Source organism: Kogia breviceps, chromosome 16, assembly GCF_026419965.1.
Source record: "Kogia breviceps isolate mKogBre1 chromosome 16, mKogBre1 haplotype 1, whole genome shotgun sequence".
Taxonomy (NCBI): domain Eukaryota; kingdom Metazoa; phylum Chordata; class Mammalia; order Artiodactyla; family Physeteridae; genus Kogia; species Kogia breviceps.
This window is the reverse complement of record NC_081325.1, coordinates 49,962,852-50,417,215: the sequence shown is the minus strand read 5'-3', so window position 1 is coordinate 50,417,215 and position 454,364 is coordinate 49,962,852. Positions and strand designations below refer to the sequence as shown.

General features: G+C 39.3%; 3 protein-coding genes, 1 long non-coding RNA gene and 1 pseudogene across 18 annotated transcripts; 3 read left to right on the top strand and 2 right to left on the bottom strand.

The window, feature by feature from the left end:
* Nucleotides 1-20,930: 20,930 nt before the first annotated feature.
* On the bottom strand, nucleotides 20,931-64,338 carry UCHL3 (ubiquitin C-terminal hydrolase L3). Its single transcript, XM_059042056.2, has 8 exons — nucleotides 64,215-64,338; nucleotides 53,070-53,198; nucleotides 50,091-50,247; nucleotides 49,658-49,743; nucleotides 47,778-47,825; nucleotides 26,801-26,876; nucleotides 21,887-21,945; nucleotides 20,931-21,140 (listed from the first exon to the last, which is right to left on the bottom strand). Exons 1-8 carry the CDS (start codon nucleotides 64,254-64,256, stop codon nucleotides 21,057-21,059), a joined length of 681 nt encoding a protein of 226 aa, XP_058898039.1. The 5' UTR covers nucleotides 64,257-64,338; the 3' UTR covers nucleotides 20,931-21,056.
* A 6,995-nt stretch (nucleotides 64,339-71,333) lies between these two features.
* Nucleotides 71,334-91,565, top strand: COMMD6 (COMM domain containing 6). Of its 3 annotated transcripts, XR_010837224.1 has the most exons (5): nucleotides 71,334-71,442; nucleotides 71,530-71,751; nucleotides 82,817-82,969; nucleotides 85,531-85,829; nucleotides 90,938-91,565. XR_010837224.1 is itself a non-coding variant. In XM_059042060.2 (4 exons), exons 3-4 carry the CDS (start codon nucleotides 82,844-82,846, stop codon nucleotides 85,579-85,581), a joined length of 177 nt encoding a protein of 58 aa, XP_058898043.1. In that variant the 5' UTR covers nucleotides 71,334-71,442; nucleotides 71,530-71,751; nucleotides 82,817-82,843; the 3' UTR covers nucleotides 85,582-91,565. The 3 variants fall into 3 exon arrangements, 2 of the variants coding, with proteins under 2 accessions (XP_058898043.1, XP_058898044.1); XM_059042060.2 differs by having other exon boundaries at nucleotides 85,531-91,565; XM_059042061.2 differs by lacking the exons at nucleotides 71,334-71,442; nucleotides 71,530-71,751 and adding an exon at nucleotides 71,760-71,858 and having other exon boundaries at nucleotides 85,531-91,565.
* Nucleotides 85,740-333,525, top strand: TBC1D4 (TBC1 domain family member 4). Of its 13 annotated transcripts, none has more exons than XM_067016514.1 (24): nucleotides 85,740-85,829; nucleotides 93,349-93,479; nucleotides 96,247-96,396; nucleotides 100,847-100,905; nucleotides 176,385-176,426; nucleotides 259,197-259,784; nucleotides 261,490-261,579; nucleotides 262,083-262,187; nucleotides 270,197-270,329; nucleotides 275,161-275,252; nucleotides 275,535-275,645; nucleotides 280,755-280,874; nucleotides 286,787-286,861; nucleotides 288,185-288,411; nucleotides 290,186-290,350; nucleotides 303,721-303,881; nucleotides 306,379-306,588; nucleotides 309,763-309,921; nucleotides 313,433-313,591; nucleotides 316,183-316,427; nucleotides 322,512-322,671; nucleotides 325,266-325,435; nucleotides 329,065-329,241; nucleotides 331,163-333,525. In XM_067016514.1, the coding sequence occupies exons 5-24, from the start codon at nucleotides 176,415-176,417 to the stop codon at nucleotides 331,394-331,396; spliced, it is 3,393 nt and encodes a 1,130-aa protein (XP_066872615.1). In that variant the 5' UTR covers nucleotides 85,740-85,829; nucleotides 93,349-93,479; nucleotides 96,247-96,396; nucleotides 100,847-100,905; nucleotides 176,385-176,414; the 3' UTR covers nucleotides 331,397-333,525. The 13 variants fall into 13 exon arrangements, with proteins under 13 accessions (XP_066872615.1, XP_066872616.1, XP_066872620.1 ...); XM_067016517.1 differs by lacking the exons at nucleotides 85,740-85,829; nucleotides 176,385-176,426 and adding exons at nucleotides 91,002-91,087; nucleotides 240,913-241,206; XM_067016513.1 differs by lacking the exon at nucleotides 85,740-85,829 and adding an exon at nucleotides 91,002-91,087.
* Nucleotides 102,304-126,280, bottom strand: LOC136792793 (uncharacterized). The gene is made up of 3 exons (XR_010837226.1): nucleotides 125,829-126,280; nucleotides 106,697-107,018; nucleotides 102,304-103,687 (listed from the first exon to the last, which is right to left on the bottom strand). It is a non-coding gene; the product is annotated as an uncharacterized lncRNA (long non-coding RNA).
* On the top strand, nucleotides 122,899-123,384 carry LOC131743392 (MORF4 family-associated protein 1-like; annotated as a pseudogene).
* Nucleotides 333,526-454,364: the final 120,839 nt, after the last annotated feature.

Below are 454,364 nucleotides of genomic sequence, written 5' to 3'. Positions count from 1 at the left end.
TTGATGTTGTCACTGTTGGAAGAAGATAAAGATCGGTTCTTACTCCGGTAAAAGAAGCCCTTTTTTTTTTCCTGTTTTTTTTTTTTTTTTTTCCCTGGTTGATCCTCTTTATGATGCAAAACGATGTCAAAGAGCAGAGAGACTAGTATAATGGATAGCTAAAACCTAGTTTTGCCTTATTTACCTCATCACATTTTCTGCTGAAAATATACATATTTCCTACTTAAAGATAGATATTTAATCTCTAAGTATTATAATATACATCTGGTTCTTTAAAGAACGCTTTTCTACATAACCATATTACCATTTCACACCTAACTAAAGCTAACCTTAATTACTTAGTATTAATATATGCCCAGTCCAGATTCAAATTCCTCCAATGGATTCCAAAATGTCTTTTACAGCTGACTTAGACCGGAATTCAAACAATGACCACACATTTGCGTTCGGTTATCTCTTTTTTTTTTTTAGCCTAGAATAGCCTCCTCCTTCTCTCCCACTCTACCCCCTCCCCCTTTTGGGAATGACATTATCTTCTTAAAAAGAAACGAGGCGGACTTCTAGATTTGTCTTATGGCTTCTTTGTGGTCAACATATTTCTCTTCCCTCACTATTTCCTGTTACCTAGAAGTTAGATGTAAAGGCTGGATTAAACTCATTTACACTTCTGAGTAAAGATTTCACCAGCATCCTTCCCGATTGGGGTGACTTCTAGAGGAATTTGTTATGTTTATTCTCATCCAACCCTTTTTTCACTGGCATTGTCTGTAATCAGTGAGTCTGTTTAGAAGAGCTCACAGTTGTTCCTGCTAAAGTGGGAAATCGTTGACTGGATCATCTCTTTGCCTCCTGATGACACCACGATCAGGACAAACCCAAAATGAGGATGAAAGGATAAACGAAACTAGAAAGAAATTTCTTTCCGGCTATTTAAGACCTGTTCTATTAAATATTTAGTGAGCACATTATATGTGTAATGTGCTGGGTATCATAACTGTTACAAAAATTTAAAAATTTTAGACAGTGAATCCTATGGACTTGCAACCCAGTAGGAAGACAGACATTCTGCAAGCTTCGTGAGAGTTACTGTTACTACAGTTGTTTTATATATATATACTATACCATTTAAAGCTACTGCTGTGTCACTTGACTTACAGCTTTCTGGGCAGCAGCCCAGGATGGCAACAAGTGCACAGGCTTGGGAACCTGTATGACTAAGGTTACCAAGTTACCAAATTCAATGAGCTTCAATTTCCTCACCTGAAAAACGTGGCGATAATAACTACTTCAAAGGGTTCTTGTGAGAATTAAATATGATGGTGTAGGTAAAAGCCAAGGGCATTGCTTGGCATGGAGCAGGCACTTAGTAAATGATGGTTATTTCCCGTTCGTCTCTCTCTAACAGTAGTGTGTCAAATATGGATTTTTCCTAATAAGTGGGAATTTCATTTATTTGCTCAAATACTCACAGGGAAAGAGCTATAGGGTACTGCAAATTCTGTTTCAAGTCAGCTCAAGCACCAGCCATTTCTGTCTCTTTAGTGTTGCAGATCTGCAACTCACAAGTCCCAAATCCAGTTCTTTGTGTCTTACCATCAGTCATTAGAGTGTTTTATCCTTTTGGAAAGATTTATACAGCTCTGTAGAGGAAAGGTAACCTGCCTTAGGAGTTAAAAATGAAATTCACAAAAACAAAACATCACAAATATTATTTCTTTTCCAAAAGAATTTGAGGTGCCTTTCAACATTTAAAAACATAAAACAGTACAATTGTCATGTTCTTATATATTAGTGATGAACTGAACTGTTGGTAGGAGAAAGTGACCCATCTTTCTGGAAGGTAATTTGGCAATAAATATTAAATTTTTTTAAATGCTCACGTTCTACTGCAGCAATCCTACTTCTGCGAATTTATCCTAAGGATATGAGTGAAGATATATACACACAATGAGCAGCTGCAGTGGACAGGGAGATGCACTGGCCAAGCCTCCCTTTGCAAATCTACCTCGGCCACAGAGCGCAGCCTCACCTGAGGTCATGCCCCTGCCAGAGCAGCCCTTGTCCGGTGACTGAGTGACTTGAGGTTATAAAAGCCCAGTCATCTGCACCCAATTCAGGACAACTCTGATGGGCCCTTTCTGTAGATATGAGGTCTGTTGAAGCAGTCAGCCTCTGTCATCGTTCAACTTCTCCCTTGCCCATTGCTGTTCCTTCCCTCTTCACTTTCCTGGGGTCAATCCCTAATAAATATCTTACGTTTCAAGTGGCATTTCTGTCAGTTTCTGGAGGACTCAACCTGTGATGGCGTTACACATGATTTGCTAGAAATGAGAATCTCGAAGCAATCTAAACAATAGGGATGGTGGAGTAAATTATGGTTCTTCCATAGACTGAGATATTGTGCAGTCAATAAAAATGTAAAAGGATGTTCAATGACACAGAGAGATGTTTAAAAATATATTACGATGTGGGTTAAAAACCATCTATAAAGCACCCAAATTTGTGATTGCGTTTTTAAAAATTGGGTATAGTTGTTTTACAATGTTGTGTTACTTTCTACTGTACAGCAAAGTGAAGTAGAGTTCCCTGTGCTCTATAGCAGATTCTCATTAGTTATCTATTTTATATATATTTGTGTGTACATGTCAATCCCAATCTCCCAATTCATCCCACTGATTGTATTTTTAAAATGCATAATTTTCCACATAGAACAAATTGTAAAAAACTCCACTCCCTCCCCAAAAAAGGGAGTTCCCTGGTGGCCTAGTGGTTAGGATTGTGGGCTTTCACTGATGTGGCCGGGGTTCAGTCCCTGGTCAGGGAACTGAGATCCCGCAAGCCACGCAGCACAGCCAAAATGAAACAAAACAGAGCAAAACGAAACTCCATCCAAACTTTAACACTGGTTGAATGGACATTTCATACGTCTCTCTCTTCTACAATTTTTTGGTAAGAGACATGTATACTACTTTTATAAATGAAAACATTTGTATGACACAAAGATACGTCCAAAATTGACTCTATCTCATCCCACAAACTTCCCCTTGCCTTCCCTGACTTGTAAATGGTACCACACCTGAAATTTGGGGGTCATGCTGGACTTCCGCATCTCTTACCTCCATGTCCACCCCATCCCCAGTCCTGTCCTTTCTGTCTCCTCAATATCACTCCAACTGGCCCCTCTTACTCATCCTCATTTCCACTCTAGTTCAGGCCCTCATTAGCTCTCAGCCAGATTTCAGAAATTGTATGACCTTTCTTAAGATTAGATCTTAACATTCTACCCAATTAGCTTCTCCTTCAAGGACTCCCAGTTGCCAGCTTAAGGACCATCTGATCGTTGCCAGCACATTGACATCCTTCAGCACTTGCTGCTGCCCTCTTCTCTAACCATGTGTCTTGACCCATATTTTTCCCTTTGTGAGAAACGTGATTCTCACCCTTTCTTTGCCTAGCTTTCTCCTACGTATTCTTCCAGGCTCAGTTCAGGCCTCTTCCTTCTCAGAATCCTTCAAAATATCTTTGCAGATCATCCTGGGCTACATTAGGTACCCCTTCTTTTTTTAAAAAAAATATTTATTGGGCTTCCCTGGTGGCGCAGTGGTTGGGAGTCCGCCTGCCGATGCAGGGGACACAGGTTCGTGCCCCAGTCCGGGAAGATCCCACATGCTGCGGAGCAGCTGGGCCCGTGAGCCATGGCCGCTGGGCCTGCGCGTCCAGAGCCTGTGCTCCACAACGGGAGAGGCCACAGCAGTGAGAGGCCCGCGTACTGAAAAAAAAAAAATTTATTTATTGGCTGTGTTGAGTCTTCCTTGCTGTACGTGGGCTTTCCCTAGTTGCAGTGAGCAGGGGCTACTCTTCATTGCGGTGTGCGGGCTTCTCGTTGCAGTGGCTTCTCTTGTTGTGGAGCACAGGCTCTAGGCACGTGGGCTTCAGTGGTTGCGGCATGCGGGCTCAGTCGTTGTGGCTCGTAGGCTCTAGGGCACAGTCTCAGTAGTTGTGCCGCACAGGCTTAGTTGCTCCGCGGCATGTGGGATCTTCCCAGATCAGGGCTTAAACCCGTGTCTCCTGCATTGGCAGGCAGATTCTTAACCACTGCTCCACCAGGGAAGCCCAGGTACCTTTTCTTTATGTAATCATATCCCCTTCAATCACAAGGTATTATACTGTGTGTTTTCCTCATAGAGCAAGTTAGGAGTGCCTAACTCTGCCTGACACGTATCTGGTGTTCAACAATTGATTACTGACTGGTGTGCGTATGGGTATAAAATATATAACTCTTAATGCACAGAAGTAATAAAACATTAATAGGAGCAGAGTAGAAAATACCAATGATTACTGAAGCTAATATAAGAATTTCTTTACAGTAGGATTTCTCAACAGGTATACTACTGACAATCTGGGCTGGATAATTCTTTGTCATAAGGGACTGTCTTGTGCATTGTAGGATATTTAGCAGCATGCCTGGCCTCTACCCACTAGATGCTAGTAGCACCCTTGTAGCTGTGACAATCAGAAATGTCTCCAGGCATTGCCAAATATCTCCTGGGGGAGAAATCACCACCAGTTGAGAACCACTGCTCTGCAGGGAGAGGCTGACTTCACTGATTAGTGCTTTGGTTCAGTAGAGGTGCCCAGGTTTTTTTAAACAAGTGTGTTGGGTAGAGTAGAGAGGAGTTAGGTGAATTGGGGGAAAGGAGTTACTCTGTGTTATGAAAGAGGAAGGGGCAGGGAAGTACTGGGCTGGATGATGCCTGGGGCAAAGATTATAAGAATGAAGGGACTTTGTGGCTGGAAAGAATTGCAAGAAGAGACAGGTACAGTGGAAACACTTCTAATAAAATAACTGAGTTTTATACTCTGGTTGAATAGGGTTCATAAAAGTGTTAACCCTCATGGATTCAGATAGCCAACATCCGAATGGCCGGTATATTTCTCATGCTTATGAAACACATTTATTAACAGGAAGAATCACTCCTAGAAGGTAGATGGAAAAATATATTAAATATAATGACATTTTCTCTGTTTGCAGATGATAGGATCTTATATAGAGAAAATTCTAAAGAATCCACCAAAAAGCTTATAACTAATAAAAGAATTCAGTAAAGTTGTGGATACAAAATCAACATACAAAATTATTTGCATTTCTATACACTAACAAAAAACGACCTGAGAAAGAAAGAAAATAATTCTATTTTAAAACAATAAAATACTTAGAAATAGATTTAACCAAGGAGGTTAAAGATCTTTATACTGAAAATTAAGAGACTGATGAAAGAAATTAAAGAAGACACAAATACTAAATGAAAAGATACCCAGTGTTCACGGATTAGAAGAATTAATATTGTTAAAATGTTCACATTACCCAAAGTCATCTGTAGATTCAGTGCAATCCCTATTAAAATTCCAATGGCATTTTCCACAGCAATAGAAAAAATAATTGACAAATGTGTACAGAACCACAAAAGACCCTGCATAGTCAAAGCAATCTTGAGAAAGAAGAGCAAAACTGGAGGTATCACACTTTCTGATTTCAAATTTTATTACAAAGCTATAGTAATCTAAATAGTATGATACTAGCATGAATACAGACACATAGACCAATGAAAGAGAATCAAGAGCCCAGAAGTAAACTCACAAATATATAGTCAACTAATATTTGACATGGGAGCCAAGAATACATATTAGGCAAGTATAGTCTCTTCAATAAATGGTGTTGGGAAAACCAGATATTCACATGCTAAAGAATGAAATTGGACCCTTATTTTATACCATGAGCAGAAACTAACAGGAAGTAAATTAATTGTAATACCTGAAACCGTAAAACTCCTAGGAAAAAAATAGGGAGAGGGCTTCCCTGGTGGCGCAGTGGTTGAGAGTCTGCCTGCCGATGCACAGGACGCGGGTTCGTGCCCCAGTCTGGGAAGGTCCCACATGCCGCGGAGCAGCTGTGAGCCATGGCCACAAAAAAGGGGGAGAAAGCTGCATGACACTGGTCTTGACAATGATTTTTGGATGACACCAGAAGTACAGGCAACAAAAGCAAAAATAAGCCAGTGGGACTACATCAAACTAAAAAGCTTCTGCACAGTAAAGGAAACAATCAACAAAATGAAAAGGTAATCTAAAGAATATAGATGGAAAAAGTATTTGCAAACCATCTATTTGATAAGAGGTTAATATTTGAAATATATAAGGAATTCATACAACTCAACAGCACACACAAAAATCTGATTTAAAAAATAGACATTTTTCTAAAGAAGACATACAAATGGCCAACAGGCACATGAAAAGATGCTCAGCATCACTAATCATCAGGGAAATGCAGATCAAAACCACAATGAGATATCATGCTACACCTGTTAGAATGGCTATCATCAGACAAGAGATAAGTGTTAGCAAGAATGATGGGAAAAGGGAGCCCTGTGCACTGTTGGTGGGAATGTAAATTGATACAGCTAATACAGAAAATAGTATGGCGATTCCTCAAAAAATTAAAAATTGAACTATCATGTAATCCAGTCATTCCATTTCTGAATGTATATTTGAAGGAAATGAAGTCAGTATCTTGAAGAGGTATCTGCAGCCCCATATCCATTGCAGCAACATTCACAATAGCCAAGACGTGGAAATAACCAAAGTGTCCATCAATGGATAAATGGATAAAGAAAATATACAGATATATTATATATATATATATATATATATAATCTTAAAACACCAAACTCATAGAAATAGAGACTAGAATGGTGATTGCCAGAGGCAGGGACTGGTGAAAATGGAAAGATGGTCAAAGGATACAAACTTCCAGATTTAAGATGAATAAGTTCTGGGGATCTAATGTACAGCATGGTAACTATAGTTAACAATACTTTATTATATACTTGAAAGTTACCGAGAGTATAACTTAAGTGTTATAACCCCCAAAAAAGAAGAAATGGTAATTATGTAAGGTGATGGAAGTGTTCACTAACCTCATTGTGGTAATCGTTTCGCAATTACACGTGTATCAAATCATCATGTTGTACACTTTAAGCTTACACAATATTATATGTCAATATATGTTATATGTCTCAATAAAGCTGGAAAAAAATAAAAGTTCACGTAAACAGAAAAAAAAAAAAATATATATATATATAATGATAAAATTCTAATTATCCCATCTTTGCCCACAAAAATACATCCTTCAGTGTTGGTAATTAAAGGATTACGGATGTTGTCAGTACTTACATAATGATATTCAGAAAGGTAGGTTTAATCCTGCATTTGGAAATGGAAGCCAGGGAGAAAAATGTAGCCACAATGTTACAGACAATATTTAAGAAATAAAGGTAAGAGGGAGGAATGTAGATGTGCAGGAAGCATAAAGGGAAAATATTCTAGGTGAATCCTGTATTATATCACTCCCCCAAAAGGCAGAAAAATACTGAGGAAGTTTTCAGTACAGCCTTAATATAATGATAATGAGTGCTTTGCCCAGTGGATAAAGGCAGGGGTCCTAAACACATCTTCTGAATCTGCTAGAGGAGATGGGATAGTCTAGATAGAAGCCCTTGGTTCTTATTGACCTTCCCCCTGTGTGCACAGACAGCTCATTAAGAGACCAGTAGAGATGGAAACTTTCAAAACATGGGACCAACCCCCTAATTTGAAGAGTAGTTGGTTATTTTCTTCCTACTGTAAGGATCTTAAGGCTTTGGGGTTTTTTGTTTTGTTTCATTTTTTCAGCATGTACAAGAGTTTCCTATCGTTGAACTCAAATGATTTAACAGGGAATCTAAGACTTTGGTTTTTGTTGGGGTTTTTTTTGTTGTTAAGGTCCTGCATTCTAGCCAGATTTGCAAAACCACACTATAATTCTCTAAGTGATAGCAGTAAGATCAAAAGGACTTACCCTAAAATTATCTTTAAAATAAACTATTGGGGCTTCTGGGTAAGAAGAAAGAGAGAATGTCTGTTGACTAAACTTCTTTTCCTGCAACCTAGTGAAATGAGTAAAATGAACTCTGTATTTTCCCTAAAAGGATATATTTAGTAATGATAATCAAAGATAAGAATAGTCAAGCCCTGTTTTCTCTAAAACATTTTCTTTCTTGGTGTTTTTATGTTTTGGCACAGAAGTTCTACCTGACCTCTCATTAAGTTTACTTGAAAAGAGCAACAACATTACTGTCTGTTCAACTTGTTCTGCTAAAAAAAACAGGGAAAAAAAGTAAGCACAGCATTTACTGTGTTATTAACTTAGAATTGTAATAGCCATGTTTATTTCTATTTTGAAGTATAAAAGATTTCATTTTATTTTTGCAGAGAGGAAACAGCCATATATTATAAGAAACTTCTAAAAATTCAAACTACATTTTAAAAAATAACCCCTTCATTCTTCCTATTCTGTGAATAGTGGGTGGATATCGAAAAAATATTAACTTCAAAAAGGAAAGGTTCTCAAACTACAAAATGGACTGGCCTGGGGAAGAAGAGACCTAAGTTGTGCTCCTAGATTTAGCCCTAGTGGGCATCAATAGTGAGATCAAAGTGATCTCTAGCACATCTCATGCTCACCATCATGCAGAGTGAAGAGACCTTACAAAACAGCTATGAAATGAACCCCTTGGGATTTCCTTGGTGGTCCAGTGCATAAGACTCTGCGTTCCCAATGCAGGGTGCCCGGGTTCATTCCTGGTCGGGGAACTAGATCCTGCATGCATGCTGCAACTAAGAGTCCACATGCCACAACTAAGAAGTCCGCATGCTGCAATGAAGATCCTGAGTGCTGCAACTAAGACCCAGCACAGCCTAAATAAATAAATATTCTACCTTTAAAAATAAAAGAAAAAAGAAAGAACTGAAGCCTTTGTCTATTCTTCAGAGTTCCAGCACAGCCATGAAATAGTCTACACAGAGAAGAGTCAGGTGTTCCCTCAAGGGTTGGAAATAACCACAGAAGAGGCCAGCTTTGGTCCCACCTCCTTCAGAAGGTTCTTTATGAAACAAAGCAAAGGGATTTCCTTGAATGTATGGGTCAGTTTGTTTATTTATTTATTTATTTATTTATTTTAAACAACAACAATGTTTTTTAATTAATTATTTATTTCTGGCTGCATTGGGTCTTCATTGCTGCACGTGAGCTTTCTCTAGTTGCGGTGAGCGGGGGCCACTCTTCATTGCGGTGCGCGGGCTTCTCATTGTGGTGGCTTCTCTTGTTGTGGAGCACAGGCTGTAGGTACGTGGGCTTCAGTAGTTGTGGCACGTGGGCTCAGTAGTTGTGGCTCGTGGGCTCTAGAGCGCAGGCTCAGTAGTTGTGGCGCACAGACTTAGTTGCTCTGCGGCGGGTGGGATCTTCCCGGACTAGGGCTTGAACCCATGTCCCCTGCATTGGCAGGCGGATTCTTAACCACTGCACCACCAGGGAAGTTCCCCCTGTGTGCATTCTTGTGTCTAAGGATGTCTAATGAGTCCTAGAGAGAAACCAACTCCTGTAGGTAGTGAGTGGAATATTCTTAAAGTAGGATGGAAGTTGGCCCTGTGAAATATTTATGAAAGGTGTTTTCTCCAACAAACGAGTACAGGGTGGACTCTGATGTAGGGCAGAATGGCTAAGAAGCTGGATATACCTGCAAAAGGTTTAACTCTTTTGCCTTAGATTCGAGATACAGTTATATTCAAAGTATAGATTTAAGGTAGTGGTGGACATTGTTATATTCTAATTCTCTCCTGAAGTATGGAGACCTTTGGTACAGTTGGATACACAGCTTTATGTTAGTAGTGCTTTGAAGGGTACGGTAATGTCCTACATGAGGCAAAGTGCTACCTGGGAAAGATCAGTGTCTGTCATAGTTGAATGACTGAAACAGAAATTGACAATTCAGCAGAAGCATACAATTGAACCAGAGAAGGCTGGAGATACATATGCTCTTAAAAATCCTTGGAGATATTTGGAGAAGCTAGAATAGTCATTCAAGACATTCTATTTGAAAATGAAAGGAGATGTAACTCCAAAAGATTAAAGATTTAGGAATACCCAAGGGACACCTGGATATCATATGCATTTATGAACTGACTTTATTCTCCTAGTGGTGGAATAGGCCAGAAGAATGTTATTTACCCATCATTTCACTTTCTAAAATCTTATTAATAATTATACCATGGCCAAATTTTCAATAATTTTTATCTTCCTATAACATATTTAAAAATAAATCTAAATTAAGGGGCCTTGATGTATCTATTTCTGCTTTCAATTTCATCACTTTTTGCTTTTCATATTTTGAAGTCTATTTTTTGGTGCAAGCATTTAGGATTGCTATGTCTTCTGGATGGATAGACTTTTGTTTTTATGTAATGTTCCTCTCTGTTTCTGTTTTTTATGTTTTGTATTATCCTGGTGACTACTTTACTGTTAATAATAAAGCCACTCTTAACTTCCTTCTTAAAAAAAACAAAAAACAAACGTAAATTGATAAACTTCAATAGCCTAGGTTTTCAGCATTTTGAAAGAAAAATTTTACTTGACAACACCTACAATAAATTACCAACTTAATTATTCAAAAAATGCTTTGACTTTTCTGGTTCTGGCTTAGAAATTAGAGAAAATTTTTACCTTAATAGGAATAGTCCTTCCAGAATTTCTTTTAATCTCCAAATTTATATCTGCATAAAAATCCATGACTAGGAGAGCTAAACCATTAACATGGGGAAAAATGAAAATTAACTAATCAGTATATTTTTATTGAGCAACAACAAACATTTACTGAGTCTCCAAGGCACTATACTAACTAGCAGAGATACCAAGATACACAAGTGCTGGTCCCAGAAAAGTCAAACACAGATATATGTACCTGATAAAATACTAAGAATATTTTTACTTTCATTCAAATTTTAGAGACACTTAAAATTATTTTTGCTCTTTTAGTGGCTTGTAGAAATTTCATATCATTTGCAAAATAAGTGCAATGTAAAATTAACCTTTCATTTTAAGTTATATAACAAAAAATTTTTTACAGTAATATTTCATGCCAGAAAAATTCTTTGCCAAGGAAGTGCTTAGTTCTTTAAGCCATTATGGCCAAAGAAAAGTTTGTTCGATGTTAAATCAAAAGAGCAGGAGTTATTAATTTTCAGATCTTCTTTTAATTGGTATCCTGATATACTCAGCCAACGCAGTAAAGAAACTCTTCATGTGCATAACTAAATTTTTCAGAATCAGACATCAGTATCCTCCATGTTTATTGCCGTATCTGTTGAATAGATCTAATGTCAGGTTAGGATAGTTGTTGTAAATCAGCATGGCACCCACCATAAGCATCCATTTCTAGTCAGGTCCTTTTAAAGGGATCCCTGGGCTTAGAATTCTTAAAGCTCTTAAAAGCATGATTAGAATAGGAGCATGAATTATGAAGGTAGTAATTAACAATTACAAGACTTAGAAGAATGAGAAAAACTTTTCAAAGCAAAGTCCAGCAGGATCTTAATAACACTGGGCCTGCAAACCTAAACTACAACTGGCTTCAAGTAGCTTGGCTGACATTTCTGCATGCCCTCATCACCTTGTATGTGAAAGCACGCTACAAATTACAATATGCTTTATGCTATATTAATATCTCCCACAATCCGCACATATTCTACCAGTGCAAAAGATCAACAATGATTATAAAATAGATAAGAGCTAATTATTTGCAATACTGTGAATACTGGCAATAAAAGTTCAAGTAAAATGTGCCTGGGAATAGTCTGGAATATTGACTTAATTTTTATCTCAATTGCTGTATTTATTTCTTAACCTTCTACTGAGTTCCTCTCTGCCATCTGCATGTGTTTCCTGAAGAAAGCCAAATGAGGACATCCTGCCTTGCTGTTTTCAAAGCAACAATATAGAAGTAGTCAACGGACTATTACCTTCTGTGCTGCTGACTCCCTCCCTGAGATACAGCCAGCCCACACATACCCAGACACTAGGCAATGTTCAGTTGCCTCAAAATTCCCAGAGCTCAGATGTCTGTTCTTAGTATAGGAAGTCCAACTGTAAAAAGTAAAATATTGTATATCCTCATTTTCTTCATAGTAGATCTAACAAATTAAAATAGGTGTACGCCATAACCTTATATTGAATGTACCTGACCTTGTTTTGTTACTGTATTGAAATTTGTCAAAATTCAAATAGCTATAAATGAAGAATGAATAGTTATAATAACTTGAAATGTCAAGATAATTGCTCACGGTGATTTACATCCCATAAACATAGCTATAAAAAAGAAAAACAGCATTCTTGGCCCCCAAGAGTAAAAGATTCAGATAAAAACGTTTTCTAATGAGCAGTATGCTTGGATATAATAGTATTACAGGAAAGGCCAAAATTCCAATCATCCTTGCTAAAATTGCATGTCTGCTACCTTGAGCTATTTTGAGATTTTTTTTTTTAAGTTAAACCATGTCCGAATTATAGAAGAAATATGCACAGTTCTCTTGTGCATAGAAATGAAATGTGATCTGTTCATTCCACCTTCTTATTTAAATTATTTAAAAAATTAGATGAATCTGATGATTGATGAAACAAAGTTTGAAATTACATTAAATATAGCTTATTGCACTTGTGGAGTGATTGTGGTAATGATAGACACCACTTTTTGTGTGCTGGCTTTTATGTACTACGTCTGTAATTCTCACAAAAAAACCTGCATGTAAGTACTTTTACTTAAGGTGTTAACAGCCCAAAACCACTCACAGCCAGAGCCAAGAATCAAACCATGTCTAACACCAAAGTCTGAGCTCTGTTTATGAAGCAATGACATTTAGACAATTGTTAGTGATCCTAATAATGTCTCTTTTTTTAAATAGTAAAATCACTATATTTTGTCATAACCTCAGTATCATGCTATCATTCAAGCATTGTGTTAACACTGAAATTCTAAATTACTAGAAAGGGAATTTAGAAAGGGAAAGGGTATTAACTGGATATTAGAGAAAAAAATTCTCTCTTAAAAAAGTTCCATCAGCCAAGATCTCCCAATTCAATGGAAGAGGTATCTACTCCTCCTCCAAGGTTCACCTCTTCAGCTGGGTTCTAGAAGCTCCCTACTCAATAGTGAGGTCCTCAGACCAGCAGCCTGGGTGCTAGTTAGAAACAGTTTCAGAATCTGCATTTTAACTAGATCTAGGATCTCATATGCTCATTAAAGTATGAAATGCTTTGCTAGGTGATACATATCTTACCCATCCCCCCCTCCATAGGTCCCCCTGTCATCCCTTTTCTTTCCTGTGTCCTCAGTTTCTCTCTGCTGTTTTTGTTTTTGTTTCCTCACAAAGAAACACTCTTTTAAAAGACCTCTCTGATCCTGCTCTGAATCCAGTTATGACCTAATTTCTTTCCTGTTCTCAACCAAGTGGCTTGAAGGTGGTGTCTGTGCTCCCTGAATCCATATCTTCATCCTCTAGTCACATCTCAACCCACTGCAGTAGAGTTCAATCACCTACTGAATATCATCTGGGCCCTACTATATACCAAGCACTGTACCAGACTCTGAGGATAAAATGCTGTGCAAAAGACACTGACTTTGTCCTCCAATGACTGTCTTCAAATTGTTTTGACATACATCACCACCGACTCCCTAAATTGCCAACTTTAGCAAGCACTTTTCATTATCAGAAAGGAGACTCCAGCTGTCTTCAATAAGTCAGATATTAAAGAGATTTTGCATTTTGTTAAATGTGAAACAGTGCTACTCTTCTCACTAAATTTTAAGTTATTTTAGTTAAAATGTTATTTTTTAACTTGTAATGGGTTTATTTTTACTTTTAAATGAATTCATAAAGGGCTTCCCTGGTGGCGCAGTGGTAGAGAGTCTGCCTGCCGATGCAGCGGACACGGGTTCGTGCCCCGGTCCGGGAAGATCCCACATACCGCGGAGCGGCTGGGCCCATGAGCCACAGCGGCTGAGCCTGCGCGTCTGGAGCCTGTGCTCCGCAACAGGAGAGGCCACAACAGTGGGAGGACCACGTACTGGAAAAAAAAAAAAAAAAAGCTTAAAATTTGCATAAATTTTTAATATTTACAGATCAACAGATATAACCTATAAAGGTTCTCTGGGCTCAATAATTTTTTTTAGTAAATTTTTTTATTTTTTATTTTTGACTGTGTTGGGTCTTCGTTGCTGGGCGTGGGCTTTCTCTAGTTGCGGCGAGCGGGGGCTACTCTCCATTGCGGTGCACGGGCTTCTCATTGCGGTGGCTTCCCTTGTTGAGAGCACAGGCTCTAGGCACGCAGGCTTCAGTAGTTGTGGCACGTGGGCTCAGTAGTTGTGGCACGCGGGCTTAGTTGCTCCGTGGCATGTGGGATCTTCCCAGATCAGGGCTCGAACCCGTGTTCCCTGCATTGGCAGGCAGATTCTTAACCACTGTGCCACCAAGGAAGCCCTCCTCAATAATTTTCAAGAGTGTTAACGGGTTCCTGAGATGGAAAAGTTTGAGAATAACTGGATCCCATTTTAAAACAGGTTAATTGCTCAACAAATTCTTAATATCTACATAGCTATAAACTATAGAACTAATATTGGAGGGATATGAATAAATTGGCCTAAGCATTTTCTCTATGTTTTATTAATTTAGCTATAGAAGTCACTTTCTCTAGGCATTCCATGCACAGTAAGTAAACAGTAGACAGCTACTAGCCTTGGGAAATTAAGAGCCTCCACTGGAATACTTATAGCAAATGAGATACATGGGTTCTGAAAATGGAAAAAAGCATAGTAAAAACTAAAACGGTACGGTGAATAGTTCTCTTTAAGCATTCTTTCTGTGTTTATTTTGCCCACAAGTCATATTTTCTAAGGTTCTTAAATAAAATCAGTACTACTGTACTGTTATCTCAAATACTTCATATGTAGCTGATTATTAAGCCATACCAGAATACAGCTATGAGAGCAAATATTATCATATTAAAATGAAGAACTATTTAAGGCATGTGCATTTTATTTGTAAAAGAAATCAGTTCTTCATAAGAATGTTTCTTTTAAATTATACCCAGACCATGAAATATGTTTTGGTTTCAATGGTAAAAATATATATATAAACAGTGTAACATTCCCATTAACTGTATACTCTTATCAAATGCGTATACTTCTACCAGTTGTGGTGGGGGATGAGAGGAATGTCTGCCTTCAAATACTTAGTATTCAGGGCAGAATAAAGGAAAATAACTTTCTACTACTGAGCCCTAAGGAAAATTCAAAAGTCATTTTTTGTCATTCTTCAACCATAGGTAGTTAAACTCTCAGTAGGCAATGCAAAATAAACAATGTTTATGTTTTAGCATAATGTTATTAGCATAATTACTGTTATTTAAATACCAACTATGTTTACATGTTGATAAAGGGCAGAGTTTTAAATGAACTAAAATGTGTCACTCATATCATTTGGGATATATTCTTGACCATATGGATTTTTATTTTAATTCAATTTACACCCATATCTGTCTCATAGATTAGAACAGCTTTATTACATATTTCTATGCATTTTAAATTATTTTAAATAATTCATTTTGCAAAATAGCTTTTAGTATGGATTATGTACATTCAGTGCCTCTAAACCAGGGATTTCCAACCATCCTATCAATTAGACAAGAAATTAATGCTCATAATCTATATAGCCCTTGTTTTCTACATAGCCTCCCTTATAATATCTAGACTTGGACTATAGTAATGTCATACTGGGGACTCTCACCTGTCAGGTGGAAGCAACAGACAGGTTCAGAACCACTATCCTAAATGAAGAAATCAAGAGAAAGGTTTAAAATAACTTATAGAAAAGCAAAACAAGTAAGAATTTATGTGAAATTAAGGCATGGTGGACTGGTCTCATCTACTGACACCATTGGCACCAAGAAAAAAAAAAATGCCCTTAGGACACAGAATCTTCCAAATCACAATAGTTTATGCTTGTAAGCAGTCAAAATTTGAAATCAAAAGGAGCAAAGGCAGTGGAAACTTATTTTCTGCTATCTGAAAACTCAGTATATTCCACAGGTGGTTTTTGGTAGTAATTCTGTTGAGAGCACAAGGAACCTCATTTTAAGACCTTGCCAGAGAATTCTGTAAGGTTACAACATTATTAAACTTTATGTGTGTACAAACCCATCTAAATTATCTCTAAAAACCTTCACAATGATTAGACACTTTTCAAACTGGTTTTACTTTAACTTCAGTCAGGGATTTTAATAATATGCAGAGAATTCAGACCGAAGTTATTTTCCTATTCAAGGTATGAATGTGTATGTACATATATATACGTGCACATATATACATATGTGCATACATATATACTTATTAATTTCCAGATAATGTATATACACCTATATACATATATGTAAATTTTCCCTAAAAGAAAAATTACTATAAATAGACGTTTTTAAAAAGTAATGAAAATATGCTTCTTTGCAATTTTCTTATAAGCATCAATATAGGAATCTTAAGCCTATAGATGCTTCTTTTGAAAACTATAGTAGTAGTCAAACAGTAATGGCTAGGGGCTTCCCTGGTGGCACAATGGTGAAGGGGACGTGGGTTCAAGCCCCGGTCCGGGAAGATCCCACATGCTGCAGGGCAACTAAGCCTGTGCGCCAAAACTACTGAGCCTGCGTTCTAGAGCCTGTGAGCCACAACTACTGAGCCCATGTGCCACAACTACTGAGCCCGCATGCCTAGAGCCCATGCTCCACAACAAGAGAAGCCACCGCAATGAGAAGCCTGCGCACCACAATGAAGAGTAGCCCCCGCTCGCTACAACCAGAGAAAATCCCACACACAGCAACGAAGACCCAACGCAGCCAAAAATAAATAAAATAAAATAAATTTATTTTTTAAAAATTAATGGCTAAAAACCTCTTAAACTGTATTTTCATTAAATGAAATAAGCAGGTTTATGTTATACACAACCCAATTATAAAGCTTACCTAATAAATACTGTACACAAATCTAAGATGGAAATTAAATTTAAATCAGATCTTTGTTTAAATAATTTTTACAGAATTAAAGATCGTTTGCATTTAAGATATATTGAAGTTTGATTCACCATAAAATACAGATAACTTCTGTTTTAGTCACAAATGAACACAATATATTAGGGGTTAAATATTATAGAGTTTATAAATGCTCCTCTGTTTCAATAATTTAAAGCAAATCATTACACCTGGTGAAAGGTGATGTTTAGTCAGCTCTCAAAAGTCCACCAAGAAAAAATTTAAAGTTTTATTTTAGTCAGTCCCATTTCCCAGAAACGTATTATGGTCCTTAACAGCAAGATACAGAAATGACCCAGAACTTGACATACAAATGGCCAACAGGCACATGAAAAGATGCTCAACGTTGCCTATCATCAGGGAACTGCAAATCAAAACCACAATGAGATATCACCTCATGTCTCTTAGAATGGCTATCATCGAAAAGACCACAAATAGGGCTTCCCTGGTGGCGCAATGGTTGAGAGTCCGCCTGCTGATGCAGGGGACGCGGGTTCGTGCCCCAGTCCGGGAGGATCCCACGTGCCGTGGAGCGGCTGGGCCCGTGAGCCATGGCCGCTGAGCCTGCGCGTCCGGAGCCTGTGCTCCGCAACGGGAGAGGCCACAACAGTGAGAGGCCCGCGTACCGCAAAAAAAAAAAAAAAAAAAAAAAAAAAAGGGCCACAAATAATCAATGTTAGTGAGGATGTGGAGAAAAAGAAACCCTCATACGCTTGGTGGGAATGTAAATTGGTGCAGACACTGTGGAAAATAGTATGGAGGCTCCTCACAAAACTAAATATAGAACTGCCATATGATCCGGCAACTGCATTCCTGGGTGTAGTTTTCCTGAAGAAAACAAAGACACTAATTCAAAAGATAAAGGAACCCCAACGTTCATAGCAGCATTATTTACAATTGCCAAGATATGAAAGCAACCAAAGTGTATATCAAAAGATTAATGGATAAAGAAGATGTGGTATATATACAATGGAATATTACTCAGCCATAAAGAGTGACATTTTGCCATTTGCAACAACATGGATGGACCTAGAGGGAGTTATGCTTAGTGAAATGTCAGGCAGAGAAAAACAAATACTGTTCGTTATCACTTATATGCGTAATCTAAAAAAATAAAACAAAGGCATGAATATAACAAAACAGAAATAGACTCACAGATATACAGAACAAACTAGTGGTTAGCAGTGGGGAGTAGGGAGAAGGAAGGGAGGAAGGGCAAGATAGGGGTATGGGATTAAGAGATACAAACTACTATGTGTAAAATAAATAACCTATAAAGATATATTGTACAGCACATGAAATATGGCCAATATTTTATAATAATTTTAAATGGAGTAAAATCCATAACAATTTTGAATCACTATGTTGTACATCTAAAACTAATATTGTAAATCAAATATACCTCAATAAAAAATTTTTTTTTAGTTAGAATACTTTGAGAAACTATGTAAATTCTTGCTAACATGTCACTGATTAAGAATCTATTAAGAAATTATGGGACTTCCCTGGTGGCACAGTGGTTAAGAATCCGCCTGCCAATGGGTTCGAGCCCTGGTCTGGGAAGATCCCACATGCCGTGAAACAACTATGCCCGTGCACCACAACTACTGAAGCCCGCACGCCTAGAGCCCATGCTCCGCAACAAGAGAAGCCACCGCAATGAGAAGCCAATGCACCACAACAAAGAGTAGCCCCCGCTCGCCGCAACTAGAGAAAGCCCGTGCGCAGCAACAAAGACCCAATGCAGCCAAAAATAAATAAATAAATAAATAAATAAATAAATTTATTTTTAAAAAAAGAAAGAAATTATGTAGAAATCCAGCAAGGTAACAGGTAGAACACTGCTTAGGAATATTTAAAATATTTAAGATGATACACAAGATAAATTTGAGTACAAAATGCAATGTAACAAAAAACCCGAACGCTTTGTTGTTGTTATTGGCATGCCAAAGCATCATCTCTATATAGTATCCATTTACAGCATTGTTTCAGATTATTTCTTCATCCCTATTGCCAACACTTCATTCAGGCCCTCTTCAGATAGGTCCAAAGTGACCTCATTATAGTCTAATTTTCTAATCCAGTGCTTCCCAGACTTAATATGAGTCACTCAGGGATCTTGTTGAAAACACAGATTCTGATTCAGCAGGTAAAGGGCGGGGTCTGAAATTCTTCATTTCTAACAAGTTCCCCAAGTATACTGATGTAACCACACTTTGAATAACAAACAGCTAATTTATTCAACTTTTTAAAAAGGTGTACAATTTATTTAATGCATTTATATATCGCAAAATAATTACCATAGTGTTAATTAACACCTGCATCAAGTTACTTACCATTTCTTTTTTAAACTTAATTTTTAGTGCAGTATAGTTGGTTTACAACTATACACTTTACACTTTGCTGTACAGCAAAGTGAATCAGTTATACATAGACATATATCCACTTTTTTAGATTTTTTTTTTTTTGGTTGTGTCATGTGGCATGCAGGATCTCGGTTCCCTGACCAGGGATCGAACCCATGCCCCCTGTGTTGGGAGCACAGAGTCTTAACCACTGGGCCACCAAGGAAGTCCCTCTTTTTTAGATTCTTAAAATACCACTTATCTCATGTTGCAGCCTCAGGAATCCACCCTAACTCAGTGAATCATGTATAAAACATCTACATTCAATTCTATGGGTTCAGAACTTCATTCTGGACCAATCTGGTCTTTCTTCTGCTATACTCATTCCAACCCATCTCTGCTGTTTTTTTTAAATTGTTGTTTTGTTTTGTTTTGGGGGAGTAAAATGTATATACAGTGAAGTAAGATTTCAATGAGTTTTGCTAAATGTATACACCTGTGTAACCAATATTCTCCTAAAAAGATGAAGGACCATCACACCAACCCTGTGTTTTGACGTTAACTCTTCAAATACTCTTCCACCTTTCCACTGCCTTCCACCTTATCCTTTAAGACTTAACTGAAGCCCCTTCTTCTTCAAAACACACCCAAATTCACTCACATACCTCAATCTAAATTACTACAAATTTTAAGACCCTAGCCATCACTATCTGTCTCTTAACTAAAGCAGTGGGCTTCTCACGTCTCTCTACTCCTATTCTTATCCCCCTCCCCAATATATTATCCACAGAGTAGTCAGTGATATAAACTTATAAACCAAATCGGGTCACTCTCCTGCTTAAAACCCTCCAACGGCTTACCATCACACCTGCAATAAATCCAAATACCTTTTCCTGTATTCCTGTATCACTAAGCCCTCCTACTCTGACCTCATCTCTTGTTATCTTCCCATTATTTTCAATGCTCTGGTAATATGAACCTTTTTTTTCTGGTCCTACAACACAGCGAGACTTGCCTACTTTAGGGACTCTGCATTAATTATTCTGTTCTCCCCGCCACTCTCCCCTCTTCTCCCATTTCTGTGACTGGCTACTTTTTGCTATTCAGATCTCAACTTCAAAGTCACCTCTCACAGAAGCCTTCCCTAACCACAAAAATCTAAAGTATCTACTCAGTCACTCTCTAACACAAATCCGACTTTAATTTCTGCATAGCAGTCATTACTGGTATGTGTCTTATTAATGTGCTTATCATCTGTCTATTCTCACACGAACATAAGCTCTGTGACTAAGGAACTTGCCCACAGTGTTCACTGCTGTAACTCCAGTGCCTAGAACAGTGTCCAGCTCATTAAAAGTAGATGCTAACCAAATGTTTGCTAAATAAATATATGATATATGTTCATACTATGCAGATGGAAATTGTGCCTGTGTCCCAATACAGAATCTCCCATGAAATTCAAAAAGAGTAAGAAAGATACAGCTAGTCATCCAATAAGGTAAATCCTTCATAAGAAAGAAATGGAAGAACTGAAGCTTTAATTTGAGGCAAAAAATTATATAAGATACAGATTAAGCCAAAGCTTAGTTCACATAAAGTTTAATCAGTCAAGTTAATGAAAATATCAAAATTTTTGAGTTAGTGTATGGCAGAAGAAATTTAATTTTGCTGCAAATAATACAGTATTTGGTGTTTCCATTATGGACAAGCTAAGCTGCAGAAAGAGCAATGGCATTGAATCTCAGTTCATCAGGGTCACGTTCCATAAACTTCTTGCAAACTTCTATGGCATCCTACAGGGAAAAAAGATACATAATCTTGCAGTTTAAAAAGGTGTTTTACTTAAAACTGATAAATAAATGTTTCACATTTTCCTAATCCATACTAATTTTATACCACAGACTTCTTTTCTCAAATAAAAAATAACTTAAAGGACACTAGAAGAGTGAATCGCTGGTGGTTTAATTTGATTAGTATGAAAGTATAAGATCCGCTAAGTGTTCTTTCTTAAAATGCTTTTAAGAAACTTTTAACATGAAAATTACGTATTTTATTGATTCAAAGCCATAAAATTTGTTCGTAAATTTAAAAATCTCTAAGATCAAGATATAAATGATGGTATCTTGGATTTAATGAAATATGGGATATGATGTGCATCTCTTTCAATACTATTCTTGTCTTTTTCAAATTTGATACTTGTTCACACAAAGAGCTCTGCAAACCTCTTTATTTGCTGTAGATTTTTAACGCTAGTTCAAATTTTTCTTTTTGGGTTTTCTCAAGAGAGCCAGGACAAGGAGAAATACAGAAAAATGTTATCCCAGTTATCTTTTAATTTATTTATTTTTGCCATGCCACGTGGCATGCAGGATCTTAATTCCCTGACCAGGGATTGAACCTGTGCCCTCTTCAGTGGAAGTGTGGAGTCTTAATCACTGGACTGCCCAGGGAAGTCCTATACCAGTTATCTTTAGAGATGTTTTAAAGATAACAAGAACATTAATGACACTGAAGGTGGGCCAACAAGTTTTATTGTTACCTCTAATAAAGTTTCATCACTAGTTTCCCCATGGTTAATTGGAAATGGTTTCCGTCCATCTGTGGAAAATAGATGAACAGGTGAATGGTTAGTTGTTTGTATAGGATAATGTACTTTCTTTCTTTCTTTTTAATACTATAAACAATTAACAACATGTATTTCATGTACAAATTTTTCCAATTCACCCAGAAATATCCTTTATCCATGTTTTGTTTTATGTGGGATCTAATCAAGAATCACATATTCTATTTAGTTATCCCATCTCTTTAGTCCCCCTTAATTAAGAATGACAGGATAATGTACTTTCAACTGCCATTTTCCTCTTCCCACAGTGAGGCAAAAGTTAAAATAATATATCCTAAAGCAAACACTTTAAGTATGCTACCTACAAATATTTTTAACACTAATAGTTATTTAGAGCCTTGCTTCCATGTTTGAAAGCCTATATTATCTTCATAAACAGACGTTATTAGAAATATATACTATTGGCTTTAATTTCCTAAAAAGAATATGCAAAATTAATGTCAGCTTTTCAAAGGTTATGACCATCAGAAATATAAAAAATTTCTTTCTTCACTTTAAAGGCTTCTGATGAAGGCTCCTAAGTAAGACTGACATGTTTATACCAATGAAAGGAAGCCACTACAAGGTTTATATATTACTACTACTAATTGTGTACCAAGGTAGGAGTATAGAGCAACAATCTAAATAACCTAGGATTATTTTACTGACCACCAAAAGTAATCAGTATCACCTTGAATAAACTAGTACTTTTTCAATACTATGAAAAATGAAAAAGTCCAGAATTATATATACTCCTGCTAACCCAAAGTTAACTGATACTCTCTATACAAGCCTATAATTTCAGATGTTTTATAAGTGGCACATCAAGTTCAAGCCATAAAACACAATTCCCTCTATAATTTCATGGCTTCTAAACATAATAAAAAGTTTTGAATCAATATGTATACATAGTGATAGACCTGGACTAAAAGATACTACTTTTAAAGAAAATATGAGTGAAAATTAACCAAACCAGAAAGCAAAACAGGTCAATTATGAAATCTGGAGAAATAAAAAAGTTGAAAAGTACATTGACTATGGCTCATCTGAGAATAGTATTTCTGTAGTCATAAGAATATAAACAACTATAACAACACTGGAAGAACAGGAAAAAGTAAACCATGTATTTTGTGATTGGGAGGGAGAGGCAGGTAAAGAGGGTGACAAAGGAAAGCTAGATTATCTTCATTGTAGGAAGCCAAGGAATAACATTAGGTAACTTCCACCTCTAGCCAGAATGAAATAATGTACTGGACTAGGCCTTCCATTGGAAAGAACTAAAGACCTGGACAAAATATCTGAAACCACTGTTTTATAGACTAGGAAACAGGTAGCCCAAAACTGTTAGTAAGCCTAACAGTAATATCCACTATCTGCCAGTGCCAGAAAGGAAAACCCAAGCAGCCTACAGCAGCCTCAATTAGGAGACTGAGGGGAAAGAGAGCAGAGTTCAAGGAAGCTGAGGCAGTTGGAGTTTGCATAATACCACGAAGAAGGTAGCTACACACTTTGGCGAGCTGTTGCTCTTTGTCTGGGACCAGGCCAGGATCAGTGGGCCAGCTGGGGACGGAAGTAGTGTGTCTGGAAAAGAGCTTTGGGCTGGGGTGGTCAAGAGCTTGTTTATATACCAGGGGAATGCGTAAATCAGAAAAGAAATGAAGGATAATGAGAGCTAGATTTCCCATGTTTAGAAAAGGAAGTCACAAATATGGATAACACTAGAATAAACTGTATAATATTAGGTTAGAATTATAAATGTGGATGTAAACAAATGCTTTTTAATATATAGAGAAACAGATATAATTGTGTGTGCATGTAAATCCATATTCACATACATGTGTCTATGTATATAATACATACAAATATTTCCTAGCTCTGTCCTCTGAGAAAGCCTAGAAGTAATGACATCTTAATAGCAATGAACACACTTAGCACCCAGGTCTTGGTTCTAATCATCATTTTCCAATAAAAGGAACCAGGGGGCTCCTTGGAGAAGTGGCTGAACACAGGGCTGGGGCACGGAAAACAAAGGATGAACCAGGAAATGTTGTTCTACTAGAAAGTTAGAAAGTGCTCAAAAGAATGACAGGGACACATCAAAAGGACATATGCCAGGAACTACATGAAGCCCTAAGGACAAGAGGTGATAACAGAAAGATGAATAACTCAGTCCCTTTCATCAGCTAACCTTACAATTAGGTATAGAATGAATATATTAAAGACTACCACTACCCTTTGTTATACAATTGTCCTGTAGAAATTACCTTGCACCACGTCTATAATCATATAGCCTTGTTTTTTAAAATAAGGGTACTTAGAAATGACTTTTTTCTTCTTTTTTTTTTTTTTTGCGGTACGCGGGCCTCTCACTGTTGTGGCCTCTCCCGTTGCGGAGCACAGGCTCCAGACGCGCAGGCTCAGCGGCCATGGCTCACGGGCCCAGCCGCTCCGCGGCATGTGGGCTCTTCCCGGACCGGGGCACGAACCCGTGTCCCCTGCATCGGCAGGCGGACTCTCAACCACTGCGCCACCAGGGAAGCCAGAAATGACTTTTTTCTTAAAAACCATATGCTGTTCTCTTAACCACTGTTTTCTATGCACTAACTCAATACTCCTCTTGATCAACATTCCTTTTAAATTTATTAGGAATTTGCGTCAGGGTTACCACCAATTCCCCTTGCGATGAGTCAGCAACTGCCCATCTTCATTTGTCTTGGATTCATCCCTGTCCTCTATAACATCTCAACGATTCCAGCTATTCTTTAGAACTCTGAAATTCTTTAAACTCATTTAAAGATTGTAATCCTCAAAGGGCTCTAATTCTCTATCAGCAACATCAATCATTCTTCCTGCTAAAGAATACTTGAACCAAACAAGACCTCAGTAGTTCTGCCTTTCCTTTCTGATGTTCTTAGTTCAAACCAATTTTAAAATACTTTGGTGCTGATCTTGGCATGCTACAAAAAAGAACCATTCTGCACATGTAGCCTATCCCTGATACACGTCTTTCCTTCTACTGCCCCTTTAGTCTCTGAGCTCAGAAAGCTAGCTAATCAGTCAAACTGAGGTTTTTAGACAATGCATTCCTTCCCATGAGATGATCAGAGATTTTTTTCTTCTGAATACCTTTTAGATGTTATTGTTTGCTCTATTATGAAGTCTCCCATTCTGAAAGTCACCATTACTTTTACAGTCTCTGGTTACGGATCATATTTATCACTCCTCTGGCCTTTCCTAAAATCTACTTTCTTGAAGTCAACAGAATGTGTCTGGTAAGTCTCAGCACCCTCTTTACTTCCACTTCTACTAAGGTACTCTTTATTATTCAGAATTCAGAGCAGAAACTAGCTTCCAGCAATCAGACATTTGAAATCCCCAATCCCTATTACATTTTATCTTTATGTAGATTCTAGAGACTGAATTAGCAAAGCATATGTTCCAAATTGCTCTGCAGGTCTGTTATATACTCTGATGACAACTATTTCATTTTAGTTTGATTCCCACTCAAATCACTCTACTATTGGAGATGACCCAGAGGGATGTACATTCCTTTCCTTGTTCCATTTAATAGAGCCACTTCTTTTTAATGAAGTGTATGATTCTGTTGCCATATTCCAAATATAAAATCCATCTAAATTTTATGGACCACATTTACAGTCACAATCAGAGTCCTTTTGGAACTCTTCAGTCTTCAAGTAAGTTAAGGAAAATGAAAGCAAAAAGTTAATATTTACAGCAAATGAGAAGAGAACTGAAAATCATGGTATCTAGAAATTGAGAAGGATTTCACTTTTTTGTTTCTTTATTCGACTTTTTTTTTCTTTCTTTTTTTTTTTTTTTTTTTTGCGGTACGCAGGCCTCTCACTGTTGTGGCCTCTCCTGTTGCGGAGCACAGGCTCCAGACACACAGGCTCAGCAGCCATGGCTCACAGGCCCAGCCGCTCCATGGCATGTGGGATCTTCCCGGACCAGGGCATGAACCCGCATCCCCTGCATCGGCAGGCAGACTCTCAACCACTGTGCCAACAGGGAAGCCCTCGACCTTTTTTAATCAAAGAAGGTCTCAGAGAGAAAGACAAAAAGGACTCATAAGTACTATCTACCAATTTTGAAAGAATCATAAAAGTTTCTTCTGCCTGAATGAATCAATTTAAACTATCCTCGAGTTATTATCCTCTAAAATTATCCTCTAGTTATCCTTTAATTATCAATTAAAATATCCTCTCCTCCAAATGCAAACTAAAGTAGTCCACCTATAGTTAAACTTTTAAAAGGTAAGTGCAGGAATAGGCCAAAATACCAAGTAATTAATCATGGCTACTTTGACACATGCCTTAGGGAACTGTTGCCAGAAAACATAGACTCCTATAAAGTCTTTTTAAAAATCAGATGTGATACAAAGGGATAGTACAAAAGCCTGAAAACTAGTGATACTCAGTATTGAATACAAAAACTAGTCATTATGAATAATACACTATGTTTTAAAACTAGTTTCAGGATCAAGATGGTTAACCCAAGATGTTGATGATAACCGACTCAAAAATTTAGTAAAGACTGCTGAAGTGATTTACAGGAGTTTCCTAAATGATTTAGCAAAGCATTTTCCTGTGTTGCTAAAATGCAAAGGTGGTATGCAGGAATTCTTGAATTATAAGTTACTTGAACATCAAAAACATATTTATTTTTTCTAGTAAAAATTTTTAAATGGAAAACTTCCATTATGCCAACTCAATGTTATATGGTAATCAATTAATTTAGGTAAACACAATAAATATCAAGTCATGTTTATCATAAATACAGATTTCCCCATTTACTATTTCTTTCCCCAGGATAAATTAAAATAGTTCTTACCTAATTCATAGAGATGCCCATCTACATGAACTAATGCAATAAAATGAAGATCTACTTTTTCATCTATATTTGGTGCCTGGAATAGGAGGGGAAAATACATATTATATATATTAGTAGTCAAACAAGTCAATCAACTACATGTAAACACATACAAATAATATCAAATGACATTAAAAAACATTTATCCCATATAATTCAAGGCTTAATCTTTGATATAGTGGACAGAGTGAACATGCCTACATTTATAACAAATGTGCCTGCCCATCAACAAGGAAAACAATGACTCAAGGCACACCTTTCTTAATCTCAATGGATTTTAACCTAAAGTTTTGTTCACTCTGGAAGCCCAGCACCTAGCACAACACCTGGTAAATAGTCGATATACAGTGCATACTTGCTGAATGAAATGAATGCATTAACTAATTTGTCTAATTTCTGAACATTGAAATAATAAAGTTTTTAGAAGTTTATTAATAGCATAAACAGAGTTTAAAAAAACTTTGCAAGTTAAATTTTAGGACATCAAGAAAGTGAGTTCTTCCCTTAATAATGTAACCTTAATCTCATTTTTTGAAAAATGCAATATAGACTTAGAATAAAATAAGTATTTTTATTCATCCTAGATTCAAAAGGTTTAAAAACAAAGAGAAGGGGCTTCCCTGGTGGCGCAGTGGTTGAGAGTTCGCCTGCCGATGCAGGGGATGCGGGTTCATGCCCCGGTCCGGGAAGATCCCACATGCCGCAGAGCGGCTGGGCCCGTGAGCCATGGCCGCTGAGCCTGCGCGTCCGGAGCCTGTGCTCCACAACGGGAGAGGCCACAAGAGTAAGAGGCCCGCGTACCACCAAAAAAAAAAAAAAAAAAAAAAACCCAAAATGAAGAGAAGCAGGAAAATAGCCCAAAACATTAAAGGAGAAAAAGGGAATATGAACAAGTTAAAGTAAAATTTAACTTAGCCTACGATTTTTCTTGTTTTCTCAGTGAACTATTTGATATTAAAACTATACCTAGGTTTTTCTAGCTTGCCAAATTCAATTTGCATGAGCAACTTGTGCTACATTTCTTAGACATTCAAATAACTTATTCAAGTCAATACATGATAAACTAGTACTGTTTACAATATATAGTAACTATACAGATAACACTAATATGTGTTAGCTATATACCAAATCTAAATGGTTTGAAATGAAATACAATCACTGTTAAATGTAAGTACAAATTTTAGAGGCAAAAGTTTTAAAGAGGCATAATCAAGTTATATCTCATATTATTTAATATCCAGTAAGTAACACAACAGTATCAAGTCTAAAATTTCTATTTTTTCACCCTCAAGTAATTATATAATTTTAAGTTTTAAGTAATATGAAGTTTTCAGACGCAGAAATTGAAAGGAACAGAACAAACATTACTATCTTGGATTTACTGGATGCCTCGAAAGCATTACAGATAGTGACTCATCTAACCTCGTATTCTTCTTCAGAGATTATTGCCTTCAAATTACGAATGGCAACAATGCAACATAAATTGCTCTGGCAAACTAGCTCTTCCTAAATTGAATTTAGAACTAAAGAATTTCACAGTTGCTGGGAATCACAGTTACGTAGTTTTACTGTTGCTCCAATGCTAGGCTGCTCTCTGTTGTAGCCCCATCTTGTGGTATCCCCGCAAACAACAGGGAACTGCCACTAGGTTTTCAGGCAGTCCATTCCATTTTGACAGTTTTGTTAGAATTATCCCTCATACTGAGGCAAAAAATGTTTCCCAATATTTTCCATCATCTTAAAAAAGTCTAATCCCTCTTGAACATGATATTTCTTCAAACACTTAAAGACAGTGATAATGAGTTCCCTTATTTTACAGGTCAGAGAATCAAAGATTTTAGTGATCACTCAATCCAATACCTCCATTTCACCAATAACCAAAGAGAACCCAATTTTTCATGTTTAAATCTAGGCAATTCTACAAACTATAAATTCAATTCTATAACAAGAACACTACAAAAAATTCCTTATCCAACTAGGAAAGGGGCTTGATTTACTTATTTTAAGACACAATTCTCCAATAGAATATAGAGTATATTTAAAATCTTTTGAGCTATTATGTCTTTAAAATTATTACTTATTTTAACACCATCTCTTCTTAAGAATAATACCTCTAATAGCTTCTGCTTTTTACATTTTGTCAGTAAATACAACCGTGCTACAGATAAAAGTAATACAACCAGAACCAGAGACCTGAATATGTACCCAACCCCTGTGAGCATTGGGCTTCTTATCTGTCTTGAGGTTTAAACGAAATGCATGAAACTACTTTGTAAACTGTTAAGTGCCATACAAACATTATGTGTTATTACAATACTAAGACTACATTATTACAAATGTAAGAAGTCACTAAATCTAGTGACTCAAAATTGTGAGTCATTGTACCTTTTATCCAAAAGTGCATACTAAAAATACAAAACGCTAAAGAGGGCATGAAAAGCCTTCAAACTATTATAAAAGATAAATGCTCAAAATTTCTAAACCTTCCACAAGACCTCAGCACCTATTACAAGCCTTTTCCTTTGGTCAACTTCAATTAGTCAGAGTCTGAAATCTATAATTATCCAATTGCTTAAACATTATTCCACTGAAAACAAGAACAATACATAAAAAGCAAATTCCAGTAAGTCTTCTGTTTCAAAAAATGACCAATAACTAACAAAAGGCAAAAACCAGAAGCTACAGATTAGATGATTTTTACCTACATTTTCATATCTTATTTTTTACAAAGTTTCTAAATTTAGAACGTACTTCTTATTACCTTGTAGAATTAAAAAATGATGTGACAAATCAATTAGATAGAAATTAACTAAATGCTAAATAAAAATTTCAAATTATAAAAAATAGTTTAAATTTAATCTATAATTGTGGCGCTAAATATATACCAGGCACTGTTCTAAGTGCTTTATAAGAATTAACCAATTAATTGTCATATAAACCCTATGAGGTAGGTAATATAGTTGTACCCATTGTACTCTCAAGAAAATCGAGGCACAGAAGTGTTAAGTAACATGCTCTGGGTCACAAAGACTCTGGTTTCAAATCCAGGCAATGTCATTCTAGAATCCATGTTCTTAACCACTAGGCTATGAAAACACTTATGAAGCTATAAAGCAATGGAGTTAACATGGGGAAAAGATCAATATTACATAAAAACATAAAACTGAGAATGCCAATTTTTATGACATGTTCATTTATATTTAGAATATTTTTTAAGTACAAAGGAATTTATTCCTATTTGGAATCAACTGTGCCCAAGTCAGAATTTAGAAAATTAGGGTTTTACTCTGATCACCTAATTCACTTGTTATCTCCTACTGTGCCAGTGTATGTATGGCACAGTAGGGAAGCAATAAATATCAGATGGATAAATAAATATAACAAATGCATGTTGCGACCCACTGAGGATAATGAAATAGAGAGACACCAGTTTGGCGATACCAGTTTGTTGACGGAAGGCTATTTTGATGACCATACTGATATTTGATGGAAGCAGATGTTTAAGGAAAAGTGCCAAGACTCCACCTCATAGTTTGAGAATAGCTCTAGAAGAGTAAATAAGGGGAAGGAAAGAATGTCTGACAACAACTTTTAATTTTTTAAGTGTGAAAGTATGTGTAATCAGACTTCCTCTGGCTTCAAAAGTCACGATGATTTACTGAAGTATCAAGTTTCTTATAAATGTGTGGCATACACCAAATCTTTCAGATATACCATTTCTAGGTAGGTTCTGCCAAGCTATGGTCATTACCATTAATTTTCTAAAACATCAGAAAGACAAGAACTATAGTTGCCATCCTGCATCTTATTTCAATTATGAGAATTACTAGAATTCCACCATCAACCTCAACATATAAGGTAATTAGCACGATTACAAGAACAAATGTACTTTTTAACAGTTTGCTAATATTGTCAACTTAAGAAAGAGAAATTGTAAAATTTGTGGGAAGTCTATATCAATTCACAAGGAGAAAAATTGTCACCTCCTACTTGAGAAAAGATCTTTAGAAACTGAATAGGCAGGGAAGATTGGATCAAGATTAAACCAAGTACCTGAGCCACCTCAGGGAATAAAATAGCTTAGATGAAACACCCTACACCATGGAGGCTTAGATTAAGGATAGAGTAAGTAAAATAACCCCAAAGCGTGACAAGAGACTAAAGTCATGTTCAGAAACATGAAAAAAAAAATAAAGTAAGAGATGGCAAAGAACTCAGACGGTACACAGCATTTGTTGACCTGAGTCAACTAAATGAAACTGGAAAGATGAAGGGTAAGAGAATACATATTCACTTTAACAACTGACAAGAACTTAAACATTATCATGAATGTCGATCAGCACTCATCAAAAGGCAGAGACCTGTTGGCGTTATATGGAGTGGAAAGATGGATGTTCACCAAGGCACTGGTGGGAATCAAGCTGGACTGCAAAACATAGAGGTATGCTTGCAGTCTTACTGGGGGAGAAAAAGCTAATGGTTGATGAACCAAGAGAAAAGCGCTTTGAAGACTGAAGAAGTTTAAGGGAAAAAAATGGACTGCCCCTGTCACTGGAAGAAGAGATGGAAGATTGACTACACTTACAACAGAATGGAGACCCAAAGATGGTAGGCGTAAGAAGGGTCGCCAGCGACGAAGACGGAGAGATGGACTGGTAGCCTTTGCAGGGCCTACATGGTTACGTTTGACCCAGGGCAGGGATGCATGGTGACACCATGATGAGGCCTTCGCTCTGCAGTGGCTAGAATGAGGCTGTGATGAGGATGGCGAGGAGGACTACATAATTAAAAAAGAGAACATTTTACTGAGACCACGTTACTGGGAGATCAGATATTCTTAAAAGCACCGTATGGTCACACTTGGATTTATATGGTCTAGTATTTTTAATCAATCATAATTTAGAAAAGGATCGTAAATGAATATTAGTTAAAGGTATGTGAAGTGGAAATACATAACCAAAGTATCAGGTTATATTCCATAGCTTCTGTTAAGTGCACATCTAAACTATCCTCATTTGTATAGCGCAGACTCATGGAATTATTTAAAAGTCACTAAAGTGGAATTATTACATCAAACTGTTGAAAAAAAAAAGAACACACACACAAAACACGTAACACATACAAAACATACAAAGAATTATGTGTAAAAGAAAACTGTATGGTAAGAGGCACTGGTAAAAAGAATTCCTTAGCAGTAATAAACACTAAGGAAAAAAACAACTTCAAAATATAGAGGAGTTAAACAAATCCCTCAGAAGCTGATGCCATGCATAAACTATCCTCTTACTTAGGCTGAAAAGTTAAATGGAAACTATCATGGATTAGTAGCCATCTTTTAGTAAAAGAAAAAAACAGTTAAAATATGTATCACTTATTTTGTGCCAGGCATTCTTTTAAGCACTTTACATGTATTAATTCATTTAATCTCCCAGTAACCCATGAGATAGTTACTGTAATTATCTCCATTTTACAAATAAGAAATCAGAGCACAGAGAGGTTAAGTAACATAACCCAGGTCACACTGCCAGGAAGAGGCAGGGCTGGGATTCAAATACAGGAAATCTAGTTCTAGAATCCAATGATCTTAATAACTGTGGTGTACAGCCTAAGTGGCCAAGAAAAAGATTTTAATACTAATTTATTAGACCAGATTCCAATGAGCAGAGGAGTAGTCCTCTTAAAATTAGATTTTTGGGAGTCACCTTTTCAAACACTATTGTACCACAAAAGGTGAATCTGACCTAAGAGTTTTCCACAAAATGCACATGCTAATAATAACTAACTTATTAATGGTAATCCAAATGATAATTTTACAATTGTTGCCTCCAATAAATAACACCAGCACATGAAACTGAGTTTAAAGCAGTATGATAAAATTATAATCACTAACAACCATAGTGAGAAGTAAAAAAAAAAAAAATAGTGATATAAGGTCCTTGCTTAGTAATAATGGATTTCACTAACAATGACCTATTTTCTTTAAGAAAATAAAGGGGTTTTCCTTGAATGATTTCTAAGACTCTTTCAACCCTGAAAATCCTATGATCCTACTTAGTACTTCTGATCTATGTAAATAATACAATAACCTAAAATAAAGGGTTTTAAAAACATGTTTGTGAACAGTTTAGCTGCTCATAATAAGAATTGATCAATTAGAAATACATAAATGGGGCTTCCCTGGTGGCACAGTGGTTGAGAATCCGCCTGCCGATGCAGGGGACACGGGTTCGTGCCCTGGTCCGGGAAGATCCCACATGCCGCGGAGCAACTAAGCCTGTGAGCCATGGCCGCTAGGCCTGCGCGTCCGGAGCCTGTGTTCCGCAATGGGAGAGGCCACAACAGTGAGAGGCCCGCATACCGCAAAAAAAAAAAAAAAAAAAAAAAAAAAGAAATACATAAATGAATCCTATACTTTGCTCTATATGGGAACAAAAGTGTATATAATAAAGTATCTGCTCTCACATAGTCTAACAGATGTTTGTCATATTCAATCTGATTACATTTAAATAAGAGAAAGACAGAAGAGTGGGGAAGAGGAAAAGGAAAACGGATGGAGAAAGAAAACGGAGTAAAGGAAGAGAGGAAGAGATGACTAATGAGTAGTGGAGAAAACAAAAATTTTCTAAGAATCTAGAGAAGGAGAGATTACTAAACCAGAAGTAGAACTAAAGGCATACATTGAAAGAACATATAAGGTTTGGGCAGGCAAAATGGGAAAGGTATTCCTAGCAAAGAATTCAATGTGAGAAAAAAGACAAAAATAGGAATGAGGATGACATGTTCAGAGGACCAGACTAGCAGGTCTGGGATCTGACTTTACCCCTTCCATCTAAAAAGTTATCCTGTTACTTGTTCATAGGTGCTGGCAGAAGACATGAGACTCTCGTGTCAGAGACAAAGGACTTTACTCAGAGCACAGCAAGGAGCACGATCGTCACTCTGTTAGTGTCAGTTCACATGAGGGCAACACAGAGGGCCCAGACGGATGGCTGCACACACGATGGGCTGCATCATAGGAGAGGAACACTGAGCTTGGGGAAACTGATGTATTATAATAAGCAGTAAGCAACCCTGTCTTTGTTCTGGAGGCAGACATTACCTCATCCCTCACAGTGCTTACTGGGAGAAAAGTGATTTCTAACTTCAAGTATGATGGCTCTCTTCTTTTGCCATTTTTGAAGAATGTTTTTTAAAACTTAAAAAAAAATTTCAAGTTACAAAGAGTTACAAGAATAAAAATAGTACAGGAAACACCTAGATTTACCTATGACATTTTACCCTAATTTGCTTTATCATCTGTACGTACACTCTCTTGCTCTCTTCCTGTCTCTCTACATAGTTGTTGTTTTTTTCTTCCTGAACCATTTGAGGATAAGTTATATATATCACGGTCCTTTACCCCTAAATACTTCAGTATTTCTTAAGACTAAGAAAATTCTCTTGGACTTCCCTCGTGGCACAGTGGTTAAGAATCCATGTACCAGGGGCCTCCCTGGTGGCACAGTGGTTAAGAATCCGCCTGCCAATGCCGGGGACACGGGTTCAAGCCCTGGTCCGGGAAGATCCCACATGACACGGAGCAACTAAGCCTGTGAGCCACAACTACTGAAACCCGTGCACCTAGAGCCTGTGCTCTGCAACAAGAGAAGCCACTGCAGTAAGAAGCCTGTGCACTGCAAAGAAGAGTTGCCCCCGCTCACTGCAACTAGAGAAAGCCCGTGCAGAGCAACGAAGACCCAACACAGCCAAAATTAATTAATTAATTAAAAAAGAAAATTCTCTTTAAATTATCAGTTATCACCTTCATAATTTCATATAGATATGGGCTGTGTTAGGATGTTCGTAGGTTGGACGTCACGTTAGACTTCTGTCTAACCTTCCATCCATATTTTAATTTTGTCAGTTGATCCATTCATTTCCTTTGTAGCATATCCCCTCAGGATCTAATCTGGGAGCAGGTATTGAATTTTTTTGTCATGTCTCTTCAGTATCCTTTAACCTGGAGAATTTCCAACAGCCTTTGTCTTTTATGACATTAACACATAGTCCCCTTCCCCCATTTTTTAATATACAGTTTTTTTACATAAAAAATCACGCTCTCTGTGAATACAGCCATCTGTAATTCTTCCTTTCCAATCCATATGCCATTTGTTTCTTTTTCTCACCTTACTGCATTGGCTATAGGACCTCTAGAACAATGATGAATTTCCCTGATTTCCACTTTTAATTATTTCTTCCTTGTGTGTGCTGGGTTAATTTGCTCTTTTCCTTTTTTTTTTTGCTACCTTTAGGTAAAAACTTAGGTCACGGACTTGAAGCCTTTTTTCTTTTCTACTATAAGCATTTAATGTTACAGATTTTTCTCTAATCCCTGCTTTAGCTGCAACCTATAAATTTGGATATATTTAATAATTTTTCATTCAATTCAAAATGTTTTCCAGAAGACAAATTTATGGTTATGAAAGGGGGTTAGGGGAGGGATAAATTAGGAGTTCAGAACTGGCAGATACAAACTACTATATAAAAAATAGATAAAACACAACGTCCTACTGTATAGCACAGGGAACTATATTCAATATCCTGTAATAAACCACAATGGAAAAGAATATGAAAAAGAATATACATATATATGTATAACTGAATCACTCTGCTGTACACCAGAAACTAACACAGCATTGTAAATCAACTATACTTCAATTTAAAAAAATTTTTTAAATGTTTTCTCATGTTCTCTGTGACTTCCTCTTTGATCCAGAGAGCTATTTAGAAGTGTATTGTTTAATTTCTAAATATATGGGGATTTTCCAGATACTTTTTACTGTTACTAATTCCTAATTTAATTCCATTATGGTTAGAAAGTATTCTTTGTATAATTTAAATTTTTAAAAAATGTTTTAAGATTTATTTTCTGATCCATAATATGGTCTATCCATGAGCACTTAATCATTTTTTAGAACAATTTAAAAAACAAAATTTATTTTATATTTAGCTTCACTTGTTCCGTTTCCAGTGCTCACCAATTCTTTGTGTAGATTCAAGTTGTAGTGCAAGTAAGCTTGTAATGAATTCTCTCAGTTTTTGTTTGTCTAAAAGACTTTATTTCTCCTTTATTTTTGAAAAATATTTTTGTTCCATCAAATTCTTTCAGCATTTTAAAAACCTTTTTCTTCTTTTTTTAAAAAAAATATTTATTTACTTGGCTGCACCGGGTCTTAGTTGCGGCACATGGCATCTTTGTAGCAACGAAGGGATCCTGCGTGTGGGAGCTTCGTTGAGGCATGAGGGATTTTTAGTTGTGGCACACGGGATCCTTTAGTTGCAGCATGCAGGATCTTTAGTTGCAGCATGTGAGATCTAGTTCCCTGACCAAGGATCGAACCTGGGCCCCCTGCACTGGGAGCACGAGTCTTAACCACTGGACCATGAAGAGAGTCCCTCTCTTTTCCTTCTGATTCTACCTGCACATATTAGATCATGTGAAATTGACCCACAGCTCTTGGGTGATCTGGGGGGTTTGGTGAGTTTTTTTCCCATGATGTTTTATTTTTGTGATTCAGTTTGGGTAAATTTCTAGCAATTTATCTTCACGTTTTCTGATTCTTTCCTCAACATTTGCAAGTCTACTGGCAAATCCATTGAAGGCATTCTTCACCCCTGGTACTGTGTTTTTAATTACTAGATTTCCAATTGATTCTTTCTTAGAGCTTCCAACTCTCTGTTGATATTCCCCATCTGTTGGTATCTGTTGTCTACCTTTTCTACTTGAGCCTTTAACATATTAATCACAGTCATTTTAAGTTGCATCTGACAGTTCCAACACTTGGATCATGTCTGAGTTTGATTCTGTTGATTCCTTTGTCTTGTGACAGTGTGTTATTTTTCTTATTTTCTTCGTCTGATAATTTTTGTTTAAAAGGCATACATCCTGTGTAGGAGCAGAGAGACTGAGATAAATATATTTATGTCTGGGAATGGGCATGCCTCCTCTTCTGCTAGGGCTTTAGTGTGTGGAGTTGAGTCAATCTAGTTAGAAGTTGTGCTGTTTGGTTTTTGCTATGGTTATCCTCAGTAATCTACCAGCTTAAAATCTGCCTCGCATTACTGTGTGCTTAGGGTAGGAGCTGGGTTGCTGAATGCTTTCTTTTTCAAGGTTCTTGTTCCACTCATAGCTTTAGGATTTTTCTCAGAGTCTATGCCTCAGAGAAGGTCTCTCTTCATGCTCTTGGCCTACCCCACACATTTGACACTTGTTTGTTGGTGCTGGCTGGTCTAACGGTGGGAAGGTGAAGGCATTCTTTGTTGATATGATTCAGCCTCCATCATAAGTAGGTTGTTTGTACCTGGATATCAAGGACAAAGCTTTCCACAGGATCCTTCCCATCTCCATTGATTTCTCTCATAGGAGTTTCCTATACCTCCCCTGAAGGGGTAGTTTTGTCTGTTCTCTCCAGGGAGGGTTTTCTGTCTCAGCATTGTTAGGTTTTATTCCATAGGGGAGAAGAATCCAGGCCCTTCCCAAAGTAGAAGCTGCTTCCTTCCCCCAGGCCTGTGCCTTGGGCCTCTCTCTTGCCTTGTCCCTAGTTTAAGCTTATAGGCACCCAGTGAGGTCTGTGGAGAGTGGATGTGAGCTCCCCTTTGGCACTGCTTACAGGGATTTTATAGTATCATACCAGCCTATACTTGACCTTTAGAAATTTGTTAAAATTTTTAACGTTTTTTACAAAGAAAAAAATCATATTCTTCACGCTGCTTTCACTTTCCATATATTTTGGGCATCTATCCACCTCAATAAGTATATATCTACATTATTTTTCACGACAACATATATTCCTTAAATAGATGTACCATAAACATATTATGGCATCTTTAGTTTGTTTCTAGTTTTCTACATTTATAAACTATGCTGTAGTAAATACATTCACACAGGTATCTTCACATGTTCATCAGTCAACAATAATAATAGCTAGCATTGAGTGCTTACTATTACATAACAAATGTTCTAAACTGTGGATGCTATAGAGTCTCACAATGATCCTACTAAGGTAGGAATTATGATCATTTCTATTTAAAGATGAAGATACAATTTTTGCCCAAACATTATCAGATTATCTATGGGTAATTTTAGCACTCTTTTTGCTCATCATGTTTTCCATATATAAGAGGAAGGAATGAAAAAAAGAAAGGATATGTTCAAGAGCACACCCTCCTGAATGAGTTCCATACATCAAGGTTCATGTGTGTGTGCATGTGTTTCTATTTGGCAACTGTTCTACAATATCAAATACAGGACAGTACGTTACTACATTATGACTGTCTTACTTGTAACTACCTTGTAATGCTCTTAGAAAAACCTTTTATCCACTATCATATTGCTAGCATACTAAGTACTGTTTTCCATAAGTAAATAAATATGTTGAGTTGTTAAACATTAGAACCAGTAATTCTAAATTTTTACTCTAATCATATTTATTTCTACCTCCTAAAGCTAAAGGAACACAATATATACATTTTCCAACTGTACCATTTGTAAAGATAATTTAATTCATAATATAGACATAACTGTGTACATCACATATATTTTCAATTCCAATGAAAGATTATATGATAATTCAGGGAAGGACTTTTTTTTAATATCTTTATTGGAGTATAATTGCTTTACAATATTGTGTTAGTTTCAGGAAAAGACTTCCAAGTAATATTATTTTAAGAGATGAAAAGACTGATATGAAGAACACTATTATGGAATCTTAATATTCCTAGGCTTTCTCTTAGAATTACAAATATTAAAGACATCTTTACCAACTTTTACATTGTCATAATATTAGCTGCCAAAGTAACTAAGTTAGTTTTGCTTTCAAATATGAAAATTTAAACTGTGAGTAGAATCTTCAGAATAAATAGCCAATTTCCTTTCCACACTAACTGGAAAAGATCAAATATCTACAGCTTATTCTTGAGTCTTTCAGATTTTAATAAAGAGCTCACTATCTAGAGCATCTGAATAAAGAACTCACTTCCTCAGTTTTTCAGTTCTGGTAGAGGAATCCAAAGTTGTCAAAAATTATGTATTTCATTAGAATTATTAATGACATCAATGTCTGCCAGGACATTAACACTGAACCCGTGCCCCCTCTGCTTACTGTGTGGGTCTGCAAAGGTATAATATGACTTCACATACACCACTGCAATATAACCTATCTCTTCATTACAGTTTTGAAAAAAACAGAACAGGCTTTTCAGAAACCCTAGGAATTAAAAGATTTGCTCTTCAGAAAGTACTCTAAGGAGTTTAATAAATATTTTTTTGCATAACGGAATTAGGTATAGACATTCATTTTGAGATTTTTAAGTGTTCTGATTCTGACTTAAATTCTTTTGAGTTAAAAAAAAAAATACAGGGTGAGCTATTTGGACACAGCCCGTGAGCATCAGGACAGTGTTGGGGTCTTTTAGAGGCACAAAGACTTAGTTGACTTGCCCACAGTCATATAACTAGTGACTCTCAAAGCAGAGGCAGAACCCAGGACTCCTGGCTCCAATTTCAGTGTTTTCATCTCACACAAAGCAGCCCACCCATCAACTGTCAACTACCTAATTCATAGAGGCAAACCTATTACTATCTCTAGCTGTATTCCCAAAACAACCAACAGTTCAAATTTTTCTATCTTCAAAGTTATAACTAGTTCAGAAAGAAACCAAAATACCTGGGTCCTAAAAGGCCAGATCACTTTTCCTTCACAGTTAATGTGTATGTCACTTTGTATATGAAAAAAATGAGTCAACTACCCTTTAAACTGTTTAATAACCACAAAATTAGAAATGCCATGAAGGCTAAAAAAAAAAAAATTTCAAACCTTTACTAAAAAGGTGGAAAGAGTGTGTCGGTCTAAAAAGCCAAATTACTTTTCCTTCAGTTAATATACATTCTCTGGGTGTACAAAAAATAAAGAGATTACTCTTTAAAGTACTTAATAATAACCAAAGAATTAGAAATGTTGTAGAGGCTAAAAAGAAATGATACAGACCTTTTAACAGAGGGGGCAGAGGGTTAGACTAGTATTACTTCTTTTTTTTTTTTTTTTTTTTGCATTATGCAGGCCTCTCACTGTTGTGGCCTCTCCCGTTGTGGAGCACAGGCTCCACGGCATGTGGGATCTTCCCCGGTCGGGGGCACGAACCCGTGTCCCCTGCATCGGCAGGCAGGCCCTCAACCACTGCGCCACCAGGGAAGCCCTAGTATTACTTCTTTATTAAGAAATCAAGGGTTTGGTAGTTTACCCTAAGTGCTTAAATCTCAATTATTCTAAAATGTTAAAATAAAGCAAGTATATTTTGGCTTATACCCATAATGTTTTCCCATCTAAAAGGGCATCATGTTACTAAGAAAAATATCATTATAACCATGTAATTTCCTAAATATAAAGGGATCATTGGCTGGTAGGTACTTAAAATAATTACTGTTTTCCAAAATATAGATAACATAATTACCAAAAGACTGTGGTTGGTTTATGGGTAAGACTTTATGTTTAATATAAGGAAAAATCTACTATTGACTAAGAGCTTGTTTGTTTTAGCAATTTTTATTTATCTATACATTTTGTTGCCTTAAGAGCATGGACAGTACTTACTAGCTGTGGGACTTTGGACAAGTTAGTAACTTCTTTGTCTTCCAGTCTGTAAAATGGGATAACATCTATCTTAAGGAATTGAGAAGATTAGAGTAGGATACACACAGTGCTTAGTATAATGCCTACCACATAAGATGCGTTCAGTAAATGGTAACCATTATTATAATAAGATGACAGACATACTTTTAAAAGCAGTGAGAATTTAAGAAGATGAGAATACTTGGCCATTGATAAGCATGTCAATTTCCATTGCATTCACCCATAAATGACACTTAAGAATAATCAAGGGCTTCCCTGGTGGCGCAGTGGTTGAGAGTGCGCCTGCCGATGCAGGAGACACGGGTTCGTGCCCTGGTCCGGGAAGATCCCACATGCCGCGGAGCAACTAAGCCCGTGAGCCATGGCCGCTGGGCCTGCGCGTCCGGAGCCTGTGCTCCGCAACGGGAGAGGCCGCGACAGTGAGAGGCCCGCGTACCGCCAAAGAAATATATATATATATATATATAAATTAATTCCAAATGGACTCCTGTAGATTTGAATAAATTTCAGTATAATACATTGAATTACACTAAATTTGAGGTCCAAATTTAAAATAGGAAAGTAAAACCAGCTTCATGCAAAAGATGCAAACTTTCCTACAAAGTATCCATGTTCAGTTGACAAAGAAGTCAAAGTGAAACATGGGCTAGATATCGAAATACACAAAACACCACTATCTATTCCATGGAAAATGGCAAATTTCTTCATTTTGCTCACCTAATAAATCAAGATACCCACAGATTTCTAGATATTCTTTAAAGACTTTTTTCTCTTACTGGTTTAACAACTGTATTTTCTCACTTCCATTAACAATCCTCCAAAATCCCTATTAAGATAATGACCTATATCTCTATACTTTACATTAAACTCAAGCTTACCATTGTTAAGCTGGCCCAAAACTAAGCCCCAGAAATTCTTTATTTTATTTATTTTTTTACAATTTGAGAGTAGCTCCAATAAGATTCTCATTGACTACAAACGAAAAGAATCTTAAATCTTAATCCTTTGTTTTGGAAAGTTGTGGTTAAAACAAAACAAACAGAAAAATCCACCATTCTCAAATACCATTACAACCTCAACTCTATTTTTATTGCTGGAGACATTTTTAGATGAAGAATTACATCTAGTCAGGTCTGGAAGAGTAAACTGATGAGTTCAATATTAGAATTTACTTTAAAATAATAATAGTTATATATCTCCTTTTCCAAAACCCTGATATTGGAGAAAATAAGAACAAGAAGATGATGCAGAAAGAATAAAAAACAGACTATTTTGATTCATTTAGAACAAAATATTTGTTAACCTAAGAAAGGGAAAGAAGTGTAAACAGGACAGAGTAGTAACTACATTCTGACGCTTTCAACAACTAATTTAATCCATTTAACCATCATTCATTTTCAACTGATATTAGATAAAGAACTGATTACATGTGAGGAGACACAATATCACTGCTTGAAAACAAAGGATCAAACAAAGAACCATTTCAATAATATTTCCCCCACTATGACTAATCCTAATTTGTACTTCCTCCTTCAGGCTCAGCTCTCCCATTCAACTCCACACATATGCTTTAAACCAGCTTCTATTCAGGGAATGATATACAGAAAAAATGATAAAAACAGAAAGATAGAAAAAGGCAAAAGTGTAAGGAGTTAGGACAGAAGTTCCAGAGTATTTCTCAATTTTAAGAATGACATAAAATGAAGTTGCCCCAAAAGGATCTACCTTACATCTTGTTGGAATGGAATAGAGAAAATGGGATATGGAAAAAGAAAAGAAAGATCAGAAAGATGCAATTTCAGATTTCTTGACAAAACTGGACTATACAGTTAAAATGCATGGTACTTTGCATCCGAGTTTCATTTACTGTTCCCATCTGAGTCTCCCAAAACAATCGGGACCTTAAATTGTACATTCTATAAGAACTAAGTTTCTTCCTAATATCTTCCGTTTCTTTCAGAGTCAAGGAAAGAAGAAAATAAATCCCTAAAGAAGGAAAATAAGTGTGAGAGCATCTTAACTCCTTGTCATTCTAACATAATCAAAATAATGGAAAACTATACTTCAGAGTAAAATGAAGCCATGCAAACTATCCTTATACATCTAATAAAGAGAAAACGACACTATTTCCTCCCCCATCACTGACATTCTGCACTGATTGGGCCAAAAAAGCCAACTAGACATATACATATACATACACACACACAATTTATTTTTAATTGTGTATACATATACGTGAACACATACTTGAAATCAGAACTTACCCACTGCTTTCCCAATAGTCTAAAACACCTTCTCTTATAGGACAACACTAACCAAAGTAGATTACACATTTCACTTGTAAATTAATTACAGTTTAATTTCATGATTGAAATTCATTTCATAAACTTTTACAACAGATCTTTGAATGGTCTTAGCAATCAACCACATTATTTCCCTCTATCAAACAAGCCAAACTTTAAAAATAGAATTCAACACTGGCAACGGCTATTTTTGAAGCTGTCTCCACTGAAGTAAGAGATCCCCGAAGACACAAACTGCATCTTATTTATCTCTGTATATATAGTTCCTAGCACCATACCTGGCATAGTAGGTGTTCAAACAGATTACTAGGTTAATCAAATGAAAGACAGACAATAATTTCATATTATGTAACAAGAACTTGAAAAATGTTCATCCCTTCAACTCAAGGTAATTCTACCTATAGGAAATGATCTTAAAGAAAGAACCTAGAATGAATATATGAATAAACAAAGATATTCAATGAAGTTGTATGTTTAACTTGAAAAACTGGAAACAATCTAAATATCAAAAGTTAAGGTAACTGGAAAGTAAATTATGGTTCATTCACATGAGAGTACAGTGCCATAAGGAATTATTTATAAAGAGGTTTTGATGAAGAAAATACTCATGATAAAATATTAAGAAAAAAATCCCACAAAAATGTTTGATATTGACTGTTCTAAAATTAGCTAAAAAAAGATTTGAAGTTAAAAAAAAATACCATAAATACTAAAAGCATTTTTTGCTACATTTTCCATACCGGCATGTTTGTTTAATACCTACATAGAACAATTGTGTCAGTTTCTATTATTTTTCATTATTACTATAAATTTGTATGGAGGTTCCTGAGCAATATAATAAATTTATTCTTTTTGTAAAAAGTTAAATAAACAATAAATCATCAGGAGATCTCTACTCATATCTGGGCTGGCTCCTAAATTAATATGGGCAAATCACAAACTTTAGAAATGGCTTTTTAGATAAGTATTGATGAAGTAAAACTAGAGTCTGAAGGCAAATAAAATATTCTTTTGGATTTTTCTTTTCTTGCCTTTACATTTGACTTGCATACTGTTTCCATTATTGTATCACTGTATTTATTTGTTCACAATTAAAAAAAACTTTTAATTTCCTCATATCCCATTGTTCTTCTATCTTTCCAAACTTGAGTGAAACATGAAAACAGCAACTTTCAGTGTAGGTTAATGAAGCATAAGTGAGGTGGGGCTACTGTCCAAATTTCTGGATTAGCCAGAGTCGGCCAGACAATCATGGTGGGATTCAGAACATACAAGTAAACAACTACTCTATGGCCGCATTGACAGCCAATCTTCTAAAGAGGCTACTGTGTTTTGGTGGCTCATCTTACTGATTTCTCATTTAATCTACAAGTCTCTGCATGCAATAAGGCTCCTGCCTACTCCATTCCCATGAAAGCGTTCTGACAGAGAGTATCACTGATGTCAGTTGTTATTATACTGTTATTACTGGCTCCTCTTCTTCTACCCACTCCTTTAACACCTGTGTGCCCCAGGGATTCATTGTGGTTCACCACTATTCTCCCTCTGTAGAATTCTCAAGGTTCTAACTACTCTCCGACCAAATACAAAACTCCAGATATCTCCCTAGAGCTTTAGACTCCATATCCAACTTCTACACAGATGACCCATTACTCACCTTAAACTCAATATGCTGAACACTAAACATACCATCTTTGGTGGCTCCCCATTGTTTATAAAATTCAAGCCACCCCTTGATCTGGCTTCACCCTATTGCTTCAGCTCATCCTCTGCCATTCATATTCATTTTTCTGAAAGCCTGGTAAAACAAAATCACCACTTAGTATTTACTGAGGGCCCATTAAATACCAGGCACTATTTTAAGCACTTCATATGATTAACTCATTAATCTTCACAGCAATCCCATAAGGTAGATGCTATTCTTTTCATTTTATGCTAAGGAAAGTATCTTGCCTAAGCTACTAAATAGTAGAGTCAGTATACAAACCTACATCCTGTGCTCCTTACTTTTATACTATGCGCTTTTTCATAAATGCCTATATACTGTCTAATGCCAAGCACTGTCCTGGGGATTCAAGGTAAATATGACGAAAAGGACCCATGTCCTCATGGGACTCCTATTCTATGAAATAAATGGAATAAACAAACAAAAAAATATTGTAGATTAAAAAAATGCCAGGAAGAAAATAAAAAGGATTTTATGACAGAAAATTCACTGAGGTGGCCCTACTTAATGGTAATGAAAGAAAACCTCTCTGAAAAATGACTTCTAAGGTGAAACCTAAAGGATGAGAAGGTACCAACTACGTAAAGTGAAAGGGTGTACATGGATAAGAACTGGGCCCTTACAAAGCACAAAGATGGTACTATGGACTGAACGATGTTCTCCAAATATTCATATACCGAAGCCCTAATCCCCAATGTGACTGTGTTTGGAGACAGAGCTTTTAAGAAGTAATTAAGATTAAATGAGGTCATAAGGATGAGGCCCTAATCCAATAGGGCTGGTGTCCTTATAAGAAGAGGAAGAGACACTAGAGACTTCTCTCTCTCTGCAAGTGCACAAAGAAGAAAAGCCATGTGAGGACACAGTGAAAAGACACCCGTCTACAAGTCAGGAAGAGAGGCCTCACCAGAAACCAACCCTGATGGCACCCTGATATTGACTTCTAGCCTCCAGAACTGTGAGAAAATAAATTTCTATTGTTTAAGTCATCCAGTTTGTGGTATTTTGCTATGGCAGCAAAACCAAACAAATACAAATGGGAAAGACTGAGGTGCGTCGTAGGAACTGACAAAAAATAGTGTGCTGCAATACAGAGAGCAATGGAGATAATAATATGTCAAAGACTCTTAAGTTCACAGATGGTAGATGAACCAGAAATAAAGTGATCACAACACCTGTCCCTGGTGCAGGAGTTTTAAGGTGGTTGATACTCAATTTGGAAATGTATGGTGTGGGTTTTTGTTCTCTCAGTGACTGGGAGTCACTAACATACAGTGGCTAGAATATAATAATCTATATTCCACCCTGGAATGCACAAAACAGCCCACACAACAAAGAGCTGAACTCGTCCCAAAATGTTAATAGTGCTCTATTGAGGAACAGTGTCTAATAGTATGTTTGGTTTACTCAGGGGACTACAGAACACCAAGATTTAGCCTTTGTTGGTAGTTCTTACACCACTAAGGTTAGTTTTGAGCTAATTCTGGTGAATTAATAATTATGTGTCGTGCCTATGCACAAGGAATGGTGTTGGATACTCTGGGGCATACCCACAGGAATTGAACACCAATCCTAGGTCGAAGAGCCACAGTAAGGGAGATATGATACCACATTTCAGCAAATCTAAGGCACCAGTGGTTTTAAGATGCATCATTTTATGTACCACTAAAGAAGGTAATACCATCAAGTAAATTACAAAATCAACTGTAAGACACACCCTAATTTCAGAGCTGTTACAATGTTAAAAAATATATACATCTTAAATAAATGAAAAAGAATATGAAAACAAATAGCTAAAATGCAAATAGTAGGAATAATATAAAGTAAAAGAAGTCTACAAAGGGAAGGAGTTTAGGTCTAGAGAAAGAGATGTGAACATCATCTAAAAGGAGGTATTAAAAGCTGCAATTAGGATAAAGGCCAAAAAGGAGGCAAGAGGAGGTACCATAAAGACCATTTTTTTTTAAGTAAACAGGTATTAAAGCATTTAACTGCTTTACTACAATTAACGGTTTTCATATTTTACAATAATTTCATGCTGATCTTCACCATCACTGCTAATTTTAACACTACAAATATGTAAACAAAAAAAGCAAAGCATAGTGAAGATTAAGAACATGCTCAAGATCGTAAAAAGCAATACAAAAAACAAAGCATCCCATTCATTTCCAATATGGTGTTGAAACCACTTAGACATGCCACTTGTGTGTGTGTGCGTCTGTGTATGTAAACTTAGTCAAAAAGCAATGGTACACACATCTGAAAGCAGAACCTGAGAGCAACCAAGAAGGTATATGATACAATTAGAGGGAGAATTAATGTTTAAATTCCTAAGTGGTTTTATTATAAACATTCACAGTTACCAGTCAGAGCTATGAAAAACTGCAGTTATATCATAGTATCAAATTGTTTTCCCCTTAAAAAAATTTTTTTGAAGATAGTGGGAATATTTAAGTTCAATACTTTTAAATCAGTATTTTTTTCAAGTATTTTTAAAGCATAAAGGCAATGTCATCTTTGTACATGAAAAAGTATGATTCCAAGTCACGCATGGGATAAGAAAGAAGAAAATCTATAATTCTCTGGTATTAACACTTAAATGTGTTATAAATACACCAAACGATTTTAATTAAATTCTATTCATTTTGACTGAAATACCTTCTGACAAACTTCCCCCAGGAGTGGGAGGGTGAGGTTTTGAGGGAAGAAAAAGGAGAAATGGAAGGAGGGAATCCCTCATGAAAAAGAGAATGAAAAAAGAGACAAGAGAAGGAGAGGAGAGGTGACCTATCTGAAGAAGATGGTGAAGATCATCACATTGCCCCAGAACAGATTTCCTGAGTAAAGAGAATGTTACAGCTTTTTGCTAGAAGCTGAGCATGATAGAGGCTCTTGAAAACCATACTGGCTATCTACCTTTACTACAGGGCAGGTATTTTTCTCAAAACACTTGCAAGTCAAAGGAACCTGATGGGGAACACGCAGACCACCCGTTAGCCAAAGCAAACAGCACACAGTCTGCAATCTGTTTAAATGATTAGACAAACTGAGATGGCTGTTATCAAAGTGCATATTAACAGTTTGTCAAAACATGTTCTTGGGCTACTTTATGACTACTTTTACATAAGTAAATTCCCTCAAAGGAAAAACAGTCCCAATAATTTTCTAAAACTACATGTCATACAATAGAACTGTGGTTAAATTTACAAGTGGCAGGAAAAGTTTTGAAAAATGTGAAATACCTCAGTCTGACCTTCATGGGCACTGGTCTCATGAGTAACTCGAATGGCCTGTAATAAGAATATAAAGTATTAACAGGAAAAAATGACTATATCCAACTTTTAAAATGAAAACAAAAACGCTAAATTTTAACATCTAAAGCCTTGTTAAGAAACAAATTGGAGGAGATTTTTGGAACAGTTTAACACTAAATATTTAAGAAGGATTTCTGAGTAAGCAAATGAATTGCTGTGCTTTCCAACCCACAAATCTCTGAAACCTTAGGAAACTGAGTATCTGCTTATTTGTTATTGCCAGGAGTAAGTGGGAGTCATTTACCTTATTTAAATGCTGGAACTAACATTTAACACTTTATTCAACTGAGACTAGAATAAAGTAAGCATCTCACAGATAGAGACTGAAGAAGCTTAGCTCATCTGTTTCTCCAGGTTACATGCTATTCTGCAGCTCTGGCTGTATTTACGCTTAATCATGCAGCTTCAGTCAGCACTTTAGAAATGTGGAGCAAAAGGCATGCATTTATCAGAAGCTAGAAATTTTAGGTTCCTGAACTTAAAAAAAAAAATGCTCTTATAATACCCACTATTAACAAAGATGAAAAGAAACAGTCAAAGTAAATTACGGGTGAAAGTACCTTTATGAATGGCAATTTCGCAATAAGTATCAAAACTTTAAAAACATGCAAACTATTTGGTCCAGCGATTTCTCTTCTAGGAGTTTATATATTTACATATAACTGTACATAATTATATATAACTAGTGATATTTGCAAAGACTTAGCTACAATTATATACCTTGTAGTATTTTTTCAAATGGTGAAAAAAAGGGAAAAATATTAAATTTCTGACAATAATTTATTGGTTAAATAAAATACTACACTATGGAAAGCTAGGCAGCCATTAAATGATGATGTCAAATATATACTTAATGGTATGTAATGTTTGTGATAAGTTACGTGAAAAAAGCAAGTTATAAAACAATATTACAGTGTGATCAAATTCTTGTTTTAAAAAATTGCATATATAATTATATACTCTGTTAAAAATATAAATGGTGGCTACCTCTCATTGGTGGGATTACTGGTGACTTTTATGTTGTTCATTTCATTTTTATGTAAAATAAAGACGTTTTATGAGATCAGCCGGTTTTTTTAAAGGAAAAACAACTTAAAATCATCAAAGTGTATTAGAATGCTAAAACAACATAATCAAGTCAATGGATTTATTGGGCACAAACTCTGCCTAACACATTGTTCTAGCCAAATAATTTGTACACTATACTGTTTCTAATTTCAAAGAACTTACAATCTACTTAATAATGTCATTAAAAGGTAAAAAGCCTTCAAAAGAAAAATAGATTTCAAATAGAATAAAATGTAAATACCAATCTAAATTCTATGAAATGGTACAATCATTTAAAACGTCTTAGACTATGTGGCCTGTGTCCTCACACATGCAAAAATATTACACTGATAAAATAGCTAGAGAATATTCTAACATCTACCTTTAAACCTTTGTTTTTTCCATTGGTCTTCAGCCTTGTTCCAAATTCCCAGTGAAAGACACACAGGGTATTACCAAGTATATATTTATTATAGGGAGGGAATGGTAAGGAACAGTCATTCGTAAGATATTTTATAAACTGTTAAATCAAATTGCCTTTTTTCTATCATTCAGCTCTGGACGTAGAAAAGAAGTGGCAATTTATCAACATTTATGGATATTTCAGATAATGTTACAAAAGTACAAAGGGCCTGTTTTAATGGATACAACAAAAATCCATAATTGCATAATATACAGTTTCAAGACAAACCCCCCAAAAGAATCTACAATCCCAGAGAATTTTGCCCACACATGAGATCAAGACAGAAAAAGGTACCGACGTCATAGTTCTCCAGGTATCTGGCTCGTTCTTCAGGGCTCATTGATGCAGACTCCTCCAGGAATTTTTTCAAGGTTGATCCAGATTCTGAGAATATTAAAGATGAAAAAATTGAAAAGGCTTGCTATCTCAAAGAGACTGAGATATGAAAATACTAGAAGCATGCTAACTATTTCTCAAGTAAAACCTTTTCACTGTTAAGTTAGGAATTAAGAATATTGGGATAAATGATAGGGCTTAAGTTATTTGTTTGTTAAACCTGGGGAGGATTAATATTTCCCCTAATAGTATATACATTCCCATTATAAAAGAAAGAAGGGAGGAAAAGCTTTATTTGATACTTCGAAAGAAAGAACTAGAACACCACCTACTGCTCAATAAGTTAACTTATAACTTAAGGATGGGGAAGATAGCAGTAATGAAAAATTATTTACCAAAGTGCATCTTGTCTTTATTGTTGGCAATAGCATGGATTAGTCCAATTGTTCCACAGGCATTGCTGATGGTTTGCTTCATGAAATATACTGATGATGTAACATCTTGTCCCTGAGATTTTATTTTTTCCTCTTCTTCTGTTCTGAATATTTCATACTATCAAAAAAAAAAACAATAGTCTACATGTGAAAATAATACATTAAAAAGGACTTAAATGTAAATCTGGAAAAACTCTAAATATACATCAATGGGGATTTGGTTAACATGGCATATCTGAATGCAATACTATAAAACATTTTAAAAAGAATAAAATAGATTTACATATTCTGACCTAGAAATCTGTCCATGATTATAGAGTGGCTATAGGCCAGTGTATATTAATATGATTCTCATTTATGTTTTAAAAATATTTACTTTATATATGGATTGAAAAGTGTTAAAGGATATAGAAAAACTTAACACATAAGAGATGAGAGATCTGGGATAAGAGATTACTAGAGGATTTTTACTTTCTATTTTTCACATGTCTATACTGTTACATCATATTATATTAACAAAATTCCCACTATATTTATAAGCATATGATATTCATAACATTCACCATTATCTATAACAACTGACTGTAAAAACAATATGGTACAATAATGTCAAAAGTGTGGGCTCTACATCTGACTGCCTTAACCCACAACCTGGCTCTGCCATTATTAGCTGTGCAACTCCAACAAGTTACTTAATGTCTCTGTGCCCCATTTTTTGAATTGTAAAAAGTGTTAAAAATAATGAGATTAAAAAATGGGTGGGGAGAGAAATTAACACAACATTGTACATCAACTATACCTGAATAAAATAAATTTTTTAAAAAATGAGTGAGGATGGGGACTTCCCTGGTGGTCCAGTGGGTAAGATTTCGTGTTCCCAATGCAGGGGGCCCAGGTTTGATCCCTGGTCAGGGAACTAGATCCTGCATGCCACAACTAAGAGCCGATGCGGCCAAAATAAATAAATTATTTAATTAACTAAATTTTTTTTAAAAGTGAGGAGAAGGAAGAGAGTAGGAAGATGATTTTATTGTTTTGTTTATTGTTTTCCTATAGTTTTCAGATTCCAATAGAGTAGGTAGCCCTACTACAGGCCAAACCTGGCCCACTTCCTGGTTTCATAAGTAAAGTTTTATTTTTGTGTTGTCTATGGCTGTTTTCATACTAAAAGGCAAAGTTGAATAGTTATAATAGAGACTATCAGGCCTGCAAAGTTGAAAATATTTACTAGCTGACCCTTCACAGAAGAAGTCTGCTGACCCCTGCGATAAAAGAAACAAATGATGTCTATTTAAAACCCATAATTAAGGAACTGCTTTTAACAGCAAATGTACCTGTGCCTGAAAAAATAATTTTTATGAATGTGCTCCTAAATCAAATTTTTATTTTTTTAATTTTTTACTATTTTTAATTAAAGTATAGTTGATTTACAATGTTGTGTTAGTTTCTGCTGTACAGCAAAGTGAACCAGGTATACATATACATATATCCAAAATCAAATTTGTAAATATTTTCAGAATAAATTCTGAACCATTAATTCATTCATATAAGTTCAACTGATAAAAACTGAAAAGTTCAATATAGTAAGGTCTTGGGCTGAAATGTTTTGTACAGTCCTAGAGCTTAGTTTGTTATTGTTGTTGCTTAATATCAATGTTCCTTGGTGACAAAGCAAAAGAGTTTGAAGTTATGAAAAAGTTATCATAAAGTTATCAAAAAGTTTGATAACTTCTCAAGATTTAAGGTTTAGAAAAAAAATCCTAAAATGATTCAGAGCAAGTATAGGAAAAAGGAAAGTGACTATGTGTTTTCACTGTGGTCTGCCATAATTAAAGACAACAAAAATATCAGAGAGAAATAAATTAATAGCATAAAGCACATTTAAAACACTGTAACTGACTTTATTTAAAAGATAATGAGGTATCCATAACAATTCTTTTGCTATTAGTATGCTGAAGCCATTCACAACTACATAATCAGTTTCTAAATTAGAACTTAGAAGATTGAAACACTTTATATCTCCTAAACCATCCACTAGATATCCTTTGAGTGATTTTTATTATGTCACTTATGAGCTGAAATAGGGACTGACCAAACTGTAAAAGATATCCAAAAGTGGCAGATGCCACTATATTTTCTACTTATATAAGTAAGTATAAATACTAATTCCTCACATCTTCCCATTTACTTCATTTTTTACAATGCTGAGCTCATCCTATTATTTCTAAGTTTAAAAATAAAAATCAGAAAGATATAGACTCAAAACTGTTTTAAAATGGCTCCATAATACATATAACTATAAAATATCATTCTAGAAGGCCTGAAATATGGCGATTTGAATTTAGATACAGAGAGCTAAGAATAGCTATTTATAATCCCCAACATATCCTAAATCTGCCAATTAAATTGTATTTAAGCTTAACGATTCGCACCCAAATCAAGTTTACTCTGAAAATAATGTAACCCATGTCATTAGTTACATCTACCTCCTTAAAACAAAGATTTCTTTATGTATATATTGAAAACATTTACATATTTTATATATTAAAATTTTGAATATTCTTTATTCATATATTTTCTAAGACAGATTTAAGATTATCCTAGTACTTAACAATTCTGAAGTATACACATCAAATTGTGATTAAATGTCACATCAAAACAGTTGAGGCAAACTAACCATACTTTATATTAAAAAAAAAGAAAACTACCAGAGTTTAAAAGACTCAGGGCTTCTCTGTCAATCTACAAATCAAAATCTAAATACATCTCTTTAGTAAAACTAGATTTTTAGGATGCCCCCACTGTCTAGATTTCCTCATTTTATGCAAGAAGGGAGTCATCTGTTCTTAATTCATAGGTTTAATTCAACAGCATAAGTTTAATTCAGCATTGAAAGAGAACTCTGCATTTACTGGAAACTATATCTTACTTAGCAATTACCTTTTCTGTAATAGGGAAGAGAAGCAACACTGCACACACTGGTCTTGGTACCATGCTAAGGAGTTCAGGATCCATTCCATATACATCAACAAACTGCCAGTTAGGATGTAGACCTAATTGTTTGAGAAACTGGTAAAAAAGGGGAAATAAACCAGTTTAGTGTTAACAGGGAAATAATGTGTATGTACTGTATATCTGATACATAAAAGGGAATGGAAAGTACAAATATTACTGATGTTGTATGAAGTAAAGCAGGTTTTCCATGAATAAGGTAGGAAGAGATAGCAATTTATTTATATCAGTTAACAAACATTTAAAATTTACAACATATTAAGCAAAACTCCTTTTTTCAAAATCCATTACTTTGGGATTGAACATAATAAATCAGGACTTCACCGAACATATACAAGTGGCTTGGTTGATACCTTAAACTCATTCCCAACATTGGATTTTTAAGAAAATGCATCTAAGTTCTAGTACATAAAGAATTATTTTGGAAGTAAATCAGCATAGTTTATCCTAATTATCAAAAATGATGACTGACGTTTAAAGATAGACGACAGGTTGATATCACAAGTTTTATCAATGAGCAAAGAGTGTGTAAGGCCAAAAAAGTCCAAGCAACTTGTGTGAACATCAGGAAATGCTTGATATAAAAAGTAACCTGGGACTTCCCTGGTGGTCCAGAGGGTAAGACTCCGCACTCCCAATGCAGGGGCCTGGTTCAATCCCTGATCAGGGAACTAGATCCCGCAAGCATGCTGCAACTAAGAGTCCACATGCCGCAGCTAAGTCCAGGTGCAGCCAAGATAAATAAATAAATATATAATAAATAAATATTTTTTAAAAATAATTATATAAAAAATAAAGTAACCTGCTGGCTTCCTGACTTTCAGTACACAATGAAACCTACTCAGCTTCACTGTCTCTCCTACATCTAGCAAAAAAAAAACTAACAAAAGAGCAGTGGTTTTTTTCAAACTCAAGAATTCATAGGGAAATAAAATATCAGATCCTAATCTACTGCAGAGAGAAAAGGAAAAAAGAACATAATAATAAGAATGATGTCAATTTCACAATAAACTCAATAAATGCCTGTATTGAAGGAAATTGATGGTTTTAAAAAGTTCACCATCACAAAATAAATTTTACATGATAGAAATAAAGGAGCAGAGGAAACAAAAAACACACTAAAAATGCATCATTATACCTTACTTCGAGAATACATCCTAGTATCTACTGGTCTAACATTATCTGAGATTTAAAAGTAAAAAGGTGCCTTGGGTATTTCTCCCTGAAGAACAATCACACATACTTAGATCATCAAATGAGATCTTGCAAAACCAATGGAAGCCACGCCCTATTACATAAACAGTGTTATTCATCTCACAGTCAGGTTCTACAAGACAAGACCTTCCTGATTAAAGGACCACTCTCCACATCCCTCCAATTCTCTGCCTGTAGAAAAAACGCTACTTACTGACAGTATGGTTGGTCAAAAATAAGGTCTTAGATACATTTAATAAGAAATACTCTGAATTAAAAAACTTCTCTTGGCAGAATGTGTTCAACATCCACAGGTTCATCAAGTCACATGCTCTGCAACAGTCTGGGGCCACAGAAATCAATGGACTTCTCTAGTTAATACCTATTCTTCACCTGATTCCTATGAATGATTCCAGACTTTAATAAAGATCAATGAAGTATTCCAAACTACTTCCCTCTCCCTTCTCCACTTTCTCTGAAATTCTTAGTCTATGCCCTCCTCAATATTCAACTCTATCTAGAAACTAAAAAAGGACTAAAATTGACTGCAAAGCCAAAGGAAGGAACTGTGTCTTATTCACCTTTTTAAACCCACTGCCTAGCACTGTACTGGCCAAACCAGACACTCAAGTTCTATTTGCTGAACTTGCAAGAAATTTGTTCAATTTGTTAAAGATTGTATCTCTATCTTAATAGATAATCTAGCCATCTGTATGTCTACACATGTCTGTTAAGCTATGTTTATAATGAATATTTTATATATACTTTTTATTTGTGCCAAGTTAAAGAGGTAGGAAAGATACATTTGGCTTCTAATCTAAAACCAGGCATTTATCAGCTCCAAATACTCCAAATACCACCTGCACAGGACTGACACCTCTAAAAGGCATACTGTCAAGGAAAAGTATCATAAACTCTGATAAAAGAATTTAAATTTATTTGCTAATATTATGTACCCCCAATAGCCATACTGCTATAAAGTTATAAAACAAGAGGTACATGTAACAGAATAATTTTTACATCTGTGCTGCAAACTGAAAGTAACAGTTAAACATTTTAGTGAAAAAACAGTCTGGAGAAAATTGGCAAATTACCTTGAAGTTGCAAACTTGTTCCAAGTCAGCCAAAGCTAAAGAGTTTAAAAATTAGGGGCTTCCCTGGTGGCGCAGTGGTTGAGAGTCCGCCTGCCGATGCAGGGGACACGGGTTCGTGCCCCGGTCTGGGAGGATCCCACATGCCGCGGAGCGGCTGGGCCCGTGAGCCATGGCCGCTGAGCCTGCGCGACCCGAGCCTGTGCCCCGCAACGGGAGAGGCCACAACTGTGAGAGGCCCGCGTACCACAAAAAAAAAAAAAAAAAATTACCAAGCTCCAAAGGCAGCAGTTGTAGCGAGAGTGATTAGTATCAAACTGAGGACACATCAATGATTAAATAGAAGATTAAATTAAATATATAAAAATGATTAAAATTTAACTGGAATCATACTTTCCCTCAACTTTTTACTCATATAGCCTATCAAATAAGATTGATAAAAAGACGTTCAATTTAACTAATATCTATTAAGTACATGGATGCAACCTCTGACTCCAGATTGTTATGGGTCAGACTCACACAGGAAGTCATCATATGCATAGAAAGAATAAAAGAGGCTGTGCCTAGTAACTACCTCTGGGCTTCGGAGAAAAGGTGAGGAAGAAAGTCTCCAACTTTTACCTCTCACTTTTTTTTAAAATAACGAAGGTATCCTACTTTTATAATTAAAGGGAAAAAAAGAACCTACGTGAATTTGTGATGATCATAATCAAATAGAGAAAGATTAAAAAGAAATTCTCTAAAATATTAAATATTAATAGTAGTTAGCTTGGATGGTGTGGAACTCAACTTTTTATCTTCCAGTGTTTTTAAAAAGTGTTATTTTTACAATAGATGTAGTTTCAAAGATACAAATCTACAGAACTGATATGCATGTATTTTCTTTAAATTTACAAAACCGGGATAAAACATAATGCCAGTTTTAAAACTATTCCCCAAAAATCTCTCCAGATTACTCACAAAGTATTCTATATAGTACAGGCACTTGCAAAGCCATCTCTACACAATTAGAAGCATCCTGTTTGCATCAAATATAATAAAGGGATTTATAACTTTTAGTATCTGTCTTCAGGCTTTTGTAAACATTGGGTAATAAAATAACAAAAAATTCTGACTGACTAGCTCACTAAATTTTTATAATGCCACTAACATTTGGCCTATCAAGAGAAACAATTAGTAAGTTAGAATATGTGCCCAAAAAAGATCCTTGGTTAACTTATCCTTTTCATTCTATGGTCCAAAGAGAAAATTTCCACCAGATACAGAATATTTTAATTTATTTGTAAAAATTTAAAATAGTATCTTCTATCAGAAACTATGCTAGGAACTTTAATGCACTTCGCCTTTACTCCAAAGGAGGTTTTATTATTACATCCTTTCACCAATGAGAAAACGGAGCCTGGGAGGTTCTGTGACTTTTCAAGGTCATGCTGCCAGAACCCACATGCAAAGCTCTGGATGTTCTGGTGCTTATTTACTTGTCTTTCACTGCTTAAAGTATCTTTTTGTACTTTGTTCTCTAATTTTAGCCACAATGAACTCTTCAAGTTCTCAAAGGGTGGATAACCATCTCTTACCTTGCTTTTGCACACAAACTGGACTTCTCTCTATCTGAAAAACTGTTAGCCTCTCCCCCTCATTTTTAGTGAATTCCTCCTCATTCTTTAGGTGATAGTCAAATAACAAAAACTCTGATTACATAAATTTTAAAAAACAGGAAAATTAAATCTACCTTCCTTTCAAATTTGTTCTTAAGTCACTTGCTCCGCTCTTCAATGGCCAGCTCAGGACAGCAATAGATGCTGCCTTGTTACTAATTTACTAATGGTTTGGGTTATGACAGAAATTATACTTATCTAGTAATTGCTCGGTATCACTGCTAGTAAAAGTATACTAGTAGTAACTGCTAGATGCAGAACTAGGAAAATAACTAATAGTTAAATGAGAAAACAATGGTTTTTAAAGTCTGGAAACCAGCCAAATGAATTTCAATAGCTATTTAGTAAACAAACAAAAATGAAATTCCTTAAGTACAGAATGGTGAAATACTAAAAACATTTTATGTAGGGACCAAGAAAGAAAGGAGTTTACTTTACTGCAGGCTCAGTATGGACTACACAATTGTCAACGTAAGTGATGCAATGCTGATCTGCTTTAAAAGTTGTATTACTCAGGATAATTTAGTAACACACTATTTTAACACAGATTATTCAGAGTGGAATATGATATCAGTTCTGGCAGGCCTATTTTATGAAGGATGACAACAAACGGAATCAGACTCAAAGAAAGGTCACCAGGAATGATAAGGTTTTGGAAGACCTCACAGCTGGAGAATCTGGGCATGTTCGAAGGAAACTTAAATTAGTATAATCCGTTTCTCCCACTATTTCTAGTAATATCATGAAGAAGCAATTAGATTTACTCTGTATGGTTTCAATGGGAGGATGACAGACAACAGGAGGAAGTTACAGGAAAGCAGATTTTGTTTCAATATAAAGAAATATAATTCTTCTAATTATACATTATTTTCATGATAGTAAAAAACTAAATCACTTTATGAGATAGAATACTGCTCACTTAAATGTTCAAGCAAAAGATTCATGACCACATTAAAGATAATTTTAAGAAAGATTTTCTGGAGCATGAAAGGAGCTATATAAAATTTATTCATTCTTCCATTCAATAACTATTTGTTGAGAGCCCCCTATGGGCCAGGCACCATTCTTAGTACTTCAGACTTGTCCTTGTTCTCACAGAACTTACATTCTAGTGGTATGATACACGCAATAAACAAGATAATTTCACAAAGTGGTTAAGTATTATGAAAGAAAGAAAACAAGACATGATGTCAGTGTAGATTCAGGGCCGGTGGTGGGAAAAGGAAGGAACATTACCTGCATAATCAGGAAAGACTCATTGAGGAGAGGACTTTAAGTTAAGACACAAATGACAAGAACCAACCATGAAACAACCCAGATCAGAATGATTCAAGCACAGGATGAGCTAGTACAAAGACTGAAGCAGGAACAGGACTGAAAGACTGCAGCCCAGCAAAAGTGGGAGGCAGGTAGTACCTCCCCATCAGGCCATAGTAAGCAGCTTGAAGTGCATTCTAAGCACAAGCAATGGAAGGCTGTTTTGTGTTTTGAGTGTTTTAAGCAGGGAAACACAGACGTGATTTGCATTTTTATAAAATCTCCTTGGGTGTATACTGAGAATATATTTTAGGGAGGTAAAGGGAGAAGCAGAAAAACTAGTTAGGAAGCTTACTGCAGCTGTCCAAACAAAGGATGATCATAGCTTGGGACATGGTGGTAGAAATGAACAGAATGGGCCGATTTGGGATAGATTCTGAAAGAAGAGTCTACCACAGTTGCAAATCATTGGATCTGAGAGGTTAGGGAAAGAAAAATATTAAAAACAGCTAACTTCACAGAGTGCATGCTTTGTTCTATACATTGTTATACATAATTTACATGTAGCAATTTATTTAATCCTTACAACAATTTTACAGGATTAGGAGGGGTTATGAGAAACTAAGAAACTGAGGTACAAAGAGGCTAGGTAACTGCCTATGGTCTCAAAGCAGAGATTCGAACCCAAGAAATTAAATCAGTACAAGAATGGCCTCTCCAAACTAGCATAGTTGTGAAGAATTAATGACATTGACTTGGGCACTGTATAAATGGTGGTACCCTTAAAAGACTGGGGAAGTGGATTTGCAGGAGAAATGAGAGGATGTAAAGCCTGACTTCTTTTTCAGCCATGTTAAATTTGAGATATCTATAAGACATCCAAATGGAGATATATTGTAAAAGCGGTAGCTGAATATAGTAGTTTCCAATTCTGTAGAGAAGTAAGGACTTGGAGAAACATAGGATCAAACAGGTGAAAACTGACAGTACTAATGCTATACAACAGAAAATATAAAAAGATTAGCAGTGTATGGGCTTCCCTGGTGGCGCAGCGGTTGAGAGTCTGCCTGCCAGTGCAGGGAACACGGGTTCGTGCCCCGGTCCGGGAAGATCCCACATGCCGCGGAGCGGCTGGGCCCGTGAGCCATGGCCGCTGAGCCTGCGCGTCCGGAGCCTGTGCTCCGCAAGGGGGGAGGCCACAACACTGAGAGGTCCACGTACCGCAAAAAAAAAAAAAAAAAAAAAAAAAAAAAAGGATTAGGAGTGTAGGACAAAGTTCTGAGGAACTCCTTAGTAACTGGAAGGGAAATGATCCATAAAAGACAAATCTAAGAAGCAGTCCGAGAAATAGGAGGAAAACCAGAATTATCACAGCAGCCAAGAAAAGATAATGTTTCAAGAGGGATGGAGTGGTCTACTCTTCCAAATGTTGCTAAGAGATCAAGAAAATGGTGACAGAAAAGTGAACGCTGGATCTGGCAAAGTCGTAATTAGTAAACTTGAGAAAAGTAGTTACTGTGAAATGGTGAGGATAGAAGCAAACTAGATGGGAGTGAATACAGGAAAAAACGCTGATAAGAAAGTAGCAAGAGCGTCTATGGTCAATTCTTTGTGAAAATTTACAAAGAAGGGAAACAGAGGAGGTAGTAGAGGAGGGCAGGGTAACAAGGGTGTTTTTCCCAAGATGGGAAACACTAACTAACGAATGTTTGCATGTTCATGGCAATAATTTAGCAGATGACTGCTAAATCTTTTTCCAACACTAAGCAACTAAATACAATAATTATGTTAAAGTAAATTTCTTTTCCTTCAGCCAGAAAATATTTTGCCTATTCAATAAAATCCACAATTAGGAATATTTCTAGGGAATTTTCACATCAGAAATGGGTGGTTCTAAAACACAATATTTAAAATTATATAATGTGGCTGTACAATACTCAAATCACAAAACATAATCAAGATGAAAATCTAGTGTGGTCATAAAAAGAAATTCTATGATTGCCCACAACACAAAATGTTCTTTTTAAAAAAAGTTATAATTCCTGATGCTTAATTACCTGTAACTTTCCATCAGCTACAAGCTGCTATTACCCCCTTAAATGCATATGTAAATAAAGTGGAGCTTCAATTTTTAAAATAATTTTTTCTATCATTTAACTGATTTTATTCTAGGTAAGTCTCACCTATCACAAGACAAAATATCCTGAGAAGGCAATGACAGCATATGAACCAACAAAAGAAATCACTACTTACCACATCTACTGAGGCATATGGTTACTAGTTAACGTCTAACAGTTACTAACAATCTTCATATAGTAGACATGAGTTAATCATTCTTATACAAAATAGGCGTTGTGAGAGCATTAAACAGTGTTTGCTCATACTGAGTATAATGACACATGCAACCAAGAAATGCTAACAGAGTGAAATCACGATAAGTAAAAGGCCTATGATTCCATTCAATTGAGGAAAGAAGAAAAGGTGGGGATGGATATTGTTGGGATTAATCTGTGGCTTACTTTATAAATTTTCCAAATTCTGAGTGAGTTAATTAAATTTCCATTCATTTCCAATTCTCAGTTCTGTCACTAACATAAAGAGAATAAAGAAACAACTACAAAAATTTTGGTTAAAACTGATTGCTTCTTAGATACTTGTCCATTCTCCCACTAAATGTACATTACTTCTTTACAAAATAAATTTAAAGGGGTGGGATAGGGAGGGTGGGAGGGAGGGAGATGCAAGAGGGAAGAGATATGGGGATATATGTATATGTATAGCTGACTCATTTTGTTATAAAGCAGAAACTAACACACAAAAATTTTTTTTAATTAAAAAAAACAAATTTAAAACAAACTTAACCACACCAAAGCATGCCAGAAATAGTGTACAATCATATACTAATAATATCTTTTCTCTGTTTATGTCACCACAGAATGGCCTCCTGTCACCATCCAACCTAGTATGTTTTCCCTGATGGTCTTCATCACTGTACCATTAATTTTCTCCACCGCACTTATAATAATTGCAACTATTTGTTTGCTTACTTGTTTATTGTCTTCCCAGTGGACTGAAAAGCAGAAAACCATAAATGTTTTAATCACTAAATATAACCAGCTCCTGCTCAGATACCTGGTATTCCAAAAGGTGCCCCCCAAATATTATTTAATTGATGTGAATAAGTGAATGTGTTTTATAGGCTACCAAGATTACTTAGGAACAAAGGTCTCCAATTAGAACGTAGGTTTAGAATATAGGTTTCCAATTATATAAGCTTACATTTATTAAAAATAATAATGGTATCATCTAAAAACAATTGTATTTTTTAGTCTGTTGATACAGTTAATTACACTGATTGACTTTAGAATAGTGAACCAGGTTTGCAATAACAGAATAAATGGCTCCTCGTCAGGATACACTATCCTTTTTATATACTGCTGCATTCTATTTGCAAATATTTTGTAGAGGATTTTTACATCCATGTTCAAGAGGGAGAGTCTGCAGTTTTTCTTATCATGGCTTGTCTGGTAATGCCAGCCATAAAATGAGTTGAGAAGCGCCCCCCTCTTCTATGTTTATGTAGGATTAGTATTATTTCTTCCTTAAATGATCATTTCAAGAGATACAGGAAAGTCATTTACGAAAATTCAACAGTGATCCATGATAACAACTCTCAGCAAACTCGGAAAAGAAGGGAACTTCCTTAACCTGATAAAAAAGCATCTACCAAAACCCTACAACTAACATATCTAATGATGAAAAATCAAATGTTTTCCCTCTAAGTTCCAGAACAAGACAAAGATGTCCTCTCTCTCTCCATCCTACTCAATTTTGTATTAAAGGTCCTAACTAGTTCAACAAGAAAAATAAATAAAAGGCATACAGATTGAAAAGGGAAAAATAAAACAGTCTAACCACAGAGAATATGACTGTCTGTATAGAAAATCCCAAAGCATCTACAAAAAAAAGACACTAGAGTAAGTGAATTTAGCACAACAGCAGTACAAAGTTAACACGTAAAAATAAATTATACTTCTATACATAGCAATGGACAACTAGAAAATGAAATTTTAAAACACCATCATTTACAATAGCACCAAAAACCATTAAATACTTAGGTATAAAGAAACAAAAAAATGTGCAAGATCGACATGCTAAAACGACAGGCCACTGCTGAAAGAAATCAAAGACCCAGGTAAATGATGAGAGGTACCATCTTCATGGATTGCAAGACTCAATATTGTTACGATATTTTTCCCCAAAATATATCTATAGGCCTAGTCATCAAAATCATACCAAAATTTTTTGCGTAAGTTGACAAGCTGATTCTAAAATTTATATCGAAAGGCAAAGAAACTAAAATAGCCTAAACAATTTTGAAAAGGAATGAAGTTTGAGAATTCATACTATTTAATTTCAAGACCACAGTAATAAAACCACAGTAATCAAAACAAACACATAGATCAATAGAATAGAACAGAGTCCAGATATAGGTAAATTGATTTTTAACTGAAGTTATAAAAAAATCTGGAATTAGGTCTGAGAGAAATATGCCTCTTTCCTAGGGCACTAAATCAGAAGTTGTAAACACTGACTTCTTCAGAAGGAAAATTTTTTTCTTTACAAAGCCGTCAAAATGTTTTAGGCAAAAAATGAACAACAAATGTCAGAGGGTAAAACAAAAGAAAATTAATATTGATAGGAAATGCCACCTTAATAATAACATGAAAGATATATGCTGTGTTCCAAGCTTTGTTCATTACTAAATTACTAGATTACTAAAGAGACAAGAATTGAGGCAGTAATAATCATTTCAATAGCATGTAATATGAATAAAAAAATAGTTTGCTGACAACATTAAAATAAAGCACTTCTATCTGCTTTCTTTATATAAGGAATTTTCTACAAGCTTTCAAAACCGAAAACCAATGAAGTACAGGAGAATCATTATTCCTTAGTGATGAGAAGGAAGATTATTGGGGGGGGGGACGGGGGAGAAGAATGATAAACTAAGAGGGCAATAAAAAGTAAACTTGCTGTTGAGAATGAAAAACAGGAGAAGGCAAAATACACCTGAGCAAATAAAAAGTTTATACCTGGTAGCACTTATTGTCCTTTTGATCGAGTGGCTGCGAGATGTCCCCTCTTCCCCATCCCGAACCTCCAACACCCAAACGAACTTAAAGGGTTACTGTAGCTGGCAAAGGATGACGTGGGAATTGAGCTTTCCTATGGTATAAAAGCAACTAAATTCCATTTTTAAGAAACTGGAAGAGAAAGGGGGCGTGGCGGAGAAGAGAAGTGACTTGACCGGGCGAGAGAAGATGACTGGAAGATGATTTCATGGTGCAAGTGGCGGATGAGATTACAAGGACTGGGTGGGAGACTTTACAAAGCTTCGAGTCAGGTACTGCAGGCAAATTAGTCACCTAGAAGGTATAGGGGTGGGACAATAATGGATTCGGCACTAGCAGGAGGCAAAACGAAGAGAGAAGAGGAACAGAAATACAGGGTGAATGTCCCTCAAAACCTGACCCAAAAAACCCAGGAAACGCTGTTGACGGGGAATGGGACAAGACACAGCTGGGAGCATCTCCAGGACCCAGGTGCAAGGGAAGCGACCGCAAACAGAGCACGCCCGTCTGAAGCTGAACAAGAGGGAACCTCACGGAGTTAAATCCCAGACTCCTGGGGAGTGCAGGGGTGTAGGCGGCCAGAGTCCCAAGCGACAAGACACCTCACTCACCTGGTTGGTGACCTGAAAACGAAACAGAGAACACCATTTAGCGACAAACTGCCCGGGACTAGAGGCGGCAGCCCGCTGCCCTCCGCCCCTGCCCGCGGCCTCAGGCCAAGACCCGAGCCACGCTCACCTCAGGATTGGCCTCCAACGGCAGCCAGCGTTGACTCTCCATGGCCACTCCACCCGGCCCCTCTTCAGCTCTGACAGCCGCCGCAGCTTCCGCCCCCTTGCTCCTGACCTGGACCCGTCCAACCCTGCGCCCCGCGGGAGGGGTGCCGAGAGACGAAGAAAAGTCTAACAACATGCTAGCTCCTTTATCGCTCCCTACAGAACCACAAGTCAAGGTTCAAACTTTAAATTAAGATACAATCGGAAAGGAAAAGAATAGGAGCCAGCTTCCTATTGCAGAAGGGAAAAGAATCTCAGCTCTCTCCCCTCGCGCTTGGACTCTTCCGAGCCGACTGGACTGCTCCCGTGCCACGCATGCGCCAAGCTCGGGTCTGGAACCGCGTGTTCTCCGGCGCCCTCCCGTTCCTGTAGCGTCAGCCGGAGACGCTAGGGGGCGTGCCGCTGAGTCCTGTTCGTCGAGGGAGGGACCTGGGCGCTGCCAGTCAGGAGGCCCCGCACCCAGAGGACGCCAGTCGTGCTCAGAAGCTCCTTTGCCAGGGTACAGAAGTGATGTTGGCCTTGTCTGCTATTACAGAGTGGGGAACATTTCTATATACCTACACAGTTCCGTTTGAGAAAAAATGTCAAGTACCTATTATGAATCGGACGCTGTAACTAAGTGTTGGGTACACAAAGCTAAGCTTACAGTAGGATAGAAGCGGTGGACAAAAGAACGAAGAATCACAATGAAGTGTGATACATGTGTGATAGTGGTAGCATGAGGTTGGTGAAACGACACAAAAGGGCAGCTAACGGGGAGAGGGAGTGTCCAGGCTTCCTGGAGGAGTTGGACAGCTGGAGTGAGCCCTTAAAAAAGTCGATGGTAGCCAGTCAGAGAGGAGGGTGCTCGGAAGAAGGAAAAGTACCTGCAAGACTGAAGGGCAGTGGTTAGAGATAGTTTTGGAGAGATAGGCAGGGACTAACCGGTCAAGACATATGGGCTTCATCCTGAAAACAGCGGGGAACCGCTGAAGGATTTTAAGGAGGATTTTCATCTCTCTTTTCCATCAGGCTGTGAATTCCATAAGGCCTGCAGCAATGTCATTTTTGAATTCCTCACATCGTTTTCCCCAAAGGCTAACCCAGTGCCTGATTACATAGTAGATGCTCAATAAATATTTGAGGAGTGAATGGAATAATCAGATATGCATAAACCCCATTTTCAATAATGTGGAAAATTTGTCAGAGTGAAATGATGAGAGACTTAATTAAGGCAGTAGCGGTGACGGAGGAGCAGGAGGGGCAGGCATAGATTAAAGAGATACTGTTTGAAGGGGGTATCCCACTGCTGAGCCCGCACTGTCAACGATGACTCCAGAGATCTGACCTGGGGTAGAGTGCGTGTTACTGCTGCACCCAAGAGAGGGAATGCAGGGAGAGGAGCAGTTAGTGGGTGAGGAAAAGATAATTACACTGAGCTTGCCTTTCTTGGGGAACTTCCAACTCTCCCACTCATGTTCTTCTGGCCACTATTCAACTTCCAAGGAATTTCCAAGACTTCCCATTCTCCTTATCTATCTGAGAGATTGTTGCAATACCACCCAACTGTGAGGTGGTAAATCTGAAATGTCCAGCTCATCATGGGCAGCCATAGTTGCATAATCACTTCAGCTGCACAGCCAGGCTCTTAGTGGCATGCCAGGGGTTGTTTTTCAAATGACTTACTGTCAGGGGAATGGCTTTGGTCCAGAACCTTGAGGTCCTGCACTGTGACTCTGCTGTTAGGGCTTCCCTAGGACTCCACACAATGTGGACCTCTCTAGCACCATTGGATCTGCTGAGATATAGGGCCAAACAGAAGGCAGCTTGTATTCCAGCATGGTCTTGCTGCAGAGGACTCTCTTGCTCAGGGAGCTACTCAAGCTGGCAGCCATCCATATCACCCAATAAACGTGTTGCACCTGTATTCCCAAATGTGATGTACACTGCGTACAAAAGCCAGAAACCAAGTGCTCTGCCTTTTCCCTGTTAGGAGGAATTGCAGGGTACAATAGCTTATCCTTCACCTTAGAGAGGTTGTCCCATTATGGGCTAGACCTTTGGACCCATAAAAGCCTTATGAAGGACTTCCCTGGTGGTGCAGTGGTTAAGAATCTGCCTGCCAACGCAGGGGACACAGCTTCAATCCCTGGTCCGGGAAGATCCCACATGCTGCAGAGCAACTAAGCCCGTGAGCCACAACTACTGAGCCTGCACTCTAGAGCCCGTGTGCCACAACTACTGAAGCCCGTGCGCCTAGAGCCCATGCTCCGCAACAAGAGAAGCCACCACAATGAGAAGCCCACTCACCGCAACTAGAGGAAGCTCGCACACAGCAATGAAGACCCAATGCAGCCAAAATAAATAAATAAATAACTTAAAGAAAAAAAAACTTTATGAATGTAGTAGCCTCTGATGTTTGTAGGGTTTAACTCTCAGCCTCTGGCATGCATATATCCACCATGGTATTGAGTCCAGTACTTCTTAAACTTGAATGTACATACAAATACCTGGGGAATCTGAAATGCAGATTTTGATTCGATAAGTCTAAGATGGGGCCCAAGATTCTGCATTATTGGTCCCCATTTTTTTGTTTTGTTTTATTTTTTAATTGAAGTAGAGTTGATTTACAATGTTGTTTCTGGTGTGCAACAAAGTGATTCAGTTATACATATGTATAAGGACCCTATGTTTTAATTCTTCCTTTATCTATACCCTTTGCCATGTAACACTGAAGTTTTTTCCACTAGGGGCAAAGTGTGTCAATCCTCATCATTCATGGGTTCTGTGTTTTGAATTTATCTACTTGCTAACATTTATTTGTAACCCCCAAATCAGTACCCATGTCATTTCAAGGTCATTCAGACATGCTCAGAGTGGCAAAAAATTGAGTTCCTAGCTGAGGTCAAGCAAGTCTGTGCTCTGCCCTCTTGTTCGAGGTCTTGTATTGGAAATGTGTCCTTTTTGCAGTCTATTTAGTGCCACATTTTTTAGGCATTTTTGTGCTTTTTGTTGATGATTTCACTGTATAAAATGGCCCCAAGCATTGTGCTCGTGTGCTCTTTTGTGTTCCCACACACAGGAAGACTGTGATGTGTCTTATAGAGAAAATACATGTATTAGTTAAGTTCCTTCAGGCATGAGTTACAGTGCTGTTAGTCCTGGGATCAGTGTTAACGAATCAACAATATAGATTAAATGCGGGGACTTTCAACAAAAATACACATAAAACATGTGTTGATTTGTTGATTAAAATGTGACCAGAGGCTCACAGGAGCCTAACCTGTTTCCACTAAGAGCAATGGTTCAGTATTTACTATCTCAGCATTCGTAGTAGCTTTATAATGAGAATTAACTGTATATTTACCCACTCCTTGACATTGAGTTCAGCCATGTGATTTGTTTTGATCAATGAAATGGGGCAGAAATAATTGTATGCCAGTTCGAAATCCAGGCCTGAATAAGCTTCTGCTTGCTGTTTGTACTTGTGTCATCACCTGGAGAGGAATGAGCTTGGGCCAGCCTGCTGGTCCCAGGAAGAGGGTAAGGACACGTGGAGCATAGCAGAAACACCTCAGCTGAGCCCAGCCTCCGTTGGCCAACTCACTGCTAACCCCCAAGACATGTAAGCTAAATAAATGTTTGTTTGTAGTATGACATTGGGAATTTGTGGGGGGCAGGGCTTTTTTACACTGCAACACCTAATTGCTATACCTACCAAAAATTTTCATACTCACATTCAAAGGAGTAGTCAGATAATTGATACAGCTGCCCCAAATTCTAATGACCAAATAAAAACATGCAGTTGTAACTCCCAAAAATGTTATTTCCTACATGACTAAACTCATACAGTTTCATTTTTTTCAGCAACTGCTGCAAATTCAGCAGCTTCTATTCAAACACACTGGGAAGTTTTTGACAAACTGATGTTTGCTGTCTTAACGAAAGTATTTGAGACTCGAAAACTGCTCTCTCATTTTTATAAATTTCTTTCTTATATTCTGAGGGATCTGGCAATTTCTCCAACCTTGAACTGAAATAAGCAACACTTTTGTTTTATCTACTCAAGTCTATACACCTTTTTAGGAATTGTAATTTGGTTGATTTGTAAGAACACGTGGAATTTTGGTCGTTCCTCCAATAACCCATATTTGCCTTACTGATCTAAGTTTACAACCCAATGTTCTCTTTCCATGCCTGGTCCCATTCCTGATAACTTTTTTTATGCCAAATCACAGCATAATCTTTTTTATTTTTTAAGGAACATTTATTTATTTATCTATCTATCTATCTATTTATTTATTTATTTTCTTTGGCTGCGTTGGGTCTTCGTTGTTGTGTGCGGACTTTCTCTAGTTGCGGCAAGTGGAGGCTACTCTTCGTCGCGGTGCACAGGCTTCTCATTGCGGTGGCTTCTCTTGTTGCCGACAACGGGCTCTAGGCACTCAGGGTTCAGTAGTTGTGGCACGTGGGCTCAGCAGTTGTGGCTCGCGGGCTCTAGAGCGCAGGCTCAGTAGTTGTGGCACATGGGCTTATCTCCTCCTGGACAGCATAATCTTTTTAAAGACATTTCACATGGCATTTAAACATAGTATGTACACAACCAGCAATACCCGTGATTCAATAGAAGTGTTGAACAGCTGTAACCAAGTTCATGTACACACCTGCAAAAATAACTGAGTCACACCCGCTGCCCTACCCACCACTGTAAGGAACCATCTGATGCAATGTGCAGTATGACTTCTGAGGAGTCAAATGCAAAGAAATATGCATCTAACAATTGATGAAATTCGGTATTTGTACAACACCTGACTTAATCAAATAAGGTTGTCATTGCAGTCATAACCAGCTCAGGGAATCTTCTAGGATGAGGCCTCACCTGGCTTTCCTTAGGGGTATGGGGGTGGGGGTGTGGGGTGCAGGTCAATTTCAATACACACCTGTAACTCATTAATGGCACACCACCATGATTACTATGTCTTATATTACTTATCTTAATAGGTCTTAATAGGTCTTAATAGCTGTCTTCATGCTGTATCTGCCTTTAGCCTTTGTTGCATTGCCAAATAACCATCCTAAAACATAGCCTTTTTGCAATACTTAAGAACATAACGGGACTTCCCTGGTGGCGAAGTTGTTAAGAATCCGCCTGCCAATGCAGGGGACATGGGTTCGCTACCTGGTCGGGGAAGATCCCACATGCCTTGGAGTAACTAAGCCCACGAGCCACAACTACGGAAGCCCGCGAGCCCGCGCGCGGCAACAAAGACCCAACACAGCCAAAAATAAATAAATAAATATTTTAAAATTAACTTAAAAAAAAGGACACATCAAAACAACATAATTTGGTCTCATCTGTCCCAGTATGGGTGAAAAATTGTCTGCACTTGATCAGAAATCACGACTAACATAATATTGTTGTGTTTCTATAAGCCAGGCCCTTAATCTATTTAGGTCTCATTTTTAAAATGAGACTCTAAGTTTCTCTTAAGCCTAAGGTTAAAAAGTATGTCGTGCAGCTTTCAGGTGAATGTGGTACTCGGCCAGGTGAGCTGAAAGAATGTGGGACAGTGACAATATGGAACATATAAAACCTATCTAAATGCATTGCCATTCAGTTTCTGATAGTTTGTCTTACCTGCTTCGTTTTGTTTTAAATATGTAGGTCCGTCAAATTTGGCCCCACATCTAACAATCTGTGGTATGTACTTTGCTTTGAGCTCTAAAACCTCTATGATTCTAGCATCAGTGATCATGCTTATTCTCCGTTCTGCATCGTTGCTCAGGCTGCCCGTGGATTTCCACCACTATCCACTTCCCCCAACACCCCTGCAACACACACAAACACACACACAATCATCCATATTCTTCAGTAGCCTGGAGTATAAATAGAACATTCAATTAGCACCAGGCAGCTGGAAAAGGATTTCAGCAGGTACACTGGGAGCGCTAAACCCCTCTGGAGTTCTCTGAAATTAGATTGCAGACGGTAAATTAAAACCAGAGTTTGAAGTTTTATCTATTAGTTAGCTGATATTGCTGAACATTCCTGAATTTCCATTTTCTCAACTTTAAAATGGAGATAATTTGTGATCTAGATAACTTATAGGCTTCTTTTGAGGATTGACTATCATGACGATGATAATAGGAGCTGGTATTTATTGAGTACTCGCTATGTTCAGGAACTTTGCTATGTGCTTTACATATGGGATCTCATTGAACCTTTCATAAAGCCTTGTGAGACAAATATCTACAGCCTGAGTTTTACAGATTAGAAAGCCGATCTCCAGAAAGTCTACCTTTACTCAAGGCGTACAGCTGAGTGGTATAAGGTTTTAGATTCAGGCCTATGTGACTATAAAGCTCCCAGCACTTAGTGTTATCCTCCATGAAGGAAGGTAACAAAAAGCATGCCCACCCCACCTCCAGCTAGGCCAGTGAAATGAATCCGAGTGACAGAAGTTAATCATAAAACTAAAGGTCCGGGGCTTCCCTGGTGGCGCAGTGGTTGAGAGTCCGCCTGTCGATGCAGGGGACGCGGGTTCGTGCCCCGGTCTGGGAAGAGCCCACGTGACGTGGTGCGGCTGCGCCCGTGAGCTACGGCCGCTGAGCCTGCGCGTCCGGAGCCTGTGCTCCGCAACGGGAGAGGCCACAACAGTGGGAGGCCTACGTATCAAAAAGGAAAAAAAAAAAACCAAAGAAACCACTAAATGTCCCATTGGTATCTCTCTCGCAGGACAAAAATCTGTGGGGAAGGGAGAGCGGTTGTCCCGCAGCTTTCAAACTCGCTTACCATCAATTTCTAACAAGTTTGCGCAGCTACAAGTCTGCGCACGCTCAAAGGGCGCCGTCGGCTGCAAGCAGGAAGAGTCCACGTCCATGGCATAAGTAGGGGGCGACGGCATCCAAAAGATACTCTAGCCTTCCCTTCACAAGGTATCTGCCAGTTTTCGGACCTTTTCCCCTACAGTATATCCGTTGTTACTGATCGGCTCCATAAAAATGATGTCTAATTGAGATTAAGTATGAGGTATACAAAGATGTTTCTGCCCTCCTCCCCCCACGTCCGCTGCGTGCGACGGGCCGCGAGGGGCGGGAAGAGAAAGCGGAAGGGGTGGTGGCCCCGGGAGCTTCCACCTGAGTGGGTGGTGGGGTTCCGGGGCGCTGCTATGGAGGGGTGTAGCGAGCCACAGTTGGATGCTAAAGCCAAGGTAAGACGTAGCCTGGAAGGAGCCGGGACGGCGGGCTCCGGAGAAGAAAGATCGTTCCCTAAGTTGTGTTTTTTGCTTCCATTTCAGGTCACCAACCAGGTGAGTGAGTGGCCATCCCTCCGCGGCCTCCGCAGGCCTCGGCTGGACTAGTGGCGGGCGGCTGCACCTGGTCCTCCGCCCGCCTCTGGCAGCCGCGGGACGATGCCACCGTGAGCCTTCCTCAGCTCAACCCCAAACCAAGGCCCATGTCCGTGAGCCCGTGCCTTTCCTTCCGCCACCCTGCATTGCTTCTTCCGCTTGGCTTCTGAGGTAGTAGCCGCTGCCATTGTAATTTAATCTTCCCCACCCACTCCAGCCCGAAGAGTACAGACCGAATATTGTTCTTCCTTGATTAAGCGCCGTTGATTGGATACTAGGTACATAGTATTTGGGGATGTAATATATATAGAGAGGAAATTATCAAAATTTCCAAAGATAGCTGCGCAAACATTTTCTTAAGTCTTTAAAAAGCAGTTTGTGGAAAAGGGAGAGTTTACCTCTTTAACCTTTCAGTGTCTGTTTTTTTTATGCTTGGAATAAGAATTTGAGTTTTAAAGTATGTCTTAGGACTGTGTCTTTGTTCTGAGTGTTCCTGTCCTGTTTCAGCTAATAAACTGTTTTTAGGCAAATAGCTTATAACACTTCCCAGAAGAAGAGTACTAAAACTAGAGTATTTGAAATACAGGAGTTACCCAGGACCACAAAGTATAAGAAAGGGCTGAGATAAATAATGAAAACACAGGGGCTGAGAGATGTCCTTTGACTGCTCTCTGACATCTGTCTCCAGCTGATCTTTCTGTTGTTTTTGAGGATTCCTGGGAGATAGGGGGACACTCAGATAGCAGTCAACCCCCTATCTGTCTTTGCTCTGAGTTATTGCTCAATAACATTGATTCAATCTCTCAGAAATCATCTTTTCCATTTATTATACTTACATTAAGTCATATGTTTATTTGCGTAAGGTATCCTGAAACTGAATTATACTAGATTGTAGGGTTTTAAAAGTTGAACCTTTTGGGGGTGTGTGTAAGGGGAGGTGTGTTTAAAACAACACAAATTTATTCTTATAGTGCTGGAGATCCGAAGTCCAAAATTAGTCTTGTGGGACTAGAGCCAAGGTGCCAGCAGGGCTGTGTTCCTTCTGGAGGTTTTAAGGGAAGATCTGCTTCCTTGTCTGTTTCAGCTTCTAGAGGCTGCCTGTGTTTCTTAGTGATGGCATCTAGTTCCATCTTCAAAGCACGTCATTCCAGCCTCTGCTTCTGTTCTCACTTCTCTTTCTGCCAGCATTGTCATATTGCCTTCTCTGATTCTGACCCTCCTGCCGCCTTTTTTTTTTTTTTTTTTTAATTTATTTATTTATTTTTGGCTGTGTTGGGTCTTCGTTTCTGTGCGAGGGCTTTCTCCAGTTGCGGCGAGCGGGGGGCCACTCTTCATCGCGGTGCCCGGGCCTCTCACTGTCACGGCTTCTCCGTTTGTGGAGCACAGGCTCCAGACGCGCAGGCTCAGTAGTTGTGGCTCACGGGCTTAGTTGCTCCGCGGCATGTGGGATCTTCCCAGACCAGAGCTCGAACCTGTGTCAGGCAGATTCTTAACCACTGTGCCACCAGGGAAGCCCCTGCCACCTTCTTATAAAGCCCAACTGGATAATAGAGAAAAACCTCCCCACATCAAGATCCTTAATTTAGGCATATCTACAAGGTCTGTTTTGTCATTTTAAAATAACATATTCACTGGTTTCTGGGGATTGCAATGTGGACATCTTTGGGGACTGTTATTCAGCCTACTACATATCCCTTCCATGCAATCGTTCACATGTTATATGACTGTTTACATAGAAAAAGCCAAGATAATATACAAGTAGATTATTAGAAATAATATTAGAGTTCAGGTAGGTGATTCACTGTTTTTTCGTAGTTCAAACACAGAGAGTTGAAAAATATTTTTTTAAAGATGGCATTTACAACATTAGTAGACTGTGTAAAGTGCATTGCAGTAAATCTAATAAAAGATGTTTAAACTTTTATGAAGAAGATTATAAAGAGTGATTGACTTCCAGTTTCTGGTCCAGTGTGTAAGGAGTTTGGAAGTCATTTCTCTGCCTTAAAATAAGTGAAAAGCTGAATAGACTGAAAAATGAACCGTTCTTCTTGGATAAGTCAGAAAAGTGAGGTCACAGGGCAAACTCCTGTCTCCCAAATTGGAGAGACAGGTGAATACAGAGAAGCACAACTTAACCAGAACAGAAACCTCCGTGAAAACCAGTGCTAGGGCAGGAAAACCTAAACCATAATTGATGAATTACTGGAGGCTCAGCATGGACAAGTCTGAGTTAAAATCTCAGGCACCCACCTACACCCCAGTCATTAGGGGGACCTCACACTTTTGTGAGTTTTACCTCCAGGAACTCTTAAATTGAACCTTTTTATTCATAGTTCATGATGTGTTTTTTAAATATTATATTGCTAGACAAAATGATTATGTGTATTTAGCAGTCTTGTAGGGGGGAAAAGCCTTGACCTAGCAGTAAGTCATTTCTGTTTGTAGTATATGCTTTTTAAATGTACCAGATATAGCTGATTTTTAGGGCTAATACTAGTTTAAATTCCTTGAGCTGTAATACCTTCTCTCTTTAAATATTTCTCACCAATGTAAGAATCAGTGAGGTTAACTGGGACCACACCTCCCATGAGAGTGCAGACCCTGCATACAATCCATCAGAATACTGTTTCCTCTACCTTTAAAAATATTCTCTAAATTTACCTCCCCTTGCTGCCACCTGAGTCCCAAGCACCACCCTCTTGTGTAGATACTGTAATGGTCTCCCAATTGAGTCTTTTTGTTTTCCTTCTTAAACTTAATGCCCTGTTCATCCATCTGGAGGAGGCTTTTTTTTTTTTTTTTTTTTTTTTTGGTGGTACGCGGGCCTCTCACTGCTGTGGCCTCTCCCGTTGAGGAGCACAGGCTCCGGACGCGCAGGCTCAGTGGCCATGGCTCACGGGCTCAGCCGCTCTGCGGCATGTGGGATCTTCCCGGACCGGGGCACGAACCCGTGTCCCCAGCATTGGCAGAAGGATTCTCAACCACTGCGCCACCAGGGAAGCCCTGGAGGAGGCTTTTGTGGTCTAAGTTAGACCAGGTCTTTTCCCTGCCCGAAGCCATTTAAGAGAGCACTCTCTCACTAGAAAAATGTCTTAAATATTTTCCTTGACCTAAAGGCCCTTCAAAAAGTGATTCTTCGTCTCTTACCTCTCTTCCTAGTTCACGCCACTCCAGCCATGCGGGCCTCATTGTTGTTCCCTGCACAGGCCAGGCATGCTTCTCCCTCTGTCCCGAATGCTCGTCTCTCCAGTTATTCATGTGGCTTTTTCCTTCACTTTACTCAGTTGTCTTTCTATTCAGAAACCACCTCTTCACAGAGGTCTCCTCCAGGCTCCATCTAAATAGCCTTCCTGGTCACCCTGTCCCCTTACCTGCATTATAAAAAATTCTTTTTATAACACTTAGTACAACGACACTGTATATATATTTGCTTATTGTCTGTCTTCCCTGCTAGAATGTAAGTTCCTGAGGTCAGGAACCCTTTGTTTTATTTTTTGTAGTCCCAGTGTCTAGAACATAGTATTATTTCATAAATATTTAACTGTATATTGGGGAATAGAAACATAGTAACTTGCCCAAAGCCACATGGGTAGAAGGTAGCAGAGCTGAGATTCAAACTCAGGTCTGTCTAACTTCAGAGTCTGAACTTGTTAAATTTAACAAACCATCGTGCTACCTCGTCCAGCACCAGAAGGTCTAAGGTTATTCATTACTTCACATTCTGATGCTGATAATCACTGTTTTGAAGTAATTCACGGTTCTTTTTTATAGATGTCTAATTAGAACTCCTTATCATAGATGAATGATTGTTTCTATTGTTGCCACATTTTATTGTTTTCCTGCTTGCCAGTTTTATGGTATAAATCAACAGAAATAGGTATATTGACGCACAATATCTAGTGCCATTTTCCCTCTTCCGTATATGAGACAGTGACTTAAGTTTTTGTACAGTTGGTGTAATAGTTCATAAACGTATGGCTGTGTTTGTTCTTCTGTGTGTCCTGTTGGGTGCTACAAATCATGTAAGGATGTATGAACTCCCCTCAGGGAGTTTACAGTCTAGTAGATGGTGGGGGAGGGAGACACATCCACAGATGACTACTATTCAAGTCAGAATGTTCTAAGTGCTGGGGTGTAAGAAGTGACGTGACCATTCATGGAAAAGTTGAGTAAACCAGGAAAGACTTTACAGAGCAAGTAGAATTTGAGAGGAGTTTTGCATTGTATTATTATTTTTATTTTATTTTATTATTTTTTTTCTCGGTACGCGGGCCTCTCACTGTTGTGGCCTCTCCCGTTGCGGAGCACAGGCTCCGGACGCGCAGGCTCAGCGGCCATGGCTTACGGGCCCAGCCGCTCCGCGGCATGTGGGATCTTCCCGGACCGGGGCACGAACCCGTGTCCCCTGCATCGGCAGGCGGACTCTCAACCACTGCGTCACCAGGGAAGCCCGAGAATTCATTTTTGATAAATTGTATATCGTAGTTAGCTTATTAACAAAGCTATTTTCAGCTAGTTGTGTTTGCTCTGTTTTAGTTATCTGTCACCGCATAACAAACCACCCTAAACTTAGTGACTTAAAACAGTTGTTTAATTGTCTCTCATGAGTCTTTGGGTTAACTGGGTTTAGCTGGGTGGTGATTTCTGCTCCTCATCATGTCAGCTGGGGCTTCAGTCATCTAGGGTTGAAGAGAAGAGGGCTCACTCACATGTTAGTCATGACTTGGGCCGTGAGCTGAGCTAGAGCTGATCATTGGCGTGATTTGGTTCTCCTTCATGTGGGTGCTCACATCATGGTGGCTGGGTTTCAAGAAGGAGAGTCCCAAGAGCCAGCATTCCATGAAGAAGGAAGGACACACTTCCAGTTCTCCGAAGGCCTAGGCTCAAAGATTCCAGAACACCTCTTCTGCCATATTCTACTTGTCAAAACAATCACAGGGACAGCTCAGATTCGTGCAGAGAGAAAATAAGCTCCACTTCTTTTTAATTTTTATTTTATTTTATTTTATTTTATTTTGCGGTATGCGGGCCTCTCACTGTTGTGGCCTCTCCCGTTGCGGAGCACAGGCTCCGGACGCGCAGGCTCAGCAGCCATGGCTCACGGGCCCAGCCGCTCCGCGGCACGCAGGACCCCCCCCGGACCGGGGCACGAACCCGCGTCCCCTGCACCGGCAGGCGGGCCCCCAACCACTGCGCCACCAGGGAAGCCCCCAAGCTCCACTTCTTGATGTGAGGAGTGACGTGTACTTACAGAGCCGGGTGGAATTAATTGCTGGAGGCTATCTTTGGAGACCAGTTACCACATACCCCGGAACTTCTAAACTGTTCAACAGATACTTATTTGAATATTCACTTTCTATCAGATAATGTTCTAATAGATTCAGTAGTAACTAGATTCATAATGCCATTTCCTTGGGGACACAGGGGATGAATAAGTTAACATAATTTTAGAAACTGTTAAGTGCTATGAAGAAAATCAAAGCATGGATGTAGGTGCCATTAAGCAAGATGGGAAAGGCTAATGACTTAGCAAAAGTTGTCCACTTAGGCTAGAGCTAATATGAATTTTCAAGTAGAAGTTTGCTAATAACTCGTGCCATAATCAATATCTGCAGATAACTAAGTACAAAGCACAGAGTTTAGCATGGCACTGTCCAACAGAACTTTCTACGATGATGGAAATGTTCTCTGTTGGCACTATCCAGTATGGTAGTACTAGCCACACGTGGCTCTTGAGCACTTTGTACGTGGCTAGTCCAACTGAGGAACTGAATCTTTTATTCATTTTAAATTAATTTAAATAGTCACAGTTGGCTAGTGGCTACTGTATTGGACAGTTCAGGCCTAGCATTTAGAAGATGCTAAACACTCTTGCCCTGTCCCAGACCTGTCTACTTTCTTGACTTATTAGGACCTGGTTTAATTCTGAATGGTAGTCATGTTGAAGCTAGGTGTAATGAAAAAGGCATGGAATATGGAATCAGACAAATTTGGGTTTGAATACCAGCTCTATTAGTGTTGTATCCTTGGATGAGTTTAATTAGTCTTTTCCTCGTAGTACTTTGGGGGAGAGATTAATGTGTGCAGAATGCTTAACCTTCTTTCCATTTGAAAACTTTCATTTAAAAAAGGAGAGAACAGGGCTTCCCTGGTGGCACCGTGGTTGAGAGTCCGCCTGCCGATGCGGGGGACACCCGGTCCGGGAAGATCCCACATGCCGCGGAGCGGCTGGGCCCGTGAGCCATGGCCGCTGAGCCTGCACGTCCGGAGCCTGTGCTCCGCAACGGGAGAGGCCACAACAGTGATCACAGGCCTGCGTACCACACACACACACACACACACACACACACACACACACACACACACACACACAAAGAACATAAAAGTGTGTATTTTGTGACTCTAGCTATAAAAATTGCATACAAAGACTAGAAACAGGGACACAGGAATATGAACATAGTTTTTAAGATGATGGAGTTTTACACGATTAGTTTTAAAATTTTCTCCTATGTTATGTTTTGAAAAGTAGAAATTAAACTGAAATGTTCTTAAAAGTTTTTTTCTTTGTAGACAGTTTTTATAGTGATGTTTTTGTGTTACCAGTAACTTCAGCCACCATATCAACTATTTTTAGTGTGACAGACTACAGCTAATTTCTTTGTTTACCTCTTAATCTATATTTGCTTTCTGATTATTTTTCTTCTTTATATTCATTTTACTTCTGGTTATTCCTATATTTTTTTACTCCTAGCTTTTTTTCTCTGTACATTTTTCTTTTAAAACCATTTTCTTAATTCTACAAGAATTTTGAGGCTGTTACTTCATTCTTAATATTCTCCGTAGTGATGTTTGCCCTATTCTGATATTTTTGTTTTTTCTTTTTTTCTCCTCTGTAGTTAATTCCTATTTAAGGCTCAACCACACTTACTAGAAGGTTTGCTTTTATTGATAATTTGCATTTAAATGTTCAGTTCAGGATTTGGGAAGTTCTCATCCCATAAACCTAATCCTAGCTCTTGTACTCATGAACACCAACTAGGCACAGTAAATGGCAGCTCTCCCAATTTCCCCACCTGCCAGTTTCACCATTGTAATGGTCAGTGAATTCCAACATTGTGTTCCTTAATTGCTTTTCTGCTTGAAATATTTGGAATAATCCAGAGTTTTATTTCATACTTTTAGAATCAAATAAGCAATATTTTATCTCCCATTTTACTATGGACAGTAAAAATGGAACTTCTTGCATCAAGGAGTTGTATGGGCCAAATATGTTTAAAAAGTGTTGTTACTTTCTTGAATATCACCATTGAACTGATATAAAACTGTATCTCTAATCATGAAGTCCCATGAATTCTGTTCTTGAATTTTTATCCACTTATTGAACATTCCTATTTAGATGTTCCTTATCACTTTAAAAAAAATTTTATTGGAGTATAGTTGATGTACAATGTTGTGTTTCAGGTGTACAGCAAAGTGATTCAGTTATACATATACATATATTGATTCTTTTTTAGATTCTTTTCTCATATAGGTTAATTATCACTTCTTGATAATACTTTTGGGCTTAAAATATAAAAAGTCCTGATTCTTATATGATATACCAGTCATCTGGGCTCAAAATTTTATAGTTGTCTTTGATACCTCCCTTAACTGTAGATGATCATCAAGACCTAGTGATCCATTCTTTATAGGATCAACTTAATCCTACTTGTCACCACCTTAGTTCTGGCACCTAAAACCTCGTACCTGGATTATTGTATTCTGCAGCCATCAGATGAATATTTTTAAATCAATACTTTTCATACCATTCTCTGAACTCAGAAACTTTCAGTGGTTACTCATTGCCAACAGGAAAAGTTTAAAGGACTTATATGATAATGTTTTTCATAGTAAGGTAAAATAGAGTTGACCCGTGAACAGCGCAGGGATTAATCCATGTATGATTCATAGTCGGCCCTCCGTATCCTAGGTTCCTCTGCATACATGTGGATTCAACCAACTGCAGACCGTGTAGTACTATAGTATTTACTACTGAAAAGTATCTGTGCATAATTGGATCCCTGCAGTTCAAACCCACATCGTTTAAGGGTCAACTGTAAATGAGAGTATTCTGAAAACTTGTACAATTTGCAAAAAATTACTGGCCTCTTGATTCTTGATCTCTTGTCAGCCTTATTTTCCATACTTCCTTATAAGAGCCTTTCACTTTGAGACAATATGCTCTATCCCTCAGGCAGATATGAACTATTTTTATCTCTAGATGGTTCAGCTTAATATTTGTTAAGCACTTATTCTTTGCTAGGTGTGTATTTATGGAATATATAAATAAAACACATTTTTTCTTCGCAATTTCAGTTCTGTTATTCTTCAAAACTGAGCTCTGTCTCCTCTAAAGCTTTCCTTTGATCACCTAGCCTAAGTAAATTTTTCTTTTCAACCAGAAATGTGGAGCTCACTGACATATCCTCCCCTCCCCCTGCTATATGTGCAAGATAACATCTATACCAAAATGTGCATAACATTTGGACTGTTTCATGAATAATTTTACTTTTTCCAGTTTTATTGAGATATAATTGAAATACAGCTCTGCATAATGACTTGACATACATATACTGCAAAATGATTACCACAGTACATCTAGTTAACCTCCATCCCCTCAAATAGTTACCAAAAAAATGGGTAATTTAAAGGTGAACATCTGTGTCATTACAATCAGAACTCAAGAAATCGAACATTACCAGTACCCCAGAAGCCCACCACATGCCCCTTCCCAATCATATCTCTCCCACCCTCCTCCCTAGAGGTAATAATTATCCTTTTGTGATAGTCATATTCTTGCTTCTTTTTATAGTTTTGCTAACTGTGTATGCATCCCTAAACAGTATTATATTTCCTGATTCTCAAGTTTAAGTGCATGGAATCACATAACTTTTTGACTTGTTTCTTCAGGATTTTTGATGTTAAGTGTAGCTGAAGTTCATTCATTTTCATTGCTATACAGCATTTCATTTGTCCATTTTATTACTGATGAACATCTGGGTTGTTTATAGGTTAGGGCTATTTTGAATATAGCTGCTAGGAACATTCTCACATAAGCATCCTGTTTTTCTTTTTTTTAAAATTAATTTATTTATTTTTGGCAGCTTTGGGTGTTCATTGCTGCGTGCGGGCTTTCTTTAGTTGCGGCGAGCAGGGGCTACTCTTCATTGTGGTGGGCGGGCTTCTTCTTGTGGTGGCTTCTGATGTTGCGGAGCACAGGCTCTAGGCGCGCAGGCTTTAGTAGTTGTGGCAAATGGGCTCAGTAGTTGTGGTGCACAGGCTTAGTTGCTCCGCGGCATGTGGGATCTTCCCCGACCAAGGCTTGAACCTGTGTCTCCTGCATTGGCAGGTGGATTCTTTTTTTTTAACTTTTTAAAATAAATTTATTTATTTTTGACTGTGTTTGGTCTTCGTTGCTGCACATTGGCTTTCTCTAGTTGTGGCGAGCAGGGGCTACTCTTCATTGTGGTGCGCGGGCTTCTCAATGCAGTGGCTTCTTTTGTTGCAGGGCACGGGCTGTAGGTGCACGGGCTTCAGTAGCTGTGGCAGGCTCCAGAGCGCAGGCTCAGTAGTTATGGCGCGCAGACTTAGTTGCTACTGGCATGTGGGATCCTCCCGGACCAGGGCTCGAACCCCTGTCGCCTGTATTGGCAGGTAGATTCTTAGCTACTGTGCCACCAGGGAAGCCCCAAGCATACTGTTTTTTTGGTTATATCCCTAATAATTGAATCACCGGATCACTGGATATGCGTAACTGCAGTTTAAGTAAAGCCAATTTTCCGAAAGATTGGCCCAGTTTAGACTTCCATCAACAGCACTGTGATACATCCTTTCTTGCCAGTTTTAGAATCATCAGACTTAAAATTTTGCCATTTTGGTAGGTGTGTAGTGGTATCTCTTTGTGGTTTAAATTTGCATTTTCCTGTTTTCTTTCCATATGCTTATGAGCTGTTTGTAGTTCTTTTCTTATTAACCTACTATCTTTTCTCTATTTTTGTATGGGAAACTTTCATTTAAAAAGTACCTATACAATCTTTTCACTTATCAAAGATGTTAACCTTTTATCAGGACCAGCCTGGCCTTCATGCTGTAGCTGGTTCATCTAAAACCAGTCTGAAGACAGGAGGAAATTTTGGTCCTTAACACTAATCCAACCTTTTATAAAAAATTTTTTATTAATACGTAAAGCTATTTGCCTAGTAAGCATTCATTTGGTAGCAAAAGGTATCAGTCAATAGACAGGTATTTTTTGAGTGCCTGCTAGGTACTACATATCTTCCAAAGCTTTGGGAACAAGACACAAAATTCCTCCATTTATTGTCTTGTTTTAAACTCAGTATTAAGGGCTGCATTTATCCAGTCCTGTTTTATGCCATGGCAACATTGAACAATCATTGAAAAGAATTAACTAGAAGGTATTGAGGCAGCCAGTAGTCAATAAGCATGTAATCATTGGAGTTAAACAGACTTCGGTTTCAGTTATGAGTCCAGAAATGTGTGACCTTGTGCATATTATGTAAGCTCTCTGAAATTCAGTTTTGTCACCTGCAAAATGGACATAATAGCCTCTAATGTTCTGATAATTCAGTGAGGCCTTAAATACATGTAAACTGCATAGCACATCACGTGGCAGGTATCCATCATCAACAGTGATGAAATCTAAAACCACCTTCCCCAGTATTTATGCTAGTGTGAGGTTTCAGGCCAAGGACTGCGGTGAGGAAGGAAACTGGTATGGTTCCCATGTATGCCTCAATCAGATATGAAGATGGTATATAACTCCTCTTCCATTTTAGGACTTTTGGGTTGTGGAATGGGGAAAGGCATATGTGGAACAGGAAAATGAGATAAGAGACGGTCCAAAATGTTTGGAGTCCCCTTAAGTACAGGAGCAAAATGAAAAGAAAACCAGTACTACCACATCTACCTCCATAACACATCAGGTGGAGACTTGTTTTTGTTTTTTCCCTTTTGTAATTATGACAGTGTTGTTTTCCAACCCTGTTTATATCCCTTATTGCCTCTCTCTGTGTTCATTTGATTTTTATTTCCCCCTAGCAATATTAAAATGAAGGTATTTTCTTTTATTCTGACTGGCCTTGAAATTAAAACTTGAATATGAGAGCAGTAAAATTGAATAAATATCTGCATTCAGGGCAGTATTATAACTGGTGTATTATGTGCTGTTTCATTACAGCTCATAGATTTTCAGTGGAAGCTGGGTATGGCTGTGAGCTCAGACAGCTGCAGATCACTTAAGTATCCTTATGTTGCAGTGATGCTCAAAGTAGCAGATCATTCAGGCCAAGTAAAGAACAAGTCCTTCGAAATGACAATTCCACAGTTTCAGGTTTGTGATATACCTCGTTCAGTTTTCGCCATTGTTCTGTAATTGCTGCTTAAAAAGGTACATAAAATCTTTTTTAAGAGAAAATTTTAACTGTTTTTATTTGCAGTTGTTTTGATGTGCTTTACATATAAAAGATCTGGATTTGCTTTATTTGGGAATTTGATAAATTATTTTCAATATTTTCAATATAATATGCTGAATTTGTATACTGACACTCCATCACTTTCAAGGACTCATCTATGAGTGTGTTTAAGAAATATGCATCTTTTCTAGCAGGATATTTACTTTGCGTTTAACTGTTTTATTCTTCTTAGGCTTAATATTCAAGAGTGATTAAGCTAAATGAATCTTACCTTTGAACAGTATTGACCCTGAATTTTCTGACTAATAATGTTTACAAAATGTAGATCAGACCACTAGTACTTGATGGCTAATTTTATCTGCTAGGGATTAGAGTAACTCAATAGTTTATTTATAGAATCATGTTATATATATAATTATTATTATTTTTAGTATCCAATATTGTATATATTATTATTATACCTCTTTTCTGTAAGCAAGGAAGGAAGAAAGGGAGTGGATGAGAAATCATTTTCTTTTCAATGTACATACAGGGAAATGCTTTGTCTTTGGCTAGTTTAACTGGCCTTAGAGTTTTGTTTTTGTTTGTTTTGATCCCTTTGGTGAGTGAACAGATCTGAATTCTTTCTTATAGCATACTCTGTTACCATGAATTCCAATTTTTTTAGATTCCACATATAAGTGAGATCATGCAGTATTGTCTCTCTGTGTCTGGCTTATTTTACTCAGCATAATGTCCTCCAGGTTCACCCATGTTGTCAAAAATAGCAGGATTTCCTTCTTTTTCAAGGATGAATAGTATACTGTTGTGTATATATACACACCACATTTTCTTTATCCATTCACCTGTCAACAAATACTTGGGTTGTTTCCATACCTTGCTATTGTGAGTAATGCTACATTGAATGTGGGAGTGCAGATATCTTTTTGAGGTAGTGATTTTATTTCCTTTGGATATATATCCAGAAGTGAGATTTGTGGGTTATATTGTAGTTCTGTTTTACAAATTACATTTTAAAGATTTTCTCTCCTTTTGATTCCTTTTTTTAGAACAGCTGTGTCTGCTGTAGAACAAAAAAGGGTCACAGATTCATTATTTTTAATGCTAAATGGTGTCTTGGAAGCAAATTAGGTTGGTTGAAAGGAAATAAGTGTAGTGTATTGTGGTATGTGAGTGGCTTTCAACTGAATATAAAGACCAAATCTACTTCAAAAAGGAATATAGGTTTCAGTCCTTTTGTAATTCATAATACTGGTCTAATTCTTATTTTTCTTTGCCGCATTTGTGCTCCCTGATTCCACCTCTTAAAATTGTTTTCTCATAGTAAAAAGATCACAAATGGGGCAACTCTTTTAAAGGTAGTTTTTACGTGGCTTACAGCTAACCAGGCAAACAGAGCCTGTTAGTCACATTATAGGACTGAGCGCCAAAGAGCATTCTTAGAGCTTTTGACTTTTATCTTTCTAGTAGCTGAAATTACAATCATGAGTATATATTTTTTTAAGAAATGGTTACTTCCTCCTTCGTTCCATAATAAACTTACATATGAGTTAAAATACAGATACTCTTTTAAGTAGCAAAATAGAGAATTAAGTCCAAAGAAGAGGGAAAATACAAGGATGTAAATCATTAGAGTATATCAAATTTGCTTCCTACTTCTCCACAAGTAGAGGATAAGAAAGGAAAACAGAATCTGATCCCTTTTTTATCTGATGTTTTATCTGATGACTTCTACAGGAGAACTACCATACCAGCTTAGTTTTTTTTTGTTGTTGTTGTTTTTTTTTTTTGTTTGTTTTTTTTTTGCGGTATGCGGGCCTCTTACTGTTGTGGCCTCTCCCGTTGCGGAGCACAGGCTCCGGACGCACAGGCTCAGCGGCCATGGCTCACGGGCTTAGTTGCTCCGCGGCATGTGGGATCTTCCCGGACCAGGGCACGAACCCGTGTCTCCTGCATCGGCAGGCGGATTCTCAACCACTGCGCCACCAGGGAAGCCCACCAGCTTAGTTTTTAATTGAAAGAGAAATAAGCTTCTACCATGTAAGCTACTGTCAGTGTTGGGTCTCTTAGTATAACTGACAAGACAGCCCCTATCACCCTGAAATGCAGTCTTTCACTGAATTAAAAGTGGTTCAGAGCCTGGGAACCAATCTGTCATTTTTTTAAAGTCTTCATTGTCAAGGACAGTGCTGGGCATTTAATAAATCTTTCTGTTGTGATCTCAAAGAACTTTGTTGGATGCTTTTAAAAAGTTTATTTATGAGCTAATTATCCACCTCTACAGTAGTATTTTTGCTTGCACCAAATTACACCTGTTTATGTTTCTTGTAGTAACTTTCGAATAATAATAGTTGAGGAAGTAACATTAAAATGCAAACTTAATATGTTCTAGAGCCTCTCCTGGTCAGATATAATTAAAAGAACTACTTAAATAGCCTCTAAAAGCAAAATTAATATTGTTTTTCCCCTTTCTCTCCAGAATTTCTACAGACAGTTCAAGGAAATTGCTGCAATTATTGAAACTGTGTGAAAACTGATTACTTGCTTGATGAATTGCTACCATCATTCTAAAATCATGGACTTTACTTTCTGCAACAAAACTGCCTAAGGATCAAATGATATTTATTGAATGAAAATTACACTTTTGGTTTTCCATTTTTTTTAATAATAAAAAAGAAAATCAGACAAACAGGAATTACAAAGTGGTGATCGCTGCACACTTTGTGAATGTACTAAGAGCCACTGCATTGGAAACTTTAAAGGGTGAAGAACTCTGTGGTATGTGAATTATATCTTAATGAAAAATAAATCAGACAAACAGTTGAATGATATTAAAAGCAGCACAAGTTTATATATTAGATGAATAGTTTTAAAAATTACTGGTAATGTTATCCATTTTACAAACAAACTTCTTTTTTAGCATTCATTTTTTCATTGATGTAGAGTTGATTTACAATATTATATTAGTTTCAGATGTACAATATGGTAATTCAGACTTTTTAGAGATTATACTCCATTTATGGTTATTATAAAATATTGGCTATAGTCCTTGTGCTGTGCTGTACAATGTGTCCTTGTAGCTTATTTATTTATTTATTTATTTTTAAAAAATTATTTATTTTATTTTTGGCTGTGGTGGGTCTTCATTGCTGCATGCGGACTTTTCTCTAGTTGCGGCGAGCGGGGGCTCCTCTTCGTTGCGGTGCGTGGGCTTCTCGTTGCGGTGGCTTCTCTTGTTGCGGAGCCCAGGCTCTAGGCGCTCAGGCTTCAGTAGTTGTGGCACTCAGGCTCAGTAGTTGTGGCTCACGGGCTTAATTTCTCCACAGCCTGTGGGATCTTCTTGGACCAGGGCTCGAACCCATGTCCCCTTCATTGGCAGGTGGATTTTTAACCACCGTGCCACCAGGGAAGCCCCAACAGTCTTTATTTTAAAGTCTATTTTATCTGATATGAGTGTTGCTACTCCAGCTTTCTTTTGATTTCCATTTGCATGGAATGTCTTTTTCCATCCCTTCACTTTCAGTCTGTATGTGTTCCAAGGTCTGAAGTGGGTCTCTTGTAGACAGCATATATATGGGTCTTGTTTTTGTATCCATTCAGCCAGTCTGTGTCTTTTGGTTGGGGCATTTAATCCATTTACATTCAAGGTTATTATCGATATGTATGTTCCTATAATCATTTTCTTAATTGTTTTGGGTTTGTTTTTGTGGGTCCTTTTCTTTTCTTGCGTTTCCTGCCCGGAGAAGTTTCTTTACCATTTGTTGTAAAGCTGGCTTTGTAGTGCTGAATTCTCTTAGCTTTTGCTTGTCTGAAAAGCTTTTGACTTCTCCATCGAAACTGAATGAGATCCTTGCTGGGTAGAGTAATCTTGATTGTAGGTTTCTCTTTCATCACCTTAAGTATATCCTGCCACTCCCTTTTGGCCTGCAGAGTTTCTGCTGAAAAATCAGCTGATAACCTTATGGGGATTCCTTTGTATGTTATTTTTTGTTTTTCCCTTGCTGCTTTTACTATTTTTTTCTTTGAATTTAATTTTTGTTAGTTTGATTAATATGTGTCCTGGTGTGTTTTTCCTAGGGTTTATCCTGTATGGGACTGTCTTTTTCCTGGACTTGGGTGACTATTTCCTTTCCCATGTTAGGGAAGTTTTCGACTATAATCTCTTCAAATATTTTCTTAGACCCTTTCTTTTTCTCTTCTTCTTCTGGGACCCCTATAATTCGAATGTTGATGCGTTTAGTGTTGTCCCAGATGTCTCTGTGATTGTCTTCAGTTCTTTTCATTCTTTTTTCTTTATTCTGCTCCTTGGCAGTTACTTCCACCGTTTTGTCTTCCAGCTCACTTATTTGTTCTTCTGCCTCAGTTATTCTGTTATTGATTCCCCCTAGTGTATTTTTATTTAAGTTATTGTGCTGTTCATCTCTGTTTGTTTATTCTTTAGTTCTCCTAGATCTTTGTTAAACATTTCTTGTATGTTCTCAATCTGTGCCTCCATTCTATTTCCAAGATTCTGGACCATCTTTACTATCATTACTCTGAATTCTTTTTCAGGTAGGTTGCCTATTTCCTGTTCATTTATTTGGTCTTGTAGGTTTTTACCTTGCTTCTTCATCTGTGACATATTTTTTTTGCTGTCTCTTTTTTTTTTTTTTTTTTTAATGAGTGGGATTGTGAGGCTTCCAACACTGGAATTTTTAGGCTGTTGTGTAGAGCTGGGTCTTGGTGCTGAGATGAGGAACTCCGTGAGACCTCACTCCAATGAGTATTCCCTGGGGTCTTTCTCTGTTAGTCCAGTGGTTCAGACTTGGAGCTCCCACCGCAGGAGCTTTGGCCCAACCCGCTGGCTTGTGAACCAAGATCCCTCAATATGCGTGGGGTGGAAAAAAGAAAAAAAAAAAAAAGAACAGTAACAAAGTAAAAAATAAAATTAGATTGGGAAACTAACATATTTTTAGGAAGAATATAAAAATAAAAATATAGATGAATCAACAACTGGAAGGTACGTCAGTACCACAATAGTTAAAAAGAGGAGGAGGGAAAAGAAAAGAAAAAAGAAGTGAGGGGAGGCCTTGGCTGTGGAGGGTGGGGCCTAAGCAAGGATGAGTTTGGGGTGGTGGGTGGGGCCAGTGCTCACGACCCACGGAGGCTGGAAAAAGCCCTGGGGGCTATGGGGGTGGGGCTTAGGTTCAAGGAACAGAAGGGACCCAGGCGTGCCCCCCAGCCCTGGTCTCAGAGGGCAGGGGACCTCACCTGGGAGCCCAGCAGGCTTCCTGGGCTTGAGTAGGCAGGGCAAATGCCTTCCTCTCCTCTCCTGCTCCTCCAGCCTGCAAGGGCCCGTGCCGCCTGCCTCTCCTGATCTCCCCGGCCTCCCTTCTATGCCACCAGGACCAATTCGGTTGGGTGGGGGGAACTTGGAGGGCAGGGGACCAGCATGGGAGCTCAGCAGGCTCCCCTGGCCTGAGTGGGCAGGGCAATCAACCCCTCCACTCCTCTCTCGTTCCTCCTGGAGGGCCCCTCCTGCCTGCCTCTCCTGATCTCCCCAGCTTCAGGCGTGCCGATCCTGTCTGGCCCCCACTTCTCCTCCCCCCTCAGTCCCCTTCCATCCTACCAGTTCACTTTGGGGTTCCTCACGTCTTCTTGGGCATCAGAGTCTCCCACCAGCGGCCGGCAGGCACCCTAGTTGTGGGGAGACGCTAAGTCTTTGTCTTCCCACACAGCCATCTTGACTCCACCTCTCTAAACAAACTCTTACATAGAGTCCTTTATAGTCTTATATATAAAGTATATATGAATGACAAAAGTAGTACTTGATTAGGATAATGTTACTTTACAAATTCAATTTTATAAACATTCACTTATTATGAAAGCAATCAGAAGAGTGAGGCTGCTCCTTCTCCAAGATTTGGAATCAGGTTAGGATTGGTCATTGCTCCCTTATTTTAGCCAAGCATTCAGATGTTTCTGTTATTAATATTTATAGAAAGTTCAAATATGTGACAGACATAGAAAAATAAATTTTATTCAGTTTATGTACAACTGAGTTAACCTGGTAACACAAGTTATTGTGTTAGATGGTCTCTTGAATTTAGATTTATAAAACAGTTGTTAAAATATTTTATAAAACCATAGCAATCAACACTGTATGGCATTGCTATGAAAAATAAACAGATCACTGGAATAGACTAGGTGGCCTAGAAATAGATCAAGATATTTGGGACAAAGATGATATTTCAGTTGGGTGAGAAAACAGGATTAATTTAATAAATGATACTAGCAGTCTCAACACATGCAAAAATAAATTCCAGATGAATTAATGATTTGACTATAAAAGAAATTAGATGTTTTATAGAATATGTTAACTAAGGCTTGGGAAGCAGCAACACCACAGCTATAACATAAAACATATATTTGAAATAGAATTAAAAAATTATATGTGAGAAAAAATGGGTCATAAACAAAGATAAAAGACAAATGCTAGGTTGATGTATAAGTTGGTACTGAGACGTCTGGAAACAAATTGCTTTAAATATTTCAAGTAGGAAGAGATTTTATACAAGATATGAGATGTTCACTAAACTGTCAGAAAGACTGAGGGAACAAGTCAGGAGAGATCATTGCTGGCTTTTAGAAAATCTGGTAGTGCAGGAATTTCAGGGAAAAGCCCTTGCCAGTAATCTCTGCAGAATGCAGGATGTCACCTGGAAGCAACTATACAGGCCATCTCTGCCAAGGGTCAGCATGTTAGAATGAACGAAAAGTGCTTGCTTTCTTCGCCTTTTCTAGTCTCAGTGAGAGTGCCTCTCATTGGTGGAGGTTAAACCAGGACCCTGTTGACACAGGAATCGGGTCAGTGGGGTCTTTTAGTACCTTTGGAAGGGAGATTTAGAAAAGCAAGAAAGGTGCCAAGTATTCCTACTCTGATGACAGAAATAGGAATTATCATGGCCTTTTTTTGTGAAGTGATAGACATACACACTTTATATAGAATTTCACAGCACAGAAATTTCAGTCCAGAAATATATCCTTTGAGTAAAGCCACCAATACAGTAAGGCCCCTACATACGAACCTTCAAGTTGTGAACTTTCAAAGATGCGAACGTGCATTGCATGTCCAATCACGTAAGTTAGTTCACGTGTCTGGTGTACATTGTCACGTGCATACACCCTCTGCAAGTGGTGGTGCTTTTGTGTACTTTACAGTACTGTATAGAGTACAGTAGTACAGTATCTTTATTTCAAGCCCAGGATGTCCAGAAGCAAGAAGGTAGATAGAATTGAATCCATCACGGAACCAGAACCTGTGCCATCCACGTCAGGCGTGAGTGAAATTGCAGTTTGCCCTCCGTCTCCTACTGCTGACGATCCTTCAGCTCTACCATCTCCCACCTCCTCCCGCTCCTCCTCCCGTCGGTAACTCTTCTTGCCTGTTCCCTCGATGACAGCCCCTGTGTGCCAGCTGTTGTACTGTACTACTGTACTTTTTAAGGTACTGTACTGTAAGATTAAAAATGTTTTATTTTTTGTGTTTTTTATGTTATTTGTGTGAAAAGTATTATAAACCTATTACAGTACAGTACTATATAGCCAACTGTGTTAGTTGGGTACCTAGGCTAACTTTGTTGGACTTACAAACAAATTGGACTTAATGAACGCGCTCTTGGAACGGAACTCGTTCATATGTAGGGGACTTACTGTATATAAAAATATTTGCAAAATTGACTAAATGTTCATCCAGTTCCTGTTAGGGCACACAGGAAGACTGCATTTCCCAGCCTCCCTTGCAGTTAGGTTGGGACCTCATGATTGGGTTGTAGCCAGTGGAATCTGGGCAGAAGTGTCCTAACATACATCCAGTCTTTGTCATAAACCTTTCCTTCTCTTCCAAGCTCTCTCCCATGTTGACTGCTGGAAACGAAGAAATCTGAGATAGGGAAACCATAAGATGGAGCCCCTGAATCATGATTGGAGGCAAACTCATAGTAACAGCCTGACTTGCACCAGACAGGGATGTGAGCTAGAAACAAACTCTTGTTGTGGTAAGCTGGTGAGATTTTTTTTAGAGTGTTTGTTACAACAGCAAGTGAGCATAAACTTGAATAACACAAGATATTTGTATGAAGATTTTTATTGTAGCATTTCCCCAAGTGGTGAAAAGTAAAATAAAGGGAGCAGTGACTGTCAATAAAGAAATGGCTGGATAAATTCATCATATCTATGTTACAGCATATCGTATACCTGCCATTATCAATATGTATTAACAATACATCTGCTTTTATCAACACATATTGTTTCATAAAACTGTGTAAAATGCGCTCAATATATATTTGAATTCCTAATGGAAAATTAGGAAAATTGAGGAAAGATATTTACTGTGTTGTAAGCATTAATGGAGAGGGTATCTGGAGAGGGAGAGGAAGAGCAGTTAAAAAAAATTTTTTTAAATCCATAATGCATTATAAGAAAATATGTATGATTGTTTTTAAGAAGTACTTGATTAAAATGTTTGCTTTTTAATTACGCTTCTGAAAAGTTCTTATAGTTCTTTTTGTGGTACAATGTATTCTTATTTTAACAAATGGTATATAGTATGTCTCCAAATCAGGATAGACAAACCTGAAATACATCAAACGTAGGCCTTGCTGTGCTATAGAAATCATGACTGCAGCTGGGTCTGATATTTTGGCTGGTATCACTGCAAGAAACTTCATTTCTTCCACTTAGCTTTGTTTCCTCTTCTGAGCCTCCCTGTTGGGAATTTAAGTCCTCTTCACACCCTGTCAGCATTTCTGCAGCTCTCATGTGTGAATCCACTTTCTTTCTTGGTCCTCTGCTTGGTAGCATACTGTTGTGAGGAGCGTGGGTCCACTGCCTACTGCTGTCCACCCATGTACTCAGGTCCCACCAGCTTGAAAAGTTACCCGACTGGTCATTCATCTTTACCAGCTGCCCATAGACTACTTTATCACCCACCCTCTGCATAGTAGCACATTAAAGCTTTAGGATTAGGAGAAGGCAAAGTCCCCTTTCTATCCCTTTCTCTGTCCTTTGGGGTACCAACTTCATTGTATCCCCAGAAATCAAAGTAGAAACCTGCCCACCCAATCTGGGTCAAAACCGCACATTTGCCTTCCCAGACTGTGCTTATGGTCTTTCCATCTCCCACTCACCCCAGTTTAACACCCTCCATCTTCCTCCCCCTCCTGCTTTGCAGTGTTGCAAAGAGGCCCAAAGAAAGCCCTTGGCTCAAACACTGGGTGACGGATTTGATTAGAATAAATTTAAATTGCATGTTTAAATTTATCTTTTGAATTTGAAAGGCAAGTTTTTTTCATAATATAGTTTTACACTATTTTTACTGAAGATGTCTATTTTGCTTATTATGAGTTTAATGAGCTTCACCTGGCTGGCCTGGGCATTAACCACTGTTTGTAACAACATTTCTGTGGGAAAATGTGTTTCAAGTTTCAAACACTTGACTTAAATGTAAACTTTTGGAAAATACTTGATTCTCAAGTTGGAAAATGTATTAATGAGCATTTAGTTTCTAAAAAGAAATGGATTATCCCCAAGCTCATCAAGCAAAACCCAAATATTTTCAGATATTCTGCTACCAAGACTGGTTAACATACATATCAGATTTATGTGGAAAGAAGGCAAGATAATCACATTAAATTAAAGGCGTTGAAATTTCCATCATGTTGGTGCTTCGTTTGTAAAAGTACTTAAGCAGAATTATCTTTTCAAATAATTATTTACTTATTTATTATTTATTAATTTTTTTTTTGGCTGCATTGGGTCTTTGCTGCTGCGTGTGGGCGTTCTCTAGTTGTGGCGAGCGGGGGCTACTCTTCGTTGTGGTGCGTGGGCTTCTCATTGCGGTGACTTATCTTGTGGTGGAGCATGGGCTCTAGGCGTGCGGGCTTCAGTAGTTGTGGCACGCGGGCTCAGTAGTTGTGGCATGAGGGCTTAGCTGCTCCATGGCATGTGGGATCTTCCCGGACCAGGGATCGAACCCATGTCCCCTGCCTTGGCAGGCAGATTCTTAACCACTGCACCACCAGGGAAGTCCCTCAAATAATTTTAAAAAATTATTTTGTACTTTAGATTTTAAAAAATAAACTTTGTTTCTTTCAAGTTTTAGATTTATAGAAAAATTGCGAAGATAGTACAGAAAGTTCCCATATACCCCACACCATTTCCCCTATTAACATCTTATGGTACATTTGTTATAATTGATGAACCACTATTGATACATTAGGTTTCCTCAGTTTATACCTAATATATTTTTCTGTTCCAGGATCCCATCTAGGACATGATATTACATTTAGTCATCATGTCTCCTTAAGCTTCTCTTGTCTGCGACAGTTTCTCAGACTTTCCTTATTTTTGTTGACCTTGGCAGTTTTGAGGAGTACTCAAACTGGTCAGGTATGTTGTAGGATGGGCCTCGTTTGGGATCTGTCTGATGTTTTTCTGCAGTGGAGTTATGGGTGTCACAGATAGAAAGTGCATTTTCCTCACTTCATATCAAGGGTACATACTAGCAACATGATTTATGAGTGTTCATGTGGATGTTGATAACCTGGCTGAAGAAATGATCGTTTCTCCACGGTAAAGTTACTTGTCTACCTGCTTTTTTCCATACGTTACTCTTGGAAGGAAGTCACTATCTGCAGGCTATACTTAAGGAATGTGGAGTTATGTTCCCCTTCTTTTACGGTGAAATCTACATATTTTATTTGGAATTCTTCTGCGAGAGAGATTCGTCTCTTCTCTCCATTATTAATATACTCAGTCATTTATCTATAACAGTACAAACTCATGGATATTTTATACTTGCGGTTACAAGTGAATACATTTTTTCCTCAAGTCATTCCAACTTTGACTCTTGGGAGCCCTTTCATTTGGCTCCTGTGCCCCTTTGACACCCCCCTGCCAACTTAAAAAAAAACTTTTGAGCGCTACTTTCTGACACTTATCACTACGAGATGCTCCAGGCTCCCCTTGTGTATTTGAATCAGTCATTTCTCCCAAAGAACCCTCATTCTTTTTATTAGACAATGGTACTAGAAACCAAGGTCTGGGTGCTAGATAGGTTATGTATTGTAGATTTTGAGATCATTGAAACTTAGAAGTCTTTCATGATATTTGTACGTCAAATCATTATGCTGTACACTTAAACTTATATAGTACTGTATGTCAGTTATAGCTCAATAAAACAGGAAGAAAAAAACTTTAAAAATAAATAAAAAAAAACCCTTAGAAGTCTGCTGCACAACATGGTGACTATAGTTAACAATATACTATATATTTGAAGGTTGCTAAGAGAGTAGATCTTAAAAGTTGTCACCACAAGAAAAAAATGTAACTACGTGAGGTGATGGATGTTAACTTATTGTGCTAATCATTCCCCAATATATACATATATCAAATCATTATGTTGTGCACATTACATTAATACAATGTTATATACCAATTATATCTCAGTAAAACTGGGGGGAAATTTAGGAATCTGAAAGAAAGAGTTCTGCTGCTGAGATAGGTCAGACCACAAAGTCCAGCTCATGTTTTAGGATTGGTGAAAATGATGTCCTGAACTCAGCTAATGTTATTATCACTTCAGTTTACAATTTGAACCAGCTAACAAACAGGGCAAGATAATATATATGAGATCATGGATGCAAGAGAGTGCATGTGTCTTCCCGGTGAGATGGGCTAAATAAGATAGTTGGTATGGTGGCTAGAGAGGGCTCCAGTCATCAAGGGCTCCAGGCTCCTTCTGTGTAGTTGACCAGCCATTCTCAACACATGGCTTCCACCTTGTGAAAAACATGGCTGCTCCAGTTTCTATCATCATGCCTACATACCAGCCAGCAGAAGAGGGGGAGGGAGACGGAAGGGCATACTTCTCCATATAAACTCACGTCCTGAGTGTTACACACCTCATTCTACTCACATCCCATTGGAAGAACCTATTCATACAGCCACTTCTAACCGCCAAGGAGACTAGAAAATGTCTAGCGGGGTAGCTGTGTGCCCAGTTAAAAGTTCGATTGCTACGCTACAGGGAGAAAAGGGATTCTAAGGAAAACCAGCCATCACTGCTAGTCTTGCTCCTTGTCCACCAGCTACAGGCATCCTTCCTTCCACTTGCAGAACATGTTTATCCTTCCCAAGGGAAGACAATCCCAAAGTCCCACCGTTCTGCATCCAGCCACAAACAGAACCTCTCTTCCAAAGGGAAGTTCCCTCCGTCTCTGCACGTAAACCTAGCCTGAGCTGCTCTGTCTTGCAGAATTTTGCCAGCAGTGGCAAGAAGGAGCCAACGCATCAGTGTTCTGCCATTTTTTCTAGTTAGTTCCTCTAGTGCAGTGGTTCTTACCTGGGGGCAGTCTAGCTCCTATAAGGGACATGAGGGAATGTATGAGGAAGTTCTTGATTGTTATATTGCCTGGGGCTAGTATAGAAGATCATTGAATCATTTTCAGTTCATACTGCTGGCATTTTATGGGTGGGGAGCTGTCCATCCCACAATGCCTAGGGTATTCTTTTTTTTTTTTTTTTTTTTTTTTTTTGCGGTATGCGGGCCTCTCACTGCTGTGGCCTCTCCCATTGCGGAGCACAGGCTCCGGACGCGCAGGCCTAGTGGCCATGGCTCACGGGCTTAGTTGCTCCACGGCATGTGGGATCTTCCCGGACCAGGGCACGAACCCGTGTCTCCTGCATCGGCAGGCGGATTCTCAACCACTGCGCCACCAGGGAAGCCCCAAGCCTAGGGTGTTCTTGACCAGCAAAAAGTTATTCTACCCCAAATGCCAAGAGGACCTATGTTAAGAAACACTGCCTTACAGCTATAGGCTCTATAAGCACGTGGTCTGCACCTTAAGTATCATATGATGATAGTTTTATCAGATGTTTTGCCGTAGCATGAGTCACCACCGTTCCTGTCCACAGTATCCTCACCACCTGTTGCCTGACTGCCAGTGCCTCCTGTTACACGTATTATTCCATCCAGTAGCATCTCACTTTTAGGTACAAATTATGTATTAGGTTATCAGCTGCTGTGGTAGTAATCCCAAAATGACGATGGTTAAAATTAGACAAAATTATTTATCATGTCCGAGCTGTTTGTTCTGCTTGAAGACATCAAGGACCTACACTTCTGTCTTACAGCTCTACTGTTCTTACTGTACAGCTTCTTCAACGAGTCCAGGGTGGTTGTACCAACTCCTGGCTTCACACACGAATTCCACTAGAAGGGCTGCTTTAAGGGCACGATTCAGAAGTTGCCCTCATCTGTCAACAACCCATATGACTGGACAAGAGAACAGATAAATAAAGAGTGGTATGTTTTCACAATGGAATATTGTACTGAGAGAAAATTAATGAGCAAAAAGTATACAACATCATAAATTAATCTTAGTAACAGTACTGAATAGATGTATGTAAAAACATAAAGATAAATAAAGGGAATGAAAAGCAAAACCAAGGTGACTGGTTACCTCTAGGTTTCAAGACAGGGAGAAGTTAGAGGCAGGATAGAAGAGGAACCCACAATAGATGTAAATTACTGGTAATGTCCAATTATTCATGTTGGGAAATAAGTTCATGGTGTTTATTATATCATTAAATAAACACATAAAATACATTAAAATAAAAGAGAGCTAGGTTTAGACCAATGATGAAAGTGTGCCACAAGCCAAGAACTACAATTAAATGATTAATCCAGTATTTGTCTGTGCTTCTGAAGTAATAAACAAACAAACATGCAGTAAACCTATGATACATAGCATTTTGCTAGATGATGTAGTTGGGTCTACTAGTTCAACATCTCAAGAAATTCAGTCCATCCAGTGATCTTGCCTCAGGAGGAATGATTCATGCTGACCAAATTCAGTGAAGATGGGTATAGAACTCAAAATATTTATTTATTAATTTACACTGAAAATATAATGGCTAAGTAGTCTATAGTAGTTATATTGTTCATTCAACAAATATTTATTGAACATCTCTGAAGTGTCAGACACTTTGCTAATCACTTGGCATATAGTGGTGAACAGACAATTTTCACAGGGCTTATAATCTATTGGGGGAGTCAGATATTTAATATATTTAATAACTAAAAATAAAAATCAGCGTGTCAGCCTATTACACAATGTGGTAGAGTGGAGAATTTTTTATCCATTAAAAAATATATTTATTTATTTGGCTGTGCCAGGTGTTAGTTGTGGCACATGGGATCTTTAGTTGTGGCATGCAGACTCTTTAGTTGCAGCATGTGGGATCTAGTTCCCTGACCAGCGATTGAACCCGGGCCCCCTGCATTGGGAGTGCAGAGTCTTAGCCAGTGGACCACCAGGGAGGTCCCCCTATTATCCATTTTGAAGACTGAACAATTTGAGTTAGTTATGTGACCTTGGGCAGGAGGTCTTCATGCCTTCCTGGCAGGATTTCATCACTGCTGTGGACCAGTGTCTCCCATTCATCTCTTTCCAGTAAGTAAATAAATAAGTAAGTAAAGGAGATTGAATTCTTCCTTGTGTTCTCCTGTCTCTGCTCCACCCATGTGTGTTGGGTGTGTAGGGGGTGGGCAGATATGTTGACTTTTGGTTCCAACATGGACCTGTATTTGGATATGATCGAAACAACTGTGCATCAAGTGGAAATCCTGCGCTTTGATAAAGATTTTTGAAATTTGTCAGTTTTCTGTCTTATTTGTCCTTTTATGGGCAGTAAGTGGCAAAATTACTATTTTACAATTAAAATTGCTGGCTCTCTTAAAATTAGAGACTAACATAACATAATATTTGAAATGAAACAAAATACCACTTTTATTTGATAATATAAATTCTTTAAGAATCTCCCAAATATAAAAACATTGTTATGTATTACCTATCTCGTGGTCATTTTGGATGCAACAAACAAACTTTAGTAGTATTACAGTGCTTAAAATTATAGGTTGATTGATTGTTCAATATATACTGATTTAAAGTTTTACATTGAACTAAATAAGTAATGAAAAAGAAATGTTTTTAAAATCCTGAAGTGCTGGAGGTAGGTACTAAAAATTTTAAGACAGACTTTTTATTAACATTGAAATTTTCAACTGACTGCAGGTACTGTTTTCTTGTTCCAAATGAAACATTTAACAAATAAGTGATGTGAGCAGTTTTATACATTTCTATTAATTTATTCAAAGAGATAGCTGTACCCCCAAGTTCATCGCATAGTCTAAACATTACATGCTCAGAACAAATGTGTAGTGTTTTCTGTGTGGGGGAATAAAAGTTCCTGTGGATATTTGCAGGCCAGAGGGGCATCCCCAGGCAGAAGTGACCAGCTATTTCCTCAGCTGTAAAACAGGAATAACAACTCCTGGGGTTGCTGTGAAAACTGAACACCATATGTAAAACATACTGGACCCTGAAAACATATTAACACTCCTTGAGAAATGCAAATCAGAAGGGTGCTCAATGAACTTGAAGTCAGAGAAAAACAGAATTATAATGCGCCCACCTTCATGGATAAGGTGTATCTGTCCAGGAGGCCAAAGTACATCTGAGAGCCCGTCCATCTAGTGCTTAGTGATAAATTGACTAATTTTCATTTTCCAGCATTAACTGCTTGCCCTTTTTTCGCTCTTCTTTCTTTAGACATGTTACATATTCAGTCCTTTTATTCCTTCCTTTGTGGCTTACCCGAAAACTTTTGAAATGTCTGGCAATAATACCTGCAATAAGAGAGTTAGAAAAACACTGGGGAAGTTAGGACACATTAAAATAAGAGTAGGAAAATAGTATAGCCAAGTTCAGTGCAGAGAAACATACGCGTAGATTACTATCCTGTACAATGGTTTAGATTGGGTTGCAAATAACTATTAGTTTTCTAAAGTTAAGAAAACAAACCAGAAAAACAAACCCCAACCACTCATGAGAGGCATGGTAAGATAAAAGTAAAACATATAGTTCAAGATACACCTAATTTAGTTAAAAGATCTGAATTTTGTCTGTGGGTCCTGTGTTACACGGGGTACTCTACAATGGGTCAGATGTGATCTTGGGCAACATCATCACAGCAACTAGAAGAGAATTCCTTATTAACGGTCTGTAAGGTTGACTACACCATTTTAACCAAAATCAGAACAAGGTATAATTACAATCAGTTGTACAGATTTCTTGATTTACAATGCTTAGGAAATCCTTAAGTTTTCATTAGTAATGCATTTAGAAGCTATATCTTACGTTGAGGTACACATTATTAATCCTCAAATTGAGTGATTCTTTTAAAAGTAGATTAGGGGATTGCGTTGGGGGTACTCAAGACCACCCTCAGTTTTGGTAATTCATTAGGAGCCCTCACAGGACTCAGCATATAGTCATACTGATGGCTGTAGTTAATGACAGTGAAAGGATACAAAGTATAAGCAGCAAAGGGGAAAGGCACATGGGGCTAAATCTGTGGTAAACATGTGCACGCTTCCAAGATTCCTCTCCCAGGGGAGTCACGTAGGGTGTGCTTAATCTCTCACCCAAGAAGTTGCGACAAATTGTGTGAAATGTTGCCAGCCAAGAAAGCTCCTTAGAGACTCAATACCCAGATTTTTTTATTGGGAGCTTCTCACATAGGCACCCCTGCCTGTCATGTAGCCGAATTTCGGACTCCCAGAAGGAATGCAGAGGGTTCCATAACTACATTGTTTGTACAAACAATTTAGGCACAGTGAGCCACTCATATCAGTCAATGGTGGGAACACTCCTGGAATCCAAGTTCCCAGATGCCAACCAACGGCCAACCTTGTCAGCTGGCCTTTTTAAGTATAAGCAGTCAGGGGTGCTATGTTAACTCTTTTCTGCACAGGGATAATTAAGCACATCTAAAAAGTATAGAGGTAACTTGCTAAATAGCTTCTTATATATTGCCTAAAGAAGTAATCTACTTGCTTTTGTGCTAATTCATTAATATTAATATTCTCATGAAATGAATGATGCTAGTATAAATTTAGCCTATACATTCTACCATACTGCTGAAGAGTTTCAGAGTTTAAGTATTAAGGTTTTCAAATTTGAATAAGAAACTTACGTGCCCTCATTTAAATGGCATTTTACTATTTCACCTGTCATTCTCCAATGAGTGTGCGGATTTTACTACTCCTGTATTTGATAAGGGGATCTGCTAGCTATTGATTTAACCACCATTTCATAGCACACAGAAATACTGAATATTACAAATCGCATAACTTGATTAACTTGATCCTGATTTACGCTCTTTTGAATTCCAAGTACCATAGGAGAAAATAGCTATTAATCTTTGGCTGGTTACTATTTCAGCATATGAAGAACATCTGTTAAAGAAAAGCACTTACATATCTCATTGTGTTTCACACTTCTGTGCCAAGGTAAAGGGCAAAGGACTATTTAAGATGTGCTATTAAAGAACTGTTATTATCAAGAACATAACCACAGGGTGTAGGCAGATTTTAGATTCTAAGCCATGATGACTAAGCAACAGGTTGGAGGAATTCAGACAGATATTAACGTTCCGGCCCATAGGAGTTTCCAAATGAATGGCAGGGCAAATGGGAAACCCTAGAGAAGCAGACTGTTTACTGTCCCCTTCCAACATGTGCAAAACCCATCATGCTGTAGAAGCAGCAGCTTAGTTTGGGGGATGAGGAAAGACAGTATTTTTTATTTCTTGCTAAAAACACCACTCATAGTTGGGCGTGAAAAACCCCTTGCTTTCTAGTATAGACATCTAACCGTTCATCATTTATGTACTTGGTGTCTCCTCTGTAGCACATGTACCAAGCGCCAAGGATACTGAGGTGAATGAAATTGATCATGCCCTTGAGGAGGTAAGTTTTTTTGTGACAGTGGTTTTCAGTACTATAGGGTGACTACAAATCAGCTGAGGAGTTTGTTCCTACCCGTAAACATTTAGATATTGATCAGGGAGAGATTAGCTATTTATTAATAATTGTTGGAGTTGGGTGATGTGTATATTTGGGTTTGTTATACCATTGTCTTTTTTATTTGTGTGAAAATTTCCATATAACTTATTTTTTATATCCTGAGAATTTGCCATGTTTTATTAAAAAGTCAAAAGATATTAGTATCTTTAGTTTACAAATATATTTGTTCTTTCTCCGAGATGGGAGACCGAGATAAATCGTAGAGCAATTTTTTATCATACAGCTGGCCTCAATCATACATACTGCCATAATTAAAGTATACTTTGAGCCAGATAATGCGCTCTTTTTACTTTCATTTGTGATGCAGGAATTGGTAAGCAGTTTGTTCCATAATAGGCAGTAAAAGAAGCTTGTTTGACTCCAACAAATTTCTAAAAGTAGTTTTACACACAAATCATTAGGAAAAACTAAGTTGACTAAAACATTTAAAAAGAAATTGACAATAAGACTGAGGGATATGTAAGGTGAACAGAATAAGTAATCTAAACATTAAAACTCTCCCAAGTCATGGTGTACATCTGAAGATAGGAATTATACTCTAGTATATGTTAAACATGAATAAAGTTGTAAAATAATAAAATCAAGTGATCATCTTTTTAAAATACCTTATTATAAATTATGTGCTAGTTGTTAAAACTTCAAATAATAAAACTGAATATTGAATGAATGAATTGATGCATAAATAAATAAGTAGGTAGTTTTCTGTAGCCTCAGTTTAAAAGTCACATGTCTAATTGTTCATCAAAATGATCTTTTTGTTTCCACCAAGTTTTTCTTTTAATTTGAGAGTCTTTTTAAAAACCTGGAAGACCCCAAAATACTGCATGTACATTCTCCAGTGCCAGTAATTGGCTAGAGCTGAGTAGTAACTACCCCCTTTAAGATGGAGTTTGAATTCTTACATGCACCAGTACATGCCTGAGATTCTGTACATTTTGAATGTTCACAACAGTTTCTGTATGTTCCTTATACTTAAATGTCAGTTTGCATGGATATAAAACCCTTAGCTCACATTTTCTTGCCTTGAGTGTTTTGCGTATGTTACTCCATTGTCTTCAATCATAAAGGGTTGCTGTAAAAAGATCTGATGACAATTTGATATCACTTCCCTTATAAATGATTTGTGTTTTGGTCTAGATACAAAATGAATACTTAAAGTTTTTCTTTAAAATTCATTAGTTTTGCTAAAATAAGTCTTGGTGTTGGTCATTTTGGATTAGTTTTTCCAGGTACATAGTGTGCTTTTCAAGATGTATGTTCAAGTTTTTGTTTTTTGTTTTTTTACTTCAGGAAAATTTTGTTGGATTATAGGCTTTTAATATTTGTTCTGTTCCATTGATTTGGTTCTCTTCTTTGGGCACTTCTGGTATGCATCTGTAGGAACTTCTCTGACTGTTTTCCATACCTGTCACTTTCTCTCAAATCCTTTTCACCTCTTTCTTCATTTCTTTTTGAATTTTAACATTTTCTTCCTTTTAATCTTCTATTTCTGTCATTTGTTGTTTTCATTTGTTCTTGTGTTTCTTCTTATATATGCTTCCTTAAAAAGTTTTAAATTATTTCCTGAGTTCTCTCATTTTTTTTCCTCTATATAAACTTTTTGTATCACTAAATAAAGCACATTTATATATGAGAAAAACTCCTAAGCCCAAATGGTGAAGTACCCATTGCTGCAATGAATGCTTGCCATGGGCATGTTAACTCCAAAGAGCGGAGGCTTCAAGATACTTAAAACTCTCTAAACTAGAGAAAGAGCAGAAGACTGGCTGAAAGTCTTACAGCGATTGTCAGATCTCCTCTACGTCATGCTCAAAACCACTGAAGATGGTATAATAACTTCTAGAATTAGTGTCATGTTCCTGTTTGTTCAGGTGAGTTTTCTCCTGATCTTAATGATTAGAACAAAGGCAAGAGCTACAGAAGAGGCATTCCATTGATAAATATAGAACAATATCAGAACATCAAAGAGGAGGTAACATAGAAAATCTTGTTTTTTCAAATATCAGATGCTTTCATATTGCAGTCGTATAGCAGTGGAGTAAGCTCCACCTCTCAAAAGCTTAATTCAGGGCTTCCCTGGTAGCACAGTGGTTAAGAATCTGCCTGCCAGTGCAGGGGACACAGGTTCGAGCCCTGGTCCAGGAAGATCTCACATGCCACGGAGCAACTAGGCCCGTGCGTCACAACTAGTGAGCCTGTGAGCCACAACTGCTGAGCCCATGTGCTGCAACTACTGAAGCCCACGCACCTAGAGCAACAAGAGAAGCCACCACAATGCAAAGCCCGCCCACTGCAACGAAGAGTAGCCCCCACTCGCCACGACTAGAGAAAGCTCTCGTGCAGCAATGAAGACCCAACAGAGCCAAAAATAAATTATTAAAAAAAAAAAAAAAGGCTTAATCCAAAAACTTTCTGTTGGTATCAAACCAAACAAGGTTCACTGTACGTTGGCATCCTTCTTGAACTGTGAGATCCAGCTGGCTTTGTAGGGTGTTGGAAACCTTTATTTTGTGATCTCCATCACGGATTTCAAAATGGCCAGCTATTTACTCAGACAGGTAGGCCCCTTGATCAATTTAGACATCAGCATCATTTTCTGGTGGCAGTTTTATATACAAGGATTTCTTTTTGCACTTCGACCTCTACCAGCAGGGGGTCTCGATTCCTGTAAGGAAGAGTCGTTAGGGGCTATAGCAACAAGTACAAACCCTGGAGGACCAGGGTTTACAGCCTCCCTCGGTGCCTGGTTGTACTTCTACCACCTTGCTAAGTGTATTTTGCTTTACTTAGGTCTGTAATGTGGTCATTTCTCGGCTCAGAGGACTTTTGAACTTGCTTTGATTCGTCACAGTGGACATTTCCTTTTGCTACACAAACTGCATTTCTTTCTTTTCATAATTCTAACTTTCCGTCTTTGTTTGCACAAGATAAGTTTTCTCAACCTTTTACCTTTTCTTTGCTTTTGCCTCTGTCTCTTCTGCTTTCTCACTGGCTTTTGTTCAATGAAAGCTACCATGTGCTTTATCTGCTGTTGCATGTCAGCACTGCAGAGGCTCATGGCAAAGGCAGTGTTAGCCTAGAGTAAAATGGGCTCAAGTTGATGTGTTTGAAGGGCCAGATGAAAGAAATGGCAGAGAGAAACTCAGCAAAGATCTCAGCTTCCTTGCTTTATAACCCCAGATTCTGGTTTTGCTATTTTTGAGTTTCTCTAATGCTGATTTATGTTATTCTTTCATAGCTTCTATACTTTTCTTAATTTCTTTCAGCTTATTTTGAAATATTAGATTTTATAGTTTCACATTTGGTTGCCATGTCTTTTCGAAGTGTTTTTGTCATGGTTTGTGGGGATTTTATTCTGCCTCTTATTCTGCTTTTAATGATAATAATTTTGCATGGTACTTGGCCAAATTTTTTCTATTGCTTATTTTGAAAATAAGTTTCCCTTTACTTTTTATGAGAGAGGGGGGTCCAAAAAGATAGATTTTCTAGCTTCCCTGTTCCAGGACTTCTGCTGCTGCTGTTTTTGCAAAGTAACAAGAAAAAAAAAATAGCCTCTTTCAGAGATCTGCCTCTCACTGCCTTTTCTTTTCTTTTTTAAATAGGAAAGCAATGCATCACTCTTAACAAGGGAGAATTACTTTAAAACAGGGAGTATCATAATGGGTAGCTGAGAGAAGAGTGGAATTTTAATCAAGTGCACATATTGAGTTTAATGATCCAAAACAGATGAAAAATTCTCCTCTAGAGTTATAGCTATAACCATAAAAAATACTGCCTGGTCTAAATAACTTTTTTCACATACATTAGAGCAAAGTGATGAGAAAATTTAGTACCTATATAATCCAGAGATGGCCCCACTGCTTCTCAGAGTGCTTTTAATTTCTCAGCCATCATTTTTGCTTCTCTCCCCTTCTCCCTCCACATTTGCTGTAAATAAATTCCCTAGGCCACCTTTTTCAGTGTTTTCTCTTACATAATCTCAATACTAGATAATCAATTATTTGGCAAAGTTTTCTACGAAGCTACATATGTTATTCAAGAATTTGTGTTGCATCCTCTAAACTTTTGTTGAGAATTGACTGAAAATTCCCTAGAGTTTGTCTAGAATACTTTATATACACATCATTTATTGGTTAGGGAATGACTACAATAGACATATAGTTTATTCATTTTTGTCTTCAACTTTTGTGTTGAACAGAATATTGTACTATTTATCCTTATACAGATTTGGGAGTTCTTCTGACTGTTGTAACAAAACTGCCTATCTTATGACTATTTTCTCTTTGGGGGGGGGCGTGTTAGGCTTTCTGGGTTATAACCTAATAGAGTTTCCTTGTTGAGGCCATGGGCTAAGGTCATACTGAGGTAGATTGCAAGCAGGATCTCCTCTCAAAGGGAGAGGTCCTTTCCACCATCAGGTACTTGGGTGAGTGGAGGGAATGAAGCCCTTAGGACTTAAGCAGGCCAGAGCAGGGGCTTGAGGGCAAAGATGACTCAAGCTCTGTGTGAAGAGCCTGGATAGACAGTGAAGTAGGCTTAGCCCCCTTCTTAGACCTTACGCCCAGTTTGCTCCTTTGAAGGTTAGCGGGTGCCTTGGTGATAGGGTCAGTATCTGGCTAGGCAGGTCTCAGAATTGTAATGAGCTATGAAAAGTGTCCTCAAGTGGAACTGTGGAACATTCTCCTGGTTAGGAGGCAGAATTGTCCAAGGTCATGGACTCCCAGGGAGCTCTCTACCAAATCTGGTGGAACAATGCCAGGAAAACAAAGGAGAGAAAAAATATTGAAGACTGTGGCTAAGAGTTTCAAGTGAGGGAGGAACAGGGAAAGATGCCAGATGATGGTGAGTTCGCCTGATTCAGCCCTGAGGCCCTGTACAGGGAGTATATACACCGGGCAACCTCTTTCATGAGCCACCACGCATACTGCAGAGGCTGGCAGCTGCTTAGAGGAGCTTCTCTATGAAGCATCCTTTCAGAACACAAGAGACTATTCATAAACCTTTTTCATTCTTCTCAGTCCTTCCAATCTACCACTCCTCAGATTTTTATTTTATTTTTCTCAGATGATCTCATCTCCATTTCACAGAGAAAATAGAAATCATCTAATGGAACTTTCTCAAATTCTTGACACCACATCTACCAAATGAACTGCATCCACACTCATGTCCTCATTTTTTGCCTTCTTGATGGAAGAGGTATTGTGCCTCCTGTCTACAGACAATTTCTTCACTTGGTTTCTGGATTAAATACCTCATTTCTTATAAAGGAATTCAGTCATTTATTTGGCAAAGACTTACTGAGCATCTACTTTGTAACAGTTGCCATGTTCCATTTGTTGATTAACTGTTTTCTCTTTTGTAGATTTAGCTTCTCTCACTCCATTCATTTCTTCCCGATAGCATTTTACTGTGCTCAATACTCTCTACCAGTTAAAAACCAACTAAATGGAACCCAACTGAAAAACAGCCCCCCTGTCCCCCACTCCCTCCTTCAGCTACTAGTCATTATTCTTCTCTTTAGAGCCAAGCATCTCTAAAATGTTGCCTATATTTAGCATTTTAATGTCTGCATCTCTCATTCATTCTACTTCTGCTCTTACTAAAAGTATGTTCTCTGTGGTCACTAATAATGTGCATGTGGCTAAAAATGGAATGGAACCATTTCAGTCTTCACCTTATTTGATCTGTATGCAGCATGTAAAAATGTGGACCACTTCTTTTTTCACTGGGTTTCCATGACACCATATTCTTCCTATGTCTCTGGTTTATCCTTCTCAGTCTTTTTGCATGCTACATTTTGGTCTGCATTTCCCTTAAATGTTGATGTTCCTCCGGGTTTCCTAGGCATCTTTCCTTCTCATTGTCAGTGCTCTGTGGTTGATGTCATCAGCTCTTCAGACTGAAATTATCATCCATATCATGTAAGAAAAATGCTTTGACGTTGTGTTTAGACATGAAGTTGTTGGAATCAAAAAGATTATCTTGTTTAAATAGGTCTATAAGGAGAAAGCCAAAATAAATATGTTAATGAATCCTTATTAGCAATCTATTTCATGCTGATTGGGAACATACTACAGCATAGGTGTGTAGAGTCAATTCTTACAACAAACATTCTAACAGATACAGTTTCATGCAATGCTGATGTAATTCATAAATACATTATCATAACAAACATGAAAAACAAACTTTGTAGCATCTATTGTCTTGAGTTAATGTTACATTTTGAAGGAGATGATGATGACTATGACAATGATTATGATAATTCTTTTGTAATTACAAGTAGAATATCACAAAAAAGGTTATCTTTGTCCTTCTCAGCAAACTGTCCAGAGATTCATGTTTATGATACAGAAACTGCATATATAAATTCAACATGGCCTTCTCCCCACTGGCTAGTGCTATACATTCTTTTGCATTTTTGATACCTGAATTATAAATGTTATTAAATCTTCTCCTTTACCTAAAACCTGTGCTAGTTATTTTCCATTTGCTTGTCTGGATACACTCTGCCCCTCTCTCCCTTGCCTTATGCCTTGGAAAATTGTCCTCTGAGGACTATATCACTTGCGCCCCTTTGGCTTGTCCAGTGGCATATATACCAGCTGGAGATATAGCACAAGAGGAGAGCGAGGTCAGGGCATTTCTTCCCTGCCTGCTCCCTGCTCTATGCCATATCTCTGGCAGTAGCTGTGTTCCCCCCCAACTATGTGTTCTGCTGGGCAGTGCTTCCCTCTAGGTTCCATTAACGCTGTTTCTTGGGGACATCCCTGGTGGTCCAGTGGCTAAGACTCCATGATCCCAATGCAGGGGGCCCGGGTTCGATCCCTGGTCAGGGAACTAGATCCCACAGGTATGCCGCAACTCTCCACCACTAAAAATCCTGTGTGCCTCAACTAAGACCCGATGCAGGCAAAATAGGTAAATAAATAAATAATAAATATTTTAAAACAAAACAAAAAACACTGTTTCCTACTCTTGACTTTTTAGTCATAGGTGTAATAATGTTTCCCCACTGCTGCAAAGCTCTCAGTGCCTCCATATTCCCTGTCCTCCTCAGTTCTGCCCACTCCTTGTTACTCCTTTCATTAAAGTCTTATTTGAATCCATCTAGGGTGAATTTGTTTTCTTTCTGGGAACCTGACTTTTATGATAGTGTTGTAAAACTAGCCCAGTGCTCTGCATCCTCAAAAGCACTTGTGTCAACAATCTTCTGCTTCTGTTAAAGATTCTCATTGAATAACATTGTCACTTGGGGTCCCAAGATTTTGCTTATATTTCAACAAAAGCTGAAAGTTTGCATTTGTCATTTGGTATTTCATATGTGCTAATGACTCTCAAATTTATATCTCTAGCCCAGATCTGTCTCCTAAATTTTAATTAATTAATTAATATTTATTTATGTCTGTATTGGGTCTTCGTTGCTGTGCATGGGCTTTCTCTAGTTGTGGCGAGCAGGGTCTACTGTTTGTTGCAGTGCGTGGGCTTCTCATTGTGGTGGTTTCTCTTGTTGCAGAGCACCGGCCCTGGGTGCACGGGCTTCAGTAGTTGCCGCACATGGGCTCAGTAGTTGTGGTTCACAGGCTCTAGAGCACAGGCTCAGTAGTTGTGGCACACGGGCTTAGTTGCTCTGCAGCATGTGGGACCAGGGCTCAAATCCATGTCCCCTGCATTGGCAGGAGGATTCTTAACCACTGTGCCACCAGGGAAGTCCTGTCTCCTAAATTTTAGAACCACATGTTCAACTCCTCTGATTTCTCTGCTCTGATATACCACAGACACTTAAAATTCCAAATTTCCAATTCCAATTCATCTCCTTGTATGTCCTTTGAGCAACTTTCTTAGCCTGTTCCAGCCTGTATAAAGTTAGGAACCCAGAAACTTCTTTACAATTGAATAGTCACGGTCCCTATTAGTCCAAGCTGGCAGTACTTTTGCTAGTACAATTCCCTTAAGAACTTTGGGAGTCTTCTATATATCAGATGAAAGTTCACTCCATGCTCTAGAAGCCAAAGCCACACTTGTTTTCAAGACAGTCTTCTCTTTTTAGACTAATTTACTGCTACTTTCAGATCAAGCTTCTGTGGCCCTACATCTTTAAGCTTTTGAGAAGCCATTTTGTTCAGCCCAAGAAAGCACCAATTTAAATTCCTTAGAAGCCTTAGAAAAGTGTCTTCTGGCCATAGTTTTGATTTTATCCTTTATCTTTAGGCCATATCTTAATTTGAAAATCTTTTATTTGCTTGAGAAGCTGGAAATAAGAGTTTACATTCCAGACTGGCAAATTCTAGCCCCTCTATAATCTCTTTAAATTTGGCTTACATATTGGTCAGTTGTTTTCAGAGCCCATCTCTTTCTTGAAGCTCCTCATACTTCAGCTAGTATTAACACTCTCAATTTTCTTCCTAGAAATCTCTGCTCAAATCCAAAAGTCCATCAGGTTACCAGGTGGACTATCTTTCAAGTTACTGCAGGTGATACTTTTACCACTATATTATATGACATAGGTCACTATTTTTTAAGCTTCTGTAGCAGTTTCCTCATCTTTTTTCTAGTCTCCTGCAATCGTTTTCTTGCTATTTCTACTAAAGGTTTCCTTTTCATCTTCCACATGGTCTTGGAATCAATGTCACATATTTTAGAGTTTTGTTATGGCATGATCCCAATTCTGTATACTGCATAATATTATATTTGCTTTTCCCTTGCCTGCATTTCTTATGTGAGGGTGGCAAGTATGTTTCCAGTGCGTGGACCATAGTAGGTTTTCAATAAATATTACTTCATAAGTAAGTAAATTAGTTCTTAACTGTTAAAGACCCTTTAAAGGCATCATTGTAAAGTTTTATCAAATCTCAATTATCCTAGTAACTATTACTCTAGTTCAGCTATCTTCTCTAGTATAGTATCTGTTTGAGTACAGTCTGTACAAATATGAATAATAGCTCTTGTTTGAACCAAAATTCTTCCACCTACAAAGTGTGACCCTAAAAAAGATTCTTAATGTTTGTATGACTCAGTTTTATCATTTGTAAAATGAGGGAAATAGTGGTCCTTATCTCATACCATTTTTGTGAGGAACCTTGGTGCAGAGTGAATATTCAACAAATGGTGGCTATTATCATTATTTCATTTTTAGATCCATGCATAATAAACTTATAACAATGGTTGTTTCCAGAAAGAAAATGGGTATCTGGGGAAAGGAGTGGAAGGGAGACTTACATTTTGCTGTATTTACCTTTTTTTGTAACTTTCAAACTCTCTACCTCTACATATATTACCTGTTCAAAATAATTATTGGTTTGAAAAATATTATATGTATATTTGTTCACTTTAATCTCTATTATGTTAGTGGCTTAAATGTTGCATTTTAAAATCAGCAAGGAAAATGTGGAATAATTCGTCCATGACAGACTTAAAATAGATTTATTTTTAAGCTTCTTAGGGCCCATTACAAATAATAATTAAACAGGAAGCATTTTTACACGGGGACAGTTTTATTACAGCATCACTATTGCTTTCAGTTGCAAAGATTTTCATTAGGTTCAAGAGAAAATAGTCAATAATATCAGTTTAAATCCACATAATTCTGAAGAGTGGACATGTGAAATTCCACTTAGAGATAAAGGAGTGCATAGTGCAGGAAGTTTTTAATCTCTCCGTACTAATATCTTCATTGAAATATACAGTATTTCATAACTTGTGCTTGACTGCATATGCTTGGCTGATGTGGATCTGTCTGGCCTGAAATTGTGCATTAAATAAATGTTCATTTTAACCCTATTTGTTTTAATCCCTCAAATAGGTTTTATGACAACAGAGTTTTTCAGAGTTTTTCACTAGAAGCGCTTCTGAATTAGGCAGTAAGACAAAAAATGGGTATTGTAAAATTATGAAAAAAGAGAAAAGTTGCTTTCTCTGAAGAAATTTTTAACCACTGGAGAGATTGGTTCAAGATGGTGGAGTAGAGGACATGCACTCACTCCATCTTGCGAGAGCACCAGAATCACACCTAACTGCTGAACAATCAAGGACAGGAAGACACTGGAACTCACCCAAAAAGATACCCCACATCCAAAGACAAAGGAGAAGCCACAATGAGATGGTAGGAAGGTTGCAATCACAATAAAATCAAATCCCATAACTGCTGGGGGTGTGACTCACAAACTGGAGAACACTTATACCACAGAAGTCCACCCACTGGAATAAAGTTTCTGAGCCCCACGTCAGGCTTCCCAACCTGGGGTTCCAGCAACAGGAGGAGGAATTCTGAGAGAATCAGACTTTGAAGGCTAGTGGGATTTGATTGCAGCACTTCAACAGGACTGGGGGAAACAAAGACTCCACTCTTGGAGGGGACACACAAAGTAGTGCATGCATTGGGACCCAGGAGAGGAGCAGTGACCCCATAGGACACTGAACCAGACCTACCTGCTAGTATTGGAGGGTCTCCTGCGGTGGGGGGGAGGGTGGTGGTGGTGGCTGTGGCTCACCGTGAGGACAAGGACACTGGCAGCAGAAGTTCTGGGAAGTACTCCTTGGCATGAGCTCTCTCAGAGTCCACCATTAGCCCCACCAAAGAGCCCAGGTACGCTCCAGTGATGGGTCGCCTCAGGCCAAACAACCAACAGGAAGGGAACCCAGCCCCACCCATCAACAGAGAAGCAGATTAAAGTTTTACTGAGCTCTGCCCACCAGAGCAACAGCCAGCTCTACCCACCACCAGTCCCTCCCATCAGGAAACTTGCACAAGCCTTAGATAGCCTCATTCACCAGAGGGCAGATAGCAGAAGCAAGAAGAACTACAATCCTGCAGCCTGTGGAACAAAAACCACATTCACAGTAAGATAGACAAGATGCAAAGGCAGAGGGCTATGGACCAGATGAAGGAACAAGATAAAACACCAGAAAAACAAATACATGAAGTGGAGATAGGCAACCTTCCAGAAAAAGAATTCAGAATAATGATAGTGAAGATGATCGAGGACCTCAGAAAAAGAATGGTGACAAAGATTGAGAAGATGTAAGAAATGTTTAACAAAGACCTAGAAGAATTACAGAACAAACAAACAGAAGAACTAAAGAACAAACAAACAGAGATAAACAATGTAATAACCAAAATGAAAAATATACTAGAAGGAATTAATAGCAGAATAACTGAGGCAGAAGAAAGGATAAGTGACCTGGAACACAGAATGGTGGAATTCACTGCCGCAGAACAGAATAAAGAAAAAATAATGAAAAGAAATGAAGACAGCCTAAGAGACCTCTGGGACAACATTAAACGCAACACCATTCGCATTTTAGGGGTCCCAGAAGGAGAAGAGAGAGAGAAAGGACCCGAGAGAATATTTGAAGAGATTATAGTCAAAAACTTCCCTAACATGGGAAAGGAAATAGCCACCCAAGTCCAGGAAGTGCAGAGAGTCCCAGGCAGGATAAACCCAAGGAGAAACACACTGAGACACATAGTAATCAAATTGGCAAAAATTTAAGACAAAGAAAAAGTATTGAAAGCAGCAAGGGAAAAATGACAAATAACATACAAGGGAACTCCCATAAGGTTAACAGCTAATTTCTCAGCAGAAACTCTACAAGCCAGAAGGGAGTGGCATGATATATTTAAAAGTGATGAAAGGGAAGAACCTACAACCAAGATTACCCAGCAAGAATCTGATTCAGATTCGATGGAGAAATCAAAAGCTTTACAGACAAGCAAAAGCTAAGAGAATTCAGCACCACCAAACCAGCTCTACAACCAATGCTAAAGGAAATTCTCTAAGTTGGAAACACAAGAGAAGAAAAAGACCTACAAAAACAAAACCCAAACAATTAAGAAAATGGTCATAGGAATATACACATTGATAATTACCTTAAACATGAATGGATTAAATGCTCGAACTAAAAGACACAGGCTCGCTGAATGGATACAAAAACAAGACCATATATGTGCTGTCTACAAGAGACCTACTTCAGATGTAGGGACACATACAGACTGAAAATAAGGGGATGGAAAAAGATATTCCATGCAAATGGAAATCAAAGGAAAGCTGGAGTAGCAATACTCATATCAGATAAAATAGACTTTAAAATAAAGAATGTTACAAGAGCCAAGGAGGAACACTACTAATGATCAAGGGATCAATCCAAGAAGAAGATATAATAATTATAAATATATATGCATCCAACATAGGAGCACCTCAATACATAGGGCAACTGCTAACAGCTCTAAAAGAAGAAATCAACAGTAACACAATAATAGTGGGGGACTTTAACACCTCACTTACACCAATGGACAGATCATCCAAACAGAAAATTAATAAGGAAGCACAGGCTTTAAATGACACAACAGACCAGATAGATTTAATTGGTATTTATAGGATATTCCATCCAAAAACAGCAGATTACACTTTCTTCTCAAGTGCACACGGAACATTCTCCAGGATAGATCACATCTTGGGTCACAAATCAAGCCTCAGTAAATTTAAGAAAATGGAAATAATATCAAGCATCTTTTTCTGACCACAACGCTATGAGATTAGAAATGAATTACAGGTTAAAAAAATGTAAAAAACACAGGCACATGGAGACTAAACAATACGTTACTAAATAACCAAGAGATTACTGAAGAAATCAAAGAGGAAATCAAAAAAATACCTAGAGACAAATGACAATGAAAACATAACGATCTGAAACCTATGGGATGAAGCAAAAGCAGTCCTAAGAGGGAGGTTTACAGCAATACAAGCCTACTTCAAGAAAGAAGAAAAATCTCAAATAAACAATCCAAACTTACACCTAAAGGAACTAGAAAAAGAAGAACAAACAAAACCCAAAGTTAGTAGAAGGAAATAAATCATAAAGATCAGAGCAGAAATAAATGAAATAGAAACAAAGAAAACAATAGCAAAGATAAATAAAACTAAAAGCTGATTCTTTGAGAAGATAAACAAAATTGATAAACCATTAGCCAGACTCATCAAGAAAAAGAGGGAGAGGACTCAAATCAATAAAATTAGAAATCAAAAAGGAGAAGTTACCAGAGACACCACAGAAATACAAAGCATCCTAAGAGACTACTGCAAGCAACTCTATGCCAATAAAATGGACAACCTGGAAGAAATGGACAAATTCTTAGAAAGGTATAACCTTCCAAGACTGAACCAGGAAGAAACAGAAACTATGAACAGACCAATCCCAAGTAATGAAATGGAAACTGTGATTAATAATCTTTCAGCAAACAAAAGTCCAGGACCAGATGGGTTCACGGGTGAATTCTGTCAAACATTTAGAGAAGAGATAACAATCATCCTTCTCAAACTCTTCCAAAAAATTGCAGAGGAAGGAACACTCCCAAACTCATTCTATGAGGCCACCATCACCCTGATACCAAAACCAGACAAAGATACTACAAAAAAAAGAAAGTTACAGACCAATATCACTGATGAATATAGATGCAAAAATCCTCAACAAAATACTAGCAAACAGAATCCAACAACATATTAAAAGGATCATACGCCATGAACAAGTGGGATTTATCCCAAGGGTGCAATGATTCCTCAACATACGCAAATCAATCAATGTGATACACCATATTAACATATTGAAGAATAAGAACCATATGATCATCTCAATAGATGCAGAAAAAGCTTTTGACAAAATTCAACGCCTATTTATGATAAAAACTGTCCAGAAAGTGGGCATAGAGGGAACCTACCTCAACATAATAAAGGACATATAGGAGAAACCCACAGCAAACATCATTCTCAATGGTGAAAAATTGAAAGCATTTCCTCTAAGATCAGGAACAAGACAATGATATCCACTCTTATCACTATTGTTCAACATAGTTTTGGAAGTCCTAGCCATGGCAATCAGAGAAGAAAAAGAAATAAAAGGAATACAAATTGGAAAAGAAGAAGAAAAACTGTCAGTGTTTGCAGATGACATGATACTATACATAGAGAATCCTAAAGATGCTACCAGAAAACTACTAGAGCTAATCAATGAATTTGGTAAAGTTGCAGGATACAAAATTAATGCACAGAAATCTCTTGTATTCCTATACACTAATGATGAAAAATCTGAAAGGGAAATTAAGGAAACACTCCCATTTACCACTGCAGCAAAAAGAATAAAATACTTAGGAATAAACCTACCTAGGGAGACAAAAGACCTGTATGCAGAAAACTATAAGACACTGATGAAAGAAATTAAAGATGGGACAAACAGATGGAGAGATATACCATGTTCTTGGATTGGAAGAATCAATATTGTGAAAATGACTATACTACCCAAAGCAATCTACAGATTCAGTGCAATCCTTATCAAATTACCAATGGCATTTTTTACAGAACTAGAAGAAAAAATCTTAAAATTTGTATGTAGACATAAAAGACCCTGAATAGCCAAAGCAGTCTTGAGGGAAAAAAAAAAACCGAGCTGGAGAAATCAGCCTCCTGGACTTCATACTATACTACAAAGCTACAGTAATCAAGACAGTATGGTACTGGCACAAAAAAGGAAATATAGATCAGTGGAAAGGATAGAAAGCCCAGAGATAACCCACGCACCTATGGTCAACTAATCTATGACAAAGGAGGCAAGGATATATAATGGAGAAAAGATAGTCTCTTCAGGAAGTGGTGCTGGGAATACTGGATAGCTACATGTAAAAGAATAAAATTAGAACACTCCCTAACACCACACACAAAAATAAACTCAAAATGGATTCAAGACCTAAATGTAATAAGAGCAGACACTATAAAACACTTAGAGGAAAACATAGGAAGAACACTCTTTGACATAAATCACAGCAAGATCTTTTTTGATCCACCTCCTAGAGTAATGGAAATAAAAACAAAAAGAAACAAATGGGACCTAATGAAACTTAAAAGCTTTTGCACAGCAAAGGAAACTATAAACAAGACGAAAAGACAACCCTCAGAATGGGAGAAAATATTTGCAAATCAATCAATGGACAAAGGATTAATCTCCAAAATATATAAACAGCTCATGAAGCTCAATATTAAAAAAAAGACCAACCCAATCAAAAAATGGACAGATGACCGAAATAGAGAACTCTCCAAAGAAGATATACAGATGACCAAGAGGCACATGAAAAGCTGCTCAACATCACTAATCATTATAGAAATGCAAATCAAGACTACAATGAGGTATCACCTCATACCAGTTAGAATGGGAATCATCAGAAAATCTGCAAACAACAAATGCTGGAGAGGGTGTGGAGAGAAGGGAACCCTCTGGCACTGTTGGTAGGAATGTAAATTGATACAGCCACTGTGGAGAACATATGGAAGTTCCTTAAAAAACTAAAAATAGAATTACCATATGATCCAGCAATCCCACTACTAGGCATATACCCAGAGAAAACCATAATTCAAAAAGACACATGCACCCCAATGTTCATTGCAGCACTATTTACAATAGCCAGGTCATGGAAGCAACCTAAATGCCCACTGACAGAAGAATGGATAAAGAAGTTGTGGTACATATATACAATGGAATATTACTCAGCCATAAAAAGGAACGGAATTGGGTCATTTGTAGAGACATGGATGGACCTAGACACTGTCACACAGAGTGAAGTAAGAAAGAGAAAAACAAATTTTGTATATTATCTCATATATGTGGAATCTAGAAAAATGGTACAGATGAACCTGTTTGTAAAGCAGAAGTAGAGAGAGATGTAAAGAACAAATGTATGGACACCAAGGGGGGAAAGGGGTGGTTTGGAGGGGTAGGATGAATTGGGAGATTGGAATTGACATATATACACTAATAGGTGTAAAATAGTTAACTAATAAGAACCTACTGTATAAAAAGTAAAGTTAAAAAAAGATAATCTATGAAAAAAATAATTGATAAGCTGGCCATCATTCCAATTAAAAACTTCTGCTCTACAAAAGATAGTATCAAGAGGATTAGAAGACAAGCAAATGTTTTCTTCAAGGCTGTGAGAAAACAGTTGCCAAAGACACATCTGATAAAGTCTTGTTATGCAAAATATGCAACAGAACCTACTTTATAAAAACATAAATACAATAAAATTCAAATATTAAAAAAAAATTTTTAACCTCTGTAAGTAACTGATTCTGTTCTTTGGTATTCAACAGAGCTCTAAACATGTTCATTCACCAGAATTTTATTAGTCACCTTCTCTGTGCCAAGCACTGTGCATTTGATTAGGAATCAGTTGCTATGTATTGTGTTCATTTTCTACAACATTACTCTCATTACCTGCTTAGTTTATGCTTCAGTTTCCTAACTAAAGAATGTCACTTTTATAATTCTTAATTTATAATTCTGTGAAGAGTATTAAGAAGTAGCACCTATATTTGGGGTGTGGGCTGAAGGAGATCAATAATTACCTCAGTTTTTGTGAAGACACCTTAAACATTGTTAAAAGACAAGGTGTGGTTAATTTCTTTGACTATTCCATGAGTGTTTGAAAAAAAAAAATCTGTATTCTCTCTTTTTGTTATGTCCAAAAAAGATAATGAGAAACTAGAAGAAATACAGAAAATGTATGCTGAACAAAATGTTACTATTCCTAATATGGGGAGATTCTATAATTTGGCCCTAGTTTAAAAAATAGGCAAAAAAATATGATCACGAAATCCTTCAAAACAATATAGATAATCAATAGATATTAAAACATTCTTCCTTGCTATTCCTTTCTATTGTTTTCCCATTCTTTATCTTCCTGATTTCTAGACTTAACTTTATTCCTTCTTTCCTTATTATTTCCTTGGGTTTTTCCATGTCATTTTTTTCTCTTTTTAGTTAAATTCTTAGTTTGTTTTTATTCATTTTTTAAATTTTGATAAACATACTTTAATCAATACATTTATCTGTATTCCACAAGTTTTGACAGACAATTCCTTTTTAAACTTAACTCCATATCTTTAAACTTTTCTCATATAACTTTCTGTTTAACCAGGATTATTCAATACTCTGTTTCTTACTTTCCAGATATGTGGATTTTTAAACCTATGTTTTTTGATTCCTAGTTTACCTTGAATAATAATGAGAAAACATGTTGTATATGATAGCAATTCTTTGGAATTTATGGGTTTCCTGGGTGACACAGTGCATAGTCAATTTTAGCTTCTTCACAGGTGCTCTATAAAAATTTTGTATTCTCTATTCATTTATTCATTACATATATTTAAACTGTTAATTATGTTATCAAAAATAAATTTGATTACATTTAGTTTATTTAATCTTATAGTATATGAGGATGATTTGTTAAAGTCACAAACTATTTTTCCTGTCATTATTTTAGTTTCTGTTTTATGTATCTGAGAGCAATTTATTTAGTGTGCACGTGTTTAAAAATAAAATCATCTTCTTAGTACTTACGCTGGCAAATATTTCGTCATGACCCCCTTCATTAACTTTAAATTCTATTTAATCTAACATTGAAACCACGACCCTGATTTTCTTCTCATTCATGTATGCCTGATATATTTTCTGCTATTTATTTCCAATGTTTCTATATCCTTTCTTTTAAAAAATTTATTTTATTTTTGGCTGCATTGGGTCTTTGTTGCTGTGAGCGGGCTTCTCATTGAGGGCTTTTTCTAGTTGCGGCGAATGGTGACTACTGTTCATTGCAGTGCGTGGGCTTCTCATTGAGGTGTCTTTTTGTGGAGCATGGGCTCTAGGCACGTGGGTTCAATAGTTGTGGCTCATGGGCTGTACAGCGCAGGTTCAGTAGTTGTGGTGCATGGGCTTAGCTGTTTCGCAGCATGTGGGATCCTCCCAGACTGGGCTTGAACCTGTGTCCCCTACATTGGCAGGAGGATTCTTAACCACTGTGCCACCAGGGAAGCCCTGTCCTTTTGTTTTATAAGTGATTCTGTAAACAACACATTCCTGGATCTTTAAGTCTTTATCTTTTGGTCTGTTAGAGTAACTAACTTACATTTATTATAGTTACTATATGGAGTTACTGTAGCCATACTATTTTAAGTTTTCTAATTATCACACTTTAATTTTTTTTCCTTCCTTTTCTTTTTATTCCCTTTCCTTTCCTACTGGATAGATCAATATTGTACTAATTTGAAAATCATATATTTTATATCTAGTTTCCTAGTAGCTATGCTTTATTTATTTCCTCTCTCTTTGTCTCCATCTCCCAAATTTGGGAAACTTTTCTTTTTTTTTAGTATGAAGAGCAAGAGAAACTGACTTGAGAGCACACAGTATTCCAAATCTTCTGCCTTTGCAAGGTTCTTAGCTTTTGAAACCTGAAAGCTAAGAATGGACTCTTTTGTTAGCTGTGTTCTGCTGTGTTGTCATTTCCCTGGATCAGTGAAGATGCAATGCCCAGGCTGCCTGGGCTGGGGGAAGGTCACAGGGAACAAGGAACAATAAAGGGAAAACCCTGATAGTATCTCAAATTGTTATTCAGTCACAAACACTTGTGCTCTGTTTACTGTCTCCAGTCAGAACTCCGCCATGATTTTGAAGAGGCATTCTATTATTTTCTAGTATTTTATCATTAGCTAGTGGATATATTTAGTACATTTACATGAAATTATATAATTAAATCATTTGGTGTATCACCTCTGTGATAGTAAAATAACCTCTTAATCTTTAGTTTCTTAAATTCTCATTTGCCATTTATTCAATTCAATTCATTCATTCACTGAGTACTTATTAAGACCCCATTAAGGGTCACCTATTGTGTTTTCTGCTGGGGGAAAACAGAGCACAAAACAAATAATCCCTTCTCTCAAGATGCTCTCTTTGTGGTGGGGGACACAGACAAACCACCCAGTAATTATAAATGTAATGAGAGCTATAACAGTGAAATGTATTTTAAAAAAGAACCAAGAAGAGAGGGCCACTAACACTGACTGGGGAAGTAAGAAACAACTTCACAGATGACATGATTCTTGACTTGGGTCTTGAACAATAGAGAAATGTTTCCATAGTGAAAGATGGGGGAAATTCAAGTTGTGGGCATTCGGAAGCAAGAGCAATCGGGGAGAGGAAGAAGCTTAGGAAGCCCCATGAAGACCTGAGCATGTAATGCATCTGGGAATTGAAAGGTTGTCTGGGTGAGGGAGTGGGGGAGTGAAGAGCAGCAAATATAAGACTAGAAAGATTCATGCTTTGAGCTTTAGGAAATGTATCTTAATTTAAAGATTTTTAAGCGGGAAGAAAAGTAGATATTGGGGGAGGGTACAGAATGGAAGAGAGAGATAGAAAGAGAAAAAAAGAGAACATTTGTGCTTGGAAGCAAGGAGACAAGCTAAGAGATTGAGATGAATCTTTCCAGTCTTATACACTAGCTCAGGCCCTTATACTTCTCATGCAGTATATAGTTTTTAAACTAGGATTTGACTGAATGTTACAACTTCTAATTAATGCTAACAGCATTATAATATTGGGATATTAGAGGAGCACTTTTTAAATAAATGTAAGTGTTTACTTTGGGATATCATAGTGGTCATAGACAAGACTATTCAGGAGATATTTCTTGCAGATTGTTAGAAATGCTTTTCATGAGCATATTCTTTGGCCCTTTTTTGGGCAACAATGGGGTTGAGAGTGGAAGGGTTGGGGGTCAGAGGATGATTTATTGCCTCACCATTTAGTAAACATCATAGACCTGCATATTCAGTGTAATAGCTGCCAAACATTTAAAATTGTATCATCCTTTTGTCTTTTTCTAAATTCAAGTAATCAAACTATAATTGAACACTTTTTTATGTGCATGCAATTCTCTAAGCTTCTGCAGGTGATACAATGATGATAAGAAACTAATAGCTTACCATATAGTTCATTCATGCAATAAGTCAAATGTCTAAATGATAATAAAGCAAGTTATATAAGATACAATATATACTATAGTATAATAACCTTATTGGACAGGATAGGATAGATTTACAACAAGGTAGCAGACAACTCCACAATCCCAGTGGCTTAACAAAGCAAAAAGTTTATTTCCCACAACAAGAAGTGTGCTGTGTGCCTGGGGGGTTCTCCAGGACAGCTGTCCTCTAGGAGCTGGCTCAGCATTCTGGACTGCTTCGATCATGAGGAACCTCCATATTGATGTTTCCATAATGACCACTGAAGGGGAAGCATGGGGATGTACAGCACGAGAGGGCTGGGGCATTGGTTACTGGCAATTAAATGCTTCTACTCAAAGATGTGGCCCAAGTCACCTCTGGTCACATTTCACTTCCAAAACAAGTCTGCAGAGAAGATCAGGTATTGGTAAACAGTAATAATGCTCATTAATGCAAGTAAGCAAAACATCACAAAAAGGTTACAAAGAGAGGGCTAAGGATATTCCAGAGCAGGAAGCAATCACACTTAGGATGTCGTGTAATAAAAGACAATGCTTCTGTGTTTCTGTCAATACGTAGATGTTTATTGCATCGCTTTCTTTCACCAGTAAGAAATGGCCTGCTGGGGCTCCAGATTGAATCCTAGCTCCCAAGCTGGGTGATTTGGTAGAACCCACAAGACTTCCATGCTTTCCCCAGATCTCTGTTCTTTTCTTTCTTTTTTATAGATATCAGATATGTGGCCTAGGGAAATAGGATCTATATAGAAGTTTCTGGCAAGGTTCTACAAGGTTTCAGTCACATTCGGACAACTTTTCACTGCTTTAAAAAAAAAAATATTTATTTATTTATTTATTTTTGGCTGCGTTGGGTCTTCGTTGCTGTGCGAGGGTTTTCTCTAGTTGCGGCCATTGGGTGCTACTCTTTGTTGCGGTGTGTGGGCGTCGCATTGTGGTGGCTTCTCTTGTTGCGGAGCGCAAGCTCTAGGTGCGGAGGCTTCAGTAGTTGTGGCACGCAGGCTCAGTAGTTGTGGCTCATGGGCTCTAGAGCGCAGGCTCAGTAGTTGTGGAGCACGGGCTTAGTTGCTCCGCGGCATGTGGGATCTTCCCAGACCACTCCGTGTCCCCCGCATTGGCAGGCAGGTTCTTAACCATTGTGCCACCAGGGAAACCCTTCACTTCTTCTTGAAGACATGGTTCTACTTTGCACAAAAACGTGGTGGTGTGAGTAAACCGAATGAGTGAATCTAACCAATTAAAAATGTCTTTATCTTGGAGCTTAAATTCTATCTATAAGGGAGCCATCAGGGTGCACCCAGAAATTCTGCATAGTAATAATGGGAATTGATTGTAGTGATATTACATATAGGATAAAAAATAGTCCCAAGGCTTTACAGAAAGTGAGAATACCTTAAAGGAAAAAAAAAAATATGAGAGAGAGAGAGAGAGAGAGAGGGAGAGAGAGAGAGAGAGACAGAATGGGAGAGGAACCAGAGTTTTCATTTTTCCTATGAACCCTTTGGAGAAAATTGGGAACTTTAAGTGTCTTTCCCACTTATTTTTGTTTACCTGTTACCTAACTCTTAATTATAATTTAGTAAGAGTAAAAAGAATGAAAGTCCAATTTGCTAAAAAGAAAAAAGAATACTTCTTTTTCTGCTTTAAAATTAGAATGATTAAATTATCCCTAGAATGTTTTTTGAGTTCCCTGGAAATATATATTACTACATATAAAAAGGTGCGAAGTCTCTACACTAGCTCTGAACTGGGTAAATACAATGAATAAAATGTATTGGCTGCACTAAAAGCTATGAAGATTCATGTTTGTCATACCATGTTATATTTTAAAGAGAAATTGGAGTTAAAAATACTTGATCGTGATTCTGTTCACAGCTCTGCAGTTTGCATGTGAGGCTGTTTCCTCCCAGAGCAGTTGTGAAGCAAAAGGCGTAAGGGGATATTTTTAAAAAGATAGTTCAGGAATACTATTGACAAGGAGTGTGGGTCGCTTTTGACCCGAGCAGTAACTGCTGATCAGCTGTCCCAGGGCAGGGCATGAGGGTCGTGTGGTTCTGAAGATGAGGCAGGAAAAATGCACCCCTTGGACCGGGACAAGGTAGAAGCACCGGCGGAAGTGGAAGTTTTGGGGCCCTAGGAAGATTTGGAGCAGTTCCTGCTTCCAGTAGTCCGTGGGATGCGGGAGGGTATGGTGGCTCTCCCACGAGAGTGTATCTGAGGACCAGGAGCAAGTTGTGGAAGATGGATAATACGCTCATGCAGATAGAAATGCAGGTGGAGACCTCGGAGGAGAAAGCCTTGAATCACCTTCAGCATCCCAGTGGGGAAGCTGATGCGAGAGTGTCAGAGTTGTGCCAGAAGGTGGAGGAGAAAGCCAAGGAGCTTGCGAAGATGGCAGATTTGATGGTGGAGCTGGTTTGGCAGATAGAGAAAAGCAAATCGTCTTGAAGGAGGGTTGAGTTTCACAGATGATGGCCTCTGGTCCGCTGGTAAGGATGGGCTGATACCTGGAAGCAACTGAAACAGCTCATTTTCTCTATTCAGTTTATGTGTATTTTTTACTCCTATGTAACAGTGTCCCTTAGGGTCAGTGACTGGTGACCTTGATATGGGTGTAGATTGTCAAATGTATTTGGTTCCTAAAAAATAACTTTCTTTTGAGAAATACTCTCATAAGGGAAACAGGGCTTAATCAAAACTCGTTTCAGTTTATTTTTGTTACTTTGCAGTGTTTTTGAAATGTTGGGCATGGCCTTGTATTTTGGTGTTATCATGTGACCTGATTGTTTTCTGGAACTTTGGAACACCCATGTCAAGACTTGGGGTCAGAATCTTCCAACATTAGCGGTGCAGTGGAAGGCACTACTTGGATGTAGCTGGTGAAGCAATGTAGGAATGAGACTGCTTTGGATAAGACTGGGAAAAACCGAAAGAGAGTTGGAGATGGAAGACAGTGGGCACATATTTTGGAACTTGAATACCTCTGTGAGACAAAGAAGGAGAGCTATGTTTTGTGGCATATTGTCTCGTGTTTATTGTATAACCTGTCAGGTGCGTTTATTTAGACAACCTATCTGACCCTAAACGACAAAGAAGTTTGAATAGGGAATGATGGAGCACACTTAACTATTGTAATATCCTCACACATTACAAAGGTTTAAGAGTACGGCATCAAAGAGACAATCTACCAAGAGCCTTGAGAGCCTGGAGAAAGGAAAATATGGCCCCTATCAGGGCCCATAAAGTCCCTTCTAGGTCATCAGGGCAGTAGATCTGACTAGGATTTTAGGTCGAAATCAAACATGTAACAAGTGTTCATTTGCCTTGAAAAACAAAGACCTAAAAAGCCTTAATTTTTTTTTTTCTTTTTGTTCAGATGACCAGAGCCCCATGTGTGTCAGTAAAAAAAAAAAATCATAAATTTCTTTTGAAATGGAAAAGAAATTTCATCGTAATTTCGTGATTTAAAACACGAGTATTTTTTTGGAGATTATTAGGAAATACGATTCAGAAATTATGATGCAGGCTTTAGAAGGAATTGAAACCAAGCAAATATGATTAATTAAAAAAAAAAATCCCAGCGTCCCACTGAGAGTGGTCCCCTCTCCAGGGGGCAGCAGAGACGCCCAGAAGAAGACGGAGATCTCGGTGACCCGGGAGATGATGAGTTGGTCTGGGCAGTGCCGGCGCCGGGCGCAGTGTTGCTGCCCGAGGGGCGGGTTGGAGGGGCGGTCTGGGATCGCGGCCGGAGAAAGAGGCGAAGAGGTGACTTCACCGATAAGCTTTCATAGGCAACACTCTCCGCCCGCCGGACGGGAGGCGGGGTGGCAGCCCGATTAAAGAAGCAGCCTGGAAGGAAGGAAGAAGCGAGGGAGGGACGGGAACAGTTGGAGGAGGAGCAGCGAGCTGGGCTGCGGCGACCGGAGGAGGAGCGGCCCCCGCGAGGCCACGTTTTGTTTTTGTTATTTTCCATCGAAATAGTTCTCGCAGGCCCTCCCCGAGAACCGATCGCGCCGAAGCCCGGGAGCCCCGACCTTCCAGGTGACAGCTGGTCACCCTGGTAGGAGTCAGCTCCGCCCCAAGTCACCCCCTCCGGCGCACAGCCCGTTCCCCGCCCTGCCTCCCCGTGCCCGCCCGGGGCGAGCGCGGCGGCCGCAACGGCTCTGCAGCGCTGGAACTGGCGGCGACCGGCGGAGGCGCGGGGCCCTCGGCGTTGTCCTCTGACCCAGCGGAGCCACGGACGAGGAAGGGGGAAGTCCGGCCCCAGGCTCGAGCCGGAGAAAGGAGGACAACGATTTAACCCGCCCTCTCCTGCCAGTCCTGCTGCCGGGCGCTCCCCGGGTGCCCGCCGCCAGAGCCTGCGAGCCGCGCCCGAAGTGCCGCATGGGGCAGGGCCACTAAAGCGCGGAGTTCGGGGTCGCGCCGAGGCGGGCGCAGGGGCCCAGCGCGGCTGTTGGCACAGTTTCGGCGGCGCCTTCAACGCGAGAACTGGGGGCGCGGCGCGCCGATCCGGCCGCCTCCGTGCCCTCGGGAGGCGCGAGTTATGGAGCCCCCCAGCTGCATCCAGGATGAGCCGTTCCCGCACCCCCTGGAGCCCGAGCCGGGCGCCACTGCGCAGCCTGGCCAGGGGAAGCCGGGCGACAAGAGGTTCCGGCTGTGGTACGTGGGAGGGTCGTGCCTGGACCGCAGGACCACGCTGCCCATGCTGCCCTGGCTCATGGCCGAGATCCGCCGGCGCAGCCAGAAGCCCGAGGCGGGCGGCTGCGGAGCGCCGGCGCCCCGCGAGGTGCTCCTGGTGCTCAGCGCGCCCTTCCTGCGCTGCGTGCCCGCGCCGGGCGCCGGTGCCGCTGGGGGCTTTGGCCCTACGGCCGCGCAGCCCAACCCGGCAGTGTTCATCTTCGAGCACAAGGCGCAGCACATCTCGCGCTTCATCCACAACAGCCACGACCTCACCTACTTTGCTTACCTGATCAAGGCGCAGCCAGACGACCCGGAGTCGCAGATGGCCTGCCACGTTTTCCGCGCCACAGACCCCAATCAGGCAAGACCGCGGCTCGGAGTCACGGGGGAGGGTCCATCACACCCGGGAGGAGTGGCAGGGCTGCCGGCGCTGGGACCCCACGTTAAAGACCGACTCTGGTCCAGCTGCTGGCGTGCGCCTTCCACGTGGCGCGCTTGAGCGCAGGCTGGTCCGGCTCCTCTGACGCCGAGTCCGGAGCTTGCTTCTGGCGGCGGTTCCTTCCCCGCAGGGTCAAGAGGGAGGGAGGCGGAGAGCGGTCTCGGGACGGTGGAAGAGCTGGTGCGCCCTAGGAGAATGCGGGAGCAGCGCGCGTCCCTGGAGGATCTCGATGTCTTGGGGTGTGACTGGAGATGGCATGCCCGGCCTTGGCCGAGTGTGTGCGTGCGTGCACGTGTGTGTTTAAGAGGGAAAGCGGGAGGGGGCTGGGTTCCTAGAGGCCCCCGCACACACTCTCGGTCTTGGTGGAGTCCTGCACCTTAGCCCCTTAGGACAATCGCATACTAGTCACAGCAGCGCCTGCAGATCTTGGATCTGGGAAGCTGTTTCGGAGCCTGGCTTAGAGAGAAGTTACTAGACGTTGTCAGATTGTTAGCAAAATACGAATCTGCCTTTAGATTTTGAGTGGAAAGAAGACTTTTTTTTTGCGCAGTTTTTTCGACACTAGATGGAGACAGAATCAGTACCTACCTGGGTGATTTAAAAATCAGTGTTGTAGAAGAGGTGAACATCTCTTTTCTAATATTTCTCCAGAGGTTACTAAATCAAGGGGCCTGTTACCAAACAGTGCTTTTACTTCCTTAAAAAAAACGGACACAGTCCTTTTTCGTCTGGAGAGAGGTATCTAAACAATCTTTACTACAGTGATTGTGTCTTGAAAAACAGCACCTCCCCCTTTTAAAAAAAAAGTGTAAGGAGTTTACCATATCAAAAGCCCCCCAGATGCTGTTATTTATAATCGTTACTGAATGTTTGGGCAAAGTACTTTAAATTCTTTGGGAAAATAGTGTTGTCTAAATATAACTAAAGTCTCAGTTGTACTATGTGGCGGGTTTCTTTAGCAGCTGGGACATTAATAGTCAGATGAGAAAAACTTCCTATAAATAAGGCTTTAATTTTTGAAAATTCGTATATTCCAGTATCTGTAATTGAAAGACTGTCCAATAGTTTTTCACAAAAAGGCCTGTAGGTGAGCTGAAGAAAATAAAGCTCATTGTCTTAGATTCCATCAGTTACTTTGTAAACTAGTTTAGTATCCTAAGGGCTCAGAACTTACAATATTTTATGTTACCGCTGTTATGTTATGGTAAAATACCTTATCACAGATGATCTCAGGATTCTAACCGTGATTAAAATGAATTTCATTTTATGCCTATTTGTTAAAAATTTATTTTTAGCTTTCACCTAGGTTGAAATTGGAGTGCAGCATGTTCTTTATTCTGAACGTCATCACCATCTTTATTGTATTAAGATTTTTGGGTTCTGGCAGTAAGGTGGAAGTGGTTGCATTTTTCCAGGACTTTAAGGAATGTTTTATGATTCTTGGTGGTTATTTTCTTCAGATCGGATGCATGACACATCATTGCTAATTTCATTGATGGTCAAAGTTTGTCTATGGGTTATGGCACCTTAAATTCTCAACAGTGGCTGTTGAGTCTTCCCTGGACTCATTGGAAGGTCAGTTAAAATATCCCATTTTATTTACCTTCATTTTGTATTTCGATATTAGAGGCTGGATGTGCTCTTTACAAATACTAATATGCTTAGGCTTATTTCCCCCTTTTGGTCCTGTAGGAGCAGTGGAAGCCATATGGCTTTTTGATAAAAGAAAAAACAAACTTTTCCTGTTTATTGCCATTTCCCAGTTGAGTCTTTGATCTAAAGATATAGATTCCTATTTGCTCCAAACCTAGAGAGCCCCTGGCAGAGGATCGTTAATTTGAAAGGCCAGATGTCATCTACCTAAAGATTATCTCCAGCTATAAATCAGGGGTTGCAAACTCAAACAGCGGGGAAGAAGGTTGAGTGAGGGCCATAGAGAACTAGATAGAGAGGTCCTTTCTCAAGCTGCTGCTAGCTCCAACTGGAAATTACAATCAGAATATAAGCCCAGTGTTGCCGGAGCTTAGAATTTCTCAAGAGAAGACGGAAATCTGGATTTTTATGTATGAGTCCACATTTTAAAGTATCAGCAAATATTTTAAACGTATAAGAATCTTATCTGGGCTAAACAAAACACATCTGAAGGTTGGCTTCAGAGATCTAAGGGCTGCCACGTTTGATCTTGGGCATAAATATTTGTTGAGTGGACAAGTGCAGTCATTAGATACTGAGTGCTGTTTGTCACATTTCCTGTTGAAATAGTGGGGAGAGTTAGGATAATTTGGGGGAAAAATTTAAGGGTAAAACTCCCAGAAGTGATGATTCTGCTATTGAACTTGTTAGAGGGATGAATTCATCACATTATTACCATCCAGCAGTATGCCTAATATTCTGGATTGTTCTGAGCACCTTTGAAATGAGAAGGAAGAAGACCTGCTATTTGCTTTGCTGCTGAGTTCTACATTTGAAGTAGAGAATTTTTTAGTTGGACTTGAAGATTAATGTTAAGTCTCCTAAGTATTTTCTACAGTCACTGAACAAAATATGGAAGGTAGCCTGGAGCAGAAAGGCCTGAAAACATCCGCAAGTAAACTTGCCTCTGCTTTGTCTGTCATGCCTGTCCCTTTTCTGAAATAGGCCTGTCTGTAGGATGACCATATAATTTATTGTTTAATCCAGGACAATTTTTATTAAGAAAGGGGGGCATCATTAAAATGACACAAGCATAACAAGTATAAAACTGGACTGGTTAGGGCAAACAGGGACATGGGTGACCATAGATAATTGGCAAAGTTTGTGTTTCTGCCAAGCCACTGAGATGGAGGATTGTGGTTTCTATATATAAAACGATAATGTCTTGCAGCATATCTACTCACACATCTTTTTTGGGGGGGAGTGTGTGTGGATCTACATGTGACCTCAGAGATGGGAGCACTGCGCGCGGGTAGCTTGGGTCTGTTGTGGGGGGTTGCCATAGTGATGTGCCCTGTGGCTCGACACCTTCCGGTCAGAGTCAACCTAAGGATGCTTAACCTGAGTCAGCCTGAAGGAGTCCTCAGCCAGAATGGTCTGATACAGAGCTATTTCTGCCAGGTGCAAGGAGGGCTATGGGTTGGGAGCAAATGAACCAGTTTCGGATCAAATATATGCCAATACAGATTGGTTCCCATTTATTCAAGATGTGTAGTTTTGCATAGGAGGAATGTCAGACTTAGCACATTTCAGCCAAAGTTGGATATTTGAACTAGTAAAAGTGCTTAACTGTACATAACTTAAAAAACAAATCACACTGGCATAAATTGAGTTGTAAACTTAAAACTGGCTGGAGATCCAAGAATATCTGATTCTCTACCTAACATCTTGGGAAGGTCACTAATATTCCTCAAATACTTACCTTTACCTACGTTCAGAAAGAGGCTATGTGTATATATATATATATATATATATATATATATATATATATATATGTAACATTATCTCCATTTCCCCATTAAAAAGCAGAACTTGTTTTATGTTATATATATTTTTATCATATTAAAAACAAGAATTGTTAGTGTTTATAACTATTGTTAGAGAATGAAGGTGTTATCATTTCCATTAGACAACAGCATATACTTCATAATTATAGAATGAGTAGTGCTAATAAAAGACAAAAACATGATTGCTATAATTTTCATTGATTTTGTTTATGTATATATTTCTTGAAGCTCAAAAGAATGTACTTTCAAAGAGATTTTACAAACTGTGTTCTTAAAATTAAGAAATGAACTTGACACCAGTTTTTTTAGCACTAAGTTCTCTAAGTGTGTTTTTTTTTGTTTGTTTCTGTTGAAGTATTTAGTATTTTCTGAGCTTTACTCAGGTAACCAATTTTCAACTTAATTTTCAGTGATATACTTCAAAAAGGTCATTTTCAGTTCTTCCTCAGAATTAAGGGTCAGTGGCTCTGGGAGTATGCTAGCAAGGAAACCAGAGAAATAGAAATCTGGAAATATTCACACTTCTCTGTTTGCTTTCTGAGTACTTTGTGCTATTCTGGGTAGATCTCTCCTCATGTTTGCTGTAGTCATTGTTTTTTCTTTTTTTAATATTTGGTTGCATTGGGTCTTTGTTGCTGCACGTGCGCTTTCTCTAGTTGCGGTGAGCAGGGGCTGCTCTTCGTTGAGGTGCGGGGGCTTCTCATTGTGGTGGCTTCTCTTGTTGTGGAGTGCGGGCTCTAGGTGCGCGGGCTTCAGAAGTTGTGGCTCGCGGGCTCTAGAGCGCAGGCTCAGTAGTTATGGTGCACGGACTTAGTTGCTCCGCGGCTTGTGGGATCTTCCCAGACAAGGGCTCGAACCTGTGTCGCCTACATTGTCAAGTGGGTTCTTAACCACTGCGCCACCAGGGAAGCCCCTCTCTCCCCTTCTGATTTGAGGTGGATTAATTTGCCCTGGCTCTGTGGTAGAATCTTCACTACAATATCTGGAGGAAAGGTAAAAATGTATGCCCAGAGCCTCCCACCTGTGAAGGGAATGTTATAATGAAGATGTGGTTGTTCAGTATCAGGGCTCATTTATCATAAGCCAGAGGTTCTCACACTTGAGTGTGTGTCAGAATCACCTGGTCGGCTTGTTAGAGCAGAGTGGTGGACCCCACCCTCAGTTTTTTTTTTTTTTTTTTTTTTTGTGGTACGCGGGCCTCTCACTGTTGTGGCCTCTCGCATTGCGGAGCGCAGGCTCCGGACGCACAGGCTCAGCGGCCATGGCTCACGGGCCCAGCCGCTCTGCAGCATGTGGGATCTTCCCGGACCGGGGCACGAACCCGTGTCCCCTGCATCGGCAGGCGGACTCTCAACCACTGCGCCACCAGGGAAGCCCCACCCTCAGTTTTTGATGATGTCAAGTTCCCTGATGATGTTCAGACTACTGGCCTGGGGACCACAGTTTGAGAGCTGCCCTCCGTGATTTTGTTCATCTGGTTGGGTATATGACCACTTCTGTTCCCCTGTTTTTTTGCGGTACGCGGGCCTCTCACTGTTGTGGCCTCCCCGGTTGCGGAGCACAGGCTCCGGACGCGCAGGCTCAGCGGCCACGGCTCACGGGCCCAGCCGCTCCGCGGCACGTGGGATCCTCCCGGACCGGGGCACGAACCCGTGTCCCCTGCATCGGCAGGCGGACTCTCAACCACTGCGCCACCAGGGAAGCCCTTCCCTGGTTATTTTTGTAGTCGTTTTCAGACTTGAAAGTTCAGGGTGAGTATGAGGAGGAGGAATACGTGACTACAGAAGATTTTTAAGAAATTCGTCATTTTCTAGCTTAATAACTTTGCATATCTTCTTCTCTAGATAGACATTATTCTGCCAGGCGTGATAAGACTAGCCATATGTTGAATGAAAACTTTACCTTTCAAGCCAAAGTTTTAAGTGCTGCAGAAGGAATAAACAATTTTTAGGGAATATATTCTAATGTTGGGCTTCCCTGGTGGCGCAGTGGTTGAGAATCTGCCTGCCAATGCAGGGGACATGGGTTTGATTCCTGTTCTAGGAAGACCCCACATGCCGTGGAGCTACTAAGCCCCTGCGCCACAACTACTGAACATCATCAGGGAACCTGACATCATCAAAAACTGAGGGTGGAGTGCACCAGTCTGTTCTAACAAGCCAACCACGTGATTCTGACACATTTACAGATGAGAAAACTGAGGTAAAGAAAGGTTAAATAGTTCCCCAACGATACAAGCCTTGTAATGATAGAAGCTGATTCCAGTCTGGGTAGATAGTTGTCTTATCTGCTGCTCTGGAATGCAGTTGTTGAAAAATTAACTTTTAGTTGTTAGTATTATGAAGTTTTATACTGTCACTTTTTCCCATTCTTTTTTAAAGATAGTTGTTTTATTTTGTTTTCCAGTTTTATTGAGGTATAATTAACAAGCAAAAATTGTAGGGACTTGCCTGGTGGTGCAGTGGTTAAGAATCTGCCTGCCAATGCAAGGGACATGGGTTCGAGCCCTGGTCTGGGAAGATCCCACATGCCACGGAGCAACTGGGCCAGTGAGCCACAACTACTGAGCCTGCGCTCTAGAACCCGCAAGCCACAACTGCTGAGCCCACGTGCCACAACTACTGAAGCCCGTTGCCTAGAGCCCATGCTCTGCAACGAGAGAAGCCACCGCAATGAGAAGCCTGTGCACCGCAACGAAGGGTAGCCCCCGCTCACCGCAACTAGAGAAAGCCCGCACGCAGCAACGAAGACCCAATGCAGCCAAAAATAAAATAAATAAATAAATTTATTTTAAAAAATTGTATATATTTAAAGCTACAATGTGGTGTTTTGATATATGTATCAAATGAAAGGGTTACCACAATCAAGCTAATTAACATATCTATCAACTCACATGGTTATCGTTTTGTCTGTGTGTGGTGAGAAAACTTAAGATCTACTCTTGTAGCAAATTTCAGGTATACAATATAGTATTATTAACTATAGTCACCATGCTCTCTGTATATTAGATCTTCAAAACTTTCTCATCCTGCATAACTGAAAGTTGGTACCCTTGACCAACACCTCCCCATGTCTCCCATCCCCCATTCCCTGGCAACCACTATTCTACTCTCTGCATTTATGAGCTTGACTTTTTTGATTCTGTATATAAGTGAGATCATGCAGTATTTGTCCACTTCCCCCACTTTTATATTAAAAATCTCCACAGTTAAATATGCTCATTAAATTTGTAAAATAATAATGAAATGCTGAATGCATGCTTGGATATAGTTTTGCCAGTGTATATTTTTGTTTTAATGGAAAGTAAAAAGTCTGTATGATTTGTTAGGCTGGTGTAGCTGAACTATGCTGTGTCTTTTATGTAGTGTCCTTAGGAGTGGCAGGGAAGTAAGCTATGACAGTCTGTTTGCAACCTTTATAACTCCTTTAGAATAAAAAATCTTTAGGGTATGTATTTAAGAACAGGTACAACCATGCATTTGAATATATTTTATTGACTCATAAAGGATACAAATAAAGTGTAACAGAGCACAAAGTATAAATTATAAACTGTATTATAATATAAAAGTAAATAATTATAAAGTATAAAATTATACTATAAAAATAATGCATCTTACCATCATTATAAAACATACAATAAAGCAAGACATATTGGCACCAAGTTGTGCTATTTTAATTACCTTGGGTCAAAGGGAAAAGAATATGTAAATTTTTAAGGTTAGATAAAGCCCAGTGACCTAATGGGCTGATGTATGGTTTTGTAAGAGTTCAAGTAGAGAAAAATGGTTCATAAAAAAGCAATTTTGGGGTCCACAGTAACATTAGCATGCTGAACCTATGCTGTAGCATTCAGTGCTGTAGGCATGTGCTTTGAAAAATAACATCTTTGATCCCATTGAATTTAGCTTGTTAGTATAATTGTTACTAGTTTTATGCTTGTGTTTGTGGGTATTTTGTAAATTGGTTTTGGTTTTAAAGCTTTTTAGATTTTACCTCCTCACCTCCCCCTTTCTTTGTTCTGTAAAATGAACTAGCACCCAGACCCCGGTAAGATGGTTCTCTAGGACACTAGTCCATCATCTTCTCAGACTCTTGACTTTCTGAATAAAGTGGCTATAATTCGCTGCAAAAAAAAAAAAATAAAAAGAAAGAAAAAAGCTTTTGAAAAGCTAGAGCTGTAAGCATCTAAAGTTTATATCTAGATTTTTGTGAACATATTTAAATAAAGTAACAGTAAAATAATTATGTTAACACCTTATTTACCTTTAAAAGGATTCTGAACAACTATAAGTTTGGAAAACTCCTGGCTTAAACTTTCAGGTGTTATTTAATATGATTCCAGTCATCTATGATCCTATGACAGAGAGGGAAAAAATATGAGATTAAAATTTTGGTTGTTTTAATTTCAGATAATCTTAACACAGGTTTTTGCAGCCCTATGAAAAAGATACGGAGTTATTCCTTTTCAAGTTACCGATCCCTTTCAAGTTTCATTTCTTTTAAGAGGTTGGGTTCGAAAGAGGATCTGCAAGTAATGGGATCCCTGGTTAAATATAGAAGCCTAAATTTGCTGCTTCAGTTCTTTTATTTTGTGGATGCCCTTAACTAGTTGAATAGTCTTCCCTTTGGCACTGTTGTGAATTTTGACAGGAATTTCTAAAATTCTCTAATTTAGAACTGTGGAACTTTGTACTAGCAGTATTATATAACTTGTGAGTAGTTTATGATCAGTTTCAGATTGCAAGTCAGTGCTTCTGGTTGAGCAAATCAAGTAGTATTTTATATCTCACGATTGTATCTTCATATACATTTTCAGTAATCCGTTACACAATGTGGACAAATACATTATGGCTTAAGCTTTTACAAACAAAGAAGCAAATCTGTTTTCTGGCCCCAGACAGCTCCCAGCTTTTTTCAGTTCGCCTCTTGCTCTGGTTTCAGCCATTTAATTCTCGTTAGCTAGGCAGCTTGAGAGATTTTTCTGAGTTTACCTGAAGTTGAACTGATGGCCTTCTTTCTCGCTTGGTTCTACAAATATTTCCTCTCCTTCGACTTCCAGTGACATGTACTTTATACCTGGTGGGATAGCCCATTACTCTGTGTTGTATCTGTCTGATTCGGTTGCTCACTTTGAAGACCACCCAATGTCTACTCTCTGACTCTTTTAATATTGTGCACTGCCTGCTTGATTGAATTTCTTTTCAGTTTTGGAAGCTGGTCTTGCCTCTTCTGAGGAACGATCTGTTGTCCGGTCCTTACCCCTGGTGCCCTCCAAAGCTGTTAACCATTGTTTACTGATTTTATTTCAGTTTTCATATGGAATTTTGCTAAGGCCAGTTGTCATGAATATAGCCTAGTGGTAGTAGGTAGTAGGCACGACCCCTCTATATTCATCCATAATTCTTTTATCTAATTCGAGGAAGGTTCAATAGGCTGGATCTAGGAAACCAGATTTCTGCCTAGTTTCTAGTAGTACTAGTAAAGCAATATGAAAGTGGGTGGTATTATATTTAGTTTCTTGACAGCCCTTTATGTTTTTTTTTTTTTTTTTGACAGCCCTTTATGTTTTAACTTCTCTCATTGATCCTAAATTCAAATGGTCAAATTTTTCTGTTAAAATATTAACCGGCATTTGATGAATTTGCTTGTTCTATGTTCTAAGTGTGTTAGTTATAGCAGTAGACTACTAACCCATAGCTAAAATGCCATTCGGGGTCTGGAAGTTAATCGGTGTTAACCTTTCTTTCTATTGGAAGTTAGGTTGAAGATGTATATTTGAAATTATATTGTTCATTTGAATAAGTGAAGTGTGAACATGACTAAATTAAATCTATCTTAATATATGAGAAAGTATAGGAGTTCTTTGAAATAAAGAGTATATAAAAACAATCTTTAATTTCTCAACTAGTCTTACCTAAGTCCACCTTGTAGTTTAACAGAGTTTGTTATCTCTGTTTTGCTTGATCCTCCAGAATTATCTAGCATTTGATTCTACCTTTAGAAATTATACTCTAAACTTCTATGAACCAGGTTAAAAAATAATAGATATGTATTAATAATACCTCTAAGCAGTATATATTTATTAATGTTCTTGACCAGAGGGTCTCAGACTTTAACATGCATCACCTGTAGGGTTTGTTTTAATACTGATTGCTGGATCCCCGCCCCAGAGTTTCTGATTCACTTAGTCTGGGCTGAGGTCCAGAATTTGCATTTCTAACAATTCCCAGGTGATATTGATGCTGCTGGTCCAAGACCACACTTTGATAACCACTGCTTTAGACCAGGGGCTGGCAGACTATGCCCTTTATTTTTGTAAATACAGTTTTATTTGAACACAACCCCATTCGTCTGTTTACTTATTATCTATGGCTGCTTTCATGCTGCAATGACAGTACTGAGTATTTTTGACAGAGGCCCTATGGTCACCAAGCCCCAAATCTTTATTATCTGGACATCTGGACTTTTGCGGTACGTGGGCCTCTCACTGTTGTGGCCTCTCCCGTTGCGGAGCACAGGCTCCGGACGCACAGGTTCAGCGGCCATGGCTCAGGGCCCAGCCGCTCCGCGGCATGTGGGATCTTCCCGGACCGGGGCACAAACCCATGTCCCCTGCATCGGCAGGCGGACTCTCAACCACTGTGCCACCAGGGAAGCCCTATCTGGCCTTTTATAGAAAATGATTGCTGACCCCTTCTCTAGACAATCCTGTTACAAAACAGGTGTTTTTTATCCCCATTTTATAGGTGAGAAAACTAAGTCAGTAATTTTCCTACAAAGACACAAGCCAGAAAGTAACAGCAGATCTGGATTTCCAAACCTCATGCACTTTGTAAAAAAGCCACTTTGTAAAGTTGTGCTAATGGCTCCCAAACTTATCGCTATAGCTCAGCCCTCTCCTCTGAGCGCCAGCTTCTTTCAGCATCTAAATGCTTACTTGACGTCTGCACTTGAATATGTAGTTGCTGATGCTTATAACCTAGGAATTATATTTGAGTCCTACTTTTCACTTCCCAGTTACAGTCCTTGAAGGAAGTCATCATGTTGATTCTGCCTTCAAAACTTAGTTTTTAATATGTCCATGTCTCTCCACGACCACTGCCACCACCTGGGTCTAACTCCCATCATGTCTTTTTGGGACTATTAGACTCCTCTCAACTATTCTCCCTGCTTTACTCTCGCTCTCCTAGCAATCCCTTCTTCAGTGGAGCAGAGTAGGAGTCGTGCTTATAAAGCACAAACCAGAGCAGGTTCCCTTTGCTCTCAGAGTAATAATGCAGATTCCTGACTCTGCTCGACTCTGCTCCCTTTGTCTCTCTGGTCTTCTCTTAGACTGCCCCTCTCCAGCACGCTCCGTATGTTTCAGCCATCCTTAACCAAACCCAACTCAGATCACTGCAAAGTCTTTGCACGTGTGGTTCCCATTCCTTGCTAGATTAGTTTTTTTTTTTTTTTTTTTTTTTTTTTGTGATACGCGGGCCTCTCACTGTTGTGGCCTCTCCCGTTGCGGAGCACAGGCTCCGGACGTACAGGCTCAGCGGCCATGGCTCACGGACCCAGCCGCTCAGCGGCATGTGGGATCCTCCCGGACCGGGGCACGAACCCGTGTCCCCCGCATCGGCAGGCGGATTCTCAACCACTGCGCCACCAGGGAAGCCCTAGATTAGTTTTTTTTTCTCAGGTTTCAGTTCTTTGCTTAACTCACAAATGTGTCTTCCTTAGACTGGCCTCCAGTGATCCTCTATCTAATAAAGTCGGAATGTATCCCAATTTTTCACTTCTATTTCAGCCTTTTATTTATTTTCCTTTTGGCACTTACACATTAAAAATTAATTTTTAAAACACTTTTGGTGTGTACTGTCACCACCTCTAGAATGTAAGTTCTAAAGGGAGAGCAATCTTGTCTGTTCACGGTTGTACGCCCCAGACCTAGTTCTATAGTAAAGGTCCATTCCAACAAACTGAGTAAGTAGGAATTGGTCCCTGCCCTCAAGGAATTTAAATCCACTGGTGAGAACTTAAAGTCTATTGGCAACGATAGGCATATGCTCTCATACTTGTTTGTTGCCTTTCATTAATTTTAATCAGTTTTTATTGTATTGGTTGCACAATATTTTTTGTTATGAATGTTTATAATTGTAGACATCATACTGCTTACAATATCAAATGCGGTTATAAGGCAAACTTTAATAAGTAAATGGTGTAGTTTATGAAAAAAAATTTGTAGACTAATTTGAGATGGACTTTTGCCTCCCCTATCAAAACACAGGAAGTTTAGTGAAGCAGCCAACATGAGAATAGGCGTTTCCATGGCCTTTTCTTTGAATAATGTGAATCAAGCATTCACACATCTGGAAGATGATTAGCAAGAGAGGCGTTGTAAATACATTCTTGCAAGAAAAAGATATTTTTTAGTTTCAGTTCAGTTGTTATTTAGGCTTCTCTGTGGAAATACGATCTCATTTGGAAGGCTGTTTAGTTTCAAAATACTTCGAATGGCTTCTGTAAGTTTTTACTCCCAAATCTACAGTGGACCATTTTCTTAAGCACTGATTTTTAAACCTTACTGGAAGCGCCTAAGAGATGTCTCAAATTTTTTTTTAAATCAAAAAGGGAATTGAATAAATGGAGAGGAGATCCACCAGGGTGAGACCAGGGATGGGAAAGAAAAAAAACTATGGCCAATGTCCACGGTGAACTGTTGACCAATATTAAGATGTACAGTTTGTATTCTGGATTTCTTTGTTTGCTTAAACAGCATGCCCTTGTGACAGAGTATTTTTTTACTTCCCTTGTGTTCTTTTTATCTAATGTTTATAATTAGAGCAGTTGATAGGTTGGATTATAGTTTTCAGTGGCCAGTAGGACGTGTACCAAGATACACATAAGGGTAATATTCATGCTCGGCAGTAACCCCATGGGTTGGGGTTCGACTTTTTTTTTTTTTCTGTACGTGGGCCTCTCACTGTTGTGGCATCTCCCGTTGCGGAGCACAGGCTCCGGACGCGCAGGCTCAGCGGCCGTGGCTCACGGGCCCAGCCGCTCTGCGGCATGTGGGATCTTCCCGGACCGGGGCACGAACCCGTGTCCCCTGCATCGGCAGGCGGACTCCCAACCACTGCGCCACCAGGGAAGCCCTGGGGTTCGACTTTAAAGAATAAACAACACAAGGAAAGATAACCTTATTTTTCCAGGAAAAAGAAAAAGTGCCACAGTCATTTACTTTTATAAATACAGACCCTCTGTCTCTTCTTCTCGTCCTCAAAAAGTGCATTTTCTCCCCATTCCCTCATTGCCTTCAGACATAATTCGTCCATCCATGAGCGTCTCCACATTTTCTTCAACGTGTGGTCCCTTGCATGGGGTAGGAGACCCTTTTGCTCCGTTGATAGAGCAGTGTGTTTACTAAATGAGCATCTCTGGTTCGTCATCTCCCTTTTTTAAAATGATGGAAATGATCTTTGAAAACCAGCTTTCCGTTAGTAAGCTTGGCTTGAAGACATAAATATTGCTGATGGTGCATTTTTTCAAGACCAAACATATAGGTGCTTATAAAGGCAAAAGGCAAACATATAAATAGTTTAATAGCAGGCTTGCCTATTTAGCAGGTTGTTTTCCTTTGCTCTTAGAGTGGAAGATGAACTCACAAGTCACTCTGTAGGACAGGTTGTAATATACATACTGAGCGTGAAAGTTGATGTCTGTTGGCAGTGGATTTACTTTACCCCGTTCACATTACCCCTGTTTACTTAGGAACCAGGCAGGTTAATAGCTTTTGTGTGAATGTGATTGTACCAATTAGTAGTTTCTCTGGAGACGTTGTTTGCTGTGATTGAGCTATGATTTTTCTGCTGAGAGTGGAGTTAATTCTGGACATGGACAGTGGGAACCGACATGTGTATGTCCCGTAATTTTTTCTTAGCTGTTTACATTTTCCAGATGATTTATTTTTAAAAGTCATGCTGTCACCATGAAAGAAAATTACAACAAATGGTCTGCAGATACTCAGATCTCTATAAATCAAGTGGAGACTTTGATTGGGTTATTAAAATTGTTGATTTAAAAAAATGTTTAAATTGCCTCAGTACCTGATACTACAAAGGGATTTGTATATGTTTTCAGTTTTTGGTCCTGACTCTTAATGAACAAAGTGTTTGTCTAATGCAGATAGGCTAAATGAGGGAAAATCCCATCCTTTACTCAAATCACTCTCTATTTTGGACATGTTCACCTATTAATCTATCTCAAAAGAAGTGAATGTCTCCTGCTGGAGTTTTCATTTGCTGGTTGGTAGCTTTGCAAAGAAGAAAAGACTATTGACTCTGCAGGTGTGACCATGTGGAACAGAGAAAACAGACCTTCAACTAGAGAAGTCAGACTGGACCCAGGAAATTGAAGCTCTGGACCACACTCTTCCATAATTAAACATGTGACACAAATGCTCTGTTAGTCTGGGTCATGGTTTTACAATTTATTCGTTTGTTCATTACCTCATTTGTTCATTCACTCATTCTTTCAACCATCTATTCATTTGTTCAGTTATCAGGGGAATTGAATGCTTCCTGTGTGCTTGGCACTCCATTGGAGACTGATATGTATAGAACAAAAACATTCCCTGCCTCATGTATCTTAGAGTTTTGTGGAGGAGTGAGACAAAAGTGAGTAAAAAGAATAGCATATTGTAGTAGTTGAGTGCCTGGGCTCTGAAGTCTGATCACTGTGACTCAACCGCTCTACCGCTGTGGGCTCCATGCCCTGGGGAATTTCCTGCATCTCTTTGTACCTTGGTCTCCTCATCTGTAATATGGGGATGGTAACATTGTTATGAAGGTTAAGTGAGTCCATTTATATAAGGCATTTAGAATACTGCCATCTCAAAGTATTCGGCAAATGTTAGCCACATGTCCACAAGTGTCCAATTTCAAAGATGATGGGGCTACGAGGGAAAAGAATGTGGTGCTGTGAGAGAATAAAAGGAGGAAACTTTTGATCAGTTGTGTAGTAGATTCTCCAGCTCTCTTTTCCTAATAAAACCTTAAAATTTTCTTCATTTATCTCTCTCTCTGCCACTCAGCTCATATATGCTACAAAAGGCTGGCCCCATCCCCAGCTCGAAAGTGGGAAATGCCATTGATTTGTCCAGGATTCCTGCACCAAGCCAGTTCTATAAGTTTGTACCTGGAGACCCAGTAGTCCCAGGGAATGTTTCCGTTTGTGCCAGTGCAAGATGAGAGAAATTTTCTTGGGGCTCCTGAGAAAGGAGCCTCGGTTGTTGTTTCCTCCTTGGTTGTTGTGTGTAGATTTAAAGCCTGGAACTGTTACTGTTATTTCACTGCCAGAGTGATGATGAAACAGAGGAGGGCACTCTGGAGAAAAACTAAACTCTGTTAGGAACAATCCAGATTACCACCTACATGCAGACTTTTTCAGTTTATGTAAGTTGAGTTGGGTTTTCTACTACTCATAGTCAAGAGTAAGAGATGAGTCAAGGGAGGCTTACTGTGGAGATGACAATTAAGGATGATTCCCAAGTTTGCTGACTTTTTTTGTTTGTTTGTTTTACTAATGGGTGGGTTTGTTACCATTTACCGTTAAGAGGAAGGTAAGTTGGAGGAGTGGCGGAGAAATAGGTTTTAGGGCAAAAATCTCATTTGTAAAATGAGAGGGCTGGATGTTAGCAGTGATTTCTTTTTCTGACCGAATATGCCTAAGAGAGATTACATCCTTCCATCAGAAATTATGATTTCTAGAGCCCTGGCAACCATTTTCACCAACACTGGGGCTAATGAAATCACTCTCAGCAGGGGGTGGGGAGAGTGATCCGAGGGTGCTTTTCAACCCAGTTGCACATAAGAACCTGTGGAGAGTTTCAGACAGTGTACAGTCTGCTAGATTCTTGGGCCTCTCCCCAGATACATTGCATCAGAATCTCTAGGGTAGGACCTGGAAATCTATTTAAAAACTGGAAGCTGGGATGCAGCCAGCTTGGCACTTATATGCAGTTTAGATTTGGGGAAACACTGCATTAAGTGATGTAAGGCCCCTTCCTGTATAGGGTTTTTTGTTTTTTAGGGTTTTTTGTTTTTTAAACATCTTTATTGGAGTATAATTGCTTTACTATGGTGTGTTAGTTTCTGCTGTATAACAGAGTGAATCAGCTATATGTATACATATATCCACATATCCTCTCCCTCTTGCGTCAGCCTCCTACCCTCCCTATCCCACCCCTCTAGGTGGTCACAAAGTATGGAGTTGATCTCCCTGTGCTATGTGGCTGCTTCCCACTAGCTATCTATTTTACATTTGGTAGCGTATATATGTCCGTGCCATTCTCTCACTTCATCCCAGCTTACCCTTCCCCCTCCCCATGTCCTCAAGTCCATTCTCTACGTCTGCGTCTTTATTCCTGTCCTGCCCCTAGGTTCATCAGAACCAGTTTTCTGTTTTGTTTTGTTTTAGATTCCATATATATATGTGTTAGCATAAGGTATTTGTTTTTCCTCTCTCTGACTTACTTCACTCTGTAGGACAGACTCTAGGTCCATCCACCTCACTACAAATAACTCAATTTCTTTTGTTTTTATGGCTGAGTAATATTCCACTGTATATATGTGCCGCATCTTCTTTATCCATTCATCTGTCGATGGACACTTAGGTTGCTTCCATGTCCTGGCTATTGTAAATAGTGCTGCAATGAACATTGTGGTACATGACTCTTTTTGAATTATGGTTTTCTCTGGGTATATGCCCAGTAGTGGGATTGCTGGGTCGTATGGTAAGTATATTTTTAATTTTTTAAGGAACCTCCATACTGTTCTCCATAGTGGCTGTATTAATTTACATTCCCACCAACAGTGCAAGAGGGTTCCCTTTTCTCCACACCCTCTCCAGCATTTATTGTTTGTAGACTTTTTCATGATGGTCATTCTGACTGGTTGTGAGGTGATACCTCATTATAGTTTTGATTTGCATTTCTCTAATGATTAGTGATGTTGAGAATCCTTTCATGTTTTTGTTGCCAATCTGTATGTCTTCTGGGGAGAGATTTCTATTTAGGTCTTAGGTCTATTTTTGGATTGGGTTGTTTGTTTTTTTGATATTGAGCTGCACGAGCTACTTGTATATTTTGGAGATTAATCTTTTGTCAGTTGCTTCATTTGCAAATATTTTCTCTCGTTCTGAGTGTAGTCTTTTTGTCTTGTTTATGGTTTCCTTTGCTGTGCAAAAGCTTTTAAGTTTCATTAGGTCCCATTAGTTTATTTTTGTTTTTATTTCCCTTTCTCTAGGAGATGGGTCAAAAAGGATTTTGCTGTGATTTATGTCATAGAGTGCTCTGCCTGTTTTCCTGTAAGAGTTTTATAATGTCTGGTCTTACATTAAGGTCTCTAATCCATTTTGAGTTTATTTTTGTGTATGGTGTTAGGGAGTGTTCTAATTTCATTCTTTTACATGTAGCTTTCCAGTTTTCCCAGCACCACTTATTGAAGAGGCTGTCTTTTCTCTATTGTATATTCTTGCCTCCTTTATCAAACATAAGGTGACCATATGTGTGTGGGTTTATCTCTGGGCTTTCTATCCTGTTCCATTGATCTATATTTCTGTTTTTGTGCCAGTACCATACCGTCTTGATTACTGTAGCTTTGTTGTATAGTTTGAAGTCCGGGAGCCTGATTCCTCCAGCTCTGCTTTTCTGTCTCAAGATTGCTTTGGCTATTCAGGGTCTTTTGTGTTTCCAAACAAATTGTGAAAGTTTTTGTTCTAGTTCTGTGAAAAATGCCATTGGTAGCTTGATAGGGATTGCATTGAATCCATAGATTACTTTGGGTAGTATAGTCATTTTCACAATGTTGATTCTCCAATCCAAGTACATGGTATATCTCTCCATCTGTATGTATCATCTTTAATTTCTTTCATCAGTGTCTTATAGTTTTCTGCATACAGGTTTTTTGTCTCCTTAGGTAGATTTATTCCTAGGTATTTTATTCTTTTTGTTGCCATGACAAATGGTAGTGTTTCCTTAATTTCTTTTTTCAGATGTTTCATCATTAGTGTATAGGAATACAAGAGATTTCTGTGCATTAATTTTGTATCCTGCTACTTTGCCAAATTCATTGATTAGCTCAAGTAGTTTTCTGGTAGCATCTGTAGGATTCTCTATATATAGTATCATGTCGTCTGCAAACAGGGACAGTTTTACTTCTTTCTGATTTGGATTCCTTTTATTTCTTTTTCTTTTCTGATTGCTGTGGCTAAAACTTCCAAAACTATGTTGAATATTAGTGGTGAGAGTGGGCAACCTTGTCTTATCCCTGATCTTAGTGGAAATGGTTTCAGTTTTTCACCATTGAGAATGGTTTTGGCTGTGGGTTTGTCATTATGGCCTTTATTATGTTGAGGTAAGTTCCATCTGTGCCTACTTTCTTGAGGGTTTTTATCATAAATCCGTGTTGAAAGATTTTTCTGCATCTACTGAGATGATCATATGCTTTTCTCCTTCAGTTTGTTAATATGGTGTATAACATTCATTGATTTGCATATAGTGAAGAATCCTTAATTACTGGGAGAACAAGGGCAACCAAAGGCAATGGCTATCACTGTCATGGGAAATCAGTGTCCACATAACCAGGACAACCAGAGCATCAATGGCTATCACTCTCACTGGAAGTCAGGGTCCACATCTAAGATTTTAAGTGACTTTATTTTGAGAAATGCTAACAGTGTAATTGGATATCAGTGAAATTAAACTATTTCTCAGAAATCCAGATTATGAACACCTAAGTGATCTATACTGATTTTTAAATATATTTTGATATGACAACAAAAGTAAAGTGCAAAAGTAAAGAGTAAATATAAATTCCAGGGATAGAATGTGATTTAGTAATGGAAAGAATATGTTTTAGAGTCACAGAGACCTGAGTTGAATCCTCTTTCACCAAAATCACATATATATTGACCTTCCTCTCCACCTCCTTGGAGCAGTTTCTCAGAGCTATCTGAAATGCTGTCTCCCATGCTCTAGTCCTCCCTTTTAAAATCCCACTTGATCATGGTGTGTGATCCTTTAAATGTGCTGTTGGATTCTCTTTGCTACTATTTTGTTGAGGATTTTTGCTTCTATGTTCATCAGTGATATTGGCCTGTAGTTTTCTTTCTTTGTGACATCTTTGTCTGGTTTTGATATCAGGGTGTTGGTGGCCTCATAGAATGAGTTTGGGAGTCTTCCTCCCTCTGCTGTAATTTGGAGGATTTTGAGAAGGATAGGTGTTAGCTCTTCTCTAAATGTTTGATAGAATTCAGCTGTGAAGCCAGCTGGTCCTGGGCTTTTGTTTCTTGGAAGATTTTTAATCACAGTCTCAATTTCAGTGCTTGTGATAGGTCTGCTTGTATTTTCTATTTCTTCCTGGTTCAGTCTCGGAAGGTTGTGTTCTTCTAAGAATTTGTCCATTTCTTCCAGGTTGTCCATTTTATTGCCATACAGTTGCTTGTAGTAATCTCTCATGATCCTTTGTACTTCTGCAGTGTCAATTGTTACTTCTCCTTTTTCATTTCTAATTCTATTGATTTGAGTCTTCTCCCTTTTTTTCTTGATAAGTCTGGCTAATGGTTTATCAATTTTGTTTATCTTCTCAAAGAACCAGCTTTTAGTTTTATTGATCTTTGCTATTGTTTCTTTCATTTGTTTTTCATTTATTTCTGATCTGATCTTTATGATTTCTTTCCTTCTGCTATTTGGGGTTTTTTTTTTGTTGTTGTTCTTCTTTCTCTAATTGCTTTAGGTGTAAGGTTAGGTTATTTATTTGAGATGTTTCTTGTTTCTTGAGGTAGGATTGTATTTGTATAAACTTCCCTCTTAGAACTTGTTTTGCTGAATCCCATAGGTTTTGGGTCATCATGTTTTCATTGTAATTTGTTTCTAGGTATTTTTTGACTTCCTCTTTGATTTCTTCAATGATCTCTTGGTTACTAAGTACTGTATTGTTTAGCTTCCATGTGTTTGTAGTTTTTACAGAATTTTTTCCTGTAATTGATATCTAGTCTCATAGCGTTGTGGTCAGAAAAGATACTTGATATGATTTCAATTTTCTTAAATTTACCAAGGCTTGATTTGTGACCCGAGATATGATCTATCCTGGAGAATGTTCCATGGGCACTTGAGAAGAAAGAGTATTCTGTTGTTTTTGGAAGGAATGTCCTATAAATATCAATTAAATCCATCTTGTTTAATGTATCATTCAAAGCTTGTGTTTCCTTATTTATTTTCATTTTGGACTGTCTGTCCATTGGTGAAGGTGGGGTGTTAAAGTCCCCCACTATGATTGTGTTACTGTCGATTTCCCCTTTTATGGCTGTTAGCATTTGCTTTATGTATTGAGGTGCTCCTATGTTGGGTGCATAAATATTTACAATTGCTATATCTTCTTGGATTCATCCCTTGATCATTATGTAGTGTCCTTCTTTGTCTCTTGTAATAGCCTTTTCTTTGAATTTTATTTTATTTATGTTTTATACAGCAGGTTCTTTTTAGTTATCTACTTTATACATATCTGTGTATATATGTCAGTCCCAAACTCCCAATTCACCCTATCCCCACAACACCCCCGCCCTCCCGCTTTCTCCCCTGGTGTCCATACGTTTTGTAATATTCTTTATTTTAAAGTCTATTTTGTCTGATATGAGAATTCCTACTCTAGCGTTCTTTTGTTTTCCATTTGCATGGAATATCTTTTTCCATCCCCTCACTTTCAGTCTGTATGTGTTGCTAGGTCTGAAATAGGTCTCTTGTAGACAGCATGTATACAGGTCTTGTTTTTGTATCCATTTAGGCAGTCTGTGTCTTTTGGTTGAAGCATTTAGTCCATTTACATTTAAGGTAATTATCAATATGTATGTCCCTATTACCATTTTCTTAATTGTTTTGGGTTTGTTATTGTATGTCTTTTCCTTCTCTTGTGTTTCCTGCCTAGAGAAGTTCCTTTAGCATTTGTTGTAAAACTGATTTGGTGGTGCTAAATTCTCTTAGCTTTTGCTTGTCTGTAAAGCTTTTGATTTCTCCATCGAATCTGAATGAGATCCTTTCTGGGTAGAGTAATCTTGGTTGTAGATTTTTCCCTTTTATCATTTTAAGTATATCCTGCCACACCCTTCGGGCTTGAAGAGTTTCTGCTGAAAGATCAGTTGTAAACGTTATGGGGATTCCCTTGTATGTTATTTGTAGCTTTTCCCTTGCTGCTTTTAATACTTTTTCTTTGTATTTAATTTTTTATAGTTTGATTAATATGTGTCTTGGAGTGTTTCTCCTTGGATTTATATTCTATTGGACTCTCTTTGCTTCCTAGACTTGATTGACTATTTCCTTTCCCATGCTAGGAAAGTTTTCAACTATAATCTCTTCAAGTATTTTCTCAGTCCCTTTCTTTTCCTCTTCTTCTGGCATCCCTATAATTCAAATGTTGGTGCATTTAACGTTGTCTCAGAGATCTCTGAAAGTGTCCTCAATTCTTTTCATTCTTTTTTCTTTAATCTGCTTTGCGGTCATTATTTCCACTATTTTATCTTCCAGGTCACTTATCTGTTCTTCTGCCTCAGTTATTCTGCTATTGATCCCTTCTAGAGAATTTTAAATTTCATTTATTGTGTTGTTCATCATTGTTTGTTTGCTCTTTAGTTCTTCTAGGTGCTTGTTAAATGTTTCTTGTATTTTCTCCATTCTATTTCCAAGATTTTAGATCATCTTTACAATCATTACTCTGAATTCTTTTTCAGGTAGACTGCCTATTTCCTCTTCATTTGTTTGGTCTGGTGGGTTTTTTCCTTGCTCCTTCATCTGCCATGTATTTCTCTGTCTTCTCATTTTGCTTAACTTACTGTGTTTGGGATCTCATTTTCACAGGCTTCAGGTTCCTAGTTCTTGCTGTTTTTGGTGTCTGCTCCCAGTGGGTAAGGTTGGTTCAGTGGGTTGTGCAGGCTTCCTGGTGGAGGGAACTGGTGCCTGTGTTCTGGTGTGTGGGGCTGGATCTTGTCTTTCTGGTGGGCAGGACCACATCTAGTGGTGTGTTTTGGGGTGTGTGTCAACTTATTATGATTTTAGGCAGCCTCCCTGCTAATGGGTGGGGTTGTGTTCCTGTCTTGCTAGTTGTTTGGCATGGGGTGTCTGGCACTGGAGTTTGCTGGTCGTTGAGTGGAGCTGGGTCTTAGCATTGAGACGGAGATCTCTGGAAGAGCTTTCACCATTTGATATTACGTGGAGCTGGGAGTTCTCTGGTGGACCAGTGTCCTGAACTCGGCTCTCCCACCTCAGAGTCACAGGCCTGACACCGGACCGGAGCACCAAGACCCTGTCAGCCACACGGCTATCTTGGCCACTGGGCGGTGGCCTCCACACACCCCAGTGCCCGCCTTCACCTCACACGAGCAGCTCTCCCCCTGTATAGGGTGTTTGATTACAACTTCAGGAACCAGCTTCAGTTAATTTAAGCCCAGGAAACAGCATGTACAGTAGGGGTGGCCACAGCACAGTCTTGTTAAAATGCCTCAGCTGCCATCAGGACACTACTGCTTCTTGATACTACCTCTAGTCAAATTGTTCTGACGTTTTCTTTCTAGAGTGATAATCAAAACACTGTCTTTGACTCTTGGCATGTTGGAGATATTATGAGTATATTAACAGTTACCAAATGGTTAGGTGCTTGTTTGATGGTTATTAGAGCACCTGTTACTTGAATAGCAGTTACAGTATCACTTTACGTTTCAGCAGCTGGGCAATCCCAGGAGAATTTAGGTGGCAGATCAGCCTCCAGTCAAAGGTTTTGGTCTATTGTCATTGTGTGGACATTATTACTCACGCTCTGCTGAAGTCAGAGAAGAGAATAGCAGTGGATAATGTCTCTTGTCAACAGTGAGAAGGTGTCTTGGAGAAGAAATCGGTCAGGGACATACTGAAGCATAATTAGGAGCCTTGTTATAAGCAGTGGGGAAGTTAGATGTCTGGAGTGGGGGTGAGCCAAGGAGGGTAGTGCTGGCTCCAGGGCTGACACAGGACCCCAAATAAAGAGATGCTCTGCAGGAAGCAGTTGCTCTAATTAATATAATTAAGGTTTTATTTATGGCCATTTGGGGCTGCATTGGCAGCCAGGCAATTTGAGGAAGGTGGTAATGATTCTCTCAGTTTTGGAAAATGACACTTCAGGCATTTTTGGGGAAATTCATCTCTGCTTTGCCACATCCTTTTTTTTTTTTTTCCCAACCTCTACCCTCATAGGTTTATGAGTGGAGAAAGGAGAAAATATAGTCATACTGGAAGGAAGCAGCATATTAACTCTTCTACCTCCTAAGAGATAGGTTTCTGCTTATCTTCCCCACAAAGAAAGCAAGACATAACTATAACACTATTCTCTTTGCTTATTTATTATTTTTGAGGTGATATACACTTTGGTAGTTATCTTAGGTGTCATATTAAGCTTTAGAACATTGGGCACATTTGTGTTTGTTCCTCTGCTTCAATTTGCTATCCCTAATTGAACAGACTTTTATATTTAAACATTTGTCCATTGGAGAAAAGCAAAAACAATAATGGTATCAGTGTAGGATTTTTAGAGGTGATTTTTGGTTATGTGTTATACAGTGGAAGCATGAAAACCTTGTAGTTGTTAGAGTGTTTAAATTTCCTTGTCATCACCATTGTTATCAGCTCCACCATGGCCATTAGCAAATATTGGTTGAGGCTAATCAAGTGCAAGATTAGCAAGTTAGTGCCCGGAAATCAGAGGTTTCTGCAGAAACAGATAAACAGGGATAGTAGCATAATTTTGTGTTAATTATGTCGGAACGGTCTTCAGAGAATACACATTTGTTGGGCTTCTCTGTATCCCCTGATGTGAGATCAGCAGTTAGTCTCCAGGAATGCAGAAATTTCAGGGCCTGGTTCTAGAGTTTAGAGAAAAATGGCAGATAATGAAGACATAAGGTTTTTTGTATGTTTATATTCCTTAATGAAATGTGACTCTTAATTTGTCTGAGACTTTTAAAAGTCAATACATCTATCTAGATGTAGCAATGAAGAACTTGGTGATTATGAAATTTTAATGATGGTGGTTTTTCTGTCATTCTTAAATTTCTATAAAGAATGTGGCATTTATTGGTTTAATCAAGTTAAAATTTTCTTTAAATGACTTCATGGTGATTTCCAAGTTGCTCAGAAATGTAATCATGCCACTTCAAAAGAACAGCCTGGGGCTTCCCTGGTGGCGCAGTGGTTGAGAATCCGCCTGCCGATGCAGGGGACACGGGTTTGGCCCCCGTCTGGGAAGATCCCACATGCCGTGGAGCGGCTGGGCCCGTGAGTCATGTCCACTGAGCCTGCGCGTCCGGAACCTGTGCTCCGCAAAGGGAGAGGCCACAACAGTGAGAGGTCCGCGTACCGCAAAAAAAAAAAGAACAGCTTGGTAGACCTACAAAGTTTATAGCACCTAGTACTTTTTTGAAGCTGTAGTATTAAGGAGATTTATAGCTCCATTATATACAGAAATGGGAGCTCAAGAGCATGTGGTAATTGAAATCCACAGACAGTCCTTCACTTTGAGTCCTTTCTGGAATGCGGTGAAGAACAATTAAACGTATATAGTCTTTAAACCTTCTTTCTTTTTAAAAAAATTTATTTATTTATTTATTTATGGTTGCATTGGGTCTTCATTGCTGTGCGTGGGAGCTACTCTTTGTTGTGGTGTGTGGGCTTCTTATTGTAGTGGCTTCTCTTGTTGTGGAGCACAGGCTCTAGGCACACCGGCTTCAGTAGTTGTGGCATGCGGGCTCAGTAGCTGTAGCTCATGGGCTCTAGAGCGCAGGCTCAGTAGTTGTGGTGCACGGGCTTAGTTGCTCCACAGCATGCGAGATCTTCCCGGACCAGGGCTTGAACCCGTGTCCCCTGCATTGGCAGGTGGATTCTTAACCACTGTGCCACTATGGGAAGTCCCTAAACCTTTTTTCTTTTAAGCTATCATGTACATTTCTTTTAGGCCATTGTGTATTGTACATTCTAAGAGGTGTAAAAAAAGTTTTAAAAAAGTAGTAGTAAACTGGTAATGAGCTCCCGATTGCTTTGCTGCTTACTTTTTGTGGTACAGACACTGACCCCCAAACATACAGCAGAATTTTATTTTATTTTATATTTTGGCCTCTCTTTGTGGCATGCAGGATCTTAGTTCCTGGATCAGAGATTGAACCTTGGCCCCCAGCAGTGGAAGTGCAGAATCCTAACAACTGGACCACCAGGGAATTGCCATACAGCAGAATTTTAGATGCTCTCTTTTGTAAGCTCTAGTGGCTTAAGTAATCAGCATGGTATTGAAGGCGATGATGAAAAATCATGTTGACTACTCATGGAAACACTCTGAATGGGTGCAGCTTAGTCTTGCATAGTGCTAGCGTCCCGTCTGTAAGACTCTAGTCATCAATGCGGTAATTTTGGTCCAACTGTATACTTCAGTCCTTGTTTCTCTCCTTTTTGATGTCTAACCTGGTTACTTTGAGAACGCCCACACTCCTTCACATGGCTTCACTCCTGCCCCTCCCCCCCAGCCCCGTACTCCAGCTCTGCCTTCCAGCCTCTCGAAACTTCTCACTCTTCCTCATGCCTACCTGGCCTTTCACATCTTTATGTTCACACACTGGTCTTTTTGTTGGGAATATCCTCTTATCCACCATCCTGGTGCTGTGGGGTTCTAATCATCACAAGTGCTACTAAAGTCATTTCTGCTGGAAAATCTTTGATGTCAACCCCCAGCCCCCAGGTGAAGGTTGCTTCTTCCTCTGTGGCTCCCATACTCCTTTATTATGGAAGTTGTCTCATATTCTTAGTGTTCATTTGCAAGCCTTTCTCTACCACTAGCCTGTAAACTCATTGAAGGTAGAGACAATGCCATTTTTCTGTCTTTAGCATCTGACATAATGACTAATACGTATTCGGCATTCATTATATGCTTTGTTGAAATGATTTCAACAGAATATATACTTTTGTTGTTGTTTTAGAGTGTTTGTTCTGAGTAGGACTGTGCTATATCCAGGGGTGTAAGAAGTGTGACAGTCGACCTGGGCCTTAGAGGTTTATATTGCTTTTGGAAGAGAAAAGACACGCAGGAAAAATGTTAAATAATTAAAGACAGAGAATGGTGCTACCACTGTTTTAAGAAAAAGAACACGGAGAAAGCATATAGGTCCTCAGTAGAGAACTGGGTAAAAGATGTTATATTTATACAGAAGAGGAGAGGTATGGGGAAAGAGGGATGGAGAAAATGCATGTATTTTGGAGGAAGAAAAACAAGAAAAAAGGCAGTGCCAGAGCACAGAGACCACATGGAATTAGGACAACTAGCAAATTACTTCATCTGAATCTCTTTCCCTCTTCTATAAAGGAGGAATAGTATTTGTATCTGCCCTACAGAATTATAAAAAGAAAGTGAGATGTAACAATTCATGTAAAGCATTTAGTATAATACCTGCAACGGAGGAAACGCTCACGTGATAGCAATCCATTATTATTATTGTTAGTATAGTGTTGTGATTAAATTGGAGTGGCCAGGCATAAAAACACAGCTTTATGAGGGAACCATAGAAAGCGAAGCGACACAATCTGTGGGAAACCCAGTTAGAGAAATGAAGGCAAGGTAATAGGTCAGAGATCAGATGAAAGCGGGAATGATCAGGTTATCTGGTCGGTGTTGGGGGAAGGGAAAAGCAGAGAAGTGTGAAGAGCAGTTGAGAACTGAACACAAAGAACTAGTGAAAAGAAGACGACCTTGAAGCTAAGGCAGTGCTTGCTCCAGGGGGGTTAAAAAAGATCTGCTTCCGGCTGGGACTGGAGCCCATCACTGAGCATGCCCAGCCCGAGAGCCAGCTCCTCTGGTACGAGCAGGTGTCCAGAACGAGTGAGCTAGCTGGTCATTAGCGTGACTTGTAGAAAGGGAGGAATTGCGGCGGTAGCGGTAGCGGCAGATTGTGACGAGAGATAGGGCAGTGGTGGAGGTAAGTAGGCAGATTGTTGAGGCAAAAGAATGGCTAAAAGCTTTATTGGAAACAGGATCCCAGTTTAAGTTTACATAGGGCTTTCTTTCTACTGCCCTAGGTTTGAAAGGCAAGGTCTTGCAATCCAGAGATGGTGTCTGTCTCCTGGGTCCCTAGGGGAATCCTCAGTCACTTGTTTGGCCTGTCTTTCTCAAAATATTAGACAGCTTCTATGCCCAGTGTTTCAGCTTTAGTAGATGGTTATTTTATTTTATTTTTTTAGGTATGAGCTAAAAAGAGAAAGTCTTATTTATTATGCTTTTGGAAATATTCAGGATTTTTGTCATGCAATATAGCCAAAACATTTTCTACCTAAGGTATATACGTTAAATATAGCAGTCTTAGATTACTGTTCTCTGACTTGCATGTTTATAAAAAATCACCTGAGGTGCTTGTTAGACAATTTAGATTTCTAGGCCTCACCCCAGATCTACCTTATTTCTAGGGAAAACACCTTGGAATTCATGTTTATAAGCATCCCAAGTACTTCTTGTGATCAGGCAACTTGGATAAATATTGCTTGTGACAAATAAAAGCCTTTTTAAATTCCTCTATCCTTGTAGATCAAGGATTCTAGTTTTCATTACTAAGTTCATGGTCTGATTGTACTCTGATTCAGACTTTGAGAAGTCATAAGAAAGGTTTACTGTATTCTCCTTGTTAGACCAGGAGTTAAACCTAGTGGTTCTCAACTGGGGAGGGGCGTGGGGTTTTATCTCCCAAGGGGCATTTGGCAATGTCTGGAGACATTTTTGGTTGTCATACTAGGGCTGTGGGTGTTACAGATACCTATTCTACAGTGAACAGGACCTCCTCCCACAAACAAAGAATTATCTTGTCTAAAATATCAACAGTGCTAAGGTCAAGAAACCCTGGTTAACCCTTAAGATCTGTAGGTATTAATTAACAATCAGTCAATTAATTTAAGTCTTAAGTTGAGGTATATATATCTCATGGGATCACCATCCATATTAAGATGTAGAACATTTCTACATAAAAGAATATGTCAAGAAAAGTAAAGCCAACCATTTGCTAAACTTTTGAGGTAGGTCCACGTCAAGGCCCTTGCTTTGCAAATGGGTATGTAATGGGAGTGGAGTCTTTTTTCTATTTTTTGACTAAGTCACACTTTAAAGAGTCCTTGAAAATGGAGCTGGAATGTAAAAACACTTGTGAATTGGTTTGACTGCCAAGTCATCCAACAGATTTACAGTTTTTCTCATTTTCCTTTATGGCTGTTTCTTCAATACTTGATTTGACAACAGTTTTTTGTTTTAGTGACTTGTCTCAGTCCTATAAGACACTTTTTTTTTCATTTAGAACTCATATCTTATCAGTTTACATTGTAATTACTTGAATATGATTATAATAGCTGTATAAAGAGTACAAAGAGGACTAGGGACAGACACAGTTGACTTATAAACATAGCATTTAACTATGGGGACAGATAAACTTTCCCGCATGGGGGGTGGGCCCCTAAATACTAGTTGACAGGGGTCTCTGGGCACACAGGACATGCATGTTTTACAGAGGCACTGAGAGCAAGGGTTAATTCATTAACTTATGTACGGGAAGGTTGATTAAGAAAATTCTTTCGGGCTTCCCTGGTGGTGCAGTGGTTGAGAGTCCGCCTGCTGATGCTAGGGGACGCGGGTTTGTGCCCCGGTCCGGGAAGATCCCACGTGCCGCGGAGCGGCTGGGCCTGTGAGCCATGGCCGCTGAGACTGCGCGTCCGGAGCCTGTGTTCCGCAACGGGAGAGGCCACAACAGTGAGAGGACCGCGTACCACAAAAAAAAAAAAAGAAAGCTCTTTCAGTTTTCAGTTAGCCAGTGTTATTTGAAAGACAGGACAGGAGGGAGGGAACACCAGATATTTTGATCTTTTTGATTAGTTACATAGAAACAGCCTTTACTTTCTCTAACTTCTCTAAATTAGACACTTAAAACTTAAATTTGGATTTCTCACCAATACATATTTGCTGAAAGGAATCAGAAATAGATAAAAAAGTAGCCATAGGGCTTCCCTGGTGGCGCAGTGGTTGAGAGTCCGCCTGCTGATGCGGGGGACACGGGTTCCTGCCCTGGTCCGGGAAGATCCCACGTGCCGTGGAGCGGCTGGGCCCGTGAGCCATGGCCGCTGGGCCTGCGCGTCCGGGGCCTGTGCTCCGCGATGGGAGAGGCCACAGCGGTGAGAGGCCCGCATACCGCAAAAAAAAAAAAAAAAAAAAAAAGTAGCCATATATTTAATTAGGGAAAACAGGTGTTCATGTTTGCTTTTTTTCCTAGAGAGTACTTAATTTTCAAATTTGAAGTAACAGTTTGGGAATAGATAGAGGAATCTGACAAATGTAAAAGGTTATATTTGAGCACGTTTCCAATGTAATTGTGTAAAGTACTCTGCAGATCATAATATATCTTTTAAAGGTGTGTACCTTTAGGTCAAATCATTGTAAACCCTGGGAAAAAGGACTGAGGACTTGCAGGCTCTTGTCAGGTCTTGTCTGAATCTGGCGTCAGCCTTGTACTAACATGCCAGATACCACCCCGTAAATTCTGTTGAAAAGCAGTCTGCCAATTTGAAGCTGTCTATTGCTTAATAAAGTCTAGCAGCTTCTGTATGTTTTCTGTAGAAGCTGAATAAATATAGCAAGATAAAATCTGTTTAATTTTGGAAGTGATAGTATCATTTACTTAAAATCTTTGATTTAAAAGTTGGAAGCAATTTTTGCATGACGCTTTAATTTCACATGGACAATATTTTCATATACTGTAGGAGAAGTCATAAAAACTTAAAATGGAACATCTGTGCTAACATTTGTATCAATTTAAAAAAAGCTAGAAAGAACCTTATTAAATAATATGAGTAGATAGTTTAAGCTACATTTTGGAATGGTGGATAATATACTTAAAAAAAATCACAATTGAGACTTATTTTATGATACATTTTTAGAAATAATTGTATTTCACAAAATATTCCTTTTGTTTTCATTATTTATTGCTGGCAATTCCAGAATCCCCATGTGAATTTTTTCTTGTTCACATCATTAAATGAGCATCTTGTGTTTATTTATTTATTTCGGAACGCGGGGCTCTCACTGTTGTGGGCTCTCCCGTTGCGGAGCACAGGCTCCGGACGCGCAGGCACAGCAGCCGTGGCTCACGGGCCCAGCCGCTTCGCGGCATGTGGGATCTTCCCGGACCGGGGCACGAACCGGTGTCCACTGCATCGGCAGGCGGACTCTCAACCATTGCGCCACCAGGGAAGCCCTAATGAGCATCTTTTAAAACAGAAAATGTTTCTTCTCCCTAGTAGAAGCATATACATTACTATGCTTCTAATTAATATAGTTTCAGGAAAATTAAATAACTTGGTTTAAATATGTCTGAGTGAAACTCAATTATTTGGCAGTATTTGGGAGGGAAAATATGAATTGGTGAAAAATCCAAATTTGAGTTTTAATTGTATAATTTAATTATTGTGTTGAAAATAAAGGCTATGATATATGAAATGTTTTGCTTATTAGAGATCCTTAGGGAATTTGGATTTGAATAGCCAAGAAGATCTTGTAGCCAGCTCAACTCTTTAAGTATGCATCTCAATGCTTAAAGATATTTGGAAACAAAAAACAGTCTACCTAAAAATTTTATTTATACTATTAATAAAGCAATGTAATTCAGATTTAATTAGAAATCAGAAGTCATTTACTGTGGCTAATTTGTGCCAAGTACATTGGAGATACGAAGAATAAAACTTGTGCAAGCTGATAAGAGTTTTAATGCACTTGAAAATAATTTTCCTGAAAATTTGCTTTTTTTTTGTAGAGAAGATTGCAATTTACTAATGCTGATATTTTCATAATTGTCATCTTATGGGTTCATTAAACCCGTATTTATTGAGCTGCTACTTTACATCATAGTGGCTGCAGTTGTCATTCATTTCTTGTGCTTTGTTTCCCTTGTTTTTCGTCATGATTTTGTGCCGTCAGAATTGCTGTCTTTCCTCTAGAGGTGTACTTCATTTAATGTAATAGCAACATTCCTGAGACTATGCATGTATCACATTTTAATATTGCCCCTGCCTTTACTTTACAATTTCAGAAAGAATTGTCAAGCCCTTTAGTGCTAGGCTTTTTGATAGCACCTTTGATATTTCTTTAATTTTTAACAGATACATCATATTACATTCCTGCCCCCTCCCCTGCCAGGAAATTACAAAGAGAAAGGATAAAATTGGTAACTTTACCTTCTTCTGATATGTCTTCAGTACTCTGATGTATATCCTGGAACATCAGTATGTGACAATACACAGAGTATTGCCAACCAGGGAAGCACATCCAAAACCTCAGCGTCCAGTTTTCCTTGAGTCTACACTACATAGTCATTAATGATTGACTCACTGGGCATGTAATTGAAGTCAGTCTCCAGCCCCCTCCCCTCTCAGGTTGATATCACAAAGCCCCACCCTCTAATTATATGGTTGGTCCTTCTGGTGAGTCTTCTTGCAGCATAAACTCTCTAAGGGGTTTACCACAAGTCACCTTGGAAGCATGCATGTCCTAAGCATCAAGTATGGTCTTAAGGGCCACTGTGAATAACAAGGATACTCCTGTTACCTGGGAAATTCCAGGGGTTTAGAAGCCAGCCAAATTCTTATTATAGACCTTTCTATTCCCCCTGAAGGTATAGTATGGCTTATTTTATTAGGTGTATGCAAAACTGAACTGTGTTATCATTTCTTTAACATTTCTAGAACTTTACTCTGCCATTAGTTATGTGGCCTCGAATAAATTATTTAACTTGTTTGAGGCTGTTTTCTTGTCTGTATTATGGAGGTAATAGAACCTACTTATTAGAGAAAAAGCAAAATGCCTTACAGAGTGTCTACAAATAAAACATAACTCTATAAAATAATAACCATTATTATGTGTACATTTGTACTCTAATCAAATGCAATAATTAAGAATCAGTAGATAATTTTTTCCTGCTACTTATAAGCATACAGCTAGGACTGTCTTTGTGCAACTTTTTTCCTATTTGTAACGTGTATATTAAGTCTATATTATGATATATTGTACATATTATATTAAATATATAAATATACTAATACTTATATAAAATATGTTATTTATATTATAATTTAGTACATATTTCTAATACATAAAAATATAAAACAAATATGTTAGTAAAAATATGAATATATTAAATATAAATATATATAATGTATATATAAAGTATATATTATATATGTGTAATATATATTGAAAGGAGTGCTTAGCCGAGAAACTGATAATATGACTGTTTTGACATTTGGCCATTTCTTGTCAAGCAAATCAATTAATGATTGGTGTTTTATTTTATTTTATTTTTTTAACATCTTTATTGGAGTATAACTGTTTTACAATAGTGTGTTAGTTTCTCCTTTACATCAAAGTGAATCAGTTCTACATATACATATGTTCCCATATCTCTTCCCTCTTACATCACCCTCTCTCCCACCCTCCCTATCCCACCCCTCTAGGTGGTCACAAAGCACAGAGGTGATCTCCCTGTGCTATGCGGCAGCTTCCCACTAGCTATCTAATTTACATTTGGTAGTGTATATGTGGCCCTGCCCCTCTCTCACTTCGTCACCGCTTACCCTTCCCCCTCCCCATATCCTCAAGTCCATGCTCTAGTAGGTCTGTGTTTTATTCCCGTCCTACCACTAATCTCTTCATGACATTTTTTTTTTCTTAGAGTCCATATATATGTGTTAGCATACAGTATTTGTTTTTCTCCTTCTGACTTACTTCACTCTGTATGACAGACTCCAGGTCTATCCACCTCATTACAAATAACTCAGTTTCGTTTCTTTTTATGGCTGTATAATATTCCACTGTGTATACACACACACACACACACACACACACACACACACACACACACACATATATATATATAGTGATTGGTGTTTTAAACTGTTCTACTTGAATAAGCTTTATATTTTTAGATGACATCTGTAAATTAATTCTTAAATACAGGATGTAATTTTAAATAAGTGAATCTCTTTTATACCATATTTTGACCTGTTTTTTGTAGCTTTCCTCCTGACTGCTTTTATTATACCAGCTACTTGAGATTTGACTGTATTTTTGTTTTTTAATTACTTGCATTAGTTATGTACCTGTTTGCATTTAAACTTTCTTCCAGATAAACTCACTATTTATTACAGGTGTTTTATAATCAGTTTATAATGTCTGGAGTTACTCAGTATATGCTATTGTCTGCCCAGAAATGGGAAATTGGATTAACTTTTGTACTTCCTACAAAGAAGGTAAAGATATGACATTTGGAGTTTATGACCCAAATACCCAAATTAATATATGAAAGCTCCATGTGTTCAGAAACTATGAACATGTGATATGAGCATATCTTTATAAAACTATGAGCATACCTTTCTAGAACTTGTCACATTGGCTGGCAAAGCTGAATGAAAACACCAATTTAAAAATGAGGAAGTATCATTTGAAACCTTTATTAACTGTAGCAATAGAAGCAAAATGAGTAAGTAGTTTATAGAAAAATCATCTTTGTTTCATAGTTTTCTGGGAAACTCTCAATTATTATGATTAAACATTAATCGACATTCCATTGCCTAACTGTTCCATAAAAGTTGTTACAAATTGCCACAAGCAATTTTCACCAGAGAAACTGGTAGAGAGTAAACTATATTATATCTTAAAACACTTCAATCCCTCATATGTGCGTGAAGTGGAGGAGTGAAGTAATTATCTGGATCACAGAAGGTAAGATAATATTTTAGTTGTGGTTTTCTAGAAGTGTCAAATGAAAGTCTTTTTTCTGCTCCTAAAGTGTCTGTCTGCTTCCAGCTTTCTCTGTGGCCTGTGGTTGTAAGCTGAGGAGGACCACCAGGGCTGCAGTGTCTGGAGGTCTTAGACCCCTCACAAACTGTCTTCAACCAGAGTGAGCTGGTTTTATTTGATTTATATACTGGGATTCTGTGAAAAACATCCTTTGAAAAAAAGAATTCTCTTGAGTCCAAAAATCAGGCTTGTTCAGAAATTGCTGGCCCAAGAGAATGTTTAAGGATTTTTAACATAAACTGAGCAGTTGAAAACGATACTAGAACATAAAGGAGTAGAAGGAAGGGAGAAGCAATACAGATGGTAGAGGAGAGATTAGTTTTCTCTCCACACACCACAGTGAGGATGGGAAGAATGTAATATGATTATTTGGCTGCTAACCATATGCTACTTGCTGGGATTATGCTGTACTCTTTTCTTACGGAGGTAAACTTTATAGAAAATAAAGGGAACTATTTTAAATAGAATGTATAATTCAGTAGCATTCAGTACATCCACAGTGTGGTGTAACCATCACCTCTGCCTATCTCTAAAAGATTTTCATCGCTATGTTGTGTTATACTTTAAAATTTTATTTACCAAATTTATACTGGACTTCTTTCTCAAAAGGGCTAGGAAATGGTGTCTAATACAGACTATTAATAAAATAGAAATGGAAGGTCAGAACCAAGGAAAGGAGAAGGAGGCTAGTATGTAATTTATAAGTGTTAATGTTGTTTTTATTCAACGTCAGGGTTAATTCTTAGGCTTCCCAGCAGCAGAGCAATAAGGTACATCTGATAAGAGAAGAATACCAGCTCCTCAGTGGGAACAGTTTTTCTTAACACTCAGTTCTAAATGAAATTTTTCATTTGGGACTTGATGTGACATTGAGTGACTGGAGTTTTATAGTGGATACTGAAGCATTTTAAATATGACTCTTTGTGAAATAATCTTCAGTAAAAGCTAAGGGCACACTCTTATTCTGTGAGGTGATGATAGACATTTTAGGTATACCAGAATCACACATATTTGACTTCTACTTGTTTGATCTCCAAATAGTCCAGATACTTTTTTTTTGACTAGAAAAAGGTAGAATGTGAGGTTGGCAGGAAGCCTTAAGAAGATCTCTGTCAGCAGGTCCAGAGGGGATGGGAGCCTGGTTGGACCAGGAGTATGTTTTAAGTGAATAGTGAAATATAGTTTCAAGGCTGAAGTCTTTTTTATATGTTTATGTAATGAGGTGTATGTAGATGATATAAAGTATAAACCTCACCGTGCACAAAGATACACAACTACTGCACATGGTTACAGAGGTTGCTTGTTTCAGCCAGTGGATGGTGTGTGGCAAACCTAGAAGTAATTGGAGGATGTTTACAGGCAAAAATTTCCTTATTTATGTTCGGTAAATTTAAGTTTCTTACCAACAACGTAAGTATGAAAAGGTTAGAGTAGATTTTATTGGTTCTATACACCTATTTTAAGTTGCTTTTCCTAAAGTTTTGCTAATTTACAGTGCAACTAGCGGTTTAAGAGAATTCCAGTTTCATTGCATATTTGTAAGCACTAGGTATAATCATTAACACTTTTTTATAATATAATAAAATGCTTAATTTTTTTAGAAGAGGAAACTGAAGGCCATGGTAATATAGTGACATCAGACTATAAGTTGATGGTCATGGTCTATATATTTTTTACTCTAAACTTTATTTCAAAAAAGTAAGTATTCCCTTCGTGTAAATTCACCAATTTTTAACATTTTGGGACATTTGTATTATCTCCTTTATTAAACGCTGAACCATTTGAAAGTAAGTTGTAGTCATGATATGTCAGCATGTTTCTTTTAAAAATAAGGACATTTTCAGCCATTTCACAACCACCCTATTGTTATTATAGCCAAGACATTTAACATTGAAACAGTTATCTATATACAGTCTGTATTCAAATTTTTTCAGCTGTCCCAGAAATGTCCTTTATTGCTTTTCCCCAATCCAAGATTCAATTAAGGAACATGCCTTGCATTTGGTTATCATGCCTTTTTAGTCTTCTTTAATCTAGAAAAGCCCCTACTGCCTTTTATCTTTCATAATATTGATAGTTTTGAAGAGTGCAGGCCAGTTTTTTTTATAGAATGCCACCAGGTTGGTTTTGTCTGATTGTATTTCTTGTTAGAGTGAGGTTAAACGTTATGACAAGAATGTTGAATAAGTGAGATTGTGTTCTTTCCATTTCATCGCACCAATAGACACTTAAAATGTTCTGTTTTCGGTGATGCAGCATTTGATAACTAGTTTAAGGTGGTATTGCCAGATCTTTCCATCTACAGGTAAATTCTTTCCTTTGTAATTAATAAAGAAGCTCCGGGATGTTATTTTGAGAGTATGTGACTCTCCTCTATAGAGACTATTTTAATCATTGTTGTATTCCCACTACCTAGTACAGGGCCTGGCATGGAGTAAATGCATAATAAAAGTTTATTGAGTGAATAAATGAATGACCTGGGATACAGGCCTCTTTCTTGCAAGTCAGATGTAATGTTACATTGAATTTATGTGAAAATTTATTTCTTATCTTTTATTTTTTTCCAGCTTATTTATTTATATTATTTATATTGAGGTATAATTGACAAAATTGTCTATATTCAAAGTTCACAGTGTGATGATTTAATGTATGCACACATTGTGAAATGAATACCTCAGTCAAGTTAATTAACACATCCATAACCTTAAATAGTTACTTTGTGTGTGTGTGTCTATTCAGGTCCTCTGCCATTTTAAAATCAAATGATTTGTTTCTTTGCTATTGAGTTGTATCAGTTTTTTGTATACTTTAGATATTAACTCCCATCAGATATATGGTTTGCAAATATTTTCTCTCACTCTATAGGTTGCATATTCATTCTGTTGATTTTTCCCTTTCCTTTTTAGTTTGATATAGTTCCACTCATTTGTTTTTGCTTTTGTTACCTGTGATTTTGGTGTTATATCCAAAAAAATTGTTGCCAAAGCCAATGTCAAGGAGTTTTCCTCTATGTTTTCTTCTAGGAGTTTTACAGTTTTAGGTTTCATATTTAAGTCTTTAATTTATTTTGAGTTAATTTATTTGGGTGATGTAAGGTAGAAGTCCAGTTTCATTCTCTTGTATATGGATATCCAGTTTCCCAGTACCACTTATTGAAGAGACTGTCCTTTTTCCATTGTATGTTTTTGGTGCTCTTGTCAGAGATTAGTTGACCATGTATGTGTGGGTTTATTTCTGGGCTCTGTTCTGTTCCATTGGTCTATGTGTCTGTTTTTATTCTGGTATCATACTGTTTTGATTAATATTGCTTTGTATTATAGTTTGAAATCTGGATGCATAATGCCTCCAGCTTTGTTCTTCTTTCTCAAGATTGTACTGGCTATTTGGGGTCTTTTGTGGTTTCATACAAATTTTAGGATTTTTTTTTTCTTTTTTTTGTGAAAAATGCCATTGGAAACTTGACAGGGGTTGCACTGAATCTCTAGATTGCTTTGGATAGTATGCACATTTTACCAGTATTAATTCTCCCAATCCAAGAACGTGTAATATCTTTGCATGTATTTATGCCCTCTTCAATTTCTTTCATCAGTGTCTTATAGTTTTTATTGTACAGGTCTTTTATCTCTTTGGTTGAATTTATTCCTAAGTATGTTTTCTGATGCAGTTGTAAGTGAGATTTTTTCTTAATTTCCAGGTAGTTTGTTGTTAGTATATGTAAATGCAACTGATTTTATTTCCTGAAACTTTACTGAATTCATTTATTAGTTTGGTTTCTTAGCTTTCAAAAGCAGTTTATACTTTATATTGAACATATTAATTAAAATAAGTATTTTATTTACGGCTAAATAGATGACGTGCTAAAATGTAAACCATAAAGCACGTAAAATGAGTAGGCTTTTTGCAGAGGAAACAAGTGTTCTGGTAATGAGAAAATAAGGTAATATAAACAGGCACTTTTCTCCAGTGGATCTAAAACACTTCCCCAGGTCATGATTAGTAACTAATAAACTTTATCAAACTACCTCACCTTAAAAACAAACTAAATCAGTCTTCTAAAATAACAGATATGTGAACTTTTGTACAAGTTGCTCCAGTTATGACTTCTAAAATGTGAAAATGACACTCATATCACAGCTTATGAAATTCTTATCTTTGATAAGAATTCTGCATATAAAAAAAAGAATTCTGCATATGCATTTGTACATTTGAACTAAATACATATAATTATATATACTATCTGATTATAATTAGACACCAATTCATTGATATGTAGTATTAATACATATAATATTAACATATATATTTATGTCAAAAATAATTTGTAGTTCTTTTAATTAATTTTCTAACATCTTCATTAGAGTATAATTGCTTTACAATGGTGTGTCAGTTTCTGCTTTATAACAAAGTGAATCAGTTATACATACACATATGTCCCCATATCACTTCCCTCTTGCATCTCCCTCCCTCCCACCCTCCCCATCCCACCCCTCTAGGTGGTCACAAAGCACCAAGCTGATCTCCCTGTGCTATGCGGCTGCTTCCCACTAGCTATCTATTTTATATTTGGTAGTGTATATATGTCTATGCCACTCTCTCACTTTGTCCCAGCTTACCCTTCTTCATCACTGTATCCTCAAGTCCATTCTCTAGTAGGTTTGCATCTTTATTCTGATCTTGCCCCTAGGTTCTTCTGACCATTTTCTTTTTTCTTTTTTTAGATTCCCTATATATGTGTTAGCATACGGTATTTATTTTTCTCTTTCTGACTTACTTCACTCTGTATGACAGTCTCTAGGTCCATCCACCTCACTACAAATAACTCAGTTTTGTTCCTTTTTATGGCTGAGTAATATTCCATTGTATATATGTGCCACATCTTCTTCATCCATTCATCTGTTGATGGACACTTCGGTTGCTTCCATGTCCTGGCTATTGTAAATAGAGCTGCAATGAACATTTTGGTACATGACTCTTTTTGAATTATGGTTTTCTCTCAGGGTATATGCCCACTAGTGGGATTGCTGCGTAGTATGATAGTTCTATTTTTAGATTTTTAAGGAACCTCCATACTGTTCCCCATAGTGACTGTATCAATTTACATTCCCACCAACAGTGCAAGAGGGTTCCCTTTTCTCCACACCCTGTCCAGCATTTATTTTTTGTAGATTTTCTGATGATGCCCATTCTGACCGGTGTGAGATGATATCTCATTGTAGTTTTGATTTGCATTTCTCTAATGATTAGTGATGTTGAGCATTCTTTCATGTGTTTGTTGGCAATCTGTATGTCTTCTTTGGAGAAATGTCTATTTAGGTCTTCTGTCCATTTTTGGATTGGGTTGTTTGTTTTTTTGATATTGAGCTGCATGAGTTGCTTGTATGTTTTGGAGAGTAATCCTCTGTCAGTTGCTTCATTTGCACCTATTTTCTCCCATTCTGAGGATTGTCTTTTCGTCTTGTTTATGGTTTCCTTTGCTATGCAAAAGCTTTTAAGTTTCATTGGGTCCCATCTGTTTATTTTTGTTTTTATTTCCATTTCTCTAGGAGGTGGGTCAAAAAAGATCTTGCTGTGATTTATGTCATAGAGTGTTCTGCCTGTGTTTTCTTCTAAGAGTTTGATTGTGTCTGGCCTTACATTTAGGTCTTCAGTCCATTATGAGTTTATTTTTGTGTATGGTGTTAGGGAATGTTCTAATTTCATTCTTTTACATGTAGCTGTCCAGTTTTCCCAGCACCACTTATTGAAGAGGCTGTCTTTTCTCCATTGTATATTCTTGCCTTCTTTATAAAAGATAAGGTGACCATATGTGTGTGGGTTTATCTCTGGGCTTTCTATCCTGTTCCATTGATCTGTATTTCTGTTTTTGTGCCAGTACCATACTGTCTTGATTACTGTAGCTTTGTAGTATTGACTGAAGTCCGGGAGCCTGATTCCTCCAGCTCCGTTTTTCTTTCTCAAGATGGCTTTGGCTAATCGGAGTCATTTGTGTTTCCATACAAATTGTGAAATTTTTTGTTCTAGTTCTGTGAAAAATGCCATTGGTAGTTTGATAGGGATTGCATTGAATCTGTAGATTGCTTTGGATAGGATAGTCATTTTCACAGTGTTGATTCTTCCAATCCAAGAACATGGTTTATCTCTCCATCTACTTATCATCTTTAATTTCTTTCATCAGTGTCTTATAGTTTCCTGCATACAGTTCTTTTGTCTCCTTAGGTAGGTTTATTCCTAGATATTTTATTCATTTTGTTGCAATGGTAAATGGGAGTGTTTTCTTAATTTCACTTTCAGACTTTTCATCATTAGTATATAGGAATGCAAGAGATTTCTGTGCATTAATTTTGTATCCTACTACTTTACTAAATTCATTGATTAGCTCTAGTAATTTTCTGGTAGAATCTTTAGGCTTCTCTCTATATAATATCATGTCATCTACAAACAGTGACAACTTTACTTCTTCTTTACTTCTTCTCAAACCAAATTGGTTTCCTTTTATTTCTTTTTCTTCTCTGATTGCTGTGGTTAAAACTTGCAAACCTATGTTGCATAATAGTGGTGAGAGTGGGCAACCTTGTTTTGTTCCTGATCTTAGTGGAAATGGTTCCAGTTTTTCACCTTTGAGGACGATGTTGACTGTGGGTTTTTCATATATAGCCTTTATTATATTGAGGAAAGTTCCATCTGTGCCTACTTTCTAGAGGGTTTTTATCATAAATGGGTGTTGAATTTTGTCAAAAGCTTTCTCTGCATCTATTGAGATGATTGTATGCTTTTTCTCCTTCAATTTGTTAATATGGTGTATCAAATTGTTTGATTTGCATATATTGAAGAATCCTTGCATTCCTGGGATAAATCCCCCCTTGATCATAGTGTATGATCCTTTTAATGTGCTGTTGGATTCTCTTTGCTAGTACTTCATTGAAGATTTTTGCATCTATGTTCATCAGAAATATTGGCCTGTAGTTTTCTGTCTTTGTGACATCTTTGTCTGGTTTTGGTATCAGAGTGATGGTGGTCTCATAGAATGAGTTTGGGAGTGTTCCTCCCTCTGCTGTATTTTGGAAGACTTTGAGAAGGATAGGTGTTAGCTCTTCACTAAATGTTTGATAGAATTCACCTGTGAAGCCAGCTGGTCCTGGGCTTTTGTTTCTTGCAAGATTTTTAATCACAGTCTCAATTTCAGTGCTTGTGATAGGTCTGCTTGTATTTTCTATTTCTTCCAGGTTCAGTCTCAGAGGGTTGTGCTCTTCTAAGAATTTGTCCATTTCTTCCAGGTTGTCCATTTTATTGGCATACAGTTGCTTGTAGTAGTCTCTTATGATCCTTTGTATTTCTGCAGTGTCAATTGTTACTTCTCCTTTTTCATTTCTAATTCTATTGATTTGAGTCTTCTCCCGTTTTTTTCTTAATGAGTCTGGCTAATGGTTTATCAATTTTGTTTATCTTCTCAAAGAGCCAGCTTTTAGTTTTATTGATCTTTGCTACTGTTTCTTTCATTTGTTTTTCATTTATTTCTGATCTGATCTTTATGATTTCTTTCCTTCTGCAAACTTTGTCTTTTTTCTTTTCTTTTCTTTTCTTTCTTTTTTTTTTTTTTTTTTTTTTTTTTTTTTTTTTTTTTTTTTTTTTTTTTTGTGGCATGCGGGCCTCTCACTGTTGTGGCCTCTCCTGTTGCAGAGCACAGGCTTCGGATGCACAGGCTCAGCGGCCATGGCTCACAGGCCTAGCCGCTCCACGGCATGTGGGATCTTCCTGAACCGGGGCACGAACCCGTGTCCCCTGCATCAGCAGGACACTGTGCCACCAGGCAAGCCTGACTTTGGGGTTTTTTGTTCTTCTTTCTCTAATTGCTTTAGGTGTAAGGTTAGGTTGTTTATTTGAGATGTTTCTTGTTTCTTAAGGTAGGCTTGTATTGCTATAAACTTCCCTCTTAGAACTGCTTTTGCTGCATCCCATAGGTTTTGGGTCATTGTGTTTTCAGTGTCATTTGTTTCTAGGTATTTTTTGATTTCCACTTTGATTTCTTCAGTGATCTCTTGGTTATTAAGTAGTGTGTTGTTTAGCCTCCATGTGTTTTTATTTCTTACAGATATTTTCCTGTAATTGATATCTAGTCTCATAGTGTTGTGGTCAGAAAAGATACTTGATATAATTTCAATTTTCTTAAATTTACCAAGGCTTGATTTGTGACCCAAGATATGATCTATACTGGAGAATGTTCCCTGAGCACTTGAGAGGAATGTGTATTCTGTTGTTTTTGGATGGAATGTCCTATAAATATCAATTAAGTCGATCATGTTTAATGTATCATTTAAAGCTTTTGTTTCCTTGTTTATTTTCATTTTGGATGATCTGTCCATTGGTCAAAGTGGGGTGTTAAAGCCCCCTACTATGATTGTGTTACTGTCGATTTCCCTTTTTATGGCTGTTAGTATTTGCCTTATGTATTGAGATGCTCCTATGTTGGGTGCATAAATATTTACAATTGTTATATCTTCTTCTTGGGTTGATCCCTTGATCCTTATGTAGTGTCCCTTTTTGTCTCTTGTAATAGTCTTTGTTTTAAAGTCTATTTTGTCTGATATGACAATTGCTACTCCAGCTTTCTTTTGATTTCCATTTGCATGGAACATCTTTTTCAATCCCCTCACTTTCAGTCTGTATGTGTCCCTAGGTCTGAAGTGGGTCTCTTGTAGACAGCATATATACGGGTCTTGTTTTTGTATCCATTCAGCCAGTCTATGTCTTTTGTTTGGAGCATTTAGTTCATTTACATTTAAGGTAATTATCGATATGTATGTTCCTATTACCATTTTCTTAATTGTTTTGGGTTTATTATTGTAAGCCTTTTCCTTCTCTTGTGTTTCCTGCCTAGAGAAGTTCCTTTAGCATTTGTTGTAAAGCTGGTTTATTGGTGCTGAATTCTCTTAGCTTTTGCTTGTCTGTAAAGCTTTTAATTTCTCCATCAAATCTGAATGAGATCATTGCTGGGTAGAGTAATCTTGGTTGTAGGTTTTTCTCTTTCATCACTTTAAATATGTCCTGCCACTCCTTTCTGGCTTGCAGATAATTTGTAGTTTTAACATAGTCATTTGAGACTAAATAGCTGGTGATATAGTGGTGTCCTGACATTGTGATGATTCCAGGTAAACCAACTCTGATACATTTCACGTAGTTTTGTTTGAATACACAAACTATATACATTGAATGTTGCTTTAGTCAGGTGTCAGTGCAGGGAACAGATACCACTCTAGTTTTTCCAATCGGAATTAAAAATAAAGACAAGATCTACTATAGGAAATTACAAAATTGTAGAAAGAGCTAAAGAGTAGAAATTAGGGTTTGGCACCAGATGTTTGCATTTGTTGTCTTACCACTGTGGCTGTGAGCAAGAGTTCTGGAAAATTCTGGGCAGGAAGGAAGGAAGGAAGGAACTTGTACCTCCATGACCCGAGAGGAGAGGGTCCCAGGTGCGGACCAGAGCATATAGTGTGAGAAGAAGAGGCCTGTGCTTGCCTGGCAGAGACTCAGCCCAGGATGATTATACCAGGTACTTCTGGTGTGTGTGTGTGTGTGTGTGTGTGTGTGTACACCCCAGAGAAAGTTATGTAAAGTCTTCACCCTTAAGGAATTGATTGTTTGGAGGCATGACAATTACATGTAAGAAACAATTTAAGGGACTTCCCTGGTTGTCCAGTGGTTAAGACTGAGCCTTCCAATGCAGGGGGTGTGGGTTCAATCCCTGGTTGGTGAACTAAGATCACACATGCTGTGCGGCCAAAAAACCAAGAAAACCAGAAAAACTTAAGAACAATGACATAGAAATAGAATTTTAAATCTACAAGGAATTTCAGAAACAAGCTACCCAGGGAGGGTGGGAGAGAGGGTGATGCAAGAGGGAAGAGATATGGGAACATATGTATATGTATAACTGATTCCGTTTGTTGTAAAGGAAAAACTAACACACTATTGTAAAACAATTATACTCCAATAAAGATGTTAAAAAAAAAAAAAAAAAAAAAAAAAGAAATAAGCTACCCAAATCCCCTGTCTTCACAGATGAAACAACAATCACTGAAGTGACTGTCTGAAGTAACTCACCTGGGCCGAGAACAATTTGAGTATGGAAGAATCTTTCAAAGACCAACCAACTGGTCTTGATATTATAAAGGATCATTTATTTTGACAACAGTTAATATCCATGCAATCAATGTATTGTAGTGTGTTTCTGCAAAAATAGTTACAACAATGAAATCTGATTATAAAAATACTACAGAATATGGGTTATTTCTGATGTTTTAAAACTATGAGGTGTTCAGATTATACAAGTATAACCACGGTGCTACTAAACTGGGCACCCTCTAGTGTTCTGGGTTATCTTAAAATAAAGGCAGTAGTCTTCAATTTAAGTATATTTCATTAATACTAAGATATCTATGTTCTCCCCATTTTAATATCTCTGCAATCTGGATGTGTCTTACTATCTATGGCATCTTAGATTTGATTAATGACAATAATTATATTAAGGAAAGCCTACTGAAGTGGTTCTTAAAGCAGCTGTCACTCAGAATTACCTGAAAATAACTTTTCAAAAATAAAAGTTTCTAGGCTTTCAGTCAGACTTATTGAATTAGCAGTCATTGAACTAGATTGTAAATATGATAGTAGGATGGCAGCAATATTTGACAACTTTTTATCTGTTCACACGTTCTGGGGAGTAGTGGTAAATTCCACTTAGGCTTGAAAAAATTTGCATCATCAGTCAACATGCCCTTGTTATGCCTTTTGGTATAAATGAGTAAATAATGTGCCCAAGGTCCATAACTAGGTCATATTCAAATCTCCACAAGAAGTCCATTGGGCCAAGTGGAAAAGGAAGTGCTCTGTTCTGCATATTTGAAGATATTAATTATTCAGTAACAACTTGAGCATTTTCCAGAACAGTGCTATGCATTATTCTATGTGCTGTATGGGACACAGAGAAGTACAATATACACCTGTAGATTATTTCAAATTCTGTAAGTATGTAAAATTGATAAATAGCATTATCTGTGTGGTTATATTCTTTGATGTATGCATATCAAAGAAATATCAGAAAATTCTAGTTTCAATATAGTATGAGGAAAAAGCGTGGACTTTAGGATTCACATAGCCTCGATGCCAGCACTTAGCTCTTTCATTGGTTAAGTGTCTGTGACCTTGAGCAAGTGGCTTCTTTTTGGGTGTTGTTTGGAAAATAGAGAAGATTGTATCTATTCACAGAGATTTTGTGAGGATTAAATGACATCATGTACAGAAAGGACTTAGAAAATTTCCTTGTTCATAGGAAGCAATCAGTAAATGGTTGTCATTAATATAATTTCCTTCCAATACTGATATATAAAGTAAAAACCTGTAAGTCATATTAATTCACATTTTAAGTTAATGTATTAACATAATACGTATACAGAACTTGAAATTAGATCAACTCTAGAACCAGAGACATTTGATTTTATTTATTTTTTCTCCTTTTGAGTTGTGTTGTAAGTCTTTAGATGGTTTATAGAAAAGCTGGGGATTACACTATAGCTTTTTTTAAACCCAGGATTCTATGTGTCATCAAGGTGTTCAATAAAATAAAGAAATGAAACATGAACAAAAATTGATTTCTTATTTACAATATGAAATTATTAAACATTTGATGTACTCTTTTTCCTATTCTTTTGCACTGTATTATTCTCTTATCTAAATTGATGATCACAGTATTTTTTTTTTTTTTTTTTTTTTTTTTTTTTAACTAAGGCACACCATTTGATTTATACCACCACATTCTACCTCTCCCTAAATATTGCTATTAGCAGCTAAATATTATTTTACTTTCTTGAGCATTTGGGAATGCCTAAAATCAGTGGTTACTTTGCCTTTGTTACTATAACAACTACTGCTTTTTTGCTTTTTTTTTTTTTTTTTTTTGGTGGTACGCGGGCCTCTCACTGTTGTGGCCTCTCCCATTGCGAAGCACAGGCTCCGGACGCACAGGCTCAGCGGCCATGGCTCACGGGCCCAGCCGCTCCGCGGCATGTGGGATCTTCCCGGACCGGGGCACGAACCCGTGTCCCCTGCATCGACAGGCGGACTCTCAACCACTGCGCCACCAGGGAAGCCCCACAACTACTGCTTTTTTCAGGTGTTTGTTTTTTTCCTAGTTTATCTGCTTATAAAATGCTTTAAGCAAACTTCAAAAGTTACCCCCTTGTCATGCGTCTGTGTTCTTCTAATTCCCTCCATCTGGGTTTCAGAGTTGTTGGTGGTCTGAAGTGCTTGGTGAGGCAGGCGAAGACACGTTGTACCTTTAGCGTCACCTTTCCTGGTCTCTGTGATTGGTGATGGTTATGATTCCGAGTAGGGACAGGGGTCCCTGGCAAATACAAAACAGTGCTTTCAGGTATGAGGTAGAAGAAGGAATATCTTTGCTAGGTGAGGGACAAAGCCTCCCTGGGGGTTCTGATGAGCATTCTTCCTTTTCCCTTCATTGAGAATCACTGATGCAGAAAAAAGAAAGAGGACCGAGGCCTTCCGCTGCCTCAGTTGTGACTTCAGCTTTGGAATGGTGGCTGGAAGGCAGAGTTTGACAGGTACTCTGTTGGCCTCTGATAGGGAAACCCAGCTCCCTTGTAATGTGGACACATTATGATGAGAACTTTTCCAACCATTTACTTGATCTTGCCCACACTTGGCAGTGTGTTTTGATTTATATATAATTATGTTTTTGTTTAATGTAATGCTGTCTTTAGTACTTTCAGATGACTCTAACCAAAATACTGAAACACTTTATAAATTCAAATGGAAAGTGCAAACGTCATCTTGTTAAAAACCAGACATCTGACAAATCTAGCCGCCTTGGTGTCTATAATCTAATTATCATGTTCTTTTAGTCAACTTTAGAAACTGTAGGACAAAACTTGCCTTTTAATTTCTTGATGGTTAAACTCAACAGGGAAAAAGTAGTCACACAGTTATTTGTCAGTGACACACTGTGGCCCCTGTATTCTCTTTCCCATCTGCCCACATTTCAACTAGGGGCCTCTAAGCCGAAGTAACTAGTTATCTTACATAAGCCCAGAGGAGCTATGGTGAACTTCAGAAGCTAAGCAGAGCAGTGATTACCCATAGCACTTTATCTGTAATGGTGCTTTTCATCAGGCTGAGTGGTGCTGCTTTTAGCAGAGACCAGAACCCCAGAAAACAGGTCTCAGAGCCAGCAGGATAGGGAGCCTGCACTGCTTTCTGGTTATTTTTTTTTTCTGTCAACTTTCACTATCCTCTCTTCATTTTTTTCCCCCCAAATCAGTCATACTTAAAGTTAAATGTTAGTTTTACATTATATTCCAGAACCAAAGATAAGTGATATTACACTTGTCTTCTATTTTGGGGTATCCTAGCATTGCTGTATTTTAGTACTGATGATCATCAGGGTCTTCATTATAATAACATTAATTATAACAACCACCATGGTTAACGTTTATTGACATTGATCACGTGCTAAATTCTCTACTGAACATTTTATTTAGTTCTAAGATGATCCTGTGGATGAGTTTTCTTATTCGCGCTGTTTCACAGATGAAAAAAACTGAGGTTTTAAGAGGTTAGATGTGAAATGACATTTGGCAAAAACCAAATACCACTTCTTCTCCTTTGAGACCTGACATTTTTGTTTGGAGGTTACTCATTATATAATTGAGGAAGTGCCCAAAATGTGCGCATATTGTGTATATCGTGAAGTTTATAAAGTATCCAAGTATTTTCTGAAATCATTATTTGAGTAGCCCTAAAATGGAAATTCTGAGTAATAATTATTAGCTATATTTAGCTCAGTTCTCTTTGACACCGCTGATTGCGATTAAATATCGAGTATAGCTACACTGCACCGTTAGATACAAGAGATGTAAGACAGTCTCGTTTGTCTTCTTATGGGCGGAACAGACGCATAAACTGTAACACAGATCAGATTGTGATGGTTGGTTGATGTAATTTAGGGGGGAAATTGCAGTGGGAACAGAGAGAATATGATGATCGATTTTTACTGGCAGGATTGGGGAAAGCTGTAGAGTTGTCACTCTGTCTCTGGATTTAACTGATCTTGTTGAAACGTGCAATTTTAAATTAGTTCAAATTGCCATGACTACATAATCTTCCAACAGAGTCGATGTTGAATGCTGTCTGTGCACTGTGGTACATAGACCTTACTGAGTTATGGCAAAGAAGAATACTTAAGGTGCCTGTGTGTCGGGAAGCTATTTGAATTGTTTTGTAAGAATGCAGTTACCTCCATTTTTATTTCTGAGATTGATTAGATTGCATTTTTGAAAAGTATGCACATAATTGTTTCTCCATATTAACTTGTGGTTTCCTGTGGCATGAATTGGGTGCATACTCTTTTTTTCCCCCAACATCTTTATTGAGTATAATTGCTTTACAACGTTGTGTTAGTTTCTGCTGTGTAACAAAGTGAATCAGTTATATGTATACATATATCCCCATTGGTGCCTACTTCTGAAAATATGGTTTCTAGATGAGTATGCAAAGTAGAGATAGCTGCTTTCATTGTATCCATTTTGTATATTGTTGTATATATAAAGCTATAGTTTCTTTTTTAATTATCTTAAAGGCACTAATCATGTCTTGGTCTCTTTTTTTTTTATCACCTAGTATTTAGCAAAGCACCTGGTTGATAGAAGGTGATCATTTGATCACTGAATGTTTGTGAATGAATAAACATAACATATAAACATAGGTTCAGGCTTCATTGTATATTTCTTGCTTTCAGGCCAGGCTTCACATCCTTCACAACACACACAGTGTTTTTTTCCTTCTAAAATTTAACTGCATCAGTCACTCCACTCCTTAAAACTCCTGTCTGGTTTCTTATTACTTGAAAGGTGAAGTCCAATTTTATGCATGGCTTACTTCTCACTTCACGACGTGACCTTGCTCAGCTTAGCCTCAGACTTCTCAAGGGACCTATTCCCCCTTAAAGATTTAGCCATTTCATTTGTGTGTCCTCCACCCTCAATGGAAATGTCCTTTCCATCTTCCCAATTAAAGTGCTTATCACCTTATTGTAAATATTCATTCATTTGTATGACTCTTTGGAACTACTTGAAGATGATTTCTGCCTTGATATATTTATATTGTTCATCTTTTAAATACCAGAGTTTGGCAAATAGTAGATCAAAAAATTCTTGTCTAATGATTGTGTACTGTCCTCAGAATTCCGCAGAAAGTCAGACATTAATTCTAACATTTAGTATACTATTTTCTAAGTGGTTTTGACTGTTGTATATGCACAACTTTAATTTCATACTGACACAGTTTGTATAGGTAATTAATAAAAATAACTATTAGTTTCCTATTGCTACTGGTACAAATTACCACAAACTTAAAACAACACAAATTTATTGTCTTACAGTTCTGGAAGTCAGAAGTCTGAAATAGGTCTAAGAGACTAAAGTGTTGCAGGGATGCTTTCCTTTTGGAGGCAGAAGAATCTGCAGGGGAGAATCTCTTCTTTGCCTTTTCCAACTTCTAGAGGCTGCCTGCATTCCTAGCTTGTGGCTCTCTTCCAGCAATTGTATCACTTTGACATCTGTTTCCAGTCTTCTGTCTCCTTCCCTGACTCCCTTGCATCTCTCCCTCCCTTATAAGGACCCTTGTGATTACATTGGTCTCACTGGGATAATCCAGGATAATCTATCTCAAGATCTTCAATCATACCTGCAAAGTCCCTTTTGCTCTGTAAGGTAGTGAGGATTAGAACATGGACATCTTTGAGAGGAGGCATTATTCTGGCTATCACACTGATTAAACTCTCTTAAAAACTTACTTGTTTCCCTAAACAGGCAACAAAGCAGAAATAGTAATTGACAGAAGGAAGAATAGATTAAGGGATGGGTCCTAAGCACCCACATGTGAAGTATTTATCTATTTATACCAAGATTTAGACATAGCAGTGGTTTATAATTTCTGTTAAATACTCTTCATACTAGACAACCTTATAATTTCATATAATTGATGTATTACCTTTGAGTGAGCAGTATGGTTTGCATTGGAGAAAGAACACAAGGTTAAAAGATCAAGCATAGTAGGCTTTCAACATTAGGAGTAGCATATTCAGGCTGATGACAAAGTATTAAATTTGAACTGTTAAAAGTAAAAAACGTAAATTTTATCACCATACTTGGCCTTAAATGAATACAAATCAGCATAAGATATTGTAAGAGCTAAAATTTATATATAAAATTTAGCGTGAAGATGTTTAGATATGGCAAACTTCACTTAAAGTTTCCATCAAGAAACTGGAAACCTCTTGGGTGAAGAACAAGGCAAGACTATTTTTCTAGAGATTTTCTCTATGGGAAATATATTTATAGGACTTTCAAATAGAAGCTTTAATAGTTATGTTGCTTGAGCTTATCTATAGCTGCAGCAACTAAGCTCTTTGCTCTCAAAATATATGGTGCACGAAATGCTATAGAGTATTAAACATTTGGTACTAAAAAATGTAGCTCTCCACTCAAATTACCTCAAACCATAAATATTTTTATCTCATATCTTATGCCCTTTTTACTATATAGGCACATAGCTGTACAAAACTATTTCTGCATTTTCTAAAATATGAATCTAAGGGAATTGGATTAGCCACTGTTTATCTGCAGTGGATGAAGTTGACATTAAACTGTTACAAAGAATAAGTGAAGATATACGCCATGCTTTTGGATGAAAGGCTTAACATTGTAAAAGTGTTCTGAAATATTTTACTGTTTGTAACTTTCAGTGTTACATGGCCTTCCATGTGCTTGACTTTTATTTTTTAAATTTTTTAACAGACGTGTTGATAGCATTTATTCTTTCCTTTTTAATTGGAGTATAGTTGCTTTACAATTCTGTGTTAGTTTATACTGTACAGCAAAGTGAATCAGCTATACGTATACATATATCCCCTATTTTTGGATTTCCTTCTCATTTAGGTCACCACAGAGCATTGAGTAGAGTTCCCTATGTGCTATACAGTAAGTTCTCATTAGTTATCTATTTTATACATAGTGTCAATAGTGTATACATGTCAATCCCCATCTCCCAATTCATACCACCCCCTCCTTACCCCTTGGTATCCATACGTTTGTTCTGTACATCTCTGTCTCTGTTAGCTCTACCATTGTCTTGTTTTGTTTTGTTTTTGGCTGCGTTGGGTCTTCGCTGCAGCTTGCAGGCTTTCTCTAGTTGCGGAGAGCGGGGGCTACTCTTCATTGGGCTGTGCGGGCTTCTCATTGCGGTGGCTTCTCCTGTTGCGGAGTATGGGCTCTAGGCACGCGGGCCTCAGTAGTTGCAGTGCGCAGGCTCAGTGGTTGCAGCATGCTGGCTCTGGAGCGCACGGGCTTCAGTGGTTGCAGCGCATGGCTCAGTAGTTGTGGCACATGGGCTTAGTTGCTCTGCAGCATGTGGGATTTTCCCGGACCAGGGCTCAAACCCGTGTCCCCTGCATTGGCAGGCGGATTCTTAACCACTGCACCACCAGGGAAGTCCCTAGATCTCTACCATTGTTATAGAATTCAGCTGCAAGTTTGATGGCTACGCTTCCTGAAAAAAAAAAGGTGCCTTGGAGGATGTTAATTGGATTTGCTCCATTTTTCATTTTCCCATCTTTAGGCAGTTACTAGTGACTAGGCTTTCTTAAGGTGGGTATTTCAAAGCAGCTAATATTCAAAGGCATGTTTCTAAAGAAAACTGAACTTAAGCATTGCTCAAATAAATTGGAATGTGTTGTTTTTAATGGTCAAATTAATAGAGATGCTTATTTGCTTTAGTCTTTGTCAGTTGTAAGTTTCCAGTAGTTCCCAGGAAATTTTAATAGACTATGCATGGCTTCAAGAGGAAAGCTTGACTGTGAAAATTCAGAAGGTGGAAGTTGTCTTTTGAAAGAACAGTTCAGCATCATTTTAATTATTGGATAAAGCAGAGTGATAAGTTTATGAAATTAGTAAATTGGGGTGCGATGGAAAAGTGTACAGATTTTCTTTTTGCCATGTTGGTTTAGCTTTTTTGAATGTCTTCTAGGCTAACATCATTTCCCCCAAATTACAATAATTGCAGATATATTTTCTCTAAAATTGTTTAGAAAAGATTTTTTAAAACAGGTTTATAAATGATTTGTAGCACAAGTGGAGACCTTTAGGCAGCCCTCTGCCAACAACCAGAAAGAGTTAAGGTATCTTCCAGTACTTCACAGGCAATAGTGGCAACTTCTCACTGATTAGGTCAGGACTGCTAACAGCCTGCTCAGCTTTATAGAGAAATTAGCTGCTACTGGTGAGTTAGCTATTCTCTGAGAGTCTGTTATCCACTGGAGAACTTTTAACTTTTTAGTGTATCAGATCTGAAAAGTTGCATGTTGGTGTTTTGTGGAAGAGTTAGAAATAACCCCACGTTTTTTTACTGACTGTAATGAGAATATAACTTCAAGGAATTTACCCCATGGGAATAATATTCCTGTTGGACTTAAGGAATGTGTATACTTCAGCCAACTGAAGTAGATTTTTAAAAACTTACTTTTAAAAAACCTTTTCATTTGTTTTGAAATAATTTCAGACTTACAGAAACATTAAAAAATTACAAAGAACTTTAATATTCCTTTTGCTCAGATTTCCCATTTGTTATTTTTTTTTTGCCAAATTTGCCTTATAATTCTCTCTATGTATTTTAAAATATTTTAATGAAATTTTTGAACTAGTTGAGAGCACGTTGCAGATGTGATGCTCCACTACCCAATTAATACTTGTGTGTTTTTCCTAGAAACAGACACCACTATAGAACAGAAGTGCTAGCATCAAAATCAGAAAAATCAACACTGATCTATTATTACCATTTAACCCACAGACTTCATTCAGATTTCATCCATGATCTCCATAATACCCTTCATAGGTCCAGGATCCATATCCAATGTCTCTCTAGTCTCCTTCAATCTGGAGTAGTTCCTTAATCTTTTCTTCTCTTTTATTACCTTCACAGTTTTACAAAGCATCGTTTACTTTTTGAAGAGGCCGGTTATTCTGTAGGATGTCTCTCAATTTGGGTTTGACTGATATTTCCTCATGATTAGATTCAATTTATGCATTTTTGGAAGGAATACCACAGACATGTGTCCTTCATCATATCCAGAGGCACAAGATGTTGATTTGTCCCATAGCTGGTGATGCTGACTTTTATCACTTGGTTGAGATAGTGCCTGCCGGGTTTTTCCAGGGTAAAGTTAGTAAGAATTTTGTACTTGTCAATTAATCATAAATATAATTGTGAGGAGATAACTTTTCAGACTTTTACCCATTAGCATTCATTGATGATTCTTACCTGAATTCATTATTACTATAATGGCTGTGAAATGGTAGTTTTTATTATTCCATCATTCTATCTTCAGGAATTAGTTGGCATTCTGTGTCAAGTGGAGCTATATTTTATCTATCTATCTATCTATCTATCTATCTATCTATCTATCTAATCTTTCTGTTTTTCTACCAGTGTGAATTCATGGATTTCTATTTTGCACAATGGGCTATAATCTGTTACTGACATTATTATTTTGGAGGTTGGCTTGTCTCAGATTTGGCCATTACAACTCCTTCGCACTGACTTCTCTCTCATTTTAGATGCCCCCATCATTCTTTGTGTGCTTTATTCTGGCACAAAGGCATGTTTCAGGCTCATTTACCCTGCCCCAGCCTGGGAATCAGCCATTTCTTCAAGGAGACCCAGATTCTGGTGGTGGTGAATGGTGTTCAGAAACCAGGACCTGGACATTTGGTGTGCTCATTGCTCCTGGGTGTCATAGCTTCTAGGATCTCTCAGCAGACAGACTTATAAAATATATGTATGTATGTGTTGTCTTAGTCAATTCAGGCTATTATGACAAAATACCACTGACTGGATGGCTTAAACAACAAACATTTATTTTCCAGAGTTCTGGAGCCTGGGAAGTCCAAGATCCAGGTGCTGGTAGATTTGGTGTCTGGCGAGAGCCCTCTTTCCGATTTGTTATATCCTCACATGGTGGATAGGGGTGTGTGTGGGAGGGAGGGAGGGAGGGAGGGAGAGAGAGAGAGAGAGAGAGAGAGAGAGAGAGAGAGAGAGAGAGAGAGAGAGAGAGAGAGAGAGAGAGAGAAAGAGAGAGAAAGAGAGAGCACTCTTTTGTTTTCTTAAGGGCACAAATCCCATCATGAGGACTTCACCCTCATGGCCTCATCTGAACTTAATAACCTACCAAAGGCCATAATATCACTTTGGGGGTTAGGGCTTCAACATGTGGATTTTCAGGGGACACAATTCAGTCCATACCATGCATACACATTTATATACATCTATTTCTCTGCCTATATATTTTTCTTGTTTCTTATAAGCTATGAGTTTTTAATATTATTAAGGGTATTTATTGATATTAAAACCATACATTCACATTAATACTTCCAATTCCAACCCAACACCGCAGATTATTCTATACTCCCATTTTAATTTGTTACTCCCTTTTTCATCAGTGGGAAACCTGTCTTTCTTTATCCTCAACTGTTTATATTTTCAAATATTGACATATTTGCTTAATCTCCGTGTATGTAACAAACCTTCTAAATGAGTTGGGTGCTTTCTTAGTCCTCACCATGTAGTCTCCTGATCACACGTGATACCTCTTCAGTCCCAACCAGACTGGCCAAAGCTTCAGCCCCAATGAACATGTCAGATATGCCAGCCAAGTAGAGGGTCATTTTGACAACTTCACATGGATTGGCAAATGCATAAGGAATGAGATACTCTTGCTGTTTTCTGTGGCATGTTTATACTAGTTGCATTGAGATACTTAGTCTCACATTTTTAAAGTAAGTGATAGAAACAACATGATGTCCTTGTGATAGAGTTTATTGCTTGCCTTAGCATTTTAATCTCATATTTAAAGTTTGTAAAAGATCAAATTAGAAACCCCTGTTAGAGTTTTTATTGATGAAATCTTCTCTTGAAATTGTCATTAAAGAGTCATATTATGTCTCTATGTGAAGAGGTTTTGATTATATCACTGATATCAGAATATTTTTTAGATGTAATTTTGTATGTTTTTTTTCTCTCCTCTTTCTGTGGTAAATGTAACTAGAAGTAATGAAAGTAACCATTTTTAGTTCTGTGAAGTTCTGTGAACTTTTTCATTCTATAGATTTAAAAATATACAGCATCTCACATTCTTTATAAGATTGAATCTGTGTTATTAAAATGTTTTGCAATCTTATATATTAAATATTTTTTAGTTATCTGTCTGAAGCTTTTCAATTTGCCATCGAGTCTCTGTTACCTTGTAGTGTGAGCCCGTGTAATACAGTATTATATACGGTATACTATATGAGTCAAATACATTAGGAAATATCTATCTCTCCTGCAGGTAATTTACTTACTGGATTAAAGAACATCCATTGCCTTTACCTTACACTTATACACCTCAGTGTTTGTAAAAGGGGAAAAAATCTTGCATTTTCATGCCTTAACAAGGGAAAGTAGATTGTTTTTATTTTATGACTTATGCTCTCTATAGTCTTCATGCTTTGATGAAAATATTAGGACAGAAGTGGGAACAGATTGTGCCAAGAATCTATAAGTTCTTTTAAAAATTTCCACTTCTACATATACTTAAAAGTACAGCACTAGATAATAGGGCAATACGGTTCATGGCATGTTCTGGGTAAGTGGACGGGAGTAGCTAGCTTCCTGTCTTCTCCATCGTGTAGGAGAGCCTAGGCTGAGGAAAGCCACCAGTCCCTGAGATAGATGCAGTGAATGGTGGCAAAATGCATGACAAGGAAAGGGACTCATGCATGCAAGGTACTCAAATTTACTGAATGGCACGCAATGGCAGGTGAGATTTGAAGCAATTAAATGTAAGTACGTTCTATTTTTTTTCAGTTATTTGTGCTGATCTTTATGAGAGGCAGCATGCAAGGAATATGCACAGGCATGATTTTTACTGCTTCCTCCACTTCTTGCTCTATGTCCTTTACAGGCTAAGTCTTCAATCTCAGTTTACTTATCCGTAGAAGGAAGATGATAATAACCGTATGGTATGTTTACGAGGATATAGAAAGTATGTCCAACACAGAAATAGTAGTTACCCTTTTCTGCATCTTTACTTGTAAACAGTTTATGTATTAATGACGCCTTGTGAATTGCTCTCTCTGTGCCATTTTCTTTTTTTTTTTTTTTTTTTTTTTTTGCGGTATGCGGGCCTCTCACTGTTGTGGCCTCTCCCGTTGTGGAGCACAGGCTCCGGACGCGCAGGCCCAGCGGCCATGGCTCACGGGCTTAGTTGCTCCGCGGCATGTGGGATCTTCCCGGACCAGGGCACGAACCCGTATCTCCTGCATCGGCAGGCGGATTCTCAACCACTGCGCCACCAGGGAAGCCCTCTGTGCCATTTTCATTTTTATCTAAAAGTGGCTGTATATGCCCACACCACCGCCCTCCCCCCAGCCAAACTTCAGCTTCCCATATAGCGCTAGCCGAGTGCTGATAACTCTGTCCTTGTTGTAATCCCTGATACTCTTCTCTGCCTCATCCATGACGTTTCATTTCTCTGGTGGTTGTTGACATTCCTGCTGTGTCCTGGCCATTGTTGTTTTGTCTGTTCAGGGCCACAGTCAGCTGCAGGAAACCCATGCCTCAGAACTTCTGATTGTAGTGAAGCCTGCAGTCACAGTTCCTCCTGGTCCCAGGGCTGGAGAACCTCTTCTGGGCAGTTAGCACACTTACACCTTGGCCACAGTGCTTGGTCTGGGGGTGGCCAGACCAGGTAAAGCTCTTCTCTTATGCTGTTTCACATGTGAGCCCATCCTCTTCTGTGACGGGGCTGGAAGGGGCCCCTGCAGCCAAGAGGGAAGGAGGCCAAAGGTGGTAAGAGATGGAGGGTCCCTGGTTTCAGCTGTCTGTAAGGCCAATTCTGTACTGACCCTTTCTTGTTAAACAAAGAAAATGAGCTCTCTTTATTTGCTTAAGCCAGTTTGGGTTTGTGCCACTTTTCACCAGAGAATATGGGATTTGCCTGGAATCTTTCTCTCTCCCACTCCAGTTGACATTTTACTCATGTAATAGGCTCACTTCAAGCTAATTCAATTCTTCTAAAAAGTCTATTCTTAACCCTTAGACTGAACCAAGTTGCCTTTCTCTTTTCACAGTTGCTCTCCATACTGCTTTCTTAATACTTAACACATTATTTTGAAATTTCTATGTGCACAAGTCTATGTTTTCCACTATATTCTGTTCCTGGAATATAAATAGTCTGAGCCCTTAGTACCAATACAGATTCAGGCACACTGTAGATTCTCAATAATTGTTTGTTTAATTCACTGAACGGCAAGGGACCTACTGCTAATTATATGCGAATAGTTCCTTAATAAAGATCTTTGGTAACAAGAATGCAACATAAAATTCCCTTTGTTATCATTACAGCTGTTGCTTAACTCTGATCATTAGAGAAATGATGATCATTTAGAAAATTTAGAAAATGTGCCAAAAATCTTCCTATAATCCTACCACCCATATGCCTGATAGACTTATGACATCTGTTTCCTCAGAGTTCTCAAGACTGAAAGTTGCGTAGAAACAAAACCAACACTCGGATTGCTCGTAATAATTTGTACACATTATCCCTTGCTTCTACAAATCAACTAGCAAATTCCCTCAGTTATAATTCTAGGCCATCTTTTATAATTTATTGTTTATAAGTATTTAGGAAAGCTGTTCAAAGCCCATTACAACCTCATTTCACTTTTAGTCTCTCTGGGACACACCCAGAAATAGCTTAGCTTAAGCTTGCTATGGATATTTATTTGCCAGGGTTCCCCAGGAGCTGAGTCTGAGTCCAGCTCATTTTAAGCCACAAGGCTTTGGCTCACCTTGTTTTTGAATGAGAATCGGCAAGGATTTTCTCAGTTGCGGAACAGAATTGTGGGGAGTAGTGTGCGAAGGCAAGTTTGAGCAGTCACACCCAGGGATGGAGCCGCAATGGCCATAGTAAAGGGAGGAGTGGGTGGAGAGAGAGGGAGGTGCTATGCCTTAGCATGCACCCGGATCAAATGGGACATAAAGGAATGCAATACTCAAAACAGAAACAGCCATCTGTATGTATGATAAACATTTGGTAAGATGTGATTTCTCCATTCTTCCTCCTGATGAGCTGGGGTACTAACTGATGTAAGACAATAACACAAGAAAAGCCCTTGTAATGACCTCTTCCCTAAATTCAGGTGTGATCCTTTGGTTATACCTGGAAAGAAGATGGGGCTATAAGAAAGAAAAGATGTTTTAGCGTGTGTGTTTAGGTGAGGTGAGGTGAGGGAGCAATGTAGACTCTTTGAAAAATGTCCTCTTTAGTTTAGAATTTGCAAAATCCCATTGATTTAATTTTGAAGCAATGAAACAATGCTAAGTTAAACTCCATTTTCAGAATAGAAAGTGTTCAGCCTTTAAAGACATGTGCATTTCACAGTGAGAAAAGAATGTCTTCCAACTTAAAGTGTAATCTTTGTCATCTCTTTATCCAGATTATAGAGTAAATTTTGTAATTTCTGGTTACAGAGTAAATCTGTGGTGAGATATAGCTACAGATACTATGAGAATGTTTTGTGTAAACTCAGATTCTCCACTGTCATATGCATTTGTCATAATCTTATCATGTTCACCAGGGTGCTCGCTACGTACAATAAATGAATAAGTTGTACTGCTCAATTGTCTGGAGATTTAAGAGTGAAATACCTTTAACCAATATTGCTCGTTCTGTATGGGCTAAGTTTAGGTTTCCTCCTTTTCCATATGGGTATTTTGGGGAATACTTTATTGTATAGATTACAAAATTAATCTAAAAATCTATTCATTCTGTTCAAGTTCTTCAGGACTCCCCCATTCTCTGAAGTCCTGTGGGTTCTTGGTCTATGGTTTTTCTGAGTTTGTCTTTGCACTTCACAGTTGTCTTTGTCCATTCAGGCTACTATAACAAAGATACCATAGACTGGGTGGCTTATAAACAACAGAAATCTTTTTCTTGAAATTTGGGGGCTGTTAAGTCCAAGATCAGGGTTGTGGTAGATTCATTGTTTGCCATTTCCTGGTTCATAGGTGGCTGTCTTCTTACTGTAACCTCCCATGGCAGAAGGGGTGAGGGACCTCTCTGGGGTCTCCAAGGGCACTAATCTCATTCCTGAGAGCCAAGCCCTCATGACCTAATCACCTCCCAAATATACCATCATGTTGAGGGATTAGGTTTCAACATATAAATTTGGAGGGGGCACCAACACTCAGTTTATAGCAAGTATGATACGGTTTTTTTCCCCCATTTTTTCTGGTTTGCCCCAGATGTTTTCTTTTTTCTTTTTCCTTCTTCTTTTTCGGAGCAGTTATCCACAAATAGATTTAAAAAGTGTTTGGGGATCGTTTAAATGGATAACTTTAATTTTATTTTACCAAGGATTTCTTGTGAAGAAAATTTGTATAGACTTTCTTATCTGACAGAAGTATAAATGTCCGGGCATGGAAGTCCTGGCAGATAGCACCACAATTGTCAAGCCTTGAAGCCTTAGATATGCAAGGTCAGACCAGAAGATCCCCAAAGCACTGGGTTAACCCTGGATTGCTGTTTAATAAACACACCCCAGAAGTTCTGTCCCACGTTAGGACCTTGGGTTGATTAATTGAGCTGTGGAACTGCAGTCTTCTTGTGGTCAGATGAAAGTAAGATTTACTTTCAGTGATAGAGATTATGGAGGGGGAAGTTTGCTTTATCTTCTCTGGACTGTTGATTTCCATACTGACTTACTTAGTAGGGTAAGACATTTATAAACATTTAACTTTGTTTGCTATGTTACCTGAAAGAAAAAATCTTCAAGCCTGAAGATGTCATAGATATGAAATATTAATGGTAACTTAAAACATCCAATATAGAATGTTAAAAGATATTGATTATTTTTGATCAGATACTTCACTGACTTTATAGATTCTTACTGTGCAAATGTGGTTTTCCTGAATCTATGTGCTCTACTCTTATACAGTTTTCTTTAGACATGGGCATGGGATAACAATTTAAGATTTCACCCAAGCATCATTAAAATTTGAGTATTTCTCTTTGACAGTCTGTCTTAATCTGCTTTAACTCTAGAAGGAAATGAAAGTAGTAGCTAATATATTTGAATATGATTTTGAAAGCACTTTTGTATAAATCATGTCATATGGAGCTCACAACTGCCTGGTATGTAGTCATGACAGATGTCTGTATCTCAGTTTTACAGATATGAAAATAGCTTTTGTCTGAGAGTTAAATATAATGCTAAAGATCACACAGCAGCTTTAGAGACAGAGTTGAGGTTAGAACACAGGATTCTTGCTTGGCTTGATTTTTTTTCTTTCAATAAATGATGTTCCTCTACAATGGAGACTATTAATTTTATAGAAAGATATTAAATGTCACAATAAATTGCAACATAGGGCTTCTTTAAATAACCAATTTCCATAAACATGGATAACTTGACTTGATTGATTGACATTTGATTAAAAGGGTGGTATAATCATTTTCACGTTGGAGTTTTAGGAGGCAGTGTTCATGGCATGATCAGTCTTGAGGTTTGTAGTGAAAATGCGTCCCCTTTGTTATGTATCAATAGTACTTCCCCACTCCATCTGGCTTTTAAGATTTTTACCTAATGAAAGAAGTGACCAGGGGATGGTGGTTAGAAGCTGCAGATGCAGGATTGTAGAATTCTGGTGTGACATCTGTAATTGCTCTGTAGCTTTAGAATTGCATTTTTCCACCTTGAAAGAGTTAAGGGGGAAAATCTGAAATCTGTCCCTTGACCATTTCATTTGTTCATCTATTGATCCCTTTAAGAAGCACTTAATTTTTTAATGTGATAATCCATCCACTCAATTTAGTATTTCTCTTAGGCTTATTTGTAAAGAAAGGGATTTCCTTAGTTTCTTTTTTAAAAATTTTATTTTATTCAGATATAATTGATTTACAATGTAGTGTTCATATCTGCTGTACAGCAAAGTGATTCAGTTATACATACATACACACATATACATTCTTTTTCATATTCTTTTCCATTATGGTTTATCACAGGTATCAAATACAGTTCCCTGTGCTATATAGTAGGACCTTGTTGTTAATCCATTCTATATATAATAGTTTGCATCTTCTTTTTAAAAAATTTTTAAATTTTATTTTATTTATTTTTTTATACAGCAGGTTCTCATTAGTTATCCTTTTTTTTTTTTTTTTGTGGTATGTGGGCCTCACTGTTGTGGCCTCTCCCATTGCAGAGCACAGGCTCCGGACGCGCAGGCTCAGCGGCCATGGCTCACGGGCCCAGCCGCTCCACGGCATGTGGGATCTTCCCAGACCGGGGCACGAACCCGTGTCCCCTGCATCGGCAGGCGGATTCTCAACCACTGCGCCACCAGGGAAGCCCAGTTATCCATTTTATACATATTAGTGTATACATGTCAATCCCAATCTCGCAATTCATCCCACCACCACCTCTGCCACTTTCCCCCCTTGGTGTCCATATGTTTGTTCTCTACATCTGTGTCTCTCTTTCTGCCCTGCATAGTTTGCATCTTCTATTTCCAAACTCTCGATCTATCCCTCCCCTACCCGCTCTCCCCCTTGGCAACGACAAGTCTGTTCTCTTTGTCTGTGAGTCTGTTTCGTAGGTAAGTTCATTTGTGTCATATTTTAGATTCCACATGTGAGTGATATCATGTGGTATTTGTCTTTCTCTTTCTGACTTACTTCACTTAGTATGATAATCTTCTCAGTTTTTTATTTGGTATGAATATATTCTCTTGAGACCATCTTTTCCAGTTATCAAATAGTTCCTCTTCAGAATATGTTAAACAACAATTAACATTTTAGGTTGCTCAGAATACTCTTAGATTACTATTAATTAAAATTTACAGCCATGAATATCATACTTATGGTTAGTGAGCCCTCCTCGAAAAGTCACATAATACCTCAGTTTTGAGAGTTGAATTTTTTATCACCAGACAGATAATTTAAACAAAATCAATACTTAAGAATATGTATCAAAATTTAATTGTCCCCAGACTTTTCAGTTTTGCTTTATTTTTTCATTATTATAGTTTCTGATATATTCTGTATGATATATCTTTTATTAAGATGAAAAATGGGACTGGAAAATGAGTATTGGTCATTAAACAGAATAAGAAATATTAGATTGATGTCTTACATACAGTTTTTGTAGAAACTGGCATAACTTCCTGGGCACAGTGAAGTGGAACCGATTCTTCATTGGTCATAAGGTGGAAAAACCAAAATACGACATTTACAGCCAGTAGCAAGAGGGAGCCTGCCAGTGGAGAGCTGGTATTGGAAGGTTTTTCTTTCCAGCAGTCTGGAATACAGGTATCCCTAGTTAACTAAAGGTACTTTATCCACACCAAGGAACTGAATAGATTTGGATAGTCAAGGGCATTTGTCTTTTTAAAAAAATTTTTATAAATGTATTTATTTTATTTATTTATGGCTGTGTTGGGTCTTCGTTGCTGTGTGCGGGCTTTCTCCAGTTGTGTCGAGAGGGGGCTACTCTTCATTGCAGTGCGCGGGCTTCTCATTACGGTGTTTCTCTTGTTGTGGAGCATTGGCTCTAGGTGTGTGGGCTTCAGTAGTTGTGGCATGCGAGCTCAGTAGTTGTGGCTCGCTGGCTGTAGAGCACAGGCTCAGTAGTTGTGGCGCACGGGCTTAGTTGCTCCGTGGCTTGTGGGATCTTCCCGTACCAGGGATCAAACCCGTGTCCCCTGCATTGGCAGGCGGATTCTTAACCACTGCGCCACCAGGGAAGCCCCCTGTCTTTTATGTAAAATTTTTTTTGATTGAAGTATAGTTGATATAAAATATAAGTTACAGACATACAATATAGTGATTTGCAGTTTTTAAAAGTTATACTCCATTTATAGTTATTATAAAATATCAGCTATATTCCCTGTATTGTACAATGTATCCTTGTAGCTTATTTATTTTATACATAGTAGTTTGTACCTCTTAATCCCTTACCCCTATCTTGCCCTTCCCCTCTTCCCTCTCCCCACTGGTAACCACTAGTTTGTTCTCTATATCTCTGTGAGTCTGCTTCTTTTTAGTTATAGTCATTAGTTTGTTGTATTTTTTATATTCCATGTATAAGTGATATCATACAGAATGTGTCTTTTCTCTGTCTGACTTATTTCACTTAGCATGATAACCTTCCAAGTCCATCCATGTTACTGCAAATGGCAATATTTCATTCTTTTTTTATGGCCGAGTAATATTCTATTGTATATATGTACTAAATCTTCTTTATCCATTCATCTGTTGATGGACACTTAAGTTGCTTCCATACCTTGGCAATTGTAAACAGTGCTGCTATGAACATTAGGGTGCATGTATCTTTTTGAAATATTGTTTTTTTTTTTTTCAGATATATGACCAAGAGTGGAATTGCTGGATTATATGGTAGCTCTATTTTTAGTTTTTTGAGGAAGCTCCATACTGTTTTCCACAGTGGCTGCACCAATTTACATTCCCCCCAACAGTGCACGAGGGTTCCATTTTCTCCACATCCTCACCAACATTTGTTATTTGTGTTCTTCATTCCGTGTGATAGTAAATGATGAACCTGTGAAAGAATATGAAGATGCATGCATGTCTGCTCTTTTCCATCCATGACCTTTGATAATGGACATGACTATCAATATGAGTAAATGTCTTATGCCTCTTTGCATTTTTTTCCTCTAAGTTTAGGCATTTGTATATCATTTCTAAGCATGCATCCACACACATGCAAAGGCACACAAAATGCTAAGTTTGAGCAAATTGCTGTTACAATATTTCTTTCTTTCATTCCTTCCTTTTTAATTTTTTTTTTTTTTTTTTTTTTTTTTTTTTTGCGGTACGCAGGCCTCTCACTGTTGTGGCCTCTCCCGTTGTGGAGCACAGGCTCCAGACGCGCAGGCTCAGCGGCCATGGCTCACGGGCCCAGCCGCTCCGCGGCATGTGGGATCTTCCCGGACCGGGGCACGAACCCGTGTCCCCTGCATTGGCAGGCGGACTCTCAACCACTGCGCCACCAGGGAAGCCCCTAAAAAAATTTTTTTATTGGAGTGTAGTTGATTTACAATGTTGTGTTTGTTTCAGGTATACAGCAGAATGAATCAGTTATACATATACAAATATTCACTCCTTTTTTAGATTCTTTTCCCATATAGGCTATTGCAGAGTATTGAGTAGAGTTCCCTCTGCTATACAGTAAGTCCTTATTAGTTATCTATTTTACATATAGTACTGTGTATATGTCAATCCCAACCTTCCAATTTATCCCTCCCCTCACCCCTTGGTAACCATAAGTTTGTTTTCTTCATCTGTGACTGTTGTGACATTTCTTGATACTCAAACTACGAATAGGGTCCTGATGTCTGTTACAGGCTTCATTCTTTTTCTAGCAGGTGATTTTATGGTATGAAAACATAGTGTGATGGTTTTACTTTCTGACTGATGCTTAAGAATGAAAAACCAAAAAGCTTCTCACGCAAAGCTAGGATTGTCACCACTTGTGACTCCGTGTAATGGTAATCTGGACATGTGGTACGAGAGATTTTGTGATAGTTGGGTGATTCAGCAGTGGCAGTTTCCACAGTTAATTTATTCTTATCTCCAGGATGCATGGGTTTTTAGGCAGTGGGGCTCCCATCATCATTACTTCTCTGAAAGGTAGCCACTAAAGACCAAAGCTGTAATGGTTGGAAATATGGAAGCCATAGGAAAAGTGTGATGAAGGTCTCAGTGACAACTTGTGACCTCCTATTTACCTCTCCCTCAATCTGCCCTGTGGATGTTTGTGGCAAGCTTTGTTGCTAGAAGGCAAAGACTTTTGTAATACTGCCTCATATGCTGTGTGACTCCATTTCAGAATGAACAAATGAGCTAATTCAGGGAACTGTGCCTCCAAAATTACTTTGGAAGAAAATTGTTTCTCACTTGTCTATTACAGTTTTGTTTCTGTTGTGCTCAGTTCCTGATATTTAGCTTCTAAGAGTATTATTTTTCTTCATAAGAGTTAAATGAGACTATTATACACTAATTCCTGACTTGGTTCTTTTTCTAGAAAAGTCTAGTATAGATTCAGATCAGCAAATACCATACCAGTTTTCCAATACTTGTTATTATATATACCATTTTAAAAAGTAGGGGTAGAGCAGAAACATGCTGGAGAGGCACGTAATACATATGACAGTTTCCCAGGTAAATTTTCAAATTTTTCTCCTTAAAAGTCTGATTCGGTCGTTAACATCAGACCTTAGTGTAGGATGGTGCAAAACAGATATATGTTTGAGATCTGTCTCTTGAGATGAAGCATTTATACTGTAATGTGGGAGCTTTGCTTGCTTTATTCCTTGCTCTCGCCCCCCCCCACAAAACCCTCCCAAACTATGATAAACAAACAGACAAACAAAGAGTATTGAAGCGCTCCATTAGTAAAGCCTGTATTTTAACATCCCCTGTAAGTTTTTATACCTCTAGAGAATACCAGGTATTAAAAACCAAGTTTTACATTATTTATTACTACATACTAAATACTTGCTTCCTGACTTATTTTTATGGTCCATACTCTTGTAGTCTATTCCTTATTTCAGTCCTTCTTCTTATTGCTAAACTATTAGGAGAGTGTTTCCCAAAGTGCATCAGGGATTGATTAATAGTTCACAAAATTAATTATATGAGAAAAATAATTTAGTATTTTCTTTTTGCTCCTCTAAGCAACAGAAATGTAAAGATTTTTTACTTAAATAGTGAATAAAGCACTATTGTAAATGCTGTAGTGGATACAAAGATGAGTGAGAACAGTGGTTCCAGCCCTTACACGATCTTCAAGGCTGGAGGAGAGCGATGTTTATGAATAATTCGAGAGAGTGAATGTGGGACTAAGGGTACGTGCCCAGTGACATCTAAATACAGAAGAAGCCAGCCTCAAGCTTCAAGGTGGGGTGACAGCAGTGTGAGGTTAATGAGATCCTTTGAAAGATCTGTTTTAATAATATTGATATACATGGTACTTCAAAATTACTGCTTTGTAGATACTCACTCTTTCTACTTTTGTTTAAGGATTTTTGATTTGGGGGGGTTTTCCCTTTCATGTAGTTTTTGGACATCAAAAGCCTTTTGTGGTTATTACTAGACATTGGGTTGAGTAAGACTGCTTCCATGCCTGTGTGGACATTTGCCAAATCAGGTAAAAAGTTGAGCCAGTAGCTGAGTAGTTCCTAGAATCTCATACCAGTTGTTGCTAGGAAATGAATTTAAATTTGAGGTGAATAAGAAAAGAATTATTTGATTTATATGTGTTTATCCTAATATGTCTAGAATCACAGAGTTAGCAGTAGCCAAACATAACAAAAAGTTTAATCTCCACTCAGTTGTTAGCTGTATGCATGATGCTTCCTGTGAAATCATTTAGTAATAGGAATCAATCACTGTATTAGTTTTGAAAAAATGATTTGCCTTAAGCATTATCTAAAATAATTTTTAAAAAGCAGTTGCAAAAAAATCAACATAATTATAAGATTTAAAATTCATTAAATGACTATTTTCTTGGATCAATTTTTCATAATTTTTAAAAATTAATTTATATTGAGAGAGAATAAAACCTGTGGTATAGAAGTAGAGCAAAGACCTCCCCCAAAGGAATTATACCAGAAAGGCCTTAAAATGGGTAGTGGACAGAAGAAGTAGCTGTGGAGCTACGAGGTCATGGAAGTTTTCACTTACAGTCTCACAGAGAAGCCTTCCTTCTCAGGCTTCAGTACCTAGAATTTGCAGAGTAATGTCTGGAACTGCTTGATATCTTCATCTGTTTGTGTTTATTCCTCCTCCAACTTGGTTTTCAATCTCCTCCTTTCCTTTCACAGTTTTACTGCCTTTTTATTTATTTATTGTCTCAATTTGAAAAGAAAACCCTCTCTCTGTCATAAATTGTAGCAAGTTATTAGTCCTAACAAACCAGCTCTTATTAATTTTTAAAAATTAGTTAATTTACTTATTTATGGCTATGTTGGGTCTTCGTTTCTGTGCGAGGGCTTTCTCTAGTTGCAGCCAGCGGGGGCCACTCTTCATCGCGGTGCGTGGACCTCTCACTGTCGTGGCCTCTCTTGTTGCGGAGCACAGGCTCCAGACGTGCAGGCTCAGTAGTTGTGGCGCACGGGCGCAGTTGCTCCGCGGCGTGTGGGATCTTCCCAGACCAGGGCTCGATCCCGTGTCCCCTGCATTGGCAGGCGGATTCTCAACCACTGTGCCAACCAGGGAAGCCCCAAACCACCTCTTATTAAAAACAGTGCTTCTGTGTATTTTTGCTGCTGTATTAACCAGAGGAAAAATATACATGTTATTATGCCACTTTCTTTTGGAAATCAATTATATGGGAATTTACTGAGATATTTCCCTAAAACTTACCAATTAGCTTTAAACAGAGAAGAGACTCTTAAATATATAGATATCTATATAAATTAAACATTAATATAGATACATTACAATAAAAGGGTAGCAACTTTCTTTTGACTAAGGGCAAATGCCAGCTCCCTGTTTAGATCTAGTTTGTGATTATTACTTTGGGCCAATGTTTTTAGTTTCTAATTAACAGTGTTGTTGCTTTTTCAAACTTTCCCTCCCAAAATTAGCTCTGGTATTTTACTATCATAATACATTTTCTCTGTCAACTGAGTCATTTAGGATAACTAGTAGAGAATGCAGCTCTAAAATTGGATTGATTTTTTTTTTTTTTTTCTTGCGGTACGCGGGCCTCACTGTTGTGGCCTCTCCCGTTGCATAGCACAGGCTCCGGACGTGCAGGCTCAGCAGCCATGGCTCACGGGCCCAGCCGCTCCGCGGCATGTGGGACCCTCCCGGACCGGGGCACGAACCCACGCCCCCTGCATCGGCAGGTGGATTCTCAACCACTGTGCTACCAGGGAAGCCCTGGCTTGATTTTTTGAGATATAATTTGAATTAAAACTATAAGATAAATTAAAGGAAAACTGATAAACAGATGGTGGCTAGATATACAAACTAATGGAAAACTAAAGCAAAAATCCATTTTAAAATCCCAAAATAGCTGATACTTGATTGAATTTTCTATTTTCCTTGTATGGACAAAGTACCAAATTAAAGATCTCCTAATCTGTGACATTTAGATATGCATTGAAGATCCCCCCCCGTCCTTATTTTTATTAGAAAAAAACTATTTTTATTTGAAGACACATTACATTGATGTTACCTTTAATATAAATGCCCAGAAAAGTTCCTTTTCACAGTCTTTCTGGGCACGGTTATAAAAGGTAATCCAATAAATGTGTAACAGAAGTACAGCAGTTTTTAAAAAGATAGATTTTTAAATATTGGAAAGGATTGAATTTTAGAAAAGAATTTTCTTTGATAATGAAACATATACAGTAGAAATTCTCAATATTTTTAAATGAACTTTTGATTTTTTTCTTATCCAAAGTTAATTTTCCATATGAAATGATTAAAGAGTCTTTGCTTGACAAAAAGGTAGTGAGCTTCTCAAAGGTTATTTTACGATGGAGACAAATGAAATCGCATCTGGGGTGGTTTGTTATAGCTTCTCATGTTGGTGATGAGGAAAAAAAGGACACTCTAATATCATCCTGTAGCTGTCCCAGAAGCAGTGGCTTTCTGAGGTCAGGCCTGAATTATTTTGACTTCTGTTTTTCTTAACACTGTATTTTTCAGATAGCATCCCAGGGAACTCTGTGAAGTCAGGGGACAGATGGATTCATCTTTGCTCAGTAGTTCACAATGTAGATCAGCAGTATTAACCCCCTAAAATAAGGTCTGTGTGTATTACAATAGGTGGCATTAAAAAAAGTCCTTAGTTCAGTAAATGTGCATCCTAGTGCATAGTCTTTGGACCCCATGTACCTATGGGGGAGGGGGCAGGAAAGGTCTTTGTAGAACATTTGATGAAATGGAAGAACAAAAAACATAAGCAATCGATTCATCTCAATGTCAGTGATTAGGCTAAGTTGCAATAATTAACTTCAGAACAAATATGCGTCTTGTATAGATTTAGAATACGGTTCTCTTTCGCTAAAAAAGTTGTCACTTTCAAAGTACTTCCATACTTGTTTTTATTTAAAAATTTTTTTACTTGTTTTTAATATTAAGGAAAACGAGGCACATTGTTTAAAAACCCAAAATTGTTTCATTGAAAACAAGATTTATTAGAGAAGTTTTCTTTGACTCATCTATGATATGCTGACTCATATCATGTTTTTCTTCCAAGTCTCTACACACGACCTGTGGAATAACCATTAGTGCTCCTTTGAAGTGTAATTGTTCCTAGCAAAAATAGTTATTCTGCAGTCCTTATTATAGAACATTTTGTAACAGGAAAGCATGTATAAATATACTCCAAAGAAATATTTAGTAACAGGGTTTCCAATTCAACAAGAAATCCCTGAAGACTCTATTCCAGGCTCTCAGGGGTTGCAAAGATGAGCGGGACCCAACTCCAGTCCTGGAGGACTTTTGTGAATTTGATTGAGGGATAAGATCCCACAGTTAGGGAGACTGGAAATGGGGTCAAAGTGACCTAAACCAACTACAGTGATTCCAAGGATGGCGAGATCGTATGTGACCAAAAACAGGGTCAGAAAAGACTTTGTGAAGCAAGTGGTTTGTTTTACTGTCAACTGTTCTGAGATATCGTTTGTGCCGTTGTGAGATTTGCAGAAGCACCTCAAATGCTCAGGCTGTGCTGGTGGCACCCAATTGTTCCTCTGGCTCATCGCTTCTCTGAAAGAAACTTGGAAGCCAGTGCAGTAGGTTTGCCAAGATTTTCTCGGCGCTTCGTTTTGGATAAGTGGGTGGGGTTTCTGTTGAGAAGTAAACGTCTGAATTTTGAATGAAGAGAGATTTTTATTTGTTGACTGTTAGAATATCTAAGGTTGGGCTCTTAATAATAACCAGTGCGTGAATCTGCTTAAATCATTCCTACTTTTATTAACTGCTTTGCGTTTTGTAGTCACTCAAGTTCCGTGTTCTAGCGGCCTCGTTCAGCTCTTGTATGTGCCATGTTTCTCCTCTAGACGTTGTTCACGCCTTCTTCCTGAACGATTTCCTCCTTTTATGTTTTCTTGTTCTCTTCTTTGTCCCCATGGCATCTGCTTACTTCACTGTATTAGATGTGACATTATTTATCATTGGGTAGAATTCACAAGGATCTCACAAGGCATAATTGTGTGGGGTTGTTTGAAACCTTTGTTATTTCTGATTATGTTCCAGGAAGCTTTAACAGCAATCTGGTTAAGATTCCTCCTTCTCTTCTTGAAAATAGAATTATCTGCATTTCAGGTTGCTTTTAGCACTTGTGACTTTCTTGTTTATTAGCCACACCAAATCTCCATTGAGAGTCAGGTAGTTTCAAACTGCAGAAGGAAGGCTACTCATGTAGATTTTCTGGTTATGCACTGAAGCAGCACTCTGAAAAGAAATTCAGACCTATTAAAATCCAAAATTTAGGATGCTAACGCCGTACTTAGGATTTACATACCGTACATATGACTGCTTCCACCGCTCTCTGAATTTGCAAGGGCCATGTAGTTGGAAGGCTGGCTACAACTGGTGAGGAGTGGCAGCCCTCATTGACTGGAACTTCTCTGGGGTCAAGTGTCTTTCAAATAAGAGGAGTTCCTTTCCCTTTTGTTTTGTACTGCTCTGCCTAGCACTCATCACCCACTCCTTCCTGAGGAATTTTCCAGACCCAGGTTCTCTGCCCTTCTCTGGCCTATCCTCTTTTTGCTAAAATGTGTTACATGCCGTTCTTCAAATATATTTTCCCCTCTTCTCTTTCTTTGTGTTTGTTAGTGGAGTTTTCTTCCCATTTCTGCCTAGTGAAATCCTGCTCTTCTTTAAAACCTAGCAAAATGCCTCTTCCTGCACGAGGTCTTCGGATCCTTCCAGAAAATGTAATCTCTGCTAGTGGCATAAGGGCCTTTTAGTGCTTATCATATTTGGTATTGTGTGGTTATTTGTATGTATCTTACCACCCCTGAGGAGAGCCACCATATCATAGAATTTATTTTTCTATTCCCTATAGCCTTGTAACCTGGTATCAGACACATGGTAAACACTCAGGAAAGATTTTTGGATTTAATGAAATTTGTGAGTCCCAAATGCACCACCACCCATAAGGTGGCCATGGCTGGGAGACCATAGCCCACTTCAGCCTCATCCTTCAGCAGACTGTAAATTGTTATTCACCCTTTTACTGCCATGAGGTTCTCATTCATTTCCCTTTGTAATGTAAGAAACATACTTATTAGAGTATTTGGAAGAATATTTTTCCTCATTTAATATTATTTTTAATAGCTTTTCACATATAACTTTGGGGTATGCTTAATCTGAACTAAGATATTTGCCTTCTTTTAGTCTGTTTTTTCTTAAAGCTGCTAATAGGCTACTAAGACTAAAAAGTTGGTAAAATCCCTGATCTTAATGAGGTATATGCATTTTCAAGTAGCAATCCAAGGAATAGGGTGTAAGAATGTTGCAAAATCTTCAACAGCTTTCTTTTCTTTTTTCTCCAGCACTGGACTGGGAAGAGGGCAGAACTGTCAAGAGGCCAGATGATTGCTTTAAAACACCTCTTAGGTTACAACAGAGCTTGACTAGCAAAACAAGCTCCAGCAAAACTTTCTTAAGCAATTGTAAAATCAGTTGCCGCTGAGGGAATTGTAAAATCAGTTGCATAGTAAAGGGGTTCCTTAGGTAAAGGTCATATTCCAATTTGAATTACTGTAAAAGTGCCTTGAGTTATTATAGTTATAATATCCATTTGTGCTTGTGAGAGTGAATAAATAACCATCCAGAGAAGGTATGCTGGGGCTTGTCAAGGATGGGGCAGGGAGCCCCATCCCTGTGAGTGTAGCAGTCGACTCTGGGCATCTGCATGGCAAACCATGCAGATATTTGCCAAGCAGTTAAGACTTTCTCTGTCCCATGACCTCCCCCGAGGGGGTCAGAGGCAACTGCACATCAGACAGTAGGGGTTGCTAGGGAGATCTGCTGGTCAAGTGAAAGAAAAGCAGCTGGCCTGAGCCAGGGGAGGGCGACACTCTACTTTTGAATGAAGTCCAGAGTTTGGTTTTTACGTGAACTGGGTATTTAATTACTGAACTGAGACTATTTTAGGGACTTTTTATTATCCAACAACACCTGGCACACAACTGTGAGACCTGTCTTAGATTTAAGGCCAGAGGAAGATTTAGCCTGGCAGAATAGGTGTACAGGAGTGCTTGGGGAAGGGGGAAATACACTTTTGTGTATTACACTTTGTGTCCTCGGTCTTATTTCTTCTCTCCTAGTTGTTAAGCTCCTTGAGTGTGAGACATTGGAAATTACAGGGATATGATTTCTTTCTTAGTCCTCAGGTCTCAGTCATCATTGTAAATCATACAGAGCTGAGCACCCATTTGTTCAATACATATGTATTCAATGAATATTTTGTTATGAGATTAAGCAAAATGTGACCTTCAATTAAAAAGCAAAAAAAGTAGTGATTACTTTCTGAAAAGAAACTAAATTTGAGTGGTTTTAGATTTACAAAAGAATTACAGAGCTAGTACAGAGTTCCTACATATCTCATGCTCAGCTTCCCTTACTGTTAACATTTTACTTTAATATGGTATATTTGTCACTACTGATGAACCAGTGATTGCTTTTTATATGTACATATTTTACTTCTTACAGTAGGAGAAAATAAAGGAAAACATGCCATAGTATTTATTTCAAAGAGCAGCCATTTTGATTTGTGGATCAAGGGTTTATACTAAGTATTTGTTAAACTTCTCCATGAGTTTGATTTCTACAAGTAATGTGCTTCCCAATTTCAGTTATAAATCAAAGTATTTTGCAAAATTCCTAGTGAGTCATATCACTCAGTCCCTTGACCCTTGAATTTCACAAAGTAGTTATGCTTTTTTAAAAAATAATTAAGGAGGAACTTGATATTTATGTGACCTGTCGTTTTCTTTATTCCATGATGGATTGCTTCATGTTGTTGCCAGAAATAACACGAATTAAAAGTTAAAGTTATTTTTGGTTCAGGTGGTTGCGTACCAAACCATAAAATATCAGGAGGTGATCAAGTAAAACTTTTTTTTTTTTTTTTTTTTTTTGCGGTACGCGGGCCTCTCACTGTTGTGGCCTCTCCCGTTGCGGAGCACAGGCTCCGGACGCGCAGGCTCAGCGGCCATGCCTCACGGGCCCAGCTGCCCCGCGGCACGTGGGATCTTCCCGGACCGGGGCACGAACCCGTGTCTCCTGCATCGGCAGGCGAACTCTCAACCACTGCGCCACCAGGGAAACCCTCGATTTTATTTTAATAACGTGATACTTCACTGTTTGCCAGAACTGCATTTGGTGATCTGTTATTTGATATTTATGTGTTCATAAGCACAGTTTAAAGCATTAAGGTAAATAATGCTGAGGTTAGAAGTACTCTCAGATGGTATGCCTCTATAAAAATGGCTTGATAAAGTTGTTTTTGCCGACAACTTAATGACCTGTAATGGAAATTTCGTCAGTCTGATACTTTTTTAGTGTTACCCATTCTCAGACCACTCGGTGTTGTAGTCATTGGGACGCTTGACATCATACCTGCTACCAGTGCTGGTGACTGTCTATATCTTACATCACTGCAAACTCAATATGTCTAAAAGCAATTCATCTCTTAAAGTCATGATTATTTCTCCTGACATCCCCCTTTAATCTATGGTAGTAATTCAGTGACCTCTCCTCAAGCCTCATACTTTACCTTTGATTTTCTTTCTCTCCACCCTTGCATTCATGTTTCACATTGTGAATTTGAATGGTCTTTGTATGCATTTCTTCCTTTCCACTTCCAAATCCTTAGTCCAGAGCCATATCTGGATTACTGATATAGTGTCTTAAGTAGTCTACCTTCCTCTCTTTTCTCCTCCCCGACACACACACACACACACACACACACACACACACACACACACACACACACACACACACGCTTTGATTGCTCTACCTCCTGGTTAGATTAATGTTTCTCAAGTACTTCCATCATTTCAACATACTAAAAATCTTTCAGTGGATGGCTCTTCCTGCTTATAGGATGTGATCTGGGCTTCTCAGTTTGATTTTGTAGGCAATTCATCTCTTAGTTCACTTTATTGAGAACTCTTCCTCTGCCATGCCCTTGAGTTTCTGTATGTAAAAGGAGATTTAGGTGCTCTTTACTGAGACTTTCTACAGAGTGAACTAGTCTTTATTAAATAAAGTCAGCTATTTTAGTAGCATCATCCAGAACTTAGTTGTGATGGTCCACTGGTTTAGGTGTAGGATCCTCTCTGTCTCACGTGAAAAACTGAGAATATACCCAGGCAAGCTGACTGATTCATCCTTAGCCTTCAGAAAATTCATAAGATTAAGTAAAGTTAATATTGCAAATAGAGGTAGTGCTTTTTGAGCCCTAAGGGTCTTAAGAGACACTGTAGGCATCCTGTGCTTGGGGCTGTTATTACAGCTTTATAGGCAATTCCAGTATTGTTCTTTCCAAATACTTTGGTCAAAGGCCCTGCCTCTGAAGCATATGGGGAAAAGTCCCCCAAATGTGTGTGGGTTTGAGAGGGATCCTAAACGCCTCATGGGGCAGAGACTTTGTTGGTATATCATATATTGATATATAATTATATCAGTTATAATATTGATAATATTCATTGGGTTTTACATAAGACCTCGTATTTCCTACTAAGTGGTAACTAGTTCCATTTCATTACATTGCCTTGCAAAGGTGGAAAGAATGGTATTGTATATTTTTTCACTCTAATTACCTGCATTAGAATTTGAATTGTCATACTTACCATATGCTTGCCTTTTAGGCTCAGTAAAGCAAAGGAACAGCTGTGAAGAATATTTAAATCACTTGTAAAATACGTGGCACTGTGTTAGGGTACTTTTGGCTTTATCTCTGTGGCTGGATATAGCCTTTGCCACTTGACTTCATAGTCTGTGTGAAGTGTCTGGTATTTGAGATTGGTTAAAATATTTTATATCTATGCTTAGAATGTAGGTTGTGAATTTCCCCTTTCAGTATTTCTAAGGTAGGTAATTTCACTATTAATTTCCACATGATAGTTCGGAAAAAAACAAAACAGGTGTTTAATTTTTTGGTAACCAAATATAGATCTGCATATCATGTAGTGGTGTTCTTTGCAGTGTGCTTTGACCCATCTTCTTCAGCAAATATAGCACGTGTGAAGTTTATTTATAGTTTTGAACTCTAATCTTCACTGGCTCCTAGTTTATTTGGGGCACAGTGCACTAGGGTTAAGGGTTGCAATTGTTAAGGGTTAGCTGAGGAGGAGACAGAAGAAGACACATTGTCCTATGGAATGTGTAACACTGAGGTGTGTCCACACCTGGATTACTATACACATTATGGTGGGTGTGGTTTAGGCAGACCATGAGGAAGACAGACTGAAAGCATAGGGCTTTGAGTATGAAAGGGGGAGATAATACAGGAAAGCTTTGAAAAATATATTAAATAGTACTAATTATAGCTACCATTTTTTGAGTGATTATGCACTGTGTTAAGAGCTTTATGTATATCAGCTTATTTAAAGCTCACAACAGTATTCTGAGAGGGCTTTTATTTCCTTTGTACAAAATAGGCAACTGGGGCTTCCCTGGTGGCGCAGTGCTTGGGAGTCCGCCTGCCGATGCAGGGGACACGGGTTCGTGCCCCGGTCCGGGAAGATCCCACATGCCGCGGAGCTGCTAGGCCCGTGCGCCATGGCCGCTGAGCCTGTGCGTCCAGAGCCTGTGCTCCGCAACGGGAGAGGCAACAACAGTGAGTGGCCCGCGTACCACAAAAGGGAAAAAAAAAAAAAAAAAAATAGGCAACTGAAGTTTAGATCTGTGGCAAATCGGGATAAAGTAAATGAGCATGAATTTGGGGAACAAATTTTAAAATCCTGGAGTTGAGTAAATTCTTTATAACTTCTGTGAAGTGGATCAGAACGTTTAAAAGTTTTGCGTTCAGATTCATTTCCCTCAGAGGTGACAGAGCAAAATAAGGATAAACTGACAGTAGTATCTTTTTTTTTTTTTTTTTGCGGTACGCGGGCCTCTCACTGTTGTGGCCTCTCCCATTGCGGAGCGCAGGCTCCGGACGCACAGGCTCAGCGGCCATGGCTCACGGGCCCAGCCACTCCGCGGCATGTGGGATCTTCCCGCACCGGGGCACGAACCCGTGTCCCCTGCATCGGCAGGCGGACTCTCAACCACTGCACCACCAGAGAAGCCCATCTTTTTTTTTAAAAAAATATTTATTTACTTATTATTTTTGGCTTCATTGCGTTTCTGTAGCTGCACGCGGGCTTTTCTCTAGTTGCGGCCATGGGGGGCTACTCTTTGTTGTGGTGCGAGGGCTACTCATTGCGATGGCTTCTTCTGTTGTGGAGCACCGGCTCTAGAGCACAGGCTCAGTAGTTGTGGTGCATGGGCTTAGTTGCTCCGTGGCATGTGGAATCTTCCCGGACCAGGGCTCGAACCTGTGTCCCCTGCATTGGCAGGCGGATTCTTAACCCCTGTGCCACCAGGGAAGTCCCTGACAGTAGTATCTTAACATCCTGAGATTAAAATAAACTTTTATAGCTATCTGAAAAAGGGGTTGTAAAATTTATCAATTGAAGTTATACAAATGTCTAAAGAGAAGCTGGGATTACAGAGAACATTCACGACCTCTTTGAAGGTCTTTGTAGGCAACAGAATATTAATTTATTAAAGAGATTTTTAGTTTGTTCCTTAAAGCTATGTTTAGGATTTTGTTTATTTTACTGTGAAACTTCACTAAGGATCAATCTGAATCAAACTGTGCACTTCAAACTGGAATGAACTAATTTGTAAAAATTCAAGAAGGGCCCAAATACTTTAAATTACCTATCAACCAGAGTACTTTGAAGGAAAAAAAGCCTAATGAGTATTTTTGAATAAATCCACACTGGAAAAGAATCAGATGTTTGCTAAGACTACTGAAATGGAATAACAAAATAATTGTAAACCCAGTCATTATTTTCTTAGTCTTTAAATTGGAGGCAGTTGACAAACGTCCTGGACAGAAGTGAAAACACACTTTTAAAAATTAATAAAAAAATTAAAATTAGAAAAAAATTGTATATATTAATTATAGAAAACATTTAAAAACAAATTGAGCAAAGATGAAAAAAATTGCCTATAACCAGCCGTCATTGTGATATGAACATTGGTAAGATTTTGTTTGTAGACTCCTAGCCTTAAAAAAATACACATATGTATATAATTATGTGTACACACATTTATATATTCAAAGTATAACTTTGAATAAAAGCTTTATTGAGAGAAAGACTGATAACTATCAGTAGTTCTTTCGGAAAAACTGGTATTTTAATGTATTTGGATGTGTGTGTGTGTGTGTGTGTGTGTGTGTGTGTGTGTGTGTGTGAGAGAGAGAGAGAGAGAGAGAGAGAGAGAGAGAGAGAGAGAGTCTAGAGTTTGCTCTGGGTGAAATGACTAAGACCTGAAATTTCCATTTGGTAATAAGCAAGCTAAAAATGATATTAAGAAAGCAATTACATTTACAGTAGTATGAAAAAGAATAAAATACTTAGGAATAAATTTAACAAAAGAGGTATAAGACTTATACACTAAAAACTACAAAATGTCATTGAAAAACAATAAAGACGGTCTAATAAATGGCAATCCATCTTTGTTCATAGATTGGAAGAATTAATATGGCTAAAATGGGATCCTCAAGTTGATCAATGCATTCAATGCAATCCCTGTTGGAATCCCAGCTGGCTTTTTGTTTTCTTTTTAACAGAAATTGGCAAGCTGATCCTAAAATTCAAGAGACCTAGAATACTCAAAATATTTTTTTTTTTTTTTTTTTTTTTTTTTGCGGTATGCGGGCCTCTCACTGTTGTGGCCTCTCCCGTTGCGGGGCACAGGCTCCGGACGCACAGGCCTAGCGGCCATGGCTCACGGGCTTAGTTGCCCCGCGGCATGTGGGATCTTCCCGGACCAGGGCACGAACCCGTGTCTCCTGCATCGGCAGGCGGATTCTCAACCACTGCGCCACCAGGGAAGCCCCTCAAAATATTTTTAAAAATTCACATTTATCAATTTCAAAATTTACTACAAAGCTGCAGTAATCAAGGCAGTGTGGTATTCACATAAAGATAGATGTATGAATCTATGGAATAGAATTCCAAGTCAAGAAATAAACCCTTATACTTATTGTAAATTAGCTTTTGGCTAGAGTGCCAAGACAATTCAATGGGGAAAGAATTATCTTTCCAACAAACAGTGCCAGGAAAACTGTATATCCATAAGCAAAAGGATGAAGTTGCAGCTTACTTCACATGCTATCCAAAAATTAACTTAAAATGGATTATAGATCTAAATGTAAGAGTTAAAACTATAAAACTCCTAGAAGAAAATGTGGGAGCAAATCTTCATGACTTTGGATTAGTCAATGGTTTTTAGATATGATCTCCAAATATAAGGTCAAAAGAGAAGACTAAATTGGACTTCATCAAAATTAAAAACTTGTGTGCTTTTACTTTCAAGAAAACGAAAGGACAACACATAGACTGAGAGAAAATATTTGCAATCATATGTCTAAAGGAACTTGTAACCAGATATATAAAGAACTATTACAACTCAATTATAAAAGCAAATCTTCCAATTAAAAAATGAACAGAAGGACATAGAAGCAACCTAAGTGTCCATTGACAGATGAATGGGTAAAGAAGACGTAGCACATATATACAATGGACTATTACTCAGCCATAAAAGGAAACGAAGTTGAGTTATTTGTAGTGAGGTAGATGGACCTCAAGATTGTCATACAGAGTGAAGTAAATCAGAAAGAGAAAAACAAATACCATATGCTAACGCATATATATAGAATCTAAAAAAAACCCCCGAAACAAACAAACAAAATGGTTCTGATGAACCTAGGGGCAGGACAGGAATAAAGACGCAGATGTAGAGAATGGACTTGAGGACACGGGGAGGGGGGAAGTTAAGCTGGGAAGAAGTGAGAGAGTGGCATGGACATATATACACTACTAAATGTAAAACAGATAGCTAGTGGGAAGCAGCCACACAGCACAGGGAGATCAGCTCGGTGCTCTGTGACCACCTAGAGGGGTGGGATAGGGAGGGTGAGAGGGAGACACAAGAGGGAGGAGATATGGGGATATATGTATATGTATAGCTGATTCACTTTGTTATAAAGCAGAAACACACACCATGATAAATGAACAAAGTATTTGAATGATATTCTCCCCAAGGAGATATGCAAATGGCCAAATGCTCAACGTCTTTTGCCATTATAGAAATGCAAATCAAAACATTATGGAAATGTCAAGTTACTACTTTACACCTACAAGAACAGCAATGATGAAAAAGACAGACAATAACAAGTGCTGAGAAAGAAGTGGAGTCATCAGAATCTTTGTACACTGTTGGTAGGAATGTAAAATAGTGCAGCCACTATGGGAAACAGTTGAGAATTCCTCAAAAGTTTAAATATAGAGTTACCATATGACTCAACAGTTCCACTCCTAGGTATCCACCCATGAGAAATGAAAACATACTGTATACAAGACTTATACATGAATGTTCATAACAGCATTATTCATAGCAGTCAAAAAGTGTAAACAATCCAAATGTTCATTAAGTAATGACGGATAAACAAAAGTGGCATACCCATACAATGGGATATTATTTGGCAATGAAAAAGAATGAAGTTTATGCATTACTAATACACGCTACAACGTTGATGAAACTCAAAAAGTGCTCAGTGAAAGAAGCCAGTCACAAAAGACCATACTGTATGACACCATTTATATAGAATGTTCAAAATAGTCAAGACTATAAAGAGAGAAAATAGATTCGTGGTTCCCAGGACTGGAATGCATGGAGGAAGGTTGAGGGTATGGAGGTGTGACTGGTGACAGGTACAAGGTTTCATTTTGGGGTGTTGAAAATGTTCTAAAATTGGGTAATGGCGACGATTGCATGACTTTGTAAATATACTAAAAACCAATGAATTGAATGCTTTAAAAAGGCGAAAATTGTGATATGTAAATTATATATTCATAAAGCTGTTAAAAAATGCAGCAGCTTATTTTCTGAGATTTCCTGGCTTGTTCCCCTCTTCCTCTTTCATCTGGACCTTCTCTTTCCTTTTCCTGTTCGGCTCATGTTTGATTCCATGTCCGGCAGTCTCTTGTCAGTATGGGTTCCAATCTTGAGCGTGAGTCCTCGGGGAGCAGTTTCTGTAGTTTAGCCCCTTAAACTTTGCCATGGGCCCCTCTCACTCATCTGTTTTTGGAGTAGACCGAAGCCTCTTGGTTTCAGCTGCTGTTCTCACATTGGCCAGCCAGGCTTTACAGTGACTGTTGGTTACTTCGGTCCTCGGGCTCCTTAATTACCCCATGGCTTCACTTTCCTTCTTTCCTCATTGATATGGGGATTGTGCAAGTCATGTAGCTGCATGTGATTTGTACCAAATGATTTGTATTTTGGGATTCAAGAAGATATTTTGTCACCTAGTTTTGTTGTGGATGGTGTCCATGGGTTTTGCTCTTGATATCAGTTGTTCTGTTTTTATGTGGACATTTGGAAAGATTCAAAAACTGTGCTTCCATTGCTGGCGGCTATCTTTCTTTCTCTCTCTCTCTCTCTTTTTTTTTTATGATTGTAAAGATTTTATTCTCTTTAATTTGGTCATCTTTCTAGAATTCAGAAGTGTAACCTTTGAGACGATTTGAGGAAGAGATTTGGAAAGAATCAGTCTGGCAAAAACAGGATGTCCTCCTGGAGATTTAATTATCCTTGAGGGAAGAGCCTGTGGCTTATTAACTTTCTAAATCTAGCACCTAGCACAGGCCCTGGCATTGGTTAACACCCAGATAAACATTTGTTGAATAAATAGGTGTGCAGAGAGATGAATGACTGCTTGAAGGAGAGCGAGAGCTAGAATTTATAGCTAGTACCCTCTTGCCAGTGTCGACACGTGGGGGCCTGGGTGGATGGTTTCCATTCCTTACACATGTAGATCAGAAACAAGTCTGAAGCTTTGGTCAGCTATTCAGCTGTATTACCTGCCTCAGTTTGTCAAGAACTTTTGTGAAATCATATATAATTATCATGATAAGTTTTCAGTATTCTTAGGGTGTTGATGATCTAGGTTGCTTGGATTCTAGCTCTACCTGAATGAATGTGTTAGATCCTTCATTGTACAATAGGTGTTGGATCTATGTCCCAGAAGTCTTAGATTCCCTTAGGTCCCTCATATCCTTAGATTCCTTTTCTAACCCTAAGCCACCCTAACCTTGCTTGTGGGTAAATAAACCACGTGCATGAGAGAGCATCCTGTCATGCAGGATCTTTCCAGTCTGATATGGGGGCAAACTGCCTGATCTTTCCTGAGCTCTCTGTTCCTCTAATACATCACTTTTGTTTATTCTATTCTCCTAAGAACCTTGAAAAACTCAGTACATAGAATTATGTATCTTAAAAAGACGAATTCCCTCAGAGCCCTCCATTCTTCTGAAACTCCTTCCGGGTTGCTTTTCACCAGCCACTGTCATGTGCCAAGTCCTTCCTGATCCTCTCATCCTCATCAACACTTACTTCCCAATGTTCCATTTTCTTGGTACTCTGTGTTTCACTGCATTGAGTCTGATAAAATTGTGCTGAGATAAAAATGAAGTATAAAGGCATAAAGTGTGCTGTCTGTTTAAGATAGCCCGTTTATTTGTGTTTTAACAAAGACTTGCAATGCTTTAACTCAAAGAAGTTGATTTGGGTAGGAACTTGAATACCTTTGCCATTTTTCAAGTCCAGGTGATATCTGAGGATCTTGGAAATAATAAGAAATGTAAAGAACAGGGGCTTCCCTGGTGGCGCAGTGGTTGAGAGTCCGCCTGCCGATGCAGGGGACGCGGGTTCGTGCCCCGGTCCGGGAAGATCCCACGTGCCGCGGAGCGGCTGGGCCCGTGAGCCACGGCCGCTGAGCCTGCGTGTCCGGAGCCTGTGCTCCGCGACGGGAGAGGCCGCGGCAGTGAGAGGCCTGCGTACAGGAAAAAAAAAAAAAAAAAAAAGAATAAAATTATAAGGAACACAGTGTTCACTCCCTGAGTGGCTGTGAAGATGATTAGTGTTAGATTTCTGGGTTGGACTCTTGGATAGGTTTCTTCACAGATTCTCTTGAGGTATGTGTATCAAATCCGCTTGTTAAAAAGCGAAAGAACATGTGGGCATGTTGCCCTAACAGTTGGCTGCTTTTAGACACTGCAGCTGTTTGAAAGGCCTGAGTGAACTAATTAAATTATGGCTGAGAAATCTCTCTCTCTCTGATAGAGCTTGCCATGAACATCCTTCTTAAAATAATGGTAGCTGGGGAGAGAGAGGTGTGCAAGGAATACAGACAGCTACATATAATTTCAATTTGAAAAAGGAACAAAACACACAAAAATGGCATTTACATTCTTGAAAGTTAAATGAAGAATTGTAATCTTGGTATGTCATGTTTGAAATTTATTGAAACTTCCTTCTTTTGGTTTACTCTTTGGAACTGTGCCCAGTTTTGTATATAGTGGTTAGTTTAACTCTTTAAATAAATGAATTTTTGGCTTAAAGCTTCTCTACCTTTTCAAACGCTTTTAAAAAATGATAAAAGATGCTTACGGTAAAGTTTATATAATATATAAATGTATAAAAAGTAAAAAAAACCAAAAAATCAACTTCCCTTTTAATTCTCTTTTCCTTCAGGAAGTTATAGACTGATGCACACCTTTCTAGACTTAAAAAAATGCATATATATGATTGACTGGAGATGTATATATTGTATATTTTAATAAAAATTATATCTACCATTTATACTGTTCTGCAACTTTATTTTTTTCACCTAATAGTTCATGATCTTTTCTCCACACAGATGAGAATTTAATGAGCTGAATTCACCCTTTTCATATCCATAAGGGTATTATATGTTGGCCTCTATGTAAGAAATATGTCAGGAAGAACGACAGCCCTCCCCAAATAGTTTGCCCTTCTCTGTCTTTAGCCTAAATAGATGCACCAGTACCTAGGAGTCATTCAACAGCTGTCAAGTCAATTGCACGGCTGCTGGTGACATGGAGGCAAAGCAGCAGCTGGTAGACAAGCGTAGCCACCCCGTTTCTGAGCACAGGAGGAGGGACAGAAGATGACATATTTCTGCTATTGTTCCATTTTTAACTACATGGTTTCCCTTTAGGTGTTTCCTTTTATAGTCATAAAAATGGTTTTAGTGAAGCATCTAAAAAAAAGATTTAGGTAAATGAGAGAAGAAAAAAATTACCCATAGACCCTCATTACTCAAGTTAATTATTGTTAACATTTTGTTATATTTCTTTTTTCCATGCCTTTTTAAAATGTGTTGATGGAAATAGCACTTTACTTCTGTGATCTTTCTCCCTCAAACCCATCAGTCTGATCTAATCATGAGAAAAACATTAGGGAAGTCCCAAATAAGGAACATTTTACAAAATGCCTTGTGAGTATGCCTCAAAACTACCAAGATCATCAATAACAAGGAAAGATGGGATACTGTCACAGCCAAGGGGAGCTTAAGGAGACATGACAACTAAATTTGATGTGGTCTCCTGGATGAGATCCTGAAACAGAAGAGGACATTTGGGAAAAGCTAAGGACATCCGAATAAAGCATGGACTTTAGTTAATAATAATGTATCATTATGGGCTCATTAGTTGTAATAAATGCACTATGCTAAAGGAAGATGTTAATAGGAGAAATGGGGTTTGAATTATATGGAAACTCTTTATACTACCTTGACATCTTTTCTGTAAATCTAAAACTATTCTAAAATAAAACAAAAAGAATTTACGTTCTAATAATACCATGTATACAGTTTTGTATTCTGCTTTTTCTTATTTGTGTCATCTTTTAAAAAATTAATGATTGCTTATTATTTCTCAGAATGAATATGCTATAATTCATCGAACTTCTTTTTTCTTTACTTTTCACTTTTTATTATTTATTTTTTAAAATTTTAACATCTTTATTGGAGTATAATTGCTTTACAAAGTTGTGTTAGTTTCTGTTGTATAACAAAGTGAATCAGCTATACGTCATCTAACTATTCTTTCATGTGGGATATATATATCGTATATAAATTATCTCTAATAGTAATGCTCTGATGAACAGCTATATCATTTATTTATACCCCTGTTTTAAAAGGATGTTTTAAAAATAAATTTTAAAAGGGTTTATTTTTTAAGAAGAATTTAATAATTTTCAGAAATATTTCTAGGACTTCCCTGGTGGCGCAGGGGTTGAGAGTCCGCCTGCCGATGCAGGGGACGCGGGTTCGTGCCCCGGTCCGGGAAGATCCCGCATGCCGCGGAGCGGCTGGGCCCGTGAGCCATGGCCGCTGAGCCTGCGTGTCCGGAGCCTGTGCTCCGCAACAGGAGAGGCCACAACAGTGAGAGGCCCGCATACCACAAAAAAATAAAATAAAAAAAAAAAAGAAATATTTCTATGTTTAATTTGGGGTGGTGGTGGCTAGATTCCTAAAAGTGGAGTTAAAAAGTTAAGCAGTCAGGTTGTATGAAGGTATTAAATATTGTACCCAATTGTTTTACTGAAAGCCTATTTTAATTTACAGTTGTAGCACCAATGCCTCGTTTTACTGGATCTTCTCCAGCACTCTGTATAATCTTTTGTTTTATAATCTTTTCCAAAACTAGCATCTTCTTGATTTAATCTGTATTCTTTATTTTTCCATTTAAACATCTCTCCCTTATCTTTATTTTACTACTTCTTTTTTTAAAAAATAAATTTATTTATTTAATTTATTTATTTTTGGCTGCATTGGGTCTTCGTTGCTGCACATGGGCATTCTCTAGTTGCGGCAAGTGGGGGCTACTCTTCATTGTGGTGCACGTGCTTCTCATTGCGGTGGCTTCTCTTGTTGCAGAGCACGGACTCTAGGCACTCGGGCTTCAGTAGTTGTGGCTCGCAGGCTCTAGAGCACAGGCTCAGTAGTTGTGGTGCACGGGCTTAGTTGCTCCACGGCATGTGGGATCTTCCCGGACCAGGGCTTGAACGTGTGTCCCCTGCATTGGCAGGCGGATTCTTAACCACTCTGCCACCAGGGAAGCCCCTATTTTACTACTTTTCTTAAGAATTTTCTGTTCATGATTAAAAACTGGGCAGAAGACCTGAATAGACATTTTTTCAAAGAAGATATACAGATGGCCAACAGGGACATGAAAAGATGCTCAACATCACTAATCATCAGAGAAATGCAAATCAAAACCACAGTAAGATATCACCTCACACCTGTCAGAATGGCTATCATCAAAAAGACCACAAATAACAAATGCTGGCAAGGATGTGGAGAAAAGGGAAACTTAGTACACTCTTGGTGAGAATGTAAACTGTTGCAGCCACTCTGGAAAACATTATGGAGGTTTCTCAGAAAACTGAGCATAGAATAACCGTATGATCTAGCAATTCCACTGTTGGGTATATATCTGAAGAAAACGAAAAAACTAATTCAAAAAGATACATGCACCCCAGTGTTCATAGCAGCATTGTTTACAATGACCAAGATATGGAAACAATCTAAGTGTCTGTCAACAGATGAATGGATAAAGAAGATGTGGTATATATACATAATGGAATATTAGTCAGCCATAAAAGAGAATGAAATTCTGCCATTTGGTGCAACATGGACAGAACTAGAGGGTATTATGCTTAGTGAAATAAGTCATACAGAGAAAGACAAATACTGTATGATATCACTTTTATGTGGAATCTAAAAAATAAAGCAAAAGAATGAATATAACAAAACAGACTCAACAGATATAGAGAACAAACAAGTGATTACCAGTTGAGAGAAGGAAGGGGGAAGAGGCAAGCTAGGAGTAGGGGTAAAGAGGCACAAACTACTATGTATAAAATAAATGTTACAAGGATGTATTGTACAGCACAGGCAAATCTAGCCATTATTTTATAATAATTTTTTTCTCACTGTTGTGGCCTCTCCCGTTGCGGAGCACAGGCTCTGGATGCGCAGGCCTGGTGGCCATGGCTCACGGGTCCAGCCACTCCACGGCATGTGGGATCTTCCTGGACCGGGGCACGAACCCGTGTCCCCTGCATCAGCAGGCGGGCTCTCAACCACTGCGCCACCAGGGAAGCCCCAAATGACCTTTTAATTGGAGAATGTGATCAGAAAATTCACCTTTAAATATTTTATCCTTTTCTTTGAAGTATTACCTGAGAATGGAAGCATTCATTAGAGCACAGTCATTATGTAATGGCTCTTTTCTGTATTGAAAGAATGGTGAAATGTTCTGTTCAGTCTTTTTGAATTTCTCAACCAAAGCTTAAGGGCAGAGGAAAGCGAAGCTGTACATCTGGGGAGAATGGGGGGTGACATCTTTGCAGTCTGCTACAAGCTCTAAATTACTTTGAAGCTTTTCTATATATTAAGAGTTAATGCACATTTTAGTCTATCTGTAATACATCTTGTTTTTTGATATAAAAATGTTTTAAATTGCTTACTAGTAAAATTATTTAACCCCTTCCCTCCAATCTATAAGTAAGAATGATTCTGCTAGAATGCATGCCATGTATATCCTTAACTTCGGGACACCCTTGGCTGATCGTTACACATCCTACAGAATACACATAGCTTTGTTTAAATAGCTTTATAAGAGATGGGAGAAGAACAGCTAAAGATCTACATGTTTCAGGAGGTGCTAATCACATTTTTATGTGAAGTGTCCATTTGAGCAAAGGTCCACAGATCTTCATGATTTGAGTAATGCCTCACTGCTTAATGTTACCCTTTCAATTAACTCATTCATTAATTTGGCAAATAGACTAGTCTCCAGGACTGAAAAAGTGTCTGTCTTCATGGACCTTACAATGCAGTTTTTCTTTTGATTTACAGTTTGATAGACACATTCTAAAAGTAGTTGGAATTTGTTGCCTTTATTTTCCAGGAGTTAAAAAAATGTAAAAATCCAAACCAAAAACATCTTTCTTAATCTGGCAAATAAATGTGCTTCATCTTTTGGGTGAGAAATTGTAGATTAATCTGCAAATACTGTTACTTATTGCTAAGAAGGGACTTTCTCATTGCCAGAGTATTGTATTTTTAAACTTTATACATACATAACTCTTGATAGAAAAGAATTGATTATGTCTCTGAAATTAAAATATTGTTCTTTCTGATTATACTCTACTTTCAGCTATGGAAAAACTGCCCAATGCCAAGATCATTTAGTACGATGTACTGACTGAAAGTATTTATAGAGGTGATTCTTGCCTGTGAAGTACGTGATTCATAAATAGTCATGCATACAAATTCCAGCAGGTACCGTCCACCACTCCACTTGTCCCATCATCATGGGAGCCACCATGAGAAAGAAGCTTGGAGTTTGTGAAGATAACATGACTTGAGAGAAAGTAAAGGGGGGATTAAGAACAGATAAGGGGAGCTGATCCTGGAGACTAACTCCCAGTCAGGCATGAGGGTAGGGCTTGGGGCCAGGGAGAAGGATGGTATGTGTAACTTCCCCTTTGAAACACATTTTCCTTCTTTTCTAATTCCTAAAAAGCCTTTTGAGAATTACAGCGTATTAGAGATGACTAAGAGTAGGAGAGATCATCTAGTTCTTGTTTAACACTAATGTGTATGTAAAGGAAACTAAAGTCTGTTTCAAGTGGTTGCCCAGGTTCACGTGGGTAATTAGTGGTGGCATATATCTAGGCATCTAGATTCCAGAATCTATGCTTGGATTTTTCATACTTGTCTTATTTATTTTCTGGAGTGCTCATTGCCTGTGGGAGACGATGGGACATGGAGCTGAAGAGGTGGTCTGAAGCCAACTCGTGGAAGGCTTTGTATGCCACGCTGCAGGATTTCCTGTGTGTGCTGGAGAGCTAGTGATAATTTTAAGCATGGCCGTAACATTAGATTTGCTTCAAGAAGGGAAACTTTGACTGTAATTTGGAGAATGATTGATGTCCGGGGTGGTGGTGAGTTGTGAAGGGATATTAGGGAGTTGCTGGAGTAGTTCATTCAAAAGGTGCTGAGACTGAATATAAACAGTGGGAGTGAAGAGAAGGGTGGACTTGTTAGAGTAATATTTGGGAGGTAGAGAGAGAGAGAAATTAATGATGTTTTGTATATATTGGTGGTAGGTGGCAGTGAAGGGAGAGGGAGAAATTAGGTGTTTTGACTTTCTCGGGTGCATAACAAATCACCTTACAAATTAATTGCTTAAATTGATAGCTATTGTTTAGTTGCTCTCTTTTCTGCAGTTTGGGCGGGGCTTTGTAAAGATAGCTGTCTACTCTGTGGCATCTGACAGAGCTGGAATTTTCAGCATGGCTTCTTCCCTGCCTGGTGCCTCAGCTGAGATTTCTGTCATCTAGAGGCTGGCCAGGAATCTCACTGTGGTATGTCCACATGGCCAGTTTTAGCTTCATCATAGCATTCAGTCTCATAATAGTTTGACTTCTTATATGGAGACTGTTTTTTCATCAGAGTACAAAAATAGAAGTTGAAGGCCTTCTTAATGCATGGGTGCAGAAATCCCAGGACATTATTTCGACTGCATTCTATTGGTCAGAGCAGTCACAAGTCCAGGCAGGCTTTAAGACATGGGAAATAGGGCTTCCCTGGTGGTGCAGTGGTTGAGAGTCCGCCTGCCAATGCAGGGAACACGAGTTCGTGCCCCGGTCCGGGAAGATCCCACATGCTGCGGAGCGGCTGGGCCCATGAGCCATGGCCGCTGAGCCTGTGCATCCGGAGCCTGTGCTCCGCAATGGGAGAGGCCACAGCAGTGAGAGGCCTGCATACCGCAAAAAAAAAAAAAAAAAAAGACATGGGAAATAGCCCCCATCAAATAATTTTTTAAACATATATGTAATCCACCACAGTCTGCCCTGTGGCCACAAATTATTTATGTTCTTTCACAGGAAAAATACACTCACCCATTTCCAAGATGCCCTGCAGTCTCATTCCATCAGAGTATCAGACTCAGACTCAAATACTGGAATCTCATTTGTTAAATCATGTCTAGGTGCAGATGAAGTGTGCTGGGTGTGATTTCTCAGATGCAGAGAGCTGTGAACTAAGAGGACAAGTTATCTGGTCTCCTCCTCCAACATAAAATGGGAAAACAGGGACAAGATAAGTACAGTAGGTACTCTGTTCAAAATAGATGTGTAGGAGTGGGTTACGGAACTATGTAACAGGTACTGGTCTATAGCAATTCTGAAATCCAGCCAATTTCCCCTGTTCTAGGGGCAGGGAATACCTTGATTAGGGCCCAGTTCTCACTGGGAATGGCTTTCTGTAGTTCCCAGTGGACTCCATCCACTGTGCTATCCCTTCTCTCCAATGAGAAAGGACTGTGTTTGCACCAGAATAGCTTTTTCAGTCTGCTTCCTACCCACACAAGTTTGGGGGCCCAAAGACCTCTTTTAATTTTGGAATGTCACATTTCATTTTAGAGCAACCTGGTATGGCTCCCCAAATTTTAAGGACTTCCTCAGTATCAAATTACAGTCTAGTCTGTTGGACAGAAGTCACACCCAGAAATATTTGTGAGATGGCTTGGCCCTTCTCTACTTTAGGTGGGGTGTCAGGTTGCTGTGGGTCAGCACTTTAAGAGTCTTAGATGCCCCTTTGTTTAGCTAAGGGAGCCTAGGAGCCAGGGCCTCAGATGTTTGAGGTTTTAAAAAAGTCTTAACTTTCTTGATATTTATCCTGCTGCCGTTTTTACTGGCGGAGCCTTACTTTGATCTTTGCCCGGAGACTGTGAAGCTAATTTTTACTCTGAGAATCTTTTGCTGAGAAAGACTGCAGATGAGAAACAGTTTTACAGTTGGACCCATGAGGTCCTGGATCCTTTATATTTCCTCTAATTTTTGCTTTGAAAACTGAACAGTTTCTTCTTAGCTTATCTGGCTTCTCTCATACTTTATCACTGGAAGATTAAAAAAGGCAGTTGCGTGTTTAATTTTTTGCCTAGAATCTCCTTAACCCAATTCACAAGCTCAGTAGATATTTTATATTGTGCACATAACTGCGAATGACAGTTTTACTCCTTGTTTTGCCAGTACGTGACTCATGTCCCCTTTTCTCTGGCCTTCAATAGTGGTTTCCCCAGTGCCCTCTGGTTCCCAGTAACTGTCTCCTTCGAGGTCTCTACACAGTGCTCACTCCCAAAGCCGATGCCTCATATTTTAGGTTTTTGTCGTGGCACCACCTCATTTTTAGATATTGATTTTTGTATCGCTTATTGCGTAACAAACCACCCCCAAACTTAGTGGCTTCAAATGGCAACAACATTTATTTACTTACCACCCTGCAGTTTGGTTCTCCATGGTGAGAACAGTTTATTTCTATTCCACCTGGTATCTTTTGGGACTGGAATTCCCATGGTGGCTTCTTCACTCTCATGTCTGGAGCCTCAGCTGAATGGCTGAAATATCTGGAGCCTGGCTCAGCATCTCTTTTCTTCCATATGACCTTTTTACATGGATGGCTTGGGCTTCCTCACAGCATGGTGGTCTCAGGGCAGTCTGACTTCTTATATAGCTGCTGGCCTTTTTTCAGAGTGAGAAAGCAGAGGCAGCCAGGTCTTCTTGGTACTAGAGCTTGAATATCCCAGAGTGTTGCTTCAGTTGCATTCAGTTTGTTAAAGGGCAAGCCCTGATTCAAGGGGAGGCAAATAGCTCTTTCCTTTCAGTGGGAGAACTACGAAGAATTTTTTTTTTTTTTTTTTTTTTTTGCGGTATGCGGGCCTCTCACTGTTGTGGCCTCTCCCGTTGCGGAGCACAGGCTCCGGACGCACAGGCCCAGCGGCCATGGCTCACGGGCTTAGTTGCTCCGCGGCATGTGGGATCTTCCCGGACCGGGGCACGAACCCGTGTCTCCTGCATCGGCAGGCGGACTCTCAACCACTGCGCCACCAGGGAAGCCCACTACGAAGAATTTGAAGCTATCTCAAATCCATTACACTAGGGGATAATTCCTAGGTTTTCCTGGTTTAGGTAACTTTGGCAGATTATGATATTCTTCGCCTGGACTAAGTTTTCTGGAAAAGGTCATGGTTTACTTATGGATACATTCCAAAGTAAACAAAACAAAAGAAAAAGAAGAAACAAAGAGAAAGAAATGGTCCTGTCAAAGATGTAGACTGACTACTCCACCTCTTTTTGCTGTCTCCTCACAATGTAGTTCTGTTTTCAGGTCTTCTACCCATGATTTCCATTTCCTCTTCCATCAGCTATAAACAGCATTTCTTTTTTATAATTAAATTTTTTAAATATAATTTTTAAAGGTCACTTTTCATTTAATTTTCATTTAATTTACAGTTATTACAAAACGTTGGGTATATGTCCTGTGTTGTATAATACATCCTTGAGCCCAATAGTTTGTACTTCTCACTCCCCACCCCTATATTGCTGCCCCCCTCCACTGGTAACCACTACTTTGTTTTCTATATCTGTGAGTCTGTTTCTTTTTTTGTTATATTCACTAGTTTCCTGTATTTTTTAGATTCCACTTATAAATGATATAATATAGTATTTGTCTGTCTCTGTATGACTCATTTCATTTAGCATAAAGCCCCCCAAGTCCATCCATGTTGCTGCAAATGGCAAAATTTAGTTCCTTTTTAATGACTGAGTAGTATTCCATTGTGTGTGTGTGTGTGTGTGTGTGTGTGTATGTGTGTATCTATATGTGTGTATATCTATCTATCTATCTATCTATCTATATATATATCTCACATCTTCTTTTTCCATTCATCTGTTGATGGACTCTTAGGTTGCTTCCATATATTGGTAATTGTAAATAAGGCTGCTATGAACATTGGGGTGCATGTATCTTTTCAAATTAGTGTTTTTTAGACAGCATTTCTTAAGATTTCTATGTCAATTCTACTACCTTCGCTTTTTTATCTCTTTCTTTCTACTTCCACTTTCTAGTTTCTGGTATCTATACTTTTTTTATGTTGATAAAATTGATATCATTACATCATGATGTGCCCATAATTAATTTCATGCTTTGTTTTTAGACTGACTTTAAAATTTGATCTTTAGGGCTTCCCTGGTGGTGCAGTGGTTGAGAATCCACCTGCCGATGCAGGGGACACGGGTTCGTGCCCCGGTCCGGGAAGATCCCACATGCCGCAGAGTGGCTGGGCCCGTGAACTATGGCCGCTGAGCCTGCGCGTGCTGAGCCTGTGCTCCACAACAGGAGAGGCCACAACAGTGAGAGGTCCGTGTACCACAAAAAAAAAAAAGAAAGAAAAAGAAAAAAATTTGATCTTTAGTAATAGGTCATGCTACTGTAACTCTGTAAATATTCACCAGAAAGTCAGTGTGCCATAATTATATGTCTTTTCTTTTACAGCTTTTTTGTTTTGTCCTGCAGTCTCTACCAGTTTTTTCTTGCCTTTTCTGCTTTAGTTATATTCTTAAATTCTTCTAACATTTCAAGTGTATTAACCAACCTGGAGGCTCTTCCTTTCCTAGATACTCCTCACCCAGAGTCCTCTGTTATCCTGGTTCAGTAGGACTGATGGCACCCATGCCTGTGGCACAGCACTCAAGGTTGGAGTCACTATTTCCTTCATCCCATGACTTCCTGTTTCTTATTGTACTCTTTTGTTTTGTTCGAGCATATTTTTAAATAGCTTCTCCAAAACGCTTCTGAGTCTTTTATCATCTGAAAATGTGTCCATTCTGTGACCAGAATATTTTTTCAACACTGTAGGAAAAGAAAATACCTAAGTACTCAGAACACCCTATGCTCTAAATGCCTTACATTTATGCTCTAAATAAAAGTAAGGGATGTGATTAGTTTTTTTTTTTCCCCCAAATCTATGTTATGATCGTTTGTCCATTTCATCATTGTTTAATTTTTTCTTTTTGGTATTCATATTTCTGAATTGTAGAAATTGCTGTCAGATATTAGTTGTTGGGTTTATTTATTGATAATTAATTCTATTAGATGACAAACTTGTGAAATTTTCCCTGAATAGAAATCAGTGTTGTTAAGCAAATAGACCTCTTTTAGGAAAAAAAATGCAAAAATGTTTGAAGTATCCCCTTTTCATCTTTATTTTAAGAATCTCTTTGCTTTTTCCTCTGGTGAGACAAAGGCAAATTGTTCAAAACTTGTTTCAAGACAGTTTGTCTCTGCAGATGAACTTGAACTTTATCTTCTTAAAACAGTCAACAAAATCTGAAAAGGTTTCAGACCTCTAAGTGGTGGTGCTCTGCTCTTAGGTCAATTCTATTATCCCTCCTTTGCAAACAGCTGTTTAGATGGTAAAAGGTTGAGATATAAACTCCATTAACAACATTCATGCCTGCAAGAAAAATGTGCTTTATTGTTTTAGTATAATGAATGGAACCGGCCTGTGAGTCTGTACTGAATTTTTTCTACACCCCTGGAGGTGTTAGATTTGAAGCTTGTGATTTGTAATGAAGGAAACCGGGTTAAGCATTTACCCTTTACCTAGGTTATCAGCATGTGAAATAACCCAGTGGAAAACATTGCTTGAAAGCAGGAGCTACATTAATAGTAGGTCATAAGACAAACAAGGTGCTCTGTCGGAAAGTCCAGAGCCAGTGGTTGCAAAAACAACTTGATCCTGTACATAAATGAGGAAGCTTAAACAGGCCAACCAATTAAAATGGAAGGAACACAAACATTAACTGGTTCTGGAGCCATCATACATACCAAGGTGTCATTTTTTTTTCTCTAGTGAATTGTGAACTTCCTAAACTGTTTGTAGGTTTGCTGTTTCTAGTAATTAACCAAGTAATACAAAGACTCTTTATATAAACAGCCTTTGGTAGTATACAGATATCTTATAATGTTGGGGGAATGCATTTCATATTATGACTTGTGAACTTCACTACTCGTTTAAAAAAGTGTGTGAAAGAGGCCTTCTAGTGTACAGTCAGCTTTTTACACATCATTCCTGTTTAGATATTCCACAGAGTTAAGAGCCACAGCCTCTATGGGGAGAAGTCACTGGGGAGAAACAGCAGTAGATGAGTCCTTTTCAGGCTTCACTTTGTCCATGGCTTGGTAGACACAAACCAGTACATGTAGCTGCTGGGTACATCCCTTTGGATTTTAGAAAACTTCTGCTTTGTCCTTAAACTTCCCTCATAGGACTACTTTAATATTTAAAGGAATGGCAATAATTTTTTCAGAAAACATATTAAAATTTGATGAAGGATTTTTTTTGATGTGGACCATTTTTAAAGTCTTTATTGAATTTTTTACAATATTGCTTCTTTTTTTTTTTTTTTTTTTTTTTTTTTCCGGTACGCGGGCCTCTCACTGTTATGGCCTCTCCCGTTGCAGAGCACAGGCTCTGGACGTTCAGGCTCAGCTGCCATGGCTCATGGGCCCAGCCTCTCCGCGGCATGTGGGATCTTCCCGGACCGGGGCACGAACCCGTGTACCCTGCATCGGCAGGCGGACTCCCAACCACTGCGCCACCAGGGAAGCCCTATTGCTTCTTTTTTATGTTTTGGTTTTTTGGCCGTGAGGCATGTGGGATCTTAGCTCCCTGACCAGGGGTTGAACCCACACCCCCTACACTGGAAGGCGAAGTCTTAACCACTGGACCGCCAGGGAAGTCCCAATAGAGTCATTTTTTAATTCATACACTTCTATATGCAAAATCTCTGTATTTAGTGCCTCTCCTCTGTAAATGGTTGTTTGTGCACTTGGCAACCTCTATACTGAATACAATAATGCAATCTTATTTTTTCCTCCTGAGATAATCATCTTTTAAAATTTATTCTTTAAAATAGAGGTGACATTGGTTTATAACTGGATGCAATCTTTTTGAATGTGATGATATTTCCACCTACTGTACACTTTGCCAAATCTAGCAAGGGTTTTGTACATCGTAACTGCTTGATATTGTTTGTTGAATGAAATTAATTAGATATAGTCCTGTTTCTATTGTTTTTTCTCTTCAACTCAAAGTCTACATTATGTTTGTGTAGTGAAAGCACAGTAGTGTTGCTTCCAGGGTTCTGGGTCACTGGCAAGAACATATTTGATTTGACTTATACTGAGAAATAAAACATGAACCAAACAAAACAGCTAGCTACGTTCTGCAAAACTACTTTCATCATGTTAAGATGTAATGTGTCTTTTTCACTACGTTGACATTTGTACTGCTGGTCTAAAAGCGATGGTAGATAAAACTGCTGATGCCTTAGCATGAATCAGTGTACTGGCACCAAACTCTACTAGTGGTCACTATATTTGTCACCACCAAGAATTCACAGTTAATAAGAAGGCCAGGTCCATTTGAGAATGTCCTTGACGGATGAGTAGAAATTATTGAATTTATTAAATTTTGTCTCTTGAGAACAAATTTATATTTACATATGTAATATATGTGACAAAATGGGAATTGCACACTCAAATACAATGGTTGTCTAGAGGAAAAGCATTTGTGCAGTTGTCTGGGTGATATTAACAGAAGTCATATTTTGATAATATTTAATAAAATGTGTAAAATGTCAACATTTGTATAACTCAGTGAACTAATATTTTCCAAAACACCAATGTATGAGTTATGAAGTCATGTATTGGTAAAAGATCCATTTGAAGAGCAAGATAAAGAAATGTATTTTTAATGGAACAGAGTACAGAAAGTTCACTGATATAGCTCTAGATTTTGCATTGCAGCACTTCTTTAAGAAACTACCATTTGTTGGCTTTGGGGATAGTGTTAATAGAGACGATACACAATTATTAGACAAGGTCTTAAAATCCTTCATTTTCCCTATATGTATATTTATGTGAGGCTGGAGGCTTTTTTCCTGTACTTGAACCAAAACAACATATTGCAGCAGATTGAATACAAAAACAGATAAGAAAATCTAGCTGCCTTCTGTTGTCAGACATCAAAGAGATTTGCAAAAATGTTAAACAATATCAATCTTCTCACAAAATTTTGTTTAAAAAAACTAAACTATCTTTAATGAAAATGCATCACTTAAGTTCATGTGCAACGATTTGTTGTTATTTTAAATGAACAAATTAATAAATATTTAAAATTTTCTCACCTGTAATTTCTAAAATGGTAAGTATTAATTAACATAACCACACACACAGAAGCTCTTTGAAGTCTCTCAACAATGTTAAGGAATGAGAATTGCTGTTCTAGAAAGCACTTTAAAAACGATGATAAAGCTCCCTAATTACTGAGATGGAAAAGTGCTTAAGCCATGTTTTCAAGCACAAAGTGGGGAGGGGGGGTGTGCGGGGGTCACAAATCTTTGTGTTTAGAAAGATCCTACTTATTCAGAATTTTATACTTTAATTATCTGTGCATGAGAGACATCCAGAGGATGTTAACTAAAATTTCAGTGGTGGTCATCTCTGGATGAGTATTTTCTTATTTATATTTATCTTTATGATTTTATTTTACAATGAGCATATATCATTAAGAAAAAACAAGCTATATAAACCCACATTTTATTATTTTACAGCAGGTGTCATTTTTTTAAAAAAAAATAGAGCAGAAAGTAACTTAAAAAAATTTTACTCATTTATTTATTTATTTTCGGTTGCGTTGGGTCTTCATTGCTCTGCATGGGCTTTCTCTAGTTGTGGCGAGCGGGGCTACTCTTCGTTGCAGTGCATGGGCTTCTCATTGCGGTGGCTTCTTGTTGCATAGCACGGGCTCTGGGCACTTGGGCTTCAGTAGTTGCAGCATGTGGGCTCAGTAGTTGTGGCTCACGGGCTCTGGAGTGCAGGCTCAGTAGTTGTGGTACATGGGCTTAGTTGCTCCGTGGCATGTGAGACCTTCCTGGACCAGGGCTTGAACCCGTGTCCCCTGAATTGGCAGGTGGATTCTTAACCACGGCGCCACCAGGGAAGTACAGGTGTCATTTTTATAAAAACATATGAAACCATATAAAAAGCGTTTGTAAAAACTGTTCTTGTAGTGCATTCTTTTTAGACATGCTAAATAGTAGTTGTAGTTTGTGGTCCAAATTCATTGCCCTAAACTTCAATGTAGTCATTTGAATCTACATGTTTAAGATGATGTTATTGGTAGCTTGACCTAGTAGATACTGATATTAGATATTTGATAATGCAGCTGTGCATTAAAAACTTTACTAATCTTTCCTTTTTTTGAATTTTATTTATTTTTTTATACAGCAGGTTCTTATTACTTATCCACTTTATACATATTATTGTATATACGTCGATCCTAATCTCCCAGTTCATCCCCCCCCACCCCCTTCACTTTCCCCCCTTGGTATCCATACGTTTGTTCTCTGCATCTGTGTCTCAATTTCTTCCCTGCAAACCGGTTCATCTGTACTGTTTTCCCAGATTCCACGTACATGCGTTAATATACGATATTTGTTTTTCTCTTTCTGACTTACTTCACTCCGTATGACAGTCTCTAGATCCATCCACGTCTCTACAAATGACCCAGTTCCGTTCCTTTTTATGTCAGAGTAATATTCCATCGTATATATGTACCACATCTTCTTTATCCATTCATCTGTCGATGGGCATTTAGGTTGCTTCCATGTCATGGCTATTGTAAATAGTGCTGCAATGAACATTGGGAGGCATGTGTCTTTTTGAATTATGGTTTTCTCTAGGTATATGCCCAGTAATGGGATTGCTGGGTCATATGGTAATTCTATTTTTAGTTTTTTAAGGAACCTCCATATGTTCTCCATAGTGGCTGTATCAATTTACATTCCCACCAACAGTGCAAGAGGGTTCCCTTTTCTCCACACCCTCTCCAACATTTGTTGTTTGTAGATTTTCTGATGATTCCCATTCTGACTGCTGTGAGGTGACACCTCATTGTAGTTTTGATTTGCATTTCTCTAATAATTAGTGATGTTGAGAAGCTTTTCATGTGCCTCTCGGCCATCTGTATGTCTTTTTTGGAGAGATGTCTATTTAGGTCTGCTGTCCATTTTTTTTTCCTGTCCATTTTTTGATTGGGTTGTTTTTTCTTTAATAGTGAGCTTCATGAGCTGTTTATATATTTGGGAGATTAATCCTTTGTCTGTTGATTTGTTTGCAAATATTTTCTCCCATTCTTAGTGTTGTCTTTTCATCTTGTTTATAGTTTCCTTTGCTGTGCAAAAGTTTTTAAGTTTCATTAGGTCCCATTTGTTTCTTTTTGTTTTTATTTCCATTACTCTAGGAGGTGGATCAAAAAAGATCTTGCTGTGATTTATGTCAAAGAGTGTTCTGCCTATGTTTTCCTCTAAGAGTTTTATAGTGTCCGATCTTATTACATTTAGGTCTCTAATCCATTTTGAGGTTTTTTTTGTGTATGGTTTTAGGGAGTGTTCTAATTTCATTTTTTTACATGTAGCTGTCCAGTTTTCCCAGCACCACTTATTGAAGAGACTGTCCTTTCTCCATTATATATCCTTGCCTCCTTTGCCATAGATTAGTTGACCATAGGTGCATGGGTTTATCTCTGGGCTTTCTATCCTGTTCCATTGATCTGTTTTTCTGTTTTTGTGCCAGTACCATATTGTCTTGATTACTGTAGCTTTGTAGTATAGTCTGAAGTCCGGGATCCTGAGTCCTCCAGCTCTATTTTTTCCCTTCAAGACTGCTTTGGCTATTCGGGGTCTTTTGTGTTTTCATACAAATTTTAAGATTTTTTGTTCTAGTTCTGTAAAAAATGCCATTGGTGATTTGATAGGGTTTGCACTGAATCTGTAGATTGCTTTGGGTAGTATAGTCATTTTCACAATATTGATTCTTCTAATCCAAGAACGTGGTATATTTCTCCATCTGTTGGTATCATCTTTAATTTCTTTCATCTGTATTATAGTTTTCTGCATACAGATCTTTTGTCTCCCTAGGTAGGTTTATTCCTAGGTATTTTATTCTTTTTTTTGCAGTGGTAAATGGGAGTGTTTCTTTAATTTCTCTTTCAGATTTTTCATCATTAGTGTATAGGAATGCAAGAGATTTCTGTGCATTAATTTTGTATCTTGCAACTTTACCAAATTCATTGATTATCTCTAGTAGTTTTCTGGTAGCATCTGTAGGATTTTCTATGTATAGTATCATGTCAACAGTGACAATTTTACTTCTTCCTTTCCAATTTGAATCCCTTTTATTTCTTTTTCTGTTCTGATTGCTGTGGCTAGGACTTCCAAAACTATGTTGAATAATAGTGGTGAGAGTGGGCATCCTAGTCTTGTTCCTGATCTTAGAGGAAGTGCTTTCAGTTTTTCACCATTGAGAATGATGTTTGCTGTGGGTTTGTCATATATGGCCTTTATTATGTTGAGGTAGATTCCCTCTGTGCCCACTTTCTGGAGAGTTTCTATCATAAATGGGTGTTGAATTTTGTCAAAAGCTTTTTCTGCATCTATTGAGATGATCATATGGTTTTCCTTCTTCAATTTGTTAATATGGTGTATGACATTGATTGATTTGCATGTATTGAAGAATCCTTGCATCCCTGGGATAAATCCCACTTGATCATGGTGTATGATCCTTTTACTGTGTTGTTGCATTCTGTTTGCTAGTATTTTGTTGAGGATTTTTGCATCTATATTCATCATTGATATTGGCCTGTAGTTTTCTTACTTTGGGACATCTTTGTCTGGTTTTGGTATCAGGGTGATGGTGGCCTCGTAGAATGAGTTTGGGAGTGTTCCTCCCTCTGCTATATTTTGGAAGAGTTTGAGAAGGATAGGTGGTAGCTCTTCTCTAAATGTTTGAAGGAATTCGCCTATGAAGCCATCTCGTCCTGGGCTTTTGTTTGTTGGAAGATTTTTAATCACACTTTCAATTTCAGTGCTTGTGATTGGTCTGTTTATATTTTCTATTTCTTCCTGGTTCAGTCTTGGAATGTTACACCTTTCTAAGAATTTGTCCAAGTCTTCCAGGTTGTGCATTTGATTGGCATAGAGTTGCTTGTAGTAGTGTCTTAGGATGGTTTGTATTTCTGTGGTGTCTGTTGCAACTTCTCCTTTTACATTTCTAATTTTATTGATTTGAGTCCTCTCCCTCTTTTTCTTGATGAGTCTGGCTAATGGTTTTTCAATTTTTTTTATCTTCTCAAAGAACCAGCTTTTAGTTTGATTAATCTATGCTGTTGTTTTCTTTGTTTCAATTTCATTTATTTCTGCTCTGTTCTTTATGATTTGTTTCCTTCTACTAAGTTTGGGGTTTTTTCATTCTTCTTTCAGTAGTTCTTTTAGGTGTGAGGTTAGATTGCTTATTTGAAATGTTCGTTGTTTCTTGAGGTAAGATTGTATTGCTATAAACTTTCCTCTTAGAACTGCTTTTGCTGCATTCCATAGGTTTGGATCGTCATGTTTTCATTGTCATTTGTCTCTAGGTATTTTTTGATTTCCTCTTTGATTTCTTCAGTGATCTCTTGGTTATTTATAACGTATTGTTTAGCGTCCATGTGTTTGTGTTTTTTACATTTTTTCCCTGTAATTCATTTCTAATTTCATAGCCTTGTGGTCAGAAAAGATACTTGATTTGATTTCATGTTTCTTCAATTTACTGAGGCTTGATTTGTGACCCAAGATGTGATCTATCCTGGAGAATGTTCTGTGCGCACTTGAGAAGAAAGTGTAATCTGCTGTTTTTGGATGGAATGTCCTGTAAATATCAATCAAATCTATCAGGTCTATTGTGTCATTTAATGCTTGTGTTTCCTTATTAATTTTCTGTTTGGATGATCTGTCCATTGGTGTAAGTGAGGTGTTAAAGTCCCCCACTATTATTGTGTTACTGTCAATTTCCTCTTTCATAGCTGTTAGCAGTTGCCTTATGTATTGAGGTGTTCCTATGTTGAGTGCATATATATTTATAATTGATATATCTTCTTCTTGGATTGATCTCTTCATCATTATGTAGTGTCCTTCCTTGTCTCTTGTAACGTTTTTTATTTTAAAGTTTATTTTATCTGATATGAGTGTTGCTACTCCAGCTTTCCTTTGATTTCCATTTTGCATGAAATATCTTTTTCCATCCCCTCACTTTCATTCTGTATGTGTCCCTCGGTCTGAAGTGGGTCTCTTGTAGACAGCATATATATGGGTCTTGTTTTTATATCCATTCAGTGAACCTGTGTCTTTTGTTTGGAGCATTTAATCCATTTACGTCTAAGGTAATTATGGATATGTTTGTTCCTATTACCGTTTTCTTAATTGTTTTGGGTTTGTTTTTGTAGGTCCTATTCTTCTCTTGTGTTTCCCACTTAGAAAAGTTCCTTTAGCATTTGTTGTAGAGCTGGTTTGATGGTGCTGAATTCTCTTACCTTTTGCTTGTCTGTAAAAGTTTTGATTTCTCCATCAAATCTGAATATCTTTGCCAGGTAGAGTAATCTTGTTTGTAGGTTCTTCCCTTTCATCACTTTAAATATGTCATGCCACTCCCTTCTGGCTTGTAGAATTTCTGCTGAGAAATCAACTGTTAACCTTGTGGGAGTTCCCTTGTATATTATTTATCATTTTTCCCTGGTTGCTTTCAATAAATTTTCTTTGTTTTTAATTTTTGCCAATTTGACTACTGTGTGTCTCAGCGTGTTTCTCCTTGGGTTTATCCTGTGTGGGACTCTCTGTACTTCCTTGACTTGGGTGTCTATTTTCTTTGCCATGTTAGGGAAGTTTTTGACTATAATCTCTTCAAATATTCTCTTGGGTCCTTTCTCTCTCCCTTCTCCTTCTGGGCCCTCTATAATGCGAATGTTGTTGCATTTAATGTTGTCCCAGAGGTCTCTTAGGCTGTCTTCATTTTTTTCATTCTTTTGTCTTTATTCTGTTCCATGGCAGTGAATTTCACCATTCTGTCTTCCAGGTCACTTATCCGTTCTTCTGCCTCAGTTATTCTGCTATTGATTCCTTCTCCTGTATTTTTCATTTCAGTTATTGTATTGTTCATCTCTGTTTGTTTATTCTTTAATTCTTCTAGGTCTTTGTTAAACATTTCTTGCAACTTCTCGATCTTTGCCTCCATTCTTTTTCCGAGGTCCTGGATCATCTTCACTATCATTGTTCTGAATTCTTTTTCTGGAAGGTTGCCTATCTCCACTTCATTTAGTTGTTTTTCTGGGGTTTTATCTTGTTCCGTCATCTGGCATGTAGCCCTCTGCCTTTTCATCTTGTCTGTCTTTCTGTGAATGTGTTTGTGTCCCACAGGCTGCAGGATTGTAGTTCTTCTTGCTTCTGCTGTCTGCCCTCTGGTGGATGAGGCTATCTAAGAGGCTTGTGCAAGTTTCCTAATGTGAGTGGCTGGTGGTGGGTTGAGCTGGGTGTTGCTCTTCTGTGTAGGGCTCAGTAAAACTTTAATCTGCTTGACTGCTGATGGAAGGGCTCATGCCATGGAGTACTTCCCCAAATGTCTGCTGCCAGTGTCCTTGTCCTCAAGGTGAGACATAGCCACTCCCTGCCTCTGCAGGAGACCTCCAACTCTAGCAGGTAGGTCTGGTTCAGTCTCTGTGGGGTCACTGCTCCTTCCCCTGGGTCCCAATGCGCACACTACTTTGTGTGTGCCCTCCAGGAGTGGAGTATCTGTTTGCCCCAGTCCTGTTGAAGTCCCACAGTCAAATCCTGCTAACCTTTAAAGTCTGTTTCTCAAGAATTCCTCCTCCCGTTGCCAGACCCCCAGGTTTGGAAGCCTGACGTGGGGCTCAGAACCTTCACTCCAGCGGGTGGACTTCTGTGTTATATGTGTTCTCCAGTCTGTGAGTCACCAGCCCGGCAGTTACGGGATTTGATTTTGTTGTGATTGCGCCCCTCCTACCATCTCATTGTGGCTTCTCCTTTGTCTTTGGATGTGGGGTATCTTTTTTGGTGAGTTCCAGCATCTTCCTGTTGATGATCGTTCAGAAGTTAGTTGTGATTCCGGTGCTCTCTCAAGAGGGAGTCTTTACTAATCTTGTTTTCCATCTAATATTTGTGGATAAGGCTTGTAAGAGAGAATTAGACTGATGGTGTTTATGAAAACACTGCAAATAGTTTAAGATCAAAGTAGGCCGTGGCAGCTTTGTGGTGTATACAGCTAATCATAAGGAAACCCAGTGTTCGCTGTCAATTTACTGTTATTATCAAAACTACTTTGATCTTATCCTTCTCTCAAGGTTGGAAATTGTCATCTTCTCTTTCTTGATCCAGTTACCGTGATTTAGTGTGTGGTTATGTAAATCTGCAGAATCTAGGACAATTTCTTTTCAGTAAAATGAGGATAATAATAGAATTAGCTCAAAGGATGGTTGTGAGGGTTAAAGGAGGTAAAATATATAAAGCATGTAGAACATTGCCTGGCGCATACAGGTACTCGATAAATGTTAGCTTTTATTTTCTAGAAAGTGCACAAAATAAGTCCACAGTAAATATTACTTATAAAGAGCTGACATTCCCCAATATTTATTTACAGGTTGTTCCTGTTTTGCATTAGTGATGGCTATGCAAAGCCTCTTATCATCTTTTCCTTTTGGCGTAGACACCTGCTTTTCAGGTGGCATTCATGATTTGATTAGTACTGTTTTCCCAAATGAAGACACTCTGGGTTCAGGCAAGAACCTATTTAGTATTCTGATCTAGGAAGGTGGGAAGAACCATCATTTTCTCTTTATTTGTTTGCTCATTCATTTGTTCACTCATTTTGCAGACATATATTGAGTGTGAGCCATATGTGCTAAGCTTTGTCGTAGGGACAGAGAAAAAGGCATGAGACACATCTGTGAGACAGATGCCATTGGGTAACTAAAAATAATATGTTGAGTGCCCTTCGTGGGGAAGCAATGGATGCTGTGGTTGATTTGGAAGTGTGTGTTAAGGCTGCTGGGCTCCTGGGTCAGGCACCAGTTGGAAAGGGCTCTGGAGGGAAATTTTCCTACAGGGAATTGTGTTAGTCAGACGGGAATGTGGGCAAAGGGCCTCCCAGGCTGAAGAGCAGCCTTGTCTTTGTCCTCCATCTCACTTGTTCCTGTTCTCTGAGGGCATCTTATCTCTGCTGATAGGCCTGAGAGGCAGTTATGCCCTAGAGGCAGTTTTCAGGACAGATTTATTAGTGATACTCTTATGTTCTTCACATTCTATTCACTAAGATAAAAGACAACATTTGTGTTTATCCAGTAATTAAAGGTCGTCAAAATTTTTAGGAGTATTTAAGAAAGGCAAGGAGGTTTCTGAAAGATTTTTCCTTAGGTTGTTTTTTTTAAACATCTTTATTGGAGTATAATTGCTTTACAATGTTGTGTTAGTTTGTGTTGTACACCAAAGTGAATCAGCTGTACATATACATATATCCCCATATCCCCTCCCTCTTCAGCCTCCCTCCCACCCTCCCTATCCCACCCCTCTAGGTGGTCACAAAGCACCGAGCTGATCTCCCTGTGCAATGCGGCTGCTTCCCACTAGCTATCTATTTTACATTTGGTAGTGTATATATGTCAATGTTACTCTCTCATTTCGTCCTTAGGTTTTTTAATCATACCATAACTTGAGTTTTTTTGTTTGTTTGTTTGCTTTGTTTTTCTATAAGTTATTTTTGTTTGTTTATTTCAGAAACATTGCAGGAATAACCTCTGAAAAATTTTTTTCCTGAATCAGCCCACAGACTTGTAGATTATTCACAAGAAAACCATTTAACTGATATTTGTGTAAGGAAATATTTTTATTGTAATTGAGTTTTCAAAAATGTGGGCTTATATTCTTATCTTTTGCAGTAGCATGTCTTTTCACTGTTTTTTTTTTTTTTCTTTTTTCTTTTTCCCCCCTTCATCTCTTCATGTTGCCAAACTGAAGTAGAGTTTTCAAGAAACTGGAGAGTTCCTGCCAGGTTGAGTTGAAGCAGTGCCGCAGGGATATCCAGGAAGTAATATAGGAACTCACTGGAGATAAGTTAAGAAATGGCTTAAGAGCAGGAGAGCAGGAGATGAGACAGAATAGTTCAGGGGAGCGGACAGACTGTGTGTCCAGGAAATAGATAATGAAATAAGAGAGAGTTTTAAGCAAGGAATTTTAGAATCTTATAGGAGACACAAGGAAGAAGACAAATTACAGACAAGTCAGAACGTAAGTACCATGAGGTTAAAAACAAAATGTTCTAGCAGTTTATTAAGGAAATATTTCTTGAGTGCCAACTGTATGCCATGGGTGGGAGGGAGATCATTTCTATTTAAAGAGTTCAGGATAGGCTTTTGATAGAGTTCCTAACATTTAACTTTCCCTTGAAGGGTATATAGGGAATAGAATTCTAGAGCAGTGCTGTCCAATTGAAATATAATGTGAGTCGCATATGTCATTTAAAAAGTTCTAGTAACCACTTTAAAAGAAGCAAAAAGGTGGTTAAAAAGTACAAACTTTCGGCTATAAGATAAATGTCATGTTGATGTAATGTATAGCATGGACATTGTAGTTAATGACTCTGTATTATATTATTGAAAGTTGTTAAAAGAGTAGATCTTAAAAGTTTTCATCACAAGAGAAAAACATTTTGTGAGTTATGTATGGTGATGGATGTTAACTAGACTTATATCCGGATCATTTCACAATATATGCAAATATCGAATCATTATGATGTATACCTGAAACTAATATAATGTTATATGTTAATATATCTAAAAAAAAAGAATACTTCTGAAACAGGAGGGGGGCGGGCAGGGCACAACCTTTGAAAGAATAATGTAGCCCAAGGACATGACATAAACGGATAAAACCAAATGGGTCCAAGATGGTGGACAAGTCGACTTCCACTAGACCTTGAGCCTCAGTATACACTCACTGTAACACATCAGCAAGCTAAATGACACACCCACAGGCACCATGATAGTTCCAAGGATCCACAAGGATCAAAAAGTGGGTGGTGGCCCAATTCCTGGAAATCCCCACCCCTTCCCAAAATAGCTGGAATACTCCTCTCACTCATTAGCCTATGAAATTACCATCCCCTATAAAAACTGACAACCCCCGTACCCTGGTGCCTTTCTCACCTTCTGCGATGGCCCACACTCTGTCTGTGGAGTGTGTTTCTCTAAATAAATCCACTTCTTACCCATCACTTTCTCTCTCACTGAATTCTTTCTGTGATGAGACATCAAGGACCTGAGCTTCATTAAGTCCTGAAACCAGGTGTGTGATCTCAGTTGGAAGACTGGGTTTTGGCCGGGTTCGAGTCCTGGCCACGTGGGTTTGAGTCCCAATCTGGGTTTTGGCCGGGTTCGAGTCCCGGCATGTGGGATCAAGTCCCAATCTGAGGTGCACGGTTTCAGCTGGTGACCACAAAGGGACAGTGATACGGTACGAAAATGTTGAGAGTTTGGTCTTGGTCCTAAAGAGGCCCATGTGATGCCCTGAGCCAGGCATACTGGGGAGGATGCTCTGCCTATGTCTGCTCATTTTTGACCAGCAGGTCAACCCCGTATACTTAGGCACATCCAACAGCAGGTCCAGGATAGAATTGTTAATCTCTGTAATCTTCTCCTTGACTCTGAGGTTTTTATCCTACATTCTTGCATTCTTGTTCATTCCTGTTCTATTTCTTTCTTTCTTCTGTGAACCCCAGAAGACCTGTGTGACCACCAAGGTGTACTTTTTATTGCTTTTACTCCCCTCCCTCTGACGCTTACAAGTGCTGAGCCTTTATTCAACTCCCCCTCATCGTCAACACTGCTGGGGACGTCTTCTGTGCCGTTTCTTTGTGACTTTTGGGGCACTAACACCTGGTTGGGAGATTACCTTGGAAGGGATAGCATCTAAAATTGTAAGTGCAAATCTTGACTAAATTGCTCAGTGGATTTTGACTTAAGAGTGGAATTTTGGATAGCTCGGCCGTTAGAGATGTCACCTCAGGCTTGTCTGAAATGGGTCAGGCTGCATCAGTGCCAAACAGTACCCCTCTGGGCCATATACTTCGGGGTTGGGAAAGATTTGGACAACAGGAATTAAAAGGAAAATACTTAGTGTGTTATGTAATCAGGTTTGGCCACCATATGAGTTAGGGAATTTAAAATGGAGTGAAGTACCCTATGTTCACATTTTCATGGCTTTGTATCTAGGCAGTGGAACCCAAAAAGGAATTTAAGGTGTGTGTAGCTCAGGAGGAATAACTCTAGGAAGGACACAGAGGACATTTTAACTGACCCACCCTGCAGGGCCATGGATCCCAAATGAACGTGGAACCCTCCTCCCCTGAGGTACAGGCCCTTTTACCTATGCATTTCATAGCCTAGTCTGTCCCAGACATCAGGCACAAAATTCAGAAAGCAACTTCTGGTCCTCAGACTCCAGTGAATAATTTGTTCCAATTGGCTTATTTGGTTTTCAGGAATAGGGATATGGCCAAAAAAGGCTGATCGCACCCAGAGAAGTATGCAGAAGGCCCAAACGATTGCTTTGTGTGCTCAGAGACCACCAAAGGGGAAGCCTGCTTTTCTGGGCCAATCTGGCCCTGGCAGACCACAAGGCCCACGGGTAGCCATACAAGTCCAGTGTACACTGTGTACAAAAGGGGCACTGGAGGGAAGATTATGAATGATGTGCCCTTTCCAAACAGCCAGGGCATTGCAAGAGAGAATTCCTCAGATTCCAGAGAGCTACCGGGGGGGGGGGGGGGGGGGGGGGGGGGGGGGGCCTCAGCCATTGATGGTTTTGCAATCAGAAGACTGAAGGGGCCCAAGGCCAAAAGTGGCTCTGCCTAGAGATACCATCTACATAACTAATGTTGAGCCTCATATGGTCATTGATGTGGTGAATCAGTGTGATAGAATTTCTTATAGACAATGGTGCAACCTTCTTGGTCTTAACCCAAAGGGCTGGAAACCTTAGCAATCATAAGGAATAAATAATGGGGTGGTCAGGGAAGAGACACGGGCACACTTTCCTGGAACCCTTTTTATGCAATGTCGGTGGCCAGCTGTTTTTACATTCCTTTCTGTTTGTGCCTGACTGTCCCATCCCTTTAATGGGAAGAGGTTTATTAACTAAGTTAGGGGCCACTCTGTTTCTCGAGGGGCAAGGGAACCACCCTCATCACCAAATGGTTCTACAAAAAAGTGAAGAGGAACAGATAAAATCTGAAGCTAAAATAGAAACCTTAATAGACCCTGGAATGTGGAATATTGAGGTTCTAGGCTTGGCCAGTATATCCAGCCAGTGATTATTAACTAAAAAGTGTTATATAATGTCTCCATATAAGGTACAAATCTCTTAAACCTAAGGAAGATCCTCAAAAATGTTTGTAAGTAGATTACCAAAATAGGAGGCCACTGGTCTGACTAAACTGACCATAGTTGACATTCAGAGCCTGATAGGAATTTTGGAAGAGGCCTTCTCCCTTAAGCTAAATGAGGAAAAGTAAAACTTTCCAACATAGGTGAATGGGTATATCAGTCCTTCAATATCATTGAGGTAACCACCCAATTCTTTGAAAAAGAAAGCAAAACTGTTCTTGTTTTACAAATGTAGTCTTTTTTTTTAATTTTAATTTTTAAATTTATTTAGTTAGTTAGTTTTGGCTGCGTTGGGTCCTCGTTGCTGCACGCAGGCTTTCTCTAGTTGCGGCGAGCGGGGCTATGGTTTGTCGTGGTGTACGGGCTTCTCACTGCAGTGGCTTCTCGTTGCGGGGCACAGGCTCTAGGCGCGCAGGCTTCAGCAGTTATGGCATGCGGGCTCAGTACTTGTGGCGCACGGGCTTAGTTGCTCTGCGGCTTGTGGGATCTTCCCGAACCAGGGCTCGAACCCGGTATCCCCTGCATTGGCAGGCAGATTCTTAACCACTGCACCACCAGGGAAGTCCTACAAATGTAGTCTCTATAGGACCAGAGATGTGGCTCTAAAAATAATCCAAAGCCCACCAATACTTTTACCACTCCCAAAGCTTTCCCTATTTATCCTAAGAGGCTTTTAAATATTAAAGGGGAAACAAAGTCATCCTAGGAGGAACTTGCCTGTATCTTTGAGATGCAAGTGTCCTATCTTGTCTTCTCAGGAACCCTTACCTCTGCCATCTTTTTAAATGCAAATTTTTAAAAAAGAGGGTAAAGTAATTTAGAACTTAAGTAAGAGAGTGGCATGGACTTATATATACTACCAAATGTAAAATAGATAGCTAGTGGGAAGCAGCCGCATAGCACAGGGAGATCAGCATAGCACAGGGAGATCAGCTGGGTGCTTTGTGACCACCTAGAGGGATGGGATAGGGAGGGTGGGAGGGAGCCGCAAGAGGGAGGAGATATGGGGATGTATGTATATGTATAGCTGATTCACTTTGTTATAAAGCAGAAACTAACACACCATTGTAAAGCAATTATGCTCCAATAAGGATATTAAAAAAATAAAGTTAAAATAAGCTTAAAAAAATTTAGAGCTTGACTTGTCAAAGGAAAAATAGAAATCCTAAGAAGTGTCTTGTCTGTAAACACTAGGAAAAAGGGTTTAGCCATCTAGATAGGTGACCTTGATTTGTTCCATCTGTCAGTAGCCAAATTTGAATCCAACCTCTTGTAACTGATGGCTTTTATGTGGTACTTGACTCAGGGCTGAAATTTTGGAATGGGAACTATGAGGCCTCTGTGTCTGTGTGTTCATATGTATCTGTATGTGCATTGTAGGTATTGCCAAAAATTAATTAATAAAAGAGCTCTACTTAAGTGGCTTCTAAAAAATTTAGCGCTGAAGTAGTTGTAAGGTGTATGTAAACTATGTTAACTTCGTGGTCTGAAGGGTTTAGCTATCAAGCGGATTCTTTTTTTTTTTTTTTTTTTTTTTTTTTGGCATGTGGGATCTTCCCGGACCGGGGCACGAACCCTTGTCCCCTGCATCGTCAGGCGGACTCTCAACCACTGAGCCACCAGGGAAGCCCCAAGTGGATTCTTTCGTAGATCAAATCTTCCGTCACTGAAGTGTTCTGAAGTATATACCTTGGTGTTTAAAAGAAAATACTCTTAAAGCAACTTTCATCTTCTGGGATTTACTTTTTAAATCTTCCCTCACCTCTAGTTATTGACTGACTGCATGTGCCAGGCCTCTAGAAATTAGTATGTTCAACTGAACCAACTTGATGGGGGTCACTGTCCATACATAAGGCTTGTTTTCCAAAGAACAGTGTTGTTGAGACTAGCAACATTATAAGCCTATCTAGGCATGTTGTAAAGCTGTTTGAAAAGTGACTTGGAGCAAGTTTTGTGAATGGAGACGTAGTGCTCAAGTCACATTCTGCTTTAAAAGTTGTAACAAATACAGATGAATTAAAAAGAAAACAAAATTAAGCGCTTATGTAAATACTCAGAAGTAGAAAATAATATGGCCAGAATAAATTTCAGGTTCATCTCATCTGGGAAATATTCAATACTAAACAGATATCTGGTATTGAAGGTGGCTGAAACTTGTTGGTTAGATGAATATAGACATGTCATTAAAATCATCAATGTTGAGTATACTACTTTTGTTGTACCTAGGTTTACTAGAGGTCAAATAAAACCTTATTCTAGGGGCTTCCCTGGTGGCGCAGTGGTTGAGAATCCGCCTGCCGATGCAGGGGACACGGTTCGTGCGCCCGGTCTGGGAAGATCCCACATGCCGCGGAGCGGCTGGGCCCGTGAGCCATGGCTGCTGAGCCTGCACATCTGGAGCCTGCGCTTCGCAAAGGGAGAGGCCACAACAGTGAGAGGCCCGCATATAGAAAAAAAAAAAAAAAAACAAACCTTATTCTATCTGTTATAAATTTGTCAACAAGAAAAGTAACTGAATGTGGAAAAAAAAACTTTTAAGGAAAGTAAGGTGTATGTTTTCAGTAAAAGAAGGTGGGAGGAATGAGAAAAAAAACTGAAAAAAGTTGTTGATCAAGATTTTCTAAGATTGGATTAAATTTAGTTGGGTAAATGAATTTTGTTGGGAGTGGGCTGGGACAAGACTGGATTTCCTTTATCCCTCTAAAGTTTTCTTGAAATGCTGCTTTTCATAACAGATAGTATGAGTTTCTTTACCTTTAAGTGATCTGTATTTGCTTTTGAGATCTTTTGTAACTTTGGTTAAGAAATAAGTACTGTCTCACAGTGACCTATGATCTTATCTGACCAAGTGTTTTAAAACTTTTTGACAAACTTCCCAAATATCAAATTTTAATTAAGTTTCTTTTGTTCTAGCTAACTTTGGGGTACTTTCGAGGGCCCCTGAGATATCTTAGAGAGAAATATTTAACGAGGATTATTTGGCATGTTAAGTTAAATGTTATCATTCGTAATTCTGGTTATTGTAGCCAAGTTTCTTTATCGATTACAGTGTAATCAGATGTTTAACCATGGCTTTTAAGTCTTTTGTCATTTATAGATATTTCTGTACCCTGATGCTGTTACAAAAAGTGCTTCATCATCAAGGAGATTCAGAGAAAGTCTATGGAAGCAGTTGCAACAGTTCCACACCAAGATGATGACTGTATGAGGATTCCAGCCTATACTGACTTAAGACAAGGAGCTGTCCTGCCCCTGGGGCCCCTAGATCAGGCATCCAGAGATTTTTACTCCCTGACAGGCAGGGTCGACGCCCGTACTCAGCCTTGGAGCAGTTACAGAAGAGGGACCATCGCCCTTCTGCTTCCCATAAGAATATGGGAGTAAAATCTCTGAGGGGGGGAATGAAACAGGAGTGGGGGCAGGGCACAATCTTTGAAAGAATAACATAGCCCAAGGACATGACATAAACTGATTAAAATCAAATGGGTCCAAGATGGCGGACAAGTCGACTTCCACTAGACCTTGAGCCTCACTATATATACACTCACTGTAACACTTCAGCAAGCTAAATGACACACCCACAGACGCCATGACAGTTCCAAGGATCCATAAGGATCAAAAAGTGGGTGGTGTCCCAATTCCTGGAAATCCCCACCCCTTCCCAAAATAGCTGGGAAACTCCTCCCACAAATTAGCCTATGAAATTACCCTCCTCTATGAAAACTGACAACCCCCATACCCTGGTGCCTTTCTCACCTTCTGCGATGGCCCACACTCTGTCTGTGGAGTGTGTTTCTCTCTAAATAAATCCACTTCTTACCCATCACTTTGTCTCTCACTGAATTCTTTCTGTGATGAGACATCAAGGACCTGAGCTTCATTAAGTCCTGAAACCAGGTGTGTGATCTCAGTTGGAAGACTGGGTTTTGGCCGGGTTCGAGTCCTGGCATGTGGGTTCAAGTCCCAATCTGAGGTACACGGTTTCACTTCCTTGCTCATAACATTTGTGCCTTAAAAATTTGCTGAGTCAGGGATTTTTTTTAAAAAAAAAGGAGTAAAAAGAAACAGGTGAAATTAATTTTAATAGTATACTTTAGCCTAGTATATCCAAAACATAATTTCAACATGTGATCAGTAAAAAATTATTAATGAGTTATATTACATTTTTTGTACTAAGTCCTTGAAATCTGCTATTTAACCGCATCAGAATAATATGAGCAGGGGTATATTACAGGTTGAAATAAGTTTTAGGTGGTTATTTGTGGGTTGCTGCCCCATTGCTATCTCTAAAGAACTGTAAAAGTTTAAAGACTACCAGCTAACATGGTTTATTAGGAAAAAATATGTATAAATTTCAATGTTGACTGCCCATGTAGTTTACTGGCATTGCTATCAGTGCTTTGTTTTCTTTGAGTGAGAAACTGTAGTCCCATGGCTGTCTTTGGGGGTTGATCAGAAGGTTATCTGCTTCTTCAATTTGGGAAGTTTTTGAAACACCTGGTCTACTCTTTTCTTTATTAAGTACATATTTCTGCAGCTTTGACATAAGTTCCTTCTGTTTAGAACCGTTACATTGTTTAAATACTCTGACATAGCTAACCTTCATTTTTTTTTTTTTTGATGAGCTCTGAATGATGCCTTTTTTCTGATAAATGATTGACAATTATGACAAGAATGAAGATTATTCCTGATTTCTGTTCTCCCTTCTTCTTTAGTAATAGAATTTTAACCTAGGTATGTGGCCATCCAGAGTCGGGATTACATTTCTTATCTTCTCTTGCTGCTAGAAATTCCTCTAGTTCTGGTCAGTGGGGTGTAAGTAGAATTTTTTGAGGGGGCAACTTCCTTAGGAAAACTTCCATAAGAAAGAGAGTGTCCATTATTTGTGTGTGTGTGTGTGTGTGTGTGTACGTGTGTACGTGTGTACCTCTTGCTCTTTTTTTTCTCTTATTTAGTCCTACTACCTGGAATACAGTTGCCACTATTTTGGACAATGGGGTTGAGGCCCCCAAGGCATAACAAGAAAATAGAAGGACCCGAGTCATTGACATTTAGTGACACAATGTCAAAACAAAACAGTCCTGCACTGCCAACTGGACTTTTATATGAGAGGGAAATAAACTTCTGTTTTGTGTAATCAACTGCTGTTTTGGGTTTCAGTCATAGCAGATGAACTCAATCCCAACGATTGGGTTCAACAGGTTATATATAATATTTAACAGATTTTTAACATCTATATTAATGTATATTCTCATAGACTTGTATATTGGTCAAAGACTCTTAGAGGCAAGGGTGAAAACCCCTCACCCATATGAATGGATCCTGAGTGACCCCAGAACTGGAGGACGCCAAGAGATCATTAGTCACATCTCCAAGGATGTCTATAGCCAGAGACCGTAGGAATCTCTTTCTCTAAATCTTGGTTTTAATTCTGTTTTCCTCTAGGTTTCATTTTGTGTTACTCTAGACTGACTTTCTCCAGTGAAGGGATATGTCCACCTGTTGTGGACCAGACTAACTTCCTCAACAGCTTGAGACCTCAGATGGAAAACAGTTGTGTCTCTCCTTCTGTTTGGAAAATACTAGGGAGCTACTCAGATTGACTTGGCTTGGGTCACATGCCAACCCCTATATCTGTGACTGGTCCCATCGAGATTACATGCCCTCCGTTGTGGCCTACTTTGTGGGGGTGAGGAGGTTAGGCTGGGGGAGGGTGCAAGGATTGGCAGCGTCCACTAGAACCACTTCTTCTAAATTAAGGTGGATGCTATTTAGATAAAACAGTGCCTCTTTCACCTGATAAGTCCTTCATAAATGATTTATGATAAAAATCATCTTATTCTTTCTGGAAAGCCATCCATGTATGAAAAATATGAGGGCTGCTGGTTTGCTTTGAATTTGCTTTCTGACTTTGAAGTTATACATTTTTGCAAGACACAGCTCTGATAGATCCTGTGGAACATTTTAATGGAAATTAACTCTGGCCTCATTATCACACTATATAGGCCAATTATTAGTTGTCACTGAACAGATTTCCTTAATTTCTTTTATCTGCAGTCAAGTTGATTATAATGTCAGCCTTGAAGCATTGCTGTAATTATTAACACTTTTGAAATAGATATGAGGAAGCATTAGAAAATTAAGACTGTTACATCATGATAAATATTACAGTGCCACACATTCTATTGTGACACTTACAATACTTAAAATTCTATCGTGAGAGTTTCCTTCAAGGAATTAAAATTTGGCAGCTAAATGTTTGACATCCATGAAATTTGATAAGTAAAAATACTTTTGTGAGGAGAGGCTTTCAGTTACCACTGTTTACTTGAAATCTTAACAAATTTATGAAAGATCAATTAATTGAAAGGTAATGGTGTCATGTGATTGAGTTCTGTTGAAGGGGAGAGAAGATCTCTGTCCACAGGTCATGTCCAAGGGTGGATAAGTCTGTGTTTCTGCTGGGCAAAGGCTAGTCATGACATAGTGCACTTATCCAGGTGGCTTTCAAGCAATCTGGTGACATTTCAGAGAACTCGAAGGTAAAGGTTTATTGCTTTGGGAGTACTATATTTATTAGTCTGGCTTTTTTTTTTTTTTTTTTTAAGAAGTGGATTTATTTAGAGAGAAACACACTCCATAGACAGAGTGTGGGCCATCTCAGAAGGTGAGAGCAGCCTATTAGTCTGGTTTTAAGTCAGATGCCTGTGTGGTACATAGTCAGAATGTGTTCTTTCTCCAGGTCTGAAAAGCTCAAGGTTTTCATTGATTTATTCAATCAAAGGTAACAGGAAACTGGGTTGGTTTGTATCACCTAAATCATTATATGCTTTCCCTGGGTATCATTTAGCCGGATCACACAAATAAAAGGAGGGGGAGATATATTTGATATTTAATGAACAAAGAAGAATATCTTTAAACAGCCTGTATCAGTTCTGAGAAAAAAGTTTTCTATGATCAGAAACTTTTCTGGGTAAATTCACCATGTCCCAAGCAGAAAGAAGGAATGCAGGCCCCAAAGGCAAATCTTGATGCAAGATTTCATTGTAGGACTTCCCTGGTGGCGCAGTGGTTAAGAATCCACCTGCCAACGCAGGGGACACGGGTTCGAGCCCCGGTCCGGGAAGATCCCACATGCGGCGGAGCAACTAAGCCCCTGCGCCACAACTACTGAGCCCACAAGCCGCAACCACTGAGACTGCTCTCTAGAGCCCGTGCTCCACAACAAGAGAAGCCACTGCAACGAGAAGCCCCCGCGCCACAACGAAGAAGTAGCCCCGCTCCACACAGCTAGAGAAAAGCCCACGTGCAGCAAGAAGACCCAATTCAGCCAAAAATAAATAAGTAAATTTATTTTTTTTAAAAAAAGATTTCATTGTGTTAATTTTTCGTTTTACCAGGAGCATCAGTCCATTGTGACTCATGTTGTTTTCAGGAGTTTTACCTCCACTGTGAGGGTTGGAGGTGGCACAGAAGGGCGCTCCAAGGTGAGGAGTCATTCTGCGGAGACGAGCTTTTCCTTTCACCCACGGGAAGGGCAAGTCAGATTAGACATCTGGCATCTGTTTCCTTGTGATTGCTGTTCCTTCCAGCCTAGTTTGGAGAGCGGCAAATGTATGTTTTCCTTTTTATCCTTGGGTAGTGGTCGGTTAGGACTTCTCTTCTTTGAAAAAGGGGGACATTCACACATTTAGGGGTTAATAATGTCTACAAGTCACTGATGCCGCTGAATAAAAGTTCAAGAATGTCGGATGATTCTCATTCGCAAGATGCTCATTCACCACTCCTGTAGGGGTATAAATATCTGAAATAATACGGAAGGCCAGGACAAAAATAGGTTTCTGAGAAACTCATGGCAGTTTTGGCTTTTTGATTACATTGCAGCTTTATCGCCTGATCTCAGCTTGAGCTTGTCACGTCCAGGTCCCTCTGGGTTTAACCTCCTGTCTCTTGCCTCTTTCCCAGAGGCCCATTACATTTCACAACCAACCATTGCTCAAAAAGCTCTCTTCTCAAGAGTTCAGACATTTCATAAGTTAAAACTACTTATCCAGTTTTAGCATTTTGTTTAGATGACCATACTTTCATATATCGTGATAAAGAATCAAGATGTATCTTTCTTATGATGTTTATTATGTCCTGTTTGAAAATGTCTAACAGATTAAATGTAATCAAGGGCTGATATTGATATACTATAATTTTTGCAGTTTAACTTTATTTTATTAACTTACTAATTTTATTGCCAAACTTGTCTAATCAGTTAAAATTCCAGTTAATTTACTTAGCAGTGGTTAATGTTCTAAGACTAATATGGGAGCAGTGGTAATGATATTTTATAAACAGTGGCATTGTTTCAGTTTTATAAAAAACTTTTTGATTTTTTTTTTTTAAATTTTTTGCTTAGGTAAACTAGTTCATGTGGGAAAGCTCCCTCTAGTGTTTGTTGGAGTAAATACAAATGGTTTTGAACTGTACTTTTTTTTTAAAGTAAGGTTTTATTTATTTATGTATTTATTTTGGCTGTGTTGGGTCTTCGTTGCTGCGCACGGGCTTTTCTCTGGTTGTGGTGAGCAGGGGCTACTCTTCGTTGCAGTGCGTGGGCTTCTCATTGTGGTGGCTTCTCTTGTTGTGGAGCATGGGCTCTAGGTGCGCGGGCTTCAGTAGTTGTGGCACACGGATTCAGTAGTTGTGGCACAAGGGCTTAGTTGCTCCACGGCATGTGGGATCTTCCCGGACCACGCCTCGAACTCGTGTCCTCTGCATTGGCAGGCGGATTCTTAACCACTACACCACCAGGGAAGTCCTTGAACTGTATACTTTTTAAAAAAAGGGTTTATTTCTTTAGAGCAATTTAAGGTCCATCCACAACAAAATAGAGAGGAAGGTACAGAGATTTCCTGTATACCCCCTGCCTTGCCACTTGCATAGCCTCCTCCATTATCAGCGTCACTCTCCAGAATTGTCCATTTGTTACCAAACATAAGCCTACACTGACACATTATAATCACCCAAAGTCCCTAGTTTACCTTAAGGTTCACTCTTGGTGTTGAACATTTTGGGTATTGACACATTTATAATGACATATATCCATCATTATAGTATCACAGAGAGTATTTTCACTGTCATAAAATTCTCTGTGCTTTTCCCCTGCCATCCCCATCCCTGCAACCACTGAACTTTTTTATTGTACCTATAGTTTTGCCTTTTCCAGAATGTCATATAATTGGAATCATACAATATGTAGACTTTTCACATTGGCTTCTTTCACTTAGTAATATGCATTTAAGTTTCTTCCATGTCTTTTCATAGCTTGATAGATCATTTCTTTTTAGCCCTGAATAATGTTCCAGTGTCTGGATATATGAAAGTTTATTTATTCATTCACCTCCTGAAGGACATGTTGGTTGCTGCCAAGTTTTGGTAATTATGAATAAACCCTCTTAAAACCTCTGTGTGCCAGTTTTTTTGTGTGTGTATAAGTTTTCAACTTCTTTGGGTAAATACCAAGGAGTGAGATTGCTGGATCGTATCGTATGTTTAGTTTTGTAAAAAAACAACCAAACTGTCTTCCAAAATGACTGAGGCATTTTTCATTTCTACCAGTGATTTATGAAAGTTCCTGTGGCTCCACATCCTCGCCAGCATTTGGTGTTGTCAGTGTTCCAGATTTTTGGCCATTCTAATAGGTGTGTAGTGGCATCTCGTTTTCATTTGCATTTCCCTGATGACATATGATGTGGAGCATCTTTTCACAATGTTTATTTGACATCTGAATATCCTCTTTGGGGAGGTGTTTGTTAAGGTCTTTGGCCCATGTTTTAATCAGGTAGGTTTTTTTATTGCTGAGTTTTAAGAGTCCTTTGTGTATTTTGCATAACAGGACTTTATCAGATGTTCCTTTGGCAAATGTTTTCTCAAAGCCTTGAAGAAAACATTTGCGTGTCTTCTAATCCTCTTGATACTGTCTTTTGTAGAGCAGAAGTTTTAAATTTGAATGAAGGCCAGCTTATCAATCATTTTTTTCATAGATTGTCTTTTTAAAAAAAATTTATTTATTTTTTATACAGCAGGTTCTTAATAGTTACCTATTTTACACCTATTAGTGTATACATGTCAATCCCAATCTCCCAATTCATCCCACCACCATCCCCACCACTTTCCCCCTTTGGTGTCCATACATTTGTTCTTTACATCTGTGTCTCTATTTCTGCCTTGCAAACGGGTTCATCTGTACCATTTTTCTAGATTCCACATTTATGCATTAATATACAAAATTTGTTTTTCTCTTTCTGACTGACTTCACTCCGTATGACAGTCTCTAGGTCCATCCACGTCTCTACAAATGACCCAATTTCGTTCCATTTTATGGCTGAGCAATATTCCATTGTATATATGTACCACAACTTCTTTATTCATTCTTCTGTCGATGGGCGTTTAGGTTGCTTCCATGTCATAGCTATTGTAAATAGTGCTGCAATGAACATTGGGGTGCATGTGTCTTTTTGAATTATGGTTTTCTCTGGGTATATGCCCAGTGGTGGGATTGCTGGGTCATATGGTAATTCTATTTTTAGTTTTTTAAGGAACCTCCATAGTGGCTGTATCAATTTACATTCCCACCAACAGTGCAAGAGGGTTCCCTTTTCTCCACACCCTCTCCAACATTTGTTGTTTGTAGATTTTCTGATGATGCCCATTCTGACTGGTGTGACGTGACACCTCGTTGTAGTTTTGATTTACATTTCTCTAATAATTAGTGATGTTGAGCAGCTTTTAATATGCCTCTTGGCCATCTGTATGTCTTCTTTGGAGAGAAGGTCTTCTGTCCATTTTTGGATTGGGATGTTTGTTTGTTTAATATTGAGCTTCATGAGCTGTTTATATATTTGAGAGATTAATCCTTTGTCCGTTGATTTGTTTGCAAGTATTTTCTCCCATTCCTAGTGTTGTCTTTTCATCTTGTTTATAGTTTCCTTTGCTGTGCAAAAGCTTTTAAGTTTCATTAGGTCCCATTTGTTTCTTTTTGTTTTTATTTCCATTACTCTAGGAGGTGGATCAAAAAAGATCTTGCTGTGATTTATGTCAGAGTGTTCTTCCTATGTTTTCCTCTAAGAGTTTTATGGTGTCCGGTCTTATTACATTTAGGTCTCTAATCCATTTTGAGTTTTTTTTTGTGTGTATGGTGTTAGGGAGTGTTCTAATTTCATTTTTTTACATGTAGCTGTCCAGTTTTCCCAGCACCACTTATTGAAGAGACTGTCTTTTCTCCATTATATATCCTTGCCTCCTTTGTCATAGGTTAGTTGACCATAGGTGAGTGGGTTTATCTCTGGGCTTTCTATCCTGTTCCACTGATTTATATTTCTGTTTTTGTGCCACTACCATATTGTCTTGATTACTGTAGTTTTGTAGTATAGTCTGATGTCAGGGAGTCTGATTCTTCCAGCTCTTTTTTTCCCCTCAAGATTGCTTTGGCTCATAGATTGTGTCTTTGGTGTTGTATCTAAAAAAGCATCACCATACCCAAGGTCATCTGGGTTTTCTAGATTTTGAGTTAATTTTTGTAAAGGGTTTAGTGTTTGTGTCTAGATTAATTTTTTTTGGCATGTGGATGTCCAGTCATTCCAGAACCATTTGTTGAAGAGACTATCTTTGCCCCATTATATTATCTTTACTCCTCTGTCAAAGATCAGTTGACTATATTTATGTGAGGCTATTTCTGGGCCCTTTATTATGTCTCATGAATCTATTTGTCTGTTGTTTTGCCAATACCACACTGTCTTGATTATCATAGCTTTATAGTAAATCTTGAAATCAGATAGCATCAGTCCTTCAAGTTTGTTCTTCTCCTTTAATATTGTGTTGGCTATTCTGGGTTGCTTGCCTCTCCATATCAAACTAGAATAAGTTTGTCAATATCTGTAAAACAGCTTGCTGGGATTTGACTGTGATTGCATTGAATTTATAGATCAAGTTGACATCTGGGCAATATCAAGTCTTCCTACTCATGAACATGGACTATCTCTCCATTTATTTAGCTTTACTTTGGTCATGTTCATCAGAGTCTTGTAGATCTCATATAGATCTTATACATATTTTGTTAGATTTGTTACCTGAATATTCACGTTTGGGGTGCTAATGTAAATAGTATTGTGTTTTTAATTTCAAAATCCACTTGTTCATTGCTGGCATATAGGAAAGCAATTGACTTTTGTATATTAACCCTGTATCATGCAACCTTACTATAAACAGTTATTAGTTCCAGGAGGTGTTCCAGGTGATGATGTGTCAAAAAGACACATGCACCCCAATGTTCACTGCAGTAATGTTTACAGTAGCCAGGTCATGGAAGCAACCTAAATGCCCATTGACAGAGAAATGGATAAAGAAGATGTGGTACATATATATAATGGACTATTACTCAGCCATAAAAAGGAACAAAATTGGGTCATTTGCAGAGATGTGGATGGACCTAGAGACTGTTTTTTTGGTAAATTTTAATTTCCTTTATTTTTATTTCAGATTTTCTACAGACAATCATGTCATCTCAGAAAAGACAGTTTTATTTCTTCCTTTCCAATCTGTATACCTTTAGTTTCCTTTTCTTGCCTATTAGCAAGGACTTCTAGTATGATGTTGTAAAGGAATGTTGAGAGAGTATATCCTTGCCATGTTCTGGATCTCAGTGGGAAAGCTTTGAGTTTCTCACCATTAAGTATGATGCTAGCTGTAGATTTTTTTCTAGATTGTTGAAGAAATTCCCCTCTATTCCGGGTTTATTGAGAGTTTTTACCATGAATAAGTAATGGATTTTGTCAAATGCTTTTTCTGCTTCTATTGATATGATCATGTGATTTTTTTTTTTTTGAAGTCTGTTGATGTGATAGATTACATTAATTGATTTTTGAATGTTGAACCACCTTTACATACTTGGGATAGATCCTACTTGCTCCTGGTATATAATTCTTTTTATACTTTTCTGGATTTGGTATGCTAGTATTTTGTTAAGGATTTTTGCATCCATATTCATGAGAGATATTGGTCTGTAGTTTTCTTATACTGTCTTTGTCTGGTTTTGATATTAAGTAATGCTGGCCTCATAGAATGAATTAGGAAGTATTTTCTCTGCTTCTATCTTCTGAAAGAGATTATGGAGGATTGGTATCATTTTGTTGTTCTTCTTTTTTTTTTGTGTGTGTGGTATGGGGGTCTCTCACTGTTGTGGTCTCTCCCGTTGCGGAGCACAGGCTCCGGACACACAGGCTCAGCGGCCATGGCTCACAGGCCCAGCCACTCCATGGCATGTGGGATCTTCCTGGACCGTGGCACAAACCCATGTCCCCTGCATCGCCAGGCGGATTCTCAACCGCTGCGCCACCAGGGAAGCCCTATCATTTTGTTCTTAAATGTTTGACAGAATTCACCAGTGTATCCATCTGAGCCTGGTGCTTTCTGTTTTAGAAGATTATTAACTATTGATTCGATTTAGGCCTATTCAGATCTATTAAGATCATTTATTTATTCTTGTATGCACTTTGGCAGATTGTAGCATTCAGGGAAATGGTCCATTTCATCTAGGATATTGAATTTCTGGTCATGGAGTGGTTCATAGTATTCTTTTATTATTCTTTTAATTTCCATGGGATCTGTAGCGAAGTCCCCTCTTTCATTTCTTTTTTTCTTTTTTTTTTTTTTTCTGGTACGCGGGCCTCTCACTGTTGTGGTCTCTCCCGTTGCGGAGCACAGGCTCCGGACGCGCAGGCTCAGCGGCCACGGCTCACGGGCCCAGCCGCTCCGCGGCATGTGGGATCCTCCCAGACCGGGGCACAAACCCGTGTGTCCCCTACATCGGCAGGCGGATTCTCAACCACTGCGCCACCAGGGAAGCCCCTTTCGTTTCTAATATTAGTAATTTGTGTCCTCTCTTCTTAGTTAGCCTGGCTAGAGGTTTACTGATTTTGAATTGTATATTTTTAAAAATGTGAGCATTAAGCAAATAATAGGACTGATTTGATGAATACAAAGCATTCTGTTGAATAAACAGGTAGTAGGTTGATCTCACATTGAAAGTGCTTTGTGGTTGGATAGAGGGATATTGCTGCATTTGAAAGTGGGTCTCATAGTGCCAGCATAAGTAAATAAATAACAGCTTTTCAGGATTGTTTCTTAGATGCCCCTATTCCGTGTTTCTATGGTTAGAAAGTAAAAGATTAACTTTCTTGATTACACGTTTGTAAGAAGTTTGATTTTCTTGCATTGGTGACTCTGCTTACTTCACCTTTTTTGGTCATATCTGTATAAATATCCATATCCAAAAAAAGAAATATAAAATTATTTTTCACAAGTGACACAAATACTCTACAATCAAACTGTGTTATTCTTATTTTGGTAAGGTACAGAACACTTTTTTTCCCTACCACACGCGAACTTTTTCCAAAATTCATTTCTTATACATCTGTTACTTACAAGGTTAGCTCCCAATCTCACCCTAGGCAGAAAAAACTGTTTACCTGCAGTGTTTCATTTCAGGGTACAAAAAGCTCTCTTCTAATTTCTGGTTGATTCCTGAGTTTCAGCTAAGATATTTCCGTTCTCAAGTTAAAACTTAGGTTAAAATGCAATGTCTCCATGAAGGAGTTGTAGAAGTCACATTTCCACATCATTGGAACACAGAAAATGAAGCTTGAGGATTCTAAAGATACCATCACCTCACAATTTTGCCTACAGTCAGCCTTGAATTAAATTAAATGTTTACTGATCAATACTCATTTGATCTTCTTCCCCATCCTTACCTCAGCTGATGATTATGCTTTCTGTTTTACTGAGAAATTGAAGCAGTCAGAGGACAAATTCTCCAAACTCCCACCACGATATCTTCCTGCATTTGCACCTTTTGAGATGAACTGTCCATGCCCTGGGTCAGTTTAAAGTCTTCCACTGTCCCCTCTTGCCTACTTAAAGATGTCGCTAGCAGTGCTACTCTCTTTCTCTACAGCATCAATTTCCCTTTCACTGTTGGAAATTCTCTATTGGAAGCTGTCATTTCTCCCATCTATAAGAGAACCCTCTCTTGACTCACTTGTACCTCTAGCTACAGCCCTAAAAGGTTGTCTGTACCTGATGTTTTGGATTTTGTTCCTAAAATTTTCTTTTGAACCTACTCCAATAAGGCTTTTGCCCTAAGTGCCACCAAAACTTTTCTTGTCAAAGTCACCTATGATCTCATAGGTGAGATGTGCTTACCCCCTCCTTCTTGGAAACCTTTCTTTCTTGGCTTCTGGATACCGTTCTTTTCTGGTTTTACCTGTGTCTCGATGTATTTTCCTTTGCTCATATCTCTCCATCTCCTGAACTACAGGCATTGTGAGCCTCAGGGCTTGGTTCCTGGAGGTATTTCTCTCTCTGCCTAGATCACCATGTCTCTCTCCCTCTTGCTCTGTCTCTCTGTATCATCTGTGCTCACTTTTTTGATGGACTCCTCTAATTGCATGGCTTTACATGCTCTTTACATGCTAATATCTTCCAGTTTTTCTGTCTCAGCTTTGTCCTCACCCCTGAGCTCCATGTACTCAACTGCCTACTGACATCACCCATTGGATGTCTGTAAGCTTCTCAGAACTAACAATCCAAAGCTAAGCTCCGACTCTCTTAAGCCATCCCCATCTCTCACTCTAGTTCCTCTGGCCAAAACCCAGAAAGTTCATCCATGCCTCCTCTCCTTCTTTTAAATCCACGTTAGATCCATCCACAAATCATGCTGACTGTGCCTTTAAAATTATATTCAGAAGCCTTCTCCTTCTTACCCCGTCCCTTGTTGTTCTGTGAACCACCGTTGGCTCATCCTGGGTGCAGTAGGCTTCTGCCCCCTTATCCTTGCCATCTGTTCTCCATACAGCAGGCAAAGGGATTTTTAAACATGTTAACTCAGCACTCTGCAATGGCTATCTGTCTCACAAAGAGTAAAAGCCAGAGTCCTTTCAAACTCCTGCATGATTTAGATGCCCCTGTTCCCCACAGTGGCCTCTTCAGTAATCCTCTGCTGCCTCACTTGCACCCAGCCACATGGACTCTTCACTGTTCCCTGAACATGCCAGGCGAATTTCTGCTTCATGGCCTTCGTACTTGGTGTGCTATCCGCCTGGAATGTTCCTCCCTCAGATATCTGTATGGCTCAGCTTCTTGCTGACTTCAGGTTTTTACTCAAATATTTTATAGAGACACCTTTCTCTAAAATTGCAACTGTTCTGCCACCCCCTCCAAATTTTCTGTGCCCCTTTCTGGGCATTATTTTTCTCATTGGCAGTTTTTACTATCTCAAATCCTTTATGTTTTACTTCTTCATTCTATACCCCCTACTACAATTTAACTTTCACAAAGGCAATGTTTCTTTATTTAGCAATAGCTTCTCACTTCCTTCATCTCCTTACACAGTACAAGTCAGACTTACATTTTAGATTTAATTAAACATTGTTGAATGGTTTCACTGTCCTAGCACTGTGCCAGGCACATTTGCACTTTTAGTTTAATTTTCCCAGGTTACCTTTGACATAAACATTGTGATTCCCATTTTGCAGATGAAAAACCAGGATATGGTGTCTTTTCTACAGATAATCATAGATACTGGAATGGGGCTTTAAACTCTAGACCTCTAACTGCATGTTATGTACTTTTCTAATATGCCATGCTGTGGACTAATCCACTTAAAAAAAATAATTAATTTCTTTATTATTTTTGGCTGCCTTGGGTCTTCATTGCTGCGTGCAGACTTTCTCTAGTTGCAGGGAGAGGGGGCTACTCTTTGTTGCAGAGCATGGGCTCTAGGCACACGGGCTTCAGTAGTTGTGGCGCACGGGCTCCATAGTTGTGGCTCGCGGGCTCTAGAATGCAGGCTCAGTAGTTGTGGCACACGGGCTTAGTTGCTCCGTGGCATGTGGGATCTTACCGGAACAGAGCTTGAACCCGTGTCCCCTGCATTGGCAGGCGGATTCTTAACCACTGCACCACCAGGGAAGTCCTGACTAATCCACTTTTAAAAGAATGAGTTTGCTTTTGAAAGGGGAATTTTAAAGGACTGTTCTTGTCTGTCCATTGCCATCTAACTTCTCACCCACCCCATGTTCTGTCTTATTTCCCTGTAGCACTAAACTCAGCCACTACTGAGGACATTCCATTCTCTTAATCAATCAAAATTATGAGTCCCCGGATTTCCTGTGAGTTACCCTAGTTTATTTTACGTATGATCACTTTTTCAAATTTTGAGCAGTCATAAAGGCACAAGTCATATCTTTCGGAGAAGGAATTCAAAGATATGAGCAGTGAGACAGAATAGGACGGGAGAACTTGGTAGGAAGTTGAAGGAATTTCTCTCTCTGATGCTTGAACTAACTCAGAGGCCACCAGGAAACAACAGAGAAGTGCTGAGCCAAAAATGAGTTTGGAGCAAAGGGGCTGAGACTATCTAAGAACCAAAGCCTAATCTGAGAGGAAACTGTCCTGGCTGAAGCCCAAGACTCAAACCCAAGCAACTTGTATGACTGCAGTGTAAGTAGTAGAGATATTCTTGCTTTCTTTGGCGCCAAAGAGTCTCGTTACTTGTAATCTCATTATTCTTTCATGGTTTAACTTTTTTTTTCTTTTATACATTTATTTATTTATTTTTGGCTGCGTTGGGTCTTGTTGCTGCATGCGGGCTTTCTCTAGTTGCAGTGAGCGGGGGCTACTCTTCGTTGTGATGTGCGAGCTTCTCCTTGCGGTGGCTTCTCTTGTTGCAGAGCATGCGCTCTAGGCGCATGGGCTCAGTAGTTGTGGCTCACGGGCTCTAGAGTGCAGGCTCAGTAACTGTGGCGCACGGGCTTAGTTGCTCCGCAGCACGTGGGATCTTCCCCGACCAGGGCTCTAACCCGTGTCCCCTGCATTGGCAGGTGGATTCTTAACCACTGTGCTACCAGGGAAGCCCCATGGTTAAACTTTTAATGTAAACCGTTTGTTTCCCCATCTGTAAAACAAGATACTGGGGACGGGTGATTCCATAAGAGTGCCTTTAGGGCTTCCCTGGTGGCGCAGTGGTTGAGGGTCCGCCTGCCGATGCAGGGGACACGGGTTCGTGCCCCGGTCTGGGAAGATCCCACATGCCGCGGAGCGGCTGGGCCCGTGAGCCATGGCCGCCGAGCCTGTGCGTCCGGAGCCTGTGCTCCGCAACGGGAGAGGCCACAGCAGTGAGAGGCCCGCGTACTGCAAAAAAAAAAAAAAAAAAAAAAAAAAGAGTGCCTTTAACTTTAAAATTCTGTGATTTTAAGACCACTGCATTATTCCAGTCGATTTTGACTCTAGAGTTAGTGATAATTAGACCTCTTTTTTACTGTGTAGGGTTTACTTTAAAATAATAATTTATATATTATTAATATTATTAATAATTAATGTTGTTAATATTAATATTTATATATTTAACCAAATACAAAGAATCACTGAAGTACTTTTGGATAAAAGTTAAAATGGTTTAAAAATCAGTTTTATTTCTTATTAAGATTGTCAGACAACGTCACCTTAAAAATGACAACACAGATTGAGTGTTCCAGTATCTGGGACTGGAACATCTTCATGGGTTCTTAAATAATGGTGATTTTTTTTTTCTTTAATGTAAGTGAACTATTTCATGGCTCGTATATATCTTCCAAAATCAGTCTTTTCTCAAAATGCTGAACTGATCTTAATAGTTTCTTAAGTAAAGCAGAATTAGAAAGGAAATCTGTCCGTCTCCTAATGGCATGTATTACTTCCAAAGCAAATACTTTTCTTTTCCTTACTGTCTCTCTTTGATTGAGACTAGTTTAAACGATTAATTCTTCTCGTTTGGCAGGTTTTTTGCAATTTACTTGAAATGTTTCCTAGTATTTTTTTCCTCAACTTTTTTTACACCTTTTCCCTCTTTTTTGTGCTTATCAAAATCTTGCTGTGCCTACTATAATTATTATAAAAAGATTAATAATGAATCAAGCAGCCAAGCTCATGTCCGTTGTGAAAGAATTTACCCAGTTATTTTTTTTTGCTTTAAATATGTCATAAGAGGCTTATTTTCATATTCATATTTGCATCAATTTTTAAATGTTTGCTCAAGTTCATCTGTTTATCAATGAACTCTATGAGGAAAGAACTCATTGGATTGTAGATTAATTTTCTCCTACCTTCATAATTAATAAGACTTGGACACGTGATTATTTAAACAGCATAAGAAAGACAGTGGTACTCAAATTTAAAATGCTTCTTTTTAAAGAAAACTAGAGTCTGTTCTTCAGCCCTGAACAATCAGTGTGTTTCCTGATTGCAGAGTCAGGAAATACTTTACTTTTGAAGCAATAACGGTTATTCCCGGGAAGTTTTACAATTGGCTGCATAGTGATAACATCAACTTGAACAAATACAGCAAAATTACTGCTGGCTTATCTAGAATGAAAGAGAACTTCTGAAGTGCGGCAGAGAGCGTATACTAAGGATTACATCAGTTTGGCATATTCACTGCTCTTGGAGAACGACTCCAATTTTCAGCTTGCTTCCTGACCAAAGGTATCTTTCCTTTGTGCTTTTTCAGTATCCAGACTTTTTTCCCTTGGGTTTGCTTAGGACTTTAAACATCAGTGTGTGGTAGTTGTAGAATTTATTTCCTTGTGAAGTCAGGTGAAGTGTAATTTTTACAATACCATTGGATTTCTTGGAATGTGATAACTAATTATGATAATTAATTAATGAGAAACAACAGCCTGACATCCAGGAATCTAGTGGCAATTTTTCTTTTCTCTAGAGCGAGGAATTGCTTTAATGTCTGAATTTTGATGCTTGAATTTATATTCTTTTTTTTTTTTTTTTTTTTTTTTTTTTGCGGTATGCGGGCCTCTCACTGTTGTGGCCTCTCCCATTGCGGAGCACAGGCTCCGGACGCGCAGGCCTAGCGGCCATGGCTCACGGGCTTAGTTGCTCCGCGGCATGTGGGATCTTCCCGGACCAGGGCACGAACCCGTGTCTCCTGCATCGGCAGGCGGATTCTCAACCACTGCGCCACCAGGGAAGCCCCTGAATTTATATTCTTTTAGTGAGATCACTGAAGGTGTAAGGACGGAATACTAGCTAAAGGTGGCCCTGTGCTTTTTCTAAATATCATGAGGCATGTGAAAAAAAGCCCCATTTATTTGATTGCTTGTTGAAATTGGTTATTGTGTGTCAATGGAAATGAATAATGTCAATGACTTACAATATTTCTGGCTTAATAATAGAGATGATTTTCCATCTTCTTTTAATGTACACTATTTTGTTCCTATATTGACATTGATACTAAAATCAACCCATAGAAATTTGGACTTAGGTGAGATCTTGTTGAGCATCTTTCTCGTCCCCTACTTTACTGGCAAGAAAACTCTAGAAAGCAGAATGACACAAATTCCTGGCAGATCAGGGGAGAGAGTATAAATCTCTTAATCCCTGGGTGGAGGGATTATTAACTCCCTTTTCATTATTGTTATTTTGTGTTAAAATTATATGCTGCCATACAATAAAAACTTTGCCTTGAATTGGCATTGAATTTTCATCAGACTCTGTGAGATGTAGGCAGATTCTGAGCAGTGGCATTATTCGTAGCCAGAGTACTAATAACTAGAGTACGAACCTAGAGAGTGTCGCTTGAGGTGTCTCCTAGCATCTGAAGACATTCTTGCAACACACATTCACTTCCTAGTTGGGGTGAGCACTGAGCAGAGTGGAAAGCCTCAGCTCTCTATTCTGGGGAGTGCCAGATCTCTCTTGTGTTATCAACAGGAATCTACTAACCCCATCTCAATCCTGGAGAGCTTTCATCAGGGTTCTAGGTGGTTGTTCACTATTTGTATATTTTTGTTTGCTGACAACTGTCACTCAGTTTTTCCCGAGCACAGAATTCTCTCCCAGTGGTCATATGGAAGAACTCTAGTAAGACACAAAATCACCACAACTCAGTCTTTCACTTAGGAGCTTATAGCATTAACTGTAAAGAGGAAAAAAAGACGTCGAAAGATGTGATACACGCAAGGAGTCAAATTCATTCCAAAACACATCTAAATCAAAATCTAAATATATGTCAGTTAACACTGTCCTATAGGAGAATAGTGTTTTCCCAAAATGTCTTGTGTATGTGCAAGTACTGGATAGAGATTTTGTGTGTCTCTTGTGTTGCTTCTGATTGATCTCAGATAAATGTCTCAACAGAAAATTTTCATGGTTCTCTGATAACTCATTTTCCCACTGTGGCTATTCTACTGTCCTTTCTTTATCAGTGTGTCCCTTCTGGTATGGGCTCTGAGTGTGTAGGCAGGGGCTGTATCATGTTAACTTACATGTGTGTCTTCCACTTATAAGCAAAAACAGAGCTGAATGTTGTTAGATCAGTTTCACAGGCCAGCCCCTTTGCAGGTCATTGAAAGCTGCGTTTAGTCATGACCTGAGAGAAGATATTAAAGGCAACTAGAATCTATGTTTTATGGTGCAGTTAACAATTCAAATTATTGGAAGATTAAATTACCTACTCAGTTTAGTCAAGATGATAAGCTTTGCTTCTATGAACTGGGTCATTAACTGAATTATATTTAGGTATTGAGCTTCTACCTGTGGTCACAGGGAAATGTCCTGTGAGACTATAGGAATTCAGCCACTAATCAGTTCTTCACATAACAGCTCTCAATGAGAAAAAGTACAAACTTATAATATAGAGGAATTGATACAACTAAGGTCAAACTGACTTCATTTTCAGTCTTGATAGAATCAACTCTAATAGTCATTAAAATATTTGTGACAAGATCAAAATTCTGCAGGTTCAAAAAAAAATCCTACAGATAATAATATTTCTTATTCTGTACTCCATAGAGACACTTTGGAAATTTATGTGCGCTAGGGTTGTAAAATCAGATGAAAAGTATTTAATGAAATATGGTTAGTGAGGAAGGAGGGAGCCATCTTGTTTTAGGGTTTTGCCTAACCCACTAGAATCATTGTACTTTTTTCAGGGTTGAATGTCTAGGTCAGTCTCCATAGCTTTGGCCCTTGTCAGACACTAAGGCAAAAACAAAACGACAGAGGGCTAAGGTTGTTGATCATGTGTTAGTACAAAGCATCTGACTTCCCTGGAGATACGTCAAATGTTCGGGGCGAGTCATTGAAACTATAGCATTTGGACTTTATTCTTTCATAGGAACTACTCTACTAGCAAGCTGAAAGTCTTGTGATTTTTAAACTGTGAATGTTCTGGCAGTATATCCCAAAGAATTATGTGAAAGAGAAGAAATTCTGGTTTTAGAATTGGTGCTAGAATATTTGAAGAAATACCTTGTATGTCTGAATGTGAAGCAACCCTGCGTATAAGATGATCTGTCTTTTCCAAAGGTAGAAATTACCAAAAATAAGTTTTTTCCCCCCAGTCCACATATGGAGGTTCTACTTTGTACCAGGACTTACTCAAGTCTTTGGGGATACAAGGAAAAAAATGCGGGAAAAGAGACAGAAATCACCACCCTCCTAGGGCTTACATTCTAGCAAATCAGTTACACAGAATGTTAAAAGAGGTAAGTGCTATAGATAGTAATAAAATGGGGGGAAATTCCAGGGGAATGCTGGCTGTGTCAGAGTGTGTGTGTGTGTGTGTGTGTGTGTGTGTGTGTGTGTGTTTGGGTTTAGGGGATGGATGCTGCCTCAAGGTGACATTAGAGCGCGGATTTAAACGAAATGAGGAGTGAGCCGTCCAGTTAACTGGGGGAGGATTTGGAGTTCAGAGACCTTGAGGGAGGAGTCTGCCTGGCATGTTCGAAGAGTAGCCAGGAAGTGAGTGGGGCTGGAACAGAGTGAGTGAGAGAGGCTTGCTGGGAGGATTAAGGGCAGAGGAAATGAGGTGAGAATGAAAAGACGAAATCCAGGTTGACTGTCTAAAGGTCACATGGAGGATGTGTAGCCACAGTGCACATTTAATCTGTATGTATGTCAAATGCAGAGGGTGAGGGCCCTGTAGGACATTGTAGGGATTTTGTCTTTTACTCTTAATGAAATGGGGAGCTTGGAGGATTTGCAGGTGAGCAACACGACAAGTTTAAAAAGGATCCTTTCTACTTTTGAGAGTAGATTGAAGGGGGCGAGGGACACCAGTTAAAAGATTATTGCAGAAAACCAGATGAGAGATAATGAGTTGTATTTCATTTTGTATGAATGTACCACCTTTTGTTCATCCTTTCACTTTTTTCTTCAGTTTTATTGAGATATAATCGACATATAGCATTGTAGTTAGTTCAAGGAGTGCAACTTAATGATTTGATACATGTATATATTGCAAAATGATTACCGTAAGTTTAGTTAACATCACTCACCTCACATGGTTATAGATTTTTCTTTCTTGTGAGAAATTTTAAGATCTACTCTCTTAGCAAGTTTCAAATATACAATATAGTATTATTAACTCTAGTCACCATGCTGTACATTACATCCCCAGAACTTATTTATCTTATAACTGGAAGTTTGTACCTTTTGACTACCTTCACCCATTCCTCCCTCCCCTGCCTTTGGCAATCACCAATCTGTTCTCTTTATCTATGAGGTCTTTTTTTTTTTTTTTTTTTTTTTAATGTTCCACATGTAAGTGAGATCATACAGGATTTACTTTTCTCAGTCTGACTTATTTCAGTTAGCATAATGCCCTCAAGGTCCATCCATGTTGCCATAAATGGCAGGATTTCTTTTTTTTATGGCTAAATAATATTTATCACAGTTTCTTTATCCATTCATCCTTTGACGGACACTTAGGTTGACTTAGATTGTTTCCATGTCTTGACTATTGTGAATAATGCTCTGATGAACATGAGGGTGCAGGTATCTTTTCAAGAGAGTGATTTTGTTTCTTTTGACTATATACCCAGACGTGGAATCGCTGGATGATATGGTAGTTCTATTTTTAATATTTTAGCAACCTCCGTACTGTTTTCCATAGTGACTGCACCAATTTACATTCCTACCAACAATGCACAAGGGTTTCCTTTTTCCCACATCCTCCCCCAGTACTTGTTATATGTTGTCTTTTTGATGATAATCATCCTATCAAGTGTAAGGTGATATTTTATTGTGGTTTTGCTTTACATTTCCCTGACAATTAGTGAGCATTCACTTGTTGATGAATATTTGGGTTGTTTCCAGTTTTGGGGTATCGTGACTAAGGCATCTATGAATATTTGTGTACAAGCCTTTTTGTGGACATACGTTTTCAGGGCTTTCACCTAAATCTCTAGGAGTGGAATGACTGGGTTGGGAGATCTGTGTTTAACTCCCAAGCAGCTGCCAAACTCCTGAGGCAGCTGTGCCATTTTACATTTCTGCACACAGAGTATGAGAGTTCCTGTTGCTCCACATCCTCGTGGGCACTCGGACTTTTAAATTAATTAATTTTTGGCCGCATTGGGTCTTTGTTGTTTCGCGCGGGCGTTCTCTAGTTGTGCGAGCGGGGGCTACTCTTCGTTGCGGTGCGCGGGCTTCTCACTGCGGTGGCTTCTCTTGTTGCAGAGCACGGGCTGTAGGCTCGCTGGCTTCCGTAGTCGTGGCTCGCAGACTCAGTAGTTGGGGCACACGGGCTTAGTTGCTCCGCGGCATGTGGGGTCTTCCCGGACCGGGGCTCGAACCCGTGTTCCCTGCGTTGGCAGGCGGATTCTTAACCACTGCGCCACCAGGGAAGCCCCACTTGGACTTTTTGATGTTAGCCATTCTAATAGATATGAAATAGTATCTTCCTGTGGTCTATATTTGCATTTTCCCTGGCGGCTAATGCTGGTGAGGGGTGTCTGGATTTTAACCTCTTCATCCAGAAGGTTAATTTTAGCCTCATTGTTGAAGCTTTGGTTCCTTTCAGCTGAGGCTCATAATAATTTAATTAAATAATTTATCTCAGTCGTGGTTGTACCTTAGCATGTTACACTTTATTTTTTATATTTAAATTTAATTTTTAACCTTTTGATCCCTTATAATACGTTTTAAAAGTACTCAAAGGTTATGTTATGATGGTTTATTAAAGGTTGCAGTGGCCTGTATAGTCTCATGGCTTTGTTTTTAGGAAACGAATACATTTAAAAGGGGAAAGTATAAAAGTGATATAAAATTCCAATCTTATCCTTAAATCACTATGTCCGATAGTGTAATTTAAGTTTATGCTTTATCTTATGTCGGATCTATTACTTTCTTTATTTTATCATTTAGGATGAGCGTGCATTCTGTGATAATAACGGGTCTAGGTGAACATATACGATCTCTAAATACTCAACTAAAGTGAGGATTTTTGAATTCTTTTCCAGGTTCCCGATGTCATCAGCAGCATAAGGCAGTTATCGAAAGCTGCCATGAAAGAGGAGGCCAAACCCAGCAAAGACAACGAGGACGCCTTTTACAACTCACAGAAGTTCGAGGTCTTGTACTGTGGCAAGGTGACCGTAACCCACAAGAAGGCCCCGTCCAGCCTCATCGACGACTGCATCGAGAAGTTCAGCCTGCACGAGCGGCAGCGCCTGCGGGTTCAGGGCGAGCCGCGCGCCGCGGATGCCGGCGAGGACCCGGCGGTGTCGGAGGCCCAGGCGCCCGCTTCCCCCGCCGACGTTGGGTCCGAGGAAGGGGATGGCGTCACCGACACCCACCCCGTCTTCCCCGCGGCGCCCAGCCAGCCTGGGCCGTCCAGCTCTCGAGTCTGCTTCCCTGAGCGGATTTTGGAAGATTCTGGCTTTGATGAACAGCAGGAGTTCCGGTCTCGGTGCAGCAGCGTCACGGGTGTCCTGCAAAGGAAAGTTCACGAGAACAGCCAGAAACCGCAGCCGCGGAGGAGGCATGCCAGCGCGCCCAGCCACGTCCAGCCCTCGGATTCGGAGAAAAACAGAACGATGCTGTTTCAGGTGCTGCCCTGGCCGCGTGCTCTCGGGGTGTTTCCCCATTCTTTGCTAGACGGAAGCAGCCGGGCGGCCAGCTCTTCCCTGGTCCTCACTCCGCAAGCATCCAACCTTTCTGTCATATCCCTTGGGAAGCAGATAAGGCAGGTGGAGAAAGAGAGCAAACAAAAGGAAAGTAGTGAAGGGGTTAGAGGCAGACGGGGAATGTAAGAAAAAAGGGAGCAGGGAAGGGAGAGGAAGAGAGAAGCACTTGCAGAACATCACAGAAAGTTGTTGGGGAAATAAGAATAGATTGCTCTTAGCATCACCAGCATTTGCCTTAGGTTGACTCTTAAATAAATGTTGTTTTTTTTAATGACTGCAGAAAGTCAATCTTATGAAGGGTTTGAAGATGTGAATCTGGGAGCGTGCGAATCTTCATGAAGGAGAAAGAATTTTCTAGAGAGAAAAAAAAGAAAAGTCCAGAGACTCATAGGTGTATTTTCAGATGAGAATACACCAGTTTACTCTGTCATACAAAAGAGACGGTTAAAGAAACATCATAAGCCTGATAAGTTTTTGGACCAGTTATTAAAATGCCTTGGTGCAAGCTATATCATAGGTGTAAAAGATGATTCTTAATTCTAAAAAGTAGTTTTTGAAGTTGTACAGGGTATAGAAAATGTCGAGTTCCACTTAGAAGAACTTAATTCTTAACAATGCCCTGTAGAGATTCTTTAATTACTGCTCAGCTTTGAAGATTAATTTGAGTTTTCCTCAGATTTGAGTTGTCTTGAAAAAAGGAGTGACTGCCCTTTTATCCCATTGCAAAGAGTCCCTGAGAAGGAAGTTGCACAGTGTACCTTGGTAAACAATCCCAGTGTGTAATATTTGCTTTATCAGAAGTTCATGGTAGTTTTGTTCTGTTTTGTCCTTGATAACTCTAGACATGTAATTAAAGTGTCTATAGTCTTTCCTGTGGTGATATGTTAACTGAGTTTCCTCTCTTGTTTGGGCTACTGGATTTGTTCCTTTTCTTAGCTAGCCAGAGTCCATGTTGTTCATTTTTTTCTAAATGGTTGTTTATTTAAAAATTGTTAAAATTTATCTGCCCAATTGCAAGTATATGTGTTGATCATTTGTGAGAAAGTATGATTATAAATTATAATTAAATAATTAGTATTTTTAGAAAACGAAAAGTGGAAAGGTTGCTTTTTTTTTTTTTTTTTTTTTGTGGTACGCGGGCCTCTCACCGCCGTGGCCTCTCCCGCTGCGGGGCACAGGCTCCGGACGCGCAGGCCCAGCGGCCACGGCCCACGGGCCCAGCCGCTCCGCGGCACGCGGGATCCTCCCGTACCGGGGCACGAACCCGTACCGGGGCACGAACCCGTATCCCCCTCATCGGCAGGCGGACTCCCAACCACTGCGCCACCAAGGAAGCCCAAGGGTGCATTTTTTTGAAAAGAATAATTTCTAATTTGAAAAAAAAAATGGTTTCTTGTAAATTAAGACTGACTGAATTTTCATGATTTCTAGATGAAAGGAAGAAATGTTTTCAGACAGCTGATAATTGGGGTTGTAGATTTGGTTGGATTGGATGTTGACATACATGTGAATACGTATGTCTGGGATAGAGCATTTGAATCTGTGTTATTAGTCAAATATTTAACTGTAAAGTAGTATGTTAGGTTCTTGATAAGTTGAAATTAATTGGAATATTTTTATTTTTAAGGTTGGACGGTTTGAGATTAACCTTATCAGTCCAGATACTAAATCACTTGTGCTTGAGAAGAATTTTAAAGATATCTCTTCTTGTTCCCAGGTATGTATTGAAGTAGATTATAGTATTTGAAGAAACCAATTAAAGCTTGTTTCTAAATTAACAAAATAACTGGGCTTAAACCCCTTCCCTTCAGGTTTTATACTTTTTTTTGTTTTGTTTTGTTTTTTTTGTGTGTGTGGTACGCGGGCCTCTCACTGTTGTGGCCTCTCCCATTGCGGAGCACAGGCTCCGGACGCGCAGGATTAGCGGCCATGGCTCACGGGCCCAACCGCTCCGTGGCATGTGGGATCCTCCTGGACCGGGGCACGAACCCGCGTCCCCTGCATCGGCAGGCGGACTCTCAACCACTGCGCCACCAGGGAAGCCCCTCACTCTTTATTTTATGTATCAAAAGACCACTGAATAAGTTTGCTCTGGCATTATGTCCCCTATCACAGTGCTGTGAAGGAGAAATTCATGGCAGTGTGAAAGCACAGAACTATTTCTATAGTGTTGGTGAAAAGGACATAATCCCATAAACACTGCCCTTCTTCCTTCTCTAGGGTATAAAGCATGTTGATCACTTTGGCTTTATCTGTCGGGAGTTGCCGGAGCCTGGGCTGAGCCAATATATCTGTTACGTGTTCCAGTGTGCCAGCGAATCTCTGGTAAGTGGGGTGACTGCTGTCCACGGGCTCCTGCCCGCACCTCCGGCTGATGGGAGACTCATCTCTGATGAACCCAGGCCTCACAAGAACGGCCATCCGTCGAAAAAGAAGAGCGCATCTAGAAATAGGTTTCTGCCCTTCAAAACAGCACCACAACAGAAAAACAAAAACAACTGGTCCTGGTAATTTTTAAGCCTAGGTGATTTTCTTGAGTTTAACAAATCCGGAAATGTTACCAGGAGTATTTTTAAAAGGTAGGAAAAGCCTAATAATAGGAAAAGAGCTGTTGCTCATGTAAGAGGATTGGGAAGACCTCTTTGTTTTTTTGGTACGCGGGCCTCTCACTGTTGTGGCCTCTCCCACCGCGGAGCACAGGCTCTGGACGCGCAGACTCAGCGGCTACGGCTCACGGGCCCAGCCGCTCCGCGGCACGTGGTATCTTCCCGGACCGGGGCACGAACCCGTGTCCCCTGCATCGGCAAGCGGATTCTCAACCACTGCACCACCAGGGAAGCCCCGGGAAGACTTCTTATTCTCTCAACTGCTATAACATCTCAGAGTAAATAGTGCTTATTTCATCAGGACAGAGAATGATTTTGTTTTTTCCTTTTTATTTCATCAGCCCCTGTCCTCATTTTAAAAATACTTTCTTTATGGTCGCATTTTAGCCTTCAATTTCTTTCTTTGGAATTTGGAAGTCCATTTTACTTTGCAGCACTCCTACCCCTCCCCCTGACCCTTAAATGGGAGCAGTCAGAGTTTAAGGAGAAATATGTAAGGCAAAGTTGGAAAGAGATCTGAGTGACTAAAAATATGTTGATGTTTTCCCCTAAAATGTTTGACATATTCTTCCACTTGTGTTCTCTCTCCTAACCACTTTAACACAAACCTTTCGATCTATACGTTGCCATTCTTTGAAGCAGAGCATTTCCTCAGACATAAAATCCTCCCACAGTGATTTTCCCCAGGGAAACACACACCACTTAGGCATATACAGAGTAAGCCGGGAAAGCATTCTCCTCATTTTCTGGAGGCGTGTTGCCTTCCTTCCTGCTAACTCTTGCCTTCCACATTCCCAGTGTGGGCTCCGAGTTGAGGAATGATGAAGAAATAATGAAGAAATGGGAATGAATTGGTACAAAGACACTTTTGACTAGGGAATATAGCACTCTATCACTAAGTTTCTTACTCAAGAGAGATCCATTTGAGTTTTGTTCTCACTCTAGATAGTTAGCCATACCAGTGAAAAAGCCACATGTTGATATCCAGGTGACCACTGTATTATAGGTTCAGTTCAGGGCTCGGGGTAGAAGTTTGAGAGTTGTTATGTAAAGAATAGTTGAAAGGGCTTCCCTGGTGGCGCAGTGGTTGGGAGTCCGCCTGCCGATGCAGGGGACACGGGTTCGTGCCCCGGTCCGGGAGGATCCCACATGCCGCGGAGCGGCTGGGCCCGTGAGCCATGGCCGCTGAGCCTGTGCATCCGGAGCCTGCGCTCCGTCCGCAATGGGAGAGGCCACAACAGTGAGAGGCCCGCGTACCACAAAAAAAAAAAAGAAAAAGAATAGTTGAAGGCATGGGGCTGGATGAGCACCCAGGGGGAAGGAAAAGCGAGAAGGCCAAAGAGAACCAAGGACACAACCCTGGAAAATGCCAACCAAGTAAGGGTTGGGTAGAAAACGAGAATGTCAGGTAATCTTGCCCCTCTCCTCACCCATCCCCTGTCCAGCCCTCCCCTCCTCCTTCCCTCCTCTGTCCCTCCTCCTGTCTAAGGCTGATTCTTCCACCACGTTGCAGATCCTTGCTCTCCGACCTTCGCAAAACCTGTTGTATATCCCGCATTTTATTGTTTCGGCAGTTCCATTTACGCAACTTTCCAATTTAGAAACCGTAATGCATTCTCCTCCACCATCGAGATCCACTTGTTCACCAAAGCCTATAAACTCAAAGGTAGAAATGACCCTCATATCCATCTGTCTTCCTTTTCCTCTCTGTCTGGAATTAAGTCTGGGCGTTCATCTCCTTTACTAAGACTATTGCATTAGTGTCCTAACTAGTCTCCCTGCCACTGGTTTAATCTGTCATCTCTCCTCTTACTACCTTACGCTATATATATATTTTTTTCTCACAAAATTCTCTCACTAGGGGCCAGTTTATGCCTCCTTATTAACGGACAAAATCTAGATTGTCTAGTGTGGCAGAAGGGCCTTCCTCATTCTTCTCCAGCGCTCACCAGAAAGCTTGCCCTTTCATGACTGTGTCTTCACAGGTGCTATTCCTTGTCCTCAACTGTCTCTAGGCCAGACTGCAGAAGCTGCTGTGATGACTGGTGTGATGTTGCTTTTATTTGGCTTGCTACTGAAGCTGCAGGTGGTTCGTGCACAGGACGCATGAGATGAAGGAAATACATGAGAGGCGGGGCCCACAGAAATGCCTCTGAAGTTCTGAGGTCACTGTTGGCTGCATGGGGTGAGGGGGTCTGCCAGTCAGGGGAGGCCAGAGCCAGGACTTGCTGCTTTCATACGGTCAGGTGGGGAATTTGATCGTGCCAGCCTCAAGGGTCCACCTGGCTGCTATACAAAGAGATTGTGTATGTCTCTATCTGTTTTCGTATTCTCTTTCCGGCTGCTTCATTGGATGGGAAGCAGGCCTGGCTTTGCTTTGCTGTGACTTTAATCCCCTTCCCCTTCTTTGCTACTGTGTACTTTTTCGGATCCTGTTAAAAGATCACCTCCTAGGGAAGCCTTTTCTAACACCCTTTCTCAGGCATTGAGTCCTTTGGTTGTTTTGTTGTCAGTGCTGTCAGCACATTTTATTCATAGATCTCCAACAGTTCCTGCAAATTCCTTATCTTATTTATTTGTTCACATAACTTTCTACTCCACTGGATTGTGAATCCTGCAAGGTTAGGACCGTCCTTATTGTTGTCGTATCCACCAGTAGTTTCTAGGATAGCAGGGCTTGCTTGTTAAGTGTATTTTGAGTGATGGAGTGAGTTAGTTACTCAGAACTTCAGGCAGTCATTTTCTAGGTGCTGGTTAATCTCTGATTACTGGATAACCGACACCGAGAGGAAAACTGTAAAACCTTCTGATTTCCAATCTCTTTTAAAAGTTCTGTTTTGTTTGTATTTTTTTTAGTATTTTCATTTTACCCTCATGCGTGTGGAATGAGTTTTCAAAACGGAGTCAGAGTAGAAAGTCTGGGAACACGCTGCATTTTTCCACCTTAAGAAGCTCTGTGACTAAGGCAACAGACTAGACTGGCTGAGAATGTCTTCATATTACATTGAAGCTGCCTGAGAATCTTATTTTGGCACCATTCTTAAGAATGGGCCTATGCTGGAATCTTTGAAATCCTGTTTACTCTACTTTTATCTGTAAGCACCTTAAATGAATGGTGAGGCATCAAAACTGCGAGGTAGAGGAAAAATTAAATGTACATTTCCTGTACAAAGGAGGGTGGCTCAAGCAGCTGACATTAGAGTAAAACAAACAGTCAAATATTACAGGTCTAAGCAGTATTATGATTGATGTGGCTTGGCTGTTGTGAAAGACAAAATATTGCAAAACCACACATGCTGATTTATCTTCTCTGAGTGCAAAGAATATACAACTAGCATTTTCTGTTGTTTCTTTGTAGCAATTGCTATGAATTGATAAACAGTGTAGAATAGAGTTCTGATGGGCCCTGGAGGGTTACACTGCAAGTTTAGATGCTCCCTCCCTCCCTCCCTTGGTCCCTCCCTCCCTTCCTTCCTTCCCTGTTTTGTAAAATATCCCAAGGCAGGTGGTTTAAATTTGTTAAACCAACCCTTGAGGTTTCTGGAACATATCATTTCTGCTTTCTTCAAAAGTGGTTTAAAAGGTGTGAAGAAAAATGGAAGTGACTACTATTCATAGACAAAGTGGAACTCCACACATCCACAGATGCACACGACAGTATCCAGGGAAAGTATAACCAACAAAACAAATCAAAACAAAACCCCCAAAAACCCAGGGTACCAAGACCCAGGATTTGTATGGGGTTAAGAGTGTAGAGTTTCCCAGAGAATTAGACTAGGTGATCTTTTTTTTTTTAACATTTTCATTGGAGTATAATTGCTTTACAATGGTGTGTTAGTTTCTGCTATATAACAAAGTGAATCAGCTATACGTATACATATATCCCCATATCCCCTACCTCTTGCATCTCCCTCCCACCCTCCCTATCCCACCCCTCTAGGTGGTCACAAAGCACCGAGCTGATCTCCCTGTGCTATGCGGCTGCTTCCCACTAGCTATCTATTTTACATTTGGTAGTGATATATGTCCATGCCACTCTCTCACTTCATCCCAGCTTACCCTTCCCCCTCTCCATCCTTACACATTCTGTGATTCTTATTCTAAAATGCTATAAAACACCTAAGTTTGGTATATAAATGTTTATGAGCGTTATCTTCATTATGGATTTTCACCTTAATGTCACAAATTTCCTTTCTTTGTTCCATCTCATAATTTTCTCTGGAAATTTAATTTTGCCTGATGGTCACACTAAGAATACTTTCTTTTTGGTTCCGTATGACTGATTTATCTTTAACCATTCCTTTACTTTTAACCTTTTAACACTGCCTAGGAGTTTTTTGTTGTTGCTGTATCTAAACTAAAAGAATTAAGTTATTCATAGTATGCTAATTTAACTTTTAGTTGCTCTGATTCCATATGAGAATTTATAGGCCATCTGGAAAAAGTGGTAGATTAAAAAAAAGTAAAACATTTAAAATTTTAGAAGTCGAATGAAGTTTTTAGTAATATTTATGGCTAGGAGAAATTGGTAGCCACATTTCAGTCACCATTGAAATGATCTCTTGTTTCATCTAGAAATAGATAAGAAAATATGAAAGTTCAGTATATCCACTGGGGACCTTTCGCAACACAGTATTACCAAATAGCAAATAATAAACCTACATGAAAGCTAAGCAGATGACTGGCCCCTTCAGTACCTTAAATAAATGAGAAACAAGAAAACAGAAATAAACATCTGCATAAGTGATTGAAATTGCTTTTGAATGCATAACAAGGCAAATGAAATGGAAATGCAAAGGCATTAAAACATGTAGTGCTTTTATTTTTAAGAATTAGAAATCTTTGTTTTTAATTATGTTATAAAAGAACAGATTGTGAATAATTCATTTTTTGTACCTGGAATGTTGTGAAATTATTTATAAGCCTTTTAAAAAGATGGTTATATAGTAAAACATAACTGAAGGATGACTGGCTGCTTGGTGCTTGAACTCTCCTTTTAGTAATATCAGATGAATAAAGTTTCTTTTTATTCCAGGTTCTTCAGGCATTCAAATGCAGAAGTAGGTTGAATCCTTTAAATGGTAGCTTTTTCTTAAACCAGACCATAGGGGAAGGGGATAAAGAGTCTTTTTATTTTTTAAATTTTAAAAAATTTATTTGTTTTATTTATTTTTGGCTGCGTTGGGTCTTCGTTGCTGCATGCAGGCTCCCTCTAGTTGCGGTGAGCGGGGGCTACTCTTGGTTGCAGTGCGCAGGCCTCTCATCACGGTGGCTTCTCTTGTTGCGGAGCACGGGCTCTAGGCGCGCGGGCTTCAGAAGTTGCAGCACACGGTCTCAGTAGTCGTGGCTCATGGGCTCTAGAGCGCAGGCTCAGTAGTTGTGGCGCATGGGCTTAGTTGCTCTGCGGCATGTGGGATCTTCCCGGACCAGGGCTCGAACCCATGTGCCCTGCATTGGCAGGCGGATTCTTAACCACCGCACCACCAGGGAAGCCCTAAAGAGTCTTTTTAAAAAAATGGTTTATGTGTGTGAGGGTTCTTTTCCCTCCACATCCTCTCCAACACTTGTTAATCCTTGTCTTTTTGGTAATAACCATTCTAACACGTGTGAGGTGATATCTCCCTGTGGTTTTGCATTTCCCTAATAATTAGTGAATTTGAACACCTTTTCATGTGCCTGTTGGCCATCTGTGTCGGTGTGAATGTGAATTGGTGCCGCCACTATGGAAAACAGTATGGAGGTTCCTCAAAAAATTAAGACTAGAACTACCAAGTGATCCGGCAATTCCACTTCTGGGTATTTATCTAAAGAGAATAAAAACACTAATTTGAGGGCTTCCCTGGTGGCGCAGTGGTTGAGAATCCGCCTGCCGATGCAGGAGACACGGGTTCGTGCCCTGGTCCGGGAAGATCCCACATGCCGCGGAGCAACTAAGCCCGTGAGCCATGGCCGCCAGGCCTGCGCGTCCGGAGCCTGTGCTCCGCAATGGGAGAGGCCACAACAGTGAGAGGCCCGCATAGCATACCGCAAAAAACAAACAAACAAACAAACAAAAAAAACCACTAATTTGAAAAGATATGTGCACCCCCATGTTCACTGCAGCATCATTATAATAGCCAAGATATGGTAACAGCCTAAGTGCCCATCGACTGATAAATGGATAAAGAAGATGTGATACGTATATACACACAGGATGGAATATTTTTCAGCCACAAAAAAGATGAAATCTTGCCATTTATGACAACATGGATAGACCTTGAGGGTATTATGCTAACTGAAATAAGTTAGAGAAAGACAAATACGGTATGATTTCACCCATATGCAGAGTATAAAAAACGAAAACAAACACATAGATGCAGAAAACAGATTGGTGGTTACCAGAGGGGACGGGGGTGGGAGGGAGAGCAAAATGGGTAAAGGGGGTCAATTGTATGGTGACAGATGGAAACAAGACTTTTGGTGGTGAGCACACTGTAATGTATACAGAAGTTGAATTAAACGTTGCACCCGTGAAACTTATTTAATGTCCTAAAACAATGTTACTGCAATAAAAAGAGAACAAAACAAAACATGGTTTATGAAGCATGGTAAATGGTTTTGAATATCAGAGCTAGTTTGGATGAGGCCCTGGTACTTCACAGCTCCCCATGCAGGTTTTAGACTTTGATCTCAATTGTACAGTGGGTGAGAAAGCCACACTTTACACTGATGATTGTGCCACAGAGGAGGAGACCTGGCCTGAAGTCGGCTTGGCAATGCCTGGAGGATGAGCTGTTAGTTGACCTCAAAGAAGCAACCAGGAACCCAGAATGCTAGATTCCAACTTCTTGACTGAGTCACTGGAAGAGCAAGGAAGAAACTACCTGGCAGTTCTCAAGCTGCTGGCCTAGTGGTGAGACCCAGCTATTAGATAGCATGACTGCAGAACTTCTTAGTGTCACAAATCAGAAGCCAAATGATAATAAATAGAAGCCATAGAGAAAAGACCAGTAGCCTTCATAGAATTCCCCCAACATTATTTATTGGGCTCATTTCCCCCTAGAACTTTGGTTAAACACATGTTCACTTGTTGCACTAAAAATGATCCAAAAGGATAAAGTAAATAAGATACCTATTAACACAAGTGACTTGTTAAACCTATTTTGTTGCTCCCTATGTATTGCAGACAAAACTTCCAAAGAGATCTTTATCTGATAAACTACTTTAATTAAACAAAGACCTGAGATAACCAACAATGACCTACTGTATAGCACAGGGAACTCTATTCTGTGATACCTATATGAGAAAAGAATCTGATAAAGAATGAATATATGTATATGTATAACTGAATCACTTTGCTGTACATCTGAAACCAACACAACATTGTAAATCAACTATAATCCAATAAAATTTTATAAAAAAGAATAAAAACAAATACCTGATTGACTGTCACTTAACTGTGATAGCATAGCACTGAGTGGGATTCAAAAATGGCATTCGAGTAACAGATCAGTATTATTGTATTATGCACATTAAAATGGTCTTATTTCATCCAGTTTTCAATTTTATGTATAATTAATTGAGGGTCTAACTTTGAGACATTATTTTCTCACTACCAGATCTGTGGTCATCAAAATTCCATTATTAATATTTAGTCAGCATCAACAAAGTCTCACATTGCTGTTGGGCTTTTAATGTGTTACCATGAAAGCAAACGTTTATAGACCTGGATTTTGCTTCTTCTTGTAGGTTGATGAGGTAATGCTGACTCTGAAACAGGCTTTCAGCACGGCCGCTGCCCTGCAGAGTGCCAAGACCCAGATTAAGCTGTGCGAGGCCTGCCCTATGCACTCTTTGCATAAGCTCTGTGAAAGGATTGAAGGTACAGTATAAGTTGGCCTTGGCAGAGACGAGTTTGCTTGGCAAAGACAAGTTTGCTTTGGCATTGGGGAAGTGAGAAAGTCGCTACTGTCATTGAATGCTTCTCTGTTTTGAGGTGAACCAAGAGCCCCAGGAATCATTTCTCATGTCCAGTCAAATTTGTGCTGTCAGTCTCTCCTAGGTGCTTGGCTTTTTTTTCCCTCTTTCTTTTTTATTTTTTACTTTTTCTCCGAAGGCATACTCAAGGGAGGAACTTGCATTTCCCACAGTTCCTAAGACTCTGCTATGTGCAAAGTGGGAACTGACCAAATATTTGTTGAATGAATGAAGAGAGGCAAAACCATCCCAGAATATCGACTGTTTTAAGTCTTTCTTTTTTTTCCTTTCTCACTCGATGATGTGTTCTTTTTTTCCTAAAGGTTTAGAACAAGAATGAAACTTGCTTGGCTTTTCAGGGTCATTTGAAAATCACACAGATAATAGACATGAGGTCATAAAGCAAGTTTTTTGTTTTTCTTTTTTTGCGGTACGCGGGCCTGTCACTGCTGTGGCTTTTCCCGTTGTGAGCGCAGGCTCAGCGGCCATGGTTCACGGGCCCAGCAGCTCCGCGGCATGTGGGATCTTCCCGGACCGGGGCACGAACCCGCGTCCCCTGCATCGGCAGGTGGACTCTCAACCACTGCACCACCAGGGAAGCCCTAAAAAATGTGTTTTGAGGAGGGGGTAGAGCATGAGGAAGAGGTGACCCTGACTCAGTTTCCCTTTCTTCTCCTTGTCTCTTACTGATAAAAATGGTTGAAAACAACTGTGCCAGAGAAGACACACAATTTGATAAGCACTTGTTAAGCGTCTAGCAAGTGCCAGGCAGTGTGCTTGGCACTGGGGATGCGGAGATGGTTGAGATGTGGACCATGCCTTCAGGAAGCTTAGAGTCTGGAGTGGGAGACAGGCTTGTGAGCACGTACATGCAATCAGTACGATAGGTGTTGGAGTCGATGGGGGGAGTGTGGACTCCAGAACAAAGCAGAGAATGGACCAGCCACTGTAAGTGCAAATGGAGATATCTGTTCAGTAGGCAGGAGGATCATAGGCACGTGGGAAAATGGATGATGAACAGCCGTATTTATTGAATATCCACTCAACTGTGTGAACAAGCACTATTTAGATGTAATATTCAAATTTTTAAAATGTATAACTATAATTTTACAGAATGCACCTTATTTTCAAATATACATGTAAACGTAACAAAAATGGAACATTCTTTGGTGTATGGTAAAGAGAATATTATAAATCTGAGGAGGAAAGGCTGAGTGATTCAGGAAATGGTGTTGGATCAATTTGCTATCCAAAGAGACAATGATTCCTTCCATTTATCCTACTCAAAATACATTCTAGGTGGATCAAAGTCCTCAATGCAAACAAAATGCTTAAATCCTTCAAAGAAAATGAAAATGTTATTTTGTCCCTACATAAGAAAGCCTTTATTAAGACACGGAAATCCAGAAACTGCCAAAAGAAGACATTGACAGATTTGACTTCATAAAATCTTAATATTTTTACATAACAATAACTGCTTACTTGGAAGTTAAATGATCAGTAAGAAATGAGGAGAGAGCAGATTGCTGTTCAGAATCTGGAAAGACTGTTATTATCTATAAGAAAAAGATAAAACCACCAGTAGGAAATTACACAAATCATATTAAAAAACACTCCTCTGAAAAAAAATTTATAGTTTTAGAGACCTTTGTAAAGAAAGAGAGTACAGGGGCTTCCCTGGTGACACAGTGCTTAAGAATCCACCTGCCAGTGCAGGGGACACGGGTTCGAACCCTGTTCCCAGAAGATCCTACATGCCGTGGAGCAACTAAGCCCGTGTGCCACAACTACTGAGCCTGCGCTCTAGAGCCCACGTGCCACAACTACTGAGCCCACGTGCCACAACAACTGAAGCCCGCCTGCCTAGAACCCGTGCTCTGCAACAAGAGAAGCCACCACAGTGAGAGGCCTGCGCACCGCAACGAAGAGTAGCCCACACTCTCTGCAACTAGAGAAAGCCTGCACTCAGCAACGAAGACCCAATGCAGCCAAAAATAAATAAATAAAATAAGTTAATTGAAAAAGACAAAAGAAAGAGAATACATATTATACATCCAGAAGTAGTAGGGTCTCTTCCAAGATCATGAAGGGAGTGAAACTTAAAGTTCCCTAGCTTCATGGTATGCATATATCTGAAGGGAGCAAATGAAGGGTTCATGTGAACTGGAAAAGATTCACACGGGCTTCTTTTCCTAAGGCCTTAGATAACACCTTCTGATATGATTGTTTTACCCTTGCCTTTGACATCGGGCAAAGAGAGCCATAAGATAGGACAGTGTTCTGATAGTAAGAATGAAAGGAATAGCAATAATGCAGATACTCCCATAAGACTTACTGTGTCTCGGCACTGTCGTGTTTTCCGTATATTAGCCCACTTAATCCATACCGAAATCCCACCAGATGGGTAGTGTTTTGAATCCTCATTTTACTGATGAGGAAACAGGCGCCGAGACACATAGTGGGTGATAACTGCCACATCCTTATCGCTTAGGAGGGGCAGAACCAGGATTTGAACTTGTTCAGTCTGTTTCCAAAGCAACCTGATGCTTCTCTCTGAAAGAATATCAGAAAGCCAGGATTTTCAGGACCAAGCTGTCTTGAAGCCTTGGCATCAGTGTTTCCCAAAGAGTTGTTTTCATCTGGGTAAGATAACAGTGTGAATTCTAAACTTGTGTTAGGCTTAAGTACAAAGTATAAAGCTGGAAAAAGGACCACATTCAGATTCAACACAAATTCATAGGAATAGAAAGTGAGAAAGATATTTAGAGATATTTAGAAGTATCTAGATATTTGTATTTCATATCACTTACTCAGAATTGTAGAATCCTGTCAATACCTTTGGCTGCATTAATAAGGAGTTCTTTCTCTACTGAAAAAAAAGAAAGGGAAAAGATACGTATGCTGATATTGAGTCCTAATCATCTATCCCTATGTCAAGGGAGCCTTGTCATTTAGACCAGGAAGGAAAGCACCAGCCATGTTGGGGGACCAAAGTGAATCCAGGAGACAGTGTCTAAGGGGACCGTCTCTCAAGGACCAGTCCTCAGAATGTGAAACTAAAGTGATGTTGAGCACTGTAGAGGTGAAGCAATTACCCTCAGTCGGGTTTTCCTACAATAACTTGCATGAGGGCTAAATAGTATACTTACCTCGCAGGATCGGTTAATCAGTGACTTGAAACTGGGGGAAAGAAGAAAGTCAAATCAGATTCAAGGCGGAGTAGGGGGCATGCATAATTTGCAAATAAGCTGTTTGCAATTCCTCCGCTGAAATAAAGGACTAAAGAAACTTCCTGGGCCATAGATTTAGTTACCTACTTCAAATAAGTACCCTCTTTACTTTTCCTCTCTTTTATTTTTTTATTTTTACTTTTTTTGCGGTACGCGGGCCTCTCACCATTGTGGCCTCTCCCGTTGCGGAGCGCAGGCTCCGGACGCGCCGGCTCAGTGGCCATGGCTCACGGGCCCAGCCGCTCCGCGGCATGTGGGATCTTCCCGGACCGGGGCACGAACCCGTGTCCCCCGCATCGGCAGACGGACTCTCAACCACTGCGCCACCAGGGAAGCCCACTTCTCCTCTTTTTAAATCTTTTATCCTCCTACACATGCTAATAACATGCTGGAATATTAAACAACATAAAACAAAAACAATCATTTGAATCAGTTTCTTAATATATTGCCTAAGGAGCCTCTTAAGGAGGCTTTGCCAGCAAATAATAAAGTGTGGTAGTGAGTGGTGTGGCATCACACCATCAAAATGAATTTTAGTGTTTCTGTACGTGGTCACAGAGATTTTCACAGCATTTTATTGTACATTGTGCAAAGAAAGGTAGAGCTGAGAAGTTTTCAGAAGTTTTTCTTCTTTCTGCTCAGTGGTTTAAAACAGGTCCAGTGGTGGCACTCTACACATTCTGACCATCATGAAATGAATTCTAGTTCTTTTAAAACAATGCATATTTTGAGGTGAATCTCTCCTAGGGATTTTAAAGTGCAGTCTACCTATAACAGTCATTAAATATTATATGTGGCTAGATATCCTCTTTCTAATCAAAGTACAGTAACAATAGTATAAGTGGTCTCTAACTATGTAAAGGAGATTTGTTCCTTAACAATGGATAGAAAAAAAAAGTATGGTCCGGTGAATCACTGTAAATATGAATTACATTTCCTTTTTAAAAAAATTTATGAAAACAAAAATGTTTTCATGGAAAAATTTTTGCCCAAGGACTTAATATAAATTATATGCAGAAGTACACTAGATATATAAATAATATGGTATAAAGAGGTAAACAATTTCTTGGAAAAACACTAAAAAGTGTTGCTAAAAACTAATGATGCCCTAGAAATTTTATTACCAAGCCTGTATAACGGGGAGAGCTTCCTGTGTAAGCTGTACTTTTTAATATTAGCAGCTATTCTTTCCCTTTTTTTTTTCTTTTTGTGGTACGCGGGCCTCTCACTGTTGTGGCCTCTCCCGTTGCGAAGCACAGGCTCCGGACGCGCAGGCTCAGCGGCCATGGCTCACGGGCCCAGCCGCACCACGGCACGTGGGATCTTCCCGGACCGGGGCACGAACCCGCGTCCCCTGCATCGGTAGGCGGACTCTCAGCCACTGCGCCACCAGGGAAGCCCTGCAGTGCATTTTATACATACATATATATATACACACACACACATACACATTTTGATCTCTGTGGCTAGAATCTGTTTAACACCAATCCCCATCATTTCCCTTAGGTCTCTATCCACCAAGAGCCAAGCTGGTAATACAGAGGCATCTCTCGTCCCTGACAGATAATGAGCAAGCTGACATCTTTGAACGAGTTCAGGTAACATTATTTATAGTCCTCACAAGTAAGGTATAAGGAATGAGAATTGGACCCTGCTTCTGTGAGTTCCTTTTGCCATTTCTCTCTCTGACGTTAAAAATAGATATACTACTGTACTATTGGATAGTTACTACAACGCCACTGTTACTTTTGTTTCTAAGAGCAGCTAAATGCTTAGCTTTACTTACGTTTGTCTGCCAGACAGATAAAGCGAAATGAGGATAAAGTAAAACAATAAAAGCTGTGTTGCCATAATGTGCTCTCCGTCTGTCTGTTCAACAGAAAATGAAGGCAGTCAATGACCAGGAGGAAAACGAACTTGTGATTTTACATCTGAGGCAGCTGTGCGAAGCCAAGCAGAGGACACACGTTCATATTGGGGAAGGCCCATCGGTGAGATGTTTTCTAGTTGACCTATTTTTGGTTTTTTCATATATTCAGTCAAAATATCACAGAAGATGTAAAAGGAGTTTCTTTCCTTTGTCTTCTCATCTTTAGGGCTAAGTCCTAATGGCCTTTTATTCCCCCCCAGCATTTTAGAAGTTTTATAGGAAATTGTAGCAAACATTGGCACATTGAGATAAAATAGTAATGATTTTAAAATGTAAAAAAAATTGTGAGTTTTGGTAGAAAACCAGTAATAACAAATGCTCATGATTTAGAATGAACATACATTTTTAGTAATATTAATCCATTATTTTATTTCAAATTCATATGAACATCTTATTTCATTAAAAACTTACATAGGCTTGGGTGGTAAAGAGCAAACATGCAAAGAATCAGTAATGTCATGGAAACGGCTACCCTGGCTGCAAACTAAGGGATGATATTTTTGTGCACATGGTTTAGAATGTGTTCCCAACTGCGTGTAGGTAAAGCAAGACGGCAGCAACATCTGAAGAAATCATGACATATTTACCTCTTGATAACACTAATTCAGGTTATGTCTTAATCTCACTCTATTCAGAACAAACCACATATCGTGTGATAACTAATTCGGGTTATGTCTTAATCTCACTCTATTCAGAACAAACCACATATCGTGTGATCACTTATCACATGAATAATTGTACAATTATTTATTGTACAAGCACTTCTAGAGGACCTTCTATGAATCAAGCTATGTGATAATGGTGACAAAAAAGACATGAATAATGACGTAGCCTACAGAGAAGAGCTCAAATAATCCAAAAGGGAATGCAAACATAGATACATGTAATAGAGGCAACAAGATGGCTTTTTAAAATTCCTATTAGTTTTATTTTATTTTTTATATCTTTATTGGAGTATAATTTCTTTACAATGTTGTGTTAGTTTCTACTGTATAACAAAGTGAATCATATATGTATACATATATCCCCATATCCCCTCCCTCTTGCATCTCCCTCCCACCCTCCCTATCCCACCCCTCTAGGTGGTCACAAAGCACCGAGCTGATCTCCCTGTGCTATGTGGCTGCTTCCCACTAGCTATCTATTTTACATTTGGTAGTGTATATATGTCAGTGCTACTCTCTCACTTTGTCCCAGCTTTCCCTTTCCTGCCACGTCCTCAAGTCCATTCTCTACGTCTGCATCTTTATTCCTGCCCTGTCCCTAGGTTCATCAGTACTGTTTTTTTAGATTCCATATATGTGCATTAGCTTACTATTTGTTTTTCTCTTTCTGACCTACTTCACTCTATAAGACAGACTCTAGGTCCATCCACCTCACTATAAATAACTCAATTTTGTTTCTTTTTATGACTGAGTAATATTCCATTGTATATATGTGCCACATCTTCTTTATCCATTCATCTGTTGATGGACACTTAGGTTGCTTCCATGTCCTGGCTATTGTAAATAGAGCTGCAATGAACATTGTAGTACATGTATAACAATATGGCTTTTTAAAAAAATGTTCAGTGAACACAGAAGTAGCTACATGTTTGCTGTGGAGATGGAATGAAGAGTAAGGATAGAGGAAAGAATGAAAGAATTCAAGAGGAAGAGATTTTTGTTGGGGGTGGAGCTGGAGTTTTAGGGGAGATAAAGTTTTCTAATCAGAACAGTTGAAGAATTGTGGGTGTGTGTGTTTTTTTAACATCTTTATTAGAGTATAACTGTTTTACAATGGTGTGTTAGTTTCTGCTTTATGACAAAGTGAATCAGCTCTACATATACATATATCCCCATATCCCCTCCCTCTTGCATCTCCCTCCCACCTTCCCTATCCCACCCCTCTAGGTGGTCACAAAGCACCGAGCTGATCTCCCTGTGCTATGTGGCTGCTTCCCACTAGCTATCTATTTTACATTTGGTAGTGTATATATGTCCATGCCACTCTCTCCCTTCGTCCCAGCTTACCCTTCCCCCTCCCTGTGTCCTCAAGTCCATTCTCTACATCTGCGTCTTTATTCCTGTCCTGCCCCAGGTTCTTCAGAACCATTTTTTTTTAGAGTCCATATATATGTGTGAGCATATGGTATTTGTTTTTCTCTTTCTGACTTACTTCACTCTGTATGACAGACTCTGGGTCCATCCACCTCACTACAAATAACTCAATTTCATTTCTTTTTATGGCTGAGTAATATTCCATTGTATATGTGTGTCACATCTTCTTTATCTGTTCATCTGTCGATGGACACTTAGGTTGCTTCCATGTCCTGGCTATTGTAAATAGAGCTGCAATGAACATTGTGGTACATGACTCTTTTTGAATTATGGTTTTCTCCAGGTATATGCCCAGTAGTGGGATTGCTGGGTCGTATGGTAGTTCTATTTATAGTTTTTTAAGAAACCTCCATACTGTTCTCCATAGTGGGTGTATCAGTTTACATTCCCAAGGAATTGTGTTTTAAGAAAGGAACATTGAGTGCAAAGTTAAGTGGTAACTTTGTAACCATGAGTGAACATACTGCACGGAGGCCCTCCAAGGACATACGGGTTTTTTAGGGTTTGCATGGGAATTATGGGGAAATTAGGCTGGAAGGCTAGGCAGCAGCGGGATGATGAATAGCCTTAGGTGCTAGATCAGACTTTGTCACTAAAGGACTTCAGGTAAGAGCATGAGAGGATCAGATTTGTGGCTGGTTGGGTAAGGGGGTTGACGGTGTTAGGATTGAAGTCACATTCTCAAATTAGGAGACCTTGGTAATAGAATACATGAGAAGTGATTCATTTATCAAGTGCATACTATGTACTAGGCAACAGAGATGAATAATGACAGCTCTAACTGTAAGGAGAAACCAACATGCAATCAAATGAATTAAAATATGGAAATATGGTGTGATTGGCACAGAGATATAAGTATGTACCAGACAAGAGATAACACTGGGACATAAATAGATTGAATGATTCTTTCTTGAAAAATGTATTTTGTCTCAGAGAGAGGGTAAACTGGAGCCCTGGAGATGTGAGGGAGGGACTGAGTCAAGAGCAATTTGGGAGGCATGATCCTTAGGACTTAGTGACTGATTGGATAGATATGTTTAGGAAGAGAGAGGGGCTTGCTGGGAGAGACTTCAAGGTTTCAGATTTGGAGGAATTAGATGTAATAGCTAGGAAATACAGAAAAAAGGCAAGAGTGGGGCAAAAGATGGAAATAAGAAATAAGAATTCAATTTTGGAAGTGTGAGATTTAATTAGAAGAATGGATTTGGTGCTCATAGAATTTGAGCTGACATTATAAATGTGGAAGACTATGAGCTTTGTCACAGATTTGAAGTCGAAGGAGGATGTTCTGAGGAGCACCCACATTTCAGGCAGTGAGTGAATTAAAATGGAGCCAGTGATAAAGACTGAAAGGGAATAATGAGGTAGAAAGATTTATTATGGTGAATGGCCAAGGTAGGAGAAGAGTTCAAGCAAGAAGATCAACAATGTCCAATGACACAGGAAGGTCAAGAAACATAAAGACTAAAATCTGTTCATGGGTTTGATTAAATCAGTCATTGGTGGTGATAGTCTTGTTGACCAGAAGGCCGAAGGCAGTATGTGAGGAGTGATATGCATTTTCTATATGACGGAGGGCGGTCAAGATCACAGAGGAGATTTTAACAAATTGTGTATGTTTTCCTGTCAGTATACTTAAGTTCCTCCCTGCCTCTCTCTCTTTCCCTCCCTTGCTCCCTCTTTTCCTTTCTTCCTTCCATTTATTCACCTGGTATTCACTGAGTAGCTGCTGTGTCAGGCATTGTGCTAAGTACCAATGCGATTTCCCTATTTTCGTTGTGTCATTCATCTCAAAGCCTTAGAATGATGAGTCAACCCAGTCCTTATACACAGCCCGAACCCAGTCCAGCCCACATCTCTATCTATTGTTTTCTTTCCTTTTTGATTGTGATCATGTTTCTTTTATCAGTAACTCCTTAGATGACCACGTGGAGCCAGCTCCAGTATGGACCTCTATCGCCTCCTGCGTAGACTGTCCTGAAGCCTTCAATCTGATCTTCCAGTCTCTGATTTCCCAGTCCTTTAGGTGATTTTTGAACAGTCCTTTCACTTAAATCTTCCCCAAACATTACTTTCACAGTGATGCCCCTCTGCTTGTAAATTGTGATCAGTGATTCTTCCTAATTATCCAGCACTTAAGACCATTCAAGGTTTTAACTCCAGCTTCACTTTCCCACTTTCCACTACCTCCCTCTGTTTTAGTTAAACACCTATACTGACACGCTGTCCCGTGAGCATCCCAGCATTTATGATTTTGCCAGCACCATCCCCAGTGTTGGGAAAGTCTACATCTCCTTTTTTTCTGCCTGTCTGAATCCCATGTATCCTTTTCTTCCTGACCATTGAGACCCATAACTCACGGTTCCATATTTGATACTTATGCGTTGCTTTGTGTCACTGCTACGAGAACGTATTTCCTCCCCAAGCAAAGGATGAGTTTTCTCTTTTGGAAGCTTCCTGGCACTAAGAACCATGTAATATACATAGTAGCTTTTTATCTCTATATAAGATAAAATATTTAGAGAACCTCATATAATGGACACATTGTAGATTCTCATACAGTTCAGTACTATCAGTGAATACTAGTCAATTGAAAAGATAAATGACCCACTCACAAATGAAAATGGACTTATAACAAAGGCATTAGCAGAATCCAGCTTTACTAGAAGATGCATTGTTCTTTGACAACAATTTTTTGTGTTTTCCTTGGTAATTTGGATATAAAGTATGTAGCTTGGAAAGGGATGGTTATAGTTGTTAATCAAAATAACAGCAGTAAAAATGGACAGCTCAAGTTTAGTTTTTGTTAAATGCAGCAGGAATATATTAGCAGAAAGGAAAGACATAAAGGAAAGATCTTATTTCTATCTTCTTTATTACTTACAATATTAAAAATTAATCTCTTTTGCTTGTAATCTGTGTGTTCATGATGTGGAACCTAAATTATTACTTCTTAATAGAGCTACAGAATAATTCTCATGCTTTTTAATGGCTTAGCCATAAGCCTGTCATTAAAGCTTCATTTAACCTTGAGCATTTCCAACCTAAAATGTATGTTTTTCTTTCCATAGACTATTTCAAATAGTACAATCCCAGAAAATGCGACGAGCAGTGGAAGGTTCAAACTTGACATTCTGAAAAATAAAGCCAAGAGATCCTTAACTAGCTCCCTGGAAAATATCTTCTCAAGGGTAAGATTAAACTGAGGCTCTTTAAGGTATTATGTCTGTGTTTTCTAACTGCTTCTTTCTCAACTGGCTCACTGAACATTTCCTTTAAAAAAAAATTAAGATAACTTTAAGTTAGTTAACACTTATTTAAAAATAATCTCTCAAAAAAAGTCTCATTTTCAGATCTAGATTTATTCTGGTGCCTCTGATATCTGAATTTGAGCAGTTGAGATATATGTATAGAAAAGGGGAAATAATAGAATACTGATAGCCAATCCTTTAAGAACTTTTAATCATTTGCCACATAAAGTTATAAAGAAGCCCTTCTTTCACTTATTCCTAGGAGCTGATAGAGAATGTTGAAAATAGTAAGTATAAGTTAACAGACATGCGTGTATTCCATTCGGTGAATTTATATATTCTGTTTAATAATAAGCAAATTTATTTCTCTGCCTCTTCATTTTCCTCTTTCTGAGCAATTCACTCCTAATGCTATTAGACAAGACACAACAATATAGATGTCTCGGGTCTGTAAGGCAGGGAAGCCACAGTGGCTCAGCACAGGGGGACAGAGCCTGTATGGATGCTCTGATGGGGGTGACCCAGTGCAGCATGTGGACACAAGTGGAGGGGAAAAAGCATTCAAGGTGCCCAATACAAGGATGGCACCTATGGGTGGGGAGGCTGGAGCCTGAGTGGGGGTGAGGAGAGTGTGAGGTGTCAATTGTGGAGGTTGGTTACACACAGGGAACTGATCAAATATGTAAATGTTTAAGGCTAGTGGGATTCTGGGAGAAGGGAATTACAAATATGAAAGGGGAGGAAATTAGAATGAGTTCTGTGTTGTTGGATTCAACTCAGAGGTAGCAGCAGTATGGAATCTTGGTTTTCTATTTTGAGCAATAGAATTACGTATATTATGTTCGATGTAATGTATATGTATTAATATATACGTGTGTCAGTAAATGTGTACCTAGGGTCCCTGAATTTGTCCACTGAAAGCAACTAGGAACAGCTTTTCTATACGTGCCAGATAATAAATTAAGCCTGGTTGGATGACCCAGATTTTAGGTCTGGCACTCAGATTTTGGTTTCTATATATCATTCTTTAAGAAGGAACCATGATCCTGGGAGAAATGGCTAGTTCCAGGACTACAGGGAAAGTACAGGGTAAGTCCAGAGCATCGTGGTGTTCTAGATAGTAAGGAAGTACTCAAAGAAAGGTAACAGGATGTCCCAAAGACATATAAACCTTGAAGGACTTCCACTGGTAACATCTGAGATGAGTATCAAAATAAATGATAGCAACAGATAGTGACTTGTTGTATAAGATAGGAAACTATAAGTCTCTTCTGATATGAAAAATAAATTAATACATTGGAAATTTGATCAGGATCAGGATATTTACTGGGTAGAATTAATACCTATTAATTACAAAGGGGAAAATAGTAACTTTACAGTGGAAAAAGCTGGCAGGCACCACCTTGATCAAATGATCAAATTGAACATCTTCAGCAATGGGACAAATTGAAATCCTGTGCCACCGATACAAAGAACACAGTGGCACTTCTGTGGTATTCCTGCCAAAGGGGCAGTACCTGAATCTAATCTTGAGGAAACATCAACAAACCCACATTGAGATACAGTCTACGAAATAACTACCTGTTATCTTCAAAAGTGTTAAAAGCAAGAAAGTCAAGTGCAATAGTACATTGGGACACAGTGACTTGTGATGTCTGGTGTTCTTATTTTTATTTCTTTGCTAGAACTCAAAATACTTTTATGGGTAATTTCTGTTAATGATTGAGAATCTTGTAATTCTAACAAAAGCCTTGCAGCAAGCATGGTCATTTGACAATGCTATTATTTTATTAGCGGAAAACAGAATTTAGGAAAAGAGCCTCTAGAAGATTTGTCAGAAGTGTGTTAATGCAACTTTTCATAAATTTTTCTTACCTCCTCATCTTCAAAATTTATAAATCAGTTATGTTCTTTCTTTCTCTCTCATTCCTTCCCTCCCCCCTTTTCTCCCTCTCTCCTATGGTGTTCAGTGAGAATTTTAGTAGAAAGATCATTTGCGTATGTGGTCAGAGGATCCGATTTCCAGATCTGGCCCTAGCAGGTTTTATATTTATGCTCTTGGACAAATTATTTACCTTTTCTAAGGCATTGTTTCCCCACTTGTGAAACGTGCATACTCATACCTGCTTAGGTCATATTACCGTGAGGGTGAAATGTCAGTATGTTAGGAAAATATCACACTGTAGATATGAGCTGGTACATACAGCAGTGGTAAGCTCTGAAACCTCTGTCATTTATTAAAAGACACAAGGGTATTTAGAGTGTGACGCTCTTTATCCCACTGAGTACCTTGGCATTCTGCACAGTACTTGCACGGCTGACTTTGAAGTACTGCTTACATAGCTTTGTATGGCTGTAATGACTTTTCAGCAAGGGCACTGCCAATCTGTTTCGGTCAAGGTGGATACTGTACCTCTTGCGTCCCAAAGTGCTAGCAAGTCCCGTAAATTATGTGACCTAACAAGGCCTTACTTGCACCATGTGCAGCAGAATGGACTTCTTGAGAAGGTTGGCAGCTACCCATGTTGTATCAAAGGTTGCATAGTAAAGGGTTTTTCCGTACTTCTGAAACTTGTCAGTTTATTTTTTTCTCTCTGACATAGGAGACAATTGACACTCCAGTCATAGTTTGGCTCATAATTGCTGCTATTTTTAAAAGTCAGAACATTTTATTTAACTAACTATAGTTGTTTATGAAATAGGATACATTTTTTAAATGCTTTAAAGCTCAGCTCATTAGCAGTTAAAAAGTGGGTCCAAGGCAAAAGGCTTGACACATGCATTACCAAATCATAATATAGTTAAACTGAAAAAGCTATCTGCTCAAAGGTGAAAAGACAGAGTCTTGCATTCTGGTTGTTTGTTGCTTTTTCTTTTTTTAAAAAAAAATTATTTATTTATTTATTTTGGCTGCGTTGGGTCTTCGTTGCTGTGCACGGGCTTTCTCCAGTTGCGGTGAGCGGGACCTACTCTTTATTACTGTGTGCAGGCTTCACATCGCAGAGCACGGGCTCTAGGCCTGCGGGCTTCAGTAGACATGGCTCGTAGGCTCAGTAGTTGTGGCGGATGGGCTTTGTTGCTCTGCAGCATGTGGGATCTTCCCACACCAGGGCTCGAACCTGTGTCCCCTGCATTTGAAGGTGGATTCTTAACCACTGCACCACCAGGGAAGTTCCTGTTGCTTTTTCTTAAATTGAAGTTTTCCAAAAGAGGAACATTTCCTAATATATTTATTAATATATGTTTATAGTTCTAAACGAGAAATATTCACTAATATAAAGTGTGATAGAAAACAGTCCTCAAGGGACTTCCCTGGTGGTGCAGTGATTAAGAATCCGCCTGCCAGTGCAGGAGACACGGGTTCGAGCCCTGGTCCTGGAAGATGCCACATGCTGTAGAGCAACTAAGCCCGTGCGCCACAACTACTGAGCCTGCACTCTAGAGCCCTCGAGCCACAGCTACTGCAGCCCGCGCGCCTAGAGCTCATGCTCCGCAACAAGAGAAGCCATCGCAGTGAGAAGCCCGTGCACCCCAATGAAGAGTAGCCCCCTCTCACCACAACTAGAGAAAGCCCACGCACAGCCACGAAGACCCAACACAGCCAAAAATAAATAAATTTGTATATATTAAAAAAAAGTAAGTCCTCATTTCACTTTCTCTTCAGAGTAATAGCCATTGTCCTCACTTGTTGAAATGTGTGAATTAATGATTGTGGTAGAGTATAATTTTAAAGTAAGTTTATTTTTCTTGGTGTGTAAGAAAAACTCATGGATAAAACACTCCTATGAGTAATATATGTCATTTAAGTGTTTTTCTAATGATGGAAGTTGTTTGATATCCATCTGACTACTTTCTCTATTGTGACCAAATAACCTGTTTGAGATAACCAGGCAGGTTGGCATGTAAGTAGCAGCTAAAAAATAGCAGAAAGCGACATGGCCCATTTTTCTTTTCCACGCACACAAACCCAATAATTTATCAGCTAAATGTATAGTTTATTACTGGAAGTATGTCATGTTATAGTACAGAACTGACAAACTGAAAGAGCCTTCATCAAGTTCTGGGACATTTGCAAAATAACCCTTAACCAATGTAGGTTAATTGGTTTTATTTGTAATTCTACTTTTCAGAAAGCTCTATCTTCAGGAGGTAGTATTGAGTAAGAGCTCAAGAACCTCACTTTAAAGTTGTACTCCCTGAATTCAAATTGCTGCTCTGTCCTTTAACTGTGTAAACATTGGCAACCTAATCTGTAAGAACTTCAGTCTCCTCATCTGTAAAGTTGAGCCAGAAAACTATACCTACTTCATTAGAATTGTTGTGGGAATGAAGGGGGTAATGCATGGTAAAATATTTAACATAGTACATGGCATGTGGTAAGCATTCAGTAATATAGATGCAGCTGTTTGTTTTATGATTGATATAGTTGTTATTTAGGGAGCCACCAGAAATAGAAAACTATAATTGATATACATAGATAAGAATAAATATTGCTTCTATGAAACAAGGTAGGATACCATAAATGTAAGAGTCCATGGAGAACAGGAAAGGACTCTTACAACTTTCTGATGGTGGACATCAAAAGAAAAATTCAGTAGAAGGCTAGAAACTAGTGTTGAAAAAAAACTTCCGGAAAGTAAAGCAAAATGACAAAGAAATAGAAAATAAGAGAACGAGGTTAAAAGTTATCTGGAGATCCAAAAGCCAAATGGTAGGTGTTCCAGAAAGAAAATGCATGCAGAAATTTTCAAGGAAATCATTTAAAAGTTTTCTTAGAGCTGATGGACATGTTTCAAAATGTAATGGGCTCAGAAGATGCACAATTGAAAGACTGAAGAAAGCCATGCCAAGGCACTTCATTGGGAAATTTCAGAATACCCCAGGGTAAACTTAGATTCTGCTCCAGAGAGAAATAGCAGGGCACACATACAGCTCCAGAATCACAATGACATTAGACTTCTGTACCGAAAGACAGCTGAGCAAAGTTTACATATTCTGAAGGCACGTTTCCAGGCAGAATTGTATATTCTGCCTAACTATTAATAAAATATAAGCATAGAACAAAGACACTTACAGACATGTAAATGAAAAAATAATTTACTTCCCAGTCTCCTGTTCTCAGAAAGCACCTGGAGTATATGTTCCACCAAAATGAGGAAGTAAACTAAAAAAGAGGAAGACATGGGCTCAAGGAAGCAGAAATTCCTACATAGAATAGCATCAAAGGAAATTTCTAGGTTGATGGTGAAGGATAATACTGGAAACATCTATTCAGCAAACCTAAATTGCTACCAGTCCAGACTGGGGCAGGAAGACAGAGATGTCCAAAATGGGTAGCTCAGTCCTATAATGTAAATTATGATCTAGGTTGTAGGGAGGTTGTATTAATGGTTGTTAAAAAAAAAATGGTTATTAAACCATTTTCTTTATAACTGTTGTGGTTTGTTGTTCTGTACTTTCCACATGGGTGTTTATCTGTATGTGACACCAAGTTCATGGGACTCTCACTGCTGTTAATGGGTGAATAATGTTTGACTTTGCAACCAAAGTCACTTCAGTAAGCTTGGTCTGAATATCTGGTTATCTAATGGATGATTTAGAAGTAATGGAAGTAGATTGCGGATAGTTCTCTTTGCCATGCTGGAATGGCTGTTAATACTGCCAACAAGTTTGAGTGAACCCCAAAAGGATCCGTGTAATGCTGACATAAAGAGGCAACTGCCTTTTATAGTTTTTTTTATTTATTTATTTATTTTATTTTATTTTTAAATTTTATTTTATTTTTGCCTTTTATCGTTTTAAAGTAAAAATTCAAACCCTATGAACAATTTAATTTTATTCTCTTCACTCAGGGAGCTAACAGAATGAGAGGTCGGCTTGGAAGTGTGGACAGCTTTGAACGATCCAACAGTGTTGCTTCAGAGAAGGTATCTAAGCAGAGCTCCCTTTTTTCCTACTATTGGAACTTGCTAGAAACCAACACTAATATGATAATATGCATGTTTAGTTATTTTGTTATGAGCTCTTTATATGACTTCTAAAAAATAACTATTTGAGCCTTTATTATTTTAAAGAAGATTCTGGCTATCAGCATGTTGCTCTTTATTCAACTCAGGCTTTCTCTTGCTGGGACGGAACACATCCCTTGCTGTCTAACTCTGCTCTGTCAGGCTTTTTACTGTTTGGAGATAGTATACTTTGGGGGACAATATTTGAGCAACTGTTGGTGCAAGGCCATAGATAAAGGAGCTATGTGATTATTGCACTTATACAGTGATCTTTTGTTCTCTCCTCATATTACTTCCCCCTCCCCCATATTTAACCCTTTTAACTCTAACATTAGGCTCTTCTTTATCTCATAGACAATTCTCAGTAGGTTTGGTTTCCTGTTTCCTGTAACATGTAACCTGAGGCAAATGCAACCTATTTTTTTTAATGGAAAAATATTAAAATATGTTCACTAAACTTTCTCTTGGTAGAATTGAGGACTTAGTCCAGTTGTGAGTCGATCAGCCCTAACCAAAGTTTATCAAGCTAAACATTTCAACAGTGGAGCCTGTTCTGGAAAGTATAAACAAGCATACTTGTCTAAATTGAAAGATTTATGGTGTCTACCCATGCAATATGAGAGGCATTCTGGCATAGCTCACTTTTCATTCATTTCCTGTTTTTCATGTCTTTTAAAACATTTTTACCTCAGGGAACACGTAGTTAGATAGAAGCATCCATGGTGAGGGAAGATACTTAACAGGCTTTATTTTATTTTCCTGAAATCTTTGCCATGAGACTTGGACACTTAAGCCTTGTGATATTGTTTTGACAGTACAGGAAACATGGAACCGATATGTCACGGAAATCAGTAGATACGTAAATCCAGACTCCACCCTCTTTCGGTCAGGATCTCTTTTCATCTTTCTGGCAACAGTGAGAACAGTACAGTAGCTGTAGAGCATTTGACCACAAAGGGCTAGGGGAAAGAATACCTTTTCTTATCATCCCTTTTCACTTGCTGGCCTACCTTTACGGATGCTGTCTTACAGCCGCTTATCAGAAGAAATGGGTTGTGGTGATAGAGATCAGCCTTCAGCATGGATTGAGTAAAAAAAAAAAACAAAAAACAAAAAAAAAGCTACAACAGTCTGTCATGACTCAGGAGGAAGAAGAGGCACCCTGTCACTGTTGAGCTCTGCTTCTCAGCAGGTCTGCCATGGTCGGTGTAGGAAAGAAAGGCCTGACTTCTTGCGTTTCAGGACTGCTCCCCGGGAGACTCCCCGCCAGGGACCCCACCAGCTTCCCCACTGTCCTCAGCTTGGCAGACGTTCCCTGAAGAGGATTCCGACTCCCCGCAGTTTCGAAGACGGGCCCACACGTTCAGCCACCCACCTTCCAGCACGAAGAGAAAGCTGAATTTACAGGATGGGAAGGCACACGGGCTTCGCTCCCCTCTTCTGAGGCAGAGCTCCAGCGAACAGTGCAGGTGAGTCCAAACCTCTCTCCAGAAGCTGGAACAAAATTCTCCTGTCACTCTCTTCTGACCACCGTGGAGTCAAGAGTTATTGTGACTTCATGCCGTAGCCACCATCTAGTTTTCAGAGAAATAAACTGAATTAGACAAACCTTCGTTACTAAGGGAAACAGGCAAGCTTTAAGGCACCCTGAAAGAGAAGAGTTAAAGCATTTTGGATGGAAATATGTTTTTTTTTTTTTTCCCAGAAAAATGGAGAAAACAAGATATCAGGCAGTTGTTTTGTCTGAAAAACCTTCTGACAACGCATGTTCCTCAGTGTCTCTTTGACGATGGCTTTCATGAAACAGTCAGCAAATTTGCAAAAAACATAGCAGAACTTCCTGTAAGCACAAGGGTTAAAAAAATCACCTACATTACCTTTAGACATGAGATAAAAATTGGCTGTATTTTATTTCATAGTAAATTAAAGCCAAATGTGAAAATTGTTAAAAATTTTATCTAGAATAAAGTGACGTTTACAAAGAAGAATACATATACCATAATTGACAGGAAGTATCCGTTAGCAACTATCTTGCATGGTATTTAAAAAATATTTAACAAAATCATTTGGCATTTGGTAAGAGATAATAAAGGGGGTAAATTTGGAATTGTAGAATGATTATACTTCTTACCGTGTAGTACAAATCAGAATTTATATCCTAGAACTAATTTTGTTTTTCTTCGTTATTTATGAGTTTGGTTCAGGAAACGGTCTGATAGGGGTTCCAGTCAGAGAGAAAAAACAAACAACAGAACTCTAAGTAAAAAGAAGATTAATTTTTATATTAGTTGTTTTCAAATTTACCAGCATTTCTTTTAAGGATGCAATTGAATGCTGATTGTTGTTTTTTTGAATAATTTTATATTAAAATATAAAATATTTAGAATATATAAAAATAAATTATAGAACTAACTATCCTCAGATTTTCTTTTGTGAAAAAGGATTAAGTATTCATGTATATATGAAAAATTTTAATGATCGTTTATATTTACCCAAGGCATTAAGTCTCTTTTTCCAGGAAAAATTATTTTCAAGAATTTAAAACATTAATTATTTTAAACTATTAATGATGTCTGTTTTTCCTTATGTTTTCCACATTTCATAATTTATATGCTCAAAGAATTTCTGTCAATATGAAAAGATGCTATTTATATCATGGTAAAAACTTGCTATGAAAAGAATCTTCTGGAAAAAACACTTTGTAGGAGATTTAGGGATTCAGTTAAAACCATAGCTGCACAGTTCCACAGGCTGCAAGAAAAGAACGTGGACATTAACATTTGTTAAGCCAAAGGTATTATGATGACTTCCAACAACCAAACATGTTGTTCTTAAATTTTTAGAAGGGTTTATATCTTTAAAATAATTAAGTCTTTGAACTACTGATAATCAGTTTTTCCTTCTGGAACTTGTTTCCTGTAATTATTTGTGCTTTCCTACTTTTTCCCCTTGAAGTATCTTTTGCATGTCAAAACAAACACTTTTTGTCCTAAAATTGTTAAGAGCTTTTTAGAGAAAAACACATATGCTGAGAAACGCTGCATAGATGAGGAATTTAGTTTGTGAACAATGAACTAGGTCGTAGTCATTTAATAGAGAACTGCATGCATATAAGTTTTTTTCCATATAAATTCAGCCCTGATTACATTAATAGCGAGAACCTGTGTATATGCTATTTCATAGTGAATGAAGATTGTGCCAAAATGTAAATTAAGACGAATTTGCTGTATTTTCTGTACCCAGCATCCTTGCATCAGTTTGGCGCATGCACAAGGAGAGTAATTATTCCTCCAGTCTTCCAAGTCTTCACACTTCCTTCTCTGCCCCTTCCATCACCGCCCCCTCTTTCCTGAAAAGCTTTTACCAGAATTCAGGTAGACTGTCCCCACAGTATGAAAATGAAATCAGGTGAGATCAGTGTCCTCTGTTTGCAAAGCAACATTTTCTGCAGTGATATACTGATATGTTACTAAGAAGTGGCTAATTAACTTTAGAGTGACATGAATGCATCCGTATGTTGGGCTTGTTCTAACCTGTTTCTAATATATTGGTTTCATTTCCAATTAATTTGAAGAATACTTTTAAAACCAGTGTTTCAAAGCTTTTTGATGACATGACTATCTTACTTTAGGGATTATATTTTTTGTACTATTTGTGTGTTTCTTTGCCTACGGCCCCAGAGTCTAAGCCTTGTTTTGTTTGGGGCAAGACCTGGTGCTAACACATACTAAGCAAACACCCCCGATCATGCCTTTTTTTCTTAGCTTCTCTGGACATATCTTATGGAACCCAAAAGCCACTGATTTAAATAACTCTACTAAAGTAATGGATATGATCTATCTTTATTTATTTATTTATTTTTGTGATATGCGGGCCTCTCACTGCTGTGGCCTCTCCCGTTGCGGAGCACAGGCTCCGGACGCGCAGGCTCAGCGGCCATGGCTCACGGGCCCAGCCGCTCCGCGGCATGTGGGATCTTCCTGGACCGGGGCACGAACCCGTGTCCCCTGCATCGGCAGACGGACTCTCAACCACTGCGCCACCAGGGAAGCCCTTTATTTTTAAGTATATAGAATATTTCCTAGGCGTTTCTCTGATTTTTTCAATGACATAGACCTTTTCTGAATCTCAGTGTAAGTCACGTAATGGGTACAGGATCATGTCGATACCAACTCTTTCAGACAACATGAGGGAGCTCTTGAATCTTGTAGACATTCGATTTTGCTTTATTTTTTGTCCCCAGTGTTGAAAACGTGTAGCCTATTCAATCTTATTCCTTGCTCTTATAGCGACACAAAATTAAATATAGTTTTTTTTTAAGAATTGACTTTAAAATTTATTGAAATTATGAAATCTTACTGATCATGCAAATTCTCAGTGGGATATTCTAGCCTTTGGAAAGTGGTGGATTAACTTGGGAATTCTTCTCAAGGGGTTGTTGTTGGCTTAGAAGCTTCTGAGATTCATTCCTATTTTTATGTGTAGCTTGAGCCATTCATTTTTATTGCTGTATAGTATTCCATTTAATACACCAGAATTTATCCACTCTCTTGCTGATGGATATTTGGGTTGTTTCTGTTGTTTGATAATTGGCAATTTTTGCAGTCAGGGGGAGGAATACATGCTATCAACTAGCCTGTGTGCCACTAAAATCTTCTTGGGTATTCTTTTGGCCTCCTTTCTTTTAGACTTAGGGAATCCAAAAAGTTAGCATATGATTAGGTAACCCACAGTAACTAGTTAAATTAGAATAACCCTTGAATTATCCCTGAATATCTTTTGTCCGTGTGTCCATTTTTTTATCCCAAGAAAGATGATTAATATTGGATTAATAAAATTTTGAATCTGAACCTTCCTCTGAATTAGTACAAAGTTATGTTGAAACATTGAGTTACTAGTGAAGAAAGTTGATGAAGAATTGATTTTAAAGAGTTTTTCAGCGACAACCTAATGGGAGAAGATTTAAAGGAAGATAGCCATAAAAATAACATAATGAATATGGAATATGCAATGAATTTAGAGAACTGAGGATGTACACATATAAAAATGTCAGTTTGCCTCATCTCCATAGTACTACTTATTAAGAATACAGTGCTTTCAATGACACACGTTTGCAGTTTCCTGTTGTTACGTTTAAGTGAGCATCTGGAGAATCCCTGTTTCCTTCCAGAAATAGAACCATGCCTTAGGTGACAATTAGGAACAGCCATAAGAAGGTCAAAGACTAGCTGTGAATAGGTTATAGAGTACAAAAGCAGTGACTTAAAAAAAAAAGATTATTTATAGTTTTTAATGTATGGTTATATGTTCATCTTCGGTAGTTTCTGCCTAGATATATGTATCATTCCTGTGCCCAGCTTCCCTTAGCCTTCTGTACCTCATTCTAATAGGAGGATATTGAAGTCAGAGGACAAATATTTAGTTTTGTATTGAAAAAAATTCACTTCTTTGCAGTGATCTTATTTGAAATGCTATATTTAAACATGTGGAGAACTTTTAAAGGTATAGGATCATTAAAAATCATTGTATTTTCTGTACTTGGTAGTGTTCTCTTGGCTCTGAGAAGTTCTAAAAATCAGAGAGCACTTTTTGGCATGTTTTTGTTTACTTTTTGTATGCTGTTTTGTAATTTGACAGCATAGAATCAATAAGCCAAAAGGACACTTAACATTTTTCATTTAAAAGTACGTAATCACTAAAAACTATACTGAAAAAAAAAGTACGCTAATCGTAAGCATACAGCTCCATGGATTATCACAGAGTGAACATCCCATATCACCCCAACCCAGTCAATACATGGAATGCTACCAGCACACCTGCAGCTCCTCACATTTTCCCAGCCAGTCTCTACCCCACATCCTGACTTCAAATACCATACTTTAGTTTTGCCTGGTTTTGAACTTTCTATAAATGGAATGATACAGCATAAATTCTTTTATATCTGGCTTCCTTCACTTAAATTAGTTTATGAGATTCATTCCTATTTTTATGTGCACTTCAGTTCATTCATTTTCATTGCTGGATAGTATTTCATTTACTATATCACAGTGCATTCATTTGCCAGTGGACATGTGGGTTATTTCTAGTCTTTTGTCTTTTAAAGTGTACTCTCCCTGGATATTATTATACATGCCTGTAGTGGTACATACCCATGCATTATTGATGACTATCTACATGGTAGTAAAATTATTGGACAAAATTCACTCTTAATAGGTTTATTTCAATTAGTAAGTCACTTAGACATAAATTTACTACTTAGAATCTTGGAGAGAGTTTTTTAAAAATTGGTATTGTGAAACGATTCCAAATTTACAGGAGAGTTGCAAAGATATTATGGAGAACTGCTAACTCTTTATCCAGATTCATCAATTTTTAACACTTGCTTTATCAGTCTGTTTACATGTATATGTACATACATACATATATATATGCATATATTTTAAAATTCTAAGCCATTTGTGAGTAGGTTGCAGATATCATGTCCTTTTTTTTTTTTTTTTTTTTTTTTTTTTGTGGTACGCGGGCCTCTCACTGTTGTGGCCTCTCCCGCTGCGGAGCACAGGCTCCGGACGCGCAGGCTCAGCGGCCACGGCTCACGGGCCCAGCCGCTCCGCGGCATGTGGGATCTTCCCGGACCGGGGCACGAACCTGTGTCCCCTGCATTGGCAGGCGAACTCTCAACTGCTGCGCCACCAGGGGAGCCCCAGATATCATGTCCTTTTACTCTGAATACTTTAGTGTGAATTTCCTAAGAATGAGGATATTCAAGAGTGTGGTTTTATGTCAGTAATTTATGAACTCTACATTTCTCATTATTACTGGTTTCAGAGAAAACATCATATGCACACAATTACCATGATATCTAGAACTATTCAGAATAGAAAGGAGGTCCATAAAACTCTGAAATAGGGCTTCTCTGGTGGCACAGTGGTTGAGAATCTGCCTGCCGATGCAGGGGACACGGGTTCATGCCCCGGTCCGGGAAGATCCCACATGCCACGGAGCGGCTGGGCCCATGAGCCATGGCTGCTGAGCCTGCGCGTCTGGAGCCTGTGCTCCCCAACGGGAATGGCCACAACAGTGAGAGGCCCGCATACCGCAAAAAAACAAAACAAAAACTATGAAATATAATTTTCTTTTCACTTGGGTAACTCATATCTTATTAGATGCATAGAGTGGATCACTAAATATTCATAGTCAAGTAAGGTATGTAATTTTCTTTTTTAAAAATAGATCTTTATTGCAGTATAATTGCTTCACAATACTGTGTTAGTTTCTGTTGCACAACAAAGCAAATCAGCCATATGCATACACATGTCCCCATATCCTCTCCCTCTTGAGCCTCCCTCCCATCTTCTCTATACCACCCCTCTAGGTGGTCACAAAGCACGCAGCCGATCTCCCTGTGCTATGTGGCTGCTTCCCACCAGCCAACTATTTTACATTTGGTAGTGTGTACATGTGGATGCTACTATCACTTTTCCCCAGCTTTGCCCTCCCACCCCACGTCCTCAAGTCCATTCTCTATGTCTACCTCTTTATTCCTGCCCTGCCACTAGATTCATCAGTACCATTTATTTTTAGTTTCTATATATATGCTTTAGCATATGGTATTTGTTTTTCTCTTTCTGACTTACTTCACTCTGTATGACAGACTCTAGGTCCATCCACCTCACTACAAATAACTCAATTTCATTTCTTTTTATGGCTGAGTAATATTCCATTGTATATACGTGCCACATCTTTAACCATTCAACTGTCGATGGACACTTAGGTTGCTTCCATGTCCTGGCTATTGTAAATAGAGCTGCAGTGAGCATTGGGGTACATGTGTCTTTTTGAATTAGGTTTTCTCAGGGTATATGCCCAATAGTGGGATTGCTGGGTCATATGGTAGTTCTATTTTTAGTTTTTTAACGAACCTTCATACTGTTTTCCACAGTGGTTGTATCAATTTACATTCCCACCAACAGTGCCAGGAGGCTTCCCTTTTCTCCACACCCTTTCCAGCATTTATTTTTTCTAGAGTTTTTGATAATGGCCATCCTGACCAGTGTGAGGGATACCTCACTGTAGATTTGATTTGCATTTCTCTAATAATTAGTGATGTTGAGCATGTTTTTTTCATGTGCCTCTTGGCCATCTGTATGTCTTCCTTGGTGAGATGTCTGCTTAGGTCTTCCACCCATTTTCTAACTGGATTGTTTGTTTTTTAGATATTGCGCTCCATGAGCTGTTTGTATATTTTGGAGGTTAATCCTTTGTCTGTTGTTTCATTTGCAAATGTTTTCTCCCATTCTGAGGGTTGTCTTTTTGTCTTGTTTATGGCTTCCTTTGATGTGCAAGAGCTTTTAAGTTTCATTAAGTCCCATTTGTTTCTTTTTGTTTTTATTTCCATTACTCTAGGAGGTGGGTCAAAAAAGATCTTGCTGTGATTTATGTCAAAGAGTGTTCTTCCTATGTTTTCCTCTAAGAGTTTTATGGTGTCTGGTCTTATTACATTTAGGTCTCTAATCCATTTTGAGTTTATTTTTGTGTGTGGTGTTAGGGAGTGTTCTAATTTCATTCTTTTACATGTAGCTGACCAGTTTTCCCAGCATCACTTATTGAAGAGGCTGTCTTTTCTCCATTGTATGTTCTTGCCTCCTTTGTTGTAAATTAGGTGCCCATGTATGCATGGATTTATCTCTGGGCATTCTATCCTGTACCATTGATCTGTATTTCTGTTTTTGCGCCAGTACCATATTGTCTGATTACTGTAGCTTGGGTGGTGGGCGGGGCCAATGCTCAGGACTCATAGGGCTGGAAAAGGCCCTGGTGGCTGTTGGGGGTGGGGCTTAGGCTCGAGGAACAGAAGGGGCCCAGGCGTGCCCCCCAGCCCTGATCTCAGAGGGCAGGGGACCTCACCTGGGAGCCCAGCAGGCTTCCTGGGCTCGAGTAGGCAGGGCAAACGCCCTCCTCTCCTCTCCCGCTTCTCCTGGAGGACTCCTCCCACCTGCCTCTCCTGATCTCCCAGGCCTCCTTTCTAAGCCCCCAGGACCAATTCGGCCGGGCTGGGGGGCCTTGGAGGGCAGAGGACCAGCCTCGAGCTCAGCAGGCTCCCCTGGCACGAGTGGGTGGGGCAATCAACCTCTCCACTCTTCTCTAGCTCCTCCTGGATGGCCCCTCCCACCTCCTCTCCTGATCTCCCCAGCCTCTCTCCCTATGCCTCCAGAACCCACGCAGCCTGGATGGGGCTTTGGATGGGGGGGTACCAGCTTGGCCGCTCAGCAGTCTCCCTGGCCCCAGTGGGTGAGGCGATTGCCCTTAGCTCTTTTCCCGCTCTTCCCTGAGAGTCTCTCCCGCCTGCCTCTCCTCAACTCCCCAGCCTCAGAGGAACCAATCCTGTCTGGCCTCCACTTCTCTTCCCCCCTCAGTCCCCCTTCGTTCTCCCAGTTCACTTTGGGGTTCCTCCTGTCACCTTGGGCATCAGAGTCCCATAACAGTGGCTGGCAGGTACCCTAGTTGTGGGGAGATGCTAACTGCGTGTCTTCCCACACCAGGTATTTTCTTTTCACTTGCATAACTCATATCTTATTAGATGCATAGAGTGGATCTCTAAATATTCATAATCAAGTAAGGTATAGAGTAGGTTAGCACATTTAAAGAGCATGCTAATTTGAAATTTTAAATTCAGGTTAGGCATTCTTCTCCAGGATCACGATTCTGAATAATTAAAAACATGTAGATTACTGTTTTTAAGCAGGCTGAGAAAAAGAAGCCAAGATCTTTTTAATATCATGGTTTATTGATTGGTAGGTTCATTTGCACAGCACTGAGATGCTAAAGGAAAGGGAGTACACATATGTTCTGTTTTACCTTCAAATAAATTCTTAAAAATTTAATGTTATTTCACTGTGTAGTAGCTAAAATATAATTGTGTATGATGAGATGGTATATTTATATAACATCCATTTATCTAATATAATATATCCTTTTATAAACAAGAATCTTTGTTCCTCCTTATTATTGCTTCTCAGCTTTTTTTTTTTTTTGTGGTACGCGGGCCTCTCACCGCTGTGGCCTCTCCCATTGCGGAGCGCAGGCTCCGGACGCGCAGGCTCAGCGGCCATGGCTCACGGGCCCAGCCGCTCCGCGGCACGTGGGATCCTCCCCGACCGGGGCACGAACCCGTGTCCCCTGCATCGGCAGGCGGACTCCCAACCACTGCGCCACCAGGGAAGCCCGCTTCTCAGCTTTTAAGCCTATATTTTAAAAATATTTATATTGAAATTCATTGGTCAAATGATAGTCATTACTTCTGCTTATAAAACTTTTCAATGAGAAAATAGATTTTTGCTGGTAAGTACTTCGTGGTAGTTTTGGTTCTATAGTTCTCTCATATTCAATGAGAAAAATAGTGTAATCACTCATTATGGTACATTATTGAAATTATCTGTGCTTTATTCATGTCTTATGGGAATACCTTTTTATTCTAAATCCTGGTTTGGGACATCTCTCTTTCTCTATGCTAATGTCATTCCTTGTTTTCCTGTTGTACTAGACGGGACACTGCTTTAGAATCCACGTGATTAGAGGACTAAATATTTTTGTTCAAAAATTTATTAATTCTTCCAACTGATTATCACCATTAATTTAAAAATCAGTTTTGGCTGTCTCCTGAATGCATGCCATCCTTCCAGTGCTGTGAAGGGTATATAGTAGGGGAAATGTGACGCCTGGTGTAATCAAAGATCATGAATGATCATATAAAAGGTTGTTTGCAAATAAAAAGCCTGTTTCTAGTCTATTCCATGTTGAGTTCTTTAGGACTGTGCTGTGTCCTTCAATCAAAAACTAATTAAGCTTGACTCTCCTAGACTACTAGGAAGTTGGCCCACTGTTCTGGCAGCGACCCTTCCCTCTAATAAATTCTATCTTCTTTAAAAAAAAACAACTAATTAAAATTTTGAACTAATGGAAGTTAATTTGCTAGTTTGGAGGTACATATGTACATTAGAGGAGTTTATTTTAAATCCCAAGAAGATGCAGAAATCAGAACCCTAAGAGAAACATACTCATAAAATCAAATCTGGTTTTCACTGAAGAGAATTATTTATTTCTGTTCATCTTAATTCCTGACACATTGGTTACTTTGAGACATTGCTGAGGCCTTCCAGACCTCCCACTGGGCTGGACACAGGAAAACACCTACTTCCTCATTATGGAAGTCTGACCACATCTGTGATGACATTTTTTCCTCTTGACCCATATGCTTTTTGTGGTAAATATCCAGAATCACTGCTGAACCACTTAACTGAAAATGATTATTCTTTACTTTGTTCTAGTTTCTATGCTTTGCTCATATCACAAACCCAATGGGAAACAGATATCCCCATCTTCCTGTTTGGGGCCACTGACATTTAGATTTCTTTCTAGTGGGAGTAAAATCCGGTATCAAAGATTGGACTAGAATGAGATATTCAAAGGAAGAAAATGATTTTGGCCACATTGATAAGATAAAAAGTGACTTTTTTGAGACTTGTAATTGACTTACCTTTTTTTAATGGTTGGGTGTAAGACCATTTCAATAATAATTTCTAATCTACATTTTAAAGCCCAACAGAAATGTTAGGCTTTACTGTGTGTCGTTCTAGGTTCTACTACAAACAGAATTAGGTCTGTGTATTATCTTAGGAGTCATCTGGCCCATAATTTCCTTATTTTAGATAGGGTTAGACTGAGCCCCAAGGAGGTTTAATATCTTGCTTGATGTCATTTTCATAACCTTAGGTTATAAGGATGTGAGTAAGTACGCAAATGAGCTACCCAGAGATATTTTAAATTCCAATGCAAAAAACTTAATTAACTTGTTTTTCATTCAGTGTAGAGTTTAGGAAATAAAATTCTTTGTTCTTGTTCTTTTTTTGTTTTACCCATTGATTAATCTATCCCTTTTGACTCTGCTCAGATGCTAAATATTAGTTTCCACTAGAATACCTCATTCTCAGCTTTATTTAATTAGTAAAGATTTTCCATAGGATGACAGATTCGTACCCAGCTGAAGCCAGGGCTTAGATAAACTATTAGTCCACCTAAAGCAATTATGAGTTAAATTGTACTATGGGTCCTGTGGAAGAAACTCAAGTTTCAACACTGTGCTGTTCCATGCAACCTTTCTTGAGGTATTTACAGAGAGAAAGCCTTTTCAGATTTCTGTTAAATGGTTGCTATGCCATTAATCAAGTTTTGTTTCTATCTTGAGTGTAATACATTGTGATTTAGATATAGATTCAATCAGCTTGTAGACATTTATTTGGACTTCATGATACTGGTAGTTTTAGATGGGTGCTAATAAGGGGGTTGGGAGATGGGGGCTTCTGCCCCGCAGAACAATGCCTTGTAAAACTGGTCCTGGCCTAAGAGTTTATTTAGCTTTGTGAAAAGTGTGTGTGTTGCCCTGGTGGGAAATAAAACATGACCTCATCCTTCTTAAAGTTGAGTCCCTGTGCGTGGTCACTAAAACACCTTCATTCTGTGCCATGTCCAGTGTTATTGTTATTGGAATTAATTTTTATTAAAGCAGGCAAGTAAGTATGCATTAAAAATTCCGTGTTAATATAAGAAGTGTAATATTAGTGTAATAGCTGAAGGCTATAACTGCTTGGATATATTAAAAAGTTATCTGGAAGCTCTGTGGGAAGGTTCATATCATATCCGTAGCTTTTGATGGATGCTGTGTCCAGAAGGACTTGGAAGTGCCTCCCAGCTTACACTGTGATACACATAGTAGAGGTTTTTTTTCTTCCCTTATAAAGCTCTCATTTCTGTTCATGGATTGTGGTTCTTGATTAATTGTTGACTGGTAATAGAAAGTATATATAGAATATACCAATACAAAAATAGATGGACATTCTCTATGTTGTATTTCCTTCCTAGTTATTAATTTTTAATTTAACAAATTTTCATAGAGGTAGGTAATGCTGGCACAGAATACTTTTCCTGGATATGTCTCTTGGGAAACAGTTTTATAATGCACGTATTGATACTCCAAAATACAAAAGAAGGAGGGAAAAGATTATTTGAAAAAATAAGGTGATGGTCCTTATTTGCTTCATCATGTAAAAAAAATGTGAAGATAATTAATTTACCAGTGTATGTTGGTATATATATTAATATGTTTTTGATTTGATCTTCCTATTTAAAAATAAAAAAGTGTTTACATTTTGGAATGCAATGATTTCAAAAGCAAAGAAAATGAAGTGAGACATTTACATAAATGAACACATAATGTAATAATACTCTGAAGTTATTTCTCTGCTAAAATAAATGACATTCTTCCATTAAGAAATGGAAAGAGATGTACTGACCTAAAGGCTTCATGCTAATTAGAGACTGATTTTTTTTCACTAGAAATGCAGGGGATCCTGTGAGTCCCGACAGCTTTATTTTTATGAACCAATAGAGCTTTGTCTGAACGAATGCAACGAGTATTTACATTGACACAGTAAAGTACAGAGCCTAAGTGTCTGTATTCTGGACTGCCTGGGTTTGAATCGTGACTCTTCTCCTTATATTCCAGAGACTGGGCAAATTACTTAGCTTCTTTCTGCCTCAGTTTCCTCACTAAAAATGGGAATCGTAGTGCCATCTACCCCAAAGGGTTGCTGTGAGGTTGAAATGAGATCATACTTGTAAAATGCTTTGAATAATGCCTGGCACATAGTATGTCTTTTTGTGTTTGCTTTATTATTACTATAATACGTGCCACACGTTGTTTTGTTTTGATTTTTACTCAAAAGGTGGACATTTTGCTTGCCTAGGATTAGTTAAAGGAGAAGTTGAAGTGAAAACTAATGTGGTAGTAAAAAAGCAAAAAACAAACAAAACAAAAAGTTTCCCCCTTCAGCCCAGTAAAGTTTCCAACGTGAGATGTAAGAATTTTGATGCACAGGAGTGTTTCACATGGTTTTGATTCTTAAAATCACTGCCTTAGGAATGTCAAGTTGCTGATTAAATGTAAATCAAAAAGTAAATTGCTGTAAGTTGCATATATGCACTGACTGTTGAAACCCTTATCTGGACCCTGACTTTGGAATATATATTTCACTTACTAGATGCAGCAGGGAAGCTTTTGCCTTATCTTGGCCACTAAACTGCTTTTTCAGGATGTCGTTTTCTAGTGCATGATAAAGGGTCAATGGTCTGTTATGTAAGTACTTCCTTTTAGTATAGCATTATCTTATATTTTGACAGCTAATTTTTGGCTTGTTACTCGCCATTAAATTCCAGACATATGAAGAAAATGCATCGTTTGGCAATTTATTTAGATTACAGGATTTAAAGTTTTAGATGTTATGAAATTTTCAAATCTGTAATATTTGGCTAACGTAAGGGTACACCATGCACCAATTTTATAGCATATTTCCCCCAAAACTGTATATTTTACAGGCAATAATGAAAATGATATGGGTTCTTCTCACTTTTAGTACCACCCAAATGCTTGAATTGGAAAAGATGTTTTAATTCCAGCATTAAAATATAAAAGTTTCAGAACCCTTAGGTTTGGTTTATTCTATTTTTGTTGTTAGAGGTACTAAAAAGTCAAGAGAAACTACTATTTATTGAAAACTTATCCTGTGAGGCATTGAAATAGTTGCTTCTACATAAGTATTTCACTTAGCTTTCTAGGCTTAAATTGTAAATTAGATACCCTTATATAGCTGTTTCACTATCTGGAAAAAAGATGCCTTATGTTGTTTATTACCAGTATTGTCATTGTCAATACCTACCAGTGCCATCGACACCTCAGTCTGTGCTTTTGGGAAACAGAGTTATTAGAACTTCTTGCAAGAAAAACGTAAAAAGTTGTGACTACCAACAAAGGGTTTTAAGAAGGTAGATCTTTTATTTATTCCTGACATGTTAGCCTAGCCAATATTTTTTGTCCATTTTACTTACCCTTCCGAGTTAATGTTTTTAATGGTTATACAATATTAATTTATTCCATGGATATTTGTTGAGTGCTTACTATTAATAGCCAGTTACTACACTAGGAGCTAGAAATACATCCTTGAGTTGGGCATTTAGCACATAACTGCCAGTGAAATAGTGTTACACAAACGAAGATACAGGGTAGGTTAAGCTTGTTTCTTAGGATATAACTATTGTATATAGAACATTTGAATTGTAGTTCCCAAAAGCAAAATACTTGAATTAATGCTTTCCAAAGGGGAAGTGAAGGTGGATATATTCATTCAGTATGGCAGAGCTGTGAACTGTGGACACATGTTAGGGTTATACCTTTATCCAGCATACATAGCAAAGTGGGTTTTACTGTATTGGGATGTGTGTATCAGCTACTTTCTGAAGTATCATGATCCAGCATGTCTTTTGCTGTCTGTGTAGCAGCTCAAAGCTATGTCTCTTTCTTAAACTTAATTTAGCTAATCTAGAAGCAGTAGTTCCAGAAAGATAGATCAAGATTAGAAATAACTGATTTACCTGATACTGTGAGTATGGATACACAAAGTAAATAGAAAGATGACGGGTAAGGGCTGAATTGCTCTTCTGACTTTTGATTTCCTTCGCCTTAGTGAGTTCCTCTGAGTCTGTACGTGGGGTTGTGGCTTTTTTAGCTGAGTTTCCTTTCTGCCCTGACTACTAACACTTCTTGGTTCCATGAGAAGTTGCACACCTTCACTCGTTGGTATCACCACGTGTAAATACTGTTATCTTCATCATTCTCTCAGGAAAGCTCAGAGACTTTAAAACTTAAAAGAGCAAAATATTCCCACCACAGGCAGCAAGTTGTTGCATGGTATTTTGGCTGCTAACGTAATTGGTCTCAAAAGTTAAGTCTGAGTCGTAATGACCTTTTTAAAAAATAATGACCTTTTCTTGCAGATAGCCCCAGCAGAATTTAGAGCGCTCTTTCCTAGAAAATGAAATTCTTAGAGCAGACCAGCATTTCTGTATGTTTGTTTCACAAAGCACCAATGTAGAAAGATGTGACATACCCAGCTGCCTACCTCACCACCCCAAAAAGTTAAGAAAGTTGATTCTGGGGTCAAATAATTTAAGTAAGTTAGGGAATTTCTGTATACTATATCCCTTTGGAGAATCACAGTGCATGCTAGCATATTATAGTCGCTAAGAAGTCCTGCTCTAAAGAAATCTGCTTAATGTTTTAAAATGTAACCTATCCAGTCTCATTTGGCCGCACTTTCTTCTTTAATATATCGCCTAACAATAATCTCAGGGTTGACTCTTCTGCCTTTGTTCTGGGTACTTTCTATCACGATCTAGCTATTAGTAGCTAACACTCTGGAGACGGATTTAACAGTTACAGGCAACTAGAAGCTATCTTGTCAGCCATCCTATAAGAGCTATAAGAAAAGCTCTTTAAGAGCCTTTTATGAAACATTGACGTTGTTTAGAATAACTGCTAATTTTAGTTTTTAGCTAATTTTAGGAAAGCATGAGTTCATTAGTCAAGCCACCTTTGCTCCTCTGTATAAGTACTTCCTTTGCTCAGGCTAGAACCTCAAATGGTTGGCTACCATGGAATGAGTAGAAACAGGTGGGCTTCTGATGACTGGGCTGTGGCCTGGACTGCATCTGACCCAGGATGTGGTGGCCTGGGTGACCAGAGTACCCGGTGATGCATCGCTCCATGTTGCCTGTGGCTTGTGCTTGCCCGTGGTAGAACTTGTGAATGGCTTGTGCTGCCATTTTGTCGCGAAGGATCATGTTATGCAGTTCCCCTTACAAGTTATATATTTATGTGCTTTCTACAGTGATGGAGAGGGGAGAAAAAGGACCTCGTCTACCTGCAGCAACGAGTCCCTAAACGTTGGAGGAACCCCTGTCACTCCGCGCCGAATTTCCTGGCGGCAGCGCATCTTTCTTAGGGTTGCGTCTCCCATGAACAAATCTCCCTCGGCCATGCAGCAGCAGGGTTCGTGTGATACCTACTACAGTTACCCCTTACTAGCATCGTGAATTAGGGAATGGAATGTGATGCTTTGTGTACAGAGAGATTTAAGTGATTACAGGAGAGAAACAACTTCTCTTTTTATATCCTATATAGTGGTTAACGTGTCAGAGATCGCTAGAACCTAGTAGACATTCAGCAAATCATGTTGAATGGATGGATGAATGGATGAATGAATGAATTTTCAAAACGTGTTTTGGGGCCTGCTTCACAATGCATAGGGAGCTAGCATAGTGATAGAAAAGAAGTCATAGATTTTTGTATTATTAGAAAAGCAACATTCTTTGACAAGAGTCACACATAAAACAAAGTAACATAGAAATAGTTAACAACAGGGCTTCCCTGGTGGCGCGGTGGTTGAGAGTCCGCCTGCCGATGCAGGGGGACACGGGTTCATGCCCCGGTCCGGGAAGATCTCACATGCCGCGGAGCGGCTGGGCCCGTGAGCCATGGCCGCTGAGCCTGCGCGTCTGGAGCCTGTGATCCGCAAGGGGAGAGGCCACAACAGTAAGAGGTCCGCGTACTGCAAAAAAAAAAAAAAAAGAAAGAAAAGAAATATTTAACAATAGAAAAGTGGATGCAGATACACCAGGCAAACATCAATCAAAAGAGAGCACTGGGCTTCCCTGGTGGCGCAGTGGTTGAGAATCCGCCTGCCGATGCAGGGGATACGGGTTCGTGCCCCGGTACGGGAAGATCCCACATGCCGCGGAGCGGCTGGGCCCGTGAGCCATGGCCGCTGAGCCTGCGCGTCCGGAGCCTGTGCCCCGCAACGGGAGAGGCCACAACAGTGAGAGGCCCGCGTACCACAAAAAAAAAAAAAAAAAAAAGAGAGCACTGGCAGCTCTCTTTGCATATCAGACCTATAAGAAATTAAAGCAAAATGCCCAAAGGTGCAAAGTAAATGTAACAATAAACAAAAAGATTTAACAATGGTGAGAACACTCATAATTATATAGCTTGGAGAGCTAGAAAATAACACTATGCAAAATTTGAGGGAGAAATAAATAAATAACTCTCATGGGAGATTTTAACGTATTCCTCTCTGAAAATTAAATATAGAGGAATTAAACGTAGATAATATTTGAGAAACACAATTACACAAGCTTGATCTGATGTTTGTATAGAACCTTGCCACCTATAGAGACAGTTCATTCATTTTCAGCACACATGGAGCAGTCGTAAAAAAATATTTATGTACTTGGCTATAAAGATTTTTAAATGAATTCCAGATAATCGTGTTATTTATACTATATTCTCTGATCACCCTGCAAGAAGAAGGAAAGAAGGAAGGAAAGGAGGGAGGGAGGGAGGGAGGAAGGGAGAAAGAGTTAGAGGACAACTGAAAAATTTCATGTGTTTGGAGGCTGAAAACTGTAGTCCTAGAAACTAGAAGGAAGAAAATATGATCAGAGCCCTACAAATCAAAATTGAGTGGTATTTAAAGGGCAGTTCTAAAACCAAGAAAGCCAAAATTCAAATGTACTAAGTATTCAATCCATGCAGTAAGATTTTTTAAAAAAAATTATTTATTAAGGAAGTAAATAATAAGAGTAAGGGCCGAGGTCAATTAATAAAGAAAAAAAACATTTCTAGAGATAAAAGTAACTCTGTCGGGGGGGTGGTCAAAGAAAGCTTTACACAAAAGGTACGTATTTATTTAAACTCATTGCTGGGAGAAGCATCTTTCAGAAAAAGGGACGAGAAAAGCTCTAGAGTCATTGCAGAGAACTTTGTGGGTCAGGGAGTCATGAGAAATTCAGCATCATGAGAGCAGAGGGGGGCGGATGGAGATAAGTTGGAAAGGTTACTTGAGGTCAAAGTCTGAAGTGGTCTATGTGCTATTCCCGGGAGTTTGGACTTTGTTCTATGGAATATACGCATCCATTGAAATAGTTTAAGGCACAAAATCATGATTGTTAATAGGAAAATAATTGGCAACAGTGAAAACGATGGTCTAGAATGGAGGGAGAGAATGAGCTCTGGAAATTGGGTTACAGTGTTGCAGGAATGAGCAGTGCTGAGCTGAGCCATGACCAGAGTCGCTCAGCTGCTTTACTCTTGACAGATTCTGATGGTAGGTGTAGACCTTAGGAGGTCACTAATGCTTACTCTTTGTTTTGCACAGAGAATATACTCAGAAAAATTGCAGAAGTGTTGAACTCTGGGGGAAGGCCGGGTCATTTTAGAGCACCTATCCTATAGGTCATTTTGTGCAGAAAGAAGAAGTGGTGAAGTTATATATACTTTCATTTCACTAGAAGAGGGAAATCTGGAAGGGGAATTCAGTCAAGCGAATTTACTTAAATCATTAGTTCCAGAAACTGACAGTTACTGGGAGAGCAGCTTTGTGAACAACTTTAAAAGTGGAATATAGGAGGAGAGAGCGTCAAGTCCAGAGAGAACTTCTGTAGTCTGGGTTATGACTTAGGAATGCCTCTCACTGTTTTCTTCTCTGCAGATGGACTGGACACGAGTGAGCTGCTGCCACTGTCCCCTCTTGCTCCACCCATGGAGGAGGAACCGCTGGTTATATTCGTGTCTGATGACGATGACACAGAAAAGGCTGAAGAAGGAAAAAAGTCGGAGGAACTGAGGAGTTTGTGGAGAAAAGCTATACACCAGCAAATCCTGTTGCTTCGAATGGAAAAAGAAAACCAGAAACTTGAAGGTTAGCCATTCAAACAGGGCTATGATATCATATGATATGATACTATAATCTAAAGGTGTCATTTGTTAATACTATTCCCCCCGCTCCACACACACACACTCAAACTCATTCTTCGGACTGTATACACACTTTTACCAGAATATCTACTGATTAAAATTGTTTAGTTCTATTTCGTGAGGTGGTTATGACATGGGAAGCTGACCAGCTTAAGAAATTTGCATTTTTGTTTAGCAGATTTAAGACATCAGACATCCTTCGAGTATATTTGGGTGATAGAATAATAGAAGGTAATAGAAGGTATATAACGAAGTCAACGTGTTTAATATAACTGAAAGTTTAATATCATCATGTATTACTTTAAAAAAAACCTTAAATATGAAAAAGCAAATTCTCTTCTTTTCGAATATGATTTTCAAATTTCAGGGTAATTGTATTCATAATATGATAAATATGCCTATTTCAAATAAATTATATTGTATCCATTCCAACTAATTACCTAATATCAAATCAAAGTTTCTATGTTTTGTTACTGTTTTTAAAATTTTCTATTTAAAAAATCATATTGAAATCATTAAATTTATAAATGGATAATTTATAACAGCTATTGTGCTATTTGTAGTGCTTTATTGCTACGTTTCTGCATACCAAATGCTTTAGAATGTGTTTTCCAGACTTTAAAATAATAATGTTATTTACACCAGTGCTGATAGAATCATAGGGAGATGTGCAGATGATACCAAAATCTGAAAAATTTATTAATGCCATTATCTTGGGAAAATCATTAACATAAAAGGGCCTTGTTTTTCACATTTATGAAATGAAAGATTTAGCTTAAGTGGGCCTTTGACTTTTAAGATTATTGGAAAATGTATAATCTAGATTTTTCTCTGACTTGCTTTTATTATGCTGTCTTCCAGAAAAAGCCTTTTTTTAGTACAGGCAGATATTCACATTTCTGTGTTCATCATCTGCCTAAAGATTCCTTTTACTATACCTATTGCTCAATTAAGTTTTTAATATTTTTTTAGTTTGCTAGGCACAGCTATGTTCTTATATATATTATTGCTATGTTCTTAGCAGAATGTAAAGTACATACAATTTGTAAACATCCTTAGGAAATAAATCTTTTCTTTCAAGTTAAAAATTCAATTAATTGTTATTAACATAGCTTTTAAAAGTTTGATGTGATCAATGGTTTGCCTACTCAAGCTTCCATAGATTTTGAAAGGAACTGAATTTATGTTTTTTGTAGTCGTTTACATCTTGAACTAATGCATAAACAGAAAAAGAGGTTGAAAAAAGATGGTTATGATTTCCTTAAAACATTGAAAGCATGAAATTGTATTTCATTAACAGTTGAGAATATGTACAGTAGAATATTATATTAAATATTAATGGATAATTTTAGAATCATAGACTATTTGAACTGGAGATTAGAGATTATTTAGCTCCATTCTTCATTCTGCAGCTGAGTTAGTGACTGGCTTGGGGAGGCTAAGGAAATTAACCTAAGGTCAAACAGTGGTGTACTGGCAGAACAAGTATTAAAACTCCAGTTTATTTATCACGGTTCTTGGGCTTTTTCCCAGTATGCCATAGTATTTCTCAACTATATGTGTTAATATAAGGAAATGGATAATACAAATGACTCTGTGTATTCTGTGTATTATATACGACTACATAAATTGACAGAATAAGAGAGGAGGTGACATTTAGAATACATGATCAGAAACCTTTGTCAGTTCTATATTTACTTCTGTACTTAAATAACAAAGACAAAAAATAGCTTAACCCGTTAAAAATTTATCTAATGGATAAGAATTTCTTCATGGTTCTTTGCTCTTGCCTAGTTAACCAGGGCAAATATTAGCTGCTTTTACCCAGCACGTTATCCTCAGGGCCTGTGACCGGCACATAGCAGATGATTATTATTATTTTAAATGAATAATGATCTAGAGAAGGTTGGAGAAAAAAAAAAATCTGAGGAAGTATTATTCTTTGTCCATTGTGAAAAAATCATTAATAAAGTTATATTTAGGATTATATTTAAAATGATATTTGTTATTAACTTTTAAAAAATTACTTGATGATCATAGAGAAATATAAAGCAAATATCGAGAAGCAAACCTAGACTGTTAGAAAGCCATCTAGTGGTATCTAGGAGGAATTGTTTGTAGTGCGATTTATCTTTTGATTATATCTGGACTTTTAAGTAGAAATTTTCACTGGCCTGTTGGAATAGCAGTCTATTGTAAGATATTTTAATTCTTTTCAAATGGCTTCAAACACTAAGTAAAGAGTAATACTCATTCTGCTATTGTTTTTGTGCTGTCGAGGACTTTGGATGCATGACAAAGATTTGTGTTGCAGCAGGTAAGGTGGTTGAACCCTGGAGCTTGAATGGATACAGATTACTCTGAGAGGCTCCTGTTCAGTGTGGTCCTAATGAAAGAGAAGAAATACACTCACATGTGTTTTTCTCCCTTCTCTTTTGGAATCGATTCTTCAAGATAAAGACCAAGTACAGATAGTAGTTTGTTTTATAAGCATTTCTTTTAATGAACTCTGGGCTTAGATTTTAGACCATGGAATGAGAGAAAATTCTGTATTATTTTGAAAAATGAAAGTAGCGTTAGCTTCAGAAAAATGAATTTTCCTCTTAAAGGTTATTAAAAATGGACACAGGAATATATAACCTACTGTTGTTAAGGGCAGTATTGGTAACTCTGGAAATAGTTATAAAAATGTATCAGGTTATCATGGTCAAATTATTTCTCAAATCAAGGTTACCATGAGGCATTGTTTTCTCATATGTCATATATAAAATATTAACATTTTAATGGTGTTTAAAATGATGCAATCTGTCACTTCCGTGGTTATCTATTACATTTGTCAAAAAATTGATATTTCAAACATGTTTTGTTTTTTATGCTTAGAAGACTTATCATCTGTAACATACCGAGTAAAACCTCCTTAGGAAGTTATTCCTTGTTTTTTTTTTTTTTTTTCATGAAATGACTCAAAATTTAAGAAACCTTTCATGTATCCTCAGTTTTTTTTTAAGTTTTCTTTTTGAGAAAATGTTATTTGGTATGGTTTTACAAATGCAATGAAACATTACAAATACTGTGTTTTAAAAGCATATAGGTCTTACGTAAGTTCTGTCTTTCTTAGCAAGCAGAGATGAACTCCAGTCCAGAAAAATTAAATTGGATTATGAAGAAGTTGGAGTATGTCAGAAGGAGGTCTTAATAACCTGGGATAAGAAGTTGTTAAACTGCAGAACTAAAATCAGATGTGATATGGAAGATATTCATACTTCTCTTAAAGAAGGTATCCTGGATCATCTCAATCAATCTTTTTTTCTTTTTTGAATAGCTTCAGAGATTTTTTTGATTCGTGCAGCCTAGGCATAATTTTCTCTTCGTGCTTTGCCTATAAAAAAAGGAGAGGACTTTGTTTCTGCCTGTAGTTGGTGACTGTCTTGGTAAGCACACGGTACTAATGGAGATATTCTGTCCCTGAGGAGACAGCAGGCAGCTTTTCTACACAGTTTCCTGCCTCTTCACCAGCTGTTTCAACTCAGTGTTGTTGTTTGCCAAGGAAAGATCACATGCATTAGTACAAATCTTTGATCATATTCATAAAATATCTCAGGCTTTTAAACTTGACTCATTTCTGTCATTTGCTCAGTGTTTATTTATAAATATCTGTGTATATTCATGTACATGTATGTGTTTGTACAGATATATATTATTAGCAATCAGTTTTCCTACCATCCATTCTTTTATTTATTTTAGAAGAATGCTTTTATTTAGCCTTATATTGCATTTCTGCTCTGTCATATAAAATGACTGATATTTAAACATCTTAAATTTAAAATTAAAGCTAATATGTGAATTGCTTAGATGCAATTTCTGTGACTCAGATTAACTGTATTAAAATGAGAATCTCTATGACCTGCATAAATAAAGATCCCAAAGTACCCAAAATAACCCGATCATGAATCTTGTTTTAAAAGCTATGGTAATGTGAAACCGTTGCCCAGTGAAGTTTAAATTAAAATTAATTTTGTAAGATGCTACACTTACAAACCTGATACATGTTCTTTTTTCCTTGAAGATATGGAAATCCCAGAGATTTTCGCTGACTGCATTACTTGGGAGACAAAATAGTGGCTAATAGAATGTGTGTAAGATGTAGAACATACTGTTCTTTGGTATGACTCAGAGATGTTTTAGGGGTGCTCATCTTCCCATTTCTTATAGAACAGAGTTTAAACTTCTTAGCACTGTGCCCAAGGCCCTCCATGATCTCTCCTTCCTTCATCTTTCATCTCCCCCCTTTTTTTTTTTGCGGTACGCGGGCCTCTCACTGCTGTGGCCTCTCCCGTTGCGGAGCACAGGCTCCGGACGCGCAGGCCCAGCGGCCATGGCTCACGGGCCCAGCCGCTCCGCGGCACGTGGGATCTTCCCAGACCGGGGCACGAACCCACGTCCCCTGCATCGGCAGGCGGACTCTCAACCACTGCGCCACCAGGGAAGCCCTCATCTCCCTTTTTAACCTCCCCTACCTTGTAGCCTGTGCTTCAAGGATGCTAACTACTTAGAGTCCTTGTCTGGCACAGGCTATTTCTTGTGTAGATGCTCCAGCTCTCCCTACCCTCCCTCTTTCATCCTCTCTACCTTCTCCCCATTTCCCATCTCCTTTTCTTTCCATCTCATCTTCTTCTCCCTCCTCCTTTGTCCCCCCTCTTTCTCTGCCCCTCTCAGGGCCTCCGTACATCCTTCTTCCTGAAGTGATCGCTGCCTAGACTGTCATCCTGGAGAATCGTATTATCTCTCAGCTCTCAGTTCAAATACCATTTCCTCAGAGTGCCCCCCTCCCCCAGTAAATCAGTTTTGTTTTATTCTTTCTCATGATTCTTTCCCTTTAATTGTGCTTATCATAATTTATAACTTTGTATCTATGTGTATATCTGTTTCATGTTTTCTCACTCCACCCCCCAAACTCCTAGCGCCTAAGAGAGCATCTTGCATAAGTTATTTATTGAATGAATGAATGAGACTAATTTTCCTGAGAATGGATTTATTCGTCTCTCAGTGATGAGGTGTCCTCAGTGCCATGCTCCACGCTCTGCTATATGTTAGATGCTCAATAAATATTTCATTAAAGTGAATTACTTTTCTGTAGAATTGTTGCTGGATGGGTAACAAGACAGCCCTCTCCTGTTATCAATGATTCATTTAATGGGCTAATGAAAGTTACCCTCTAAAAATGACTTTTTGCATGAGATCATTCATTCATTCATTCAACAAATGTATAAGTAGCGAGGTATATTCTTGGATTTCATCATACGGAGATGAAAGTATGCTAACTATTCTCAGGGAGCTCACCATCTAAGTGAGGAAACTAGACAAACATACAGTATAGTGCTAACTGTAATCCAATACGGTAATGGTACAGTCTGAGTCACATAGCATATGAAAAGGGACTTCTTACTCCTAGAGATGTTAGGGAGTTTCCACAGAAGAATGGTATTCAGGCTCATCCTTAAAAGACAGATAGAGATACACTAGGCAATCAACTGGACGAGCTTGGAATTTCATAAAGGCAACAGTAGGAACAAGAAACCGGAAGTGTGAAAATCGCCATAAGCTTCTTATGGTCCTATACTGAGTATAGCTAGATACTTAGGATATACACTTAGTGTGGCAGGGAATGGGAGGTGATGGAACTAAAAAAAGGTAGTTTGGAGGTATACCCTGTAGAGGGCCTTATAATTCATGTTCGTGAGCCTGAGTTATACCTTTTGGACAATAATACTTTCAGCTTCCGCAAACTGTGACATTGCATCCCAAGGAAATTAGTGCCATTAAACCTTTCTCTACCCAGCTGGAACTCAGGAACGTATTCCATATCTAGTCTTTTTGGACTGAAAACAGTGAAATAAAGTTGCCTGCACTGTACAGAATTGAATTCTGTCCCTTCCAGTGCTGTACTTCATGTCCCTCGACATAAAAAAAAAAAAAAAAAAATACTTTTAGCATACTTCGAATTGCTTGTTTTGGTTTTCAAGCAGACTGGAGTTAGTGTTTCATTATACATGAATATAGCAATTATGCTAGCTATTTTCTTCTCAAAGGCTTAATGATGTTCTGGAGCACTGCCTTCATATTTTACTTACCATTTTTATTATTTCATTTTCTTGTGGACCATATACGAATGCTATTTAATTCTCTTTTACAAAGTTACTTTTTAATGACAGCTATTTAGAAATCAGAGTATGAATATTAGCATTTATTACCAGCTTCAAACCAAATAAAAGGTGAAAATAGGCAGTAATACATTTCAGTATTTCAGAATTTGGCCTCTGAAACTAGAGTTCTAAACTGCACTAGCTGTGAGAACTTGGGCAAGTTACTTAGCTTCTTTCTGCCTCAGCTTCGCCATCTGTAAAGTGTAGATAATAGTAATTACCTGCCTCATTAGGTTGTTTTCTGAGCACCTGTGAATAAATTAGGTACAGTTTCTGTAATTACAATGCTCAGAAACTAACTGTCCTCAATAAATGTTGTATTAGGTTCTCAATCAGTGGTGGCAGCTGTTCTTGTTAATATTGCCATTATTATCCTTGTTATTTGAGGGTTTTCTTTTGCAAGACACCAGCTACAGGATTAAACGTCAAAATATGCTTCTGTCACTACATCGTACTGTGTGATTATAGGGTGGAACGCAGGACAGCAGAGCTGCCTATTTTCAAGCATTACATAGTTAATCAACTGTGATTTAGCACCTTCATTCCAGTGTTCAAGACCTTGCTTTCTTATCTCTTTGAGTGTAGGTGTTCCCAAAAGTCGACGAGGAGAAATCTGGCAGTTCCTAGCTTTGCAGTATCGTCTAAGACACAGATTGCCTAATAAACAACAACCTCCTGACACATCCTATAAAGAGCTTTTAAAGCAGCTCACAGCTCAGCAGCATGCTATTCTCGTGGATTTAGGTATGTTTGCCATATTGATTATAATTTACAAAAGTAAATAATAGGTCCTTTTGTTGAGTTTTGGGGGGTTTTCTATTTGTTTTTGGTTTTGATAAAGACAATCTATTGGTCTGCAGAGTTGCTGACTTTGTCCTTTCCTGAGGGCAAGTTGGCCTTATGTCTGGTTGAAGATACCCTAAGTGCCTGAATATAAAGTGAAGTTTTCATCCTCAGACTTGCCGTCTGAAAAAGCTTGTATTTGAATCATTGTAAAGGTCATGTTATTGGGTGCTCTCAGTTCCTGTTTTTCGAACAACTGACTTTTGTTTGGGATAGCTAATTATTAGCTTGGTCAACACTGGTCTTGAAATAGGTTAGAATAGGTTTAAAGGGGCACCAGAAGATTTAACAAAAGGTCTACAAAGTATTCCTGGACACATTGCTGAAAACAAGCTTTTGAGTTAGCCTTTAAGAATCAATACAATATGTGGTTATGTTGTGGAAATCATGAATACATCCTTATGGGATGAAAGAAAACTTAGCTGTCCTAATGTTATGTGCATTTCCAGTGGCAGAATCATAAAGTCATCCTTTTAAAAGCTGAATTTCAAATAACTTATGGGAAGTAAAAATGGTGTGATTTTAAAAAGTATATTGTCTCTAATTTTTCTCTAAATTAATATATTTTATTATCTTAAAATATCTAACTTATTGGATTAAATATTGTACATTGACATTTGGATTATTTCATCTGTATTCCTAAAGGTTGATATATTTAAGGTGACCAGATATGTTATTTGAGCCCATTTGGGAAAACAAGGGATTACTTTTTATTCGGGCTCATCTTATTTTAGGGTATATAAAAATCACAGGCCAAAACGGACCTCTGCTCCTTTTGGATGACAAACAGCTTTTGTTAGGAAAAGGCCAACTCAGTTAATATTTTTTGAGCCCAAAAGAATTGAAATGGAGGATTTTACAGAGAAACTGAAAACTTCCGTTTTTGTCCCGATTCTATCACTGAACAGTAGTTTTTAGGCAAATTACTTTGCTTCTGAGTTTCAATCCTGTCTCTTAAATGAGGACAGTGAGCTAGGCAATCCCTTTGGACCTCTGCAGATCTGTGGTTCTGTGACCGGAAATTGATAATGAGACTAGAAATTGGGATGTCGTATTTAGAGCTAGTCAAGATATCCTTAAAGAGAAGGAGATGATGAGATCACATTACAGGGAAAAGGCTGGTCAGAAAAAAATGGAGCTAGAATTAATATCACGGATGGACGGTATATTTATAGTTTTCTGTAGCAAGCATTTTAAATGAGAAAGTAAAATGATAATTTTAAAAATTGCTTATTTGGCTTTGCTTGTAACCATCTGTGTTTCCTCAGTGTGTGCTTGTTATATTCTCATATCTTCCCCTTATTTGCTCTGCAGAACGAATCTTATCAGTTCCTAGGTGAAGAATCACTTTTAAGCATATCTGGTGGAAAACACTTAAAAATCTGGCCTTCTTACAAGTTCTAACTGACATGAGTAATCATTTCACAAGGAAGTTAATGTCCCCTTCATTTTCATCGCACAAGGAAAGTCCCAAAGCACTGTATACAGCTTTGGTGGTGAAGATGGGTTTGTTTCAGCGTTTAGTACCAACTTTTTAGAAAATCCGGGACTAACCTGCTTGCTGAAGTGTCTCTATGGTAGTTTTGTACACAGAGGTGAATTTTAGAGGGGAATTTATTTAAAATCAGCTTGACCCTTCACTATCCTTGACCTTTTTGGGTGTACTGAAAAAAGAAAAGAGGTTTACATGGCTCATGGAAGTAGTTTAAGAAACAGAAAGCCAAAAATATTTGCAAAAAGAAGTATTTCCTGAATGATAGGCTGAATGTAAAACAAAACAATCCTAGGAAGTCCCTCTAGTGTTAATACAAGAAAAGCAGGAAGGAGTCTGCTGTGGACCACTAAGATTTCTTTCTAAATCATATGATACCTCCTGTAGAATTCTGATTTCAGTTAGCAGGTAGTGTTTTTTTTTTTTTTTTTTGTGATACGCGGGCCTCTCACCGCTGTGGCCTCTCCCGCCACGGAGCACAGGCCCCGGACGCGCAGGCTCAGCGGCCATGGCTCACGGACCCAGCCGCTCGGCGGCATGCGGGATCTTCCCGGACCGGGGCACGAACCCGCGTCCCCTGCATCGGCAGGCGGACTCTCAACCACTAAGCCACCAGGGAAGCCCTAGCAGGTAGTTTTTAATGTGAACTTAGAATTAGCCTTGATTTATAGTCAGAATAAGTTTTCTATTCTATTCTCCTGGGATCTCTCCTGAATATGTCTTTGATTTGTTTGTGGAATTTTTTTTCCTAAAAAGAAGCGCTGGTTAACATCAAATGTTTGCTCCCCTATCATATACATGGAGATGGGGTGATGGTCTGGCAGGTAGGACTTGGGACTGGCTAGAGGGAGAGAGACTCTTAGTTAGAGGGGTGCTCGGAGCAGCATTCAGTGGTCTGGAAAAGAGCGTTTATTTATTCCTGGAAATCACTGAATTGCAATTTCACTCTGGTCTCCAAAGCATCAGGACATCTCAAAAATATTTTTCTTTTCTTCTGCAGGGAGGACATTTCCTACTCATCCTTACTTTTCAGCACAGCTTGGGGCAGGGCAGCTGTCTCTCTTTAACCTCTTGAAAGCCTACTCATTGCTGGACAAAGAAGTGGGTTACTGTCAGGGGATCAGCTTTGTGGCTGGAGTCCTGCTTCTACACATGAGTGAAGAGCAAGCCTTTGAAATGCTGAAATTCCTCATGTATGACCTGGGCTTTCGCAAGCAGTACCGACCTGACATGATGTCACTACAGGTGCGTGGCAGATCTTCACGAGGAATGTGTAACGCTCTCAACAGAAATCTTAGCGGGAGCCCTCTTCTAAATTACGGTTAAGATTTAAAGAAGTTTGGGCCCATTGTCCTGGAACTTGGATAAATGTAGAGGCATGTTTTAGTTCATGGTTTTAGTGTGGGCTTTGCGATGTTGCTAAACCTCTAAGTGTATGACATCCATATGCAGAGTAACTTTTCCTTAGTGTCTGAAGTAGATAAATAAGCCATTCTAGTGTGTACTTAAGTCTCTGTTTCCTAAGTCTATGAGTTACCTGGAGAAAGTATCAGGTCAATTTATTCACTTTTCCTTACCTGGTCAGTTGAAAAAAATCATAGATATTTTGTTTGAAATCTGAAAATATAATGTTTTATTCTTTTACTTTGAGTGTATAAATGGCAGGTATCTATATTATGCTTCTTCCTGAACTTTCCATGTCTCCCCTGCTTCATCTTAATGTCAGACAAGCCCTCATAGAGGAAAAAGTGTTCAGAGTCAGCAGTACTTTTTCAGTCTGCTTTTCTTGTTTTTTTTTTTTTTTTTTTTTTTTTTTTTTTTTTTTTTTTGCGGTATGCGGGCCTCTCACTGTTGTGGCCTCTCCCGTTGCGGAGCACAGGCTCCGGGTGCACAGGCTCAGCGGCCATGGCCCACGGGCTTAGCTGCTCCGCGGCACGTGGGATCCTCCCGGACCAGGGCACGAACCCGTGTCCCCTGCATCGGCAGGCGGACTCCCAACCACTGCGCCACCAGGGAAGCCCTGCTTTTCTTAATCATGCTCTGAAGAAGCACCATTAAGATTTTTCAGTTAAGTAGGGTATTCACTGCCATGGCTGTATTCAACCTATTTCAAACTCCCTGTTTACACATTTCTCCTCTCTAGTTTAAACTTCACTTTCCTTAGCGTATTGTTTTCTAACAAAAAGTTTAAATTTTCTCTGCAGATATGCTATCTTAAACAACCACTACCTTGCAATATAAAGCTTTTGGTCATAAAAATATAAAGGAAGGCTTTAAAGGGAAGAATGTCAGGGTTCTCTTCCTTTGAAATGAGATAGGCATGATGCCCAGTTAGTCATAATGTTATGCTTTAGATAAGAACTAAAATATTTTTTAAATGCTTTAAAAATATACTTTTTCCTGATTCCCAATGATCAGTTTTTACATTTAGTACTTGTCTTACCGATCCATGCACAAAAAAGGACTGTTTTCACTTTATGAATATTATAGTAAGTGGTATTTTCTTGAAAGGTTGAGTGGAGAGGGAATGCTCCATTTTTCATTACTTCTTCAATATGAAAGTTTTGGCAGGGAAATAGGGCTTTGCTCTCAATGTGGGGTTTCAGCTGTGAGTTCATATGAAGGGTGTACACCAGGATACAGAAATCAAATACAATGATTCCTAGTTAATAACTATGCATAGGTCTGTAAACATTCCACAAGTGAAATAGCAATGACTGTGGAAGGTTTTATATTTTTACTTTATTTCTGAACAGTTTACTGTATCATATCGGGTAGGAAGCATTGGTGCCCTTGTAAGGAGTTCAGTAGGTCTGATTTTCAAAAAAAAAACAGTTTGGGATCTATCATTAAAATTTCAAAGCATGACAAGTATTTGTGAGTAGCATGTGGCCTTGGTTCATAAATAAAAGGGTAGATACAGCTTTCAGTTTAAAAAAGGCAATCATTTTTCAATTTAAAAATTCCTCATCCATTTGACATCATAAAAATTCATATAAACTGGATTTATACATTGATTTAATATGACCCACAATTACCAAGAAATGTTTTCTGTCTGTAATTATGAAAATGAAGATGTTTAAGAATCTTTGGGGGCAGTGTTCTTATAGACCGTATGACTGGGGACCTTATTCTGGGAAAGTAGAACTTTTTGATCTATAAAGTGAGATGCAACACTCTTCTACTTTCTAGAATAGAAAGTGTTTCTTATCCAATCAATATGGTCTTCAGAAGTGGAAGTGGCAGCAGGCTTGGGATCACTTGATAGGATTTCTGATTACCTGCATGGTTTGGGGTTGGGCACTGCAGGCACTGAGCTTGTCTGTAAAAGGAGGGGGTCGAGGTGTCTTTTAACTATGGCCCATCACGTTTTATGTCTGCCGTTTTCTGTGTTAAGTGTAAAGCATTATATCTTTTTATCTGAAGTCTTTGGTCTCTACTTTTTTCCATCTTCTCTCTGCTACACTCTGCATCTCCCTTCCTCCAGTCTGTCTCTTCCACTGGAAGATTTTCATGTTATGTGTAAGGTAGATTTTTTTTTTTTTTTTTTTTCGGTACGCGGGCCTCTCACTGTTGTGGCCTCTCCCTTTGAGGAGCACAAGCTCTGGACGCGCAGGCTCAGCGGCCATGGCTCAGGGGCCCAGCCGCTCCGCGGCATGTGGGATCTTCCCAGACCGGGGCACGAACCTGTGTCCCCTGCATCGGCAGGCGGATTCTCAACCACTGCGCCACCAGGGAAGCCCAAGGTAGATTTGAAGAATGATTTATTCTTAGCAAAGGGCATCTTATTATGAAAGCTTCCTTTGAAGGAAGACTGAATTGTGTTTTATATGTCAAAAGACATTTAATGTAAATACACCTTGATGGAAGAAATGTTCTCAACCTCTAGTTTAGAATGTAGGAAAAAAGTAAGGTTCTATTAAAAAAAGTATTGCTTCTGTGTTAAGATCATAGCTGAACAGCTTTTGAGGATAGGCTTTCCTTTTATTCTGCTAATGAAACTTCTTTTATTTTTGAGCTACCAAAAATACCAATTTTTTTATTGATAGAGCCCAGTATACCTAGTTTTTAAATTGTAAATGGCCTAAGGGAAATATATTTTTTTTTCAACATGAGTTAATGAGATTATAATCTCTCTCTCTCTTTTTTTAATTTATTTTTATTTTTTTGGCTGCGTTGGGTCTTCGTTGCTGCGCACGGGCCCTCTCTAGTTGTGGTGAGCGGGGGCCCTTCCTCGCTGTGGTGCGTGGGTTTCTCACTGCGGAGAAGCTGTGGAGCAGGGCTCTAGGTGTGCGGGCCTCAGTAGTTGTGGCTCATGGGGTCCAGAGTGCAGGCTCAGTAGTTGTGGCGCACGGGCCTAGTTGCTCCTGGCATGTGGGATCCTCTCGGACCAGGGCTCGAACCCATGTCTCCTGCATTGGCAGGCAGACTCTTAACCCCTGTGCCACCAGGGAAGCCCTCTAATCTCATTGTTTTAAACCTCTTTGTTTGACTGCTGCTATGCTTCTTATTTTAGAGTTATGACTTCCTGTGGCTCTTTAATTCTTTCCTTTTACAGCTTGTGTGGAACCATAGCTTGCACAGATACGTACTATAGAGATCAAACGTTTGCTATATTTATGTCTAGTACTTTGATTTTTAGTTTTGTGCTCTGAAAAACAGCTGTTTATTGAATTCACAATATAATTGGCTATTTTTAAGGCGTTTTTATAGAGCTAACTACTTAAGGATGATATCTTCTAGAGAAAGAAGTTCTGCTAGATTTAATAAAATGTTGGATGTATTTCACACCAAAAAGTTAAGCTGATATAACTGATCAAGGACGCACTGCTCAATCGGTTACTGTGTAGATAAAAATTTAAATTAAAGCACAAATCACAGATTTGTTTATTATTTACTACTGCTTTACTTTTAGCTACCCCAGACATGAGAGTTTAAAAGTTACTATAAGCTGCCTATAATTTTCTTTTTGAAATATGAGTAATCAACTCAGTAGCCAAATAAAATAATTTCTTCTTTCAGTACTAGAAACATTCAGACTGCACTTTTTGCTTTAATCTCCTTTGTCAAGAAAAATATGCTGCTGGAATACCTTGGATATTAGAAATCACAGCTTGAGCTTTTGGCTCCATAACCTTCGAAGCATAACAGTATCCTAGCAGTGCAGATTGCCTGGCAAGTTCCATCATAAATCCGATGCTGGGCCCAGCAAAGAGAGACAAGTTCTTGCTTCTGAACTGGATGTGGTAGATTCCTTAGAATGGAAGCTTTTCTGGAATTGGTCTGAAATTAGGATGTGCCTTCCATGAGAGTCCTGAGCCAGGGCAGTTCTGATTTAAATTCCAAAAGGAATACCTTCCTACATGAGGAAAAATTACCATTTCCGTGTACATATGGCGATACCAAAACACTCATGATAGAGAAATGTGCTCCATAGTTGTAGATGGACTAACATTGACTTGCTTTATGAACTCGGTTAAATGAACTTGGATTTGTGAATGTAATAATAAAGTAAAACAATACTGTATAAGTACTGCAGTCTAACGCATTCCGCCACTATAGTGAAAAAGAAATGATACAGATGAACTTATTTACAAAACAGAAACAGACTCACAGACTTAGAGAATGAACTTATGGTTACCAGAGGAGAAAGGTGGGGGGAAGGGATAGTTAGGGAGTCTGGGATTGACATCTACACACTGCTGCAAAGGAAACCATCAACAGGACACAAAGACAACCCTCAGAATGGGAGAAAATATTTGCAAATGAAGCAATGACAAAGGATTAATCTCCAAAATATACAAGCAGATTATGCAGCTCAATATCAAAAAAAACAAACAACCCAATCCAAAAATGGGCAGCAGATCTAAACAGACATTTCTCCAAAGAAGACATACAGATTGCCAACAAAAACACATGAAAGGATTCTCAACATCACTAATCATTAGAGAAATGCAAATCAAAACTACAATGAGGTATCACCTCACATCAGTCAAAATGGCCATCATCAAAAAATCTACAAACAATAAATGCTGGAGAGGGTGTGGAGAAAAGGGAACCCTCTTGCACTGTTGGTGGGAATGTAAATTGATACAGCCACTATGGAGAACACTATGGAGTTTCCTTAAAAAACTAAAAACAGAACTACCGTATGACCCAGCAATCCCACTACTGGACATACACCCTGAGAAAACTATAATTCAAAAAGAGTCATGTACCACAATGTTCATTGCAGCACTATTTACAATAGCCAGGACATAGAAGCAACCTAAGTGTCCATCGACGGATGAATGGGTAAAGAAGATGTGGCACATATATACAATGGAATATTACTCAGCCATAAAAAGAAACGAAATTGAAGAAGAAAAAAAAAAAAAGAAACGAAATTGAGTTATTTGTAGTGAGGTGGATGGACCTAGAGTCTGTCATACAGAGTGAAGTAAGTCAGAAAGAGAAAAATAAATACCGTATGCTAACACATATATATGGAATCTAAAAAATAAAAAAAAAGAAAATGATTCTGAAGAACCTAGGGGCAGGACAGGAATAAAGATGCAGACGTAGAGAATGGACTTGAGAATACAGGGAGGGGGAAGTGTAAGCTGGGACGAAGTGAGAGAGTGGCATGGACTTATATATACTAACCAATGTAAAATAGCTAGCTAGTGGGAAGCAGCCGCGTAGCACAGGGAGATCAGCTCGGTGCTTGGTGACCACCTAGAGGGGTGGGATAGGGAAGATGGGAGGGGGATGCAAGAGGGAGGAGATATGGGGATATATGTATATATATAGCTGATTCACTCTGTTATACAGCAGAAACTAACACACCATTGTAAAGCAGTTTTACTCCAATAAAGATGTTAAAGATAAAATAAAATAAAATAGATACCCAACAAGGACCTACTGAATAGCACAGGGATCTCTGCTCAATATTATGTAACCACCTAAATGGGAAAAGAATTTGAAAAAGAATAGATACATGTATATGTATAACTGAATCACTTTGCTGTACACCGGAAACTAATGCAACATTGTTAATCAACTATACTCCAATATAAAATAAAAAGTTAAAAAAATACTACTTTTATTTCTCAAATATATGTGAATTAGTTATTAAATATTAGAATAATAAAATTAAAGTTAGTGTATGTACACTCAGATAAATGCATAGTATTTTATTTTTCTTCTCCAAATTAACTTTAGATTCAAATTTATCAAATATATGAATTAACTATTAAATATTAGTGTAATAAAATTAAAGTTAGTGTATTTTATATACACTCAGATAAATGCATAATATTTTATTTTTTTTCTCCAAATTAACTTTAGATTCAGATGTACCAGCTGTCCAGGCTTCTTCATGACTATCACAGAGATCTCTACAATCACCTTGAAGAAAATGAAATCAGCCCCAGTCTTTATGCTGCCCCCTGGTTCCTCACATTGTTTGCCTCTCAATTTCCATTAGGATTTGTAGCCAGAGTTTTTGGTAAGAGATGCTGATGATCCAGTGAAACAGTGTTATTTATTCCAAGGGATATACTTCTCGCCACAAGGTGCTCCAATTGTTTTATCAAGCATTACACAGAATCGCAAATTGCTAGTGGAATTTACTAAATATGTCTGGCTCTATTCTGAGAGTAATTTGAAACCATATTGGTCTTAAATAAAATAGAAATTCAAAGCGAAAGAAGAATTGAGCTTCTCTATTTGAGTAAGCTGTAATGGAGTTCTTATTTTCTTTTTTGTTTGTTTTTTGTTTTTTTTTGCGTGTGGTACACGGGCCTCTCAGTGCTGTGGCCTCTCCCGTTGCGGAGCAGAGGCTCCGGACGCGCAGGCTCAGCGGCCATGGCTCACGGGCCCAGCCGCTCCGCGGCACATGGGATCTTCCCGGACCGGGGCACGAACCCGCGTCCCCTGCATCGGCAGGCGGACTCTCAACCACCGCACCATCAGGGAAGCCCCTTATTTTCTTTTATACCTAAAAAATCACAGTATAATGAATTAAGGATTTACTCTGTATAATTTTTTAGATTTTTAAACACATCTTTACTACCTCTTTTTTTTTTTTCCTTCCCCACTATCCTCTTCAACCTGGATTCAAAACACAGAGAAACATGTTCTCTAACTGGGTTAACAGAAGTGCCTTTTTCAATGTTGTTTCTAATGGCATTTCTTAATGTCACTTTTTGTTAGCAAGGTAACTGAAATTCCCATTTTGTTGCTTAAGGGACCCTCCTCATGCCAATGCAGGGGTGGTGCCCATGTCTAAGACTGGGTACGCAGGCAGTCGGGCCCGGGGCAAGTTGTTGAGTTGCTGCTGCCTTGCTCCACAGTGTAATAAAAAGAAAGTGTGACACCGTTTATGCTCCCTTATGGGACCTTTAAATCTATTCACATGTCTTCAGTTGGGTTTGTCTAAACTCGTTATTTAAAAAGCAAACTTTTTTAAAAAAACAACTCTTTGCCAGAGGTTTGTTCTAAGGCTGAGAGCTCGATGACCTCAGAAGGGGCTCCTAGTTTTTATGTTCTGCTCATCTATCTGGTATCTATGGTGAAAATAGTCAATATTTATAACTGTGCTAAATTGGAGCTTTTTTTGTCAGATTGTAAATATTGGCCCAATTGTAGGTCACTACCAGGATTAGAAAAAAAAAATGGACTAGAATAGAATACAGAGAAAATATGTCGTAGGGAAAAATGTTTGGAGAAACTTCACATTTGAAGATATAGATGTAATATGTATACGTACACCAGATTACAATGTACAGTGTCTTTCTTATTGGGGGCTGTGGTTTTAAAGATTAAACACTGCATTAGCACTAATACAATTTATAGGCAACGTGCAGCAAAAGAGTAAAACCAAGATGCACAGAATCAAATGTTTACCAGATTTCTTTTCTTGAGTATACACGATTGCTTTTCTCCAGGGAAGTTTTCTTTGGAGCTTGGGTTCCTATTTATGGGTCTTCTATAAATCTTTTCATTTATATAATTGCTTCTCAGAAAATAGGTTATCAAATCAAAATATTTAGGGTATCTCTAAATATTTAGGGTTTCTCTCTTTGATTTACCCTTGGAAGCTTGATAACAGAATTCAGGAAACAAATCTCCCTAGTCATCTGTTTTTTGCTAAGAGAATATGAATGATGCTGTCAGCTCTACAATAGGTGCTCCATTCTTTTCTTAGAATTTAGTGAAGAATAGATACTGTCAGCAAAGGGAAAGACGCGTGAGCAAGAAGAATGACCATGTTTGAAGTAATTGTTCCACGGTTCCCTCATTTTTAACGACCCCCTGTTTATTATTGATTGTGGAATGGCATGGATTGAGAGGATCGCTCATACGAAAGTATTTAGTACTTTTCAAAACTATTGCATGTTTGTATTTGTTAGGAAGCAAAGTTCAGGGTTAGGGTAGCTTTTCTTTTTCTCTTCTGATTTAGGTTATATACTGGTTTTGATGTTTCTTTTAAAGTTTTTTTTTTTTTTTTTTTTTTTTAATTCCTGCTCTAGTACAGTCTTTAGAATTAGTCTCGGGTTTACATCAGTTTCTAGCTCTTTTATTAGTTGTTTGGCTTGCACACATATTAACTGGTTCATTTAGTTTTTTATTCTGGTCATGAGAGTTTAAATAGTCCTAGTTGGTTATGTTGATTTGTTTCTGTATTCCCTTTGTGAAGAAAAATCTAAATGTCAATGGAATCAATGTTTTTGAGGTATACCTAGTCTCCATTAAATTTGACAGTAAAAATTATAAATGCATGGACAAACAGATATATAATTTATCTTTTTCTTTTTACCCTGCCCTTATCTGAGGTTTCTAAATAAGTAGGAATATTTAAACAACTGTTTATTTGTTCCAGTCATATTATTATTTATTTCAAATCTAGGTGATTTTGACCAGTTTTATTTTGCAAAATATTCTGTGGTTCTGTTGCAGTAATTAAAACAACACCCCCCCCCCCACACACACACACACAAGAAAAAAAGCACACCAAAAAAACCCATTAACACACAGAGGTCACTTTTTACAATAGTAGATGCATAATTTTGATCATGAAAATTATATCTTTTTTTTCAGATATTATTTTTCTTCAGGGAACTGAAGTTATATTTAAGGTAGCCCTCAGCCTGCTGAGCAACCAAGAGGCACTCATAATGGAATGTGAAAACTTTGAAAATATTGTTGAATTCCTTAAAAGCACGCTCCCTGATATGAATTCCTCTGAAATGGAAAAACTGATCACCCAGGTATGAGTTAAATGGTAATAATAAGATGTAAGATTAGACAGCAGTTTCTCTACTAATTATTTATTAAATGTTTTAGTATAAAGATGTAGTTTTGCTTGACAGGGTTTTTTTCTTTTTGATTTGATCAAATACATTTTAGCTAGAAACGAGACTATTGTGTAATTTCTCCTTTGTGACGTTGTTTGCGAGGCTGTGTCCGGGCAAGGTGGTTCAGTGCCACATCATGAGTTTTTCAGGAATCTTCCAACTTAGACCAATGGTGAGACTGAAGACAGAACTGACAGAGTTAGGAGTACCTAATAAATAAGTAAGCTGAGACTCACTTACCTCTGTAATAGTGTTAATTCTGTTTTAAAATATATAAGGAGTATATGTGACAAGAACACAGCCTTTAGAATTAGGTAGTCTTGGGTTTACATCAGTTTCTAGCTCTTTTATTAGTTGTTTGGCTTGCACACATCACCCTAATCTTCTGAAGCCTAGTATTCTCACCTCCAAAATGAGACAATTCTGATCCAAGAGGTTTTGTGCAGTTTAAATGAGACTTGCTGTATCAGTCAGGGTCCCTAGTAGGAAACAGAGTCTACCTCCAATGATTCAAAGGAAGGTACCATTTACAGGGGTGTAGGCAGGGTTAAGGGAACTGGGCACAGATGTCTAGGTACCCAGGAACTAGTAACAGAGGGAAACTCTTCATACCCATGCTGCTGCATCAGGAGAAGGAGGACAGAATAATGTTACCAGGCCTAGCAAGTGCCAGAACTCTGGAGGTTGCTGTGTTCTTGTGGAGCCAGACAGGGAAGGAGCAGGGAAGAAGCACCCAACCTCTTTCCCCTGCCGCTTTTGATCTCCTGATGACTTTTCCCATTGGCCATACCTAACCAGAAGCCTGCAACAAGGAAAACAGGTCACAGGGGTCTGCCTCCCAGGGTACAGAGAATGGATGAGGGCAGAGAATGGATCTGGGAAGCACATGGAGGGTAATCAGCACACCATATATCTAGTCCCTGGCTCTTCATAGGGACCAGGTAAGTGGTAGTTATATATTGTTGTTCAGATGACATGAATACACTTAAGACCAGATTTGTAGATACAGCAGTCATGCCTTATGAGTATTGATAACATTTAAATTTACCACTTTCCTAGAGGCCCTTAGGGTAGCAGATAAAAGACAGAGTTTAGAGCAAGAGAAAGGGAGTTTGAGATCTTGTGCTGGTGTCCAGCTATCTACTAGCTGTGTGAGTTTGGGCAAGTTACAACCTCTCTCAGTTTCAACTTCCTCTGCTGCAAAATGGGAATAACATCGTTTTTTTTTTTTTTTTTTTTTTTTTTCGGTATGCGGGCCTCTCACTGTGTGGCCTCTCCCGTTGCGGAGCACAGGCTCCGGACGCGCAGGCCTAGCGGCCATGGCTCACGGGCTTAGTTGCTCCACGGCATGTGGGATCTTCCCGGACCAGGGCACGAACCCGTGACCCCTGCATCGGCAGGCGGATTCTCAACCACTGCGCCACCAGGGAAGCCCTAACATCGTTTTTAGGAGCAAATGTAACCAATTCAGTTGAAGAATTTTGTACACTGTAATTCACCCTATAGGAAAAACTCATATTATTACACATAAAATTTTCTTTCTACTACGTGGAATTGAAATCACAAGCAGATTATTCTGTAAATATCAATGAACAGTTTTTATTTGTTAAAATGCTCTGGAAACTGAAAAATATAACTTTTACTTACACATTCACTTGTTTACTAATTCTTCAGAAATATCTTTTTGGACTGGCAAGCAGCGATTGTGCTTTTATTTTATTTTTTTAATTTTTTTTTTTTTTTTGCGGTATGCGGGCCTCTCACTGTTGTGGCCTCTCCCGTTGTGGAGCCCAGGCTCCGGACACGCAGGCTCAGCGGCCATGGCTCACGGGCTTAGTTGCTCCGCGGCATGTGGGATCTTCCCGGACCAGGGCACGAACCCGTGTCTCCTGCATCGGCAGGCGGATTCTCAACCACTGCGCCACCAGGGAAGCCCAGCGATTGTGCTTTTAGAGAGAGACGGTACCTGATCTGAAATCAGATCACCTCTCTTCTAAAATTAATGAGGGAATTGCCTAGCTTTAGAGATTATTACTACGATTAATGGATAGAATTTATAAGCTGGTAGATTTGGACTTGATATTAGAGATAATTTTCTAACAAATAGAGTTGAATATGCAATGAACTGTTAATATTAAAGGAGACTTTGATGAATAAATAAAGTTTATTTATGGTCACTATAAAAAAACACAAATAATGCAGAACAGCACCAAAAAGAAAGTAAAAGTAACTACAGATCTCAACACCTTGAGATTTAAAGCCCTTTAAATATCCTTTTATAATCTCACTTTAATTATATACACAAATAAATATGTATACAGTTTTACTTAAGTGAAATCTTATTATACATGCTATTGTATAACCTGATTTTTTAATAAAATATTTGTAGAGTATTGGATATTTTTCCATGCCAATAAATGTAGATCCATACCCTCATTTTTAATGGTTGTGTAGTAGTCTGTTGTGTTCATACCCACTGCGTAGGGAAAAGATGATGCTTGTTTGAGGGGAATAACCAGGTTGTCTCAAAATATCATTTAAATTCTAAGATTTGAGTATCTCTAACAGTAGTAGGGTAAGTAAGCGAGATTTTTCTCACCGTAGGTTTCTGTTCTCCCTACAGTGTTAGTGTAGATGCAGATGCTTAAATGGGGGCTGCTGCCTCACTTTCCCTCACCAGTTTAGACTAGGGAGGAGTTGCCTGTCCTCTGACTTCTAAGCAAACTGTTCCCAATGGGTGGCAGAGGTAGCCCCAATTAAATAGCTCTGTACAGTGCCCAGGGTTTTGGAAGATTCTGAATTTAGAAGATTCTCTCTATGGTAGGATATGTTAGTGACTTCCAAGAGGCTCACATGGATTAGCAAGTAGATGAAAATATTTAGCATAAGACCTTTCTGCCCCATTGACAAACAATTAGAAGGGCTTTTGGTCTCATTATTATAGAAATACCCTATGCAATTGTGCTTATAACCAGCAAAGATGATCTCTAACTCAGGTAAGAGTTACTCAGTAACTAACGTTGTTTATCTGGTGGGCTACATTTTGGGAGACCGTTCCTAGATTATGTATATTTTGGTTGCACAATATCTTTTTTTTTTTTTTTGCGGTATGCGGGCCTCTCACTGTTGTGGCCTCTCCCGTTGCGGAGCACAGGCTCCGGACGCGCAGGCCTAGCGGCCATGGCTCACGGGCTTAGTTGCTCCGCGGCATGTGGGATCTTCCCAGACCAGGGCATGAACCCGTGTCTCCTGCATTGGCAGGCGGATTCTCAACCACTGCGCCACCAGGGAAGCCCTGCACAATATCTTTGAGCATTAACTTTTTCTAGGGTCTTGGCCTCATCATGAGAATGTTTCAATTGTATAGAAATCATCTGTTTGTCCTTAACTTGACAGTCACACCTGTTATTCTTCCTTTTGATATGTCATACTTTTCCTCATTAATAAGTATAGGGAAATCTACCTGAAGAACCCTAGATACACAGACTGTATCTTGGTGCACACGCTGAAGGTCAGACTAACCCACGGTGTTTTCACGGCAGGTTTTTGAGATGGATATTTCTAAACAGTTACACGCCTATGAGGTGGAGTACCACGTACTGCAGGATGAGCTCCAGGAATCTTCCTATGCCTGTGAGGAGAGCGAACCCATGGAGAAGTTGGAGAGGGCCAACAGCCAGCTGAAAAGACAAAACATGGACCTCCTAGAAAAATTACAGGTAAAGAGATAACAAGTTGATCAAACACACATTTGGATGCCTCCTTGCCTGCACAGAACCATACCAGAAAGGAAAGAGCTGTGGTGTGGATTGAACCATTGCTGACTGTGGGCCTGTGTATCGGACTGTGTCCACGTGCTCTGGGGGCTGCAAATGCACATATAATTTGAATACCAATTGAGAGGAATTCTGCTCTCACAAAATAGTTAAACGGCAGCTGAAAGCAGAATCTCGTTCAATACTTATTGGGTGTTGTACATGTTCGGTTTCAGTTCAAGGGAGGAGGAATTGACTATAGGAAGCTGGGAAAGCTCTAGAGGACTTGGCCTTGAGCTGGACTCTGGAGGGTTGTTGGGAGAAAGGAGTGAGGAGTAGCGGGTGTTTAAATAAGGAGGATGTGGCAGAGCAGTAGAGGACGCTTAACATCAGTTTAAGATTTACGTTGGAGAGAGGTGGGATAAACAGGATGGAGACAGAATTGTAGATAACTTTCAGGGTCAAGCAGAAGAACACGGCTTTAATCATGTTGAGAAGGAAATCTCTCGAAATTTTTGAAGCATATTTTAGAAAGATCAATCTGGAAATCTTGATGAGGACAGATTAGAATGGGGAGAGAAGGTGGGGAGAGAAGGTAGGGTGACCAACTAGCAATTATTTGTAGAAGTCTGACTGGGGATGATGAGAACTGTCTTGAGTAAAACTCACAGAAATGGAAAGAAAAGGAGACATGTTTGAGAGAATTGAATTTAAAAATTGGTAACACATAATCCCTGCCATCAAGGAGTTCACAGTTACTCTGGAATATAAAATATTATCTATTTGTCAATGCACCCTTACCCATGTGATAAGCAATTTAGTATAAATTAATGTTACGCACCTGCAACCTGTATGAAGTGTGCTGTGTATCCAAGCCCTGAGGGGTGGGGCTTCAGTGTGACCAGAGGAGGGGGAGGTGAGAAGGTGAAGCTGGGGGCTGGGGGTTGGGGGAGGTGGAGCCTAAGTGCTGAGTTAGAGCTTAAGTGCCCCACGGCTCACTGGTTTCTGCTTACCCGCCACTTCCCCAGCACTGCGCGTGTCCCCACACTAGAGGACACTAAAACTCCGCTTTGATGTGCAGTGAATCCTCTGACAGAGATAGCTAGGAGAGAAACAGCTGAGAAATGAGGGTCTCTAGAGTAATTGCTCCCAGAGAAGGAACACTGGCTTCCTTCGCTTCATCTACGATAGCTCTGGCCCATAGAAAATTTTATGCCTTTTCCTGTTCAAAAAAAGAGCCAATACTGTCTATTTTCAGAAAGAAAAACAGTTGGGGTATTGACCCTTATTGCTAGGATGTTTCAGTGGTGATTAACTGAGCATTTCCTTATTAGGGAAAGTGGGTTTGCACCTGCTTTCTATTATAATGATTTTTATTAATGGTTACAGATTTTTTCATTCACAGTTCAATGTTCTCATCACCTCTGGGTTCCCAAGTTACATGGGCACACCCAAAAGCCGTAAAAACCGATAGGGTCCCAAGTATGTGTTGAGACAGCCCTGCATTTCCACTCAGAGGGCAAGAAGCCTCTTTAGCACTTCAGGGAAGTCAGGAATCTCCTGTTTCTCACTGTCAGATTCCAGTCACTCCAGGAGAAGACCTGTGTGTGGAGTGAGGATCCTCACCACTGTGGGATGTTGATTTAATTTTGCATTTTTGGTGTATTCAGTGAAATGAGATGTATTTTCTTAGTACCCTAGTTATATTTTTGAGAAACCTAAAGAAATCTCCATTTCATGGGAGGTTTCAGAGTATTTGCTTCGTATACTGTTTTATTAAGGAATATGACATGATTAGTATATGTAAGGTCTGGCTGCTGCTACGACGAAGAAACAAAACCTTCCAATTTTTGATTTGGAGGATTTTGTGTTTTGCCCCAAACAGATAGCTCATGCTAAAATCCAGACCTTGGAATCCAACCTGGAAAATCTTTTAACCAGAGAGACCAAAATGAAGTCTTTGATCCGGACCCTGGAACAAGAGAAAATGGCTTATCAAAAGGCAGTGGAGCAAATTCGGAAGCTGCTGCCAGCAGATGCTCTGGCCAATTGCGAACCGCTGCTGAGAGACTTCAACTGCAACCCTAACAGCAAAGCCAAGACAGGAAACAAGCCGTAACTGAAGACGTGCCACCCCAGCAGGAAGTGCTCTGAGGACTCTACCAACAGAAGGAGTCTGCATGCTGCTGGCCCAGAGCCGACAGAACCACTGAACTGGTTCCGAGCCCAAGTCAGAGCCGGTAACCCTCGCTCTCCTTAGAGCATGCCAGTTCTAAGCCATTGTACATATGTAGACTGTTTTTTGCTGTCCTTGTTGACTATGTACATATATATATAATGGACATAAAGAGTTCATGCTTTCACATAAAGGAGTAGATATATATTTAGAGCAGTTTTTTTAAAAAAAATCAAAACTTCATGAAATCCAAACCAAAGGGAAGTTAAAATGAAATTCCCCTTGGACACCTGTGAAATCATTTGTTTTTGTAGTGAAACAAAGCTAGAACATCTTTGTATATTGAAATATACTTGAAAAAAATGAATGTATTTTTTTCTCCAAAGAACAGCATGTTTCACTCGGTGGTGGAGAGAGGGAAACATTTGTGTAGCTTTATGTGCATCTGTCTTAAAATCTACTGACATTTTTAATATATATAATATATAATATATTATATATTATATATATATGAGGAAAATGACTGATTGCCAGTCAAGCTCCTTATGGGTTTTTCAGGAAAGTAGGGGCCGTCCCCTGCTGCCTGCTTTGTGCCAACAAGAATGTTGCATCTACATGCATTTTGAGTCTGGTCAGGCATTACTTTAGGTGTGTGTAAGGAGAAAGCAAGACTGTGGCTGAGTTTGCCCACCCAGCTCAAAGTGAAAGAGAACACTACTAATTTTCTAGTAAATTAGACCAGCATGGTTACTTAAACTAAAAATATCAGTCCTCAAAAATTTAATCTAGGACCTAAATTGTCTAGATCTACTTTCTACCTTTTTATTTAAATTATTCCTCCAGTTGTGAATGAACTCCCCTTTACTTGGTGCCACAGTTGGTGATAAGGATTTCCCACTAAAATGTAGGCACTCTTACCTTAGTTCTCTCTACCTTAAATGGAGGATAAGAAAATGAAATTATGATTGGTTTTCTAAAGGTGATGTACTGTGTTGAGATACCGTGTTTTGTTTGTTCGTTTGTTTTGCCAATTGACAGGTCTGATACGTTTGTAATCATCTTCCCCTTCCATGTGACAATTTATGAGAACTGTGGAATATTTTAAGTAAACTGTTGAAATCCATGGGAAGGGAAGGAGAAAGCCCTTCTAAAACCTACAACTCTGCGTTTGGACTCCTGACTTTCTCAGTCTACAGAGAGATTATTCACGGACATTCGTGCATGCTTGGTGAATGGAAGGAAAGTAACTTAAAAACTTAATTTTTAAGTTACCCATGGAATTTCTCCGTTTCAGAGATGATTCTATGATAGTGCCTCGGAAAGTTGATAACAGCGTTTTTGCCTTTCCAAACAATATTTTTTTGTTACTGCTTTTTGCAGTACTTGTATTATCACAGATGGATTACCTGGGATAATTTTCTTCAAAGGGAGTTTGTTATACACAAGCTACAATGTATTATAGAGTAGAGGAATAAAGCTCTAAAGGTTTCAGAAAACCTTGAGCAGATGATAAGCATCTCAAACCCCATTACTCAGTGTAATATAGTGACTCTCGTTACAAATCAGCATGCCCTCTAATCCAGGCAGTTTCTCAAAAGAAAATGGAGTCTTACTAATAAAGTTAACGTAACTTCTAGGTTCTAGAAAATGCTGACCCAATCAGTTGGGGCCACCAACTCTTTTGTTGCTTGGATTTCCCTCAAATTTCTCTATTTGTAGGAGAGGTATTTTCCTATGAGGAATATGACAAATATTATCTGGCTACTGTCTGGTGATGAAAATTACCTCATGTGTAATACACAGGTGGTAGCCAGGGAATCTGCAAGTTGGGAGAAGAAACTTTTCAGTTGTTTCGTTTAAAGTAAATTTTATTCTGGATATTCAAAGTCAACGTTAGAGTTCTATTATGGTGTTCAGAGCTTAAGTTGTCTTGGATACAATAGTTCTTTTGAAAATGAATTTTTCTTTTGTGGTCTTTTAAATGTTGCAACGATTATGCTTCATGCATTGTTACATCTTCATCCTATTAATGTAATGTCTAGTTCATTTCCAATAAATACATTGCTGCAGTTTCCTTGGCTCATTGGTTTTACTTTTGTTTGTAGTAAAAGAGAAGAAGGTCTTGGCTAGAGTCCTTTATAAAATCTGCACGGGTTGGATTGTTGCTACTTAAAATTTGCACACTGATAATTCTTTGAATCAGAGACAACAAAGATAATTTTTAGAAACATTTATGAAAGTACATGGTCAGTCATTCAGTACTAATTTTCAACTTCTTTCCCAATGGAGCCTTTTGCTGATAAATATAAAAAAAGACAACCACACTGACAGTATTGCATTCTACCCCTTTTGTTTTTTATGCCCCCTCATAGAGAGCAAGAAAGAGAAAGAGGATAAGAAAATACAAAATTTTTAAATTGGGTTAGCTCCCCAATACAAGGATTAAGGGCACTTGTTGATGGATATGATATGAATGTGTTTACGTAAAAAATATGTTTCAGAATATTTTCAAGCATGTTTGGATTTCAGCAAAAGGATACTGTATCTTCTTGCTAACTTTAGGACTAACTCTTTTAAGTATTTTGTACTATATGTAGTAGTTTGAGGAGTCAGTATAGGCTTAGGTAGAATGGTCTCTTAATATCCATGTTAATTTACCCATTTTATCACCATTTCAGCATTTCCCACCCCACCTGGGCTGGATTACAAATAGGAAATCTGCCACCTGAATTATTTAGTCCTCTACCATGATGCATCACTCTTATTCACTTTGATATATTGAGAAAAGCACTGGGTTTAAGGTGAGATGTTTTAGATCTGAGTCTTGGTTCCACCCCTTTTATTCATTCACTCAACAAGTAATTTTTGTAAGCCAAGCTAGATGCTGAGTATTCAGAGGTGGAGAAGATACAGTCCTTGTCCTCAGTGAGCTTGTGGTCTAGTGGCAGGAGGTTAACTAGAAAAAAAGAGTTTATACTACAGCAGGTATGCAAAGTAATCCACTCATTACCCTCAAGGTGACAGGAGGGGCTAGCAGCACTTTGGAGTGGGTGACAAGTACTCAGAAGAGGGGTGCTTGCCCTGAGCCTAGAATAGCCAGTAGAAGTTGAGCAGGTTTGTGTTTAAACAATAGATGAATGAGAGAAGATAGTGTGTTTCTGAAATCAAAACTCATTCCTTAATCCCAAAGTACAGTTAGTGTTCCTATAGGGGAGTGGTGAGAGAAGAGGCTCCTGACAAGCAAAGGCTTTTTCACGAAGGTCTTAGCAGACCTTGCGAAGGAGTTTGAACTCCACCTAGAGAGAAATGGGAGCCATTAAAGGCCGGTAACCTGGAGAGAGACGTGCTCAGATTTGTTCCAAACCACTGAATACATCTGGACAGAAACTAGGGACTGGGAAACTGAAGTTAGGTGAACGCCATCAAAATCTAGGCCAAAAAAATGAGTAAAAGCCTGGTCTGTGGCAGTGGCCTTGGGGAAGCAAGTCAGCCTAGATTGCTCTCTCTCTGATATAAGTGGTCACCGAAACTTGCTACTTTTGTCTGCTAAATATCTGTCCATATCCCCCTGAAACTGAGGGTAGTTATCAGATCCCTGAAACTACAACTTGCCTAATGAGTAATGAACTTAACCTGCCTACACTGATCAAGCTCAATTTAATTGTTTTTACAAAAACTTGCATGTCCTCCAAGCGTCACGTAGCCTAAAGGATAAGATGTTTGCCGGAGCTATTCTTCAGGAACTTGGATTCAGCTGTGTCCAGTTAGAGCTCGAACTGCTTAAGACCAGATGGGGCCAATGATCCTCCAACTGAGCATGTGCGAGCGCCCGGTGGGTGGAGTTTTGAGGTCAGAAGGCCCCAAACTCCACCCTCAGAGCGTGCGCCCCGTGTTGAGAAGCGTGCAGCGTAGCTGCGCCTGCTCAGAATGACGATTACTTCACCTTTTCCTTCTCTGCAATCACCTTTCCATGCTCCCCAGGCCTCAGCTTTATCCCTGAATACCCCAAGCCCCTCACTTTCTGGGAAGCGAATTTGAGGTTTGTTCTCCAGTCTCCTCGCTTGGCTGTCTCGCGGATAAACCCCTTCTCTGCGGCAAACCTCGGCATCTCAGCGTTCGGCTCGCTGCGCGTCTGGCAGAAGAACGTGGTCCTGTAACGTCCCCATCGCTTTTGCAGGTACCTTGTTCACGTCCTTGCTCTGGTGGGTTAAACTGAGACCAGCCCCATTTCTAGGGGCTCTGAAGTCACAGACATTGAGCTACTTGGTGTTTGTTTGTTTGTTTGCGGTACGCGGGCCTCTCCCGTTGCGGAGCGCAGGCTCCGGACGCGCAAGCGCAGCGGCCATGGCTCACGGGCCCAGCCGCTCCGCGGCACGTGGGACCTTCCCGGACCGGGGCACAAACCCGCGTCCCCTGTATCTGCAGGCGGGCTCTCAACCACTGTGCCACCAGGGAAGCCCTTGGTGTTTGTTTTGATGAGTGAGAAATGCAACGAGAAGGTGGGGTGGAATGTCTCAGTCAAATAGAGGAGAAGGATCTAGAATAGAGAGGGAATCAGCTGGAAGCATAGGGAAAAAGCAACAGAAGAGATGTTGAGTGGGAGTTTTTGGAGTGAAGCGCTGGTGACTCTAGTAGCCTGGTCTCCCTCCAGTCTACCCATGACATGCAGTACTGTGTCAATTTCCTGGGGTTCCACCTGATGGAACCACATTTGCTTCGCTACGAACCCTACTTCAAGGTGAGTGCAGCACCAGAGGGCCTGGCAAAGGGTGCCTGCCCAGATATGGGTTGTCATCGCTTACCCGGACTGCGTTCACCTCAGGCAGAGAGACCTTCCTAAAACATGAATCTCACCAAGTTTATCCTCAGTTTAAAACCCTTCAAGGGCTCGTCTTTCTTCCCAGGATCATCTGATCTTTGAGACGACCCACTTGGGTCGTCTTTTGTGGGTGTGTCCCTGGTAGCCTGTCCAGCTTGATCTCCTGCCTCGTCCTTTGCTCAGGTCAAATGGTTAAGCTCCGTCTCGGTTCCTGAACTGGCCATCCTTCTGCTTTGCACTGGCTGCCTCTTGCCCTGGGGGGTCTGGGAGTGCTCCTTTCTTGCTGCACTCCATCTGGCTCACTCCTTCAGGTCACGCTTAGGTCTGTGTTGTGGGATGAACTGACCACCCGCCCTGTAGCCAGGGTGTACTATCATAGCGTGGGCTACCTCGGGGGTACTGCTGACCTTTACAGACAGCTCAGCCCCCCCCCCCGAGGGGATTATGCATATTACCAAAAGCTAACATCATCATTACTCTGTCATAAGAAAAATGTTAACGGATTTTAGGTAAATGGAGAGATAGATGTAATTTTATTTAGCATTTTATGTTTCTTGGTGGCCTAGTATGGGTCGGGTACTTTGCTAGATGTTGGGACCTCAGAAATGTCTCTCTCCTAGCTTAAGTTCTTACCTGATAAATTCATAGTTCTTATGAGAAAAAAAAAATCAGAATGTACTGAGTGATACTTCGTAAATTGTGAAAAGACTCTGGTGCTTTACCTTTTATCATAAATATGTGCTATATGCTATGTGCTATATATAATTTATATCATATGTAGTATATTATTCTCTACCTTATTTTAAAATTTTTTATTTTATATTGGAAAATAGTTGTTTTACAGTGTGTTAGTTTCACGTGTACAACATAGTGTTTCAGTTATACATATACATATATCTATTCTTTTTCAGATTCTTTTCCCATTTATGTTATTACAGAATATTGAGTAGAGCTCCCTGTGCTGTACACTAGCCCTTGTTGTTTATCTGCTTTACTTTAAATATAACAATACACGCTACAAATAAATAGGACACTCACACTGTCTAATTCAGGAGCACTGTTTTCAAGGCTAGAATGTGGAAGGTGCTCCCTGGAGCTGTGTAATATAGCAGTTGATAAAGTATATTATATATGAAACATTACACATATACATATTATACTGAGAACTGACACCGTGTATCCCACACAGCTTATGGGCTACAGTAACATGATTTTACTATTGCATTGTTTTCACTGCCATAATTTTACTGTTCCGAGAGACTCCTATCCAGACAAATTAATTTATTGTTCATTACAGGAACTTCCCCAGAGACCCTTAAACATTTCAATAGGCAGTTTATACCCCAAGACTCTTTGAATCCCTCACCTCAAAATTCTCACCTTGCTCTTTCACCAATCTTAAACTATTATATCCTGATCTTTACCCAGTCTTAATCAAGCTCCACATTGAAATACTTACCTTAAACTTTGCTCCTGAGTTACAAACAATGCTCTATAGAGTGGCGTTCTCTCTTACCATGATAATAAACTCAGCTGTATTTTATCAATGGGTTGTGTTGTGGTATTTAGGAGCTGCTGGGCATTCAATAATATTATCTATTCTATACACAGACACTCCATGAGACACGTGCTGTTATTTTCTCTTTTTCCTTCTTGCTTTATCTCATGCTTCATTTCTATTTTCTTACCCTGGTCCCCTTTTCCCCAAGCCGTGTTTTATCTCACATCTCTCGGTAATTCCCATCAACATTTCACACCGTAACTGGTGGCTCCTAAGAATAGGGTAAGTGTTGACTTTCCTAGATACCAACAATATAAAGCAGAAAACAATTTTTTGAACTAAATATTTACTCTCATGGGTAAGGTCTATAAGTGTCAATACCCGGGCATGTGGAGGAGGTATCCCCTGAAACCTCATATGAAGGAAACATGAGATTCTTTAAAGTAAAATCAGCAATCTTTGCTCTCATCTGTCAGGTTACTTTAGGCAGAATAGCACCTGGGTCTGAGAGCTTCGTGATCTAATTGAATATATTTGCATAGCGAAAGAATGACTAGGTTAATCAGAAGAGGATCGGTTTGTCTTGGGAAGACGCAAGAAAGAAAACCAGGCAGGTTTTGGCAGTCCAGTGGAGGAAACCTTAGCCAAGACCCCTGGCAAGGCTGTCTTCATTGATAAAAGGGACACAGCAAGTCCTGGCCTCCGGAAATCCAGGTGTTTTGTATGGTCTGACAAGTCTGTCCCCCTTGCGACATTGATGTGTCTGTGTTGGACGGAGGCCCCAAACATCCAGTTCATTGTACTCCCCTTATTTGAATGTATGTCCTCAAAGCAGCCTTCCATTTCCGATTGGGTGATGCTCTGTCATAGAGGCCAGGCTAGTTGTGAAAGCGCAAATACTCGGGTCCCCGACAGTCTATTTTTCTATCTACATGAAAAACAGGAATTCTGAATTTTTAAAATTGTAAAATACACATAACATAAAATTTACCATCGATCCTTTTTAAGTGTGCAGTTCAGCGGCATGAACTATTCACCTTGTGCAGCCATCACCACCGTCTTTTCATCTTGCAAATCTGAAACTCTGTACCTTTGGAATGATAATTTCGCATTCCCCCTCCTCCCACCCACTGGCAACCGTTCTACTTTTGGTCTGTATGAATTCAACTACTCTAGTATCTCATATAAGTGAAATCAGACAGTATGTTTTTTGTGACTGGCGTATTTTATTTAGCATAAGGTTGTCAAGGATCTTCCATATCGTAGTATACATCAGAACTTCCTTCCTTTTTAAGGCTAGTATTGCATTGTATGCATATACTACATTTTGTTTACCCATTTATCTGTCAGTGGATACCTGGGTTGCTTCTGCCTTTGGCTATCGTGAGTAATGCTGCTAGGAACACAGGTGTATAAATATCTCCTCGGGATTCTGATTTTAAACATCAGTCTCAGGACTGAGTTTTGGGGAGTCCACTCCTGAGAAATGAATATGTGTTTTGTGTGCTGATGAAATCAATTGTTGAACCTTCAAGGCCCTGAACTAGAGCAAACTCAGGTTAGTGACATGTTTTGGATGATTTTTTTTTTTTTTTTTTTTTTTTTTTTTGTGGTATGCGGACCTCTCACTGTTGTGGCCTCTCCCGTTGCGGAGCACAGGCTCCGGACGCGCAGGCTCAGCGGCCATGGCTCACGGGCCCAGCCGCTCCGCGGCACGTGGGATCTTCCCGGACCGGGGCACGAACCCGTGTCCCCTGCATCGGCAGGCGGACTCCCAACCACTGCGCCACCAGGGAAGCCCTGGATGATTGTTTTTAATTATATGAAAAGAACCCTAGAATGTGCAGCTTGGATGTTGGGCAGGTTGGTTTTCTTAATAATACGACTGCTTTTGAAAACACAGGGAAAGAGCATTTTTTCTAAGAGATGTTCAAATATTGCTAATATTCAAGTTTTCTTTGGCAAAGGAAAAGTCTTCTGTGGTCTGATATTGGTCCCCTTCTCAAGCTGAGTTAATTTGTACATTCATAAATGTTACTTTCAATAGAACATGCTATTGTTCAGAAATAATCATTTCAGTTAAACACGCATCTTGTAGTCTGTGTTCAGGAACATCTCAGGGGACTTTACAAAATGAAATGCAGGAATTACTTGGGCATATTCAGTTTTCCTTATACATTTATATTCTATTTTGTCTAGCCCAACAATCACTCTGAGTCCTCTCTGGTCTCAAATTTAGTCTTTCTGTAGTAAATTGGGTACTGTGGGGAGAAATCACCATTTATTGTTTAATAAATCTATTAAAGCTATGAAATTAGAGCGTTCTGCTTTTTTTAACATCTTTAATGGAGTATAATTGCTTTACAGTGGTGTGTTAGTTTCCGCTTTATAACAAAGTGAATCAGCTATACGTATACATATATCCCCATATCCCCTCCCTCCTGCGTCTCCCTCCCACCCTCCCTATCCCACCCCTCTAGGTGGTCACCAAAGCACCAAGCTGATCTCCCTGTGAATCAGAGCATTCTTTAGTACTTTAATAGGACGTATATTTAAAGTCACAGGACAACGCAGGAAGGGATGTCCTAGTGACATGAATGAGTTAATATGCTTGATTTTTCTTCCCGTTTCTTCTGAAGCTAAGTTTATTTTCAAACATGTATGCCTTTGAATAAACTCTCCTAGATATTAAAAGAATGAAAAGAATATGTTTTACAGGCTGTTTCTATGAAAGGATTGCAAGCCAGAATACAAGTGCAAATTTGTAAAATATACTTGCTTACAGCTGTATTTTTCTGTTCCTCTGCTCTTCCTGAGCCTAGAGGAAGTTGGCAAGGCTTATTAAGGGCAGAGTCCTCTGCCTTGAAAGTCCCTGTCACAGCAAAACACCACTTCCTGAGAAACGGCACCAATCCCATTTGAAGGATTGTCTGAAGGGACGACAGCTGTGCACTGTTTCTCTGTGCAAGTTACCTTTTCCTGTGACTGGCACAGTCTGGTAGCATGAGTCAACTTTTGTGCTTTTGTAGGCATTTTATTGAGCTGAGTTGTCACCAGCCCCAGAGCGTGTGTGTCTATGGCAGGTGAAATAGAAGAACTGATTTCACCCAGTGCATTTGGGGATTGGTGACCAAGTGAATTGCTGGTAGCATCTGTGAGCTCTAGTTCCTGTGGTTCTGTAGCCAAGATACTTGGACTGTCTCAGGAGTCCCTGAAATTTATTCCTGGAGAATGTTTATAGCTGCTAAAAGGTAAACGGGTTCTATGGCCAAAGAACTTTGGGAGACAATCCACTGAGCAATATTACACAGAATTCTCCACTGCAGGGCTTCCCAGAACCTTAAACCTGCTGTGGTTGTTCAGGAGGAGCTTGGAATGGACAAGGCGAATACAGTGACCTGTGTTGGGAGCACGGGGTCGTCAGCATGTGACCAGGCTGAGTTCTGGCTCCTCTACTTTAGTACTTGTTGACCTGAGGCCAGTGAGCAAACTCATTAGGACTGAGTTTTCTCGTTTGTAAAATCATGGACTTCACCTGGATCTTAAGGCTCCACTCAGCTGTATGATTTCTGTGGTAATTGATTTTCTAAAACTCCAGCTAAATTAAGGCACCTGGAAAGAGAATTCTGGTTTTGCTATTTGGCCTGTCATAATCCATCTCTATCTGATAGACAGCTTTCTAAAAAATAACATAAAATGAATGACCCAAGTAAATATTTTTTACCAGTAAGTTTTTGTTTTTGTTTTTGTTTTGGTAACTACTACAAGTCAAGTTGAAACTGTATGGTTAGACTTGTTTTTTAAAAAATAGATGAATAAGTCTTTTTTTCCCCTCTTTTTTTTTTTTTTTTTTTTTTTTTTTTTTTGTGGTACGCGGGCCTCTCACTCTCGTGGCCTCTCCCGTTGCGGAGCACAGGCTCCAGACGCGCAGCCTCAGCGGCCATGGCTCACGGGCTTAGTTGCTCCGCGGCATGTGGGATCTTCCCGGACCGGGGCACGAACCCGTGACCCCTGCATCAGCAGGCGGATTCTCAACCACTGCGCCACCAGGGAAGCCCTCCCCTCTTTATTCTTGGTGTTGGCACATACTGACTGCCTTTTTTCTATAGTTTTGCCTTGTTTCCTTGGAATAGTGAAAGATATACAGAAGAATGATACATAGTTTCTTGTAATTTAATCAAGAAAATAAATTTCATTTGAAAATTCTAGTTTATTTTTAAAAGCCTGTAATCTGAAAAGATAAAGACTGTATCATCAAATGTATTTACATAAATGCTTAACTCTTAACTGCTGCCTTCTTGAATCTGTACTCAACTTCTGTCATGTGGGTGATATTGATCATCCTTCTGTGAATGAATAAACCTTGGTAAATAGCGAAAGGCCCATTTGTATAAGGAAAACATTCCCGTGTTTCTCCTTTACTCTCACAGTACTTCCATGCTCCCAGCACTTCTGACACCAGGTCTGTGGGTTTTCCACAAATCCAGCAATCGATTCTATGACACCAGCCGAGCATCCTACGATTTAATTCCATTCTGACACTATTCACCTGGAGATAGCATCGGATGCCACAGGCTAAGACTTCAGTCCCACAAAACATTCCCCACTTCAGACAACAATTGCAAGTCCCCCAGTCTGTCACCTGTACTGACTGGCTGTAAATCAGGGCTTTCTTGATCCCCTCTCCTTGGGCTCAGTAATTTGCTAGAATGGCTCACAGAACTCAAGCAAACACTTACGTTTACCAGTTTATTATAAAACGATATGAGGAAGGATATAGATGAACATGCAGGTGGAAGAGATTTGTAGGCAAGGTATGTGGGAAGGGACATGGCACTTTCATGTCCTTTTGGGGAGCACCGCAGACCCAGCACCTCCAGGTGTTCACCAACCCAGAAGCTCTCTGGACTCTAAACTTTAGGCATTTTATGGAGGCTTCGTTGCATAGGCCTGACGGATCACTAACGTAGTCTCCAGTACCTCTCCCCTCCCCAGGGGATGGAAGGTGGGTGGAAAGTTCCAAGCTTCGAATGATGACTCGGTCTTTCTGGTGACAAGCTCCCATCCTGAAGCTATCCAGAGCCCTCTGGGAGTCACCTCATTAGAACAAAAGACACTCCTATCACCTAGGAAATTCCAAAGGATTTAGGAGCTCAGTGTCAGGAACCAGGATCAAAGACCAAATTTCAGAACAGAAGATGCTCCTAGCGTTCTTATCACTTAGGAAGTCACAAGAGTTTTAGGAGCTCTATGCCAAGAACTGCGGCAGAGAAACATATATGTATATTTGTTCTATGATTTTACAGTAATAAACTGTCCTTTTCTATTGTCACTGTGCTATATCTGTCTTCCCTTTGTCAGTGGGGAAGTGCATGTTGTTATTCATAAATAACATACACATCCAATAGTGAGGTAAATTGCAAAATTCATTCTTTTATTCACTCAACAAACATTTATCAAAAACCTCCTGTATGCAGGCCAGTGTGCTGAGTTCTGAGATCATGTTCTAACAGAGAAGACAGACAAGAAGAGGCAATACAATATAGTGGGATATGTATCAAGCTAGATGTGATGAGGTAGTATTACTAGAGTGAATAGGGGACCACCTAACCCAATCTTGTGAGATCAGGAAAGCCTCTTAATTAAATGAATGGAATTGTAATAGTCATTTGTCTCTATCTACATGACACTGAAAGAATTTCAGGCTTAAATTGACCAGCGTCTTCTAGTACACAGCACTTCACTAGAATATTGATGATTAAAATAATGAATTTTATTGTTATTTTTTCTAAGTATAGTCAGTATAGGGAATTACAAAACCCTGCGGATTTTAAGAAAACTTACATCACTGCTACCATCTACAAATAATTATTAATACTTTGATATATTTCCTTTGTCATCATTTCCATGCATTATGACCTATAGTCATAAATACAATTCTGTATCTGGTGTTGTTAATATGATAATGTACATACATCCTTAGAAATCTCTCAAATTTATATAAGCATAGTATTTAAATGGCTACTAAAATGAAACAAATTTTACTACCATTTTCCATACTTATATAGTTTCATACATTCTTCAGGTAAAATCAGGTGATTTCAGTCATTAAACTACCTACTAAAAATGAACTTAAAATAACCAACTGTTTCCTGTTTCCTAAAATCTGTGCCCTAAAGATTGTATTTGGCATTTCCTTCATTATTAAGTAAAACTAATGCTTAGGCTACACTTCCTAGTGTACGGTGAATTAAGCATATCTGTAGATTATCTAGGCAAGCAATGTAAGTTAAAATCTTCTTTTTAAACAGAAGTTTTATGCTCCATGCATTTTAGATGTGTTTTGGCCCCCATATCATACGGCAACACCTGAAAAATAATTTTTTAATCTAGTTCAGTGTTTCCCTGGAAAGAGTAGAGAATATATGTACCATGGGTAAAATGATAAAGTTTGCTTAATATATACAGACATAAGTTCTATTGAAACTGTAATAATTTTCCACTTTGGGCCAGAGCCCAAATGTTAGCCAGAGCCCTGTTTAATCCAGTCTCACCTTCCTGTAGCTTTCAAATTCTACATCAAAGTAAAAGAAACTTCTAGAAAAGAAAAAAAGACCCAATATATAAACCACAGCTCTACTTCTTAAATTCTGACTCTGCCACAGCTGGAATCTTTCATTCTCATCTGTCTACCAAAACTTTCCCCAACACTCATCCTGAGAAGCCTTCCAGTTCTCTAGTTTATAGATCACACTGGCCTCTCTGCTTCTTTTAGTCTCTTCCCATCCTCATCCAGTAAGCAAAAATCCTTCTCTCCAGAAGCCCAAGGAGAAGGTCATGGTTGTGGTCATGTCACCTCCAAACTATGAAGCTGTTTTTGCCACCCTGGACCCCTTCTTACCCCAATCCTCAACCCCCTCACCCCCAACTGTGACATCTCAAATAATTAACATCCACAGCCACAAAAATAAAATCTGAAAATATACTCTTTTCCTAACCCTAAAACACTGAAAGAGAAGAGATTCATGAGCTGTAAATGCAGCTTTATTAAATGCAGTTGTAAAATATATGATGTTTGTCGTTTGTCCCATCTTTACAGAGGGCTACCCCTGCCACTCCTGTGACAGTTGGCCCTCGTGGCAGGTGACCACTGAACAGCTGTGAGAGGACACTGAAGGATGCCTGATTCATGAAGAAGCATACTATGAAAAAGTAACACAGGAAAATAAGAAAAAGATCATAGCTAATCTCCCCTAAGAGCATCTCCCTGCCAAGCTTTCTGGTTTGCCCATCTGGCCTCTTGGAAATGGCATAAATTCATCAGTTCTCAATGACATGAAAGTTGAAAGAGTGACCGAAAGGCCTCTGACAGAGCAACAACCCTAGTAACTAATAATAATAACGATCACTATTGATAGCTAACTGTATCAATGCATTTTACATGCATTATCTCCTTTAATTTTTATAACGTTTCTGTGAAGTGAAGTACAATTTTTATCTTTATTTCACAGATGAAAAAATAAAATTACATAGCTAGTAAGTGGTGAAGTTGGGACTCATATGCTGCATATTCTGACTGCAGAATTTGTCCTGTCAATGACTTTGCCGTGCTGCTGTAGACGTCCTTGGGTCAGTGAGTAGCATTCCCGCGTTGATCTATATTACATCATCTCCAAGTCTCAGAAAATCTTGCAGTGTGGATTCTTGTGCATTTGTTCAAGATGAGAATGCTTCTTATATTGGCTTTACTGAGATAAGCAATTTAGGAATGAGTCATAAAGCAAAGAATATTTAAGCATCAGGAGGGTCAAAAGTGTGGAGGATGAATAAGGAAAGATGAGAGACATGATTCTTCTGGTCTCTGCTGACCTGTGATGTTCAAAAGTTGTGTGAAGAGGGCCTTAAATAAAGCCAGAGAGGGACTGTGAATGCCTGTTGACTTCTTACTGATTCCCATATCGAAACCAACTTATAGCCCTTAACAATGATTATTTTCCTTGTAGCTGCACAGTGAATTAGGGAAATATCCATTTCCGTTCTAATGGATTTCTATTAAAGGTTAAGAAAAACCCTCGATAGAAATCTGTATCCCCCAGGTACCATCCCCATCCCGGAGTCCACATGGCTGTCCAGTCTGGGGGCTTGGGGGGAAAGTCAAGAAGAGGAAGTGTCTTCATGTTCTCCAGCTCTGTTCCTCATCTCTTTCTCTAGCTTTACCCTCCGGCTCTGACTAGAAAAGATGATCACTGTAGGACAGGGCCAGAGCCGCAGTATTTTGTTCTAAGGAGCTTATGGATGAGAAATGAAACCATGGAAACAGTCTGAGTGCGTATATTCAAGATGGACCGTAAATCAGGTTTATCTGTCTTGATTCCAGATGTTTGTGTGTGACTGAAATGCAAGCTGTGCTACCTGACCGAATCTGAATCTATTTAGGGATTTCTAGGGACATGTAGGTGTAAGGTAGAAAATAAGTTTTGCTTTCCTTTGAGAAACAGTGTGGAAAAAGAAAGGACCAATTAGGTTAGATGTGGGATTTCTGAGATTAGACCCGTGCTTGGCACTGTTCTGTTAGCTGACCGGCTGGGTGATTTGGTGGGTGGTTGGAAGAAAATCTCAACGTTTTGGAGCGCTGGTGTTTGATAAGGTAATTAAGCAGTATCATTAGAAAATGTTGGGGAAAAAAAAGAAAGACAGTGTTAGGCCATTTTCCCACAACAGAATGGTCTAAACTTGCTAGAAAATGGGCTTCCTTGTTACTGGGAGACTACAAAATGGAAAATAACTGATCATGGCTGTGACTTCTGTGTTAATCTCATTTAAATGAAAGTCATTTCAAAGCATTTTGTAGATGTGTTTGATTCTCTTGACACCTAGTTTCTCTTCAGTTCAGATTCGCCTCATCTTTTGGTTTGGGGGAATTCATTTTATTTATTTTATTAGATCAACACACGCATGACGCAATATATAACTCAAATTGGGAAACAGTACCTCATTTTGTTTGAATAATCTCATTGTCAGAACTTGGAATAGGTGGAATAATCAGTCACCCACAAGGTCTGGTTTTAAGAGCGATGACTAACCTCAGGCATGTCTTTTGAACATTTGAAATCGGCATCATTTCATTTCATTCAACTCACATAACATTTACGGAATATCTAACGTGTGCACTGTACTTGGAGAGAGAGACACAGATAAATACGTACCGTTCAGTTTGGTGAGTCCCATAATAAGATATGTTTTAAGCTTTGTTCGTGCACAGGTAAGGAAGCAATGACTGGCAGCAAAGCCAGTGAATGGAAGAACATATTAACTGAGACTTGCACAGTCAGAAGAGGATCAACAGAGAGACAGTTGTGGGGTGGGCAGACATGTGAAAAGCATGGAGGCAGAGACTGTTGGGCGGGCTTTGACATTCCTTTGTGAGCAGTTCCTCAAAACACTTTACCTCTGTAGTGTTCAGGTAACTAATTCTGCTTCCCCAACACCTTGATGCTGAGGAAGAAGGTAATCTCGAGACACGTGTATTCCACACATTTTTCCTTTAAGAAGACAACAGCCACTCAGTGGTGGATTTACTGTGAAGCCGGTGTTTCAGGGTCCCTTATTTGCCTGACATCCTCCCAGGACTGTGTACTTCATATGTATTAGTAATTGCATATCATCTCTTTTGAAGGGGTTCCCCATATTATATGAACTCCAGATCCCACGTAACTTGGATATGCCCCTAGCTACCATTTATTATACAGTGTATCAATCAGGGTCCAATCAGGAGACATAAACCGCAAGTAATTTGAATAGGGACCATGTAATATAGACATTTATTAAGTGGAACAGAGAATTAGAGTAATGTGGAGTGGCTAGTGACGAGTGAAAAGAACTGTCAAGAACAGAAGAATAGCAGATACAGGGGCAGCCACTAAGGGCTGAGAGAGAGCACACTAGAAAGTAGCAGATCCGGAAAAGCCTGTCATCACCCTCAACCCCTCACCGCAGGACTGAGATCCAAGTTCACTGGAGAAGGTGTGGCTGAGACTTCCTGGGTGAGCTCCCTGTAAAGCTCCCTAGGGGGGGTGCCAGGGAAGGCATTTATGGGAAACTGCCAAGCCAGTGGCACTCCACCGAGAAGCTCTCCTAGGGATTGTGGAGGAAAACCATACGTGGGAGGTGCCGTGCACTGGGCGCCAACCAGCGCTGCAGGAGCGGGGCACCGCGGAAGCTGTACCCACTGCAGGAGCGGACCCGGAGGTGCACCATGGAACCAGGAGGCAGATCCCCTTCCAACTCTAGTGTCCCTCCAGCACCCTCTACTCCCAGAGTTCGAATTTGATCATTGTGCAAGCTGCAAAGGAAAACATGGGATCCGGTGTCATTACTGCAAAGCAAGAATAAAGGCTACGTTTCGATCTCAAAGGCAATCCACTGATAACTGGCACGTTCCTACACGTTAAGTCGTATACCTAACCTCATTCACTTCCGACAAGAACCCTCTATGTCCCACGTGTGTTTTACTGCCATGTGTCTTAGTCTATTTGGGCTGCTATAACAAATACCACAGACTGGGTGGCTTATAAACAACAAGTATTTATTTCTCACAGTTCTGGAGGCTGGGAAGTCCAAGATCAAGGCGCTGGCAGATGCAGTGTCTGGTGAGAGCCCACCTCCTGGTTCACAGATGAGTTGTACTGTGTCCTCAAATGGCAGAAGGGGAAGGGAGCTCTGGGGTCTCTCTTATAAGGCAGTAATCTTATTTATGGGGGTTCCACCCGTGACCTAATCACATCCCCAAGGCTCCATCTCCAAATACCATTGCACTGGGTATTCGGTTGCAACCTAGGAATTTTGGCGGATCACAAACCTTGAATCTAGAGCAGCTTGTGAACCTAAGTTCTTCTGATTAACAGCAAAGCTGGGGTGAGGAAAACCACCAGAAACAATGGGGTGTTTTCTGAAACGTCATCTAGAGGGGTCACCTAGAAGAGACTAGTAGGAGGGCAGCCAAGAGGGCCTGTCAGTCACTTTAGCTTTCTGATTCCTCGCATCAGCAATCACCCTTTATCTCGGCTACAGAGATGTGTACTTGGCTTCAAATCTGGAAAACCCAAGACCTGCCTTAGGAGTGTGGCTGTTAAGAATTTAATTAAAATATTCCTATTCTGTGGGGTTTAGCCTTTAAACTGTGACTGTGGGACTACTTAGGTTATCGTCTGTGAGTCCCTCTAGAGGGTTTAGTCACCAGTTGGCTTGTTTTTCCCCTAAGGATATGTGGCTGAGGCATGAATTGGAAAATATCATCTTGAAACAGGTTTGCATCTAGGTTTCAAAAAAATTAATTAGTTTTAAAGTTCAAAGCATATAGGGATTTATTCAATCATAGATTGGCATATTGAGTGTTATTGCTGAGCTTTCCACTAGATGACACTATTGTTGCAATTTATTTGCATTGATCTTTGCTTTCTTTGGAATGAACTTCATAGGACAGGGAGCTACTTGAAGAAATCATGTAGTTCACTATTCTGCTTCCAAGTAAAATATCTCCAGTATAGGAAAATCTAGCTTAGAAATGCCTTCAGGGAAACTAGGGAATTCTCCTTAAAGAAAGCTAAAGAACCTAGTTCTCTTTATTGACAAGAAATTGTTTTATATTAGACGTGTATTTTTAAGACTGCTCTTTAAACACATTTCTTCCTCCTCTGTTCTCAATGGAGATGAAGAAAAACAGATCATTTTCTTATATATAAAATCCTTTCAAATATAGAAGACCAGTATAAGATTGGTTTTTGGGAATTGCCTGGTGGTCCAGTGGTTAGGAGTCTTCACTTTCACTGCCAGGGCACGGGTTCAATCTGGGTCCCCCAAGTTGCGCGACATGGCCACACACACACAAAAAAAGTGGTTTTCATCTTTCTCTCCTTAAGGCAAAAATAATTTCCTTTACGTTTTCATCACATTTCTTTGCCATTTGTTCTGCCTAATTTTTGATGAGATCTGGAATCCGAATGGAATCCAAAATACTCCAAGGACTTTGGGTTTGTGTTCATGGCTGATTCACTTGTTAGTCTCCCAAAGTTTCGGTACTGTGAGCTACGAATAGTTTCTTAGATTCTCTGAAAAAGACAGAGAATAAAGCTGATAATGGTTTAAGTCACCCCGTTTCATTCTGTTGCTGATAGAAACTAGAATTCTTGGATGTTCGTCAGCGCTGACTTGTCCTGGCCAGGCTATCCGTGAATACGCCATGCTCCTTTCCACTTTTGGACCTTGTTATTCCTTCTGCGTGAGATGATTGTAACATCCCTACCCCATGCTCTTTTCACATCTTCAATCTCAAGTTAGACATCATTTCTCAGGAGTTTTGCCCTGCACCGACCACCATCTCCTGCCCCTGAAGGCCTTGTCGTGGATCCCAGTATAGTCTCCCTTTGCACCTTACCCTTCTCTCTTGTAGAATTTTGCATCCAGATAGCAATCTAATTATTTGTGACCGTCCGTTTGATGTCTTTTCTTTTCCCCCATTAGACTCTATTAAGGTCTTTTTTTTTTTTTTTTTTTTTTTTTTAAACCCACATAGCCCCAGCACTTTACTGGGGATAGAGTAGGCAGATGGTAGGAACTCAGTAGGCCTATTTTGACAATGGACTAATTTCGGACTTATTTTGTATTCTTTTCTTTTCCAGAGTTATAAGGATTCTTAGTAGGGCGATTATCAGGAATCAGGAGGTAGACAGGAGCATGACTTATTCAAAACTCTGACAAAAAGTCAGGGACATAGATAGGGAGGGAGAGAGCTGTACATAACAGTTTGGTGAGGAAGGGAAAGCCGGATTGTAAACTCTGTAGTGTGGGCAATTAAAACAATTGATGTGTTTTTAAAGAGAGAAATGAGATGGGCAGGTGATTGCAATTCACTAGGAATGTTGAATGGTTCCTGAGCACAAAGACCGTGTGTCCTGATAATTGTAGTAGTAATCTCGGCATGGAACTTACTCTTTCTGGCTGGTTGGAGTTTCATTTTCAGCTGTTACTGTGGAAGTTATTTTACCATGGTTTGGAGACCTCTCACACAAGTGTGGTTGACAACCATGATGTTGACAATAACAACATAGTATCTGATTCTTTTAGCACTTCCTGTGTACCAGGCACTGTGCTAGCCATGTCGTTAGGGTTATATCGAGGATCAGACTTTTAGCACGCATAACAGCCGCCCTGGGGGAGGCTTCTTGTTAAATGCTGATAAAGCCTTACTCTCAGAGTTTCTGATTCAGTAGGTGTGGGTGGGATGATAATTTTTGTGTTTCTGACAATATCCTCAAGGCTGCTGGCCCAGGGACCACAATTTGACAATCACTGCATTATTTCATTTAATCATCAAGACAACTGTAAAAGAAAAGTAGTACTATTCCCTCCTCTTTATAGAGGAGGAAACTGAAGCTTTGAGAGATTCACTCACTGATCTAGAGTCTCACAACTGGTAAACGGCAAGAGCTGTCAAATGCAGGTCCTTCTAACTCAAAAGTTGAACTTCTTAACCCCTAAAGCAATCGTTCTCAAACTTTGCATGCATCAGAATGACTGGAGGAGCTTTTTAAAAAAATTCAGGTGCTTGAGTTCTACCTCTGTCTAATAAATCACATCTTCTGGGGTAGGGTGGGCTGTCTGTTGTTTGACAAGCTTCTCAGGCGATTTCTAAAGCCCAGTGATTTTTGGAAACAGTGCACTTGGCTGCACCTTGTTGTCTCTTGGGAGTTAAAATGAGTACTGGCATCTACTCCCATCCCCAGATATTCTGATTTATTTGAACTGGACTGTGGCTTGGGAATCAGGATTGTCAAAAGCTCCCCAGGTAATTCTGTGCAGCTTGAGGAGTGTGTGAACCACCAAGATTCTGTCTCTTGAACTTGACTGCTCATCTTTTTGAAACACTCAGATGAATGCATTATGCAAAAGAGGTAAAGGCAAGAAAAGACTCAAGGGCAGGCTTTACTAGAGAGGAGCTCTGGAGATGGAAGCTGGAGTTGGGCTGTTCTGTTATTTACTAACTCTGTTGTGACTTTGGGTAAGTCACCAAACATTTCCTAAGCCTCAGTTTCCTCATATGTAAAAAGAGAATAGTGATGGGAGTACGTGCTCTACCAGTGCATAGTATTATTGTAGAAATTTAATGACATTATTTCTCTTTAAGGCTTTATGAACTCTTGAATACTAAACACGGGTGAGAGATTACTTTCACCCTGGTTCAAAGAGAGATTTCCCACCAAGGATGTATTATCATAGCTGGGAATAAGTGAAGCTTTTAAATTTTTTTCCCCTAGCAGGCATAAACAGGGACAAAATCCTTTTTCTATCATCTGTATGCTGTATCTGTTATGGGCAGGACTAATGAATGGGTTGAGAGCGCTTAACGCCAGTTTATTGTGGCTGGCTTATGGCACATCACCATCCTAAAAGCCATCACAGAGGAAAAAAATCATTCACAGTTTAATTTAAATAATGGCCACATCTCTGCAATGATGACAGACTGTGACAGTTTATAGGTTTTAGATGGCGACTCCTTCACTTTGTAAAAACAGATCAGCTGCCAGTGGACCTACAGTCATTGCCACACACATTTGTGAATTTTTAAAGAGAAATTGAGTGGGCAGCTGCAATTTCAACCAGGTACATTTAGGTGAATGAACGTATCCATCAAGTAATTTTTTTTAACATCTTTATTGGAGTATAATTGCTTTACAATGGTGTGTTAGTTTCTGCTTTATAACAAAGTGAATCAGTTATACATAGACGTATGTTCCCATATCTCTTCCCTCTTCCATCAGGTAATTAAAATATATATATATATATATATATATATATATATATATATATATATCATCTGCTTGTAAAGCTCCAAGTTCCTGAAGCCCATTTCCCGTTTTAAAATTTCTATAATGCCTCCTTGGAAAGAGGTAGAAAGTCATTAAGGGGAGCTGAAGGAATAACTCTTTGTAAGGATGGAATTGGGAGAACTGTGAATCATTTTCTGTCTTCCTCATCCTTAGTACCATGTTGAATCTGGGAAGCTAGAGGAATGCAGTCTAGAGGGGTTGGTTGACAGAAGAGTGGTTATAGAATGAATAAAGAAAAATTCCCTTTATCTCCTAACCCCTTAAATCCATAGACAGAGACTTCTTCACTTATGCAAACTATATCAGCTAGGGATCCATGGCTGCCCAGGAAGTGGGGAGTGAGATCCTCTGAGTGGGGCAAGACCATTCCTCCCTTTGTCCTGGGAAACAAAGGAGTTTTCCAAAAGCAGAGGGTAGGTTATTCCCTTTGCTCTGAATGGAGAAGGAAGGTGGAAGAGATATAAAATTAGACTAATAACTGCCACTTGTATAATACTCCAGAAGGTGAGCAAAATTTCTTTATTAAATTCTACCAAAAGATACCTTTATTTTGGGTCTTAACTCATTGATCCTTAACTCACTAATGCAAAGATTGCAGTGTTCAAAAATATGTTTTTTGAATGATTTGGTCTACGTACCAAATCCATTGATGTCATCAGCCTTCATCTGACTTGACCATTTGACATGCTAAATATCCTTCTTGGCTTTCATTCCTTCTGTGGCTTCCCTGCTTATGGGAAAGCAGAAAAGAAGGGAGGATGGGTAGTGGTCAGAAAAAAAGGAAATAAAATCACTTCTATATAATATTAATCTTGCCTTCCGTGATGCTTTGTTTATTTCTCAATGAAAGCACTTATCAGATTTTGCTGTAATTTATTGTTCTTGCCTATAAATCTATGAAACCCTTGAGGGCTAGGCAGTGCCTTACTTAACACATTATGCAGTGCCTGGTGCATCATAAATGTTTGATAAATGCTTATTGAATGAATATTTGAATCAACATATAATAAACCTAAGAGAAAGTCAGCAATTTATAAGGATTTATGTTTCATGTGATGCTCTGTTTTAAAATACATATGTGTGTGTGTGTGTGTGTGTGTGTGTGTGTGTGTGTATACACACACACACATACATATGCATCCATGTTGCTGGTATGGTCACTTCAGCAGCTTGAATTACAAATCGAGTCACATCCTTCTCACCTTTAAAACATTTTGGGATTACAGAGTTTTATTTTAGCAGAAAGTTCCATAGTTTCTTGAGGATTATTTCATCCCGAATTGTTCAAGAACCTCAGGGACTTACTCAGTCTAAAAGGGTCTGTGCACAGTCTGATTGGTTCAGTGTTGGACCTCATCTTTAGCAGTCATTGGTTTGGTTGACTGGGTCCATGTGCTTTCTTGCCTGCCTTCCTCCCCGATTCTTTATGAGTTCCATCTCTGGGTCACACACTCTGCTAGGGGTACTATCTTATGATTCTCTGTCACCTGCTGCAGTGAGACAGCATCTGCTGGCAATTTCAGATACCTGCATAGGCCACATGCGGCTCCACACTCAGAATCCCAAGGTGACCTCTTTTGCATCTAATTGGACTCACATGTTGGGTCTCGAGGCTCTTCTAGGCTCAGCCATACACTGTGCTGAGGACAAGCTCTTTCCCCAGACTTCAGGCCCTCACTTTGATTGAATGAATTACCCCAGACTTCCCCTGCCTGCCTGGAGAGATCCCCTTGGAGCCCTTGTGGTCCTTTCCTACCATCAGGCCATTGTCCAGACTGTCCTGAATATTCTAACATTTGAACTTGAAAAAGGAAAATAGCATGCTCACATTCTTTCCCTCCCAAGAGGCTCCTAGACCCTTACGCAGATTTGTCCACCTTCTCCACAAATGATGACTATGCATATCAAAAGATATGGGGAGGGCAAGACTCTGTCAGTTTCCAGAAGGTTCTGCTATATCTTTCCAAGGCAGCAGGTGACTGCTACCCTTACTTCTGAGTAACTAAGAGGGGTCAGTCAAGCGACTCTTTCCTGAAAAAGGAAAATTTGCTCCAAGATGCCGCCTTATGTTCATCTATAGATGCAAGAGTTTTGGGAATAAATGCTATTTTAAAATTTCTTCTCAACACACACACATGCACACCCCCCCACACACACCCAGACACTCTTTATTTATTTATTTATTTCATTTTTTGTGGTACGCGGGACTCTCACTGTTGTGGCTTCTCCCGTTGCGGAGCACAGGCTCCGGACGCGCAGGCCCAGCGGCCATGGCTCACGGGCCCAGCCGCTCCGCGGCATGTGGGATCTTCCCAGACCAGGGCACGAACCCACGTCCCCTGCATCGGCAGGCGGATTACTCAACCACTGCGCCACCAGGGAAGCCCTCTCCAGACACTCTTAAAGTCTGCTGAGAGTGTTACCAAGGACCATCTCTAGATAATAAGATTACAAAGCATGACTTTACTTTTTCTTATTTTCTTCAAAGAATGCATGTCATTTGGACAATAAAATATTAAGTTAGTAAAATAATTATATAAAGCAGATAAATCCATAACCTTAGAGTAAAAGGTATCAACCAACTATGCCAGAGCTAGAATATCTTTGCCAATAAAATGTGACATTGTCTATAGGTTTCATCCTCTGTTTCACTTCAAACTCAATTACAGGTAACTTTATAAAAAGATCTGGTCACCAGTAGTACTTGCTTACTTTCTGAAATGCAGTTGCTGGTGACAAGCCATGAAGACAATTTAGTGACATTGGATCATTTGTTGTTGTTGTGGTGGTACCCTGAATATAAATTTTAATTATATTTTGTCCTCTGTTTTGGAATATACTATTTTTTAAATAAAGCATATAAATGGAAAAGCGATTTTACAACTTCTGGTGCAGAACGTGAACGAAAGTGTTGCCTCCACTTGTGTTTACATATCCTTTTACTGTCAATCTAAAATTTTCTAAGAGAGATGGCTCGTCCACTGGCATCTTTTCAGAAAGGCTGGCAAAATCTTTCAGGCAGTCTCTTTCACACATTATTATTTAGAAATGCGATTTTTCGTTGTCGATGTAATCCCAAAACGTGTCTTCAAAACAAAATAATCCTGGAGCAACTCTTGACCCTCTAAATGCAAAGCAGAGTAGAGGAACAGTTTCAACCATTTGTTGCTTGAACTGTCACTTGTCAGTCACCCTGTCATACATGATAACTGATGTCCAAACATTTGAGACAGACAACGTATGCAGGGTGTGCTCTGGTTGAGGAAAATTCCAGATCCCCTGGATCAGTTCAGTATGGGGAGAGAGCCCTCGCTGACTCCTCTGAGTGCAGTGGGACTGGAGCTTGGCAGCGGGGACTGTGATAACTCATGCCCCCTGCACAGCTGGGAGGATGAGAATGATTTCATTAGCAAGAAGAGTCCAAATTGGAAGCGAGTTGCTTTTACAAACTTCATAATAAAAACTGATTTTTGTACTTTCCATGTGCTTATTCTGCAAATGTTTAGCACATTTCTGTCTGCTAGGTTTAATTTTCTAATTTGGCTCTAGTTTGAATGTGAAACTGATTTGAATAAGTTAAAGGGAGGATGTTAAGGGTATTTGGGGGGGAGGGGGGACAGTGGGGGTGCTCAGTCACAGGGACTTCATTGTCCTCCATAGGCTATTTGCAGTCAGAGGTCACCGAGTTCAGCGGTCGAGAGATGCTTTGTATTATGCCATATCGATTAGATTATTTCATGATTCTTTGAGTCATACAATCATCAGGGATTGTTTTAGTTGGCTGAGGACCGGGTGGGGGGGGGAGGTGCTCAACTGGAGCAGCCTGTGGGGCTGAGCCTGGGAGTCTTTTCAAAACCACAGTGACAACCTCCTTCCTCCTCACCACCCCCAGTCTCCCCTGAGTCATGGCAGGTAAGAAACCCCCAGAGATGGGAACGTACATTTAGAAAAACTTCTTAGGGGATTCTGATAGGATCCTCTGGCTGAGAACCATCACTTTCATAAAATGAGAAAAGAAAAGAAAGAGAGGTAAAATAACACCCATCCACGATAGGGTCAAGGCTGGTACCTTATTCTCAGGCCATTTCTCTTTAAAAATCTATTGAGGACATTGGGAATGTAAATATATGTTGGTTCGCAACCTCAGGAGTTCCCCGGGTGAAATTTGAAACTGAACTCTGTACAGAGGACAGGGAGAGATGCAGAAAAAGGCAGACCACTTCTGATGGGTAGGTGGCATGTTTAATAAGCAAGGGCACTTACATGCCAGGCTTGTCCCGGGCGGCCTCAAGACAAAGATCTTCCACTGGCATCCCCAGAATCTTAAGGGTTTATGCAGAGGTCTTAATGGGGTTCAGTCACGTACACACCATGCAGATGGTCTCAACAGCACACTGCTCACTCAAGCCTGCATCCGTCATGTGGCTCCTAGCTCGGGGAAAGATGTGTCTTCCAAGGACAAGGAGGTGGTGAGGAGCCTGCGATCACCCGGGTCAGCTCACGGGTCAACTGGTGGTCACATCCTCTCAGTGACTTCCTCTAACAGCACACCTTCCAGGTCATCTCTTTCACGTACTGTTCTTCAGAATCAGTATGTACAGTCCAAGTGTTGATGTCATGATGTTGGTTCTTTCCTGATTTGTGAGGATGGCAGAGGAAGCTGTAGCACCTCCTGATGGAAACAGGCCACAAGCTGGATTCGCTAGGAGACTTGCTTGACGCAAACCTTCAACTTCTGAAAAACAGTTTCTGCAAAGTGCAGTCCAGTAAAGCACAATAAAACGAGGTCTGCCTGTACACTAAGTTCAAGTAAGTTGACTTCTTTATGAAACCCTTTGTAAAGGCTCGTTGCCTGCTTCACTGTGAAGTATTGAAGGATATGCTGTAGGTCCCTTTAATCTGAATGCTCAGGATCTCTTCTTTGTCATCAGCAACGTCTCTGCCAAATTCACTGTGTTTAAGACCAGCGGATGAGTTTGATCTTTTTGGATGGAAGAACCACTTCCTGCTTAAGGTCTTAACAGAAAATGAATATCTTATTGGATTAAAATAAGTGACTTCTCAAATATAACACTTGTAATATATACTCAAGCTTGGAGAGGTTCCTATTTAGATTTTTCACATCCAATACATATTGGTTACATAGCAACATTCTCTCTGGCTCTCACTCTCCAACGTGCAAGCACAGTCACTGCTTCCTGTATCCCAGACCAGTGCCGTCCCATAAAAATATAATGCAGGCCACATGTGTTATTTAAAATTTTCTGGTAGTCACACTTAAAAATTTTAAAAGAAATAGGTAAAATTACATTTGATAATCTATTTTATTTAACTCAATATGACCAAAATATTATTTCAACCTGTAATCAATATAAAAAGTGTTAATGAAATATTTTACATTCTCTATTTCTTACCAACTCTTTGACATCTGATATGGATTTTACATGTACAACGCGTCTCAATTTGAGTGTTAAATATAGAATTTTCATTGGCAATACTTGATCTGCATTCAGATATCATAAAGTACATAGTCAGAAGTTAAGTTCACATATCCAAGTATTTCCAAATGTATTTAAAAGTTTCCAGTAACTGAGTACTGAAAAGCAGCTGTTGTTCACATTTAAAAAACTGGTTCATCATTTTTAGAGGCATCTATTTAGCTTTGAAGACAAATAGGAGTTTTGAAATGACATCTGTCCAGGTTAAGTAAATTCACTAACTCTTGTGTCAGTGCAGTATTGTTAACATTGAATTCAAAGGGGATATTATATAAATTGAAAAGGAACTCTAAATTTATCAATATCAACAAAGTGTTCTTCAAATTTTTCTTGTAGTTTTCACAGTGAATTTACATAACACTGCTAATTACAAAAGCTTCTGCATATTGATTCATGTTAGGAAAATATGTAATATTGTTACTTATATGTAATATGAAACATTTCAATTTTAATATTAATTTTTGCACTTGTCTAGCTAGGTCACAAATAAGCCATTCCTTTCATTGGTGCTTCAAATTTAGCTCATTTATATGCAGTGTGATATCTGTCAGTAACCACAAATCATATTGCCTCTTTGCCTATGATTATTGAATATTTGGCACGCGTTCCCTTGGACAGGAAAATCTTGAATAGGAGTTAACAGTACAATAAATTTTTGTAAAGTGCTTCTATGACTCAAACAAACAGCATTGGCCAAGAACACAAGATCATTTAATCTACTGCCTGCTATTTGTTTTAACAATTCTATTAACTGACAATGATTAATCATTTGTACATATTTACTGAATTATTTTTTAACAACTGTATATGTGACACTTTTTTTTCCAGCAGAATATTTATTCAAAGCATTTAAAAGCAAAATTTGACCCAAGAATTCAAATAAAAAGAAAATCAAAGATATTGCATACATCTTGAAAGGTATTTTAAATAACAGAACATTTTTTTTTTATACAGCAGGTTCTTATTAGTCATCCATCTTATACATATCAGTGTATACATGTCAATCCCAATCGCACAATTCATACCACTACCACCACCACCACCTGCCACTTTCCCCCCTTGGTGTCCACACGTTTTTTTCTCTACTTCTGTGTCTCAATTTCTGCCCTGCAAACCGGTTCATCTGTACCATTTTCGAGATTCCACATACATGCATTAATATACGATATTTGTTTTTCTCTTTCTGACCTACTTCACTCTGTATGACAGTCCCTAGATGCATCCACGTCTCTACAAATGGCCCAATTTCGTCCCTTTTTATGGCTGAGTAATATTCCATTGTATGTATGTACCACATCTTCTTTATCCGTTCGTCTGTCAATGGGCATTTAGGTTGCTTCCATGGCCTGGCTATTGTAAATAGTGCAGCAATGAACATTGGGGTCCATGTGTCCTTTTGAATTATGGTTTTCTCCGGGTATATGCCCAATAGTGGGATTGCTGGGTCATATGGTAATTCTATTTTTAGTTCTTTAGGGAACCTCCATACTGTTCTCCATTGTGGCTGTATCAATTTACATTCCCACCAACAGTGCAAGAGGGTTCCCTTTTCTCCACACCCTCTCCAGCATTTGTTGTTTGTAGATTTTCTGATGATGCCCATTCTGACTGGTGTGAGGTGATACCTCATTGTTTTGATTGGCATTTCTCTAATAATTAGCGATGCTGAGCAGCTTTTCATGTGCTTCTTGGCCATCTGTATGTCTTCTTTGGAGAAATGTCTATTTAGGTCTTCTGCCCATTTTTGGATTGGGTTGTTTGTTTCTTTAATATTGAGCTGCATGAGCTGTTTATATATTTTGGAGATTAATCCTTTGTCCATTGATTGATTTGCAAATATTTTCTCCCATTCTGAGGGTTGTGTTTTCGTCTTGTTTATGGTTTCCTTTACTGTTCAAAAGCTTTTAAGTTTCATTAGGTCCCATTTGTTTCTTTTTGATTTTATTTCCATTACTCTAGGAGGTGGATCAAACAAGATCTTGCTGTGATTTATGTCAAAGAGTGTTCTTCCTATGTATGTTTTCCTCTGAGAATTTTATAGTGTCCGGTCTTACATTTAGGTCTCTAATCCATTTTGAATTTATTTTTGTGTATGGTGTTAGGGAGTGTTTTAATTCCAATCTTTTACGTGTAGCTGTCCAGTTTTCCCAGCTGCACTTATTGAAGAGACTGTCTTTTCTCCATTGTATATCCTTGCCTCTTTTGTCATAAATTAGTTGACCATATGTGCGTGGGTTTATCTCTGGGCTTTCTATCTTGTTCCATTGATCTATATTTCTGTTTTTGTGCCAGTACCATATTGTCTTGATTACTGTAGCTTTGTAGTATAGTCTGAAGTCAGGGAGTCTGATTCCTCCAGCTCAGTTTTTTTCCCTCAAGACTGCTTTGGCTATTCAGGGTCTTTTGTGTCTCCATACAAATTTTAACACTTTTTTTTTTCTAGTTCTGTAAAAAATGCCATTGGTAATTTGATAGGGATTGCATTGAATCTGTAGATTGGTTTGGGTAGTGTAGTCATTTTCACGATATTGATTTTTCCAATCCAAGAACATGGTATATCTCTCCATCTGTTGGTATCATCTTTAATTTCTTTAATCAATGTCTTATAGTTTTCTGCATACAGATCTTGTGTCTCCCAGGTAGGTTTATTTCTAGGTGTTTTATTCATTTTGTTGCAATTCATTTGTTGCAATTTGTTGCAATTCATTTTGTTGTTGTAAATGGGAGAGTTTTCTTAATTTCTCTTTCAGATTTTTCATCATTAGTATATAGGAATGCAAGAGATTTCTGTGCATTAATTTTGTATCCTGCAACTTTACCAAATCCATTGATTAGCTCTAGTAGTTTTCTGGTGGCATCTTTAGGATTCTCTATGTATAGTATCATGTCCTCTGCAAATGGTGACAGTTTTACTTCTTCTTTTCCAATTTGTATTTTTATTTCTTCTCTGATTGCCATGGCTAGGACTTCCCAAACTATGTTGAATAATAGTAGTGAGAATGGAAAACCTTGTCTTGTTCCTGATCTTAGAGTAAATGCTTTCAGTTTTTCACTATTGAGAATGATGTTTGTTGTGGGTTTGTCCTATATGGCTGTTATTATGTTGAGGTAGGTTCCCTCTATGCCCACTTTCTGGACAGTTTTTATCATAAATGGGTGTTGAATTTGGTCAAAAGCTTTTTTGACATCTATTGAGATGATAATATGATTTTTATTCTTCAGTTTGTTAATATGGTGTATCACATTGATTGATTTGCATATATTGAAGAATCCTTGCATCTCTGGGTTAAATCCCACTTGATCATGGTTTATGATCCTTTTAATGTGTTGTTGCATTCTGTTTGCTAGTATTTTGTAGAGGATTTTTGCATCTATATTCATCAGTGATATTGGCCTGTAATTTTCTTTTTTTGTAGTACCTTTGTCTGGTTTTGTTATCAGGGTGATCGTGGCCTCAGAATGAGTTTGGGAGTTTTCCTTCCTCTGAAATTTTTTGGAAGAGTTTGAGAAGGATGGGTGTTACTTCTTCTCTAAATGTTTGATAGAATTCACCTATGAAGCCATCTGGTCCTGGGCTTTTTTTTGCTGGAAGATTTTTAATCACAGTTTCAATTTCATTACTTGTGATTGGTCTGTTCATATTTTCTATTTCTTCCTGGTTCAGTCTTAAAAGGTTATACCTTTCTAAGAATGTGTCCATTTCTTCCAGGTTGTGCATTTGATTGGCATAGGGTTGCTTGTAGTAGTCTCAAGATGCTGTGTATTTTTGTGGTGTCTGCTGTAACTTCTCCTTTTACATTTCTAATTTTATTGACCTGAGTCCTCTCCCTCTTTTTCTTGATGAGTCTGGCTAATGGTTTTTCAATTTTGTTTATCTTCTCAAGGAACCAGTTTTTAGTTTTATTGATCTTTGCTATTGTTTTCTTTGTTTCTATTTCATTGATTTCTGATCTGATCTTTATGATTTCTTTCCTTCTGCTAACTTTGGGTTTTGTTTGTTCTTCTTTCTCTAGTTCCTTTAGGTGTAAGGTTAGATTGTTTATTTGAGATTTTTCTTGTTTCTTGAGATAGGCTTGTATAGGTAGAAACTTCTCTCTTAGAACTGCTTTCACTGCATCCCATAGGTTTGGATCGTCATGTTTTCATTGTCATTTGTCTCTAGGTATTTTTTGATTTCCTCTTTGATTTCTTCAGTGATCTGTTGGTTATTTAGTATCATATTGTTTAACCTCCATGTGTTGGTGTTTTTTATGTTCTTTCCCTATAATTGATTTCTAATCTCATAGCATTGTGGTCAGAAAAGATGCTCGATACGATTTCAGTTTTCTTAAATTTACTGAGGCTTGATTTGTGACCCAAGATGTGATCTATCCTGGAGAATGTTCCATGCGCACTTGAGAAGACAGTGTAATCTGCTGTTTTTGGATGGAATGTCCTATAAATATCAATTAAATCTATCTGGTCTATTGTGTCATTTAAAGCTTGTGTTCCCTTATTAATTTTCTGTTTGGATGATCTGTCCATTGGTGTAAGTGAGGTGTTAAAGTCCCCCAGTATTATTGTGTGAATGTCGATTTCCTCCTTCATAGTTGAAAGCAGTTGCCTTATGTATTGAGGTGCTCCTATGTTGGGTGCATATATATTTATAATTGTTATATCTTCTTCTTGGATGGATCCCTTGATCATTTTGTAGTGTCCTTCCTTTTCTCTTGTAACATTCTTTATTTTAAAGTCTATTTTATCTGATATGAGTATTGCTACTCCAGCTTTCTTTTGATTTCCATTTGCATGGAATATGTTTTTCCATCCCCTCACTCAGTCTGTATGTGTCCCTAGGTCTGAAGTGGGTCTCTTGTAGATAGCATATATATGGGTTTTCTTTTTGTATCCATTCAGCAAGCCTGTGTCTTTTGGTTGGAGCATTTAATCCATTCATGGTTAAGGTAATTATCGATATGTATGTTCCTGTTACCATTTTCTTAATTGTTTTGGGTTTGTTTTTGTAGGTCCTTTTCTTCTCTTGTATTTCCTTCTTAGGGAAGTTCCTTTAGCATTTGTTGTAGAGCTGGTTTGGTGGTGCTGAATTGTCTTAGTTTTTGCTTGTCTGTAAAGCTTTTGATTTCTCCATGGAATCTGAGGAGATCTTTGCTGGGTTGGTTGTAGGTTCTTCCCTTTCATCACTTTAAGTATATCATGCCAGTCCCTTCTGGCTTGTAGAGTTTCTGCTGAGAAATCAGCTGTTAATCTTATGGGAGTTCCCTTGTATGTCATTTGTCATTTTTCCTTTGCTGCTTTCAATAATTTTTCTTTGTCTTTAGTTTTTGCCAATTTGATTACTATGTGTCTCGGCATGTTTCTCCTTGGGTTTATCCTGTATGGGACTCTTTGTGCTTCCTGGACTTGGGTGGCTATTTCGTTTTCCATGTTAGGGAACTTTTCGACTATAATCTCTTCAAATATTTTCTTGGGTCCTTTCTCTCCTCCTTCTGGGACCCCTATAATGTGAATGTTGTTGCATTTAATGTTGTCCCAGAGGTCTCTTAGGCTGTCTTCATTTCTTTTCATTCGTTTTTCTTCTGTTCCACGGCACTGAATTCCGCCATTATGTCTTCCAGGTCACTTCTCCGTTCTTCTGCCTCAGTTATTCTGCTATTGATCCCTTCTAGTGTATTTTTCATTTCAGTTATCGTATTGTTAATCTCTGTTTGTTTGTTCTTTAATTCTAGATCTTTGTTAAACATTTCTTGCATCTTCTCGATCTTTGCCTCCATTCTTTTCTGAGTTCTTGGATCATCTTCACTACCATTATTCTGAATTTTTTTCCTGCAAGATTGCCTATCTCCACTTCATCTAGTTGTTTTTCTGGGGTTTTATCTTGTTCCTTCATCTGGTACATAGCCCTCTGCCTTTTCATCTTGTCTGTCTTTCTGTGAATGTGGTTTTTGTTCCACAGGCTGCAGGATCGTAGTTCTTCTTGCTTCTGCTGTCTGCCCTCCAATCTGCAGAAACAGGAACCTGGTGCACAGCTGATGGGAATGCAAAATGGTGCAGCTGCTGTAGAAAGCAGTCTGGCAGTTCCCACTGTTCCCTGGGAGACAGGAGACCAGCCTGGGGTCCAAGTCCTGGGAGGGGCAGGCTCGCCCCTCTCTGGGCCTTGCTCCAGCTCACCTCAGCGCAGTCCTCAGAGCCACCTGGGTGTTGCCATCTTGCCCAGAAAGGGGGCCTCCTATGTGACATGTTTTGTATAGTCTACTTCAGAAAAATGAGCAGTTATTTTCAGTATGCATCATACAATGGAACAAAGTGATAAAAAGAGAAATGTCAATCTATTTAAAATTTTAATAAATATAGATTTTTTTTTTTTCTTTCTTTTCTTTTTTTCTGCGTACGTGGGCCTCTCACTGTTGTGGTCTCTCCCATTGCGGAGCACAGGCTCTGGACGTGCAGGCTCAGCGGCCATGGCTCACGGGCCCAGGCACTCCATGGCATGTGGGATCTTCCCGGACTGGGGCACGAACCTGTGTCACCTGCATCGGCAGGTGGACTCTCAACCACTGTGCCACCAGGGAAGCCCAATAAATATAGATTTTTGACCTAAGCTAACTGGAGCACCATCTGTCACGATAGAAACAATTTTTTCATATCTAGATGGTATTCTTTTTTAACAGATGTTAGAGATTAAAAAATATCTTTTCTATGAGTTTGAATTTTAGTCTCAAAATTGACAACATTTTTCTTGTACATTTGGAAGTCCTTCAAGACAAGTGTACTCTTGGGGCACTCGTAAAAGAACATGACTTTAAATACCATCCATATGCTGATGACTTCCACAAATATAATATGTTCAGCACTAACCTCTTTTCTGAACTCTAGACTCAAATATCCAATGTCTACTTAACATTTCCAAATTCTTGACTCTCCTGCCAAACTGCTTTTCCCTTAGTCTTTAATAAATGACAACTGCAGGCCAAAAATTTGGGAGTTATTTTTGACTCCTCTCTTTCCTTCATACTAATCTCACATGATGTGCAAGAACTCCTAGGTTGTTTCCTTGCTTCCATTTGTGTCTTTCGTAGTCACAATTTTCAATATAGCAGTAAAGTCAGATCATTCCATGCTTCTCTTCATCTCTCCAGTGGATTCCTGTCTCATTAGAATAAGGTCCAAAAGTCCTTACCAAGACCTACCTAACCTTGTTGCCACCTATTTCTCTGTCCTTAATTCCTACCATGCTCTGCTCTTGTTCATTTGTTCCTTCCCCAGGGCTTCCTTGCTGCTCTTCAAATAGGCCAAGTGTATTCATACCTCTGGGTTTTTGAACCCACTCTTCCCTCTCTCTGGAACACTCTTTCCCTGATAGCCAATAGATTGTTCCTTCATTTTATTCATGTCTGTACAAAAGTCTTCCCTGAATACTCACCTAACATAAGTTGCTCTGTGTCCCTTTACCTTGCTCTCTTTTTCTTTGTAGTACCTATCATATACTTATTTATTTGTGGGGAAGTTATATCTGTCTCTCTCCCTGAGCATAAACATCAGGAAAGCAGGGGATTAATCCACTTGTCACTACTCTGTCTCTGGTGCCTAGACCAGCATCTAGCACATAAAATGCTCAGTGAACAGTTGTTGAATTTATATATGATTTACACTTCTAATTGAAACTCCATCAGTAGATTGAGCTCTTGGACTGTCTGTTTTCCGGATGTCCCTATTTTCTGAAAATAACTCATTTGTTTGTGATATAGTGGCCAAGATAGATGAGAAAGAAATAATCTATGAAAATAACCAGCTGTTATTTACATTTTATGCTGCAGGCATTTTGTGATAGTTCACAGCCATGCAATGAGCATTAGCCAACGGCTCCTACAGTTCTGGGGGATGGTTCAGTTCCTAAAGGGGCCAGATTTTTCCAATGCTTTATTTTTATTTTTTATTTATTTTTTAAACATCTTTATTGGAGTGTAATTGCTTTACAGTGGCATGTTACTTTCTGCTTTATAACAAAGTGAATCAGTTATACATATACATATGTTCCCATATCTCTTCCCTCTTATTGTTGAAAATCTTTAGTTCAGTCTTAACTGAACAAGCTCCATGTCTATCCATAGAAAAACATCTCAGGTTTTTAATCAGTCCAGGGGCTAGCTTTCCTATCCCTGCACTGGTACAAATGTTGTAATCACCAACCTGAATATGCAAAAATAAAATATTACTGTCTATAAAATTTTATTTTGGTGCCCTGAACGTCCAGTATGAATGTAAAGTAGAACTCAATCCAGAGCCTCCTGGGAACTTCAGTCACATTTAGTGATTTTTCAGTCTCCTCAGACTTGACCCAGTCACAGTCGGGACATTTTGAGGTTTGTTCTTCTTTCCCCATGGACTTGAGGCTACACTCTATGATAAACACTTCTTGTTTCAGCTTCAACCTAGGCCTCCTGACTCAATCTCTCTGACCAAAACTATGTTCGATTAGGGTTTGAACTCATATCTTATAAAACTCAAGGGGTGATCTCCAGCTCTCCCATGTCTTGGGATGTCCTCTGGTATTTCCATTCTTCACTGCATAGGTGGGGAACATTTCTCTGAGGTGTGCTCTTTCCCTGAACTATACCTGGGGAGCTACAGCTCAGGTTCTCTTTCCTCCCAAATCCTTTTATTTAAATGTCCTTGCCCTTCCCCCTTCTCCAGTCCTGGTTCTTAACTCAAGAGAGTAGAGGTTCAGAATATTTCTGGCTTTCTCCGAAGAATCCCTCCCCTTCAGAAGGTCTTTTCTTTTTTTTTTTTTTTTTCTTTGCAGTATGCGGGCCTCTCACTGTTGTGGCCTCTCCCGTTGCGGAGCACAGGCTCCGGACGCGCAGGCCCAGAGGCCATGGCTCACGGGCTTGGTTGCTCCGCGGCATGTGGGATCCTCCCGGACCAGGGCACGAACCCGTGTCTCCTGCATCAGCAGGCGGACTCTCAACCACTGTGCCACCAGGGAAGCCCCAGAAGGTCTTTTCTAGTGTAGAGGGCGGGTACAAAAGATGGGGGAAAAATTGTTTCTGACTTGTCAGGAAACATTGTCTAAGACTTGGAAGTGAGCAAAAGAGACTATTAGATGTCCTTTCAGTGGAGTATGGGTCGTTGTCTAGCAGAGCAGTTCTCATTGGGCCACAGCCTTCCCCATGCTAACACCCGCAGAGTGTGTTCCTTCCCTTCCCAGGGAATGAATCAGGGAGTTCCAGTTCTCGAAGGAAACGTCCAAGTCGAAATCAAATCCAACCTTGCTCTTTTCAAAGTCTTTGCTGCTTCTGTTGAGAGAATAATCAAGAGCCTTCAGACCCCTCACCCTTGTTGTGGGACGGGAGAAGGAGAAATCAGGCATGCATCCATTATATTATTTTTCCTGTCATTTTAAATTACTAGGTGGCAGTTTTGAAATACCGTACGTGGCTGAATATGGCTTGAAGTAAATACCGTGTCTCATGCTGGCAGACAATAGATTTACACAAGCCTGAAGCATGCAATTTTTAAAGCTCTGTTTTTCTCCTCCTCTTTCTTGAGGTTGAGAGTATTTTTCACATTAAAAAAATAAGCTTTAAGAATTTAAACTATCAAGTATGTTTAAGAATCCAATCTACATTTAGAGTTTTTGCTTTAGCCATTTCTTCTCTTTTTTTCTTTGACATAATTTCAGTCACTAATCTTAGCTTTTCCTATCCCTTCCTACACCCTAGTGATTATTATTTTTATCTCCTTTGATGTTTCTATCTCCCCATTTGTCTTCTTTAAAATGTAACTTACTTAGTGTTTGAAAAGGGATACTCCCTTCTCCATCATTGCTTTTTGTGGCTATCAGGACCCCTAATTTCCCATTTTGCATGTGGATTTAGAGTGAAATGATGTACAAGACTAAGATGACTCCGTTTTGGTTTATCTGCAACCTTTTTCACAGACTCAGTACTATTCTTGGGCACAGAAGTCCCACGTTTTTTCCTTACATATTTTACTAATGTTCCCTGTTGGAGTCCTTCTCACTTATTCAATCACATTAATTGAAAGCTTACCATGGGTAAGCTCTCTTTGGGAATACAGAGTAGAACAAGAGACACAACTTCCCAGAGAACATGGAAATAAAATGTCCACATCTGAAATCCAATCCATTACCTGTCCCCTTCTGATATACCCGTTTCTCTCAGCCATGAAACTTTTCTTTTAACCAGAAACCAGGTGCTAAGCCTTATTTCCTTTTTTTTTTTTCCCCCCTTGGTGTCTTCCTAAATTCAGTCAGTAAACAGTTTCTGGTAACTCCAACCAATAGTTGCTACTAATTTTTACTCTTTTCCATTCTCGCTAAAGCCTCCTCAGTCTGGATCTGTACCCCTTTATCTCAACTTCTGCCCAAACCTCTTTATTGGTTTCTCTCTTCCTTCTCTTCTCCAGTAGGTCCTGAACTTCAAATTAATTTCCCGATTGGATTAGTTATGTCAGTCTTCTCTTTCAAATGTCTTCAGTTACTAATGCCTAACTTACGACGGCTTTTCCCGAAGTGTGCTCCTACAGAATGTGGTAATTGCCATTAGCCAAAATAAAGGCTTCATAGATTTGCAAGCAGTGAGGGAAAACAAAGTAAAACCAATTAGCTGTGGAGGTGGTAGTTTTCAACACGGGACTTCTGTGAGCCTCGAATATGCTTGAGGAGATGTTGCTTATGCTGGTTCCTATTTCCTGTACTTATGTGGCCATAGAACACTTCTGGCTGCACCCCTAGAGGTTTTTCTCCCCAGTGAGACTCACGGGATTAGTTCCATGGGACATCAGTTGGAGAACAACGGGTCTGTGGTGCAAATTCTAACCCCTTGGACTGGCCTTGAAGTCCCTCAACAATCCTACGACCACCATGTCCTTTTCCAGCCTTTCCTGTCTATACTCCCTTACGAGTCTCCTTCTGTCTGTGGGACACATTGCCTGTCTCCCAGGCAACCGAATTTGGACCTTAGCCTACATCCGACCCCTAGATTAGGATCCGTCCATCAAAGAATGGGCCAGCCCTTCAGATTGTCTCCTATGCACTAGATTACATTCCTGTAAAGAAAAAAATTATGCACCTTCTTTCTTCACATCTTTGCGCAGTTTCTTCCCTCACAACATCCACTCTGCCTCTTCCTCTTGAGAGTTTGCTCATCATTAAAGGGAACGACACAACCCAAAGGGGAAAAAATAAGAGTTGAACTTGTGCTTGCGATCCTATGGGGAATGTGGCTGACTAAAAGAGGGATGGGGTGACTTCCCTGGTGGCGCAGTGGTTAAGAATCCACCTGCCAATGCAGGGGACATGGGTTCGAGCCCTGGTCCGGGAAGATCCCACATGCCGTGGAGCAGCTAAGCCCGTGCGTCACAGCTACTGAGCCTGCGCTCTGGAGCCGATGAGCCACAACTACTGAGCCCACACGCCACAACTACTGAAGCCCATGTGTCTAGAGCCCATGCTCCGAAACAAGAGAAGCCACTGCAATGAGAAACCTGCACACCACAAAGAAGAGTAGCCCCCGCTTGACGCAACTAGAGAAAGCCCGCGCGCAGCAACAAAGACCCAACACAGCCAAAACTAAATAAATAAATTAATTAAAAAACAAATTTATAAAAAAATATAAAAGGAATGGGAAAGGAGCTTTCTGGAATGGAGAGAGGCTGGTATCATGAATACCTTGGAAGCCCTTGTCCTTGTCAAGGATGAGGGAGAGGAGGAGGAGGAGGACAAAGGCTACTGCTTATCCTGGGAAAGGAGAAAAGAAAAAAAAGCCCCATTCAGGCAACACCCAGGTTTACACCCAAGACCAGGCAGCTTGGTTCTTTGGGAGAGCCCTCAACCCAGGACCCAGGAGAAGGAACGGAGCTGAAAATCAAATTCACAGCTGTAGGAGGAGAGCAGGTTAGCTGTACTGTAGGCCTATTTTGAGTCCTATCCTGCAGAGATTGTGGAACCAGGCTATAGATAGAGGCCAGGCAGGGATTTTGACGCAGTGGTTAAGAATCCACCTGTCAATGCCAGGGACACAGGTTCGAGTCCTGGTCTGGGAAGATCCCACATGCCTCGGAGCAACTAAGCCTGTGCGCCACAACTACTGAGCCCGTGCGCCACAACTACTGAAGCCCACGTGCCTAGAGCCTGTGCTCTGCAACAAGAGAAGCCACTGCAGTGAGAAGCCTGAGCACTGCAGTGAAGACCCAACGCAGCCAAAAATAAATAAATAAATTTATAAAAAAAGAAAATCAATTAAAAAATCAATTAAAAAAAAATAGTGGCAGTGGCGGCAGTAGCTCTGGAGACTGTCAAGGAGGAAGAGGAGCTCACAGCTGCCCAGATGGCTCTGGGAGCACTCAACAGCTGATGCATGCCTCTGGGAAGTCTGTGCTCCTGGCTTAGAGGAAAGTGATGGTGGGAGGGGTGGTGAAGAGAGTGGGCGTTTGGTCCCCTTAGCCGTTGGGGGTGCAATGCAGCTATTTTGTTACCGATTTACTCTAATGCACCCACAGGCTGGGGTTACCACGTGAAACATTTGGGTAGTACTCCACAGTTTGCAAAACGCACCTCATTTACATTATCTCCTTTTATGCAGGATTTCTGGAAGTAGACTCTGAGGTTGGCCAGCAGGCAGTTAATTGAGGGAATAAAAGAAGGAAACCCCAGCAGAGAGAGAAGCTGGGCTGGAATGCAGTTAGGACAAGGCCTCTGCTGACCCTCCCACCCCATCCGCATGCCTGGCTCTGGCGCTGGGATGGCTCTGCAGATTGCAGGGAGTTGGAGCAGGGATTTGGACTTGAATGCAGTCTTTTCATAATGGATGCAGGCTGCTTCCTCCCCCGCCTCTCCCCAGGAGGTGTGTCCAAGAGCAGCTGTCTTCAGCCCAGGCCAATCTCTGGGTGAGCTGTCAATCCCACACTCTCAGCGGCTGAGGAAACTAATAAGTGCTTTGATCTTAAGGGAAAGAGGGGGCAGATCTGGGCAGTGCACCACAACATCCACTAAATCCTCTTATTCTCGGAAAAACCCTTAGAAGAGCTCCATTTTACAGATAAGAAAATGAAGGCCCAGGGCCCTTAGGGAAGTTTTGCAGTTTTGCATAGTCATTAAACACCCCCAAAGCCAATAACTACTCAGAATTCCAATTCAGGACTTCAGAATCCAAATCCAGTGCTCATTGCCCTGTACCTTGTGGTACATGGTACATCTCTCCTATAACTACAAGGCCAACTTCTCCTCACACACTTGGCCCCTGCAGATGGAAGGGGACTCTGGGAGCTGGTAGTTATATTTATACTTATGTTGTGTCTGTTGGGGAGACTGAAACAGAGGAAAATGGGGAAATGGACTTTCCACTTAAAGAGACGTCCAGTCAACTCCGGCGAAAAGTTCACTCTCTTTATCTTCAAAAATTAGACATTCAACAAGTTTCTTGTCATTGTGCATTAAGCAATGTCGTAATTCTCTGTGTTTCTTCATCTGTTAAACTGTGCCATTCGGAGGTAGCCTGGACTCCTCGTTTTCGTAGAATGTGTGCCTTTACCTTCGTTGTATGTGAGATGAAGATCTACATTCCTTAACCCTTGTAGATATGTAGATGCTAGAAACAAATTTCTTCTCGCACATTGATCCTGTACCTGAAGAAGGGGCCTGTGTCGTGCCTTCGGAGCTGAGATGTTCAGTGTTTTATACTAAACGTCATGAGATTCCAAACACTTACAGAGAAAAGATAGTTAAGGACTGCAGAAGACAGTCGTTTCTGAACTTGAGGTGAAGTTTTTGAATCATTCTGCTCTTCTGATAACCTGTTCTCTCAATAACTATAATTATGCAGAGGTGCCAGAAACTGGGAGACAAGTGTGAAATATTTTGCTGGGGGATAGGGTTCCTTGTGACCTAAGTAAATTTTGGTCAGTAATGTACCCTATGAGCTAGGCCTTCTTCTCTTGTGGAGCATCTTGAGGATAATTAAATGTCTAAACTCTCAGCTTGATCTTTGCTTAAATTACCCCTGGTGACTCCAAAGGCCATGACTAATGAGAGAATCCCAGGACTGGGGACACATTATCCAATATTATTTGATAACCTCCCTGAGGGCAGGGACAGTGCCTTTTGCATTTTATAATTTTTTGTATAAGAATTGTTCTCTAATAGCAGTGTACATAAAAATTGCATAAAGACCTATTAAATATGTGAGTTCTGGTCTCTCCCTGTAACTCTCTTCTTTGGAAAATCTACATTTTTACCCAGTGCTCAGGCTATTCTTATGTGGAAATCCCTTGTCACTTAACAGGTGCTCTAAATATGTGTAGAATGAGTATAGTTCTTACTGCTTTTTTTGCCCCTATTAAAAATATGACATTGAGATATAATTCATATACCATAAATTCAGCCTTTTAAGTGTACACTTCAGTGGTTTTTAGTATATTCACAAAGTTATGCAATCATCACCACTATCTAATTGCAGAATATTTGCATAAGCCCCAAAAGAAACTCCTTACCTATTAACAGCCATTCCCCATTTCCCCGTTTTGTGGTTTTCAGTGTACAAGTCTTGCATTTTTTTGTTGAATTTTTCCTAAGTATTTTATAATTTTTGATGCTATTGTGAATGGAATATTTTTCTTAATTTCATTTTTTGGATTGTTCATTGCTAGTGTTTAAAAGATAATTGATTTTTGTATATTGATCCTGTATCCTACAACCTTGCTGAAATTGTTTATTGGCTGTAATAGTATTTCATGGACTCCTTAGGATTTTCTATCTATAAGATCATGTCATTTGTGAAGAGATAGTTTTACTTCCTCCTTTACAATGTGGATGCCTTTATTCCCCCTTTGCCTTTTTACCTTTTCCCCCATTTTACCTTTAGTAAAAATGTTGAGTAGAAGTATTAAATAAGAGGACGAGTGGGTATCCTTGTCTTTTCCAGATTTTAGGGGGAAAGTGTTCAGGCTTTCATCACCATTTATGAAGATCAGCTAAGAAGCTGTTGATACTTATATATTATTTTAATAGAGTCTTTTATTCAATTAAATAAATTCTCTTTTACTTTTAGTTCATTGAATTTTTATCATGAAAGGATGTTGGATTTTGTTAAATGCTTTTTCTGCATCTATTTTAATGATCATGTGATCTTTGTCCTTTATTTTTTCTATGTATTTTTAATATATTATATTGATTTTTCAGATGTTAAACAAACCTTGCATTCTTGGAGTGAATCCCAGGTCATGGTCATGGTGTATAATGCTTTTTATATATTTCTGGATTTGGTTTACACTATTTAGTTGACAGTTTTTACATCTGTATTCATAAGGGATATTGGTATGTAGTTTTCTTTTTTGTGATATCTTTGTCTGGGTTTGGTATTAGTGTAATAGGATGAGTTGGGAAAATTTCCTTCTTCTATTTTTTTGGAAGGGTTTGTGAAGCCTTGGCTTTCTTCTTTAAATGTTCTTATAGAATTAACCAGTGAAACAATCTGGTACTGGGATTTATTTTTTTGTGCAAAGTTTTAAATTACTAACTCCATCTCTTCAACTTGTCACAGTTTTATTCATATTTTAATTTCTTCTTGAGTCAGTTTTGGTAGTGTATGTTTTTCTAGGAGTATTTTATTTCATCTAGGTTATCTAATTTGTTGGTATACAGCTTTTCATACTGTTACCTTATAAGGTCTTTAAAAGGAAAGAAGGAGGCAGGAGAGTCAGAAGGCAGAGGTCAGAGTGGTATGAGGTCATAAGGAATATGGACAGCCTGTAGATGATGGAAAAGGAAGGAAAATGGACTGTCCCCTTAGAACTTCCAGAAAGAACAAAGCAGTGCCAACACTGTGATTTTAGCCCAGTGAAACCCATTTAAGACTCCTGACCTCCAGGAATATAACATAATAAATTTGTTTTGTTTTAAGCTGCTAAGTGTGTGGTAATTTGTTACAGCAGCAATAGGAAGCTCGTTACAGGTATGCCTTCAATACTCCGTAGTTTACAACTGTGCCTTGGCCTTTGCTTCCTGCTTGTGCAGAGCCTGAAGGTCAGCCAGAATGATAGATAGGGCCCTTTCAGGTCTTTCTGGTAGACACATGGACCTACATGCGTGCAGGGCTTTCTTGATCTCCAGGAATGTATCCGAATGTTGTAAAGTCCCCTATGGATGTCTCATTCCCCAGATTTTTCTTTTACGTTGTTAGGTAGTTACTAGTTGATATTCACTACTACCATGGTTGTGGGACTGCTGGTTTTGAAAGCTACCACAGACCTGGGAGAACGTGATGGGCATAGAACAAGTTAAAATGCCACGAAGCATGCCATTCATAATGAGAGACAGCTGGGTTTTACTTTGAAACCATGCTTCGTGGATTGTTGCAAGCCTTTGGTTAATTTCCAGAGTTCCGAAAAGGGTGATTTTGACCACTTTTGCTAGTGTTCTTGTAGCTTTTAGGAAGGAATGAATTTTTGGAGATCCTTGCATTTGGGAAGTGCTCTCTTTGTGTCTAGTTTGAACTTATTTTTTTCTGACCAATTACCTTCTGTCATTTCAGTTCAGATTTCCCTTCCCAACGCTTTCTTTCTGGATTCTTTGGTAGAAAGGAAGTCAGCTTAACTCAAGCTGTGTTCACCTCACTTGAGTATAGCTGACCTCATATGGAGAGCTGGTAAGGTGATCCCGAGTTTCCCATGTGTTGGAAAGAACAAGCAGCCTTTGAGGAAAGGACCTGCTTTGAGGGCAGCAAGAATCAAGACACACAAGCTAGATGTAGGACAACACTCACTGAGAAAGTCTTGGGGTCTAGTGCTGTAGCACAGAGAGAGACCCAGGTGGGGAAAGAGTCTCTCTAGTTCTGGGAGGTGCAGAATGGCAGCCGCAGCCCCAGCAAATGCCAGTGTGGGCAGGTTAAAAGCAGCAAGGTGGCGGTGAAGGCTCTGAGGATACAAGGTGCATTTGAGGTGCCCTGGTTTCTTCAGGGGCATTTCACCCCTTTATTAGCATTGCACCACAAGGATTTCTATGGAAGGAACAAGTCTGGGTTCAAGTTTTCCCCCTAGGAACTCTTAGAAACAGTTCTGCAGGGGGCAGACAGGGACCTTTGGAAGAGGTTGAAATTCCTCTCATGGAGGATGGGGGCAGAATAAGAAAATACAAGTTGTACTATTGTCGTGATCATGTTGACTTCCCCTTGGCTGGGGTGGCATGAAGGATTGGGCTGTACCTAGTCTTCAGCTCTAGCAGAGGAGAGGAGATGGTGGCCTCCCTTCCCAGCCCTTTGCAGCTTGTACCAGGGATAGCTGATGCCAGTGCAGGAAAGGGGCTTGAGTTCCCACCTTCTCAAAGGAGGCTAATGTTCTTTGCCTGATACGTGACTCCAATTGTTTTGAACCTTGGCCTAACCTGTTTATTAAAATTAGGAGGAAGACTTGTGCATAGGACTCATTTAAAGTGTTATCAATTTAAAGAAGCTCTGAGTTCCCCTGGAGTCTCAGGTGGGGTAGAATTTCTTGCTGACAGAGGCTTCTATTAGCTAATGAATGTCCTCCTGGGCCAGTTGTGTGTTCACTCTTTACGTCCCCCTCACTTACACTTTTCAGAGCTCCTCATTCATTCTCAGGATTTAGATTTGAACGCTTTTTCTTTTTCCAACTAACTTAAATTGAACAAAAGTTATGTGCTATGGATTGAATTGTGTCCCCATCTCCCTGCTTCATGTGTCGAAGCCCTAACCCCCAGTGCAGCTGTATTTGAATGTGAGATCTCTAAGGAAGTAACTGAGGTTAAATGAAGTCATGAAGATGGGGCACCGATCCAGGAGAACTGGTGTCCTTGTACTAACAAACACCAGAGAACTTGCTCTCCCTCTCTCCACGTGCACACACGAAGGAAGGACCATGTGAGAACATAGCAAGAAGGCGGCCGTCTGCAAAACAAGGGGAGAGCTCTCACCAGATATCACCCCACTGTCCCCTTGATCTTGGACTTCCCAGTCTTCAGAACTATGAGAAAATAAATTTCTGCTGTCTAAGCCAGCCAGTCTGTTATGTTATGGAAGCCCTGGCAGACTAGTACAGTGTGTTAGAACATGAAGTTTGGGGCTAGCTCATAAGGGTAGGAGGGGAAAAAAGCTGAAGATTAAAAGGAAAGAAACCCACTCACCAAAGGAAGTCAAAACCCTGGGAAAACCGCACCCAGAGGGCCAAAGGCCTTTTTTTTTTTGTCACCGAATAATTTCTTGTGAATTAGTGAAGTGCCAAGAAACACGGGACTCAGAGCCCTCTGCCAGGCCTGGGTATCTTGCCTCTTAACTTCTGTCCCATTTAAGCCTTAGTATCAATTTGATGGGATTTCTTCCTGGATCAATCGCACAGCCTTGCAGGGCAGCAGACACCATCATCGCTTGACTCGTGTGGCTTCACAGATGCGCTCTGTCAGTAGTGCATCCTGGCCTGCTCATTCCAGTGAGCAGTTCCTGGCCCTCTCTGGTGTGAATGCTGATGCTGCCATGCTGCAGGCAAGGGTGGCGTGCCTTCATGCTCTTTAGCAAGTAACTGTTGAGCGTTATATGCCAGGCAATGGGAGGTGGAAGCTGTGAGCAAAATGGACAAAAATTCCTGCCCTCACGAAGCTCACCTTCTTGTGCTTTTTCTTTACATTACGTCTGTACTTTCGCATTGAAAACTTCATTATTTTTCCATTGGAGTGTCTGATCTACCTCTAGATGGTGAGCACTTTAAAGAATGGGACTCGAGCTGTCTGGTCACTGCTGCATTGTGCCTGGTACCTAGTGGGTACTCAGTATACATTCGTGCAGTGCATTCATTTATGGACCAGGTAGGGGAGGAAACCTTTGCTCTATCCTTCTAGGTTCTTTTAGCTGCTCTAATAATCAAATTGACAAGAGAGATTCATAGGAGAAAAACAAACAACACACATATGTACAGAGGCCCCGTAAGTATGAGACCTAAGAAGTGACCAAAGAGGGCTGTTTATGTAACTTTTTTTTTTAAACATGAAATCACTGCATTTTGTTATTTATTTATTCATTTATTTTTGGCTGCATTGGGTCTTAGTTGCAGTATGTGGGATCTTTCGTTGTGGTGCGTGGTCTTTTTGCTGCAGCCTTGGGCTTCTCTCTAGTTGTGGTGCGTGGGCTCTGTAGTTTGCGGCACCGGTCTCTAGTTGAGGGGTGCGAGCTCAGTAGTTGTGGCACGTGGGCTTAGTTGCCCTGCGGCATGTGGGATCTTAGTTCTCCGACCAGGGTTCGAACCAGCGTCCCCTGCATTGGAAGGCGGATTCTTTACCACTGGACCACCAGGGAAGTCCCTGTTTATGTAACTTTTTAGATAAAGAATCAATTATCTGTGAAAACAAAGGGGCTTGGAGGGTAACAAATTAATGAAGATGTAACAAAGTTTATTTATACATTTTTATTGGCCTCACATTCCCTATATACTATATACAGTGATAAGGATGCCCTCCATCCTCCTGGCATAAACAGGGTACCTTCCCATGGGAGCTTTGTTTCCCACTTTCAGGGGAACAAAGGAGGGTCAGAGTGTTATTCTTGTACTGGCTGTTTCTCAAGTAACTTTATTTCAAAATAATCAATATGCCACCTTGGCATATATTGGGGTGGCCTGCCCCAAGCCCCATCAACCATACTCACCTCCCATAGGTATTCTGCACCTCACCTCTTCATATATTAATGCAGAATTTCCAAATACCAGATAGTCCTCGTCTGTCTAGGATGACTTAAACCAGTAATAAGGTTTGCTGTTCATCCATAGGCCTTTGATAAAATATTGCTGACTTGCCATGAATCTGCAAAGCTGCGGACTCCCATGCTCAGACACTGCCATCCCCACCAGTGGTACCCCTCCCTTAACCCTGGGAACACAGCTCTACATCCAGTGAGAGCTGGCTTAGGAGATCTGATGGTTACATTTTCAAACTAGTTAACATCACATTGGTAGATTGAAATTAACTATTATGGGAGTATTTATATCATGGAAATTGGCAAATGCTGCAATCGAAATGCTGCAAATCAGCAGGTGCCCCCAGCCCAGCTAGCTGTTAACATTTATCAGCACACCACTTGAATTGATAGAGAGAAAGGGGGCATGATGGTGTCTTTGAGCAGCTGAACCAGTCCTGCATGGCCTGCTCTCGTCTTCTTATTAGATAAATGACAAATGTCTTTGTGGTTTAAGCCCCCGCTACTTTAAAAATGTGGTTGGTGAACCAGTAGGATTGGCATCACCAGGCAGCTTGTTAAAAATGCAGAATCTCAGGCCCTTGTCTAGACCTACTGAATCAGAAGCTGCACTTCAGCAAGCTCTCCTGCTAACGTTCGTGAACGTTAAAGTTTGTGAGCTCATGTTTGTCAATAGCTTTCAACCGTGGGTGGGCTTCAGATCAGCTGAGTGCTTGTTTATACCCAGATTGCTGGGCCCAATCCCTGCACTTCCATTTCGATTCAAACGGTCTAACTAAGGTAAGCCCTGAGAAGTTTTATTTCTAACAAGTTCCCACTGGTGGTTTATCTGTCATTGGTCTCATTTTCTATGTCTTGTAGCGGACGGAGTATGTCCTAACTGACCTAGGCAGGACTGGGATGGTAAATGTTTAACAACCACTGTCCAATTGAAAAAAAGCCTTGATTTGTAGTGTTGGCCAGTTTCCTGTGGTGTGACTATTCCCACCTTGATCAGTTTCAGGCTACCAACATGGTGTCCCTGAATGCAGAGTTGAGGAGACAGACACAAGTGGCTCTCCCCAGCCTGTGTGAGCCAGTTCCTGAGCCAGGAGTTAGTTAGCTGTTAAAGAGCTTTAAGCAAAGCGACTTAATTAGATTTGGATTTTAGGTGGATCTGTGTCTCCGGGCTCACTTTAATGGGGTCAGATGGAGGTGGAGATCCCCGTAGAAGACTATGGCAGTATTTCAGCTAAGAAGCTTGAGCCGTGCACCAGAAGGAGGGGGTGAATTCGAAAGCTAGTTAGGAGGTGGATTTGTAGTCCGGTGAGTGTGGAGGCTAAAGGCAAGGGCAGAGTCTGGGTTGGCTCCCAGAATTTCAGATTGGGTGATTGGTAGTGTCTTTAATTAAGATTAGGAAAACAGAGAGAGGAGAAGATTCTGGCAGGGTTTGAGTGGAGATGATTTCCCAGTCCATTATAAAATTATATTCAGCAGTAGCTTGCTTGCTTATTTATTTATTTATTTATTTATTTATTTATTTATTTATTGTCTCTCCCAGTCCTTTATAAAATTATATTCAGCAGTAGCTTATTTATTTATTTATTTATTTATTTATTTATTTATTGTCTCTCCTGTGGACTCTTGATTTCCCAGTCCTTTATAAAATTATGTTCAGCAGTTGCTTATTTATTTATTTATTTATTTATTGTCTCTCCTAGTCCTTTATAAAATTATATTCAGCAGTAGCCTATTTATTTATTTATTTATTTATTGTCTCTCCTGTGGACTCTTGTACATTGTAGGGGATTTTTTTCCCCCCAGTCCTAAGGCTGTCAAAATCCAAACAATTTGGAGATCCACTGGGTTCCCCGATAAAATATAGAATACCAGGTTTATTTGAATTTCGTACTAACAACAAATAATTTTTTAGTATACATATGTCCAAATATTGCATGAAAAGTTCTTATACTAAAAAAAAAAAAAACTCCTGGTTTATTTGAAATTCAGATTTAACTGGGCTTCCTGTTGTTTTATATTTGGCAACCCTATTCTCCCATGTACCTATAACGGAGAGACTTTTGATTGGCTGCCCTGAAATTAGAGTAAACACAGTGTAGGTCCTGCTGACAGCACACTGCAATGGCCACAGGTTGTTTGTAATAGGAAGTGTGGGTCTATATTTCACATGAGTTTCTGATGAGGCTGGAGTAGGGAAAGCAAGGGGGGTGGTGATGGCATAGAATTGTGTGTGAGTCTGTGCAAAACTGGCTGAATGTGAATGCTTGATACCAAACGTGGAAGTGGGTCTGTTGTGTATTGTCTGCACTACAATGAAATGTCTTTTCTAAGAAAGGGATTTCTGAGTTGCCCTCTGCCCCCTAATAGTTTTCTAATGCATCTGTACCATTTGTCACTTCCCCTGACTGCCAGCTGAAGTCTTTGAGGAGCATCACATACATCTTTCTAATATTAGACCTTGTGATTCCTTTGCTCTGCTCCAAATTCCTTACTCCTGCTTTAAATCAATTTTTTGATCTCCATCCTGAATCGCTCTGAGCAGGGCCCAGCTGGCCCTAGCCATCCTGGGCGAGGTTCAGATGGCATCTGTGCATGCTTTCCACACCTGGGGCCTGCCTGCCAGGCATTCCCCAGTTACAGCCTGGTCTCCTGGAGGCCTCCTGGGGAGATGAACAGAATCTGGAGGGCAGATGGGCCTCTGCCTCCCGGGCTGCCCTGGACAGAAGTACGGCCCTGACATTGGATGGGTAATCAGGTCCACGTGTAAGTTTGAAAATGTGAAATCACATGTGAAAGTGTGTGCAGAACATAATCAGATTTTAGATAAATGGACATTTCTGTGGGTCTGAAATGTTTTCACATTGTTTCACAATGTTGTAAAGGTGCTGTTTTTACACTCTTTGTGATTCTTGGGAAAAGCATGTCTTAATCATCTGTATGTTTTTCAGATCATATAAAAGTTAAGTCATCACCTCTACCCCTGCTCTGTCAAAACCCACTCTTATTCCTAATCTTTATTAAAAGTGCCATCATTTACCCAATCAACAGTACTAAGAATATTGGAGACATTCTAGGCTCTGCTTTCTCTCATACCTCCTCCCCAACCAAGACATCATATCCTTTAAATTCTATTTCTTGAGGAAAATCTGCCCTTCTTCTGAATCCCTACTGCCTAAGTCCTTACCTCAGAAACACTGCCATGGTCGAGACCCATTTTTGAGTTACATAGTACTTTGTTGGGGCACAGAATAGATGAAGAGACTAGTTCGAGTTTTCTCACAATTTGGCTTGTGTCAAATTATCTTTGTCTTCTTGCTCGGGTGACTAGAATAGCTATAGGATGGTCACAGAATGGAGAGTCAGGGTAGCATAGAGAATAAGAACGTGGGCTCTGGAGTCAGCCTGCTGAAGTTTAGTGCCCAGCCCTGCCACTCTGTGACCTGGGGCAGGTAATAACATCGCTGCATCTCAGTTTTCTCCTGGGTCAAATGCGATGAGAACCATAGGCTTATTATAAGGACTAAGTGAATGTCCCGCACAAAAGAGTAAGTACTCTGTAGGTGGTAGTTAAATCAAATGGTGGTCTAAGGGGATGCTGGGTCTCGACCTGTCTCTCACCACGTCTGCCACAACTTGGGAACGCACCAGGGGTATGGCTTCTTCTCATGATTGGATGGTACTTCCGCAAGACCCAGAACCTGGGTCAATATCTGCCCACAGGCTCTGGTGGTGGGTGGGGGGAAGACTTACAACACTGTTAGATTAGATTTGTATCTACACAAGGAGGGCAGGGGCCTTGGACCCTGGGACCAGGCATACTATGTACCTATTGAGATGAATTGGTTCTGGAGAGCTGCCCAGGGGCTGATGCCAGTTGGGTAATGCAACTGTCATCTATTTATTAATTTGCTCATTTGTTTTTCCACATTTACTGTATGTGTATCTCTTGTGTGTGCTAGGCACTTGGGCATACAAAGATGTGCAGAGAACCACAGAGTATCAGGTCAAATCAGCAAATCATTTACACACATGGAGATCAAGATGAGATGAAGGCGGCCAGAGGTCTGAGTCAGAGAGACAAGGGCATTTAGGGTTTAGCAGTCCAGGCAAGCAGATGACTGCTCATCCTTCAAGAATGGAGCTCAGTGACCCGGGAGCTCGAGATAAAACTCATGCTCAGCAGTGATGGAGACTCAGGCTGGAGATGCTGGCCAGAACCTAGGCACAAGGCCCAGAGCAGGAGCTTACCTATGGGTCGGTCAACATGGGGAGGTGGTGCTGGTAGAGGGGGCGCTGGGGCCACAGGATCCAGAATCCAGGTCCTAAGTGGGAGCCAAGAGAACACAGTTGTTCTGGTCTTTCTCTTGAGCTACCTGCTTCTGAGTCTGAGATGGTCACTTAAGTGCCTCAGTGAGCCAGCACGGTGGTTTTTATGCTTTCCCCGAGTATGGATTTGCTTAGAAATCAAGCAGGCTGAGCTGGCTGGAGCAAGTCTTGGATGAATACTTGCTTTCCATAAACCACTATTTTAGGGCCTGAACCATGGAGTAGGAAGAAAAGCAAAGTCTTTCTCTCCAGGAGGAGCTGCAGCTTTAACAAGAGAGGTATGGTCAACACAAAAAAAACCCCGAATGGATACATACATCGGCACCCATCTCTGCCCTCCCTGCTGGCCCCCCTCCCCATTTTATCAACATCACTACACACACAGCCACATACAGACCTGTTGCTTCATTAAATGAACCTACTAGAGGTAGCTTGGATTTAGTTTCCTAATAAAAAGGGTCTTAAACATTGCAGTTTTTGAAAGAAGGAAGAGACATGGTGTCATATAAAGAATAGGTGTATTTCACTTTTTTTTTTTCTGTTTTGTGCTCTTACAACACCCCTTTTATTTCTCAGTCTATTGTAGAACTTTTTTAAAATATAAATTTATTTATTTTTATCTTTGGCTGTGTTAGGTCTTTGTTGCTGTGCATGGGTTTTCTCTAGTTGCTGCGAGCAGGGGCTACTGTTTGTTGCGGTGCACGGGCTTCTCATTTCAGTGGCTTCTCTTGTTGTGGAGCACGGGCTCTAGGTGCTTGGGCTTCAGTAGTTGTGGCTCGCGGGCTCTAGAGCACAGGCTTAGTGGTTGTGGTGCACGGGCTTAGCTACTCCATGGCCTGTGGGATCTTCTCGTACCTGGGCTCGAATCCCTGTCTCCCGTTTCACATTCTTAATGTCCTAGACATGCTAGAACTTTCTGTTTTAGCCACCATTCTTAAAATCATCCCTGCTTGACTCTTTCACAAATAGATTGTTCCTGGGTAAAAGTAATTTAAAACCCTAACCCAAGCGATTCGACTGTATGGCCCCTTCAGCTAAATTTTATAAGGCTGAAAAATACATCAGCAGTGTACTTCTCTGCTTTATTTCTTGGGATGACTTTTATTTTAAGAGTATTTGGCGAAATGAAAACAACCTAATGCAGTGTCTCTTGCCTTATTTTTAGAAAAAGTCATCACATCCTTTAAAAACATCTTTTTGGGTTCTCTAAAACGCTTTTTTAACTTTCCTTAAAAAAAAAAATCTTAGTCACCTCTGGTAGGTTCACTTAATGAACCAACGTGTAAGCATGGATGTGTGTGTAGTGATGTTGATAAAATGGAAAAGTGGTCCAGCGGAAAGGACAGAGATGTGTCCTGATGTATGTGACCGTTTGTGTCCATTTTGAGATGGCCAGCCCTTCTGTGGAGTCAAAGACGTGCTAACCCCTGAGATTTATTCAGAGGGATTTTGCCGAAGAGCCGGGTGGGTGAGGGGGGCTGGCTTCAGCTCTCCCGGAGGAAGGAGTGTGGCAGCGAAAGCAGACCGAAGACACGTGTGAACTCCCTTGCTCGCCTCACCTCTGCCGATCTGCAGCCACTGCTCCGCATTTGGGTCTCACAGTGAATTGTGGCTTTGCTTATGCCAGCCCTTTGAAATGGAGAATTGTGTGGGTCTCTGGACTCCTTAGAAGTGAGGGTTCTGTAACGGTGGCGTTTCAGTTAGAGACAGGGGGTGGGGGAGCCCTGCTTGTGGTGGAGAAATCCCACCCGGGGTCGGGGTCGGAAGTCAAGGAAGGGCCGCCAAGATCAAGCTATTCTGGGGTCTGAAAATCGGTTCCTCTGCGGAGAGACCCGCTCACGGGGGGGTTGTGTTCCAGAAGAAGGTGGGGCTTTTGTGTTCCGCTTCGGAGGGAACCCTCCTCTCGTCCAGAGTTTGACAAGGCTCACAAGCCTGCAGCCCTGGCCCACTGTGCCTTTGATCCAGGTCACCTCCGAGCCCTCTCTGTTAACCAGCTACCTCTTTAGCTAGCCAAGCTGAGCGGGTGGACGGGATGAAGCCTGGCGTGGGTTTAAGCCTCTTCTAAGGCCTTGCCGAGCCTTTTTTACGGAGGCAGGAGCCAGCCCCCTTTTCTGCCTTCCCCCAGAGAAACCAAATCCCGCCACGCCTTGCTTTTCTAAGGGGACGTTTCTCTTTCTTTTCCTTTGTGTCTTCTTCCCAAGGATATTTGGAGAAGGAAATGGGGAAGGGAGGTAAAGGGTATGCACTTCCTCATTTCTCTTTGGATCGTAACTTTGGAGCAGCGGGTTCCCAAAGCCCTCTTGACAAAGGGATGTGAGGCGTGCCTTGCACCCGCCGCCGGTAGATGGCGCTCAGTCCCTACTCAGCCGCCCGGGGAGCCGAGACACCGTGCTGGGGCTCTGCCGTCGGAACCGAAAACCGCTGTTACCCGTGAGGGCAAGAGGCAAACCTAGCATTTTATGCATTTCGAGAAAGAAAGCCTTTCTGTGTGGGTTCACTTCACATTCTCTGGAGATGTGTTTGGAACCCCCCTCTGCCACTGAACTCATCACTATGGCCTTTTATTCACTTACAAAATGCTTCCCCAGAATCCCAGCTCAATTACCTTTTGTCTCCCCTCAGTCCAGATACTCCGGTTGAATGCAGGAAAAACAAAGCAGCAAGGTCAGATGTCCCCTTTCTCTCCCAGAAAGGTTTTTGTTGTTTTCCAGAACCAAATGGAATGAGTGGCCCTGCTACCCACATATACCTGCTATGTGTGTGTCTCTATGTATATATATTCCACAAATATTTACTTCTGCCCAGAGAAGAGAAATACATAAATGAATAAAAATAATTCTATATATTGATATTTCTTTCCTTTGGGCAAAAGCAAACGTTTGTGGGCAGTGATTTTACCACTCTTCTCAAAGCATATGCTTATAAGGCGTTTCAGAGGTCCAATATCTAAAAAACTATCAAGCACATCTGATGGTTAATCAATTCCACAACTAGGTACTGACTGCAATGGTGTGTGAAGTCTTTTAGTCTTTGTTGTTGGGAGTACTTAGATGAATAATTTCTTTATTCTCAAAGAATTTACCACCTAGTCCTGGGAAAAAAGCCTTTGGACAATGGAGCCAAAGTATCGTGTGTGTGGATTTGAATATGTGCACACAGGCTGTGTGTGCGTGTTCGCGCGTGTGCTGTATTCAGTCAGGATTGAGGTCTGGGGGCTGTTATCCACTTAGAGCGATATATCTAGATAACGATATATCTAGATAACGATATATCTAGATAAGTAGATTTAGTGCCTCAAAGCACCACGCCTGGATTGAGCGGGTACTGAGCTCTATTGATGAAGATGTGAATTAGCTCCCAAAAGGTCTAAATTTACCTTAAATTCATAGACCCACTTACCTTTTCTAAAGTACTTTCACATGCATTATTTCAGGAATAGTCTTTTGCAAATATTGTTGTGACTTACATTCAACAGTATAAGCAAGAGATGAACAGATATAGGCATTAAGGAACAGTGCATGACCAGGACCCAGAAGGCCAGCCATAGCTTCATCTATTTTGCTTTCTATTGCCTGTATTCTTCCCCCAGAAAATATTTAGTGGATTTGAATGAAAAGGAAAAATTCCCCTGGTAGGAAATCTAGTGGACTGTGTGTGTGTGTGTGTGTGTGTGTGTGTGTGTGTGTGTGTGTAGGCGTGCGTGTGTGCTATTTAATGTCTTTCCAGAGGTCTTGGTCTGTTGCAGTAGCCTTGCCAATCCTTCAATTACTGTTTTCTTTCATGAGAAATTGTTACCGGAAGGCACTCACCCTTTTAGGGAGCTGTGAATGTGGTTATAATTGCCTGTTTCTAAGATAATTGGCCTGACTGCGTAGCCCTGGAAAAGTTACTTGAACGAAAGGAATGTGAAGGGGAGCCTGAGCTGCATTCAGACTCAATCTTGGCTGCAAGACCTGGCTGCCAACATCAGCCATTGGCCCGGAGTAACCAAAGTGCATTGCAAGAGATACGAAATTGGAAAATTCTATGAATAAGGCCATCTCAAAGGCAATGACCACTTGAGTTCTGACATTTCCTTGCAGAAAGATTGTTTTTTTGGACTGTGAGGTTACCCATTGGAACTTTCAGTGGTTCAAATCCAGTAGCCATAGAAAACTAGGTCCTCCAGTGGATCTCAGTCCCTTCTGTAGAGGAGGCTCTGGAGATTCAGGATCTGTATGTTATCCAAGTCTGCAAGAGCAATGGAAGGGAAATAGAATGGTTAAAGGTTAATTTCAGGCATTAAATCAATGCAAAATTTTCTAACATCTATATTTTTGGGCTGTCAATGGCCTTTGATGCCATTGATCAAAGAGTTGTGCTAATTCATTACAAGCTAACATGAAATGACCATGTTCTTATCTTAGCTCCTGGGGAGAAGCTAAAATACACTTTCTTTTGAGAGCGTAGGATCATAGGGTGTTACAGGATGCAATTCTTTTTTCTTTTTTCTTTTTTTGTCCCTAAATTTCAGGCTGTCATGTTGCTTTCTGAAAAAGGAGGTTTTCACTAGAAAACCCCTTAGGATGCATTTCTGCTGCCATAACTGAAACTTGGTTACTAAAAAGGTTAAAGAATCTTTCACTTGCTCAGACCAAGAGAGTAATAATTCACAGAGGAAAATAGAGACCAGTGTTGTCATGAGATGAGTAACCCAATCAAGAACACCTAACCTGGGAATTCTCTGGTGGTCCAGCGGACAGGACTGCAGGCTTTCCCTGCCAAAGGCCCAGGTTCAATCCCTGGAAAAAAAAAAAAAAAAACCCACCTAATTTTTTTTTTTTTTTTTTTTTTTTGTGGTACGCGGGCCTCTCAGTGTTGTGGCCTCTCCCGTTGCGGAGCACAGGCTCCGGACGCGCAGGCTCAGCGGCCATGGCTCACGGGCCCAGCCGCTCCGTTACATGTGGGATATTCCTGGACCAGGGCACGAACCCGTGTCCCTTGCATCGGCAGGCGGATTCTCAACCACTGCGCCACCAGGGAAGCCCCCCCACCTAATTTAATGAAAGATTACCCAGCCATTCCAGGATTTATGGAAAGCAAGTAAACACTGTCAGAAAAATCAACTTAACAAATCAACGTTGCTCTTCTTGTATTTCTCATTTTCATTTTTTCCCCCAACAAACTTCTCTTTGTGTGAAGCAGTCTCAGGGTCACGGGATGATACAGGTTATATGGAAAGCATTGTCAGGACTGGAAATTATTTGAACTCAATGTGTTTTGAGGAGGTATTGCAAAGACTCGCTGGCCAAAGCGCTCCCTCCCTCCAATCCCAGGCAGACGTGAGGCAAGGTCCATGCCAGGCTGCCTTCCCGGAGCAGTGAGTTCTGTGGTTCGTTTTGCTGAACGTTTTTTCAGTGACTAGCAATTTAAGCATGCCTCTGCAAGCTCCTGTTTAATTTTTCAAAACGTTACTGTAAACCCAGGCAAATTGTACACTCCTTTTTCAAAGTTCTTTTTAGCCATGGGGACACAATTATAATCTTCTGCTGTATCAAACCACAACTTTGCAGGCATTAAAGAGAATGAGGCAGACCTGCAGACACTAACACAGAGAGACCTAAAAGATGTACTGTTAAGTGAAAAAAGCAACAGGCAGAAAAAATTGTTTAGGAAAAATTCTGTTATTTGTGTCGACATACAGAAAAACGAACAGAAGCATCTACAGCAAACTGTAAATTTGGTTACCTTTGGGGAGAAAACAGCAATGCGTGAGGGGTGAAAAATGGACTTGGACCTTTCACTCAATGCTTCTGTATTGCTTGAATCGTTTTTTGCTGTGATGTATTCATGAATTATTTCTGTAATAAGATAGTTTTTAAAGAGTGACTAAATATGGTCACAATGCTTCAAACACACTTGAGAAAAACACCTATTTTTATCTTCTCCTTTGTGTCAGAGTATATACATAATATTTTTGTTGTTATATCATTTACTGTAGCACAGATAAGAAGGGGTTAAGCCATCTGGGTCATTTTTAAACGCCGGGATTCCTGCAATCAAGGCAATCAAAACCCACTTCCACCTTAGCCCTCTGCCACCATTCATCAAATAGGTCTTGTTCTGCTGGGAAGACAATATTGTTTCACAAGTAGGAAAATACCCAGCTGCAAATGGTTTGTACAGAGCTGGGAAGAAATCTACTGAGAATTCCAGGAGAAGGAGGTCAGCCGTGTCCTGCTCCTACATGGGTTGCAGTGTGTGCTTTCTTTTAATAGAGTGAAACCTCTGAATAGCCAGATGTCCCGGAGATGAATGAAAATTGTCCTGACATGCAGAGTGGGCCGTAGAAATGAGAGGGCTAAACAAATCCTAACAGGGAAGAAATAAGCATTGAGAATTCTCTTGGAATGAACAGGAAGTGGAATTCCAAAGGAGCCAGTCTGGGCTGCCCACCTTCCTGATTTAATTTGTGTTGTCCGAGCTTCGCCCTTTCACCTTGTAAAGTCTCACTTTCCTTCACTGTCTGTCACCAAATGACATTTTCAGAAGGTTGGGGGGATTCACTGCTGGCCTCGGTGCATGGGGTTCTTGGTGAGCGCAGGAGATGTTTGTTTCTCTCTCTTTTTTTCTTTCTTTCTAGCCATTCCGATCTCTCACGTCCTTCAGTCAAAGCCGCCTGCGCTACCTTTACCATGCATATTAGGTGTATAAAGCATCATAGAAAAGGGACCTATAGCACCCTAGTCCTTTAATTTTCTTGGGAAAGAGTAAAGCTGATTACTTTGTCAGTATCTAACTGAATCTTTTGTTTGTTTTTATCTCCCTGAATATTATTGTGAGAGTCACAGGTTTGACCAGATCATTCCCTGGTGTAGGTGGGAATAAGAACTGGTAGAGAAATGGGGGGAGGAAGTGAGGGAATCACTCCTCTGTTAAGCTAGCCTCCTTTTGATGGGTTTGCTTATTTTTTCCCTTTATGGATTCCTATTGCGGGCTACACGGATATCAATGTGAAAATATCTCAAAAGGTGTGCTTGCTGTTTGGAACTGAAAACAGGCATCAACCATGACGAATCACCATCATTCTCCCACATATATCTTTACCAAAGTGCTTATAAAGCTCCCAGTTTCACCCCTAAAAGGAGACTTTACTTTTTAAAACACCTTTATTGGAGTCTAATTGCTTTACAATGGTGTGTTAGTTTCTGCTGTATAACAAAGTGAGTCAGCTGTACATATGCATATATTAAAGGAGAGTTGAAACTCAACTAAGGTACACATGAAAATTATAGTTCAAGGAGTTGGGATATAAAATCCAGTGTGAACAGTTAAAGAAGCAGGGCTATTTAACTCACATAACAAGTGTTATTATTCTCAAGGCTAAAGAGCCATAGTAGTAGATTTCTTATGGCGGGTCTGCTCAGACCGTGTTCACTTTCTTTAAGAACAGATACCTCTCTTCCCACTGTCAGCAGTCAGCCCTGGGTGCGTCCTGTAGCTCCACCCACCTCTTCCTGGCTGTGTTGAGTGACCAAAAGAATGGACACTTGGCCCAGGAATGCTCCACCCAGAGACTGGGTTAGGTTCTGTCACAGGGATTTTATTTTTGAAATATAGCTGGCTGTATTTCCTCTTCTCGGCAGTCCTGGTTCCTTTTCTGAAGTCTTCCTGCCACTTTTTACCCAGGGAGAGAGGAGGATAGAGAAAAAGCCTTTCTTGCCCCTCCAGGCTAACCGGTTCAGGTTCAGGTACCCTGTAGAGGAGCCCTTTATTCATGTCACCAGAGCCACAAGGCACGTCTCAGGCAGTCGTGTAGAAATAACTGAGCAAGGGTTCAAGGCTGATGGTACTGAGCAGGGTGCTAAAAGCTGATAGGGTGGCTGTGTGAGAAGTAGAAGATGTGCACGGGGGGACAGAGGTAGAAACAAACTTGGCCAGCTGATCTGTGCCTTTTTGCAAAAGTCAAAGACTTTTTTCCCCAGACAGAGGCAGTATAATGCCAGGGCACAGGGCTTGGTGAGTATAACACAGACTGGATTCTGGGTCGCATTTGCTCCTCTGACCAGAGGTCTGTGCGCAGTACACACATGGCTCAGCTGTACATAGAAGCCCTGTGCCTGAGGACCACTTCCTACAGTCTCTGCGTTCCAGCATGGTGTTTAGAAAGTGACTTTGATTTCCCGGGCTACTGAAGAAGGGGAGGAACGCTCAGGGAAGTGGCCAGAGCTACCGGAATACGTGTTTGAGAAGCATTTACCTGGGGCTCTCACTGGGTACTTGACTTCTCATCACTTCCTGGGCTTTGGAATTTGCTTTAATTGGAGCTCTCAGTTTTCACGCAAGGTGGATTTCACTGAATAGAAGTTATTTGGCCAACATAATAGCAACTCTTATTCCCGCAGTTTGCTCTTCCATTTAGACACGAGCTTCTCCTTTGTTTCTCTGTAACCAGGTGCTTTCTGCGATGCTCCTGTTATGCAACTTACTGGTCCTCAGTAGTCTTAGTCACTCACACCAACATGGTCAGAGTTACACTATGTTTTTGCAAGATCGATATACTATGATCTTCATCAGGGTTCCTGAATTCCTAAATCATCTGTATCGATTAATTCATGGTGTCTGGTTAAGGACTGACCATGTGAGTCCAGGCAAGGTCGAGGTACCAAAAATACAGTTTATTTGGGAATAGCAGAGTAATCACAATTAATTGGGGACACACAGACTTCAGGGACCAGCCGGGAGTCCCACGAGGGGTTAGGGCAGGTTGCGTTTACCCTTATGGAGAGCGAAAGAGGAACGGCCCCTGGGGGGGTCCACCCAGCAAGTTCATTGGCTCCAAGATGGGGAGAGATTCTTGGCAGCTGCCCATTGGAAGATGTTTCCATCTTACGTAAATCGGCCATTTCCAGGAGGTCAGACTGTCAGCCTTTAAGGTCCCTTTTCCTGCGCGCAATTCTCCATTTCTTATCCTTCATTTCTTATCCATTTGAGACTAAAATCCTTTCACAGACCTAGAACAGGCCTCGAGACAAAAATAATTGTTGTCAGGTAAGTTTGGAAAAGACTACGTATTTTTCTCTCTTCCTGTTGTCTTCTCTTTTATATTATTATTATCATATTAGAGTTTATGAAAATTGCTCAAATAACCTTTTAAACGTAACTCTGAATGACCGAGACTTATTTAACTCAGAAACTATTTGTTCCTGTGGAACTGTTCCATGAAAACATTTTGTTCTAGGTTTTGGAGTCTTGCATTGAAGATAACGAAAGAACATTTTGTTCTGGCCTTTTGAAAAAGCGGAATGCTTTCATAAAGGTTTATTTTCCTATTTGGGAAATCATCTCTCCTCGTTTAAGACAACTGACTCTGGGCTTCCCTCTTCTTAAGTGACCTAGGCTTATCTGGTTTTGGTTTTTAATGCTTCCTCTGTTTGAGTAAGTGATGATTGTTTACCATCCATTCTATTCTTTCAAATGGCAAATAATTTTAAAAATATTTTTATCCTTTCCCTTTATGCTCAGGTAGCCCTTTGCTATGTACAGAGTACTTTCACATTCATTATCTTATTGATCGTTCCTATGACACAGTCATTTTAAACAACCTTGCAAATAGTATTTAAAAATCATTAGGGCCATTAATATTCTATTTAGTCTGCAGAAATTTGAAATGGCTGACTCCTCTGTATCACAGAACTAACAGGATATAAAATTTTGCCTGTAGCAAAAATATTTAGAGCTTTTACTTAACCATAGATTGCTAAACTCCAGTGAAAACTGAAGGAAAGAAAGTTAAGGAGTGGGAGAGTTGTTTACTCTTGTTATTGTTAGAAATAAACTGCCTTTAAAAAATTATGCTTCTCCTGATTTATTTTAGATTCTGGTCATGTCATTTTGCAAGGCCATTATATACAATATATTCTCAAAGATTCTGGGATTCACGTCATGATATTCTCCAGGAACCCCCAGCAAATAAATATCTAAGTAGAAGTATTTTGTCTGCTATCTTAAATTTACCCAAAGCTTATGAGAGGAAATATTATTTTTAGAGTTGCTTTCTAGTTACACATTCTAGGATTTCTTAGTTGTTTTATTTTCCTGGTTTCTATTAGAAATATTAAATATTTGTTGAATGATTAAATAATGAGGTAAAAAAATAATAATGAGGTAATAGTTAACAAACTCCTGGAATTTATATCCCCTTTTTCACACCTTCCCTTTGATATTTTAAATATATATACTTATGTTAATTCTGAACCAGGTGTGTTCAGTTCTTAATGATTCCTATTGAATTTATATTATTTTTACAATTTTATTAAGGTATGATTGACAAACAATAAATTGCATATGGTTAAAGAGTACAGTTGATGGTTTTTGACATATGTAAACACACATGAAAGGGTCACTGCAATCATAACAAACATTTTGTTTAACTCCCCAAAGTTGTTTCATGCTGCTTTGCAGTCATCTCTCCATTTCCCCCGTCCCCAAGCAACCGTTACCTGTTTTTTGTCCTTATAGTTTAGTTTGCATTTTCTAGAACTTCATAAAAGTAGAATCATACAGCATATATGTACTTTTTTGTATCTGGCTTCTTTAACTCAGCATAAAGATTTTGAGGTTCATTATGTTGTTATGTGTATCAATAGTTAATTTTTTAAAAAACATCTTTTGAGCATAAAAGATAGTTTTGAGCATATATTTTTGAGGAATAGTATTATGTATTTCACATTTTATCTATTCACCTGTTGCTCTGCAATGAATTATTTCTAGTTCTGGGCTTTGTTTTTTCTTTTTCTTTTTGCTATTGTGAGTAAAGCTGCTATGAAAATTACCTAGAAATGAGTGGTGTGGAATGGCTGACTGGTGTATGTCTACCTATTTTTTAAAAAATAACTTCTGCGGGACTTCCCTGGTGGTCCAGTGGCTAAGACTCTGCGCTCCCAATGCAGGGGGCCTGGGTTCGATCCCTGGTCAGGGAACTAGATCCCACATGCCGCAACTAAGAGTTCACATGCCGCAACTACAGATCCTGCATGCCGCAACTAACACCCGGCACAGCCAAACAAATAAATAAATAAATATTAAAAAATAATTTTTGCATTGTCACTTGTGATAACATCTCAATGAACTGCAAGCAGAATGCCAGTCATAAGTTTAAAAACTATCTTGAGCATATGGTATGTGTCAAGAGCTGAGGGGGCAGTGGAAACAAAAGATATCTTGGCTGTTTTCATGTCTCTTATAGTTACTGTAAATAACTATAATTAATTAAATGGCTATTCTGATAATTGTGTAATTGTACTTTGACGTATGTGCTTTGAAGGAAAGGAATGGGATTCTGTGAAAGACATTAATAGGGTAATTGGCTGACTTCCAAACCTGGAGTTAGGGAAGACTTACCAGGGGAAGTGATAATTAAGGATGAATGAGGATAAATGAGGTGAAAATCTGGAGGGTACAGAGGGTGGAAGAACATTTCAGAAAGAGGGAACAGCATATGCAAAGGCCCTGAGGTGAAAGGAAACAGGTGCATTTGGAGACCTGAAGAAGTCCCAGTGGCTGAAATAGGAGAAAGAGGCAAAGTCTGGGGAGGCCCTATTCGTGACTGGACTTTTATTTCAAGAGAATGTGGAAGGGTTTTAAGCAGGAAGATAATATGTTTCAATTTGGATTTTGAAAAGATTGCTCTGGCTGCAGCATAGAGAAAAGATTACAGGGGGTATTAGAATGGATGTGGAAGACCAGTTAGGATACTATTGCAATGGTGCCAGCATGAGGTAAGGTGGTGTGCATGGTAAAATTGTCAAATAGATGGATTTGAGCACTCGGTGGGAGATAAATGGACAGGTACTGGAGAATGGTAAGATAAGGTGTGCAGCACAAAAAAGGTCAAGGTTTCCGGCTTGTATCACAGTGCTATTTGCCGACATAGAGACCTCTAGGACAAGGCCAAGTTTAGGGGAAGAGGCCAGATTCTGTTTTGGAAAGTTGAGTTTGTGATACGTTTGAGTCATCCAAATGGGCACACCATGCGAGGTATATCTGTGTGAATGAGTCATGAGCTCAAGGGAGAGGTCTGGGCTAGGAATACAGTTATGAGTTATCAATATAGAGGTGGTATTTGAAGCTGTGGATTTGGATGAGATTGGGGTAGGGGAATTGTATAGAGAAGAGATGAGGACTTTGAGGAACATTCCAGAGCCTTGGGGGACTCCAGTATTTAATGGTCAAGTCGGGAAGAATGAGCCTGAAAATAGAAGAGATGGAGAAAAACAATGAAAGTGTGGTCATGAAAGTTCAAGTTGTTACTTACATTAAGATGGAGGCCAAACCAGAATAAACAATGAAGCTATTAAAGAGCACTTCAGAAACTAGACTGTGTCATGGCTTAAGAAGGACTGAGCTGAGTCAGGAAAGTCCTGAACTTATATTATATGCTAGATTCTTAGGTTAACTCTTGTCTCTCTCACAAGCCCTGTGAAGAATATTCTATTATCCCTACACAGATATAAGGAGGTAAGAATCAAAATAATGATATCGTGCAAGGGGAGCTTGGTGCCATGCACCAGAGAGAGCAAAATGCAGAACGATTGCGTTTGAGGATTCATGAATCTGAGAGTAATGTAATGATCTTCAAAATTTTATGTTTCAGTTCAGTCACCAATTATTTTCCATTTACTTTTTCCAAAGTGATATAAAATTCCTGCTAAAAGTGAGGTTAAAAATAATTAGGTAGGAAAAAGCTCTAAGTGCAACATTTCAAGCCATTCTCTTCTCAAAAGTTGGGTGACTGTCTCGCAAATTCAAACTCTGGTCCAAGATATCTGTGTTGAATTCAAAGAACAGAAGCTTTAGCTCATGGGGGTGGGGCATGGAAGTTCACTGCTATTGCCATGGTCACACAGTAGTTACTGATAAAAGAGGTTGGAGGTCGTATGTTAAAACCTTCATGGGTTGCTTGCTAGGCAGTTTTGTGGCTTAAATTAAAGGACTTGGACTCATATCTGTTTTCATTCTCCCTGTAAAATTTGCTCTTTTTGGGTCCCTCCAGCTAATTACCAGAAGCACTTGTATCATTCCCTTCAAACAACCTCATCATCTTTTCCTCTGATCCTGCTGTAAAGTTGAAATGCAGAATTTATGACATTGCAGTCATTTTCATGGTAACAGACTGTGGCATCATAAAAACAAGAGTGTGATGACTTTACTGCAGGATCAAGCAGAAGAAGAAACTGGGTTCTATGCAGAAGCAGCTCTTTTTCAGAACCAAATTGCTTCGATGACGGCAGAGGAGAACAGAGAATATTATTACTAGTGTAGGAAAAGGCCCCCAAACTCATCATACAAATATTTCCATAAACTGTGCTCAAGTGGCAGGTATATTTGAAAGATGTTAGTCAAACCTTTGACGTTTCTGAAAACAGATGTCCAGCCATTGAAACTTGTGTGGATCTTGGAAATTTTAAGCGGTGATTTTTTTTTTTTTTAAGTCATTTTCCTCGGTTACTGTTGGACCAGCGTTTGAAAGTGAGCAAAAATATTTTCTCATGCTTCTGAGGTCTAAAAATTACAGTATATTTGAAAGTTGAAATTCCAAAGTGCTTGTTGATTTATTTTATTTTTGTTTCTTCTCTTTTTAAAATCAGGTTTATTAAGGTATATTATACATATGACAAAGGTCATCCTTTTAAAGTGCACAGTTGGATGAATTTTGACAGTTGTACATAGTTGTGCAACTACTACCAAAATCAAAATATAAAATATCCAATGGCCCTGAAAAGTTTCCATGGGTCCCTTTGCAGTTAATCTTCTTTCCCCACTTTAGCCTCTGGCAAACATTAATCTGTTTTTATCCCTATAGTTTCGTCTTTTCTCAAACATCATATATGTGGAATCATAGTATATAAAATTTTGTGTTTGACTTCTTTCACTTAGCATAATGCTTTTAACATTCATCCATTTTGTTGAATATCTCAGTATTTTTCTTTTTATTAGTTCTTTTTTGAATTTTATTTTATTTTTTTTATACAGCATGTTCTTATTAGTCATCAATTTTATACACATCAATGTATACATGTCAATCCCAATCGCCCAATTCATCACACCACCATCCCCACACCCCCACAGCTTTCCCCCCTTGGTGTCCATACGTTTGTTCTCTACATCTGTGTAGAGAACATCTGTGTTTGCCCTGCAAACTAGTTCATCTGTACCATTTTTCTAAGTTCCACATACATGTGTTAATATACGATATTTGTTTTTCTCTTTCTGACTTACTTCATGTTGTATGACAGTCTCTTGATCCATTCACGTCTCAACAAATGACCCAATTTCGTTCCTTTTCATGGCTAAGTAATATTCCATTGTATATATGTACCACAACTTCTTTATACATTCGTCTGTCGATGGGCATTTAGGTTGCTTCCATGACCTGGCTGTTGTAAAGAGTGCTGCATTGAACATTGCGGTGCATGTATCTTTTTGAATTATGGTTTTCTCTGGGTATATGCCCATTAGTGGGATTGCTGGATTGTATGGTAATTCTATTTTTAGTTTGTTAAGGAACCTCCATACTGTTCTCCATAGTGGCTGTATCAATTTACATTCCCACCAACAGTGCAAGAGGGTTCCCTTTTCTCCACACCCTCTCCAGCATTTGTTGTTTGTAGATTGTCTGATGATGCCCATTCTGACTGGTGTGACGTGACACCTCATTGTAGTTTTGATTTGCATTTCTCTAATAATTAGTGATGTTGAGCAGCTTTTCATGTGCTTCTTGGCCATCTGTATGTCTTCTTTGGAGAAATGTCTATTTAGGTCTGCCCATTTTTGGATTGGGTTGTTTGTTTCTTTAATATTGAGCTGCATGAGCTGTTTATATATTTTGGAGATTAATCCTTTGTCCATTGATTGCTTTGCAAATATTTTCTCCCATTCTGAGGGTTGTCTTTTCGTTGTGTTTATGGTTTCCTTTACTGTGCAAAAGCTTTTAAGTTTCATTAGGTCCCATTTGTTTCTTTTTGTTTTTATTTCCATTACTCTAGGAGGTGGATCAAAAAAGATCTTGATGCAATTTATGTCAAAGAGTGTCGTTCCTATGTTTCCCTCTAAGAGTTTTATAGTGTCCAGTCTTAACATTTAGGTCTTGAATCCATTTTGAGTTTACTTTTGTGTATGGTGTTAGGGAGTGTTCTAATTTCATTCTTTTACATGTAGCTGTCCAGTTTTCCCAGCACCACTTATTGAAGAGACTGTCTTTTCTCCATTATATATACTTGCCTCCTTTGTCATAGATTAGTTGGCCATAGGTGTGTGGGTTTATCTCTGGGCTTTCTAGCTTGTTCCATTGATCTATATTTCTCTTGTGCCAGTACCATATTGTCTTGATTATTGTAGCTTTGTAATATAGTCTGAAGTCAGGGAGACTGACTCCTCACGCTCCGTTTTCTTCCCTCAAGACTGCTTTGGCTATTCGGGGTCTTTTGTGTCTCCATACAAATTTTAACATTTTTTGTTCTAGTTCCATAAAAAATGCTATTGGTAATTTGATAGGGATTGCATTGAATCTGTAGATTGCCTTGGGTAGTATAGTCATTTTCACAATATTGAGTCTTCCAATCCAAAAAAATGGTATATCTCTCCATCTGTTGGTATCATCTTTAATTTCTTTCATCAGTGTCTTATAGTTTTCTGCATACAGGTCTTTTGTCTCCCTAGGTATTTTATTCTTTTTGTTGCAGTGGTAAATGGGAGTGTTTCCTTAATTTCTCTTTCAGATTTTTCATCATTAGTGTATAGGAATGCAAGAGATTTCTATGCATTAATTTTTTATCCTGTAACTTTACAAAATTCCTTGATTAGCTCTAGTAGTTTTCTGGTGGCATTTTTAGGATTCTCTATTTATAGTATCATGTCATCTGCAAACAGTGACACTTTTACTTCTTCTTTTCCAATTTGTATTCCTTTTATTTCTTTTTCATCTCTGATTGCCATGGCTAGGACTTCCAAAACTATGTTGAATAATAGTGGTGAGAGTGGAGATCCTTGTCGTGTTCCTGATGTTAGAGGAGATGCTTTCGGTTTTTCACCATCGAGAATGATGTTTGCTGTGGGTTTGTCATATATGGCCTTTATTATGTTGAGGTAGGTTCCCTCTATGCCCACTTTCTGGAGAGTTTTTATCATAAATGGGTGTTGAATTTTGTCAAAAGCTTTTTCTGCATCTACTGAGATAATCATATGGTTTTTCTTCTCCAATTTGTTAATATGGTGTATCACATTGATTGATTTGTGTATATTGAAGAATCCTTGTATCCCTGGGACAAATCCCACTTGGTCATGGTTTATGATCCTTTTAATGTGTTGTTGGATTCTGTATGCTAGTATTTTGTTGAGGATTTTGCATCTATATTCATCAGTGATATTGGTCTATAATTTTTTTCTGTAATATCTTTGTCTGGTTTTGGTATCAGGGTGATGGTGGCCACATAGAATGAGTTTGGGAGTGTTCCTTCCTCTGCAGCTTTTTGGAAGAGTTTGAGAAGGATGATGTTAGCTGTTCTTTAAATGTTTGATAGAATTCACCTGTGAAGCCATCTGGTCCTGGACTTTTGTTTGTTGGAAGAGTATTAATCACAGTTTCAATTTCATTACTTGTAATTTGTCTGTTCATATTTTTTCTTTCTTCCTGGTTCAGTCTTGAAAGGTTATACCTTTCTAAGAATTTGTCCATTTCTTCCAGGTTGTCCATTTTATTGGCATAGAGTTGCTTGTAGTAGTCTCATAGGATGCTTTGTTTTTCTGTGGTGTCTGTTGTAACTTCTCCTTTTACATTTCTAATTTTATTGATCTGAGTCCTCTCCCTCTTTTTCTTGATGAGTCTGGCTAATGGTTTATCAATTTTGTTTATCTTCTCAAAGAACCAGCTTTTAGTTTTATTGATCTTTGCTATTGTTTTCTTTGTTTCTGTTTCACTGATTTCTGATCTGATCTTTATGATTTCTTTCCTTCTGCTAACTTCGGGTTTTGTTTGTTCTTCTTTCTCTAGTTCCTTTAGGTGCAAGGTTAGATTGTTTATTTGAGATTTTTCTTGTTTCTTGAGGTAGGCTTGTATAGCTAGAAACTTCCCTCTTAGAATTGCTTTTACTGCATCCCATAGGTTTTGGATCATCGTGTTTCATTGTCATTTGTCTCTAGGTATTTTTTGATTTCCTCTTTGATTTCTTCAGTGATCTGTTGGTTATTTAGTATCATATTGTTTAGCCTCCATGAGTTGGTATTTTTTACGTTTTTTTCCCTGTAATTAATTTCTAATCTCATAGTGTTGTTGTAGAAAAGATGCTTGATATGATTTCAGTTTTCTTAAATTTACTGAGGCTTGATTTGTGACCCAAGATGTGATCTATCCTGGAGAATGTTCCATGTGCACTTGAGAAGAAAATGTAATCTGCTGTTTTTGGATGGAATGTTCTATAAATACCAATTAAATCTATCTGGTCTATTGTATCATTTAAAGCTTCTGTTTCCTTAGTTATTTTTATTTTGGATGATCTGTCCGTGGGTGTAATTAAGGTGTTAAAGTCCCCCACTATTATTGTGTTACTATCAATTTCCTCTTTTATAGCTGTTAGCAGTTGTCTTATGTATTGAGGTGCTCCTATGTTGGGTGCATATATATTTATAATTGTTATATCTTCTTCTTGGATTGATCCCTTGATCATTATGTAGTGTTCTTCCTTGTCTCTTGTAACATTCTTTATTTTAAAGTCTGTTTTATCTGATATGAGTATTGCTACTCCAGCTTTCTTTTCATTTCCATTTGCATGGAATATCTTTTTTCATCCCCCCCACTTTCAGTGTGTATGTGTCCCTAGGTCTGAAGTGGTTCTCTTGTTGACAGCATATATATGGGTCTTGTTTTTATATCCATTCAGCAAGCCTGTGTCTTTTGGTTGGAGCATTTAATCCATTCATGGTTAAGGTAATTATCGATATGTATGTTCCTATGACTATTTTCTTAATTGTTTTGGGTTTGTTTTTTAGACCTTTTTTTCCTCTCGTGTTTCTGACTTAGAGAAGTCCTTTAGCATTTGTTGTAGAGCTGGTTTTGTGGTGCTGAATTCTCTTAGCTTTTGCTTGTCTGTAAAGCTTTGGATTTCTCCATTGAATCTGAATGACATCCTTGCTGGGTAGAGTCATCTTGGTTGTAGGTTCTTCCCTTTCATCACTGTAAATATATCTTGCCACTCTCTTCTGGCTTGCAGAGTTTCTGCTGAGAAATCAGCTGTTAACCTTATGGGAGTTCCCTTGTATGTTATTTGTAGTTTTTCCCTTGCTGCTTTCAATAATTTTTCTTTGTCTTTAATTTTTGCCAATTTGATTACTATGTGTCTCGGCGTGTTTCTCCTTGGGTTTATCCTGTATGAGGCTCTCTGTGCTTCCTGGACTTGGGTGGCTATTTCCTTTCCCATGTTAGGGAAGTTTTTGACTATAATCTCTTCAAATATTTTCGCAGGTCCTTTCTGTTTCTCTTCTCCTTCTGGGACCCCTATAATGTGAATGTTGTTGCTTTTACTTTTGTCCTAGACATCTCTTAGGCTGTCTTCATTTCTTTTCATTCTTTTTTCTTTATTCTCTTCTGCAGCAATGAATTCCACCATTCTGTCTTCCAGGTCACTTTTCCGTTCTTCTGCCTCAGTTATTCTGCTGTTCATTCCTTCTAGTGTAGTTTTCATTTCAGTTATTGTATAGTTTAACTCTGTTTGTTCTTTAATTCTTGTAGGTCTTGTTGTTAAACATTTCCTTCATCTTCTCCATCTTTGCCTCCATTCTTTTCCGAGGTCCTGGATCATCTTCACTATCATTATTCTGAATTCTTTTTCTGCAAGGTTGCCTATCTCCACTTCATGTAGCTGTCTTTCTGGCATTTTATGTTGTTCTTTCTTCTGGTTCATAGCCCTCTGCCTTTTCATCTTGTCCATCTTTCTGTGAATGTGGATTTTGTTTCTCAGGCTGCAGGATTGTAGTTCTTCTTGCTTCTGCTGTCTGCCCTCTGGTGGATGAGGCTATCTACAAGGCTTCTGTAAGCTTCCTGATGAGAGTGACTGGTGGTGGGTAGAGCTGGCTGTTGCTCTGGTGGGCAGAGCTTAGTAAAACTTTAATCTGCTTGTCTGCTGATGGGTGGGGCTGGGTTCCCTCCCTGTTGGTTGTTTGGCGTGAGGCAACCCAGCACTGGAGCCTACCTGGGCTCTTTGGTGGGGCTAATGACAGACTCCGTGAGGGCTCACGCCAAGGAGTACTTCCCAGAACTTCTGCCAGTGTCCTTGTCCCCATGGTGAGCCACAGCCACCCCCTGCCTCTGCAGGAGACACTCCAACACTAGCTGGTAGGTCTGATTCAGTCTCCCCTGGGGTCACTGCTCCTTCCCCTGGGTCCTGATGCACGCACTACTTTGTGTGTGCCCTCCAAGAGTGGAGTCTCTGCTTCCCCCAGTCCTGTCGGAGTCCTGCAGTCAAATCCCACTGGACTTCAAAGTCTGATTCTCTAGGAATTCCTCCTCCCGTTGCCGGACCCCCAGGTTGGGAAGCCTGACGTGGGGCTCAGAACCTTCTCTCTAGCGGGTGGACTTCTGTGTTATATGCGTTCTCCAGTCTGTGAGTCACCCACCCAGCAGTTACGGGATTTGATTTTACTGTGAGTGTGCCCCTCCTACCGTCTCATTGTGGCTTCTCCTTTGTTTTTGGATGTGGGGTATCTTTTTTGGTGAGTTCCAGTGTCTTCCTGTCGATGCTTGTGCAGAAGCTAGTTGTGATTCTGGTGTTCTCACAAGAGGGAGTGAGAGCACGTCCTTCTACTCCGCCATCCTGGTTCCTCCGTCGAATATCTCCTCGTTGATTTATTTTATAACTAAGTTTAATTTTCGGTTCAATTTGAAAAAAAAATGCTTCAGATGGATTGTCATGAAAACCAGGGAGTAGTCTACAACTATACTTTGAATCAAATTGTATCTTCTGTTTTCATAGTCATGTATCAGATATCTTTCTATCACATTACTGCAACAGTTCTTGTGTTTTTAATATTTGAGTCAATTTATGTTTTATACTTAATTTTTTAATTGAGAGGAGTATTTTACATCCCAGTGGTGCTTTGTGACATAATGACTTCTCTGTGCACTGTGGTTGAGTTTAACTTACAGTAGTGACTGTTTTCTATGAGCCAGTCTTTGTCCCTGACCTTGGATAGCTCACTCTTGCATAGATCGTCGTGTATAGCCTCCCTCTTCAAGGGTGTATCTGTATGCACAATGGCTGGAGAGGGAAGAAGGATATTCCCTCACTTATTCGCCTTATTCTCATCAGACAGACAGCAAAGAGAACATTGCCTAATAATGGTAGTCTCTGAGATATTGCCAAAATGGAATTTTAGGCAGTATGATCCAAAAATTACTGGGAGTTCATGTTGCCAATCTCCCTCTACAGAAACATCCTAATGTCTGACTGTACCCTGAGATTTTGCCTGAAAGTGCAGAAGAAAAGAGGCACATGTTAGAGCTGTATTTATTCTTCTCTCATCTTTGCCTAATTTTGGACGCCTTGCCCCAAGGAGCTTATAACATAGACAGAGGTTCAGAGAATAGACTTTGTGGACCAAATCGATCTAACTTGGGTTACACTTTCTGTATAACATTAGATAAACATTTTGCCAGATAATTAAGATGGTGAAGCAGCTTTCTTTTGGTACATATTTTCTTATCTTTTCCTGTTGCCTTCTGGGGGAGTTTCTCAGCTTAACCTTGCAGCTCACAAATTTGTACTCCAGCACTTTCCATCCTATTGTTTATCTTATTGCTCTGTTTAAAACTTCCAACTCTTGTATTTTTTCATACATAATATTTCCAGTGGGCTCCTTTTCTTATGACTTCCTGTTGATGTTTCATGTTACTAATGCCTCCTCTATTGTCTCAAAGATATTTAAAGCCACGGTTATTTTTTATTTTTTTAAACATCTTTATTGGAGTATAATTGCTTTACAATGTTGTGTTATTTTCTGCTTTATAACAGAGTGAATCAGCTATACATATACATATATCCCCATATCCCCTCCCTCTTGCGTCTCCCTCCCAGCCTCCCTATTCCACCCCTATAGATGGTCACAAAGCACCAAGCTGATCTCCCTGTGCTATGCGGCTGCTTCTCACTAGCCATTGATTTTACATTTGGTAGTGTATATATGTAGCCATGGTTATTTTAAATTCTTTGTCATTCCTGCAATTCTGCATCAGGTATTGTTCCTTTTGTTGTCTCTATAGTAAGTTTGCTCCTCAGATATCTGTTTTGCTTTGTGCACTCATGTCCTAGCCCTAGATTCCACCTAGTCACCACCGAAGGCATTTTACCTGAGTTTTGGGTTAAGTTTTCATCTTCAAATACTCAGAGGAGCAGCCCTGGGCGGAGGCAGTTGGGCAGTGCCCTAGTGAGGAGAGGACTGAGGAGTGAAGAAGGCTCCAGAGCAGCTGGTCTGGTCTCTCTTACCTTCATTAACCTTCCAGGCATATTTGCTTTAAGCTGATGTTACCATGAGACCTGTGTTGGGACCAATTTCTGCAGTAAAGCACCAGGCAAAGACTCACCCTGGGCAAGGCTTGGGAGAGATAAAAGCAGAATTTAAGCACTTTCTTCCAGCTTATCCTCTGGTCACTCACTTCTTCTCCAATTTCAAGTCAACTTTCGGTTTCTTCAGTACTTCTCACAGTTTTTGATAATGGAAGCTTAATAATTCCGTTCCTCTATAAGACTTTTGCTAGGGCTAATTTTGAGAGAGGAAGCAAGCTATTCTCTCTATTTGACCTCAAAATGCAACCATAAAACGTTTTGGGTTCTCGAGTGTTTATGCCTGTGGATGATACGTTCCTTGAAGGCAGAGATCATAATTTGCCTCACCGCCTATTTTCTTTCTTTCTTTCTTTCTTTTTTAAAAAATTATTTATTTATTTATTTGGCTGCGTCAGGTCTTAGTTGCGGCACACGGGATCTTTAGTTGTGGCATGAGAACTCTTAGTTGCAGCATGTGGGATCTAGTTCCCTGAACAGGTATCAAACACGGCCACCTGCATTGGGAGTGTGGAGTCCTAACCACTTGACCACCAGAGAAGTCCCATCACTGCCTTTTTTCCTTCACTTGTTTCTGCCCTTATCCCTTTCTTCTTGATTCTGTTGGTTAGCATGTAGGTTTAACTGTGACTCTCAAACAAGGTAGAAGTTTATTTTCCTCTCATGCAAAAGGCCGGTGGTAAGTGATCTAGGTCTGTTACAATGGCTTTGCTTCACAAAGTCCCTAGGGAGCCAGTTTCTCTCCAGTTTACCTCGCTGGCATCCCCGGGATGTAGTCTAGGATGGTGACACCACTCCCCCTGCAGCACGTTGAAGGAGGGGATGAGGAAAGATTAGCAAAGGTTATATTCCAGTGGGTTTTGTTTTGTTTGTTTTTTGTTTTGAAAAGTTTCCGGGGAGCTGGCCCACAAAACTTGTTTTTTTTGTTTGTTTGTTTGTTTTGCGGTACACGGTCCTCTCACTGCTGTGGCCTCTCCCGTTGTGGAGCACAGGCTCCGGACGCGCAGGCTCAGCGGCCACGGCTCACGGGCCCAGCCGCTCCGTGGCATGTGGGATCTTCCCAGACCGAGGCACGAAACCACGTCCCCTGCATGGGCAGGCGGACTCTCAACCACTGTGCCACCAGGGAAGCCCAACACAAAACTTGTTTTTATGTATTAGCCACTGCTTAAATGCATGGTCATATCCAGCTGCAAGGAAGCCAGAAAATAAGTCTTCCCTAGGGAAGACTTAGGGCCAGCCACATACGCAGCAAAGAATTTTATACTTATGGACCAAGGGAAGAATAGGTGTTCGGAGCAACCAGTAGTCTCTGTTATATCTTCCTTTCTGCCTTAGTTGATCTTGTCTTCTTATTTTCACTTGTTCCTTCCTTGCCTTCATTCCTTCCCCCAATACTATTTAGTGCCTAGTGTATACCAGGGGCTGCATTAAATGTTTTATAACCTCAGTATTTTATTCTGCATTACCATCATTTATCTGGAGGACAAAGATACTGTGTTATGAGGAAGTCTCGGGGAGAAGAGTAGAGGTTGGATGCAGAAGTTCTATTTGTTGTATGAAAACAGTTTCTTATTTTACAGGTAAAGAGACAGACCCCAGGAAACTATGTCAAAGATTTAGGTGGCTTCTGCTTCTGCAAATTACTAAGCAGTTACAGACGTTCAGCATTTATTCATTCACCCAGTGTGTCAAACACTCTATCAGGTGGTAGGAATTCAACAGTAAATAGGTGGTCAGAATCCCTGCCTTCAACTAGACTGGCAATTAAACAAGCAATTAGAGCATGTGTACTCCAGTGTGGTAGGTTGGGATGTCCCATGCTTTTCTTGCTAGACAGCAATATATCCCAAACAAAACAAAGTAAAACCTTTCTTTCATTTTTGTAGTGCTTTCCAGTGTAGCAGATGTTTTCAACATAGTAAATAAGTAAAAAGAAAGATCAGGGGATTTCTAGGCAAGGGCAAATCCTGACTTCAGTCACAGTGGTAGAAACAGTTTGGAGGGAAAGAGATCGATTTGACCAAAGCCTCGCAGTATCTAGGAGAATGGGGGAGGTAAATTTGGAGACATGGGTATCAAACCATGAGGAGCCTTTAATGGCAGATTAAAGAGTTTGGATTTAGACAACAGGGGCCCTTTGCAAGTTTACACCTAGAAAAATAACTTAGGAACATGGTATTTTAGTACTGAGATGAAGAGGCAGGAGCCTGGAGACATTTAAGTTTGAGGACTGGGATATTGACAATGGGAGGAGAAGCGGTAACTGGTCGATGTGATGTGAGAGCTCTTAGGAAGGAAAGATGGGGTTGAAGAGCAGCTGTGATGCTCTTCAGTGAGAGGCTCTGCTATTCTCAAGAGAAACATCTGGTATGTTCCATGGGGGAGGAGTGTATGTCCTCCGTGAGTATTCTTCAGCAGTTTTATAGGCTCCAGGGAGTGTTTTTGGCTAGAGGGGGAAAGGTAGGGGAAAGGTACAGGAAGGGGAACCTGTACCATCCTAGGCTTGTAGGAGAAATGGGAGGCTAGTGTGGTTTATATTGTGATCAGGTCGTGAAAATGTTGTGTTATGCTCATTTGTTTCCTGGGCATTATGTCTCAGGAAGCCCTGACACAGGTTTGCTTTGGGAAATCCATCATTTAATACCTGGGCTGACTGACTTATTGATTGATTGATTTTTCTTAATGCTGATGTCCCTGACGAACCCACTTTATAACTTGGAAAATATAGTTTCTTTATACATTGTCAAAGAGGTAAACAACTGGGTTGAGTGCCTTACTCAAAGATGAGAAAATGACAGTTCAGAATCAACTGAAAGGATGGCCAATCCTTGCAGAGAAATATTTTCCATCTCAGTGTACTTTGGACATTGAATTGTCCATCCTAAATTTCAATAAATGAAACAATTATCAAATTTCAATGTAAGCTTTAATTTAAGGCTGGGAGGAGTCAGAGGAAGGATAAAACAGCTCAAGCAGTGTCAGGGTATTTGTGTGGAGAGCATGTTATTGGATAAGATGACCTGAAAATGCTTTCCCCTCTGGATATGCTGTCTTGGTTTTTTTGTTGTTCTGTATTTTGAAGAAATTTGAGTCATTCATAAAATGTCTTAGCTGTAGAAAAAAGATATGTTTAGTATAAATGAGAATCTGTCTTTAAATTCATCTATCTTCTATACCACTTAGAAATTGTGTTCACCTGCAAGTAATAGAGATTTGAAATACAGTGGGTTCAACACACAAGGATTTTCTTTCTGTTGTACAAAGGAATCCTCGGGTAGGCAGTTTCATAAAATCTCTAGGGACCAAGACTCTTTTTGGCACCACCGTATTAAGAAAATGGCTTCTTCCATCCTTGAGTTTACCTCAGGGTCCTAGGTGGCTGCTGGAGATCTAGACCTCATCTTCACATTCCAGGCAGGAGGAAAAATGAGGACATTCTGAATCACTTCCTTTAAGTATACTTTTTTTAAAAAATAAATCTATTTCTTACTTTATTTTTGGCTGTGTTGGGTGTTCGTTGCTGCACGCAGGCTTTTTCTAGTCGTGGCGAGCAGGGGCTACTCTTCATTGCGGTGCACAGGCTTCTCACTACGGTGGCTTCTCTTGTTGCAGAGCATGGGCTCTAGGCGCGTGGGCTTCTGTAGTTGTGGCATGCGGGCTCAGTAGTTGTGGCTCCTGGGCTCTAGAGCTCAGGCTCAGTGGTTGTGGCGCACAGGCTTAGTTGCTCCACAGCATGTGGGATCTTCCCGGACCAGGGCTCGAACCCGTGTCCCCCGCATCGGCAGGGGGATTCTTAACCACTGCACCACCAGGGAAACCCTAAGTGTACTTATGAAAAGTTGCCTACAGTACTTCTACTTGTATCTCATTGGCCAGAGCTTAGTTATGTGACCACACCTATCTGCAAGAAAAACTGAGGGGGCAGTTCTGGGAGCCATTGTGCTCAGCTAAAATATCAGCATTCTATTGTTACTAAGGTCGACCCCAAGCTTATTATTAAGAAAGAAAGATCGGGCTTCCCTGGTGGCGCAGTGGTTGAGAGTCCACCTGCCGATGCAGGGGACGCGGGTTCGTGCCCCGGTCCGGGAAGATCCCACATGCCGCGGAGCGGCTGGGCCCGTGAGCCACGGCCGCTGAGCCTGCGCGTCCGGAGCCTGTGCTCCGCAACGGGAGAGGCCACAGCAGTGAGAGGCTCGTGTATGGCAAAAAAAAAAAAAAAAAAAGAAAGAAAGATCGACTGAATATTGGAAGGCAACCAGCAGTCTCTATCCTCTTCTTAGAATAACTTAATTATGGGAAATGTGTCCAAACCTCCATGGCTAGCAAAGTAGGAGAGAGGTAATGGACTTTGTGTCTGATAAAAGTGATGAGAGAATAATCTGTAGAGTGAGAAGGAAAAAAAAAAAAAAAAGAGAGACATAGAGATTCCAGAGTTTGAGGGTTAGAATATTTTCAAAGTGACCCATCTGGGAAATCTCCCATGTACCGTGTCAGCAGCTGAGCCTTGGCCATGTGAGAAGTTCACACCAAGGGAGGTTGGTAGCACGGTTGCATGTTCCATCCTTCCAGGGAGCATCATTCACATAGAATATACATACGAGTGGTGTCCCTGAAATCATGCAACACACAACAACCCTGGCTGCTGTCGTCTGGAGTTTCTGACACTGCAGTCTGACCCTATTCTTTACTTTAAGGGGACCTGTCAGAAGCAGGCAGCTCAGAGTCATCTTCTAAGGGCAGTTCATTGTATCCTCTGTTTCTTCAGTGAGGAAACTTAGAAGGGTAAAAAAGAGGGGTGAGAGGGAGGGAAGGGAATGGGTGACAGCCAGGCTTCTGTTTTAAAAGTCTGCATGGCTGGAGGTCTTTATTGATTAGCTTCATACAGTTTAGGGAGGAAATTAGAAATTGTAGCTGAAAGCTTTACATTTTCATCAGCAACTTGGATTCCCTAGAAAATCTTTTTTATGGGTAACTTTAATCTTAAACTGAGGGGTTTTACAGAAGCTTAGAAGGAAGGAAGGGAGGAAAGAAGGAGAAAGAAAGGAGAAATGACAATGCTGTGGTGGGGAAAATGTCTACTGAACTTGGAATCATACAACATGGGTTTAAATTCCAACACTGTCACTTGCTCACTGGGTGATCTTAGCCAAATTATGTAATATCTCTGAGTTTCAATTTCCTTATCTATGTAAAGTAATGATAAAGTAATAATCCCAAGGTTGTTGCAAAGAATAAAGGGTTCAGTGTACACTAAGGCAGCTGGTACAATAGGAAAACTAAAGGGCGAGTGTAAAAATCCGACATTTGTGATAGACTGGATTTAATACTTCCTTACCAATATCCTCAGTCCCTCCCTGGTTAACCTTCCATCCCATGTGCCTAGTAGAGCCCCAGCTTTGCCTCCACCACTGGTACCTCTGTGTGCTGAGCAGAGCTGGGAAAAATCACCTCACAGTAAATATTAGAGCCACAAAATTTTATGCTCACCAACCTCAGTTTGATCCTCCATACCGCTCACTGTCTTTTCTTCTCTTTCTGGTTCTCTAAGGTATCTTTAAAAATGTCCTCCATGCCCCCCAAATACCACTTCCCTTTTACCCTCCTGCTGTGTCTTTCCTTCCCCTTTCCCTCGTCAAGTGACTTCACGGAGAAATTAGATGCCATCTTGACTGTCTGCCAGCTCTTAATCTGCAGTCTTAACTTCACATCCATCCTTTCCTCCTTCTTGTTAATGGGAGGGGTGGCCCTCCACCAATAGACAAGCCATCTTCATTTGTATTACAGGTCGATCTCTTTCTGTCTTCTCAAGAGTCTTACTTCATTGCTGATCCCATCTCTTCTGTGTCTTTAAGTTTTTTCTTCATACTGTTTTTTTTTTTCCTATACGTATTTAAACATGCCTTACTTTTTCCTATTTAAGAAAAAAAGAAATCTTCTTGGGCAAATTTCCTATTTTAACTGTTGCCCTCCCACTCTACTCCCATTTCATTGCCCAAAACCAACCACATGACTAGGCCCAGTGTCAACAGGATGGAAAGACACCCACCTCCTATAGGGAAGCTCTGCAAGTTGCAAGTTAATGGGTTAGGGATGCGTAATCCTCCTCTAGTAAAGGAAGTGAATAATTCCAAATGCAGTCTATCTACCACATCCTCTATATTGCCAGACTTTTTGAAAAAGCTGTCTATACCTAAGCATCTCTACTGCTAGACTTTTTTTTTTTAATCAATCTCTTAGATCTAGTTTCTGCCTCCGCCACACTGATCAGACTGCTCTTGCCAAGGCCACTGACTATTTTCTTTCATTTTTAAATAATTTTATTTATTTTTGGCTGCGTTGGGTCTTCGTTGCTGCATGCGAGCTTTCTCTAGTTGCTGTGAGCGAGGACTACTCTTTGTTGCGGTGTGTGGGCTTCTCATTGTGGTGGCTTCTCTTGTTGTGGAGCACGGGCTCTAGGTGCATGGGCTTCAGTAGTTGTGGCTTGCAGGCTCAGTAGTTGTGGCACACGGGCTTAGTTGCTCCGCGGCATGTGGGATCTTCCCGGACCAGGGATTGAACCCGTGTCCCCTGCATTGGCACAGGCTCCGGACGCGCAGGCTCAGCGGCCATGGCTCACGGGCCCAGCCGCTCCGCGGCATGTGGGATCTTCCCAGACCAGGGCACGAACCCGTGCCCCTGCATCGGCAGGCGGACTCTCAACCACTGCACCACCAGGGAAGCCTGGCAGGTGGATTCTTAATCACTGTGCCACCAGGGAAGTCCTGCCACTGACTATTTTCTGTTACTAAGCCCAGAGGACATTTTTCAGTTCATATAGTACTTGGACTTTGGCCAGCATTTGAGAATGTAGACCGTTCTCGTCTAGAAATTTTTTCCTCGGCATCCATGTCTTTACTCTCCCGATTTTTCTCCTGTCTGATTGCTTAATCTCACTCTTCCTTGTGGACTCTTTTTTGGGGGAAGCCCCTTAGATAGATGTTGGTGCTTTTGTGTCTCCTGTCCGTTCCTTTTTCTCTTTACATATTCGTCAATGACCTCATCACTTTCAATTCTCCAATCATGGTCTTCATGCTTGTAGAAAGTTAGAAGTACAACCTAGATGTGCGAAAGTGTAGCTTTCCTTATTTTTAGTAAGTGATTCAATTGTGCTCAATTGTCTTTCTGCCAATTCTCCTACTGGTGGTAGAAAAATTTAAAATTTAAACTAGCCAATTAAATTAACTTATTCTCTTCCTGTTTTAATGTCTCTTTCAGATAAATAGTAAGGCAACTCAACTTTCTTTTAATTCTGTCTCTTCCCTCACAAAGAGCCTTTTTCCTCATCACTGCCTGCCTCCCGAGTGAGTCTAGATGTAGTGGGTTCTTGTAAGTCTTTTCCTGCTGATGGAAGCATGTACTGGTTTATTGAACAAGGATGTACTAGATTCAGTAGGGTGGAAGAGGAAAGTTTCTCATCATTACCCTATTCATTTGGACTCTTTCTTATTATTATTCTCCACTCACTGGAAGAAGATTTGGTTAGGACTCAAGATTTCTTCAGGTCATGTTTAGATAATAAAATGTCCAGTCTAGTTTATTAATCATATAACACCAAACTGCAATCCGATTTGTTTCTCTCCACTCCTAGTGGTTATGGTTTGATCAGTGAGTATTGATAATTATGATAACATCCTTCAGAAGAAATTTTCTAAATACACAGTACCTTATGATGGCAAGAATTAATAAATGTTGGTATGCATTTTTTTTTTACATATTAAATGTAATAAGGGAAGGGATAATGAGAATAAAAGACTGGAATCTTTTTTGAATCTTTTTATTGAATTTTTAAATGAATCTTGGAAACCTCCAGTGGGAGGAACAAGTAGTTTGTTCTCTATTTCTTCATTTAATGGCCAGCTGTTTTTGAAGACTCTCCAGGGAAGGAAAGCTGTAACTAAAAAAAAAAAAAAAAGATTTTACCTCGGATTCATTTTTTATTTGGTGTTGACGTTCTCCAGCTGTGACAGATACCAGAAGTTGACCCTTTTCTCACAGGGCTCTTTTGTGTGTTTTTAGAAGGCCTCCTCATGGCTGGTTGCCAAGTTGCATTTTGCTTGCCTTCAGGCTCACCTGCTCTGGCGGTCACATCTGATCATCGCCATCCCCCCCAGCCCCCAGGTCCCCTGGTTCCTGAGACTGGCCCCTCTGTGTTGCTCTTGCAGGGTTTCTTGGGAGAATTTCTCTCAAGATGATGCAGCTCAGCTCTCCCGTGAGGCGTAGCTCTGGCCCGTAGAGAATTCACACAGCATTTGCCTCGCCAAATTCTGAAAGTATGGCCATTCCAACACTGTGCCCTCTCTTCTCTCTGCTGTAGTTGGAGCCACAACTTCTTTCTTGCTCAGGTGAGGCAAGTCCTCTACTCTCCCTTGTGCAGGTGAGGAGAATGAAGCCCGTCATACTGAAATCTCTCTCCAAGGAAACCCTCGGTCTCTTCACTTTCTCTCCAAACAGCCTGACGGTTTGGTTCATGGGTGGACTCTGGCACCACTGTTCACACATTTTAGACCACTGATCTGCCAGCTTTTTGACTTACAGACCACTTAAACTTATTTTGAAAATTCAGCCGTGTGCTCCTTACACATTTTTATGTTGCTATCTAAACCTTTTAATCATAAATTTAAATTGTACCAAAGGATGTAATTTTTTACTTATTATAAGTTTCAGTATTTTAAAATAAAACCCTTACATTATTCTTTTAAATGTACCTAGCGGATACATAGTAATTAGATGCCCTCTACCATCTTTTAAATAAATCAAGATGACCCACTCTCACCCCCCCCCGACAAATAAAATGCATAACTTTTTTTTTCACAGAGATTTTACATTGTTCTGTTTTCCCCCTTGAACTTCTTTTTTCCATTTCACTTCACCTAAAGAATTTTTCCTCATGTAATATGATTTGAAGCTTTCCAGTCTTTTATTCTCATTATTTTCCTTCAATAAAAATGCATATTTAAATTTAAAATTTTTAATTTCCTGTGATTATAAGGTACTTTAGAAAATTTCTTCTAAAGTGTGTTATCATAACAATTATTAATACTCACTTGATTAAAGCATAAAAATATTACAAGTTCTGATAAATACATCCTAATCATAAAAGTGAACTTTTATCAGACATGTGCTTTCTAAAAAGAGATGAGACCTTTCTTCTTCTTTTTCTCCTCCTCCTCTTCCTCCACCTCCTCCTCCTCTTTGTTCTTTCTCTTTCAGTTTTGAGGGTGAGTGAGGATTTAGTGGAAATCAGCAGTGACGATAAAAGAAAGTATTGGGCCATGAGTAAGTGTGGGGTTACAAAAGATTCATTACAACTCTTAATTGCATTATTGCAGTGAAATGTACAATGCCTTCCTATTAAGTAAATCCAGATAAAAAGTACAGGGTAGCAGGGAGTAATTGAGGAGAGAAGAGGTTAATGAATGAAAAAGCAGTAAAAATCGAAGAGATATTTAGAGTATTCAATAATCTTTTGGCACACGTTAAAAAAATTAACAATCTGAATACAAGTTCACGAAAATACAATACTCTTAATTTATATTCCCTTAACTCAAAAATATAATATTCACCTGTTACCAGTAACCTTGGAATTTTCCACCTTTTCATTCTTTTTTTTTTTTTGCGGTACGCGGGCCTCTCACTGTTGTGGCCTCTCCCGTTGCGGAGCACAGGCTCCAGACGCGCAGGCTCAGCGGTCATGGCTCACGGGCCCAGCCGCTCCGCGGCATGTGGGATCTTCCCGGACCGGGGCACGAACCCGCGTCCCCTGCATCGGCAGGCGATCCCTCAACCACTGCGCCACCAGGGAAGCCCCACCTTTTCATTCTTGAAGTCATATAAAATACGCTGCTGAGACTCAAACCTGGGGCATGGTGAACAGCAACTTAACAGACATGAATATATACTTATATTGTGTCTTTGGGATCATGGAGTTGCTCACAATCCAAACGATACACCAGAGTTAAGTTAGAGATGGGTGACATATTTGCCTTTCTTGTGAAGAAGTACAGACGGAATAGTGTAGAAATATGTATACATATATATAAAATCTAGAAATTAATTTCCTGAAACCATCTGTGGCCGTGTACTTCTTTAGAAGCCCTGATGTACTTCCAGGTGTCCCTGTACTTCAGTAGTTACTGTTTTAGGGAATGACTTCTCCATTTAGGATGTGCGGGGTTCTTGATGCCAACTACATACTCATCCTTTGAGGCTTCTGCCAAAACTCTGAGCAACAGGGAATGCCATGTAACTTCCCATTTCACACATACATATATCCCCCTGGGAGGAGACTCTACAGCTCTTATTGGGTTTATAAGGGGTCTCCTTACTCAGAAGGGTTAAGAAGTGCTGATTGGCAGGTAGACTTCCTCTTATAATCCTACTAGGCAACTGTGGATGCAACATACGACTCTAGATCGTGTACTGTACCTAACATTTCTGCCTCATTTTGATTCTTCTGCAGACCAAGTGGTTTGTTTCTGTCAAGTTCTCCCCGTATCCACTGGGGACTCAGCTGCCGTTCCACAGGGCATGGAGTGCAAATTAGTTATTCAGGCTCCACTGGCAAACAGCGAGAGTACTGCGCAATCTGTTATTCCATCTAAATATCTGTGGCACAAACAATCACTTAGACATGATTATAGTTATTTGATGCTACAACTTAATTTCATGATAAAATTGTAGTACTTATTATCTCTCTGCTGGTTTTTATAAGATCTTGTCTCACAAAGGAGTCGGTTTGCTCAAAATCAGATATCCGTTGTCATTTGCACAACGCACACACCAAATGTGGGACGTTTTTGTAGGAAGGCAAAAAGTCCAATAGCAGGACTACATCGTGTTTTATTTAGAAAAATCCTGCCAAGCCAGGAAGGTTTAAGGAGCAGGCTTCAGGCTAGGTGCAGAAGTAGCTGGAAGACACGCATTTGAAAAATTCCTTAACCTTGGCCGAGACCTACCCAGGTAAAAAGATGACACAAAGGAAGGGAGAAAAGTGCCTCCTAATCTAATGGAACTAAGGGAACCACCAAACTGTCAATTCGCTGAGCTGTAGATGTAGAAACAGAATGGAGCCTTTCAATTCTGCTGCCTTCTCCCTGGGGTTAGAGACCGGTTGCCATGGATATTCTGGATTCCTGCAGCTAATGGGAGGGAGATCTGTAGTCTGGTATCCTGGGGATCCGCCAGGGTGAAACATGAAATGGAGGCCTGTGGGTGCGGTGGTGGAGGGGCTGGGAGGCCAGAGGTCAGGGGCTCAGTTTCCAGCAGAGCTAAAGCTGATTTTATTTCAAGTCACATTCATTTGGCAATCTGTATTTTCCTGGAAAACCAGACCTTTGCGTCCCTCCCCCACTGAGCAAAAAGAATCTTCCTTCTTAAAATGGTTCCGATCACAGCACTAAGTGGTGTGTGCCACAATTCGATGTGCAAGGATGCTTCAGAGAAGGAGTTTTTTCCACGTAATTTATGTTTTTAAGGGGAGGGAAAGAGGGAAAATAATTTTAGTTTGGTTCAGAGATTAAGTCGTTTAAAAATACCCCATAGCAAGTAGCATGAATGAATAAGAAAGTTTCTGATTTATTGTTCCATCTGAAAATATTATTTGGTGTCTGGCTCCCCCTTTCTTTCCAGTAACTCATGGCAAGGTCAGCCCTTTCTCTACTCCCCGTGTCTGCCTTTCATTCTGCCTCAGTTTTTAACCGGGTCACAGCAAAACCACTTCCCCTGTCCATAGTCTCTTGGAGAATTTCTTTCTCTGGCTGGATAATGGAGCCCTTTAAAGTCAAGTTCTTGGACAGTGGTCTGTAGTCCTGATAAGCACGTGGTGCCTTTCTGCCCTGACCTTCTGAGCTTTCTTCTCAGACGAGCATGGCAACAGCGATATCGTCCTCATTAGATGATTTCAGTGAGCAAAGGATTCAGCAGTTACTGTTCATGCCACGTTTATCTGCAGATGCTTTCTGCCTTCACTGAAAGGGTTGCTCCAATGCAGATGAAATAAGTCTTAATCCCCAGTGCTGCCTGATGAGGTGGACAGGTTCCGGTTGAAGAATAGGACTGTGCTCGGTGTTTAATGTGTGTATTGATTTTAATATACCATGTAATCTTCACTTGGCACTCACCCTGTAGCTGGTTGGCAAGGGCAACAGAGGATGGTTGGCCTCTGCTAGTCCTTGAATGCCAAGAAAAGAACTGTAGATTTAATACTATCAGGCTGACCTGATGGAAAGCATGAGGACTTGGACACACTTCCTTATAGGCCAAACTTAAGGAAGTTCAGTGGTTTGAAATCTGAGAGAAATAGCTTGCCAGACCCAAATAAGCATGTGTTGGCCAAGGAAACACATCAGACTTCTGCCAGTTGCCAAGAATCACTGCGATTCGTCCATTATGAATCCCCCTTCGTCCTATGGCCCAATCCATCAGACATGGACCACGTCTATCAGACATTAAGGTAAACACCTGGTCATCGTCTCCCAACCAAGGTGTCTTTTTTTTTTTTAAATTGAGGAAGCTGCAGTGGTCATCTGCAAAACTCCACATTCTTTACAGCTCTGCAGCATTCTGCACAGCTCGGTGGCCATCAGAAGATTGTATCTTTCTTTACCCATGGGCTCTTTCATGGCCACCTCAGGTCTCTGTGAATCACGCACCATTCAGAGGATTTGAAAGCAGAGCCTGAGTTGGGGTAGACAGTGTGGGAGGCGAGCATGGAGATGGATCCCCCAGCCCCAGCCCCGTTTTTGACAGTCAGAGCATCTCATTCCTGCTCTTTCAGAAGGAAAAGGGATCATCTGCTTAGTTCTCCAATAGCTGGAGGGACAAATGATTTAGATTCTAGTTCTGGCAGTAGTAGAAATTAATGGCATGGCCATAGGACATTCATGAAATAACTATGGATCGTATTTTTCTCAACTGTAAAATGATAGGGTTGAACTATATGGTGTCTCAGTGTCTCTTCCAATTCCTGATTTTATATGAGAGCATTCATATAATCTAGAAACGAGGAAGAACTTGCCTCATCCGAAGAAGAAATCCAAAGATAAATCTGACAGACTTGACAGCACAAAATAGAAAAATATCTGAATAGCCAATAAATATTCAAATGCTAGAAATAAAAATTAAAAGGTAAATATGCATAGCATGTGACAAAGGATTAATGTCTTCATTATATAAAACACTTAAAATCATTAAGAAGTTGTTTAAGAACACAGACAATCACAAAAGTATTGAAAAATCCAATACATAGGGGAAAATAATGTTCAACTTTATCAATAATTAAAGAAAATAAAAACAATATGCTATTTCTAGCCTGCATATTGGCAATCTAACACTATCTATATTTAGTGATGGTAAGGATACAATGAAGGTAAAGGCAGAGTTATTCTCCATCCCTGGCCTTTTGAAAAATCATTGGTAATATTATAAATTGCTACACTCTTTCTGTTAGTTATTTTGTCAACAAGTTATAAAGCAATTCCATTTTCAGGAATTTATGCTAAGGAAATGAATACAATATTTAGCTCTAGTTCTGTTAACCATAGCAAATTAGTGAAAAAAACCTAAATGTCCAACCATTGGGGATTGGTTAAATGAAAGATGCATTATGTAATGGAATACTGTATAAAAAGTTAAGGAGATGGCATGTAAATGCTTCTCTTCGCATGGAAAGATATTTTATAATATTTGCAACAACTTATCAAATAGTATACAAGATATTATCAAATTGTTATTAAAATAATTATGGATACATGTACATATAGGTATAAAACAGTCTTGAATTATAGAGACCAGTGCATTAGTGGTGACTTTCTATGGGTAGAAAAATTTCTGGATTTCTTTGTACTTTAATTTTTATTTGTATCTTCTGTAATGAGAATTTATTGCTTTTGTATTAGAAAGCAAAAATTTCATTTAGTAGAAGACTTAAAATTCTACTTTAGGGGACTGCATGGTTAAATTAATTTCTCAGTTGGCACTCATCTATATATAAAGTTGTGACAGTAGTGGCAGATTAATTTACAACTCTGCAGTAATGATGTCAATAAAGGCAGTATATTTTTGTTCAGATTGATATAACTCAAGACATAGACATAATTGATGTTCATTTAGTAATTTCAAAAACACATAAGGGGATGTGTGAACAAGTATTCCCCCTGTCAAGTGTGAGAAGAAATAGGTTCCTAGCTGATACAAGTATTCTCAGATCTGCAAGAACAATTGCGTAGGTTGGAGGAACAGAAATGAAAGACATTTTATTAGATTTGATTCTAAATAAAATCTAAAAAAATCATATAGCAAAGTGCATACACAGTATTAATATTCCCATAGTAAATGCTATGAGGGTTTCAGAAGAATATTCTTCAAAACATTTATTTTATTTGAGAGCAAACACATATATTAGAAGGAATTTAATCAATGTAAACTCACTCTTTGCCTGCAAAGGGAAATGATGGGTGACTCTCACAGTCTAGTAAAGTTTATCTATGTCGATTGACAGATCACTTAAGAATACTTACTGAAGTTACATTATGCAGCATGCCTTTCTTTTTAACCAATTTCTATTTATTTTATAATCTTTTTATTTGACAGTTCCAAATGTTGCCCTTTTCTCACCATACCTCCCTCCCTCCTGTCCCCTTGGTGTTACCCCTTTCCCACCCCTAACCCTTGGCAGTCATTAGTTTGTTCTCCGTTTCTGAAATATTGTCATTTAAAAATGTTATATAAATACAATAGGATCATACAGTGCATAACTTTTTTTTTTTTTTTTTTTTTTTTTTTTGCGGTATGCGGGCCTCTCACTGTTGTGGCCTCTCCCGTTGCGGAGCACAGGCTCCGGACGCACAGGCCCAGCGGCCATGGCTCACGGGCTCAGTCGCGCCGCGGCATGTGGGATCTTCCCGGACCAGGGCACGAACCCGTGTCTCCTGCATCGGCAGGCGGATTCTCAACCACTGCGCCACCAGGGAAGCCCAGTGCATAACTTTTTGAAATTGGCTTTTTTCACTGCAACCGAACCCCTGGAGATTCATCAAAGTTTTTGTATATATCAATAGTTTGTTCTTTTTTTCCCCCCTGCTGAGTAGTATTCCTTGGAATCCGCAGTTTAACCGTTCACCTCTTGAAGGGCATCTGGGCTATTTTCAGCTTTTGGCTATTATGAAGAAAGCTTCTATGAACTTTCATGTACAGGTTTTGGTGTACTACAGGTTTTCACTTTTTATGAATAGAACTCGAAGGGTGCAGTTGCTTGGTCATATGGTAAGTGTATGTTTAGATTGGTAAGAAACTGCGAACTGTTTTCTAAAGAGGCTGTCCCATTTTACATTCCCACTAGTAATGTATGAATGATCTGGTTCTCCTCATCCTCAAAAGCATGTGGTGCCAACACTATTTTTTGTTTTAGCCTTTCTGATAGGTGTATAGTGGTATCTCTTTTGTTTTAATTTGTATTTCCCTGATTGCTCATGTTATTGAAATATTTTGATGTGCTTATATGTCAGCTATATATTTTCTTCAGTTTAATGTCTGTTCATGACTACGACTCCTTTTCTAATTGGATTTTTAAAAATCGTTGAACTTTTAGAGTTCTTTATATTCTAGATGTTAGTCCTTTGTTGGATATGTATTCTCTGAGTATGTAGCTTATCTTTTTATCCACTTTACATTGGTCATCACAGATCAAAAGTTTTTAATTTTGATGAGATTTCCTTGGTTTCCTTGTACAGTAGCTACATCACTTCAGTCTCTGACTCTGTCTTCACATCACCTTTTCCTCTGCATATGTCTTCTCCTCTGTGTGTCTGTCCCAAACTCCCCTTTGCCTCTCTCTTATAGGGATATGTGTAATTGTAATTAGGGCCCATCCAGATAATCTGGGATGAGCTCTTCCTCTCAAAATTTTTAACTTAATCACATCTTTTGCCGTATAAAATAATATTTACCCTTTCATCATATAAAATAATATTCACAGGTATAAGGAATTAAGACATGGACATATATTCTGGGGGCTAATAATCAGCCCACTGCAATTAGGTAGAGTAATTCCTCCTACTTTATACTTCTTTATCACGAGTGCAGATTGGTTAGCTTGTCTGGGGCCTGTGGCTTTTTATATAAATTTTAGAATAAGCATGTCTATGGCTACAAAAAACCTTGCTGGAATTTTGATACGCGTTGTATTAAGGCTTTGGATCAATTTTGAAATAATTGACAACTTTACTGTCTTCCAACCCATGAATATGGTATATCTCTCCATTTATTTAGATCTTTTTTAAAATTTCTTTCATTCCCATTTTGTAATACGTTAGTCTGTACAGTTAAGTTTATTTAAGTATTTCATATTCTTTAGAGAGGTAGTAAATGGTATTGTGTTTTAATTTTTTTCCTACATGTTCAAGGATAGTACATAGAAATGTGATTGACTGTGTGTGTTGATCTTGTATACTATGAACTTACTGTAATCATTTATTAGTTCTAGGAGGTTTTCTCTTTTTGTAGTATTTTTTAGGTTTTCTCCACAAACAGTCATGTCATCTGCAAATGGAAACAGTTTTATTTCTTCCTTTCTCACTTGCATGCCTTTTATTTCTTCCTCTTGACTTACTGCAGTGGCTAGAACTTTCAATACTACCTAGAATAAGGGTAGTGAGAGTGGGCATTCTTGTTTTGCTCTGAAACCTGTTGGGAAAACATTCAGTCTTTCACCGTTAAGTGTGATGTTACCTTTAGTTTTTTTGCAGGTGGCTTTATCAAGTTGAAGTAATAGCAGTATATTCCTTACTTGCCGAAGGTTCTATCATGAGTAGGTGTTAGATTTTGTCAGATGCTTTTCCTGTATCAATTGATATGACCTTATGATTTTGCTTCATTAGATTGTTGATATGGATTACACTGACTGATTTTCAAATGTTGAAACAGCCTAGCATATCTAGAATAAACCCCACTTGGTCATGGGTTACAGTTATTTTATACATTGTTGGATTTGGGCTGCTATTATTTTGTTAAGGATTTCTGCGTCTATGTTTATGAGATCTGTTAGTCTGCAGTTTTCTTTGTACTTTCTGTCTTTGTTTTTGTTATCTATTTCATCTTGGATGAGTTTTGATTGTTTTTTTTTCAAGGAATTGGTCCATTTCTTTGAAGTTACTGAACTTATGAGCATAAAGTTATTCATAATATTCCCTAATTATCTTTCTACTCATTGTAGGATCTGTAATGATATGCTGATATTTAGTGCTTAGTGTCATTTCTCTTTTTATTTTTGTCAGTCCTACTAGGGAATTACTAGGAATTATCAGTTTTATTGATATTTTGAGAAGAACTAGCTTGCTGTTTCATTGATTTTCTTTGTTGTTTTTCTGTTTCTAATTTTTTTTTTTTTTTGGCTATGCCATGTGGCATGTGGGATCTTAGTTCCCCCGACCAGGGATCAAACCCTCGCCCTCTGCAGTGGAAGTGTGGAATCTTAACCACTGGACAGCCAAGGAAGTCCCATTTGTTTCTAATTTTATTAATTTCTTCCCTTTGTTAGTTCCTTCTTTCTACTTGTTTTAGGTTTTTTTGCTCTTTGTGTTTTGTTTCTTTTAGGTAGGAACTAAGATTACTAATTTAAGACCTCTCCTCATTTCTAATGCAAACATTTAATACTATAAATCTCCCTCTCAACATTGCTTTAGCAACAATTTGTTGTATTTTTGTTTTCATTAAAGTCTATATATATTTTAAATATTTTGAGACTTCCTCTTTGATTCATGGCTTATTTAGAAGTATGTTGTTTAATTAAATATTTTTTCTTGAGTTTATTTTATTACCTAGGGTATGGTCTAGATGAAAAAAATGTGTTCTGCTGTTTTTGAGTAGAGTGTTCTATATATGTTGATTAGGTTCTGTTGGCTGATTGTGTTGTTCAGATGTCCTGTATCTTTGCCAGTTTTCTGTCTAGTAAGTCTATCAGTTTTTGGTTCCTGTAATTTGAGACTCTGTTATTTGGTGAGTATATATTTAGGATAGTTATATCTTTCTGGTGTATTGATACTTGTATCATTATGTCTTTGTCTCTAGTAATTTTTTTTTGCTCTGAAGTCTACTTTATCAAATATTAATATAGCCACTGCTTTTTAAATTTTATGTTTGCATGATTCTATATATTTTATACAAAAATTTCCATCCTTTTACTTTCAATGTACCTGTCATTGAATTTGAAGTCAGTTTCTTTCAAACAACATTTGTTGGTCATTTTAAAAATGCACTCTGCCAATTACTGTCTTTCAGTTGGTGCATTTAGGCCATTTGTGTATAAGGTAATATTGATAAATGCGTGCTTAAGTCTGCCATTGTAATGTTGTTTTTTGTTTCTTGCCCTCTTGTTTTTTTTCTTCTATTTCTCTTTTTTGTCTTGTAGATTACTTGAACAGTTTTTTAGGATATCATCCTAGCTTACTTATAGTGTTTCTCAGTGTATCTTTTTATATCTATTTATTGTGGTTTTTTTTTTTTTTTTTTTTTTTTTGCGGTACGCGGGCCTCTCACTGTTGTGGCCTCTCCCCTTGCGGAGCTCAGGCTCCGGACGTGCAGGCTCAGCACCCATGGCTCACCGGCCCAGCCGCTCCGCGGCACGTGGGATCCTCCCAGACCGGGGCACGAACCTGCGTCCCCTGCATCAGCAGGCAGACTCCCAACCACTGCGCCACCAGGGAAGCCCTATTGTGTTTTTGAATATATCTCTTTGTATGGTTTTCATAGTGGTTGCTTTGAGTATTATGATATACGGAATGGCTGATCACAGTCTGTTGGTATGGAAAGCAGGATGTTCCTCACACCCCACCCTCCAAAGATATCTATGTCCGAATCCTTGAAACCTATGAATAAGTAAGAGACTTTGAGGATGTGATTAAGTTAAGGCTCTTGAGATGGGAAGAACATGCTGTATTATTCAGTGGGTGCAGTATAACAAAGTTTCTTACCAGAGGGAGGCAAAGAGTTTTAGAAAGGTATGTAATGACAGAAGCAGAAGCTGGAGAGTCAGAGAGAATTTGGAAGTTTCTATGCTGCTTGCTTTGAAGATGGAAGAAGGGGCCATGAGTCAAGGAATGCAGTTGTATCTTGGAAATTTTGTCTACTGTGTTAGGAGTTTCAGGGTCCTAATTAAATGCTTTACTTTACCAGGCTGTCATGCTGTTTAACATGCAGACCCTAGACTCCTTTTGGGGCAGGGGGGAGGCTGTTGTTATAATGACAGCTTAATTTTCAGAGCTGTTGAACGATTATTTCAGTCAGCTTGATTAATCTTTTGCTGCTGGAGCTCCCCCTGGTGCTTGCTGAGGGGATGGAGAGGTTTCCCCAGGCTGGGCTATTCCAGTGGGGGGGGCAGGAGTCTCAGGACTGTGGGGTCCAAGGGGCCTCCTTGACCTCCTTACTTGCTGTACCTGGCTCCTCTTTCAGCATCCCTGGGTATCTCTGGTATCTTTAGTGGGGAAGGGGAGTCTTAGGCCAAATGGCAAAGGAGAGGGGTTCCTCAGGCTGCCTACTGTTAACTGGGCTCCTGACGGATCTCTCTTGCCACTTCTTCTGGTTTTGTGTGATGTCAGAGCGGCTCCCATTGATTTCAGGGGAGGAAGGAGCCTACCTTGGCTGGCTTTTGGTGCTGGGTAGAAGGTCTAAGTGTGCTGGGTCTGGTGACTTACAAATTGTGTTGGGGTGAGAGGAGGGGTACACAGCACTCTGCCTCCATGTTGTGCCTCCAGTCTTGGGGTTCCAAGCAAGATTGCCTTCTTACCATCTTTCAGAGTTCTCCTTGCATTATTTCCAGGTTTATAGTGTTTCATGGGAACAGAGAGAAACAAGTCTATGACTTTTTGTTCAGGCCAAAATCACTGTTCAGCTTTTGATAATATCAAATTGTTGTTGTTGTTTTTTTTCCTTCCCTGGAGAAGGTCCACTGTATCGGAGGAACTGGAAGAAAGTATCTTAACAGGAGTGAACTGAGTATAGAGTGAAATGAGGTTGGAGAATAGGAGGGGCTGATCATACAAAACAATATCAATTGTGTTAAGGAGTTTGGATTTTAGTCTAGGTGCAGCAGGAATCCATGGTAAGGTTTTAAGCAATGGAATGACTTGATCCGTTTTTATTTTAGAATGATTATTTCAGTTTCTATCTGGAAAATTATGTGACATAAAGCTATTGCCGCTAGACTGAGACATGCTGGTTACTTGAACAAAGATAGAGCTGGAGAGAAGTAGACAGAGTTGAATACATTAGGTATAGATTTGGGGATGGCTTGGCTATGGTATAGGAATGAAAGGGCCATGCCACAAATGTCTCTGCAAGCTCTGGCTTAATGAACTGTGTGAGTGAGGAAAGACAAGAAGGGGAATGGATGTAGGGGGCACTGCAAGATTTGGCTTTGAGATGGATTTTACATCGCCAGTTAGAGAGATGTCAAGGAGATGTTTGTAAATATCAGATCTTGTGCTCAGAAGAGAGGAATGGACTAGAAATACAAATGAGGGAAATATCAGATCACAGGTAATATGGAAACTGCAGGAGTGAATCAGGTCACCTTGGAGAAAATATAGAGAAAAAGAGTTGAGTTTGCTGTGCAGAGCCCTGAGGCAAATTAGCATTTAATTGTTAGAGGAGGAGGAATGTGCCAAAGAAAATCAGCAGCAGCAGCAGCAGCAGCATCCAGAAAGAGACAGGAAGAAAGCCAAGATGTGCTTCCCATCTCTATAAGAATGTATTTCAAATTCTCATCACATTAGTCACCCATAAAGATGATGAACAAAGCACAACGTCACAAAAACACTCCCCCTCATAATATAATGAAGTTCCCTAATTATTCAATTACATTATTGCCCATTAACATTAAAAAATTAGATAGAGGAGAAATTCCTCTGTGCCCACAAGCACTCAAAAATTTGGAAGATAATATATAAAAATGTTAACAGAGATTATATCTAATACTGGACTTAGGAAAAATTTTTACGTTTTCATTTCAATTTTCTAAATTTTGAATTTTTTCTGTAATCATCTCATAAAAAATTGTCTACATATATCTTATTTGTGAGAAAAATCATCTTCCGTCCTCCCTCCCTTCCTCCCTTCCTTCCTTCTTTCCTTCTTTCCTTCCCTCCCTCCCAAACCTGGCCACTTCTCCCCACCTTGACTACCACTTCTCCATCCAAACTGCCACCTGGTGTAAACTGCCTCCGTGGTTTCTATACATTTTCCCCATATCTTCTTTCTCCTGTTCATCTATGTAGCAAAAGTTCCCTTTCAAAAACTCATACCAGATGATGTCACTCCTGGTTCCTTTACTTATTTCCCAGTTGTTTTATTCTGTTTTTTATTTTCTTGTTGTTTTGTTTTTATTTTAACTTTTTATTTTATATTGGAGTACAGTTGATTAACAATGTTGTGTTAGTTTCAGGTGTACAACAAAGTGATTCAGTTTTATATATATACATGTATCTGTTGTTTTTCAAATTTTTTTTCCCTATTAGGTTGTTACAGAATATTGAGCAGAGTTCCCTGTGCTATACAGTAGGTCCTTGTTGGTTATCCATTTTAAATATAGCAGTGTGTACATGTCAATCCCAAACTCTCTAACTATCCCTCCCCTGCTTTCCCCCTGGTAACCGTAGGTTTGTTCTCTAAGTCTGAGAGTCTGTTTTGTAAATAAGTTCATTTGTATCATTTTTTTTAAGATTCTGCATATAAGCGATATCGTATGATACTTCTCTTTCTCTGTCTGACTTACTTCACTCAGTATGACAATGTCTAGGTCCACCCATGTTACTGCAAATGACATTATTTCATTCTTGTTAATGGCTGAATACTATTCCATTGTATATATGTACCACATCTTCTTTATCCATTCTTCTGTCAGTGGACATGTAGGTTGCTTCCATGTCTTGGTTGTTCTAAACAGCACTACAATGAACATTGGGGTGCATGTATCATTTTGGACCATGTTTTTCTCTGGATATATGCCCAGGAGTGGGATTGCAGTATCATATGGTAGCTCTATTTTTAGTTTCTTAAGGAACCTCCATACTGTTCTCCATAGTGACTGCATCAATTGACATTCCCACCAACAGTGTAGGAGGGTTCCCTTCTATCCACACCCTCTCCAGCATTTATCATTTGTGGATTTTTTTGATGATAGTCATTCTGACTGGTGTGAGGTAAAACCTCATTGTAGTTTTGATTTGCATTTCTCTAATAATGAGCAATGCAGAACATCTTTTCATGTGCCTCTTGGCCATCTGTGTGTCTTCTTTGGAGAAATGTCTATTTAGGCCTTCTGCCCATTTTTTGATGGGGTTTTTTGTTTTGATGATATTAAGCCAAGTGAGCTGCTTGTAAATTTTTGAGAATAATCCCTTGTTGGTCACATCATTTGCAAATATTTTCTCCTATTCTGTGGGTTGTCTTTTCATTTTTTTTTTATGGTTTCCTTTGCTGTGCAAAAGCTTTTGAGTTTAATTAGGTCTCATTTGTTTATTTTTGTTTTTATTTCCATTACTCTGGGAGATGTATCAAAAAAGATATTGCTGTGATTTATGTCAGAGAGTGTTCTGCCTATGTTTTTCGCTAAGAGCTTTGTAGTGTCTGGTCTCACATTTAGGTCTTTAACCCATTTTGAATTTGTTTTTGTGTATATTAAATAATGTTCTAATTTCATTTTTTTCACATGTAGTTGTCCAGTTTTCCCAGCAACATTTATTGAAGAGACTGTCTTTCCTCCATTTTATAGTCTTGCCCCCTTTCTTGTAGATCAGTTGACCATAGGTGCATGGGTTTATTTCTGGGCTTTCTATCCTGTTCCATGGATCTATATTTCTATTTTTGTGCCAGTACCATACTGTTTTGATGACTATAGGTTTGTAGTATCATCTGAAGTCAGGGAGCCTGATTCCTCCAGCTCCATTTTTCTTTCTCAAGATTGCTTTGGTTACTTGGGGTCTTTTGTGTCTCCAAACAAATTTTAACATTTTTAAAAATTCTAGTTCTGTGAAAAATGCCATTGGTAATTTGATAGGGATTGCACTGAATCTGTAGATTGCCTTGACACTACATAATGATCAAGGGATCAATCCAAGAAGAAAATAGAACAATTATAAATATATATGCACCCAACATAGGAGCATCTCAATATATCAGGCAAATACTAACAACCATATAGGGAGAAATTGACAGTAACACAATAATAGTGGGGGACTTTAATACCCCACTTTCATCAATGGACCGATCATCCAGACAGAAAATCAGTAAGGAAACACCAGGCTTAAATGACACAAGAGACCAGATGGACTTAATTGATATTTTTAGAACATTCCATCCAAAAGCAGCAGAATATACATTCTTCTCATGTGCACATGGAACCTTCTCCAGGATTGACCACATGCCGGGCCACAAAGTGAGCCTTGGTAAATTTAAGAAGATTGAAATTATATCAAGCATCTTTTCTGACCACAATGCTATGAGATTAGAAATAAACTACAAGAAAAAAACTGTAAAAAACACAAACACATGGAGGCTAAACAATATGGTACTAAACAACAAATGGATCACCGAAGAAATCAAAGAGCACATCAAGAAATATCTAGAGACAAATGAAAACAAAAGCACAATGTTTCAAAACCTATGGGATGCAGCAAAAGCAGTTTTAAGAGGGAAGTTTATAGCAAGACAGTGTTAGCTCAGGAAACAAGAAAAGTCTCAAATAAACAACCTAACCTTACATCTAAAGCAACTAGAGAAAGAAGAATAAGCAAAACCTAAAGTTAATAGAAGCAAAGAAATCGTAAAGACCAGAGCAGAAATAAATGAAATAGAGCCAAAGAAAACAATAGCAAAGATCAGTGAAACTAAAAGCTGGTTCTTTGAAAAGATAAACAAAATTGATAAACCTTTAGCCAGACTCATCAAGAAAAAAAGGGCAAAGACTCAAATCAATAGAATTAGAAATGAAAAAGGAGAAGTTACAACTGACACCACAGAAATACAAAGGATCATAAGAGAATACTACAAGCAACTGTTTGCCAATAAAATGGACAACCTGGAAGAAATGGACAAATTCTTAGAAAGGTACAATCTCCCAAGACTGAACCAGGAAGAGTTAGAAAATATGAACAGACCAGTCACAAGTACTGAAATTGAAACTGTGATTAAAAAACTCCCAACAAACGAAAGTCTAGGACCAGATGGCTTCACAGGCAAATTCTGTCAAACATTTAGAGAAGAGCTAAGACCTATCCTTCTGAAACTCTTCCAAAAAATTGCAGAGGAAGGAAAACTCCATAACTTTTTCTGTGAGACCACCATCACTCAGATACCAAAACAAGGCAAAGACACCATACACGAAAAAGAAAATTACAGGTCAACATCACTGATGAACATAGATGCAAAGGTCCTCAACAAAATACTAGCAATCCGAATCCAACAATACATTAAAAGGATCATACACCATGATCAAGTGGGATTTATCCCAGGGATGCAAGGATTTTTCAGTATCTACAAATCAGTCAATGTGATATATCACATCAACAGATTGAAGAATAAAAACCATAAGATCATCTCAGTAGATGCAGAAAAAGCATTTGACAAAATTCAACACTCATTCATGATTAAAAAAACCCTCCAGAAAGTGGGCGTAGAGGGAACATACCTCAACATAAGAAACGCCATATAAGACAAACCTACAGCTAACATCATACTCAACAGTGAAAAGCTAAAAGCATTTCGTCTAAGATCAGGAACAAGACAGAATGTCCACTCGCCACTTTTCTTTTTTTTTTTTTTTTTTTTTTGCAGTACGTGGGCCTCTCACTGTTGTGGCCTCTCCCGTTGCAGAGCACAGGCTCCGGACACACAGGCTCAGGGCCATGGCTCACGGGCCCAGCTGCTCCGCGGCATGTGGGATCCTCCCGGACTGGGGCACAAACTCGTGTCCCCTGCATCTGCAGGCAGACTCTCAACCACTGTGCCACCAGGGAAGCCCCACTCTCGCCACTTTTATTCAACATAGTTTTGGAAGTCCTAGCTATGGCAGTCAGAGAAGAAAAAGAAATAAAAGGAAGCCAAATGGGAAAAGGAGAAGTTAAACTGTCACTGTTTGAAGATGACATGATACTATACATGGAAAACCCTAAAGACACTACCAGAAAACTACTAGATCTCATCAATGAATATGGTAAAGTTGCAGGTTACAGAATTAATACAGAGAAATTTGTTGCATTTCTATATACCTACAATGAAAGATCAGAAGGAGAAATTCAAGAAACAATCCCATTTACCATTGTATCAAAAAGAATAAAATAACTAGGAATAAACCTACCTGAGGAGAGAAAAGACCTGTACTCTGAAAACTATAAGATGCTGATGAAAGAAATTGAAGATGACAGAAACAGATGGAAAGATATACCATGTTCTTAGATTGGAAGAATCAGTATTGTCATTTTCTATTATTTAGAACAAGGGTAGTTAATTTGAGTGTTATGGTACCCCATGTTTCTTTGAAGCATACCAACTGGTGTTTTGAGTTATATGTATATATTTTTAAAATATATTTATATTATATTTATATATATATTTGCTATGTATTATTAGCTTCTCTGCCCTCTTCAGGGATTTTCCGTACAGATTAGTACATACTAATTTATAAATGATACTGTGAGACAGTGATGCACAGAGTAAAGAACATGAAAACCGAAGTTAAATTATCTGTATTTGAATTCTAGCTCTGCCATTTCATCTCTCTGTGACATGACATACATTGTAAAATGAGGCTATTAATATATATATGTATATTTCTATTTCTTTTTATTTTTGGGGGCTGCATTGGGTCTTTGTTGCTGCATGCAGGCTTTCTCTAGTTGTGGCGAGCGGGGACTACTGTTCTTTGCGGTGTGCGGGCTTCTCATTGAGGTGGCTTCTCTTGTTGTGGAGCATGGGCTCCAGGCACATGGACTTCAGTAGTTGCAGCACGCGGGCTCAGTAGTTGTGGCTCATGGGCTCTAGAGCGCAGGCTCCGTAGCTGTGGCTCACGGGCTTAGTTGCTCTGTGGCATGTGGGATCTTCCCGGACCAGGGCACGCACCCATGTCCCCTGCATTGGTAGGCGGGATTCTTAACCACTGCACCACCAGGGAAGCCCCAGTATATATTTTTAAATGTTACCTGAGAATCAAAATTAGATAAAATATATGAATGGCATAGTCCAGTTCCTGGCACATGGTAGGTTATTGATATATGATGGTGGCTAATAGCTTGGGTTAATAGCCTGGGGCAGCCTGGATTTGAGTTTTATCCATCGCTTACCCAATGGGTCACCTTCTGGAAATTATTTAACCTCTCTGTGCTTCACTTTCCTTGCATGACAAGTGAAGGTCTTACTAGTACCTAACTTATGAAATAATATATGCATAATGCTTAGAGTAGTGCCTGGGAGTATTCACAAGTATTCAACAAGTAGTAATTTGCATACTTCTTTTATGATTAAGGGTCTTTCAGTTCAATGACTAGATTTTAAATTCCCCATGGGGCAGGAACCAGGTCCTGTTCTTTTCTTTAAAATACACCATGGTTCATGTGATCAAAATGTTTTGTAATTTGGGATTATCATTCTAAATATTAATTCTCATGACATAAAGCTAGAGTAGGAGCACTTTTAACAGACCTTTGCTGAACTTCCTCACCAGGTTGATCGATGCTCTCATTGCCACATGGTGTATAAGTCCTGATGCCCCAGCAGTACTGAGCATTTGTTGTATACTGCAGGCCACTGTTTCCACGCATGTTAGCACATTTCTGCTCCTAATAGCTGTTTTCTTACTCAGAGACCTGTGTTTATTGCCAAACCAGTTAATTTCAGTTGTATTTGCTATGTGACATATTTATTTAAATACTGAATAAACTGTTAAGCTTTGAGTACAAAAAAGAAAAGTTGTGGTTCTTATGGAAATTAAGTTGAATACTTTGGAAAGATTTGATAAAAATGAGTTCCTAAAAATTGCTGTCAAAATAGGTGTGGGCAGTGTAACAGAATATACTTAGGCAAACCATCTGCACTCCTATTGCCTCACAAATGTCTTTACGTTCTCTTTCTTCTTTAAGAAATACAAACTAGAAATCATAGACAATGGAGGATGGATGTGATTGATATGTGTGATTGATAGAGGTGCATTTCTCCATCTGTGGACCCATACCGAGAGAAGAGAAATTGGCCCAGCATCTAAAGACTGGGGTGTGTGTGTGTGTTTGTGTGTGTGTGTATACACACACACAAACACACACACACAAATGTATATTTCAAGTTAAAATGAAATATTTAAGGTTTATGTGCAACAATTTTTTAAAACACTTCCCTGCTTTAACTAACAGTTGTTCATCCTGAAAGAATGAGGTCTTCTAAAGTAGTTAGGTGGATTCAGCAGAGATTAAGCTGAATATCTCCTGATTTTGGATTCTAGCTTAATCGCTTGCTAACCTTATGATTTTGAGGAAGTTACATATCCTTCTGAATCTTGGTCCTTCATTTGTAAAAGGTAATTTTTTTATTAATGAGTTTTTAAAAAATTAAATGAGATCACATTTGTAAAGTACATAGCAGAGTTCCTGGAAGGGAGTGCGTGTGTTGGGACTGAGGGAAGGCCACCCCAAAATATGCCAAGATAGCATAGTGATTATTTTGAATTAAAGTTACTTTAGAAACAGCTGGTGCCAGACGGACACTCTGTCCCCCCCGTGTCTCCCTGAAATCAGGAAATAAATTTCCCACGTGAAGATACCTTCCGTGTGCTACGATGGTAGAAGGCATCCTCATCATCAGAGGTTAGAGAATTTAGGGCTGAGAAGGCTGCATGAGCAATCTTTGTTACTTCTTCCCTAATTTACTACCCCAAGTCCAAACTTTGTCTTGTCAGTTTTCACAAATGTATTGTTTCTTTGTCTAAAAGGTATAAAAGCTGCCTGCTTTGGTCATGTCTCTGAGCTTCAAAACTTTGGAGTTCCTGTATGGGCAAAATTAAAATTTGATTTTCTCCCGTTAATCTGTCTTGTGTCAATTTAATTGACACAAGAACCAGAAGAACCTAGAAAGGTAGAGGAAAATTTTCTTCCCAGTTAGTGCTTAATAAAGCTAGCTTTCTATTTTCTGATGACTGCTAAATCTTTCATCTTCAACCATGACCTCTCCTAAGCTCTAGAACCACATTTTCAATTGCAGACTACATACATCCAACTACACCTCCTTAAGACACCTTCACCATTCTCCTAGACTGAATCTCAGACTAATTATCAAGGTATCATTTTTGTGTCTTTTCACTCATCCTTAAAAAAAGTTGACCACCAGATATGTTTGATTTTGAATTTTAGAAATTCTCTCCATTCTGTTCTTTTTCTCCATTCATACTCCTTTCTTCCTCCCTCCGTCCCTCCCCCCCATCCCTCCTTCCCTCCTTCCCTCCTTCCATCCCTCCCTAATTGTTTCAGTTTATTTAGTTTAATAAGAGCTATTTTATTTTCATTACTCAAAAATGGGTTTAAGTACAGTTTATTTTTATTTACTTAAATAACATTCCCAGTTGTTTATTTGGCTCAAGACTTCATTACTTCTCATAGTACCTCCTCATCTCTCTTCTTCCTGTTGCCAACGTTATCTTTCCAAGAAACGAATCTGATATGCGATATTCCCACCAACTCTCTCTCTCTCTCTCTCTCTCTCTCTCTCTCTCTCTCTCTCTCTCTCTCTCTCTCACTCTCACTCTCACTCTCACTCTCACTCTCACTCTCACTCTCACTCTCACTCTCACTCTCACGCCTCGCTCTTATATCCAAGTTGGGATCCAGTCTTCTTAGCTTCACATATAAACCCATCAGTGTCCCATTGGAACCATTCGGTAGATTAAGCCCTTGCCTGCCTTCAGCCAGACTCAATTTCCTGCTGTTCTCACATACCCTTGACTTTCCACAATTCTCTTGTCCTCACATTTGCTGTTGCATGTGAACTGCTCCATCACTTGGAGCCCTCACTTGAGGGGGTCGACTTTTTCTGTTCAGGAATGAGTTGTCTCCATTCCCAAACACACACCTTCGAAGCTATATAGGGGGTTTTGGAGGCTAAAGCTGTCTCTCTATCACTGTCTACACACACACGCACGCACGCACACACACACACATACACGCACACACACACACATACACCCTCACACCGTCTGATGATTTGCACATCTGTGGGCAGAATGTAATTCTACCAGAGTTCTCTTGGGTTGACTCAGTGTCTTCTCACTAATTACTCCACACAGGGCCTCAAGTGACAATAACAGCTGGTTATGCAATTAAAACCTCTGGGCCGTGAGTGGAGAGCTCAGTTAGGATGACTGGAAGGGCACAGTGTATAACGTACTCATTGGTTTAATAAGATGGAAAGTATTCGGCTGCTCAGTTATGCAATTCATTTTAACTTGAATGGAGAAATCAAATTAACTTCAGGCAGGGATTATAAGAGCCGACAGCTCCTACATTCTCAGTGTTCCATGAAACCGGAGATTGTCCTTGTAGAGTCACAGGTGTTCTTTTTTACCCTCCTTTGAGCATTTCCACATGCTAAAATAAATGTTCTATATGTACTCTTTAGCAGCAAAAATAATATTTTGACTTTGGCTCTGTCAAGGGCAGAATTTGCAAAAAAGTAATGAGAATCTCAGTGGCAGATGCTAAAAAAATAAAACAAAACCTGTGGAAACATTACCGCATTGATCAGTGTTCTAAATTGCTGGATATCTTGGCTCAAAAAGAGCAGAGATATATGGGTGTGTTTCTGCCTCATTTCCTCATTAGGATAATTTTGATTCATGTTTCACAAAAAATAGTTCTGTTTTCCTACATTACTTTGATAACGGCTGGTATGGTAGATTCACTTTCGAATGACTCATAAGGAGAAAATAAAGAACACATTTAGCTTCCTTTAAAAATATTCCTTCTTTTACCTTTTGAGTGCTTTAGGACGTTTTCTTAAAGACTTCAACATGTGGCCTAAAGATAGAGAGTGCAGAAATTAATAGTATAAATTAACAATGGCAATTTTAATATTCAAAGCTCCTTGAAAACACCAACTGCAAGTTATTATTACACGGAGACATGACCTATTCTTAATTTATTTGGTATATAATTTAAGGGGACAAGTAAGTGGAAGTGGGAGAAAAACAATTACAGAAAAATTAAACCACTTGACACATTCATTTTAATTGTTGAAGCATTTTACGTTGATATAAATTTACTGAAATGTATAAATTTTAATGGCTTATTAAATCGTCCATACATTTGACTGTTTCTCAAAATACTTGCAGGTGTTCTGTGCAAAACACATCAATTGTGCATATGTTTAACCCCCCAACCCCCAATTTGAACTACTTGTGGACAGGGAACATGTATTTTGTCATCTTTGTAATCCCATCACCTACCAAGATCCAGTTCACGGTATCCATGTTTTTAATGAAAGACTTAATTTTACGAACACTTAAATAATGCCTACTATATGCCATGTACTACTTGAAGTATCCTGTATATTAGTTAAAACATTAACTAATTTTATTTTCATAACAACTGTCTTATCTGTTGCTGTGTAACAAATGACTACAAAATGTAGGAGCTTAAAGCAGGAACAGATACTGATTGTCTCACACAGTTACTGAGAGTCAGGCATTTGGGGGAAGCTTAGCCTGGTGGTTCTAGTTTCAGGGTCTCTCGTGAGGTTATAGTCAAGATCTTGTTTAGGGCCACAGTCATCTGAAGGCCTGACCAGGGCTGAAGGATCAGCTACCGTGGTGATTCACTCACACGCTAGATAAGTTAGTGCTGGTTGGTGGCAGGAGGCCTCAGTTCTTACCATGCCATTTGCGAGTTCAGGTTGTTACCTGTGCTTCTGACAGACTGGCTATAAATTGGAGGTTTCTACCCCTCCCCTTCTTGAGTTCCACTAATTTGCTAGAACTCAGGAAAACAGTTTCTTACTAGTTAGTAGTTTAGTAAGGGCTATAACTCAGGAACAGTCAGATGGAAGAGAGGCATAGAGCAAGGTATCTGGGAAGGGGTGCAGAGCTCCTAGGCCCTCCCTGGGTACCACCCTCCCAGCATTTCCACATGTTCACCAATCTGGAAGCTTTCTGAACCTTGCCCTTTTGGATTTTTATGGAGGCTTTATTATAGAGGCACAGTGATAAAATCATTGGCCATGTGTGATCTGTTCAACTTCAGGCACCCTCCCTGGAGGTGGGCAGGAGTGGGGAGGCCTGAGATCTTCAACCCTGTAATCAATATGGTTCCCCTGACAACCAGCTCCCATCCTTAAGGGCTTTCCAAAAGTCACCTCATTAACATAAACTCAGATGTGGTTGAAAGGCACTTGTTAATGACTAACATGAGTCACTTTTTATCATTCTCAAGCTATTATAGGAACTGGGGACAAAACCCAAGTATTATTTAAAAAGATGACTTTATTGCTCTAATCACTTAGGAAATTCCAAGTATTTTGGGCCCTCTGTGCCAGGAAAGGGGACGAAGACCAAATACATATTTCATATTATAAATCACAGTATTACAAGTGATCACTGCGGGCCATGTTGTGAGGCCGGTCACCATGACAGAGAATATGAAAAAGGTGCTTTTGTTGTACCCATTTTACATTGTGCGGAAGTCAGGCACAGAAGGTTTAAGTAATTTGGGTTATGGTGAGGATTCAGTGAGATCACACACACACACACACACACACACACACACACAGGTTGTAGAACATTGTGTGGCACATACTAAGCAATAAATATTTGCTATTATTTTTTATAAGCCAAAATCATTGCCTTTGGCATTTATTTTCAAATTTCAGTGGGTCAGGATGGCAAGTCGTGGATTCAGTTTCAGTTTCACGGAAACTCGTTTTGTGGATACTGAGAGAGAAAGTTGGCGTGCGATATATATTCGTTTCCTGTTGCTTCTGCCGCAAGTTACTACAGATTTCATGGCTTAATACCACGCTAATTTATTATATCACAGTTCTGCAGGTCACAAGTTTGACAGAGATCTTACTGGACTAAAGTCAAGATGTCAGCAGGGCAACATTTGTTCTGGAGGCTCTAGCGGAGAATCCATTTTCTTGCCTTTTCCCACTGTCTTGAGGCTGCCTGAGTTCCTTGGCTCACGGCCCCCTCCTTCCTCTATCTTCAAAGCCAGCAGTGTAGCATTTTCCAATCTCTTTTTCTCTCTCATCTTCCCAGGCTCAGCTTCCATGGTTACATTGTCTGCTCTGCTTTCTCTGAGCGTTGCGCCTCCCTCCTATAAGGACCCTTGTGAATACATTCCAGTATTCATGAACACTTCTCTTTTATACAGAACGAACAAGAGAGTTTGCTTAAACCACGCAGTGCCACTCTCTGTTTCAAGATATGTGATCTACGTACAGATATAAGATATTAATTTAATTTCTATTCAAAAGCAAGTCAATCCGTTGGGTCCACCTGGATATACCGGGATACTCTCCCCATCTTGAGATTCTTAGTCACATCTCCAAGGACTCCTTTGTCAGGAAAGGAAACATTCACAGGTTCCAAGGATTAGGACATGGACATATTTGGGAGGCCATTATTCAGCCTATATGACATGATGAGTGCTTAGTTTTTATTTGAACAGAGCTTTTGTTATGGCCACTGAACTCTCTCAGGAAGAGAGCAAAATTGGGTCCATCTGTCTGTCTCTCCTGGGGATGATTTTAAAGTTTATTCTCTTTCCGTGTCCTGAGAATAGTCCAAGCCTCCTCTTGCAAAGGATGGTGGGAAGCAAGCCTGTCGCCAAAGCCACATTGGACCAAGAATCAGAGCCTGAGTTCTCACACAAACTCTGCCCCTTTCTGTAGCTGTGGTGCCTTGGGCAAATCATTCGGCATTTAAAAAAAATATCTAAATTATGTGGTGAGCGAAATACCTGCCCTGCCTACTTCACAGGATTGCCGTGTTCATCAACTGGGTAGTATGAAAGGACGTGCTTTGTAAGATGCAAAGAGAAAACAGGAGGCCCCACGGGTGACCAGTGCGTGCTGTTTGAGGGGTTTACCTTAATGTACAACACCTGGGAGCAGAGACCCAGTGGGGTCGATGGCCTCTCTTTGAAAGAGCCCTCCTCACCGTGCCAGCCTCCCTGCCTCCCCGACAGGTGGAGCCAGCAGAACTGTGCACAGGGGCGAGGACAGAGCTGAACGTTCTGAGCGTCTCTGTGAGTGCGCAAGACTGTGAGGGCAGTGTTTCTGATCCCGTGCCTCTGGGAGTTACATCATTTCCTATTCTGAGGAGCTCGATGGAACACTGGAGAAATTTTTCCAATCAAAAGATATTTCTCTCTCTCAGGATCTTCAATGCGCTAATAAAAACAAAGACTTTAATTTGTGAGGCTGGGTTTAAAATAGCATGTAAATCAACTTAAGATGTTATTAAGGGGCTTTTTATGTGTCAGCTGGGGAGGGAGTTAAGCGTTGAGTATTCCTCAGAATTCGTTTTTATTCACTTACCATGCATGTCTTAAAAATCGGCATTTGGGGGGCCAATGGAGAAATGTTTGGTGACTGGATGGTCACAGATGTGGAAGGGAAAATCCTCGATCGTGATTACACTGTGTTTTTGTGTCCTTCCTTCTTTTGGAAAGGTGTCTCTGAGCTGCTGTGTGTGTGTGTGTGTGTGTGTGTGTGTGTGTGTGTGTGTATGTGAGGCCCTGACAGAACCCCAGACTTTCATTTAGTAATTCTTTCAAAGCCCCCAGATACAAATAAAAGATAACCCAGGTGCACCCCCGTTTACCTCTCTTCTCTGAGCAATTGTTTATATTACAGTGAAGGCCCAGAAGCCTGTCATTGGAGATAATGAGCTGATAAGGAGTTCGAGAGTGGCCAGACTGAATCAAAGCGACTGGGGAAACAAAACAAAACAACAACAACAACAACAACAAAACACCGAGGGCTCCTAAATTTAGCTCCCTCCCTTGCTACTTAGAGCCTTAGCGCTTTGAAAGGTGCTTTTCACCCCTTTTCAGCCAGGGTTTAATTTTCTTAAAGTCATTATCGATTTGTCTCAACCATCAGTCCTTTTCCTGTAGCTGTCGATTTTTTCTACCCACGAATCCATCCTGTTCTGAGACGCTGCGGGGTGAGAGCTGTGGCCTCCTCCCCAGCGATGAGCCTGCCTATCAGCCCACCAGGGCACGCACACCGCCGTGACATCAATCACCCAGCGGGAGGTGGCTGCAGACGACTGCAGCCTCTACCCAATCGGTATCTTTTAACAGAAGACACAGAACACTTTGAATTTGCAGGCAACAACCTGGATTTTTGCCTTGTCCTCCTTGATGTATAGATTTCACAGAACCAAATCTCTTTCAAAGAGGAGAATTACTGTCCACCCCCAAAGGGAGAGTCAGGGAGACTCCTTCCCCTCTGTTCATTTGTGCCTCCATATCAAGGAGAGTGAGGAAAGACTCTATCTCCCAGTCTTGAGCAGTGGCACAAAGATGTGTAGGAAAAAAAATAAGCCTCTTCGTTTCAAAGCCGCCCTTTCATGTCGAATGTCAACCCTCAGTTTTTCAGGGAGTAAAAAATCTTGATGAGAATTTTCCTGATCTTGATTTTTGCCTCTTTTTTTGCTGCCTGACGTTGAGAGCCATTTCAGTATTCATTAACACTTCCCTTTCATACAGAAGAGAGAAAGTAGATTGTACTCAAAGCAGGCAGTTTGACTCTCTGTTTCGAGATAGTTGAAATAGGCACAGGTGTAAGATGCTCATTTAATTTCTCTCCCCCCGCCTCAACATTGTTGTTTGCATAGAGTTTTAAGAAAGTCAAACCAGGTTTCTTTTATTCAGTACTCACCAGAATTAATTGGTTTACATTATTTGCAAGAATTCTAATGTACCTGCTGAATAATCCATCCCTAACTGAGGCATTCAAAAAACCCTGAAGCTTGAGATGCACACTTCAGTTTCTGGGAATAAAAGCCCCACTTTCTTAGCTAAAGGGCTAAACCTTTTAGTGGCTGAAGTGGTTGCCATCTCAGGCATCTCTCAGAACAGAGTATGCGACACTCGAGGGACAATCCCACTGGACATGCAGGATAAGTAACCTCATATCCGACGTAGTAGGAAGGAGATACCCTGCTATCTAAATAAGGTCAAGAGGCCTTAATTAGTAAAGTAAGGAGAAGATTTAGGTAAAACCTGGAGAGGTAACTAGCAGTATGGCAGGATACATCCTACCTTAGTCGCTGGGTTGCTTTTGTTTCTGGGTTTTATAATTCCCCACAGTTAATTTTAAGGTTTAGAATCAAAGTATCTAGGGAACTTGCCGAAAATAAAACAGTGGGAGGTGGTGTGTGTACACATGAGTGCACTTGTGTATAGAAGGAGAGTCAGAGCGCCTGACACAACTCAAGGTAAGAAAAGGAGAGATATTAGTCAACATGCTGCATGCATTTAACTTAGAATTCTACAGATCGTTGCCAAGAACTCAAATGCATAGTTACCTAGAAATTTGACAAGATGAGATGAATGTGCTTATTAGTGCCCCATTCATGTAGAATAGCAATGTGAAATAAACCATCACCCAAGAGGCAGTTTAAAAGAAGTTAGGAGCACTCAGTTCATCACAGAGCACCCATCTCTCTGAGACTGGGTGATCTTGGGAAGAGTTCAAGGTGATGTTTTCCTGAAAACGTTTGTGGATGTGGTATCTTATTCATGGGTTTATCTTGAGCATTATGTTGTGATATAGGCAGAATTCATTTATTCTCCTCTTCCTCCATTCAACAAATATTTGCCTTGCCCAGCACCAGGTCCTAGGGTTACAGGAAGCAATTTGAGTAAACTTTGCCGTCACTCTCAAGGGGCGCACAAGTTAAGTAAATGTATAGACCCTAGCAAATGGCTTGGCATACTATTTTCTTTTACTCTCGCAATTTTAAAAAATCTGGGCTCTCTCTTTAAAAGAACTTTTTAAAACTGTTAAACTGCAAATGATCCTTGATGTGTGGAAATGAAATGTTTCTTATATGAAGTAAAACGTTCTGGATGACACAGGGCATGAATCTGGGTTTTATATATCAAGGGTTTCCCTGTAGCTGGGTGCTGGGGAATGTCTCAGGGATGGCAGGTCCATTATTCCTATAGCCGGCTTGGTCATAATCTGTATAAATAAGTAAATGGAGTTTTGTGCATTCATAAAAATAGTTATTGAATGCCTATTGTGTGAATATAGCATTATTACTAAGCACCTCTGTGAAATACAGTATTATTTTTTGTCTAAAATTCATAATGTGTCTACCGTGTGCCTGGCACAGTTAAGTGATTAAAGGCATACGGAAGTTATTTGAAATGGTCTCTGTCCTTAAGATTGTCTACTCTCAAGTTGTACAGTTTTGTTGAGTTGTTAGACGCAGTGGTGGGCCGTCATGAATTTTGTGTTTTGAGTTCACAGAAGCACTTACGATCAGTACCTCATCTTTAACCGTTTGCTAGTCTTTGCTCTCAGTGCCTTTTCCCCTTGTTCTGTGCCAACACCCGATGGATTTGTTTGCTGCCACTGCCTTGTTGGGCTAGAAGAGGCTTCCTGGTGAGAGGCCTTACCTGGTTCCCAGACTAGGTGAGCTCTCACTAATCAAGAAGACTTCTAAAGAAAACACCCAGAGTCAAATGATGACTCTAGGGTAGCCCTCATTGCATTTCATTATAAATGCTCCTTTAGTGTGTGTCTTTCTGGTTTGAGTGTAAGCCGTGCCTATGTGACTTGTATTGCTTATGTATCCCTAGTACTTGGCTCTGTGCTGGGGTCAGCAGGGTCATGGTGAATATTTCTCGAATGGAGGAAAAGAAGAATAAATGAATTCTGCCCATCTCATAAAATACACGCCATATTCTGACAACCACAGAAAGTAAAAGAAATGGAAGACATTTGTCCTCTCTCATGCAGCTCATGCTGCCTGCCCCGAGGCTACAAAGCCCTTCTGATGATTGATTGTGCCTTGCTGTATTCTGAGGATCCCCTTTCTGGGAGCAAGTTATACAATTTACACGTTGCTACAGAGCTGAATTAAGTTGAAATTCTGTGTTCTAAATTTGGGAAATACTGGATTAAACCATGTTAAAGTGATTGCTTTTAACCGTAGGGGCATTGTGACTGAATGCGCATGGTGAATCTCTAAGAAGGAGATGGGAGATGTGGTGTACAGCATTTTCAAGCTTATTTGGCTTTTGGACCCTTTTATTCTTGGAGCATTTTGTGCAAACTTGAGGTCTGCAACACACCCTTTGAGAAACGTTGCACTTGGCTGTTGTAAGGAAGAACACGATTCTCCCAGTAGTAAGGATAGATAATTGAGCTCGGTTTTACTTTCTGCTAAGTTCCTGCTAAGAAGAACCCAACAGTCTGCTATTGTGCTCAAAGAAAAAAGTCTAATCCAACGCTAACTCTGGTAGATGATAGGGAACGAGCTCTCAGGTGCTGAGGAAAGTTTGGCAGCCTCCCAGCAGCATCCTCCCCGCATGGCCAATCTCAAGGCCACCCTGAAGCTGCCAACCAAACGCGTGGGGGAGATCCCCGTGGAAGCAGATGGTGCTGCCTGGAGATGGTCGTCTAAAGCTTGCATCTGGGCTCCTGAGTGGTGCGCAGCTGAGCGCTGTGCAGGCGGAGTGCTGGGCGGTAGGCTTCCTGCTGAAATCCATTAGTGCTCCAGCACAGCCCATTCTTCTTGCCCTTAAAAAGGGACTTGTGCCCCCTGAAATCATATCGGAAATACCTGCCCATGAAAATATGCAAGGCAAATCGTGGCCTTTAAAACAACGAACGTAAGGACGGAATACTATTGATAAAGATGGGGTCACCCACTTAGTGAAAGTGGATACTAGGACCCATGCCTGTAGTACACGGAGGGGAGGGTTTTCCATGTGGTTTCTCTCCATTAATTACCTTCTCAGTGACAAGGACTCTTTCCTTGACCAAGCTTCAGTTAGTCTCCAAGCATTCTTTTTTTTTTTTTTTTTTTCTGTACGCGGGCCTCTCACTGCTGTGGCCTCTCCTGTTGCGGAGCACAGGCTCCGGACGCGCAGGCTCAGCGGCCATGGCTCACGGGCCCAGCCGCTCCACGGCATGTGGGATCTTCCCAGACTGCGGCATGGACCCGCGTCCCCTGCATCGACAGGCAGACTCTCAGCCACTGGGCCACCAGGGAAGCCCTCCTCTAAGCATTCTTGACTGGATCTTGACCTTGGATTTCCACATCTGTCCTTTCTAGGACCGATCTTAGCAGGAATCCGGCTGAGTCATTTTGAAGAGAGAGTACCCCTACCCTTGCTTTCTGATCGCCTTTGCTATCTGGTCACACTGGTCCGTTCTCAGCAAGAATAGTGTTAAGTTAAATTTAGCAAAAATCTCCCTACTTTGGATGTCTTCTCTTTGTAGTTTTCCATCCACTGACCCCTTCACTCTGCCCCCTGGCTATGTATCCCCACTTGTCCTTGTCGTAGTCAGAGTTGAGCCTGATCTCTCTCCTCCGTGGCAATAACCCCATTGCAATAGTCCCGAGAAGGTCTTCCTGACCATCTTAACAGGTGTCAGAATACTTTTTCCCCCTTAACATTAGACATGCCTTTTGCACTGTGAGGCTCTCTGCTTGGGATCGTTTGTGCATAGTAGTACTTAGCGAAGGCAAAAAAGTGAATGTTTTTAAGAGGAACGCTTTTGAACAGAGATGCTAGCTTTCTCTTTGGCTGATTCAGAAACAGCTGTCACTTCAATACAATAAGAACTAAGAGGTAGGATCACTAGGAGGTGAGAGAAGGTGAATTACACTCACAGCCGGAAAACATTTGTATTGTTCCTAATATAAGGGCAAGGTTGTCCAGAAATACAGAATAGTATAAATGTGGCCTATCATCTCCATAATTTTATCTGCCTAATGATTATTTTTCAAAATTAAGCTTCATGTTAAAACAGAATTTTAAAATTCATAGAAAAAACAATATGCTTATTTAAAAACGTTTCCTATGCCTCATCGAAACAAAAATTCAATTTTTACGTTGTTCTGCTAGCTCTACCTAGAGAAATCAGACTTTCCAGTTTGTCTGGGGCAACCCTGGCTTATGGCAATTATCCCTGAGCCCTGTCCAGCTTAGGCAAAAGTCTGGTTTGGATTGTGAATTATATGCATCCCCTAGCCCTACCTGATATGGGATATACCCAGATGCTGCAGTGCATACACCTGTGTGAATCCCCCTCCTTGTCGTTGACTACGTCAGATACTTCTTCTGCACCACCTTGGGTCCTTCAACTGTCTTCCGAGCCTCTGGCCACTTGGTTTACCCCAGCTACTGTAAGGCTTCAGTGTGTGACTCTACACAGCCACATCTGAAGCACGTGATTTGGCTTGAGTGCACCCCAGTGGTGCCTTTTCCCTTCCCTGCACCATCCACCTGTCCCCTCCAGCCTTGGTTTTTCCCTGTTGCCCTTGTTGACTGAAAACAAATAAATTGCCAGTTATTTATCCAGCAAAAACTGGGTTTATTTGGGATCAGTAGAGAATTACAATTCAGCATTTGCAGCCATGGTGCACAAGTCCCACGTGGCAAGGGAAGGAAAACTCTTTTATTGAGTGGGGAAGAAAGTTGGGAGGGCTCTACTAAACAAAGAGTCCATGGCTTTTCTTTGGCTGCGTTGTTGTCAGGAAATACGGGGAGTCTTTCTTCTTCCTTTTGGGCCGGGCTGCATTCGCAGGGCACTGGAGCGCCCCCTTCTGGCCTCTGAACTCTATTTAATTTAGGTCTCTGTTTACTAATTTTTTACACCCTTGAGGAATGAGACTCTGCAAGGCCCACTCTGCCCCGTGCTTGGGCAACATGGAATGGGGGGAGTTTGCGCTCATGTGGCCAATATTTACTTAACCGATGCAGGAGAAGAGAAAGCAGATAAATTCTACTCCTTTTTCCCTTCTGAGACCCAGCTGGCAGCTCATAGGCTTCTTGGAAGATACTTCCAGGAGATGGAGCGACCTGTTTCACGTGATCCCAAGTGGTGGCAAGCTTGCTGACACACTGCTGTTTCCTGTCCCTCTTGTCCTGCCTTACCCTCCTTTCCCCTCCTTCGTGTTTTCCTGGGATTGAAGGTTGTAAGAACATAGCAGCACATCAGGTTTTGCCTCGGGCTCTGGTTTCTGAGGAACCCATGCTAATAAATGTACTCATAAATCGTTCAGCTCCACGCCTACCTTTTTACTCTTCTCTGAGATTCTGGAGCTGGGATTCTGCAGATTGCATTTCCCAGACTCCTTTGCCAGTTTGCTTAGAGGTTCTGCCAGTAGGGAGCCTGGAGGGCAGTTGGAATTGACAGAAAAGAAGCAGAAGAAGGGATTTCTTATTTTCCCCTGTTGACAGTATGGCCACAGTAGTGGCAGTGAATTCCAACAGTGGTCATTCTCCAGCCTCCTTCTGTTGCCATCCCCAGTACCTGCCTTAGGTGGACAGAGGCAGTAGCCCCTGGGTGGCAGCCCCTGCTGAACACCTAATCCAGGGGCTCTCCTCCAGCTCCTAGGTGCCCACTTCAATCATTGCACCTTTTCCTTTACCTACCCGCAGCCTTTGGGGAGTTTGCTGTTGCCTCCGGTTTTTATCTCAATGTTGTTTTAGAGGGTTTGTTTGGGGATTACAGGAGTCAATACACAAACATCTGACTCCGTTATTTGTGGTAATTAGATCCTATAAAGTCCCAGGAACACTAAATTCGTGAATACTGAACCATCCCCCCTAGGGAAACTATGTAAACACACGCACACACACACACACTTCACTCACATAGATCATATATTATATATATATGATCTTAAATCCTAAAAACAACTCATCTTGGTAGAGTCTATATTTTAAAAATAATTTTCAAAAGAGAAAATGGTCCAGATGTAAATGACTTGCCTGGACTTATCTGAGGTCACTCCACTAACAGTTGCTGCAACTGAGACTCAAATCTCTCCCACTGGCCCCAGAGCCCAAGCTTCTTGCCCACCCCGCACTGCCCCCTCATCATCTCCATCCTCTGCTTACTCTGTATCAGAGCCGAACAGGAAGGCTGAACCGCAAATTTCAGGGACGGAGTGCTAGTTTTGGGGCTACAAATAAATGTTATGGAAAAGGAGGGATTGTAAATATGGAATCTCCTGAATAATGAGGGTCGACTGTAATACGTTTAGAACATTACTTGGCACACCAAGGGTTCAATTAATGTGCACTGTGCCCCTGTTACTTTCATTTTACAGTTGAGCAAATTTAGTTCACATAATTTGTGTGTGGCAGAGACAATTCAGTTCTTGTCCTGGTTCATCTGACTTCAACATTTGTGTTTTCAACCATGCTGTATTGTTTCCAGGTTTCTCAAAAGACTTAAAGTTATAACCTTCAGTGACCATATAATATTTTATCATTCTGATGGATAATAATTTCCTTAAAACATTTGTGTAATATTAAGAATGTAGGTAGGTTTAGGTATTTTAAAAAATTTAACAGATAATTCTGTGATGAGCTGTGTGCTTTTATCATTTTGCTTCTATTGAAATTCTGAGAAAAAATAATTTAACTCAGGTTACAAACATCTTTAAGGCTTCTGCTACTTGTTGTAGTTTTGTTTTCCACGAAGGGACTGTCTTAATTCATTTCACCAGCATTGATTCACTGTATCAATTTCACCAAAATCATACCACTGTGTTCTAAAATTGTTACTACTGTTATCAGCATAAATGATTTCTTGAATTTGTTTTAATTTTTCATTTCTTTATTTTGGAGAAGTATATGTATATATATATATATATACACACACACGTATATTTTCTATTTGTATTTGAATATCTGTAATATCTTTTCTTCCTTTAATGATTGAAGTTTTTCTGTTTTCTATATATTTATATTTTCTATATGTTAAAGAGATTTTAATATGTTATATGTAGTGCAATTTTTTAGTCTGCTATTACCCTTTTAAATTTAGTTTGGTTATTTATTTATTTATTATTATTTTTTTTTACTGTAGAGGTGATTGTGCAGTGCAGTTTAATTTTTCCCTAAATTCATGATTCGTTTTGTTGTCTTGGAGAAAGGCTATATCAGAGGTCAGAACATAGCTGGTAACAAACCAGCAGCGCAGGTGGACCATGGGGGTTTTGTGGTAACATGAGGGAAAATAATTTGATCTACTTTTAATCATTTCATTTAAAATCTTCGCTTTCTTCATTTGTAAAATGAGTCGACTGAGAGTATGCTAAGGATCCTTCTGTCACTAAAATCGTTTGGTTCTAAGAGAATCAAGTGTGTTTCTGGATAAATATGGGGAAAAATATCTCTTTTGTGAAATTGGTTTGAAATACAGTCACTGTGTTAGTGTTGAGCTGCCACAACAAAATATCATGGACTGGATGGCTTATACAACCAAAATTAATTTTCTCACCGTTGTGGAGGCTGCCCTTTTAAGACCAAGGTGCCAGCAGGCTATGTTTTCTGGTGAAGCCTCTCCTGGCTTGCAGACAGGTGCCTTTTCTCCATCTCCTCACATGGCCTTTTTCCTCTGTGTGCCTGCAGGCAGCCAGAGAGAAGAAGGGGTGGGGAGAAGAGCTCTCTGTTGTCTCTTCCTCTTTTTATAAGGACACTGGTCGTATTGAATTAGGACCTCATTTAACTTTAGTTATCTCCTTAGAGGCCCTATCTCCAAATGGTCATTCTGGGGGTTAGGGCTTCAATATATGAATCCGGGGTGGGAGGACACAATTCAATCTATAATAGTCACCCACTGCATTCAGTGAATGCTGCTATGGCACTACAGCAATGCTGTTGGAATTCTGATTTCCGTGGAGCTGGGGATTGAAGATTATGAAGCTTGAGCACCTTGCCAGTCTCTTCCCCTAGCTTCCCCGCTGTGCTCTGGGCACACTGGCTTTTCTTCCAGCTTTCCTTCAGCAGACACCACATTCCTACCTTGGGCCCTTCCATCTGCATGAGCTACTCCTCCTCTTGGTCTTTGATGGGCCAGCTCCTTCATCATCATCTAGGTCTTAGCTCTGCAGCCCAATCAGAAGCACTCCCCCCAGCTCTCTTCTGTCACTGCGCTGTGTTGTTCTCTGCATAGCACTCACCACCCCCAGAAATTGGCTTCCTTATTTATTTACTTGTTTACTGTCTGTCTTCTTCTCTGTAGGATATGATCTCTGTAAGAACAAGGGCCTTCGCTGGCATGTTTCTTCAGCTCCTACAATATTGCCTGTCACATAATAGGCTCTCTAAATTATTTGTTCAATGATGGAAGCCATTACAAAAATTTCAGGTTGTCTCAAAACCAAAATGGAAACAGGTAGCTTTGACACAAATGTAACAGATATTGAGGTGATCATTTAGACCAAAACAAGGTTTCTCTTTGAGATTTAATCTGGTTACTGGCATATAACATGCAAGAAGTGAAGACTTGAGTTACCCCTTAGGGATTCTCCTACGCTTTCTGAAACATCAGGCATTATACTCAATTTGTGTACTACACGATTTAGTCTGCTTTGGCTGTTATCTGGGACAACAAGAAGGAATTAACTTCTGAGGTTAAGATTTAAGAAAATGAAACTTTTCTTAAGATCGCAGATAGTGCCACACTAAGATTTAAGGTGATTTGAATTCTGCAGCAAGCTTTATACTATACAAGGAAGAGTTCTAGCCTGCAGGTGCCATTCACCGGCACATTATTCCTTTATTTATCTATTGAGTGCTGGGAATGCAGTTGATCCTATGCAGAACATTAAGAGAGGCTTGTCTCTGTTTGATGACTGTTCTTTCTAGACAGGAAACACAGAACAATTAAGGTGGCGAAGTACAGCACCTAAAAGAAGGAAACAATTTATAGGTGCATGACTTGTTAGTTGGCATTTCTCTTATTTGTACCAAACATGTAAACAGTTGACCCTCTTTACTTGTTGATGTACAGAATCGAATTGACCCTTCTAATCTCATCAAGATTTCAGTGGCTGACTTGTTTTTATTTTGCCATCTCGCTTATATGTATTAAAAGAATTATGTTTTGAGGACTAAGCCATCTGCGTACCTGCAGAGAATTAGTAAGGTCTGTCATCAGAATCTTTGGTTTACATTATATCCAATTTTGCAAATGCAGTTTTAAAGCTTTTGTAGGCAAGGAGATTAAAAAAATATATAATGAAACATACATTCAATATATAGAACCAGTATATAAAAACAGTCCAGGTAAGATATTTAATTCCAACTTCTATCACTCTTGTGTTGGTTATAAGCTAGCGATCTAAATTGGGTTCATAAGCAAGCTGAAATATATACCTTATTTTATGAAAATAAATTGTGCTTAATTATAAATCATAGGGAGCACTTATTTTTCCCAAATAGGTTTTCTGAGGTGATAAAATAAGAACCTAAGTTGAATATTTTGTTGTCTTCAAATGCATTTTATGTTGAGAAGGAAAATGGGGTAAGAAATGTGAAAACATTGAGTGAAATACTAACCTTTCGCTTGATTTTAACCAGGACAGTTTCCTTGGAGCGGGTTCAGACCTCTCTCTTTGTCATTGACTTGCTGGGAATTCAAGGATAGCCATTTCACCAATTTTCTTTAAATTTATCTCGAGTAATAAAAGAAGTACAGCAGCAGAAGTAGTTGAGAGCTCAGGGGAGACAAAATATTTCCCTGAGTGTGAGCGACTTGAAAAGTCTGAGCAACACGCAGAAGCCTAAAAGTGTTCTCCCCCTTCACGCTTCTTCATCCTCATAGGCTGAATCTGTGCAAATCCTAAAAGAACCAGTTAAGTTTAAATAAACCAGTAAGTTTAAATAAACAGTTGGCGAGTTCAATCGGTAAAGAAAGACTAAACTGTAGCTTGACTAAATTGAATCATATGGTAAAATTGGTCAAAACAGCAGTTAAATTGTTTAATCTCTTGTAAGTTCGCCCGTGGATACCTGCTCCAACCTACACATCCTACTTCCTCACCTGCTGTTCTCCCCTGAGGGGAATCACTCTGGCTCTGTGTGTGTGTGTGTGTGTGTGTGTGTGTGTGTGTGTGTGTGTGTGTGTGTGTGTAGGTGTGTGTTTGCCCTTCTCTACAGAAGCCCCACCCTAACTTACTGTTAAGTGTTTTACAGACATTATTTAATTTAACTTTCTTATTTTCGTTTTGGCCAGGGAAGTCCCTTAATTTAACTTTCATAATAACCTTTTGATGACCCTCACTTTAAAGATGGAGAAATTTTGTCTTACAGAGGTTAGACCATGTATCCTTAACAGGATGTGGGGTTCAGGTTTAAATCAAGATCTGATTCCAAATTCTGCATCCTTAACAACCGTGATCTACTGCCTCTCAGTATAGCAACTAGACAAGTTAATGAACTTGACTACTTATCTGATCCCAGAGTGTATTTCCTCTCCCAGAAGGCTTTTAGCTGCACCATTGGTTTCTGGAAGCAGGTTCTGTTCTTTTGTTTGAACCAGGTAGAAGCCTAGGTAATTAAGAGCAGCATATGTAATCAACAGGAGAGTAATTTATCTGTCACCCTGGGTTCCTGGGAAAAGATAAGTTTCAAAATTGATTACAACCTTATGAATTTTTATAAATCCATTAGTATGGTGTTTGGAAAAAAATTAATTTAAGACCGTAATATTGTTCACAAATAAGAATTAAATGACTAAGAAGAGAACTGATGGTAGTTACTATAGTTGCAAAGTTTAATAAGATTATTAAAAGGTTGACAACTTTTGTAGATGGATAATGGTTTTAATCTTGATTTGTGAGTCTTCTATCATAATACCAAACCACTCAAGGTGATAATAGTTGCCTCTTTTGCTGAATCCGTATAAGCACATTTTTGTGATGAATTATGCACTGCTTTATGTCATCTCTTGTGGGTGTAAACAGACATCTCCCTTCTTTATTGCAGGTTGAAATCCCAGTTTTCTTTAGGAGTCTAGCCCTTCCCTAGCGATGATGGTGATCTTAGTTCCCTCGGCAGGGTTTAATTTAGAACATGTTGAGTGACCCAATTTTGGTCACTGAGATGCAGAGGGAAGTCTGTTGGATGCTTCTGGGGGTGGTTTCTTTGTGGTTAAAAAAGAAACACACAGGAAGAGATGATGCTTTTCTTCCACTGGATACTCTTGGGTCTGGATGTGATTACTGGAATAGTGGCAGCCACCTTGCAACCATGAGTGAGCTATTCTGAGTAGAGCAGGGTAGAAAGATGGGAAAATATTGGGTCTTTGATGACCTACTTAAATTTTTAATCCTGAAGCCAACAGACTTGTAAGTTTGCTGTTGTTTATCATTCTATGAATTATGCATTCCCTTAGTTAAGTAGATGGTAAGATGACCTGAACACATCTCTGCTAAAAACAGAAAAAGAAATCCAAAGGAGTAGAGAAACAGGCAAAAGTCAAAATATAGAGTCTGACATTAAAGGATCGTTATAAACTTTATATGTAATTCACAGGTTTAGAAAGAGTTAAATGATATTTACTTTCTAAAACAATTGGGAAAATTGGCTTAGTAAAATCATTGTTCAATCACCCTGCCAATTAGCATTTAACGCACATTAGCATTTACTCTGCAGTTAACATTTACATTGGGTACTGCCTCACACCTAGCTTTACCATTCAGTTTCTGCCTGGGCGACGCCACAGTTAAGCAGCTGAGGTAAGATACGTGTATTTTATTTATTTCTGTGCAACGATTTACCCTGAAAGCTAGCAGCTTCAAACAGTTATCTCAGTTTCTGTGGGTCAGGAATCCAGGCATAGTTTAAGCTGGGTCCTAAGCTTCAGGGTCCCACACAAGGCTGAAATCGAGGTGTCAGCCAAAGCTTGGTGGCATCTGAAGGCTTGGCTTCGGAAGAAGGATCCACTTCCAAGCTCACTCGCGTGGTTGTTGGCAGAATTCAGTTCTTTCAGGGCTTTGGATTGAGGACTTCCTTCAGTTCCTTGCTGGAGTTTAGACGCAGGCCACCCACAGTGCCCTGCCTTCTTGCATGGGCTGTCCCACTCCATCAAAGTGTGCAAGCCGAGAAGGCAACAGAGAGAGCCTGCCAGCAAGACAGTGGTCACAGTCTTTTATAACTGAGTCAAGCATTCGATGTATTCTGTCATTCGAAGCAAGTCACTATGTCTAGCCCACACTCAAGGAAAGGGAATTAAAGTCATGAGTATCGGGAAGCAGGAATCATTGGAGGACATTTTCTAAATCTGCCTACTATAATACATATACAGATATTTTTCGATACATACGAATGATGTGGTTAAAGTGAATGAAACAAAATAGGAATGCACAGGGCGAGGAACCAGTTCTGGCTGCAGGCACAGAGAGAAGAGTGTTCGTAAAGAGCTGGGTGCCTGGAGACAGACTACATATCCTACTTACGCTCCAGCTTATATGGCAGGAACATATGTCAAAGTGAAACAACAACAGGAAGACTGCTGTTCTTGGCAAGAGATACTCACTGGAGCATTACGAATAGGGGAATGACCCCTCACCGAAAATTCGTGTGGGATGCATAAGGCAGAATGGAGGGGAAATCTAGAGACAGGCCAAGTGAAGGAGGGCTGCAGCATTGAGAACGAGGAATAATGACTGAAACTGTACGTAGGTTGTGAGGCTTCAAAGGAAGGGCTATGTGAGAGAGACAGTGAGAGGAAAGAACAGGTCTTGGTGATAACTGTGCTGCGAGGTACCTGAAAAGGACAGCTTGAAGAGAACTCATTTTGACCCTGGAAGCCTGGGCTGATGCTAGTCCTGTTAATGAAATAGGGCAATCAGTAAGCTGATTTTATTTTTGAGGCACTGCTAGAGAACCTATCAAATTGCTACTCAGAACAGCTTTATCTCTTGCCCAGACTAATACTCGTAGAAGTCTTGTTTTAGGGCAAATGGGCAAAGACAAAGTAAATCACACTAATATCTGCTATTCCAGAAGGCTGTAAAATGTATCACCATCATCACTGCAGTGCTGGAATTTTCTTTCTCAAATGCCCAAGACTGAATTTCTGCCTAAATAAATAGCCATCAGATGACATTACAGGTCAGTTTATCATAGGATATTATAGATAATCAATTTATAAAGCATTTGGGAAAATTTTCCTGTAGCTGTTTTATTGGCTACTATTAGTGTCACACGTCAACCATCTATTGTCTTGGATTTGCAACGGCAGCTAGTCTTTTACAAGAAATCTAATCAATTTGGTGCACCGAGACTTATTATTGAGGTAAAATTCACACAACGAGGGTACTTTTGTTCCAATGAGACTACACCATCGTTTTAGGTTCCATTAGTGAAGCAATATATAGTTACAATTGTACATAAGCAGGCAGAGCAATTCTGATCGATAAACTATGATGGTTTAATTCAAGAGTATGTTAGAAAATGAGAAAAATGGAGTTTTGGAAAACTGCGTTTTGTTTTTACAGTTATAGTACTATACACGGAAACAAGCATCTCAGCTTTTTATGAGAGACAAAACTGTCAGCCAAACTACACACACTCCTCAGACTCCCAAGCAGAACCCATGCCAGGGCCAATGTTAGAGCAAATGCTCTAACGTCTTCTTCCTAGGTTGATAACAAAGTCCAGTCCATGTGTTTATTGGAACTTTGCCTCAGCTAAAGCCAGGATTCTCTGGAATATATAACACAGACAGTTCTTAAAAGATGCTTAACAAAATGACAAAAAACGAAACTAATAGGATATAACTTTTGGTTATGTGAATTAATTGCCATGTAAGTAACAAAAGGAGGCCAGAAACCTAGAAATGGTCTGGAAAAGGCAGTCAAGACCTTGGGTTTAGATTAAGATACGGTTGAAGGCAAAGTTTTCTTGCGATTTCCTAGGTGAGGAGCCCACACCACAGCATGCACTTGGAAAGCTGAAGGAAGCCAGCTGGATACTGTTTGCCTGATGAGTTGTGAAGAGACAGAAATTGGGGAGTGGGTCTGCGGGGTTACTTGTTGGTGTGGTGCAGGGGACATCCGGAACAGCAGAGGGCGCTGTGGACACTTGAAGAGTGAACAGTCCTGTGGGGAAGAAGGAAGTGGCCCTGGATAACCATGGGGGACGGAGTTGACTGTGGGGCTTCCAGTGTTGACATCCTTTTTGCATAAAGCAATACTCTGTTCACTTTTTTTTCATGGTTCTCATCTGACAGCCCTGGATCCACTCAGTTCTTGTGAAATTGGCTCTGAAACTGGAAGGATTCGTAGTCACCATTTTCTAAAACTTGTTTCTTAAGGAGATCACACAAGATGTGACATCTGGTAGATTCATATTTTCATGAGGTTTCGCTGTAAGAGGCAAATATTATCTTACAAATGGAGAACTCTCATTGTTTTTTCTTTCTTCTGAGATTCTCAATTCTTTGCAGGATTTAAACTGGTGAAATAGATGTGAAAACAAATGTGTCCAGTGGGTTTGCTGACTGCAGTCTTAGGTGAGGAGGCTGGGAAGTCTCACAGCTGTGAACTTAAAAAAAAAATCTATTTATTTATTTATTTTTGGCTGCATTGGGTCTTAGTTGCTGCGCGCAGGCTTTCTCTTGTTGTGGTGAGCGGGGGCTGCGCGCAGGCTTTCTCTTGTTGTGGTGAGTGGGGGCTAGTCTTCGTTGAGATGCGTGGACTTCTCATTGCGGTGGCTTCTTTTGTTGCGGAGCACGGGCGCTAGGTGCGTGGGCTTCAATAGTTGTGGTGCAGGCTCAGTAGTTGTGGCGCACGGGCTTAGTTGCTCCACGGCATGTGGGATCTTCCCGAACCAGGGCTCGACCCCATGTCCCCTGCATTGGCAGGCGGATTCTTAACCACTGTGCCACCAGGGAAGTCCCTCACAGCTGTAAACTTTATGCAGTATTTTTGCCCACTTTCAGTCCCCTCTCGCCCCACCTACCCCTTTGTGACATGTTAAAAATACAGCTTCCCAAAATCAAGGGCATGTTAAGTTTTAATTGTAAATTGAGAGGAAATCCTTAATCTACTAAAAAAAAAAATATTTAAACATTTTCAAACTAGAGACAAAGAAAGACAAAAGAATTTAATTTTCTTAAACGATTACTTTCTTTTTTTAATGATAATTTTTGATTTGTTTTCAATAGTGCTAAGGAAAATGTAGTTTCACTGTAGAATATTTGGAAAATGCAGAACACTGACAAGATGAAGATTAAGTTTTATCATCCGCATCCCTCCTCCGTCAGAGATAGAGTGTTAGCATGTTTGTGTTATCTTCCAGTCCCTTCTCTCTGTTACATCAAGTTTGTAAATAGTTAGAAAAGTTAGCTCCATATTTTATAAATAATTTCATGTCCTACTTGTTTTTACTTAATAGGAGCATTTTCCACTGTCATTACAAAGCTTTATAAGAATCTGTTGCATAGAGGTAATACAACTTATTTAAATATTTCCCTTTCTGTTGGGCACTAGTTATTTTTTAATCTTTCACATTTGTAAAT

What these genes read in the sequence shown, in the direction of transcription:
- TBC1D4 (XM_067016510.1), top strand. Translation starts at nt 125,406, where the DNA reads ATGGAGCCCCCCAGCTGCATCCAGGATGAGCCGTTCCCGCACCCCCTG. An exon ending in ACAGAACGATGCTGTTTCAG is followed by an intron (nt 259,785 to 261,489) that starts GTGCTGCCCTGG and finishes TTTATTTTTAAG; the next exon opens with GTTGGACGGTTTGAGATTAA. An exon ending in AGTGTGCCAGCGAATCTCTG is followed by an intron (nt 262,188 to 270,196) that starts GTAAGTGGGGTG and finishes TTCTTCTTGTAG; the next exon opens with GTTGATGAGGTAATGCTGAC.
- UCHL3 (XM_059042056.2), bottom strand. Translation starts at nt 64,256, where the DNA reads ATGGAGAGTCAACGCTGGCTGCCGTTGGAGGCCAATCCTGAG. An exon ending in TCTTCCCTATTACAGAAAAG is followed by an intron (nt 50,248 to 53,069) that starts GTAATTGCTAAG and finishes TTTTTTTGATAG; the next exon opens with TATGAAATATTCAGAACAGA. An exon ending in GTGATGAAACTTTATTAGAG is followed by an intron (nt 21,141 to 21,886) that starts GTAACAATAAAA and finishes TTTTCCCTGTAG; the next exon opens with GATGCCATAGAAGTTTGCAA.
- COMMD6 (XM_059042060.2), top strand. Translation starts at nt 82,844, where the DNA reads ATGGCTGTGAGCTCAGACAGCTGCAGATCACTTAAGTATCCTTATGTT. An exon ending in TGACAATTCCACAGTTTCAG is followed by an intron (nt 82,970 to 85,530) that starts GTTTGTGATATA and finishes CTTTCTCTCCAG; the next exon opens with AATTTCTACAGACAGTTCAA.